The sequence below is a fragment of the Bombina bombina genome, chromosome 10, assembly GCF_027579735.1.
Source record: "Bombina bombina isolate aBomBom1 chromosome 10, aBomBom1.pri, whole genome shotgun sequence".
NCBI classification, from domain to species: Eukaryota; Metazoa; Chordata; class Amphibia; order Anura; family Bombinatoridae; genus Bombina; species Bombina bombina.
The window spans coordinates 64,927,366-65,437,365 of record NC_069508.1 but is presented as its reverse complement, the minus strand read 5'-3'; the positions used below and the strand labels follow the sequence as shown (position 1 = coordinate 65,437,365).

Sequence of the window (510,000 nt, the reverse complement as noted above, 5' to 3'; positions counted from 1 at the left end):
CAACAAACACATTATCCACTGACTCTGTTTGTCAGCCCGTGCTGTAGCTGTAAGTGTTCTAGCACCAAACACATTATCCACTGACTCTGTTTGTCAGCCCGTGCTGTAGCTGTAAGTGTTCTAGCACCAAACACATTATCCACTGACTCTGTTTGTCAGCCCGTGCTGTAGCTGTAAGTGCTCTAGCACCAAACACATTATCATTTAAACACATACTTAATTTATCTATCTTACTAATGTTTATGGTTTTGCACACAGATTACCATATTTTATGCTGTGCATGACTTTTATATTAACTATGTATGACATGTAGGAAGCAGTCAGAATATTGAGGAGCTGCATATACAATTTTACAAGCTTTGCGATTTGTAAAACCCTGAATCACATAGAAGTATAGAACTACTCCAGCTCTGCACACACTGTACCTGGTACAAATTATCCCTTTATAGCAGCAGCAGGCAGGCATTGATCCCCACTATGCCGTGCTATAGCATATAAGTATAGAACTACCCCAGCTTTGCACACCTGTACCTGTATAGCAACAACAGAGAAGTATTAATCACCACTATGCCGTGCTATCACATATAAGTATAGAACTACCCCAGTTATGCACACCTTTACCTGTATAGCAGCAGCAGTCAGGTATTAATCACCACTATGCCCTGCTATCACATATAAGTATAGAACACCCCAGTTATGCACACCTGTACCTGTATAGCAGCAGCAGTCAGGTATTAATCATCACTATGCCCTGCTATCACATATAAGTATAGAACACCCCAGTTATGCACACCTGTACATGTATAGCAGCAGCAGTCAGGTATTAATCACCACTATGCCCTGCTATCACATATAAGTATAGAACTACCTCAGCTCTGCACACACTGTACCTGGTACAGATGAACCCTGTATAGCAGCAGCACACAGGTATTGATCACCACTATGCCCTGCTATAGCAAATACGTATAGAACTACCTCAGCTCTGGGCACACTGTGTACCTGGTACAGATGGTCCCTGTTGCAGCAGCAGTGACAGGTATTTATCACCACTATGCCCTGCTATCACATATAAGTATAGAACCTCAGCTCTGCACACCTGTACCTGTATAGCAGCAGCAGTCAAGTATTAATCACCACTGTTCCCTGCTATAGCATATAAGTATAGAACTACCTTAACTCTGCACACACTGTACCTGGTATTAATCATCACTATGCCCTGCTATCACATATAAGTATAGAACTACCCCAGTTCTGCACACATTGTACCTGGTATTAATCACCACTGTGCCCTGCTATCACATATAAGTATAGAACTACCTCAGCTCTGCACACACTGTACCTGGTATTAATCATCACTATACCCTGCTATCACATATAAGTATAGAACTACCACAGCTCTGGGCACACTGTACCTGGTATTAATCATCACTATACCCTGCTATCACATATAAGTATAGAACTACCACAGCTCTGGGCACACTGTACCTGGTATTAATCATCACTATGCCCTGCTATCACATATAAGTATAGAACTACCTCAGCTCTGCACACACTGTACCTGGTATTAATCATTACTATACCCTGTTATCACATATAAGTATATAACTACCCCAGTTCTGCACACAGTGTACCTGGTACAGATGAACCCTGTATAGCAGCAGCACACAGGTATTGATCACCACTATGCCCTGCTATAGCATATAAGTATAGAACTACCCCAGCTCTGGGCACACTGTGTACCTGGTACAGATGGTACCTGTTGCAGCAGCAGTGACAGGTATTAATCACCACTATGCCCTGCTATCACATATAAGTATAGAACTACCCAAGCTCTGGGCACACTGTACCAGGTACAGATGAACCCTGTATAGCAGCAGCAGCAGACAGGTATTAATCACCACTATGCCCTGCTACAGCATATAAGTATAGAACTACCCCAGTTCTGCACACCTGTACCTGTATAGCAGCAATAGAGAAGTATTAATCACCACTATGCCCTGCTACAGCATATAAGTATAGAACTACCCCAGTTCTGCACACACTGTACCTGGAACAGAGAGTCCCTGTATAGCAGCAGCAGACAGGTATTGCTCACCACTATGAAGATCACCAGAGCTATCCTGCCTTAATTTGAAGCCACTAGAAACTGCTCCAGCTCTGTCACCCTGCTGGTCAGTAAAAGCAATGGCGTCACTAGCGGGGTGCGGACCGCACCCGGGTGACACCCTCCAGGGGGTGACACCACCAGCAAAAATTATTTTTATTTTTTTAATTTTTTTTTTAATTTTTTTATTTATTTTATTGATACAATGTAGAGATGCACATATTTTTTTATTAGGGGGAGGGGCCAGCAGTTGTAAACATTAGTGGGACTGGGGAAGTTGTAGACACACTTAATTTTTTTGCCCCTTGAGCCCGCGCCGCAATTTCCACAAATAGTTTTTTGTTTGCTTGTTTGTACTTTGCTCCTCCCCTGCCCAATTTCACTATGAATGTTGTGGGCGTGCCGTGGGGCTTGCGAAGTTGCGCTGCTAGCCTAAACCTGCCTGCCTATCTGTGCTCACTGCTCAGTGACGTGTGTAGACAACTAAAAAATAACTTACTCAAAAGAGAGATAAGATATTTACAACCTCTGGCGCTGCAAAACAATTTTTGCTGCTAAAATTGATATGTAGAGAATTGTGATATAACCTATTTTATACAAGAAAATCTCATAGGAATTCCCAAAAATACTTTGGTCTCAATAATAAACATGTAATTAAATTGTAAAGAGCATATATTTATTAAACATAAAATAAAAAATGATTTAAAATTGCTGATCAGCAGATATGGACGAAAAATAAAAACATAAATGAATAAATAAGTGCAGTATCAATAAAATAAATAAATAAACACAAAAAATATAACAATGAAACTTGATCCAAAGGAGTTCATAAGCCCTCAAAAGTTAATGTTGTGGGTTAGGTCCAGAGCGGAATGAAATCAGAATCTCCTTCAACAGCTGAGATGGTAAAAGACCCTGCTATACTACTCTCTGGAGCTTGATAAAGGCCCTGAATGGGCTGAAACGCGTTGCTCCACCCACTCTGACGTCACGTAATGTAACCAATAGCCCCCGGCTTCAACACTGTGAGAATCCCCGAGTGAAGTGGTCATCTGATACCGGCTTCTATATCGAAGGAATACCCGGTTCCACTGTTATCTCCAAAGGGGTTTATCGCTGCTGCAGAGACCAAAATAACCGGTCTCTTCTCTCGCTACAATTTGGCGCTTACCATCTCAGCTGTTGAAGGAGATTCTGATTGGATCAAGTTTCATTGTTATATTTTTTGTGTTTATTTATTTATTTTATTGATACTGCACTTATTTATTCATTTATGTTTTTATTTTTCGTCCATATCTGCTGATCAGCAATTTTAAATAATTTTTTATTTTATGTTTAATAAATAAATGCTCTTTACAATTTAATTACATGTTTATTATTGAGACCAAAGTATTTTTGGGAATTCCTATGAGATTTTCTTGTATAAAATAGGTTATATCACAATTCTCTACATATCAATTTTAGCAGCAAAAATTGTTTTGCAGCGCCAGAGGTTGTAAATATCTTATCTCTCTTTTGAGTAAGTTATTTTTTAGTTGTCTATATATTTGTGGAGAAAGGGGTTCTCCATTACCTACTGGTATATTGATATCTGAGAAAATCTTGTGCAGGGTAACACATTATTCATTCTAACTTTTTGTATCAGTGACGTGTGTAGCAGTGGAGTCACTCACTGTGGGCTGTCTTTCTAAACGGGAACCACGAAATCATGAGGGGGATGCCTGGCACCTGACCGCATGACTGTCTGGCACTGTCTCTAAAGTGAAGGAGCTACGTATGATGCCCACCAGACCGGTATGGTTATGGTACACTAAGTGCACACTGAAGAGGTAGGTCAGGACGGTGGGCGTGCGGGGGTCTGGGGGTGGGCAAAGTGCAGAGGTGATTGGCCATAAGAAGCGGTAGGCACACGGCCTGGGACTGTGCACTGACAGACTTGGAACATAGTCAGAGAGCAGAATTTTCATACGGCTAGATTTAGAGTTTTGTCGGTAACGACCCGCGTAGCTAACGCCGGCTTTTTTCTGGCCGCACCTCTAAAATAACTCTGGTATTGAGAGTCCACAGAATGGCTGCGTTAGGCTCCAAAAAGGGAGCGTACAGGCATATTTAACGCAACTGCAACTCTCGATACCAGAGTTACTTACGGACGCGGCCAGCCTCAAAAACGTGCTCGTGCACGATTCCCCCATAGGAAACAATGGGGCTGTTTGAGCTGAAAAAAAACCTAACACCTGCAAAAAAGCCGCGTTCAGCTCCTAACGCAGCCCCATTGTTTGCTATGGGGAAACACTTCCTACGTCTGCACCTAACACCCTAACATGAACCCCGAGTCTAAACACCCCTAACCTTACACTTATTAACCCCTAATCTGCCGCCCCCGCTATCGCTGACCCCTGCATATTATTATTAACCCCTAATCTGCCACTCCGTAAACCGCCGCTACTTACATTATCCCTATGTACCCCTAATCTGTTGCCCTAACATCGCAGACCCCTATATTATATTTATTAACCCCTAATCTGCCCCCCACAACGTCGCCGCTACCTACCTACACTTATTAACCCCTAATCTGCCGAGCGGACCGCACCGCTATTATAATAAAGTTATTAACCCCTAATCCGCCTCACTAACCCTATAATAAATAGTATTAACCCCTAATCTGCCTTCCCTAACATCGCCGACACCTAACTTCAATTATTAACCCCTAATCTGCCGACCGGAGCTCACCGCTATTCTAATAAATTTTTAAACCCCTAAAGCTAAGTCTAACCCTAACACTAACACCCCCCTAAGTTAAATATAATTTAAATCTAACGAAATTAATTAACTCTTATTAAATAAATTATTCCTATTTAAAGCTAAATACTTACCTGTAAAATAAACCCTAATATAGCTACAATATAAATTATAATTACATTGTAGCTATTTTAGGATTAATATTTATTTTACAGGCAACTTTGTAATTATTTTAACCAGGTACAATAGCTATTAAATAGTTAAGAACTATTTAATAGTTACCTAGTTAAAATAATAACAAAATTACCTGTAAAATAAATCCTAACCTAAGTTACAATTAAACCTAACACTACACTATCAATACATTAATTAAATACAATATCTACAAATAACTACAATGAAATAAACTAACTAAAGTACAAAAAATAAAAAAGAACTAAGTTACAAAAAATAAAAAAATATTTACAAACATAAGAAAAATCTTACAACAATTTTAAACTAATTACACCTACTCTAAGCCCCCTAATAAAATAACAAAGACCCCCAAAATAAAAAAATGCCCTACCCTATTCTAAATTACTAAAGTTTAAAGCTCTTTTACCTTACCAGCCCTGAACAGGGCCCTTTGCGGGGCATGCCCCAAGAAGTTCAGCTCTTTTGCCTGTAAAAAAAACATACAATACCCCCCCCAACATTACAACCCACCACCCACATACCCCTAATCTAACCCAAACCCCCCTTAAATAAACCTAACACTAAGCCCCTGAAGATCTTCCTACCTTGTCTTCACCATACCAGGTTCACCGATCGGTCCAGAAGAGCTCCTCCGATGTCCTGATCCAAGCCCAAGCGGGGGGCTGAAGATGTCCATGATCCGGTAGAAGTCTTCATCCAAGCGGGGCAGAAGAGGTCTTCCATCCGATTGAAGTCTTCATCCAAGCGGGGCAGAAGAGGTCTTCCATCCGATTGAAGTCTTCATCCAGGCGGCATCTTCTATCGACATCCATCTGGAGCGGAGCGGCAGCATCCTGAAGACCTCCGACGCGGAACATGATGATAGAATCCTATCAGCCAATCGGAATTCGAGGGACGCCATCTTGGATGACGTCATTTAAAGGAACCGTCATTCGTCGTTCAGTCGTCGGCCAGGATGGATGTTCCGCGTTGGAGGTCTTCAGGATGCTGCCGCGCCGCTCCAGATGGATGTCGATAGAAGATGCCGCCTGGATGAAGACTTCAATCGGATGGAAGACCTTTTCTGCCCCGCTTGGATGAAGACTTCAATCGGATGGAAGACCTCTTCTGCCCCGCTTGGATGAAGACTTCTACCGGATCATGGACATCTTCAGCCCCCCGCTTGGGCTTGGATCAGGACATCGGAGGAGCTCTTCTGGACCGATCGGTGAACCTGGTATGGTGAAGACAAGGTAGGAAGATCTTCAGGGGCTTAGTGTTAGGTTTATTTAAGGGGTGTTTGGGTTAGATTAGGGGTATGTGGGTGGTGGGTTGTAATGTTGGGGGGGGGGGTATTGTATGTTTTTTTTTACAGGCAAAAGAGCTGAACTTCTTGGGGCATGCCCCGCAAAGGGCCCTGTTCAGGGCTGGTAAGGTAAAAGAGCTTTAAACTTTAGTAATTTAGAATAGGGTAGGGCATTTTTTTTATTTTGGGGGTCTTTGTTATTTTATTAGGGGGCTTAGAGTAGGTGTAATTATTTTAAAATTGTTGTAAGATTTTTCTTATGTTTGTAAATATTTTTTTATTTTTTGTAACTTAGTTCTTTTTTATTTTTTGTACTTTAGTTAGTTTATTTCATTGTAGTTATTTGTAGATATTGTATTTAATTAATGTATTGATAGTGTAGTGTTAGGTTTAATTGTAGGTAATTGTAGATATTTTATTTAATTAATTTAATGATAGTGTAGTGTTAGGTTTAATTGTAACTTAGGTTAGGATTTATTTTACAGGTAATTTTGTTATTATTTTAACTAGGTAACTATTAAATAGTTCTTAACTATTTAATAGCTATTGTACCTGGTTAAAATAATTACAAAGTTGCCTATAAAATAAATATTAATCCTAAAATAGCTACAATGTAATTATAATTTATATTGTAGCTATATTAGGGTTTATTTTACAGGTAAGTATTTAGCTTTAAATAGGAATAATTTATTTAATAAGAGTTAATTAATTTCGTTAGATTTAAATTATATTTAACTTAGGGGGGTGTTAGTGTTAGGGTTAGACTTAGCTTTAGGGGTTTAAAAATTTATTAGAATAGCGGTGAGCTCCGGTCGGCAGATTAGGGGTTAATAATTGAAGTTAGGTGTCGGCGATGTTAGGGAGGGCAGATTAGGGGTTAATACTATTTATTATAGGGTTAGTGAGGCGGATTAGGGGTTAATAACTTTATTATAGTAGCGGTGTGGTCCGCTCGGCAGATTAGGGGTTAATAAGTGTAGGCAGGTGGAGGCGACGTTGTGGGGGGCAGATTAGGGGTTAATAAATATAATATAGGGGTCGGCGGTGTTAGGGGCAGCAGATTAGGGGTACATAGCTATAATGTAGGTGGCGGCGCTTTGCGGTCGGCAGATTAGGGGTTAATTATTGTAGGTAGCTGGCGGCGACGTTGTGGGGGGCAGGTTAGGGGTTAATAAATATATTATAGGGGTCGGCGGTGTTAGGGGCAGCAGATTAGGGGTACATAAGTATAACGTAGGTGGCGGTCGGCAGATTAGGGGTTAAAAAAATTTAATCGAGTGGCGGCGATGTGGGGGGACCTCGGTTTAGGGGTACATAGGTAGTTTATGGGTGTTAGTGTACTTTAGAGTACAGTAGTTAAGAGCTTTATGAACCGGCGTTAGCCCAAAAAGCTCTTAATTACTGACTTTTTTCTGCGGCTGGAGTTTTGTCGTTAGAATTCTAACGCTCACTTCAGCCACGACTCTAAACACCGGAGTAAGAAAGATCCCATTGAAAAGATAGGATACGCAATTTACGTAAGGGGATCTGCGGTATGGAAAAGTCGCGGCTGAAAAGTGAGCGTTAGACCCTTTTTTTACTGACTCCAAATACCGGCGGTAGCCTAAAACCAGCGTTAGGAGCCTCTAACGCTGGTTTTCACGGCTACCGCCAAACTCCAAATCTAGGCCATAGTGATTTATTTTTAGAGTGCACTGTTTATCTTTCATTTGATGCTCTGCTGAGCCAGGGAGCAGCTCTAGGCATGAGCTTTATAATTAATGCAGTGCAATTTACATATTTTGTATGTGTGTGTGTCTGAGTTTTTGTGTGTGTGTCGGAGTGTGTTTTTATGTGTGTCTGAGTGTTTGTATGTTTGTGTGCCTGTGTCTGAGTGTTTTTGTGTGTGGGTGTGTCTGAGTGCTTTTGTGTGTGTGAGTGTTTTTTTTTTGTGTTTGTGTGTGTCTGAGTGTTTTTGTGTTTGTCTCTGAGTGTGTTTCCGAGTGTTTGTGTGTGCATCTGAGTGTGTTTTTATGTGTGTCTGAGTGTTTGTATGTTTTTGTGCCTGTGTTTTTGTGTTTGTGTGTGTCTGCTTTCTGTCCATTGGTGAAGTCTGCCTTTTTTTTTAAATCCTCTTCTTGCAGTAAAAAAAAAAATACATTACTGGGGGGTGGGGGTGACACCAAAACATACTGCACGGGTGACACCAACACTAATGACGCCACTGAGTAAAGCAAGCAGGGGTTTCTAATAAAAAATGGACCAGACTTATTCTACCACCAGCTTCATTCCAGCGCTCCTTCACAAGGCAGAGAACAAGTGAACTACCCATTTTCTGATGTGCCTGGGAATGCAAACTGTGATACACAACAGTGACCCCTACTGGAATATAGAAATAACTGCAGCTGTTTTCTTCTTAAATGGAAAGAGTCCACAGCTGCATTCATTACTTTTGGGAATTAAGAACCTGGCCACCAGGAAGAGGCAAAGACACCCCAGCCAAAGGCTTAAATACTTCTTCCACTCCCCTCACCCCCCAGTCATTCTTTGGCTTTCGTCCCAGGAGGTTGGGAGAAGTGTCAGAATTTTTAATTTTTGTTTTTTGTCTCTTATGGAGGGTAGTACTCTTCGGCATGGGAAAGGAGTTTTAAGTATTCTTGTCAGTCTCTCAGTGAGGGCTTGGATGAAAGTTAGAGTCCGGAGATGCAGGAAGAGTCTTTCATTCCGACTCATGTTAACAGCTCCTCAAGCAATCGGCGTTGTCGAACTTCGCTCTGCTGCATGCTTTCTTCTCTCAAGTCCATGGCGGAGGCGATGCTACTATCCGTCACACTTGAAAGGCCGTGTTCCTGTTCCACGGCGTAGATTCCGGTAAGATTGTTTCATTTTACTTTATTTATTAATGTACTGTAATGTGAATGTATTCCCGAGAGGCTACCACCTTATGTTTCTAACTGATATCATAAGGGTCTCTTTTAGTATCTTGGAATCAACGGTTAATATCTCCTGAGGGGGGTTGTTAAACAGGGCGGTTTATAATCATGTTTGTTATGTCATTCAACCTGCTTATGTGTGATGTTTATGGGCTTGTGGTTTGGAATACTGAGGCCTTTGGAAGTGACGCAGTCTTTTGGTTGGGAGCGCTTTTTTGGACTGTACGGTTCACCCTGTGTTCGGGCGTGGTTACGTTTCGTGTTCCATTTACGCATTCCCAAACGTGTGGCGAAGGAAAATTTCTAGTCCGCAGGGGTCTGGTCATAGGAGGTGGTGAGTGTCCCAGCCATTGGGGGTGTCAGGTGCCGTTTTTGATATTATTACTTTAGTCCATATTTATATATATCCTCTTTCCAGTTATGGGGGATTCTGATGCTGAGACTGTGCTAATTTCAGATTTAGTTACGGAGGATTCTGATACTGAGACTATTTTGATTTCAGATTCTGATTCTGTGCCCGGTGACGAATCCAGATTGGCCTCATTGACATGTCAACCAGTTTTGTTCCATATACCATATGAGAGCGCCATGTTCCTTGGGCTCGGGGAATCAAGGGACTGCTGAGCCATCCGCCTCTGGGGGTTCTGTCCTCTGAGAGGCGAGTTCCCTACCAAATCATACTTCTACACATGCGGGTAACCCAGTATATGGTTCCTTCATGCGGGGTGGCGTGTTCCCCCCCCCCCCCCCCGAGGTTGCAGCACAATTTCGCTTTCACATAATGTTGGGGATTGTTCGTCTGCAGAGTCTAGATGTTTATTTGAGAATGTGCTTGTGCTCTATTGTCCCGGGCCTTCCACCTTGGGGAGGGCCTCTACAGTTTCCCGTGGGTGTAACTGTCCCTGAGTGTTGTGCCTTTCGTTATAGGATTGGGCGCCTTCGCGTCTTGCTCAGACATGTTTTCCAGTTATTGAATGACCCTATCGTTACCAGATACGGGGATTTTCAGTCTGATAATTCAAATGGTGCACCTCATTAGACATATGGGGATGAGATACTCTCCTGATTGTCATTTATTTGAGATCTTTCCCAGTTTTTGAAAGATAGGGCTCCGTTTGGCTGGTCCTGCGGGTAGGCCTGTGTCTTTTTAGGCGTTAAAGGGACAGTCTAGGCCAAAATAAACTTTCATGATTCAGATAGAGCATGTAATTTTAAACAATTTTCCAATTTACTTTTATCACCAATTTTACTTTGTTCTTTTGGTATTCTTAGTTGAAAGCTTAACCTAGGAGGTTCATATGCTAATTTCTTAGACCTTGAAGCCCACCTCTTTCAGATTGCATTTTAACAGTTTTTCACCACTAGAGGGTGTTAGTTCACATATTTCATATAGATAACACTGTGCTCGTGCACGTGAAGTAATCTGGGAGCAGGCACTGATTGGCTAGACTGCAAGTCTGTCAAAAGAACTGAAAAAAGGGGCAGTTTGCAGAGGCTTAGATACAAGATAATCACAGAGGTTAAAAGTATATTAATATAACTGCGTTGGTTATGCAAAACTGGGGAATGGGTAATAAAGGGATTATCTAGCTTTTAAAACAATAAAAATTTGGTGTAGACTGTCCCTTTAACCTCTGGGTTGCCTTATATTTTATTTGTATTTGATGAAATGTCTTTTTTTTTTTTTTTGTTTCCATCGGGAACCTTCTGGGATTGATACTCTTCATTACTTCTTCGGAAGTTGTTTTGGACATGTAAGTCCTATGTTAAAAATGTCTGTTCCTTTTGTTTTCCCCTTTGAGGGAGAATTTATGCAGCTTGCCGGTTAGGACCCTAGGCACAGGCTAGTCCTGTCGGGTTTATTCGGTCTTGTGACTATTCAGACACGTGGCGCCGTTCTGCTTGGCTGGTTCGGTAGACACGCAGAGTGTTCAGGTTCTCATTGTTTTTCATGTTCAGCTAAGCATTCGAGAGGACCTGTGGCAGGAAGGATTGTTTCAGTCCTTATAGCCTTCAGTCATAGATGACCGGGCTGGGGAGTGTTCCACTGCGTCAATCTATTGAACATCTGATTCCATCAGAACCTAAAGCTTTCCTTCCCATGTGAGAGAAGGTTGGAGGGCTTAGAGCCCTTTTTTTACCACAGTGTAGAGGTTTGGCCTTCTGTTTTAGGCCTCTGGATGTGTCCTTTTGGGCTCGATCCAACAGCTTGTACAGGATAGCTGTTTAGCATGCGGAAGGTTTGCAGTTTACAACCTGTTGCAGCTCTTGACACCTTGCAGGTGTACGCGTATGCTGTTTATAGTATAGCTAGATGCAGATTCTACTCTTTGACTTGTACTGTTTGTTTGAGTTATAAGAGACCTTCAGGTCTTCTTCCATTGTCTCCGGGTGAGTTGAATCTCCTTTTAGGGATCTGTGTTTCCAGGGACTTGGTTTAGCTTGGGGTTTCCCGGAGCTGGGAAGGCTTAGTACCTTAATCTTCCTTGTGTCCTCTGCTTACGCGGAGGTGATGTGGAGTCTAGCCCTACTAGTAGGGTTTTCTTTACCTCGAGGTATCTCTTGGTTGTCCTGAGACTCTGAGATGTCTCTTCATTCAACTTCTCGCCTTGCTCCTTGGAGCGTTGGACTTAGCTAGGGATGGTTCCTGTGTTTGGTTGGGTTTTTTTAGTTCTTCTCGCAATCTGGATTCTCTGGATATGCTCCATTCCCTTGTGTCTGGCCATTTTTTGGCCAGTCGGGGTGTTTAGTTCTAGGGTAAACATCCAGAACTATTAGGTACCCATACCTACTTTTTTCCCTAAGATTTCCAGTTGCAGAGGCTCTGTTTGACCTTTTTCCTGACCCAGTATTGGGTTGTTTTGGAATCTTGGATCTCAGGGCTGGTCGGGGTGTTTCACGGTAGTGGGAACTTGGGCTATCTCCTTATCCCATCTACCTGACCTGGTCATGGTTGGCCAGGTTTTTGGAGTATTTCTTACTCTTTGAAGCAGTGTATCCCTTGTCATCTAGTGGTTAGCTGTGTGACTTGCACCTCAAGGTTTTGGTTCTACCCAGCTGGTCGTGCTGGAGCTCCAATATCTGGTGTGCCTTAGGGTTGCATTCCCCTGGTCAGCTTGCCAGTGTACCCGTGGATTATCTGCTCTTCAAGTGAACCGGTTGGCTGTGCCTCTGCTTGGCAAGCTGTTTGTAGGGGCGGTCCTTGTCTAGGACTTTTGTGTTGAGGATCTATTCCTATTAGTGGCTTCGGGCCTTGAGGACAGTTGTTGCCCTTCCGGCATCTTTCCTTTTCTTTAGGGGATATTCTACTCCCTATGGAGATGGAGTCCTTGCTTGGGGCTTCTCCTGGGTGGGAGGTGGAAAAGGGAGATTGGTAAAACCTAATTTACCTAATTTTTTGTTTTTATTTTATTTAGGTTAAAGGGACAGTATTCACAAATTTTCATATAATTGCATGTAATAGACACTACTATATATTATAATATGCACAGATTTTGATATAAAAATCCAGTATAAAATGGTTTAAAAACTTACTTAGAAGCTCCCAGTTTAGCTCTGTTGAAAAGGTTAGCTGGAACACCCACTGAAAGTGGCTGTATAGGAAAAAGAGCAGAAACTCCCCCCACCCTTCCTCTGCATATGAAAAGACCCTTTACACAAACAGGAGCAAGCTGGAGGAGGTAAACAGCAGTATACTTCTAAAACTTTGAGGCTTGGTTAGGAGTCTGAAAATCAATGCAATGTTATTTAAACATAAGCAAAACTATACTTTAAAAAAAAAAAACTGTATGGCTATATAAATGGATCATCTACAAACCATTTATGCAAGGAAAAATCTAGTGTGTAATGTCCCTTTAACCACGGCGGCGGCCATCTTTGTGTCATGGTGCACAACAAAGGTTAGACAGATATTTATGGAAACCTTAATACTTCAGCTCAGGATGGTTCTAACTCCTTGGAACACAAATTGATCTCTAGATCACTTCATGGTCTTCAAACTTTTGCAATGCAGATGTAAAGAAGCATCTGATAGTACTCTCTGATACTGCCTCAAAATTGTAAAATTTTCTTGTACCTGGAATTCTCTCACAATTATCAAACCTATATTAGAATTTCAGTTCATGAAATTGAGTTACTTCCTTGCTATTATCAAATTTGCTTCGTTCTCTTGTTATCCATTGCTGAAGGAACAGCATTGCACTACTGGCAGCTATCTGAACACATCTAGTTAGCCAATCACAAGAGACAAATATGTGCAGGCACCAATTAGCAGCAGCTCCCACTAGTGTAGGATATGTGCATATTCTTTTTCAACAAGGGATACTAAGAGAACAAAGCACATTTAGAAATAGAAGTGAATTTAAAAGTTTCTTAAAATTGCATGCTCTTTATGAATCAGGCAAGTTTAATTTTGACTTTCCTATCCCTTTAACCCCTTAGTGACCAGAGCACTTTTCCATTTGTTGACCGTTTGGGACCAGGGCTATTTTTACATTTCTGCGGTGTTTGTGTTTAGCTGTAATTTTCCTCTTACTCATTTACTGTACCCACACATATTATATACCGTTTTTCTCGCCATTAAATGGACTTTCTAAAGATACCATTATTTTCATCATATCTTATAATTTACTATGAAAAAATTATAAAATATGAGGAAAAAATTGAAAAAAAACTATTTTTTCAAACTTTGACCCCCAAAATCTGTTGCACATCTACAACCACCCAAAAACACCCATGCTAAATAGTTTCTAAATTTTGTCCTGAGTTTAGAAATACCCAATGTTTACATGTTCCTTGCTTTTTTTGCAAGTTATAGGGCACTAAATAAAAGTAGCACTTTGCTATTTCCAAACCACTTTTTTTCAAAATTAGCGCTAGTTACATTGGGACACTGATATCTGTCAGGAATCCCTGAATATCCTTTAACATGTATATATATATATATATTTAGAACACATCCCAAAGTATTGATCTAGGCCCATTTTGGTATATTTCATGCCACCATTTCACTACCAAATGCGATCAAATAAAAAAAAATGTTCACTTTTTCACAAATTTTTTCACAAACTTTAGGTTTCTCACTGAAATTATTTACAAACAGCTTGTGCAATTATTGCACAAATGGTTTTAAATGCTTCTCTGGGATCCCCTTTGTTCAGAAATAGCAGACATATATGGCTTCTACGTTGCTTTTTGGTAATTAGAAGGCCGCTAAATGCCACTGCGCACCACACGTGTATTATGCACAGCAGTGAAGGGGTTAATTTGGGAGCATGTAGGGAGCTTGTAGGGTTAATTTTAGCTTTAGTGTAGTGTAGTAAACAACCCCAAGTATTGATCTAGGCCCATTTTGGTATATTTCATGCCACCATTTCACCGCCAAATGCGATCAAATTAAAAAAAACTTTAAATATTTCACAATTTTAGGTTTCTCACTGAAATTATTTACAAACAGCTTGTGCAATTATGGCACAAATTGTTGTAAATGCTTCTCTGGGATCCCCTTTGTTCAGAAATAGCAGACATATATGGCTTTGGCGTTGCTTTTCGGTAGTTAGAAGGTCGCTAAATGCCGCTGCGCATCACACGTATATTATGTCTAGCAGTGAAGGAGTTAATTAGGTAGCTTGTAGGGAGCTTGCAGGGTTAATTTTAGCTTTAGTGTAGAGATCAGTCTCCCACCTGACACATCAGACCCCCTGATCCCTCCCAAACAGCTCCCTTCCCTCCCCCACCCCACAAATGTCCCCGCCATCTTAAGTACTGGCAGAAAGTCTGCCAGTACTAAAATAAAAGTTTTTTGGGGGTTTTTAGGTTTTTAAAAAAAAAAAAAAAAATTCTTCTGCTGTGTAGGACCCCCCTTAGCCCCCAACCTCCCTGATCCCCCCCCAAACAGCTCTTTAACCCCCCCCCCCTGCCTTTATTGTGCACCATATTGGGTACTGGCAGCTGTCTGCCAGTACCCAGTTTGAAAAATAATAATGTATATAATTTTTTTTATTTTATTAAATATTTTTGTAGTGTAGCTGCCCCCCCCTCAACATCCAACCCCCCACCCTCTCCCAGATGCCTTGATTTGAAAATCCCACCCTCCCCAGTCCTCTCTCCCACCCTCCAGATCTACAGCATATTGATGCTGTTTGCATTGATCTCACGTGCACGGCTCTCGTGCACGCGGGCGTGCACGCGCGCGCACCCGCACAAGATCCCTCCCCCCTCCTCCACCAATGACTGCCCACCCGCCTCCCTGGATGAGCTCCCACCCACCAACGATAACGACCATCGATAGCCGATGCAGAGAGGGCCACAGAGTGGCTCTCTCTGCATCGGATGGCTAAAAACAGTTATTGCAGGATGCCTCAATATTGAGGCATCACTGCAATAACATGAAAGCAGCTGGAAGCTATCAGGATCGCTTCCACTGCTTTCAAAGACCAACGACGTATGGGGTACGTCCTTGGTCATTAACTGCATTTTTTTGCAGGACGTACCCCATACGTCGTTGGTCGTTAAGGGGTTAAACTTTGGAAAAGAGGAACATATCTTCAGGGGCGAGGATTTGACCCTCTGTTGTCCTCTACTAACTTGTTTTTGTTGTTTCCCGCTTAGTTGTTCCTTCAACCCCGTCACATGCATTTTTGCCATTGGACATTGCAAAGAAGTTCTTCTCATGGTTAAACAAAATTTAAAGGGCCATGATACCCAAATGTTTAAACACTTGCAAGTGATGCAGCGTAGCTGTAAAAAGCTGACTAGAAAATATCACCTAAACATCTCTATGTAAAAAAGAAAGATATTTTACCTCAAAAGTTCCTAAGTAGCCACATCCCATTGTAAAGGATTTCTAAGCAGCAAATCAGTATATCTGTCCCGGGACAGCGGAAGGAGCGAGCTTTCGTGCACACTCATCTTATTTCCCTATTCAGTGTAAGGAAGTTTACAATGAAATCTCTTGAGAGTTAAGTCAAATCTCATGAGATCACAGTAAAAGAGTTCATGACCTCAGCACTGTTGATGCTGATTGGCTGCTGTTCATTTCTTCATTTTTTATTATTTTTTTTACCTGCAGCTGGGCAGTTACTGAAAGATAACTTTTTACACAGAACTTACTCTGCTGAGCTGAGGAGATTGTGAGGTAAAATATCTTCCTTTTTTACATAGAGATGCTCAGGTGATATTTTCCTGTCAGCTTTTTACAGCAATACTGCATCAATTTCAAGTGATTTAGCACATGAGTATTATGTCCTCTCACGCAAAATTCTTTAAGAAGGCATCTGGAGAACTACATAGCGGGAAATAGTGCTGCCCTCTAGTGCTCTTGCAAATGAATAACATTCTTGCAAAACAGTTGCCATATAGTGCCACAGAAATGGGCCGGCTCCTAAGCATATGTCTTTGCTTTTCAACAAAAGATTTTAAGACAATTTGATAATAAAAGTAAATTAGAAAGCTGTTTAAAATTGTATCCTCTATCTGAATCACAAGAGCTGCTGGTGCAACCCGCCCCCTGCAGACTCGCGGCCAATGGGCCGCCAGCAGGGGGTGTCAATGAACCCGATCGTACTCGATCGGGTTGAATTGTTGCGATTCCTGTCCGCCTGCTCTGAGCAGGCGGACAGGGTTATGGAGCAGCGATCTTTGTGACCGCTGCTTCATAACTGCTGTTTCTGGCGAGTCTGAAGACTCGCCAGAAACACGGGCCGTCAAGCTCCTTTCGGAGCTTGATGAAGAGGCCCCCAAGTCTATAAAAAGTAGACTCGAGCGTGCCCTTAAAGAATGGAGTGTTCCATGTTAAACTCACTCTCCTGTAAAATAATCAATTTCAGAGATCTTAATTATTTTCTAAGGGGGGCAGACCCCGACTTACAGGTTCTAGGTTCGGCTCCCTTTTACAATTCAGAGATATAAATCACCTAATTTAAGAGTAATTACAAATTCAAGGTGAAAGCAATTGCCCTTCAGAAAGGTAATTTGTACATTGAGAGGTAAGGACTTTATTTGAGCATTTATATTGTGCCCGGGTTTAAACTTGTGGAATAAATTCTTCAATTGTTGGCACTTGGCCTCCCTGTGAGTATATGCCATTTAGTGTTTCCCCTTTTGGAAACTATCTACACTATTGTTGTGGTTCCTGTTTTTAGAGTTCCATATTGGAAGTTTAGAATCCATACTGAAGCTGATGTTGCACTCTCCAAGATCTGCACTACCAAGATGGAAAACCTTGGGCATCGTATGACGTGAGTTGGGTGTGCAGGTCACATCATCTACAACACTATTCGAGCAGCTACAGATGAGGTTGAATTACTGCCTGCTATTGAAATAGTTCTTAAAACGTTCCTGCCTTTTAAATCATAATTTCAATTTTAGAATAAATAATATAATATTCATTGTTTCTGCTGAATTTATTTAAAAATCCTTTGTCTGAAGTATAGCTGTACATTGTTCACAGTCAGGCTTCAGCTTTTCATGAAGCAGTGAAAAAAGAAGAGGGGTAGACAGTCACTGTTTTTAAAGCGATTGATACCTTTAAAGGGACACTAAACACAATTTTTTTCTTTAATGATACAGATAGAGCATGCAATTTTAAGCAACTTTCTAATTTACTCCTATTATCAATTTTTATTCGTTCTCTTGCTATCTTTATTTAAAAAGCAGGAATGTGATGCATAGGAGCCGGACCATTTTTGGTTGAGAACCTGGGTTATGCTTGTTTATTGGTGGGTAAATGTAAGCTTCCATTAAGCAAGCGCTATCCATGGTGCTAAAGCTAAAATGTGCTGGCTGCTAAGATTTACATTCATGATTTTCAAATAAAGATAGCAAGAAAACAAAGTAAAATTGATAATAGGAGTAAATTAGAAAGTTGCTTAAAATTGTCTGCTCTATCTGAATCATGAAAGAAAAAATTTGGTTCAGTGTCCCTTTAATGGGTTGAAATCTCAGCTGTAAGGACAATTTTTGGAAAACTGGAAAGACAGAACTACTTGAGGACTACCTCAAGAAGAGGAAAAAATGTTTAATGCTACTACACTCTCATTCTGTGAAACTACTCTGAGTTGCTTGAAGAAATGAGCTGAAAAAAAGCTTTCAGGACCAATAATCCTACAGCTGGGTAACCTTGAACAAAACACCTTCATGGGGAGAAATTGAAAGACCCAGTGGCGTATTTAGGTTTTGTGCTGCCCTAGGCACTCAAAATTCTGCTGCCCCCCCCCAAAAGGTTCCTTGCATTCAATTTTCAGTGTGCGACGGACATCGGATGAAGAGGAGCCTCCACCCCGCTGAGGATCGCCGCCGCTGAGGACCGCCGATGAGAACCGATGCTGAGGACCACCGCTCCAGATCCATGCATCGGGGAAGACCACTCCGCACCTTAAAGATAGAAAATGACGGAGCCGCCTGGAAGAAGACCTTCAGGAACGGTGAGCACCTATTTGGGGCTTAGTTTTAGGATTTTTTTAATTTTTTTAATTTTAAGATTAGGGATTTAATGGGCTGTAAAAGAGATGAATGCCCCCTTTAAGAGCAATGCACATACAAATGCCCCTTTAGGGGCAATGAGTAGCTTAGGTTTTTTTAGAGTTAGTTATTTTTATTTTGGGGGAGTTGGTTGGGTGGGGGATTTTACTGTTAGGGGTAATTGGTAATTCTTGTAAGTAAAAGAGCTGTTTAACCTAGGGCAATGCCCTACAAAAGGCCCTTTTAAGGGCTATTGGTAGTTTAGAATTAGATTAGGGAGTGTTTTTATTTGGGGGGGGGGGATTTTTTTATTTTATAAGGGTATTAGTTTAGGCTTACATTTTTTATTTTGGATAGCTTTGTTTATTTTTTTCTGTATTTTTACTTTTTTATTTTTTGTAACTTTAGCTTGGGGGGTTGTATTTTTTAAACATAGACTTCCCTCTGGACAGGCATATCGCTTAGTGTAGTAATAATAACTAAAGGCAATAAACACTAATGCAAGAAATTCACACCCATGTTGTCTTGTTCCATTTCCATATCCTAGCAACAGAATAAGGATTCAGATTGGACAGGAAGGTTGATGGACAGTCCATTAATCCAATCATACCTTTTTGTACTAAATAAATGTTATTCAGCCCAGGTGCTCAGGTTTGCTTCTTTTATTTTAGCTGTTGTTTGTAATGCTGAAGGGGGGAACCTTTTTATCATGTTAAATGGAGTGCAAATGAGTATAAAATATAAGTGGGTTAAAAAAAAAAAGGATTATGTTTTTTGAGAGCGTGAGGTTATTAAATTTGTGCATTCACAATTCATTCTAATTTACTTGTCTGTATGATACAACAGGAGTGCCTAAAAGATAGATCAGGATGCAAAAACAGATTACACGACTTTGTGATTTCCCTCTCAGCTTGTAGTATGAATTTCTTAACCAGCAAATGCTGCAAATAAAATAGATAGTTTAGATAATTTGCTGCATTTTATGTAAGTTATGGATTTTGCTTTTTGGCTTCTCTAGGAAGTATGGGAGAAAGCACAATTTTTACTCAAAAGCAAGAGCTATTTAATGTTCTATAAGTTAAGCTAAAAATGTATATGTACTGTATATATATATATATATATATATATATATATATATTGCACAAGTGTATTCTGAGCCACAACAGCTTTAAATAAAAGGGGAATTCAGCATAAGAATATGTGTAAAACAATGATCACATACACCTGGAGTGCATAATTAGGTTTCCTATGCTTAGTACAAACAAATATAAAGTTGACTCTCTAGATCACATTGACAAACCATATAAAGTTGACTCTCTGTTACTAGTACGGGCAACACTGTCATACAACTTTATGAAAAGGACTTGAAACTGAAAAATTGTGATTCCGATAGAGCATTTTTATCAGATTTACTTTTGTTCTCGTGGTGTTCTTTGTTGAAGAGTAAATGACAGGAAACACTGCAGCCCCCTACTGTTCTTGTAAATGTATAACATAATTATAAAACTGCTGCCATATATTGCTTTAGTCACATGCACGCTCTTAAACCATCCTACCTGCTTTTCAACAAAGAATACACTCACTCTGAATCATAAAATAAATGTTTTGGGTTTTATGTCAGTTTAATATAAAAGTGACTTGTTCTTTCATTATGCAGTTTACTAAGGGGCTACATAAATGATTAATTTCCTGCCATTTTGTAACCATTTCTCACAATAATATGCAAAAACACAAGTGTAAACATTATATTCCCTTATCACACTTATTTAAGTGACCCATTAAATTAAAGGGACAATACACACAAATGTATATGATGCATATGAAAATTGTTTGCTGTGATTTACATGTCTGAGAAAGAAAGCTTTATTGGTGGAGAGTGGCATAGCTCTACCCCTCCAAGTGCAAGAACAAAAATGTTCAGAACACCAGTTAACAAATATATATGTAAATGCTTTAAAACATCTTATTATTATTGCATTGTTGATTGAATTTAACCAAGAGGTAGATCACTCTATATATTTCTCAGTTGTAAATGTTAATCTAATTTGCCTATAGGGTCCCTAAACAATACTAATTAAATTAGGGATAGTGTAGGATATTCTTATTCACTAATACACATCACTTTCTATAAAATATCGATGTAGAATATATATATATAATATATTGTATACAATAGCGCACTCTCACTTCAAAATGTATCAACACAGGGGGTGATGAAGAAATTTCATTTAGTACAGAGATAAAGTCTTAGCACTCTCCCATAACTTCAAGGGATTTTAATGTGAAGTTTTAGGAAATATAACTTTTTAATGTGTATATAAATATTTATAAATATTTTGGAATTTAAAAGAAAGAGAAACAAAAAAATAAATAAGCTGAGCTGTTGTTCGTTCCTGGCAGATTGCCTTTCTTTCAGTATGGTATGTATTTCTTCCTTCACATTGTTTAATGCAAAAAAGACACATTTAGACTTTTCCAATTTCCATATGGATAGCTGATCATTTTTGAGTACAGTATCATTTTAATTTATGTTCCTCTGCTGAACACCTGTTGTTTATTTTTATATGTCCCTCTTTGCCATCTTATGATTATATGATACTATGGGGCCGATTTATTATTGTGCGGGCGGTCATGATCCGCTGTATCGTATCATGTCCACCGCACATCGATAAATGCCAGCAGTATACGCTGTCGGCATTTATCATTGCACAAGCATTTCTTGTGAAATGCTTGTGCAATGCCACCCCCTGCAGATTTGTGGCCAATCGGCCGCTAGCAGGGGGTGTCAATCAACCCGATCATATCCGATTGAGCTGATTGCTGTCCGCCGTCTCAGAGGTGGTGGACGAGTTAAGGAGCAGCGTGGTCTTAAGACCACTGCTTCTTAACTTCTGTTTCCAGCGAGCCTAAAGGCTCGCGCAGAAACCGATGCATTGGGGCTGATAAATCGGCCCGGATATGTTATATTCACGCGTCTTGACACTCTGTATCCTATTATGTGCGTATATTTACATAGGTTGTGTTATCTGAAGCTGAAGCAAATTACATCATTGTCGGATAATTTGTGCGTATATTTACAGATGTGTTATCTGATGCTGAAGGCAAAAGACCTATTTGTCTGTTAATTTGTGGGGGAAACTGTTGAATACCACATATTTATATAAAAGAATATATTCATAAGGAAAATCACACTCCTTGGAAATAATAAACCTTCATTTCCCTACAATTTGTTGAACACATGACGTAGCACTTTGAAGATTACCACGATTCATAAGTCCACAAACAATTGATTAGCAAATCACAAATCTTTTGAACTTTACCATACCATTTGCTGTTATGTACAATACAGCCTCTTCAAAAGGGTATCTTCCTAAGCTATTACAACTCTAACCAAAGAATAACTCCAAGCTGCTGAGACAATTAACCAGGAAATCACCCTGCAGAGTTGTCAACAAGAGTATGGACATCTCGGCTAGGATTTGTATTGCAAGGGACTGTTGGCGCTCAGGTGTAATTTTAACCACAGGAAACCCCGCCATGTAACTAGCAAGCAAAAGGAACAATAACCTAGGCTCACACTCACATATTAACGAATCCATACTGTGTATAATAAACACAATGCTAACACCTTGTTTGGGTAGGAGTGTCACAAAAGGCATAGCAATAAAACTTAAAATAATAGTATAAGGAATTATGTGAAATTGTATGAATAAAAGAGAATGATTTAAAATATATAATTTATGCACAAATGCGGCACTTCAGATGGCTGATAGTTTGTATGTATAATAATCTCGTGATCACTATGAGTATGATATTGTAAATGTAATAGAGTTTTCTGCAATTGATCAAAATGTAACCAAAAGGGAAATGAATTATACTCCGACTAATATAAGAAATACATTTTTATTCCCTCAAATATTATTAAGGTGTACACATACACATGACACAAAGTTAGGATGTCAGAAAATATAAAATATAATTATGTAAGCCACTGTTTCTCACCCTTTTTTTGTAGCATGTACCCCTACAGGCATAATTTTTTGATTTAAGTACCCTCAACTGTAACACATCCTATATTATAAAAGGCCAGGTATGTTTGTCCGAAGCTGTCATGCGCAGTAGAGACTGCAGTGTGAGACAAACATACCTGGCCATAAGGAAGGATGTCAGTGAGGATCAGACAGCAGAGAGGGTGGGTGGGAGCAGGGGTGGTGGGGGCATGGCCAAGTAGGAGCACCCGTGACCGGACAGAAGTGGTAGTGGCTAGGCGGGGGCGTGGCCAGACGGGAGCACTGCACTGAAGAAAATGTCCCGTATACTGTTATTTTTGTAACCTATTAAAAAAAGGGCAAGTCCCTGGGTACCCATTGTCAATGCTCCAGGTACCCCCAGGGGTACAAGCATGGGGGTCTGCAATTTTTTTCCCAGGGGAGGGCAAAAAAGTTAAATATACCAAGAAAAAAATAATTAAAAAAAAAAAAAAAAAAAAAATATATATATATATATATATATATATATATATAAACTATCCCAAAATATTACTAGCCCTAGTTAACTAGTACACTCTACATTTTGAAGTCACTATATGCTAAACTTTAATATACTTTCATACACTTCTTGTATGCACACAGATACATTGGCACGGACACACACACTGTCTATCACATATACTGACGCACAATGAAACAAACAAGCTGAAATAAAAATGGAAAGGATTTTGTATTGGGGCAGCAGGAAATATTAGGAGGTTGGTTTGGTTGGAGCTAAGTTTTGACAATATTTGAATGATCCTACATAATATATATATATTTATATATATATATATATACTGTATATATATATATATATATATATATACATATACTGTATGTATATATATGTATACTGTATGTATATATACTGTATATATGTGTATGTATATATATATATATATGTATACCAAAGGACGAATGCACTCACAGGACTTGCACAAAAAAACAACAACATTTATTGTAATGTTTTCAGGGATATAATCCCCTTCATCAGCATGAAGATCACAAGTGCAGTACACACATATATAGCGGTCAAAATACATCTAATCAAACTTAGTGCATACCTCATTCAATCATAGTGGCGCCAAATTATTGTATTGGAACGCAAACATGTGTTCCACAGTCTCGTGAAACCGGAAGTGTCCTAACGTCACTTCCGGTAGTGTTAAATTCATAGATATTGCATATATCGTAACCCAAACGTGTATACAAAATTTTAGTACCTAACATTAGCGATGTCAGTCTTGTATCCTCTGACAGCAATATTATTACATTCAAGGTTAACCAAAGTAAAAGTTAAATTAAATAAAATGCAGATGTTGAAGAGACACGGTTTGTGTACCCTGTAACCATGGTTACCAAGAAGCCGGACCAGATGTAATTCACTATGTTGCTCCAGCGTGTTTATGATGGTCATGGTTGAACACCTAATCCCTGTCACTATATTCCTATATTCCCTGTGACTACGGATACGTCTGAAACGTGTATGCCTGTCTGTGCTGCGCCCATGTCTTTGACCAAATGCTGTGTTTATCCTTTTAAACTCTTTAATAAATATTGGAACTTTTAAATTTATCTACTTTGGATGCCGGTTCTTCCTTTTGAATTGTGTCTACTCCAGTTTTCTCTGTGACATTCAACCTGTGCTTTCATCTTGGAGTGGTTCCTTTTGTGCACTAAGATTCCGGAGCGGAGCTACTTTCCACTGACAAGAGGCGTGGTGACGTCAACACTCTACCCGCGTACAAGCATCTTAGCGAGACTCTGTGAGCCGTACTGTTTGTTGCGGGATGATCTGAAATCTCCTTCGTATAACGGCACAGAGGCGAGGACTTACCCGGGGGTGATCCTGGATTACAAGTAAGGAGTTCACCGCTAATGCTTGGTGGGCGATATCTGCACACACCTGGTTGTTCGTGCAGCTTTTTCGGTGAGTGTTTGCCACAATACACGCCTGCTTCTCTACTTGTGTTTGTACACATCTTTGACTCTTGCAATTAATCCGGATATACTGCTGGATCCTACTTTATTACACACCAGCTATATAAAGCTTTGGGCTAAGTGTTTGGGTTTTTTCGTGTTGTTTCTTACTATATTCCTACCTTCACAGACTCCGCATGTTAATATATGTGTATAGTGATATAACTCAAAATATCGGAATCTCCCGACTCAGTTAAATATTATCACCAAAGCTAATATAGTGTTACGTTATACCACAACTGTGCAACCATATACCTCCACAATACAAGGTGAGAAACTTCTCTCTAAACCTATTGACTTAATTAATTCTAAACCTATGTACACTGTTATGTAAGAATATCTATACATTAGGCTCACTTAAAAAAATAATAATACAAGAACTATAGATATTCTGTTGCCTTATCTCACTCCAATGTCATATCTTGACTATCTATGATTGAATCGGACATGTGTGCTACTTGTCTAGGAGCAACTTTGCACATGAGGACTGATTGGATTATATTGGCCTATAGGTGTATCTTTTGTATGCCACATACACTATAAGTACCACCCTGACAATTAACATATATACACATGCTATATGTCTTGTACTCATATACTAGAGTGAAATGTACACACAGATATGTTATGGTGTAATAACACTCAGCTAGATTACGAGTTTTGCGTTATGAGGGGTGCGGTGCTAACTTGCACGTTATTGTCACCGCTCACTTCCCTACAGCGCTGGTATTACAGGCTTTTATAAACCCAGCGTTAAAAGGCAAGAAGTGAGCGTAGAGCAAACTTGTGCTCCATACCGCACTCCAATACCAGCGCTGCATAAGTCAGCGGTGAGCTGGTTGTACGTGCTCGTGCATGATTTCCCCATAGACATCAATGGGGAGAGCCGTCTGAAAAAAGTCTATCACCTGCAAAAAAGCAGCGTAAAGCTCCGTAACGCAGCCCCATTGATTCCTATGAGGAAAGAAAATTTATGTTCACACCTAACACCCTAACATGAACCCTGAGTCTAAACAACCCTAATCTTACACTTATTAACCCCTACATTATACTTATTAACCCCTAATCTGCCGTTCCGGACATCGCCACCACTATAATAAACATATTAACCCCTAAACCACCGCACTCCCACATTTCAAAGACTATTTAAATATTATTAACCCCTAATCTGCCGCCCCTAACATCACCGCCACCTACCTACATTTATTAACCCCTAATCTGCTGCCCCCAACGTCGCCGCCACTATACTAAAGTTATTAACCTCTAAACCTAACCCTAACACCCCCTAACTTAAATATAATTAAAATAAATATAAATAAAAATTCCTATCATTAACTAAATAATTCCTATTTAAAACTAAATACTTACCTATAAAATAAACCCTAAGCTAGCTACAATATAACTAATAGTTACATTGTATCTAGCTTAGGGTTTATTTTTATTTTACAGGCAAGTTTGTATTTATTTTAACTAGGTAGAATAGTTACTAAATAGGTACTAACTATTTACTAACAACCTAGCTAAAATAAATACAAATTTACCTGTAAAATAAAACCTAACCTGAGTTACACTAACACCTAACCTTACAGTACAATTAAATAAATTACCTAAATTAAATACAATTAACAAAATTAAATACAAATACCTAAATTACAAAACAAACAAACACTAAATTACACAAAATAAAAAACAAATTACAAGATATTTAAACTAATTACACCTAATCTAATAGCCCTATCAAAATAAAAAAAGCCCCCCCAAAATAAAAAAAAACCCTAGCCTAAACTAAACTACCAATAGCCCTTAAAAGGGCCTTTTGCGGGGCATTGCCCCAAAGAAATCAGTTCTTTTACCTGTAAAAAAAATACAAACAGGTGGAACACACACAGAATTGTGTAGTCTAAGGAGGGGTTAATTGAGCATGCACACACACAGAATTCTGTAGTCTAAGGAGTGGTTAAATGAGCATGCACACACAGAATTGTGTAGTCTAACTAGTGGTTTAATGAGCATGCACACACAGAATTGTGTAGTCTAAGGAGTAGTTAAATGAGCATGCACACACAGAATTGTGTAGTCTAAGGAGTGGTTAAATGAGCATGCACACACAGAATTGTTTAGTCTAAGGAGTGGTTAAATGAGCATGCACACACAGATTGGTGTAGTCTAATGAGTGGTTAAATGAGCATGCACACACAGAACTGTGTAGTCTAATGAGTGGTTAAATGTGCATGCACACACACAGAATTTTGTAGTCTAAGGAGTGGTTAAATGAGCAAGCAAACACAGAATTGTGTAGTCGAAGAAGTAGTTAAATGATGATTTTTAATTTTAGTTTTTAATTAGTTAAACTTTTACAATCATTTTAAAAGCAAACTACAAGACAAGACACTAATCAAGACAGTAAACCCTGACACATACACATCCAGACCAGACCAGACAGTTTGTCTGATTTATGCTTATCTCCAGCAATATATCAGAACTACCAATTTATTTACAACAGCAATCTGATTTTATAACAGGCTTACACGTTCCTTCTCTAGTAACATACAAACCAGTATACAACTTGCCTGTTTTTATGCTTATCTCCAGCAATATCTCATAAATACAAATGTATACACAAGTAGAGAACAACATAGTAAGTGATTTTATATAAGAGCACACTTACACATACAGAACAGTGTACAGCTTTTCTTTTCCAGCAATATGTAAAAAAAAAAAAAATATTTACAAGTAAAGAGCAACATGATCAGTGATTTTTTTTTTTTGATTTTTTTTTTTATATGATCAGTGATTTTATATATCCATTTGCTATGCAATGTTCCTTCCCTGCAGTAAGCAAGGGAGGGAAATGACTGTACAATGTATGCTGTGAATTTGAGTCCAGAACTGCAGTGGCACAATACTGAGAGACAACTAGTGAACTATAAATTCCAGAATGCTTTGTAACACCCAGAATACTGTGCTTCTTTCTCTGAAACTGAATTACATTCAAAGGATTAAAAGACAAAGAACTTGCCTCCCCTTGTGGATGCCCATGTGTATAAACGTACCACAGGTTGAGAAACAAGGATATAAGCCACTAAATATATATAAAATAATCAGTTACCACAGATACCTATGTGAATATACATGTGTATTATATGAATAAACTATAAGGTGTGATAAAATATAAAATCAAATACCATCACGATCTCCTGGTTAACATTATTAATATGATATAACCCCAGATACACTCCAATATAAACCCCAAAGAAATAAGAAATAAATAACAGGAAATTGTATAAAGATACCATTTATACAAAGGAATATAAATATATATATATTCAATTATATAGAAGCCCTCTACTAGGAATGAAGAACAGCTCAGTAGCTTGTTCTATGGCAAGTTATCACCTAGGACCAGCCTCTCTTAGCCCAATTGTGCTTTTCACAGAGGAGACTTTTACTGAAGTATATCATTTTGATCCTGCTGAGTAAGGTCAGTCCAGCCCTAAAATACCAGGCAATTTTCCTCTGAACAAGGAACATGACAACCCCAGACAATCGTTTTGGCCTACTATATATATATATATATATATATATATATATATATATATATTTAAATAGGAATGAAGCATTGCTGGTTTAGTTAGCATTATTGTAATATCATATGTTGACATTTCTTAAGTGAGGCACTAAGAATTAGGCAAAATAATTATATAAGAATTATACTTAATACTCACCACACTGCTGCTCATTTAGCTAATTAACTGCCTAGAGACATCTTCTAAGAAATGCACACTACAGCAACTTAAAGGGACAGTCAAGTCCAAAAAAAACTTTCATTTTTCAAATAGGGCATGTAATTTTAAACAACTTTCCAATTTACTTTTATCAACAATTTTGCTGTGTTCTCTTGGTATTCTAGTTGAAAGCAAACCTAGGAAGGCACATATGATAATTTCTAAGCACTTCAAGGCCGCCTCTATTTTATCTACTTTTCACAGCAGGGGAGAGCAAGCTCATGTAGGCCATATAGATAGCACTGTGATCACGCCCGTGGCTAGTGGCAGACACTGCACTAATTGGCTAAAATGCAAGTCAATAGATAATAAATAAAAGTCATGTGATTAGGGGCGGTCAAGAGATGCTTAGATACAAGTTAGTCACAGAAGTAAAAAGTGTATTAATATAACAGTGTTGGTTTTGCAAAACTGGGGAATGGGTAATAAAGGGATTATCTATCTTTTTAAACAACAAAAATTCTGGTGTTGACTGTCCCTTTAACCCTACTCTCTCTCTCTCTTCTGCTCTCAGGTATGTGAATTGGGTCCTGAATCATCTGCTGCTAAATTCACTGCTTTAGGTGGCAGTTGTATTCTGTGTCTCTCTTTTAGTATGTGTCTGTAATATTCCGGAGCTTGATAAATGTTAAATGAGGAAGCAGATAAGGGTTCAATATGTGGTTGAAGAGTTTTTTCTTTCGTAAGATGAGGAGAGTCCATAGGTGTCCATAACATGTGGGATATATTTCTTGCCACTAAGGAGAGATCAAGAACACTCATACGTGCTTTAATCCTTCCCACTTCCTCTGCCCAGTCAGTTTGTTCTTAGCCTCCAAGGAGAGAGGTTGAGAGACATGCACTGCAAGCAAGATTTTATTATTTTCTTTTTTTTAATTTATTTATGAACCAACAGCATATCCACTACAAAAAGGAAAATAAAAGAAAGTTATGTTAAATTCACATAATCGTTTCACCGCGTAGGATGATTAATACAAAATAAATAATACAATCCTTTTGCATTTGACAAAGTTTCCCTCCATAAACACAAAAACAACAAAAAGACATGGGAGAACATAATATAAAAGAAAAAGCCAAATGGATATAAACTGCATTTATAAAGAAAATTATACTTCTCCCGCAAATTATTAATTTAGTCTTACATCCAAAGACACAGTTATTACATTTCAATACATATATAGATTATGCAAAATACTTGACATATCACCACGAAACTGATCATCAAAACCTATGTAATGACCTCTTTTAAATTTCAGCTAGGATTTTAAATACTGTTGGTGAATTTTTAATTTTCTCACTGATCCCAACCCGCAAAACTAACATACGACCAAACGCACAAATAATAAAATAGAAAGGAGAGAAGAAAAAAAAAACAACAACTCCCCCCAGTCCACTCTCCACCACCACCATCTCACCAACACCTTCCCTACCTCCGTAGAATTTATGAAGCCCATACTTACGCCCCCATGACTCTGATGACAGATACAAATCCCTACAGCCTCTCAAACAAAACTCCTCTTGACCACCTTCCTGCTACTAACAAGCGTAAGATCCAGACACTCCTATGCCCATTCAGTGGGTAATCTGCCCATCTGAATCCAGGTATCAAAAAAAGTTGTTTTTTTAAAAATAATTCTAAATTGTTGTTGTAATAGCATGGGAAAGGTTTTCATTATACCCAACCATTTTTGGAGATACTTCTCCATTTTTCCCTCTAAATAGATGTCACTGTAATATTGTTCCATTATAATTGTATTAGCTATTATAGCTTTGAAAGTTTGGAAGGAGGGAGAACTACTAGATCTCCAATTTAACAATATTAAGTTACGTCCTGCTAGAATCAGTGTATTAATTGTCTTGTATTTTTTTTTTTTTTATAATTACACAAAAAAATATATCTAGTGGGCTTATAATAAATTGATCATTTAAACTTAAGGATAACCAAAAGTTTACCTTATTCCAAAACTGTTTTTTGGGCAACTCCAAAAACAATGCATGAGATCTGCATTCCAGTTACTACATTTCAAACAAATATTATTATCAGTTCGATACCATTTTTTAAGTTGTGCAGGGGTTACATAAACCATATTTAAGAGTTTGCAGTGAGATTCTCTCCAGGAGATTATAGTAGTTGCTTTTTGGACTAGTCTGAAACTATCCTCAATCTCTTCAATAGAAATAGAAGGGAAATTTATTTTCCATTTCTTTAATAACTCATTTAGATGAATCTGATTAGCCTTATTAAGTAACATATTATACAAAAAAGAGATGGACAAATTACCTTGTTTATAGACATTAATTGCTGAATTAATATCTCCTAGCTTCCAATCTGATTTGTTATCCTCCCATAACTTCCCATACAAATGTCTCAATTGTAAATAGGCAAAGAAGCTATGTTTATGAATCATATACTCTTTCTGCAAATCCATAAAAGACTTAACCATGTCCAGAGTCTCATCCCTGATTTGAATCACATTTTGCAAGCCTTTATTGAACCAGTCCTTAAAAATTCTAGAAGAGATCCCACTAGGGAAGTTTGGGTTTCCACATATTGGTAAATGTTTGGAGGATTTCCAATTAATATTTAATTCATCACATAGTTTATGCCATGCCAGAATAGGATTAAAAAATGTCCCCATCCGGGCCATTTGTTTGGGTAGTTCTATCTTAGCTAAATGCATAAGAGCCTTCAAAGAAAATGGAGTTACAATTCCTGACTCTAAATGAAAATTTGTTGAGTATTCTGTTTCTGTAATCCAGTCTAGGATATATTTACTAAGCGTAACTAAGTTATAATATCTAAAATTTGGAAGCGCTAGGCTACCTGCATGCATATGTAAACTGAGATTATATGTGGAAATTCGTTTACGTTTTTTGTTTCCATATAAATCCCGCTGTAATACCATTAAACAAGGTAATATCTCTAGCCTTAATCAAAATCTGAAGATTTTGCAATAAATATAATAATTGTGGAAAAAAGATGGTCTTGATCATAGAGACCCGTGCTGTAAGTGAGATAGGAAGTGACATCCAATTGTCTAACTCTCTTTTATATTTACAAAAATAAGATGTGAAATTTAAATTATACCAAGCAGCAGGATCCCTATGGATTTTAATCCCTAAATAATTTATTGATTCCACTGACTTGAACGGATATCTAAGGCTTGGGGACTTATTTTGGGTAATCCATAAGATTTCAGATTTTTCTGGATTAATTTTATAACCTGAAAATGACCCAAATTGAGTTACCAGGGTTAAAAAGTGCTGTATTGAATAATCAGAATTGTTCAAGAATAAGAGTAAGTCATCCGCATGTAGAGTAAGAACTATTTTAACCGAAACAACCATTATCCCGGATAATTCTTGTCGAAATTTAATAGCAAATGGTTCTAAGGCTAAATTGAACAAAAGAGGTGAAAGGGGACAGCCCTGACGAGTACCTTTTTCTAAAATAATATCTTGAGTGAGTTCAGAATTAATTAATACATTAGAGATCGGATTTTGATAAATTGCATGTATTAAGTTTACAAAATTCCCCTTAAATCCAAAATACGAAAGCGATGTGAATAAATGATCCCAGTTAATGAGATCAAAAGCCTTTTCGGCATCAATCGCCAGTAACGCCATATTTGATCTATTCCGGGTTTCTTTACTCTTATTTTTAATCCAAAAATACTCCAAGTCCGTTAGAACCCTGAGAATAATTTTGGATACATTTCTGCCTGGCATAAACCCGACTTGGTCTTGATGGATTAGGTTCCCAATATAAATTTTTAACCTGTTTGCTATAATGGACATAAAAATTTTGTAGTCGCTATTTAGTAGAGATATTGGTCTATATGCAGACATGTTTTCTGGATCTTTATTTTTTTTATATATCAAAGTAATAGTAGAAGCCGAAAAATACCTTGAAGGAGTTTTATTTTCAATAAAATATAAATTGAAAAGATTCACTAGAGTGTCTGGAATATGATCTTTTAAAATTTTGTATAATTCAACTGGAAGTTGATCTGGACCAGGAGCTTTATATGATTTTGATATTTAATCTGCTCTATCACTTCTTCCACTGTAATTGGTAGATTTAATGCTTCTAGATCTTGTTTCATAAGTGTTTTTATGTATATATGTTTCATAAGTGTTTTTAACTTGGTTCGTAAACTGAATTTCTCTAGCCTTATTTTTCTTTTTCCATTTACATAAATATGCTCTTATCTCAACCCTGATAAATGCCTTGAAGGCTTCCCAAAAAACCTCCGGTTTGGACAGATATGTACTGTTATTATACTTAAACTCATTCCACTTGTCAGCCAACCAATTCGTAAAATATAGATTATTTATTAGATAAGAAGGAAAGAAAAGCCTGGTAAAATTTGGGCCAAGATTTGTACCAGCCTTAATCTGGAGCGAAATAACCGCATGATCTGAGATAACAATATCCTTTATATCTGCGCTGATAACTTGATTTAATACATATTCCGAGACCAAAAAAAATCTATACGCAAAAGTGTACTAAATGATTTAGATTTGCATGTATATGCTTTTACATCAGGGAATTGTGTTTGCCAAATATCTGTTAACTTTAAATCTGTAATAAAATTTGAGAGTATCCTATTCCTCCCTTGCTCACATTTATTTAGACTTTTAAATCTATCCAGTCGAGGCCTGGGAGCTATGTTGAAATCTCCACCCATGATAATTTTCTGATTACTATAATGCAACAATGTAGCCTTCAAATTATCCCAGAATCCTCTATCAGGTTTATTTGGGCCATATACATTACACAGAACCAACTTTACCTCATGAATTAATACTTCTAGAATAAGATATCTCCCATGCTGATCTATAATTTGGGACAGAATATCACACTGCAAACTCTTATTGAATAAAATCGCTACTCCCATTTTCCACCCACAATATGGTGAATATTCTACATTTCCCACCCATTTAGATGTTAATTTTAGCGCCTCCTCAGGTTTTAGGTGCGTCTCTTGCAGAAAAACAAGTTGTGGGTTAAAAGAGTTTAAATTTTTTATTATTGACTTTCTTTTAATAGGGGATGTTATCCCACCCACATTCCAAGATAAAAAAATCACTTTATTCATATTATTTTATGAGAAAAAAAAAAGCCTGGAGAATGGGATATGACGGGAGGGAGGGGGCAAGACAAAAAAAAAAAAATCCCACATACATACCATACACAACATCATATGAACCAGATGCCATTCGTATTTCTATCAACACAATACAAGGGTACCCTTCTGTTTCCCCTTCTGTTTCCCCTTCTGTTCCTACTCACTTATTTTAAGTTATTTTAAGTTAAGATTGTGCAGCCTCAGCTTCAGTAATTATTTGTGTGGTACCATTTACGTTAATTAAAATTTTAGCCGGATAAACTAATCTCGCTTGAAATTTAGCATGGATAAGTTTTGTGCAAAATGGAGCCATTATTTTCCTCTTCGCTGAGGTTTCTGCTGAGAGATCCTGAAAAATTAATAGTTTATGCTGTTCGATTTTGCACTCCTGCATTTTACGATAGTTTTTCATTATATTTATCTTATCTTGAAAATTGAGAAATTTTATTATAACTGTTCTGGGTTTTGAATATCTACTAGTATTTTCCTTGATTGGTCCTATTCTGTGCGCCCTTTCTATTAAGATAGGGGATTGATTTGATAAGCTCACACACTGCGGGAGTAGAACTGACGCAAAGAATAAGAGATCACTATACTCTATGGTTTCAGGGAGGCCAACTACTTTAACATTATTGCGTCTAGACCTGTCTTCAAGGTCTTCAATCCTAGCATGCAAGATAGCAATTTTCTTTTCGTGCGCATTCACCATTACCTCTTGATTGTTTGTTTGATCCTCTAAACTAGAAATTCTTAGCTCTGCTTCATCAAGAAGGTTAGAAAACTGTCTAACTTCTGTCACAAGACTAAGTTAATATCAATATTCCTAGGTCCTTTTCTTTCCTTAGATTTAGGCAGCATAGCTGGTGATTTATTGGGGGTGAAAGTAAAAAATGTGTCCATTAATAGAAAAAAATAGTGCAGGACCTGTCCAGGTCGAAAAAGTGTATCAGGAGTGTGTCGGGGCTTAGGCAGGCCCAGTGAGGGGGAAAAAGGATAAGGGGCGTGATATGAGGTGAAGGAGATCTCTAAGGCTATGCCGGGAATCTTTTTACTTATCACCATACATTTATGGACCGAGAAAAAAAAAAAAGAGATAGCCAGAGATAATTCTTTACAATAGCTAGACTTACTAAGCAATATTTAACTCTATTGACGATACAACAAACTTATCCCAATTCCCAGGAACCACTAGACACAATTGCAGGCAGTTGAGGTTTTCCTTTTCTCCTTCTCTTTTTCCTCTTTCTTTATATTTAGAGAGGTATAGCTAATTAGGCTTTTGCATACTGAGCTCTATAAACAGTTTAGAATGAGACATAAATTATTTCACAAGTCCCACAGGCAGATTTATGCAGATACAAGTAGATAGTCCCGTATATATATATATATATATATATATATATATATACACACACCTACATACACGGCTAAAATCCCTATATAGGAAACCTTAGCTCAATTATGAAAATCTATATACTGTATATTTTTTTTTCAATACCAAACAAGAAAATACCTAAATGTGCTATATCTGCAATGCATAAATCATTACCTTCTCTATACAATAGAGTTATCTACAAACTTTTAACTAGTACATAGAACTCTAAGTTTTTCATTATTCAAACTTTATATGTTATACAGACTCAAGTACACAATTTACTATCAATTCTTTACAAAATTGTTCTCCGAAAACCATTGAGGATCATACAGAAAAAGTTCAGGCACCAGCAGCAATATTAAACTTATTGTGAAAGACTATTGATCAACCATCCCGCTGGCGTATATGTACAACATTACTAAGGCTTTATATACTAGCCCAAATGTATCCAATACAGTCCAGATCTTTCTGTAAACTTCATCTGAAGACCTATCTGGAACTTCCTAAGCCTTTTAACAGTTGTTTCCTTTTAGGGACATTCCTTATAGGACTTGGGAATTATTCACACTTTTATACATCCAGCTCTTATTTTTTTTTTAACCAAATATTTTCTGTTATATAGGGATACCAATACAGCAATCAAGAAACTGGATTCTCAGAGAATATATGCAAAAATTGTATCCCTAATATAGCAAAGGTTCAAAAAACTTCTCAGAAAAAAGAAAAAGCAGGAACTTCCTTTTAAATCCCCTAGAATTACTGGACAGGGGATAGATTAACAGTATATGTAGACAGGGTTATATCCCTGATGTGTCCCGTTGCTCAATAAATGTCTCCCAAGCAAGTTTTCTTTCAAGTCCCTCCGATTTAATAAACAAGGGCCACATAAAAAGCCTTTCCATGGATTCACATATATGCAATTCCCACCTTACCTTCACCCTGTATACCACAGGGACTTACTCCAGCGGGTTCCTTCACCCTCAGTACCGCAGGGACTTACGCCAACAACTTCCTTCACCCACCCTGTGTACCCTAAGGGGCTTACACCAACCGGTGGTGCTGCTCGATTCTCCCAGCAGGACACAACTTTTTACTCTCTCTTCTGGGGTTCTGAGGTGTTTATAATTAGCTGTTTGTTGTATTTTGTGCAAATACACTGATAATATAAAGTGTTAGAATATATATTTATTTCCAATTACCTGCAGTTTTGCTAATTTTTTTACAGTCATGTCTGTACCCCTACTTGATTTGACCGGCCCATCAGAAGGGAACCCTAGGGAACAAACTGCAGCCCAAAAACTTTCTGCACTTAATTTTCCCCGTTTATTCTGCAAAACTGTTACAGTGGACCAAATTAACCGGATATGTATTAATTGTCTCCCTCATCTAAAATTCGCACTCCATAATCCTGTCAGTATGACACCTGGCAGACAATTAGTGTCCATGTCTGTTTTTCTGACCAGCGGGGATTCCACTGACTCTTCTCCAGGGTTTTAATTCAGTCTTCAAAAGGCTATGAAAAAGATTTTAGCGGCTATCCCCAGCTGACTACAACAGTGCAACTCTCGGCAAGGCCCTTAACCCATTTGATCTTTTTATATGTTACCTTGTATACCGCCTATGTTTGCGGAATCTGTTGGCGCTCTACAAATAACTAATAATAATAATAGACAGCAGTGATTACTTGATTTTTATTAAAGGGCCATGATACCCAAATGTTGAAACACTTGAAATTGATGCAGCATAACTGTAAAAAGCTGACTAGATAGTTAAGTGAAATCTCATGAGATCACAGTAAGAGTTCATCACCTCAGCACTGCTGATGCTGATTGGCTGCTGTTCATTTTTTCATTTATTTTTTTTACCTGCAGCTGGACAGCAGCTGAAGTATAACCTTTTACACAGCACTTACTCTGGTGAGCTGAGGAATTTGTGAGGTAAAATATCTTCCTTTTTACATAGAGATGCTCAGGTGGTATTTACCGTTATACTGAATCAGTTTCAAGTGATTTAGCATATGAGTATGATCTCTCTTTAATAAGAAAAATTTAGTTGTAAGGATTTTTATCAGGTGTTAAGTGTCAGCTATATTAGTAGTCACCCAGAAGCATCCCAAAACATGTTCATTTGACTGGTTCCTTTTTATCCAATCAATAAATGTTGTAGTTGGCTTTCTGCTATTGGTTGGCTTACCATTTGGCTGTTTTGCCTGCAGTAATGACTATAGAAAGCTATGTAAACAAGAGGCAGCATCAAAAATCAACTTCCACGGGGGGGGGGGGGGTTCGGTGAAGAAAGAGCTCAGCCCTTTTACAGGGTTTTCCTGCAACTGTTTGAGATACAACAAACTTTTCAGCTGCTTGTCTGACTGCATTGTCTCTTTAACCTTTATAGATAGATGATAGAAAGATAGATAGATAGATAGATAGATAGATAGATAGGCAGACAGGTAGAAAGACAGACAGAACAAAAGCTGGAAAAACCTCCCTGCATGTTCAAAAGGTCAGTGCCACTCAGGGTGCAGTCTCTTTTATATCATTATGCCTTTCACAGAGGAGAAATATCCTATAAGATATCTGTCTGATCCTGCAAAATGAAATCTCAGCCCCAAAATAGCAAACCTAGGTAGGCTCAGGAGCAGCAATGCACTATTGCACATATATGCCTCTTGTGATTGGCTGACCTGATGTGTTCAGCTAGCTCCCTGTAGTGCATTGCTGATCCTTCAACAAAGGATAGCAAGAGAATGAAGCACATTTTGTAATCTAAGTAAATATGAAAGTTGTTTTAAAATTGCGTGCTGTATCTGATTCATGAAATAAATATTTTGGGTTTACTTATCTCATTTTGGAGTTTGTCTTTCTTGGAAAAAAAATATTAACCTGGACTGTTGTGGAGACCTAAGGACAGGTTTGAAAACCAGTAGTTTAATGTCATGGTATTTCTAATGCTCTCTTTAAAGTGAAAGTAAACTTTGATGAATGAAAGCCCGTTTTTTAAAAATACTATTAAAAATAGGGGCACTTTCATTCATCCAAGTTTAGAAAGCAGCCATTTTAATTAAAAACTTACCTTTGTTCTTCTCACAGCCAGAGCAGCTTCCCCCACCCGGAGATCCTCTCTTCATACGTCATCAATGACTAACCCGGCTTCCTCCAATCACGGCTTTCCCCCCAGGAGAGTCATTGCCTGAGACCATGCCGTAATTGGAAGAAGCCGGACTATTTGTTCTACCAATCAAATTGCCCTTTCACCACATTCCCCTATCCCTACTTGTAGAACGCTCGCTACCCGATAAACTAAAAAAAAATTACTTTAGGGGAATGTCTGGAGGAAGAAGAATGAAGCATATGCTGAAAAGAACACTCTGCCTACAGATGGTGGTGGCGGCTTGGTGATGCTCTGGAGCTGCTTTGCATCCTCTGGCACTGGAAACCTGTAGCTTGTGGAAGGCAAAATTAATTAATTAAAGTATCTGGAAATCCTAGGAGAAAACCTCATGCCATCTGTGAGGAAGCTGAAACTTGGTCGTCATTGGACCTTCCAACAGGACAATAATCCCAAGCATACCTAAAATTCCACCAAGGCTTGGTTGTAGAAGAAGTCTTGGAAGATTCTACAGTGGCCACCACAGTCACCTGACTTGAACCCCATCTCTCTGGTGGGATTTGAAGAAGGCAATTGCAGCACGCAAACTCAATAATATTAATGAACTGGAGGCCATTGCTCATGAGGAATGGGCTAAGATTCTTCAGGACAGTCTCAAAAGCTAGAGTCAGGCTTTGCATCTCATTTGTAGCAGGTTATAACAGCAAAATGGTTCTCTACTAAGTACTAAAGATGCTTGCCATGAAGGGGTTGAATCATTTTGAGACTGCAGAATTCATTAAAAGTTGCAATTTCAGTTGAATTTGGGGAAACCACTTGAAGCATTCGTTGTGTTGAGCTATTTCAATTGCTTTAGTTTGGTTTGTTCATTGCAAACAACTGAAAGTCTGTAACTTTTGAAAATAAACCTGATTTGCAATGGGGTTGAATAATTTTGATTACAACTGTATATCTGATTAATTATATCTATACCTAAATATATGGATTATGTACGGGTATAGGGACATACATTTATATATATATATATATATATATATATATATATATATATATATATATATATATATATATAAATAAATACATGGAACAATTTCTATTATCTTTTCAGGTATTTCACTGGAAATCAAAAACCATTTTTACTGCAAGGAAAATAATTATAAGCAGTGCTCTTCCTAAATAACTAAATATGCACTTATAGTGAATAATAAAGTAAAAATAAAATATGTACAGATGAAAAATAAACATAATATATATAAATAATATTGTGTGATAAACCCTCCAATTAAGGATTCATAAATATAGTGTCCATGCACCAAAACTCCACTCGTGTAACGCAGAATATAGTTCAATGCATTAAATTCTTTTAAGGCTTGTTTCAAATATGGATACACTCCAGGCTGCTCCTCTTCACGATGGGACTCAAACTCCAATGCTCAAAGCTGCAGACAAACAAAGGAACATACATGCAGTCCAAGGTATGCATTCCGGCACCCCGCTCTACTGCCCCGCTCTACTTCCCAGTGCACGTAACAAACGCCATCCACGTTGGTCTCGTGTTACCTCTGCCAAGGTCCCCTGGAAACAACCGCACTATGGTCCAGTGCCCAGGAACACAAAGAGGCTCAACCACTCTCCAAATTCAAAACCAAGTGAGTATAATCCTGTTCCTCGCACAGATTGACTAGTCAGGAAATGAATCAGGACGTCAGGAAAATTGCCATAAAAAGGCTTTTAATGATAGAAATTAAAATTACAAGACATGAGAAAAGGAAACAAAGGAACATAGCGGGCGCCACATAGCGTATCACAATATCATCACTATGGGGTTAGATCTATTAAATGGTGGTTGGACGTGATTCGCTGTAGCAAATCATGTCCGTCCGACCCCTAAATTTATCATTGCACAAGCATTTCTTTGCACAAGCATTTCTAGTGAAATGCTTGTGCAATGCCGCCCTCTACACATTTGAGGCCAATCGGCTGCTAGCAGGGGGTGTCATTCATCCCGATTGTATCTGATTAGGATGATTGCAGTCCGCCACCTAAAAGGTGGCGAACAAGTTAAGGAGCAGCGGTCTTAACTCCCGTTTCGGGAAGGCTCACGTGGAATAAGAGGCATGCACTGCTTGGTAAATATACACCTCTGATTTAAATGTGCAGTTCTACTCACATTTAATAATCACCAATAGATGGTGATCATAGGCAGATTGAACTCTCAGATCTGTTCAGCTGGCTCACCTCGCGACTGCAGGAACACTCAGGATAACCCACTGTTGTAAACCTCAGGGGAAGGTGAGTCATTTAACAAGAAGATGCTTCCATGTCGTGTGTAAAAGTTTAAAAACTTTATTTTTGGCGCCCCTATGTTCCTTCATTTTGCTGGAAATGGCTCAAACTTGTGTGTGTGTGTGTGTGTATGTGTATATATATATATATATATATATATATATATATATATACATTCATATTCACGTGTATGTATGTAAATATATATATATATATATATATATATATAAATACATATATATAAGTATACATGTGTGTATATATTAGAGAAAGAGAACTGATAGAAAAGTTAGGGCGCAAATAATATATAAGGCTAAAAAATGATAAACAGAGAGTCTAAAAATATATAATATAAAAGGAATATTAAATTCTAACTACTAAAGAAGGAATGTATAAAAGTGATATATGTAAATACAATTCATATGATAAAACCACTAGATAAATTAGTACAATTATGTGCTGTTTCCCTATTGAGGATTCAACAAAGTGCAGTAAATGGACACAATTAGGGTAAATCAATAAACCGAGCACTTACTAAACTTCTAATGTACACTTGAGACAAAGAAATATTTCTTTCAAAAAATAAATAAAAAATAGAAAATAGAAACAATTCATACAATTCACAGTAAAAAGTAATACATATAAAAGTTAATAAAATATAGAATGAATAATCATAAAAAAGTGTCAGAGACTGCCTACTCCCAAAATGTAGGTCTCTTTAGGGGTGTCTACTTACACTCCTTTACCTCAATCAGTATGAGGTAAGTGCCGCGCAGTATCAGTAGAATACTCCCTTGGATCTCCAGCTGTCTAAAGAATAGGGTAATGACTTGCAGGACTTGAATCAAAATGCTTGTCTTTGTAGGAGTAATATTACCCCCTCCAGATGGCCATGAGCATGAAAGACAAATGGAAATGATAATAGAGCAACCCCGTATGTAAAGTGTAACAATTTACTTTATTAAATACAGTGCACTCACATTTAAAACCCTCAAGAGTATATGAGGTATTTTTAGGCAATATAAAATCAAAGACTGGCTGTTCCAGCCAGCAAAGTTTAGCGAGTAATGTTCCCAGAAAGCTGATGCACAGCTATTATGTGTTAGAATTCAAGGCAATTGAATAACAGTCCTGGTTATCCTATTCACACTTAAAATTTTGTCCTTACGCGTTTCAAAGGCATTCACACATTGCAGCCTTCTTCGTCAGAGGAATTTACAGACAGCTGATAAATGGGCTGTATTTCAAGCAGAGCGGCGGCACACTCCCCCCGAAAACAGAAATTTCATTGGAAGCATAAAAGTATCACATGACCGGCTGTCCGCCTATAGTATTTGTAAGTCATGGATTGGTTACGGCTGAGTTCAGTTCATAGTCCCTTCGTGGTAACCATAGAGATACACTAACAAAATATGCACCGTATGTTAGCCGTAATGAAAATAGTAATGGTATCCTTATTGCGTGTAATTCATATTGGCGCAAAGATATACATTTAAGGTTAATTTTCAATGATTACATTTTCTATATTGCTACTAATAAAAGCGGACAATTTATAAAAAGTTAATTATATAATGTTAAACAAATCTCTAACATTATATATTCTTAAAAAAATCTAATGTGCAAGTAAGTATATAATATGTATCACTAGAAACCTATTCTAATAGTAAGTTAGGGTAAATAAATAAATAATAAATATAGCAGGATTTTAAAACTATAGAACACAAGAGATTATAGCATAAGTGATCTACATGAGTATTTAGTGTTGTTTAATAATAAGTTTAAAAATAAGTTTAAAATACTAGATAGACAAGTTGAACACCTTACAAAGTGATATTTCGTATTAAGAAATATCTAAATACTTAAGTTGTTGTAATATGAATTGGGCAGGTTTATATATATATATACGGATAGAGACAATAGTATTCCTATCAAGTTGTGTAATAAAAGTGAATAATTTTTAATATTTTTCTTGTAAGAAAAAATTACTTAAACTTGAATGTCCAAATAATGCATATAGCCGGACAAAAGTGTAATTGTAATGAGCCAATAAAGATAAGCCTATTTATATTTAAAATTGTTAACCAATATATTGTGTAAACCTTTGTAAATGGTATTTTCAGACCCAAATCAAGCATCTCAAAGGGGAAATATAATACTCATTTGAGCTCAAGGCTGGTTATAAAAATTAAAATTTGTACGAATAAAATTATATAAAAAATATGCACCATACCAATATTTTGTGTAATAATTAAAACATAAGCTAGAAAAAGTTAAAAATTCATAAAATTGGTTAATAATAGATCTAATATTACATAATTTATAATCTAATGTTCTTAAAAATACTTATCTAGTTTAAAACTATATACACCATAATTGTACACTAAAATTCATACTAAGAGCCTAATAGACCAAAAATCCCAAAAAAGGGGGTGTTAAAGGGACAGTCTACACCAAATTTTTTCTTATTTAAAAAGATAGATAATCCCTTTATTACCCATTCCCTGTTTTTGCATAAACAACACAGTTATATTAATATACCTTTTACCTCTGTGATTACCTTGTATCTAAGCCTTTGCAGACAGCCTCCTTATCTAAGTGCCTTTGACAGACATGCAGTGTAGTCAATCAGTGAAGACTCCTAAATAACTTCACGGGAGTGAGCACAATGTTATCTATATGACACATGTGAACTAGCACAGTCTAACTGTGAAAAACTTTCAAAATGATCTGAGCTAGGAGGCGGTTTTCAACTGTTTAGAAATCAGTTTGAGCCTAGCTAGGTTTAGCTTTTCAAAAATACCACCAAGGGAACAAAGCAAATTTGATGATAAAAGTAAATTGGAAAGTTGTTTAAAATTGCATGCCCTATCTGAATCATGAAAGTTTAGTTTTGACTTTACTGTCCCTTTAAGATAGACTACCTAATATGGTTTGAAATATAATGGCCAATGTTATATCAAAAAAATATATATTAAAAAAGTTTTTTTGGTTTAAAAATATTTAGGTTAAAAATGCCGCCAAATCAATATCCTTATTGAGGCCTTGTGGAATTAGGGTTCCTAGTGTGTAAATCCAATATGTCTCTCTTTTTCAGAGTTTGAGTTCTCTATCTCCTCCTCTCTTGTGGTTTTGTACACACTCTATAATGGTTCCTCTTAGACATGAGGAGTCTTTATTGTGTTTTTCCTTGTAGTATGCAGAGAGATTGTGAGTTTTTTCTCCAGACTCTATGTTGTTAATATGTTCTAACAACCTCTTTTTATAAGGCCTTGTGGTCCGTCCAACGTACTGAAGGCCACACCCACATTGTAGGAGATACACTACAAAGTCTGTACGACAGTTACATAGACTTTCAATCTTATATTTTTTATTAGTTGTTGCTGAAATGATTTCTTTCGTTGGTTTATTATTGTGAAAATGATGGGTGGAGGCCACACAATTTTTGCGGTTACACTTAAAGAACCCAATTGTGGTCTTGTTAAGCCAATTAGTTTCTTTTGCATCCACATTTTTCAATTAACTCGGTGCTAAGATATTTTTAAAATTTCTGTTTTTTCTAAAAATTATTCTTGGATCTTTAATTGTTACCTGATTAAGGAGGGTGTCTTTCTTGAGGATATGCCAGTGTTTTGTTATGATTTTTCTAATTTCTGGCGCCCCTTCATTGAATGTTGTAATAAAATTAACAGATTGTTCTTTCATATTTTTCATTTTGGAACCTCTGCTTGTTCTAGTTTCTAACAGATCATTTCTGTCGATCCTTCTCACCTTCTCGAGTGCTTCACCCACTTTATAGGAATTATATCCCCTGGCTCTGAATCTATCACTTAAATTTTTCGCTTCTTGATCAAAGTCCTCTTTTTTCAAACAATTTCTTTTGAGTCTCTGAAATTGTCCTGTTGGGATATTGTTTACCTAATTCTTGTCATGCCCACTTTTGGCATGTAGGTAGCCATTACTGTCTGTCGTTTTTTTGTACAGTTTTGTGTGTATCTTGTTGTTTTCATGAAAGAAAACAACATCAAGAAAGCCTATTTCCACAGTGCTCATTTTGTTGGTGAAAGATAAGTTAAAATCATTAATATTTAGTTTTGACACAAAATCATCTAATTGGCTAACTGATCCATCCCAAATGAAGATGATATCATCTATATACCTTCCCCATACTTTTATGTTGTAGAGATAGGCGTTGTTATGCCAAATTACCTCCTCCTCCCATTGGCCCAAGTAAAGATTGGCATAGCTAGGGGCAAATTTTGTCCCCATAGCTGTGCCATTAGTTTGGAGAAAATATTCTTTTTCAAAGGTGAAGTAATTCTTTTCTAAAGTAAATCTTATAGCTTCAGTCAAAAAGGTCTGTTGGTTGTGGTGAAGCTTATTATCTTTTTCCAGCCAGTACTGTATGGCTTGTATTCCCTTCTCATGGGGAATATTTGTATAAAGCGCATTAACGTCCATTGTCACCCATAACCAACCTTCATTCCACTTTACTCTGCTCAATTTTTGTATCGTATCAGGCGTGTCTCTCAAATACGATTTGAGTCCCGGCACCAGGGGTTGTAGAAAAAAATCAATGTATTCTGACAATTTAGATGTTAGGGAGCCTATACCTGAAACTATCGGTCTACCCGGTGGGTTTTCCAGGCATTTGTGAACTTTTGGTAGATGGTAAAATAATGCCACTACTGGTGTTTCATTTTTCAGGTAGTTCCATTCATTTTCGTTTAAGACCTTTAAGTGTCTTGCATTGTCTAATAAATGCTTGTATTGTTCCAAGAAGCAATTGGTCGGATTAGATCTCAGTTTACTGTATGAGTTAATATCATATAACAATCTGTTCGCCTCTTTTAAATAATCGCTTCTATTTTGTAGAACGATACCTCCTCCTTTATCCGCTTCCCGTATTATAATGTCATTGTCTTTTTCTAATTGTCTTATGAAGTCCTTCTCTCTTTTAGAGAGATTGTCTTTCTTGATTTTATAGTCCCTGCAGAGATTGTCCAGATCCTCTTGGACTAATTTAGTAAAAACAGGGATACAGTTCCCTTTTGAGTTGACCGGGAAAAAGGTAGAGGGTGCTCTGAGAGATGTGTGGATGTTTTTTTGTTGTTCATTCATCTCTCTATTGGTATCACTTTCTTGTTCTAGTGATTCTAGAGTCAACAGAGTCTCTAATTCCAGTTCTGAAATGTTCGCATTTTTATCTATTTTTTGTTTCTCGAAATATCTTTTTTAAAGTAAGATTTCTGGTAAATTTATTGAAATCCACAAAAAGTTGAAATGGATTTGGGCCCTTCGTTGGGGCAAACGATAGACCTTTATCTAGTGTTTTATGCTCCTCTTTTGATAGACTTTTTTTTGATAGGTTAAAGATTTTCATTCTTACATCTTCGTTTGTAGAATTTGTGTTTGTCTTTTCCTTTTTGCTCCCATTCTTAATTCCTCCTCTACATCCTCTGAAGTGTTGTTTCCTCTTTTCAATCCCCTTGTTCTCCACTGCGGGGTGTTTGGTTGCATTTGTGGAAATTCTTTTTTGTTTTTGTCCGTAGTTTTCGGGCTGTTCTCTAAAAAATGATGCTCAGATCTATTTTCCCTATGATTGTCTATTTTTTGGGCATTTTTATGGTATGGTGTTCTCCACATCCCCTTATTTTTGTCATAGTATGATGTTGGTCGAACATTCTGTCTATAATAAGTATTTCTATGGAAACCTCCATAGTAGCCATTGTCTTCTTGGTTGTTGAATCTATGTTGATAATTGTAGTGCGATTGGGGTCTAAAGGAATATTCTCTTCTATACCCCTGTGTCTGGTTTGGATATGGATTCCGATGATTACGGTATCCGTTTTTATCCCAATAATGTGTTTCATTATTGTACATCCTATTATCCCTTTGTTGATATCTATGATCTGTATTGATTTGGTGGTATTTTTGTCTACCTTCATGATTTATACCATCTCTTTGTTTTGTTCTCGGTCCATTGGCCTTAGAATTGAATGCAAATTCATTACTAGATGGTTTTCTCCTCGGTGTATTTTGTTTATTTAGGCTTTCATTTAGTTCTCTATATTGCGGGTTTACTGAATAGTTAGGAGAATCGATTTGTAACCAATCAAAATCTCCTTTCTCACCTGAAGGTGTCTCGGGTTCAATGGCATCCCAGACTATGCATTCATCAGTTTGTTCCTTTTCTTTTTTGTCTAAATTGTAATCCCTATAAAACTTATTAAGTTTCCTGGCTTCAACTAGTTTGTCGAATCGTTCAATTTTGGTTTTGTTCTCCCGATCTAATTCCTTGTAATACACATCCCCTTTAAAGATATTAAGTTTCTCTCTCACTTCTTTTATTTGAGTTGTGAGAGCTTCAACCTTTTTATTTCTAAATCTTATAAGAATGTCTATAAACTTACTGGAGCATTCCTCCAGTGCTGAGTCCCACTCTGTAAGTAATTCCACTTCAGAACTGTCTATTATTGATTGTTTTGCTAGTTTTAAACCTTTAGGGATGACACTATATTTTTTATTAAAAATTATTCACTTTTATTACACAACTTGATAGGAATACTATTGTCTCTATCCGTATATATATATATATAAACCTGCCCAATTCATATTACAACAACTTAAGTATTTAGATATTTCTTAATACGAAATATCACTTTGTAAGGTGTTCAACTTGTCTATCTAGTATTTTAAACTTATTTTTAAACTTATTATTAAACAACACTAAATACTCATGTAGATCACTTATGCTATAATCTCTTGTGTTCTATAGTTTTAAAATCCTGCTATATTTATTATTTATTTATTTACCCTAACTTACTATTAGAATAGGTTTCTAGTGATACATATTATATACTTACTTGCACATTAGATTTTTTTAAGAATATATAATGTTAGAGATTTGTTTTACATTATATAATTAACTTTTTATAAATTGTCCGCTTTTATTAGTAGCAATATAGAAAATGTAATCATTGAAAATTAACCTTAAATGTATATCTTTGCGCCAATATGAATTACACGCAATAAGGATACCATTACTATTTTCATTACGGCTAACATACGGTGCATATTTTGTTAAGTGTATCTCTATGGTTACCACGAAGGGACTATGATGAACTGAACTCAGCCGTAACCAATCCATGACTTACAAATACTATAGGCGGACAGCCGGTCATGTGATACTTTTATGCTTCCAATGAAATTTCTGTTTTCGGGGGGAGTGTGCCGCCGCTCTGCTTGAAATACAGCCCATTTATCAGCTGTCTGTAAATTCCTCTGACGAAGAAGGCTGCAATGTGTGAATGCCTTTGAAACGCCTAAGGACAAAATTCTAAGTGCGAATAGGATAACCAGGACTGTTATTCAATTGCCTTGAATTCTAACACATAATAGCTGTGCATCAGCTATCTGGGAACATTACTCGCTAAACTTTGCTGGCTGGAACAGCCAGTCTTTGATTTTATATTGCCTAAAAATACCTCATATACTCTTGAGGGTTTTAAATGTGAGTGCACTGTATTTAATAAAGTAAATTGTTACACTTTACATACGGGGTTGCTCTATTATCATTTCCATTTGTCTTTCATGCTCATGGCCATCTGGAGGGGGTAATATTACTCCTACAAAGACAAGCATTTTGATTCAAGTCCTGCAAGTCATTACCCTATTCTTTAGACAGCTGGAGATCCAAGGGAGTATTCTACTGATACTGCGCGGCACTTACCTCATACTGATTGAGGTAAAGGAGTGCAAGTAGACACCCCTAAAGAGACCTACATTTTGGGAGTAGGCAGTCTCTGACACTTTTTTATGATTATTCATTCTATATTTTATTAACTTTTATATGTATTACTTTTTACTGTGAATTGTATGAATTGTTTCTATTTTCTATTTTTTATTTATTTTTTGAAAGAAATATTTCTTTGTCTCAAGTGTACATTAGAAGTTTAGTAAGTGCTCGGTTTATTGATTTACCCTAATTGTGTCCATTTACTGCACTTTGTTGAATCCTCAATAGGGAAACAGCACATAATTGTACTAATTTATCTAGTGGTTTTATCATATGAATTGTATTTACATATATCACTTTTATACATTCCTTCTTTAGTAGTTAGAATTTAATATTCCTTTTATATTATATATTTTTAGACTCTCTGTTTATCATTTATTAGCCTTATATATTATTTGCGCCCTAACTTTTCTATCAGTTCTCTTTCTCTAATATTCTTTCTTACCTAGGTTTGAGGGTGTAGGGACTCTCTCTCCTTGGTAGATAGATTGGGGCAGCATTTAATAATCATTAATTATTAATAATTTTTTTCACACTTTTGTCACTATTTATATACCCAAGCTGAGGTCTCTTTTTTTGCGCCAGATGCACACTTTTCTTCTTTTTCTTATGTGTGTGTGTATATATATATATATATATATATATATATATATATATATATATATACAGTAAGTCAGGGGCGTATTATGGCCTAGGCCAACAAGGCCGGTGCCTAGGGCAGCAGATTTGGAAGGGGCAGCACATCTGCCCTATCCTCCCTCTAAAAGCCAACACACAGTACAGTGAGCGATAAAGTGGAGGCTTTTAGAGAGAAGACAAGGTACGTGCACTGATTAAGGTCGCTCTTCACAGGCAGTGCTCCTTTAAACTATTGATTCATTTAGAGCCGCCGGCATTTTTGCAGGGGAAGCGTTCTTGGTGAGAAACTTGCCCGGGGATATGCTTGCAAGGTGAGGCTGGAGGAGAAGACCTTGTGCCGATATGCTGCCTCCCCTTGTCAGCTGTGGTGGGTCTGCGAGCGCAGCGCTTATTGCAGGTCTTAGTTACTAACAGACTGGATGCGTCTGTGCACTGCTTAGATCAGCTTGTGATGTCTAATCATAAACTCTAATAGCTAGCTTTCTCTGCATTCATGAACCCACAGAGTAAATAGTAAACGGACACTTAAAAAGTTTAATTACTTGAATGATGGTAATTACCGTATGTTGTTGCATGTGAAGGGCAGTGATTGTTTTATAGTGTATTCTTATTTCCCTCCCTCCCTCTTCTCTCTCTTCTTTCCCTTTCTCCCTTCCTCCCTCAACTACCTTGCTCCCTTCACTCCAGGCTTAAAACCTTTTTTGGGGGGGGGCAGCAGAATTTTGAGTGCCTAGGGCAGCACAAAACCTAAATACGCCACTGCAGTAAGTATATATATATATATATTTATGTGTATATATGTATGTATCTACATAAATGCAAATATAAATACATAAATACACATGTATACGCATATATACCTTTAGTTTTATATATATATATTTATATTTTTATATATATATATATATATATATATATATATATACATACTCACACATATATTTAGACATGATAGGAGGCCTTTTCATTCAGACACCCTGTTATAAACCATATATCTCTGAACCCTTATAACTGTTTTAATATTTATATGAATATTTTTTATCAGATAGCGTATATATGAGTGTAAAATGTATATATGAGTGTAACTGTATACTTGTAATGGATACAGGTAATCTAGAGATTTAAATATTTGACAGATAAAATGACTCAATAGGTAGATACACTGTTTTAATAAATCTTGATTTGCTGCAATCATTTGTGCAGGGGCCTCACTGTGGGTTGTTTACACTCAGCTGATTGGTTTGTACAGTTGAAATTTAAACATGGAATCTCAGTTGGTGACATCGCTGCTTTACCTGATTGGCCTCACTAAGTGACATCACAGTACTTGAGCTGTGCTTAATGTTCTCTGTAAGCTGTTGAAACTGTGAGTGTAGAGAGGTTTGCTGAGTACAGGAAATATTTAAGGAGCTACCAGAAATTTAGAGAGCTGACAAATTTTCTACAATGGGAGGAACTGTGGGAAGCCTTTGCAAGAAAATGTGCGGTTACGAAACTGAAATAGAGGTAAAGCAGATTGTTTATTGCTTTTAATACAATTCCTCTATTCAGTGTCTACAAATTATATTGGTATGGCTGACCCTGGTACAAACCAATTCATTCTAAACAAAGTAATCTATAACATTATATATTTTCCCCTATGTAGCACAGTGGTAGATTATTGTAGGCTCATCAGAACACATAATAATAGCATAACGTTTGTGTTCACAACTGAATCAAGCTAAGATGATCTTTGTCATTAGGAGTCACTTATAAATACAGTTATGTGACTTATATACAAATATGTATAGATCTATATATGAGGGAGGGCTTTCCTTTTACATGGGACTATCTGTATAGTAAAGAAGGCGGATGAGAACATGTTTTGTGTTTTTATAGGTGGCTATGATTAAAATCCACAGGTAAGGTTAGGGAACCTAAGGGGGTTTGTGACATTGAAGTCAAGTGTAGAATTATACACTAGTTATATCAAATAGCAAATATATTTATTTTTACACTTTATTTAACAAATATGCTTGAAACAGACATTACCAGGGGGGGAAGAAATATCCACGGTTAAGCAACCTCTGGACTGATTGTAAGCTTACAGAATCTAGAGATCCCCACCGGTAATTAGACAAGTAAAATAAGGATGTATATATAGAAGGCTAAAAAAGAATGGGATAAGTCACTTCCATACTTCAAATATATAATAGCCAAATTATATAGCATCCACGTTTAAAAATAATAAGGGCTAGTGGACTGGGTGTTGCGTGTCAAATCAGTAAGTCATACAGGGTAGGGAAGTTAGCATAAAAGTGATTCCATACACACAGGGTAGGTATTTAGGACAAGCATACAAATGTACAAGCTGTGCGCTCAAAGGCGTCCTCCTGCCTGCGTACTGCTCTGATTGAACAGAGTCAGCCGATTTCTAGCTAAAATCCCTATCAGATAGAGCTAGTTTACATACACACAAGTCATTCTCATATGCGCTTTGGATGTATTATATTATATTCAATACAAAGTGTCACCATAAATTTCTCTTAGTTACGTTCAAACTGATACATTCAATTCAACATTAAAGGTTACTATGTAGCTTATAGCGTAATGGCATATAGAGCTTAGCAAAAATGTAGCTGTTCGTAACTCGGCAATTAAGCTTATTCTTAGATGACAGTTAAATTATATAACAACCCTCCTATAGTTGTAGTTGGAGTGAGAAAACTATAGCAATATAAGTATAAGGTTACGGCGGTATAAAGTTAGAGAGTTTTCAAAAAAACGCTGTTGCTATTTTAGGTATGTGACTAGCTCGCACGCTTGTTCCACCCAAGGCCACGCCCACCGACGCGTTTCCGTCACAGAACGTGACTTCGTCAGGGCATAGGGCCAGCCCAGCATTCGGTACAAGAATTTATAGTATTCAGTTGTCATAGCAACCTATAAAGTATTGGAAACGGAGGTGTAAAACTCCGCTATGGCCTCATTCTGTCATTTAACTTTTAATTTGTATTAGTTATGTGTACTGCCTTTAATTCATTGCACATTTCTAAAGTAAATATTTGAACAGAAAGGGAACATAACAATTCATTGTTTAATTGACGCTGACCACTCTTGTGTGGAGATATATTGTGCATCATTATGTGCAAGTATTGTAGGGGAAAGTAGTATTCCCTAGTGATTGTATTGGGAGAGTTTTATAGGGAGAGCATATTGTATTCTATTTTTTATATAGAATACCTAGGTCAAATATGCTGATAATTGGTGTAATATTTAAAGAGTGGAAGAGGTTTTTACATAAAATATCTTATTGTGGGTTAACTATGGTTACTTTTAGTAGCATATCTGTGAGGTCAAAAATAAGTCACTATTATCACCTATATATAGTTTAAGGAAAAAACCTATCAAGTCTCTGCCTGTGAGAGAGTCAGTTTCATTTTTTATATAAAGTAGGTTATATAGGATATGAGATTAGCATTGTATGTAAACTTTGTTATAAGTTTCGTTAGAATCATTTAATTTAAATTAAATTCAATATTGTAAAAATACTATTCTCTTGCTTTACTTCATCTTGGGGAAGTGAGCTAATTTTAATTCAAGACCCTAGACAGGGATAGTGTGTAATTAATATTGAATCCACAATAAGATGTATTTCATGAACCATTATCTATAAAAAGCATTTGTATGAAATTGCTTCATTTAATCCCCTAGGTGAGGTGGATTTCAGTTCGTGAATCCATCTACACTCTTTCTGTAGTAGCATTTTGTTAATATCGCCCCTTCTCCCTTTTAGTTTTATTTGTTCGATTGCACAAAAATAGATTTCATATTTGTGTCCCTGATGTTCATTGTTCATGTGTTGCGCTACAGGAACATTTCTGTTCCATTTGATGTCACCTATGTGTTCTAGCACTCTCGTGCGTAACTCTCTTGAGGTCTCACCCACATAGATTTTCGGGCATTTGCACATCGCAATATATATGACTTGTTTAGATCTGCAATTTAAAAAATCTTTAATTTCATATTGTTTGTCAGTGTCAGGGTGTATGAAGGTTTTTGTGGGGGTCATGTTCTTACAGGCTTGGCATCTTCCACATTTGTAAAAGCCTTTGGTTTCTCTCAACCATGTTCTTGGTATGTCTTTTGAGTAATGACTCTCCATAAGTATGTCTTTAAGATTTTTGGACCTTCTATATGTAATATTGGGTTTTTCAGATATTACTTCTTTAAGGTCTTCGTCTTCCTGAATGACATGCCAATGTCTTTGAATGATATTTTTTATACAGACATTTTTATCATCGTATGTTCCAATGATTCTTATAGGTTGTTGTTCATTTACTGGTTGTGCAATGGCTTGATAATTAGTTTCTAATAGTGTAGTTCTATTTAGTGATTTAGCTCTTTGATATGCCTTTTTGAGGCATCTGCCTGGATATCCCCTTTCTTTAAACCTTCTTTGTAACTCCCTTGCTTCTCTCTCAAAGTCTGGTTCTGTGCTGCAGTTTCGTCTGGCTCTTAGGTATTGGCCAAAAGGAATGCCCATTTTCAATTTTTTAGGGTGATAGCTCTCCCATTTGAGGAGACTGTTAGTAGCTGTCTCTTTTCTAAATAGTTTTGTGTTCAGCGTGCCATCATTCTCTTTTCTAATCTCTAGATCAAGAAATGAAATTTTGTTTGAGTCTATATTTGAAGTGTACCTCATTCCATCTTTGTTATTATTCAGCCAGAACATGAAGTTTTCAAAGTCATTTTTAGTGCCTGTCCATAAGATTAGAACATCATCAATGTATCTAATATATAAGTCCATATATTGCATATATGGGTTTGTATCTTCATTAAGTATACTTTTATTCTCAATCCACCCAAGGAACAGATTGGCATACGTTGGAGCACAGCAAGTGCCCATTGCTGTGCCCCTTTTCTGTAAATAGATTTTCTTATTGAATAAGAAATAGTTATGTCTTAGCACATAGTCTAGTAAATCAATGATGAAATCATCCTCATCGTTTTGAATTGGATTTACTGTCCTCAAAAAGAAACTTACAGCTTCTAAGCCTAAATTGTGAGATATATTAGAGTATAGACTTTCAACGTCTATGCTGGCCAGCATAGTATTATCACTGACTATCACGTCGGCTAAGCATTTTAAGACATCTTTAGTATCTTGCACGTAAGATGTAAGGGTATGTACAAAGTGTCTTAGTTTTTTGTCTAGAAAAATGCTTGCATTTTCAGTGATACAGCCATTCCCGGAGACTATGGGTCTACCGGGTGGATTTGTCAAATTCTTGTGAACCTTTGGAAGGCTATAGAAGGTGGCTATTCTCTGGAACATATTCAACATAAACTGGTGTTCAGCTTTTGTGATGACCCTTTCTTGTAGACCTCTATCCAGAAGGGATCTCAGCTCCCCTTTAAAAACATCAGTTGGATCTCGTATCAGGACTTTGTAATTATCTGTGTTACTCAAAATGTCTGTACAAATTTGTTCATATTGAGAATTGCTCATAAGGACCATATTACCCCCCTTATCTGCATTTTTAATGGTAATTGCCTTATTATTTTGTAATTTCTGGAGAGCTTTACGTTCTTTGTAGCTCAAGTTCTTCTGTACTTTGCTCCTTTTATTTATCTCCTCTATTTCTGTTGTAACTAGGGAGACAAATTTATCAATAGATGGATATTTGGAAATTGCTGGCATGAAATTACTTTTAGGTTTCACTACACTTGTTTTCCTTGTATCAGGTGTATCTGTGTTTTCGTTCAGTAATGATAGCATTAAATTGACCATTTCATGGTCCTCTTGTTCTATGCCCATATCAATCAAGGAATTTGTATTAGCATTTTTGTGAAACTTATGTAGTGCAAGTTTTCTAGCGAACAAATGTATGTCCTTGATCCAATTGAATGTGTCATGATGTGGGGTGGGTACAAATGTAAGTCCCTTTGATAGTAGTGTGTGGTGTTCCTTTTCTAATTGAGTTTCAGTTAGATTGATAATTTGTAAATTATCCATAGCTATTTCTGTTTTTTGGTGGATTTTGATTTGTTTGGTTGCCTCGTTCTTGTAGCTCTCTTTGGTGGAAAGAGGTCTTTCTCTAAAAAAATACGTGTAATTGATGGTTCTGTTAAGGCGACACTAGTTGTAGGTGTTTGTGTTAGTTCCTCATCAGAGGGTTCTGAATCTGTAGTGGAGTTATCAGAGGTAGTATTTTTATTATTAGTAAGTCTAGATTCTTGTGTTCTTCTAAAATTACTGCGTTTTTGATTGCCTTTATAAATATTCCCTTTTTGGTGATCAGACCAATCTCTTTGTAGTTTCCTATTTTTGGTCTCACTGAGTTCTTCTTTAAGCTTATCTATATGGAATTTCAGTTTTAAATCTAGGGCCTCAAAATCTTTATGCGTAGTAAATTTGTTTGTTTGTATTTTTGCCTCATCTATTAATTTAGTTAGTTCTTCATATTGTTTTCTTTCAAACTCAAGTGTTAATTTCATCAGATCTAGAGAGCACTGTGTCAGGATTTCCTGCCACCTAAACACAAAATTTTCATCTGAGATGTGAAAAGCAGGTGCTAGCTGAATCCTTAGACCTCTCGGGATTAATTTATTCTTAACATAATTTTCTAAACTGAAAATCTCCCAAAAAGATTTTACTTGTTTTTTCATAATCTTAGCAATGTTTTTAAAGGCTTCTTCTATGTTTGTAGCATTTGGACAAACGTTACCAACATTTAGAGTAAATACTCTTTCAGCTTCTTGTTTCCACTGATCAAAATCTATGGAGGAGGATAGATAGCCGGCCATTACTATCTAAACTCTGACCACTTGTGTCCCAAATTCGTAAGTGTGAATTGAATCACTAGGTATGAAATGGTAAGGTTAGGGAACCTAAGGGGGTTTGTGACATTGAAGTCAAGTGTAGAATTATACACTAGTTATATCAAATAGCAAATATATTTATTTTTACACTTTATTTAACAAATATGCTTGAAACAGACGTTACCAGGGGGGGAAGAAATATCCACGGTTAAGCAACCTCTGGACTGATTGTAAGCTTACAGAATCTAGAGATCCCCACCGGTAATTAGACAAGTAAAATAAGGATGTATATATAGAAGGCTAAAAAAGAATGGGATAAGTCACTTCCATACTTCAAATATATAATAGCCAAATTATATAGCATCCACGTTTAAAAATAATAAGGGCTAGTGGACTGGGTGTTGCGTGTCAAATCAGTAAGTCATACAGGGTAGGGAAGTTAGCATAAAAGTGATTCCATACACACAGGGTAGGTATTTAGGACAAGCATACAAATGTACAAGCTGTGCGCTCAAAGGCGTCCTCCTGCCTGCGTACTGCTCTGATTGAACAGAGTCAGCCGATTTCTAGCTAAAATCCCTATCAGATAGAGCTAGTTTACATACACACAAGTCATTCTCATATGCGCTTTGGATGTATTATATTATATTCAATACAAAGTGTCACCATAAATTTCTCTTAGTTACGTTCAAACTGATACATTCAATTCAACATTAAAGGTTACTATGTAGCTTATAGCGTAATGGCATATAGAGCTTAGCAAAAATGTAGCTGTTCGTAACTCGGCAATTAAGCTTATTCTTAGATGACAGTTAAATTATATAACAACCCTCCTATAGTTGCAGTTGAAGTGAGAAAACTATAGCAATATAAGTATAAGGTTACGGCGGTATAAAGTTAGAGAGTTTTCAAAAAAACGCTGTTGCTATTTTAGGTATGTGACTAGCTCGCACGCTTGTTCCACCCAAGGCCACGCCCACCGACGCGTTTCCGTCACAGAACGTGACTTCGTCAGGGCATAGGGCCAGCCCAGCATTCGGTACAAGAATTTATATACCTACCCTGTGTGTATGGAATCACTTTTATGCTAACTTCCCTACCCTGTATGACTTACTGATTTGACACGCAACACCCAGTCCACTAGCCCTTATTTTTAAACGTGGATGCTATATAATTTGGCTATTATATATTTGAAGTATGGAAGTGACTTATCCCATTCTTTTTTAGCCTTCTATATATACATCCTTATTTTACTTGTCTAATTACCGGTGGGGATCTCTAGATTCTGTAAGCTTACAATCAGTCCAGAGGTTGCTTAACCGTGGATATTTCTTCCCCCCCTGGTAACGTCTGTTTCAAGCATATTTGTTAAATAAAGTGTAAAAATAAATATATTTGCTATTTGATTAAAATCCACAGCTAAAGATTAGAAGCCTATACAGCCATGAAGTTAATCTGTGTCTGTTTTAATAATCCAATCAGTGCTGGTGAAATCCCACACCCCTATACTTAAATGTTTATATTTTTATATTTGATTCATTGAATGTACCCATCAATTTCAGTGCTTGTTCAGTGAGTAATGCACACACATTATATTCCTATTTATTACAAAAAAGTAATTTTAAAACAATAAATTTAACTTGTAGAAAATACCCTAATATGGGAGAAAGCTACCATAAAAAAAGCAAAAAATGAATAAAAAATTATGTATATTCTATTCAGTGTAGTAAAAAATAAAGCTAATTGTTGCTACTTTTCTGATCACATGACAACTGTAAGAATATGTAGTGTGATAACATATTTATATGAACTAGGTCTGCACAAAACATTAACACTGGTGAAACAGTCATGATATGTTGCTAGAAACAAGTCAAACTGAACTTTCAAGAGGTCTGACCGCTGAAAAATTCAATAATACTGCTAGATACTATTTGAAAGGTGGGATTTTGGGCTGTTCACTCCCCACCCCTTTCTAAACCCAGTTTAACCTTGTGCATACGTGTATTCACCTACTCAGAGCATACTTCCCTGGATACTGAAAACAAGAACCCCTCCGGTAATACCTGTGCATACTTACCTTGATCCTGAAACCAAGAACCCCTACCGTTATACCTGTGTATGCTTACCTTGTTCCTGAAAGCAAGCATCTCTACGGTGATACCTGTGTATGCTTACCTTGCTCCTGAAACTAAGCATACTTACCTTGATACCCACGTATGCTCACCTTGTTCTTGAAACCAAGCAAACTTACCTTGATACCCACGTATGCTCACTTTGCTCCTGGCCTGGGATCAGTTCCGACATCACAAGCCATGTGTCAAAATGTGCCTTTTGCCGGGAATGCCGGCCTACTCAGAGAAGGGAGCCCTTGATTTCTACTCCGCTGCCTGCAGGCCCGTGGCAGAAAATAGCTGCTGATTTGTGCGAACAGCATGGAAAAAAAGTACCTAGTCGTGATTGACTACTATTCCAGGTATTTGGAGATTGCACCCTTGAATGAGATCACAAGTCAAGCCGTTATCACACGTCTCAAGAGCTTGCTTCCATGGAGTTTAGTTCTTTCAGCAGTGAATATGATTTTGTCCATTCTACGTCAAGTCCACATTACCCGCAGGCTAAAGGGAATGGCTGAAAGGGCAATTTAAACAACAAAGTTCATTTTGAAGCTATCTGAGCCTTACCTAGCCCTCTTTTCCTATAGGGCAACTCCCATTCAAGCCACGGGTTTTAGCCCGGTACAGCTGATGCTAGGACGTCAAATTCGCACCACTTTACCCTCTGTGGGTATCTTCCAGCCAACTAGCTCTGTTCCTCGGGACGAGGTCCTTAGGAGGGATGAAGAGGCTAAAAGGGGCTATCGATTCTTCTACGACAGGAAACACTCTGTGAGGCCCTTGCAGGAGCTGAATGTGGGGCAAAGTGTCAGATTTAAACTGGATGATGAAAAGAAATGGAAGACGCCTGCTACGGTAATTGGACACTCTCCAGAACCAAGGTCTTATGTAGTGATGGAGGGACAGTCACACGAAAACATCTTCAGCCAGTACCTGAGAGCTTGGGACTGGATGCCTTAGTACCACTGCCGGTGGGATCCCCTGTTTTAAGAGGGGCGCCTTACCCTCAGCAAGATCACAGCGGGGATACTTCTTTGCTTCCAGCAGACTCTCAATCACCTTCTTCTGTATCAGAGGACAGTTCATGTAAAATGACATCAAGTGGAAGGGTGGTGAAACTTCCAGCCCGGGATTAGCACTAGTTAGAGCAGTGACCAGAAGAATGGGCAGAATAATCTCATGGTCACTGTGGACTAGGGTAGTCTACCCCGATGTTCAAGTCAGGATTGTATTTCATGTTGTTTATGTATATCCTCTTTAACTTGTTATTTGTTGTATACTAAACAAAACGATTTCTGTATGCTTCTTGTATACCTTGTTATTTGATGTATTCAAAAACAAAATAAAATGTATGCTTTGTCCTTTGAAAAGGGGGAAGATTTGATGAGAGTGGGAAGTGACATCACCGGATGGGGGAGTGGTTTAGGGGATTGATTGTCTATGTCGCAGTTACCTAGTTAGATGTGTTGTACAAGCTGTATACTTATATTCTCTGCAATAAAATAGCGTTGTACCTTCTATGCTGTGTCCTGCATCTCATGACACTAATATTTATAGAGCATCGTGACCCACACTTGTACACATAGCAAGGTGCATGCCTACTCTTATATACACTTTATTAAGCACTCTTCTGCCTCATGCAAACGCCTTAGGTTCTGACCTACATTTATGCACAGTTCTCAGGTTCTCTCCCACACAGGGCCCCATGTGCTCTTCAGTCTTTATTCATAACCACATGGTACTCTGTGAAGTAGATTTATTTTAATTTTGCCAAAAAGTTTTTTATTCTTTTATATTATTGGTACTGAAATATTCAGAGGAACTAGGGCTATCTTATAATTGTTATACACTTGGATATCAGTATATTTATAAGCAATACCCTGCAGTTTCCTTTTGCATTCATAGGCCCCTATTTATCAAGCCGTCAACCGCAAATACGCTGGAATTCCGCAGCGTAATTGTGGCGAGTCTGATTCCCCTTAGTTAACAAAGCCTACAGACTGGCAAAAGTAGAATTTTGTGACGTAACATACTATCCGCCGGTCTGTCCGACACAGATCGATGCTTATATCACTACAGATGTTCCAAATGCAAATTCGGCACTATCTGACTACTTTTGCTAGTTATCAAATTTCTACCAGGTACGCTCGACACTATTCTAGCCCAGCATACCTGGTTTTCAATCTGCCGCCCTGGAGGCGGCGGATGCCATAGGAAACAATGGGAGTCTGAAAGCAGCAAAGCTATGTTCGCTGTTGCCCGATATCCCATTGATTCCTATGATTGAATAAAAGTTACGTTTACACCTAACACCCTAACATAATCCCTGAGTCTAAACACCCCTAATCTGTCGCCCCCTACACCGCCGCCACCTACATTATACTTATTAACCCCTAATCTGCCCCTCCCTACACCGCCGCCACCTACATTATACTTATTAACCCTTAATCTGCCGCCCCAACACTGCGCCACCGACATTATACTTATTAACCCCTAATCTGCCTCCCCTACATCACCGCCATCTACATAAAGTTATTAAACCCTAAACTGCCAGCCCCCCACCTCGCCATAAACTAAATTAACCTATTAACCCCTTAAACTAACAACCCGCTAACTTTATATTAAATATTAACTCATCCCTATCTTATAATAAATTTAAACTTAACTTTAGAATTAAATTAAACTATATTAAACTATTAATTTACCTACCCTAACTGTTATACTAAAACTACATTAAACTACAAATTAAATTAACTATATTATATATTTAAACACCTAACCCTACTCAAATAATTTAAATCTACACTAAAAAATTACTAAGTTACAAAAAACTAACAACTAAGTTACAAAAAATAACAAACACTAACTTACACAAAAAAATAAACAATAAGTTACACAAAATAAAAAAGAAATGATCTAAGATTTAAACTAATTAACCTAATCTAAGAGCCCTATGAAAATAAAAAAGCCCCCCAAAATAAAAAAAACCCTAACCTACAATAAACTACAAATAGCACTTAAAAGTGCCTTTTGCGGGCATTACCCCAAAGAAATCAGCTCTTTTACCTGTAAATAAAAAATACAAACAACCCCCACAACAGTAAAACCAACCACCCACACAACCAACCCCTCCAAATAAAACACTAACTGAAAAAAAACCTAAGCACCCCATTGCCCTGAAAAGGGCATTTGGATGGGCATTGCCCTTAAAAGGGCATTTAGCTCGATTGCACCCAAACCCTAATCTAAAAATAAAACCCACCCAATAAACCCTTAAAAAATCCTAACACTAACCCCCTGAAGATTGACTTACTGTTCTGAAGACCCGACATCCATCCTCAAGGAAGCGGCACAAGTCTTCATCCAACCAGGCCAAAGTCCTCAGCGAAGCCGGGAGAAGTCTTCATCCAAGCCGGGTGAAGTGGTCCTCCCGACTGCAGAAGTCTTCATTCAGATGGCATCTTCTATCTTCATCCATCCGACGCTGAGCGGCTCCATCTTCAAGACATCCGACGCGGAGCATCCTCTTCATCCGGAGTCTTCTTACTGAATTTTTCCTTTAAATGACGTCATCCAAGATGGCGTCCCTTAGATTCCGATTGGCTGACAGAATTCTATCAGCCAATCGGAATTAAGGTAGAAAAAATCCTATTAGCTGATGCAATCAGCCAATAGGATTGAGCTTGCATTCTATTGGCTGTTCCAATCAGCCAATAGAATGCAAGCTCAATCCTATTAGCTGATTGGATCAGCCATTAGGTTTGAAGTTCAATCCTATTGGCTGATTGCATCAGCCAATAGAATTTTTTCTACCTTATTTCCGATTGGCTGATAGAATTCTATCAGCCAATCGGAATCTATGGGACGCCATCTTGGATGACGTCATTTAAAGGAAACGTCATTCAATAAGAAGACTCCGGATGAAGAGGATGCTCCGCGTCGGATGTCTTGAAGATGGAGTCGCTCCGTGTCGGATGGATGAAGATAGAAGATGCTGTCTAGATGAAGACTTCTGCCCGTCTGGAGAACCACTTCACCCGGCTTGGATGAAGACTTCTCCCGGCTTCATTGAGGACTTCGGCCCGGTTGGATGAAGACTTCTGCTGCTTCCTTGAGGATGGATGTCGTGTCTTCAGAACAGTAAGTCGATCTTCAAGGGGTTAGTGTTAGGTTTTTTTAAGGGTTTATTGGGTGGGTTTTATTTTTAGATTAGGGTTTGGGTGCAATAGAGCTAAATGCCCTTTTAAGGGCAATGCCCATCCAAATGCCCTTTTCAGGGCAATGGGGAGCTTAGGTTTTTTTTAGTTAGTGTTTTATTTGGGGGGGTTGGTTGTGTGGGTGGTTGGTTTTACTGTTGGGGGGTTGTTTGTATTTTTTATTTACAGGTAAAAGCTGATTTCTTTGGGGCAATGCCCCGCAAAAGGCCCTTTGAAGGGCTATTTGTAGTTTATTGTAGCTTAGGGTTTTTTTATTTTGGGGGTGCTTTTCTATTTTCATAGGGCCCTTAGATTAGATGTAATTAGTTTAAATCTTTGATAATTTCTTTTTTATTTTGTGTAACTTAGTGTTTATTTTTGTTTAACTTAGTGTTTGTTATTTTTTGTAACTAAGTTGTTAGTTTTTTGTAACTTTTAGTAATTTTTTAGTGTAGATTTAAATTATTTGAGTAGGGTTAGGTGTTTAAATATATAATATAGTTAATTTAATTTGTAGTTTAATGTAGTTTTAGTATAACAGCTAGTGTAGATTAATTAATAGTTTAATTTAATTCTAAAGTTAAGTTTAAATTTATTATAAGATAGGGATGAGTTAATATTTAATATAAAGTTAGCGGATTGTTAGGTTTAGGGGTTAATAGGTTAATTTAGTTTATGGTGAGGTGGGGGGCTGGCGGTTTAGGGGTTAATAACTTTATTTAGTTGCGGTGGGCTCTGGGAGCGGCGGGACAGGGGTTATTAAATATAATGTAGGTGGCAGCAGTGTAGGGGGTGGCAGATTAGGGGTTAATAATATAATGTAGGTGGCGGTGGGCTCTGGGAGCGGCAGGATAGGGGTTAATAAGTTTATTCGAGTGGCGGTGGGCTCCGGGAGCGGCGGTTTAGGGTTTAATAACTTTATTTAGTTGCGGTGGGGTCCGGGAGCAGCGGGATAGGGGTAAAACAGTGTAGTATAGTGTGGGTGTTTAGTGACAGGGTATAAATAAAGCTGTGAAAAAGCTGAATAGCAGCGAGATCGATGACTTTCCGTTAACAACAGTTCGCAGCTCATCGCCCCGTACTTGGTGCGCGGCTTTTTTACAGCTTTTTTGGTAACTTTGGAGAACGTATTCAGGTCCGCAGCAGCGATGTTAGGCAATGTCAGGTGAGCATATTGGTGCCGTCGAATGTAAGTAAGTTGACGGCTTGATAAGTAGGCCTCATAGTATAAATAGTCTTATGGAATCCATAGTAACCATAGTAACCGTCATACATATATTAAAGGGACAGTCTAGGCCAAAATAAACTTTCATGATTCAGATAGGGCATGTAATTTTAAACAATTTTCCAATTTACTTTTATCACCAATTTTTCTTTGTTCTCTTGGTATTCTTAGTTGAAAGCTTAACCTAGGAGGTTCATATGCTAATTTCTTAGACCTTGAAGGCCACCTCTTTTCAGAATGCATTTTAACAGTTTTTCACCACAAGAGGGTGTTAGTTCACATATTTCATATAGATAACACTGTGCTCGTTCACGTGAAGTTATCTGGGAGCAGGCAATGATTGGCTAAACTGCAAGTCTTTCAAAAGAACTGAAATAAAGGGGCAGTTTGCAGAGGCTTAGATACAAGATAATAACAGAGGTTAAAAGTATATTATTATAACTGTGTTGGTTATGCAAAACTGGGGAATGGGTAATAAAGGGATTATCTATCTTTTAAAACAATAAAAATTCTGGTGTAGACTGTCCCTTTAAGTAGATTATTTACAGGTGTGTTCACATGTATATTTTACTCACCTCTCTTCGCCAATGTGATTTTTCCTACTGCAGAAGGAAGAATATGAACAAATTCATATTAATTTGCAGAACGTAGAGAATCAAAATACCTTTGTGAAAGAAATAACAGCAAAACAAGTCGACAAAATGAAGTAAGTTAATAGTAATTACTACATTTCTTTTTAAGTTCTAACACCAGGTCATTTTGATTTTATTATTAGCTCCCGTCTGAGGTGAAACTCTGCAGAATACTTTCCTTTGTTTTATGCTAAAAGAAACGGCTGTCCTGTTCTTCATATTGTTCACCCACACAGAGGTTGCGCATAAACGCTGATAGGATTTTCCTATGCACATCTGTTGTAATGGGAGCAGCTGATTGTTGTAATTTACTAAAGGAAGAAAATATATTGGGTCACTTATCTTTGTTACATTTAGCTAAATCTGGCCTCGTTTCCATTGAGTCTGTAAAAATGGAGCCATAAGCTACTGAATCGGCTGATAGCTAAAAGTAGTTTATGGCTCCATTTTAGTACCAGGTTTCTATGGAAAAATATTGCACATTGCGTCCAGTCACTCTTTTCGTGTAGTTGTAAGTTAATGTTGTGTTAACACTTCCATATGACGTCTGATTTCTATAATATCCTGCCATAATAAGTTAGTTGCCATAAACTTATATAACCATAAATTTGTAAAGGGAAACACTTGTATTGTTTAAAAATGTTTAATATCTAAATGGAAAAGAGGCCTCAAAAAGCTTATTTTTCCTCTTTTACACCTAGTTGAGCAGCCATAATGTTTAAGACCTTATTGACAGCTTCCGACAGTTTGTGTTTTCGATGGAAACCTGGTGTAAATTTGCGCTTTTCAAATTCTATTATATTCTATGGACTGCGTAATTGTTTTTCAGGAGCTGGAAAATGCGCCACGGTAAACTGTCGATAAGTATAATGGATTACGACAGCAGTTTTTTTCATTTTACGACCTTTACGAAAACTCAATTGTAGCTCAATAGGAACGAGCCCTCTGTGTATGAAATAAAATCATTATATTCTTTATGAATCCTACGTTATAGAACTTTTGGTGCATGACAAAGAATTTATAAGAACAAACTTATTTTCCGTTGTAAACTTCCTATATTCTGCCCTTAATAAACACTTTTTTATTGTTTTCCATTTGTAATCTTATGTTCTTTTTTGTTTTTCATTAATTACAGGGACTTAACTGAAAATCTATCAAAGACCGAAGAGAAATTGGCGCAGCAAATAATACTCAGGAAGAAGCTTCAAGAATATTTTATAAATAGTTTACCAAATGATAATTGTGTTGTAGAGGCTAGCCCAATCTCTATTGTGGCTATCGTAGTTTACTTTAATTTGTTCATTGGAATCATTTTTTTAATCTTAGATAGATGGGCTTAAATTGTATATAGTTATTCATATTGTATATAGTTTGTTTTTATTAGTTATATTTTACACTGTTCATTGCATTACCTGTTTTATAATAAATTAGTATAGTATGTTAGGGCAATGTGTTGCATTAGTCAAATTCATTCATTTGGTGTCTAATCACTAATCACCTGAACCTATGTATAGGTGCAAATATAATGTCCATCCACTTAGTAATAATATTGGAGAGTAGAAGTTTTTTGATCATCGTTGTTATACACTTAGGGGCCAATTTAACAAACCCCAACGGACAGGGTTCACTTTCGTAAATTTGTCCGCCCGGGATCACAGAAAGTAAGCAGCAATATATCTGCTTGTGCAATGCTGCCCCCCACCCCACACTAGGGTGAACATGTTCGGGGTAATTTTAATCCACCAGCTAAGAGCTAGCTTAAAGGTTCAACAGCAGGGTTCTGATAACTGCTGTTTCCTAACATTCGGCTACACGCTCGCTCTTGAGCCTGCAAAGCTGCATACACAGCTTGATAAATGGTGCCCTAACTCCCAGCCAATGGACAAGTAATTGTCCGCTGCCAACCAATGGCAAAATAGCCACAGACCCACTAGGTTTTTAAAGAATATTGAGCCTTATTTAAAGGGACACTGAACCCAAATTTTTTCTTTCGTGATTCAGATAGAGCATGACATTTTAAGCAACTTTCTAATTTACTCCTATTATCAAATTTTCTTCATTCTCTTGCTATCTTTATTTGAAAGCCAAAAATGCAAGTTTAGATGCCAGCCAATTTTTGGAGAACAACCTGGGTTGTCCTTGCTGATTGGTGGATAAATTCTTCCACCAATAAAAAAGTGCTATCCAGAATTCTAAACCAAAAAAAAATATATCTTAGATGCCTTCTTTTTCAAATAAAGATAGCAAGAGAACAAAGAAAAAACGATAATAGTAGGAAATTAGAAAGATGCTTAAAATTGCATGCTCTATCTGAATCACAAAAGAAAAAAATTGGGTTCAGTGTCCCTTTAATAATCGTCTTTCCAGTTTTAACAATTTCTATGTAATCCAATAAAGAATGAAGAATCTAGGAAGCATTTGTGGAATGCTGAGAAGACAAACGCATATTATAGACAATTAGTAAACCTAATCATTGTTATCTATTTATACAAAAATTGAAGAATGCTGTAGAAAGTATTTATTGGTGTATTTTACTGAATAAGAAGATTTAAAGGCTTTCTTACTGCTATCTATGGTCAAGCTCTATTCCTAATAAAATTAAATGGAGATTGTGGTGAAACAAATACTTGATTTCACCCCTTTATTACCAGCGATGCACCCTGTATAACAGGAGGCTGGCAGGAGAGAGGGAGGATGTAACAGCGTGGTCTTGTCGCTGGTGGTGAGACCCCCGTTATTACAGGCCAAGAAATCCTTAATGATCAGTGACATACAGGGTGTGTTGTGGTTTCTAAGGGGTTAAATCATTGGAACATGTGATTTTTTCTACTACTTACTTTGGAAGTTTGAATGCAAAATGAATTAAACACATAGTTAAAGTCCTGCTCGTTAGTAACAGAAAACTGCTGGTTCCAAACAGGAAACAGCTAGTGAGCCAATCAGCACCAGCAGTCTCACAACCAAGCCAATCAGCAGCTTGTTAAATCTGCAGTTTCTAAGCAAGACTTTATTTAAGCAGTGGTTTAGGAAAAGGTGCCCAATGATCTAAAGCTCTGAGCTCTGGTGAGATGAACTAAAAAGCCTTGTCAGGCCCCTCAAACAATGCACAATGGCAAACTTGAGAGCTGTTTAGCTATGCAGGGTTCTGGGGTTCACATGCACAATACAAACAAACACAGATTATGTGTAATTCCCCTTCATGCTGGTCAGTTCTCATCAGGTTCCTACAGTTGCACAGTGAGCAGTAAATGATTAATGTGACAACATAAATACCCTATGATTTTACTGCAAAAGGACAAAATATAATCATCTAAAGTGTAAGAGTGATTATTGCTAAATAGAACAGATCGACAATACCTAAGTTTAATCGTCTGCCTGAAAATTCTTCCACAGCTAATATTAGTACACAAGCAATGAGATACCTAGGTAGGTAGCGTGCACATGCCTGAATCACTACATTCTGCTGCCATCTAGTGCTCTTGCTAATATATAACATTGTTGCAAAACTACTGCCATATATAGTGCTGCAGACATGTGCACATTCCTGCTATTCAACAAAGGATAACAAGGAAATAAAGAAAATGCTATAATAGAATTAAATAGGAAAGTTTAATAAAATTGAATGTTCTATCTGAATCATGAAATATATTTGGGGTTTTATGTCCCTTTAAACATTATTGATTAGAGAGAGGTCTGTTGGTAGCCTGAAACGTCGCTGCTGTATATTAATATTTCACCTTAATAAAGGACTTTTATTCTATAATGTTCTGTTATTTACTATTCCTCAAATCAGTAGGTCGCACATTGGCATTTGTTATATGTGCAGCTGGCAGACTGGTCCTGCAATCAGTAGGTCGCACATTGGCATTTGTTATATGTGCAGCTGGCAGACTGGTCCTGCAATCAGTAGGTTACACATTGGCATTTGTTATAGGTGCAGCTGGTAGACTGGTCCTACAATCAGTAGGTTGCACATTAGCATTTGTTATAGGTGCAGCTGGCAGACTGGTCCTGCAATCAGTAGGTTGCACATTGGCATTTGTTATAGGTTTAGCTGGCAGACTGGTCCTGCAATCAGTAGGTCGCACATTGGCATTGGTTATAGGTGCAGCTGACAGACTGATCCTGCAATCAGTAGGTTGCACATTGGCATTTGTTATAGGTGCAGCTGGCAAACTGGTCCTGCAATCAGTAGGTTGCACATTGGCATTTGTTATAGGTGCAGCTGGCAGACTGGTCCTGCAATCAGTAGGTTGCACATTGGCATTTGTTATAGGTGCAGCTGGCAAACTGGTCCTGCAATCAGTAGGTTGTACATTGGCATTTGTTATAGGTACAACTGGCAGACTGGTCCTGCAATCAGTAGGTCGCACATTAGCATTTGTTATAGGTGCAGCTGGCAGACTGGTCCTGCAGTCAGTAGGTCACACATTGGCATTTGTTTTAGGTGCAGCTGGCAGACTGGTCCTGCAATCAGTAGGTCGCACATTGGCATTTGTTATATGTGCAGCTGGCAGACTGGTCCTGCAATCAGTAGGTCGCACATTAGCATTTGTTATAGGTGCAGCTGGCAGACTGGTCCTGCAATCAGTAGGTTACACATTGGCATTTGTTATAGGTGCAGCTGGCAGACTGGTCCTGCAATCAGTAGGTCGCACATTAGCATTTGTTATAGGTGCAGCTGGCAGACTGGTCCTGCAATCAGTAGGTTACACATTGGCATTTATTATAGGTGCAGCTGGCAGACTGGTCCTGCAGTCAGTAGGTCGCACATTGGCATTTGTTATATGTGCAGCTGGCAGACTGGTCCTGCAATCAGTAGGTCGCACATTGGCATTTGTTATAGGTGCAGCTGGCAGACTGGTCCTGCAATCAGTAGGTTGCACATTGGCATTTGTTATAGGTACAACTGGCAGACTGGTCCTACAATCAGTAGGTTGCACATTTGCATTTGTTATAGATGCAGCTGACAGACTGGTCCTTCAATCAGTGGGTTGCACATTGGCATTTGTTATAGGTACAACTGGCAGACTGGTCCTGCAATCAGTAGGTTGCACATTGGCATTTGTTATAGGTGCAGCTGGCAGACTGGTCCTGCAATCAGTAGGTTGCACATTGGCATTTGTTATAGGTGCAGCTGGCAGACTGGTCCTGCAATCAGTAGGTCACACATTGGCATTTGTTATAGGTGCAGCTGGCAGACTGGTCCTGCAATCAGTAGGTCACACATTGGCATTTGTTATAGGTGCAGCTGGCAGACTGGTCCTGCAATCAGTAGGTCACACATTGGCATTTGTTATAGGTGCAGCTGGCAGACTGGTCCTGCAATCAGTAGGTTGCACATTGGCATTTGTTATAGGTGTAGCTGACAGACTGGTCCTACAATCAGTAGGTTGCACATTTGCATTTGTTATAGATGCAGCTGACAGACTGGTCCTGCAATCAGTAGGTTGCACATTGGCATTTGTTATAGGTACAACTGGCAGACTGGTCCTACAATCAGTAGGTTGCACATTTGCATTTGTTATAGATGCAGCTGACAGACTGGTCCGTCAATCAGTGGGTTGCACATTGGCATTTGTTATAGGTACAACTGGCAGACTGGTCCTGCAATCAGTAGGTTGCACATTGGCATTTGTTATAGGTGCAGCTGGCAGACTGGTCCTGCAATCAGTAGGTTACACATTGGCATTTGTTATAGGTGCAGCTGACAGACTGGTCCTGCAATCAGTAGGTTGCACATTGGCATGTGTTATAGGTGCAGCTGGCAGACTGGTCCTACAATCAGTAGTTCGCACATTGGCATTTGTTATAGGTGCAGCTGGCAGACTGATGCTGCAATCAGTAGGTCGCACATTGGCATTTTTTATAGGTACAGCTGGCAGACTGGTCCTGCAATCAGTAGGTTGCACATTGGCATTTGTTATAGGTACAACTGGCAGACTGGTCCTACAATCAGTAGGTTGCACATTTGCATTTGTTATAGATGCAGCTGACAGACTGGTCCTTCAATCAGTGGGTTGCACATTGGCATTTGTTATAGGTACAACTGGCAGACTGGTCCTGCAATCAGTAGGTTGCACATTGGCATTTGTTATAGGTGCAGCTGGCAGACTGGTCCTGCAATCAGTAGGTTACACATTGGCATTTGTTATAGGTGCAGCTGACAGACTGGTCCTGCAATCAGTAGGTTGCACATTGGCATGTGTTATAGGTGCAGCTGGCAGACTGGTCCTACAATCAGTAGTTCGCACATTGGCATTTGTTATAGGTGCAGCTGGCAGACTGGTGCTGCAATCAGTAGGTCGCACATTGGCATTTTTTATAGGTACAGCTGGCAGACTGGTCCTGCAATCAGTGGGTTGCACATTGGCATTTGTTATAGGTGCAGCTGGCAGACTGGTCCTGCAATCAGTAGGTTGCACATTGGCATTTGTTATAAGTGCAGCTGACAGACTGGTCCTACAATCAGTAGGTTGCACATTGGCATTTGTTATAGGTGCAGCTGACAGACTGGTCCTGCAATCAGTAGGTTGCACATTGGCATTTGTTATAGGTGCAGCTGACAGACTGGTCCTGCAATCAGTAGGTCACACATTGGCATTTGTTATAGGTGCAGCTGACAGACTGGTCCTGCAATCAGTAGGTTGTACATTGGCATTTGTTATAGGTGCAGCTGACAGACTGGTCCTGCAATCAGTAGGTTGCACATTGGCATTTGTTATAGGTGCAGCTGGCACACTGTGTCTGTAATAGATAGGTCACAAAATAAATAAGTAAAGGTGCAGCTGGCAGACTGGGCATTTAAAGTCTGCAGGTTACAAACAACTACTGTGTAAAGATGCAGCTTGTACACTAGGCCTGAAGTCAGTAGTTCACAAAGGGTCAATAGGTATATTTGAAGCAAGCTCATTGGGCCTGGAGTCGGCAGGTTACTAAAGCACTGGGTATAGGTGCAGCTGGCACTTTGTGCTTGGAGTCAACAGGTCAGAAAGGGAACTGGATATAGGAGCAGCTGACACTCTGGGCCTTGAGTCAGCAGGTGAGAAAGGGAACTGGATATAGGAGCAGCTAGCACTCTGGGCCTTGAGTCAGCAGGTGAGAAAGGGAACTGGATATAGGAGCAGCTAGCACTCTGGGCCTTGAGTCAGCAGGTGAGAAAGGAGCACAGGTGCAGCTAACATACTTGGCCTGGAGTCAGCCGGTCACAAAGGGGCACTACTTATAGGTGCAGTTAGCCTATTAGGAGTCAGTAGTATCCTTAAGTGCTTGGTATAGTTGAAGCTTTTATTCTGGAGTCAGTAGTTGATGTAAGCACATGGTGTAGATGCAGCTTGCACACTGTGCTTTAATTCAGCAGTCCACAAGCAGGTACTAGGTACATGTGATAAAGGCACACTGGGCCTGGAGTCAGCAGGTTAGAAAGGGGCACTAGTGGTAGGTAAATCTGACACACTAGTGCTGGAGTCAACAGGTCACAAACGTGGCACTGCTTATAAGTCCATATTGCTCACTAGGCCTGGAGTAAGCAGATCATATAAGTGATGGATATAGGTGTAGCTTGCACACTGGGACTGGAATAAGCAGGCCACAAACACACTATGGGGCATATGTATCAAGCTCCGAATGGAGCTTGATGCCCCGTGTTTCTGGCGAGCCTGCAGGCTCGCCAGAAACAGCAGTTATGAAGCAGCGGTCACAAAGACCGCTGCTCCATAACCAGTCCGCCTGCTCTGAGCAGGCAGACAGACATCGCCGGAAATCAACCCAATTGAGTATAATCGGGTTGATTGACCCCCCCCCTGCTGGCGGCCTATTGGCCGCAAGTCTGCAGGGGGCAATGCTGAATACGGCGAGCGTATTGCTCGCCGTATTCAGCGAAGTCTGGCGGACCTGATCCGCACTGTCGGATCCGGTCCGCCAGACTTTAATAAATATGCCCCTATGTATAGGAGCAGATGGTACAATGGGCATGGAATACAGTAGGTTACAAACAGGCATATATTATAGGTGCAGCTGGCACACTTGTCTTGGAGTAAGCAGGCACTGGGTGTAGGTGCATCAGACACATTGGGCCTGGAGTCAGCAGGTCACAACGGAACAAAGGGAATAGCAACAGCTGGCACACTAGACCTGAAGTCAGCAGGTTACAAAGGGACACTGGGTTAAAGTGCAGCTGGCATGCTGGACTGAAATATGCATGTCTGAAAAGTACTGGGTATTGCTATAGCTGGCACTCTTGGCCTAAAGTCAGCAGGTCACAAAACCACTGGGTTTAACTGCAGCTGGCACACTGAACCCGGAATCAGCAAGTCACAAAGGGGCACTGGGTATAAGTGCAGCAGGCACACTGGGTCTGGAGTCAGCAGGTCACAAAGGAGCACTAGAACTAGGTATAGGTGCAGCTGACACACTGGTCCAGAGTCAGCAGGTAAAAAAATTGACACTGGGTATAGCTTCAGCTGGTACACATAGGGGCACTGGGTATGGTTTAAGCTAACACCCTAGACCCAGAGTAAGCAGGTAAGATAGGGGGACTGGACTAGATATAGGAGCAGCTGGCACACTGAGCCTTGAGTCAGCAGGACAGAAAGGGGCACTGAGTATAGGTGCAGCTGACACACTGGGCCTGGAATTAACAGATTACAAAATAACTGGGTTTAAGTGCAACTGACACACTGGTCTGACACCAGCAGGTGAGAAAGGTGCAGTTATAGGTACAGCTGGCACACTGAGCCTGGAGACAGCAAGTCACAAAGAGACAATGGGTATTTGTGCAGATGGTACACTAGGCCTGGAGTGAGTAGGTCTCAAACAGGCACTGGGTATACTGGCACACTGGATCTGGAGTCAAATTTTTAGAAATCAGCACTGGGTATAGGTGCAGCTGGAACACTGGGTTTGAAAACTCATTTAAGAAAATCACTGGTTATAGCAGAATCAGACACAATATGCCTTTATTCAGCTGGTCACACATTGGCACTAGGTATAGATGTAGTTTAAAGCTTTTATACCCTTATAATACTCATAAGTAGAAAGGTTCACAGCATGAAAGGCATGCTGCATGTGTACTCTATTTATACTATCATCATGGACAGTGTTTTAAATTATGCGAACCCCTACCGCCAAATTACAGCATCCTCATTGGAGCTTGGAGGCCCGTGCTTCTGGTGAGTATTCAGACTCGCAGAAACAGCAGTTATGAACCATCAGGTGACTTGCAGATTGTACCGCTATCAATCTACTTTTTCTTTCACTGGATAGCTCAGTACACAACTATTCCATAGTGCATCAAATTTCAACAAAGACACTTCTCATGCATCCATATCATCACTAAACAGTGCCTGGAGGTAATAAAAGCTCTTCCCTGCTATCTGGCAAGCTTATAAATATAAAATGTTCTCCAGGCATTTTAAAAAGTAAAAATGTACAACATTTATTAAATAAGACAAAACATACAAATAGGTCTGACGCGTTTTGGCTGCCTAATATGCCGTATTCATAGACCTTGGGATGTAAGCATGATCAGGCTGTTTAAGTAGCACCTCCTCACAGTGATACCACATTCATATTCTCTTAAAGGGACAGTCTAGTCCAAAATAAACTTTCATGATTCAGATAGAGAATGTAATTTTAAACAATTTTCCAATTTTATTTATCACCAATTTTGCTTTGTTCTCTTGGTATTCTAAGTTGAAAGCTAAACCTAGGAGGTTCATATGCTAATTTCTAAGCCCTTGAAGGCCGCCTCTTCTCTCAGGGCATTTTGATAGTTTTTCACCACTACAGGGTGTTAGTTCATGTGTGTCATATAGACAACACTGTGCTCACGCACGTGGAGTTCAGGTGAGCCAGTTCTGATTGGCTAAAATCGATGTCTGTCAAAAGAACTGAAATAAGGGGGCAGTTTGCAAAGGGTTAGATACAAGATAATCACAGAGGTAAAAAAGTGTATTTGTATAACTGTGTGGTTGTGCAAAACTAGGGAATGGGTAATAAAGGGATTATCAATTTTTTAATTTTTTAAACAATACAAATTCTGGTGTAGACTGTCCCTTTATGTAAAGTGCTTGGTTTACAGTAAAGGGAACATATAATTGGGGCAATTCACGTTGCCGTTCATGTGATTATATTAGAACTACAAAGCCCATTAAATTTCTTGAAACTGGGGAGATGTTTGATTTGATTATGTAATCTACTTAAAAGAATGCTCCCAGTGCAAGGGTCAATATGTAGGAATGACGACCGAGACGTAAGAACCCGTATGCGTGAACATCTGTCCTACAATAAACATTACAAGCCCTGTTCTGCCCTAGCCAAGCAGTTGATTGCCAATTACTACCAGGAGGTGAAAACGTCTGTTTGGAATGCTAGTGAAGTATTAAATAGACCAAAAGGAGGAGAGTATTAGTTAAAGGGACATTGTACACAAGAGTTTTCTTTGCATAAATGTTTTGTAGATGTTCCATTTATATAGCCCATCTGGTAGTGTTTTTGTAACAATGTATAGTTTTGCTTATTTTTTAATAACATTGTGATGATTTTCAAACTCCTAATCAAGCCCCAAAGTGTCAGATGTATACATGTGTTTACAGTCTCCTGTTTGTCTAATCTGCTTTTTCAAATGCAGTGAAGAGGGATTATCTGCTCTCAGTTGCTTTCACTGGGTGTTCCATCTAATCTCATCAACAGTGTTAAACTTGGAGCTTCTAAGTTTTTAGAAGGTTTTATATTGGATTTTTAAATCAGTATCTGTGCATAGTTTCTATTACATGCAGTTATATGAAAATTGTTGTATTCTGTCCAGGGCCATTTCTAGAGAACTTGGCTACCATGGCAAACTTTCAAAATGCGTCCCCCCAATTCTATAGTGCAACATTCCTCCCAGTTTTTTTATTTTAATAAAATGTATTTAATCTCGTTGTCTCAGTATATAAATCATCAGCTAAGGATTTTCCTGCATTCACATTTAATTGCACAATTAAATTACCAAATAAACTTCTCAACTGTACAAATAAAATGATATCCGTGTAAAACAAATATATTGTATATACATACATATGTGTGCTTTCTTTTTACAGTTTATACATATATACATATATGTCCCCCTCCAACTAGAAGTCTGAATCCCCCAAACCTTCCTGGTAACCAGGATCGTCTTGGTCTAAAAACAAACAGACTAAAAAAGCTAAACTCAAATAAGTAATCTACATGAAGGGACGGCCCCCTATCCAGAAAATCTTCTGGTAGGGTGCAGGTTGATTTGGTTTCAAGGGCCTGGTCTTGCTCAGTTCAGGATCCCTGGGTTCACAATATCATGTCCCAGTGTAATTGCATAGGCCTAATCTGTCTCACGTTCCAAAGGATCCTGTAAAGGTGGCTGCCTTTTTTCAATGTGCCAAAGATTAGAGGATATGGGAGTGATCCAACCTGTTCCAATATCTCAACCTCTTCATTGTCCCAAAATAGGAAGGCACTCATCATCCTATTCTGGACTTAAAAACTCTGAACATCTTGCCTCTAATTCAGGAGGGCCAATTTATGGCAACTATAGATTTAAAAGATGCATATCTGCATATTCAAATTCACAATGATCTAAAGTTTGCTTTTCTCAACAAGAATTACCAATTTGTGGCCCTCCCCTTTGGTCTGGTCAACACCCCCGCATCTTCACAAAGATATTAGGGGCTCTCTTAGCAGTGATCAGAGCTAAGGGAATCTCCATTGCTCCTTATTTGGACAATATCTTGGTCCATGCTATGTCTCTTTCTCTGGTTACTGCTCATACTCACAGAATGGTATCTTTCTTTCAGGAGCATTTATGGTGAATCAATGTCTCCAAAAGTTTATCACCAGCCACAAGGGTGATATTCCTGGGTGTGATAATATACCTGGTTCAAATGCACTTATTTCACATGTTACTTTGCAGAACCAAACTTCAGACTGCCTGTCTTTCCTTTCAGATGGCTCTTTATCTGTTGCACAATGTATGGAATTAGTGGGTCGTATGGTAGCAGTGTCAGACGCAGTACCTCTTGCTCTCTTTCATATTCGTCCTTTCTAACTGTCAAGGCTTCAACAGTGGTCAAATGATTGTTTTCATCTGGAACAGCAGATAGAGCTCAGTTCTTTAGTCAAACAATCTCTCTCATGGTAGAGAGAAAGTCTCTATTTAACCCTTGGAGCTTCTGCCTATCTGGACTGTAGTCACTATGAACGCAAGTCTGATGGGTTGGGGTGCTGTTTGGGAGTCTTGAAGAGCTCAGGGAGTATGGGCCCATCTGCAGGAAAGTTTACTTATCAACATCCTAGAACTTTGTGCAATTCTTCTGGCCTTTTTAATCATGGACCCTTCTTAAACCAAAAAAAAGTTGATTTGATTCCAGTCAGATAACGTCACTGCTGTAACGTACAATAATCATCAAGGAAGGGCTCAAAGTTCCTTAGATATGCAAGAGGTATCTCACATTGTGTCTTGAGTAGAGGAAAACCACTGTTGCCTATCAGCCATTCACATTCCGAGAGTGAATTGGAAATCAGATTACCTAAATTGTCAGTTCACCCATCCAGGGGAATGTTCTCTTCATCAGTATGTGTTAGATTAATTAGTCCTGAAGTGGGGTCTTCCAGAAATAGATCTCATGGCATCCAAATTGAACCAGCAAACTTCTGATTTATTGTGCCAGGTCAAAAGATCCAAGAGCTCACATGATAGATGCTCTAGTCTACCCTTGGAATTTTCATCTGGCCTATTTATTTCCTCAGTTTGTTCTTCCAAGAGTCATTGCAAGAATCAAACAGGAGTTTACTTCTGTAATTCTCATAGCACCAGCATAACCCCGCAGAACTTGGTATGTAGACCTAATACAGATGAAATCTCTTTCTCCATGGACTTTACCCCTAAGCAGAGATCTGCTGTCTCAAGGACCCTTTTGTTATCCGGATCTAAAATCTCTGAATTTGATGGTGTAAAGGTTGAACGACTAGTTCTCAAAAACAGAAGTTTCTCAGATTCTGTTATCTCTACTTTACTGCAAGCCAGAAAACCTTTCCCACAGAAAATGTATTATAAGATTTGGAAAGCTTACTTATTTTGGTGTTCTTCTAAAGGTTTCTCTTGGAAATATTTTAGAATCCCTTGAATACTTCAGTTCATTTAAGACTAAATAGATAAGGGATTATCAGCTAGTTCTTTAAAGGGTCAGATTTCTGCATTATGCCATTATTTTGTCCCACCTGTCCTTAACATGGACTCTCAGCTTGGGTATTGTGTCCCACATGTTATGGACACCTATGGACTCTCCTCATCTTACAAAAGAAAACAGAACTTATACTTACAGATACATTTCTTTTGGGATGAGGAGAGTCCATAGGACCTAGATGGGCGAAAGTTATTTGCACCTCTTAACCCTGCTCTCTGTCTATTTTTACCTTTTATATCTCCCTCCTTTACTTGGCTATACATAAACTAAGTTGGGAGAGGAGGTGGGAGGGATTAAAACTCTTCTGAGGGGGGGGGGGTGTCCGGGCGGCAGCCATGATAGGCTGCAATACCTAAAGCTGCAAGGGATATATTGGTAATCCGCCAATTATCATTGAAATCCTGCATTACCTGCACATGAAAATCATATAACCAAACTTATGAATGTGTACTGAGCAGGACCATATATTTTTTATTATGATATTTCGTCTCTTGTGGACTGGTCTGGACCGCTGAGATCTTTGTGCTGGCCTAATACAGATTCAGCACCCCCCCCCCCCCCCCCCGGTTCACCGGGCTGAACAGATGGAAGGTATCTGTTAACCGCTATATCTACACAGACCAAGAACATTCCCCAATTTTCAGGCTTGCTATTTACCTCTTTTATTACTTGCTGACATCTGGCAATATGGAGGAGGTGTGTACTATTTTCAAATCCCTCATGGCGGATTTCGAGCGCAAACTATGCCTCAGGCTTCACAGCCTTATAGAATTATGTTCCAGCACGGCGAGGAGAAGAGATGATCTACTGCGAGCTAACAACATAGCTACAGATACACTGGCCTTACGGGATGACACTGGTATATTCATAGAAAAGCCTCCTTATTGGGAGAAAGAATGGCTACAGGTTAGCAAGGATCAGGAAGAAAAATCAAGAGATGCTTGCGATACAGCTGGTTCGTCGCAACGTGCTTTCAGATCGAAAAAGGCCACCGAGCCCTAAGGGCGAGACCCAATGGGGAGGCTTCTCCACGAGACGTTATTGTCAAGATGTTTCGCTGAAGCTGTTTACCTGCATACACCTATTTCACTAATCTTACTAGGTACCTAGTATTCCCTCGCGTGATACATGCTAAGAGCGGGTGTTTTTGTTCTGTTTCATTCAACATTTTTCTGATCAGACTGAGGATCTATTGCTGCAAAACCTCGGCAATATTCGGAAGACCGGAGTACTGGGATTCAAGCTGAACATCTAAAGTCATTGATCTGGAAGAAGAGGGTGAGTGAGATCGCCCTATCGATCTCCAGAAGGCAAGTGTTATCCCACAGTACATTTTGTTTTTCTAACCCGAAGAACACTGAGGCACAGAGAGTGCATTACAACCTGTGAGCTTCCTGCATTTTAGCTTGTGAACTTGCAGCACCTAGACTTACGGAGGATCTGTGACATGTAAATGCAGTTAGAGGTCTTTGATACATTGTTCACTTTGTTTATATCTATTTAATTGGTCACATGTGGCAATCCGTGTGAAAGTATTGATACAATAATAGCTGAACTCAACGCTCAAATGCATTTATCACTTATTGACGCCTAGTCATTTGTCATCCACTGAGGCTACCTCATTCCCAAGGACTTAAAGGATTTGGATTTTGTGTATTTTTATACTACCCCCTTTTTTTAATTAATTAGTTTTTTTAGTTTTTTATCCATGCTTTCATTTAAGGTGGTATATTAGGTCTTGTTGCTGCTCTTTATTTTTATTTCTATACTATTGCATGTTCGTTTTATAAGGAGTGCATGTTTTTGTATACACACCAGTATTATATGTTGATTTAAAGGGAGACGTCCCTATTGCTATCTTTCTAGCAAATTATATTTTTAGATACATGCTCTTACCTGTTTTATTGTACATTTAGCAGCTTTTAATAGAAAGTATCATTGTACCATTTGTGGCTAATTTCTTGACTAGATGTCTGTGAATAAATGTGTTTTTTACTTTTAGCTCTATAGCGCCCTCCATTTATTTCACTTATTATAACCTCACTACAAGGGCTTAGAACGCATGGCACTCTAACTAAACGGCACAGTGAGACTCATAGCCACATAAAAGCAAGAAGGTGCAAGGCCTGCTATGCAACACTTCATAAAAACGTCTTTTCACTTTAAAGCAGTGACAGCTGCCCTTTGTATATAAAAAGCAGATCTCACTACACTTTGGCAGTCGCATCAGGAGCCGCTGCAGCTTCTAAATGACCCTCATTATTATTAATTCTCCACAATATATGTTCATCTGATACCTGTTACTAGCACCAACAAACTAAACACAACAGCCACATGGCTTTGAAGAAACAGCCAAGGCATGATAAAAATGCCAAAACTACATCTCTGCACAAGCAGTCTGTCAGTTCTTACTTTAACATGGGAAAACAAACTTCCACAACATTTCCCATGAAACTTCTTTGTCGCCTAGAAAAACGACATCTAGCACTGAAGCCACATATATACCATCAAATATCCTCTCCTCACTGGCCTCTTACCAGGACATAGCAGATATCGTCCACACTTGTGTGTGAGAGGAGTTAGCAGACCTTAAGCAAGAGGTCCACACCCTTGGATTCAGAGTGGAGGCATTAGAAGATGGCAGTAACAATTTAAGAGAGGAATTTGACCAACTCACTCAACGCTTAGAACACTAAGAGGCCACTATGGACACACTATATGACAAAATAGAGGACTTCGAGAATCGAGGACATAGAAAGAATATTAGAATACAAGGTTTTCCCGAATTTGTTTTACCAAGGGATTTCCCTGTTTACCTGCAGACACTCTTCTCACATATGCGTGGAAATTACACAGGAGCAGAAATCCTTTGGGATAGAGCTCATTGTGCTCTATGCCCTAAACCATCCGATCAGGCCCCACCAAGGGATATAATCATAAAGTTCAAGAACTTTGGCGAGAAAGAGGAACTCATGGCGAATTCAATAAAGAATTAACCGATAAGGTTCTGTGGATCTGTTCTACAATTTTATGCTGACCTTTCTCCCCATACCCTCCAAAGGTGCAGGGAGTACACAATGCTTACTACCACATTGCGAAACAAGAGGATTTCATGTTGCTGGGGCTTCTCAGATACCTGCAGAGCTGAGGCCTAGATCCTCCAACTACTACTACTACTCAAAACAACATCACTGGGCCTACCCAAAAAACACCAGGCAAACCTCATCGTCTTGGCGCATGACGGCACCTAAGACCCAAAAGCAGAGACTCCAAACACAGTTGCCTAAATCCCCAGCTGCACACACCTCAGAAGGTGAACGTGAACTTGAAGTTGGCTGATGAGTATAATATACTTTTTTGTAGAGTGTTTTTGTATGTTTGATATTTCTATACAGGTTCTTATCAGTAAAGAAATGTTTGGACTCTAACACTAGTTGGCTCTCCTCCCATGGGTAATGGAACACTCATAGTTAAATGAATAGGGCTGTTTTGTAATTTCCCCCTAAGAAGTTATTACAGAATTGGAGATTCATCCCTTACAGATGAGAACATCTTACCTGTTTTTGATATTGGTTATATCTCTCCTGGCTCAGGTAGACAGTTTCTGTACATTATTTTCTTTGAATTTTTTGTTCTTTTTGTTTTTCTTGTTTTTGACACCATTTACTATTGATTGTTGTTTTATATATGCAAGAAGGTTTCCCCAACTGTACAATACAGAAGATCTACTTCACAGTTATGGTATATATCGCAATACAAACCCTTTAGCACATAGTGATGACACATGATACCTGCACAATATGTTTAATCTCACAGAATGTGCAAGGTCTTATATCCCCCACAACCATTCTAAAGCAATGTCAGACCTCCATCGAAGACAGAGTGACATATTATTCCTTCAGGAGACTCATTTTAACGAACACAAAGAGCCCAAATACTCTGCATTTCACTCAACATTTTCACAATTCATACAACTCCAAGAAAAACGGAGTTAGCATCTTGATTAAAAAGGGAATACCATCGGATCCATGCGTATGGCTCTTCAATAAGATCCCATGCAAACGTTCCACTCCTTCCAAAAAATTATTCCACATACTAAGTAATAGCTTTAAGATTATAATAGCTAGGAACTGGAAAACAGATAAAGTCCCCTCCCTCGCACAGTGGCAATCAGAATGTCAGCGTACAATCTTGTTAGAAGAATATCACTATATGAAAAATAAAAACATGGACACATATGCCCAAATGCTCTTTCTGTGGGAAACCTATCTACAAACTAAAACACACATCTCTCAAGGGCCCAGAAATAATGAATCTATGCAAAATTGTAAATGTGCAATAAAGAACTGCCAGTTGACCTGAATAACATGCTTATCCATGTATATGTTGTTACCGTATATGTATAACCCCTCCCCCCTTTTTTCTTTCCTACCCCATCCCATTGTGCCCCCCTTTATACTTCAGTTATGAAGCGATTCAAAGTTGTAACTTATTTTATTTTGCATATTGACTGTATGTATTTGATTTGCTTTCAATAAACATTTAAAATTGAGAAAAAAAAAAAAAAAAAAAGGAATACCATTCCAACTGTTACATTCCCACAAGGATAAAGAGGGAAGGTTTTTAGGCATTGTAGGCCTACTATATGGCAAACCTGTAACTTTTATAAATATCTATGCTCCCAATACAAAATACATCTCCTTTTTCAGATACTTGTTTCAAAAGCTTTTAACAATAGCTAAAGGCCTATTTTTCATTAGAGGAGACTTTAACTTTATGCTTAATAAAGATTTAGATAGCTCCAACCCCAAAATTAATGAATCCCAAAAAAAAGAACAAGATTCTTGTGGAAAGCACTAAGAGATTCACAAATCCTGTGCACAAAGATTTTACCTTCTTCTCCTCCCCAAACCATACATATAGCAGAATTGATTATTTTCTCACTAATCAACCTGGACTTACATGTATTATTATTATTATTATTCTTTATAAAGCGCCAACAGATTCCGCAGCGCTGCCCATGGATACAAGGATAACATTACAATGGAGAAACAATACGATAAAAGACAAAAAATTTACAGACAAATACAGGGGGAACTGAGGGCCCTATTGCCGTGGGAATTTACAATCTAGATGGGTAGGAGGATGGGAAACAGGAGGTGGGGACTGCAAAGGTGAGAATGATATTAGTGAGGAGATAGAGGGCAACTGTTAGTTAAGTGAAGTTAGTTTGTTAATAAGTCTTCCCTGAACAGTAAGGTCTTTAGGGAATGTTTAAAGGAGGAGAGGTTAGGGGAAAGTCTGATAGCTCGAGGAAGTGCGTTCCAGAGGGTTGGTGCAGCACAAGAGAAGTCCTGTAGTCTAGCATGAGAGGAGGTGATGGTAGAGGACGCAAGAAGCAGGTCATTGTTGGATCTTAGGGGGCAGGCAGGAGTATATTTGTTGATGAGGGAGGACAGGTAGGGTGGGGTAGCATTGGGGAGGGCTTTGTAGGTCAGGGTGAGAATTTTGAATTTAACTCTGTTGTGAATGGGGAGCCAGTGAAGGGACTCACAGAGAGGTGCAGCAGAAACAGAGCATCAAGAGAGGTGGATTAGCCTGGCAGATGCATTTAGGATGGATTGGAGGGGAGAGAGGCGGGAGAGAGGGAGGCCAGTTTGTAAGTTGTTACAGGAGTCAAGTTGGGAAATTACCAGGGAGTGGATTAGCTGTTTAGTAGTTTCAGCACTCAGAAACGGATGAATTTTGGAGATATTGAGTAGGTGGTTGCGGCAGGATGAAGCGAGCAATTGGATGTGGGGAATGAAGGACAGATTTGAGTGAAGCATGACTCCGAGGCAGCGGACTTGGGGTGATGGGGAGATAGTGGTGCTGCCAACAGTGATAGAAAAATTAGAAACTTGAGTAGAGTTAGAGGGGGGAATTAGAAGTAGTTCGGTCTTGGACATGTTTATTTTTAGGTGGTGAGAGGCCATCCAGGAGGAAATGCCAGATAAGCAGTCACTGATGTGAGAATTGACAGAAGGAGAGAGTGCAGGGGTGGAAAGGTAGATCTGGGTATCATCAGCATAAAGGTGATAGCTGAAGCCATAGCTGTTGATAAGTTTACCCAGTGAATAAGTGTAAATAGAGAAGAGTAGAGGACCCAGGACAGAGCCTTGAGGTACTCCAACAGACAGAGGCAGTAGAGAGGAGGAGTCCCCAGCAAAATAGACGGAAAAAGATCTGTTAGAGAGATAAGAGTGAATCCAGGAGAGGGCAGTGTCACAGAGACCAAGAGAGCTGAGAGTCCGTAGGAGAAGGGGATGGTCAACAGTGTCAAAGGCAGCAGAGAGGTCAAGTAAGATGAGTATAGATTGGCAGCCTTTGTTTATAGCAGAAAGGAGATTGTTAGTAACCTTGGTGAGGGCAGTCTCAGTTGAGTGTTGGGGACGGAAGCCAGATTTCAGGGGGTCGAGCAATGAGTTGGAGGACAGGAAGTGGGTTAGGCGATTGAAAACTAGTTTTTCAAGGAATTTTGAAGCTAGCGGGAGCAGTTATATGGGGCAGTAGTTTGCAGGGGAGTTAGGGTCAAGGGAGGGCTTTTTGAGGATGGGGGTGACCTTTGTATGTTTGAAGGAGGCAGGGAGAGAGCCGGTAGAAAGGGATAGGTTGAATATGTGAGTAAGAGCCGGAGTGAGGGTGGGAGACAGAGGAGGAATTAGATGTGAAGGAATAGGGTCAAGTGGGCAGGTAGTGAGGTGTGAGGAAGACAAAAGGGAAGCCATTTCACTCTCAGTGATGGAAGGAGGGTGCAGAGAGTGGCAGAGGGGGTGACTGGGAGCGGCGTTGGGAGATTGCAGGTTTGTGTTGGGATGTTTCTTCGGATGGCAAATGTTTTATTGAAAAATAGTCAGCAAGGTCTTGAGCACTGAATGCAGATGATGGGGGGTGGTGCAGGTGGGTAGAGGAGAGAGCTGAAAATGGAGAAGAGTCTTTTAGGGTTTGAAGAGTTGGATATAAGAGAAGAGAAGTAGGTTTGCTTAGCTAAGCGAAGGGCAGAGGTGTAAGAGTAAAGAATGAACTTATAGTGCATGAAATCAGGCTCAGCATGGAATTTCCTCCAGACACGTTCACTCTAAAATTACCCCACTGTATGGTCAGATCACTCAGCTGTAACCACTATAGTAAGCTGGCCTGATTCGCCTGCTACAACATTCAACTGGAGACTAGATGAGTCCCTTCTTTTTAATACTGACACTGTTGAGAAAATAAGCCAATCCTTAAAGGAGCATTTCCACATTAATGCTATACCAGAAACCAACACATTTGTTGTTTGGGAAGCCCATAAGTGTTTCAATAGAGAGGAATTTATAAAATATAAAACTCAAATGAATAAGCTGAAACGGACCAAATATATTGAACTCTCATCAAATTTATCTAAAATAGATTACAAGCATAAATTAAACCCCACCAATACAGAAATTAAAACCAGACTCGCCCATTCAAGATCAGCGTTGGATGAATATCTAATGTTAGAAAATCATATTAACACACTAAAATTTAAGCAGCGTTTATTTCTATGAACGAAACAGGGAAATTTTTGGCCATGGCCCTTAAACAGCAAAAGATCAAATCTTATATACAGGGAGTGCAGAATTATTAGGCAAATGAGTATTTTGACCACATCATCCTCTTTATGCATGTTGTCTTACTCCAAGCTGTATAGGCTCAAAAGCCTACTACCAATTAAGCATATTAGGTGATGTGCATCTCTGTAATGAGAAGGGGTGTGGTCTAATGACATCAACACCCTATATCAGGTGTGCATAATTATTAGGCAACTTCCTTTCCTTTGGCAAAATGGGTCAAAAGAAGGACTTGACAGGCTCAGAAAAGTCAAAAATAGTGAGATATCTTGCAGAGGGATGCAGCACTCTTAAAATTGCAAAGCTTCTGAAGCGTGATCATCGAATAATCAAGCGTTTCATTCAAAATAGTCAACAGGGTCGCAAGAAGCGTGTGGAAAAACCAAGGCGCAAAATAACTGCCCATGAACTGAGAAAAGTCAAGCGTGCAGCTGCCAAGATGCCACTTGCAACCAGTTTGGCCATATTTCAGAGCTGCAACATCACTGGAGTGCCCAAAAGCACAAGGTGTGCAATACTCAGAGACATGGCCAAGGTAAGAAAGGCTGAAAGACGACCACCACTGAACAAGACACACAAGCTGAAACGTCAAGACTGGGCCAAGAAATATCTCAAGACTGATTTTTCTAAGGTTTTATGGACTGATGAAATGTGAGTGAGTCTTGATGGGCCAGATGGATGGGCCCGTGGCTGGATTGGTAAAGGGCAGAGAGCTCCAGTCCGACTCAGACGCCAGCAAGGTGGAGGTGGAGTACTGGTTTGGGCTGGTATCATCAAAGATGAGCTTGTGGGGCCTTTTCGGGTTGAGGATGGAGTCAAGCTCAACTCCCAGTCCTACTGCCAGTTTCTGGAAGACACCTTCTTCAAGCAGTGGTACAGGAAGAAGTCTGCATCCTTCAAGAAAAACATGATTTTCATGCAGGACAATGCTCCATCACACGCGTCCAAGTACTACACAGCGTGGCTGGCAAGAAAGGGTATAAAAGTAGAAAATCTAATGACATGGCCTCCTTGTTCACCTGATCTGAACCCCATTGAGAACCTGTGGTCCATCATCAAATGTGAGATTTACAAGGAGGGAAAACAGTACACCTCTCTGAACAGTGTCTGGGAGGCTGTGGTTGCTGCTGCACGCAATGTTGATGGTGAACAGATCAAAACACTGACAGAATCCATGGATGGCAGGCTTTTGAGTGTCCTTGCAAAGAAAGGTGGCTATATTGGTTACTGATTTGTTTTTGTTTTGTTTTTGAATGTCAGAAATGTATATTTGTGAATGTTGAGATGTTATATTGGTTTCACTGGTAAAAAATAAATAATTGAAATGGGTATATATTTGTTTTTTGTTAAGTTGCCTAATAATTATGCACAGTAATAGTCACCTGCACACACAGATATCCCCCTAAAATAGCTATAACTAAAAACAAACTAAAAACTACTTCCAAAACTATTCAGCTTTGATCTTAATGAGTTTTTTGGGTTCATTGAGAACATGGTTGTTGTTCAATAATAAAATTAATCCTCAAAAATACAACTTGCCTAATAATTCTGCACTGCCTGTATATGAACTTAAAACTGCCTCTAATAAACTAATCCAGACCACCCCTGATATATTAACCCAGTTCAGATCATATTACTCCAACTTATACAATATTACCCCACAGGAACAATCAGAGATCAAATAACTTGGGAGTAAAATATACATAGCTCAAGCCCACACTCCCACATTAACTGAACAGAAAATCTGAATTAAACAAACCTTTCACACAATTGGAAATATTACAGGCCATTAAACAACTTAATAAAGGTAAAATTCCGGCCCAGGTGGCTTCACTACTAAATACTTTCAGACATATTCAGATATACTTTTACCATACCTACATGATCTCCTAAATTATGTAGGAGTGGAGCATCCTTTTCCACCTACAATGATAGAGGCACACATAACTGTGATACCAAAACCTGGCAAAACACCCAATTGTCCCGAGAATTTCCGCCCAATCTCATTATTAAATATCGATATAAAAAATGTTATGCAAAAATCCTAGCTACCAGGATAAATGAACTATTACCCTCAATCTTTCATATCAATCAGGTGAGTTTCACACCTAAAAGAGAGACGCGTGACAATACCAATAAAATACTCAACCTTCTAGAACATGCCCACACTACTCAGACCCCATCAATAATTATCTCACTAGATGCAGAAAAGGCTTTTGACAGGCTAGACTGGACTTTTCTTAAACACTCTCTAACTCAATTTGGATTTGGAGATCAGGTCATAAATAAAATATTTGCGCTTTACCAGCAACCAAATGCTAGAATTCGACTTAATGACACGTTATTGGCACCCTTTACAATACATAATGGCACCAGACAGGGATGCCCCTTATCCCCTCTGTCGGTTGTCCTGGCCATAGAAATTCTTGCCACAAAAATTCACTACAATAATGATATCACTGGTCTCAGCATCGACAATCTACAATATAAATGATTACTTTATGCAGACGACATTATGTTGACCCTAACTTCCCCTTTGAACTCACTGACAGCACTTATGGCCGAAATAAATAATTATGGTATACACTCGAAATGACAAAATAAACCAAAATAAGACAGAGGCAATAACGATTAACATAACTTCTGAGGTAGAGACGGATATAGAAAATAAATATCTATTTCAAATCAAATCAGGGCCTATAAAATACCTGGGGGTGTTTATATCTCACAACAAACAACTTATACTTTCCCATAATTACAACTCACTCCTTCAAACTACGCAGGCTGAATTATCCAAAAGGAAACATATTTTTGTTTTGGTAGGATCAACGCAGTAAAAATGACGATCCTGCCACGCATACTATATATCTTACAAACTATGCCAGTCTTCATCCCTGAAACCTACATCACTAAATTACAGAATATGATAAATGAGTATATTTGGCAAAATAGAATGCCTAGAATAGCGAAAGCCACTACATACAGATACAGAGATAAGGGAGGGTTGGGGATCCCCAACATTCATCTCTATAGAAACGCATCCCACCTAACAAGAATAACCGATTGGTGCTTAAACAGCAAAGATAACGAGTGGGTACAGCTAGAACATCTACTAACAGACTCCCACCAACTAGGAAGCTTATGCTGGCTATCAAAAATTAAAGGGACAGTATACTGTAAAATTGTTTTTCCCTTAATGTGTTTAAAATTACTTTTTTACCAACTGCAGGGTAAAAAATGTATGATAATTTGCTTTTTAAGGTTTATTTGTGTATATTTAAGATCTGATTTTGTGTTTTGAAGCCACAACCACAATAATGGGGTGAGCTTGTATAATCAGATCTCATTACTTTATTACATTGTGTACATATACCTGCTTCTTTATCTTATATCTGTCCGTAAACCAATCACCAATACTTGGAGAGAACAATGGAAAATTAACATTTTATTACCTTATCTCTTCTATACCCCACTGTGAGTGTAATTTGTTCTGCTGGCTGTGTTTAAAAAGCTTATCTATAGCTTGGACCTGAGGCCACAAACTTCTGGAATAGGTGGGGATACCACATGCTAAATCAACTATTTCAAATGCCAATATAAGGATAAAGGAGCTAATTGTAAACAATTTAATACACTCCAGCGGGTAGTGTAAAGTGAATCATTGGTAACAAATTAAAGGGGAGAATTTTTTTGAGTAAACTGTCCTAGGAAACTCCCTAACACTACACCATCTAATGTTCTTGAAACCTATAGAATATGGAACAAACTAACAGCAAGCCCTAACGTTTTTACAACAATACCTTCCCCCTTATCCCCTTTGTTACATAATCACAATATACCAATTTCTTACGCACTTGAATCATTAGACATGAAAACTATACATGAATCACTACCATGCTATATGGTATTACAAGGGGAACAGTTGAAACCACTATCTAGCATGACAAACTCACACTTATCAATCTTCAATAATTGGTTCCACTATCAACAACTGTCTTATTTTATACTTACCCATCCCTAAATACATAATTTTATCAGACCTCTATCCCCCTTTGAATCCATATGTTCCTCAACGGAAGGAACGAGAGGTGTTCTTTCGCTCTCATATAAACTATTATTACAAATTCACTCGACATCTTTACCCTCGTACACCAAACAGTGGGAAGAAGATCACTAAACAAAATTGGCAGACATTTTTTAGAAATATGAGCAAATCCTCATCTGTAGGAATCTCTGAAATGAACATGAAGCTACTCTGCTGCTGGTATCTCACACTGAGCAGACTAGCAAAAATATATCCTCAAACAAATGGAAACTGTTGGAGAGACTATGGCCAACATGGTACAATGGCCCATATATGGTGGTTCTGCCCCCTTATACAAACATACTGGTCCAACATAATACCTGAAATGGAAAAAGCGATATCTTACAACATGACCTGACAACCCTCTTACTACATAACCCAATCAATATTACATGTTCATATAGCGCTAAACTATTTACTACTATGGTTGACTGTGCAAAAAAAACTAATACCAAAATTATGGAAAAAAATAGAGGTACCAACTACAGCTAAATGGAGATCACATGTCACACTTACCCTTTCCCTAGAAAAATATCATTATTTACACACCAATAGGATCACTATCACTCAATCCTCTTTATTTGGGAGGAATACATAATTTCACTATCAAAATAACTGCACAAATACATGTATCAAGTGCATGAAGAGAACCACTCAATACACACCTTATATTTATCACCACTCCCATTGCTATTTTCCAAACTCTCCAGTTTACATAAGGGGGAGGGGTAGTAAATAAGCGATGTATAAAAGATTGACTGTTGATGTTACTGGATACAATTTTTTGGTAAAGCTAAAGAATGTACTCAGATACGTAATTGTGCTCTTATTTCTTCTGACTGAAACCTTTACTTGCTTTGTATTTGTTATATTTGCAATAAAGATTAAAAAAAAAAAAAATCACCAAGAAGAAGCCAAAAACCTGAAGTTCCACATGCACACCCATAGAGACATACCGTACACTCTCAGGCTTCTGTTCTGGAGGGTCCTCTGTAGATTAGTATAAAAAAATTTTGGAATTCCTATTTTTCCTTTACTTTAATCTCATATCAATATCTATTCCAGAGTTATCTAAGGGTGAATTTCATTTCTCTAGATTAAGGTTTAGAAACAACATGACCTTTCAATTGTGTATAGTACACTTTGCACTCCCTTATAGAGACATAATTTAACACAGCTGATTTTACGATGTATTGGTATACAGAGTCAGCGACCTGATGATGGAGCAGCGGACCAAGTAGGTCACTACTGTATATCCCAAAGTCATGATACCTTTGTTATTGACTATATTTCATATTTTCTATATTCTATTGCACAATTTTTTTCTGTTAAACACAGGTTAATTATTTGTCACTATGTTATGTTATTGTTGATGCACTGTTTTACCAGTTTTATTACCTATGTTTATCGTGGTTATTGGTGTATGATTAGTCTTAGGAGGCTCTCCATGATCCCGGATAGTGAGGGAATTAGGGGACATCAAGATAATAATTCTGTCACATCTATAGGGGAGGATAGCAATGAGGCGCAAGGAGTGAGTAACCGCACATAATGACTCATGAGGTTACATTTCTCTCACATAATGTAAGAGGCCTCAATAAGGATGTGAAATGTAAGACAGAATTAAATCAGTACTCTAAATTGAGGGCACAAATTATATTTCTACAAGAAACCCACTTCACTTCTACCCTGATCCCAAAATACTGGAATAGTCATTTCCCACTCCGCTATCACTCCACTATAGACCAAAAGAAAAGAGGGGTCTCCATCATTATCCATAATTCCATCCACTTTACCACAAAAGAAGTCATTAGGGACCCTGGGGGTAGGTTTCTAATAGTCAGGGGTCGCATTCAAAACACGCAGATCACTCTATGTAATTTCTATTGCCCGAATGAAAAGCAAGATACCTTTTTTAGCCACATCTCACATCCTTTGACACAATGGTCTCAATCTAGAATAATCCTAGCAAGGGATTTTAACATCTCTCTGACTCCTTATACTAATAAAGATGTAACTAAAATGACCAGAAACCAACACAGACATAACTCCATAGCCAAATCTATAAGAGATTCACAAGCGTCACATAATGTCTTAGGGGCAGATTTATTAAAGTGCGGACGGACATGATATGATGTAGTGTATCATGTCCTCAGCATACGCTGTCGGCATTCATCATTGCACAAGCAGTTCTTGTGAACTGCTTGTGCAATGCCGCTAGCAGGGGGTGTCAATCAACCTGATCGTATCCGATCGGGCTGATAGCTGTCCGCCGTCTCAGAGGTGGTGGACGAGTTAAGGAGTTAAGGTTTGGCTGCTAGCAGAGGGTGTCAATCAGCACGATCGTATAGGATCGGGTGGATTGATGTCCGCAGCCTTAGAGCAAGCGGACAAGTTATGGAGCAGCGGTCTTTAGAAACAGGGGCATCAAGCTCCATTCGGAACTTGATAATTTGGCCCCTTAGATTCATGAGAAGGTCTATATGGACTGACGACAGACTATACATATTATTCACATGCACATAAATCCTACTCCAGGCTGGACTATGTTTTTGTTAGCCAGGTGTTAATTCCAAATGTAATATCCTCTTCTACAGTATTCACCCATGTGTCTGGTCTCACCATTCTATAGTCCAGGTAGATTTGACAGGTATAATCAACGTGCGTGGAAAATGCTCTTGGACATACGACCCTAATACACTTAAAAACAAACTATCTTTACCAAGATCCTAAAAGCCTGGACATAATATTGGCATATAAATACAGGTTCCACTACTAACCCAATAACCACATGGGCAGTCCATAAACCTTTTGTCAGAAGACTACTTATTAAAGAAAAATCAAGATATGTTAAACTATCTAATAAAAATATAGACAAACTCCAGGTGGAAATACAGACACTAGAAAAACATCAGAAAAGCCTCTCTACAGCTACCTTTAAATTGCTTCAAACAAAAAGACACACATTATCAAAATTTTTAAATGAATCTGCAATAAGAGCAACAGAGAAATTACCCGTATTTTTCGCTCCATAAGACGCACCTGACTATAAGACGCACCTAGTTTTTAGAGGAAAAAAACAAGAAAAAAATAATAATCTGAATGTAGTTCATAAATTCAGTCTAAAAAATGGCCCACAGATATTCTATATTGACAGAGTAATCAGATATAAAAAACATATCTATGCCATTTGTAGCAAATTCATAATTTATACAAATATATACAGACTTAAAGGGACATTCCTATCCTCACATTATTTAGCATAAGTAGCCCAAACCTAGAAAAAAGCAGTGACAAGTATTTATTTAATACTTTACATACAGTTGTCACATTTAAAGTTTAAATGTGACAACTGTATGAAAAGTATTAAATAACCATTTATTAAAGCGTGTCAGTGTGTATAATAATTTTGGACTGGTATCCATCCACCTAGCTCTGCAAAATTGTATATAGTGGCTTCAGAGTTCAGACTCCTGGAAGACGCTAGCAGAATGGCCCAGGACTTTTTGAAAGCAGTGAAGAGGCACATTTTAATTTGGCTTAGTGTGAAGAACACCCATGCTGTGCCAAAAGCAGCTATGGTCACGGCCGTTCCGGAAGCTACACATTGGCCATGTACGGGAGGATGGGAGTGTGGAGACCTAGATGGGCATACTAGCATCTCAGGGCTGGTTAGGTGCCTGCATACTCACCAAGTTTTTGCTTGCACCCGGTAGCTCCACGCCTCCCCCTGAGCCACAGACTGACACCAGCTCTTCCTGTGGCTTCAGACTCCTGGAGGACGCTGGCAGAATGGACCAGAATTTTTTTAAGAAGCAGTAAAGAGGCACTTTTTAATTTGGCTTAGCGTGAGGAACACCCATGCTGTGCCCAAAGCAGCTATGGTCACGGCCGTTCCGGAAGCAACACATTAGCCGTGTACGGGAGGATGGGAGTGTGGAGACCTAGATGGGCACACTATAACCAGCCCTGAGATGCTAGTGTGGCCGTCTAGGTCTCCACACTCCCATCCTCCCATACACGGCTAATGTGTTGCTTCCGGAACGGCCGTGACCATAGCTGCTTTGGGCACAGCATGGGTGTTTCTCACACTAAGCCAAATTAAAAAGTGCCTCTTTACTGCTTCTTAAAAAAATTCTGGTCCATTCTGCCAGCGTCCTCCAGGAGTCTGAAGCCACAGGAAGAGCAGGTGTCCTGGGTGTCAGTCTGTGGCTGCTCAGGGGGAGGCGTGGGGCTACCGCGTACAAGCAAAAACTTGCTGAGTATACATGCACCTATAGTGTCTGCGAGTGTGACAGTAGGTACCAGCAGCCAGTGTCTGTATTGCCCTTTATGGAACCACTTACCGTAATCCAAATAGCTTGTACGTCCGAGTGTTTTCCTCCTCTCTCAGGATCCCCAATGCACATACACTAGGCATCACATAGCGCGGGAGTTAGGAGGTGGGCGGGCGGTGAGCAGAGCAAGCAGGATCTCTAACTCCAAGACCGCGGATCAGGCATTTTCACACAGAGTCTAGCCTGTCAGCAATTCCAGGGAGCGGATTGGAGGATCCGTACACACCCACATTCGCTACGTCACTGTATCACTTGCTGCTGCCTCTCACAGCCAAAGTAAGCCGCTCCTCCAGCAAACAAGCACATTTGTCTAACGTAACCGGTACAAGTTCCGGTCAGCTTAAAGCAATTTGCTCAACTGAGAGAGATTAAAGTAGCATAGTAGCAAAATCTCCTTAACCATTACTAGTTTTTCCCTCCTGACACTGTGCGATGTCATTCACTTCATTTTTTTTAATCAAATGCCAGTCACATTCGCTCCATAAGACGCACAGACATTTCCCCTTACTTTTGAAGGGAAAAAAGTGCGTCTTATGGAGCGAAAAATACGGTAAAGGCACATGGCTTCCTATATTCCAACAAACCTGATAAATACCTGGCCTACAAGCTAAGAGAAATGATTAAAGCGTACTCTATCCTTGCCCTGCTGAGATCCAACAGGATTCTCACCTCTAACCCGCTGGAAATTGCAGATACTTTTGCTGATTATTATGAGCTTCTTTATGATGGTCAGAAGGTAAAGGTGACATTTTAGACACAGACACTGCTACAACAATCCCTACAAAATACTAAATTGAATACTATTAGTCAAGTAGATAGAGAGGAATTGAATGCAGAAGTCTCAGCAGAAGAGATATTAACAGTTAGCAAAGAACTCAAATCGGGTAAAGCATTGGGACCTGATGGCTTCCCTGGTGACTATTTCAAATTATTTGAAAAGGCATTAGTCCCCCACATTAGGAAATTCTGTAATGATATAATGCAAGGATGGGAAATACCCTCTTACATTCTAAGGGAAAAAATAGTGGTGATTCCTAAAGCTAGTAAGAATCCGATACGTTGTCACAGCTATAGGCCAATCTCCCTGATTAATCAGGACATTAAAATCCTTACCAAAATTTGAGCCAATCTTCCAAATCTAATAAACCCTGATCAGGTTGGCTTCATAAAAGACTGGAAAGCCCCTGACAATGTTCAGAGAATGACAGCTCTGGTGGAATATTTGGTGGGAACTACAATGCCTTCTTTGTATCTGTCCTTGGATGCAGAGAAGGTGTTTGACAGAGTGGATTGGATTAATATATTAGGGGTTCTGACTGAGATGGGCGTTGATGGAGCTTTCATGCGGGCAGTCCAAGCAATATACTCAACACTAACTGCTACTATCAGAGTAGAAACAGTTCAAAAATCCAGCACTTCAGTCCTTAATAGGGTGCATATTGCAATAGGATTACTGCAAAAATCCTCAAAGTAAAATAGAACAGAAGTAGCAGACGCACCACAGGATCCTTATTCAGAGGTTATCTTTATTGCCACATACTGGGAGCCAGCTGGCTCCCAGTATATGGCAATAAAGATAACCTCTGAATAAGGATCCTGTGGTGCGTCTGCTACTTCTGTTCTATGCTACTATCAGAGTGGCATGCTTCCAGTTCAGACCCATTAAGAATTTGAATGGCACCCACCAGGGGCGCCCACTTTCACCACTACTGTTTGCCTTATGCATCGAACCACTTGCTTCATGTATTAGAAACGCCCCAGATATAGCAGGAGTCCACTTAGGAGACTCTGAGTACAAGCTCTCATTATTTGCCAGTGATGTCCTGTTGACTTTGGCCAAACCTTTAATTTCTTTACCTAATCTCTACCAAACTATACAAGAATTCTCAGACATATCAGGCTATAAAATAACCTAGATAAATGTGAGGCACTATCCCTAGGCCTTCCCGCACACACTAAAAAACTAATTGAGGCCAATTTCAATATCACTTGGGCTAAGCACTCCATCACCTATCTAGGAATCAAAATATCAGACACCTATGCAATTCTATATAAACTGAACTACATACCACTCAATAAAACAATTAAAGGGACTTTGGAAAGTGGAGGAAGGGTAACTTTTCATGGTATTACCGACTGTCAGCCATAAAAATGAATATCCTTCCATGGATATGATAGCTCTTTAGGACCCTACCAGTTAGGATTCCCCCTATAGACTTACATAATCTTAAATCTGACCTCCTCATCTTACTACGGGGGGAGAAGAGGGCAAGAATTGCATCCCACTACTAACTCAACACAGACAGATGGTGGGAGTAGGAATGCCCAATCTACTGGATTATTACCAGACAACCAGATTAGCCCAAACCATCCTGCTCAGTAAGAATCTGCAGAATGTCCTTTAGACAAAAATTGAGGCAGATTTGGGGGGATATTAGAACCCAAACGATATATTATGGGATTTGGAATGTAAAACCTGCCCCAGCGGTTATAGATCACCTATCAAATCAGATACAAATCAACTTTGGAAACCCCTCACCAAATCATTAAATCTGATACCCACAAAATCTAAGGTACTCCCAATTAACATCCTTCTACTCTCAGAGCTCCACACAAAAATAGGGAAATTAGAAAATAAGGGTCTATACATAGTTGCTGACTTTCTAGAGCAGGGACGTATATTAACTTATACTCAGGATAAAATATTCCCACAAACATTACACTGGTATCTCTACCTCCAAATCTCTTCAGCTCTTGCCAAGCACTGTACCCACCTGAGATAGCAACCATATACCACACTGGAACGACTATGTAAAACATGAGATAAACAGATTATTTCCATGCTATATCTAACTATACAAGAGACTAAACATAATACTAAACCAACATTTTTAGAAAAATGGGAGAGGGACATTGGAGAGGATTTCCCAAAATGTGATTAGAATCAGATATTTTATGATTCTTGTAAGGGTTTAGTCTGTGTGGATCTTAAGGAGAATTGTATAAATACTTCTTTTAGATGGTATCTAACCCCCATGAGGACCTCACACTTCTCTGCAGTTAATACCAGACAATGGTGTGGGGAACAAGGGACCTACATTCATATGGCTCAAAAATGTCAAGTCCTAAGCAGCTAGAAAGGCCAAAATGTTACTCGTCACTATATATATCACCATGACTGAATATACATTTGTACATTTTGTATAATCATATATATAATTATATATATATAATATAAACAGAAGAAAAAGAATTGCGCTAAGAATCTGACACTAAACAAATATTATCTTGTTGTTATATATATCTCTCTCTCTCCTCACCAGAATACAAAATCAGAAATATGTAATATAAATGCAAAGATATAAAATATAAAAGCACACTTCTCATATGCTTATTATAAAGCTTCTTAAATATTCGTAATATACCTTATGTTATTGTGGTACCATCAAGATATACAATTCTTAAAAATTTATAAGGAACCAAGATCAAGAAAAAATGGAACTCAATATTGCAGCTCCTGACGTTAAAAAAAAACCTGTGTTTAAAGATTACTGTGTTTGACAGTGTTTAACAGTATTTTACAGTACCTTGATAAAGTTACCCATATGCAGGGTTCAACGTATATGGTCTGAATGGACTGTCTATGAAAATCTCTGGTTAATATGATGACCCAAAGGAGATAATTTGAAAAAGACTCTGCATATCACCTGGAGGTGTTAGGAACTTACAAGTCTTCATGTCCCCACGAGCTACACAGAGTTTTGGAAAAGGATCCGGAAACTTCCCCGGACTCTGATTGCAGCATTTGATAAGGCAGACTATCTATGCCTGTCGTGTGAGACAGGGTAGCTGTAAGAACACAGCACTCCACTTGAATGCCTGTTTTATTTTAAATCTAGTAAGTGCAATTTGTTTTGCGTGTGCAGTAACTTGCAATAAATTTCTTCACTTGAGTCTCGCCTTGTGCGCCTCTTTCTTCTTCTTTTTTTTAATATATATATATATATATATATACTCATATATATATTTATAATTATAATAAATATATTATAATAATAAATTATATATATACACAGTATCTCACAAAAGTGAGTACACCCCTCACATTTTTGTAAATATTTTATTATATCTTTTCATGTGACAACACTGAAGAAATGACACTTTACTACAATGTAAAGTAGTGAGTGTACAGCCTGTATAACAGTGTAAATTTGCTGTCCCTCAAAATAACTCAACACACAGCCATTAATGTCTAAACTGTTGGCAACAAAAGTGAGTACACCCCTAAGTGTAAATGTCCAAATTGGGCTCAATTTGGTGTTATCACTCTCACACTCTCTCCTACTGGTCTCTAGAAGCTCAACATGGCACCTCATGGCAAAGAACTCTCTGAGCATCTGAAAAAAAGAATTGTTGCTCTACATAAAGATGGCCTAGGCTATAATAATATTGCCAAGACCCTGAAACTGAGCTGCAGCATGGTGGGCAAGACCATACAGCGGTTTCACAGGACAGGTTACACTCAGAACAGACCTCGCCATGGTCGACCAAAGAAGTTGAGTGCACATGCTTCTGTGTCATATCCAGAGGTTGTCTTTGGGAAATATACATATGAGTGCTGCCAGCATTGCTGCAGAGGTTGAAGGTGTGGGGGGTCAGCCTGTCAGTGCTCAGACCATACGCCACACACTGCATAAAATTGGTCTGCATGGCTGTCGTCCCAGAAGAAAGCCTCTTCTAAAGATGATGTACAAGAAAGCCCGCAAACAGTTTGTTGAAGACAAGCAGACTAAGGACATTGATTACTGGAACCATGTCCTGTGGTCCGATGAGACCAAGATAAACTTATTTGGTTCAGATGGTGTCAAGCGTGTGTGGCGGCAACCAGGTGAGGAGTACAAAGACAAGTGTGTCTTGCCTACAGTCAAGCATGGTGGTGGGAATGTCATGGTCTGGGCCTGCATGAGTGCTGCCGGCACTGAGGAGCTACAGTTCATTGAGGGAACCATGAATGTCAACATGTACTTTGACATACTGAAGCAGAGCATGATCCCCTCCTTTCAGAGATTGGACCACATGGTAATATTCCAACATGATAACGACCCCAAACACACCTCCAAGATGACAACTGCCTTGTTAAAGAAGCTGAGGTTAAAGGTGATGGACCGTCAAAGCATGTCTCCAGACCTAAACCCTATTGAGCATCTGTGGGGCATCCTCAAATGGAATGTGGGGGAACGCAAGGTCTCTAACATCCACCAGCTCTGTGATGTCATCATGGAGGAGTAGAAGAGGACTCCAGTGGCAACCTGTGAAGCTCTGGTGAACTCCATGCCCAAGAGGGTTAAGGCAGTGCTGGAAAATTATGGTGGCCACACAAAATATTGACACTTTGGGCCCAATTTGGACATTTCCACTTAGGGGTGTACTCACTTTTGTTGCCAACGGTTTAGACATTAATGGCTGTGTGTTGAGTTATTTTGAGGGGACAGCAAATTTACACTGTTATACAGGCTGTGCACTCACTACTTTACTTTGAAGCAAAGTGTAATTTCTTTAGTCACATGAAAAGATATAATAAAATATTTACAAAAATGTGAGGGGTGTATATCACACTGTGGAGGTGTTTCACTCTACCTATAATCTTTTGCCTATGACTTTACCTGTAGGACCTTTTTAGGGAAGCCAAGGTCTATGATTAAGGCACCTGTGTGAGTCGTGTGAGTCGAAATGCGTAAGACCCAGTGTTTCTCAACCCTTGTTTTAAACGTTTGTGGTTTTGATGCTTTTTTTTAAATTGTATTTTTATGGATCTGTGCTCCACTATCATCTGTTTATTTTACAGAAGAATACCAGTGGTTTCAGCCTCCTCAACCTCCTTAGCAAATCTGCTGCATAGTTTGAGATGCTTTAAAAAGAAAAAATAATAGTAACAAAGTGTTTAACCCGTGTTTTGATATACACAAATAAACAGAAACACCAAATATCAAACACTGTATTTGTTTATTTTCCTTATTTTTAATAGGGAACTCTGTACTAAAAGGATGCGCCTTTTACTTTTTTCCCCCCAGATTTTTTAATCTTCCCATATTATTCATGGGAGGCAATAAACGTACAATTTATTCACTGCTTACAAAGAAAACCAAAAGGCAGAATGCCTATACACTGCACACATATGCAATATATACAGAAATATATACATATAAATACATTTTGTATCATATATTAATACTTTTTATAATAGGGGTGACAGTCGTAAGTTTACACAACCTCATTAATTACATAAATGTATCCATCTTTAAAGTTAATTTAAATATATTTATAATGTCATGATTTTCTTATTCCCATAAGTAATTTCTGGTCTTTGTAGAAAAAAAAGGGTAACCATAATGAAAAAAAATTACATTCTAATTGTTATAATTTAAAAAATAAAGTGAAATCTTAAAATAAAATATGGCACTCAGTAATGATCAATTAAAAATCATAAGAGCAGTTATTTTTAAAGCTTTTAAGTGAGTAGGAACTCAACACAAACACCAAATGGTAAACTTATATTTACAAATACAGCTTATATAGCTGTTTATAGGAAGCAACTTTACAGCATCAAATATACCAGTTGTTAGATTCCAGATCTGTCATGGATATATACCCTTGTTGCTGTATATGCTTGAAAATGGAAGTGGGTATATTCATGCCAGAATAGAAATACTTACACTGGTTTATAATTTTATATATATATAGATGATGCTGTGTTTGCATTGTATCTTTATATTGATTTACACAATTTGAAGAATCTTTTAGAGACTTGGAAGCAGTTAAATTAATTTTGTAGTCTAGTGTATATATAGTTGTCTATCCACCATCCTTGCTATTAACAATAATAAATAAACACTACTGACAAACTAACATCTGGATTTTTTATATACTAATTTCCATAGATTTTGTAGACATTCCACTACAAAATTCAACAAGAAATGCATTTGACTCAGATTGTTCAGTATGCTGTGTGTCAATAAATCAGGCTTCTGGGTTCCATAAAAACATTCAAGGTCACCGTGGACAATAATGTTTGAAACATTATGTTTTGTAGGTGCTGAATCAAGTTTATATGTTTGAAACATTTGTTATGTCCAATTCCACCAATCATAATGTTGTGCTGGTGAAACTTGTGCATAAGGCATTGTCGTAGAAGCCTTCGATAGTACTGCATAATTAAGAGATTTTGTTGAGAGAATAATTCCTATCTTTTATTATTCATAGATCTAAAAGAAACCATTTTCCAGGCCTTATGAGTTGTTGGCATATGGAGTTTTGTAAATGGAAAGACAATCTTTTACAATCTTACTTAACACCCTATGAATATGAGGCATTGTATAAGTAATAATTCAGATCTAACTACAACAAAACACTGAGAGAAGATTATTTAAGAAAAAGATTGTCAATGGTTTCCGAATGAAGAAGGTAACTTACTTTTTGAGCAAATCCTCCAATACATTTTACATGGCCCTCAACCTTTCCAGACTGAGACAGTGAATCAATCTTCAGCAGTTTAATATTATAATAGCATTGTTTATTTCTAGAAGCACGTATGGATAGAGGTGTTAAGATTGAAAAATTGGGTAGAATCCAATGTGAGTCTTTTTGTATCTGTAGAAGAACATGGATACACCACAACACTATATTGGCAGGTAAATACTGGCCCAGTGTATGGCATACAATATCTTATTTTTACTTGAGTTATAGATAGATTATCTTTCCACTTACTCATCGTTATGGTTATGCTTTATCTTAGGTCATTTACTGAATGCATAGGAGAACTAACTCCAAAAGTATTGCAAACAAAATATTACGTTAACTTCCACTCTTTCTAAACAAAACTATGAAATGAATTCACAGCAAAATAAAAGAAAAACACACTTCAGTTAATTTATTAAATGGAAAAACTGACTGGCGGTTGAATAAGGAAACAAAATACTTCTTCTAGTCCATGCTAAATGGATTCCAGTACCCATTTATTATTTTAACTGCATCTTTGTCCAAAGTTGAGCCTAATAATTCCCTACAAATACAGAGCCCTTTACTTGAAGATGAAAAATACATCTTAGTGACAAAATTATTGTATTTGCCAGAGAGATGACACAGTATATTTAAGTATACCATGAACTATGCACCTTTAACCTCCATTACTGAGAGAATTTTTTATGGTACATTGTATATTCTTTCTGTGCAGATAATTTGCCTGTGAAAGGCTGGGTACTAGTTTTTCTTTGTACTAAAATTAAGCTCTTACAAGTGATTAGCCTTAATTTACTAAATATTTAGTATGGAGCTAGAGGAACCAATGTTTGAATATATTCTAATTACATTAGAACCAATTTCCCCTTAACAGAAGTGTTTTGTTTTATAATCAACACCTGGGAGTTACTTTCCATTTTTTCTCAACTTCCACATTGTCATGGATGTTTTAATACAGGGAAGCTTCAATGAGTCCATTGCATGTCCAATTCTCCTGCCTCCTAATGGATTTCAGCAGACTTTTCTTTCTAGGTGGTTCTTCTGAGACAGGATAGTGTTTTGTAGTTCGCTGCTGCATCTGACCTATAACAGGGCAAAGTACAAGAGATTAACCTAGGTCCAGCTTTAAATTTTATTTGAATTCCCTTAAAATGAAAAATTATTTACTGAAAAAAAATGCTGTTTTTAGAATATTACATATTAGTCATTGCAACTCCTTTCTAATTGGACAACCACCTAACAAAATCTATACTAAATGTCTCTGTCAGATTTATCCAGCTCAAAAACAGTTTGTTTGACCTCCATCTTTCCTCTATGCCAATCCATACACTGGCTTCCATTGGACTCCAAAATTAAATAAAAGTAATAATAATATCAAGTGAATCATTCCCTACAGACATGGTTCTTAAAGGGACAATGAACCCAATATTTTTTTCTTTCGTGATTCAGAAAGAGCATGACATTTTAAGCAACTTTCTAATTTACTCCTATTATCAAATTTTCTTCATTCTCTTGGTATGTTTATTTGAAAAGCAAGAATGTAAGTTTAGATGCCGGCCCATTTTTGGTGAACAACCTGGGTTGTCCTTGCTGATTGGACAGCACCAATAAACAAGTGCTGTCCATGGGTCTGAACCAAAAATTTGCTGGTTCCTTAGCCTAGATGCCTTCTTTTTCAAATAAAGATAGCAAGAGAATGAAGGAAAATTGATAGAAGTAAATTAGGAAGTTGCTTAAAATTGCATGCTCTATCTGAATCATGAAAGAAAACATTTGGGTTCAGTGTCCCTTTAAATTGAGAGGGGAATCAAATTTAAATCTGTACGCCTACATTAAAACTTGAGTAAAATCTAACGATATAGACTGGTGAAAATGATATTGTTGAGGGAACTATTCAGATAGTCAACTAGCGCTGCTAAATGGATCAGCGGTGGTTTCTTGAGTGGTCCAAAGTAGTACTTCTACTGTGTGTTTAACCCCTTTGCGAGGGATAAACACAAAGTAGTGTAGGGTCAATAGTCTTTAAATGACATGCTCTAACAAATTAGAGCATATAAAATTTTGACTTATGGCACTTTAATGAAACCAAAGGTTCTATGGAACAAGACTTTCATGTAATGAACCAGTATGAAAAATGGGTAAAAAAACTATTCAAAAGAAACATGTCTACAATGTGACAAAATAACATGAGATATCACACAATGAGAAAATATTTTCTATGTGATATATATTTATTTATAATTTTCTTCCCATGATTTCACATAATTACTGAGAACAAAGAGAAGCCTTGTCTACTATGTATGTGGAAAAATGAATATCCTTAACGGTAGCGGTTCATACTGCTGTATTCTTTTATGACTTGACAGAAAAAGAAAGAGCAGAAACCCGAAATCATCAACTTCTTTAATAGGTAGAAAAATAAATTAAACTCAGAGGGAAGCCAGCAATTATTAGAGGAAACCTTAAAGACTTCAAGGAAATTCAACCTTTCAAAATGGACAAGGGGCATATCATTAAAGGGACATTAAACACAAAATAAATGCTAAATAGAATGATGCATAAAAAGAAAAGATTAGTCTGAGAATAACATGTAGATGTATTTTTTAAAATGTCATTAGTTTTTTAAATATTGACAAAATAAGTGTTAAGTTTTAGTGTCTATAAAACAATGGGAGCTGCCATGTTGTAACTTAGGTTACCTTCTCTGCTGTGGCCAATTAGGGACAGGTATAAATAGATCACTAGAGTGTGCAGCCAATAGCTGTGTGGAATATAAGTGTTCTGCACTTCCATTTCTAACAGTAACTGAAAAGCTCACAATTTCAGAATGGAATTACAGAAAAAGGGGAGAAAATAAATTATGAAAGCATATTGCAGAGTTGTTTTTATATATACAATTTATCATTTTATATTACTATCTCAAAGTGCTTAATGTCCCTTTAAAGAATTGCCCACAATTATTGTCTACAACCCCTGTATAATGAAGCAGTACCATAAGTATAGTCAACCACTTAAATACAACTAAAATCACGTCATTTATCAAAAAACTTTTATACAGGTAGAGCACTCTACTTATCAAGTCACTATAATTAATAAGATCTATATCAATAAATATGATCATTGGCAAAGGGTTTCTGGAGAAATTTCGACAAAATACATAGGTCACAGGTCTACAAAACAGCATGTCATTAATAAACTTTAAATATAATATAGTATTTATCTGTTCTAATATGGTCTTCAATAATGCCTTAGGTTACCATAGCAACATTGAAAAATGATTTAGTATCCATTTGCTGATCTTAAATCAGTTCAGGAATGGTCAAATGTTTGTTGACCATTTTTTAGGAGGTAGAATTAACTTGTATACTAAATTCTAGAACCACTCAACAGAGGTTAAAGGCTTTCTCTCTGTAAAATGATCTAAAGGGGTACACACATCATGGTCTTAAAAAAACCTCAGAATGTTTCTACCGTTCTCCCAATCAATGCGTCAAGCACATACATTTACTAAAATCTTTTCCATAACTAACGGACAATAACTAAATGTAAATAACAATATATGCAGCCTAAGAAACATTCATGCTTTATAAATTAATTGCAAAACCACATTCTTAAAATGAGTAAGAAGCATGATGAATTATTAATTAAATAGCCGTTCAGTCATTGCTGTGTAGCACGATCAATCACATGGGTTAGAATACAAAGGAATGGTTTGTTAAATTAACTGATGAAAGATGAGTCTTCATACAATACAGTATCTTATTAATTCAGCAACCTATTCCCCCTCTCCGTTACAACCACTTACCCAAATGTGAATAAAAAATACTGCTTTGTAGTAATTTGAAAAAAAATTGTACTCAAAAGTAAATTCATTGCAATGTCCATATTTTGTTTAAAGGTGAGTATTTTCCTTCTATATAGGAAACAATTACGCATTTGTGGTTGGTTAATCTGATTAACCAATAACAAATGTGAATAGGTAGGCTTACTGTCAAAATTTTAGAAAGAGATAATTGTGGTGGGGAAAGGGTTAATGGGTTATATCAGTAGTAACTATGTAAAAAATATCCTCAAAAGTCCATTTATTTCATTTTCCATATTCTGTTAAAAGGTAAGTAATTCCCTCCTATATAGTAAATATAATCTAATATAATCTGATAGTTAGTTCTGAATAAATAACAAGTAGCTAAATTTGATGGTGCATATTCCACAGAGGGATAGGAATTACCTGATACAGAAGTTTGGAAAAGCAGCTATTATATAACTATATTTCCTGTGGGTTTGGGACATTGTAGTGTGTTATAAATTGACGACTCAACTAATTAAGCAGGAACTAGTAACATCAAGTGTTTAGTTAATTTGCGCAAGGAGAGCTCACTATACAGGTGGCTTTTATGTAGTGTATGTGAGTCACATATAAAGCAGGTAAAAGGTAAAGCACTATGAGATGCGATGATGCAAACAATAAAAAATCTGCTCACACAAACTTGGATGCTATTTTACCTTTACTGGTGGGACAGTGAGGCTTTACAGAAGGACCCTTCTCACTGTTCTTCTGAACAAACTCAGAAAATTAAAGGGTAGGTACAAAAACACAAGAAACAAAATCAGAAATATACACAAGAACCTCTATCCATTGTTTTGTTTGGTGCTACAGTAAACATCTGCACTAAACTGGGACACTGACTAGGAGAACGTACTGGCATTTTATCAAAGTCTATAGTATAGGGGCATACCAGGGGCGGAACTACCATTGGTGCAGCAAGTGCATTGGCACTAGGGCCCAAGTGCTGAGTGAGCCCATAGCAGTACGGGTAGCCCATAGCAGTCAGTCTAAACATGTGCCCACTGCCTATATATATATATATATATATATATATATATATATGTATATATATATATATATATATATAATTAATATACAGAGAAGCATATATATTATTTGTATTGCATATTATTGAGTTACCTTTGAAGGGGCCTCAACAAATGTTTGCACCAGAGCTCTCTGTTGAGTAGGTCTGCTGCTGGTGCACACTAGTTTAACAAAAACATAATTTATGCTTACCTGATAAATTTATTTCTCTTGTAGTGTAGTCAGTCCACGGGTCATCCATTACTTATGAAATATATCTCTTCCTAACAGGAAGCTGCAAGAGGATCACCCAGCAGAGCTTGCTACATAGCTCCTCCCCTCACATGTCATATTCAGTCATTCGACCAAAGCAGACGAGAAAGGAGAAACCATAGGGTGCAGTGGTGACTGGAGTTTAATTAAAATTTAGGTCTGCCTTAAAGACAGGGCGGGCCGTGGACTAACTACACTACAAGAGAAATAATTTATCAGGTAAGCATAAATTATGTTTTCTCTTGTTAAGTGTAGTCAGTCCACGGGTCATCCATTACTTATGGAATACCAATACCAAAGCTAAAGTACACGGATGAAGGGAGGGACAAGGCAGGAACATTAAACAGAAGGAACCACTGCCTGAAGTACCTTTCTCCCAAAAACAGCCTCCGAAGAAGCAAAAGTGTCAAATTTGTAAAATTTTGAAAAGGTGTGAAGCGAAGACCAAGTCGCAGCCTTGCAAATCTGTTCAACAGAGGCCTCATTTTTAAAGGCCCAGGTGGAAGCCACAGCTCTAGTAGAATGAGCTGTAATCCTTTCAGGAGGCTGCTGTCCAGCAGTCTCATAGGCTAAACGTATTATGCTACAAAGCCAAAAAGAGAGAGAGGTAGCCGAAGCCTTTTGACCTCTTCTCTGTCCAGAGTAAACGACAAACAGGGAAGAAGTTTGACGAAAATCTTTAGAGTTGCCTGCAAATAGAACTTCAGGGCACGGCACTACGTCCAAATTATGCAAAAGTCGTTCCTTCTTTGAAGAAGGGTTAGGACACAGTGATGGAACAACAATCTCTTGATTGATATTCCTGTTAGTAACTACCTTAGGTAAGAACCCAGGTTTAGTACGCAGAACTACCTTGTCTGAATGAAAAATCAGATAAGGAGAATCACAATGTAAGGCAGATAACTCAGAGACTCTTCGAGCCGAGGAAATAGCCATCAAAAACAAAACCTTCCAGGATAACAGCTTGATATCAATGGAATGAAGGGGTTCAAATGGAACGCCTTGAAGAACATTAAGAACTAAGTTTTAAGCTCCACGGCGGAGCAACAGTCTTAAACACAGGCTTAATCCTAGTTAAAGCCTGACAAAAAACCTGAACGTCTGGAACTTCAGCCAGACGTTTGTGTAGAAGAATAGACAGAGCAGAAATCTGTCCCTTTAACGAACTAGCAGATAAGCCCTTTTCTAAACCCTCTTGTAGAAAGGACAATATCCTAGGAATCCTAACCTTACTCCATGAGTAACTCTTGGATTCGCACCAATATAAATATTTACGCCATATCTTATGGTAAATTTTTCTGGTAACAGGCTTCCTAGCCTGTATTAAGGTATCAATAACCGACTCCGAGAAGCCACGCTTTGATAGAATCAAGCGTTCAATCTCCATGCAGTCAGCCTCAGAGAAATTAGATTTGGATGTTTGAAAGGACCCTGAATTAGAAGGTCCTGTCTCAGAGGTAGAGACCACGGTGGACAGGACGACATGTCCACTAAGTCTGCATACCAGGTCCTGCGTGGCCACGCAGGCGCTATCAGAATCACCGAAGCTCTCTCCTGTTTGATCTTGGCAATCAAACGAGGAAGCATCGGGAATGGTGGAAACACATAAGCCATGTTGAAGACCCAAGGGGCTGTCAGAGCATCTATCAGCACCGCTCCCGGGTCCCTGGACCTGGATCCGTAACAAGGAAGCTTGGCGTTCTGGCGAGACGCCATGAGATCCAGATCTGGTTTGCCCCAATGAAGAATCAGTTGAGCAAAGACCTCCAGATGAAGTTCCCACTCCCCCGGATGAAAAGTCTGGCGACTTAGAAAATCCGCCTCCCAGTTCTCTACGCCTGGGATTTAAATTGCTGACAGGTGGCAAGAGTGAGACTCTGCCCAGCGAATTATCTTTGAGACTTCCAACATCTCTAGGGAACTTCTGGTTCCCCCTTGATGGTTGATGTAAGCCACAGTCGTGATGTTGTCCGACTGAAATCTGATGAACCTCAGAGTTGCTAACTGAGGCCAAGCTAGGAGAGCATTGAATATTGCTCTTAATTCCAGAATATTTATTGGGAGGAGTTTCTCCTCCTGAGTCCATAATCCCTGAGCTTTCAGGGAGTTCCAGACTGCGCCCCAGCCTAGAAGGCTGGCGTCTGTTGTTACAATCGTCCAATCTGGCCTGCGAAAGGTCATCCCCTTGGACAGATGTGGCCGAGAGAGCCACCATAGAAGAAAATCTCTGGTCTCTTGATCCAGACTTAGTAGGGGGGACAAATCTGAGTAATCCCCGTTCCACTGACTTAGCATGCACAATTTGCAGCGGTCCTGAGATGCAGGCGCGCAAATGGTACTATGTCCATTGCCGCTACCATTAAGCCGATTACTTCCATGCACTGAGCTACTGACGGGTGTGGAATGGAATGAAGGACACGGCAAGCATTTAGAAGTTTTGATAACCTGGCCTCTGTCAGGTAAATTTTCATCTCTACAGAATCTATAAGAGTCCCTAGAAAGGGAACTCTTGTAAGTGGTAATAGAGAACTCTTTTCCACGTTCACCTTCCACCCATGCGACCTCAGAAATGCCAGAACTATCTGTGTATGAGACTTGGCAGTTTGAAAACTTGACGCTTGTATCAGAATGTCGTCTAGGTACGGAGTCACCGCTATGCCTCGCGGTCTTAGTACCGCCAGAAGTGAGCCCAGAACTTTTGTAAAGATTCTTGGAGCCGTAGCTAATCCGAAGGGAAGAGCTACAAACTGGTAATGCCTGTCTAGGAAAGCAAATCTTAGGTACCGATAATGATCCTTGTGAATCGGTATGTGAAGGTAGGCATCCTTTAAAATCCACTGTGGTCATGTACTGACCCTCTTGGATCATGGGAAGGATGGTTCGAATAGTTTCCATTTTGAATGATGGAACTCTTAGAAATTTGTTTAGGATTTTTAAGTCCAAGATTGGTCTGAAGGTTCCCTCTTTCTTGGGAACCACAAATAGATTTGAATAGAATCCCTGCCCCGTGTTCCGTCCGCGGAACTGGGTGGATCACCCCCATTAGTAAAAGGTCTTGTACACAGCGTAGAAACTCCTCTTTCTTTATTTGGTTTGCTGATAACCTTGAAAGATGAAATCTCACTCGTGTAGGAGAAGTTTTGAAGTCCAGGAGATATCCCTGAGATATGATCTCCAACGCCCAGGGATCCTGGACATCTCTTGCCCAAGCCTGGGCGAAGAGAGAAAGTCTGCCCCCCACTAGATCCGTTTCCGGATAGGGGGCCCTCTCTTCATGCTGTCTTGGGGGCAGCAGCAGGTTTCTTGGCCTGCTTGCCCTTGTTCCAGGACTTGTTAACTTTCCAGCCCTGCCTGTAACGAGCAACAGCTCCTTCCTGTTTTGGAGCAGAGGAAGTTGATGCTGCTCCAGCCTTGAAGTTACGAAAGGCACGAAAATTAGACTGTTTGGCCTTTGATTTGGCCCTGTCCTGAGGTAGAGCATGGCCCTTACCTCCCGTAATGTCAGCTATAATTTCTTTCAAGCCGGGCCCGAATAAGGTCTGCCCTTTGAAAGGAATATTAAGCAATTTAGATTTAGAAGTCACGTCAGCTGACCAGGATTTAAGCCATAGCGCTCTGCGCGCTTGGATGGCGAATCCGGAGTTCTTAGCCGTAAGTTTGGTTAAATGTACGACGGCATCAGAAACAAATGCATTAGCTAGCTTAAGTGCTTTAAGCTTGTTCATAATTTCATCCAATGGAGCTGTGCGAATGGCCTCTTCCAGAGACTCAAACCAGAATGCCGCCCGCAGCAGTGACAGGCGCAATGCATGCAAGGGGCTGTAAGATAAAACCTTGTTGAACAAACATTTTCTTAAGGTAACCCTCTAATTTTCTTATCCATTGGATCTGAAAAGGCACAACTATCCTCCACCGGGATAGTGGTACGCTTAGCTAAAGTAGAAACTGCTCCCTCCACCTTAGGGACCGTCTGCCATAAGTCTTGTGTGGTGGCGTCTATAGGAAACATTTTCCTAAATATGGGAGGAGGGGAAAAGGGCACACCAGGTCTATCCCACTCCTTGCTAATAATCTCTGTAAGCCTTTTAGGTATAGGAAACACGTCAGTACACACCGGTACCGCATAGTATCTATCCAACCTACATAATTTTTCTGGAATTGCAACCGTGTTACAATCATTCAGAGCCGCTAATACCTCCCCTAGCAATATGCGGAGGTTCTCAAGCTTAAATTTAAAATTAGAAATCTCTGAATCCAGTCTCCCTGGATCAGATCCGTCACCCACAGAATGAAGCTCTCCGTCTTCACGTTCTGCAAACTGTGACGCAATATCTGACATGGCTCTCACCTCATCCGCGCGCTCTGTCCTTAACCCAGAGCTATCGCGCTTGCCTCTTAATTCTGGCAATTTAGATAATACTTCTGTCATAACAGTAGCCATGTCTTGCAAAGTGATTTGTAAGGCCTCCCTGATGTACTTGGCGCCACAAAATCACGCACCTCCTGAGCGGGAGGCGAAGGTACTGACACGTGAGGAGAGTTAGTCGGCATTGTCTGGTGATAATTTCTTTACATGTAAAGATTGACTTTTATTTAAAGTAGCATCAATGCAATTAGTACATAAATTTCTATTGGGCTCCACATTGGCCTTTAAACATAGTGAACAAAGAGATTCATCTGTGTCAGACATGTTTAAAAACAGACTAGCAATGAGACTAGCAAGCTTGGAAATACTTTTCTAAATAAATTTACAAGCAATATAAAAAACGCTACTGTGCCTTTAAGAAGCACAAAAAGCTTTCACAGTTGAAATAACAATGAACCAAAATAGTTATAGCAACCAATTTTCACAGTAAATGTATTAAGTTAGCAAAGGATTGCACCCACCAGCAAATGGATGATTAACCCTTAATACCCAAAAACGGGATTAACAATTTAATAATTAACGTTTTTCTCACAGTCAAAAACACACTGTCACAGGTCTGCTGTGACTGATTACCCTCCCCTCAAAATGAATTTTGAAGACCCCTGAGCTCTCTAGAGACGATCTGGATTCATGGAGGATGAAGTAGACAGATTGTGACTGAATTTTTACTGCGCAAAAAAGCTCTAAAATAGGCCCCTCCCACTCATATTACAACAGTGGGGAAGCTCAGAAAACTGTTTCTATGCAGAAAACAAAGATGGCCATGTGGTAAAAATCATGCCCCAATAAGTTTTATCACCAAGTACCTCACAAAAAACGATTAACATGCCAGTAAAACGTTTTAAACATACATTTGAAAAGTTATGATTGTTATTACATAAGCCTGCTACCAGTCGCTTGTACTGCAGTTAAGGCTCATACATTATTTCGAATATTAACAGTCAATTCCATTCCTTAGAAAAATACATTCAGTGTACACACACTCATCAGCCTAATACCAGTCGCTATCACTGCATTTAAGGCTGAACTTACATTACATTGGTATCAGCAGTATTTTCTCAGTCAATTCCATTCCTCAGAAAAATAATTACTGCACATACCTCATTTGCAGGGGGGCCCTGCATGCTATTCCCCTTCTCTGAAGTTACCTCACTCCTCAGATGAGAAACAGCCAGTGGATCTTAGTTACGTCTGCTAAGATCATAGAAAACGCAGGCAGATTCTTCTTCTAATGCTGCCTGAGAATAAACAGCACACTCCGGTGCCATTTAAAATAACAACTTTTGATTGTAGAAATAAACTAAGTTAAAAAACACCACAGACCTCTCACAGCGACCTATCTAGTTAAGGCTGCAAGAGAATGACTGAATATGACATGTGAGGGGAGGAGCTATGTAGCAAGCTCTGCTGGGTGATCCTCTTGCAGCTTCCTGTGAGGAAGAGATATATTCCATAAGTAATGGATGACCCGTGGACTGACTACACTTAACAAGAGAAATATTTCTATGAATTGATTTGACATCAAAGAAACAAATATATTACTGATTTGTTCAGCTTTTTGATGGCAACATGATAGCATGAAAAGCCCACTTTAGTAAACAGTGCTCTACATCGCCCCTTGAGGCAAGAGCATTTAGGGGTAGGATAGGGAGATGGAGCTAAGCAGGTTGTAGGCTGAAAAAAAATTGGGGATTGAGGCTCTAAAAGTATAGGTGACACTACAAGTTCCAAAGCAAGATAATACAGCATGAATTACGTTCTTATTTAATATATATAAATGCGTTTTAATTTTCCAATGCATTGTTATAGATCTATAGCATTCCAACAATTTTCTGAAATTAATCTATAAAAATGCAGCTTTCAGAATTTACTTAAAGTGATTGTAAAGTTGAACGATTTAAAGCCCAGTATTTAAAAATACTCTTAAAAACATGGGCACTTTAAGTCAATAAACTTAACAATTACACTTCTTTTTAAATACTTACTATTTTGTTACTGTAAACACACCGAAGATCCTGCCCCTGCATCTCCTTCAGTATTTTGCATATCGATGACAAATCCGGCTTCCTCCAATCGTGTGCCCCACAAGCTGGACACCAAAAGGGTGCACACAACGATTGGAGGAAGCCGAATTGGTCATCGATCTGCTCAATACTGAAGGAGCTGTGGGCGGCGGATTGTTGTGTGTTTTCAGCAACAAAATGGTAGGTATAAGAAGCTTTAATGACTTAAAGTGCCCATGTTTTTAAGAGTATTTTTAAACACTGGGCTTTAAATCATTCAAATTTACAATCACTTTAAATTATAGCTCTTTTTAAAACCCATTTCTATCTTTCCCATTTCCTTTAAAATTTCAAAGTTTGTTTCTTACCTCTAGGTTTGATCTTGCTTTCTTCAGTACATCCTGAGTTCTAGTAACTGAAAAGGAAAACAGTCATATTTCACATCGTTGTTACAGTCAATTAATTAGCAACTTAACTAAATAATTTTTTTTATCTGTATTGATCCCACAAGAATAGTGCATTCCAAAAATTTCATAAGTCACACAAATGAATGTTGTAAATGACCACTGTTACTTCATTGGTATTAAAACTGACAAGTTAAAAATGTAATTCTCTATAAAAAAAATAAATAATCTAATGTAGATTCATTTCATATTTATTTTGCCTGCTTTTTCTGTAATTTAACTCTTAAAATGATGGTTTTCCACAAACCATAGAGGCAAAAGTGCATTCTGCAGCATTTTAAAAATGGTGGCTCATTGTATTGGCATAAAAATTGTGGATTAACACCTTCACTACCATGAAAATTCAGAGGAAAAACTTGCTCAAAATACCAGAAATGTTTTAGCACTTTTCTATCTATCAGTTTAAACAGAAATAAAACAAATGTTCTCTCCAGGCCCTTTTAATGGCTGATTAAATTTGGGTTAGGGCACATGAAGAATTAGTGTATTCCTGTTGGGTATGCGAACATAAACCAAAAACAAGTAAACTCATTCTTAATGTGCGCTAACCTGACATTAGTTATATTAAGGTGCCTTATTTATTCATTATGAATTATTAAAAATATTAATAATGTAAATAATTATTATAGATGTACTTAAATATTTTTAAAAATTCATAGAATATATATGTATATTTTGCAGTATCTATAATAATTATTTATAATTAATATTTTTTCAATATTTTATATTATTTACATAACGTGACTTAAGATAACTAATTCTTCATATGTGCTAACCTGGCACTGCGTTACGCATATTTTACATTCCAATGTTCTTCACATAGAAAAAAAAAAATGTCATTTTTATAAAATATATTTACCTATATATTTAAATGAATATGTACAGGTATAGATATATATATATATATATATATATATGAGTATCAATTTAAAAATGCAAAGAAAGCTTTCCCCAATATAAAGAACATTGGACTGTTAAAACATTTACAGTAAATACACAGTAAAACACCTTATTAAATATGAACCCTAATAAATAGTTTGTATTAATATTTAGATGAATATTTTTTTATCAGATTGTGTTTATACGAGTGTAACAGTTTATTGTAATGTACTTTGTGTTTGGTGCAACTTTATTTTAACCGTAACCCTTTACGCTAGGTCTTCAGTTGCGCTAAACTGACATGCTTTAAATTTGATTGCGCTTGAGAGAATGCGTTTACTTTCAACTTGTAATACGTGCGCAAATTAACGCTCAATTCATTTAGCGTGCCACTTGTAATGTAGTCCTTATTTAGTATTTTAATGGCTAATTATTTAGCAGTCTGCTAGCATGACATGGTTTCAGTCTCTTATTGATATATCCGCTTTCTCTTGAACATTTGAGAGGTATTTTTCTATTCTTCAGAAAGGTTTATAAAAATTATAAATTATGTATATAAAGAAGCAAGTTAGATGGATTTCATAATAGTTTAGCAGAGTAACATACATTTGTTCATAGATGCGTTTGAAACACTTGAAAATGTAACCTATTGAATTTGATTATTTTTTTTGCCTTGCATTTAGGCTTTTTAGCAAAAAATATGACGTTAATAAAGTTTAAAATAATTTAGAATGTGCTGAATGTATTCCGGCAACTATGTTCTTGACTTGCATCAGTGGCTTCTCCAATAAATATTTTGGAAAGTCTGGAGGCACACAGTTGTTGTGGATGGGGCTGTGAGGGGAGGGGCTAGGGGGGCTGTGAGTCAGGGTGGTCTTTGGGTGGGGTTGTGGCATTTAATGGGTGGGGCCAGCATGGAGCAGGGGAGCCTGGGCAGAGTGGGATGCAAAATGAGCTGGGGCTATATACTGTGCATGGGGAGGGTGCATAGCTGGGCTATACACATGTAGACCATCAACACCTGTGTTAATTGTTGTTTAATCTGTTTATGTATCTGCTATAATCCCACTCATGTACTTAGAGCTAAACAGAATTTGTGCGCATTTACAAATAAATTATAATAATGCTTTGACTAAGGGTGGATGATGGTGTTAAAAGTAATGATCTGAAGTCTAGGATATTCCTGTATACTGTGTATCTATGTGATGTATATTGTTTATGTACATAATGTATACCATTTATGTATGTAATGTTTATGCATAATAATGTATACTGTTATATGTATGTAATGTATATGGTTTATGTACATAATGTATACTGTTTATGTATGTAATCTATAATGTTTATGTACGTAATGTATACTGTTTATGTATGTAATGTATACTGTTTATGTATGTAATGTATACTGTTTATGTATGTAATGTATACTGTGTATGCATGTAATGTATATGTACATAATGTATAATGTTTTGTTTGTAATGTATACTGTGTATGTATGTAATAAATATTGTTTATGTACATAATGTATACTGTGTGCGTATGTAATGTATAATGTTTATGTATGTAATGTATACTGTATATGTATGTAATGTATAATGTTTATGTATTTAATGTATATTGTTTATGTATGTAATGTATATGTACATAATGTATACTGTATATGTATGTAATGTATACTGTTTATGTATGTAATGTATATGTATGTAATGTATACTGTTTATGTATGTAATGTATATTGTTTATGTATGTAATGTGTACTGTGTATGTACATAATGTATACTGTATATGTATGTAATGTATATTGTTTATGTATGTAATGTGTACTGTGTATGTACATAATGTATACTGTATATGTACGTAATGTATATTGTTTATGTATGTAATGTATATGTATGTAATGTATACTGTGTATGTACATAATGTACACTGTGTATGTATGTAATGTATACTGTATATGTATGTAATGTATTGTACATAAGGTATACTGTATAAGTTGAGAAATGTATACTGTTTATGTATGTAATGGTATTTTGTTTATGTATGTAATGTGTACTGTGTATGTACATAATGTATACTGTATATGTATGTATGGTATACTGTTTATGTATGTAATTGTGTACTGTGTATGTACATAATGTATACTGTATATGTATGTAATGTATACTGTTTATGTATGTAATGTATACTGTTTATGTATGTAATGTATATTGTTTATGTATGTAATGTGTACTGTGTATGTACATAATGTATACTGTATATGTATGTAATGTATACTGTTTATGTATGTAATGTATACTGTTTATGTATGTAATGTATATTGTTTATGTATGTAATGTGTACTGTGTATGTACATAATGTATACTGTATATGTATGTAATGTATATGTATGTAATGTATACTGTGTATGTACATAATGTATACTGTATATGTATGTAATGTATATTGTTTATGTATGTAATGTATATGTACATAATGTATACTGTATATGTATGTAATGTATATTGTTTATGTATGTAATGTATATGTACATAATGTATACTGTATATGGTATGTAATGTATATTGTTTATGTATGTAATGTATATGTACATAATGTATACTGTATATGTATGTAATGTATACTGTTTATGTATGTAATGTATATGTACATAATGTATACTGTATATGTATGTAATGTATATTGTTTATGTATGTAATGTATATGTACATAATGTATACTGTATATGTATGTAATGTATATTGTTTATGTATGTAATGTATATGTACATAATGTATACTGTATATGTATGTAATGTATACTTGTTTATGTATGTAATGTATATGTACATAATGTATACTGTTTATGTATGTAATGTATATGTACATAATGTATACTGTATATGTATGTAATGTATACTGTTTATGTATGTAATGTATATGTACATAATGTATACTGTATATGTATGTAATGTATACTGTTTATGTATGTAATGTATATTGTTTATGTATGTAATGTGTACTGTGTATGTACATAATGTATACTGTTTATGTATGTAATGTATATGTACATAATGTATACTGTATATGTATGTAATGTATACTGTGTATGTACATAATGTATACTGTTTATGTATGTAATGTATATTGTTTATGTATGTAATGTGTACTGTGTATGTACATAATGTACACTGTGTATGTATGTAATGTATATTGTTTATGTATGTAATGTGTACTGTGTATGTACATAATGTACACTGTGTATGTATGTAATGTATACTGTATATGTATGTAATGTATACTGTTTATGTATGTAATGTATATGTACATAATGTATACTGTATATGTATGTAATGTATACTGTATATGTACGTAATGTATATTGTTTATGTATGTAATGTGTACTGTGTATGTACATAATGTATACTGTATATGTACGTAATGTATATTGTTTATGTATGTAATGTATATGTATGTAATGTATACTGTGTATGTACATAATGTACACTGTGTATGTATGTAATGTATATTGTTTATGTATGTAATGTATATGTATGTAATGTATACTGTGTATGTACATAATGTATACTGTTTTATGTATTTAATGTATATTGTTTATGTATGTATGTGTACGGTGTATGTACATAATGTATACTGTATATGTATGTAATGTATATTGTTTATGTATGTAATGTGTACTGTGTATGTACATAATGTATACTGTATATGTACGTAATGTATATTGTTTATGTATGTAATGTATATGTATGTAATGTATATTGTTTATGTATGTAATGTACACTGTTTATGTATATGATGTACATTATCACTACATACGTTGGCTCACGATGAAATTCTCCATGCTTTCCTTTGCTCGGTTTGCGGTTTTCATGCGCTCCACAGCTTCCTGCAATACGTTCTCCTGTTCTTTCACCTTATTTCTTAGCTGGCAAATCTCATCTTTCATTTCCTGCTCCTATGAAATAAATACATCAGAAAATTAATGTTTACAGATATGAATAACACTGTACATATAAACCAAGAAATGACATTAAAATTGTATGGCCATAGAAATGCTTATTAAATTTAGTATGATCCTACTACAAGTGTATCATTTCACAGATACACTCTAGGGGGTATATTAATTATAGTGCGAGCGGACATGATACAATGTAGCGTATCACGTCCGCTGCACATTGATAAATGCTGACAGCACACGCTGTTGCCATTTATCATTGCACCAGCAGTTCTTGTGAACTGCTGGTGCAATGCCACCCCCTGCAGATCACGCTAGCAGGGGGTCTCAATCAAATCGTGGCCTCAGAGCAGGTGGACAAGTTATTCATAACTTCTGTTTCCGGCAAGCCTGAAGGAGCTTGATAAATCGGCCCCATGATGTCATAAAAGGCACGTGCTGTACCTTTAAGGAGGCCTAGAAGATCTGTTAGGCCTTAATTGTAATAGTCTTTATACTCTCTCTGTTAGCAGCACAACACTGCAAAATGAGAGCTTATAAAGACTACTACAGTTTGCGCCATCTTCTAGGACACTAATTTTCATTTAACTGCATGTAATAGACACTACTATAAAGAATAAGATGCACAGATACTGATCTAAAAATCCAGTATACAACTGTTTAAAAACTTACTTAGAAGCTCCCAGTTTAGCTCTGTTTAAAAGATTAGCTGGAACACCCACTGCAAGTGGGAAATAGCAGACACTCTCCCCCTTCCTCTGCATATGAAAATACACTTTTCACAAACAGGAGCAAGCTGTAGTTGGTATACTTCTAAAACTTTGAGGCTTGGTTAGGAGTCTGAAAATGAGCGCAATATTATTTAAAAATAAGGAAAACTATACATTTTTGTTTTAAAAAAACCCTGTATGGCTATATAAATGGATCATCTACAAAGCATTTATGCAAAGAAAAATCTAGTGTATAATGTCCCTTTAAAGGTACAGCAGGAAAAGAAATCAGCCTCTTATGACACTAGATATGTATACTTTACAAAGTATTAGCTAATTATGCAATCTGATATATTCTTATCAGACATTACTTAGAACAGTTATGTACTTCCTCACTCATAACGACCGAGTGTAATGTATGCACCCCAAAAACACAGCACCCCCAATCAGCATAATTTCTCAGTTTCTCCGCACTGTCTCCTTATTTTTTTATTAAGTCAACACCTGTATCTAATTGCTGGTTGTCCCTTGATTGGTGGTGAAGGCAGGTGTAGTGCCAACAACATGAATATCAGCCAATTACAATAAAAGGAAGAAGAGTATACATAGTTCTGTTAGTGGTAACATCATAATCTTAAAGGGAAAGTCTAGTCAAAATTAAAGTTTCATGAGTCAGATAGGGCATGCAATTTCAAACAAATTTGCTTTGTTCTCTTGGTATTCTTTGTTGAAAGCTAAACCTAGGTAGGCTCATATGCTTATTTCTAAGTCATCTTATCTCAGTGCATTTTGACAGTTTTTCAAAGCTAGACAGCACTAGTTCATGTCTGCCATATATATATAACATTGTGCTTACTCCTGTGGAGATATTTATGAGTCAGCACTGATTGGCTTAAATGCATGTCTGTCAAAAGAACTGAGATAAGGGGGCAGTCTGCAGAGGCTTAGATACAAGATAATCACAGAGGTAAAAGTGTATTACTATAACCGTGTTTGTTATGCAAAACTGGACAATAGATATTCAAAGGAATTATCTATCTTTTTAAACAATAAACATTTTAAAGTAGACTGTCCCTTTAATAAGTAAAAAATCTGAGCATGAGCAGATGTACTACTAAGTCTATGGCAAGAAGGAATGATTATGCGCGTATGTGAGTATGTGCTGCTGCTCCCCACCTCTCTCTTTTGTTGAGCGACACTTTGTGTGTTGGGCAAGGCAGCTCTCCAGAACATGTCTAGCAGAGCGCTGGATTCATCCAGGATCTTGTGCACAGTACTTGTGGTAGAGAATAGTTTCTTGATGTTCCCATAATCCAGGGCCTGAAAAATTAAAGAGGTTGTGAGGAGTTTTTTAAAGATATTAAAAGAGATTAAAACAGTAAAAACAACTTAAAGGGACACTGAACCCAAATTTTTTCTTTTATGATTCAGATAGAGCATGCAATTGTATGCAACTTTCTAATTTACTCCTATTATCATTTTTTCTTTATTCTCTTGCTATCTTCATTTGAAAAGCAAGAATGTAAGTTTAGAAGCCGGCCCATTTTTGGTTCACAACCTAGGTTGTCCTTTCTGATTGGGCAGCACCAATAAACAAGTGCTGCCCAGGGTTTCTGAACTAAAAATTGCCTGGCTTCTTAGCTTAGATATCTTCTTTTTTAAATGAAGAAAGCAAGAGAACGAAGAAAAATTGATAATAGGAGTAAATTAGAAAGTTGCTTAAAATTGCATGCTCTATCTGAATCACAAAAGAAAAAAATTGGGTTCAGTGTCCCTTTAAAGTTACATGTTAATTCAATAGTAAAATGCTCTAATTTGGTACATTCTGCTATAACAGAAATGAATCTATATAAAACTCTGGCTTAGGAGCTGCATGAGCCAATCAAAACCAGTATGTGCACATAACCAACAATCACTGTTCATATTATGATCTGGAGCAGCTCAGTTTAAAGGGACACTAAACCCAATTTTTTTTCTTTCATGATTCAGATAGAGAATGCATTTTAAGAAACATTCTAATTTACTCCTAGAATCAATTTTTCTTCGTTCTCTTGGTATCTTTATTTTAAAAAAGCAGGAATAAAAGCTTTGGAGACGGCCCATTTTAGGTTCAGAACCTGGGTTGCGCTTGCCACCAATGTAGCCACCAATTAGCAAGCCCTATCCTGGGTAATGAACTTTATTTAAAAACGAAGGCATCTAAGCTAAGGAGCCAGCCAATTTTTGGTTCAGACCCTGAACAGTACTTTTTAATGGTGGGTGCCTTAAGCCAACAATCAGCAAGCACAATCCAGGTTGTGAATAAAAAATGGGCCGGCTTCTAATATGAATCATTAAAGAAAAAAATTGGGTTCAGTGTCACTTTAAATGGTGTTTCCAATAACTTGTCATACCAGCAGCAGAGTATGAAACAGAAATAGCTTCTTTTAGTTTATTTTTGTAAATTAAATAACCAATTTTGTTCTTTGAAACCACAAGTCATTAAAATGGGTTGAGCTTGCAGGGAAATCAGATATCCTTATTTGATCCATTTCTGTACACACAAATGCTTCCTTATCTTACATATGTCTGCATACCAAAGCCCAGTACTTATTAGGGATATCACAGGTAAAATCAGCTATTTCAAATGCTGAAATAAAGGTAAAGGATGTATCTGTAAACTATTTTATACACTTCAACAGCTAAAATGAATAATAGGAACCAAATTAAAGGGAGGGTCAAAAATAGGGAACACTGTCCCTTTTAACTTTGAATTTAATCCCTTTTGGAGTTTAAACATAAAGAGCTTGATTCCAATCTATCAACAGTGTTACTATTTTTTTGGCTTCTGATATGATTTTTTCGACATTGGAACTTGAATACAAGAGATAACATCATTCTCATATTGGAAAAATATTGGATCGAATATCGGAAAAATCCCCCATATGATGCATAGACAGCATTGACTTAAACGATCGGAATCCACCCAACTAAAAGTAATCAACTAAATATCATAAATTGGAGCATCTTATTGTTGCATTAACATATAACATTAAAAATGTTTTATAAGTAAGACATAGCTACAGATACTATTTAATTCAGTAGGATCTCCAGTTTTCATATTCAGTATTTTTCTGCAGTTGGTTGTATTATTTGTATTAATTGTGAATACCAAACAATATAGATTACCTTGGTTCCATGGAACTCCAGAAAAGGTATATTGAGAGATGACTGCATAAGTGACTCCAGTTTGTGGATTAACATCTTCCCTTCCAATATCTGCTGTCTTAAAGCACCGTAGTCATCAATATGGCCAATAACATGGCGTCCGTTCTTGTTGGCAAAAGACCCATCGGGGGCATCACCTTCCAGCTCTTGTGAACTATTCTCTGCAGACGCTTGACAACAACTTGACTCTAAAACAAAAAAAAACAGCTATTTTTTGGATGTGACTGCAGTACATGGAAATACTGACATAAAATAACTAGGGATAAACATGACACATCACTGGTTATTCATAAACACACTGAAGAATGTTCAAGCTAAAGGGATATTGAAAGAGCACCATTTAAACATGAAATTTAGTAGGAAGTACCTATTAGCCAATGAGCACTGGCAGGAAGAATCTATGAGCCTATCAGCAATAGTAGGAAGTACCTACTCAGCCATTATGCATTGGTAGTGCACGAATGATACAGAAGCATTTAATATAAAATTAAACAGCATATACTTAAAGGGATATGAAGCCCACATATTTTCTTTCATGAGTCAGATAAAGCATGCACATTTTAACAATTTTCTAATTTACTCCTATTACCAATTTTTCTTTGTTTTCTTGGTATGGTTTGTTGAATGAGCAGCAATGCACTACTGGTTGCTGACTGAACACATGGGTGAGCCAATCAGTATATACAGTATATATGCAGCAACCAATCAGCAGCTAGAACCTATGTTCTTTGCTGCTTTCCTAGATAAACCTTTCAGCAAAGGATAACAAGAGAAGGAAGCAAATTAAATAATTGAAGTAAATTGAAAAGCTGTTTAAAATTGTATGCTCTGTCTGAATCATGAAAGAAAAAAATTGGGTTTTATGTCCCTTTAACTTTTTTTAGAGAAATAAAATATCAACATGTTTAAACACTACTATTTCATATGAATAACAGAAAAGTTGTGAGTACAATCTCCCTTTAAGATCAAGTGAGATAATTAACTTTATTACACTTTTATTGCACTAGCTATATACAGAGAAAATACGACAGAGTTGTAATCCATAAAATTTTCAGAAACGTAAGTCTATTAAACATATTTTTATACCTCCCAACATTTTCTGGAGGCTTACCGAGATGGAAGGTGAGGGAACTTGTGGGTGGGGCAGAGTGAATGTTGTGGATAGGGACAGGTCATGTCATGAACAGGACCAGGTAGAGTTGGGATATATATAGGTAGAGTTGGCGGAGAAACCAGGGGCAGGATAGCAGGCAGACCTCTCAAATCCTTCAGGAACTTGGACAGTTGGGAGGTCTGAATTATCACTGAAGCCTCAAATACAGCCTCAACTCAAAGATTTCTTTGCAAGGAGTACATTAAAGTATAACTGGAAGACAATCATCTTAAAATTAATTGGGAACAATGTGTATAACCTTCCAAAACTTGACAATGTAGCTGTGTACTTTTGGTGTGGGCAAAAGCTGGATATACACAAATAAGGATTCTATCAAATGTAGCTCAGGTACTAGATTTAGATAAAAGTATTGTTCACGCAGGCACATCTAAGTTATGATTGATCCAAAGTAATTTTACACAAAAACATATAGATTGTACCACAACATATAAAAGAAGGCACCACATAGTAATACCCATGTGATGAGTTGACAATCATCTGTGAAACAAATTGTGAGAAATGGGTCACATGATGTATAAAACAAAAGAGTTGATGGGTATTACTTCACACTATGTTTAAATACAATTGGGTTGATTGACACCCCTGCTAGCGGCCAATTGGCCGCGAATCTGCAGGGGGCGGTATTGCACCAGCAGTTCACAAGAACTGCTGGTGCAATGATAAATGCAGAAAGCGTATGCTGTCAGCATTTATCGATGTGCAGCAGACATGATCTGTAATATCGGATCATGTCCACTCGCACAATGATAATTCGGCCCCTGGAAGTGGGTTAAAGGCAAAATAGAAAAAAAAGGGAGGTTCTACTTTAATGAATTGCTATTGGTTGCTGATGTATATATATATTGAAGCGCTGTGAAGCGTTGCATATGTCTGATGAAACAGCAACTTTGCTGAGAAATGTGTTGCTTGCAACATTGTTATATTAATATTTTTTTACACTCTGCTACTGTATCATTCTACTTTGTGAGGAGCTTGGTGCCGTCGTTTAGAGCTGTGTAGATCCATTATAACTGAATGATCCCTATGGATGACACACTCGTTCCTGCAGCGGGAGGCGAGTCTACTGGGCGACTCTGAGGATCCAGTCTCCTTGATTACAATGTTTAAATGTTTCACCACATGTGAGTTTATCTCTTTATACTTTGTTACATCTCATTAGAGATATGTTATTAGATATATGAGGCACCTTCTTTGATTTGTCATTATCTGATGTTGATGGCTCAGTACTTGAGAAGAGCTGCCTACCTTTTCTGTTGGATTAAAGATCCTTTTTGTGCCATTTTGGGTTGAACTCTTGGGCTTTTAGATTGGGACCCTTACTTGGGACTTGATTGGGGCCCCTATCTATACCATTTTTTTTATAGTGTATTATTGTGTTTATAGATTGTAACATTTTCTTTTTTTTTTTCCTGGATCCTGTTGAATCCATGTCTCATTTACACAAACACACCCATGCCATTTTCACACAAAAAAACAAAATAACGCATAACCCACTAGATGTAATATTTTTTTTGCTAAAACATATGGATTAAAGGGACAGACTACACCTGTGCAAACATACATTCATACCTTAGATCCATTGTTATAAGTCACATAGCACCCCTTCTTTTCTTATGAGTGATCAACAATATTAAAGATATCTTTATTTAAAAGTTTTATTTTGACGGTTAAAAATGGCCACTCAGCTCCTCCTAACAATGATGTCATCAATTCCCTGATTTTAGTTAGTCCAATCAAAAGTGGATCACTTGAGCTCTACGGTGTCGCGCTTTTCTAATTCGCACATGCGCAATCAAAGTGGGAACCAAAAAAACGGAACCGAATAATCTACACTATTTCTCAGCGTAGTGTATTATTTAAAGGACTGTCAATCTATTGGGTAAGCTAAGTTATCAGGTGCTATTGCATTGTATATATCAATGCGATATAATCTCACAGCCTAATTATTAATTTTACCCCAATCATATAAAACCTATGATCATGGACTCATTCACACGCTACGTACTTCCGGTTTCGGCGAGACAGAAGTTGCGCATGCGTATTGGGAGATTACATACGTCATTGTTGGATACGTGCACAAGTGCACATTTGAAAGAGAAGTGCTGTATAATGTAGGAGGAAAATGGAATGGGAGGAGTTTGGCGGCCATTTATACCTGTAAGAATATAAACTTCTTTTATAAATAATTTATTTATCGATAAAGACTAAAAAAGGTTGCAGGGGTGAACTAAAACTTTCAAGGATAGATCTAATGTATCGGTTAACGTTTGTACAGGTGTAAACTGTCCCTTTAAGCCTGTTGAATCCATGCCTAGTTTAGAATTTATACAGCTACACCGATCTAAGAATATACTGTATTATTTGACTCTCCAGGGTGGGACAATTTATTTCAAAGTTTTCATGCTTTTAATGACAAGTTGGAAACTTAAAAGGAAGGATCAATACTCACATTTAAATTTACATAAAAGTGCAGATTGGTTCACTTTTAAGAGCATTTTAGTATTGCACTGCTGCTTGCTTACAACCCCTGAGCAAATCTGATAAGACAAGAGGTATATGTGCAGCCACCAATCACCAGCTGGCTCCCAGTAGTGCATTGCTTCTCCTGAGCATACCTAGGTATGCTATTAAACAAAGGATACCAAAAGATTAAAGTAAAATAGATAACAGAGGTTAATGGAAAAGTCTCTTGAAATAGTTAATTTTTAAATTTCATGTCCCTTTAAATTCTGGAATTAACATAAGTTTTTTTGCCATTAAATGAACTCAATTTAAGCTAAAAAGAATCGACTCCATTTTAAAAGGGGAGCGCTGCCTTTTCCATACAAACGGGGGTTATGAAGTGAGTGGGAGCAGGAGTTGGAGAGTGTAACTGTATAATAATTTGGTATAATTTGTTTGCCTTTCTCCTAGTGATTTGCTTGATATTAAAGGACCAGTGTACTGTAAAACTGGTTTCCCCTTAAAGGGACATGAAACACAATTTTTTTCTTTCATGATTCAGATAGAGAATGCATTTTTAAAAAACTTTCCAGTTTACTTCTATTATTTAATTTGCTTCATTCTCTTGTTATCCTTTGTTAAAGAAGCAGCAATGCACTACTGGGAGCTACTTACCACATTGGGTGAGTCAATAAGATGTCCCTTTAATGTGTTTCCAATGACTTGTTATACTAGTATGGAAGCTTGCTTGCTTAGGTTTTTTGTTTTTTTTTATACGAAATAGCTGTTTTTGATCATTAAAACCGCAACCTATTCAAATGGGCTGGGCTTGCATTTTAAGCAGTGCAGAGCTCCTTATCTTGCCTTTCTCTGTATACAAAAATGTATTCCTTATTGTATCTATGTCTGTATATACAGAAGGCCAAAATTTAGTCAGAATAATTAAATATGAAGACTTTAGTACCTTTCTTCAAAACTATGAGCCAAAACTGAACTGAAACTTGAAAAGTATTGGTGGTGGTTTCAACAGGCAAAAGTAACCTTTTCAACAGAGAAAATAAAGGTAAATGTGTAAACAACTTAATACAATCCATCAGGTAAATTGAATCACTGGGAACACAGTAAAGGGTAAAACTATACTTTTAACTGAGATATCTAAAACCTTTTCCTGTTTCAGGTGCTGTCACAATGCACGTGACAGTAATATGCATTTATAATGACTGCAAGCAATGAAATAACAATGCTATATGATAAAATCTGCAATGCATTACCTGGAGACTTGTGAAGGAAGCCTGGGACTGTAGCAGTGAAGGAAGCGCTAAGGTTGGAGGCTGTGGGGAAGAAGCAGGACGGGGAGTGCATGCCAACATCTCGCACAGGAGGAGACGGGATCGGATCTACAAATCCAAGGAACCATTCAGTCATTTTAACAATATTCTATTTAATGAAAAACAACAAAATTCTGTTAAAGGGACATGAAACCCTATATTTTTCATTCATGATTCAGATAGAGAATACAATTATAAAATTTTTATTTTACTTTGAGGGGTCAATTTATCAAGCTCCGTACAGAGCTTGATGCCCCGTGTTTCTGGAGAGCCTTCAGGATCGCCGGAAACAGAAGTTATGAACCAGCGTTCTAAAGACCGCTGCTCCATAACCTGTCTGCCTGCTCTGAGGCGGCGGACAGAAATCAACTCGATCGGGTTGATTGACACCCCCTGCTAGCGGCTGATTGGCAGCGAATCTGCAGAGGGCGGCATTGCACCAGCAGTTCACAAGAACTGCTGGTGCAATGATAAATGCTGACAACGTATGCTGTCTGCATTTATTAATGTGCGGTGGACATGATAAGCTACATCGTATCATGTCCGTCCGCACTTTAATACATTTACCCCAAATTGATGTCATTCTCATGTTATTCTTTGTTGGAGAGATATCTAGATAGGTAGCGTGCACATGTCTGGAGTAGTACATGACAGGAAATAGTGCTGTCATCTAGTGCTCTTGCGAATGTATAATATTGTTTCAAAACAGCTATTATATGGTGCTGCAGATAAGCGCACACTCCTGGGGGTAGATTTATTATGCTGCGGATGCAGCTGTTTCTGCGCAAGCCTTCGGGCTCGCCAGAAACAAAAGTTAAGAAGCAGCCGTCTTAAGACCGCTGCTCCTTAACTCATCTGCCACCTCTGAGGAAGCGGACAGCAATCATCCCGATTGGATACAATAGAGATGATTGACACCCCCCCTGCTAGCGGCCGATTGGCCGTGAATGTGCAGGGGGCTGGATTGCAAAAGCATTTCACGAGAAAGCCTTGTGCAATGATAAATGCCGACAGTGTATGTTGTCGGTATTTAGTGATGTCGGCCGGACATATTTGCCACAGCAACATTTCATAAATCTACCCCCTGAAATTACCTTCCTTATTTTCAACAAAGGATATAAGAAAATTAAGAAAATTTGATAACAGAAGTACATTGGAAAGTTGTTTAAAATTGTATGATCTATCAGAATCATGAAAGAAAATTTTGGAGATTTATGTTCCTTTAATTTGGTTACAGATTCATTTTTATATAGTGTTTATATACAGGTCACGTTAAGATACTTTTCAGGAGAAGTAAACCATTGTATTCTGGTAACTGCGCATCATGTCTGAAGGAAAGATCTCTGACAGCAGAGATACTCATGCACCCCGAAAATTTGTTTTTTCAGTTATAAGTAAATGTTCCTGTATTAATTAGTTGTATATCTACGCTTTTCCTTTACATACATGGTTCCTAAACTAGTTCAGCTGTGCAACCTTTATAGAGGTAGGGACCAAGGGGTGGGAAGTGTCAGGTGGGAGAGTAATCTCTACACTAAAGCTAAAATTAACCTTTATAGCTACATGATTAACTTTACTGCTGGGAATAATAAAAGTGTGGTGCACAGCTGCAATTAGCGGCCTTCTAAATACCAAAAAGCAATGGCAAAGCCATATATGTCTGCTATTTCTGAACAAAGGGGATATCCCAGAGAAGCTTTTACAACCATTTGTACCATGATTGCACAAGCTGTTTGTAAATCATTTCAGTGAGAAACCTAAAGTTTGTGAAAAAGTTAACAATTTTTTTTTTATTTGATCACATTTAGTGGTGAAATTATGGCATGAAATATACCAAAATGGGCCTAGATCAATACTTTGGGTTGTCTACTAAAAAAAATATATATGGTTTTGATAGTTAAATAATACAAAAAAGGCTTTATTTCTGTTTAAATGTAGTGACGGCAAAAATGCTCTGGTCTTTTGGGGAAGTTTTAGTCTGAAATGCCTGGTCCTTAAGGGGTTAAACAGTAAATACATATAGACATTATGATGCATATCAAACCAAAGATTCGCTGAGAATAGTATGTAAATCTACTTTTTACAATTATATTAGTTGCTTAAATATTGAAGATATAAGTGTAAAGGATTAGTTTCTATAAAGTAATGGGAGCTGCCATGTTTAAGCTTAAACGGCCATTATAATGTTAACATTACATACTCTAATCGGAGCATGTCATTTTATTACTAGTGCCGCTGCCGCTTGAATGCTATGTGTGTTTAACCCAGCTGTACGACTAGCGCTGCTGATTGGATCAGCTGCAGTTTCGGTTCAGCAGTGTTCTGACACAGTCTATCTTAAAGCCTTCCACTGGTCTCCTGGTCTAGGGTTCATGGAAGAAAATGTAAGCAGAAATGGGGTACATTATTTTCCCAACAGAAAATATGTTGATTCTATGTTCCTGAGAAGCCTCTTATTGCAAAAAATGAAATATCAACAGGACACCATTTGGGAATTATGATGTAATCGTCCTCTAAACAGGATGTCTATATAATTAGGTGCAATTAAAAAGCCCCTGTTTAAAAAGGTGGTGAACCTTTTTGATAATTTGTGCCTAAATTGGTGATAATCTAACTTTAAAAAAGGTCCCATGGGCACTTGAGATTTTTTTTAAAAGGAATATTAAACAAATATTAAAATGAACTTTTCTTAATCCATAATATATTGATATAAATTAAATAAACGATTGAGCACTACAATCTAAGCCAAATAAACACAGCAGTATAGTGTTAGCTCAAAGATTGAGTGCAAACAAAATTGTTAATATTGCCACCTAGGGTATTTGTGCCAAAGGCTTCCCATCCCTGATCTAAAACTGTGTCTTTTGTATCCAATTTAGTTATATATTTGCAAAACATTTTAATGCTGAGTGGTTATTTCTGTAAATTGTTGAAATGTATAATTTCCTGTAGAGTGGTTACAGTGCAGGAAACTACAGGAGCACACATCAGTTTACAGCAACAAGCCATGCAGAGTATTAAATGCTAATGGCAGTAGATTTTAAAGTCACTTTCAGTTTGTAGGTTCTTATCATGTCTTGGGCAGGTTTTACAATTCCAGTACACCAGTATACAAAGTACATTACATTTCTGCTGGTTTTGGGATATGACCTCCAGCAGTTTTTGTTGCAACTAAAGCAACAGTAAGAAAAATACAATAAATTGTCTCAGACAAATAAATAATATATTTATGAGTTTATAAATTCTTCTTCATGATCTGAATAATGTATTTAAGTAATATTATAATTACACAGTCCAATACCTGGTCGTCTAATGGTTAGACGGAGTCCTGGAGATGCCTACAAGCCACAGTGTCTCGCACCCACTGTGAAATTTGGTGGAGGATCGGTGATGATCTGGGGGTGTTTCAGCGAGGCTGGAATTGGGCATATTTATCTTTGTGAAGGACGCATGAATCAAGCTATGTATAAAGTTATCCTAGTAGAAAACTTTCTTCTGCTCTGAAAATGTTCCCCAACTCTAAGGATTAGTTTTTGCAGCAGGACAATGCTACATGCCACACAGCCAGGTCAAACAAGGTGTGGATGGAGGAACACAGATCAAGACCCTGTCATGGCCTGCCCAATCTCAAGACCCGAACCCCATGTGGAATGTGATCAAGAGGAAGATGGATGGTCACAAACCCTCAAAGCCGAGTTGCTTGAATTTTTGCGCCAGGAGTGGCATAAAGTCACCCAACAGCAATGTGAAAGACTGATGGAGAGCATGCCAAGATGCATGAAAGCTGTTATTGAAAATCAGGGTTATTCCACCAAATATTGATCTCTGAACTCTTGCTAAGTTAAAACATTAGTATTGTCTTGTTTAAAAATGAATATGAACGTATCCCATTATACTCAACTCCATCTACGGGCTGTCATTCAGCACATAGACATCATTGGTCTGATGTCTTACTTTATGTGAGTATGGTTTCTAAGTTAGTGAGGGCTATTGATGCCCTTCTATGCTATGAGGTGTCCTCTGTTTTCATAGATTTTCTAGGAACTGGTGAATGAAGATCTGAGATTCTTCAGAGGAGGGAGCAGCCCACAAGGGACATCTTCCAACATCTTTTATATCTTCACTTGCTGGACTGTAGTATTTCTGCTGTTTCTGTTTTTACTGTTACTAGGTTGCTATGGTTTTATTGGTATCATTGTAAAGCTGTAGATTGTTAGCCCTCCTCTATTTGTGTGCCTAATTCGGAAATTCAGATTTAACAAAAGTTATATATATAACTATAATTTTACCTTTAAAAAACTGCATCTTTGCGCCTTTCTCACAGGAAGTGAAAATGTTGAGGGATGATGGTTGCATTTCGGGCGTTCTGACATTTCCCTCCAGCTGCTTCTCTAAGTGGTTCCGTATGGAGTTGTTAACTTGTATGCTGTGCTCCATCTGGGTCCTTAAACTACGGACTTCTGTGAGGAGGTCGTTCAAGTCACGGCTGGGTGGGATGTTGTGATATGTCTCACCACTGAGAGCTGTAAAGTTTTTCATTGAAACATACAGTACTTTATGGTAATTTCTAACCTTACACATGCACAAAAAGCACAATACACATTGCTGGGTAACTGTTTAGAGATAATCATTTAGAAACTGGACAAATAAAGGAATATAATTATTAGAGCTGCGTTATTGTCATATTAAAGTTATTGCTTTTTTTCTTCTTTAGTACAAACCCAATTATCTAGAATTATTATTATTATTATTATCTGTTATTTGTAGAGCGCCAACAGATTCCGCAGCGCTATAAACAAAGGGGGAGTACAACAAAACAATTATAGGGTAGAGCCGCACATTAAAAAATAAACTGCAATACAGTGTCAATATAAGCAGATTGTGCTTGTCTATTATTGGGACTTAGCAATTATCTAGAATAATCTACTACTTTTATATTTGTGTGTGTATATCTATTTATCTATCAATATATATATAAATACACTTCTTTCTTTTGTATACACACAAATAAACACACACGTTAAAGGGACACTGAACCCAAATGTTTTCTTTTGTGATTCAGATAGAGCATGCAGTTTTAAGCAACTTTCTAATTTACTCCTAGAGGCCCATTTATCATATGTCTGTCGGACCTGATCTGACAGTGTGGATCAGGTCCGACAGACATTGCTGAATGCGGAAAGCAATACGCTCTTGTATTCAGCATTGCACCAGCAGCTCTGGTTGCTGCTGGTGCAACGCTGCCCACTGCAGACTCGCGGCCAATCGGCCGCCAGCAAGGGGGGTGTCAATCAACCCAATCGTACTCGATCGGGTTGAAATCCGGCGATTCCTGTCCGCCTCATCAGAGCAGGCGGACAGGGTTATGAAGCAGCGGTCTTCATAAAGCCTGCAGGCTCGCCAGAAACACGGGCCCTCAAGCTCCGTACGGAGCTTGATAGATAGGCCCCTTATTATGAACATTTCTTCATTCTCTTGGTATATTTATTTGAAATGCAAGAATGCAAGTTTAGATGCCGGCCCATTTTTGGTGAACAACCTGGGTTGTTCTTGCTGATTGGCGGATAAATTCATCCACCAATAAACAAGTGCTATCCAGCTTCTGAACCAAAACATAGCTTAGATGCCTTCTTTTTCAAATAAATATAGCAAGAGAACGAAGAAAAATTGATAATAGGAGTAAATTAGAAAGTTGCTTAAAATTGCATGCTCTATCTGAATCACGAAAGAAAAAATTTGGGTTCAGTGTCCCTTTAAGTCTCTCACATTAATCATTTTTACCATGGGTCAGAGTGCAACCTAATGCACCCCGTGTTGCTAATTGAGTCCCCCTTGTATTCTAGCCCATAATATTCTTCTGCTGGTACAATAAGTCACTGGGAACACATAACAGTGGGAAAAACTGCAATACAGTGTCAATATAAGCAGATTGTGTTTGTCTATTATTGGGACTTAGAAGAAGATTAGACCAATTATTTATGAGTAATTAAAACAGAAATCTGGGTAATGGAATTAGGTTTTTTTAATGTGCGGCTCTGCAAGCCAATTGGTAGAAAATTGGTGAAGGGTGTAACAGAAACCTAAACAGAGCAATGAAAGATAGGTAGTAGGAATTTGTAATATAGAGGATCTAGACTCTCGAAAAAAAAAGACAAATAATGTTCAGTTTATGGCTAATTTAAATTATCCAAATGTTGAAGCACTTGAAAGTGATGTAGCATAGCTGTAAAAAGCTGACTAGAAAATATCACCTGAACATCTCTATGTAAAAAAGAAAGATATTTTAACTCAAATTTCCTAAGTATTCACACCCCACTGTAAAGAGACTTTAAAGGGACAGTTCACCCAAAAATGTTCTCACATTTAAATTATTCCCAATGAGCCAGTCAGGATGCTAGTCCCAGGACAAGCTAGGGAGTGTGCATCTGGCATGTGCAGGCACAGTCATGTTAATTCCCTATTCCGTTTAAGTAAGTTCTACGAAATCTCATGAGATTTCAGATAAATTTCATGAGATCACAGCAAAGGCAAAACATTACCTCAGCACTGCTGATGCTGATTGGCTGTTGTTGTTTTTTCAACTTGCAGCTTTACAGCAACTGAATTGAAGACATTTTGAGGTAAAATATCCTCCTTTTTTTATATAGAGATTTTCAGGTGATATTTTTTTATCAGCTTTTTACAGTTATGCTGCATCACTTTCAAGTGATTTAGCATATGGATATTATCAATATTTTATGAATATTATTTGTTCTTACCTGATAGCATCATTTTGGAAGAACCAAAGAGCCGCTCATAAACCTGTAGCTCAGATTGTAAGTTTTGAACAAGTTGCATATTTTCATTTAACTGTTGTTCGAGTAAAGTAGCCTGGTGTTGCCATCTTGAAAATAGAAAGATGTGATTAATATGACAGATTCTGTTTAGACAATGGAAGGCTCTTAAAGGTATAGAAGAGATTGTTAAAGGGACACGAAACCCAACATTTTTCTTTCATGATTCAGTTGGAGAATACAATTTAAAAAAAGTTTCCAATGTATTTTTATTATCAAATTTGCTTTGATCTCATGTTATTCTTTGTTGTAGAGATACCTAGGTATGTAGAGTGCACATGTCTGAATCACATGACAGGAAGTAGTCCTGCCATCTAGATCTCTTGCTAATGTATAACATTGTTGCAAAACGCGCTGCAGACATGTGCATACTCCTGAGCTCAGATCCTTGGTTTTTAACAAAGATAACAAGAAAATAAAAAAATTTGATAATAGAAGTAAATTGGAAAGTTGTTTAAAATTGTATGAATTATAAAAGAAAAAATGTGGGTTTGCTGGCCCTTTAAGTAGAGCTAATTTGGTCTAAATTGGTGCACTTTGACCTGCTTCACCATGTCCCATATGCTTATGGCTCTATCATGAGATTGCAATTGCTCCAGTGATCACCTCATAGCCATATAATCTTTTGACCCCCAAACTGAAATAAATGACTCCCCTTATCAGTTCACCTATATTGGTGCTAAAATAGGAGTATTAAAAGGACATGAAACCCCAAATATTTCTTTCATGATTCAGATAGAGAATACAATTTTAAACAACATTCCAATTTACTTCTATTATCTAATTTGCTTAATTCTTTAGGTATCCTTTTTTGAAGAAATAGCAATGCGCATTGGTAAGCCAATCAAACAAGGCATCTATGTGCAGTCACCAATAAGCAGCTACTGAGCCTATTTTGGTCTTCTTTTCAGCAAAGGGTATCAAGAGAATGATGCAAATTAGATAATAGAAATAAATTGGAAAGTTGTTTAAAATGGCATGTTTTTTTCTAAATCATGAAAGAAAAAAAAGGGTTTCATGTCCCTTTAATTTTACGCCTGATTGTTACTTTAATAAAACCAGTTTAAAGTGAAAATATTGTGTGCTTTATTGACTATCAACTACTACTACTGTAGCTAAAACTACCAAAGCGTTTTGTTTAAGTGTATCCAGATTTCTTCACAGTTTAACAGATCTACTTCAAGCTATGCAGACAGATTATCCCTCCTTAAAGGGACCCAAAACATTTCATTCATGATTCAGATAGGGAATACAATTTTAAACAACTTTCTAATTTACTTATATTATCTAATCTGTTTCATTCTCTTGGTATCATATGTTGAAGGAGAAGCAATGCACTAATGGTTTCTAACTGAACACATGCGTGAGCCAATGACAACTGGTATATAGACACAGCCACCAATCAACAGCTAGAACCCAGGTTTTCTGAGATTGCCAGGAAAACAAGAGATGGAAGCAAATTAAATAATAGAAGTAAATTAGAAAGTTGTTTAAAATTGTATTCTCTATCTGAATCATGAAAGAAAAAGTTTGGGTTTCATGTCCCTTTAAAGCTTTCAGTCCTTACCTGTTGCATTTCTCCTGGTTTGATTGGCGTTCCTTTTGAAGCTGAAGAACCTCGTGTTGCTTCCCCTCCAGTTTCCCTTGTAGTTCTTGGTATTCCTTCTTTTTCTCGTCAAGATCTAACTGTACCTCCTTGAGCTGGGATCGTGAAGAGTTTAGCAGCTCTTGCAGCTTCTCCAGCTCAGTAAAATAGTCTTTAAGGAAGATCCAGAGTGTAAAAGGGAAACATTTAGGTGGAATAAATCCATTGGCAGAAGATTGTGGGTCAGAATATTTTGTGCAACCTCTTATGCAATATATTAAAGATACATGGCCGCTTTGCAGGATACGCTGGCTAGAATGGAAGTGTATAAATCTACATATTTAAAAGGATACTCAATCAAAATTTGAAAGCTTAGGAGAAGGCCAATTTTAGGTTCAGTACTCTGGACAGCATTTGCTTATTGATGGCTACATTTAGCCAGCAATGAGCAAGCGTAACCCAAGTTCTAAAAGTAAAGTAAAGAGTAAAAAGAAGACATGAGCATAATTTTGTATTCGGCATTCATTTGTATTCATGTGAAAGTACAACGCACAAGATATAGATTTGCACAGATAAATAATAATAATAAATCTGCCACCGGAAATAGCCGAAGGAAGCTGTCTGCGAATATACAAAATTATGCCCATGTCTAGTAAAAAGTTAATTATTTTCTACTTGCCTATGGGCACTGGCAAATCTAGCCCTGTATCTTATACAGTTAACAAAAAAAGTCATTTCCCAAAGTCGTCATTGCACCAAAAAGTCACTTACCTCTGGTGATCTGACTTATTCGCACTTGCAAGCTGAGGTTCTCTTCCCTGAGTGCTCTGTTCTCGTTTGATAGTTGAGGCAGTGACTCCAGACCTTGGATATAAATATTAGTGGGGGATCCTGTAATATTAAAAATCAGGTTATCTCACACCTTTCAGTTCTATGTTTAAATATTGAAAGTTATAATTACCAATAAATTAATGATTAAAGGGCAGTGATACCCAAATGTTGAAACACTAGAACGTGATGCAGCATAGCTGTAAAAAGCTGACTAAAAAATATCACCTGAACATCTCTATGTAAAAAAGAAAGATATTTTACCTAAAAAGTTCCTCAGTAGCCACATCCTATTGTAAAAGACTTCTAAGCAAAAAATCAGTATGTCTGTCCCGGGACAGCAGAAGGAGCGAGCTTACGTGCACACTCATCTTATTTCCCTATTCAGCCTAAGGAAGTTTACTATGAAATCTCATGAGAGTTAAGTCAAATCACATGAGATCACAGAAAAAGAGTTCATGACCTCAGCACTGCTGATGCTGATTGGCTGCTGTTCATTTCTTCATTTTTTTTGCCTGCAGCTGGGCACAGAACTTACTCTGCTGAGCTGAGAAAATTGTGAGGTAAAATATCTTCTTTTTTTACATAGAGATGCTCAGGTAATATTTTCCTGTCAGTTTATTACAGTTATACTGCATCAGTTTCAAGTAATTTAGTATATGAGTATAATGTCCCTTTAATATGAATCCTTTCTCTCCCACCTACGACACTGAATTTCTCTCTTTATAATAAAAATGGGAATATCTCACCTTTCATTAATATATCTACAACAGCAGGTTGGATTGCATATTTTACAACTAACTTAATAAACTAGGCCAGGGAGGATGGGTATAATTATAGGTATTGTAAACTAGAAGGTATAGGGATAAACATATTAAAAAGAGAGAGGTTGCAATGCAATGGATAGAAATGGGGCAGGAATTTAGGATGTAGTGTTCATCATTAAAGGGACAGTCTACACCTTGGTCATCTTAAAGTATTACCTTAGATTAAGCTGCAAATAGCCTCCTGCACCTTTTCTATATCATGGAGCAGGAATGGTAAAAAAGTTATTTTAAAATTAATATTGTTTCTGGCCAATTTGAAATGGTTGCCAAGCTTCGCCCACTGATGACATCACAACCTGGTCTGCATTTGTGTCCAATTACTAAAGGCTCACTAGTTGGATTCAACAGACTGTCATTGCTATTCAGCAGAGTGCCTAGATGCAGCCCAGATTGTGATGTGGGTGGAGCTTGGCAACCATTTCAAAGTGGCTCATAACAATATTCAATACAAAATAACGTTTTACCGTTCCTGCTGCATGATATAAAAAGGGGTGCAGGAGGGGTTTTGCAGCTTAATCTAAGGTAAGACTTTAAGATGACTAAGGTGTAGTCTGTCCCTTTAATGTACCAAAGTCATATGGTCAGTGTTGTCCAATCTAAGGATCAGAATCACAAGGCTACCTGATTTTAGTCTTTTATATTGCTTCTACCCAGTAATATATCCATATAATGTTAATCATACTGTTTATTGACCACCTGACCTGACCCATGGTATAACTGTCCTGGGCATCTGTTCAGCATTATACAAATCTGCCCTGAGGTGGGAGCTTAACTTGGATGACTGTGGGAATCACATATGAGATCTTTGTTGGACTTATATATAGAATGCTGGCATACTGTGACACATGGGTTTTCTTTTATTAGAATAGCAGAATATTAAAATATCTACCATTTGGTGAACTAGAACTAGTAGCTGTGGTTTTCTGGCAGTTTACAGATTAGATGAATAATACAATATTTTGCATATTTTTGCTGGTCATGGTTAATACTCTTGCATCCTGTTTACTTGATTGCTTTGTTGCAAAGTGTCCCAGGTATTCTATGGTTGGTAGTTTTTTTTTCTTGTTTTTTTATTTTATTTCAAACAAGCTTTATTTTTGTAAAGAGCGACTACATTAGATAGATATCAATATTACATCATAAATCACGGTCATAAGATTCAGAATGTTAATATGATCACAATTTAGTAAGAGTCTCTGTGGGCGGTAGAAATCAGATGTAGAGTTCAAATGTCTTTTAAACCCAAGCGATTGATCGCTCTTTATAATCTCTGAGCTAGCGACTTCAGTCGAGCTTGCATGTTTGTTATACTAGAACTAAATCGTTATATAAATGAAGGCATATTTAGTTTACATCAGGCATGTAGTTTATCAAGTCTTCTTAGATCCACAGCTTACATTATACATACAGCTGAGGTCAAATACCTGAGGTGGTCACCTATACAGGCGTAAAGATATAAAAGAGAATAAGGGGAGCAAGAAAGGGGGGATGTGGAGAGAAGAGGAAAAAAAATGGGGGAGGGGATAGGGGAGGGTCTAAGGGTTATGGGTAGCCCGGAATATCTGGCAGATGGCTTCTTAATGTTCTCATATAGGTCGGGTATCAACAAGTATTTCAAAGACCCTTTCCCTCCCAGGTTAATGTCATCATTTCATGTGTGCCTATTTTGCCATTTTTAAGGTAGTGGTATCTTTCAAGCCTCAGGAGCTCTCCCACTCTGCTTTTCCCACTCTTGTAGGGTAGGGGTGTGCTGCTTTTTCCAGTGCACCGGAGTTAAGCCTTTCGCCCCATTTAACATCAACAGGAAAAGCAGATACTTATCCTCCCCAATTATCTTAGGCAATTCGTGGTATATCAAGTAAGTTGGCTTGGGGTCCCAATATGGACGGATACATGGACAAGTCCACCAAATATGAAGAAGGGTGCCTTCCTTGCCACAGCCTCTCCAGCACCCCCACTTGTGTGCGGATATATTTTGTGAAGTCTATGAGGGGTTAGATACCACCCACTCAAAAGTTTATAGTGCGTCTCTTGGATACGTACTGATACCAACGCCTTTTTCGCTCTTTCATAAATCTTAAGCCAGTCTTTAAAGCCTATTTCCTGTCCTAAGTCAATCTGCCAAGCTTGTGCATACTGTATGTAGGAAGGGTATTACCCCCCTTAGCCAGTAGGAGGTTATATAATATGGTTGGTAGTTTTATACATTTCCCTATTACAACACAAAGAGTGGTTCTTTTCTCTGCAACTGGTTTATTCCTGCCCTCTATCTTTATGCAGGCAAATTGGATTTGTGTTTATCTATAGGATGTGGAACTTAAATTGGCCATTAGATGTTTGCTTAAATGGAATTTTTTTTTTAAAGGGACATTAAAGGTAATATAAACTGATAACTCGTGTATATATATATATATATATATATATATATATATATATATATACAATGCCTTGCAAAAGTATTCACCCCCTGTGTTTTGTTGCCTCACAACCTGAGATTAACATGGATTGTTTGAGGATTTGCATCATTTAATTTACAGAACATGCCCACAACTTTGAAGATGTTTTTTTTTATTATTATTGTGAAGCAAACAACAAATAGGACAAAATAACAGAAAAAGTCAATGTGCATAACATAACTATTCACCCCCCTAAAGTCAATACTTTGTAGAGCCACCTTTTGCGGCAATCACACCTCCAAGTCGCTTTGGATAAGTCTCTATGAGCTTGCCACATCTTACCACTGGGATTTTTGCCCATTGCAAGTTGGATGGTTTGCGCTTGTGAACAGCAATCTTTAAGTCTGACCACAGATTTTTTATTGGATTGCGGTCTGGGCTTTGACTAGGCCATTCCAACACATTTACATGTTTCCCCTTAAACCACTCAAGTGTTGCTTTAGCAGTGTGTTTGGGGTCATTGTCCTGCTGGAAGGTGAACCTCCATCCTAGCCTCAAATCACGCACAGAGTGGTACAGGTTTTGCTCAAGAATATCCCTGTATTTAGCACCATCCATCTTTCCCTCAACTCTGACCAGTTTCCCAGTCCCGGCTGCTGAAAAACATCCCCACAGCATGATGCTGCCACCACCATGTTTTACTGTGGGGATGGTGTTCTTTGGGTGATTTGATGTGTTGGGTTTGCGCCAGACATAGCGTTTTCTTTGATGGCCGAAAAGTTCAATTTTAGTCTCATCAGACCAGAGCACCTTCCTCCATACATTTTGGGAGTCTCCCACATGCCTTTTCGCATACTCAAAACGTGCCATTTTGTTTTTTGCTGAAAGTAATGGCTTTCTTCTGGCCACTCTTCCATAAAGCCCAACTCTATGGAGCGTACGGCTTATTGTCGTCCTATGTACAGATACTCCAGTCTCTGCTGTGGAACTCTGCAGCTCCTCCAGGGTTACCCTAGGTCTCTGTGCTGCCTCTCTGATTAATGCTCTCCTTGCCCGGTCCGCGAGTTTTGGCCGTCTCTTGGCAGGTTTGCTGTTGTGCCATGTTCTTTCCATTTGGTTATGAGAGATTTGATGGTGCTCCTGGGGATCATCAAAGATTTGGATATTTTTTTATAACCTAACTCTGACTTGTACTTCTCAACAACATTGTCCCTTACTTGTTTGGAGAGTTCCTTGGTCTTCATGGCAGTGTTTGGTTAGTGGTGCCTCTTGCTTAGGTGATGCAGCCTCTGGGGCCTTTCAAAAAAGGTGTGTATATGTAATGACAGATCATGTGACACAGGTGGACATCATTTCACTAATTATGTGACTTCTGAAGGTAATTGGTTGAACCAGAGCTTTTTATGGGCTTCATAACGAAGGGGGTGAATACATACGCACATGCCAATTTTCTGTTTTCTATTTCTAAAAAATAGTTTTATGTATATATTTTTCATTTTTCTCATTTCACTTCACCAACTTAGACTATTGTGTTCTGATCCATCACATAAAATTCAGATTAATAAAACATTGAACTTAAGGCTGTAATGTAACACAATAGGTAAAAAGTCAAGGGGGTGAATACTTTTGCAAGGCATTGTATATAGTTATATATATATATATATATATATATATATATATATATATATATATATAAAACTCTGCAATATAATTTCATTATTTATTTTGTACCCTTTTCCTGTAATTCTGAGCTTTCCAGTTCATATTAGAAATGGAAGTGCAGAACACTGTTATATTCCTTTATCTTTGGTATGTGTATAGGACAGAATCCATTTTAACCCTGCATCACACACTATAACCGCCTTTCCCCCTACAAACCTTTATCTTTGGTATGTCTTTATTACCTTAAAACTATTGCTTTCTCTGTCTTCCACTTTGATAAGATACGTATCATATGCATTGTTTGTTCAGGCCTTGTTTGATCCTGCATTAATTTATGACCTTTGCTAATTAGGATCATGTGACTGTTATTACCTTTAAATTGAATACCTCAAGCTTGTTACATCAAGCTAGCTTGTTAGATCAGTGCAACATGTGTAGTTCTCTAAGTGTGCTAGTTCATAAGTGTAGAGAGTTATAACAAAGGAGTTAGACAAAGGAGTGGATAACAGAAATAAGTACTTTCAAATCTCCCAAATTAACTGCAAACATTCTACACTTTCTAATGACTGCATTAACCTTTTCCTCCCGTCTCCTTAAAGTCACAGCTCTTCCTTTCACAAACAGCACTCAGACAATTCATATTTCTCCTTCTCTTCTATCTTCCCCCCTCTACAGCACACATCAACTCTATTCCTATCTCACATCCCTCAGCCAGCCATGCTTCACTGATCCTAAACTTAAACACTCACGTAAGACACATTCTCATCTCCTTTCGCTCACCACCTTTCTTCTTTTTGCAGCTGGGGATGTTTCGCCTAACCCAGATACACCCTCTGCTTCCCTCAGCTCACTACTCCAAATGGCACCTCATATACCTTGCCCACGTAACCCTCTAAACCTCAATAACTGCACCTCTGTTAGTACACCCCAATTCTCTTGTGCCCTTTGGAATGCACACTCTCTGTATGCAATAAGCTTATATCTATTCATAATCGATTTATTTCACGTTCATAATCTATTTATTTCACATTCACTTAACCTGTTAGCCCTCACTGAAACTTGGCTTTCCTCCTCTAACACAACTGCTGTAGCCTCTCTGTCCTATGGCGGCCTGCACTTCAGTCACACTCCTAGGCCAGGAGACAAACAAGGAGGGGGGTAGGAATTCTCCTGTCTCCACACAGTACCTTTCACTGCATTCCTACACCCCCCCCCCCCCGCTCTTTCCTTTTCATCTTTTGAAGTTCATGCTATCTGCCTCTTCTCCCCTCTGGCTCTTCATGTTGCAGCTATTTATCGGCCCCCTGGCCCAGCATCACAATTTCTGGACCACTTTAAAGCCTGGCTTCCACATTTTCTCTCTTGTAATGTCCCTTCTCTCAACTTAGGGGACTTCAACATACCCATTGATAAACCTAACATGCCTGCTGCCTCTAAACTTCTATCCCTTACCACCTCTTTTGGCCTGTCCCAGTAGACAACATCTCCAACCCACTGTGAAGGCAACTCTATAGACCTGGTCTTCACTAATCTCTGTGCCGTGACTTGGATCTCACAGACTTTTCCACTCAACTGAATCCTCTGCTCTATGACATTTCATCCCTCTCTTGCCCAAACCTTGTTGCTTTACAGTACAATACGGCACTAAAATCAATCGTTGCTTTACAGCATAATTGGCCACTAAAATCAACACTTGACAAAGCTGCACCCTCCACTGTTCGTCGTACATCAATCACTCGACGGCAACCATGGCACACCAAACAGACCAGATATCTTCAGCGATGTTCACAGGCTGCTGAACGGCAGTGGAGAAAATCATGAACCTGTGCTGATTTCCGGCATTATAAATTCATCCTTAAGTCCTACAGCTCAGCCTGGCCAAACAAGTCTATTTAACTCCCTTCTACGTCTGCCTGCAGCCCCGCACACTACCAACCTCACTGCTCAGATTATTGCTTATCACTTAAAAAATAAAATTGACACCATTAGAAAAGATATCTGCACCTCACACCCTTCAAACCCAGCAATCCTACCCACTCCTTCTATTAACAAAACTCTATGCTACTTCCCTCCTGTAACAGAAGAACAAGTCTCTGTACTCCTATACTTGGCTCATCTCACAACCTGCCCACTTGACCCTATTCCTTCACAACTTCTTCCCTCTCTCTCTGCTTCACTAACCCCGACCCTATCTCATCTCTTTAACCAATCTCTCACCGCTGGCACATTTCCGGATACATTCAAGCATGCGTCAATCATACCAATCATAAAAAAGCCCTCGCTTGACCCCTCCACACCTTCTAACTATCGACCGGTTTCCTTACTTCCCTTTGCTTCAAAATTATTGGAACGACTGGTCTATAATCAGCTTACTCAATTTCTCACAACTAACTCCTTGCTTGATCCACTACAATCTTGTTTCCGCCCTAAACAGTCAACAGAAACTGCTCTTGCTAAAGTAACAAATTACCTGTTATCAGCTAAAGAAAAAGGCCACTACTCCTTACTAATTCTTCTTGACCTATCCGCTGCTTTTGACACAGTCAACCATCCTCTCCTCCTAAAAATACTACATTCATTTGGCATCCGAGACACAGCCCTCTCCTGGTTTGCCTCATATCACTCAAACCGCTCTTTTTCAGTTTCCTTTAACAAAATATCTTGCGATCCTATGCCTCTCAATTGGAGTACTGCAAGGCTCTGTCTTGGGTCCCTTGCTTTTCTCTCTCTATACATCCTCCTTTGGATTCCAGTACCAATCGGCCGCTAGCCGGGGGTTGTCAATCAACCCGATTGTACACGATCGGGCGGATTGCAGCCTGCTGCTTTAGAGGAGGCTTATGAGTTAAGAGGCAGCGGTCTTAAGACCGCTGCTTCTTAACTCCTGTTTCCGGGGGCACAGAAACAGCTGCATTGGGGCCGATTCGGGCAATGATAAATCGGCCCCTAAACCTTTACACTTATTTTGTCAATATTTAAACAGCTAATGAAACTTTAAAAAAAACACAACTACATGTTATTGTCAGACTAATATTTTCTTTTAATGCATCATTCTATCTAGCATTTATTTAGTGTTTAATGTCCCTTTAAAATAATTTCTAAAATGTGTTCACTGGCTTATCAAATAAAACAATAACACTGTGGCTCTCATTAAAAAAAAAAAAGTTTGGGTACCTCTGACATGCAAAAGACATGACCATCTAAACTCCTTACCATTTCCTCTTGCTGCAGATGTGAGTTTCTCTTCCAGCTGTTCCCTCAAGCGATCATTAGTGCGGATAGATTCCTCAAGGCGCTGACGAAGGTTACGGATTTCAGCAAGATGCTCCTCAAGCAGATCAGAGCCTACAATTGTTTATGGATTACATGTAAAATCAATGGTAGCTACTTTAAAAAAGTCAATTATCCACCTGATCCCGAAACATATTATTATTTAAAACATTGCCTACGATAATTGTTTTAGGATGCAGTAAGTAGACAACTAGGGGTATATTTAACATAGTTAATGATGTAGTGTATTATGTCTGCATACGCTGTAGGTATTTATCATTGCACCAGCAGTCCTGGTGAACTGCTGTTGCAATACCGCCTCCTTCAGATTTGCGGCCATCGGCCGCTTGCAGGGGGTGTCAATCAACCCGATCGTATTCGATCGGGTTGATTTCTGTCCGCAGGCGGACAAGTTATGGAGCAGCGCCGGAAACAAGGGGCATCAAGCTCAATACGGAACTTGATCAATTGGCCCCTAGTATGTGACAATGAACAAGATACAAACATCTGTCCACATGTAATTTCTGTTGCTATAATTTCCTGTTCCCTGCCACCTAAAATAGGTATGATGGAGTCCATGTTTAAAATAGACATTGAAAAAAAAAAGTGAGTGATTGTTCATTTGACATTTTTTTCCTCAGCATTGTTTATTTTCAAACTGCTTTCGTCACAAAATGTTTTATTTAAACACGATCATTGGATGAATAATTTTATAAATCTTAAGTTAATTTATTTTCAAGTAATTTAATAAAGGGTTTATCAGATTTATAAATAAGTGTATTATTTAAAGTGGCAGTAAACTTGACAAATAAAAAAAAGTATGCAGATCTTACTTTGTTAGCACATCATGTTTATGTGTACTAATTTTTATTAAAATGGTCGCAAGACAGCTGCTCCTTTAAAGGGACATAATACTCATATGCTAAATCACTTGAAACTGATGCAGTATAACTGTAAAAAGCTAACAGGAAAATATCACCTGAGCATCTCTATGTAAAAAAGGAAGATATTTTACCTCACAATCTCCTCAGCTCAGCAGAGTAAGTTCTGTGTAAAAAGTTATAATTCAGCTGCTGCCCAGCTGCAGGTAAAAAAAAAAAAAATATGAAGAAATGAACAGCAGCCAATCAGCATTAGCAGTGCTGAGGTCATGAACTCTTTTACTGTGATCTTATGAGATTTCACTTAACTCTCATGAGATTTCATTGTAAACTTCCTTACACTGAATAGGGAAACAAGATGAGTGTGCACAAAAGCTCGCTCCTTCCGCTGTCCCGGGACAGACATACAGATTTGTTGCAATGGGATGTGGCTACTGAGAAACTTTTGAGGTAAGATATCTTTCTTTTTTACATAGAGATGTTCAGGTGATATTTTCTAGTCAGCTTTTTACAGCTATACTGCATCACTTTCAAGTGTTTAAACATTTGGGTATTATGGCCCTTTAACTCGTCGGCCACCTTTTAGGTGGTGAACGGCGATTAGATAAGATCGGGGTGATTGACACCCCCTGCTAGCGGCCGATTGGCTGCAAATGTTCAGGGGGCGGCATTGCACAAGCATTTCTTGTGAAATGCTTGTGCAATGCAAAATGCCGACAGCGTATTTAGTGATGTCCGCCAGACATTTGATAAATCGTCCCTATCTATCTAGATATCTTTTCAACAAAGAATAACGAGAACGAAACAAATTTTTTAAAATTGTATTCGCTATCTGAATCATGAAAGAAACATTTTGGGTGTCATGTCCCTTTAATATTAAACCTATATTAGCTGGAGAAATGTGGGTATAGTGTGTTAAGTGTATATATTATACTATAAAATACTATACTGTGTACTGTGTAAGTTTGTTACTATGCACTATGTAAAACACATTTTTAAAAAACAAAATTTATGCTTACCTGATAAATTTATTTCTCTTGTGGTGTATCCAGTCCACGGATTCATCCATTACTTGTGGGATATTCTCCTTCCCAACAGGAAGCTGCAAGAGGATCACCCACAGCAGAGCTGTCTATATAGCTCCTCCCCTAACTGCCACCTCCCAGTCATTCGACCGAAGACAAGCAAGAGAAAGGAGAAACTATAGGGTGCAGTGGTGACTGTAGTTTAAAAATTAAAAAACACCTGCCTTAAAATGACAGGGCGGGCTGTGGACTGGATACACCACAAGAGAAATAAATTTATCAGGTAAGCATAAATTTTGTTTTCTCTTGTAAGGTGTATCCAGTCCACGGATTCATCCATTACTTGTGGGATACCAATACCAAAGCTATAGGACACGGATGAAGGGAGGGACAAGGCAGGCGCTTAAACGGAAGGCACCACTGCCTGTAAGACCTTTTTCCCAAAAATAGCCTCCGAAGAAGCAAAAGTATCAAATTTGTAGAATTTAGAAAAAGTATGAAGCAAAGACCAAGTCGCCGCCTTACAAATCTGTTCAACAGAAGCCTCATTTTTAAAGGCCCATGTGGAAGCCACTGCTCTAGTGGAATGAGCTGTAATTCTTACAGGAGGCTGCTGGCCAGCATAAGCTAAGCGGATTATACTTCTTAACCAAAAAGAAAGAGAAGTTGCTGAAGCCTTTTGGCCTTTCCTCTGTCCAGAGTAGACAACAAACAATGCAGATGTTTGATGAAAATCTTTAGTAGCTTGTAAATAAAACTTTAAAGCACGAACCACGTCAAGATTGTGTAATAGACGTTCCTTCTTTGAAGAAGGATTAGGACACAGTGACGGAACAACAATCTCTTGATTGATATTCTTATTGGATACCACCTTAGGAAGAAACCCAAGTTTGGTACGCAAAACTACCTTATCTGCATGGAAGATCAGATAAGGGGAATCACACTGCAAGGCAAATAACTCTGAAACTCTTCGAGCCGAAGAGATAGCTACCAAGAACAGAACTTTCCAAGATAAAAGCTTGATATCTATGGAATGCAGAGGTTCAAACGGAACCCCTTGAAGAACTTTAAGAACTAAATTTAAACTCCATGGCGGAGCAACAGGTTTAAACACAGGCATGATTCTAACTAAAGCCTGACAAAACGCCTGAACGTCTGGAACATCCGCCAGATGCTTGTGCAAAAGAATAGACAGAGCAGAGATCTGTCCCTTTAAGGAACTAGCTGACAATCCCTTCTCCAATCCTTCTTGGAGAAAAGACAATATCCTGGGAATCCTGACTTTACTCCATGAGTAACCCTTGGATTCACACCAATGAAGATATTTACACCATATCTTATGATAGATTTTCCTGGTGACAGGCTTTCGAGCCTGAATTAAGGTATCAATGACCGACTCGGAAAAACCACGTTTTGACAAAATCAAGCGTTCAATCTCCAAGCAGTCAGACGCAGAGAAATTAGATTTGGATGTTTGAAGGGACCTTGAAGTAGAAGGTCCTGCCTCAGCGGCAGAGTCCAAGGTGGAAAGGATGACATGTCCACCAGATCTGCGTACCAAGTCCTGCGTGGCCACGCAGGAGCTATCAAAATCACTGAAGCTCTCTCCTGCTTGATCTTGGCAATCAGACAAGGGAGCAGAGTAAATGGTGGAAACACATAAGCCAGGTTGAAAGACCAAGGCGCTGCTAGAGCATCTATCAGCGCTGCCTTGGGATCCCTGGACCTGAACCCGTAACAAGGAAGCTTGGCGTTCTGACGAGACGCCATGAGATCCAGTTCTGGTTTGCCCCAAAGTTGAATCAACTGTGCAAACACCTCCGGATGGAGTTCCCACTCCCCCGGATGAAAAGTCTGCCGACTTAGAAAATCCGCCTCCCAGTTCTCTACTCCTAGGATAGGGATAGCTGATAGATGGCAAGAGTGAACCTCTGCCCATAGAATTATTTTTGAAACCTCCAACATTGCTAGGGAACTCCTTGTTCCCCCTTGATGGTTGATGTAAGCTACAGTCGTGAGGTTGTCCGACTGAAATCTGATGAACCTGACCGCAGCTAGCTGAGGCCAAGCCTGAAGAGCATTGAATATCGCTCTTAGTTCCAGAATGTTTATCGGAAGGAGTGTCTCCTCCTGAGTCCACAAGCCCTGAGCCTTCAGGGAGTTCCAGACTGCACCCCAGCCCAGAAGGCTGGCATCTGTCGTTACTATTGTCCAATCTGGCCTGCGGAAGGTCATACCCTTGGACAGATGGACCTGAGATAACCCCCAGAGAAGAGAATCCCTGGTCTCTTGATCCAGATTTAGTAGAGGGGACAAATCTGTGTAATCCCCATTCCACTGACTGAGCATGCAGAGTTGCAGCGGTCTGAGATGTAGGCGGGCAAACGGCACTATGTCCATTGCCGCTACCATTAAGCCGATTACTTCCATACACTGAGCCACTGAAGGGCGAGAAGTAGAATAAAGAACACGGTAGGAATTTAGAAGTTTTGACAACCTGGCCTCTGTCAGGTAAATCTGAATCTATCAGAGTTCCTAGGAAGGAAACTCTTGTGAGAGGGGATAGAGAACTTTTTTCTTCATTCACTTTCCACCCATGCGACCTCAGAAATGCCAGAACAATGTCCGTGTGAGACCTGGCAACTTGAAAAGTCGACGCCTGTATCAGAATGTCGTCTGAGTAAGGGGCTACTGCTATAGCCCGCGGCCTTAGGACTGCTAGAAGGGACCCTAGAACCTTTGTAAAGATTCTTGGTGCCGTGGCCAACCCGAAGGGAAGAGCCACAAACTGGTAGTGCCTGTATTGACCCTCCTGGATCTTAGGAAGGATGGTTCGAATAGTCTCCATCTTGAAGGATGGGACTCTGAGAAATTTGTTTAAGATCTTGAGATCTAAGATTGGTCTGAATGTTCCCTCTTTCTTGGGAACAACAAACAGATTTGAATAAAAGCCCTGTCCCTGTTCCTCCTGCGGAACTGGGTGGATCACTCCCATAACTAGGAGGTCTTGAACACAATGTAAGAATGCTTCTCTCTTTATCTGGTTTGCAGATAAAAGTGAGAGATGAAATCTCCCTTTTGGGGGAGAGGTTTTGAATTCCAGAAGATAACCCTTGGACACAATTTCCAATGCCCAGGGATCCTGGACATCTCTTGCCCAAGCCTGGGCGAAGAGAGAGAGTCTGCCCCCTACTAGATCCGTTTCCGGATCGGGGGCTGCTCCTTCATGCTGTCTTAGAGGCAGCAGCAGGCTTCTTGGCCTGTTTCCCCTTGTTCCAAGCCTGGTTAGGTCTCCAGACAGGCTTAGACTGGGCAAAAATTCCCTCTTGTTTTGTGTTAGAGGAAGTTGAAGCTGCGCCACTCTTGAAGTTTCGAAAGGGCCGAAAACTAGACTGTTTGGTCCTTAATTTGTTGGACCTGTCTTGAGGAAGGGCGTGACCTTTTCCTCCAGTGATGTCAGAAATGATCTCCTTCAGTCCAGGCCCGAATAGGATCTGTCCTTTGAAGGGAATGTTGAGAAGTTTAGACTTTGAAGTCACGTCAGCTGACCAGGATTTAAGCCATAGTGCCCTACGCGCCTGAATAGCAAAACCTGAATTTTTAGCCGTTAGCTTGGTTAAATGAACAACGGCATCAGAAACAAATGAATTGGCTAGCTTAAGGGCCCTAAGCTTGTCAATAATATCTTCCAACGGGGTTTCAACCTGCAGAGCCTCCTCTAGGGACTCAAACCAGAAAGCCGCGGCAGCAGTGACTGGGGCAATGCATGCAAGAGGCTGGAGAATAAAACCTTGTTGAATAAAAATTTTCTTAAGGTAACCCTCTAATTTTTTATCCATTGGATCTAGAAAAGCACAACTGTCCTCGACAGGGATAGTGGTACACTTAGCTAGAGTAGAAACTGCTCCCTCCACCTTAGGGACCGTCTGCCATAAGTCCCGTGTAGCGGCGTCTATAGCAAACATCTTTTTAAAAACAGGAGGGGGAGAGAACGGTACACCTGGTCTATCCCATTCCTTAGTAATAATTTCAGAAAACCTTTTAGGGATTGGAAAAACATCAGTGTAAGTAGGTACTGCATAGTATTTATCCAATCTACATAATTTCTCTGGGACTACAATAGTGTCACAGTCGTCCAGAGTTGTTAAAACCTCCCTGAGCAATACGCGGAGGTGTTCAAGCGTAAATTTAAATGTAGATATATCAGAATCAGATTGAAGTATCTTCCCTGAATCAGAAAAATCACCCACAGATTGAAGCTCCCCTGCTTCAGCTTCATTATATTGTGAGGGTGTATCAGAGATAGCTACTAAAGCGTCAGAGAGCTCTGTATTTATTCTAGTCCCAGAGCTGTCTCGCTTTCCTTGCAATCCTGGCAGTTTAGATAATACCTCTGTAAGGGTATGATTCATAACTGCCGCCATGTCTTGCAAGGTATACGCAATGGGCGCGCTAGATGTACTTGGCGTCCCCTGAGCGGGATTTATAGGATCTGACACGTGGGGAGAGTTAGACGGCATAACTTCCTCCTTGTCAATTTCTTCTGGTGATACATTTTTTAAAGCCAGAATATGGTCTTTGTAATCTATAGTAAAATCAGTGCATTTGGTAAACATTCTAAGAGGGGGTTCCACAATGGCTTCTAAACATAATGAACAATGAGTTTCCTCTATGTCAGACATGTTTAAACAGACTAGTAATGAGACCAGCAAGCTTGGAAAACACTTTAATAACTGTGAACAAGCAAAAAATAAAAACGGTACTGTGCCTTTAAGAGAAAAAAACAATCACAGAAACTGCTAAAACAGTGAAAAAAGCAGTAAATCTTACGAAATTTTTACAGTGTGTATAATAGGCTGAAAGAGCATTGCACCCACTTGCAAATGGATGATTAACCCCTTAGTTTCAAAACCGGATCAAAAAAACGATATAAACGTTTTTAAACAGTCACAACAAACTGCCACAGCTCTACTGTGGCCCTACCTGCCCATACAACGACTTTGGAAGGCACAAAAACTCTTTAGAGAGGTCCTAAATGTTCAGGGGACTCCTTCAGGGAAGCTGGATGTCTCAAGCTGCAAAAACTAATGGAAAATAGGCCCCTCCCAACCTGTACTCACAGTGAGAGGGCCTTAAAAAACTATCCCTAGGCAAAATCTAGTCAGCCATGTGGAAAAACTGGGCCCCAGAATAAAGTTTTATCACCAATATGAAATAAACGTTTATACACCTCAAGCAAACGTTATATCTATTCAGTAATGCGAGTAAATAATAAAAATATTACCCTTTACAGCAAGCATGATACCAGTTGTTATTAAATCACTGTAATCAGGCTTACCTTAAATAAATCCGGTATTGTCAGCATTTTCTAGCTTATCATTTCTCTAGAAAAATTTAAAACTGCACATACCTCAGAGCAGGAGACCCTGCACGCTATTCCCCCAGCTGAAGTTACCCATCTCTTCAGTTATGTGTGAGAACAGCAATGGATCTTAGTTACAACCTGCTAAGATCATCAAAGACCACAGGCAGACTCTTCTTCAACTTTCTGCCTGAGGCTAAAATAGTACAACTCCGGTACCATTTGAAAATAACAAACTTTTGATTGAAGATAAACTACATTAATGCATCACATCTCTCTAGCTGCTTCCCTTGAGAGCTGCAAGAGAATGACTGGGAGGTGGCAGTTAGGGGAGGAGCTATATAGACAGCTCTGCTGTGGGTGATCCTCTTGCAGCTTCCTGTTGGGAAGGAGAATATCCCACAAGTAATGGATGAATCCGTGGACTGGATACACCTTACAAGAGAAATAAGACTGCTTTTTCAATATTGTATTTTTTTTAGTCGCTACAAGTTTACAAGTACTTTACATGTGTAATTCTAAAATTGTGACTGCACTGTACCAAATGTGTTATATATTATTAAAGTGAATGTAAATTTTAAGCTATTTAATCATCACTACCAATTCACAATCAACTATTCATTGAAACCGCAATGTGATTTTTAATATAAATTATTTGTCTCATATTTTAATTTATATTCTAACTTAGCTCTGTTTTGCTCTTTAACTCCTCCCATCCTGGACTTCTTGTATTCAGACTGCATTGCATATAGAGCGGTCCCGCCCGCTCTATTACGTACTTCTGAAGTGCGTTCACGACTGGAACTCTATTTGCGCATGCGCTTTAAAACGATGGATAATATGTGCATGCGTTCCTTTATCCATTGGGAATTATTATCGGCAAAGAAAATTTCATTGCGCCTGCGTGTTTTCGGTGTATCTGTTTGCTGATGCAAATTAATGAGTAAATGCTTAGCGCATGCGCTAGTCGTGGACGTGCATTGCTTGTCAATCCGGATTCAGAATGGAAACACATGCGCAGGGGAATAGATTATTCGTTTACGGAACTGTCAATCACCTTAGAAATGCTGGACAAGATGGTGGGCGGAGGAAGTAAGTAAGAAAAATATCGTTAAATACCTTTGTATTCGGATTTGTGCTGCAATTATAAAAAAAACGATGACTTAAACTAGCCTTTATTTTGGGAGATAAACAACATGAGGATGAGTGGTAACCGTGAGTTTACATTCACTTTAATGTGTTTATTACAGTGCGGCTGCAGAAAATCTATTCGGTTCTGTGTAAATATATCAAAGTAAATTTGCACAGTACTGAACGTTTTTTTTCTAATACTGTAATAAACGCGTTAATATATAACACTTTGGTACAGTGCAGTCACGATATTAGAACTAGCCATTGCTACTGTATATATTAATATCCAATACAAAAAAATCTTCTTCCATAAAAAGAAAAGAACATACCAAAAGCTTATAACAAATTTATTTAATTTGTTCGATTGACTTTTTATATATTCCTTTTTGTCCACAAAAGGAGTGATTTTTTTATTGTTCATTTACACTTTTTGTTATTATTTTATTACTTGTTCCTTTATAAGGTTGTATATGGGATCACATTTTTTAAATTTATAAGCACTTCAGGTATTTGTAGTGCCTAAATTTACTTTACATAGGGTCAGATTACAAGTGCTCTAATTTTGTTTTTTGCTTGCGAGCAAACACACCTAAAAAAAGTTTTTAACTCAGACGGGTTAGTGCTCATAATACAAGTTGAAAGTAAACTACGCGCAAGCGAAACCTGATGCGCACTAACTTCAATGGAGCATGCTTTAAAAAACCAAACACCCTATAAATTATATCGCTCAAGCGCTAACTCAACACCACATCTAATTGAAATTCAGTGTCTATAAACCTTTTTCAAGACATTAATATCTATAAAATGAATATACATACATTGTGTTACCCAAAAAGACATAGCCATATATGCAATGCAATTTGTGACTTGTTATTTTCATAACATCAATAAATGTGTGTAGACACCACTTTTGTTATACACAGAATGACAATTTTTGGAGATCACATCTGTAAATGTAATTACTACTATACAATTTTAAAACCACCTTTATGTTGCTATCTACTTTTGTCAAAGTAAAATTATTATCAGAAAGTCTATATATCAGTGTAACACTGTATTTTAATATATTTTTGTTATGTTTGGTGCACATTTTTTTTTAAGTCTAAGAGGTCTATTTATGAAATGTCTGTCGTACCTGATCCGACAGTGCAGATCAGGTCCGACAGACATCGCTGAATGCGGAGAGCAATACGCTCTCCCTATTCAGCATTGAACCAGCAGCGCTTGTGAGCTGCTGGTGCAATGCCGCCCCCTGCAGACTCACGATCAATCAGCCGCCAGCAGGGGGTGTCAATCAACCCGATCGTACTCGATCGGGTTGAATTCCGGCGATTCCTGTCCGCCTGCTCTTTAGACCGCTGCTTCATATTCGGAGCTTAATAGATAGGCCCCTAAGCCTTTACGCAAGGTCTTCAATTGCGCTAACCTGACAAATGTAAATTTAGTTTTAGTTTGAACGAACGCATTTATTTTTAACTTGTAATACGGGCACAAGTCAGAGTGGTTGCACTATTGCTTATCACGACTCACACTAACAATGGCACACCACTTGTAATGTGGCCCATAATATAGCATTTTACTGTATAATAGTTGGGTTTCTGTTGACATATATACATTGTATTGCCATTCAATACTGTCTAACGGGATCATTCATATTACATCTTTGCTGCAGATGACGGTACTGATTTTAACATATCACCGGTGTAAGCGAACCGTCGCCTACCACAGCGATTTATGTTAAAAGCCTCTTTACGAGACTGCCCACTAGCAGTGATTTCATCCCTTCAGATCATATCACCTGCAATTTTGATCATGATGTGGGGGGGGGGCAGCAGTATGGAGCAAACAGGTGGGAATTTAAAAGATATATTTGGAGGGGGGTGTATTGCAGTCACAGCAGTAATTTGTACACTACTGTTGTTATTACTGCACATATTTTTATTTATTTTTGTAACAAATTTAAAAAAGTTTACTTTCCCTTTAAAGGGACATGAAACCCAAAATGTTTCTTTCATGATTCAGATAGAGAATACATTTTAAACATCATTCCAATTTACTTCTATTATCTCATTTGCTTCATTCTTTAGGTATCCTTTTGTTGAAGAAAATCAATGCACATGAGTGAGCCAATCACACAAGGCACCGATATGCAACCACCAATCAGCAGCTAATTAGCCTATTTAGATATAATTTTCAACAAAGAGAATGACGCAAATGAGATAATAGAAGTACATTGGAAAGTTGTTTATAATTGCATGCTCTTACGAAATCATGAAAGAAAAAACGTGGTTTTCTTGTCCCTTTAAACTGATATGAATTTGTGTGACATCACAGGTCTGAACTAGAACTTTCATCAGACCTGAAACTAGGGATGGACAAATGTTTCTAAAAATTCGAAATTTAAAACGAATTTTTATATAACATTCTAACATTCTATTTTCGAATTTTCGTTTTCGAATTTTTCAATAAAATTTGAAAATATTCGTTCCAATAATAGAATGTTTAGCTATGTATTCATTCAATTTTGAAATGTAATATTCAAATTCGATGTGACATTCGAATTCGAATGTGACATTCAAATTTTAAATAGTATTTCTAGTCTAATACTGTGTTTTAAATGTGACATTCGAATTCGAAATAGTATTTTTAGTCTAATACTGTGTTTTATAAATGTAATATTCGAATTCAAATGTGACATTCGATTATTCGATTTGAATGTGATATTCGATTCGAATGTGACATTCGAAATAGTGTTTCTAGTCTACAATTGTGTTTTATAAATGTAATATTCGAATTTGAATGTGATATTCGAATGTAACATTCGAATTCGAATGTAACATTCAAAAACTGTAAATAACATTCGAAAATCAAATTTTTAAGAATATTCGTTCTTATCAACATTCTATTATGTAAATCGAATTTCTACAATAACATTCGTTCTAACATTCAAATTCGGATATAAACACATTCGCCCATCCCTACCTGAAACATTGCAAAGCTTATGTTTTGAACCTTTATACAATAATTGTTGTTGTTCTGTTTGGCAGGATAAAAAAGCTTTGCACTTGTCTTTCAATACTACATATAGATACCTGTGAGCTTACTACCAGACTGATATCCTGAAGATCCCGAAGATGTGTCACCGTAAATATTGACATTAGATGGTCTCGCTAGATGTGACATATCCCAGGTTGCACTGTTGCTAGAGAAGCCTGGCTCTGCTGTCCTGAAGTTGGCGCAGCTCTGTTGAGCCGACGTCTTGGAAGAGTTGTGCAAGTTGTGTGGAAAATAAGGTGGGAAGACAGAAGAGCTGGTTGTATCAAAGAAAGTGCTGGAGGCTTGTGCTGGTTTTACTGCAGGAGTAGTCAGAGGCATACCTGATAGCAGAATGATATCATTAGTCTGGAATAGAGCTACTGAAGAACAGGGGCATCAGACAGTCAGCACGCTCACGCTCTTTAATCTAACTAAACCTCACTTGATTGTGTAAGAGAGATGTAGTTAGACATGTGCATGGTGAAGGGTTTGGTTTGGTTCAGATTGATTCAGATTTTTTCGAATTTCGGTTCGGATCGATTTGAATTCGGAAAAATTTGAATCAATTCGGTTCAGATTCGTTTCGGATTCATTCTGATTAGAATAAATTCGGCTGGATTCGGTTTCGGAAATTCGGAATTTCGGTAAGTGTTAGGTGGGATGTGCTGTGTATTAGACTAGTATTATGTACTGTATATTAGGTGTAACCCATAGCAGAGTGATATAACCTAATATACTGTACAATACTAGTGTAATCCATGGCCATCCGAATCTACCGAATAAATCTGAACTAATTCGGATTTATTCGGTAGATTCTGCACTATTTTAATTCGGAAATTCCAATCCATCCGAATCCCGAATTTTACGAATTCTGCCGAATTTCCGAATCGATCCGAAATGAATCGCACATTTCTAGATGTAGTCTCATGGTTGTTTTGTCTTCAGTGTACAAGTTAATCTGTAAATTGGTGTTGTGTGTTTGTTTAGCCTCTCAACATATTGATGTCAGTGACATTTTACATTTTTAATCTGTTTTATAATACTGTTTATGTATTTTCCATTTTGTAGAAAAACTACCAATGCTGACTGTGAAGAATTCTATATATCGCATTAAAGGGACAGTAAACCTTAAAAATAATGTTATATAATTCTGCACATAGTGCAGAATTATATAACATTATTTAGGTGCTATAGCCATAAAAGCATTTTTTCCTTTTATATTTTGCTAAAATACGGCGCTTTTACAGACCCGCTCTCTGCTCTCTGCTGAGCGGGTCTGTAATATTCAGTCAGCGCATCGGGCCAGCTGTATAGTCACAGCCTGGCCCGACCGCGCCATAAGACTAAGTGCAGCTCGCTCCTGTCACAGGAGCAAGCTGCACTTAGTCTTATGGCGCGGTCGGGCCAGGCTGTGACTATACAGCTGGCCCGATGCGCTGACTGAATATTACAGACCCGCTCAGCAGAGAGCGGGTCTGTAAAAGCGCCGTATTTTAGCAAAATATAAAAGGAAAAAATGCTTTTATGGCTATAGCACCTAAATAATGTTATATAATTCTGCACTATGTGCAGAATTATATAACATTATTTTTAAGGTTTACTGTCCCTTTAAATGACTGGTTAGTCATTAAGATCAAACATTTGTTAATATAAATATATATATGTGTGTGTGTGTGTACATATATCTAATTCTATTATCTCACTTCAACATAAGACAACTGCCAGGTTGCATTTCAATCTGGACGGAAAAACAACAACGTATACTCTGAAATGCGACCAGAGTTGTATAATGATATATATATATATATGTGTGTGTGTGTGTGTGTTCCGCTGCTTTGGCACCTTTTTTATATGAATAATATGCACAGGTATTTGGTTCTCATATGAACTGATGTGTGTGTACTAGGTGAAAGTTTTCGTATTAATTAGTGACTTTGGCAGTAATGGGATTAATATACAATAGAGTTATGATTGAACTTTTTGTTAGTAAAACACAGACAGTAGAACAGGAGTACCACACTTAAAATCATCAAATGAATGTAACCAGAAAATCATTAGCTGTATGACAATAAAACAAACTGAAAAACATATAGCAGTGTAGATTCCACTCAAAATGAAAACTCATACAGGAACAACAAATAATATATACTGTGTAATATGAGGCTAGTACAGGCAGCACTATCTTTCCCAGGAATCTCATGATATATTTTGCTAGCAGGTGACAAGCACATGACAAGGGCTGGCAATAAAGAAGCATTAGCTACTAGGCACTACGTGTTATGCCATTGAAGATATTATATTCACTAATATGTTTTGATCTGCACTCTTATGAAGTGTCACAAAATATTTAAAAATCTTGTCAGCTTATGATAAGACATGAAAACATCATGAACACACTTTGGAAACAGAATGCACTCCGGAAACATGAAATCAGTTAGGAAAACAAAACAGTTCTTAAAACAAGCATCAAATCTGGGGAAAACACAGGATTTTTAAACTTTTAGTTCAATCCTTTTTCCGTGTTCTGAGCGATAGCAACTGAAGCAGGAGATAATTCGTGACCATTGGGTTAATATCAAGCCACCACTTGAGTTAAGTCAGAAAGTTTAAACACACTGAACCCAGAGATCCTTCCTAGGAAATGAGCCAGGAAGACCAAAGAGAAAACCATAAATAATGGAGGGACAAATATTTACATGCGCTTAGGGGCATATTTAACAATGTGCTAGCGGACATGATACGAAGTAGCGTATCATGTCCGCTGCACATCGCTGCCCATCGATAAATGCGGACAGCATACGCTGTCGGCATTTATCACTTCACCAGCAGTTCTTGTAAACTGCTAGTGCAATGCCGCCCCCTGCAGATTCGCGGCCAATCGGCCGCTAGCAGGGGTGTCAATCAACCAGATCGAATTCGATCAGGTTGATTTCTGTCTGCCGCCTCAGAGCAGGCGGACAAGTTATGGAGCAGCGATATTAAGGCCGCTGCTTCATAACTTCTTGAATAACTTCTGTTTCCGGCGAGCCTGAAGGTTCACCGGAAACAAGGGGCCTCAAGCTCCATACTCGGCTTGATAAATATGCCCCTTAGTCTAAACTTGAAGCCTGGTAACTGTGATGAGAACAGCCCAGTTGTGGTGTTGCAGTTGGAGGACTGCTGCAAGACACTACCAATCAAGGGAGTCTACTACAGTGTACAGTGGGCATTACTTGTTGTAGAATCTGTAAGAGATCCAATTCCTGAAGGTAAAAGTTGTGCAGGAAATGGTTTTGAGCTTTACGTCTTTCATGTAACTGAGCTTGGGCCACTTGTTGACTACAAAGGTAGCATATGAAAGTCAGAAGGACTTGATGGAGAGCATAATTAAAGTTTACTGCACTTAGAGAATAATTGTGAAGTACTCTGAAAAAGACTTGTTCAGGAGGGTGATTATCCACCCATGTCATTGAAGACACCTTAAAGGGACAGTATACACCAATTTTCATATAACTGCATGTAATAGACACTACTAGAATAATATGCAGATACTGATCTAAAATTCCAATATAAAACCTTTTAAAAACTTACTTTCAAGCTCCCAGTTTAGCACTGTTTAAAAGGTTAGGCTGGGACACACAGTAAAAGGGACTGCACAACAACAAGAGCAGACACTCCACTTTCCTCTGACCCTTTACACAAACAGGAGCAAGCTGGAGTAGGTAGACAACAGTCTACTTCTAAAACTTTGGGGCTTGGTTAGGAGTCTGAAAATCAGCACAATGTTATTTAAAAATAAGCAAAACTATACATTTTAAAAAAAAAAAACCCTGTGTGTGCTATATAAATGGATCATCTACAAAACATTTATGCAAAGAAAAATCTAGTGTATAATGTCCCTTTAATAGTGCTGTTGTATTGGCCCTGGTCATCGCATAAGACGATGCTGCACTAGAATGTTGACATAGGGGTGACTGATAGCCCTGGTAGCCACAATGTGGTGAAAAGACAGGTATGAATTATGGTGATAATCCCTGGGGAGATTAAACTGAGGGAAAAAGCGTTAAACAAAAAAAATGGCGGGCAGCCACTAAATGGGGAAATTTGAAAGGGGTAAAATGAAAAAAAATTAAGTGGGCATTTGCAACATCAATGTTAAGACATATATTGAACTGGATCTACATCCCACAGCATAGAATTAATGGGCTCCATACTAAATTTTTAAGATTTGAGAAATATATTGAGGTCTTCAAACTTAGCATTAGGCAAAAGAGGCCCTGACTATTAGGGATCACTAAGATAGTTTAGCAGATAATATGGCCCTGTTCCTGCACCGGGGGTATATTGAATAGATCCCACAAGTAGATGATCTTCCACATGGTTACAAGGATGTGATAAAGCATGGGGTCTGAGGAATCTGTACAGAAAAGAACCCCAGAAGAGGACGGGATGAAATGTATTTTGTACCTTGAAGAAATAAAACTGAAAACACTACCTGGAATAGAAGGTAACAATGCTATTTGAACATGGAAAAACAAGCCCCTACTAGAAGGCCCAAAGCAGTGTTAATAAATCTTAAGTTTAGCCCTACAGGGTCTAGGCCTAGATTTGTGGAAGACAGTAAGGAGAGGGGAGGATGGGAAGAACACTAGGAAGGAAGATGAAATAATGGTGCTTGGCTATGTAGTTTTCAAACATCCAAGAGATAAAAGAAGCTATGTTACTCTATAGATTGATGTATGTTGAAGTTGTGAATTGGAATCAAAATAGCATTTGCCATCAAAACGTATACCCATTAGGAGTGGAGTTTTTAAACATAATATGATGGCACAATTCTTAACCAGCATACTTGGTGAGCTTGGACTGCAAATGCTGAAGACCCATTCAATGGCCCCTATGGCCCCTATTTATCAAGCCGTCAACCGCAAATACACTGGAATTCCACAGCGTAATTGTGGCGAGCTTGATTTGACCTAGTTATCAAAGCCTAAAGTTATACAATCCGCCGGTCTCAATCCGACACAGATCGATGCTTACGTAATTACAGATGTTCCGAATACACATTCGGCTCTATTTGACACTTTTTCAAAGTTATCAAATAATTAACAGGAACGCTCGTGGCTATTCTGGTCCAGCGTACCTGGTTTTCAATATGCCACGCTGGAGGCCACGGATGCCATAGGAATCAATGGGAGTCTGAAAGCAGCGAAAGTTTATGTTCGATGCTGCCAGATAGCTCATTGATTTCTAAGGTAGAAAACCAGTAAAGTTTACACCTAACACCCTAACATAAACCCGAGTGTAAAAAACCCTAATCTGCCGCCCCAACCCAGCCACAACTAAATAAATGTATTAACCCCTATTCCGCTGCTCCCAGACCCCGCCGCCACCTACATAATGTTATTAACCCCTATCCCGCCGCTCCCGGACCCCGCCCCAACCTAAATAATGTTATTAACCCCTACCCCGCTGTTCCAGGACCCCACCGCAACTAAATAAAAGTATTAACCCCTAAACCCCTAGCCTCCCACATCACTACCACAAACTAAGCCTATTAACCCCTAAACTGCCAGCCCCCCACATCGCCATAAACTAAATTAAGCTATTAACCCCTAAACCTAACTACCCGCTAAAATTACAACATCCCTATCTTATAATAAAATAAAACTTACCTTAGAATTAAATTAAACTATATTAAACTATTAATTAACCTACCCTAACTATTATACTACAATTACATTAAACTACCAATTAAATTAACTATATTACATATTAAAAAAAAACTAACCGTACTCTACAATAAATAAAATCTACAATAAAATATTACTGTTACAAAAATAAAGTTACAAAAAACAAACACTAAGTTACAAAAACAAACAAACCACAGTATCAAAAATAAAAATTAATAACACCTAATCTAATAGCCCTATCAAAATAAAAAAGCCCCCCAAAAATATAAAAACCCCTAGCCTACAATAAACTACCAATGGCCCTTAAAAGGGCCTTTTGCAGGGCATTGCCCCAAAGAAATCAGCTCTTTTACCTGTAAAGAAAAATACAAACACCCCCAACAGTAAAACCCACCACCACACAACCAACCCCCCCAAATAAAAACCCTATCTAAAAAACTTAAGCTCGACATTGTCCTGAAAAGAGCATTTGTATGGGAATTGCCCTTAAAAGGGCATTTAGCTCTTTTACTGCCCAGACCCTACTCTAAAAATAAAACCCACCCAAGAAAAACTTAAATAAACCTAGCACTAACCCCCGACGATCCACTTACAGTTCTTGAAGTTCCGCTTGAAGGATCCATCCAGCCAGCAAGTAGTCTTCATCCGGGCGGCCTCTTCCATCTTCATCCAGCCGGCGAAGTCTTCATTCATGCGGCCTCTTCTATCTTCATCCATACGGCGTGGAGCGGGTCCATCCTGAAGACATCCGGCGTGGAGCGGGTCCATCCTGAAGACATCCGACGAGTAGCTCCTCTTCAATGCGGTCTCCGCCGTAAACTGGATCTTGAATGCAAGTGACGCCATCCAAGATACATTCCTTGCATTCCTATTGGCTGAAAGGTTCCAATCAGCCAATAGGATTAGAGCCGCTAAAATCCTATTGGCTGTTCCAATCAGCCAATAGGATGAGAGCTGATCAAATCCTTTTGGCTGATTGGAACAGCCAATAGGATTTTAGCGGCTCTAATTCTATTGACTGATTGGAACCTTTCAGCCACTAGGAATGCAAGGGACGCCATCTTGGATGACGTCACTTGCATTCAAGATCCAATTTACGGCGGAGACCGTATTGAAGAGCTCCTCATCGGATGTCTTCAGGATGGACCTGCTCCGCGCCGGATGTCTTCAGGATGGACCCTCGCCGGATGGATGAAGATAGAAGAGGCCGCATGGATGAAGATTCCGCTGGCTGGATGAAGATGGAAGAGGCCGTCTAGATGAAGACTTCTTGCCGGCTGGATGGATCCTTTAAGCGGAATTCAAGAACTGTAAGTGGATCGTCGGGGGTTAGTGTTAGGTTTATTTAAGGGTTTTTTTGGGTGGGTTTTATTTTTAGAGTAGGATCTGGGCAGTAAAAGAGCTAAATGCCCTTTTAAGGGCAATGCCCATACAAATGCCCTTTTCAGGGCAATGGGGAGCTTAGGTTTTTTAGATAGGGGTTTTATTTGGGGGGGTTGGTTGTGTGTTTGGTGGGTTTTACTGTTGGGGGGTGTTTGTGTTTTTCTTTACAGGTAAAAGAGCTGATTTCTTTGGGGCAATGCCCTGCAAAAAGGCCCTTTTAAGGGCCATTGGTAGTTTATTGTAGGTTAGGGTTTTTTTTATTTTGGGGGGGGCTTTTTTATTTTGATAGGGCTATTAGATTAGGTGTAATTCGTTTTTATTTTTGATACTGTGTTGTTGTTGTTTTTTGTAACTTAGTGTTTGTTTGTTTTTGTAACTTAGTTTTTTTTTTGTCACAGTAATTTTTTATTGTAGATTTAAATAATTTGAGTAGGGTTAGGTTTTTTTTTAATATGTAATATAGTTAATTTAATTGGTAGTTTATTGTAATTGTAGTATAATAGTCAGGGTAGGTTAATTAATAGTTTAATATAGTTTAATTTAATTCTACAGGTAAGTTTTAATTTATTATAAGATAGGGATGTTGTAATTTTAATGTAAAGTTAGCGGGTTGTTAGGTTTAGGGGTTAATAGCTTAATTTAGTTTATGGCGATGTGGGGGGCTGGCGGTTTAGAGGTTAATAGGTTTAGTTAGTGGTAGTGATGTGGACGGCCAGGGGTTTAGGGGTTAATACTTTAAGTTTAGTTGCGGTGGGGTCTGGGAGCGGCGGGATAGGGGTTAATACATTTATTTAGAGGCGGCGGGGTCCGGAAGCGGCGGGATAGGGGTTAATACATTTATTAAGTTGCGGTGGGGTCCAGGAGTGGTGGGATAGGGGTTAATAACTTTATTAAAGTTGCGGCGGGGTCCGGGAGCGGCAGGTTAGGGGTTAAACATTTTAGTATAGTGGTGGCGTTTAGTGACAGGGTATAAATAAAGTTGGTAAAAAGCCGAATAGCAGCGAGATCGATGACTGTTAGTTAACAACAGTCCGCTGCTCATCGCCCCGTACTTGGTGCGCGGCTTTTTGCCAGGTTTTTTTATAAATATGGAGAGCGTATTCAGGTCTGCAGCCGTGATGTTAGGCGAGCGTATTGGTGCCATCGAATGCAACAAAGTTGACTGCTTGATAGGCCCCAATACATGTATCAATTTAAGTAATAGTCTAGTCAAAATTAAACTTTCATGATTCAGGTAGAACAGGCAGTTTTAAGCAACTTTCTAATTTACTCTTATCAATTTTTCTTCGTTCTCTAGGTATCTTTATTTGTAAAATCAGGAATGTAAGCATAGGAGCCGGCCTATTTTTGGTTCAGCACCTGGGTAGAGCTTTCTGATTGGTGTCTAAATTTAGCCATCAATCAGCAAGCGCTACCCAGGTGCTGAACCAAAAATAGGCAGATTTCTAAGCTTACATTCAAATAAAGATAGCATGAGAACGAAGAAAAATTGATAATAGGAGTAAATTAGAAAGTTGCTTAAAATTGCATGCTCTGTCTGAATCATGAAAGTTTAATTTTGATTAGACTATTCCTTTAAGGTGCCACAGATGAAAAAATGATAAGTGTAAACTCTATTACATGCAAGGCAGGGAGAATTCTATAGCAGCAGAAAAATCACAGAAATTGGTGTCTTCTGGGTGAAAAATGGAAATGCGGCCTATAGTGTAACTTCTCAGTAACAGTTTGAATGTGAACTGCTGAATGACGCCCTAGAAGAGAGGCGTTCCAGAAGAGAGGTATTAAAGAATAGAGAGTTGATCCCTTTTTAAATTAGTTCAAAAACATACAGAATGGAATAAGTATGCATTTACTGTAAAAGAAAGTGGAGACACGCCATGTTAAAAGGAGATAACACATGGGGTTTTATGTCACCATTATAATTTTCATATCAGGATCTTTATAGGAGAATTGTGCATAGTGACCCACAAGTGAGAAACAACCTGTACCTAAGGGGAGTTTATATATATATATATATATATATATATATATATATATATATATATATAGCTAGATTTATCAAAGCTGAGGTGTACAGGGGCACGTATACGTGCCCCTGTACGCCTCAGCTCGCCTGTGGCGGGGCGAAATTACCCGTAGGTAATTAACATTGCACACGAGCGCAATTTTGCGCTGGCGTGCAATCCCGCCCCCTGCCCGCGCACAGCCAATCACTCGCAGGCAGGAGCTGTCAATCTCCTCGGTCGGACTCGACCGCGGAGATTGAATTTCGCCACCTTAGAGGTGGCGAAGAGCTTAGGGAAGCAGCGGTCTGGTGACCGCTGCTTGATAAATCGCGGCGAGCAAGTTCTTATGAGAACTTGCAGCTGTAGGGGCTTGATAAATCGAGCCCATAGTGTTTAATAAATATTCAAGCCTTAACCCATAGCCCAACATGTTTGGGAAGGATACATGAGAAATGTCTATCCCTGGCATGACACTTGCAGTCCATCTGAATGGAAAAAGAGAAGACAAAGAAAGATTGAGATAAGGACCCACAGTAGTACCCTTGTAGTGCATATGAATGGAACAGAGAGGAGTCACAGGTGTTTATCAGAGGCAAGGTGAATCTATCCAGCAGTCAAAGGAATAATGGGGGAACACAGATCCCAGAGAAGGCTCCTAGAGTAGAGACTTTAAAAAAACATGGAGGAAGGAAGGTGGGTGAGAGAAGCCCATTCAATTCTTTTAAGTTTCTGCTTTTCACAAAGAGGTGGCTTTATATTTACCCAAATAATTATTCTATGCTTTGTATTCTGTCATAACAAACAGAAAATTAAGGTTATTGTAGGTTAAAAGGATTAGAAATTTACAGATGGTTCTGCATAGGATTCACTGACATGCAAAAGCCACATGCACCAACATGGACATAGTGCAAGAAGCAACTCTCACTTTCTGCCAATTGCTTCTGCAACATGTGGAGCTCCTGGTGGACTTCAGCCAGATTAAATACAGGTGGACCATGGATGGAAGGATGGGTACCAAAAGGTACAAAATGTGGATTGACTTGGAGGGCAGCAGCAGGTACAGCATTGGCTGAGTTGGGTGGGTGGTTAAAATTGAAACCTGGAGATTAAAAAAATAGTGAAATAGAAGATGTATGTGAAAGAAACCCAGAAAAGGAAAATGACATTGAGAAGTGAAAAAGAGAGACACAGTGGGCCTGATTATCAAAACCTCAACAGCATGGAGAGAAATCACACAAAAACTTTGGAGGCTTTTTTTAGGCATTTTATTGTAGTGTTGGTGTCTCTTCTTTATATCTAGAAGCCTGCATAGTTAGATAATCAGCTCTCAAGCAAAAAAAAGACACAAGACAACGAAAAACACAGTGAGCGAGGGGCACAAAACTCTAGCAGAAGATACAAAGCATGGATATTTATGGAGAACTAGAGGGGATAGAAAATAAATGCTTTTAAACATATAAAGAAATTGCAATTGTTGCTTTTATTATTTATGTTATGTGTCTATATATACAGTGGATATAAAAAGTCTACACACCGCTGTTAAAATGTCAGATTTCTGTGATGTAAAAAAATGAGACAAAGATAAATCATTTCAGAACTTTTTCCACCTTTAATGTGACCTATAAACTGTACAACTTAATTGAAAAACAAACTAAAATCTTTTAGGTAAAGGGAAATAAAAAAAAAATAAAAAAATAATATGGTTGCATAAGCGTGAACACCCTTTTATAACTGGGGATGTAGATGTGTTCAGAATTAAGCAATCACATTCAAAATCATGTTAAATAGGAGTCAGTACACACCTGTCATCATTTAAAGTGTCTCTGATTAACCCCAAATAAAGTTCAGCTGTTCTAGTAGGTCTTTCCTGACATTTTGTTAGTCGCATTCTACAGCAAAAGCTATGGTCCGCAGAGAGCTTCTAAAGCATCAGAGAGATCTCATTGTTAAAAGGTATCAGTCAGGAGAAGGTAACAAAAGAATTTCTAAGGCATTAGATATACCATGAAACCCAGTGAAGACAGTCATCATCAAGTGAAGAAAATATGGTGCAACAGTGACATTACCAAGAACTGGATGTCCCTCCAAAATTGATGAAAAGACGAGAAGAAAACTGGTCTGGGAGGCTGCCAAGAGGCAACATTAAAGGAGCTGCAGGAATATCTGGCAAGTACTTGCTGTGTGGTGCATGTGACAACAATCGGCCGTATTCTTCATATGTCTGGGCTATGGGGTAGAGTGGCAAGACAGAAGCCTTTTCTGACAAAAAAACCATCCAAGCCCGGCTAAATTTTGCAAAAACACATCTGAAGTTTCCCAAAAGCATGTTGCAAAAGGTGTTCTGGTCTGATGAAACCAAAGTTGAACGTTTTGGCCTTAATTCCAAAAGATATGTTTGGCGCAAAAACAACACTGCATATCACCAAAAAAACACCATACCCACAGTGAAGCATGGTGGTGTCAGCATCATGCTTTGGGGCTGTTTTTCTTCAGCTGGAACTGGGGCCTTAGTCAAGGTAGAGGGAATAATGAACAGTTCCAAATACCAGACAATATTGGCACAAAACCTTCAGGCTTCTGCTAGAAAGCTGAACATGAAGAGGAACTTCATCTTTTAGCATGACAACGACCCAAAGCATACATCCAAATCAACAAAGGAATGGCTTCACCAGAAGGAGATTAAAGTTTTGGGATGGCCTAGCTAGAGCCCAGACCTGAATCCGATTTAAAATCTGTGGGGTGATCTGAAGAGGGCTGTGCACAGGAGATGCCCTTGCATTCTGACAGATTTAGAGTGTTTTTGCAAAGAAGAGTGGGCAAATCTTGCCAAGTCAAGAAGTGCCATGCTGAAAAACTTATACCCAAAAAGACTGAGTGCTTCAATAAAGTATTAGTTTAAGGGTGTTCACACTTATGCAACCATATTATTTTAGTTTTTTATTTTTATTTCCCTTTACATAAAAGATTTCAGTTTGTTTTTCAATTGAGTTGTACAGTTTATAGGTCACATTAAAGGTGGAAAAAGTTCTGAAATGATTTATCTTTGTCTCATTTTTTTACATCACAGAAACCTGACATTTTAACAGGGGTGTGTAGACTTTTTATATCCACTGTATATATATATATATATATACTGTGTGTATCTCTCTCTCTCTCTCTCTCTCTCTCTCTCTCTCTATATATATATATATATATATATATATATATATATATATATATATATATATATGTGTTTGTATGTAGATAGATAGATAGAAAGGCAGACATACAGATAGATAGTCAGATATATATTTATAGATAGCGCAATATATATATATATAAAATATTTTTTGTTACTATATAGAGAATTTGGAGGATTTAGTTGTTTCCTCCGAATATTATAAATACAAGCCAATAAGGTCACTTTATGTGTCATTTCAAATAAATTATTTATAATTATACTATGCTAAAAGCTGTCACGGACTTGTACTGTGATAGTATTAAAAGAAGAACAAGTATGACAGCAGAGGGGGAACTGCAATGGAAGGAAGGGTGAAAAAGAAAGCAAACAGAATGCGTAGAGAGGTAGTAGAAAGTGGGGACAAAGAATGCTTAATACGCGGCAGTACATATAAAGGCAAAGTTCCAGCACGCAGAGGTAGCTCTATGGTAAGGCCAAGTAGGCATCTGCCTAGGGACTTTCCAAGACTAAAAATACAAGATTGCATAGCTAAATATATTTTAGAGATTGCCACCAATCAGATGACCATAGGCAATTTAAACCAATGAAATGGTGAAAACTATGTTGACTTGAGTTGATTATTTGCATTGTGATCTAGCAGAGTAGATTTGTGAATGGACCACAATGAGTGATTTGTGCCCAGAGACTCCTCAACTCTAGAGCCAATTCTGGTGCTAGGACTTTGCTAGGAAGTGAGAGCGTGGGGTAGAGAAAACAAGGTAAACAAGGTAAGCAAGGATAAAACACAAAAGATTAATAAATAATAGACAGTATGCAGAGAGAAGAAAATTTGCACAAAGGATGATCAAGTCCAGTTCCCAAGATCTACAAAAATATTGTGGTAGATCATATTCAATCTGTAAACTTATAAACTGGAGTAACCATAAGGTAGATGAAAGCTTATAGCTGCTTAAAATTAATTTAAACTCTTCTTGCTTATGTGTAAAAACTACCCTTTAATCAGACATAAAACCCCACATTTTCCTGTCATGATTCAGATAAAGGATACATTTTTAAACAACTTTCCAATTTACTTCTATTATTAAATTTTCTTCATTGTCTTGCTATCCTTTGTTGAAGTTCAACAGCACGTGTCTGCAGCACTATACGGCAGCAGTTTTGCAACAGTGTTATATATTAGTGCTGCCATCTAGTGTGCTTGCTATTTCTTGTCATGTAGTCCTCCAGATGTGCACGCTACCTATCTAGATATCTCTTCAACAAAGAATAACATGAGAACGAAGCAAAATTGTATTCTCTATCTGAATCATGAAAGAAAACAATTGGGTTTTATGTTCCTTTAACCTAAACTCGGACAAAAAGCAAAATCTGTAACCTAGGTTTTCAAAATGCTGCAAATTGTCTAAAGCAGCCATATGATTGGCAGGTTATCAAATTTGCTTTTTAGCCTTCCTAGGAAATGTGCAACAAAGCACAATTTTTACACAAAAGCAAGAGGCTATGAGTATTTAAATCTAAGACCGGCTCTAATTTTTATGCCCCCTGTTCATGTACCTGACTTTTAGGTAAAGGGGTGCAAAGTACTTACAAAGCTAATAAATGTGTCTGTATCCCCCAAAATTGGCTCTGTGGATGCAGAAATAAAGCCAATATCAATGTTAAGAAACTCAAAAATGGGGGCTCTTTTTGTTTTTCAAAATTATCTATATTGCTAAGCTGTTACCTTTAATATGCTGGGGCAAAAGAACCCAAGTATAATATGAAATTTCGGTTCTTTAAAATGATTTTTGCTGTTACTATAAGTTGTTACATTCACAAATGGAATATGATCTAGTTGTTTGTTATATGCGTGGCTAGTTTACAACTCAGTTATTCAGACTTAAAGGGATACTAAAGCCATATTTTTTCTAGCATGATTCGGATAGAGCAACTTTCTAATTTACTCCTATTATCAATCTTTATTTGTTCTCTTTATTTGAATAGCAGGAATAAAAACTTAGCAGCCGGCCCATTTCAGGTTCAGCACCTGGGTACAGCTTGCTGATTGGAGGCTACATTTTCCCACCAAATCAGCAAGCGCTATCCAGGGTACTGGACCAAAAATGGGCCGTCTCCTAAGCTTTCATTCCTACTTTTTCAAATAAAGATACCAAGAGAACAAAGAAAAATTGATAAAAGGAGTAAATTAGAAAGTTACCTAAAATTGCGTGCTCTATCTGAATCATGAAAGAAAACATTTGGGTTTAGTATCCCTTTAACACATTTTCTATAAAAGGACAGTATCATGAAGAAAAGTCAATAATATATTAATATGTTTAATATAAAGTAACTATTTTAAATGAAATGCTGAAAAAGTACTTTTTTATGAAGAAATGCAACCACTACATCTCTATATTTGAAGTATACTTTTATTATAGGATTATAAGTAGATCTTGTTTGCTAGAGTTTGGTCATTCTGAACTGTAGAGTTTTCAACGCTAATTATTCAGCCCATACCTTGTGCAGGCTGAACATTGTCCGCAGAATGAACCTGTGATGCGCTGATATGATGCTTGGTCTGTGGCTGACCTTCATGAAAAGTTGTAAGCGATGGTTTTGATGGGAGGGGAATACCTTTATTGTTATGAATATCTACAAAAAGTAATCATTATTGAAAAATGCAAATGATTTAATGGATATGTTGATTATAATGAAATTGTACTTTCTAGGGGGTAAGAAGAATAGATCAAATTCTGAAATACAAAACTTAACAAACAGAAGAACAAATGATCAAGAACAAAAATCTAGTTGTTTGAAAGCTCTGCACTTCATCAATAGACCACATTATACGAGTCTGATACATATATCAACATGTGAATCAAACTTGTAAACTGAACAACTGTTACTTCAAACAAAACAGTAAACTTCTTAAAGTGAAGGTCAATTTGGATGAATTAGTGCCCGGTTTTTAATAATCCTATTAAAAACAAGGGCACTTTAATTCATCAAAATTGACATTTCACTCGTTTTCTTCAAAAACTTACCTTTTAATCCTTGCAGCTGCTCCAGCGCTCCTCCGCCCCGTTGCAAGCCATCTTTGCGGGTCCAAAATGACGAATCCGGCTTCCTCCAAACAAGGCGTTGCATCAGGACAAGATTCCCCTGGGGGGGGGAAGCCGTGATTGGAGGAAGCCAGATTTGTAATTTCTGACGTCTGCAGAGGCTTCTGACGGCCGTGGGAATCGTTGGATTGGCTGCCAGATTGAAAAGGTAAGTTTTTGAAGACAAAGAGTAAAATGTCAATTTTGATGAATTAAAGTGCCCTTGTTTTTAATAGGTTTATTACAAACCGGGCACTAATTAATCAAAATTGACCTTCACTTTAAATGTCAATTAATTAGAGGACACACAATTTATTCTTACTTCTAAATATTACAGAGAAATAGACCATGAAAAGTATTAAAGTATTGTCTGTTTCAGAATATTCTAATGAATGCCACTATATTTTATTATTCAGAGTAGAGAGGATTTGCAATACCTGGGTCTTGGATGCTTCTTTGATCATACTGTGTATAATCACTGGCTGTGGCCACCTCTGAACAGCCTTCTAAATCCTCATTGGTGGAAAGCTGGTCATCTGACACAAAGGACGTCCTGTCTGACTGATCTGACTCTGAGATGGCATGGCTGCTAGCTGGAGTCACAGATCGATCATCCAGCTTTGACTGTAGCGACTCTATTATTTTGTCTTTCTGTTGCAGCTCTTTACTTAATCTGTTAACAGTATATTGATATTAAATTAAAATTAGTTTGTATAAATATCCTTATACAACATACTTCCCCCTGTGTACTTTATATTTAGAAAGCTATTTAAAGCCACATTAATTAGGATATATCTTATTTTTGTCAAATACTTAGGATGGAAAGGTTTTTCATAAATGTGCCATTTCCCAGTAAATTCTTAACACAACATGTGTTACACAGATACAAGGGCTCTTGAGAATACGGATGTTTGAGTATAATGGTGGTGTATGTATACAATGACTTATTTCACCCTGGTTTAATAGAAAGGAACATGTATCACATACTTGAATAAAATCTAAAATACCTATTTTGGCATCCAAGTTTGATTCTATGGGCCGATTTATCAAGGGCCGAATGGCCATTGATGTCCCGTTTCCATGCAAGCAGTTAAGAAGCAGCAGTTTTAAGACCGCTGCACCTTAACTCGTCCGCTGCCTCTGAGTCTGCGGACATCAATCTACCCGATCGTATACAATCGGGTTGATTGACACCCCCTGCTAATGGCCGATTGGCCAAGAATCTGCAGGGGGCGGCATTGCACAAGCAGTTCACCAGCTGTCGGCATTCAGCGATGTCTGTCAGACATGATCCGCTGAGCGGATCATATCGGACAGACACTTGGTAAATCGGCCCCCATGTTTCCAATATTTCAATAGTATAGGCTAATACAAGTAAACATTAAAAACAATTATATAATATTTATAGGTATTATATGAAATCTTTCTTAAATGGACATTCTAATATTAGAGCAAAAGGTGCCCAGTAAAGGGCTAGAACAGTTACGCCTGAGCCATAAGAGGATTATCACGGGTGTTTGCACTCGTACAGTTACACTCATAATAATACTGTCTAATAAAAATTATTAAAAAAAATATTGCACACAAAAGTTATAAAAGCTCAAAGATATGAGGTCTCAGGTGAAAAAAATAGGCAGGCAAATGACAAAGGGCTTTAACATAGACATACATGTCTAAATATGTATATGTATTTGTGTGTATATATATATATATATATATATATATATATATATACTGTATATACAGTATATGTCTATATATATATGTATACATACTACAGACATTCAGTATATACACATATAAACTCATAAATACATATGTACACACAAATAGACACATTATATATGTGCATTGGAGCCCTTTGCAGTTAAGTAGATGAAAACATAAAAAAGCATATTTGTGGAATATTCATTTGTAATAAAGGTTTTAACTATGTATTTACTGTAAATATTTGATATCACAATGTTCTGCACATAGCAGAATATGATCTGTGTATTTCTAAATAGATATTGCTATATTTATCTGTATATATCTATACCTATATATAATCATGTGTATATATAACATAATTTATGCTTAACAGATAAATTCCTTTCCTCCCTGGCAGGGAGAGTCCACGACTTTATTCCTTAAAGGTGCCAGAAGAAATAATATAAAAAAAAGGAGCCGCCCAACAAAAATAAATTACAGGTGGGGGTCCAGGGCTGCCAGGAAGGAAAGGAATTTATTTGGTAAGCATAAATTATGTTTTCCTTCCATAAGGCAGGGAGAGTCCACGACTTCATTCCTTACTGTTGGGAAAACTATACCTAAGTTCCAGAGTACACTAAAGAAATAACGGGAGGGAACAAAAAAGAGGCGGACCCTATTCTGAGGGCACCACAGCCTGTAAAACTCTTCTCCCGAAAGCTGCTTCAGCCGAAGCAAACACATCAAAGTTGTAAAATTTAGAAAAAGTTTGTAAGGAGGCCAAGGTAGTTGCCTTACAAATCTGATCCATAGAGGCTTTGTTCTTAAAAGCCCAGGAGGAAGCCACTGCTCTAGTGGAATAAGCCGTTATCCTCTCAGGAGGCTGTCGCCCTGCTGTCACATAAGCTAAGCGGATGACATTCCTCAACCAGAAAGATAGGGAAGTCGTAGTAGCCTTCTGTCCCTTACGCTTCCCCGTATAGATGACAAACAAAAAGGGAGGTTGTCTGAATTCCATAGTAGCCTGAAGATAGAACTTCAATGCACGAACCACATCTAGATAGTGAAGCAAGCGTTCCTTCACTGAAGAAGGATTAGGACACAAAGAAGGAACAACAATTTCTTGATTAATGTTATGATCCGACACTACCTTAGGGAGGAACCCTAATTTAATACGTAAAACTGCCTTATCAGCATGGAAAACCAGATAAGGGGGGTCACATTGCAAAGCAGAAATCTCAGAAAACTGTGCGCAGAGGCAATAGCCAACACAAAAAGAACCTTCCAAGATAACAATTTAATGTCAACAGTATGCACAGGCTCAAACGGAGCCTGCTGCAAAACACTAAGAACAAGATTGAGGCTCCAAGGCGGAGCCCCAGATCTAAACACAGGTCTGATCTTAGCCAGAGCCCTAACAAAGGACTGCACATCCGGAAGCTCAGCTAATCTCTTGTGTAGTAACACCGACAGGGACGATATCTGTCCCTTCAGGGAACTAGCAGAAAGACCCTTCTCTAGTCCATCCTCGAGAAAAGATAACATTTTGGCAACCTTAACCTTATGCCAGGAAAAGCCTGGCTCTTCACACCAGTACAAGTAAGTCCTCCACACTTTATGGTAGATACGAGTAACTGGCTTACAAGCTTGAACCAGAGTGTCAATAACACTCTCAGAAAACCCTCTCTTGGCTAAGACTAAGCATTCAATCTCCACGCAGTCAGCCTCAGAGAATCTAGATTTTGATGAATGAAGGGAGCCTGTATCAACAGATCTCTGCGATAAGGTAACCTCCACTGAGGAGATGAGGTAATCACTACCAGATCTGCAAACCACCTCCTTCGCGGCCACGATGGAGCAATCAGGATCACTGATGCTCGTTCCTGCTTGATGCGAGCCACCACACGAGGGAGAAGCGGTAATGGAGGAAAAATATATATGAGTCTGAACCTCCATGGTACTGATAGGGCACCTATCAGTTCCGCCTGAGGATCCCTCAACCTCGATCCGTACCTGGGTAGCTTGATATTGAGGCGGGATGCCATGAAATCTATCTCCGACGTCCCCCACTCGCTGCATATCTCTGCAAACACCTTGGGGTTGAGAGACCACTCCCCTGGGTGAAAGGATTGCCTGTTGAGGAAGTCCGCTTCCCAGTTGTCCACAACCGGAATGTGGATCGCTGACAGCGAACATCTGTGAGTCTCCACCCACTCTAGTATCTGAGATACTTCTCTCATCTCCAAGGGACTTCTCGTATCCCCCTGATGGTTGATGTAGGCAACCAAGGTTATATTGTCTGATTGGAATCTGATAAACTGGGACGAACCCAGAAGGAGCCAAGCCTTCAAGGAATTGAAGATTTCCCAGCGTTCCAATATATTGATCGGAAGGGAGGACTCCTCCTGAGTCCACAGCCCTTGTGCCTTCTTGGCACCCCAAACTGCTCCCCAGCCGGAAAGGCTTGCGTCCATGGTCACAATCTTCCAGGACAGTTTTAAGAAGCACGTGCCTTAGGACAGATGATCTAGACAGAGCCACCAAGAGAGTGAGTCTCTTGACAGGTTGTCCAGCACAATCTGTTGAGACAGATCTGAATGGTCGCCGTTCCATTGTCTCAGCATGCATAGTTGTAAGGGTCTGAGATGGAATCTGGCAAAGGGAATGATGTCCATACAGGACACCATGAGTCCGATCACCTCCATACACTGGGCCACTGAGGGTCACAAAGAGGCCTGGAGGGCAAGACATGCAGTAGTTAGCTTGCAACGTCTCTGATCTGTGAGAAATATTCTCATGGATATGGAGTCTATTATTGTCCCCAGGAAATTCACCCTTGTACTTGGAGTAAGAGAACCCTTTTCCAAGTTTATCTTCCATTCATGTGATCGAAGAAGATTGAGAAGGGACTCTGAGCGTTCTTCCGCTAGACGAAAAGATGGTGCCTGTACCAAGATATCATCCAGGTAAGGCGCTATTGCAATACCTTGTTGTCTGGCAAAGGCTAGAATACCCCCAGAACTTTAGAAAATATCCTTGGAGCAGTAGCTAGACCAAACAGAAGCACTATGAACTAAAAGTGCTGGTCCAGAAAGGCAAACCTCAGGTACTGAAAATGTTCCCTGTGTATCAGAACATGAAGGTATGCATCCTTCAGGTCTATAGTGGTCATAAACTGTCCTTCCTGAACCAGAGGAAGGATTGACCGTATTGTCTCTATCTTGAAAGAGGGAACACTCAGAAACTTGTTTAGGCACTTTAAGTCCAGAATTTGATGAAACGTTCCCTCCTTTTTTGGAACCTCAAAAAGGTTTGACTAAAACTCCAAACCTCTTTCTGCTGTAGGTACCGGAACAATTACTCCTAGAGAGGAGAGATCCTGTACGCAACCTAAGTAGGTAGTCCTCTTTTTCTTGTAGACAGTCTGGAGAGTAGGAATCTGACCCTATCCGGTATCCCTGAGATACAACCTCCAGGACCCAAGGATCCTGTACATCCTGGAACCAAGAGTCTGAAAAACGAGACATTCTGCCCGCTATTCGATCGTATCCCGGATCGGGGGCTACCCCTTCATGCCGATTTGTTCTCGGTGGGCTTCTTAGTCTGTTTGGACTTATTCCAGGACTGAACCGGCTTCCAAGTACTTTTGGGCTGCTCGGACTTTGATGAGGATTGCTGTCGTTGTGATTTGTCAGAACAATAGGAACGAAAACTAGACAATTGCCACCCCTTAGGCCTATTCTTATCTATCCTGCGGTAGGAAGGCACCTTTCCCTCCGGTAACCATAGAAATAATGGAGTCCAGTCCTGGACCGAATACAATCTTCCCCTTGAAAGGAAGAGAAAGAAGTCTGGATTTAGAAGTTATATCCGCAGACCAAGACTTCAACCAGAAAGCCCGGCAGGCTAGGACCGCAAATCCAGAATCCTTTGCATTTATGTTAATAATCTGCATATTCGCATCACAGATGAAGGAGTTAGCAATTCTCAGAGCTTTAATTCTTTCCTGAATATCCTCGAGAGGAGTCTCCACCTCAATGAGCTCCAACAGAGTGTCGCACTTGTAGGTAGCTGCTCCAGCAACCGTGGCTACCGCTGCCGCCGGTTGAAATAAAAACACTGTATGTTGAAACATCTTCCTCAGAAAAGTTTCCATTTTTTTATCCATAGGCTCTCTAAAAGAAGAGCTATCCTCCAGAGGGATAGTAGTACGCTTAGCCAGCGTAGAAAAAACGCCATCCACCTTAGGGATGGAGCCCCAAAAACCTAATTGAGATTCAGGGACCGGGAATCATTTTTTAAAAGTAGACAAGGGGGAAAAAGAAGTTCCTATTTTTTCCCATTCGTTACTAATAATGTTTGCCATTCTAACTGGTACAGGAAAAGTCAGAGGGACCTTCCTGTCTTTATAAACCCTGTCTAATTTAGGGATCTTAGGTTCCTCAGGGAGTTTAGCTTCTGGAACCTCTAGTGTAGACAGAACCTCCTTTAATAAAAAACGCAGATGCTCCATTTTAAATCTAAAGGAGGATTCCTCCGCTGAAGGAGGTTTAGAAACTGAAGTTTCTGACTCAGAAAGTTCACCCTCTGAAGCTACAGAGGTTAACTGGGACATAACTAAATCCGACAAATATTTAGATGACTCTAGGTCAGGAGAACTATGTTTATACCTTTCTCTTATGTTTGCTAGAGGGCGGTAAGGCACTCAGGGCCAAAGACACCGCCGACTGTTACTGCGCGGTAAAGTCCGCAGGAAAAAAGCCAACCGCGGGGAACTGCATGTGGAGCGGGTAGTGTAGAAAGGGTAGTAATCGCTTGGCACACACAATCCTGAGAGGGGCTAATAACGCTATGAGTATTAGCAGGCTCGTCTCCCTTCTTACACTTAAGAACAGTGCTTAGGAAAATGGAACAAAATTGAGTAGGAGGGCAAACCACAGGCTCCTAACAATATAAACAGGAATTATTAATCAATACAGAAGGAGTCCTCCATAGCTAAGGTATATCCACGGAAGGACAGACAAAAAAGAACGCTTAATCCCAATGTCTGGGGCACTCACCACCTCCTAGACCCAGACAGCTAACAGTCACCTAGATTACGTGTTTTGCGTTGCGGCTCGTAACGCTGAAAATATGGAATTTTCAGCATTAAAACAGCACCGCAGCTATTACAAGTCTTGTCGGTATAGGTGTACCACACAACTTTTAGCCTGTACTGCAACGTCAGTACCGCACTCGTAAAAATGTTTTTTCATGGGATTCCCATAGCGCCGGTATTACGGTGAGTTTTGTGGTGAGGCTAAAAAGTGAGCATTACAGCCTAAAACGACAAGATCCATACCGCCATTTAAAGTCAGTAGTTATGAGTTTTACACTACAAAGGTGTAACATAAAATTACTAAAGTGTTACAAAGTACACTAACACCCATAAACTACCTATTAACCCCTAAACCGAGGCCCTCCCGCATCACAAACACTATAATAAATGTATTAACCCCTAATCTGCCGCTCCCGACATCGCCACAACTAAAAAAAATATTAACCCCTATTTCGCCACTCCCTGACATTGTCACCACTAAACTAAAATATTAACCACTAAACCGCATCGCAAACACTATTTAAATATTATTAACCCCTAATCTGCCGTCCGCCCACTTGGCCCAGCTATACTAAAGCTATTAAGCACTAAATTGCAAGCCACTATAATAAACCTATTAACCCCTAAACCGAAAGCCCCCCAACAAAATATACTAAATAAAACTATTAACCCCTAAACCGAAGGCCCCCCACATCGCAATAAACTAATTTAAACTAGTAACCCCTAAACCTAACACCACCCTAACTTTATATTTAAACATAAATTATGCTTACCTGATAATTTCATTTTCCTCCGTGGGAAGAAAGAGTCCACAGCCGCATTCATTACTTTTGGGAAATAAGAACCTGGCCACCAGGAGGAGGCAAAAACACCCCAGTCAAATGCTTAAATACTCCTTCCACTTCCCTCATCCCCCAGTCATTCTGCAGAGGAACAAGGAACAGTAGAAGGAATATCAGGGTGAAAAGGTGCCAGAAGAATACAACTAAGACGCCCCACATAAAAAAACGGGCGGGGGGCTGTGGACTCATTTCCACGGAAGAATAATTTATGTTTTTCTTCCTAATGGGAAAGAGTCCACAGCCGCATTCATTACTTTTGGGAAAACCATACCCAAGCTAAAGAGGACACTGAATGCCAAAACGGGAGGGTACAATAGGTGGCCCATTCTGAGACCACCAAGCCTGAAACCACTACCCAACAAAAACCCAGCTTCGTCCGAAGCCGAGAAAACTTTAAAAAGGAAAGGCCCCAAGGACACTGACCAGCAGATAGTCCAGAAGCCTAGCTAGAGACTGCAAAATCGGACTCAACTGAGCCAACAGTCCTCCAGGAGACACCGTCGCCCAACAGTCGGTCCCTCACCGCTCACCCCTCACTAAAGAGGGGAACACCAGCCTAAATTCCCCAAGGGATAGGGCAAGGAAGAACCCAAAGGATAGGGCAAGGAAGAACCCAAGGTAAACCAAAAGGTCACCACAAAATCCATAAAAGGAAAACCCCAATAGCAAGCCCAGCTCACAAAGATCCAAATGGATCCTGACAGACAAGGGGAGGCTACGCCCAGACCAAGCAGAAACCAGAGGTTTAGGACCGGGCATCTAAACAGAGAAATCCTTCTCTCATTCTCTCAACATCGTGCAAAGCACCGAAAGACAACTGAAAACTGAGTCTTCACATCATCAGAACTAAGAATACTAAAGTATTCAGACAAAAAAGAACGTGTAACAGACCCGGACGAAAAACCCTGAGTCAAGAACACGCAGCTATCATCAGGATGGCACAGAAGAATACTTGCTGAGTAGTAAAAAGCGTCCAGCAAGAGAACAGATTGCAAAAGAAAACTCCCAGACAGAGGGCACACTCTAGGCAATCGAAGCTGCCAGACCTACACACAGGGCTCAACGAGGCCCACTGCACCCCCAAGAGAGAGAGGTTACACTCAGAACCCGAAGGTGTATGGTAACCCTGGACCTTCTGCTTGCAAGCCCAGGGAGCTAGCTACTCTGCCAACCTAGATCCTGAAGATGACAACGCATCTCAGAACCCACTCCCAGCCGGGCCAGCCCAAGCATCGGTAGCACTGAAACAGGAGAACAGAAGAACCCCAACACCAGCTCAAAAACGAGCGGAAAAATGGCCACAGCCATCCCAACAGAGCACGGGTGCCAACCTGACTCCTTAGAAACAGACAACAAGGCTGTAGACCCAAAGGAATCTAATAAAAGGCCCACCATAGTCTCGACATGGAGCCAGCAAGACTCCAGATGGAACGTAACAACCCAGAGAAAAACACCCCTCTCTGAAAGCTTAACTCTCAGTTCCAACCTCCTGAATACAAGAGAATCCCTAGAAAAAGGGCCACACCTCCATAAGAAGGAGAATAATCCCCTCACTCTAAGAAAAGGGATGGGGCAAAAAAGGAAGAGCACCTGCCCACAAGACACAAAGCCACAGGCTAAAGGAGAGATCAATCTCCAACGCAGATGAACCTGGAAGAAATCCCCCTAGGAATTAGCTTGCTAACACACATCCAATGTGCAATAGCTGCAGCAGAGACACTGCAAACCCATTCGCCTGCACAGCAGTGAATCCATAAGGTTACCACAGCAAGCTGACCAAGGGAAACCGACCATAAAAGCGTAAGTCCAGCCCAATGAGCATCAGCACTTAGACAACCTTGCCAACCGTAACCAGGTCAACTAGTCCAAGTAAAAGGACATAACCCAAGTTCCTAGGAACTGGGGAACCCCGAACCAGCCTTACAGCCAAAAAGTCCAGCAACAACTCCACAAAGGAAAACACTGAGCGAAGCCTCAGCAACCGGAAACACCAGGGAGAAAACAGAACCAAGCCCCCAATTGTTTAAACAAACAATATCCAAGAACTTAAAGTGAAGGTAAAGTTCGCTGTATTAGAATCTAATACTATACATTGCAGCACAAATGAATGGCACTTTCATTCATGAAAAATTCTAATTGTACTTTTCTACCGTGTTTTCGCCGTTTTAATTTGACATTTTGCTATATCCAAATTCAACCCGTTATTTTTTATTTTTTTAACATGCTGGTCACGTTTTTACTCCAGCCAATTGATTTTCTGGCCGTTAGGCGGCCGTCATTTGACGTCATCCCTCTCTTGGATGCTATGCGCATGCGTTACCTTTGTTTGCTGTCACTGGGAAGCCAAGCGCAGCCCCGTTTCGCGCATGCTTAATGTTCATGGCTATGAGCAGTTCTGTCAGGAGGTGGAGAAACACAAGGGCAAAACTGTATTTGTTTATTTCTCTGGGACCAAGAATGCTGATGGGGTGAGCTGGTGCCCTGATTGTGTGATTGTTGTTTTTTTTTTAAGTGGATTACGTAGCAGTCTTATTTATAGAAACTGCAGGCTGGGATTACCGCATGCGCAGCGACGAGTTTATGCGCATGCGCAGTTCATTTAGTTGCCGTGCACGAGCCTTGAGACCGCTCTATACGTCATAAAATGAAAAATCAGGAAATGGCTCATGGGAGGAGTTTGAAATAGAACGGTAGGGAAAAATAAAATATCAATATTATCGAAATAAGTAATGTTTCAGAGAAAATAACTTAGCGACTCTGTATGTTATAAGCAGCATTATTGAATAGTGCTTACAGAACAATCTAACTTTACCTTCACTTTAACACCCCGTCTGATATAAAAAACCAGACCACATGGAGATATTAATACAATATCCAGATCAACCCAGATAACGAGATAACTCGCAAGCCTTGACCCAAGGAAGAGACCACCCCTTGCCAAAGCCCAATTTTCCAAAGGAGCTAAGGAATTAAAAGTCGTACAACGACACTAGAGCCCATAGACTCTCAAACAGCCGCAGCACAACAAGCAAGGGGATACCCCGAGGCCAAAATCACTTGAGCAAAGGCTGGTCTCCGCCTCACCTCCATACAATCAGAGGATCATAGAGATAAAAGGATGCACAGCATCCCCAGCTCCGAGCAGAGTCCAAGGAGACCGCCCAGTGCCCCTAACAGGGAACGACCATATCCCGGAGGGGAACCCAGGTCCCTAAATGGAGACCTAATTCACATGGAGACAACAGAGGAAGACCAAAAGTTCTCATAAAAAACAGCTAGCCAGTACACAGTCAATGTGCAATAGCTGCAGCTGGTCACATTCTGCAGCCCATCCGCTGCAAGGCAGCTAAACTACCCAATAAACTACTAGCTGCTGAGAACTAAGTCCAGAAGGACATTCCCAGGGCCTCAAAAGAAAAAACACCAAACCAAACAACTCGGCGGCAAGAGAGCACAAGCCCCCCAACCCTCCACTACATGGGGAGGAGCTCTAGGGTCTGACAACCCCAGACACAAGAGAGAGAGATGCAGCGGAACTTCACTGACCCAGTCATCCAAATTGAAGGCTGTAAGGACTGAGACAATCCTTCCTGCCTCACAGACCCACCGGTCCTCTAGAATGCTTAGTTGAACACAGAGGATAACATGAGCACTCGGCACCTCTACCGGACCAGCTAAGCAGAGCGGCGCCACGTGTCCGAACAGCTACCAGACAGAACTGAACCCAAACAGGACCAGCCTGCAATCCGGGTCCTAACCGTCAAACCGCATAAATCCTCCCTCAGAGGGGAAGAAAGAAAACAGACAGGACATCCTATCTGATGAAAATAAAAAACAAGGCAACCCCTAGGTTAACACCCAAATAGAAACAGGCCTACAGCAGGACCAGCCAAACGGAGCCCTGATCTTCCAAAAAAACTGGAAAAGATCTCAATACATGGACCAGACCATATGGAAATATTAATACAATATCCAGATCAACCCAGATAACGAGATAACTCGCAAGCCTCGACCCAAGGAAGAGACCACCCCTTGCCAAAGCCCAATTTTCCAAAGGAGCTAAGGAATTAAAAGTCGTACAACGACACTAGAGCCCATAGACTCTCAAACAGCCGCAGGACAACAAGCAAGGGGATACCACGAGGCCAAAATCACTTAAGCAAAGGCTGGTCTCCGCATCACCTCCATACAATCAGAGGATCATAGAGATAAAAGGACGCACAGCATCCCCAGCTCTGAGCAGAGCCCAAGGAGACCACCCAGTGCCCCTAACAGGGAACGACCATATCCCGGAGGGGAACCCAGGTCCCTAAATGGAGACCTAATTCACATGGAGACAACAGAGGAAGACCAAAAGTTCTCATAAAAAACAGCTAGCCAGTACACAGTCAATGTGCAATAGCTGCAGCTGGTCACATTCTGCAACCCATCCGCTGCAAGGCAGCTAAACTACCCAATAAACTACTAGCTGCTGAGAACTAAGTCCAGAAGGACATTCCCATGGCCTCAAAAGAAAAAACGCCAAACCGAACAACTCGGCGGCAAGACAGCACAAGCCCCCCAACCCTCCACTACATGGGGAGGAGCTCTAGGGTCTGACAACCCCTGACACAAGAGAGAGAGATGCAGCGGAACTTCACTGACCCAGTCATCCAAATTGAAGGCTGTAAGGACTGAGACAATCCTTCCTGCCTCACAGACCCACCGGTCCTCTAGAATGCTTAGTTGAACACAGAGGATAACATGAGCACTCGGCACCTCTACCGGACCAGCCAAGCAGAGTGGCGCCACGTGTCCGAACAGCTACCAGACAGAACTGAACCCAAATAGGACCAGCCTGCAATCCGGGTCCTAACCGTCAAACCGCATAAATCCTCCCTCAGAGGGGAAGAAAGAAAACAGACAGGACATCCTATCTGATGAAAATAAAAAACAAGGCAACCCCTAGGTTAACACCCAAATAGAAACAGGCCAACCACAGGACCAGCCAAACGGAGCCCTGATCTTCCAAAAAAACTGGAAAAGATCTCAATACATGGACAATCAGGAGATTACATCATCCCCACATGTCTAATGAGGTGCGTCATTCAAAGAGCAGACCGTGAAGGCGCAAGGCACAACACTCAGGGACAGTCGCATCTGCAGGGAACTGTACAGTCCAAGGTGGAATACCCAGGACAACAGGAGCAAGGAAGGGAAGGCACCACCCTGTTCTCAAACTCTATTCAATTTAGGAAATAAAGGTTCATCACGCAATATGACCTCTAGAACCCCTGAACTTGCCAAAAACTTCCTTTAGAAGAAGTGCAAATTCCTAAAACTAAAGTCTGGTTCCTCCGCAGCTGCAGGTTGAGAGGCAGCAGACTCTGACCCAGAAAGTTCATAGTCTCAGAAAGAACTTCATCCTCGCATAACCCTATCAGTTAAATCTAAAAAATTATTCGATGTACTCTGGGAAGGAGTGCAATATGTAACCTTTCGCTTAATATTGCGAGGTAAAGCATTAAAGCCGCAGACACCGCCGTCTGAACTGCGCAGTAACGTCTGAAGAAAAAAGGCCCCCTCCAGATGGAGGATCAGCAATGCTACAGGAAAACTGCATGTGTATAGAGTAAACAATGTAGGATACGCACCTCACTGAACGACAACTCCTCAGAGGTGGACGGCTCCGTGATATCAAACATGTTTGATATTATCACTTTATCAAGGCATATGGAACATAATTGAGAGGGGGAACTAGGGCCTCCTCCCCATATAAACAGGAATTGCTCTTTAGGAATAGAGGGAGTGCCCTCTAAAGAAACCAAACCCTCCATCACTAGTGCAATAACCGGAAAACTAGAAAGATAAATCATCCTCTTTTTTTTTCTTTTCTTTTTTTTAAATAAAATAACGGCACCTCTATACCCCAATGGCTGGGGCCCCAGACAGTACAGAGATGTATGACTCCTCTCTGATAGTCACAAAGGAGGGAATGAATCACATAGTGCACAATGCGGGACCGTCCCTGCTATGAGAGAAAGCGCGCCAAGCTTGTAAGCTGCATGGCTCTCAAAGTGAAACCTGTATATTCCATAACAGCCTAAGAGCCCATAACATCTCACACATAAAGCAGCATAAAATCAAATAAACACATAAGATTATTATTCCCCCCTGTTCAATAATCCCCCTAAGGAGATATTAACCCTTGATTCTATAAAGATTAAAAGGCGCCACACTGTGACCCTGTCTTCTGTGTTAACATTATATAATAAAAAATGAAACAATCTTACCAAAATCTACGCCGTGGAACAGGAACACGGCCCTTCAAGTGTGACAGGTTGTAGCATCGCTCCTGACATGGACTTGAGAGAAGAAAGCAATCTGCAAAACTCGTCAACGCTGATTGCTGTAGGAGCTGCTAATATGAGTCGGGATGGTGTTGCAAAGGGAAGCTACCTCTGCATCTCCGGACTCTATCTTTCACCCAGGCCCTCAGTGAGAAGCTTATAGAGCTACTTAAAACTCCTGTCCCATTGTGAAGAGTAGTACCTTCCATAAGAGACAAAACAAATTCTGACACTTCTCTGCCAACCTCCTGGGACGAAAAGCAAAGAATGACTGGGGGATGAGGGAAGTGGGAGGAGTATTGAAGCCTTTGGCTGGGGTGACTTTGCCTCCTCCTGGTGGCCAGGTTCTTATTTCCCAAAAGTAATGAATGCGGCTGTCGAGTCTTTCCCATTAGGAAGAAAAATTACAATTTCCCTATCTTAAATTAAATTAAAACTTACCTGTCAAATTAAAAGAACTAAGTTTAAACTAACAATTAAACTAATATAACTATTAAACTAAAATTAAACTAACTACCAATTAAATAAACTAAACTACACATTAAAAAAATCCTAACACTACTCTACAAATGACAAACTATCTGATTACAAAAATAAAAAATACTAAGTTACAAAAAATAAAAAACGAAATTATCAAAAATAAAAAAGAATTACACCTAATCTAATAGCCCTATCAAAATAAAAAAGCCCACCCAAAATAAAAAAAAAACCCTAGCCTACAATAAACTACCAATGGCCCTTAAAAGGGCCTTTTGTGGGGCATTGCCCCAAAGATATCAGCTCTTTTACCTGTAAAAAAAACACAAAGACCCCCCAACAGTAAAACCCACCACCCAACCAACCCCCCAAAATAAAAAAACTTAATTCTAAAAAACCTAAACTACCCATTGCCCTGAAAAGGGCATTTGTATGGGCATTGCTCTTAAAATGGCATTTAGCTCTTTTACTGCCCAGACCCTAAACTAAAAAATAAAACCCACCCAATAAACCCTTAAAAAAGCCTAACACTAACCCCCTGACGATCCACTTACAGTTTTTGAAGTCCCGCTTGAACGATCTTCATCCCGGCAAAGTCTTCATCCAGGTGGACTCTTCAATCTTCATCCTGGCGGCGACGTCCTGATCCAAGCGGCGAGAAGTCTTCATCCAGGCGGCATCTTCTATCTTGATCCCGGAGGCGCGGAGCAGGTCCATCCTGAAGACATCCGGCGCGGAGCATCCTCTTCATACGGTTGCCACCGTACACTGGATCTTCAATGCAAGGGATGCAATTCAAGATGGCGTCCCTTGCATTCCTATTGGCTGAAAAATTTGAATCAGCCAATAGGAATTAGGGCTGCTAAAATCCTATTGGCTGTTCAAATCAGCCAATAGGATTTAAGCAGCTCTCATTCTATTGGCTAATTCGAATAGTCTACCTAGTTAAAATAAATACAAACTTACCTGTGAAATAAAAATAAAACCTAAGCTAGCTACAATATAACTATTAGTTATATTATAGCTATCTTAGGTTTAATTTTACAGGTAAGTAAGTATAGTTTTAAATAGGTATTATTTAGTTAATAATAGTAACTTTAATTTAGCTCTAATTTCATTATGTTAAAGTTAGAGGGGGTTAGGGGTTAATATAGTTTCATTTAGGTTGTTGCGATGTGGGGGGGCTGGCGGTTTAGGGATTAATAAGTATTATTTAGTTAATAATTTTAAGTTTCATTTAGATCTATTTTAATTATGTTAAAATTAGGGGGTGTTAGGGCTAGGGTTATGTTAGGGTTTAATAGTTTAATTTAGGTTGTTGTGATGTGGGGGGCTGGCGGTTTAGGGGTTAATAGCTTTATTTAACTGGTGGCAATATCAGGAACGACAGATTAGGTGTTAATAACTGTTGGCAAGTGTCAGCGATGTTGGGGGAAGCAGATTAGTGGTGTTTAGACTCAGAGTTTATGTTAGGGTGTGAGTTTTAAACAGTCTTTTATTTTCCCCATAGACATCAATGGGGCTGCGTTACGGAGTTTTTGTTTCAGCGATCGCAGGTGTTAGACTTTTTTTTGGCTGGCTCTCCCCATTGATGTCTATGGGGAAAGTGTGCATGAGCACGTCAAACACAGCGCTTGTTTTGGGAGCAGTATGGAGCTTAAAATCTCCATATCGCCCGCACAAGCAGTGTTTTTTTAAACTTGTAATGGTAGCGCTATAGGGAATTAAATAACGCCACTTTTGTGGCTTTCTTTACTTTCGCTATAGTGCTCAAAACTCGTAATTTAGGTGAGTGAAAGCGATCTCCTTAGGAGTGATGTCTGCAGCAGGATCGTAGGAAAACTGAAAAGACTGCACCCAGTCACCTGGTGCGTAGGACAGGACTTCCCCTGGTATGAAAAAGGCGCTAAGCTATTATGAGCTGCGAAACACTCAAAATCGAAAGTGAAACCTGTTTGTTCCAAGTCAAAAGCACACAGTCTATGAGCCCAAAAAACTCACACATTAAAGCAGTTATAAATAACCCCTAGCTGTTCAAATAATCTCCCTGAATGAGATATTAACACTTGATCCTATTGAGGCATAAAGGAGCCACACTGTGACCCTCTATAGCAAAAGTGTATATATAAAACGGTCTTACCCTCCAGGATCCATGCTGTGGAACAGGCACAGCCTCTCAAGTGTTACAGTCTAGCAGCGACGCTTCTGACATGGACTTGAGTGTATAACAGCAAGCAGTGAAACTCGTCAACACTGATTGCTCAGGAGCTGTTAGCGACAGTCTGGATGGGTTCGCAGAAAAACTTTCCCTGCATCTCCAGACTCTAACTTTCATCAATACTCTCACTGAGAGGTTGACATGATTACTTCAAACTCCAGTCCTTTCTTGAAGGGAACATACCCATTACAGGACTATCCAAATCTTCTGACACTTCTCTGCCACCTCCTAAAGTGACGAAAGGCAAAGAATGACTGGGGGATAGGGGAAGTGGGAGGGATATTTAAGCCTTTAGCTGAGGTGTCTTTGCCGCCTCCTGGTGGCCAGGTGTTGTATTTACCAACAGTAAGGAATGAAGTTGTGGACTCTCCCTGCCTTATGGAAGGAAATATATATAAATATATGTATAGATATATATTGTACCAAAATGCCATCAGATATATGTACTAAAATGTATTTATGAATACATAGAACATATTATTCTATGAGAAGAACATTGGAATGTGAAACATTCATATTTTCATGTCGGGTCGCGCACATGAGAATATGCGATCGGGTTTGCACGTGAGTATGTTGTTAGCTTGTTTGTCCACCATTGACTTATATGGGAAATACTTGAACACCCACACAATTATCTAACTACGTTTTTTAGTAAAGCAATAGGTATAGAAGGCGCTAAAAAGCAGTAGGATTTATAGATATGTAGTATCACTTTGTATAGAATAGATCGATGTCACCTTATATAGATAAATAAGCCAATACTAGTATAAAATGAAATGCAATTTTAATGAATATAAAAATCCATCCCATTAAAGCTAAAACCCATCAATGGTTAAAATCCAAAATTCAGATAAAGATAAAAAAATCTCATAAACAGCTAAAACATATATATGTCGTTAGAACATTCACACTGCTCATTCAACAAAACAATCTCTCAGAATCTTATGGCACATAACATACTATATAAATGCCAATATCACAAGTGTCCAGCTGATACTTTCTCTTATGGGGATCCCCAACTAAAATTCTTGGAAGTGAATATGGGCTAGATTATCTGCAGTTCTCCAACACAAGTTACTTGTATGTGTGCCCCCGGATGTCAGCGTCCTCGCTTTACCTTCAGTAGCTCCTTTTCAATATGGCTACAGATCAAAGTGTGTTATCTCATTCCCTTACCGCTGTATTAGTGATTGGAACAGTCAATGATACTGAATGGAGGCTCTCTTACCTCCTCTAAGTGTCTACTTGTCGGCCTCCTCACCTGACCCAACACTACGGCTTCTCCTTCTGTTCCTGGCGTTCAAGTTTCCGTGAGTGACGTCACCCGGTTCCCGGATCCTAGGTGACTACTTGCGCAAGTAATTTCCACGGATGTATCCAGACGATCCTCTGCACTTTAGTACACCAGGGTACGCAGAGTTCAGCTTAGCTGCAAATGTCAAACAGCCAACAGTAAATAAAGATAAAGACCCTGAAAGGGGTTGAAACGCGTAGAGGACTTTCCTGCCATTTACTGTGGGCTGTTTGACATTTGCAGCTAAGCTGAACTCTGCGTACCCTGGTGTACTAAAGTGCAGAGGATCGTCTGGATACATCCGTGGAAATTACTTGCGCAAGTAGTCACCTAGGATCCGGGAACTGGGTGACGTCACTCACGGAAACTTGAACACCAGGAACAGAAGGAGAAGCCGTAGTGTTGGGTCAGGTGAGGAGGCCGACAAGTAGACACTTAGAGGAGGTAAGAGAGCCTCCATTCAGTATCATTGACTGTTCCAATCACTAATACAGCGGTAAGGGAATGAGATAACACACTTTGATCTGTAGCCATATTGAAAAGGAGCTACTGAAGGTAAAGCGAGGACGCTGACATCCGGGGGCACACATACAAGTAACTTGTGTTGGAGAACTGCAGATAATCTAGCCCATATTCACTTCCAAGAATTTTAGTTGGGGACCCCATAAGAGAAAGTATCAGCTGGACACTTGTGATATTGGCATTTATATAGTATGTTGTGTGCCATAAGATTCTGAGAGATTGTTTTGTTGAATGAGCAGTGTGAATGTTCTAATGACATATATATGTTTTAGCTGTTTATGAGATTTTTTTATCTTTATCTGAATTTTGGATTTTAACCATTGATGGGTTTTAGCTTTAATCGGATGGATTTTTATATTGATTAAAATTGCATTTCATTTTATACTAGTATTGGCTTATTTATCTATATAAGGTGACATCAATCTATTCTATACAAAGTGATACTACATATCTATAAATCCTACTGCTTTTTAGCGCCTTCTATACCTATTGCTTTACTAATTTATATCTCTTGAATTGTCTAGGGAGGAGACAATTACCATAGTTAGGCATAGTAGGATTGGTCTAGCGCTGTACCCTATTTATATTTGTTATATCCTAACTACGTTTTTTGCGCTCATCGGGTTAGCACGCAAGCGAAAACAGTTTATTTTCAACTCATAATACGAGCACAACTCAACGAGTACGAGTGTTAAATATCGCTTCACTCATAATCTGGCCCAAAATGTTATGGACACATTCCCATATACATTTATTTTACCTTTACTGCTGCTAATTACTGATCTAGTAATTTGTTTATGATAATATGCAGAGCTCCCAATATTGCTACTTGATCTAAATTTTAAAGTTAGCCCTTCATATCTACTACTTTGACACATACAGATACGAAACTTGTTTGCATGGCTGGTCCTTGCAATACACCTGCAATTATAACAAATCTTCCAGCTGCATAATCTGTTAATTCACATATTTTTCTCAGGGTCATTAAAAGTCAGGCCCCCTTAATCATGCTGGTAATTACATTAAACAATGCACCTTGTCAATCAACCAAGTCAGTGGATGTAAAATAGCATTTACAGAAAGCAATGACATTGGTTTATATCCATAATACAATACTGTATATATTTAGATTTTTTTATTACCAAAACAAATGTGAAGCTAGATAACCTAGACAAAATAATGTATAATTTCTTATGTAACAACATAGGGGCATATTTATTAAGCTCCATATGAAGTTATGAAACAGCGGTCTAAAGAACGCTGCTCCATAACTTGTCCGCCTGCTCTGAGGCCGCGGACAGAAACCAACACGATCGAATTCGATCGGGTTGATTGACACCCCCTGCTAGCGGCGGATTGGCGCGAATCTGCAGGGGGCGGCATTGCACCAGCAGTTCACAAGAACTGCTGGTGCAATGATAAATGCCGACAGCTTACGCTGTCTGCATTTATCGATGGGCAGCGATGGGCAGCGGACATGATACGCTACTTCGTATCATGTCTGCTCGCACATTGTTAAATATGCCCCATAATCTTAATTATTTCTGTAAATAAATGCATAAACTTAAATTTGCCAAAATATCTAATCCATACAGATGGCGGAGCTGGGTGAGTTTGAACTAGCAGAAAGCTCTGCCTAGCTGAATTACAAGGAACAGGAGAAAATAATTAATTTTCACACAATAAAATAATAAAATAGAGTCAAAGAAATGTCCACCTATAACTAAAAATCTTAACAATTTAAGGTTTCTGTTTATATAAATACAAAACAATAATTAAAGTGATGATATTTTAGCGAAATTTTAGATGGAGTTTAATTTATCAGTTGCAATGAAGCGCTATCATTTACTTCAAAAGTCAAGGTTTGAATTGTTGTCCAATCAGCGCTCTCCCCTTTAAGCGCCTTTTGTTCTGGCTAGAGCACTGATTGGACAACAATTCAAACCTTTAGCTCACAGGAAAATCTTATGTGGGCGGCGGAGCACAGGAAATTCAAATTTCATATCTATATTAAAAAGTAAGTTATAGCGCAACTTCATTACAACTGATTAATTAAACTCCATCTAAAATATCACTAACATTCCAGATCTGTTTTTATTAAGAGTAGAGTTTACCATCACTTTAATTGGAATTTAGTTTACTTGCATAAGCATGACCAAACCTAAAAGACAACATTTTTAGACCATGATATGATACTGCTACACTTATAGTAGCTGATTTTAAAAGGATAACTAAACCCAACATTTTTATTTCATGATTCGGATAGAGCATGCAATTTTAAGCAACTTTCTAATTTACTTCTATTATCAATTTAGTTATTATCAATGTAGCCACCAATCAGCAAACTCTATCCAGGGGGCTGAACCAAAAATGGTCCAGCTCCTAAGCTTTCATTCCTGCTTTTTCAAATAAAGATACCAAGAGAACTAAGAAACATTGATAATAGGAGTAAATTAGAAAGTTATTTAAAATTGCATGCTCTATCTGAATCAGGAAATAAAAAATGTAGTATCCCTTTAAGAATCTAAAAAACAATAGACAAGTATTAGGAAATACTTTTACTGTGTCCCAAATAATTACCTGATTGCCAGTATTTCATGTCTTGATTTATCATCCGCATCAAGACGCTCCTCTAAAAAGGACAAGAGTTTGTTATGTAAGTACATTTTACCAAAAGGGTTTGTTTTTAAGAAAAACACAATAACAGTGGTTGCTTAGTTCAGTGCAGAAGCGTCATTTATATCTGGCCCCTGACTGGCCAATATTGTGCTGAATTGCCAATATACTATGGTCAAGATTTATCAATTTGCGAGAGAGTGGATTTACAAGTTGTGAACCTGTCCGCATTTGATCACAAACTGTGGGGCGGATATGTTCCTCATATTTATCATTGCAGACAGGAACACTCGTGCAATGCCGCCCCCTACCCTCCCTCAACCAATTGCATGAGAGTAGGGCTTGCCAATCACCCCGGTCGAATAAATCTGAGGTGATTTTCATCCACCAACTCCAGTTTGGCGGAGAAACCGCTGCTTCATAATTATCAGTTGCAGGCTCAAATGAGCCAGCCCACAACCAATTTGAGGCATTCGCCTTGAATATAAATCTTGACCAATATAGAGGAATTACTAATATCTCTTTAATAGTAACAGGGGAGAATGGAGGTAGATAAAGTAAAGGTAGTGAAATATCATGAAGAAGTATGATGATGGAAAAATTGGGATATGGACAAGGGAAGACTATCTGTGACTAACTTAAAAAAATGACCACACTGGCTGTACCATACAATATGCTACTCATATATAGTATATATTTCAAGGGATATTTTGCAGTCCAATTTCTCCAGTTCAGTTGAGGTTTAGCTCATATTGAGAAGACTCTTGTTGCTTCTATAGTTTACGTAATCAATTTTACAAATTTTTAAATTTGATGTGAATTTGTAAATCCAACAATTTCCTACTTACTGCTGTCCAGTTTGCTATTCAGCCTTTCCGCCATTTGGCTTCCTTGAGACAGTTGTTCCCGGAAGCCCTGCCCCATGTAATAGTCAATATCATTTGCACGGAGAAGCTCTTCAAAAGATTTGATGGTGTCCCCCAGATGTTGTGTAAGGATGTGACCCACACTGCGCCCTTCACGCAACTTCTGACGCAAAAGGGACAATTCCCGGGCTTGAGCTTGAATAAGAGAGTCATACTTGCTGGAAATGGATAAAAAAAGAAATGTGAGTGATACAAAAGGAAAGTCTGAGAAGAAATGTCTGTGCAACATTATGTGATCCTAATCAATTATCACTGTGAAATACTATACCAAGAGGCATGGAAGTAAAAATTAAAAATTTATGATTCAGATAAAGCACATTAATAAAAAAAATAATCAAATTTACTTCTAATATAAAATGTACAGCTTTCTGTTAGAATTGTTTGTTAGCTATGATCCATGACAGCAGACCTAGGGGTAGACTCAAGAGCATACATGTGTCTTGATCATTATATAGCAGCAGTTTTTGCAACAATGTTTGTAGAAATGTTATACGTATACAACCCCAATTCCAAAAAAGTTGGGACAGTATGGAAAATGCAAAAAAAACAAACAAAAAAGGAAATTTATGGTTAACTGATAAATTTGTTTCTTTTACGATACGATGAGTCCACGGATTTCATCCTTACTTATGGGATATCGCCTCCTGGTCAACAGGAGGAGGCAAAGAGCACCACAGCAGAGCTGTATATATAGCTCCTCCCTTCCCTCCCACTCCAGTCATTCGACCGAAGTTAGGAAGAGAAAGGAAAAGCCAAGGTGCAGAGGTGACTGAAGTTTAACAAAAATAAAAAACCTGTCATACAAAAACAGGGTGGGTCGTGGACTCATCGTATCGTAAAAGAAACAAATTTATCAGGTAAGCATAAATTTCGTTTTTCTTTTACAAGATACGATGAGTCCACGGATTTCATCCTTACTTATGGGATACAATACCAAAGCTATAGGAAACGGATGAAAGGGAGGGACAAGACAGGGAACCTAAACGGAAGGCACCACTGCTTGAAGAACTTTCCTCCCAAAAACAGCCTCAGACGAGGCAAAAGTATCAAATTTTGAAAATTTTGAAAAATTGTGAAGAGAAGACCAAGTTGCAGCTTAGCAAATCTGTTCAACAGAGTGTATAATTTTTGAATGCCCATGAGGAAGCCACAGCCCTAGTGGAATGAGCAGTAATTCATTCAGGAGGCTGCTGTCCAGCAGTCTCATATGCAAAACGGATGATACTCTTCAGCCAAAAAGAGAGAGAGGTAGCCGTAGCTTTCTGACCCCTACGCTTCCCAGAAAACACAACAAACAGGGAAGAAGATTGACGAAAATCCTTAGTTGCCTGTAAGTAAAACTTCAAGGCACGGACCACATCCAAATTATGTAACAGTGGCTCTTTCTTAGAAGAAGGATTAGGATACAAGGAAGGAACAACAATTTCCTGATTAATACTTTTATTTGAAACAACCTTAGGAAGAAAACCAGGTTTGGTACGTAACACTACCTTACTACCTTATCCGAATGAAAAATATGATAAGGAGAATCACATTGTAATTCCGAAAGCTCAGAAAGTCTGCGAGCAGAAGAAATAGCAACCAAAAACAAAACTTTTCAAGATACTAACTTAATATCTATGGAATGCATAGGTTCAAACGGAACCCCTTGAAGAATTTTAAGAACTAAATTCAAACTCCAAGGAGGAGCAATTGGTCGAAACACAGGCCTGATTCTAGTCAGAGCCTGACAAAAAGACTGAACATCTGGAACATCTGCCAGATGCTTGTGCAACAAAATAGACAAAGCAGAAATCTGTCCCTTTAAGGAACTTGCTGACAACCATTTCTCCAATCCATCTTGGAGAAAAGACAAAATCCTAGGAATCCTAACCCTACTCCATGAGTAGCCCTTGGATTCGCACCAATAAAGATATTTACGCCATATCTTATGGTAAATTTTACTAGTAACAGGCTTACGTGCCTGAATCAAAGTATCTATAACCGAATCAGAAAACCCTTGCTTAGATAAAATTAAGCATTCAATCTCCAAGCAGTTAGCTGCAGAGAAACTAGATTTGGATGATGGAAGGGTCTCCTGAATGAGAAGGTCGATCCTCAATGGAAGCTTCCACGGAGGCTGGGATGACATGTCCACCAGATCGGCATACCAAGTCATGCGAGGCCACGCAGGCGCGATGAGGATCACCGATGCCCTCTACTGCTTGACTCGAGCAATCACCCGGGGAAGGAGAGCAAATGGAGGAAACACATAAGCTAGGCTGAAGGACCAAGGCACTGCCAAGGCATCTATTAGCTCGGCCTGGGGATCCCTGGACCTGGACCCGTATCTCGGAAGCTTGGCATTCTGGCGAGATGCCATGAGATCCAACTCTGGCCTGCCCCATCTGAGAATCAGGTCGGCAAATACCTCCGGATGGAGTTCCCACTCTCCCGGATGAAATGTCTGTCTGCTCAGAAAATCTGCTTCCCAGTTTTCCACCCCTGGGATGTGAATCGCGGACAGATGGCAAGAGTGAGACTCTGCCCACTGTATTATCCTGGCTACCTCTGTCATCGCTAAGGAACTTCTTGTTCCCCCCTGATGATTGATGTAGGCCACCGTCGTCATGTTGTCCGACTGGAATCTGATGAATTGGGCCGAAGCCAACTGAGGCCAAGCCTGAAGCGCATTGAATATTGCTCTCAACTCTAGTATATTGATGGGAAGGAGAGACTCCGCCTGAGTCCAGACCCCCTGAGCTCTCAGGGAATTCCAGACTGCTCCCCATCCTAACTGGCTGGCGATAGCATGTCCCCTGGGATAGATGATCCAGCGACAACCACCATAGAAGAGAGTCCCTTGTCTCCTGATCCACATGTATTTGAGGAGACAAATTTGTATAATCTCCATTCCACTGTCTGAGCATGCTCAGTTGCAGAGGCCTGAGATGAAACCGAGCAAATGGAATGATGTCCATTGCCGCTACCATCAATCCAATTACCTCCATGCACTGAGCCACTGACGACCGGGGATTGGTCTGAAGGGCTCGGCATGTGTTCAGAATTTTCAATTTTCTGACCTCCGTGAAAAATATTTTCATGGATAGAGAGTCGATTAGAGTTCCCAGGAAAGGAACCCTTGTCTGTGGAACTAGAGAACTCTACTCCAGATTCACCTTCCACCCATGTATCCTCAGGAAGGACAGAACAATGTCGGTATGAGACTTTGTTAGCTGATAAGACGACGCCTGGATCAGAATATCGTCCAGATAAGGCGCCAACGCAATGCTCCGTGGTCTCAGAACCGCTAGCAGCGACCCCAGAACCTTTGTGAAAATTCTGGGTGCCGTGGCCAGTCCAAAAGGAAGAGCCACGAACTGAAAATGTTTGTCCAGAAAGGCAAACCTCAGGAACGTGATGATCTCTGTGGATAGGAACATGAAGATATGCATCCTTTAGATCCACGGTAGTCATAAATTGACCCTCCTGGATCAATGGAAGAATGGTACGAATAGTTTCCATCTTGAAAGATGGAACTCTGAGAAACTTGTTTAGACTCTTGAGATCTAAGATAGGTCTGAAAGTTCCCTCTTTTTTGGGAACTACAAACAGATTTGAATAAAACCCCTGTCCCTGTTCCTGGATTGGAACGGGACAAATTACTCCCATGGAGGATAGGTCTCTTACACAATGTAAGAACGCCTCTCCCTTTATCTGGTCTACAGACAATCGAGAAAGAAGGAATCTTCCTCTGGGGGAAGAATTCTTGAATTCCAGTTTGTATCCCTGAGATACTATATCTATTGCCCAAGGATCTTGGACGTCTCTCATCCAAGCCTGGACGAAAAATGATAGTCTGCCCCCCACTAGATCCGGTCCCGGATCGGGGGCCGCCCCTTCATGCTGACTTAGTGGCAGCAACAGGTTTTTTGGGTTGTTTGGCCTTGTTCCAAGCCTGGTAGGGCCGCCACGTGGACTTGGGTTGAGAATAGCCCCCCTCCTGCTTAGAGGAAGGGGGAGAGGGAGTTCCCTTGAAATTTTGAAAGGAACAAAAATTACTCTGTCGACCCCTCAGTTTGGATTTCTTATCCTGAGGGAGGAGGTGACCCTTACCTCCCGTGATGTCAGAAATAATTTCTTTCAACTCAGGACCAAACAAGGTCTTACCCTTGTAAGGGATAGCCAAAAGCTTAGTTTTGGATGACACATCCGCAGACCAGGACTTCAGCCATAAGGCCGTACGTGCTAAGATGGAAAATCCTGAGCCGCCAACTTAGTAATTTGCAGCGAAGCGTCTGTCACAAAAGAATTAGCCAGCTTAAGGGCTTTAATTCTGTCCTGTATCTCTTCCAAAGGAGTCTCAGTTTTAAGGGACTCCTCCAGAGCATTAAACCAATAAGCAGCCGCCGTGGTAACCATGACGATGCAGGCTGACGTTTGTAAAAGTAACCCTTGATGAACATAAAGTTTCTTAAGAAGACCCTATAATTTCTTATCCATAGGGTCCTTAAAAGCACAACTATCCTCAATAGGGATAGTAGTTCGTTTAGCCAAAGTGGAAATAGCACCTTCCACCTTAGGTACCGTCTGCCAAGAAGTCCTGATAGAATCCGCTATGGGATACATCTTCCTGAAAACAGGAGAAGGAGAGAATGGTATACCTGGTCTCTCCCGTTCCTTAGCAATAATTTCCGAAGTTCTCTTGGGAACTGGAAAAACATCTGAATAAGAAGGGACTTCTAGATATCTGTCCAGCTTACTCAATTTTTCTGGAGGGACCACAATTGAATCGCAGTCATCCAGAGTCACCAAAACCTCCTTCAATAACAGGCGGAGGTGTTCCAGTTTAAACCGGAAAGACATTACTTCTGAATCCGTCGGTAGCAGGGCGCTATCCGATTCAGAAAGCTCCCCTTCAGATAGGGGCTCCAATTCTGATCCCTGTAAAGGCATTTCTGACCTCACAATTAAAGCATCTGAAGTCGTATTAGCCATGAGGTCGTCCTTCCTCCTGCGTTTGCCTTGCAGGACGGGAAAGGCAGACAATGCTTCAGAAAGAGTAGAGGACATAACAGTTGCTATGTCCTTTAGAGTAAATGCAGGTGAAACTGCAGAGGTACTGGACTGTGCCTGGGTAGGAGTTAGGGACTGTGACGCTTGGGGAGAAAGATGTGGCATACACTGATTCTCATCGTCAGAACCTTGAGAAGCATCCGCCTTATTTAAATCTGCATCAAAAAACATTTGCTCCCTGAACTGTAACGCCCTCTCAGTACACGAGGGACAAAAGGTAACGGGAGGTTCCACATGTGCAGTCAAACATAATGAACATGTAACATTCATATCCATGTTAGAATAAATAACAAACAGACTTGGTCTTGCCTTGCAATTAATGTGATAATAAACAGCTCTGAATAAAGTTGGCAGCTGTACTCTTAACAAATGATCATCAAAATGACAGATGATGCCCTTAAATTAAACTGAAGGTATCAGAGGGAAACAAAAATTACGATCAAGTAATATTACTTTTTTTTTTTTTTAAATACCGGATCGTTAAACTAGCCTCTGCCGCCTCAACAGCTCTGCTGAGACGCCTACCTGCCCCCTCGATGTTCACTCCGCTCCCAGCAAACTCTGCCTACGACCGCTTATTCTTATAATCTAAAACCATGCGGTCCCGGCAGTCAGTGAAGGTTCCGATCACCTCACCCACGCTGCGTATGACAGAGAATGGCTGCGCGGCATCTAGAGCGCGGGAGAGAAGCTCTGCCCTTCGTGGGCATCTCCTAGCATCTAAAAAGTTCCTTCAACATCGTGAGCCAAATGTCGCTGCAAGCGCAGCTGTATAAATTACATGCGGTCTCTCACCCACGCTTCCCGTGAGTTCTCTTGCAAAAATAAAAACTGCTTTTTAGTTTCCACCAAGCACGCAAAATAAACACTCACACCGGATCCCCATAAGTACCGGAGACCTGCTCCATTTTTAGGGACCTCCATTATTAACCCCAGCGTCAGCCCAAAGTCCATAGCGCACCCACATAACACCTAAATGTGTACTGAGTGTTCCTGATATCCTCCCCCCACATCCACCATAACACCTGAAGGGAGGCCTTGGGGAAAAGTTAGGGGTCACAGAAGTAAGGGCTGCAGCGGTTCCTGAGTTAAGGCTGTCCCAGAAGTAAGAGCTGCACATACCTGAGTGCTGATCGACAGCATGAATTGTCCCACAGCTATGAAGAAGTCTTCTGTCCTTATCTTTCTGTGGAGACATGTAGGGCCTTAGTTAGAATTGCTAAGACCATATTAAGAAGGGCAGCATACAGTATGGGAGGCACAGTGAGAAATTAATCCCACCAGTTCCCAATGCTCTAAAGCCACCTGTAGCTCTGCTAACAAGAGGCTGACCAGGTCTTGGCTACACCCTGAAATAAAATAGTACTCACTGGTACCATTTAAAAATAAAAAACTCTTGTTTGAAGAAACTAAACTATCACCTCACTTTACCTCTTCCTATTTCTAACACAGGCAAAGAGAATGACTGGGGTGGGAGGGAAGGGAGGAGCTATATATACAGCTCTCCTGTGGTGCTCTTTGCCTCCTCCTGTTGACCAGGAGGCGATATCCCTTAAGTAAGGATGAAATCCGTGGACTCATCATATCTTGTAAAAGAAAAGAGTCATTTGAATATTCAATTCACCCTGCACTATATTGAAAACACATTATAAACACATTAGTTGATGTTTTACTTGGTGAATTTAATGCGTTTTTGAAATTATACACTCATTTCAAATCTGATGACTGTAAAACACTCCAAAAAAGTTGGGAGAGTTTTACACTGTTTACTGTTTACCACTGTGTAACATCACCTTTTCTTTTAATAACACTTATTAAGCGTTTGGGCACTGAAGACACCAGTTGGTTAAGTTTAGCCAGAGGAATTTCCCTGTATTCATCCATTATGCATGTTTTCAGATGTGCAACTGTACAAGGCATTCATTGTCTTATTTTGCATTTATAATGCGCCACACATTCTCATTCTGAGACAAGTCAGGACTGCAGTCAGGCCATGCTAGCACCCGCACTCTCTGCTTACGCAACCATGCACTTGTAATCAGGGCAGAATGTGGTTTGTCCTGCTGGAAAATGCAGGGACGTCCCTGGAGAAGACAACATCTGGGTGGCAGCATATGTTGCTCCAAGTTACCTATGTCATGGACAGTGACACCCCCCACACCATGACAGATGTTGGTTTTTGGACCTGATGCTGATAACAGCTTGGATGGTCCTTTTCCTCTTTGGCCTGGAGAACACAATGGCTGTTTATTCCAAAAACTATTTGAAATGTTGACTAGTCTCACCACAAAACATGTAAAAGGTAAAATGCCCAAAATACTACTGGTTTGTCTTTGGGGAATGTTGTTCTCAAAGTGTTGGATTATTCACTGGCGCATCTCTTGGCAGATTGGTGAGCCTTGACCCATCCTTGCTCTTGAAGGACTAGGCCTTTTTTTGGAGGCTCCTTATATACTATGATTACATGATTGCCTCATCTGTTTCACATCACCTTTTTATTTCAACTTGTCACATCACTATTAGTCCTAAATTGCCCCTGTTTCAACTTTTTTGGAACGTGTTGCAGTCATCAGCTTTGAAATGATTGTATATTTTTACAAATACATTAAATTCACAAGGTAAAACATCAAATCATGTGTTAATACTGTTTTCAATGTAGTACAAGGTGAATTGAATTCTCAAATGACTCTGTTTGTTTTTTTGCATTTTCCATACTGTCCCAACTTTTTCGGAATTGGGGTTGTAGTTGAATACATATAATTGTACACTCTATATGAATCATGAATGATTAATTTTAACTTCCACAGTACTTTCAAACAAACAGAATATCAGGATATGTAGAAAACACTAAGAACCATTTTAAACCTGTACCCAGTATTGCACTGAGATGACTAAGCATGGGAATTCTCTCAGAAAGAGGATTATGCCCTTTTCATCAAAAGAAACATCAACAACTCTAAATTAACATCACAGATCTCATATGCTAAACTTCTCTTTATAGTACAATTGATTGCTGTGAGTCCAACACATTGTTCAAAGATACATTCTTGAGTAGTTGAGGTGTGATTGGTTTGTCCTTTCAATTAAAATATGTTTAGCACAGCTTTAAAATAATGTGAAGACACTAGAGTTTATTTAGGAAAGAATGTTAAAATGAAGAAAATATATTTAATAGAGTAGAAGGAATTATACATATCAAGTATTTTGTTGAATAACCGCATATATGACATATTGCAGATCATTAACATGTCCTTTGATTTAGTGCTGTATCTGGTGCTATGCTTACCCAGGCCAAGTAGAGGATCTCATGTGGTCCTGAGTTCCTCCATCCCTTCGGGACTTGTGGAGCTGAGCTTCCAGCATGGACACTCTTTGGACAAGCTGTTCTAAGCTTTTGGTGGAGGGAGCCCCAACGGTGTCTGACTGCCAGCCTTCATCTTCATCGGTGATGCTGTGTGATGTAGAGCCATGGAAGGAGACGCTGTGCTTAAGGCGATGGTGGCTAGAAGTGCACTCACTGGAAGCAGAGAATGAACGTGTTCTGTTTTGTAGGCTTTTGATAACCTTTTGTGATCTCTGCAGCTGCACCTTGAGGTCCTTAATGTGCTGCTGGAGAACAGTTACATCTTCTGATTTCTCCCAATCCACAGTCCAGTCATTCTGCAAACATCCCTTGTTTTTTAGAGGTGAACTTGTTGTTAAGGGTGTCCAAGCTTTATATGTAGAGGACAAGTCATCCACGAGGCTGGTTTCACTAAACATATCCTCGTGTTCATCATACTCTGCAAGGAGTAGTAACAATACAAAATACTTACTATTTTTATTATCACACATTGTAGTGGAAAATGACATGCCTTCATTCCTGCCAAAGAGATTTTTAGCATTTTTGCTATCACTCTATTTAAACAGAAATAGAGCCTTGTTTTTACCTATCAAAACTATATATTTATTTAAAGGGACATGAAACTTCAAAATGTTATTTCATGATTTGGATAGAACATACAATTTTAAACAACTTTCCAATTTACTTCTATGATCAAATGTGCTTCATTATCTTCTTATACTTTGGTGAAGGAACATAATTGCACTACTGGCAGCTAGCCAATCACAAGAGACAAATGTGTGCAGGCACCAATCAGTAGCTAGCTGTCACTAGTGTATGATATGTGCATATTCATTTTCAACAAGGGATACCAAGAGAACAAAGCACATTTGAAAATACAAGTGAATTAAAAGTGTTGGAAAATGACATGTTCTGTCTGAATCATGCAAGTTTAATTTAGATTTTCCTATCCCTTCATGTAGAAAACGCAAGGTATTGCTCTAGGTGCATTTTGGTACATTTCATGCCACATGCTTTTTCACAAGCTTCAGGTTTCTCACTGAAATTATTTACATACCACTAATGCAGTCATAACACAAATGGTTGTAAAAGCTTCTCTGTGATCCTTTTTGTTCAGAAATAGCAGAGATGCATGGCTTTGCCATTGCTTTTTAGTAATTAGAAGGCCACTAATTGCAGCTGCGCACCACACTTCTGAAATTCCTGGCAGTGAATGGGTTCATTAGTTAGCTGGTAAGGTTAATAGTACTGTCATTTAAGGATTACCATCCCACCTGACACTTCCCACCTCCCTGATCCCTCCCATACAGCTCTTAAATCCCACCCACACTCCTCACCACCATCTTAGGTACTGGCTGACAGTCTGCCAGTATGCATTTTAGGACTTTTTTTTTCTTTTACATTTTTTGTTATTATTATTTTATTTTTTTCTGCAGTTAGGTATCCCTCCTCAACCTTCCTCCCTCCCACTAGTGGCAGACTTCTTAGGTACTGGCAGCTGTCTGCCAGTACACAGTTCATAGTATTTTTTTTATTTATTTATTAATTAAAGGGACACTGAACCCAATTGTTTTCTTCCATGATTCAGATAGAGCATGCAATTTTAACCCCTTAACGACCGAGGACGTGCAGGGTACGTCCTCAAAAAAAAGGCAGTTAACGCTTACCCTGCATGTTCTCGGTGTGGAAAGCAGCTGGAAGCGATCCTGCTCGCTTCCAGCTGCTTTCCGGTTATTGCAGTGATGCCTCGATATGGAGGCATCCTGCAATAACCTTTGGTAGCCATCCAATGCAGAGAGAGCCACTCTGTGGCCCTCTCTGCACTGGAGATCGGTGGCTTTCGTCGTTGGTGGGTGGGAGCAGACTTGGGAGGCGGGTGGCGGCCATCGATGGCCCTGGTCATGTGGAGGGGGGCAGGATCGTGGGCGGGGATGACCGGGGGCGCGCACGGGCGCTTGCACAGGGAGGGAGCGGGTGGGAACTGCTACACTACAGAAAAAGCTGTTATAAAAAATGTTTAAAAAAGGCAATAAAAGTAAAAAAAAAAAAAAAAAAAAAAAAAAACGATCAGTGAGGTGGTGGGGGTTTGTCTGTGGGGTGGGGGGAAGCTACACTACAGAAAAAAAAAAAAGCCCTTTTTTTTTGTCAAACTGGGTACTGGCAGACAGCTGCCAGTACCCAAGATGGCCCCCAATAAAGCAGATGGGGAGGGTTAGAGAGCTGTTTTGGGGGGATCAGGGAGGTTGGGGGCTAAGGGGGGATGCTACACTGCAGCATATGTAAATATGCTAAAAGAAAATTAAAAAAATTTTTTAAAAAACTTTTAGTACTGGCAGACTTTCTGCCAGTACTTAAGATGGCGGGGACAATTGTGGGGTGGGGGAGGGAAGGGAGCTGTTTGGGAGGGATCAGGGGTCTGATGTGTCAGGTGGGAGGCTGATCTCTACACTAAAGCTAAAATTAACCCTGCAAGCTCCCTACAAACTACCTAATTAACCCCTTCAATGCTAGCCATAATACACGTGTGATGCGCGGCCTTCTAATTACCAGAAAGCCATATATGTCTGCTATTTCTGAACAAAGGGGATCCCAGAGAAGCATTTACAACCATTTGTGCCATAATTGCACAAGCTGTTTGTAAATAATTTCAGTGAGAAACCTAAAATTGTGACAAATGTAAAATTTTTTTTAATTTGATCGCATTTGGCGGTGAAATGGTGGCATGAAATATACCAAAATGGGCCTAGATCAATACTTGGGGTTGTCTACTACCCTACACTAAAGATAAAATTACTCCAAAAAGCTCCCTACATGCTCCCTAATTAACCCCTTCACTGCTGGGCATAATACACGTGTGGTGCACAGTGGCATTTAGCGACCTTCTAATTAACAAAAAGCAACGCCAAAGCCATATATGTCTGCTATTTCTGAACAAAGGGGATCCCAGAGAAGAATTTACAACCATTTATGCCATAATTGCAATAGCTGTTTGTAAATAATTTCAGTGAGAAACCGAAAGTTTGTGAAAAAATTTGTGAAAAAGTGAACGATTTTTTTGTATTTGATCGCATTTGGCGGTGAAATGGTGGCATGAAATATACCAAGATTGGCCTAGATCAATACTTTGGGATGTCTTCTAAAAAAAATATATACATGTCAATGGATATTCAGGGATTCCTGAAAGATATCAGTTTTCCAATGTAACTAGCGCTAATTTTGAAAAAAAGTGGTTTGGAAATAGCAAAGTACTACTTGTATTTATGGCCCTATAACTTGCAAAAAAAGCATAGAACATGTAAACATTGGGTATTTCTAAACTCAGGACAACATTTAGAAACTATTTAGCATGGTTTGTTTTGGTGGTTGTAGATGTGTAACAGATTTTGGGGGTCAAAGTTAAAAAAAAGTGTGTTTTTTTCCATTTTTTCCTCATATTTTATAAAAAAATGTTATAGTAAATTATAAGATATGATGAAAATAATGGTATCTTTAGAAAGTCCATTTAATGGCGAGAAAAACGGTATATAATATGTGTGGGTTCAGTAAATGAGTAAGAGGAAAATTACAGCTAAACACAAACACCGCAAAAATGTAAAAATAGCCTTGGTCCCAAATGGACAGAAAATGGAAAAGTGCTGTGGTCATTAAAGAGTTAAGCAACTTTCTAATTTACTCCTATTATCAATTTTTCTTCGTTCTCTTGCTATCTTCATTTGAAAAAGAATGCATCTAAGCTTTTTTTTTTGGTTCAGAAATAGCAAAGATGCATTTATCCACCAATCAGCAAGAACAACCCAGGTTGTTCACCAAAAATGAGCCGGCATCTAAACTTACATTCTTACATTTCAAATAAAGATACCGAAAGAATGAAGAAAATGTGATAATAGGAGTAAATTAGAAAGTTGCTTAAAATGTCTTGCTCTATCTGAATCATGAAAGAAAAAAACAGAATTTATGTTTACCTGATAAATTACTTTCTCCAACGGTGTGTCCGGTCCACGGCGTCATCCTTACTTGTGGGATATTCTCTTCCCCAACAGGAAATGGCAAAGAGCCCAGCAAAGCTGGTCACATGATCCCTCCTAGGCTCCGCCTACCCCAGTCATTCGACCGACGTTAAGGAGGAATATTTGCATAGGAGAAACCATATGGTACCGTGGTGACTGTAGTTAAAGAAAATAAATTATCAGACCTGATTAAAAAAACCAGGGCGGGCCGTGGACCGGACACACCGTTGGAGAAAGTAATTTATCAGGTAAACATAAATTCTGTTTTCTCCAACATAGGTGTGTCCGGTCCACGGCGTCATCCTTACTTGTGGGAACCAATACCAAAGCTTTAGGACACGGATGAAGGGAGGGAGCAAATCAGGTCACCTAAATGGAAGGCACCACGGCTTGCAAAACCTTTCTCCCAAAAATAGCCTCAGAAGAAGCAAAAGTATCAAACTTGTAAAATTTGGTAAAAGTGTGCAGTGAAGACCAAGTCGCTGCCCTACATATCTGATCAACAGAAGCCTCGTTCTTGAAGGCCCATGTGGAAGCCACAGCCCTAGTGGAATGAGCTGTGATTCTTTCGGGAGGCTGCCGTCCGGCAGTCTCGTAAGCCAATCTGATGATGCTTTTAATCCAAAAAGAGAGAGAGGTAGAAGTTGCTTTTTGACCTCTCCTTTTACCGGAATAAACAACAAACAAGGAAGATGTTTGTCTAAAATCCTTTGTAGCATCTAAATAGAATTTTAGAGCGCGAACAACATCCAAATTGTGCAACAAACGTTCCTTCTTCGAAACTGGTTTCGGACACAGAGAAGGTACGATAATCTCCTGGTTAATGTTTTTGTTAGAAACAACTTTTGGAAGAAAACCAGGTTTAGTACGTAAAACCACCTTATCTGCATGGAACACCAGATAAGGAGGAGAACACTGCAGAGCAGATAATTCTGAAACTCTTCTAGCAGAAGAAATTGCAACTAAAAACAAAACTTTCCAAGATAATAACTTAATATCAACGGAATGCAAGGGTTCAAACGGAACCCCCTGAAGAACTGAAAGAACTAAATTGAGACTCCAAGGAGGAGTCAAAGGTTTGTAAACAGGCTTAATTCTAACCAGAGCCTGAACAAAAGCTTGAACATCTGGCACAGCGGCCAGCTTTTTGTGAAGTAACACAGACAAGGCAGAAATCTGTCCCTTCAGGGAACTTGCAGATAAACCTTTTTCCAATCCTTCTTGAAGGAAGGATAGAATCCTAGGAATCTTAACCTTGTCCCAAGGGAATCCTTTAGATTCACACCAACAGATATATTTTTTCCAAATTTTGTGGTAAATCTTTCTAGTTACAGGCTTTCTGGCCTGAACAAGAGTATCGATAACAGGATCTGAGAACCCTCGCTTCGATAAGATCAAGCGTTCAATCTCCAAGCAGTCAGCTGGAGTGAAACCAGATTCGGATGTTCGAACGGACCCTGAACAAGAAGGTCTCGTCTCAAAGGTAGCTTCCAAGGTGGAGCCGATGACATATTCACCAGATCTGCATACCAAGTCCTGCGTGGCCACGCAGGAGCTATCAAGATCACCGACGCCCTCTCCTGATTGATCCTGGCTACCAGCCTGGGGATGAGAGGAAACGGCGGGAACACATAAGCTAGTTTGAAGGTCCAAGGTGCTACTAGTGCATCCACTAGAGCCGCCTTGGGATCCCTGGATCTGGACCCGTAGCAAGGAACTTTGAAGTTCTGACGAGAGGCCATCAGATCCATGTCTGGAATGCCCCACAGCTGAGTGACTTGGGCAAAGATTTCCGGATGGAGTTCCCACTCCCCCGGATGCAATGTCTGACGACTCAGAAAATCCGCTTCCCAATTTTCCACTCCTGGGATGTGGATAGCAGACAGGTGGCAGGAGTGAAACTCCGCCCATAGAATGATTTTGGTCACTTCTTCCATCGCCAGGGAACTCCTTGTTCCCCCCTGATGGTTGATGTACGCAACAGTTGTCATGTTGTCTGATTGAAACCGTATGAACTTGGCCCTCGCTAGCTGAGGCCAAGCCTTGAGAGCATTGAATATCGCTCTCAGTTCCAGAATATTTATCGGTAGAAGAGATTCTTCCCGAGACCAAAGACCCTGAGCTTTCAGGGATCCCCAGACCGCGCCCCAGCCCATCAGACTGGCGTCGGTCGTGACAATGACCCACTCTGGTCTGCGGAATGTCATCCCTCGTGACAGGTTGTCCAGGGACAGCCACCAACGGAGTGAGTCTCTGGTCCTCTGATTTACTTGTATCTTCGGAGACAAGTCTGTATAGTCCCCATTCCACTGACTGAGCATGCACAGTTGTAATGGTCTTAGATGAATGCGTGCAAAAGGAACTATGTCCATTGCCGCTACCATCAACCCGATCACTTCCATGCACTGAGCTATGGAAGGAAGAGGAACGGAATGAAGTATCCGACAAGAGTCTAGAAGTTTTGTTTTTCTGGCCTCTGTCAGAAAAATCCTCATTTCTAAGGAGTCTATTATGGTTCCCAAGAAGGGAACCCTTGTTGACGGAGATAGAGAACTCTTTTCCACGTTCACTTTCCATCCGTGAGATCTGAGAAAGGCCAGGACAATGTCCGTGTGAGCCTTTGCTTGAGGAAGGGACGACGCTTGAATCAGAATGTCGTCCAAGTAAGGTACTACAGCAATGCCCCTTGGTCTTAGCACAGCTAGAAGGGACCCTAGTACCTTTGTGAAAATCCTTGGAGCAGTGGCTAATCCGAAAGGAAGCGCCACGAACTGGTAATGTTTGTCCAGGAATGCGAACCTCAGGAACCGATGATGTTCCTTGTGGATAGGAATATGTAGATACGCATCCTTTAAATCCACCGTGGTCATGAATTGACCTTCCTGGATGGAAGGAAGAATTGTTCGAATGGTTTCCATCTTGAACGATGGAACCTTGAGAAACTTGTTTAAGATCTTGAGATCTAAGATTGGTCTGAACGTTCCCTCTTTCTTGGGAACTATAAACAGATTGGAGTAGAACCCCATCCCTTGTTCTCTTAATGGAACAGGATGAATCACTCCCATTTTTAACAGGTCTTCTACACAATGTAAGAATGCCTGTCTTTTTATGTGGTCTGAAGACAACTGAGACCTGTGGAACCTCCCCCTTGGGGGAAGTCCCTTGAATTCCAGAAGATAACCTTGGGAGACTATTTCTAGCGCCCAAGGATCCAGAACATCTCTTGCCCAAGCCTGAGTGAAGAGAGAGAGTCTGCCCCCCACCAGATCCGGTCCCGGATCGGGGGCCAACATTTCATGCTGTCTTGGTAGCAGTGGCAGGTTTCTTGGCCTGCTTTCCCTTGTTCCAGCCTTGCATTGGTCTCCAAGCTGGCTTGGCTTGAGAAGAATTACCCTCTTGCTTAGAGGACGTAGCACCTTGGGCTGGTCCGTTTCTACGAAAGGGAAGAAAATTAGGTTTATTTTTTGCCTTAAAAGGCCGATCCTGAGGAAGGGCGTGGCCCTTACCCCCAGTGATATCAGAGATAATCTCTTTCAAGTCAGGGCCAAACAGCGTTTTCCCCTTGAAAGGAATGTTAAGTAGCTTGTTCTTGGAAGACGCATCAGCCGACCAAGATTTCAACCAAAGCGCTCTGCGCGCCACAATAGCAAACCCAGAATTCTTAGCCGCTAACCTAGCCAATTGCAAAGTGGCGTCTAGGGTGAAAGAATTAGCCAATTTGAGAGCATTGATTCTGTCCATAATCTCCTCAAAAGGAGGAGAATCACTATCGACCGCCTTTATCAGCTCATCGAACCAGAAACATGCGGCTGTAGCGACAGGGACAATGCATGAAATTGGTTGTAGAAGGTAACCCTGCTGAACAAACATCTTTTTAAGCAAACCTTCTAATTTTTTATCCATAGGATCTTTGAAAGCACAACTATCCTCTATGGGTATAGTGGTGCGTTTGTTTAAAGTGGAAACCGCTCCCTCGACCTTGGGGACTGTCTGCCATAAGTCCTTTCTGGGGTCGACCATAGGAAACAATTTTTTAAATATGGGGGGAGGGACGAAAGGAATACCGGGCCTTTCCCATTCTTTATTAACAATGTCCGCCACCCGCTTGGGTATAGGAAAAGCTTCTGGGAGCCCCGGCACCTCTAGGAACTTGTCCATTTTACATAGTTTCTCTGGGATGACCAACTTGTCACAATCATCCAGAGTGGATAATACCTCCTTAAGCAGAATGCGGAGATGTTCCAACTTAAATTTAAATGCAATCACATCAGGTTCAGCTTGTTGAGAAATGTTCCCTGAATCAGTAATTTCTCCCTCTGACAAAACCTCCCTGGCCCCATCAGACTGGGTTAGGGGCCCTTCAGAAATATTATTATCAGCGTCGTCATGCTCTTCAGTATCTAAAACAGAGCAGTCGCGCTTACGCTGATAAGTGTTCATTTTGGCTAAAATGTTTTTGACAGAATTATCCATTACAGCCGTTAATTGTTGCATAGTAAGGAGTATTGGCGCGCTAGATGTACTAGGGGCCTCCTGAGTGGGCAAGACTCGTGTAGACGAAGGAGGGAATGATGCAGTACCATGCTTACTCCCCTCACTTGAGGAATCATCTTGGGCATCATTGTCATTGTCACATAAATCACATTTATTTAAATGAATAGGAATTCTGGCTTCCCCACATTCAGAACACAGTCTATCTGGTAGTTCAGACATGTTAAACAGGCATAAACTTGATAACAAAGTACAAAAAACGTTTTAAAATAAAACCGTTACTGTCACTTTAAATTTTAAACTGAACACACTTTATTACTGCAATTGCGAAAAAACATGAAGGAATTGTTCAAAATTCACCAAACTTTCACCACAGTGTCTTAAAGCCTTAAAAGTATTGCACACCAAGTTTGGAAGCTTTAACCCTTAAAATAACGGAACCGGAGCCGTTTTGAACTTTAACCTCTTTACAGTCCCTGGTATCTGCTTTGCTGAGACCCAACCAAGCCCCAAGGGGAATACGATACCAAATGACGCCTTCAGAAAGTCTTTTCTAAGTATCAGAGCTCCTCTCACATGCGACTGCATGCCATGCCTCTCAAAAACAAGTGCGCAACACCGGCGCGAAAATGAGGCTCTGCCTATGCTTTGGGAAAGCCCCTAAAGAATAAGGTGTCTAAAACAGTGCCTGCCGATATTATTATATCAAAATACCCAGATAAAATGATTCCTCAAGGCTAAATATGTGTTAATAATCAATCGATTTAGCCCAGAAAAAGTCTACAGTCTTAATAAGCCCTTTTTGAAGCCCTTATTTACGATCGTAATAAACATGGCTTACCGGATCCCATAGGGAAAATGACAGCTTCCAGCATTACATCGTCTTGTTAGAATGTGTCATACCTCAAGCAGCAAGAGACTGCTCACTGTTCCCCCAACTGAAGTTAATTGCTCTCAACAGTCCTGTGTGGAACAGCCATGGATTTTAGTGACGGTTGCTAAAATCATTTTCCTCATACAAACAGAAATCTTCATCTCTTTTCTGTTTCTGAGTAAATAGTACATACCAGCACTATTTCAAAATAACAAACTCTTGATTGAATAATAAAAACTACAGTTAAACACTAAAAAACTCTAAGCCATCTCCGTGGAGATGTTGCCTGTACAACGGCAAAGAGAATGACTGGGGTAGGCGGAGCCTAGGAGGGATCATGTGACCAGCTTTGCTGGGCTCTTTGCCATTTCCTGTTGGGGAAGAGAATATCCCACAAGTAAGGATGACGCCGTGGACCGGACACACCTATGTTGGAGAAATATGGGTTCAGTGTCCCTTTAACTTAATTTTTTTCTGTAGTCTAGGGGGTCCTTCCTCACGCTCCCCACTGTGATTTTTTTCTGCAGTGTAGCAACCCTTCCCTCCCTCTCCATTCCAAATTTATTTGCTGTAGTATAGGGTCCAGCTCCTCCAATTATCTATTTACCTGGGCTTGTGGTTTCTTCTCTGTCTACTTCATTTTCACTCCTCCCACATGTCTCATATCCTAGATCCTGAAGGTCCACCTGCACCTGTTTACTATACTGTTCGACAAGTGGTTCCTCTGTGAAGAGAAAATACAAAAAGCGATCATTGGATCTACTGAATGTAGACAGTAAACCATAAACTTTTCATAACTGCATTATGTAGTGTTAAAAAAAACCTGGAACTTAATGCATCCTATGTCCTTCTTTAAAATAAATAAAAACCTTTGGGGGGGACACATTAACCTAATCTATTTATCTAAGGCTCAGATCCGGCTGCACCTCTGTTAATAAGGTCTATAATTTTAGGAGGTTCAAAAATGTTTCTAAGTAATTCATATCTTTTCCTCTCTGCTAGGGAAATAATTTAAAACAATGTTGTGCCTAATTTGTTCCTAAAAACATTGTAAATTTAAAGTAAAGGTAAACTTTAGCAGTATTGAAAGCCTCTAAGCATTCTAATAGTCAATAACAACGTAGTCGCTAACTTTATTTTTATTTTTATGCTATACTTTAGATGCAATCTAATCTTTATTTTTCCTACTGGTTATTTGCCAACGCCGCCCTCATGCCACTTCCATGTTTCTCTGTTTCATGTCAGAGAGCGGTCCCACCTGCTCTCTACGTCAGGTGAAAGCGTGTTCACGAAGTAGATTTTGTTTACGCATGTGCAACTTGCAGACGATACAAAGTATTCATTGATCAAAAGTATCGATGCAATGCTTATTCTGAGATTCACAGCTGAATAGTAAGACAGGTCGCACAGAGCATGCCTGTCTCACAAACGAGCATGGGTGGACCCACAATGATTCTAGTAAAACGCATGCGCTCAGGAATCTAGTGACGTAGGAATGGATGGGCTGACCCCCCGGGGGAAAAAGCTAATTGGACGTTAATATAGATCTACATTGTCAATCAACTATTCCAAAATGGCGGGCGGAGGAAAGATTTGTGTCTGGAGAGTACTTGTAAGGTAGAAATAGAAGTAATTACGACAATTAGGATAATAACAATGAATGAAACTTAAGCTTATTTTTTATTCTATGTAAGATAGCGTTAACTAGTGGGCTCAACTTTACCTTACCTTTAATATACATTGACTTAGATTGTTTCTGTAACCATTAAGATTTTGTTGATAAAAGTGACATTTGTTCACCTAAGTAGGCAACACTTACTGAGCAGGACTCTGTATTGCTCCAATTGATCAGTCTGGGCATGAACAGTGGCTTCTGAGACAATTAACTTATCCTTCAGCTCACAATTTTGGCGCATGCTGTGTTCCAGCTCTGAGCGCAGTTGCTGTGTTTGCTCTTCTAAAATGTCCTCTGAATGCTGAAAGGCTGTGGCGCACATCACGGTACCAGACTACAAGAAAAACAGTAAGAGGTAGATACTTTTTGTGTTTTGTGCTTGAGTATCATAAGCTTTAAAGAGTCACATTATTATTATTGTTGTTAATAATAATACTATTAATAATATTTATTTATACCCAAGTATTCTGCAGGGCTATGAAAATAGCTCTAGAAATTTAGAGCAATATTATATTAACAAAAAGACAGTTGTACAAAATATATAAAGGTTAATTGACCCACCCATGAGTTTCCATCTGACAAATACCATCTTTATACCAGGTGATCTAGAGGACTAGTGTGCTCATACGTTTACATGCTAAAGAAGGATACATGAGGCAAATTATCAGAGTAAAATGTTAGTGTTTAAATATCACACGAAAAACAAGGGCATCCAATGTTTTTGGTTGAAGAACCATACTGTTTTTTTTGTTTCACACAAGGCTGGGAACACATTTTAGAGATTGTATTATTCAGAACAAAAATCTATACTTCCAGACAAACGTCAGATGAGAAAGACGGATGGCATCACTCATGCTAGAACAAATATCACAAAACTACACACACGGTACAAGTATAATCAGAGATATAATGATTGGATCCTCACTGGGGTGGCAGAAATGAGCCAAATGAGGATCAGCAGAGCAAGCTCCTGCCCGGCTTCTTCAGTCTTCTGTATGGATGAGTTGTCTATCCTAAAAATTGACTAAAGGAACACTAGAGAAAAATGTCTCTTACATTCCTATGATAATCCAAGGAGCTGTTTCACTAAGGGGTTGCATAGATTTCCAAATCATAGTGAATTAGCTCTTCTGAATAACAGGAAATTGAACAAAATGTTTCTTATTTGAGAGTTTTTTTTAAATATTAAAAGGTTTGTAACATTTTAACAAGCCATATGCTGCATATGGCTTGTTAAAATGAGGGGTGGTGTGAAGTCCCAATGAAAGTGCTCAATAATACCACATTGTTGGGATATTGGAGGACCGGATAACCATTGAAGGAAATTATAATTTAATGCTTATATGGTTAATAAGCCATAAAACAGACAATAATAAACCTAAAAATGAAGCAGAAAAGCCAAGCTTACAATTGTGTACCAGTAACTTTATCCTTGTTTTGAGTTAGATGGTAGCAGATTCAGGAGAAATATGAGGAAGCATTTTTTTTACAGAAAGGGTGTTGGATTCATGGAATAAATTTCCAATAGAGGTGGTAAACAAAAAAATAAAATAATTAAAAAATCCCTGGGGCATGCATAAGTCTATCCTAAGAAAAAAAGTAATGTTATATGGGTATACTTGATGGGCTTTTTTGGTTCTTATCTACCATCAAATTCTAAGTTTCTATGTTTTGCAAGCACATGATTAAAATGATCTTTGATAAACCTCTTCTGCCATTTTTTTTCCCATATATACAGTTTATACAAATTTCTACATTGTGTGTTTGAATTAGTTATATTTCACAGTTTTGTCCTACCTGAAAATCTAGATACTGCTCTAGCTTCTTACTTTTGAAACATCAATGAAATTTTAACTTTATTTTTTACATAGATCTGAATAATACTTACTACTAAATTAACATTTACATAATGCTGTGACTGAGATATACCACACTTGATAAACAATGGCATCATATCTGCTTTTTTTCTCTAAACCTATAACACCAGAATTTAAGGAGCCGTAATGTGTATGTTACTCACCGTTATTTCAGTAGGTAGTTCATGTTTAGAACTAGGTTTATCCTCTTCTACATCCATTGGCCATGACCTGTTACATCGTCTCTTTGACATTTGTTCTCTTTCTTGCCCTCCCAATGCAGATCTTTTAAATGCAGTTGAAGATGCCTCCATCTTCAGGCGCTCTATTTCCTTGGCCATGTTAACGATCAGGTCTGGGTTAAATGATACTTCCCCATCTCTGGAATTCAGTGCCAACTGTACCTTCAGGTGTTTGATCACAGTCTCGGCCTCATTCATCTTCCCTTGAAGCTTTTTAATCTTCAGCCTTAAACCCTCCTCAACAGATCCACCATCCCCTGTCTCCTCTGTCTTCTCATCATAACATTTTCTTAACTTTGCATTTTCCATCTCTACTTTCAGATCATTCTTTTCCAGGCCCAAATTGTTTTGCACATTACTGCATAGGAACAGATGATATTATTAAGACAAACATTTATTATGATCAAAAACTTGCTGGTATGGACAGACATCAATTAGCCTTTCTAAAATGTTTTGATTGACCTCGCAGTTCTGACAAGACTTAAAGGGCCATAATACCCAAATGTTGAAACACTTGAAAGTGATGCAGCATAGCTGTAAAAAGCAGACTAGAAAATATCACCTGAACATCTCTATGTAAAAAAGAAAGACATTTTACCTCAAAATGTCCTAAGTATTCAAACCCTATTGCAAAGGACTTTAAGCAGCAAATCAGTATGTCTGTCCCGGGACAGGCAAGGGAGTGAGCTTCGTGTACACTCATGTTATTTCCCTTTTCAGTGTAAGGAAGTTTACTATGAAATCTCTTGAGAGTTAAGTCAAATCTCATGAGATCACAGTAAGAGAGTTCATGACCTCAGCACTGTTGCTGCTGAATGGCTGCAGTTAATTTCTACATTTTTTTATAATTTTTTTTACCTGCAGCTGAGCAGCAGCTGAGTATAACTTTTTACACAGAACTTACGCTGCTGAGCTGAGGAGATTGTGAGGTAAAATATCTTCCTTGTTTACATAGAGATGCTCAGGTGATATTTTCCTGTCAGCTTTTTACAGTTATACTGCATCAGTTTCAAGTGATTTAGCATATGAGTATTATGTCCCTTTAACTCCTTAATGCCCGTGACGTACCATGTATGTCACTGGTCGTTAAGGGTTTTCTTCTTACTAATAGCGCTATTATTCCCTCCTACCTTCTGGACGTCGCTGGTCCTTAAGGGGTTAAATAATCTTGCCAGAGCAGAGAGCTTTTTAGATCATGAGGCCCTTTGTCATAAAAATAATTGTAAACATATACAATGGGCTTGTAAGAACCTCAGTTATTTAGGAATCATTTTTTATCTTTTATAAAATTCTTATTATTTTTCTATTTGTGTTGCAACAGAGGCTTAAAGGGATATGAAACTCAAAACGTTTCTTTTGTGATTCAGACAGAGCTTATCATTCTTAATAAATTTCACTTCTATTATCAAATTTGCTTCATTCCCATTGTATTATTTGTTTTAGAGCTACCTAGGTAGCGTCTGGAGAACTACATGGCAGGAAAAGTGCTGCCATCTAGTGCTCTTGCAAATGGATAACATTCTTGCAAAACTGCTGCCATATAGTGGTACAGACATGTCCAGGCACACCCCTAAATTTATGTCTCTGCTTTTCAACAAAAGATACCAAGAGAAAAAAACACAATTTAATAAGTAGACGTAAATTAGAAAGTTGTTCAAAATTGCATGCATTGGTGTCCATTTATTAATGTGCGGACAGACATGATCCGATATAGCGTATCATGTCCGCCGCACATCGATAAATGCCGACAGCATACGCTGTCGGCATTTATCATTGCACCAGCAGTTCTTGTGAACTGCTGGTGCAATACCGCCCCCTGCAGATTCACGGCCAATCGGCCGCTAGCAGTGGGTGTCAATCAGCCCAATCGTATTCAAGAGGTGGCTTAGGACCGCTACTACTTAACTTCCACTTCATCCGGAACTGAAGCGGAGTGGGTCGGAGGCAGCATCCGCTGCTTCATAAATAGACCCCTCTATCTGAATCATGAAAGACATTTTTTGGGTTTCATGTCCCTTTAATCATAATCTTATTTTTAATCTTTATTAATTATTAATTATATTCCTACCTGCAATACAAAAATTGTATAACTATGTTCCTATGACAACTGAGTAGTCGTAGGGTTCAAGCATAATGAAATGTCTGCTTATGTGTATATCGAGATAATTATGACTTTATTTTTCTTGAAGCTTAAAGGGACATTAAAAAAAATATATATATATACTGTATATCATGCTTACCAAAGAGCTTCAATTAAATATGTTAATATATATTTAGCATAAAAAAGGATAAGGGCTATACAACTAAACATATTTTTTTTATACTTCAGACAGAATATAGAATTTTAAAAAAGTTTTACATTTTCTTTTATTATTAAATTTACTTTGTTCTTATGGTGTTTTTTGTTGAAGAGAATCCCTAGATAGTAGTGTTTATGTGTCAATTATATGGCAGCAGTTTTGCAATAATGCTTTTAATAATGAAAGCAGTGTTTTCACAGTGTATAACGTTTTATAGCTATGTCTGCAAAACTGCAGAAATATATTGTGCCTCCAGACACTTGCACACTCCTGAACCTAACTACCTGCTTTTAAACTAAGGATTCCAAAGAGAACAACGTATATTTGGTGATAGAAGTCAATTAGAATGTCCTTTTAACCCTTTGAGTGCTAAGCACTTTCCCACCTGGGTGCTAAGGTTTTTTTAAAGTTTTTTTTTATTTTAATTTTTAAAAATATATATATTTTTTTTACTTATTTTTTTTTAAAATTCAAATCCCCAAGACTTACACGGTTGGAAAGGTTAGGCAATTACCTTTCCAACGGTGGATCTGGGGGGTCTGTAGCTGCTTAGATGCCTGAGATGCAGGCTTCTAAGCAGCATGCCCCCTGCTCCTATATTTAACATTGTTAATGTTATATAAAGTTGCGCAGTGACGTCATCACGTCATTGCGCGTGACCACAATCAAATTAGCCAAAATTGAAAATGAAAAATTAATTGCAAAGGATTCTAAATCTAACCCTAAAAAATTCTTTAAGTACATAAATAGCAAAAAAATTGAAGAAAGACAATATAGGTACATTAAAATACGGGGAGGGTAGCATGATTAACAGCGACAGGGAGAAGGCTGAGATACTAAACCAGTTTTTTTCTTCAGTATACACAAGAGAGGAACCATTGGATGATACTTTGGAACAAAATAGAACATGCCAGCCCATACTATTAATTGGGTTATGTATAGAGGATATCAGGAACAAATTGGATAATATTAAGGTAAATAAAACTCCAGGCCCAGATGGAATACACATGGAATACACCCAAGGGTGTTGAGGGAACTTAGCAAACCTCTACTCTTAATTTTTCAAGACTCATTATCCTCAGGCATGGTATCCAAGGATTGGCGTAAAGCTGATGTGGTGCCACTCTTCAAAAAGGGAAGAGGTGATGATCCAGGAAGCTATAGACCAGTTAGTCTGACATCAATAGTGGGGAAGATATTTGAAGAGATTATAAGGGATTATATTGATGAGCATATTCGTGTAAACAAGATTATGAGTTCTAATCAGCATGGCTTTAGGAGAAATAGATCATGTCAAACTAATTTAATTAGATTCTATGAGGAAGAAAGTAAAAATATAGATAAAGGGGAATCAGTTGATGTGATATACTTAGATTTTGCAAAGGCGTTTGATACAGTGCCACATGAGAGATTAATGCACAAAATTAAGGGACTGGGAATAGCTGAAAATGTTAGCTCATGGATAAATAACTGGATAAAAGATAGGGAGCAACGAGTAGTAGTAAATGGATCATAATCAGATTGGATAAAGGTAATCAGTGGAGTACCCCAGGGATCAGTGCTGGGCCCTATTCTTTTTAATATTTTTATAAATGACTTGGAGCTAGGATTAAATAGCGACATCTCTATTTTTGCAGATGATATTAAGTTAAGTAAGGTCATTAGGTCAGAGTAGGATGAACTTTACAAAGGGACCTGCAAAAATTAGAAGTATGGGCAGGTAAATAGAAAATGAGATTTAATACGGGAAAATGCAAGGTTCTACATTTTGGAAATAAAAATAAGCAGGCAACGTATTATTTAAATGGGACAAGACTTAGCCAAACACAGGAAGAAAGGGATTTGGGGGTAGTAATAGATAACAAGCTAAAGATGGGTGCAAAATGCAGGGCAGCAGCTTCAAAGGCTAATAAGATACTGGCATGTATTAAAAGAGGCATTGACTCAAGGGAGGAAAGCATAATTCTGTCACTATATAAAGCCCTGGTAAGACCTCACCTTGAGTATGGAGTGCAGTTCTGGGGACCGATCGCAAAAAAAGATATTGCAGAACTAGAAAAAGTTCAGAGAAGGGCCACAAAGCTAATAAGGGGATTGGATAATTTAACCTATGAGGAGAAGCTAGCCAAACTGGGTCTGTTTTCTTTAGAAAAAAGGTGCTTAAGAGGTGACATGATTACTTTATATAAATATATTCAAGGCCCATATACAGAGATCGCAGGAGCGCTGTTTATTCCAAGAAAATTGTTTGTGACCAGAGGCCACAATTTAAGGTTGGAGGAAAGGAGATTTAATCTCCTGCAACGTAAAAGTTTTTTCACTGTAAGAGCAATAAAATTTTGGAACTCATTACCAAAGGAGGTAGTGAATGCCAATACCCTAGATACATTTAAAAATTATTTGGATACATTTCTGTATATAAACAAAATTCATGGATATGATTGCTAGTATTAAATGGGTCACCTTTTAATGAGATTATTTAAGCTTAACTGGAGCTTTTTGTATATATTTTAGATTTGTATAGGTTGAACTCGATGGACTTCGGTCTTTTTTCAACCTCATCTACTATGTCACCGCGCGTAACGTGAAGCCCCGGCGATGCCTGTCACTATGCAGGCCTGATCACCGGGGTAGGAGCCGGTGGGAGCCCCCAGATCTCCCTCAAAGTGGGAGAGTGCTAGTGACGGCTCTGAGCCGTCATTAGCACCTGACTGTGACAATTTGTGACGGCTCAGAGCCGTCATTAGCACTCAAGGGGTTAAAAATATTTAAATTGGTTTAAATTTGTACAGAAATGGAAGGATCCAATGCCTTGTTAAAACGGGACACTTCTTCACAATCATAAAAAACAAATGTTCTTTTTGTAAACACACGAATATCTTTTCATTCAAAAAACAAAGGAGACTAAGAGAGAGAAATAATTTAGTAAAATAATTAAATTGGAAAGCTTGTTTTGAAATTATAGACTCTTTATAAATAGCAAAACGTTTAATTTTGACTTCCATGGCCCTTTACGGCTTATAAAATATAAAATCCTTCAGGAACGAGGGAAATATCTATATTTTCACATAACATATTCAACCACGCACATCATTATAAGGTTCCGAGAGTATGGTCTGTGTGTGAAGTATTTACCTGAATATATCAGCTTCTTTCATTTCGTTCCTCAGAACATCGAGCTGCTTTTCTAATTTTGTCTTCTCTATAATCACTTTGTGGAGCTCACCCTTTACAGTGAGAAGCTCGTTTTGTAGGTACTTTTCGGTGTCCTCAGCATTCTCAGCTAATCCCAAAGTAATTTCCTGGATAAAGCAATAATAATTGAATTATATTATATATTATTGAGATAACAGAAGAGAAATACTCAAATTCAAACAATAATTTGAACGTTTGTCCTGAAAAAGTGCAATTGCTTACTAAAGATATTTTACATAAAAAAAATATATATTTATTCAATATAGTTGAATTATTTTTACTCCATGACCGGGCCAGGGCCATGGTAAAAGGGAAATGAAAAACTATAATGTTGTAATATAACATTCTTTGTATTTTAGTTTCATTATTTATTTTTGCTTTGTTTTCCTGTAATTGTTTCCTCCTTATAAAGTAAATAGTGTGAGTGTGTGTGTGGGGGGAGGGGGGGCAGGAGTTGGATCCTAAAAAATTGCAGCGAACAAGGTGGTAATGTATTCACACTTGACATGTATATTCATTTATTACAAGTCTACAGAAATGTCTTGCATTTACAAGGTGTCCCTTTAAGGACTGCTGCTTTAAGGGAAGCTATGCAATGCCATTTCTCAGTCACTAGTGGAGAGTTATAAAGTAAAAGACGACGTTCAGACGACAATGATTATTTTTAATATTTACAATAATCTCTGTTTTTTTCTAGCGAATCAGAACTTTAGACAAAAATGTTTTTTTTCTTGGCCCTTACTGTGTTTTTATAGTGGAAACTCAAAAAGAGTCACATCCTTAAGAAAATATTCTTCCATATTATCAATTCAAATTTCACAGTTTGTAGTAGCTCTTATAGTAATGTAGTCCGGCTTTACTAAGTTTACATGACCTAGTGTAATTTGCTGTTCGAGAGCTGATCTAAATCTCTTCAAGGTCTGAGCAAAATTTGGTTGATATAAGAATGGAAGAAAATCTACCCTGTAGTAAAATCAGTATTTGATACATTTAGAATATGTTTTATAGTCATCACAGTTGGGAACACCAAGGTTTATGCCAGGGGTATCAACCTCATTGTATCTGGGAGCCAGTGGCTAAGTGTGCTTCTCCGATGGGGGTCATTTAAATAGAGTGAGTGTTCTGGAATTGGATATACTAGGAACTGGAAGTGACATTTACCCAATTAGTAGTGTATGGTGGGAGTTGTAGCCCACAATAGACATACACAGTTGTATATTTATCTTGTAAGTGCCAAGTGATCATTCTAGAACTGTAAAAAGCGATATTTATCCAACCAGTGCATAATGGGAGTCTACGCTGGACAATGCATGCTTGTTTTTATATGTATCTAGTGAGTGCCCTATATAGAACATCAGCTTGTTACGCCTCTTAGAACCCTAAAAAAAGAACAAAATCAGGAAAAAAAATCTTTAACCCCTTAATGACCGAGGACGTACGCCATACGTCCTCAGAAAAAAGGCAGTTAACGCCTGAGGACGTATGGCGTACGTCCTCGGTTTGGAAAGCAGCTGGAAGCGATCCTCATCGCTTCCAGCTGCTTTCCGGTTATTGCAGGATGCCTCAATATCGAGGCATCCTGCAATAACAATTTTTACCCCTCCGGTGCAGAGAGAGCCACTCTGTGGCCCTCTCTACACCGGACATCGATGGCCGCAATCGTTGGTGGGTGGGAGCTGCAGTGGGAGGCGGGTGGGCGTCCATCGATGGTTGCTGACACACAGAGGGGGGCGGGATCGGGGGCGGCAAAGTCAGGGGCGCGCACAGACACGCGCGCGTGCACGGGGGGCAGCGGGCGGGCGCGTGCACGGGGAGGGAGCGGGTGGGAACCACTTACACTACACTATGTAAGTGGGAGGAAGAGGGGGAATACATGCCCCAAAAAAAGTAATCTAAGGGATCTGAGAGGGGGTGGGGGTAGGGGTTGGTCGTGGGGAAGCTACACTACAGAAAACCATACAAAAATAAAATAAAAAACAGAAAATATATTGTAAGCTGTCTGCCAGTACCCAAGATGGCCCCCAATAATGCAGAGGGGGGGTTAGAGAGCTGTTTTGGGGGGGATCAGGGAGGTTGGGGGCTAAGGGGGGATCCTACAAAGCATATGTAAATATGCTAAAGATTTTTTTTATTTAAAAAAAAAAAAAAAAAACACGTTTATTTTAGTACTGGCAGACTTTCTGCCAGTACTTAAGATGGCGGGGACAATTGTGGGGTGGGGGAGGGAAGGGAGCTGTTTGGGAGGGATCAGGGGGTCTGATGTGTCAGGTGGGAGGCTGATCTCTACACTAAAGCTAAAATTAACCCTGCAAGCTCCCTACAAACTACCTAATTAACCCCTTCACTGCTAGCCATAATACACGTGTGATGCGCAGCAGCACTTAGCGGCCTTCTAATTACCAAAAAGCAACGCCAAAGTCATATATGTCTGCTATTTCTGAACAAAGAGGATCCCAGAGAAGCATTTACAATTATTTGTGCCATAATTGCACATGCTGTTTGTAAATAATTTCAGTGAGAAACCTAAAATTGTGAAAAATTTAGCGTTTTTTTTTATTTGATCGCATTTGGCGGTGAAATGGTGGCATGAAATATACCAAAATGGGCCTAGATCAATACTTGGGGTTGTCTACTACACTACACTGAAGCTAAAATTAACCCTAGAAGCTCCCTACATGCTCCCTAATTAACCCCTTCACTGCTGGGCATAATACACGTGTGGTGCGCAGTCGCATTTAGCAGCCTTCTAATTAGTAAAAAGCAAAACCAAAGCCATATATGTCTGCTATTTATGAACAAAGGGGATCCCAGAGAAGCATTTACAACCATGTATGCTATAATTGCATAAGTTTTTTGTAAATAATTTCAGTGAGAAACCTAAAGTTTGTGAAAAAGTTAACAATTTTTTTTATTTGATCGCATTTGGCGGTGAAACGGTGGCATGAAATATACCAAAATGGGCCTAGATCAATACTTTGGGATGTCTTCTAAAAAAAAAATATATACATGTCAATGGATATTCAGGGATTCCTGAAAGATATCAGTGTTCTAATGTAACTAGTGCTAATTTTGAAAAAAAGTGGTTTGGAAATAGCAAAGTGCTACTTGTATTTATGGCCCTATAACTTGCAAAAAAAGCAAAGAACATGTAAACATTGGGTATTTCTAAACTCAGGACAAAATTTAGAAACTATTTAGCATGGGGTTTTTTTGGTGGTTGTAGATGTATAAAAGATTTTGGGGGTCAAAGTTAGAAAAAGTGTGTTTTTTTCCATTTTTTCCTCATATTTTATAAAATTTTTTATAGTAAATTATAAGATATGATGAAAATAATGGTATATTTTGAAAGTCTATTTAATGGCGAGAAAAACGGTATATAATATGTGTGGGTACATTAAATGAGTAAGGGGAAAATTACAGCTAAACACAAACACCGTAGAAATGTAAAAATAGCCTTGGTCCCAAACGGACAGAAAATGGAAAAGTGCTGTGGTCATTAAGGGGTTAAAGGGATACTAAACCCAAATTTTTTTTCTTTCGTGATTCAGATAGAGCATGACATTTTAAACAACTTTCTCATTTACTCCTATTATCAATTTTTCTTTGTTCTCTTGCTATCTTTATTTGAAAAAGAAGGCATCTAAGCTAAGGAGCCAGCCAATTTTTGGTTCAGTACCCTGGACAGCACTTGTTTAATGGTGGCTGATATTTAGCAACCAATCAGCAAGAACAACCCAGGTTGTGAACCAAAAATGGGCCGGCATCTAAACTTACATTCTTGCTTTTCAAATAAAGATAGCAAGAGAATGAAGAAAAAATGATAATAGGAGTAAATGAAAAAGTTGCTTAAAATTACATGCTCTATCTGAATCATGAAAGAAAAAATTTGGGTTCAGTGTGCCTTTAACAATACATTGAAATGTAGGTGTCTTCTTCAGATTTAAAGCCCCAGTTATCTCTCAAGCTAAAATTTGCATTTGAAAGATTCTTTAAGGGTACTGGCAAGGCTTCCTAGATAATCTTGTCAGACCAGAGAGCCTTAGAGAACCTGGCCCTTAGTAATTAATTAATTAATACCTATCTGCGCAATTTTATGAATGAACTCTTTCACAGCGATGTCAGGTAACCTAAATAAATCTTGAATACCACCAGTGTTGCCAGTGAGTTTATCAAATGTGTGGGGATAAATTAAGCCGGAAAGCACTTGTAATTGGTCGTGATGGCACAAGTTAGATGCTGATGTAATGATGTGGTTGAGTATCGCTTCACCTATCTTTGCTAGCGGGAGTTCTTTTTATTAACATACACGTTTGTGTAAGGTTATGCATCTTGCACATCAAATGTAAACCGCTTGCAAAACTTTGGAAACATACTTGTAAATGGTTAATATTAATGTTTGTAATCATATTATCTAATGTACTTCATTATCTTGGTATCCTTTGTTAACTGCTGATTAGTGCACATATATGCCTCTTGTCACTAGCTCACTCTACGGGGTAGATTTACCATATGTCCAATCATGTCCGCTCGACATCGCTAAATGCCAACAGCATACGATGTCAGCATTTATCATTGCACAAGCATTTCTAGTGAAATGATTGTGCACTGCCGCCCCCTGCTCACTGGCGGCCAATCGGATCGGGATGATTTAAATCCGCCACCACAGGTTAAGGAGCAGCGGTCTTATGACCGCTGCTTCTTAACTTCTGTTTCAGATGAGCCTGAAACGATGGGACTCCGAAGCAGCATACGCTGCTTCATAAATAGCGCCCTACATGTTCATCACGGTTCCAGTAGTGTATTGTTGCTCCTTCAGCAAAGAATACCAAGAGATTGAAACAAATTTGATATTAGAAGTAAATTGGAAAGTTGTTTGAAATTGTATGCTATGGGCTCCGTTTAAGAAGCTGTGAATATTGCTTTGGAGCGCCTTCGGACCGCTTTTTCTTAACCTTTATGCCAACTCTTAGCTGGCGGTTTTCAATCCCCTCGGACTTGTCCAACCAGGGTGACTGACAGTGCGGGTGCTAGCCGCGATGCTGATTGGACAGGTGAGGAGATGTCCACGCAATATTTGTTCAATTATTTAAATCATCTATGGAAAAATTTGGACTTCATGTTCATTTAAGAAGGGAAAATATTTGGTAGTATGGAAAAGGCTTGTGAAAATGATGAGGACGTTCAATTAGAATTTTTGTCTTGTAACATGTGATGCCACAAACCAAATCACCCTTATACGTTTACGCTACACTTCCTAGATCCTAGTTCTCTCTAGTCTAAAATAGTTCAATCTGATGCAGTAAAACAATCAGTGAGACAAATTTGTTATATTTGTCACGTTATAAATACAACATTCATACTGTATAATAAAAATAAATCATTATCTGATCATCTTTAACAAGGTAGAAAGCTAATACACTAATGTAAACTTTAAAGCAATGAATACATGAGAACAATATAGATATTAAGGAGGCATTAATAATATAGATCACGGTGCTCTGACAAAATGCAGACGGACATTTGGCAGACAGCATTCTGTCAGACGGACATTTGGCTGACGGACAGAATGCCGAAGAATGTTCCGATTTCGGCCAAGGGCAGATACGCTCCAGAGTGCTCTGTTCTAATCAGAGCCTCGGGCACCGCAACTGCCTCTGTGAACCTTACCATGGGTCCCAGCCTGCACGTCTTGTAATTCTCTGTCTGGGAAATTATCTATCTATCTATCGAATCTATCTATTTATCTATCTATCTATCAAATCTATCTATCGAATCTATCAAATTTATCTATCGCATCTATTTATCTATCTATCTAATCTATGTATCTATCTATCTATCTATCTATCTATCTATCTATCTATCAAATCTATCTATCTATTTAGTGGCCGGACTGTTATCTGACAGCCACTTGTGTGTCGGCCAAATGTCTGTCGGCTAAAAGTCCGGCCACGATAGATCACGTCTCCAAATTAAAATAAAACTTGAACTGGTGTACAAGAGAAGTTAGGAGGAATAAGAGATTTCATGATGAGAAGTTATTACAGGAAGTATTTTATATACAGAAAGATGTATAATAATCCAAAACTGTATTGGCCTTGTTAAAAAATTTAGGAGCCATTGCTCTTTGGCTACTAGGATTTGCCAGCACCTGGGGTAAACCATCAGAAATGTATTACCATATATCATCAGAAAAATACAGGAGATAATGTTGTTTGATGCACAGAATACATTTTGTAATTTTTTTGTCATTACAAAACTAATACAACTTTATTGTCCCCATGACAAATAAACAAACTATATAATGCAGTGTTACCTGAGAGGTTGCTTTGCATTTGATAGTGGGAATATCTGCTTCATCTTCAATACTGTCAGTAAAGTGAGAGCAGGAATCATCCTCATCATCTTCATCACTCAGACCTGAGAACGACAGTTAAACCTTTTCAACAAGATTTCTCATCACTAACACAAAGTTATGATAATATGGTGACCCGATTAATTAAGCAGTTTAATAATATAACTATTTGCCCATCAAATCTGACCTGTTAACATGTTATGTCTTAAAGGGACATTAAACCCAAATTTTTTCTTTCGTGATTCAGACAGAGAATACAATTTTAAACAACATTCCAATTTACTTCTATTATCTAATTTGCTTTATTCTTTAGATATCCTTTGTTAAATAAATAGCAATGCACATGGGGGAGCCAATCACATGAGGCATCTATGTGCAGCCACCAATCAGAAGCTACTGAGCCTATCTAGATATGCTTTTCAGGAAAGAATATCAAGAGAATGAAGCAAAATAGATAGTAAATTAGTAGAAATAGTAAATTAGAAAGTTGTATAAAATGATATTCTCTATCTGAATCATGAAATAAAAAATGTGGGTTTAATGTCCCTTTAATATATGCTTGGTCTTTAGCTTTCTATCGTATTTAAAGGGCACTGTATTCAAATAATTTCTGTCATTCATATGAAAAAGCAGAATTTAATCTTGTTTTTTGCCTGAATTTTTTTTAAGTAAAAATATGTTTAAACTGAAATTACGGAATTTTGTGGTGCTATACCAATAAATAATGATAATTATTATAGTAACAAACCAAATCATCTGTACTGTTAACTTCCCACTCATTTGCCAATAGATGCCCTCTCTTGATGTTTAATGTTGCCTTTTGTGTACAGAATACATTTTGAATACAGTATCTTTTTAATATAGTAATATCTGCAAATTATGAATATCATAAACTTGTATCCTATCTGCTAAGCCTCTATTTATTATATAAAACGTACTTGACTCATTGATCAGACTAGTATCTATATATGTATAACTCATTAATGCAAATTAATTACAAGAAGTCTTTAGGCATATCCGTACATAGGGCCCCATACACTAAGGGCTGTGCGGACAAGCTTCTCAACGTGAGAACCTATCTGCACGGCGTTGCAATGAACAGGCAGCGGATCCTGTACGTCCGATATCCGTATGTACCATTCCATACTCGCATGAGTGTGTAATGCTGGCCCCTTCTCTTGTGCAACTAACAGCGTGAGAGAAGGGCCTGTCAATCAAACCGAGCGAGCGTGTTCAGGGTGATTTTAATCCGCCACCTAAGAGGTGTTGGAGAGAGTAAGAAGTGGTCCAGCAAGAGTTCAAAAGCTGCTTAGCACATAGAGCCCATAGTATGTATTTGTGACATCAGGGTGATTAGTATTTTACAATCATATACTGTTGCATGCTTATTTTATGCACATAACAATGTTGTATGTGGGTGTTTCTATGCCTTGATTATTTGCCTGTCCATTTACTAGGGAACTGTTTATGAAAGAGATATGAACACCCAGATTTTTCTGTCAGGATTCAGTTAAAGGGACAGTCTTCACCAGAATTTTTATTGTTTCAAAAGATAGATAATCCCTTTATTAACTGTTCCCTAGTTTTGCATAACCAACACAGTTATATAATTACACTTTGTACCTCTGCGATTACCTTGTATCTAAGCCTCTGCAAACTGCCCCCTTATTTCAGTTCTTTTGATAGAAATCCATTTTAGCCAATCAGAGCTGGCTCACGGGAACTCCACGTGCGTGAGCACAGTGTTATCTATATGACACACATGAACTAACACCCTCTAGTGGTGAAAAACTGTCAAAATGCCCTGAGAATAGAGACGGCCTTCAAGGGTTTATAAATTAATATATGAATCTCCTAGGTTTAGCATTCAACTAAGAATACCAAGAGAACAAAGCAAAATCAGTGATAAAAGTAAATTGGAAAATTGTTTAAAATTACATTCTCTATCTGAACCATGAAAGTTTATCTTGCACTAGACTGTCCCTTTAAGCCTGCCCTTTTTAATTTTCCAATGTACTTCTATTATCAAATGTGCTTTGCTCTTTTGGTATTATTTCTTGAAAAGGATACCTAGGTAGTAGCATGCATGTCTGGAGCAATGTATGGCAGCAAACACTGCTGCCAACTAGTGTCCTTGCATGCTTTTAAACCTACCTACTTCCTTTTCGAGACGGCAAAGTAAATTTAATAATATAAATACATTGGAATTTTACACTCTACCTGAAAAACGAGAGAAATATTGTGTTTCATGCCCCTTTAAGTGGTGCAGGACCATCTCTCCCCTTGGGTCTCCCCTTTAACGTGATGTATGTAGAACTATATAATTTAATTTAATTTTTGCTCTCAAATATCTTCATTATTTTTCTGACAATTAACCATTTCCCTCTTGTGCTTTGCGGGCAAATTCTTTTATTTTTTCACTTTCTCTACTACTATTCATGGTACATTTCAGGGGTTTTACAAACTAAGGCTTACAACTCAGAACTGGATTGTTAGATGGTTTCTACTGGATCCCGCTCCCACCTTTAATAATTTATGGGCCCCTCTGGGTGAATATTCCCTTAACATTTGTTTAAATCAATAAATGGTGGTTGCATTTGTATGGTCTATATGAAAGTTAAATGCTTGCCTTCTGAAATACCTTGTTGCAACAAAAAACGCATTTCACTTTTTGAGAGCGTCATTTAATTTATGAAAAACACATTACAAAGAGGGAAAGTCATATTTGGAAGTTGACTCTTAGACTTAAATTGAAAAATTTTCTTTCATGATTTAGGTAGAACATACAATTTTAAACAACTTTAAAGTTTATTTCTATTATCTAATTTGTTTAATTCTCATTGTATCATTTGTCGAAGGAACAGCAATGCACTACTGGTTTCTAACTGAACACATGGGTAAGCCAATGGCAATCAGTATAAATATGCAGCCACCAATCACCTAAGTTCTTGGCTGCTCCTGAGCTTGCCTAGATAAACCTTTCATCAAAGGATAACACGAGAAGGAAGCAAATTGGAAATTTGTTTGAAAATGTAATATTCTGTATAATCATGAATGTCTAATTATGACTTCACTGTCCCTCTTTAAGTCTATAAGAATCAATTCCTGAATGATTCATTTTGCTATCTTGTATGTTTGTTTGTTTTTTCAGAAAATGAATGTTACATATATTCAAGAAAAGGAAATGTATCATTCAAGCTACCTGATAATAGAAACCTTTCAAAGGATACTTTAGTTCTAGCATTTGCCAGTCAAAAAAATGTTGGTACTTGCATCTGATTCAAGGTCATATTTATGAAAATGAATTACAACCAATCTTCTTAAATCAATATGGAATATTGTGCCTCATGGGTCTGGCTTTTGAAATAATACCTGTTAATTTGTATTATACTGCTTTTTAGAAATGTTAAAACTAAATTAAAGAAACACTAAACCCAATTTTTTCTTTCATGATTCAGATAGAGCATGCCATGTTATGCAACTTTCTAATTTACTCCTGTAACCAATTTTTCTTCATTATCTTGCTATCTTTATATCAAAAGCAAGAATGTAAGCTTAGAAGCTGGCCCATTTTTGGTTCAGCACCTGGGTTGTGCTTGCTGATTGGTGGTTAAATGTAGCCACCAATTAGCAAGCAATATCTAGAGTGCTGACCCAAAAATGGGCTGGCTCCTTAGCTTTGATTGCTGCTTTTTCAAATAAAGATTTTAAGAGACAAAGAAAATTGATTATAGGAGTAAATAAGAAAGTTGTTTAGAATTGCATGCTCTATCTGAATCATTAAAGCGACACTCAAGTCAAAATTAAACTTTCATTATTCAGATAGAGCCTGTAATTTTAAACAACTTTTCAATTTACTTCCATTAACAAAATGTGCACAGTCTTTTTATATTTAAACTTTTTGAGTCACCAGCTCTTACTGAGCATGTGCAAGAATTCACAGCATATAAGTATTTGCATTTGTGATTGGCTGATGGCTGTCACTTGGTACGTCTATGCATTTGTGATTGGCTGATGGTTGTCACATGGTACAGGGGAGTGGAAATAGACAACTTTTAAAATTGTCAAAAAAAATCTACTACTCATTTGAAGTTCAGACTAAGTGCTATTGCATTGTCTTGTTGATAATGCAAATCTAATGTATTGACTGGTCCTTTAAATAAAAAAAATGGGTTTAGTATCCCTTTAAGAATTTAGGTTGTAAGGGTACGTGTTGTTTTGTACTGGTATGTGTGAAAAAAAAAGCTTGAAGAATATTATATTGCAGTCTAAAAATCTGTCACAGAAATTTTCTACACATATCCCCATAGTTTTTAAAATACCATTTTGTAGAAAGGGTTTTCAGCTAGAACACAATCTCTATGTATGTCAGATTTTTCTAAATCCAGGTTCCCCCTAGGTAACTGTCAGCTAATAAATATAAGCTATTACTAAACAACCCTAATGGTGCTCAGTGTATAAACTTTGAAAGTGTAAAAAGCTGAATCGGCCCTGTCAGGATTCAAACCTGTGACCCAAAGTTGTGTAGAGTTTTGCCAGAACTGCCTTAAGCCACTTAATCTACTGGGCTATCTTTTCCCCAAGATGGCTATAGTGAATATGTGTGTGTGAAATTAAGGTGAAAGAGACTGCTAAAAAAGGAAATTTATTCTTACCTGATAAATTTGTTTCTTTTACGATACGATGAGTCCACGGATTTCATCCTTACTTGTGGGATATCGCCTCCTGGTCAGCAGGAGGAGGCAAAGAGCACCACAGCAGAGCTGTATATATAGCTCCTCCCTTCCCTCCCACTCCAGTCATTCGACCGAAGTTAGGAAGAAAAAGGAAAAGCCAAGGTGCAGAGGTGACTGAAGTTTAACAAAATTAAAGACCTGTCGTACAAAAACAGGGTGGGCCGTGGACTCATCGTATCGTAAAAGAAACAAATTTATCAGGTAAGAATGCATTTAATTTTCTTTTACAAGATATGATAAGTCCACGGATTTCATCCTTACTTGTGGGATACAATACCAAAGCTATAGTACACGGATGAAACGGGAGGGACAAGACAGGGAACCTAAACGGAAGGCACCACTGCTTGAAGAACTTTCCTCCCAAAAACAGCCTCAGACGAGGCAAAAGTATTGAATTTGTAAAATTTGGAAAAAGTGTGAAGAGACGACCAAGTTGCAGCCTTGCAAATCTGTTCAACAGAAGCATCATTTTTGAATGCCCATGAGGAAGCCACAGCCCTAGTGGAATGAGCCGTAATTCGTTCAGGAGGCTCCTGTCCAGTGTCCAGCAGTCTCATATGCAAAACGGATGATACTCTTCAGCCAAAAAGAAAGAGAGGTAGCCGTAGCTTTCTGACCCCCTACGTTTTCCAGAAAAAACAACAAATAATGAAGATGATTGACGAAAATCCTTAGTCGCCTGTAAGTAGAACTTCAAGGCACGGACCACGTCCAAATTATGTAACAGATGCTCCTTCTTAGAAGGATTAGGACACAATGAAGGAACAACAATTTCCTGATTAATATTTTTGTTAGAAACAACCTTAGGAAGAAAACCAATTTTGGTACGCAACACTACCTTATCGGAATGAAAAATAAGATAAGGAGAATCACATTGTAATGCCGAAAGCTCAGAAACTCTGTGCAGAGAAAAAGAGAATAAAAAGAGGCGCTTTGTGTGTACCAGTAGAACAGATAGGGAAGACGTAGACAAACCCACAACACTCAGACAGTGCTATTAGGCGCAGACTGGGTACTCAACAGCAACCCAGCTTGCTGATACTTCCAGCGTGTCTCCAAGGACAACTCAGGATCTCCTTTCTAGGACTAGAAAGACAGACTGCCCCAATCTGCTGCCTCACAGGTCAGGCAGATAATGCCGGTGGTATCCAAGGCTCCCACATTAAGCAAAAACAGTCCCAATGTATATAGTAGGGATGCAGGCGGTGTGGTTAGTAGAAATGATCAGTGGCAGTTCCAATGTCAAATATAAAAAGGTTGGATTTATTAAAAAAATTAAAGGAGATGAACAGGATAAGGCCAACATATCCCTCCTGTTAACATGTGACGCGTTTCTCAGCTATAATGCTGTTTCATCAGGCATTCATGCCTGATGAAACAGCATTATAACTGAGAAACGCGTTGCAAGTTAACAGGAGGGATATGTTTGCCTTATCCTGTTGTTCCAGTTTTTAATCTCTTTTAATTTTTTTAATAAATCCAACCTTTTTATATTTGACATTGGAACTGCCACTGATCATTTCTACTAACCACACCGCCTGTATCCTTACTATATACATTGGGACTGTTTTTGCTTAATGTGGGAGCCTTGGATACCACCGGCATTATCTGCCTGACCTTTGAAGTAGCAGATTGGGGCAGTCTGTCTTTCCAGTCCTAGAAAGGAGATCCTGAGTTGTCCTTGGAGACACGCTGTAAGTATCAGCAAGCTGGGTTGCTGTTGAGTACCCAGTCCACGCCTAATAGCACTATATGAGTGCTCCTACCAAATGTGAGTACCCTGTTGTGGGTTTGTCTACTTCTTCCCTATCTGTTCTACTGGTACACACAAAGCGCCTCTTTTTGTTCTCTTTTTCTCTGCACAGACGTCTTTCTAAATTGATGTGAGGAGAGTGCTGCTGCTGCCATCTATCCATGGATTTTGTCCTGTGATCTATCTTTGTTTTGATCACCTTTTGGGACTGTGTACAGTAATTGACTTTTATTTTTGTTCTCATTGTTATTTAGGATATCTTATTGTATATCTTGTTTTTATTTTTTACTGTTACTACTTGTTAGCAGTACATTACCTACCATTTGAGTGATGTTTAGAGTGCCCCCTATTTAGTTATCTCTAGGGAGATATCTATTATTTGAAGCTCAGAAACTCTGTGAGCAGAAGAAATAGCAACCAAAAATAAAACTTTCCAAGATAATAACTTAATAACTATGGAATGCATAGGTTCAAACGGAACCCCTTGAAGAACATTAAGAACTAAATTCAAACTCCAAGGAGGAGCAATTGGTCTAAACACAGGCCTGATTCTAGACAGAGCCTGACAAAAAGATTGAACATCTGGAACATCTGCCAGACGTTTGTGTAGCAAAATAGACAAAGCAGAAATCTGTCCCTTTAAGGAACTCGCTGACAACCCTTTCTCCAATCCTTCTTGGAGAAAAGACAAAATCCTGGGAATCCTAACCCTACTCCACGAGTAGCCCTTGGATTCGCACCAAAAAATATATTTACGCCATATCTTATGGTAAATCTTTCTAGTAACAGGCTTACGTGCCTGACTCAAAGTATCAATGACCGAATCAGAGAACCCACGCTTAGATAAAATTAAGCGTTCAATCTCCAAGCAGTTAGCTGCAGAAAAACTAGATTCGGATGATGGAAGGGCCCTGAATGAGAAGGTCTTTCCTCAATGGAAGCGTCCACGGTGGCTGAGATGACATGTCCACCAGATCGGCATACCAAGTCCTGCGAGGCCACGCACTAGCGATGAGGATCACTGAAGCCTTCTCCTGTTTGACTCGAACAATCACCCGGGGAAGGAGAGCAAATGATGAACACATAAGCTAGGCTGAACGACCAAGGCACTGCCAAGACATCTATCAGTTTGGCCTGGGGATCCCTGGACCTGGACCCGTATCTCGGAAGCTTGGCATTCTGACAAGATGCCATAAGATCCAATTCCGGCCTGCCCCATTTGAGAATCAGGTTGGCAAATACCTCCGGATGGAGTTCCCATTCCCCCGGATGAAAGGTCTGCCTGCTCAGAAAATCCGCTTCCCAGTTTTCCACTCCTGGGATGTAGATTGCCGACAGATGACAAGAGTGAGCCTCCACCCACTGAATTATCTTGGCTACTTCTGTCATCGCTAAGGAACTCCTTGTTCCTCCCTGATGATTGATGTAAGCTACAGTCGTGATGTTGTCCGACTGGAATCTGATGAATTTGGCCGAAGCCAACTGAGGCCAAGCCTGAAGCGCATTGAATATTGCTCTCAACTCCAGAATATTGATGGGAAGTAGAGACTCCGATCGAGTCCACACACCCTGAACCTTCAGGGAGTTCCAGACTGCTCCCCATCCTATCAGGCTGGCATCTGTGGTCACTATCACCCATGAGGGTCTGCGGAAGCATGTCCCTTGGGACAGATGATCCGGCGACAACCACCATAGAAGAGAGTCCCTTGTCTCCTGATCCAGATCTATTTGAGGAGACACATTTGCATAATCTCCATTCCATTGTCTGAGCATGCTCAGTTGTAGAGGTCTGAGATGAAAACGAGCAAACGGAATGATGTCCATTGCCGCTACCATCAATCCAATGGCCTCCATGCACTGAGCCACTGACGGCCGAGGATTGGATTTAAGGGATCGGCAGATATCCAGAATCTTTAACTTTCTGACGTCCGTCAAAAAGATCTTCATGGACAGAGAGTCGATTAGAGTTCCCAAGAAAGGAACCCTTGTTTGTGGAACTAGCGAACTCTTTTCCAGATTTACCTTCCACCCATGAGTCCTCAGAAAGGACAGAACAATGTCGGTATGAAACTTTGCCAGTTGATAAGACGACGCTTGGATCAGAATATCGTCCAGATAAGGTGCTTGTAAGAATCAATACAGGGAATTGGTTAGGTTACCACTCAGTCTCACAAATATCGGGGCTGTTAAGTCACAATCCCCTATTCTGATCCTAGACTGAGGGCCCAGTATGGGTTAAAAAGGAATTCTCAACTCTGCAGAAAGGATAGCTCAATTAGTGAAAGCTGAATCCAATACTTGCTGAACAGAGGAGAAAAGGATGTTAGTGCCTGTATATAAGGATTAACAGGCAAGAGTGAGACAAAAATGAAACTTGCATATAATACTGAAGATTAGGTAGAATATTTAAACTTAAGCTAATAAGTCAGTTAACTTGTAGGAGTATCAGAAAATAGAGTCACATATATTAGAAATGCAGCCTTTTCCTGGAGTGAATGTACATAGGCACAGATTGCAATGATAAGTTCAGTTCACAGCATATAAGATACAAGTTTGCAATAAAACCTGATGAGTCCAGAAAACACTTTCAAAATGGTAATGCCAAAGGAATATTCAGTACCTTTAATCCTGTGGTCTGGTGAAAGATTCTGCTAGAGGAAAAGCAGCAGTTACCTGGAGTCCAGTATCGCCAAACAGGAAGTGCAGGCTGTGAGTATAGCAGAGGAGCTGCTGACAGGCACGGCAGAGGAATTCTGAAAAGCACAATCTGTGAGCTGTAAGCCTAAAAGCTTAAGTAAATGCTGAGGAGACAAAAAGGTATTTGTAGCAAGCATAAGAAATAACAAAAAGTTGCAGGAAATAGTTTTTGGTGAGTTCCTGTAAATAGGCTCAGGTAGAGATCCAGAGAGCATGTAGATTGCTTCAGCACAAGCCAGGATACTCAGCATAAGGATCAAATTACAGAGCACAGGATTTAGTTAGGAGGAGCCTTATAAGGGTTCAAATTTAAAGGGACAGACAAACTGACAAGACCTCAGACATGACAGTGCTACTGCAATGCCCCGCGGTCTTAGAACCGCCAGCAGAGACCCCAGAACCTTTGTGAAAATTCTTGGAGCCGTAGCCAGACCGAAAGGAAGGGCCACGAACTGAAAATGTTTGTTCAGAAAGGCAAACCTCAGGAACTTGTGATGATCTCTGTGGATAGGAATATGAAGATATGCTGTAGTCATAAATTGATCCTCCTGAATCAATGGAAGAATGGTACGAATAGTTTCCATCTTGAAGGATGGAACTCTGAGAAACTTGTTTAGACTCTTGAGGTCTAAAATAGGTCGGAACGTTCCCTCTTTCTTGGGAACTACAAAGAGATTTGAATAAAACCCCTGTCCCTCTTCCTGTATTGGAACGGGACATATTACTCCCATGGAGGAGAGATCTCTTACACAGCGTAAGAACGCCTCTCTTTTTATCTGGTCTAAAGATAATCGTGAAAGAAGAAACCTTCCTCTGGGGAAGGAATTTTTGAACTCCAACTGATACCCCTGAGACACAATTTCTAGTGTCCAGAGATCCTGAACGTCTCTTATACAAGCCTGGACAAAGTGAGAAAGTCTGCCCCCTACTAGATCCGGTCCCGGATCGGGGGCCGACCCTTCATGCTGACTTGGTAGCAGCAGCTGGCTTCTTGGATTGTTTACCTTTGTTCCAAGACTGGTTGGGTCTCCAGGTGGCTTGTGAATAATTCCCTTCCTGTTTAGCGGAAGAGGAAGAGGGGACTCCCTTGAAATTTTGAATAGAACGAAAATTACTCTGTCGCCCCCTTTGTTTGGACGTTTTATCTTGAGGGAGGAGGTGACCCTTGCCTCCCGTGATGTCAGAAATAATCTCCTTCAAGTCAGGCCCGAACAGGGTATTTCCCTTGTAAGGAATAGCTAAAAGCTTAGATTTAGATGAAACAGACCAAGATTTTAACCATAAGGCTCTGCGTGCTAAGATGGAAAATCCTGAACTCTTAGCCGCCAATTTGGTTATCTGAAAGGAAGCATCTGTAATAAAAGAATTAGCCAACTTAAGAGCCTTAATTCTATCCTGTATTTCTTCCAAAGAAGTCTCAGTCTTAAGAAACTCTTCTAAGGCATCAAACCAAAAAGCAGACGCAGTCGTGACTGTAACAATGCAGGCCGCCGGTTGCAATAGAAACCCCTGATGAACATAGATCTTTTTGAGGAGACCCTCCAACTTCTTATACATAGGGTCTTTGAAGGCACAACTATCCTCGATAGGAATAGTAGTTTGTTTAGCCAGGGTGGAAATAGCTCCCTCCACCTTAGGGACCGTCTGCCAAGAATCCCGAATGGTGTCAGCTATAAGGGTACATTTTCTTGAAAATAGGAGAAGGGGAGAACGGAATACCCGGTCTCTCCCATTCCCTAGCAATAATTCCGAAGTTCTCTTAGGAACAGGGAAAACGTCAGAATAAGAAGGGACCTCTAAATATCTGTCCATCTTACTCAATTTCTCTGGAGGGACCACAATAGAATCACAGTCGTCCAGAGTCACCAAAACCTACCGGAGTAACAGGTGGAGGTGTTCAAGCTTAAACCTGAAAGACATCACGTCCAAATCTGTAGGGAGCAACGCACTTCCTGAGTCAGAAAGTTCCCCCTCAGACAGAGCCTCCATACCCCCCAATTCAGAGCCCTGGGAGGGTACATCGGAGATCTCAATCAATGCATCAGAAGTCGCATGGACCACAGGGGCCTCTCTCCTACTACGTTTGCCTTGTAGCACTGGCAGAGCAGATAACGCCTCTGAAAGAGTAGATGACATAACTGCAGCAATATCCTGCAGGGTGAACGCAGTAGACGCTGTTGAAGAACACAGCGTCCCCTGAGCGGGTGTTAAAGGCTGTGACGCTTGGGGATAAAGTTGCGGCATACTCTGAATCTCATCAGTTTGAGAAACATCCTTAGATATACTTTTATTAAAGAGAATCTGCTCTCTAAACTGTAATGCCCTCTCAATGCATGAGGGACAAAAAGTAACAGGGGGTTCCACAATGGCATTTAAACACATAGAACATGTACTGTGTTCAATGTCCTCCATGATAACAATAAGCAAAAGCTAGCTTGGTCGTTGTACTGATAATTACAACTGATAATCAGCCTAATATGATAACAAAAATGAGTGCACTGAGACTTTAAAAAACAAACTTGTTCATGTTACAAAGGCCAATACGTGATAAATGAAAATAAACAGAGAGGCAACTGCGCGTTTATCTATACAACACACACTCTCTGCAAGTGGCACTGTTTTTAGTGAAAAGAAAAATACTTGCACTCCGGACAACAAACAGTCACCTCACCACAGCTCGGCTGCGGCTCCTACCTGCCTCCACGTGACCAAGACTGTCCCCTCGAGAGCGGCGTGCCTAAGAACGCTTGTGAGATTACAGAAACAAGCGGACTTAGGAGCCGTAAGGAACCTTGCTGCCGATCGGATCACTGTTAGCAACAACTGCGCAGCTAAGTGCGCGAATACTGAGCCCCGCCCTTCGTGGGCGGTGAACAACACATCCCGGCAAAATAAGTTAAACACTGCCACGCACCGGAGTCCATTATACCCGACTCCGGCACTACTCCCAGCGTCATACATAGAATCTGCAAATAGACAGATACAAGTACCAGCATACCCCTAAATAAAAATCCCAGCGTTTCTAGGCTAGATTATCAAAAGTCAGAAGGTCCTGAGAGAAACATATTAACGTGTCGGTTCACATTCCCTTTTTTTATAAAATGATAACCCACACACTGTCAAAGGGAAGCCCTTACCAGAGCCCATAGTCCCCAACAGAAAGGCAGAGTACAGCCAATTCTGAGATATGCTGCAGAGCCCCAGAAATAAGAGACTGCACTTACCTCTATGCTGAGTAACAGCATGAAAGTCTCACAGTATCAATAGGTCCTTTTCTTCCTCCTGGGGTCCTGTGAAGACAGAAGGGCCTTAGTTAAAACTCTCTAAGACCATCAATAGAAGGGCAGCACAAGTATGGGAGGCGCAGTGAGGCTAAAACCCCACCAGTTCCCATTGCCTTAAAGCCACCTGTAGCTCTACTCTAGAGGCTGACAAGGAATACGGCTACACCCTATAGTAAAATAGCACACTTTGGCACCATTTTAAAAATAATAAACTCTTGATTGAAGAATCTAAACTAACACCTCACTTTACCTCTTCCTATCACTAACACAGGCAAAGAGAATGACTGGGGTGGGAGGGAAGGGAGGAGCTATATATACAGCTCTGCTGTGGTGCTCTTTGCCTCCTCCTGCTGACCAGGAGTGGTGCTCTTTGCCTCCTCCTGCTGACCAGGAGGCGATATCCCACAAGTAAGGATGAAATCCGTGGACTCATCGTATCTTGTAAAAGAAAGTTGTAATGGAGATTTTAGGTATACATTTCTGAGATACCCATGGTGGCGAGCCTTGACTAAAATCTACTGTAGCCATAAATTTCCTATTTCTTTCATAACATTGAGAACAGTCATTCTATTCAGAATCCAGTGACCTTCACAAATGTGAAAGTTACCCATCTAGTGTGGACTGTCATTCCTTTACTGACAATGGTATACAGAAGACTCTAGAAATGGGGAGCCGAGGAGGAAGAGTTCTCACAAATGCAGGTGTGGGCACAGCATTTATGAGAAAATGGAGGTGATTTACCAAACCCCAAATTCAACACATGAATGTCCTCCAGCTTCCAATCTTCTTTAAAATAGACCATTATTCAGCAAAACATGAGTCCAGTACAGCAAACAACTCATGCATCATGTTGTAGCCCGAAACGTTGCTGTTTGCTATATTGAACCCATGTTTTGCTGAATAAAGGTCTATTTTAAAGAATCTTGGAAGCTGGAGGACACTGTTCATTTGAGGAAGAGGTCTCACCAGGGAAGTCAGGGATTATGACAATACTGGCTGTGAAGATATCATATGAGCTTCACTAGCTCTCTGTGAGGCTTCTGTTGTAGCAGGCAGTGTGGGGTTGCAGAAGGTGCTCTAAAATATTCACTGTGTGGATGACAATCTCCTACAATCTGTCCACAATCTTATGGATGGAATGTCCCACATGGAACTATACTCAGATTTCAACTCCAATGATATCACCTGTTATATTGCTGTGTGGCAACATGGTATTTAGGGTTAAGCCAGTGGATGCCATTGAGAGCTGCAAGCATTGCAACTACTGGGTTTATGGGAGACAGAACGCCCAGTGCCAGTTTTGCATTATGATCATCGCTACATTGTAGTTGCAATATTATGGCAGCCACAATGCTGTCATTGGGGTAAACTTCCCCTCTCTCTTCCCCCATTTGTTGTTGGTTAGCATGCACCATTAAGCAGTACAGCATCATACTTCTTGGAGTCTTCAGTCATCCATACACAAAGGTGGTTGGTTATTCTTTGCAAAGATGCCAAGAGACTCATCACCAAACTGTAAGTATTGCTGAAACAGATCATGTCTTGTTACTGGAACTTCAGCAACTACTGGCATCAGGTACTAACGCACAGAAGCGAGTTACAGCATTGGTGGGTAATACTATACTTTGAGCCAAACCAAACAATTTGACCGAAGTACCGTTACTAATCTCTTTTATTGACTCCTGGTTGCGAATAAAGTTTTTTGAAAAAAAAATGCTGGATTTTTTATAGGGATTCTCAAGAAGCTGATGTCTACATTTAGCAACTCATTTAAAAAAAGGAAAAGTGTCCCATATGAAATTCCAAGGGGAATGTTAAACACCATGAAAGAAAAGACGCCTGGATAGGGATACCCTAAAGGCAGATTGTGGCTGATCTCAATAAAGGCTAACAAGGTGATCATATAATTTACAATTATACCTGCAAGAACAGGTATGATCAGTACCAATATAATGGCCTAAAGTAAGAACTATTAAAAAAATAAACTTAAAGGGCAATAATAGTTGAAAAATGACATGCTCTAATTCGTTAGAGCATGTAATTTGAAGACTATTGACCCTACACTACTGTGTGTCTAATCCCCGCAAAGGGGTTAAACACACGGTAGAAGTGCTGCTCTGGACCTACGGAGGCACTTTTGCTCCTGAGTGGAAACCAACGCTGATCCAATCGGCATCACTAGTTGCAAATCAGAGTAGTGCGACTAGTGCTGCTGATTGGATCTAATGAATTATAGCATGTCACTTTTTGACTAATATGCCGCTTTAAATATATGCATTCCTGTACAAGTAGTTCCCACTGACAAAACTCTAGAAGATTATCCTAAAACTTCTGGAGGTTTTAATTACACAAATGCACACACAAAAAAGGATCACATGTGCAATTAGCTTTATAATTGTATATACCTTACATAAAATATTTTAGAGAAAGCAAATAAAAAAAAAAACATTGTTCATATTTTTTAGCAACAAGACTTCTTAGTTACCCAATTTTCTGTTCTAAATTATGGATATAGTAGTTGGCTGAATTAGTGAAATTAAATAAAAATTCTAATTAGAAAGTTAGGGTCAACGTATCTATTTTTATGAAGACCCTGTATTGTGTCTAGCAATTAATACAATAGTTCTTTACCACTTTGACTTGTATAAATATGGCAACACTAGGTGTGAGCACCATTTTCATAATAAAGTTATCACATAATCTTGCACCAGGAAACAAATAAAAATATAAATATATCTGGTTTCAATAGCACACTTTCTACATGTGTAGCCTTCCTTCTTTATCAGCAGACTTACTTACCAGTTCCGGAACCAGTTTTACGTCTTAGTACAGTCCAAATGGATAGAAAGACAACACAACAGATTCACGCACAAAGGAAAATGAAAACAATTCTTGAAAAATAAAAACCATGGTACTATGGCTATTAATCCTGATTGTAGTTGAAACTTGAATCTAGCAAATCAGAATTGGGCTTGCAGACATCACAGAATTACTATCTTTTACTCTGCAGCTCCTCTGGCTAGAAACTTGAACCCTGATCTTCCCTATTCTTGGGATTTCATGTTATAATGAAACACCAACTGAATAAATCTAGCCTTTCTATGCCAAAAGCTCGGGATACTGGAAAATTTCAATTTAAGATTTTTTTAAACAATGTAATTCAAAACGGAGTCATTTGATGTTTGGAGAAACTAAATCACTTTGACGTCAAAGTAAAATAAAGACGCATCAGCCTCAGTTTAAAGAAACATAGTGTTAAAGAAATAAACAGCACTAAGACAGTTTTTATTCTGCTAAACCACTTGCATTTGGCAGTGGATATGACTGTATTTGCCAGCCCAACTGGAGAAGTTACTTACTGGTTCAGGCTTGCTATTTATAAGGGATGTGCAGTAAGATCCTTGGTTTAGATCCAAACGCGGAAGGAGGCCACTTGCGGCATTTGGTTCTTTTCGGCACTGGATTTCGTATTGAGAAAATGCAACACACTAAGATCTGGATTTGCACAAATTTTAGTGTGTTGAACTTTCACAATTAGAAATCTGGCTCTAGAAAGTGCAAAATGCTGCAAGCTCCAGCCTTCTTCTAGATTTGGATCCTAAGGAAGGATCAGAAAACATATCCCTACTATTTATATACTATTAGTGACTCTTGCTGCATTACCTTCCGAAAAGACATCCAAGCAGTATAGTGTGTGAGCCCCGTGTGCTACTCATACATTATGTATACTCTACAGAATTCTCCACAGAAACGTTTGTCAGCCAAGTGGTATTATGAATTAAGTTCAAGTATCATGTGAAGGAGGGAAGGGCAGAAAATGGGTAATGATCTGGCAGAATCATAATTCTTGTTGGATTATTCTGGTCAGTGAAAATAAAAGGGGGCAATAAAGTTCACCAGATTGGGATTAATGCGATTACAATTGGGGTTAATAATTCCCCTTATTTATGCTGAATCCCAGTCTAAGTGTCCTAGAATTGGTAAATATATAGTTGCACTGCCCAGTTTGGACGTGTCCTAGTAAATGCTAGCAGATCCCCATTAATATAAAGGCAGACCTATTATTGTCCCATACCCTCCATAGTAATATTGGAGAACCCTTTATGCTATTAAAAATTATTACATATAAGACACACAAACGCCACTGATGTGTTTCGCTGTCATGACTTTTCAAAGGCCCTTTGAAAAAGCCATGACGGCGAAACGCGTCAATGGCGTTTGTGTGTCTTAAATGTAATAATTGACTTTATTTTTAATTTATCTATCTATCTATCTATCTATCTATCTATCTATCTATCTATATCTATCTATCAGACTGTCTGTCTATTTATAAACACAGAAAATGTTGCCAGGCAGGTGGCATTTTGAAATAGTTAGTTGGGGGAAGTGTAATACTTAAAAAATATTATAACATTTTCTTCTCTTTATAAATGTTATTTGAGCTATACAACTACAAATGAATTGTTGGTTGAATGATAATTTGCACAACAAACATTGAAAAAACAAATAAAACCAATATTTGCTAATTTTAACTTAAAGGGACAGTCAACTCCAACAATTTTATTGTTTAAAACGATAATCCCATTATTGCTAATTCCCCAGTTTTGCATAACCAACACAGTTATATTAATATACTACTTACCTTGTATTTAAGCCTCTGCAGACAGCCCCCTGATAACATGGCTATTTATTTATTATCTATTGACTTGTATTTTATCCAATTAGTGCAGTGTCATCCACAACCCACGGGAGAGAGCACAATGTTATCTATAGGGCCCACATGAACTAGCAGTCTCTTGTTGTGAAAAGTAAAAATAAATCATGTGATCAGAGGCTGTCTTTAGTGGCTTAGAAACAGGCAGAAATTTAAAGGTTTTAATGTTATAAAGTATATTAATATAACAATGTTGGTTGTGCAAAACTAGGGAATGGGTAGTAAAGGCATAATCTATCTTTTTAAACAATACAAATTTTGGTGTTAACTGTCCCTTTAATATTGGCTTAAAATTTAACAGGGTGATCTGTAAAATCAGCCTAGTGGTGTGCCCATTAAGGGACACATTACAAGTGGAGTACAAGTGGAGTGCTAAATATCATTTTTAGCGATATTTGCGCTCCACTGTGTAATACCAGTGCACGCTAATGTGTGTTGGTATTCCAAGTTGTCTGCATTGCGAACGCGAGCTTGCGTTCGCATTGCTGGTACACATTGTGCTCAAGAGAGCGCGCTTCCAAAGGCTCCAATGGGAGCCTTGTTCTGATGCCGTCGGAGACGGCATCAGAACCTAAGCACAGCGAATATACAGTATATACACATATTAACACATAAATATATATGAATCTAAGCATATACACATATATTTACAGGGAACACACAGTTCCCATAGACAGCACTGTAAAGGCACTTTTCAGTGCCGTTTCGTTTTTAACGCCCCACAGCCCGCCGACTTTACCCCCAAAATACTGCCTAGTGCAGTTATTTTATAAAACAATAAAGATGCTGCTATCTTTATTTTTTTTTAAATACACTATTTTGGGGGCATTTATTTCTAAATTCTTTATGATTTATTAGTCCATTTCTTTCTATTTTGGGATTTAGGAAGAGAGGGAGCGGGGAAGAATATATGGTTGTCCATATTAATTATCTTTGTATTTCTGTGTGGTTAAAAAGAAAATATATAAATTGTAAAAAAGTAAAAAGGTTGCCAATCTCTAGAATTGGGGAGAAACTGGATATTATAAATTAACAAATAATGCATAATTAAAGGGACAGTCAAGTCCTAAAAAAAAAATTCAGGATTTAAATAGGGAATGTAATTTTAAACAACTTTCCAATTTACTTGTATCACTAATTTTGCTTTGTTATCTTTGTATTCTTAGTTGAAAGCTAAACCTAGGAGGTTCATATGCTAATTTCTTAGACCTTGAAGACTGCCTCTAATCTGAATGCATTTTGACCACTAGAGGGCATTAGTTCATGTGTTTCATATAGATAACATTGAGCTTATACACGTGAAGTTACCCTGGAGTGAGCACTGATTGGCTAAAATGCAAGTCTGTCAAAACAACTGAAACAAGGGGGCAGTTTGCACAGGTTTAGATACAAGGTAATCACAGAGGTAAAACGTGTATTTATATAACTGTGTTAGTTAGGCAAAACTGGGGAATGGGTAATAAAGGGATTATCTTTCTTTTTAAACAACAAAAATTCTGGTGTTGACTGTCCCTTTAACGGAATAGACTTTCCTCTATTCTTGAAGGTCAAGGATAAACTATTGGGTTAATTGTAATATATATTTTTTTAGCTTTTGTGTTAATACAATGGTGCAATACATTTGCAACAATATATATATATATATATATATATATATATATATATATATATATATATATATAATAAATAATATACGTATATATAAAATTTAACCACAAAATACAGAGGCCCAAACACACACACACACACACAGAATATCCATGCAGTTTGTAACACAGTACAAGAACAAAATGAAATAATATGTTGAAGATAAAAAATATCTTTATTTGGCCTATTTGTGAAGGAACGAAAGGAAATAAATAAAAATTAAATGGATATATTACACTGATACAATAATTAACCTGTGGAATAAAAATAGACACACGGACTGCACAAACAGGTCTAACGCTTAATGGTCAGTTAATTGCGCTGAGTATTATTAGTCACAAAATCTACCCACACCCCTCCCACTAGCAAATGTTAACACACAATTCTCATTAGTTCAAACAGCAGATTCTGGGAGGGTAAAAAGTCACAAAAACTATGCAGTATTTGAATACCCTCCTCAGTTCAGATTAGAAGACATGCGTGTGAAGAACGTTCAAACTCCCCTACTCCCCACCTCCAAAACTGATGGCTGGTGCCATGTTCTTGGTCTCCTGCTGGGCCAACCGCTGCGTTGCCTTTTCAATGGTATCTTCCAATTGCACCCTCAGTTTCTGTACGGCTAGAAGCTCCGCCTGCAATGCTGAGCTGTTCTTAAAGCTGATGAAGTTGGTAAACAAAGGTTATTATTATTAAAGTCTTATTACAGTATATACCCTATCATGAAACACCACTGAACCTTCACTGCATCAAAGCAGTAGAGTTCTTTATACTTGATTTGCAAATGTAAGTGGATATGAAAGTGCAAAATGAAAATGTGTATTTTATTATTACCCTTTTGCTATGGATATAATTATGCATTTAACCCCTGCAACAAATTAAACACATAGATAAAGTCAGTGACAAGAGACAAATGTGTTTAGCCACCTATCACCAGCTAGCAGCCAGTAGAGTATGATATGTTTACACAAAGTATATAATGAGAACAAAGAAAACTTGAATTTATAAATGTAATGATCTATCTGAACCCTGCAGGTTTAATTTTGCCTTTCCTATCCCTTTCATAATATTAAATGTAAACAACATTTTCAAACCATCTCAAGAGATTCATAAATTTTAAAATAATCTGCAACAAATAAAATCTTTAAAATAAAAAATACTTATCGATTGCGCACTAACCCAACACTGCATTAGACCTATAGCTCTAAACCCAAAAGGTAGTTATGCAAATTTTACATACCAATGTTCTTCACATAGAAGAAAATGTTCTTTTTATTTTGAAATATATATTTCTATATAAATATATATATATGATTCATTTTTTTAAAATATATATCTATACCAATATATACATCACATTCTGCACATCAAGGTCTATGAAGCTCCCCCCTATATCTCAGACCTTGGGGCCGATTTATTAAGACCCGAATGCACCTGTTTCCGCGCGAGCCTTCAGGCTCACTGGAAACAGGATTTAAGAAGCAGCGGTCTTAAGACCGCTGCTCCTTAACTCGTCCGCCACCTCTGAGGCGCAGACAGCAATCCCCACGATCGGGTAGATTGACTGGAGGGAGAGTATCTGGAGACAAGGGGGCCAATTTAACAATGTGCGGGCGGACATGATGCGCTGTATCGGATCATATCTGCCGCACATCGATAAATTTATCATTGCACAAGCATTTCTAGTGAAATGCTTGTGCAATGCCGCTCCCTGCACATTCGCAGCCAATTGCCTGCTAGCAGGGGGGCTAGCAGGCAATTGGCTGCGAATGTGCAGGGAGCGGCATTGCACAAGCATTTCACTAGAAATGCTTGTGCAATGATAAATTTATCGATGTGCGGCAGATATGATCCGATACAGCACATCATGTCCGCCCGCACATTGTTAAATTGGCCCCCTTGTCTCCAGATACTCTCCCTCCAGTCCCCTTCACTCATGACCTCCTACTCTCCTCCTCTCTTACCTCCTCACATTCCCATCTACAGAACTTCTCCAGACTGGCCCTATCTTGTAGAACTCTCTGCCTCGCTCCACAAGATTCTCCCCTAGTTTTGAAGGTTTCAAGCGCTCCCTAAAGACTCTACTGTTCGGTGATACAACCTACACTAACCTTTCCTAAACCCAACACAAAATTATATCATGGCACATTTTGTACATGATATACAACATATTTCAAATTAAATCACAGGGACTGTGTTTAACTATACTGAGTTTCTAGTGTCACAGAAAGTAACAATATTTTTGGGTCTTATAAAGTATGTTATTGTTTTTTAGCCAATTAAAGTGATGGTAAACTCTCCCTTTTTTTAAAACCAGATCTGGAATGTTAGTGATATTTTAGATGGAGTTTAAGTCAACAGTTGTAATGAACATGCACCAGCGTTCTAGCTAGAGCAAAAGTGCCATATGGGGAGAGCGCTGATTGGAGAACAATTCAAACCTTAAGCTCACAGAAAAATTGACTTTTGAAGTGGGCGGCGGTGCGCAGGGTATTTGAGTTTCATATCTATATTAAAAAGCAAGTTATAGTGCATCTTCATTATAACTGATGAATTAAACTCTGTCTAAAATATAACTTAGATTCCGGATCTGATTTTAAAAAGAGGAGAGTTTGCCATCACTTTAATACCATTAAAAGGACAAAAATAAGGCAAAAATAAGAGCATTTTATAAACGCACTACTGCTTGAACAGAACTTTGTGTTTAACCCCCACAAAAAGGTTAAAAATAGTTAAGCAGAACCTGACTAGCATTGCTCTACTGCTTCAAAGCTAAACATGGCTGCAGAGTATGCGTCATTCTGCCCATCACAGGCCACGTTTACCTCAGGATCGGTAGGGCACTGCTTCTCTGAAGCTGACTTCATGTGCTGAACCCTTTTTTGCTAAGGTTACACACATAGTTCTCTTCAAGCAAAAGTGCAATAAGAAAATGCACATTTTAAAATAATTTTAATTTATTTTATTTTTGTAACATATTTGTTGATTTTATGTTTTATATTATTATATTGTGTTTTTTATATATAAAAATTATGAATATATATGTATATATATAGAAAATAATGAGGAGTGCACTCGCCAGGACTTTTCAGAAGTTTTAATTCCAATATGTGAACGTTTTAGGGGGGTTAGCCCCTTCTTCAGACATACAAAGATACAATATATATATATATATACATATATATATATACACATAAATACATACAGGTATACCTTGTTTTATTGTGCTTCGCAGATGTTGCTCCTTTTACAAATTGAAGGCAACTCTGTTTTGTACAAGTCTATCGGCACAGTTTTTCCAATATATATATACATTTAAACACATAAATACACATGAATAAACATATATACACACCTATATATACACACCAACAGCAAAAAGATTATGACTCACTGAAGGTTCAGATGCTGATTAGTATTTTTTTAGCAATAAAGTATTTTTTAATTAAGATATGTTCATTGTAATTTTAGACATAATGCTATTACACACTTAATAGACTACAGTATATTGTAAATATGAATTTTATATTCACTGGGAAATTAGTGTGACTCAATTTATTGCTATATTCGCTCTATTGCGGTGGTCTGGAACCGAACCCACAATATCCCTGAGGTGTATATATATATATATATATATATATATATATATGTATATATATGTATATATATGATAGATATATGGCATATAGTTTGACAAATAAGAGCATTTAATTATTGCTCTTTTATGTCAATTTAACAAATGTGATTTAATGCTGAACCCAACGGCAACATTATAGTTATTTAAAGGGAAAGGAAAGTCAAAATAATGTTGCAAAACTCCTAAACTAGCTATTTGATCTGCTGCATTTGAAGGTTATAGAATTTGCTTTTTGGCTTCTCTAGTGAGCATGGGAGAAGCACAATTTTACACACAATGCACTTTTAAATGCTAGATATGACCCCTTCAATAAGCAATCACACCAATAGAAATATACATCACTTACCAAAGCAGCAGTATATGAATAGTACACTAGACTAAACAGCATAATCCAGGACAATAGAAAATACACACAGGAAGTAGGACCTTATGGCTGATGCCGTACCAGCCGGTACCTATGTATGTAGTTCTTACCGGTCAGGGTCCGTGTGAAACTGCACAAGGCTACTGTACAGCTGCTTCTCAATCTGCAGAGCTTCACTGAGCCTGGTTCTATCAGCAACAAGTTCTTCAAGATGCTTGGAAAGCTGTAAGAAGAGACATAAAAATATACACCAAAGTTTCAATCTATGGGGTAGATTTATCAAATGGCGGGCAGACATGATTCACTGTAGCGAATCATGTCCGCCCGACATCGTTAAATGCTGACAGCTTATGCTGTCGGCATTTAACATTGCACAAGCAGTTCTTGTGAAATGCCGCCCCCTGCACATTCGCGGCCGCTGGCAAGGGGTGTCAATCACCGCGATCGGATCAGGATGATTGCAGTCCACCACCTAAAAGGTGGCAGACAAGTTAAGGAGCAGCGGTCTTATGAACGCTGCTTCTTAACTTAGGTTTCCGGCAAACCTCGGGCATAGAAAGCAGCATCCGCTGCTTGATAAATCTACCTCTTTGGCTCATTTTAAAGCTAATGAAAGGAGTATCTATATATCTATAATTGTATTGCAAGTTAACTACATTCTACTTATATTCACTTGATAAAGTATAAAAAAAATACATAAGAAAATTAAAACTAGATTTTGACCTCCAGCTTAGCAGGCTTTGGTGATTTCTCAGCGTTTATCTTTCTTTACCTATCTAGGCTTCTCTGAATACCAGCATTAAAATAATGCAAATGGCTGCAAACAGGTAAAAGAAACATCAAGTCAAACGTTTTTGTAGGTATCAAGGCATGTGCATTTGGATCATTCATGATGGTCTGAAAGCGAAAGGTGTGGCGCTAGCTTTTTGGAGCTGGATTTCTTCTTGAGAAAGTGCGACACACTAAGATCTGTATTTGCACAAACCTTAGTGTGTTGAACATTCACAAGAAGAAATCCGGCTCCGAAAAGAGCAAAATGCCGCAAGCACACGCCTTTTTCCGCATTCAGATCATCACAAATTACTTTTGTTACTCTATTGTTATCCCTTGTTGAAAAGCATACCTAATACTAGGGGAAATATTTATCAAGTTTCGTATGGAGCAGTTATGAAGTTATAAAGACCCCTGCTCCATAACTTGTTCGCCTGCACTGAGGCGGCGGACAGAAATCAACCCGATCAAATACGATCGGGTTGATTGACACCCCCTGCTAGCGGCCAATCTGCAGGGGGTGCCGACAGCGTATGCCGTTGGCATTTATCGATGTGCAGCGGACATGATGCCATATGTCAAATATAGCGCAATGAAGGTGATTGGAAACAGTTGTGAGGAACATGTAATGAGGGCTACACTACAGATGTTATACCTTCTGGGCACAGTCTTCACCACGATCTTGGCTTAGCATCCCCATACAAGCCACTTTCTCTTTGAGAGTGAAGACTTCCTGGGTCAGGCGTTCTACAGTTGGTACTTCCTCTGGGTCAACTAACTGCATCTGCAGATCCTAAGGAGGTACACAACAAAATAACAGGAAATCAATTTTAATTAAACAAAAAACCAGGCCAATATAACGCATCAGTATATTTGTGGTTTATCAAGCTATCATTTTTCATGTTACAAAAAAAATATTTAGTCAGTAACTATATTGTTTCTTCAAATAAAAAAAAGGTTTCTTGTAATAAACTTGTTAAAGATAGAATATTAAGATTGCTAAATGTAGCCACCAATCAGCAAGCTCTACCCAGGTGCTGAAACAAAAATGGTCCGGCTCCTAAGCTTAAATTCTTGATTTTTCAAATAAAGATACCAAGGGAATGAAGAAAAATTGATAATAGGAGTAAATTAGAAAGTTGCTTAAAATTGCCTGCTCTATCTGAATCATGGAAGTTTAATTTTGACTAAACTATTCCTTTAACTATTAAAATTTCTATTTTTGAAAGCATTTTTACTTTTTACAACTGCCTAAAACTTTTGTACAGTACTTTATATACCACATTTTATGTTTTCAGACCCTCTTATTACCTTTATAAGATCTTCTTTTATCTGAATGTTCCTGCTCAAGGCCTCCATGTCTGCAGCCTGCTCCTGTAGTTGCATGTTTTGTTTCATAATGATGGACTGCAGAGCTGACACTTCAAGCTTGGAGAGAGTCAAACCCAAAAACATTAATCTTGCTGTGGATAAATAGCATTTTTCTCATACTTATAATCAAAGACCCAGATAACTGAAAGATCAACGTTCCACCAACTCCAGAAGTAACAGAAGGAGATGCACAATGGATAATATTTTGTCTCTTGAATGCTCAACATACCTCATCTGTTTGAGGTCAACAAATGTGAGTGGCCATTTGGACTTTGAATTCACAGTTTTTTTCTATTTGATATTGGCTTAATACACTACACTACAATGCACACAGAAAGAGAAGCAGTCTGCCAGGAACGAACAGCTCAGTGGCTTGTTCTATGACATGGTTACCACCTGGGAGTAGCTTCTTTTTGCAGTGGACTCCTTGCCCGATGTGGCTACACCTCACTGACGAGTCCCAATTAGGGCCGAAACGATCATCTGGGATTATCATGTTCCTTGTTCAAAGGAAAATTGCCTGGTATTTCAGGGCTGGACTGACCTTACTCGGGGGGATCAGACTTCAGGAAAGTTCTCAAAAGCACAATTGGGCTAAAAGAGGCTGCTCCTGGGTGGTAACTCACCATAGAGCAAGCTACTGAGCTGTTGTTCATTGCTTGTAGACTGCTTCTCTTTCTGTATGCATTTGTACTACACTACAATGGTACCCCTCTGTGATTTGTGCACTCCCCTCCTATTTTTTATCATAGATAAAATGACTATTTAAACAAGGGGGTGACACAAAATTACCTGCCATAAGAGCGCCAACTGAATGCTGCTAAGCCTTCAGAAACATGACAATGTTGCTTATTTGGTATATTGCTGCTGGGGCAGATTGTCTCAGTGATGTAGCTGTGTATTACCAAGGCAGTGTCACACAAATATGCTGCCTTGAACTTTAATAATTAAAGGGGCATAAGGCTTGTTGGACACACCAAAATATTATTTGAACTTAGCAATATGAGAGTAAAAACCAATAATTGTCCACATTATTTTACTCTAAGGTTACTTGTACATGCCTATCCAATGGAACTTTAAATGCCATTTTTATTTTTAAAACGGGAAAATTATAAAAAAAAAAAATTCGACATTGGCATAGAACAAAATTAAGTGCTGATGTGATCAAAATTAGATTTAACCTCAGTTACTGTTACCTTGTTTTCTCTTTCTTTTCTTAAAACAAGCTGGAGTTCATCTTTGGCTTTGGCTAGATCATTTTCCAAATCTTCTGCTTTAATAGTATCTTGAGCTTTTAAAAACAAATTGATATACAAGTTAAATGTTTAATATTTTAATTGTATATTTACATTATAATATTTTTGTTCCCTGTCTTGTGCAACAAGATGATTGTTCTACAAGTTTCTTCCATTCACAAACTTTAAAACACATTCACTACAGTGTACTCCAAAAATGTTATTGTTTAAAAAGAAAATCTCTTTATTACCCATTTTTGCATAACCAGCAATGGTTATATTAATATACTTTTTACCTCTGTGATTACCTTATATATAACCCTCTGCAGACTGCCTCCTTATTTTAGTTCTTTTGACAGACAAGCATTTTAGTCAATCAGTGCTGAATCCTGGGTAACTCCATGTGCGTGAGCACAATGTTATATTTATGGTACACATGAACTAACGCCCTCTAGTTGTAACAAACTGTCAAAATGCCCTGAGATAAGAGGCGGCCTTCAAGGGCTTAGAAATTAGCATATGAGCCCACCTAGGTTACTTGGTATCCAAGTAGTGGAGTTCTATTAATAATAATTCTTTACTTCAAGTCTTAAAAAGCACTACTACATTTTACAGCAGTATTTGTGCCCTCTAGTGTAAAATTTAAGTCACCACAATGAGTGCACCAATAGCACTTCCTGTACTATCCATTAAAAATATGATGCCCACTAAAAAAGATTTGGCTGTGTTAAGATGCTGTGGTTAAAATATTACCCATTATTCTTTGCACAATGTTGTGCAACAGATAATGCACCCTACGCTAGGGATTGCGCTCAATGTATAATCTAGGCCTATGTGTTTAAACACATAAGTAAAATTCTGCTCAGGAGCCTCAGGCACTGTAACTCACGAGCTTAACACAGCTGGTGATTAGTAATCATGTGACTGCCCCTGACAACTGGCTGACCAGCTGTTTCCTGTTTATTGGAGCAAAATACCAAGAATTACTTTTATCTGCCGTTAATGGGAAGAAAAAGGTAAAGCATTAACTTCAGATCCAGCATGTAGAGGTCTGACCTTTTTAATGTGAAAGTGTTGATGTTTGCAAAATATTACAATGGGACGGTAAAGTCATAATTAGACATTAATGATTTAGACAGAGCTAATCATTTTTAACAACTTTTCAATTTACTTCTATTATTTAATTTGCTTGTTTCTCTTGTTATCCTTTGCTGAAAGATTTATCTAGGCAAGCTCAAGAGCAGCAAAGAACCTAGGTTCTAGCTGCTGATTGGTGGCTGCATATATATACCGCTTGTCATTGGCTCGCTCGTGTGTTCAGTTAGAAACCAGTAGTGCATTGCTGCTCCTTCAACAAATGATACCAAGAGAATAAAGGAAATTTGATAGAAGTAAATTGGAAAGGTGTTCTACCTAAACCATGATAGAAACATTTTGGGTTTTTATGTCCCTTTAACTTTATAACACAGAATCCACATTACATCAGTACCCCTTTTTTTGATTCCAATAAAATATACAATTTCCAATGTATTACTATTATCAAAGTTGCTTCATTGTCTTTGTATCCTTGGTTGAAAGAGCAACAATTCACTGCTGGGAGCTAGCTGAACACATCAGGCGTATATGTGCAAACAACAATCAGCAGCTAACTCCCAGTAGTGCATTGCTGCTCCTGAGCCTACCGGGTATGATTTTGCACAAATAAATAAATAAAATAAATAAATAAATAAAAAGCAAATTAGATAATATAAGTAAAATGGAAAGTTGTTTAAAATTGAATGCTCTGTCTGAATAATTAAAGTCTGAGTTTATTGTCCTTTTAAAGGGACATGAAACCCAAAAGTTTTCTTTTGTGATTCAGGCAGAGGGGTCTATTTATATATGTGCGGACAGACATGATTCGCTATAGCAAACCATGTCTGCCGCACATCGATAAATGCCGAAAGCATACGCTGTCGGCATTTATCATTGCACCAGCATTTCTTGTGAACTGCTGGTGCAATACCGCCCCCTGCAGATTCGCGGCCAATCAGCCGCTAGCAGGGGGTGTCAATCCGCTGGATTGTACATGATCGGGTGGATTGCTATTTGCCGCCTCTTGTTTCCACAGGGGCCATTCGGCCCTTGTTAAATAGACCCCAGAGTGTACAATTTTTCAAAAGTTTCCAATTTACTTCTATTATCAAATTTGCTTTGTTTGTGATATTCTGTGTTTAAGAGAAACCTAGGTAGACATATGGAGCACTACATGTCAGGAAATAGTGCTGCCGTCTAGTGTTCTTGCAAATGGATAACATTCTTGCAAAACTGCTGCCACATAGTGCTTCAGAAATGGGCTGGCTCCTAAGCATACGTCCCTGTTTTTCAACAAAAGATACGAAGAGCACAAAGACAAATGTATAATAGAAGCAAATTAGAAAGTTGTTTAAAATCGCCTGCTCTATCTGATTCATGAAAGAAAAATGTTGAGTTTAATTTCGATTTAAGGAACACAATGCTAAATATATGTGGATCTTCCTTGATCACAATGACACAATGTAACTTTTGATGTAATATTCACTTACAGGAAGCGCTAGTTTCTTCAGGCTTCGTGCACACTGACATAGGATAACCAGCATTTGACAGCTTTTGAGTCAACTCCTAAGAAAAAAACAAAACCCATAAGATTGTAACCGACCCATTTAACTATCAGGGTAATAGTTGTACTTATAGCACTAAGAACCAAGACACAGACTATACAGATGTTATAAAATTACACAGACTATACAGATGTTATAAAATTACACAGACTATACAGATGTTATAAAATTGCACAGACTATACAGATGTTATAAAATTGCACAGACTATACAGATGTTATAAAATTGCACAGACTATACAGATGTTATAAAATTACACAGACTATACAGATGTTATAAAATTGCACAGACTATACAGATGTTATAAAATTACACAGACTATACAGATGTTATAAAATTGCACAGACTATACAGATGTTATAAAATTGCACAGACTATACAGATGTTATAAAATTACACAGACTATACAGATGTTATAAAATTACACAGACTATACAGATGTTATAAAATTGCACAGACTATACAGATGTTATAAAATTGCACAGACAATACAGATGTTATACAATTGGATATCTTGAAATGTGACCTGTTTTCAGCACCTACGCTTATGTGTGCCGGTCCCTCCTCTAACCTTTTTGTTTGCTTGGAGTTTGATCCATTGACGTCTACTCATAACAAATGTACCTGCCATTGTTGAGTTGGTTTTAAAGCGCGTATAACCTCTGTCTAGTAAGTAACACTAAGTCATTTTGACCACTGTTATCCTAGCATGCAAAACAACATTTCAAATGTCAATTTTGATGCTTAGGTGCCCGGTTTTTAAAAATTAGATTAAAAACAGGGGCACTTTAATTCATCAAAATTTACATTTCACTCCTGTTGTGAAAAAAAAAACTTACCTTTTAAACTTGACAGCAGCTCCAGCTTCCTACGGTCGTTGCAAGCCATTTCTGACGTCAGAAATGATGGATAGGTCATCCTCCAATCACGGCTCCCCCCCCCCCCGGGAATCAGTGTCTGATTTAACGCTGTGATTGGAGGAAGCCGGATTCCTCATTTTAGACCCAGAAAGAGGCTTTGCGGCAGGCGTAGGAAGCTGGAGCTGCTGTGAAGATTAAAAGGTAAGTTTTTTTTCTCAACAGGAGTGAAATGTAAATTTTGATGAATTAAAGTGCCCCTGTTTTTAAACAAATTTTTAAAAACCGGGCACTTTAGCATTAAAATTGACATTCACTTTAAAGATGGAAATAGCCCCTGGGAACTAGCATAGCTATTCCTCTTGTCATTTGCTCACTGGCTCTGTTCAGTCCCTCATTTGTGTAATTTGAAATAGCGAACTGAAAAATATTATACGTGCACTGCTTACAGGGATAGTCCAGTCAAAATTGGAATCCACGTGAATGCATTTCAGTTTTGTGTAGAAGCATTTTTGTAATATACATGTATTAGCAATAAAAACAGTATTTATGTATGCACCATCAGGTCAGCAATTAAAAAATTGAGTCAGTATCAGATGGTACAAGCATCTTAAGGCTCTTTGAGCAAGTGGCATTTTAAACACAGCACTTGCTCAAAGAGCCTAAAGATGCTTGTACCATATGACAATGACTCCATTATTGCTGACCTGATACAAACCCCACTGATGCTCTGAGTAGCTGGAGAATTTAAAATGCTGGTGCACTGAGAATATCTAGCTATGCTTCACATGCCAGTGCAGAGAAAAATGTTAACACTAAAACAGTGATAACTTTTACTAAAAGCATTTTTTCTAATATATGTATATTGCAAATATGTTTCTATTCAATATGTAATTCATTTATGTGCATTTAAAGTTTGACCGGAATGTCCCTTTAACTGTCACAGGAGAAAACAGCTAACTGGACAAGAAGAAAGCAGTGGGCGGAACTTGGCGGCCATTTTCAGCTGCTAACAAACAATGATTATTTAAATGTTTCATGTATTTCTTACAAGCTGATAGATATGGATCCCGTTGCAAGATGCTTGTCTGGTAGGTAACAATAAGTAATAAAGAGTAAGTATTGGGTCTAGGCTGTCCCTTTAATGAAATGTTCATAATATTAGGTTGACCATATTGCCGCTTTAAAAAGGGACACATGAAAAATACATAAGTCAGGGTTCTCATAATGGAACATTATTCAAAACCATTTCTTTAAACAGCCCTGACATATGTATTTTTCATGTGTCCCTTTTTAAAGCGGCAATATGGTCAGTCTACATAATATACGTTTTTAAGCTATAAGCTGCTGCCTTACCTGAATGATCTGCTCCTTTTCTTTCAGAATGGCTTGTAAGTGAGTAATATTAGCAGACTGCGCCATCTCATGGTTTTGTTGGCCTCTTGCTGCACAGTTTCTACAAACTAAGGCTTGATCCATCTTTTCTGATGCAATCTAGAGTTCAAGGGACAGAAAAGTCAAAATACAACTTGTATGATTCAGATAGAGCATGTTCAAATTATTTTATTTCATCAAATGTACTTTGTTCTCCTGGTATCCGTTTTTTTATAATATGTACATATCATACACTACTGGGAGCTAGCTGGTAATTGGTGATTACACACATTTGTGTCTTGTCATTGGCTCACAGCCAGCTAACAGTAGTGCACTGCTGCTCTGGAACTGACTTTAACTATGTGTTTAAACCATTTACAGGGGTTAAACACACAGTTATACACAAGCAATAGTGCAATAGTAAAATAATATAACATATTAGGGCATTTCTGTTTTCGCACATTTCTATCTCTTTAACCCATTAACGACTGCAGATGTACCCTGTACATTGGCCAATCGTTCACCTACCCCCTTATATGGCCTCGGAAATAGAGCAGGTCTTGCTAATGTCGGCAAGACCGTATTATATCTGCATGCCTCTGTAGGTGTACAAGGTACGTTGGTTGTTAAGGGGTTAAGAAAAGATGAAAGCATCAGTTCAGTGTTATCTAAATTATTGGTTGCCGAGAGGGCAGTGGCATCTCCAACCTGTCTGCATTTCTCCATGGATAATAAACGAAAAATAATTAAAAACATGTTTATTTATGTAAAGGGATAATAAACCCACATTTTTTATTTCATGATTCAGATAGAGCAGCAATTTTAAGCAAATTTCTTGTTTACTATCAAATTTTATTCGTTCTCTTGCTATCTTTATTTGAAAAAACAAGTATGTAAGCTTAGCAGCCAACCCATTTTTGGTTCAGACCTGGGTAGCACTTGCTGATTGGTGGCTAAATGTAGCCACCAATCGGCAAGCGCTACCCAGGTTCTGAACCAAAAATGGGTTGGCTTGTAAGCTTACATTTCTGCCTTTTCAAATAAAGATAGCAAGAGAACAAAGAAACATTTATAATAGGAGTACATTGCAAAGCAAATGGCATGCTCTATTTGAATCATAATAGAAAAAATGTGGGTTAAGTGTCCCTTTAAAGTTTGAATGTTCTATTTTACCGTAGTAAGGAGCTCCTGAATCTCTCTAGTGTGTTCTTCGGCCTGATTGCTCCTGTCACAAAGAGCCTCTCGTAGCATCTTCTCTTTGCGCTGCAGGCAGACATTAAGTTCTTCCAACAGCTCACTGCTGCCCATGCCCGGTCTTCTCACTAAACATGATCGCATCTCCTGTCACGTGTGATGGGGTAGATTTTGTTATTTATAAGAAAACATGCACTAGATTTATATTATAAAACATCAAAATTAGAAACTAGTTTTATTAAAGGGAAAGTCAAAAATTGTCTTTCAAGATTCAGATAGAGTATGTCATTTATTACCACTTTCCAATTTACTTCTATTATCTAGTTTGTTTTGTTCTTTTTGTATCCTTTGTTGACATACCTAGGTAGGCTCAGAAGCAGCAAGGCACTACTCGGACCTAGCTGCTGATTGGTGGCTGCATATATATGCCTGCTGTCATTGGCTCACCTGATATGTACAGCTAGCTCCCAGTATTGCATTGCTTCTTCAACAAAGGATGAAGACAATTTGATAATAGAAGTACATTGGAAAATTATTTAAAACTGTATGCTCTCTCTGAATCATGGAATAAAAATGTTGTGTTCCTTGTACCTTTAAAGTGAATGTAAATTATCATGAATCAGTTACCGGTTTTTAAAAATAGTATTAAAAACAGGGGCACTTTCATTCATGAAAGTTTACATTTCAGCGTATTTTAGAAATACTTAACTTTCTCTTCAGTAAACTCGGATCGCTGATCCCCCGCCCGCAGCTCCTCTGTACTTTCGAAACCGGCTTCCTCCAATCATGGCTCCCCCCCCCGAGCGTCCATATCGTGATGCCACACCATGATTGGAGGAAACCGGTTTCGTCATTGCTGGGTAAGTACAGCAGGAAGAAGCAGGCGGGGGATCGCCGATCCGACTTTGGTGAAGAAAAGGGTAAGTATTTGTAAAATATGGTGCAATGTAAACTTTCATGAATGAAAGTGCCCCTGTTTTTAATAGTATTTTTTTAAAAACGGGCACTGATTCATAAAAATTTACATTCACTTTAATATAAATCTGTTGTAACATTGAAGGCTACATGTAAATAACCGTGTTCCAAAGAAAATGTAAACCATTTGAAACATGTCAATTTAGAGAGACATGTGACACACAAGTATATAAAATACATTAAATACCTCTTCTGTGTAAAATGTGCATGTTCCATGTTTATGTGAAGCCCAAAAGCTAATTATGTCAGTTGTGTTTTCTCCTCTGAGTAACACAATGCCATTTTTTTTTACATAGAAGCAAGAGGTGTTAATGTCACTTTAAATACTTCACTTCCAGGCCCTAATCCTCAAAGGTTCTCCAGATTGGGGAGAAATTGCAGTTCAGACTTTACAGGGGCTGAACTCACTAAATATTCAAATGAAAAAGGGCTGAACTCTCCAGCACTGCAAGATCTCTCTCATTTCTATATATGAAGGAGAGACAAGTCCAATGCAATATATAGCACTGAGTGAAATGAGAGTTACACTTGTTACACTTTGTATTTTAGATTACTTTGTAAAAAATGTGAAACCTAATATGCTATACAGACATTAAGGTCCCTTTCTGTGGCATTATATAGGTATCTCACTAGCGCAGTTACCCCCCCCCCCATTCTTTTATATTTTAGATTACTTTACACTTTAGATTGGGTCTTTTCAGTATTATAGAATTTAAGCTTTGCACTTTCTCATTTATATTTTAATACATTTATATTTAGTTTGAGCAGTGATTTTACAAATTCGGATTATGTTTTGATTATTTGTTGTTGCTGTGTTACTTTAAATGGACAGTCTAGGCCAAAATAAACTTTTATGATTCACATAGAGCATGTCATTTTAAGCAATTTTCCAATTTACTTTTATCACCAATTTTGCTTTGTTCTCTTGTTATTCTTAGTTGAAAGCTTAACCTGGGAGGTTCATATGCTAATTTCTTAGACCTTGACGACCACCTCTTTACAGAATGCATTTTAACAGTTTTTCACCACTAGAGGGTGTTAGTTCACGTATTTCATATAGATAACACTGTGCTTGTGCACGTGAAGTAATCTGGGAGCAGGCACTGATTGGCTAAACTGCAAGTCTGTCAAAAGAACTGAAATAAGGGGGCAGTTTGCAGAGGCTTAGATACAAGATAATCACAGAGGTTAAAAGTGTATTATTATAACTGTGTTGGTTATGCAAAACTGGGGAATGGGTAATAAAGGTATTATCTATCTTTTAAAACATTACAAATTCTGGCGTAGACTGTCCCTTTAACAAATTGGGATCTTATTTTGTATATTTCTGTGTAGCTTTTACAAATTACATTGCACATTGAATTTGCTGCATTGCAAACTAAAACTGACAGCTTCAGAAAGTGGGAGGGAAAGGGCAGTTCCCAGTATATGTTTTGAGCTCTCTCACAAGTCTTGTGAAATTTTCTAGCCATTTTAAACAAGCTGGTCTCACTGATTTGTCTCATCAGCTGTATGCAGGTGAAGTTTGCTCAAAATTTACAATACATTTATTTTAACTAAAAGAAAAGTAATATATACTTTATATCAGACCCAGGGGTTCTCTGGTTACCTTCTCTCTCCCGTGTGAAATTTTGTATCCCAGAAAGCTTCATTACTTTCTATGGAAGGCATCTCTCATCTCTCTGGGATTTCAAGATTCCTCCCATTTGACTTAGAAAATTCAGGGAGTTCTGCCCCTATACATTCAGCACTATAATCTATCTCACTGTTTTTCACTTTTAATTTAAATAAAGAATATGCAAAGTGCAATCTAATTTGTAAAAGATATACATAAATATACAATGTTTGAGCCTAATTTGTTTAATTTACACATAAACTGGGAAGGAATTACCCAGAATTTGTAAAAACCCAATTCTAAATGCTCTGCTGTATACAAAATAAAAAACAAAATAGAAAGTACAAAGTTTAAATATAGTAAAATTTAATCTGAAGTGTTAAGTGATATCAAATAGAAAGCACAAGTGCAAATGCAGCAGAACTGTCATGCAGTACTATATTGCACTGGGATTGTCTCTCCTTCACATACAGAAATGCAGGGAACGTCCCTTTGAGAAGTAAAGCAAAATCTGCCTTTTTAAAATTTCACTAGGAATCTTGCAGTGCTGGAGGATTATTTTAGAATATCTCACCTGAGCAGAGCGGGTTTGTATATCAGGGCCCCACTTCTCCAGGTCTTTTATCCATCTGCTTCATGCACATAAATTATTTAATTTATACTCTATGAGACAACCAGCAGAGCATTCCTATTGACTTTGACTTTAATGGCTCAAGCAGTACAACCTCAGACTGACTGTATTGCTCCAGTTTGCCAAAGTTTGTACTTCATATCAGATAAAAGTCCCTTACCTCAGTCTCAGTGTTTCTCTCCTGCAGAGCACTTTGCAGCTGCTGTACAATGGTCTCCCTCTCCCTTAGCGAGCGGCTATACTTCTCCTCTGTCTCTTGCTTTAACCACTGTAGGTTTTTGTAAGCAGCTGTAATCTGTTCCAGTTCCAGGTCTTTTGCTTTCATAAGGCTGTCTAGGCTCTGTAATATACAGGTACACTCTTTACATTTTTATTATTTAACAAAAATACATCAACAAGCAGTAAGAATGACTTATATTGCGTATCCGGGAGTGAGAACAACTAAATATAGTAGACCCCCAATATTCTTGGGTGATAGGCTCCATGACCTACTGCAGATACCCGAAACCATGGATAGTAGATTAACCTATATATGTCATTGTTTTTTTATGTTCTTCAAAAAATATTAAATATTTAGGGAATCATATTTTCTGTTGTATCCTGAAGTGCATTGATCTTAAAATGCTGTGAAGTTTGTCAGGCAGGCTAATTAAAACAGACTATAGTTGGAGTGACAAAATAAGGTTAATTACAAACACAGTACGAAACATTGTTACAAATCCTAACCTCTCCCTGCCCAACACAACAACATATCCTTCACAACAAGGAACAGGGCAGGAAGAAAACATAAGGCAGTGTATAGACTCAGTGAATAGAGAAATAACATGAGTGTGCACGAGGCTCCCTCCCTTGCCTGTCCTGGGACAGACATACTGATTTGCTGCTTAAAGTCCTTTCCAATAGGGGTTTGAATACTTAGGACATTTTGAGGTAAAATATCTTTCTTTTTTACATAGAGATGTTCAGGTGATATTTTCTAGTCAGCTTTTTACAGCTATGCTGCATCACTTTCAAGTGTTTCAACATTTGGGTATCATGGCCCTTTAACTCTAATGCTGTCAAGCTACAAATCTTTGTTGAAGTGAAAACCTACGTTAATAGTCTCCTCGTTCCCAGACAGGACACTGCGCATTCTCTCCAAGTCACGTTCCTTCTCGCGTACAGTCTGCTTAAGCTGCTGCACCTCCTGCTCCTTGGCTTCCAGAGCGCAGAATTTATCATCAATTGCACGCTGGTGTGTTCATGAACGAAAATGGAAATAATAGAGTATTTTAAAAATGGGATATTTTTTGGTCATTTCATGCATAAATCATCTTTTAAATCTCACAGGCCTCTGTGTAGGAAAAATAGCTTATAATGTCTAAGAAAATGAAACATTTAAAATATTAGGACCTTCCTCTAATAAATGTATATATCTTTGAAGACATTAGTAACCAAAGAAAGCCAAACTCCCTCGCCATTGTGCAGTTGGTTTGCTCAGTGATCTAAATAACTAAAGTGATATATAAGGGACGTAGTACTAATAATCGCAACGTAAACTCTGCTCTGCCTGCCAGGCTACTATAAAACTCCAGTCTTATCTGGAATAACTACAGTGTAATGTGATTTCTCCTTTTTAATTTGTTCAAAATGATCTCTTTACCTGCTGGTTTTCAAATATTATTATTTTTTACCTTTATTTTGCCATTTGAAATAGCAATTTTCCTGCTGTATCCCCATCTATACCGAATATATTAATTCTTATATATTGGTTATAGGAAAACTATGTAAATGAGAAAGTTAAGAATAAACACTGCCAGTAGGTGGTTGGACAGAAATATAATAAAATGTTAATTTTCCATTGTTGTCTCACTGTATATAGAGAGATAAGTTAAGGAGAATTTTGTGTAAATATATAGAGATAAGCTAATGAGCTCTATTATCCTTGGGACCTCAGCTCATTTTATTGGGTTGTGGTTTTAATTACCAGAGACAGATTTTTCATATAAAAAAAGAAACCTAAAGAAAAAATTCCCCATACATTTTATACTGTGCAGTTAAAGTGAATGTCAATTTTGATGCTAAAGTGCCCGTTTTTTAAAAATTCGATTAAAAACAGGGGCACTTTAATTTATCAAAATTTACATTTCACTCCTGTTGTGAAAAAAAATTATCTTTTAATCTTCACAGCAGCTCCAGCTTCCTCCGGTCGTTGCAAGCCATTTCTGACGTCAAAAATGATGGATAGGTCATCCTCCAATCACAGCTTCCCCCCTGGGGGAATCAGTGTCTGATTCAACGCCGTGATTGGAGGAAGCCGTATTCCTCATTTTAGACCCAGGAAGAGGCTTTGTGACGGGTGGAGGAAGCTGGAGCTGCTGTGAAGATTAAAAGGTAAGTTTTTTTTCTCAACAGGAGTGAAATGTAAATTTTGATGAATTAAAGTGCCCCTGTTTTTAATCAAATTTTTAAAAACCGGGCACATTAGCATCAAAATTGACATTCACTTTAAGAAATTGTAAACACGTTAAAGGGAAACTCAATTTACAGTACACTGTGCCTTTAACTCCAATCAGGTTTTATAGCTGCTATGCTTTTTATTTATGAAACCTTTCTTACTATTTACATTGTATTTACCTCTAAGGCAGCATCTCTGTCCTTGATTCTCTGGCGCAGCTTCTCCAGCATATGATCACTGCCTCCAGGGCCTTTTGTCAAGCTCTGCTGGGATTCTAAAAGATCCATGTACTCCTGACAGAAAAAGATCAGATGATTTGCAGATGACGTTTCCTTCAACAATCAGTTAGGTCTACAAAAGCTTTGCAAGGAGTACACTATTGTTGAACACACAATATTTTTTTTTCATCAACACGAACCCATACGATATTAGAAGTATTTTAAAACTATACAAATATCAGATTTTTAAATGCTGTACACTAACTGACGTTCCTATGACAACCACCTCACTGATGCACCCAAATAAGTCGATTGTATCATACGAAGGGTCTCATAAAACAATTTGAGGGGTGTCCAATAATTTTTGGAAAGAAGTTGCGTCACAAACAGAAAAAAATGAGGTTCCATAATTCCATTAGATTCACTTATAAACCTCCTAAGAAACTATCTTCCTTGCATTTAGCTATACTTCAAATTGTGAGTAATAGTGCAAAACTCTTAATTGCTAATAAGTGGAAACAATACACAATCCCTTTTATAGCTCAATGGATAGATAAATTGCATACTTTAATTCACTTAGAGGTATATCATTATATGAAATTAATGCCCAAAGAGTTCTTCATTGAATAAGCTTTTATTTGGGAAGATTATTTATATAACAAATATAAACAAAAGGCCTCTGACCTGAGGTTAACCCCTTTGTGACGGAATAAAAGGGTTCACATCGGAACGAAGTTACGATGTAAACACTATTTGTAAATATGAAATCATGTTCTCATCAATACGATTGCGTGATTTGAAGGCCAGGATCGGATCATGAGGGACTGCCTAAGCTGCTAGGCACACCCCCAGGCCAATCTTGCCAACGTCAAAGGGGGGAGATGCAGGACACCGTATATATAGTAGGACGCTCCATTCCGTCCTAACGGCGTTAAAGCCCAGCACTGTTGGATGAAACGTCCTAACGGCGAAACAGGGTTAATTATACAACTTTAATTAGGCTCTATCTTCTTGACTATCGGGCAAAAGGTTTAATACATGGAAAATATGACTGATTACTAATCTCTCTATCTTTCTGTTCTTCTTTTTCTTCTTCCTTATTTCCCCCAAGACCAGATGAAGAATAAATAAACAGGAGATGCCATACTAGTTTTTATAACAATGAAAACTAAGAGAACCAATCATGCAAGTTACTCTAAACTCAGATGTGTCAAGTCATGAATGGCTGCAACTGTTCCCACCTGTAGAAGCTGCTCTTTCTGAGACAGAGATTGGTTCAGGAGCTGGATGCTGTGATCTTGAGCATGGAGCCTTGTACATCGTTCCTCTTCAAGACTCTGAAGGTGCTGGCTCTTTTCCTGAAGCTCTGCCTGGAGCTTGTGCAGTGCTCCGTGCAGCTCCTGAAACATTAAATGTCAGTGTAAATTTCTACACAATGATGAGTATCCTTGTCTTGAAAAACAAATATCCTTTAAGAAGGTACAGTGTAGTGCAGCTTATTTCATATTCAAATAACTGTATACAGTTTTTATTAATTATAATAATTATTATTATTAATTACAGCCTCTGGGCTATCGTGATACTACTTTAATTCATTGGCTGCAAATTGAATTTGTAATACATTACTCTTTCTTTTGAATCCACACTATATATCAGTAATAAACTAACATTATTCATATATATTATGGTATAAAAATAAGAAATAATCTTAATGTTTATATAATGTCCATTTAATTTTTAATGTCCCTTTAATTTTTAAATTTTTTTAACTACTATTGGGACTCAAGAGACTTGCGAAGAATATTGCCAATATGAGCACAAATTTGATACGAATTAAAGATACAAGGTGAGAAAATGTATGTATTGGATAATAAGAAATAGGCAAAGTGATGCACCAGAAAATGATATCATTTATAGCTACATCCTGATGTACACACACATTGAGGGATGATTGAGAAGCAGAAAACCAGTCATGTCTGGCCTTTTTCCGATCCTGGGGGTCGCTACACACAACAAACATGGAACATAAGGTATAACATAATTTTAATGGCAGGAATTCTGCCCAAAAATTCTGTTAAATGTATCAGAATTTTAAGAAACGCCAATTTTTTTTATTACAGGTTTAATTTTATTGACCGAATTGATTCAATATAATTAAATGTATTTTTTGTATTAGCGTTGAAACATTATTCTTTCTATATTACTTAAAAATAACAAATATACCAAATAAAAGCTGGACAAATGCTACCAAAACGCATGGAGGCCCATTTATCAAGCTCCGAATGGAGCTTGTGGGCCTGTGTTTCTGGCGAGTCTTCAGACTCGCCAGAAACAGCAGTTATGAAGCAGCAGTCTAAAGACCGCTGCTCCATAACCTGTCCGCCTGTTCTGATGAGCCGGACAGAGATCGCCACAATTCAACCCGATCGAGCTGCTGGTGCGATGCTGAATACGGAGAGCGTATTGATAAATAGGCCTCATAGTGTTTACTACACACACATATAAATATAAAGAGAGAGAGAAGAATAAGAATCTACTATTATACATTTGTATTGCAGAGCTAGGTATATCTGCACAGCCAGCAAGGCAGATTCACCAGTTCCATATCCTCCTAATTCAGTCCACCTTAGCGTTTAACCTCTTAATGTACGTCACTGGTCTTTCTATGGGGATTGTTTTCTCAATAGGGCAGGCTCTTCGCGAGCAGAGAGACTGCGCTATTTTAGGAAGCCTGCAGGATGGAGAGTCTAATAGCGCAGTCTTGCTTTTAAAAAGATGCTTAAATGGAGACGAACTCCAACATTTTTACATTACTCACATAAAAAGTACAACTTTTTTAAAAATAAATAAAATAAATTCACTTTTATTATTCAAATTTAGTTCATTCTCTTGGTATCTTTCGTTGAAAAGCAGGTTGGTATATCAGGAGCTTGCTTGTGTCTGGTGCACTATAAGAATACTTTTAACAATAGTATACATTTGCAAGCGAACTAGTGTTTGCTGCCATGTAGTGCTATAGCCATATACACGCTACCTACCCTAGTTATGCTTTTCAAGAAACAATATGATGAGAACAAATTTGACAATAGAAATAAATGAGAAACTTTTTTTTAAATTGAATACTCTGTGTGAATCACAAAAGAAAATGTTGGGGTGCATGTCACTTTAAAATGCTCTACTGGGATGCAAATCAACCATCTAAGAGACATTGCCACCCTATTTGCACCGCTTATCTGTTTTGGACTTCTTTGCAATTTATCAGTTTGGATTTTTCTTCGTAAAGAACCGGAGCTTTCTGTACAGTATAATGTATCTAATATATTACCAAATGTATGTGCAACAAGTTCCTTCAATAAAGATGTAAAAAAAATGCTATGCTAAGACCATACAATCTAATATTTACATTAGAATATCTATAACAAGAGGTTAAAATAGCCACTGTAAATATGAGATACCCCTAATGTGCTTTGTTATCATTATTTAAAGGGAAATGAAACCCAAAATGTTTCTTTCTTGATTCAGATAGAGAACAACATTTTAAACAACATTCCAATTTACTTCAATTATCTCATTTGCGCCATTCTTTAGATATCCTTTGTTGACGAAATAACAATGCACATGGGCGAGCCAATCCTACGAGGCATCTATGTGCAGCCACCAATCAGCCGCTACTTGACTCTATTTAGATATGCTTTTAAAAACAAAGGATATAAAGAGAATGAAGCAAATTAGATTATAGAAGTAAATTGGAAAGCTGTTTAAAATGGCATGCTCTTTCTAAATCATGGGGAAAAAAATGGGTTTCATGTCCCTTTAAGAAAAAGTACTGTACTGTACTGTAGTTACATAATTGAATTTACCTGATTGTGCTTCCATGTGGTCTCCTTCTGCTGCTGGCCCTCAAGAAGTTCTGCCTCTAGCAAGCGCTGGGACCTGTTGGCATCTGTCAGCTGTCGCTCCTTCTGCCGGAGGGCCCTCTGTTGCTTCTGCAGCTCCATCTGGGTACAGAAGAGGCTATTCTGCAGATCCAGCAACTGCAGCTGGGATGGTGTAACCTGAGAACCCTATGGAACATACATAAATTTATGACAATCATCAGGGTTTCACTTGTATGGTTACTAGGAATAAAGTATATAAGTGTATAATGGTTTGCTCCATTCAAAACATCTCAATACGTTGATTTCTTAACCCCTTAAGTGCTAACGACAGCTCTGAGACGTCGCAGAGTTTTTCACTCAGGTGCTAACGACGGCTCAGAGCCGTCGCTAGCACTCTCCCACATTAAGGGAGATCTGGGGGCTCCCACCCGCTCCTACCCCGGCGATCGGGCCTGTACCCAGAGGCAGAATTTTTTTTTCACATTCTGCGATGAGATTTTTTTAGCGAAAAAAATTCTGCAGGTTATTTTTTTTTTTTTATTATTATATTTTAAAATTAGGCAGTTACACTAAAGCAGCAGTTCAGGTGCAATGTGTTGGTTAACTGGAAAATAAAGCATTTTTTTAAGTTTTATAATATATTGCAGCAGTTGAAAATTGGATTGCAAATTAATAAATTTGTTTCCTTTCCACTTGGTCTAACATAGAAATGTAGTAATAAAAAAGGTGCTTTGGTAATTAGAATGTCTTAGACTCAGAAACAACAACATTGCAGACTGGGAAAGGCTAGCGTGGATTTGAAAATATCTGAGAGCCATTCAACAATCAATGTGCTACTACTTTGCAGCTCTACTGCATACTTTAATGTTCACTTCAAACAGCACTTTGCTGTGAATGTGCTGTATTAATTAAAACCTACACAGTGCAGCCAGAGCAAAGCTCTGTTTGAAAAAAACAGCCTGATGTGGAGCAGCATTGTAAAATTAAAGCACTAACAGTTCCTGCATGTGTCCTGTTCTTTCTGCAGACATGATGCATTTTCTGCGATGACATCTCAGATCACTGCATGTTCTGCCTTGGGGGGCCTGTATAGTGACAGGCATCACCGGGGCTTCCCGTTTTGCGTGGTGACGTTACACGCAATGACGTGATGTCACCGCGCAACTTTATAAAAAAATACAAGTATAGGGAAAGGGGGCATGCTGCTTATCTCAGGCATCTAAGCAGCTACAGACCCCCCAAGACCCACCATTGGAAATGTAATCACCTAACCTTTCCAACTGTATAAGCCTTGGGGATCTGAAAAAAAAAATAAGTTAAAAAAATATATAAAAATTAAAAAACCCTCAAATCAGCTTAGCACCCAGGTGGGAAAGTGCTTAGCACTCAAAGGGTTAAACTGGTCACACACACTTTAAAGGGTCATTGTACTATAAAATTGTCTCCCATTTAATGTGTTCCCAATGGACAATTTTAAATGTTGGAGTGTATGTAAATGTTTACAAACAACAAATTTGTTTGTTATTTAAAATAGTTGCCTTTGCCTGTAAAAACAGCCACCTACACTGAAAATATGAACAACAAACATATTATCTGTAGAAAGCTATGTAAACAGGAAACAATAGCACTAATTTATCTCCCAGTAATGGACAGATTTTTGTATTTGAAATAGCTGATTGTGCTCATTGAACCTCCCAACAATAATTAGCATTTTAATACCTAACTATTTAGGTTGTGTGTTTAGACACAGATAACATTAACAAACCTGCTTTATATGCAGGCTTAGCCCATTTATGAGAACAGAAGATGGCTTAATGAGAAACAAAACAGGTATTTCAAATACAAAAATAAACATAAATGAACAATGTCCCATACATTTAATACTCTGCAGTAGATTTAAACAAGGCAGATGAAACACACTAGGGGGGGGGGGGGGGAATGATAGTACAGTGTCCCTTTAAAATCACAGATTTTTACTAGCACTAGGTATATAAGTGGGTTAACACAATGGCTCGCCGGAAACAGAAGTTATCGGGTTGATTGACACCCCCTGCTAGCGGCTGATTGGCTGCAAATCTGGAGGGGGCGGCATTACACCAGCAGTTCACAAGAACTGCTGATGCAATGATAAATGCCAACAGCGTATGCTGTCAGCATTTATCGACGTGCAGCAGACATGATACGCTACATTGTATCATGTCCGCTCGCACTATGATTAATCTACCCCAATGACTGATTTGTGATTAAAAAAAATAACGATACATAAAAAAAAATTAGCAAAACAATTGAATCCACATTTAGATAGTTTAGCTAAGGAAATTGATGATGAATCTGGAATCATAAAGTGTTAATTACCATACACTATATAGAAAATGTCAAACAAATCCCTTTTTGCCATTTTTTTTATTTATACAATCTAAAGATATGTTGATAAAGGGAGTATCTATACAAACAAGCAACAGCAAGCAGCAATCATGTTCTCAATAGCCGGTGGAAAATATAGGTAATACAATTTTTATTTTCAATTTCTCTAATTATTTGCCATTGTGTATAGACAGAGAGATAAGATAAGGAGACCTTAATGTATACATAGATGGATAAGATTAGGAGGTCTGTTATTTCTGCAGAATGGACTGAGGTTTCAATCAGCAGAAGCAACTATTTCATATATATAAATAAATATAAAGGATTGATTTACCAAATACTGCCGCTACGATAACTGGTCATTTGGAACACCAGTTTTAAAGTAAAATGTCCCTTTGATAGAAGGGTGGTATTGTTTAGTGAGAGAACAACTGTCACGTTTTATTAGAACACTGGAGCACATTCTCTACCTACACTGCAATGATATCACACAAACAAAACCCATTACCTGTAAATTCTCAAGCTGTTGTTTCTGTATTGTGTCCTGAAGCCTGGAGACAGTTTCATTTAGATTCTTGATTACATCATACAGTTCTGCAACCTAAAAGGATCAATAAAAATAAATCAACCTTTATTTCCTTAAAGGGACAGTCTAGGCCAAAATAAACTTTCATGATTCAGATAGAGCATGCAATTTTAAACAATTTTCCAATTTACTTTTATCACCAATTTTGCTTTGTTCTCTTGGTATTCTTAGTTGAAAGCTTAACCTAGGAGGTTCATATGCTAATTTCTTAGACCTTGAAGCCCACCTCTTTCAGATTGCATTTTAACAGTTTTTCACCACTAGAGGGTGTTAGTTCGCGTATTTCATATAGATAACACTGTGCTTGTGCACGAGAAGTTATCTGGGAGCAGGCACTGATTGGCTAAACTGCAAGTCTGTCAAAAGAACTGAAAAAAGGGGCAGTTTGCAGAGGCTTAGATACAAGATAATCACAGAGGTTAAAAGTATATTATTATAACTGTGTTGGTTATGCAAAACTGGGAAATGGGTAATAAAGGGATTATCTATCTTTTAAAACAATAAAAATTCTGGTGTAGACTGTCCCTTTAAAGGGACATAATCATCGTATGCTAAACCACTTGAAAGTGATAAAGTGTAACTGTAAAAAGCTGACATGAAAATATCACCTGAACATCTCTATGTAAAAAGATATTTTACCTAAAAAAAAAATCAGCTCACCAGAGTAAGTGCTCAGTGATCAATTATACTTCAGCTGCTGTCCAGCTGCAAGTTGTAAAAACAATAGCCAATCAGCATTAGCATTGCTGAGATCATGCTTTGCTTTGCTGTGATCTCATGAGATTTCACTGAAATGTTGTGATATTTCTTAATAAACTTCCTTAACCCTTTAAGGACACAGCTTTCAGTTTGCTCAATTGTTTTATGACGGAAAAATTATATGTCATATGTCCTTAAGAGGTTAAACTGAATAGGAAAATAACATGACTGCTTATGCACAAGCCAGATGCACACTCCTTTGCAAGTCCTAGGACTAGCATCCTGATTGGGTGCTTAGTCTCTTTACAGTGGGGTGTGAATACTTAGAAAATTTTGAGTTAAAATATCTTCCTTTTTTACATAAAGATGTTCAGGTGATATTTTCAAGTTAGCTTTTTATAGTTATGCTGCATCACTTTCAAGTACTTCAACATTTAGGTATCATGTCCCTTTAACACTATATTGCTTAGCTCAGATCTATGTAAGTTTAGCTCTACGAAAGACAAACTGTATGTGTACGGCAGGGGTTTAAAGTGATGGTAAACTCCATATGTAGCGATAATGTCAATTAACAGAATAGATTACCTTACTGACACACACCAAATTACATCTAATGCAATATATTAAAAAAGCTTTGAATACTTGTATTTATCCGTTCATCTTCTGAGATACATCTCCAGCCCCCTGTGACGTAATAACCAATGTTTATTAAGTTGGACCAATAAGCAAGCCTGTCGTCAGACAGGCTATCTTCTATGCTACCGGCTATGCGCCTGCACAATGTCATTTTACTTTCAAGACGCGCATCCAATCAGGAGCCTTTAGAATTCTCTGACGAATTTGCACGTGCATGTTTTGGGTACGCATGCGCTTCCACACGATTTGAAATTAAAAAATAACACCCCATCACTATCAATTTTCGGTTCTGGTAAATAAATATGAAAATTGTATAAAAATAAAATATTTTAAGACTTACTGATATTTTCAATATTACAAACCGCATGCGTGGAAAATAGCAGGGTCGGGAGCGCGCAAATTCTCTGACGTGCAGAGAGGGGGGAAACAAGGTACGCATCTAGTGTCTTCAGTGAAGAAAATATAAGGGGCGGAGCGATGCAGCGTTATAACGGTTTGTAAATAAGTTGAAAATATAATAAAATTACATATAAAAAGTTAAAAAAATTAAGGCGGTTTAATAAATATGCTATTACAGAATCCGAATCTGTTGTGTACCAACAGAGAAGTTTACCATCACTTTAACCCCGTAGATGCCAGAGAGAGCTGCTACGCAATTTTTCAAAGGTGTTAATAGTGCAGACTTTAAAGAGAATACAGATACATTTGACTCGAAGCAAGGCAACATCTCGGTAAGGATGTGAACTTTCATAATAATTAAATATAACCATCACCCTTGAAGTCCGGTAGACCTCTGTCACAGTATCTAGAATTAGTACAATCGAACCTATAGGTAAAGTGTTGAATACACTTTTTAGAGTTGAGAATATCTCTTCTAGAATTAGGAGGACTTTTACATATTCTAAAAAATTATTATATCTACACTTTGCTGTCTAAAGTGTCCTCCTACTGCGCCCATCCAGAAGACATTTCTCCCGCACCACCTACCCTGTGTAATAAAACTGCTCGCAGGTTGTGCCAATTTAAAAATATACGTATGAGTCTTTGATTGGCTGACAGCTATCACATGATACACGGTGCTGGCAAATAAAAATAATTTGTCAGAAAAAATCTACTGCATTGTCTTTTTTTATGCACCTTGATTACACAAGTCTATTGTATTTAAAGGGACATTAAAAACTAAATGCTAGATAGAGTGATGCATTCAATGAAAAGATTATTCTGAGAATAACATGTAGATGTATTTTTATAGTTTTTTTTAGCTGTTTAAAGTGAACATAAACTTTGAGGAATGTGTGCCCAGTTTTTAAAAATCCTATTAAAAACAGGGGCACTTTCATTCATCAAAGTTTACATTTCAGCCTTTTTGTTAAAATACTTACCTTTTCTTCATGAAGCTGGGCCAGCGATTCCCCAACCTGCCACTCATCTCTTCATAGGTCAGAAATGAAGAATCCGGCTTCCTCCAATCACGGCATGGCCTCAGGCAATGTTTACTCTGCGGGGGGAAGCCGTGATTGGAGGAAGCCGGATTCTTCATTTCTGACAGAAGAAGAGATGAGCGGCAGGCGGGGGAATCGCTGGTCGGCTTCATAAAAAAGGTATTTTAACAAAACGGCACTTTGATGAATAAAAGGGCCCCTGTTTTTAATAGGATTTTTAAAAAACGGGCACACATGTACAAAGTTTACATTCATTTTAAATATTGACAAAATAAGTGTAAAGATTTAGTGTCTATAAAACAATGGGAGCTGCCATTTTTTAACTTAGGTTACATTCTCCACTGTGGCCAATTAGGGACGGTTATAAATAGGTCACTGGAGTGTGCAGCCAATGGATGGATGGAATATAACACTGTTCTGCACTTCCATTTCTAACAGGAACTGGAAAGCTCCCAATTTCAGAATAGAGTTACAGGAAAAGGGGACAAAATAAATAATGAAACTACATTGCAAAGTTCTTTTTATATATAGATATGATTTATCATTTTATATCACCATCTCAAAGTGTTTAATGTCCCTTTAATTGTATTTAACTACCCTAAAATGATCTCATACTCATCAAGGAATCAAACAGTTCTGCCAAATCACATTATCTAACCCCATCATATCAATCACATTTTTTCACCATCACCAACTACCTAGAATATAACTTCCATGAGGGTTTTCAACTCATTTATTAGGTTGTTTACCTGTAATGTGTTTGTGTCTTTAACATAAAACAGTTGTACCACTTGCGCAACTCTATAGTATATGCTGGTGCTTTACAAATAAAAATTATAATTACACACAGATGTTTGGTTATCCATATGTTAAACTTTGCTGATCCTGATCTTTTTTAAAAAAAAAACTGTCTCTACCCTTATGATTCAGCTATTCTTTGGTATCAGCTCACCTCGTTTTCTCTGCTCTGCAGAGTTTCCTTCAGGCTCTCGATAATGCGATTTTGGCTGCGAGCTGCTTCTTGCGCAGAGTTCAACTCTGCTCTCATCTGATGCAGACTGTCCATTAGCATCTGTTATAGACAACAATTTAATATAAAAATGAATAACGTTTCATTTTGACTTTCTTATCCCTTTAAACTAAAAAATTAGACAATCATAGAACTGGCATTGACAAAATTACCTTATTGTTGGCCTCACTCTCTTGCAGTCTTTTTTGCTGTATTTGCAGTTGGGTATCTGTTGGTTTCATTTCGTTGTAAGGCCCAGTTAAAGCACCAAACTGGTTTACTTCCTGACAGTGCTTATCAATAAGATTCTGCAAAAGAGACACAACACTGAATTATTTACCTCAAACTACGCATGGTGCGGCCACAAGCTAATATTTGTCTCACAAGAAAGCAAAAATATTGTTTTTCTAAGTTGTAAATTCTTTAAAGGGACATTATACACTAGCTTTTTCCTTGCATAAATGATTTGTAGATGATCCATTTATATAGCCATACGGGGGGTTTTTTATGTATAGTTTTGCTTATTTTTAAATAACATTGCACTGATTTTCAGACTCCTAACCAAGCCCCAACATTTTAGGGGAATACTGATGTATACCTACTCCAGCTTGCTCCTGTTTGTATAAAGAGTCTTTTCATGTGCAGAGGAAGAGGGAGGGGGGAGTGTCTGCTTTTGTTGCTATAGAACTACTTGCAGTGGGTGTTCCAGATGACCTTTTCGACAGAGCTAAACTGGGAGCTTCTAAGTAAGTTTTTAAAAAGGTTTTATACTGGATTTTTAGATCAGTATCTGTGCATATTATTCTTTATAGTAGTGTCTATTACATGCAGTTATATGGAAATTGGTGTATATTGTTCCTTTAAAGGGACACTGTACCCAAATTTTTTCTTTCATGATTCAGATAGAGCATGACATTTTAAGCAACTTTTTAATTTACTCCTATTATCAAATTTTCTTCATTCTCTTGGTATCTTTATTTTAAATGCAAGAATGTAAGTTTAGATGCCGGCCCATTTTTGGTGAACAACCTGGGTTGTCCTTGCTGATTGGTGGATAAATTCATCCACCAATAAAAAAGTGCTGTCCAGAGTTCTGAACCCCAAAAAAGCTTAGATGCCTTCTTTTTCAAATAAAGATAGCAAGAAAACAAAGAAAAATTGATAATAGGAGTAAATTAGAAAGTTGCTTAAAATTGCATGCTCTATCTGAATCACAAAAGAAAAAATTTGGGTTCAGTGTCCCTTTAAGTAAATTTACGAACCTGGCAAATTTAGAAAACACAATTAATTCTAAAATATTATTACATTTAAAAAATAGTGACAGAAATAGTTTATTTTTAAAACTCATTGTTCTGCTCTTATTTTGGCATCTGTATCATGATGATGATGATAATAATAATAATGATAATAAGCATTGAAGTAGTATGCCAATTGCTTTTTCAGCGCCACACCTAAAAAGGGATAAGCCAGTTGTAAAATGTTGCAGTCTGTGATTGGCTGATCAGCCTGAATACTTTTGTGGGATGGTACAAGGAAACACTCCTGGTGCACGACTTCTAGCTGTTAATTTGTTTTAAAAAGTCAGAAAGAAATAATTACATGGCAAATAACACAAAAAAATTAGCTCTAATGAAATCGAACAGTTTTTTTTTTTTACTTGTATGTCCTTTAATAGTTTGACTACATCTAATACTTTGAGCTATACATTTTAAATATTGAGAACATCTTTGAATGTTTCTGAAAACTATATATATAAGTATATTATATGTAATGTTAATTGCTGCTATGAGTTTAAATTTGAGTAGTAATCTAATCATGTTATTTTATATTATATTAAAATATTTTGTCAGTAAAAAGGCTGGTGTGTTTGTTTTGTTTTTTTATGCAGAACTGCCAACAACACAATGTACAACATTCTCTCCAGGACCTTTATAATGGGTGCACCAACCAGCTTATTTTACTGACCACCCGGGTAAAATTTAAGTCAGCAAAATTAGCCTATTTAAAATTAAAAAAAAAAAAATATATATATATAAAATTAATTGCTATATGTTATGCCACACAAAATTATTCTCTGTTGCCATTTAAATATTTTAATACTAAGTTTATACAGTGAGCTAAAATTTAATTAGCTTTTAATATTTTAGAGCACATTTTAACCCCTTAATGACCAAAGTGCCCTATACATCAGTGGCCGTTTAAGGGTTTTACTAGCACAGCTTTGCCGACAGCGGCGAAGCTGTGCTATATCTGCATTCCTCACTTCCAGAGGCATTCAGGTATAGCTCGGTCTTGCAGACATTGGCAAGACCTGCGCTATTTCTGGCACAGGTATGTGTGCATCTGAGCAGGGTACGTCGGTGGTCGTTAAGGTGATACTCCTTTGCACTATCGCTTGCATATATCTATGTGTAATCCTCTGCAAAGGAAATAAACACCAGTGTTCTCCCCAGGACCTTTTTAGTGGGTGCACCAGTAGTGCAATGCTGTTCCTTCAGCAAAGGATAACAAGAGAATGAAGCAAATTTGATGATAGAAGTAAATTGGAAAGTTGTTTAAAATTATATGTTCTATCCAATTCATGAAATAGTTTTTTCGGGTTTCCTGTCCCTTTAATATATGTAATTTAATCTTTGCGTCAAAAACTAAACTTTACTGGTCCTTTACTGTTATTTTCCTTACATGTCCTTTAACCACTAAAACAACTATAGGCTTTGTGTATACTGTTTCAATTAATAGAACACAAATGTCATAGTTACAGAAATATTTTGATGATTCATAGACTCCTGCACTGCTGATTTCACAATGTCTGCACTGTGTTGGTCTTGCAAGCTATAAATATGTTTTTTCTAACCATTACAGAAAGTCCTCTGTGTAGCCAGATGCTGAACTATGGCTTAAGGAAAATCCTATTACATAGACTACTGTGTGCAGCCAGAAAATAAACTTTATAGTTCTCGAAAAGAAACTCTTTACAAATGGTAGTTTGTAACAGGTATGGCCAACTGGTGGCCCATAGACCACATGCGACCCTCTGTACCAGTTTTTGTGGCCATTGGGAAAAAGTAGAACTAAAATTGTTTGTCATAGTTTTTTTGGCCTCAGAAAAATATGAAAGTAAAAAAAGTGTGTTTTGGGGACGTCTGGTGAATGGGCAACCAAGGAAATATATTATTATTTATGTGTTTAATAACCATAAGTTTATATGTGGTCAGTTGGGCTTCTTAGATATTGATTTGTGGCCCTTAAGGCTTCTAAAAAATTAATCTGCGGCCCCCATGTGTAGGAAGTTTGGCCATCATTCCTTTATATTATATTTATTTTCTTAAAGAAGATTTGACACAGATTGTATTAAAGTAAACAAAATAATGTGAAAATATATTTTTAGAACATATGGCAACTTTACAATTGAGAAATAAGTTTAACAAGCTGAAAGGATCTCTGTATCCATGGATTTTTAAAAACACCTATACAAAGTCTATAGTTTACTAGTCGAGGAGGAAAAAGTTACTAATCCACACAATGTTAAAGAAAGAAAGAATTCAATTTTTTTACTCGACCGCTGAAATTATCTATATATATATATATATATATATATATAAACATATATATATATAAATATATATATATATATATACACACATACATACAGTGTATATATATATATATACACACACACACAAATATATATATATAAACACACACACACACATACATATATATATACACACACACACACATACATACATATATATATACACACACACACATATATATATATATATATATATATATATATATATACATATAAATATATATATATACACACACACATATATATATACATATATATATAAATATATATATATACACACACACACACACACACATATATATATATATATATACATATAAATATATATATATACACACACACATATATATATACATATATATATAAATATATATATATACACACACACAAATATATATATATTAACACACACACACATATATATATATATATATATATATATACATACACACACACACACACATATATATACAAACCTGAAGGGAGCAGTGAATATTAGGGTAAGCTCCCAAAAGTATCGATTTTTCCTAGAATTATTATAAACATTTTATTTTTTAATTGGATAAGCTTATTAAGGGTGTGGAGAGCTATTTGCACTCCGCTATTCAGCTTAATTGGGAGCTTCTTGTTTCCTTAGTAATAGATCCTCTCTAGAGCAACAGACTAAGTCGCCCTAACCCAGACTTATGATATTATTAAATCTGAGGTGATTGATGCACGCTAGTATCACAGACTTAAAGGGACATGAAACCCAAACATTTTCTTTAATGATTTAGGTAGAACATATAATTTTAAACAACTTTCTAATTTACTTCTATTATCTAATTTGTTTCATTCTCTTGGTATCATTTGTTGAAGGAGAAGCAATGCACTACTGGTTTCTAACTGAACACACAAGTGAGCCAGTGACAATCGGTATATATATGCAGCCACCAATCGGCAGCTGGAACCTATGTTCTGTGCTGCTCCTGAGCTTACCTAGATAAACCTTTCAGCAAAGGATAACAAGAAAAAGAAGCAAATTAAATAATTGAAGTAAATTGGAAAGCTGTTCAAAATTGTAGTCTCTTTCTGAATCATAAAAGAAAATGTCCTTTAAAGGGACATGAAACTCAAAATGTTTTTTTTATTATTTAGGTAGAACATACAATGTTAAACAACTTTCCAGGTGCAGAGTGTGTGTGATTAGAACCCAAAATATTGCATTAATAATCTGTGAGTGATACAGCAAACAACTTTGTTAGACTGTTGTATTATTACACTAATATTGATTAGCAATATGTTTAGGGATACAACAGAGTTAAACACATAGTTAAGCTCCCACAGAAGAAACAATGCCTAGCCAGACCTGAGTGTGCCCCCCCCCCGGGTAAATGCTCATTAGCAATAATGCATTGCAGTTCTCAAGTAGGAATTTACCCATTAGCATAAGTTAAACACATTGCTACTAAGTGACTAGTACTAATAAAATATTTTTAATCACATTTTTATGGTATTTTATAATTCAACGAACATGTCCCTTTAACGATATGTTCACATGTGACAATGTAAAGTGTCACTCCATGTTATAAAAGCAGGTGGTGGCATGTATTCTCCAGAGATGATGCAGACTGAGTTTTGCCAAGAGAGTATGTACTCTCTGAGAAAGCCCTGCCTTTAAATTAGGGAGCACAGGGCATACGTACATAGGCTCTGTGTATAGTAAAAGCTATTACTGAAACATTAACAATGTCAACTAGAAGCATTTTTGCTAACACATGTACACTGCAAAAATGTTTATATTCAAAACTGAAATACACTTATATGCATTTCAATTTTGAGTTTTATGTCCCTTTAAGTACTAATCAACTAACGTTAGGTTTTAGAAATGTACCTGTAGGTAACAATACCCATATACTCTAAGGTCATTTATACCTGTGTACGAAGTGGTATGTAATCTTCATAAATGTCTTGCCAGATGTCTTGCAGATCAGTAAACTCAGGAATAAAGTCTAAAGCGATCTTTGGAGGAGATTCTTTAATGTTGGTCAAGAATCCAAGCCCAGTAGTTAGTAAATTTGGCGGACTATTGGTCATTATTCTACTGAGCTTAAAAGCAGTTGGGCTGGTTTTTACAGGAATCCTGCTTCCTCTGGGTATCTGGATTGGTTTATAATCAAAAGTTTTAACAAGACTAAGCGCTATGTCCAACTTGCTTCCAACCACAGAAGCGTTAACAGTCGGGTTGCTAGTGTAACAATCACATTTTGTGTCCTCGGATGTTCTATTTATTCCATTTTCATCTTTTGGTTGCTGAGGACTAGTATCCATTGTAGTAGGAAAGGACTCCTCAGAAGAGCCAGGTGACATTGCGTCCAAACCTTCACCATCCGCTGGTACCTTGGCATCTACCGTTTCCACTGATGATGGTTGGGCAATTGATATCTCTTCATTACAGATACTAGCAGAGTACCTAGTTGAAGGTCCGTATGAGGTGCTCTTAGCCACCTTTCGTGGTACCTTGCAAATTGCTTCGTAATCAGAATCAGACACCCTTAATAAGCAACAAACACGGCATCTTCTTGGTCTACCTCCACTACCTTCAGTATGCTGGCAGTACTGTGGTTCTTGGCTGTGCTCTTCGAAATCTGTCCAACACTCAAATCCAGAAAAAGCAAAGTCTTCCTGTAGAAGGGCTGAATATTTTACATCAGGGAGATTTGAAATGTCCACAGTACCTTCTACAGCACTGACCTCTAAATTGGTCTCCTCGTTGTTATTCTTTTTGTATATGGTAGCAAGACAGTGTTTTATTCTGTCTTTCTCTGAAATTAGCTTCTGCAAACGCTCAATGGATAGAGCTTCAATGCGAGCAATTACAGTGTCAAATCTATAGATACGTTCCAACATAAAGGTGCATTTACTGCACGAAAATTCAGCTTTGCCATCACGTGTGACTTCTTTACCCAGTACGTGAGAGAGCACCACTTGCAGATTTAATTTGGAGACAGTATGGAAGATCCAGCGCCTCTGGTTGCCACATAGTTCTCGACCACAAATCCTGCAAACTTCCTTCATCTTAAAGGCAAGCAATTGATATTTTTTCCTTTAAAAAAACAAAGTCTTAATAACTAGTAAATCTCAGTTACAGTATTTTGGAATAATTGTATTTCTAGAATATACAAACAGTTCATTGATGCAGCATCAGTGATTTAAATTGCAAGTTCAATTACAATGCAGAACAATTCTTTTGCCAGTTCAATTAATTTGGAATCAATGACATAAATAGGATGTGTCACAAGTCATTTAAATGCAGTATATCTTCTTCATTGTTCTTTCAAGCTTTCATTACAAACAGGCTGGTACCCAGTAGTCACCAATGACGTATTAATAGCGAACGTTCCACGTGACGGTCTTTTGCTTTGCTGTCAATAATAACTGTTTTTCAGCATGATTCTTCCATTCATCATATATAATCCAGTGTTTAATAGAATATAGTCTTGTTAAAACACAAAATCCTTATTTTGCAATGTTGATTTGCATAAATAAAAATCTATTTTTCCCTTCAACTAATTAAAAACTGAGCAATTGTATATAAAATGATGAATATTCAAAATGGTAAAAAAAAACTTTGTTGATGTGCAAATCAAAATAAATAAAAATGCTCCACATTCAAATGTGAAGCTGTAAATTTAAATGCACTTTTGTTGTTAAACTTTTTCATTCCTAGATTATATTATCCAGTATACAGTCCAGTGTCACAACCACATTAATGCTACTAAATTGCATAAAACTGCAATTACTTGTAAATATTTTAAAGTGCATGAAAAATAACAAATATATATTCTGCTGTTGATCCAAAGTTATAAATAAGTATTAAAAATAATCAATAATCTAAATGTCCAGCAAAATGCTTGTTGCTTAAATTAAAATAAATAAATAAAATGCAGAACATCGCCTCCAGCCATGGAGAACAGGATTACAGGAGGATGCGCAGGGCAGGGCGCTCTCACTGACGTGGCCGTGGCTCGCGATAGTCATTATCCATCAAAGAGCACCAGGCACATAGTCTACCGTCAGCCAAAATGCAGCAGGACCGTCCACGAAGAGAATCTCCCATCATCCTCCGGCTAATGCTTTCTCATCACATAGCCTCGGCTCTGATTTCAAGATGGCGGAGTAAGGGATGGCTGGGAAATGTAGTCAGGATGCCATTAAAGCTGAACTGCGCCTGCGCAATAGTTGACAGCAAAAGGAAAAGACACCTCACGGTGTACTAGCAACGCTCACTGTCTGAGATAACTAAAGGGTGTGATAGGATATATATATATAGTGATATATATATTGCTGTCTCATAAAGGAAAACGAGTTTCTCTTCAACCAATGTATTGTGCGTTTATTTTTCCCCATAGGCAAGTGTTTAATGTAATGCAGAAAATTAAAAAAATAATAATGATTGATTCAGATAGAGCATACAATTTTCAGCAACTTTCTAATTTACTCCTATTGCAATTTATTTTCTTTCTCTTGATATCTTTATTTGAAAAGCAAGAATGTAATCTTAGGAGCCGGACCATTTTTGGTTCAGAACCTGGGTAGCGCTTGTTGATTAGTGGTAGTAAACACCTTGTATTCCAATGACATTTCTATTGTCTTGCTATAGAATAGCATCAGTCAAGTCTAAACATTTTTAAAACAAATTAACATTGTGTCTGCTGTAATTGCTTTCCAATAGTCAAACTTCACCTTCTGCTTGCCTCATTTGGAGGAGTCAATTTGGGCTTGAGTATGCAGACAACAATATCAGCAACTATCGTATTGCTAGTATAAAGTACATTATTTTGAAGTTCTTATCTGTTAAAAACCAATTAGGGAAATATATGTAGCAGGGTTAGCATTGATACGTCTGCAGTGTCCCTTTTCAGTTTTCAGGCTTAGAAAAAACACAGCTTTCAGAGCTAAATTGTATCAATAGGGGACAAAATAAATAAAATATACTGCAAAGTTGTTTTACTATGCCTAACAACCTTTTTTTATTAAAATCTCAAGATGTTTACTATCCCTTTTAAAGGAACATTATTCACTGCAATAGCCCTAGAAAACATGTTAAAGCAACTTATGTAATAATGAAAAAATAACACTTTAAAGTGATTATAAATCCTAGCGTTTGTGAAACGCTAGGATTTACAATTGGAACAAATAAAGGGGATTTTCAGCCATGAAGTATAAAATACTTCATGCTGAAAGCAAATTTATTTGTTGGAAGCGTTCAACGCACTGAGCTGCTCAGGCAGCCCACGGCAGAACGCTATTTTCTGTGAGGTGACATTTCCATGGCTGAAAGTCCCCTTTATTTGTTCCAATAGTAAATCCTAGAGTTTCAGAAATGCTAGGATTTACAATCACTTTAATTTAATAAAACTAAAATGACAAATATCTATAACGTTAAAGTTGTAATATAACCGTGTGGCTCACAGCATTTCCAATGCAGGATCATTATTCCTTGTATATACAGTATCTCACAAAAGTGAGTACATTTTACAGTCTGTATAACAGTGTAAATTTGCTGTCCCCTCAAAATAACTCAACACACAGCTATTAATGTCTAAACCGTTGGCAACAAAAGTGAGTACATCCCTAAGTGGAAATGTCCAAATTGGGCCCAAAATGTCAATATTTTGTGTGGCCACCATTATTTTCCAGCACTGCCTTAACCCTCTTGGGCATGGAGTTCACCAGAGCTTCACAGTTTGCCACTGGAGTCCTCTTCCACTCCTCCATGATGACATCACAGAGCTGGTGGATGTTAGAGACCTTGTGCTCCCCCACCTTCCGTTTGAGGATGTCCCACAGATGCTCAATAGGGTTTAGGTCTGGAGACATGCTTGGCCAGTCCATTACCTTTACCCTCAGCTTCTTTAGCAAGGCAGTGGTCTTGGATGTGTGTTTGGGGTCGTTATCATGTTCGAATACTACCCTTTGGCCCAGTCTCCGAAGGGAGGGGATCATGCTCTGCTTCAGTATGTCACAGTACATGTTAGCATTCATGGTTCCCTCAATAAACTGTAGCTCCCCAGTGCCGGCAGCACTCATGCAGGCCCAGACCATGACACTTCCACCACCATGCTTGACTGTAGGCAAGACACACTTGTCTTTGTACTCCTCACCTGGCTGCTGCCACACACGCTTGACACCATCTGAACCAAATAAGTTTGTCTTGGTCTCATCAGACCACAGGACATGGTTCCAGTAATCCATGTCCTTAGTCTGCTTGTCTTCAGCAAACTGCGGGCTTTCTTGTGCATCATCTTTAGAAGAGGCTTCCTTCTGGGAAGACAACCATGCAGACCAATTTGATGCAGTGTGCGGCGTATGGTCTGAGCACTGACAGGCTGACCCCCCACCCCTTCAACCTCTGCAGCAATGCTGGCAGCACTCATACATCTATTTCCCAAAGACAACCTCTGGATATGATGCTTAGCACGTGCACTCAACTTCTTTGGTCGACCATGGCGAGGCCTGTTCTGAGTGGAACCTGTCCTGTGAAACCGCTGTATGGTATTGCCCACCGTGCTGCAGCTCAGTTTCAGGGTCTTGGCAATCTCCTTATATCCTAGACCATCTTCCTTAGAGCAACAATACTTTTTTTCAGACCCTCAGAGAGTTCTTTGCCATGAGGTGCCATATATATAACTCTATCCTAAACGTCTCGGTTGATCTGGCTAAACATTACATTTAGTAAAACAAATGATAAGGAGCACAGGAAAACATAAAACTTAGCTTTTATTTAATATTCACAGCATCTTAAAAACAGGCACATAGGAATAAAAAAGGGAAGTCAGACCCAGACCGCAGGAGAGAGATTATCCACATCTTTCCTGGGTGAGTGATCCCATAGAGCAACCTTGGGCCCCCAGATGTTTTGGAACTACATTTCCCATGATGCTCAGATAGCCTAACGAGTGTCTCAGCATCATGGGAAATGTAGTTCCAAAACATCTGGGGGCCCAAGGTTGCTGACCCCTGCCATAGAGGGATTTTCTGTTCATTTATGTATACAACTATGGACAGCTTATTACCTCTTTCACGGAGGTGATCCCGGGGGATATAAAAGGGGCTTTACTTCTATTATAGACTCCATATGTTAAAGGGGAAAACGTGCATTTAATAGCATCCTGTTTGGGACTGTATAAAAGTATCACGGCATAGCATCCACTAGGTTTAATAGTGGTGCCCAAAACTTAGCCACTGTTGACTTTCAATTAAATATTACATTTGACAATTATTTTGATTTGATGCAACATTGACATTTATTTTTGAGATCTGACAGATGCATAGCTTTGCGTACTGGAATAACAGACTGACCAGCACAATACACAGTAGTAAATGTCAGCCTGCTTGGTATTTATGACCACTAAAGTGGATTTAATTACACTAGAGATAGGCTAAAGCGTTCTTTTTACACATATTTCTTGACATGTCACATGTTTTTGGAATAGACCAAAAGTCTACTACTCATTGAAGCGTTAAATGGTAAAATAAAGAACTGCAATTTAAATTATCAAATGGCTACAATTTGCAAAAGGTAAATCACCTTACAGATTCTAGGCACATGTAAGGCATTTAGGGTTTTCTTTTTTTAATTGTCTTAGTAAAGAATCAGAGCTCAAACTGAAATGTCTTAAAGGGACAGGAAACACCCCAAAAAACGTTTCATGATTCAGATAGAGCAAACAATTCTAAACAACTTTCCAATTTACTTCTATTATCAAATTTGCTTTGTTCCTTTTGTATCCTTTGTTGAAATTCATACCTACATAGGCTCAGGAGCAGCAATGCACCACTGGAAGCTAGCTGCTAATTGGTAGCTGTATATATATATATATTTATATATATATATATATATATATATATATATATATATATATATATATATATATATATATATATATAAATATAATGTCGCTTGTCATTGGCCCATCCTATGTATTCAGCTAGCTCCCAGTAGTGCATTGTTGCATTTTCAACAAAGGATAAAAGGGAATAAAGTAAATTTGATTATAGAAATGAAGTGGAAAGTAATTTAACCACTTCACCCTATATGACATAGATCTATGTCATGCGGTGCAAGTCCCAGTGTACCACAAAACGTACATCTATATCAGCACTTGCAGTCTCGGTTTTCAAGTGACAACCAAGACATGCTGTTTCTGAGCTGTGGGCATCTTCTTTGGTATGGTAAGAAAGCACTGACCATGCTACCTTACCATATGAAGCTAGATTACCTGATTGTTACAGGCAGTCTGCAACGATCATCCGTTTGTGCCAGTGGGAGATGTGGGGCGAGAGGCGGGTGGACGCCCCAGAGCAGGAGGGAGGGGCGGGTCCCTACACTACAGCAAAAATGGTTTGGCAGGGGAGAGAGAGGCATGGGCCCTACACTATGGCAAAATATCAGTTGGAGGGGATGGTTGGACCCTACACTGCAGAAAAACAAAACAAAAAACAATCTCTTGGTGGAGGGTGAGGGGGTCCCTACACTACAGAAAAAAATCTTTATAGCAAGGAAATAATAAACAAATAAATATAAAATAATCTAATTTGTTGAGGCAAACTGACTATGAAACAGTGGAAGGGGTAGGGTTGGAGAGCTCTTTGTAGGGGTGATCAGGGAAGTGGGAGTGTGAGAAAGGATCCCTACACTGCAGAAAATAAAAATACCAGTGGTGGGAGGGGAGGACAGAGCTGTTTGGGAGGGATCACGTAGGGATCAGGGGGTGGGAGGTGTCAGGTGGGAGGGTAACCCCTACACTACAGCAAATATTACCCATAAGAGGTAACTTATTAACCACTTTACTGTCAGGAATTTTAGAAGTGTGGGGAGCAGCTGCAATTAGCGGCCTTTTAATTACCAAAAGCCATTAGTAAAACCATGCATGTCTGAAATTTCTGAACTAAGGGGATCCCTCAGAAGCTTTTACAAGCTATTTGTCTTATGAAAGCAGTAGTTGTGTGTAAATAATGTCAGTGAGAAACCCAAAGATTGCAAAAAAGTTAACAACATTTTTTATATGATCGTATTTGGCGGCCAAATAGTGGCTGTAAAAGTAGGAAACAGCACACACAGTTCACAGATCACAGAGAAGGCCTACCCACCTATCAACATATCCAAGAAAGATGAGCTGTGATTAATTAAAAGACCTTTAACATACAGCAATGTTTCGGGTACACACTTAGCCCTTACCCATGGCATGTATATATGTATATATATATATATATATATATATACACACACATTTATAGTGTTGGGGTCAATCTTGAGAATTCGGTTCTGCTATACCAAATGAGAGTTAGACCATTGTGTCTTTTTAGTCAAAGCTGAAAAAAAGACCTTAAAATGATCACAAGTAAAACAAATATATACATGTTTGTTCTAAGTGGAATGTGAGGATGCCAATGTCCAAATTTTATGATTTGTTTTACAGTTAGCTACAGGATTTTGTGCAGTGTGATACTTTAAGCTTTTTATATATATTTATTTTACTTTTTTGGGTAACTACAAAAATTTCAGAATTCTGTAAATAAATAGCTAGTTTATACTATTATCCACTAAAAGTTATTTTTATGCCATATATATATCTATATTTATATATAATATAGAATAAAAGGCCAAGTATGGGGTCTGACATAGTCATGCGCAGTAGAGACTGGGCGAGACAAACATACCTGGCCTTAACCCCTTAATGACCAGCGCCGATGCGCAGTAGAGACTGAGCGAGACAAGCATGAGGACGGTGCTGGTCGTTAAGCGCTTAAGGACCTCTGCCGCGATCTCACTAAAAGTAGCGAAATAGTGCTATTTCTGCATGGCCCACGAGTGGGGCAGTGCATAAATAGTCGTGCAGAGTCCCCACTATGTGTCCCTCTCTGCATCGGGCATCGGTGGTGCCGTTCGTTGGTGGCGTGGGAGGGTTAGGAGGGAGGCAGGTGGGCGGCCCATCACTGGAGGGGGGTGGGAACAGGTGGGACCGCTACACTACAGAAAAAAATGTATGTTAAAAGCGGCAGGGAGGGGGGAGGAGGGAGAAGGAGGTACAGGGGGATCGTAGAGTGGAGGGGGGGAATAAAGGCTAGGGAAAGGATCTTGGAATGGGACATTTTGGCCCGTGCTTTAATACATATATATATATACATATATATATATATTTCAAAGTAGACAAGCACTCCAGAAATCCAAATCACATGCCCAGGGTGCAGCAGATAGGTAAATAGAAAGCAATGAAGAGTAAAAGTCCTGGTGAGTGCACTCTTCATTACTTTCTATATATATATATATATATATATATATATATAAAACTACTGTATAGTTTTCATAGGCAAATCAAAAAAACTAATGCTCTTTTTCTGATAACAAAAATACTAAAAATTCTCTGGTACTTTGGGCAATAAAATGTTGGGCTTTATATTCCTTTAAAGTCATTCCTATGTGAGGGAGTCAAATTAATACAGGCTCTTCCCAGTCCCTACATCAAAACCAAGCGTTAAATTAAAATGGTCTCTGATGGTGGTGAGTAAGATCTCCAGAGAACTCTTGTTAAACACACATAAATCCTGTTATGGCATCATTAAAGAAGTTAAGGAATTACCCCCAACAGATCTAACGTTTTGTTACACACATGCTACAAAAAATCTCTAAAGCTATGAGTTACCAGCAGAGAAGATTTTAAATGCAAATCCCTTTATGAGTAGGTGAATCAATACATTTCTTAGACACTTACATTTTCTCACACAGTGCAGCAGGATTACATTAAAACATTACTGTGCAGCTCCAGCAATTTTGATATTAAATTTTGATATTAAAGGACCAGTAAACACAGCAGATTTGCATAATCAACAAATGCAAGATAACAAGACAATACAATATCATTTACTCTGAATTTTAAATGAGTAGTAGATTCTTTTCTAACACATTTCAAAGTTATGTATATTTCCACTCCCCCTGTACCATGTGATAGCAATCAGCCAATCACACATGTATATATATGTATAGTCTGAGTTCTTGCACATGCTCAGTAGGAGCTGGTGACTCAAAGAAAGTGTAAATATAAAAGATTGCGCACATTTTTTTTTAATGGAAGTAAATTGGAAAGTTGTTTAAAATTACATGCTGTGTCTGAATCATGAAAGTTTAATAAAACCTGAGTGCCTCTTTAAATATTTGTGCTTATATACTGTATATATATATATATATATATATATATATATATATATATATATATATATATATATATATATATATATATATATATATATATATATATATAAAATGGTTGTGATATCACCAATAAAGAAATAATTCACCTTTAAGAATATTGATGCAGTGGTGCTGTTACTTTCTACATATGGACTGTATCTGTTTGGGTTTTTGCTGATAGCCCATTGTAACGAGCACACAGCAAGGTAAAAAAGCTCAATAGTGCTGGACTCCATCTGTTTATTTTGTATATATATATATATATATATATATATATATAACTTATTTTATTTAATGATTTTCACAAAAACATTAGTCAACAATAATTAATAATAACAGTTGTCTAGCACCAGAATATTAAATGTGACATCTTACTGAGGTTACCATCAATGAATTTTTAACAAAAGAGATATAAAAGGATTGAAGAAGCAGGAAAAGAGGGGAAGGATTACACCCTATACTAGGGGAGTACAACACAGACAACATAGGGATATTCGGTCAGAAAGGTAAAAGGTTGCTCCATAACCCTGTCCGCCTGCTCTGAGCATCCTTAGCCTTAGCCTCATGACCAGTGACAATTCTCAAAGTGGATGATGTCCGGAAGAATTCTATTTATGCAGTTTGCAAAAAGCTTAGTAAATAATATCTTAATATCATTGTTCAAGAGAAATATGGGGCAGAAATTAGTTTGAGAAGTAGGAGGTTTGCCCCGCTTAGGCAAAACTATTTAGGCTTCCAAAATCTCCTAAGAGAACATTTGGGTAGTGCCCTCACCGTTAAAGAGATTAAGCAACTTGTGAGTTAACATGTCGGTAAAAGTTTTAAAGTATTGTATGCCAAAGCTGTCCGGTCCTGGACTTTTCATGGTGCATAAATGCTTGATGACATAAAAGATCCGTTGGACGGTAAATGGTTCATCTAATTTATTTTTCTGTTCTGTAGAATATATATAACTTTTTGTCCATTACATGACGTTTTTTCACCACTCAGCAAATCATCCTTTTTGCCCCATGGCTTATATATTTCTATAGATTGTCTTAGTAGCAGACCTACTCAAAAGAGGGCCCTGGTGCAAGATGTTTTGGGGGCCAAAAGTAAAAAACATACATTCTGCTCTGTATAATGATTTTGACAATAGATAGATGGACCTGCTACTTACACTAATAAAAAGCTAACCTGCATTAAGACTGTACACATTCTGCATACACCTATGTATAGGCTGGCTGTTATGGGCCCCCTCCAGCTCTTGGGCCCCGGTGCCACTGCATCTGCTGCACAATGGTAGTTCCGCCCCTGAATTGCCTGACATAGAATAGCTGCACATATGTTCTTATGCCTAAATAATCTTCAGATTTCCGGACAGGCCATACATGCATACTATTATGTGCATGTAAATAGTGATTCTGACCTCAGGTTCCAAATCACTGTTTACACATGAAAGTTGAAATCATCTGCTGCGTCACAGCAAGTAGTAATAAAGAGAGTTGCCTACAACTATACTAAAAGTAGCTTTTTTTAATATTTTTTATTATTTTACTTGCATGTTTTTACTGTTCATCACCAAAAGGGAATCATGCTTTCTCCTCAAGCCAATCAACACCAGCGGCATCTGCGCATGCGTTTCAAAAGCAATATCAGAAGTCTGCTTTTCCGCTTTCGTCGACAGCGGGTGGGATTGCTCTTTACGTCACAGATTTTATTCGATTAATCAGCCTTATCATATAGTTATCTAATTATTTCTTAATAAATTAGTATTTACATATGCATTTCAGGTCTGTTATCCAAACAACCTGGTCTGTTTCTTACATGTTCCTTATATGTGAGACCATTTGGCCAGCAATGTACCCTGTAAGTCGCTGGTCTTTCTATGGAAGTTGCTTTTTTATAGCGCAGTCTTGCTATTATAAACAGACAATCCCTTAACGACCAGTGATGTACAGGGTATGTCACCGTCATTAATGGGTTAATAAACCTTTGCATTATGTACAAATGTAGTGCTAGGTTGTATATCATTTATCTACTTTCCATTCTTTGTAATTTCCATAGCAAAATACCTGCTTGTTCCTCTTTCCCATTAAGTTTCAATAAACAATAGAAGAGAAACTAATTATGCATTTTTTGCACCTATTTATAAAGCTGTAAAGAAAGTGGTTAGGTAAAGAGACATTAATTTTAATACATAAGACTTCTCAGATAATCTCTCCAGACCAGAAATGGGGCCTTGGTTCGAAGGATTACAGGACTCTGCTTTCAAAAGAATCTACAATCTAAGTGATCCTATATATATATATATATATATATATATATATATTTAATAGGCTAGAATAGCGCACTCCCACTCGCAAGAAATCTCCAGACCAGGGTGCATAAACCATAGAATATCGTCCAATAATATGCACTCACTGGATTTAAGCACAGCACACTTTATTCAGTAGTGACGTTTCGGGGCATTCACCCCTTCCTCTGGACCCCTTCCTCTGGGTGCCTCATGAGTTTCAAATTAGCTTGTTAACACCTTTTATTTTTAACCCTTTGGATGTTCAGCGAAGATAGGAACTTTGCAAAGTTCTGCAGCCCTCATTGAGTATACAAAGAAAAAATATTAATACTATGCGCCTGTACACTTGGGATACAGCTGTATTTGATACCCACATTCATCACTGCATGTGCAGATGCTTGTGCACACCCACCACTTGCCAGTCACTACAGTCAGATCAGAGGTTAGGAAGCAGCAGAAGAGTTATTTGCAGGTTCATAAATTTACCCCTATTAGTAAAATGTTACTGCTTTATGGATGATCATTTAGATATTTAGGAAATTAGCAAGCATATCCTACAGCACTAAACAAATGCCAGCAGTATGTACAGAGGACATAGACTTTGCAGAACATTTGTAAACTGAGGTCCTTGATCCCGTAAGAGCTTATATAATGAAATAGGAATTCAAACTACCACAATAATTATAAACATGATTTTGTACTTAAAGGGACACTGAACCCACATTTTTTCATTTGTGATTCAGATAGACCATGACATTTTAAGCAACTTTCTAATTGACTCCTATTATCAAAATTTCTTCATTCTCTTGGTATCTTTATTTGAAATGCAAGAATGTAAGTTTAGATGCCGGACCATTTTTGGTGAACAACCTGGGTTGTCCTTGCTGATTGGTAGATAAGTTCATCCACCAATAAAAAAGTGCTGTCCCGAGTACCGAACCAACAAAAAGCTTAGATGCCTTCTTTTTCAAATAAAGATAGCAAGAGAACGAAGAAAAATTGATAATAGGAGTAAATTAGAAAGTTGCTTAGAATTGCATGCTCTATCTGAATCACAAAAGAAAAAATTTGGGCTCAGTGTCCCTTTAAAGGAAGATAATAGTCAAAATTGTTTTGCTCAGAAGCATTATCCATGTGTTAGCAAAATGCTTTTCGGAAAAACTATTAATGGTTCAGTGATATGTAAGTATGCACCTGTGCATGGTAAAACCTAATATGTTATGTGCACCTGCATCAATCAACACATATTTGCACATTGTAATTGGTGAACTACAACACATTCAAGTAAATGTTACAGTGTGGTCATCAGAGAATGAACTCTTTTGATGACAAATAAGATCTATTTTGTCTTCCCATATTACATTTTAATGTGACAGTTAATTGATTACCATATACCAGGAATTTTAGATTTCCTTTATGGAAAATGTCCTTATCTCTTCCCAAAATCCATCCCTCTAATTCTGCAAATACTGTCTCTGATCCAAAGTCCTATCATCCATATGAAACATGTTAATAATATTTTTTGCATGAAGAAGGTTGAATTGAAACTGTTTAAATTTATGTTTAAACTATCAGAAAATGCATGTTTGTACACAGGTGATTTATAGGGACCAAATGCTCACTGGTTGAAAACTCCTACATCTTTATTGGTGTACAAGGATATGCCTCCACCAAGTTCATTAAGCACAGAATTGCTGAAACAAGTGGTAAAACATTTTAAAGAGTACTTCTTTAGACGTTCAAAAATTACAATTGCAATGTGCTTTTATTTATTTTGCCTGCTTTTACTGTAATTTAATTCTGAAAATTACAATGTTTCTATGCCCCCAGAGAGGCTCAAGTTTATTCTGTGAAATGCAGAACACCCTTACAGTTTGTACAATGTTTGGATCATATATACACAAGCTTTAAATATATATATATATATATATATATATATATATATATATATATATATATATATATATACACATACAGGGCTCAAAATTTCCACTCACCCTGGCGAGTATAAATTGAACTGGGGAAAGTAGAGAGGGAGATAAATGCTGTCTATATACTGTGCAAAATGGCCAGTTTATATTTGTAATAATTGTATTAAAATGACTTAATTTGTTATGGTTTAAAATAAAAAAAAGGTTTTGAGAAATTACTGAACAATAAAGTGTTTCACTATTGCTAAACATATGCAAAGATGGGTGGGGTACTGGGTATGGTGTTGTCAGGTGATGGGTAGGATTAGAAGTGGTGAGTGTCATACCACAGTCAAAAACAGGCTTTAAAGGGTGTGTCCTGGGCCTTAAAAACAATGATAGTTTTAAGTGCTTTAAAACATTTATTTTGATTGCTGATCTTTCACAATACAGTAAATAATTTCTGATGCATACATTTATGAGCCCATTATCACATATGCAAAATGCTCTAATAATCTTAGAAACAGTCTGCACACAATACAAGGACATCCAGTCTTATTCGTAGCCTCTTCGCAAGTGTAGAGGTTGTGGATGGCAAACATATTGGATTCATTCATCCAGGATGATTGACAAGCTCTGCTCTTGATCAATTGGTTGGTAAATTATGGCAACGAATGTTGCATCAGAGGCCCTGACCTTTGTGCAGACAGGTTTCCTGTCTGGGAACTGTGTTAAAATTCACCTTGATGAATAGGGGCCAGCGAGCATATAATATTGTAAGCTCATTGCTCTAGGGGACTGGCATAGAAAAAGTAATGCATATTCAAGTACAATTAGCCATTCTTTATTTAAAAGCATTTATATTCAAGCTATAATGTATTCACCTTTACAATACATAATTAGACCTTGGCCTCTGTAGTTACAAATATTAAAATCTACTGCTGGACTATAAGTTTTTTTCTTTTTCTGTGCTATCTGAATAGAATTCCATCTTTATCAGCTTGCTTTATTTCTTATTATCTGTAACTCACAACATTTTATCAAAATGTCAAGTTCTATAACATTTACATAAATGTTTGCATTTCCATAATCCTCTGGTTCTCAAGAGCAGACATAATTAATTACTTTATGACTTTAACCATAAAATATTTGTATAATACAAATAGAATTTCAATTACACTTGCAAACAAGGCCAACACTTCCATGAACACTCAAACTTCATGCAAATGCTCCAGGAGAAAGACTGACCTATTTATTAGAAGTAAAGAATACAAACTGGCTCTTTCCATAAATATGAGACACAAAGCGTGTTATCACCAGAGTTCTGTTAATGCATTTCACAAAGGAAAGACAAGAAATAAAAACTATGTCTACTTCAGTAATGGGATGAACGCACCTCTCAATAGATTTTATGCTTATGACATTTTTGAATGCTCTGTCACATTCCATTCCCACTTCATGTTTCCCAAGTGAAGCAGAATTAATGTGACGTGACACATCTGCTTGTTATCATTACATGTAGAGTTGCCCTGCAGGTACAATTTGACATTCAGAACATAAAACTTAAGGAAGACCGATATGATCTAAAGATGCATTAATAGGATTTAAGCCCATTTTCTAATAGAGGTTTTCAGGATTCATTGGCACTCTAGACACATTTTCATTGGAGTATAGTATTATCAACTGTTTGTTTAGCTAACGTAAAGAAACCCTTGCCTGCCACTGGAGTTTCTTTTATATAAATATATATATATATATATATATATATATATATATATATATATATATATATATATATATATATATATATATATATATATATATATATATATATATATTATATCTATATACACTCACCAGCCACTTTATTAGGTACACCTTGCTAGTACTGGGTTGGACACCCTTTGCCTTTAAAACTGCCTTAATTCTTTGTGGCATAGATTCAATAAGGTGTTGGAAACATTCCTCAGAGATTGTTGCAGCAGAAATTGAGACTGATCAGACCAGGCAATGTTTTGCCAATCTTCTTTTGTCCAATTTTGGTGAGCCTGTGCGAATTGTAGCCTCAGTTTCCTGTTCTTAGCTGACAGGAGTGGCACCCGGTGTGGTCTTCTGCTGCTGTAGCCCATCTGCTTCAAGGTTCAACGTGTTGTGCGTTCAGAGATAGTATTCTGCATACCTTGGTTGTAACGAGTTGTTATTTTAGTTACTGTTGTCTTTTTTTTTTTTTTTTTATAAATTTTTTATTGAGGTAATAAGTAATAACAATAGAACAAACAATATGTCCAGGCACGGATCAGAAATAATAAAAACACTTGTACATTTCTCATACAAGAAATAAATGTAGGCTAACACATTGGTGAACTAATGAAGCAGTTGTTCTCACTTTGTCTAACCCGTAGTGGTATGTAGCAAACAAAAAGTCCCACACTAAGATAGAGCTTTGTGTATGGTCGACTTACCGCGTCCGGTCCTAGGGAGGGGTTTTCTCCTATTGTTGGTCTGCGGGCTGTATCTTGATTAGCGGTCGTCCGCAATCTGTGTCTGTGTGCCGGTTTCCTTCACCTTAGCCCAAGATTGAGCTCCTTGATTCCGCCGATAGCAACCAACTTGAACCCCCGCCCTCCTCAGACGCGTGCGGCTCCTCCTATTGGTCAGCGATCTGTGACATCATCACCCGGTGAGTATGCCATCCAATCCACGGGAGGGGGAGGGGAGGAGGCGCGATACCTCAACTGTGCTCTCCGTAGGGATCCAATAGATCAAAATAAACAAAGAAAGACAGGAGCACCAGTGGATGTGTTCAGCATTTTATTCGCCATTAACGCTGTGGTAAAAGCACTCGAAAAACAGCAACAAATAACAAATGAAATGTGCTTCAAAAAATGAATGATAAATGTGCTCCGAAAATACTGACAGCAGCTGATTGTTCAATGGGATGTGAAAGTGAATGAACAGCTTGATGAAGAAAGCTCTGCAAATAGTGTGGTAATGGAGCGGGACCCCACACTCCTGTAACGATATGTAGCAAACAAAAAGTCCCACACTAAGATAGAGCTTTGTGTATGGTCGACTTACCGCGTCCGGTCCTAGGGAGGGGTTTTCTCCTATTGTTGGTCTGCGGGCTGTATCTTGATTAGCGGTCGTCCGCAATCTGTGTCCGTGTGCCGGTTTCCTTCACCTTAGCCCAAGATTGAGCTCCTTGATTCCGCCGATAGCAACCAACTTGAACCCCCGCCCTCCTCAGACGCGTGCGGCTCCTCCTATTGGTCAGCGATCTGTGACATCATCACCCGGTGAGTATGCCATCCAATCCACGGGAGGGGGAGGGGAGGAGGCACGATACCTCAACTGTGCTCTCCGTAGGGATCCAATAGATCAAAATAAACAAAGAAAGACAGGAGCACCAGTGGATGTGTTCAGCGTTTTATTCGCCATTAACGCTGTGGTAAAAGCACTCGAAAAACAGCAACAAATAACTAATGAAATGTGCTTCAAAAAATGAATGATAAATGTGCTCCGAAAATACTGACAGCAGCTGATTGTTCAATGGGATGTGAAAGTGAATGAACAGCTTGATGAAGAAAGCTCTGCAAATAGTGTGGTAATGGAGCGGGACCCCACACTCCTGTAACGATATGTAGCAAACAAAAAGTCCCACACTAAGATAGAGCTTTGTGTATGGTCGACTTACCGCGTCCGGTCCTAGGGAGGGGTTTTCTCCTATTGTTGGTCTGCGGGCTGTATCTTGATTAGCGGTCGTCCGCAATCTGTGTCCGTGTGCCGGTTTCCTTCACCTTAGCCCAAGATTGAGCTCCTTGATTCCGCCGATAGCAACCAACTTGAACCCCCGCCCTCCTCAGACGCGTGCGGCTCCTCCTATTGGTCAGCGATCTGTGACATCATCACCCGGTGAGTATGCCATCCAATCCACGGGAGGGGGAGGGGAGGAGGCGCGATACCTCAACTGTGCTCTCCGTAGGGATCCAATAGATCAAAATAAACAAAGAAAGACAGGAGCACCAGTGGATGTGTTCAGCGTTTTATTCGCCATTAACGCTGTGGTAAAAGCACTCGAAAAACAGCAACAAATAACAAATGAAATGTGCTTCAAAAAATGAATGATAAATGTGCTCCGAAAATACTGACAGCAGCTGATTGTTCAATGGGATGTGAAAGTGAATGAACAGCTTGATGAAGAAAGCTCTGCAAATAGTGTGGTAATGGAGCGGGACCCCACACTCCTGTAACGATATGTAGCAAACAAAAAGTCCCACACTAAGATAGAGCTTTGTGTATGGTCGACTTACCGCGTCCGGTCCTAGGGAGGGGTTTTCTCCTATTGTTGGTCTGCGGGCTGTATCTTGATTAGCGGTCGTCCGCAATCTGTGTCCGTGTGCCGGTTTCCTTCACCTTAGCCCAAGATTGAGCTCCTTGATTCCGCCGATAGCAACCAACTTGAACCCCCGCCCTCCTCAGACGCGTGCGGCTCCTCCTATTGGTCAGCGATCTGTGACATCATCACCCGGTGAGTATGCCATCCAATCCACGGGAGGGGGAGGGGAGGAGGCGCGATACCTCAACTGTGCACTCCGTAGGGATCCAATAGATCAAAATAAACAAAGAAAGACAGGAGCACCAGTGGATGTGTTCAGCGTTTTATTCGCCATTAACGCTGTGGTAAAAGCACTCGAAAAACAGCAACAAATAACTAATGAAATGTGCTTCAAAAAATGAATGATAAATGTGCTCCGAAAATACTGACAGCAGCTGATTGTTCAATGGGATGTGAAAGTGAATGAACAGCTTGATGAAGAAAGCTCTGCATATAGTGTTGTAATGGAGCGGGACCCCACACTCCTGTAACGATATGTAGCAAACAAAAAGTCCCACACTAAGATAGAGCTTTGTGTATGGTCGACTTACCGCGTCCGGTCCTAGGGAGGGGTTTTCTCCTATTGTTGGTCTGCGGGCTGTATCTTGATTAGCGGTCGTCCGCAATCTGTGTCCGTGTGCCGGTTTCCTTCACCTTAGCCCAAGATTGAGCTCCTTGATTCCGCCGATAGCAACCAACTTGAACCCCCGCCCTCCTCAGACGCGTGCTGCTCCTCCTATTGGTCAGCGATCTGTGACATCATCACCCGGTGAGTATGCCATCCAATCCACGGGAGGGGGAGGGGAGGAAGCGCGATACCTCAACTGTGCTCTCCGTAGGGATCCAATAGATCAAAATAAACAAAGAAAGACAGGAGCACCAGTGGATGTGTTCAGCGTTTTATTCGCCATTAACGCTGTGGTAAAAGCACTCGAAAAACAGCAACAAATAACAAATGAAATGTGCTTCAAAAAATGAATGATAAATGTGCTCCGAAAATACTGACAGCAGCTGATTGTTCAATGGGATGTGAAAGTGAATGAACAGCTTGATGAAGAAAGCTCTGCAAATAGTGTGGTAATGGAGCGGGACCCCACACTCCTGTAACGATATGTAGCAAACAAAAAGTCCCACACTAAGATAGAGCTTTGTGTATGGTCGACTTACCGCGTCCGGTCCTAGGGAGGGGTTTTCTCCTATTGTTGGTCTGCGGGCTGTATCTTGATTAGCGGTCGTCCGCAATCTGTGTCCGTGTGCCGGTTTCCTTCACCTTAGCCCAAGATTGAGCTCCTTGATTCCGCCGATAGCAACCAACTTGAACCCCCGCCCTCCTCAGACGCGTGCGGCTCCTCCTATTGGTCAGCGATCTGTGACATCATCACCCGGTGAGTATGCCATCCAATCCACGGGAGGGGGAGGGGAGGAGGCGCGATACCTCAACTGTGCTCTCCGTAGGGATCCAATAGATCAAAATAAACAAAGAAAGACAGGAGCACCAGTGGATGTGTTCAGCGTTGTATTCGCCATTAACGCTGTGGTAAAAGCACTCGAAAAACAGCAACAAATAACAAATGAAATGTGCTTCAAAAAATGAATGATAAATGTGCTCCGAAAATACTGACAGCAGCTGATTGTTCAATGGGATGTGAAAGTGAATGAACAGCTTGATGAAGAAAGCTCTGCAAATAGTGTGGTAATGGAGCGGGACCCCACACTCCTGTAACGATATGTAGCAAACAAAAAGTCCCACACTAAGATAGAGCTTTGTGTATGGTCGACTTACCGCGTCCGGTCCTAGGGAGGGGTTTTCTCCTATTATTGGTCTGCGGGCTGTATCTTGATTAGCGGTCGTCCGCAATCTGTGTCCGTGTGCCGGTTTCCTTCACCTTAGCCCAAGATTGAGCTCCTTGATTCCGCCGATAGCAACCAACTTGAACCCCCGCCCTCCTCAGACGCGTGCGGCTCCTCCTATTGGTCAGCGATCTGTGACATCATCACCCGGTGAGTATGCCATCCAATCCACGGGAGGGGGAGGGGAGGAGGCGCGATACCTCAACTGTGCTCTCCGTAGGGATCCAATAGATCAAAATAAACAAAGAAAGACAGGAGCACCAGTGGATGTGTTCAGCATTTTATTCGCCATTAACGCTGTGGTAAAAGCACTCGAAAAACAGCAACAAATAACAAATGAAATGTGCTTCAAAAAATGAATGATAAATGTGCTCCGAAAATACTGACAGCAGCTGATTGTTCAATGGGATGTGAAAGTGAATGAACAGCTTGATGAAGAAAGCTCTGCAAATAGTGTGGTAATGGAGCGGGACCCCACACTCCTGTAACGATATGTAGCAAACAAAAAGTCCCACACTAAGATAGAGCTTTGTGTATGGTCGACTTACCGCGTCCGGTCCTAGGGAGGGGTTTTCTCCTATTGTTGGTCTGCGGGCTGTATCTTGATTAGCGGTCGTCCGCAATCTGTGTCCGTGTGCCGGTTTCCTTCACCTTAGCCCAAGATTGAGCTCCTTGATTCCGCCGATAGCAACCAACTTGAACCCCCGCCCTCCTCAGACGCGTGCGGCTCCTCCTATTGGTCAGCGATCTGTGACATCATCACCCGGTGAGTATGCCATCCAATCCACGGGAGGGGGAGGGGAGGAGGCGCGATACCTCAACTGTGCTCTCCGTAGGGATCCAATAGATCAAAATAAACAAAGAAAGACAGGAGCACCAGTGGATGTGTTCAGCGTTTTATTCGCCATTAACGCTGTGGTAAAAGCACTCGAAAAACAGCAACAAATAACAAATGAAATGTGCTTCAAAAAATGAATGATAAATGTGCTCCGAAAATACTGACAGCAGCTGATTGTTCAATGGGATGTGAAAGTGAATGAACAGCTTGATGAAGAAAGCTCTGCAAATAGTGTGGTAATGGAGCGGGACCCCACACTCCTGTAACGATATGTAGCAAACAAAAAGTCCCACACTAAGATAGAGCTTTGTGTATGGTCGACTTACCGCGTCCGGTCCTAGGGAGGGGTTTTCTCCTATTGTTGGTCTGCGGGCTGTATCTTGATTAGCGGTCGTCCGCAATCTGTGTCCGTGTGCCGGTTTCCTTCACCTTAGCCCAAGATTGAGCTCCTTGATTCCGCCGATAGCAACCAACTTGAACCCCCGCCCTCCTCAGACGCGTGCGGCTCCTCCTATTGGTCAGCGATCTGTGACATCATCACCCGGTGAGTATGCCATCCAATCCACGGGAGGGGGAGGGGAGGAGGCGCGATACCTCAACTGTGCTCTCCGTAGGGATCCAATAGATCAAAATAAACAAAGAAAGACAGGAGCACCAGTGGATGTGTTCAGCGTTTTATTCGCCATTAACGCTGTGGTAAAAGCACTCGAAAAACAGCAACAAATAACAAATGAAATGTGCTTCAAAAAATGAATGATAAATGTGCACCCGTAGTGGTGCCATATATCCATATGGATAGTAGAATAACAATTGACATGTGTTATAGCACCACTTCTGCCACCGTGAAGAGAAAATGTAAAACAATATATAAGAAACACAGGTGACTGGAACATATATCTATGAAACCTCGGTTTTTATATTTTATAACTAATGATCCCTACCTCGAGATGAGAGGTACTTTATAAACTATAAATGATAGGTGGTAGGGAATTGGCTTTTGTCCGACCTCTCAGAGGTTTGAGTGTGTGTGTGTGTGTGTGGGGGGGGGGGGGGGTTGCAGCGGGCAAGAGCCGCTCGAAACAGGGGGAAATGGAAGGAAATGGAGGGTGGAGCCAGCCAGGATGCTGGAAAGATAAAGACCACAGGCCCATTAACCTTAATAGTTGAGAGGGCTCTGATTTAATATCAGCAAGATAATCGTACATATATATTGACCAACATACGGTACAATAAATCTTAGCTAAATATTATGCTGGGGTTCATATGGATGTCGCACCTCTTAAGCTGATTCTAGTCACTCTAATCCTCTATTTACGCCATGAGTAAATTCAAGCTAGGAGATGGAAAAGTAAGGGTAGTTTCCAAAAAATAATGGGAACAGGGGAGGATATTTAAATATATATGGAAAGCAAAGGACTACTATATGAACCCCTCTCCTGGGGAGATGCCAGCTATAGGCTATGTGGGAAAAAGGAAAAGGGGTATGACCCGCAGGTAATAAATGCCGGCGGGAAAGGGAGGAGAGGAGTCAAATAGAGGTAATGAATGGAAATAAAATGACAATTGAGGGATAATATAAAGGACGGTGCGGCATGGATATAGTGTGAGCCTTATAAGGGATGTTCCCCATATATGAACTACCAAAACTAAATATCACGTAAGCAACTTTATATATAGGACTAAGACATTAACATGCTTTTAATAACTATAAATAAGCTAAGCTTATGCAGTACGGTACTAATACAGAACCATAAGACAAATATAAACTCTGCACACAGGGGCCTAGATTTAGAGTTCGGCGGTAGCCGTCAAAACCAGCGTTAGAGGCTCCTAACGCTGGTTTTGGCCGCCCGCTGGTATTTGGAGTCAGTGATTAAAGGGTCTAACGCTCACTTTACAGCCGCGACTTTTCCATACCGCAGATCCCCCTACGCCATTTGCGTAGCCTATCTTTTCAATGGGATCTTTCTAACGCTGGTATTTAGAGTCGTTTCTGCAGTGAGCGTTAGAGCTCTAACGACAAGATTCCAGCCGCCTGAAAAAAGCAGGAGTTAAGAGCTTTCTGGCTAACGCCGGTTCATAAAGCTCTTAACTACTGTACCCTAAACTACACTAACACCCATAAACTACCTATGTACCCCTAAACCGAGGTCCCCCCACATCGCCGCCACTCGATTAAAATTTTTAACCCCTAATCTGCCGACCGCCACCTACGTTATACTTATGTACCCCTAATCTGCTGCCCCTAACCCCGCCGACCCCTATATTATATTTATTAACCCCTAACTTGCCCCACACAACGTCGCCGCAAGCTACTTAAAATAATTAACCCCTAATCTTCCGACCGCAAATCGCCGCCACCTACGTTATCCCTATGTACCCCTAATCTTCTGCCCCTAACATCGCCGACCCCTATGTTATATTTATTAACCCCTAATCTGCCCCCCACAACGTCGCCGACACCTACCTACACTTATTAACCCCTAATCTGCCGAGCGGACCTGAGCGCTACTATAATAAAGTTATTAACCCCTAATCCGCCTCACTAACCCTATCATAAATAGTATTAACCCCTAATCTGCCCTCCCTAACATCGCCGACACCTAACTTCAATTATTAACCCCTAATCTGCCGACCGGAGCTCACCGCTATTCTAATAAATGTATTAACCCCTAAAGCTAAGTCTAACCCTAACACTAACACCCCCCTAAGTTAAATATAATTTTTATCTAACAAAATAAATTAACTCTTATTAAATAAATGATTCCTATTTAAAGCTAAATACTTACCTGTAAAATAAATCCTAATATAGCTACAATATAAATTACATTTATATTATAGCTATTTTAGGATTAATATTTATTTTACAGGTAACTTTGTATTTATTTTAACCAGGTACAATAGCTATTAAATAGTTAAGAACTATTTAATAGTTACCTAGTTAAAATAATTACAAATTTACCTGTAAAATAAATCCTAACCTAAGATATAATGAAACCTAACACTACCCTATCAATAAAATAATTAAATAAACTACCTACAATTACCTACAATTAACCTAACACTACACTATCAATAAATTAATTAAACACAATTGCTACAAATAAATACAATTAAATAAACTATCTAAAGTACAAAAAATAAAAAAGAACTAAGTTACAGAAAATAAAAAAATATTTACAAACATAAGAAAAATATTACAACAATTTTAAACTAATTACACCTACTCTAAGCCCCCTAATAAAATAACAAAGCCCCCCAAAATAAAAAATTCCCTACCCTATTCTAAATTTAAAAAGTTACAAGCTCTTTTACCTTACCAGCCCTGAACAGGGCCCTTTGCGGGGCATGCCCCAAGAAGTTCAGCTCTTTTGCCTGTAAAAGAAAACATACAATACCCCCCCCCCCAACATTACAACCCACCACCCACATACCCCTAATCTAACCCAAACCCCCCTTAAATAAACCTAACACTAAGCCCCTGATGATCTTCCTACCTTGTCTTCACCATGCCAGGTTCACCAATCCGTCCTGGCTCCAAGATCTTCATCCAACCCAAGCGGGGGCTAGACATCCACTGAAGAAGTCCAGAAGAGGGTCCAAAGTCTTCCTCCTATCCGGCAAGAAGAGGACATCCGGACCGGCAAACATCTTCTCCAAGCGGCATCTTCTATGTTCTTCCATCCGATGACGACCGGCTCCATCTTGAAGACCTCCAGCGCGGATCCATCCTCTTCTTCCGACGACTAGACGACGAATGACGGTTCCTTTAAGGGACGTCATCCAAGATGGCGTCCCTCGAATTCCGATTGGCTGATAGGATTCTATCAGCCAATCGGAATTAAGGTAGGAATTTTCTGATTGGCTGATGGAATCAGCCAATCAGAATCAAGTTCAATCCGATTGGCTGATCCAATCAGCCAATCAGATTGAGCTCGCATTCTATTGGCTGTTCCGATCAGCCAATACAATGCGAGCTCAATCTGATTGGCTGATTGGATCAGCCAATCGGATTGAACTTGATTCTGATTGGCTGATTCCATCAGCCAATCAGAAAATTCCTACCTTAATTCCGATTGGCTGATAGAATCCTATCAGCCAATCGGAATTCGAGGGACGCCATCTTGGATGACGTCCCTTAAAGGAACCGTCATTCGTCGTCTAGTCGTCGGAAGAAGAGGATGGATCCGCGCTGGAGGTCTTCAAGATGGAGCCGGTCGTCATCGGATGGAAGAACATAGAAGATGCCGCTTGGAGAAGATGTTTGCCGGTCCGGATGTCCTCTTCTTGGCGGATAGGAGGAAGACTTTGGACCCTCTTCTGGACTTCTTCAGTGGATGTCTAGCCCCCGCTTGGGTTGGATGAAGATCTTGGAGCCAGGACGGATCGGTGAACCTGGCATGGTGAAGACAAGGTAGGAAGATCATCAGGGGCTTAGTGTTAGGTTTATTTAAGGGGGGTTTGGGTTAGATTAGGGGTATGTGGGTGGTGGGTTGTAATGTTGGGGGGGGGGGTATTGTATGTTTTCTTTTACAGGCAAAAGAGCTGAACTTCTTGGGGCATGCCCCGCAAAGGGCCCTGTTCAGGGCTGGTAAGGTAAAAGAGCTTGTAACTTTTTAAATTTAGAATAGGGTAGGGAATTTTTAATTTTGGGGGTCTTTGTTATTTTATTAGGGGGCTTAGAGTAGGTGTAATTAGTTTAAAATTGTTGTAATATTTTTCTTATGTTTGTAAATATTTTTTTATTTTCTGTAACTTAGTTCTTTTTTATTTTTTGTACTTTAGATAGTTTATTTAATTGTATTTATTTGTAGCAATTGTGTTTAATTAATTTATTGATAGTGTAGTGTTAGGTTAATTGTAGGTAATTGTAGGTAGTTTATTTAATTATTTTATTGATAGGGTAGTGTTAGGTTTAATTATAACTTAGGTTAGGATTTATTTTACAGGTAAATTTGTTATTATTTTAACTAGGTAACTATTAAATAGTTCTTAACTATTTAATAGCTATTGTACCTGGTTAAAATAAATACAAAGTTACCTGTAAAATAAATATTAATCCTAAAATAGCTATAATATAAATGTAATTTATATTGTAGCTATATTAGGATTTATTTTACAGGTAAGTATTTAGCTTTAAATAGGAATCATTTATTTAATAAGAGTTAATTTATTTCGTTAGATAAAAATTATATTTAACTTAGGGGGGTGTTAGTGTTAGGGTTAGACTTAGCTTTAGGGGTTAATACATTTATTAGAATAGCGGTGAGGTCCGGTCGGCAGATTAGGGGTTAATAATTGAAGGTAGGTGTCGGCGATGTTAGGGAGGGCAGATTAGGGGTTAATACTATTTATGATAGGGTTAGTGAGGCGGATTAGGGGTTAATAACTTTATTATAGTAGCGCTCAGGTCCGGTCGGCAGATTAGGGGTTAATAAGTGTAGGTAGGTGTCGGCGACGTTGTGGGGGGCAGATTAGGGGTTAATAAATATAACATAGGGGTCGGCGATGTTAGGGCAGCAGATTAGGGGTACATAGGGATAACGTAGGTGGCGGCGGTTTACGGAGCGGCAGATTAGGGGTTAAAAGTGTAATGCAGGGGTCAGCGATAGCGGGGGCGGCAGATTAGGGGTTAATAAGTGTAAGGCTAGGGGTGTTTAGACTCGGGGTACATGTTAGAGTGTTAGGTGCAGACGTAGGAAGTGTTTCCCCATAGGAAACAATGGGGCTGCGTTAGGAGCTGAACGCTGCTTTTTTGCAGGTGTTAGGTTTTTTTTCAGCTCAAACAGCCCCATTGTTTCCTATGGGAGAATCGTGCACGAGCACGTTTTTGAGGCCGGCCGCGTCCGTAAGCAACTCTGGTATCGAGAGTTGTATTTGCGGTAAAAATGCTCTACGCTCCTTTTTTGGAGCCTAACGCAGCATTTGTTTGAACTCTCGATACCAGAGTTAAATTTATGGTGCGGCCAGAAAAAAACCCGCGGAGCGTTAACAGCCCTTTTACCGCCAAACTCCAAATCTAGCCGCTAGTGTTCCAGTTAACTTGAGGCATATAATCAGAGACAATCACCTAACTGTTAGTAAAGGTACATACTAAAATATAAATATAGGGTTTCATAAAGACTCTAGGGTCATGTCAAATATCTTAGTCAATATATAGGTAACCCTGAGTGTTGCTAAGGGTTATGAGATCTACATAAATATAGGCTCCATAAAGTAAAAACAATAGTCATTACAGAGGCTAGGGCCCCTGCTTTCTAGACATATGCTGAAACTTCTACATATTGAACAAGCATAACGGTATGTAAACATCATAACAAAACCGGCTAAAAATAGTAAAAACATAAAAATAGTACCTATGGGTTAAATATTAGCCTTAATGAGCTGTGTAGACTAAGAATTGGAGACTTGCTCGCTCCTCCGTTTTATCCTGTCCCTGAACGTCTCCGGCTTCGCAAAAGCTCTAGCTAAAGTGGTTTGCGAGTTGGGTCATGTAGGAAGGTACAAAACATCAGAGTTCCATTACATAAAGAGTTGTAGTTAGTATCATCCCAGCATTAAATTATAAATTTGAAGTTACTGATACCTAATGTGTTAAGTGACTTTCTACATTATTTGGGGGATAAGGGAGTAATATATAAGCTATAAGTTTTGAATGAGTTACAGGTGTTTCCCAGGAGTTGAAGTAAATATTATCACAACATTCAATTATAGATTTTAAGGTTACTGGCACATATAATGTAGGGGGTCAGCTGGTAAGCGTAATATAAGTATATCTGCACAGTACTGACGATACAAAAATAGAGATACATTGGTAATAAAGATAGGAAAAGAGATAAGTTCTTACATTTAGCAGAGAACAGTATATATATATCAAGTGGGTACATGAGTATGGTCAAAACCTCTACTAGTCTTTAACTTAAGTTCAGGTCTCACTCCGGTCCCTAAGGAGTGCCAATTCCTGGGAGAGAATAACAATGTTACTGAGAATAACAATAGAGTAGTAGAAACACCTACATGAGATAGACCTAAGGATTTACAAACAGCAGTTATGGGGATATTGAAAAGGGGGATATTCGCTGGTGTGATATCTGTGTCCACATATCCCAATACCCAAACATAAAAGTCAGGGAATGAGGACAGTAGTGCTGCTGATATACAGTAAGGTAACAGAGATATGTTTAGTGCACATTTAAGTCTTACAAAATAGGGAACATAGGTGCCAGTGTCACACAATTATCATATAGAATGGAGAAAAATATGAGAAAAATATGAAGGGAGCTCTGACTGAAATGGTCAGAGCTTGCAAGTTGTAAATACAAGGTCTCCCGTTCCGAGAAAATGCAGGCAGGAATCTGCACCATATAAACGCAGACTGGGCTCAGCAGAGAAATAATATGAGGCCTCCATAATCCACTGCACGGTAGCTTTAAAGTAAACAAGCATAGTGGTATGCAAACGTCCCAACTAAACCGGCTAGAAAAAATGCAAACATAAAAATAAAAACAATGTGGAGAACATTAGTCTTAACGAGCTGTGCAGTCTGATTACTGAAGACTTGCTAGCTCCGCTGACCAGTCCTACCATTACTTCAGCCCACTCCAACTGTATTTCTGAGTCGCATGGAAGGTTGAGCTTTGTAACTCCGTTGTGGTGTGGTTGCAGCTAGGAAAATTGCAAGTCCTTTTGTCTCCTTAACCGGGTCACGGCCCGGTCTATAGATTCCAAGAGCGTTACCTGAAATACCTTCAGAGGAGGACTGGGAACCTACACCTGACTTATATGCCATAGGAATCCGTGCTGATCTCGTATGCGTCTGGGAACTCTCTCTAATGCTGCCAGTGCTCAAAAGATAAGCCACCTCTCCGGGTATGCAATAGGGATGCGTGCACCCTCCCAGGTTGGGTCCAAACAGCAGTTCATTGACACAAGGCTTAGGTGAGTTACCATCTGGAACTAGCGTCGGCATAGGCAGCATGTCGTCGTGTGCGGTGAGGGTTTCACTGTGCTTTATCGCCTCTGCATCTATGTCTGTTGGAACACAAGACCTGCTATATTCAACAAATTCAGCGTCCGCTGCTTGACATTCCGATGGTGGTGAAAAAGCAGAGATTAAAAGCATTATATCCTCCTTCATGTTCCGAAAGTGCCTCTTTATGAGATGTAGAGTGCGCTGCTCCCATGAGTCTATGGCCTCCATAACAGCCATGTTAGGCTGCTCCTGGGGGGACCACATGGCGTAGTCTAGGGAGATAGCTCAGTCCTATATTCACAAATTAATCCCTTTTTAGAGTTCTCAGGAGCCCAATAGACTACATTTATTGTCTGAGATAGTAAAGAAAATATTTAGGTCCCTTATGGATAAGTTATATCGTGTAATTATATCTGGAAGTTATGAGCTTCATAAAAACACGTCTGTCTGCCACTGAAGCTGGCTCCGCCCCTACTGTTACCTTTTTATAATCTCAAACCAGTCTACCCATTCTCCTATGACCTCTGACATCAACAAGGCCTTTTCATCCACACAATTGCCGCTCACTGGATATTTCAGGGTTTTTTGGACCATTCTCTGTAAGCCCTGGAGATGGTTGTGCGTGAAAATCCCAGTAGATCAGCAGTTTTTTAAATACTCAGATCAGTCTGTCTGGCACCAACAACATGCAACGTTCAAAGTCACTTAAGTCCCCTTTCTTCCCCATTCTGATGCTCGGTTTCAACTTCAGCCAATCGTCTTCACCACATCTAGATGCCTAAATGTACTGCTACCATGTGATTGGCTGATTAGCAATTTTATTCTACAATAGTAGCACCAATACGGATCTGTTTATGTTTAAATAAAGGTTCATTCACTCATCCCCTCACTATCTATTTTTTTGTATTTTGAATGCAATCAAACCTCTTTGTTTTTCATTAAACTGATGATCCTCAAATCTAACTCTTTTCTTCTGATCTCTCTTCTTCATTACTAAACTGTGTTAGTATCTAACACAATCTATTCCTGGATGGCATCTCACCATATTATCGAACATGTGTTAAAAATGTAACTTCTATTAACTTTAAAAAATAATAATTTAAGACATCTCACTACTGATAGCTCCACTATCACAATATCATCCTTGGTTCATAGTATTTAATAGATAGTCAACATTTACTGCTTTTTTTGCTCACGTCTTTCCCTGTACTTAATAGTGTAGTGTAAAATGTTACCTTCTTTTATTTATTAATTTAGTAAAAATATTCTTATGGGAAAGTGATAAACAGGAAATGTTATCCACGACACAAGAAAAAATAGGACAAGATATTTTCATATTATATATAGAATTATTCAACAGCTTTTAGTTACCTGCATATCTTGCTGAGTCCTATGTTTCTCCTCTTGAAGTTTCTGAAGGATAAATAAAATTTATATCAGACATTTTTTTTTTACATCAGAATATATTAACCCCATAGACAAAACTTATCTAACTTAATAAGTCAGGTTATCTAGAATCTTGGACTCCTAAAAAGGTGTAGTTTGGGCTATGCCAACTAGCTCTGGGACTAGGGTAGCAGTACTTGTGGGGACAACACATCTTGAAGTTTAGGTCTATGGCATGATGTATTCTCAGTCCTATGTTCCCCAAATGTTAATTTTTGTAATAGTATTGTAAATCAATGATCTCTTGTTGTCTAGTAAAGGTGTATGACCCATCCATACATATGAGGCAAATATGAGCTAAAACTGTATTGGGTGGGGGTTTTGAGGGACACCTCGGACATTGGACTATATCCTTAAGGGATATGAAACCCATATTTTTTCTTTCATGATTCAGATAGAGCATGCGACTTTAAACAAATTGCTAATTTACTTCTATTATCAATTTTTCTTCGTTGTTCTTGTATTTTATGTTGATAAACAGGGATGTAGGCTTAGGAGTGGACCCATTTCTGGAGCTCTATGTGACTGCAGTTTTGCAAGAATGTTATCCATTTTCAAGAGCACTAGATGGTGAAACTGTTTTCTGCATGTAGTGGTCCAGATGCCTACCTATGTATCTCTTCAACACAGAATATCATAAGAATAAAGCAAATTTGATAAAATAAGTAAATTGGATTTTTTTTTTAAATTGTATGCTATGTCTAAAATCACAAAAAAAAGTTTTGGGTTTCAAATCCCTTTTATTATTTTTATAGGTTTATGCTCATATTGGTTATTATTTTTCATTGTTTGTTTATTTTAGTGTGTATATTACTAATTCTATTCTCTTTTATCCTAGTAAAAATGCACATTTGAAGCTTATATTGAATAGTTTTAAAAGGTTGGACAATTGGTTGCCTGGTGGCCTTTGGGGGCTTCACATGTGACCTTTATCTTTTCTTCAAGAGGTGGTATTAAACATCAATTAAAATAACTCCCAACATTGACTGGCCCCTATTTTGTGGAACTCTCTGCTAAGCTTTACAACACTCTTCCCTAGTTTTCAAACTTTCAAGTGTTCCTTAAAGACTCTTCCGTTCAGGGATGCATATAATATACACAACAATTTTCTTATCTTAGTTCCTCTCCTCCTTTAGTTATCCCCTTGAAACCCCCTAGCATATAAGCCTACGAGCCCAGCTGCTTTGTAAATCACCTTCACAAGAGCCGATTTACAACAGTGAAACTCTTAGGGGTAATTTATTAAAGTCTGGCGGACATGATATGCTGTAGCGTATCATGTCTGCCAGACATCGCTGAATGTGGACAGCATATGCTGTCCGTATTCAGCATTGCTCAAGCAGTTCTAGTGAACTGCTTGTGCAATACCACCCAGATTCACGGCCAATCGGCCGCTAGCAGGGAGTGTCAATCAGCCTGATCATATAGGATCGGGCGGATTGCTGTACGCAGTCTCAGGAGTGGCATATGAGTTAAGGAGCAGCGGTCTATAGACAGCTGCTTCTTAACTCCTGTTTCCGGCGAGCCTTAAGGCTCGTGTGAAAACAGGGTGAATTGGCCCAATTCGGCCAATAATAAATTGACCCCTTAGCCATTATTTCACCTACAAGGTCATCATGGACACTTTTTCAAGGTTCCTGAATACTGACAGTTTAATTAGGTAGTCTTACTCTTATACTAAAGAGTAAGGTGCATCAGGTGAGTGAGTAGGTGTGGCTTATATGTTGCAGTTTCCTCCTATAGCAGCTATGCTCTGCCGTTTGTTACATTATCTTTTCTGTCTGCCACTACTTATGCCGCACATGTCAGTTTCATACCTTCACTTCATTGTCCCTGTGTTGTAAGGAAGATTTCAGATTCTGAATTTCTTGCTCAAGACTTTTGGCATGACAATTCATGAGCAGACCCTGCTTCTCCTCTGTTAGTTGGTTTATAAGGGAGTCTTTGCTATCCAGTACTTGTGTCAGATGTTGTAACATCCTGCAAATAGATAATGGTAACATGATTACATAATTTGAGAACATGCTGATAAAGGAAGGTTTGGTGGGCTAGTAATGAACAATTAGAAAACTATGGCATATAACTTAAATTAAACTTGTTGAGGAAATAAATATTTAGCCAAAACAATTACAGCAACATTAACAAAAAATGGTGTAATTCACAAAGATTTGCACCTACTCCTTATTAGAGCATAGAGTGGTGAGATAAGCTCCAATGAAATCAAGGATACTGGCATCACAAAAATGTTTTAAAAACATTGCAAAACAATAAAAATGAAGAATAAAACCCCAACAACATCTATAAACAAAGTCCACAGATGTTTATGGCTGGAAAGCTCACTGGCGATCGGCTAGATAAGATAAAAATCATGTAAGCTTCAATGAATTTCGAACATGATCTTGCCTTAAAGTGATGGTATATCCTTGTGTTTATAAAATAAAGGTCACCTTCCTTTATCAGTTTAAAAAAAATGGATGAATAGGTGCCTGTATTTCGCTGCGGCTTTACTGCTAAGCCTAGTGGCTCTGGCGGCCCACAGCATCGCTTGTTTTTTCAGTGAGGTGACGTTTCCACCTCTAAGCCAATAGCCGAACGGGCCTACAGCATAATGCCGATTAGCCCGCGCGGCTTTTGGCTAAGAAGTGAAAATGTCGCCTCATTGACAAAAACGAGCAGTGCCGTGGGCCTCTGAGCCGCTTAGCTAGGCAGTGAAGCCACAGCAAAATAAAGGGACATTTAATCATTTTTTTTAAACTAATGAATGAAGGTGACCTTTATTTTTAGTGATGGTAAATCCTAGCGTTTTTGTAAACACTAGGATTTACCATCACTTTAACAATGCTGCTCCTTGGTAGCCTGTTGAATGTATATGAATGTAGCCTTGTTTGTGAGTATATGAATTAATAGTTTAAATGCTAAAACTCTGGGCTGAAATACATCTGTGTCACCCATATACCTTCAGGCATTTCCTTCCCACTTGGGAATATATTGAAGTTGCATTAAGCCCCTCACAATGTTAAGACCATATACATTATCTTAAAGTGAAGGTAAACTTTAATGAATGAAAGTCCGTTTTTTAAAAATACTATTAAAAACAGGGGCACTTTCATTCATCAAAGTTTACAAATCAGCCGTTTTTATTAAAAAATTACCTTTGTTTTTTTCACAGCCAGAGCAGCTTTCCCCTCCTGGAAATCCTCTCTTCACACATCAGCAATGACTAATCCGGCTTCCTCCAATCACAGCATGGCCTCAGGCAATAACCACCCTGGGGGGAAAGCCATGATTGGAGGAAGCCGGATTAGTCATTGCTGACGTTAATCAAAACGGCTGATTTGTAAACTTTCATAAATGGAACTGCCCCTGTTTTTAATAGTATTTTTAAAAAACGGACTTTCATTCACCAAAGTTTACATCCACTTTAATCAAGATTTCTTGAAAATGGTTTCCATGTTTTATCCCCCAAAAACTAATGTCACAAGTGAATGTAATATACAGGTACCGCCTCTTTATTAACCTGACTCTTTCACTCAGTAAATAAAATACCTGCCACATATGTATTCTCTCACCCAGTTTATGTAAAAGACTTTTCATGTTAAAGGGACATGAAACCCAATTTTTTTTATTTTGTGATTTAGAAAGAGAATGTAATTTTAAACTTTCTAATTTACTTCTATTATCTAATTTGCTTCATTCTCTTGATATCACTTGCTGAAAAGCATATCTAGATATGCTCAGTAGCTGCTGATTGGTTGCTGCACATAGAGGCCTTGTGTGATTGGCTCACACACGTGCATTGCTATTTCTTCATCAAAGGATATCTAAAGAATTGAGTAAATTAGATAATAGAAGTAAATTGGAAAGCTGTTTAAAATTGCATGCCCTATCTGAGTCATGAAAGTTTAATTTTGACTAGATTGTCCCTTTAAGTGTGATTTTTCTAAATTAGAGTTGCCCATACTTGACGTTTATCATTGTGAGCTACTTATGCATATTCTAGGCATTAGACAACCTGAGCTTGCACACAGAGTTGATTTTTGTTTACCACAAAGGCGAATATTCTTGTGCCGATTCACCCTTTTTTAATTGAAGGCACTGTAATGTGCAGACTTTATTTGTGCAAAATACATTTATTTAACTTTTTTTTTATCAAGGTCATAGTATTATTAACGGCTGAGAGGGAAAAGGGATATTATGGATATACTGGTTAGCAATTAGAGATCTACTGATAGATCCTGATCGTTCTTTTGGGTAGGGATGGGCGAATGTTTTGCAAAATTCAAATAATGAAACAAATTTTAACTTGTTCGTTTGTTTCGAATTTTGAAGGTTTGCACAACATTCTAACATTTGTTTAATGTAATAGTATTTCTAATGTTTTCTTTAAATGTAATATTCAAATTATGGTATATTTTAAATAGAAACATTTGAATTGATATATTTGTATCTATTATGTATCAATTTACTAAATTCCCTACCTCATGAACTATTGAACTTTTGAATAGTATTTGTTAAATTTAATGTTACATTTGAAATTTTGAATGTGGATATTTGATCTAATTATGAACATTCAAAAATGAAAGTAACATTTGGAAAACGAATTATAATGGATTTTCATTCTTATCAACATTCGATTGTCCAAACCGAATGTCCACAGGACTATTCGTTCTAACAAACAAATGACACTTTCAGCACATCCGCCCTTACTTTTGGGTACACCAAGTCTAAAGAGTTTTTAGTGTTTAGAATAAAGCATTGCTGCTGCATGTTGAGTTGGGCCTACTGATTATATATTTGGTAGGGGAGACATAGCAAATCTTTATTTTATTTGCATTTTAGCAACTCTATGAACTGAAATCTCTAGTTGAAAACTTGTCTGCCATTGCAAGTAAGAAACATTAAAATAAAATTCAAGATCTACCTGTCTTTTTCATCCAATGTGGTGCAGTAATTTTTCTGAAGGAGTCTGGCCTCTGTCATCTGAGAGTTGAATTCCTTGATTGTCTTCCTTAACTCCTGACTATTTTCCTTTTCCACTTCCAGTAATGCTGCCATTCGATCAGCTTCATTCTTGGCAAGTCTGGCTTCCTAAAATAAAGAAAATATATATACAATAGGCATAGCACCAACTCTTACTATTGGAACATCATATTGGCTGGTGAAGTGCCTGTGCTTTAAAGCAGGGGTCTGCAACCTTGGCACTCCAGATGTTCCAGAACTACATTTCCCATAATGCTCAGATATTCTTTAGGCTGTCTGAGCATTATGGGAAATGTAGTTCTGGAACATCTGGGGTGCCAAGGTTGCTGACCCCTGCTTTAAAGAATGTAGGTGCTCTCATATTTCATTCTATATCCTAGTACAATATAATGGCACTTCTCTGCTTCTACAGTGTGTGTTTCTACAGCATGAGGATGCCTTCATCCCAATGTCCTTGTCTCTTAACCACTTTGAGTGAAACACATACCAATACCAAACTATATTTTGCAGCAACCTTGATTTTTGACATTTCAATAGTAAAACTGTTAGAGACGTATTTAAAGGGACATTTTAGTCAAAATTTAAATTTTATTTATAAAATGTATTTATAAAATATTTTACCAGGAAGGATACATTGAGATTTCTCTCGTTTTCAAGTATGTCCTGGGTCCACAAAACATTGCATTGATACAATAGGGTACAATAAAATACAAAAACAATATTAATACATAATATATGCAAAATGTAACATAGAGCAGGTAGGAAATATATAATCAACACACTTAGCTTATATCTTTGATTATAAATATATTTGCAATATATATGTATTAGCCCCCCCCACAAAATTGGCTTGCCCCCCCCGCCTGCCCCCCCGCAACTAACTACAAGCCCCGGCACTTTATAATTCTGGACTGGAGGACCAGGAGGGACTGGGATGAGAGTCAGGAGTATATCATGTGTGACTGAGATTATTTATTTTTAAACTGTGTTTATTTTGTATTATTTACTGTCTGTGTACTACTACATTACTGTTCGATCTTTTCTTAATTTTGAATCATTTGCTGTCTGAGACTGTGACTTCCCCACGTAGTTGTCGATGATGAGGGCGGCTAAGCGTCAGCGTAAGGGTAAAGGCAGCGCGCCTCTCTGTGAAGTCCGGACCTGGTCCCTGACCGACCGGCAACTGGCTCTGACTGGCTTCAATTTAAATTATTCAATTCAAATTGGAGGAACAAGTCTTCAAGTCCCACCTCACACCACAGCACAGCACGTGCCTCATGCCGGCTTAACACACGGCAGCTAAATTACCCCATGTCATGTGTAAGTAATGGCAATGGCATGAGCATCATCATGCTGTGCTGTGCTGACAGTGCTGGCCTGGCATTATTGCTCCTCCTCTCCTCCAGATCAGTTGTCAGAGTGCAGTCAGGACTCAGTGGTCATTACTCACTACGTTCCCTGTTCCCTTCACTTCACATCACTGCACACGCGCAGAAACATGACCATAGACTTAGTCTGGAGAGGTCCGGAAGAGGGAGGAGCAAGCCAAGTTGTCACTGTGTGGGCAGATTCTGCAAAAGCGCGGGGGAAGGAGCTGGGCTGACAGTGTAGCACAGAGCAGAGGTCTGTGGCTTTGTGCTGTCTCAAACTGTCTGTCAGTGTCTGGTGGCGGCGGCGCATTGCATATTTGTAAAGACCGGCGGTCTGTGACGTCGTCCCCGGTAAGAGAGCTCAATTGATTCTGGTGGGGTATGATAAAAAGATTAATCTGAATCATGATAGATAGATCATGATATACATAACGTTTTAACAGTCAACAGAACATTCATGAATGTTCTGTTGAGTCAGTGTTAAGCCTTAAAAAAAAAAAAAAATCCCCCAATTTGTTATTTGTAAACTTAAAAAAGGTTGGTATCATTATGGTATATTATCATGGATGGATGATACATCCATCCATGATCATGAATGTTCTGTTGAGTTTGAGTGTTAAAACATCCCCCCATTTGTTAATTACAAACTTAAAAAAAGTTGGTAATAGTATCTGCTGTCTGATTCAGGAAATGTTATTTTTTTTACTCCCATGCCTCTTTAGTCTTTAAAGAATAAAACTATGAGCAATCTGATATCTTTTTCATATCCAAACCTTATTCAGTAAGACACCCTCATATGATGGCATGGCTCTGGTCTGCACCCTTAAAAGTTATAATCTAGTCAAAATTAAAATTCATCATTTAGATAGATTTTTCTAATTTACAACTTTGATCATTTTTTCTTCATTCTCTTGGTATCTTTATTGGAAAAAGCAAGAATGTAAGCTTTAGGACCTGGCCCATTTTTGGTTCAGAACCAGGGTAGCGCTTGCTAAATGGTGGCTACATTTAGACACCAATCAGAAATCCCTACCCAGGTTCTGAACCAAAAATGGGCCAGCTCCTAAAGCTTACATTCTTGCTTTTTCCAATAAAGATACCAAGAGAATGAAGAAAAAATTATAATAGGAGTAAATTATATAAAGTTGTTTAAAATTGCTGCTCTATCTCATACCGCATTACTCTGGTATTTTGGAATCTTATGTATTATTTAGTTTATTTTCAGTGGTATGACTTAGTGGTGAAAATTATTAGTGCCCCCCCCAGTTTGACTGTGGTATTTTATGTGCCCCCCCTATATATTTTTCCTAGAGTTGCCACTGATTAGCAAAAATGCTCCTAGTAAAATGTATTACAGTTTTAGTGTTAGCATTTTTCTCTGCACGTGCATGTGAAGCATAGCTAGATATTCTCAGTGCACCAGCATACATATATAATACCTGTATATTATAAACTAGCTTCTATTCAAAACTGAAAGGCATCCATGTGGAATGTCCCTTTAATTGCTATGAGTGAAGCTCATAATATATTATAAATAAAATTTGAAATATTGAGTATTTTATTATTATATTTTCATTTCCCAGTTCAATTGTGCAATTGAAGTTCGTGTTATATCTTTTTAGTTTTCTATTTATATTCCACTTTACAAACATGTGCATATCTATGTATTGCATATACATTTTACAGAGTGTTTACCTTGTTAAATTTGTTGTTAATAGTAAAGCACACTTAAAGGGACATAATGCCCCTTTTTTCTTTTAAAACAGAGTAGTTCATATTGGGAACAGGAAAACTGTTATCTCAATGCATTTGACAGTGTTTCACAGATAGAGGGCATTAGTTCATGTGTACCATATAGATAACATTGTGCTCACTCCGTTGAGGGCACTGATTGGCTAAAATGCAAGTTTGTCAAATAAACTGCAGTAAGGGGGCAGTCTGCAGAGGCTTAGATACAAGGTAATCACAGAGTTAAAAAGTATATTAATATAACCATGTTGGTTATGCAAAACTGGGGACTGGGTAATAAAGGGATTATCTATCTTTTTAAACAATAAACATTCTAGAGTAGACAGTCCATTTAAATTAAATTAATCCCATTGTAACATTTTTGATAGATGTTGCTTTTCTAAATAAACCAGCATTTTCTGAAAGCCTTGCATCTATCATACAGTGAACAATAAATATGTAGGCATTAATTGTACTTATTAGTTTCAGTTTTAATTTAAACAGCTTTTACTTAAAGTGAATGTAAAGTCAACAGTATCACTTATCCTCATATTATCAAGGGCAAAAAAAATACATTTTTTTTGTATTTTCATTCAAAATCCAAATATATACTTTTTTACCTAATTTTCGGAGCCGTAATTCCTCCGCCCGCCATTTTGTCCATCATTTTCTAATTGATTGACAACTGTGTTTTCAAATCCGCTCCCCCACCCCGTGGCGTTCAACCCCTTTTGTGCAACGTCATGCGCTGCTTCTGCGCATGCATTTGCAAGTAATACAGCGATTCCAATGTAAATCCAGAAAGTGAAAAAATAAAAATAAGTTAAGTGAGTTCAACAATCCGTACAAAGGTGATCAAAAGTCAATAATATTGACCGATATTAATTATTCCGACTTCAATCTCTCAATTTACCTTCTCATTGCCTTTTAAAAAAAATTATAGAAATTTTATCTAAAATTATCTGACTATAATACTCCTCTATACCGGTGAGCACTGACTTTAAGATTACCAGCCCGGACTTGCCATCAGTTACAGGGTGGTATATATTAATTCCTCAAGTATGCTCTGTATTAGAGCAACTTCATAGCAGACCGCACAAGTTTATGCTAACTCTCATAACCAGATGCTCATACTCATATAAGACTACTAGCCCCCAAACCTGCCATCATCTACAGGGTGGCTATCTTTTATACTATGCTCTGTATTAGAGCAACTCTATACAAGTTTATCAAACATCTATATTTCTCTATATTTGCTGCTCCACATTCCTATTATAGTAAGAGTTCCTTTCCTTACAATTGTCAACCACAGGGTGGTATTAAGCTTTTAGAGTATGCTCTGTATTAGAATAACTCAATATAAACTTACACTAATCCTTATACTAAGACGCTTATATCTTCATATATATTCGCCATCCCACACTCCTATCATATCAAGAGTCTCTCAAGTTTAAAGATACACTCTCTATTTTCTAGCCATTTCTTAATATATAAACATATGAAAGTATAAATAGTTGCATACTGTTCAAATCATCTCTACCTAAAGAATTCCTTTATACACTGATATCAATGACAATTACATAGTTCAAACAGCGGTATATTGCTCGAACTATCTCCCCTCATTTTTATAGAAAACCTATATGCATCATCTTAGAAACCTAATTCATGCATCATTCTTTATTAGTACTCTCCATTGTTATTAGTCGATCTCCAATATGATTAAGTTCATTTTAGGCATATAACATCGCAATCGTGGTCACTGTATTTTTCACACAAATGCAATTTTACACTTAAATGCAGTTGCCACAATAAATTGCTGTCTTCTTCCATTGATCGCAAAACACTGAAATAGTATTGAACCAATAGAATAACGTTGGCTTCATCACACCCTGAACTGAACCAATGAGAAACACATTTAGGGCTCTTCTAGACCGGACACACACCCTACAATGCGCCAATCATTAGCGCACATACTCGTGACGTCACGACCAATGAGAATCCACGTAAACCGGAACAATAATAATGTTCACTAGATACAATGATCGGGCACTCATACGAAGTCTACTATAAAAATTTTAATATTAAATCTTGGGCAATGACTATCATCTAGCCCCCGTATAGCATTCATACCGAATTTCAAACATACATTCTGTATCTGTATCTCAACCTGAAGTGACGTCACGTCTATACGGAGGCAAAAGTATTATTAGTATTTTTTCAATTTTTTCAACTTTGAATCATGCATATCTTTTAGCCATATAAGTAGTGTACCACTCAAAGGAAATTTATATCATATTAAATAGTTATATCCTTTCAAAATTCCTTAAGCGGAAACCGGAAGTTGCTGTTCAGCAAACATCCGGTCAATCATCTATTCCTCTATATAAGGCTTGCATTCATAACATATAATCAGTCTTGATAAAGGCCTTGCACGGGCCGAAACGAGTAGACCTTGAACTGGTAAGCCTATCTTCAATTGCTGATATTACTTGTGAACTTTCTACACATTGCTTTTTTATTTTTCCACAGGAGGATTGCTACTCACCTTTGTTCTTACCAGCCATCAATTTTGTTTGCACCTGTTATCTTTTTTGGTTGGTGTGCTTTTGTATTTTAAGGAGCATGGAGTTACAGCTTCATTAACCCATTAATCTCACCTCTCAGACTCCCTAGAGGCTTGTGTCCTTGCACATTCTTTTTTCAACCCTTTTTTATCACATTTTTATCAATTGTATATTTTGTTATATTTTTCCACATTTTTTCAATTTTTTTCACTTTTTTATCAATTGATTTTTTTATCCACTTTTTGTCATTCGTTTTGGATAGTTTGGATTTAATCATCTAGTCACACCACTGAATTTTATTTACATTTTCTACATTGGATATCATAGGATTTTTTAACTTATTAGTTACCAAGAATTTTCTGCTATTATTGACTTTTGATCACCTTTGTACGGATTGTTGAACTCACTTAACTTATTTTTATTTTTTCACTTTCTGGATTTACATTGGACTTTTTATACCCTCAAGTTTTTCACACATCATATATTGTACCTCAATTTTTTCTGTTCACTGTGTATTTTACTATTGTGAATTTTTCTGCTTACTGTGTATTTTAATATTGTTCATCTATTTTATCACGTGTACTACATGGATCCATGAATTCTTTTATGTATGTATTTAACATATGTTGATTTTATCCATTAAATATTTTAATACATCAGCAGTCTTAATACCTTAGCCTTCGTAGGATTGGCGCCTAGGTTTTACCCACACATTCTTTCAATTTACGGTGTCAGCTAGGAATCACCACCCCTGGGTGATAAGGTAGTAGTTGGCGCTTCAGTAGACCCCAGTCTAATACAGCGATTCCGAAGCATAGTGTGTCCACGACACATGCATGCGCTAAACGAGCAAATACTAATTTTTGCGTTTGGATTCGGGAACGCATGCGCAGATTAAGACACAACGTTTTGCACGCATGCGCAAATTAAGGACTCCGCGGGGACGCGCTTCAGAGGTACGTAATAGAGCGGGTGGGACCGCTCTATACGTCACAGTCTGCAAATCAAGGAAGTGCCAGGTGGGAGGAGTTGATCATCAAAACGGAGCTAAGTTTGGAGTTAAAAATATATTAATAATAATTTAAATTTTATTAAAAAAATATGGTCGTTTAAGTCAGCATGTGTTATGGAGGTATTAGGGACCTTCAATTGTTGGAAAATTTACATTCACTTTAACTATTTTCAAGTGTGTAATAATTCTATAGATTATATAAATTGTTTGAGTACAATGTTCCACTAACACTGACATTGGAAAAGAACACACAGATACTAGTTTGCTGGCATTCATTTTAATCAGTAAAGTATGCCAAGAACTTTGGCGTTGCAAAATATGTGATTAGCCTGCATTACATCTACCCACCAGCAAAGGTCAACACTTGGATTTCTGTTCTATTAACACTTGTTAAATTATTTTTTGCAAAATTTCACACCATTTTTTGTGTTATTAAACTTTTATTTATTTACACTTTTTTTTAATTTTTTATCTTATGGTATTTAGGACCATGTAACTATGGTTGTCACGTAGGGGTACATTTATTATTGTGCGGACGGACATGATACGATGTAGCGTATCATGTTTGCTGCACATCGATAAATGCTGACAGCATATGCTGTCGGCATTTATCATTGCACCAGCAGTTCTTGTGAACTGCTGGTGCAACACCGCCCCCTGCAGATTTGCAGCCAATCGGCCGCTAGCAGTGAGTGTCAATCAACCTGATCGTATTCGATCGGGCTGATTGCTGTCCGCCACCTCAGAGGTGGCGGACGAGTTAAAGGGACACTAAACCCAAAATTTTTCTTTCATGATTCAAGTAGAGAATACAATTTTAAACAACATTCCAATTTACTTCTATTATCTAATTTGCTTCATTCTTTAGATATCCTTTATTGAAGAAATAGCAATGCACATGGGCGAGCCAATCACACAAGGCATCTATGTGCAGCAACCAATCAGCAGTTACTGAGCCTATCTAGATATGCTTTTCAGCAAAGTATGTCAAGAGAATTAAGCAAATTAGATAATAGAAGTAAATTAGAAAGTTGCTTAAAATTGCATACTCTTTCTAAATCACGAAAGAAAAAATTTGGGTTTCACGTCCCTTTAAGGAGCAGCGGTCTTAGGACCACTGCTTCTTAACTTCCGCTTCAGGCGGAACTGAAACGGAGTGGGTCAGGAGCAGCATCCGCTGCTTCATAAATCGACCCCATAGTCTGTAGTTCACTGGCACATTCCATATTGTTTATGTATGTGGCTGGAATTGGCATCATATAAATACTGGAAATGTTTTCATTTGGCTTCAGTTTTCACTCTGACTGGGTTTCTGCAGGAGTTATAGCCACAGTCTGCAAAGGGAATTCTGGATGCTGCTAAACGCTACAGAGAGAGACTACAGTAAGATGTTGTTGAGTGTATTTGGAGCTTATTATTATTCTCACTGTTTTTTGTATTTCCAGTGGTGTCTATGAAGTCACTTATATTAGCATAATTGGTTATTGCCAGGCCCCAAAGCTTTTACTGGTGCTCGCTAAGGGTCACACTAGGATGAAGCTGGTAGGTTAGCTTCCGTGGTTGCGCTAATTTGTTTCCTTGGCTACAAAAATGAAACTGACTGTAGATGGTGTCTCAGGAGCAGGACGCACTAAAGATGAATCAGGTTCTGCTTCTACATGTGTGACCTGCACTAAAGGGTGCACTATTGGTTTCCCTGATGTTTAGAGTTGTTCTGTGGATGAAATTGTGCAAAAAGATAGACATGAAGTATTAAAAGACCTCTGAATGCTCTATTTGGCACTCTGTTATTCTAGTATGAAGTTCCCAGTTTTCCTGTTCCCGTGGCTTATGTATTATGACCCTGACTTAGTATCTGGACTCTGATTTTTGCTTATCCTTGTAACCTGTTGCTTTATTGGGACTGAGTACTCTGTTGCTGACCCTTGTTCTTTGCACAACCCTTCCGTTTACCCTTTGGCTTTGCTGCTTGGTTCCTGCTGCTTACTCCAGTTCCTAACCCTGGTGCGGCTTATGAATATACTTCTGCCTTTCTGAGTTTGCTTGACACCTGGTTACAGATATTCTTCTTTAAGGATTTCAGCCTACTGAAACATCTGGCCTTTAGCACATCTCCAGCATCAGTGGTTTAAGTTTCCCAACAAGGTAATTTTTAAATAAGGATAATTACCACTTCCAACACGAGGGAAACCAATAACACAACCTTTAGCGCAGGTCACTTTTGCAGAACTAGATCCTTCTTCAGTGCTCCCTGCTCCTGAGACACTATCTACATCCAGCTGCATTCCTGAGGCCACAGAAACATTAGCTCCCCAGGAAGCTAACCTCACTAATCACTAGCTTTTTCTTAGCGTGCCACAGAAAAAACTTTGAGGCCTAACAGTTGTGTTAAATTATGTGGCTGGTAGTTTTTACAACAAAGGTGGCAATCCTACATAGCTGAGCTTGATAAAAAGGCAGGATCCTGAAATATCTCTTTGTTATTTTGCAGGTATACATGTTATGGGTAAAGTTAGATACTGGATAATCCTAGGATTACCTGGGTAAAACGGACAGCTGCTGTGGGTAAAGCCCGATTTAAGATCATAAATCCCCTCGGAGTGCATGCACTTCATCAAGTCACTGCATCAAACATATATACGATGCACATTAATTCACCCATCTTCACTATCTTTTTTGCCTCCGCCTGGGGGGGTTCAAGGAGGACAAAGCCTCCCTTATAAACCTCATTCCCCAAGGTTCACTTGGGGTGAATGCTGTCAGTGTACCAGGAATCAGACTGAGACTTGAAATGCAAAAATAATCACACCTTTATTAATATTAACAAAAAAAATAACAGAGGCCAAAGGACAAGCCAGGAGTCAAAGCCAGAGCATGTAGTCAGACGAGACAGGTCAGGAACCAAAGCAAGTAGTCATACGAGCCAGAATCAACAACTAAGAGAACAGCAGAGTCAGGAACAAGCCAGGGATCAGGAACCAGAAGGGACGTCAGACAAGCTAGGTAATACACAGGAACTGGAACACAGTAACTCACAAAGAAGTCTGAAAAAACGCAATGGCAAATGCAGACTGAACTCAGGCACTTAAATAGGGAATGATGACATCATAATTCTGGGACTGCAACATGTCTTTCACTGGTGATGTTCTCCAGTTTGGCCATAAGAGGGCACCTAGGTGAGTGAGCAACGTTACACACTCTGCAGCAGATTCAGTGAGAGACAAGTGAGTAAAAATGGCAACCAGCAGCAAATAGCAAACAAAAGCAAGGTAAAACTCTGACAGATGCCAGAGGATTGGTGGGGCACCTTTTCCTTTAACTCCTCAGGCAGAGGCAAAAAAATAGTGTAGATGGGGGAATTACAGTACTTCGGGCTTTAACCACAGCCGCTTGTGTAATGTCCGTTTTACCAGGGTAATCCAAGGATTACTCGGATATCTTACTTAAAGGGACAGTCAAAACCAGAATTTTTGTTGTTTAAAAACATAGATAATCCCTTTATTACCCATTCCCCAGTTTTTTGCAAAACCAACACTGTTATATTAATACACTTTTTCCTTCTGTGACTAACTTGTATCTAAGCATCTTCTGACCGCCCCTAATCACATGACTTTTAGTTATTTTGCATATAGTTGCATTTTAGCCAATTAGTGCAGTGTCTGCCACTAGCCACGGGCGTGATCACAATGCTATCTATATGGCCTACATGAGCTTGCTCTCCCCTGCTGTGAAAAGTAAATAAAATAGAGGCGGCCTTCAAGGGCTTAGAAATTATCATATGTGCCTCCCTAGGTTTGCTTTCAACTAGAATACCAAGAGAACAAAGCAAAATTGTTGATAAAAGTAAATTGGAAAGTTGTTTAAAATGACATGCCCTATTTGAAAAATAAAAGTTTTTTTTGGACTTGACTGTCCCTTTAACCTGTAACATATGCATACATCCAAACATTTTCTGGAGGCTTTCCAGATCAGGCAGGTGAGGTAACTAGTGGGCGGTGACCCACAGTGTTTTGAGAGTAGGGCTGTGATGGGATGGGTGGACCACAGGTGTGTCATAGGCAGGTAAGGGCATGAACTGTGCAGTACCAGAGGGGGTCAGAGTGTGGCCTGGGCTAAGTTGGGGTAGTCCCTAAAAACTGGGACATTTTCCCTGGATGGATATACAGCAGGCCGGTAAGTGGGCAGACCTACCAACACCCTAGCAATCCCACTGTATCTGGGACATTTGGGAGGTCTGTATAGCGTATTTACACAAGACAATTGCAGATATACAATATCACATTCCAGAAAACAGAATGATACCCAAAAGTGATACTCAACGCATTTCACACATGATTCATTTTCAGACCAACATATTACCTCTTGCAGGAGCTGTATCTTGTTCTCCAAAAGTTCCTGAACTTGCTCAGTTTCTTCCTGCTTTTGCTCATACTGGCGGCGCAGCTCTGCTTCATTGTAACTAGTAAAGTTTTCAGTAGCAGCCCTAAAAAAGACACAATTTGAATGTCTCAGGCATTATTTGAAAAGATTTAGTTGGTTAAAATGGGGCAGCATATATCGCAAGACATCTCTGTCCTTCACAACTCAATACAATTCTGTCCTTCACAACTCAACTTCTTTTTCAACTGAGCTCAAAGACATTGAACAAGATCTGCAATCTCTTTAGCTTTATTTACATAGTTGTCCATATTCAGCAGTTGTAAAACAGTAAAAATATTGATTCACAAAATCCTGCATCTGCTTTTTAAAAACTTTTGGATTACGTTTTACCAACTCACAAAAACTTGGCAAGTGATAAGTGTAAAATGGGCTTTTTTTGACATGTTTGCGAGTATTCATTGGTATTGTATAGTGCGGGACATACATTTACATATGTAAATGTATTTAATAGCCATATATATTCTGACATTTCCTTCAGCTAACAAGTTTTGTAGGAAATGTGAGATAATGGAAATCAGTATCGTATCTAGCAATCCTTTTTTTAAATGTTTTTTTTTTGGGGGGGGTTTATTTTTAAATGGGATTTTTCTTGGCATTTGCATTGTGTCTTCTGTTCAAAGGGGTCAATCCAAATACCAGAATGTTTTTAATATTTTTTTCTAACATTTCTGACCATTTTGCCCCAACTTTGTGCCTTACCGTCTCTTTTTGTGAGACACATCGATCTAATAGATATCTTTAATTAAATCTTTCATTAAGTTAAAAAAATCAAGACCTCTAAACATATTGATTGTTCAGCATGTTAATTTTCTTAATTGACAAAACCGCAAGTGCACTACTAAACCAATCAGATCATATGGTGCAGTCACATGATTAGACTCATAGCTCCTGTTACCTCTACTGAAGGCTATTAAAATAATTCACTCTTTTGCATATATAAATAAAAAATGTAAACTGTTTATTTACTGTAAGAATGTAACAGGCAAACATAAAAAAGAAGTTATAATGTACAATAGACTAACACACATAAAACTCAGCGCAACATCACAATTCGGGAAAATAAAATAAAATTAAAAACAAGACCACCTTACAGCTTTGAAATAGCAAGATACAGCTGTGAGTTAAAATTCCGCACAGTGACAAAACATTCTTCAATGTATGAATTCCACATGCTTGTCCAAGGTATAGATGAAAAATCCCTCTAGATAGGGTTGTCACCCAGCCGGTATTTTACATACATGGCTGCTATTTTTTCTTTTCTTTTCAAAATAATTTTATTTGATTTCAAAAAGTTAGAAATAACATTGGGGGACTCACAGGTCCCCTACACAAACATCAAGTTTCAATATTCAGTAAGGTTACGGACCAAACGGTCCTAATAGAAATATATAATATACAAAGTAACGAAAAACAGGTTGGTCACCACAGGTATAAAATTAGGTTTGTTAGTCAGGTTGGACCATGATGGGAGACCAAAGGATAGTCAATACAACACCTTATTTATGGCTGCTATTTTTAAGGTTTAGGTCAAAGTTTAAAATAAACAAAATTGTGTTCATGTGCTGAATAAACTAACTTTTTTATATCGAAGAACCACTGAGCAGTAGAGTACAAGAACTAAGTTACACACAGTCATGCCCTTTCTGTTTAACTTTAAATGTAAACAAATTTTACTTGTCCTTTTCTATGCAAAAAATATTTTTAACATGATTAAATGCTGATCTTTCCTATATATCATGGAATTTTTTTGAATACCATGTTTCTTTAAGAAATTTGATGTTGCTATGCAATAGTGACAACTTACAGCAAATTGTATAATAAAGTTGTTTTTTGTTATTGAAAGCACTGACAAAGCAGCTGTTTGAAAGTTATAAATAGATATTTTAGGACAGTGTGGAGTGATATGTCATTCATAGTGGATTAGTAGGGTATAGAAGTTCCAACTTCTGTGGAAACACAAAGAGGAATGTTATTTTTAAGAAAACCTCTTTCTGTAAACAAAATATTGTTTCATTTATTAGGGATGAAACCAGTATCATTGACAAAGACTAATATACATTTATATCATATTAGGTCATGGATTAGAAAACAAATCTGAAATGAACTGTGAATTTTATATAAAGTATATGTACTGTATGTATAATATATATAGGCTTACCATAATTTTTAGAGGTGAAACTGGGACCATCTGGTGCGGTGCCAGTGGGGGTGTGGTCAAGGGGTGCATGGCGATTGCCGACCGGAACTAATTTTCCAGAGAGGGTTGCTATACAGAGACTGATATGGTAAATCCTATTATATAAAAGGCCAAGTGTGTTTGTCCGAAGCTGTCATGCGCAGTAGAAACTGCGTGAGGACAAACACACTTGGCCTTCAAGAAGACTGACCTGGCTGGCATCTGGGACGACCGTGTGTGATGGGGGCGGGGCCGGCCGGGCGTGACGTGGGCGTTGCGTAGACTGGACCGGGGGCGGGGGCGGGCGTGACGTGGGCGGGGCTGGGCATGGCATGGGCGAGGCAGGGCAGATGTCAGAGAGAGAGAGAGAGAGCTCAAAAAAAGAGGGGGGGTAGAGAGAGAGCTCAAAAAAGAGGGGAGATAGAGGGAGCAAAAGAGGGGGGGGATAGAGAGAGCAAAAGAGGGAGAGAGACAGCAAAGAGATGGGGGAGAGAGAGCAAAAGAGGGGAGATAGAGAGAGCAAAAGAGAGACAGCAAAAGATAGTGGGGAGAAAGGGGAGAGAGAGCAAAAGAGATGGGAAAGAGAGCGCAAAAGAGAGGGGGGGAAAGAGAGGGGAGAGACAGAGAGGGGAGAGAGAGCAAAAGAGAGGGTGAGAGAGAGCATAAGAGAGGGGGGAGAGAGCAAAAGAGAGGGGGAGAGAGACAGCAAAAGATAGGGAGCAAGAGAGCAAAATAAAGGGGAGAGAGAGCAAAAGAGGGGGGAGAGAGAGAGAGCAAAAGAGGGGGGAGAGAGCAAAAGAGAGGGGGGAGAGCAAAAGAGGGGGGATAGAGAGAGCAAAATAGGGGGGGATAGAGAGAGCAAAAGACAGGCAGAGAGACAGCAAAAGAGAGGGGGGAGAGCAAAAGAAAGGGAGAGAGAAAGAGAGAGCAAAAGAGAGGGGAGAGAGAGAGCGCAAAATAGAGGGGGGTAAGAGAGGGGAGAGAGAGCGCACAAAAGAGAGGGGGAGAGAGCAAAAGTGAGGGGGAGAGAGAGAGCATAAGAGAGGGGGAGAGAGAGCAAAAGAGAGGGGGAGAGAAAGAGCAAAAGCGAGGGGGAGAGAGACAGCAAAAGAGAGGGGGAAAGAGAGCAAAAGAAAGGGGAGAGAGAGAGAAAGCAAAAGAGGGGGATAGAGAGATCAAAAGAGAGGGCAAAAGAGGGGGGAGAGAGAGAGCACAAAAGAGGGGGGATAGAGACAGCAAAAGACAGGAAGAGAGAAAGCAAAAGAGAGGGGGAGAGAACAAAAGAGAGGGGGGAAAGAACAAAAGGGGAAGAGAGAGCAAAAGAGAGGGAGAGAGAGAGCAAAAGAGAGGGAGAGAGAGAGCAAAAGAGAGGGGGAGGGAGAGAGAGAGCAAAAGAGAGGGGGAGGGAGAGAGAGAGCAAAAGAGAGGGGGAGAGAGAGCAAAAGAGAGGGGGAGAGAGAGCGAGAGCAAAAGAGAGGGGGGATAACGCAAAAGAGAGGGGGACAGAGAGCGCAAAAGAGAGGGATGAAAAGAGAGGGGGGAGAGAGAGCGCAAAATAGAGAGGGGGGAGATAGAGAGCAGAAGAGGGGGAGAGAGAGATTTTCCTAACGCCGGTATTACGATCACCTAAAAAAGTGAGCGGTAGACCGTCTCCTGGCAAGACTCCTACCGCATTTAAAAGTTAGTAGTTAAGAGTTTTATGGGCTAACGCCGTAACATAACGCCCACTACCCCTAATCTAAACCCCTAATCTGCCGCCCCCAACGTCGCCGCTACTATATTACATTTATTAACCCCTAAATCTAAATCTAACCCCCCTAACTTAAATATAATTCAAATAAAACAAACTTAAATTACTACAATTAAATAAATGAATCCTATTTAAACTAAATACTTACCTATAAAATAAACCCTAAGCTAGCTACAATATAATTAATAATTACATTGTAGCCATTTTAGGGTTTATTTTTATTTTACAGGCAATTTTGTATTTATTTTAACTAGGTACAATAGTTATTAAATAGTTATGAACTATTTAATAACTACCTAGCTAAAATAAGTACAAAAGTACCTGTAAAATAAACCTAACACTACACTATAATTAAACTAATTACCTAAACTACCTACAATTAATTACAATTAAATTAAATAAACTAAATTACGAAAAAAACACTAATTTACAGAAAATAAAAAAAGAATTGCAAGAATTTTAAACTAATTACACCTAATCTAATCCCCCTAATAAAATAAAAAGCCCCCGAAAATAATAAAAGTCCCTACCCTATACTAAATTACAAATAGCCCTTAAAAGGTTCTTTTGCGGGGCATTGCCCCAAAGTAATCAGCTCTTTCACCTGTAAAAAAAAAATACAATACCCCCCCCAACATTAAAACCCACTACCCACACACCCAACCCTACTCTAAAACCCACCCAATCCCCCCTTAAAAAAACCTAACACTACCCCCTTGAAGATCACCCTACCTTGAGACGTCTTCACCCAGCTGGGCACAAGTGGTCCTCCAGAGGGTCCGAAGTCTTCATCCTATCCAGCCAGAAGAGGACCTCCAGACCGGCAGAAGGCTTCATCCAGGCGGCATCTTCATCTGGAGCGGAGCGGGTCCATCTTCAAGACATCCGACGCGGAGCATCCTCTTCATCCGACAGACGACGACTGAATGACTGGTCCTTTAAGTGACGTCATCCAAGATGGCGTCCCTTGAATTCCGATTGGCTGATAGAATCCTATCAGCCAATTGGAATTAAGGTAGGAAAAATCCTATTGGCTGATGCAATCAGCCAATTGGATTGACCTCGCATTCTATTGGCTGATTGGAACAGCCAATAGAATGCGAGCTCAATCCTATTGGCTCAATTCTATCGAACTTCAATCCTATTGGCTGATTGCATCAGCCAATAGGATTTTTTCTACCTTAATTCCGATTGGCTGATAGAATTCTATCAACCAATCGGAATCTAAGGGACGCCATCTTGGATGATGTCACTTAAAGGAACCTTCATTCGTCGGGTAGTCGTCGGCCGAAGAGGATGCTCCGTGTCGGATGTCTTGAAGATGGACCCGCTCCGCGCCGGATGGATGAAGATAGAAGATGCCGTCTGGATGAAGACTTCTGCCGTCTGGAGGACCCCTTCTGCACGTCTGGAGGACCACTTCTGCCCGGCTTGGATGAAAACCTCTCCCGGTAAGTCGATCTTCAGGGGGTTAATGTTTTTAAGGGTGTATTGGTGGGTTTTATTTTTAGGTTAGGGCTTTGGGCCTGCAAAAGAGCTAACTGCCCTTTTCAGGGCAATGCCAATCCAAATGCCCTTTTCAGGGCAATGGGTAGCTTAGGTTTTTTTAGTTAGTATTTTTTGGGGGGGGTTGGTTGTGTGGGTGGTGGGTTTTACTGTTGGGGGGGTTGTTTGTATTTTTTTTTGCAGGTAAAAGAGCTGATTACTTTGGGCAATGCCCCGCAAAAGGCCCTTTTAAGGGCTACTGATAGTTTAGTTTAGGCTAGGGTTTTTTTTTATTTTGGGGGGGGCTTTTTTATTTTGATAGGGCTATTAGATTAGGTGTAATTAGTTAAAATTTCTGTAATTTGCTTATTATTTTCTGTAATTTAGTGTGTTTTTTTTGTACTTTAGATAATTGTATGTCATTTATTTAATTGTATTTAATTGTAGAGTTAGGTTAGGTGTTATTGTGACTTAGGTTAGGTTTTATTTTACATTTACTTTTGTCTTTATTTTAACTAGGTAGTTATTAAATACTTAATAACTATTTAATAACTATTCTACCTAGTTAAAATAAATACAAACTTTCCTGTAAAATAAAAAAATAAACCCTAAGCTAGCTACAATGTAACTATTAGTTATATTGTAGCTATCTTAGGGTTTATTTTACAGGTAAGTATTTAGTTTTAAATAGGAATAATGTAGTTAATGATAGTAATTTTATTTATATTTATTTAAATTACATTTGTTAGGGGGTGTTAGGGTTAGACTTAGGTTTAGGGGTTAATAAATTTAATATAGTGGCGGCGACGTTGGGGACGGCAGATTAGGGGTTAATAAGTATAATGTAGGTGGCGGCGGTGTAGGGGGGGGCAGATTAGGGGTGTTTAGACTTGGGGTACATGTTAGGTGTAAACATTACCATAGGAATCAATGGGATATCGGGCAGCAGCGAACATAAGCTTTCGCTGCTTTCAGACTCCCATTGATTCCTATGGCATCCGCCGCCTCCAGGGCGGCGGATTGAAAACCAGGTACGCTGGGCCGGAATAGTGGCGAGCATACCTGGTAGAAATTTGTTAACTTACAAAAGTAGTCAGATAGTGCCAAATTTGCATTCGGAACATCTGTAGTGACGTAAGCATCAATCTGTGTCGTACTTTGACCGGCGGATCATATGTTACGTCACAAAATTCTACTTTTGCCGGTCTGTAGCCTTTGATAAATAAGGGGAATCAGGCTCGCCACAAATACGCTGCGGAATTCCAGCATATTTGCGGTTGACGGCTTAATAAATAGATGCCCTAGTCTTAACAAACATCTCATATCAAATAATCTGAAATTTGATTCATGGTTTATAATTTTGGGACAAAGTCAGATCATAAAGTCCCTTTAAGGCAACTGGCTTTAAATGCAAATAGGTTAATAATAATTTTAATAAAAATCTTCAAAAACAAACCTATAATTCACTGACTGCTTCTATTACTTCTGTAGCAACTTCTTGACATCTCATTTCTAGGACACATTCACTGTACATTGCTGGGCACCTACAGGCATTGCACCATTAATGTTCCATAGTCCCTAGAATCAAGTTCTTTATTTCTCTTCCAACAGTTCTTATTAGGTGTAATATATCTAGACCTTGTACTTTGTCTGCCACATAGTCTCTGCAAGAGAACATTTTCAGTGCCAACAGTTGATCGCATACGGATTGGACTTTGTGCTCCCTTTGGATCACTTTATGGATCACGGATCGTGTAGGAGTGTTTTCTCTGTAATCAAAGTATGGTAATTCATTGATTAAGGACATTTTGTCTTCTTTAATATTTTTCAGGGATCTGATTTTTTTCTGATAATAAGTACACTTTATAATATGTAATATTCTTATTTTTTGTATATGGTTTGTGATTTTTTGTGACATTAGCATGTTTTATTACATCATGTGATATATTTGAGGTCTTAGTTGTAAGTTCCTCTTTTTCTGGTGCAATGAAATATTTAGATACTTGAATCCACTGTTTCTGTGTGTTGATCTCTACTAGTGGGGAGGGGTACATGCTTCTGTATCCATCCCTGTTTTCAATAAAAGGTGTGAGGCAAGAGTGCTGTCATAAGTACTTTTTATTTCTTTTTTATATTTTCAACAGTTCTTATTACTCTGCAAATAGCCAATGCCTAATCATCCCAAGAAACTTCCTAAATGCCTCTTCAGTCTTTTCCACAACTTTCAGATTTTTGTTTGAAGCCTGTTATATACTTCCTCATATATCCTCTAACATAAAAAATCTGAGCTTCTGTATTGTTCATAACTCTCTCTGACACATGGGGCCCTATGTATTAAAAAGCATGCGGAGAGCTTCTCAACTTGAGAAGCTGTCAGCATGCCTTTTTCTGTATACGGGCAACGGATCTGTTCGTCCAATGGCGCGTATACATCTTTACACATTCTGATGAGTGTGTAATGCCCGCCCCTTCACTTATACAACTGTCAATCACCGACAAGGTTAATTTGTTAAAGTTACACAGAAACTGTGAAAGCATAATCAGAATTTGTAAAATTACAATCCAAAATACACTGATTCATACAAAATAAAATACTAAATAGAAAGTGCGAAGTGATATAAAATAGAAAGCAAAAAGTTTAAATGCAGAAGAACTGTCATGTCATGCAGGGCTATAATGCACTGGGCTTGTCTCTCCTTCACCTACAGAAATGCTGGGAATGCCCCTTGGAAAAGTATAGTAAAATCTGCCTTTTGAAAATTTCACTAGGGATCTTGCAGTGCTGGAGGGTCATTTTAGAATATCTCACCTGAGTGGAGAGGTTTTGAATATCAGGCCCTAAGTGATCTCAGGAGCATGCACGTGTCATTAGCCATCTAACAGCAGTGTTTGCAGCCATATTTATAGCAATGTTATACCTAGCATTTTATGGCAGAATTTTTTGCAAGTATAACATTTCTACTTGAGATTAAGAATAAGGGGTCAATTTATCAAGCTCCGTACGCATCCGCTGCGTCTCTGGGTAAAATGCCACTACTGAATGTCCGCTTCTTCTCAAAACACTGTATTATATTCACAGCGTTTCCTCTTTACAGCATACGTGCCTAGGCTTGCTTCAGGAAAGCTGGTTAGCTGATTCACTGATTCGCACACACCACTATTAGAAGAAGCAGCATTTTAGAAGAACCAGCTGTCCTTCAGCAAGTCTAGAGTGCGGTTGAGGCCGCGGCACGTATGCTGTAAAGAGGAAACACTGTGAACATAATACAGTGTTTTGAGAAGAAGCGGACACTCCGTAGTGGCATTTTACCCAGAGACATGGCGAATGCCGTCTTGTTGCCTTGGTGTATATGCCCCCCTAAAGGGTCAAAGGAAGGCAGAACTAAGCCGCAACTTTCACATAGACCAGAAGGGACGCCAAGGTAATATTTTGCACTTTGAACTGTGTGGTGGTCTCTGTTGTAACAATCGCTTCTGGAAAAGTAAGGAGTGTAACCCTATAGACTCTCATATACTATTGGTGGCAGGCACACACATAAGTCTTATACAGCTGCAAGTCTAATTTGGGGCTATTTGTTTTGCTTCTCAACTGCAGTATGCTTCATACTAATCTTGCTTTAATCAGCTAACACATGGCTTTCAATGCCTAATGCATGGATGAACTTCTATGAACCTTTGTGCCGATCAGATAACCAAAATCTTGCATGCATGCTTAGAAGTTCTATGTTGAAATCACAAACTTTCCCTTATTTACAAGATAAATTGAGTTGGATAAATGCAATAGATACTTTGACTGGATACCTTGTTTAAGGCTCATGTATATATTTTTATTAAATATTTTTGTGATATATTAACTCAGATACGTTTTAATTGTGTGCACTGATGAGCTAACTTATGTAGCCAAGTTGTGGTTATAAAAATTCATATTAAGTGTGCTGTATTCCCTATCTCTAAGTGAGTGATACCTTAGAGGATACATTCACTCATCCTTCTATTCTTTTTATTTTTGTATTCATAGGGTCTGCACCTCCTCCATATGAGGATTGAGGAATAAGCATTTTCATTATTTTTTGTGATAATACCCCAAGTATAAATAATTCACCCTTAAAGCACTTGTAATTTCCTTCTATAATAAATCCTGGTTATTCCTATGTTAGAAACTGCTGCCTAGCAGCATTGTGCAGACTTGTGTTCCCTGGGGTAGAGCACACTGAGAGTACAGCGAGCTGTGTAATTCTAAATGTTCCAATAAACCAGGGGTGGTAAACCTAGGGCACAAGCTTCCAAGGTGGCACTAAAAACAAATATGCTTCCCCGACCCTACTACCTGGTTGCTTTGGCTAAATTGTAGTACTGAATTATTTTTTTATGAATCCCTGTTATATATCATCAGTTACAATTTAATTATTGATATAGATCATGTAAATTGCCTTCTTTAAAGAAGAAAATGTCTTCTGAATATTATTTTGTCAAAGTAAAATGTCTGTTTCCTAATCCATTTGACAGTGGTTTAAAGGGATATTATACTCAATTTTTCTTCTTTCATGATTCATATAGAGCATGCAATTTTAAACAACTTTTTAATTTACTCCTATTTTCTTCATTCTCTTAGTATCTTTATTTGAAAAAGCAGGAATGTATGCTTAGGATGTGGACCATTTTTGGTTCAGCACCCTGTGTAGTGCTTGCTTATTGGTGGCTACATTTAGCCACCAATCAGCAGGTGCTGAACCAAAAATGGGCCGGCTCCACTATAAATAACAGAACATCTTTTTTTTTTCTTCAAATGAGAGGGTCAAAATATCCCATGATCAATTAAACCATTATGCACCAGTTTAAGTATAATAGTGTGGATGACACTAAAACTTTCTCTTTCCCAGACAAAAATGAATCCAAACAACAATTGGAACCTTAATTTCAAATTAACTGGATTTTGAGTTATACAGTTACAAATATATATATATATTGATTTGTTTTTGTCCTCCTGGAAACATTTCTGTAGGCACCTTTGACGGTCACAAAGGACAAGCATGACAACATACCAGGTTTTCTCCAAAAATTGCTGCTTCTCCTGAAGTTCTCGTTTCAGGCTTTCCACTTCCACTCTAAGTTCTATATTCTGCAAACAAAACACAAACATATTACATTTAAATAATATAGAAACTATTATAAATGTGTAACTATTGTATTTTTGTGCATTGCATTTCATAGCCTATCAATGCCTATTATAATGTGAATCCAAGCCAGGGGTGGACCTACCATTGGTGCAGCAGATACGGTTGCACCAGGGCCCAAGGACTGGAGGGGCCCATAGCAGCCAATCTATATACATAGGCATGTGTAGAATGTGTACAGTCTTAATGAAGAGGAGCCTTTTATTAGTGCAGGTTCTTCTTCTCTGTCTATCCTCAAAATCATTATAATAGAGCACCATGTATATTATTACTATTGCTTACTACTGAGTCACATTTGGGCGGGTCCTAAACGTTTTTTGCACCAGGGCCCTCTGTTGAGTAGGTCCGCTATTGCTCCAAGCATAAAAGTACTGTTAAAGTTTACTGCATGTGCACTGAATTCCTGAGTGAAACAAATATACTTCCTCTCAGAAGCTGATATTCAAAAGCTCTCCGCTCAAGTGAGATGATCTAAGACATCTCTTCAGTATGGAGAGGTCCCTAAAAAAATGTAAGAAGCACAAATTTGAAATTAAAAGATATTTATCTCACTATATACAGTGATCTTGATGTGAAGGAGAGATACCTACATTTAAATATGAGGTCTAAAAAAATCCCAAAGATTTTGCATTATTTCCATCCATACTGGCAAGTATTTGAATATATATATAGTGTATATATACTGTGTGTGTATATATATATATATATATATATATATATATATATATATATATATATATATATATATATATATATATATATATATATATATATATACACACACACACACGTATATATATATATATACACATATGTACACACAGATATATAGGGGCCTATTTAAGAACGTGCAAGCGGACATGATTCGATATTGCAGATCATGTCCACTGCACATCGATAAATTCCGACAGCATACGTTGTCGGCATTTATAATTGCACCAGCAGTTTTGGTGAACTGCTGGTGCAATACTGCCCCCTGCAGATTCGCGGTCAATCAGCCGCTAGCAGGGGGTGTCAATCAACCCGATCGTATTGGATCGGGTTGATTTCCGGTGATATCTGTCCGCTGTCTCAGAGCAGGCGGACAGGTTATGGAGCAGCGGTCTTTGGAAACCCGGGGCATCAAGCTCCATTCGGAATAGGCCCCATAGTCATTATGCAGTTGCTATTAACTGCTAAGTCGGACAATCAGAAGATGCATCTGATGTTTTGCTGCCTTCTTAAAGGGACAAGAAACCCAACATTTGTATTGATTTAGGTAGAACATACAATTTTAAACAACTTTCCAGTTTACTTCTATTATCAAATTTGCTTCATTCTCTTGGTATGCTTTGTTGAAGGAGAAGCAATGCACTAATGGTTACTAACTGAGCACATGGGTAAACAAATGACAATCGGAATATATTTGCAGCCACCAATCAGCAGCTAGAACCTAGGTTTAAATTCTTGATTTGAAGCATATTCCTACCTATTATAATTGTATTTTATTGTACATTATACCCCTCATTATTAAATAGTTACATAGTAATATGGGGGTAGATTTACCAAGCAGCGGATGCTGCTATCTACCTCCGTACTTTCCGGCTCGCCGGAATTGTAAGTTAAGAAGTAGCGGTCATAAGACCACTGCTCCTTAAAGGGCCACTGTAAGCAAATTTTAACAATGCTTGTTACGAACTAACTATATAAAATAATCATATTCTCAATAGGATCTCATTATGAGATCTTACCCTATCGTCGTAATCTTCTTTCAGAAATTATTTTTTTTCCAAAACCACTCCGTGGGTATCTTTATCTCCTCTGTAATCCTGGCTGATAATTGCAGTTTGAATATGGCGCAGAAAATTCTATCTGCGCATGCGCAAGATTGCGCTATGTCAACGCAAATGTCACTCCATGAAAGACTGCCTGTAACATAGTAGACCCGCTCGATCGATCGTACATCAGAAGATCCAGCTGAAGGCTAATAGTCTTTCTATTGTACGTAGAAAGCCTGGAGCACCGATTGCATCAATTTTAGTCTCAAATGCGCAAGCGTGGTTCCAATATCGCTGAGGGTAAATTCGTCTTCAATAATTGAAAATGCGCATGAACAATTCACACGATTTTGTGCGAATGCGAATGAAGACTAATTTAGCTGCTAATGAGATGCATAAACACCAAATAGGATTGGTTATAGTTTTCAAAGACATAGTCACGAAAATTGTGGGCTGGATATTATGACGTAATCGTCCGAAAATAAAGATGCTTTTTCTAACGTTATGCGGCTTCGTTTTTCAACATTTATAGGTCAGTACGTTTTACTTTATACATGTTAATTATTATATGTGGTTTTTATTGACTAAAATTAGTAAAAGTTTGTAATCCTTTAACTCGTCCGCTACCTCTGAGGCAGCAGACAGCAATCAACCCGATCAGATACGATCGGGTTGATTGAAACCCCCTGCTAGGGGCCGATTGGCCGCGAATGTACAGGGAGTGGCATTGCACAAGCATTTCACACTAAATGCTTGTGCAATCATAAATGCCGACAGCGTATCATGTCCGCCCGCATATTGTTAAATCTACCCCATAGTGTGAATAAAAAGACTCAAGTCCATCAAGTCCAAACTTTCACACATTCCTGTTACTACTGTTGATCTAAAAAGAGGGGGGAAAAAATAACTGAAGTGATTTCCAATTGTGCTTCAAAAATAAAAAATAAATACCCTTCTTGACACCAAAGTGGCAATCACATATCTTCTTGGATCAACAATCTACTATACTGTCAGCACTAACTATTTTATCTTCATGCATCCTGCTTTGCCAAAGAAGACATACGGTCCTTTTTTAAAACATCTGAATTTGGCAAAACAATCTCATTAGGCACAGAATTCCACATCCTTATTGTTCTTAATGTAAAGAACCCATTACACTGCTGAAGTAGAAATCTCTGTTCTTCAAACCTCAATGGATGACCTCTTGTCCTTTATACAGTTCTACGGATAAACAGGTCAACTGACAGCTGATACTTGCTGATGGGCCATGTATATATTTGAATAATGTATTATTATTATTATGATTATTATCATAGAGTGCCAACAGAATCAGCAGTGCTATATCATATACAATAGTAACATTTAGAAGAGGCAATACTAGATCAAATGAGTGGGTATAAGGCCCTGCCCGTGAGTTGCCAAGTGTTGTAGAACACCTTGCATGAAGGTGATTTCTATTACAGCTGGGCTCTAGAGCTTAACGTAATTATATGCCCTCTGAGGTGCCTCTTTATCAGTGTTAAATATCTGTAACCATTCCAGCCTTAATTAAAATGTGAATCTTCCATTCCCCTTATCAATTTTGTCCCTCTCCTCTGCAATTTTACTAGTTCTATAATGTCCTTATTGAAAAGCAGTGCCCAAAACTATGCTGCATATTCAAGGTGGGCTCTTACTATGGATTGGTATAGAGGCAAAATTATATTTTTATCATGGGAATTGAAACCCTTTTTTATACATGACAGCTGCTGACTGACATTTCATCTTGTTGCTAAGTCTGTAAGTCTACTATAACTCCCAAGTCCTTCTCATTTACATTTGGTAACATGTTATTTCATATAATTACATAACAAACTATTGTGTGGGCAGTCTGCCTCTGGACATGAAAAACAAGTAAGTTTCTTCCTTTAAAGGACCATTAATTACAGTAGATTTGCACAATCAACACATGAATAATAAAAAGACAATGCAAAAGCACTTAGTCTGAATTTCAAATAAATAGTAGATCTTTTTTCCTGACAAAGTTCATTGTTAATTCCATTTTCCATCCCCCTGTATCATGTGACAGTGATCAGCCAATCACAAAATGCATAAACATATATTCTGTGAATTCTTGCACATGCTCAGTAGGAGCTGTTGCCTCAGAAAGCAAGCATATACAAATATTGTGCATATTTAGATAATGGAAGTGAATTGAAAAGTTGTTTAAAATTGTGTGTATTATCTGAATAATAAAAGTTAAATTTTTACTTTAGTGTTCCTTTTAAACAGGTGCTGGTCTGGTTAGCAGTCTACCACTACTAAAGTTTTAAACATGCCACATTTGTCATTTCATGTGAAATGCAGATGCTTTCAGTCAACCACACACACTCTTCTGTCAGGTACACACACTGAGGTTGATTTAACAAGGGCCGAATGGCCCTTTTTCCCTGCGCGAGCCTTCAGGCTCCCTGGAAATAGCAGTTATGAAGTAGCGGTCTAAAGACCGCTGCTCCATAACTTGTCCGCTGCCTCTGAGGTTGCAGTCTTCAATCCGCCTGATTCTAAACGATCGGGCTAATTGACACCCCGTGCTAGCAGCCGATTGTTCGCGAATCTGCAGGGGGCAGCATTGCACAAACAGTTCTGGTGAACTGTTCGTGTAATGATAAATGCCGACAGCGTATGCTGTACAGCGTATCATGTCCGACAGACATTGGTAAATCTAACCCACTGTGTGCCAAAGTATGCGCATAGGATTTTTCAGATGTTATTAGTACTGACTTTTGGAGCAATCATAGGTCTGATCCATAATACAATTCTGAATATCTCTCATCATTTGAGATGGGTGAATGTTACAATTTCCAAATGTTTCTTATTCTATAGAACAAATGTTAACATTTGAATGGTGAATGTAATCTAGAAATTGAATATTTAACGTTAACATAATAGTACATTTAAATATTTATTCCTTTGATTTATGTTGGAAGTCTATGATAAACAAATTTTTTTGTTGGCACATGTATATTTGACTGTTATATTTAATAATAGGAAACAGGAAAAAAAAGAAACTTTATCCCCTGTAAGTTAATGTTTAATGTTTGCCAAACATTTAACATATGTTTGCATTTCTTATATAAGTTAAAGGGACTTTGTAAAAAAAATTACTTTCCTCCTAATGTGTTTCCAATATTTTGTTATATTAGCTGTAGAGTATAAAATGTATGTGAAATTGCTCATTTGGTTTATTTTTGTATATGAAATAGCTGTTTTTGCTGATTGAAGCCTCGTTCCATTATTTTCAAGAATATGCCCATATACATCGTCTGAACATGTAGACATAGCAGATCTGCTAATATTATGTATTTCTCTTTACATTAAGGCCTCCTTGTCTCCATATATGCACAATGGACAATATTTAGGGTCCGATTCTAAAACAAAAACCATTGGCATGGAGAGAAATCATCAGCTTATTACACTGAGCCCTGTACTGTAAAGTAAGCGTCTCTCCTTCACATAAAGAATATTAATGAACTCCCATTAAAGGAATATAAAACAGCTTGATATTACAAGTCTGTGGTAAATCGCATTTACCTGAGAAGGGTTAGCGTGTCCAACATCGCTCTAGAGCAACCTATACTTTCAATGGGGATCGCAAACACACTAACTTGAGCTCATATTACAAGTTGAAAGTTATAGTTTGCGCTCGAGTGAAAGCCAAAACTGCAAAATTTAGCACAACTTGAATGTAAGGGTTAAAAAGAAATAAAAGTTGCACAAAACACATCAAAAACATATTAAAATAAACTATTACATCCATTTACTCATTTATACACTTTTTATTAAAAAATGTAATTTAAATATTGATAAAAGGTTTTGAAAGGGTTAAAAAGGGATATGATATATGGCATGTTGTCTGACTGGGAAGGGCTCAGTATACAAGTCTAAATATGTGTATACGAATCTACCTATCCACCCATCCATCTATTTATATATATATGTGTGTATTTATGTGTTTATATGTGTAAATATGTACGTACACACATATATACATATATACACCTATAAACACATAAATATACATGTAAACAAAGACATTTCTAAGTGACCACAAACTTTTGAACACTATGGGGCATATTTATCCATAACTTGTCTGCCTGCTCTGATGCGGCGGAAAGAAATAAACCCGATCGAATACGATCTGGTTGATTGACACCCCCCGCTAGAGGCCGATTGTCCTCAAATCTGCAGGGGGCGGCATTGCACCAGCAGTTCATAAGAACTGCTGGTGCAATGATAAATCGCTGTCGCCATTTATCGATGTGCAGCGGACATGATACGCTACTTCGTATCATGTCCGCTCGCACATTGGTAAATAGGCCCATATATATATATATATTTAAAATAAAAATAACCTTTCTTCTATGTGAAGAACATAGGAATTCCTAATGCACCTTCGACTTTAGCGCAGATGATCTAGTGCAATGTTTAGTTAGCGCACGGGTGATAACTAAAAGGCATTTCTTCAGCATGCCCCATAGAAGTCTATTGGGAGGAGGAGTTAGCGCGATCACAATATCTGAAGTACTGAAGTTAGCGCGCTACCTTTTTACTTTCAACTTGTAATATGCATGCTAATGCGGATGTGCTAATTTTTTACTCTGAGCGCAGTTATCGCTTGAGTGGGGGAGGGGGAAATTAGCGAGCCACTTGTAATCTGTACCCTATGCGTGTTTAATCCCTTACTAATTGAAACAAACTGTTTTAGACTAGAATAAACTTTTAGGGATGTCTTTCAATGTCTAAAATAATAGAACACTAAGGGGTATATTTATTAATGTGCGAGCAGACATGATACAATGTAGTGTATCATGTCCGCCGCACATCGATAAATGCTGACAGCATATACATGTATTCGATCAGGTTGATTTCTGTCCGCAGCCTCAGAGCAGGCGGACAAGTTATGGAGTAGCGGTCTTTAGACCGCTGCTTCATAACTTCTGTTTTTCCGGCATCAAACAAGGGGCATCAAGCTCCATACAGCCCCTAAATCTATATTCTCCCACTAAACAACAGTAAATGATTGGCAGCAGATTTACTTGCGTATTGAATCTTGTAAAAGAAAAAGTAATTGGATTCCCAAAGTCCGACTTTGCCAAATGTCACCTATATACGACTTTGTGAGAAACCTTTGCATGGCCGATAGCTTTACTAACAGTGCTGAGGAATGTGTGTGCATACTGTTATCTACAGAATGTAGAATATTCATGTTAAGAGCTGAACATTCTTTTCGTTTTATCTGTGTTGCCAAAATGAATTTGTAGTACATATGCAGTGAAAAAACAATTCCTTTTACTTTTTTAAAGAGATATGAAACCCAAAGATCTTCTTTTGTGATTTAGATAGAGAATGCAATTTTAAAAAAAGTTTCCAATTTACTTTAATTATCAAATTAGCATGATTCCTGATATTCTTTGTTGAAGAGATACCTAGGTAGATGTCTAAACTACATGGCAGGAAATAGTGCTGCCATTTAGTGCTCTTGCAAATGGATTCTTGCAAAACTGCTGCCATATAGTGGACCAGCCACATGGACGCTACTAAGCTTACACCCCTGCTCTTTAACAAAAGATACCAAGAGAATTAAGAAAATATAGTAATAGAAGTAAAATAGAAAGTTGCTTAAAATTGCATGCTCTATTTGAATCAAGAAAGAAAACATTTTGATTTCACATCCCTTTAATTATACCATTGGTTGATTATATTGTAGTATAATTGGCCACATTTCCTTTAGAGCTGCCCTACTTTTAAATTTTAATGGCTGTAGAAAAGCCTTTACAATGTTGACCCAATCACAATTAGCCTCTTTCACTTTTTATCAGCAGCAATTTTCTCATTTTTGGTTTTGCTGAAAAATCGCCCTGTACTTAAAACGTGCAAGTCCTGTTTAGCTGGTCACAATCCAAATTTTTGATACTTAACAACACATTTTCACTTATCGAATTCCACAGTTACACAAACTTAATAAACCAACGAAAACCCAGGAGACATTAGTAGAGGATGAAGTTAAAATGTAACTTTTATTGTAAAAAATAATAAAAAGCATCCATGATAAACCTGCAATTTCATTCCTAAACTTACAAAAAAAATGTTGTCACCAATCCTGGGCATTTTGTGATTGTGATTACTTGAAGAACACACTGCACTGACAATAATATCAAAAATCTATAAAAAAACAAGTGCAAGGACAGTAAAGTATATCAACACTATAAAAGCTAAGTGCAAACCACTATACAATCTTATGCAGATTTATATATATATATATATATATATATATATATATATATATATATATATATATATATATATATATATATATATATACCACAGTCCAATGATTGCACTCTCTGGATTTAACTCACAGCAACCTTTATTGTGAACGTTTTCGGAGCATTCACTCCTTCCTCAGACCCAGACGTCTGAGGAAGGAGTGAATACTCCAAAAACGTTCACAATAAAGGTTGCTGTGAATTAAATCCAGAGAGTGCAATCATTGGACTGTGGTATTTGGAATTTGTTGTACCCTGGTCCTTATTTCAAAAGCGAGTGGGAGTGCGCCTTTCATCTTCATTTGATTTTGATATATATATATATATATATATATATATATATAATATGTGTTTAATTTCAAATCGAAATTTGGATGAATTCGCCAAATTGGGAGATTCAAATGGATTTTAATTTCCGAATTACCCTAGCAACGAAACTAAACTAATCCGAATGCATTTGTAACAAATAAATCCAAATTAGTTTGGATTTATTTGTTACATTCGAATTAGTGAGATAGAACAGTGAAATAATTCCGTTTGTGTAACTTGGAACCATCTGAATCAACATAACACATACCAAACTTCTGAATCTACAAATTAAATCCAAAACAAATACATCCGAATACATCTGAATTTATTCAAATCCAAATGAATCCGAAACAAATACATTCAAATGTATCCGAATTCGAATCGATCCGAACCAAATTTTTTCGCTGTGCACATGTCTTATATATATATATATATATATATATATATATACTTAATCTACATAGCTGCAGGGCTTCCGCATATCCTACATTACGCTTGTGTGTTGCAGGTTGGACGCTCTGCTCGCACTTTTCATATTTTCTTTGTGACTGGGGACCACCCTTGCCCAACTACACCCAAAGCCAGTTATCAGTTGTATCCATCTCTGTTGATGGATCAGCCAGTCTCTGCCCTGAATTGCTGGGACTGTGCCCTGAACCTGCATCAACATCTGAGGGTTCCAATGTTTGGAAATATGTGACGGAGTTGCAGATTTATGAAACAGAATTCAGATGAGGAGGTATAAATTTTGAGAGTAAGAGATTTTGAAAATCTTTGATATTATTACTATGAATATATGAAAATGAATAGAAGCTTGAGGGTTAATCTGAGTAAGAGGTTTTAACTCCTTAGCTCCCAGAATATATTGCATAGCCAACTGGCTAATGCCGACTGGGTCGGCCCTAAGATCCTTGTAATAAAATGTTAAAAAAAATATATCTAACATCATTAAACTACATTAAAAAATGTCTAACATTTACAGAGTGCAAAGTGGGCAGCTTGTTAGCTGCAGTTTCCTAGTACCCATTCTAATTATAGCTCGGTTAGTCAAGAAACTGTATCCTGGGTTTCCTATTGGCTCACACATTAGGGGATCATTTCTGCTCTGCTTGTCGCACACACTGCACACATATCAGGACAGCTGTCAGCATATTCATTACTTTCACTGTCACAGCTCTAATTTTATGTGGCACTCCACTAAGAGGTGGGGGGAGCTTCACAGATTTCTCCTACACATTTCAATGTTGCAGAGACTAGAAACACATTGCAAAAATCAATATATCCTGTATATTCTCAATAACTGCACATCTTATTGTGTTAATGATTATTTGTATTTTACATGGAGGATCGTTCTTTTTTCTTCTTTTTTTTCCTTCATGTTATTTTAATATGTCACTCAGCTGAATAATACAATAAATAGCAAACAGTGTAGCATATTTAGCAATAAATATACACTTATAAATTAAGTTTGGCTCATGAAAATATGTGTAATGTAAAACTCTGTAAGTGTACCTGAGAGGGAACTGCTATACTTCATGCTTTGTTTATTGATTGGTTCTTTCTAATTGTACCTGTTTGCTGATTGGTTGCTGTTTGTTTTTTTATATGTTTACAACAAACAATTGTATGTTTTAAAGGAAAAAAAAGCTAAAACAAATATGAATCAAAAGAAACATAAAAAAAAACCCAGCACACAACTTACTTATTTTCTTGCAAAATGAGCACTTAGAAATTCTCACTGTATCCCCTACCCTCAGGGAGATGAGTGGAGACATTATTGAAACTTAAGTTGCATTCTGCCAGTTCTGAGCATGAGCAAATCTGGCTCCCTTTTTAGTCTATTTACTTAATACTAAACCAACTCTATACATTTTATAAAATAATGATGGATAAGCTTCCTGTAGAGACCCCAGCCTCCTTGTAGGTCTGTGACAGGAAGTAATGGATAATTAGAATATTGTCCATGATTTTTAATGTTATAATCTAATTACACTTAATGAGTGATATCCTATTACAAATGGTTAGCCTAATGGCACTCTGTTTAAACCCCATTCACATGTGGAGAAGTGTAAATGGTAGATGAGGCAAATACTTATATATAGGGTTGTCATATTGCCGCTTTAAGGGAGGACACATGAAAAATACATATGTCACGGGCTGTTTTGTATATTGTATATTGTTCCATTAAAGGAACCCTGACAGATGTATTTTTCTTCCTCCTTTAAAGTGGCAATATGGCAAACTTCTCTATATATAAAGTATAAATGTTGTTAGTGATTATTGTTGTTTTTTTTTTTTTTAAGGTAGTTGTATCCACTGAAAACAGTAGAGCTTTTTAAATTGAAAGTAAAGTTGGCTTTCTTTTACTGAGCAGCATTTTTCATTCAAGATGATCATATTTGATGTACAGTATATACAGTTTGAAGACTTCTTCAATAAAAAGCTGAATGTTATGCTCCTTCTGTGAGTATATTCCATTTAGTGCTTAAATGTGTTCCTGCAATGTTACTCTATTTTGGATATTTTCTTCTGTGACAAACAATTTCCAGAAGAGTTTCTGATTATTGAAAAACATGTTCATTAGAACCGGGGGTTGATTGGCGTTACCATAAAAAAGAAGAGCTGAATAAACCTACTTTTTTCTTTTCAGTCTTGTAAAAAATGTACAAAAACTCCCAGTTTCAGTATCAGATGTTACAGAAACTGTAAAATAATGAATGGAACACATTTCCTATTTATATTCTATCACAGAGATGAAAGAACAACAGTTAAATATATTTAAAAAAGGCCAAGTAAAAGATGTTTATATTTAAGGTGAAACTATCAGGAGCACAATTGTGTGCAGCTGAGTCCTGGGACTCTACTTTCTACTGGCTGACAAGGGCAACTCCCACAGTAAAATGTTGACTTAGAATCAGAACATCAGTTTTTAAGAAAACCAAAGCACCGTAATACATTTATTCCCCCCCCCCCCCCTTTTAGATAGGAGAGAGAAAATTGTAGTGTATCATGTCTCTTACAAAAGGTGTTCCATGATTCTAGTGGTATCTTTTTCCTCCATATAGCTGATCTTTTTTTAGAATGATTCTCACATGCCAACATATAATATGATTACCTTCTCACAGACCCGAAGAATGAATAGGTTATAAACCAGATCTATAATCAGAACTCCAGTCCGTTAGTTATGTCAACCAATCAGAAGAAATATTGATATTTGAATCTTTAGAGGGAAGGCACATGGGGTATTTATAAATTAGATAGTCTTTTTTTTCCATTAAAGATTTATGTGTTCAAGTAAAGCATCTGTAAAACTCTTTGTAAACAAGATCTGAGTATGTCTTTATATTAGAAAGTCTTTGTCCACAATTTTAAAAGAAAATAAAGATAAAATTAATCATAATAGTCCCCTTCCCTTGTATAATATGTTGGAACTACCCAAACAATATGTTGGATTTCTATACAAATGTTTAGCAGTTAAAAAAAATTGTATCGCTTATCTTATGGTAATAAGTAATTACTCTCTTATTATTACAAAACATACTATTTCAGTTCCGACAAATTTCATATTAAAATCCATATGATTAAGAAATTGGATAAAATGTTCTAAAATGTTGTCTCCTTTCTAACAAATGAAAATGTCATCTATGTATCTTAAATATTTGATGACATTATCTTCATTGTTATTATTATTCCACACATAAGAAAAATAAATAAGATAACAAATCTACATGGATGGATAGAATATACCACAGTATAAGCAGTGCCTTTATTCCATTATCATTTGTATGCTTGAGTAAAGTGATGAAACCTTACACCTTATCCAGTAAAAACCATCTTCCATAGTAACCCTTCTAATCTGTATCCATTGTATCTCTGAGATAGGATAGAGTGTCTTCAGTAATGGTTGTAATTAAAAGTCAATAAACTTCTTCCTGTTTGCATTAAATATTTGTTTTTTTCTAAGATCCTTTTGTAAGCACACCGATCTATACTAAAATGCACATGATTGAGGATATTTTAATCTCTTATGGCTGATCTGTTCAAGCTGGCTTGGTATTGAAGGGGGTTAAAGCTTCTGAAGTAGGAAATTATAGACCGATATCTTATTGAAAAAATATTATACAGTACTGAGTTTACTGCATTTAAAATAAGAAATAAAAATTTCTGTTTGTAGAGAATTGTTCTAACCCAATAACACAGCTGTACGCATTGTTCCTATCAGCTAATAAATATTAATATGTTATTATCAGCTGTGCATACAAATTTAATGTCCTGCTAGTTTCAGTATAATTTCAAATAAAAGAAGAAAAAGACAGGCGCACAGGGCAGAATTCAAGTGTAGAGTTTTATTATACTGATGAGACACACAAATGAACAACACTTACTAGATTAAAAACAAAGTTCTGCATTGAGAGCATATGCTCTTGGGATTTATGCAGCTCCTGTGGCACCAGGGAAATAGATGGTCCCTCTCCTCTCCGTTCCAAACAAGGACTGTTGGGCAGCGGTGTTCCGGATCCTGTTGCCCAAGTCGTTGTCCCCCTGGTGCTAGACAGTACTCTTAACTGCTTTCCCTTGAATCCTTTAGCGGATGCCTGACGCGTTTCCCCCGATTCCGATCGGGCTTTCTCAAATAGCTTGTTCGGAGGTATTTAACGTCCCTCTAAATCTTAAAGATTATTTTTAATATTTTATTACACTACTTTAATAATAATACTTTCAATACCCCTTTAAAGGGATATTAAACCCCCCAAAAATATCTTGGAATTTACACAGAGCATGCAATTTTTATCAACTTTCTAATTTACATCTATTATCGAATTGTCTTGGTTCTCTTTGTATCTTTTGTTGAAAGGCAGGGACGTAAGCTCAGGAGTGCGCCCATTTAAGGAGCACTATATGGCAACAGTTTTGAAAGAATGGTATTCATTTACAAGAGCACTATTTCCTGCCATTTACTGCTCCAGAACCTACCTAGATATCTCTTCAACAAAGAAAATCATGGGATCTAAGCAAATTTGATAATAGAAGTAAATTGAAAACTTTTTTTAAATTGTATGATCTGTCTGAATCACTAAAGAACATTTTAGGGTTTCATGTCCCTTTAAGTACATATATTAAAGGGACACTAACCCCAATTTTTTCTTTCATGATTCAGATACAGCATACAATTTTAAGCACCTTTCTAATTTACTCCTATTATCAATTTGTCTTTGTTCTCTTGCTATCTGTATTTAAAAAAGAAGGCATCTAATCTAAGGAGCCAGCCAATTTTTGGTTGAGACCCTGGACAGCACTTGTTTAATGGTGGGTGCATTTAGCCACCAATCAGCAAGCACAACCCAGGTTGTGAACCTAAAATGGTCCGGCTTCTAAACTTACATTCTTGCTTTTCAAATAAAGATAGCAAGAAAATGAAGAAAAATTGATAATAGGAGTAAATTAGAAAGTTTGCATCCCCTTTCTGAATCATGAAAGAAAAAAATTTGGGTTCAGTGTCTCTTTGACCCCTTAACGACCAAGAACGTACAGGGTACGTCCTACAAAAAATGTCAGTTAACGACCAAGGACATACCTTGCACATCCTCAGGGGTTTCAAGCGGTGGGAGCGATCCTGATCGCTTCCAGCCACTTTTAAGTTATTGCCGCGATGCCTCGATATTGAGGCATCACTGCAATACCTTTTTTTACACACCAATGCAGAGAGAGACACTCTGTGGCCCTCTCTGCATCGGGTAGCAATGGTGTTGATCGTTGGTGGGTGGGAGCCATTGCAGGGAGGTGGGTGGGTGGCCCATCACTGGTGAACTTCCAGCCAGCAGTGTGAAATCACTCGCGGGTGCTTGCAAGTGTGATCTGCACATATGTGCACAAATGAAGTGGTGGGAGAGGATGGCGGGAGAGTAGGGTTGTCACCCGTCCCTTAAAATACAGAATAAGTTACACATGCTGCATGGTGTGCAGGGAGGAATATGAATAATGATGTCCAGAAACACAATACATGTTCCTCCCTGCACACTCTACAGCATGTGTAACTCATAAGTGTCCAGGAAAACATGGCTGAGGTGGCAGTAGGGTGACCACGTGTCCCAGATTGCCCGGGATAGTCCTGCAATTGGCAAGTTTGTCCCAGGTCCCGGGCACCTTCATTCCGGGACAATGCAGTGTCCCGGAAAGGAAACGGACAAAGCAGAGCAGCTGACTGAGGGCTTCCACCTTCCAGGGCATGACATGATGAGTCTGATTGACATCCCAACACATGTGCACTCGATGCGGCCGCGGTGCGCAACTTGATAATTTCAGTTATTCAGTACTATGAGGTTCGAGCAGGGAAGCTGGAGGATATGATGATGTATGTGACTTCATATATCCCCGCCCCCATGGTCTGCCGCCGCAGCTCACAGGGGTCAAGTCTAGTCTAGACTCTAGGAGGAGAAGAGTGAGTGAGAGAGACTTAGTTTGACCGGACAGACAGTGCACAACAACACAGTCACTCACAGACTGTGAGGGTTCCTAGGTTCAGTCATTTTGCATTTTAGTAGGTGGTCAAAAGTGCGTGTATATAATAATTTGTGCACATTAAATTATTTAAAGGATTTTACATTTGATTCCAAATAGAGCAAATGCAATAATTAACTAAAGGACTTAATTAAAATAATATTATATAATGATGTCAAGATGGAAATATTTATAACCTACTTCATATAAAGCATATCTCTAAATGAATAAATTAACATCTTGATGTTTTGATAAAAGCTATTCAGAAGCTGGAGCTGATATTATTATCATTATGGATATATCAAAGCCATATAAAAACAAATTTCATTATGGATATATCAAAGCCATATAAAAACAAATTTCATTATGAGATACATTTTTAAACATATATACCAAAGGTAGTTTGGATATTATACAAATCATCATGTGTGTGTTTGCTATTGTCCTGTATACAGCTGTTTTATAATATATCTTCACTATGCATGCACTGCACACTATAACGTTTATAACGATGAGATGGGTGATGTACATAGTACACTGCTCTAAGTGACTTAGTTAAAGCAGGTGCACATTGTACATCACCTGTCTAAAGTGGTGACCACTTTTTTTTCTTTCTTTCAAAAATGGGCAAAAAAATGGTATCAAAATCATCCTTTTTTGGGGGGGGTCCCTGAGTGGCAGTTTGGAAATGAGGTCACCTTAGGTGGCAACCCTATGGGAGAGGGAGGGGGGAAATAATGTTGGGAAAGGGATCTGGGAGGGGGGTACGGTATTGAGGAGGGGCAGCTACACTACAGAAAAAGGGAATAACTAAAAAAAAAAGCACAAATTTGTTGCAACGTGGGTACTGGCAGAGAGCTGCCAGTACCCAAAATGGTGGCAAATAGTGGGGGGAGGATTAGAGAGCTGTTTGGGGGGGGCTCAGGGAGGTTGGGTGGTAAGGAGGGATCCTACACTGCATATATAATTAAAAAAAATAATAATAAAAAAAAAAAAAAACCTTTTTATTTTTATATTGGCAGACTTTCTGCCAGTACTAAAGATGGCGGTGACAATAGTGAGGTGGGGGAGGGAAGAGAGCTGTCTGAGAGTTGTCAGGGAGGGATCAAGGGGCGGGATGTGTGAGGTGGGAGGCTGATCTCTACACTAAAGCTAAAATTAACTCTTCAAGCTACCTAATTAACCCCTTCACTGCTGGGCATAATACAAGTGTGGTGCGCGGTTGCATTTAGTGGCCTTCTAACTACCAAAAAGCAATGCCAAAGCCATATATGTTTGCTATTTCTGAACAAAGGGGATCACAGAGAAGCATTTACAACCATTTGTGCCATCATTGCACAAGCTGTTTGTAAATAATTTCAGTGAGGAACCTAAAGTTAGTGAAAAAGTTAACTAATTTATTTTATTTGATCGCATTTGGCGGTGAAATGGTGGCATGAAATATACCAAAATGGGCCTAAATCAATACTTTGGGTTGTCTACTACACTACACTAAGGCTACAATTAACCCTACAAGCTCTCTACAAGCTACCTAATTAACTCCTTCACTGCTGGACATAATACAAGTGTGGTGCGCAGCGGCATTTAGCGGCCTTCTAATTAACAAAAAGTAATGCTAAAGCCATAAATGTCTGCTATTTCTGAACAAAGTGGATCCCAGAGAAGCATTTACAACCATTTGTGCCATAACTGCAAAAGTTGATTTTAAATCATTTCAGTGAGAAACCTAAAGTTTGTGAAAAAGTTGGTAAAAAAGTGAATGTTTTTTTTAATTAGATCGCATTTGGCGGTGAAATGGTGGCATGAAATATACCAAAATGGGCCTAGATCAATACTTTAGGTTGTCTACTAAAAAAAAAATATATATACATGTAAAGGGTTATTCAGGGATTCCTGACAGATATCAGTGTTACAATGTAACTAGCACTCATTTTGACAAAATTTAGAAACTATTTAGCATGGGTGTTTTTTTGGTGGTTGTAGACGTGTAACAGATTTGGGGGTCAAAGTTAGAAAAAGTGTTTTTTTTTTCATTTTTTCATCATATTTTATCATTTTTATTATTGTAAATTATAAGATATGATGAAAATAATGGTATCTTTAGAAAGTCCATTTAATGGAGAGAAAAACAGTATATAATATGTGTGGGTACAGTAAATGAGTAAGAGGAAAATTACAGCTAAACACAAACACAGCAGAAATGTAAAAAAAGCCTTGGTCCCAAACGGACAGAAAATTGAAAAGTGCTGTGGTCCTTAAGGGGTTAAGTTTCAGTAGGGTGTTCTACATTAGCATTATTTTGAAAACTTTAGAGTTTTTTAAAGTAGAAACAGTAAAGGACTTAGAGTGCACATGTTTATTAACCACATTTTGTTTCATTAACAAGTACATGTGCAAATTTATATTTAGATACTTAGTAATTTCAGAATCATGTGTTAGATTTATAGCAGTGGTAAGACTGCAATAAGATCCTGGTGCTGTTGTTGAAGGCTTAGAAAAGTAAGCTACATTAAGTCAAGTGAAAAACAATATGCTATTAGACTACACTATATGAAACGGAGGAAGCTATAGAGCGTCTAATGTATGATGAGATCAGTTTTCTAGCAATAAAATCACATATTGAAAAAAATATATATTTTAAAGGGACATGAAACCTAGTTTTCTTTCTTTCATGATTCAGATAGGAAAGGCAATTTTGAACAACTTTCCAAATTACTTGTTTTACCAAATTTACTTAAAGGGACACTGAACCCACATTTTTTCTTTTGTGATTCAGATAGAGCATGCAATTTTCAGCAACTTTCTAATTTACTCCTATTATCATTTTTTCTTCGTTCTCTTTCTATCTTTATTTGAAAAATAAGGCATCTGAGCTATTTTTTTGGGTTCAGTACTCTGGACAGCACTTTTTTATTGGTGGATGAATGTATCCACCAATCAGCAAGGACAACCCAGGTTGTTCACCAAAAATGGGCCGGCATCTAAACTTACATTCTTGCATTTCAAATAAAGATGCCAAGAGAATGAAGAAAATTTGATAATAGGAGTAAATTAGAAAGTTGTTTAAAATGTCATGCTCTGTCTGAATCATGAAAGAAAAAATTTGGGTTCAGTGTCCCTTTAATTTCTCTTGGTATCCTTTGTTAAAGTAATGCAGTACTGTGAGTAGTGCATTGCTGCACTTGAGCCTATCTAGGTATGCTCTTCAACAAAGGATAACAAGAAAATAAAGCAAATCAATCAATAGAAGTAAATTGTAAAACTGTTTAATTTTGACTTTACTTTCCTTTTAATGCTTTCAAATATTTTTATGTAAATATGATTTGAAAAATGGAAGATGTTGAGATTCCTGCTTGTAGAGATTGAATTAAATAACAGAAATTAATTGAAAAGGTTGCTCTATATAAATCATGAAAGTTTAATTTTGTCTTTACTGCCGCTTTATTAGTCGTTTTTTTTACGTCAAGGGACATTAAACTTAAAATCTCATTCCCAATAAAGGGCTAAATGGAGTGCTAATTTATTGTGCGCCCGCAAATTGGCAAGTTCGCACGTTTACGGTTGTGCAATAAATAACCAGATCTCTGGTTAATTTTCAAAATGTGCCCCAATTGCCCCCCCCCCCCAAAAAAAAATAGTATAGTGTAGTTTTTATTAAATAAAACATTGCCGCATTTTTATTTTTAATTAAGATAACTGCAAGTAACAGTTAAGATGGGTTAAAGTGTGCGGGTGTGGGGTGTTAGAAAAAAAAAGCACTGAAAAGTGCCTTTACATTGTGGTCTATGGGAACTGTGTGTTCTCTATATTTATATACAGTATGTATATGCTTATATACATACATACACCTAGATTTAGAGTTTTGCGTTAGAAGGGGTGCGTTAGCTATGCGTGTTTTTTCCCCCCCGCACCTTTTAAACAACGCTGGTATTTAGAGTTCTCTGAAGGGCTGCGTTAGGCTCCAAAAAGGGAGCGTAGAGCATAATTTACCGCCACTTCAACTCTCAATACCAGCGTTGCTTACGGACACGGCCAGCTTAAAAAATGTGCTCGTGCACGATATCCCCATAGGAAACAATGGGGCAGTTTGAGCTGAAAAAAAACCTAACACCTGCAAAAAAGCAGCGTTCAGCTCCTAACGCAGCCCCATTGTTTCCTATGGAAAAAAACACTCCCTAAGTCTGCACCTAACACCCTAACATGTACCCCGAGTCTAAACACCCCTAACCTTACACTTATTAACCCCTAATCTGCTGCCCCTGCTATCGCTGACCCCTGCATTTTATTTTTAACCCCTAATCTGCTGCTCCGTACACCGCCGCAACCTACATTATAGCTATGTACCCCTAATCTGCTGCCCCTAACATCGGAATTCGAGGGACGCCATCTTGGATGACGTCACTTAAAGGAACCTTCATTCGTCGGGAGTCGCCGGAAGAAGAGGATGGATCCGCATCGGCTGCTTCAAGATGGACCCGCTCCGCGCCCGATGGATGAAGATAGAAGACGCCGCCTGGATGAACATGTCTACCGGTCCGGATGTCCTCTTCTTGCTGGATAGAATGAAGACTTCGGACCCTCTTCTGGACCTCTTCTTGCCGGATAGGATGAAGACTTTGGACCCTCTTCTGGACGGATCGGTGATACCCGGCGTGGTGAAGAATAGCTATTGTACCTAGTTAAAATAAATACAAAGTTCCCTGTAAAATAAATATAAATGCTAAAATAGCTACAATATAATTATTCGTTATATTGTAGCTATATTAGGGTTTATTTTACAGGTAAGTATTTAGCTTTAAATAGGATTAATTTATTTAATAAGATTTATTTAATTTCGTTAGATTTAAATTATATTTAACTTAGGGGGGTGTTAGTGTTAGGGTTAGACTTACCTTTAGGGGTTAATACATTTATTAGAGTAGCGGCGAGGTCCGGTCGGCAGATTAGGGGTCAATACTTGAAGTTAGGTGTCGGCGATGTTAGAGAGGGCAGATTAGGGGTTAATACTATTTATTATAGGGTTTTTGAGGCGGGAGTGAGGCGGTTTAGGGGTTAATACATTTATTATAGTGGCGGCGAGGTCTGGTCGGCAGATTAGGGGTTAATAAGTGTAGGTAGGTAGCGGCGACATTGGGGGGGCAGATTAGGGGGTAATAAATATAATATAGGGGTCGGCGATGTTAGGGGCAGCAGATTAGGGGTACATAGGGATAATGTAGGTTGCGGCGGTGTGCGGTCGGCAGATTAGGGTTTAAAAATTTTTACTAGAGTGCCGGCGATGTGGGGGGACCTCGGTTTAGGGGTACATAGGTAGTTTATGGGTGTTAGTGTACTTTAGAACACAGTAGTTAGGAGCTTTATAAACCGGCGTTAGCCCATAAAGCTCTTAACTCCTGACTTTTTTCTGCGGCTGGAGTTTTGTCGTTAGAGTTCTAACGCTCACTTCAGCCAAGACTCTAAATACCAGCGTTAGAAAGATCCCATTGAAAAGATAGGATACGCAATTGACGTAAGGGGATCTGCGGTATGGAAAAGTCGCGGCTGGAAAGTGAGCGTTAGACCCTTTCCTGACAGACTCTAAATACCAGCGGGCGGCCAAAACCAGCGTTAGGACCTCCTAACGCTGGTTTGGACGGCTAATGCAGAACTCTAAATCTAGGTGATAGTTAGGTGTTATGTGTTTTTGATTTCATTATTTAAATTGCCTGCTTTTTCTGTAATTTAACTCTGAAAATTGTGGTGTTTCCACTCCCACCAGAAAGGCTGTAGAACAATGATTGGTCGGAGAATGATTGGTTGATATATACAGGAGCTTGTTTATATCTGTCCCTAATAGGCCTAGGCAAATAAGGAAGTTAAACAAAATTCAAGATGGTGTCCCTGAATTACAAACCGATGCATATTTATGTAACAATATAGGAGTTTTAAATGCTTTTAGAACAATGGTGTAGCGTTCAAGTCTTTTGCAATATAGTGATATGATTTATTCATAAATAAGACATTGACTTTAATGTCCTTTTAAATAATAGCTGCACTACTACAGCCATAAAAATGAAGCATTAGTAGCATAACATATGTGTAAAATATCATTTTAACTACATTATTACAAGATAAATCTGATCAATATCCATTACAGTCCATAAGTGCAAAAGCTCATATCTAATCTCACATCTGTTTTACTGTCCTGGGGGTTCTGGGTAACTTGATTCTGGCATTGGCTATTGGTAGGTTCAGAGGAATTAAATATTAACAGCTGATAGCAAAGCCTTCCCATAAGCTGGAATCCCAAAACTTCAGAGACAACTGGGAAGGTGCTTACTCTATAAATGATGATATACTAAAGTGCACATTACCAGGGCGAGGGGTTACCTCTTTTCCATGAATGCACCTGTTGGTGTCTTAAAGGGTTAAACAGTCTGTTTCATTGTTGTAATAAAAAAAAGTGCTAAGCAGTGGATTCATTGCAACATCTATTATTCATCATTTTAAAAGAATTGTATCCCCCCTTATTTTTAACTTAATTTGCGCAGTGTCCATTACTTCCTGTCGCAACCCTACAAGGAGACTGGGGCCTGTGCAGCAGTAAGTCTGTTTTGTTCATGCTCAGAAGTGGCAGAATGTAACTTAAGTTCCAAAAATGTCTGCTCCCTTATCTAGCTGCAGGCAGGGTTACAATGAGAAATTCTAAGTGCTCATTTTTCAAAAAATCAAGTAAGTTTGCCCAACAGTTTCTTTTAGTTGCATCCACATGTAAGGGAAAATTAAAGGCGATGAGCCAGATGAATGGATTCTAATTAATCTACTTATCTTTCGTAGTCAATTGCCAGTGGGTATTATTGTCATTACCATATATAGGTCTAGATTACAAGTGGAGCGCAAAATATTAGCGCTATTGAATGCTAACAGAGCTCAAGTTATATGAATACCACTCCTATTCTTGCACTCAAATTACAAGTTGAAAGTAAAACGTTATCACACAAGTGAAAGCCTCCGATGTGCTAACACCTGGAGGTTGACTAGCGCAACTTCACTAACTTTCTTTCCCTATAGACTTCTTTGGGGCACTCTACATAAGCCTGTTCTGGCTTTCGCTCACACTCTAATCCGAACATACACCTTTAAACAATATTTCAAGTAATTTCTATTATCAAATTTGCTTTATTCTCTTGGTATACTTTGTTGAAGGAACATCAGTGCACTACTGGTAGAGAGCTGAGCACAATGACAAGAGGCATATATGTGCCGCCACCAATCAGCATCTAGCTCACAGGAGTGCATTGCGGCTCCTGAACCTACCTAGGTATGCTTTTCAACAAAGGATACCAAGAAAACAAACCAAGTTAAATAATAGAAGTAAATTGGAAAGTTGTTTAAAATCGCACACGCTATTTTTTTAGGTTTTATGTCCCTTTAATGGTTGCTAGATAGAAACAGCAGCAATACTTTGAATCAAGCTGATCTCACCACTCAATACTCTGACAATCGGTGGGTACGAATATGTGGTGAGTTTTTTCATCAAGAAATTTGTTTCAAGCACATGTTTTATTGAATTTAGCCCTAACACTCAACAGAAACTGCTCTTACTAAAGTAATAAATGATCTGCTATCAGCTAAAGCCAAGGGACACTTCTCCTTACTAATTCTTCTGGATTTGTCTGCTACTTTCAACACAGTTGACCATCCCCTCCTCTTACAAACCCTACATTCATTTGGCATCTGAGACACAGCCCTCTTCTGGTTTGCTTCCTTTCTCTCAAACCTCTGATCCTTTGTCTCTCAGTATCACAAGGCTCTATATTGGGCTCTTTGCTTTTTTCTAGCTATTCATCCTCTTTTGGAAAAATTATATCCTCACCTGGGTTCCAATTTATATGCTGATGATACCGAAATCTATCTTTCCACTCCTGATATCTCTTCCTCTTTACTCAACTAAATTATTAACTTTCTCTTTGCAATTTCCTCTTGGATGTCTTCAAACTACCTTCAACTCAATCTGTCTAAAGCTGAGATGCTTCTTATTTCCCCCTCTCTGAGACATCCGACAGCTGACATTTCTCTTACACTTGAAAACTCTTTTCTCAGCACCTCACCCCAGGTCTGCTGTCTGGGTTCACACTTGATTCTGAACTCAAATTCACTCCACATATTCCTGCTCTTACCAAATCCTAACATGCACACCTACAAAACATTTCCTGAATTTGATCTTTCCTTACTCAAGAAACTGAAAAAATACTACTTCCCTCATTTTGTCACACATTGACTACTGCAATCTACTTCTAAATGGACTTCCAAAACACCTCCTCTCCCCTCTCCAATCTATCATGAATTCTTCAGCTAGACTCTTCAACCTAAGTCACCGATCTACACCAGCTGTTCCACTCTATCAGTCTCTAAACTGGCTCCCCATACACTCCAGATAACAATTCATAGTATTAACCTATAAATCACTCAACATCCTCACTTCCAACTATATTTCCTCTGTCATGTAAAAATACTCCCAAGATGTCCTCTTCAATCAATCTCTGACCTACGTCTCCCCACTCCTATTATCTCTACCTCACTCTCATGCCTCCAAGACTTCTCAAGCGCTGCTCCTGTCCTCTGGAACTCTCTACCCAACTTTATCAGACTGTCTTGTAAAGCTTCAGATGCTCTTTAAAAACCCACCTATTTAAAGAGGCTTACCATCTCTCCTCTGTTTGTTCATCCTACCCAAAATAAATCATGAACTGCCTTGACCCCTAACCTTATGTATCGCCACCCTCAACCTGCAGAATGTAAGCTTGTTTATCTGGGCCCTCCCCCTTCTGTACTAGTTTTGTTTAGTTTTTATGACCCCCACTCCCCATGGGGGAAAGAACTAAGCAGGTCTGCATATAAGTGACACATTCATCTCTTGTTGCAATTGAATGATTATCCAGTGCAGATGTGTCCAACAGGTGACTCACGAGGATATTATTGTAGCCCTCTGACTATGGAGTAGGCTTCTCATTTTTATTTATTTTGAAATTCAAAGTTGGGCAGCTATCAGATTGAGATTATGGCAACTGAAGTATTGCAGTGGTGGGTAAAGACTAAGGGGTAGATTTATTAACTGTCAGTATTTATCATTGTACAAGCATTTCTGGTGAAATGCTTGTGCAATGCTGTCCCCTGCACATTCGCGCTAGCAGGGGGTGTCAATCATCCCGATCTTATCCCGATCATGGCGAATGAGTTAAGGAGCAGCGGTCTTACGACCGCTGCTTCTTAACTTTTGTTTCCGACGAGCCTGAAGGCTCACGCATAAACCGCTGCATTCGCAGCATAATAAATCTACCCCTAAATGTGCTAGGGAGTAGAGAGTGGATGTACAATGTTAAAGGGACAGTTTACTCAAAATTTTTCTCCCCTTTAATTTGTTCCCAATGATCCACTTTACCTGCTGGAGTGTATTAAATTGTTTACAAGTAGCTCCTTTACCCTTATATTGGCATTTGAAATAGTTAATTTAGCATGTGGTATCCCCACCTATTCTGAAAGTTTGTGGCCGCGCGTACCAACTATAGATAAGCTTTGTAAACACAGCCAGCAGAAGAAATTACACTCCCAGTGTGATAAAGCAGAGATAAGGTAATAAAATGTTGATTTTCCATTGTTCTCTCAAAGTATTGGTGATTGTTTTAAGGACAGATATAAGATAAAGAAGCAGGTATATGTGCACAATGTGATACAGTAATGAGATCTGATTATATATACAAGCTCAACCTATTTTATTAGGCTGTGGCTTCAAAACACAAAATCAGAGCTTTAATATACACAAATAAACCTTAAAAAGCTAATTTTCATACATTTTTTACTCTGCAGTTGGTAAAAAAAGCAATTGTAAACACATTAAGGGAAAAACTATTTTACAGTATACTGTCCCTTTAAATGAATTCAATATTTTTAATGTACCAGTCCTACCAGCATGCAATTGTACACAAATCCAGCTACCACATAAGTTTTATGAAACTGGCAATTGTAGAGCGTGAAACTGTCCCGTATATTTCAGGATTGTCATGGGTAGAGAACACAGTTCTGCTGTCCGACCTGCTGCTTCGCCTTCAGGGCAAATATCCCAATTTACACAGCCTGCCTGACAATGCTAACATCTCACTAAAATCTGTTCAAGACACACCCAAGTCATTCCACTGGAATTCACCTTTACACCACTCTGACTGTTGCGGCATCTACAAAATACTCATCACCTCCAACACAAATACTCTTTTTACCACCCAATCTGGAAATCCTCTGGGAAATATTGGACGGTATGGAATGATTAATAATAAAAATAAATTTAACCACATGAAAACAAATGGAAAATGTAACAAACAGGGATATCAGTAGTTTTTTAATGGGATTTCTGAATTAGGACTGATGACGACTGTCTATTATGGGCCCGAAGATGTTAGATATTCTCGCCAGAGTGGAGAGCTTTAGAATTCTTATCAGTACTACGAGGTGTCCCAAACAATTTTAGAAAGGCAAATTTTACCCTGTTTATTTAATTTTGCAGATTCTGGATGTGAAGGATATACATCTTTATTATTTTTTTGTGATTTTACACCATGCCAGAGAATTTTTGATCATTGGGCCGTATGTCTGAATACAGACTTTATTTTAATTAACAATTAATATCAGTCCAGGATGGGCAATTAATTATTTTGGATAATATTCAGTATTTTCATAATTAACATTTAAATGTCCAGATGTTTTATTACAGCCATTGATAATATGCTGATGGGTGTGTGTAGTTTGTGTATGTTTAATTGTTTAATAGTGGGATTCAGCTATTGTTAGGCATTATCTTATAGCCGGGGGTATCACTTGACACTTAGCAGTATTCTACACCTTCACCTGAAACTGAATTGGTTACTTGACGAGATATCTCGGTGAACAGCATTTAGACAGCCAGCAAGTAAAGTCCAATCACTGTTCTGTTTATTATAAGGCATAACATACTTTTATAGACAATGGTTACAGTATATGGGGTTAAACAATGACGTAATCATAGCCACACCATCTTACACAGTATGCTTTGAACAAAGAACTTCATTAAAAATAATATAAATAAGGAGTTTACTGTGAAACAGTTTTAGATAACCGTGTATCTGGGCGCATCACCAGGACATAGCAAGGCCACTCTTGAGATACAATTGTTGCATATGAAACTAAAATCTAATGTCAGCATATGTTCTCACAGCATAATAAAACACATTATGAAGAAATATAATGAACTCATCTTAAAATGGAGTCTAAAACAAAATGGTGTCAGTATTGTTATATATATTCTTACAGCTATATTTTTAACTTTTTATTAAGCAAAAAAAAGATGGCACACAAGAAAAATTTAAATAATCACATCTCTATTGTATATACTCTCATCTTTGTTTCTATTAAAAACACAAATATATTAAATATGCTGTTATTGTTCTGTTCTGTTCTTTTAAATAAGTTTTTTTGAAATTCCTTCTTTCTCTTTATGACCAAGTATTCTTTATATTATATGAAACAAATAACTTATTTGTTAATAGAGAAATCTAAAACAACATCCTTTTTTTAAGGAGAATATTAATTAGACAAGTAAAGGAAGTATCTTAATTATCTCATTCAATATAAAAAGACACAGCTAAAGAATATACCTCTGATACTATACACATCAAAATAGCTGATTTGCAGCTGTCTCTACTTCCTTAATTACAGATAGTGTATTTGTCTGTGAATGCTCAAGTAATCCAATTCTAAAAGTATCCAGTTTTAAAGCATGCGTGTCTAAGGACAGATTTGAAAACAGCTTGCCATGAACAGATAGAGCTTAGGGGCATCTATTTATATAACGGTAAACAAAGCTCTCATGAGATTTAATAGATTTCTCAATCAGTTGCACGAATACTGTGTCAAGAAAAAATACTGGTTTGTAATTATGATGACGGATAAAAGTGTAACATTTTTCTGTATTGTCTTACTGGGTCTGAAGATCAAAAACTCGCTGGCATGGGGAGAAATCTCTTTTTTTTTTTTTTACCATTATTTCACAACCAGTCTTTGAGGAACCTCACGGTACTGACGAAACACATTAGATCATCTCACCAGAGCAGAGAGGTTTAAAGGGACACTGAACCCAATTTGTTTCTTTCATGATTCAGTTAGAGTATGCAATTTTAAGCAACTTTCTAATTTACTCCTATTATAATTTTTTCTTTGTTCTCTTGCTATCTTTATTTAAAAAGCAGGAATGCGATGCATAGGAGCGGTCCATTTTTGGTTGAGAACCTGGGTTATGCTTGCTTATTGGTGGGTAGATGTCAGCCTCCAATAAGCAAGCGCTATCCATGGTGCTGAACCTAAAATGGTCTGACTGCTAAGATTTACATTCCTGCTTTTAAAATAAAGATAGCAAGAGAATGAAGAAAAATTGATAATAGTTGTTAGAAAGTTGCTTAAAATATCATGCTCTATCTGAATCATTAAAGAAAAAAATTGGGTTCAGTGTCCCTTTAAATCATTAGATTCTCAGTCATATACAGTTGTAAACACATATAGGTGTGTGAGAGTGTGTACAGGGATACCTCGTTTTATTGCGCTTTGCAGATATTGCTCTTTTTACAAGTTGAAGATTTGTGGCAACCCTGTATCGAGCAAATCTATTGGTGCCATTTTTCCAGCATATTTACACATATAAACACATAAACACACATGTATGTATATATATATATATATATATATATATATATATATATATATATACATACATATATATATACAGTATATGCACACCACCAGCAAAAAGATTATGGCTCACGATGGTTAGCATTTTTTTAGCAATAAAGTATTTTTTAAGTAAGATATGTACATTGTTATTTTTTTTAGACATAATGCTATTTCACACTTAATAGACTACAGTATAGTATAAATATAACTTTTATATGCACTGAGAAACAGATTTTTTTGTGTGACTCACTTTGTTGTGGTGGTCTGGAACCAAACCCGCAATATCTCCGAGGTACACCTGTATTGTCTGTATACTCATGTAGTGAACACACACAAAAAAAATGCACAAATTATTGCGGGCTCACAAACGGGCAAATGAAAATTAAATAGCCATTACAAGTGACTTGTTATTGCTACCGCAAGCTCACGGTTGCAATTAGTGCTCAGAAGTTTAACCAGAGATCCGATCTCTGGTTAATTTTCTAAAAGTGCCCCAAATGCCCTTAAAATAAAAAATGTTGCTTTTTAAAAAAAAAAAAAAAAAAAAAAAAACTGCACTAGGCAGTTTTTGGGGTCTACAGTTGGTGTGAGTGGGGTGTAAAAAAACCCCCCACTGAAAACTGCATTTAAATTGCGGTCTTTGAGAACTGTGCGTTTCCTGTATATTTATATATATATATATATATATATATATATATATATATATACAGTATGTATATATATATATATATATATATATATATATATATATATATATATATATATATATATATATATATATATATATATATATATGTGTGTATATGGTTATATACATATATATTTGAGTTAATATGTGTATATACACATATCAACACATCAACACATAAATATATATGTATATAAGCATATACATTTACAAATGCTGCAATTGCTGTGCTTCTTACCCCCTTCGCTGCACTTAGGTCAGAGACGGCATCAGAACGAGGCTCCCATTGCAGCCTTTGGAAGCGTGCTCTCGTAAATGCAATGCTTCCCAGCAATGTGAATGTGAGCTGGCGTTCGCATTGCTGTTAACTTGTAATACCAGTGCATAGTAGCATGCGCTGGTATTACACAGTGGAACGTAAATATCGCTTTCTTGAGGAGTCAGCCCATTTTTGGTTCTTAACCTGGGTTACAACTGCTTATTGGTAGCTAAATTTAGCCACCAATAAGCAAGCCCTATCCAGAGTGCTTAACCTAAAATGAGCCGGCTCCTTAGCTTTACATTCCTGCTTTTTAAATAAAGATAGCAAGAGAACAAAGAAAATTTGATAATAGGAGTATATTAGAAAGTTTCTTAAAATGTGTGTTTAGTATACCTTTAAAATGACATGCTATAATGATTTGGAGCATGTAATGTTTCCATTATAATGGCTCTTTAATTGCATCTTTGTGATGTCATTGCAGTTTTTTTATATTTGTGTTGTACCCTCTCATTGTGTTTTCTGCTGCCTAAGAGCCACTGGGAGATGTTTTTCTTGTTTTGAGACTGCCTTGGGATACTTTAGAAATGCATGTGAATTTATTTTTATATGCCTTTCATACCTCAATGACTCCATTAATAACACAAATAACACTGTGACCTAAGTATTATATATAAGCAATGTTAAACAAGTGTCACCAAAACAGAAGCCATAAATAGACTACAATTATTATTATTATCTGTTATTTGTAGAACACCAACAGATTCCACAGCGTTACAGTGCAACCCATCTCATTTGTAATATATGTTCTTCTAGATGTGCTGTACACTATATGGCCAAAATAATGTGGACATCCGTGCTAATTATTTAGTTCAGGTGTTTCTTCCACACTCTTTGCTAACAGGTGCATAAAATCCAGCACATATGAAATAATGAAATCTTCATAGACAGATGTTAGCAGTTCAATAGATTATACTGAAGTGCTCAGTGACTTTACATTTTGCACTGGTATAGATTGCCACCTTTGCCAGAAGTCAGTTTATGAAATTTCTGCGCATATTCGAGCCCAACTGGTCATTTCTAAGTGCAATTATTATGAAGTGGAAGCCTCTGGGAGCAACATCTGTTGCATCACTCATAACAGAGTTCAAAACTGCCTCTGGAAGCCACATCAGCACAAGAACTGTGTGTTGGGAGCTTCATGAAATAGGTTGCCATGGCTGTGCATCTGTACACAAGCTTCACATCAATATTCACAATGCTAAGCATCACTGGAATGGGGCACTTCACTAGCTGGTAGTCTGATGGAAGAATCTGAGTGTGGCGGATGTCATTAGAATGCTACCTACCAGAATGCATAGTGCCTACTGTAAATTGCAATGAAAGAGGGATAATGGTCTGGAGGATTTTTTCACGGTTTGGACTAAGGGGTCAATTTATCAAGCTCTATACGGAACTTGATGCCCCGTGCTCCATAACCGCTGCTCCATAACCTGTCCGCCTGCTCTGAGGCGCCGGACAGAAATCAAGTTGATCGAATATGATAAGGTTGATTGACATCCCCTGCTAGCAGCCGATTGGCCGCAAATCTGCAGGGGGCGGCATTGCACCAGCAGTTCACAAGAACTGCTGGTGCAATTATAAATTTTAATATATTTCTATTATATAATTTTTTTAATTCTCTTTGTATCCTTTGTTGTATAGTATACCTAGGCTCAGAAGCTGCTGATAGGTGGCTGCATATATATACCTCTCGTCATTGGCTTTCAGCTATCTCCCAGTTGTGCATTACTTTAACAAATGACACCAAGAGGATGAAGAAAATTAGATAATAGAAGTATATTGGAAAGTTGTTTAAAATGGTAGTCTCTACCTGAATTATGAAAGGAACAAATTGGGTTTCATGTCCCTTTAATGTATGATATAGGTAGGGTTGCCACCTCAGCCATGTTTTCCCAGACACTTATGAGTTACACATGCTGCAGGGTGTGCAGGGAGGAACATGTATTGTGTTTCTGGACAGCACTATTCATATTCCTCCCTGCACACCCTGCAGCATGTGTAACTTATAAGTGTTCTGTATTTTAAGGGACGGGTGGCAACCCTAGATATAGGGTTAATTACACACACACACATATATATATATATATAAACCATTTGAGATTGATTCCCAGTTACTGTCCATTTAAATAAAATACAATTACAGGTGGAATGAATTAACACATATAATTGACTAATAAATGGAACTGTCTGGTAGCATTTCTTGCCTTTTAAGATCATATATCATAACTGATTTCTGTTATAACCAATCGCACATATGTTTGTTATAACTATGAAATAACCAATCCAAATCATGTATTGATGATTGACTTCTACAATGACCAATCATTATGTGTTGAATGAAACAAAACAAAAAAACAACCAATTGCACACCTCCTTACAATATAAAAGGACACCGCACCAGCAATTCTGGTTCCACCCTTTGGGAAATCTGTATAAATGATGAATCATGTTAGGAAAATTGAAGATTTCTTTTAATTTAATTTGCAGCTATTTGTTCTCTTTAAAGTTGTAGTGAACATAATAATCACTTTGCAGCAAAACACCACTCTCATATAGCTAAAAGGCAGCTGTATATATTTATAGCAAAGGCTTTATAGAAGTTACATTGCAACCATTAGAGTGATTTGCCAACTGTTTGCTTTGTATACCATGTGACACAAAGCTATCACAATAGAAAAAATTGAATATATTGTTTCTTTGTAATAATATAACCTATTTTTAGTTAGAATTTCAAAATTACATTTTCTGATTAGTTTCTCCTTTGATAAATGCAATAAACACAGCCTTCCACAGAAAGTAAATTGATTAACTTGCTCCCAGCCTTTAATGGTGACTTTTAGTTTATACTAAAAAATCTGAATGATAAACTTGCTGTTAACTTCATTTTACAAAGAAATTTATGGCAGAACATTAGCAAACTTGGAAGCCATAATTATGTTACATTAGTAACAATTGTATATTGCAACATATACTTATTTATAATTTAATACAGTGTATTATTGTATAAATTAAACATAAAATTTCACCTGCAATAAATGTGATACAGAGTTTTTCACATAACAATCATAAGAACTAGTCTTATTTGTAGGCTGATAGCTTCTACAACACAGAGTGATAAACTTGCAGTAAGCTTTATATATTTATTACATACTGCAATCACAGAAGATGCGATTCTACAAAGTAGAAGTATAAAATACTTGGGAAATCATGGCCAGACTGTGAAATCAGTATTGTGTCATTTAAATAGTTTTATTTTATAATTATCTCTATGCATAGATACAATGCAGTATAAGTTTATATTGTCTGCATAAAATAGAATAAATGTGTGAGATTCACACAGTCTAAAAAAAAAAATAGAGAAGGAAATTAATTTTGCATTTCAGCTTCCTAGTACATGCAACATTTTGTGTCTTAAAGGGATACTGAGCCCAATTTTTTTCTTTCATGATTCAGATAGAGCATGCAATTTTAAGCAACTTTCTAATTTACTCCTATTATCAATTTTTCTTCATTCTCTTGCTATCTTTATTTGAAAAGCAAGACTAAGTTTAGAAGCCGGCCCGTTTTGGGTTCACAACCTGGGTTGTGCTTGCTGATTGGTGGCTAAATACACCCACCATTAAACAAGTGCTGTCCAGTGTACTGAACCAAAAATTGTCTGACTCCTTAGCTTAGATGCCTTCTCATTTTCTGTTCTCTTTAAGCATTGGCCTTGAGAAATCAGTAATAACGAATATAAAGGGGGGCTTTGTGTAATAATTAGACAGATAAGATAATTAGGTATTCTCTCCCTACTATGAGCTCAATTTTTCAATCCATGGCAGACAGGGGCGTACACATTTGCCCCTGTCCACCCGAGCTCTTCTCTGGTGGGCAGCAATTCGATAACGGAAAGGAGTAATTGCATGCAACCTGCCCCTGCCCACACACAGCCAATCACGTGCAGGCAGGAGTTGTTAATCGGGCTATACCGGGGGGATTGAAATTCTCCACCGAAGAGTTGCAGTCAGAACAGGGTAGGTGATCAGCGGTCTGATGACCACTGCTTGATAAATCCTGACAGCAGGTTCTCTTGATTGAACCTTCAGTCACAGAGAGGAGAAGAGCTTGATAAATAAAGCTCTCTCTCTCTCTTTATATATATATATATATATATATAATGTTCCAAATAAAGGGATGCACAAAATATGTGACAATGGGGCCTATTTAACAAAGGTCTGTCGGACCTGATCCGACAGTGCGGGTCAGGTCCGACAGACCTCGCTGAATGCAGAGAGCAATACGCTCTCCGTATTCAGCATTGCACAAGCAACTTGCAACGCCACCCCCTGCAGATTCGCGGCCAATCTGCCGCCAGCAGAGGGTGTCACTCAACCCGATCGTACTTGATCGGGTTGAATTGCGGCGTTGTCTGTCCGCCTGCTCAGAGCAGGTGGACAGGTTATGGAGCTTGATAGATGTGCACCTATATATATATATTCAAAAATATACCTAAAGGGACAATGGCCAATATATTTTAAACACTACAGCTGGTATAACAAGTGAAAACACATTATGGAGAACCCATTTTTACAGTACACTGTCCCTTAAATTAAACTAATTTTAGAAATATTAAATATTTATTTAACAGTCATATTTTTGTTTTTAGAAAATTGCAGTTTTTGATATGGGCAAGCCTTTACAAACAATTATGCTACAATGTGGAGAGTAAAAAATGTGTGGATAGCTTTCCAACCAGAGCAATACACTATTGATTCATTAAAATGACAAACACTAGAACAGGAGGTGATGCTATCACTTTTGGGGATAGCAAGACAGGGAGATCTGTTTAGAAGGATTAACAGAAAGTGTCTACTTAAAGGGACTTTATACAATAGATTTTTTCATTGCATAAATGTTTTGTAGATGATCCATTTATATAGCCGATACAGTTTTGTTTTTATTAAAATTGATAGTTTTGCTCTGATTTTCAGACTCCTAACCAAGCCCCAAAGTTTTAGGAGAATACCGAAGTATACCTACTCCAGCTTGCTCCTGTTTGTGTAAAGGGGCTTTTCATATGCAAAGGAAGGGGGGGGAGGGGAGTGTCTGCTATTTCCCACTTGCAGTGGGTGCTCCAGTAACCTTTTAAACAGAGCTAAACTGGAAGCTTCTAAGTAAGTAAATGGTTTTATACTGGATTTTTATATCAGTATCTGTGCATCTTATTCTTTATAGTAGTGTCTATTACATGCAGTTATATGAAAATTGGTGTATACTGTCCCTTTAAAGGGACACTTAAAGGGACAGTCAAGCCAAAAAAACCTTTCATGATTTAAATAGGGCATGTCATTTTAAACAACTTTCCAATTTACTTTTATTACCAATTTTGCTTTGTTCTCTTGGTATTCTTAGTTGAAAGCTAAATCTAGGAGGTTCATATGCTAATTTCTTAGACCTTGAAGGCCACCTCTAGTCTGATAGCATTTTGACAGTTTTTCACCACTAGAGGGTGTTAGTTCATGTGTTTCATATAGATAACATTGAGCTCAGGCACGTGAAGCTCCTAGGAGCATGCACTGATTGGCTAAAAATGCAAGTCTGTCAAAAGAACTGAAATAAGGGGGCAGTCTGCTGAGGCTTAGATACAAGGTTATCACAGAGGTAAAAAGTATATTATTATAACTGTGTTGGTTATGCAAAATTGGGGAATGGGTAATAAAGGGATTATCTACCTTTTTAAACAACAAAAATTCTAGTGTTTACTGTCCCTTTAAATCAAAATTAAACTTTAATTATTAAGATAGAGCATACAATTTTAAACAACTTTCCCAGTTCACCTCCATTATCTAAATTTGCAGTCGTTTTATATGCACACTTTCTGAGGCACCAGCACCTACTGAGCATGTGCAAGATTCACAAAATATATTTGTATATTATGCATTTTGTGATCGCTGTCACATGATGCAGTAGGAGGGAAAATAGAACTAACTTTAAAATGTGTTACAAAGAAATCTACTACTCATATGAAACTAAAATGAAGTGCTTGTGCATTGTCTTTTTAGTATGCATTTACTAATTATGCTATTCTACGATGTTTAGTGGTCCTTTAATTAAATAATCTCCTTGACTGTTTTGTTTTTGCTGTCACCTACAAATGGCTAATCATTGTAACATAATATTTATCTCAATGGCCATTGAGCCTAAGGTTTAGGGATTTACCAAATTATCACTAATTGTGTTCTCCTGTGTCATTCTCCCTTGTCACCTACAATGTCATCACGTTTTTTCCTTTACTCATACTATCCCCTCCTCCATTTCTTTGCACACTGGCAGCTGCTGCAGGAGTTTAAGAAATTGAATATGCCTCAGTTAGATCAATTTTTTTTGACTGTCTGATGGACAATATAATATGTTAGAAGTAAGATAATGGAACAATATTACCTGCCGTTTTAGTAACACCAATTAAAATGAATCAATCTGTCAGTATAGAAAAGATAATCTATAACGTGAACTAAATTGAAAAAATTAATGAATCTATAAAATGCTATAATAGGATGCAGTTAAAATACGTTTAAAAATCACCATGACCAATGAATGGACTTTGTAGGCAGATCTGACCCTCCTCATTAAAGGGACATTATACACTTTTTCTTTGCATAAATGTTTTGTAGATGATCCATTTATATAGCTCATACATGTTTTTTTTAAATGTATAGTTTTGCTTATTTTTAAAACATTGTGCTCAATTGTAGACTCCTAACCAAGCCCCAAATTTTAGAAGTATACTGTTGTCTATCTACTCATGCTTGCTCCTGTTTGGTAAAGGATCTTTTCATATGCAAAGAAGGGGATAGTGTCTGCTCTTTTTGCTTTCCACCCCCTTTCACTGGGTGTCCCAGCCTAATCTCATCAACAGTGCTAAACTGGGAGTTTCTAAGTAAGTTTTTAAAAGGCTTTATACTGGATTTTTAGATCAGTATCTGTGCATATTCTTCTTCATAGTAGTGTCTATTACATGTAGTTATATGAAAAATTGTGTATATTGTCCCTTTAAGTATAACAGGGTTTAACAAATGTTGTTCATAATCTAGGAACCAGCCCATACATTTTGGAGCAAACATTATATATGATATATAAAAAATAAAAAGTAAAATTGTAAAGTAAAATTCAATCCAATATGTGCAAATCTATAGATAACAAAATAGTCCTAATTATTTGTGTATCTTTATTTTATTGTTTCTATTTTGCAGAGGTACATTTAAAGGGACACACACATGCAAAAAGAATGCTTTTAAATGTTAGATAATTTTATTATTGCATTTAACTATGTGTTTACCCTCTGTAAAGCACAGTTCATCTTAAAGGAATGTTAACCCTTTGAGCGTTAATGACGGCTCTGAGCCGTCACAGAGTTTCCCACTCTGGTGCTAATGACGGCTCAGAGCCGTCACTAGCACTCTCCTACCTTGAGGGAGATCTGGGGGCTCCCACCCGCTCCTACCCCGGCGATCGTGCCTGCAGAGTGATAAGCATCACAGGGCTTCCTGTTTTGTGTGGTGACGTCACGCGCAATAACGTGATGACGTCACCGCGCAACTTTATTTATACTTAACAATGTTAAGTATAGGAGCAGGGGGCATGCTGCTTATAAGCCTGTATCTCAGGCATCTAAGCAGCTACGGACCCCCAAGACCCACCATTGGAAATGTAATCGCGTAACCTTTCCAGCGGTGTAAGTCTTGGGGGTCTTAAAGAAATAAAAAAAATTTTTTTTAAAAAAAGGTTGTTCAAAAAATAAAATAAAAACATTAAAAAATCTTAGCACCTAGGTGGGAAACTGCTTAGCACTCAAAGGGTTAAACTAAAAATTTTTTTTATCAGGCATATGTAAGAGCACAATTTAAACATGTTCAAATATTTTTTGTGTGAAAAGGAAAACGTTGTTTAAAAGTATCACATTACTAAGATGAAATGCATGTTTATGCTTAACACCCGTAGGAAATAAAAATGAATTGGCCTATAACGACAACTCCAACTGTTTCATATGTCGGCAATGAAGTGCCCAAAAGCATAAAAGCAAAGAGTATTTTTTTTCAGCAGCAGTAAACACCATTAGTATTTGTCATAACTTTCATTGCATTATACACTTTTCTACAGAATCCTGATGCACTTGATACACAAACCTTCAGTCACTTCAGAATATATATTATTTTATATTAATTTAATCCAAGCCATAAAGCCCAATTTCTAAGTGATATAACTGCATAAATAATTATCTCTCTTAGCAATAAAAAAAATTAATACAGCTTCACCAAAAAGCTCTTTTTAAATTCCAATGAACTTTATTCACATACTTTTAAATCAGCACGACAATGAGGAGGTTAACAAAGTTAACTTCAAACTTTATCCAGTGCTCAAAGACCATAATGCATTGCACTAGATACCATTTTAAAAATCTTATAAAATCACATGATTTGTAAATATTAACCCTTTGTATACAAAAAAAAATCTTATGATGGGAATAGATACTAATAAACTGATACTGGTAGGATTAATATGAATATCTCAATTTTAAAAAAAACAATAAAAAAATATATAAACACAACAAGCATTCTATTAAAAACAGGTTAGTACATCATTTATAGTGTATTGAAGAATCTAGAGTGACACACCTATATATTCATGAAATATTTGTCTGGCTTTTGCCATCAATAATCTATTAATAAAGAGAAAAATAATACATTAAAGGTATGGTAAACACCAAAAATCTTATTGTTTAAAAAGATAAATAATAATCCCTTTATTTACCATTCCCTAGCTTTGCATAACCAATATAAATACACTTTTTACATCTGTAATTACCTTGTATCTAAGCCTCTGCTGACTGCCTCCTTATCTCAGATCTTTTGACAGATTTGCATTTCAGGCAATTAGTGCTGACTCGTAAATAACTTCACATGCGTGAGCACAGTTTTATCTATATGAAACACTTGAACTAACGCCCTCTAGCTGTGAAAAACTGTGAAATGCATTCAGATGAAATGCGGCCTTTAAGGGCTTAAGAATTAGCATATGAGCCTACCTAGGTTTAGTTTTCAACTAAGAATAACAAGAGAACAAAGCAAATTTGATGGTAAAAGTAAATTGGAAAGTTGTTTAAAATTGCTTGCCCTATCTGAACCATGAAAGTTTTATTTGGACTTTACTATCCCTTTAGTAAAGAGAATAAAAAAATCAATTAATAAAAATAAAGAGAAATTTATTTATTCCCAATAATTTATAATATTAAACGCTGAATTAAAGAGGTTAGGTGCTTGAGTCTGTAATTTAAGGATCCAATACAATTTTTGTCTGCATACAATCACCTTTTAAACCTGTCTCCCCTTCGCTTAGACCTAAATATAGATTCAGTTGATTGCCATCTCAACATTGTGATATCCCTGTTGTGTACTTTAATAAAATGCCTAGACAAAGCTGAATATGAATTGTCACCTATTATTTAAAGGAACAGTAAAGTAAAAAACAACTTGTCAATTTACTTCTGTTATTAAATGTGCCTTATTCTTTGGTACCCTTTGTTGAAAAGTAAGCCTCTGTAAGGTTAGGAGCAGCAATTCACTACTGATAGCTAGCTAAACACAGTAGATGAGCCAATGACAAGAGGCAAATAAGCGCAGCCACCAATGACCAGCTACCTCCCAGTACATTGCTGCTTGAGCCTATCTAGGTATGCTTTTAACAAAGGATATCAAGGGAACACACCAAATTTGATAATACAAATAAACTGGAAAGTGGTTTCAAATTGCATGTTCTGTAGGAATTCTAAAGGTTTACTTTTAACTTTACTGTCCCATTGAGACAAATGTTATTTTATTCTAATAGCCACTTCCATAGTCTTTCTATAAATAGATGACAGATGTTGTGGTACAATTGACGCATACCATGGTCTCAAATTGTTCCCCTGTAACTGCTGATCTGACAGAACTAGATATCGACATCTGGTCACACATCTATATTTCTTTTTGTCACATCTGAATTCTCCCTTAAACTTGAAACCAGGAACTTTGTAACCTTATTTTTTAAGCATGATTGGTAACACCAGGGCACTGTTTTTTTTAATAACCAAAATGGCAACCCTGGAAGATAATCTCCTTCAACTGCTTATCTCCATATAACACGGGTAGATATTTCTTGATAATTCCACAGGTATCTTGATATTAATTTAAATATTTAGTCTAAACTAGGCCACTCACATCTTGCCATTTACTTATTTGGGAAAAGCAAATCATTCCTTTCAATTGACTGAACTTCACCAAATATTTTATCTATAATCCACCTAGGGCTATCCCTAGACATAAACAGGCCCATTTATCAAGCTCCGTATGGAGCTTGAAGGGCCGTGTTTCTGGCGAGTCTTCAGACTCGCCAGAAACACAAGTTATGAAGCAGCGGTCTAAAGACCGCTGCTTCATAACCCTGTCCGCCTGCTCTGAGCAGGCGGACAGGAACCGCCGGAAATCAACCCGATCGAATACGATCGGGTTGATTGACAGCTCCCTGCTGGCGGCCGATTGGCCGCGAGTCAGCAGGGGGCGGCGTTGCACCAGCAGCTCTTGTGAGCTGCTGGTGCAATGTTAAATGTGGAGAGCGTATTGCTCTCCGCATTTAGCGAGGTCTTGCGGACCTGATCCGCAGTGTCGGATCAGGTCCGCAAGCCCTTTGATAAATGGGCCCCAAAGTGTTGTCAAAAGCCATTACATTCTTTTCAAAACAGTTATTAATGTGACCAATTCCATTTCACTGAGATGAATTGGCTCTTGGCTATAACCTACATTATATGCTTTGGATGACTGCTTTTTACATACAAAAGAGTATTATCTGCTATAGGTTTTCTATATAAACTCTAACTACTACCTATGGCCAAAAGTTATTTGTCAGTAAAGAGACCAGATAAAGGAGACATTTCCTGTGAATATTTCCAAGTATTATGAAGGCTGAAAGTCTTAGATAGGCCCCAGTTTATTCTGCTTTCTTGGTAATTTGTATGTACTGATTAACCTATTGTGCACACTGGAAAACTTTTTAGGCCTACAAAAATGTGTAGAGAAAAATAAAAAAATAAAATATCAGATCAAGAATTGGATAATAAATAGGAAATATTTGGCTCAATTAATAATTTGGTAACTGGCCACAGTGCTGTATAACAAAGTTATAAGAGAGGCCATCATCACATCTGAAGTTGTACCTTAAAGGACCGTTATATACAATAGAATTGCATAATCAGCAAGTGCATAATAAAGACAATGCATTAGCATTTAGTCTGAATTTTAAATGGGGGGTAGATTTTGTCTGACAAATTTCAAAATTGACTTCAATGTGCCAGCCCTCTGTGTCATGTGACAGCCATTAGCCAATCACAGACTCATATATGTATACACTGTAAATGTTTGTGCTTGCTCGGTAGGTGCTGGCGCCTCAGAAAGTGTCTATATTGAAGGACTGTGTACACTTTGATAATGGAAGTCAATTGGAAAGAGTTGTGTGTTACTGTTTTGCTGTAACAACACTGTCAACTAAGAATACCAAGAGAACAAAGAAAAATTGGTAATAAAAGTAAATTGGAAAGTTGTTTAAAATTACATGCCCTATTTAAATCATGAAATATTTTTTTTTACTTTACTGTCCCTTTAAATATCACTTTGCGCTTAATCCTATGTTATGTTCAACCTTAATGCAACTAAATCATTTATCAACTAAGCAGTCCTAATATGTTGGCAACTAAAATTTTAAAGTGAACTGTAAAAATAATTTTAAAGAATTAATAGACCAACCAAGAGCCTTTAGATAGAACAAATATATGTATGCACGTTTCATTTAAAGGGATATTAAACAGTATGAGTATGAGCACTATATGTATAATCTTTTTACAAACATTTCTTGCAAACACTGTATCTATATGCTCTCACAGAAAGGATCTAAGATTCAAAAAGATTACTAAGGTAAGAAGTACTAAAAAAAACTGAATCATGAAAATGTAATTCTGACTTCCAAATACCATCATTAATATAATAGCTCTAGTCTTAAATTTAATCAATTATGTTCCATTTAACAGTGTATTACAATTATATATCTATTACCTGGATTCATCATAAAGTTGTTTTTTATAGAGTTTTTTTTTCTTTTACAAAAGGTTTCAATATGGAACTGGTTTAAACACACAAATAAAAAGTGGGGAAAAAAATGTGTCCATGGAGAGCACTGTCAATTTTGACAGCCATGCAATACGAAGTAGCTGGGTGTGGGCAGAGTAATAATTTGCAAAATTAAAACATATTCTGCTATTTATAAATGTTACTAAATGGAACATGAAACGTACATTTTTTTCTTCCATCATTCAGATAGAACACACAATTTTAAACAACTTTCCAATTTACTTCTTTTATCACATTTGATTTGTTCTCTTTGTATGGTTTGTTGAAGAATCAGCAATAGACTACTAGGAGTTAGCTGAAAAAAATCAGATGAGCCAATGAAAAGAGCAGCCACTAATAAGCAGTTAGCTCCCAAGAAGGCATTCCTGCTTTTGAGCCTACCTTGGTATTCCTTTCAACAAAGGATACCAAGAGAATAAAGCAAAATAGATAATAGAAGTAAATTAGAAAGTTGTTCAAAATTGCATGCTCTAAGTGAATTGTGAAGGAAAAAGTTTGGGCTTTATGTCCCTTTAAGCATAAATTAATTGCATAATTTTAAATAATTTGATTTAAAGGGACACTGAACCCAAATTTTTTCTTTCGTGATTCAGATAGAGCATGCAATTTTAAGCAACTTTCTAATTTACTCCTATTATCATTTTTTCTTCATTTTCTTTGTATCTTTATTTTAAAAGCAAGAATGTAAGTTCAGATGCTGGCCCATTTTTGTTTTTTTTTAACAACCTGGGTTGTTATTGCTGATTGGTGGATAAATTCAACCACCAATAAACAAGTTCTGTCCAGGGTTCTGGATAAAAAAATAGCTTAGATGCCTTCTTTTTCAAATAAAGATAGCAAGAGAACAAAGAAAAAATTATAATAGGAGTAAATTAGAAAGTTGCTTAAAATTGCATGCTCTACCTGAATTAAGAAAAAAAAAATTTGGGTTCAGTGTCCCTTTAATGATAATTTATGTTGGAAAAAATGGAAAAAAATATTAGCTAATTTTAGCTTAATATTAGCTTACATTTTAGCTGCATGGTCAGTAAAATGAGCCATAAACAGTTATTTATCAGGGGCGCGATCCAATATAGATCGCAGTTTGCGGCGCAAGCGAGGGAACCGGCGTCGCCCGCAGTTTCAGCTCGCAACTCGAGCTATCCCATATAAGTCGCCGTCAGATGCTAACGTGCCGTAAGTCTGACAAACCAGCGATGTCCAGAAATCTGCGCAAGTACAAATTTCTGGCGTCGCCAGTGACTTGCGGCACGTTAGAAACTGCCGGCGCCTATAAAACCTGACTAAAGTCTAAAACACCCGCACTGTCTAACACGCCTCCCTAACATAGCCCGACAAGTCTAACACGCCTCCTAAACATAGCCCGACACGTCTAACCCTCTATCCGCTATCCCCCCTCACTAGCCTAACAATAAAAAAGCTATTAACCCCTAAACCGCCGCTCCCGTACCCCGCCGCAACCTAATAAAGTTATTAACCCCTAAACCGCCGCTCCCGTACCCCGCCGCCAGCTATATTATATCTATAACCCCCTAAAGTGAGCCCCTAACACCGCCGCCATCTATATTAAAATTATTAACCCCTAATGTAAGCCCCTTACACCGCCGCCATCTCTATTAAAATGATTAACCCCTAATTTAATCTACCTACCCCGCCGCCAGCTATATTATCTATATTAACCCTAAGTATATTATAGTTAATATAGGTATTACATTATATATATTAACTATATTAACCCTAATTATATTAGGGTTAATATAGTTAATATAGTTACTATAGTATTTATATTAACTATATTAACTCTATCTAACCCTAACACCCCTAACTAAATTTATATTAAATTAATCTAATTCATTTATAAACTAAAATATTCCTATTTAAATCTAAATACTTACCTATAAAATAAACCCTAAGATAGCTACAATATAATTAATAATTACATTGTAGCTATGTTAGGGTTAATATTTATTTTACAGGTAAATTGTTAATTATTTTAAGTAGGTATAATAGCTATTAAATAGTTATTACCTATTTAATATCTACCTAGTTAAAATAATTACCCAATTACCTGTAAAATAAATCCTAACCTAAGTTACAAATACACCTACACTATCAATAAATTAAATAAACTACAAACATCTATCTAAAAATACAATTAAATTAACTAAACTAAATTACAAAAAAAACAAACACTAAATTACAAAAAATAAAAAAAGATTACAAGATTTTTAAGCTAATTACACCTATTCTAAGCCCCCTAATAAAATAATAAACCCCCAAAATAAAAAAAATCCCTGCCCTATTCTAAATTAAACAAATTTCAAAGCTCTTTACCTTACCAGCCCTTAAAAGGGCCTTTTGTGGGGGCATGCCCCAAAGAATTCAGCTCTTTTGCATACAAATACAATACCCCCCCATTACAACCCACCACCCACATACCCCTATTCTAAAACCACCCAAACCCCCTTAAAAAAGCCTAACACTACCCCCCTGAAGATCTCCCTACCTTGTCTTCACCACACCGGGCCGAACTCCTGATCCGATCCGGGCGATGTCTTCCTCCAAGCGGCAAAGAAGAATTCTTCCTCCGGCGATGTCTTCCTCCAAGCGGCAATGAAGAATTCTTCCTCCGGCGACGTCTTCCTCCAAGCGGCAGCAAAGTCTTCATTCTTCCGGCGGCATCTTCAATCTTCTTTCTTCGCTCCGCCGCCGCGGAGCATCCATCCCGGACGACTACTGAACTTGGAATGAGGTACCTTTAAATGACGTCATCCAAGATGGCGTCCGCCGAATTCCGATTGGCTGATAGGATTCTATCAGCCAATCGGAATTAAGTTAGAAAAATCTGATTGGCTGATTGAATCAGCCAATCAGATTCAAGTTCAATCCGATTGGCTGATCCAATCAGCCAATCAGATTGAGCTCGCATTCTATTGGCTGTTCCGATCAGCCAATAGAATGCGAGCTCAATCTGATTGGCTGATTGGATCAGCCAATCGGATTGAACTTGAATCTGATTGGCTGATTCAATCAGCCAATCAGATTTTTCTAACTTAATTCCGATTGGCTGATAGAATCCTATCAGCCAATCGGAATTCGGCGGACGCCATCTTGGATGACGTCATTTAAAGGTACCTCATTCCAAGTTCAGTAGTCGTCCGGGATGGATGCTCCGCGGCGGCGGAGCGAAGAAAGAAGATTGAAGATGCCGCCGGAAGAATGAAGACTTTGCTGCCGCTTGGAGGAAGACGTCGCCGGAGGAAGAATTCTTCTTTGCCGCTTGGAGGAAGACATCGCCGGAGGAAGAATTCTTCTTTGCCGCTTGGAGGAAGACATCGCCCGGATCGGATCAGGAGTTCGGCCCGGTGTGGTGAAGACAAGGTAGGGAGATCTTCAGGGGGGTAGTGTTAGGCTTTTTTAAGGGGGTTTGGGTGGTTTTAGAATAGGGGTATGTGGGTGGTGGGTTGTAATGGGGGGGGGTATTGTATTTGTATGCAAAAGAGCTGAATTCTTTGGGGCATGCCCCCACAAAAGGCCCTTTTAAGGGCTGGTAAGGTAAAGAGCTTTGAAATTTGTTTAATTTAGAATAGGGCAGGGAATTTTTTTTATTTTGGGGGTTTATTATTTTATTAGGGGGCTTAGAATAGGTGTAATTAGCTTAAAAATCTTGTAATCTTTTTTTATTTTTTGTAATTTAGTGTTTGTTTGTTTTTTGTTATTTAGTTTAGTTAATTTAATTGTATTTTTAGATAGATGTTTGTAGTTTATTTAATTTATTGATAGTGTAGGTGTATTTGTAACTTAGGTTAGGATTTATTTTACAGGTAATTGGGTAATTATTTTAACTAGGTAGATATTAAATAGTTAATAACTATTTAATAGCTATTATACCTACTTAAAATAATTAACAATTTACCTGTAAAATAAATATTAACCCTAACATAGCTACAATGTAATTATTAATTATATTGTAGCTATCTTAGGGTTTATTTTATAGGTAAGTATTTAGATTTAAATAGGAATATTTTAGTTTATAAATGAATTAGATTAATTTAATATAAATTTAGTTAGGGGTGTTAGGGTTAGATAGAGTTAATATAGTTAATATAAATACTATAGTAACTATATTAACTATATTAACCCTAATATAATTAGGGTTAATATAGTTAATATATATAATGTAATACCTATATTAACTATAATATACTTAGGGTTAATATAGATAATATAGCTGGCGGCGGGGTAGGTAGATTAAATAAGGGGTTAATCATTTTAATAGAGATGGCGGCGGTGTAAGGGGCTTACATTAGGGGTTAATAATATTAATATAGCTGGCGGCGGTATAGGGGGATTAGATTAGGGGTTAATAATTTTTATATAGGTGGCGGTGGTGTAAGGGGTCAGATTAGGGGATAGATAAGGTAGATGACAGCGGTGTAAGGGGTTCTAATTAGGGGATAGATAAGGTAGATGGCGGCGGTTTTAGGGGCTCACAGTAGGGGGTTAGTTTATGTAGATGGCGGCGGGGTCCGGGAGCGGCGGTTTAGGGGTTAATAACTTTATTAGGGATTTCGGGGGGGGGATCGCGGTTGACAGGTAGATAGACATTGCGCATGCGTTAGGTGTTAGGTTTATTTTAGAAGATCGCGGTTGACAGGGAGATAGACATTGCGCATGCGTTAGGTGTTAGGTTTATTTTAGCAGCCAGTTTAGGGAGTTACGGGGCTCCAATAGTCAGCGTAAGGCTTCTTACGGCTGCTTTTTGTGGCGAGGTGAAAATGGAGTAAGTTTTCTCCATTTTCGCCACGTAAGTCCTTACGCTGCATATTGGATACCAAACTGCGCTGGTTTGGTATACCTGCCTATAGCCCAAAAAACTACGGGCGACGGCAGAAATATACGCACGTAACTTCTAGGTTACGCCGTATATGTGATACCAAATCAGCGTAAATATTGGCGTCGCCGGCTTTTGCGGGCGACGATTTATATCGGATCGACCCCCAGTTTGCTAGGTTGAAAGTCCTTTAATTCTCTCAACTTAATTTTTTGTTTAATTTTTGGTTTAATTTACATGTCACCAACTGTAATGTATTACTGAAAGGTCTAACTTCAAAAGTATGTGTATAAATAAAAAAATAAGAAGCAAGTTTAAAAAATATTTTATATTTATATATCCTTTTTGTTTTTTAAGTAACTGTAGCGTTGTAGGATGTGACAAGCAGTAAAAACAGCATAATGACTCAGTTTTCCTATGTTGGAACTATCTTGTAAAAGATTTTTACAGACTGGGTGGTTATCTGCTGTGCACAACAAGATTTAAACAAAAATAGCACAAGAATTCATTAACCTATTTTTAGAATTTTAGAAGTTAAATTGCCTATTAAATTAGGCATCAAGTCAGTATAAAAAAAACTATTAAAAATAAAAATTCAGTTATTAACAATAAAACAAATATAGAAATACTCCTTCATAGGAAATATTTACTTCCTCTCAACATTACAACTGATGGCAGCGTACAATTAATTGGTAAAAACATTTAGTAAAAAAGTCTATATACAAAAATGCAAGTAGCAGAAGACATCATGAAATTGAAAGACCCTGAGAGGTGACTACCTCTTCTACTCTCAAATTAACATATTTCACTGTAGATTGCAAGCTCTTTAGAACAGGGCCTTTCCCCACCTGCATTTATTTGTTTTGTTTAGCCTGCTGTATATATCCAAAACCATGGAATTTGGCAGCTTTTGAAAAAAAAAACAAATAATAATAATATATAAATAATAATATGAATAATAATATAAATACTACTACTACTAATAATAATATAAATACTACAACTACTAATAAAAATAGAAATAATATAAATACTACTACTACTATTACTGATAATATTAATATAAATACTACTACTACTACTAATATAAATACTACTACTAATAATAATATAAATACTACTACTAATAATAAAAATATAAATACTACTACTAATAAAAATAGAAATAATATAAATACTACTACTACTATTACTGATAATAAAAACAATTATATAAATACTATTTTTACTACTGATAATAAAATAATAACATAAAATAATAATAATATAAATATTACTCTTACTAATAATAATAAACATAATAATATAAATACTTCTACTACTATTACTACTACTAATAGAAATAATAATAATAATATAAATACTACTACTACTTTTACTACTAATACTACTAATAAAAATAATAATAATATAAATACTACTACTATTACTACTACTAATAAAATAATAATATAAATACTACTACTGCTATTACTAATAATAATATAAATAATAATTATATAAATACTACTACTATTAATAATAATAAAAATATATAAATACTTCTACTACTATTACTAATAAAAATAATAATAATAATAATATCCATACTATTACTAATAAAAATAATAACATAAATACTACTAATAAAAATAATTATAATGAATAAATACACATGCATTTGCAAACACATCAATATATATGTACATATATAGACAAGATTGGACCTCTTAAGCAGTGGTCCTAATAGTTATTGCACCCATGTCACCCTGGTAATTAAACCCATTATAGTCTGTATTTAAAATACCCCAGCCCATGCACTTACTCTTCTGTAGACATCTTCGCTGCTGTCCTCATACTTCTGCTGGATTCGTTCCTCCAGGAAGTAGATCCGCAGCTTCAGACTGAAGTTTTCCTTCTTCAGGTCATTAAGGTGCTGTGACAAAGTTCGGTATCCGTTAGACATGATATGTTATGTGGTCCATAGGGGCACCTTCACCCCCTCATTTTTCAGCACAGCAACATAATATACAAAAAACAAACAACTAAATCAAAACTAAAACTAATCTATAAAAGCACACTATAAAAAAGGTAAAGATATGGCTATGATATCATTATGGAAGGGTTTCAGCCCACTGGGAGCTGAAATTTTGCTACACTCTTCTGGAGTCAATATGACTGGAGTGTAAGAAGACAGCTCAGCTGCTTTTTTTTTTTTTACCTCTGGGAGATATTTATGGAATCTCAGTCTGATGAATCTGCTAACTCCATACTGACACAAGTGCTGTAAACTGATATGGTAGACAGACTAAGGGTTGCACTGACCACTTTGACATTCAGAGGACAGCTGTTCTAAGGTTGGGTGAATGTCCCTCTGAATCCTTTTGGACTAAAGTTTATCATAAACCAAAATGGCTATGGTTAAGCTTTTTTTTTTGAGTTTCTGTTCAACATGGTCACACCAAATATATTTAAATGACGATTACAGTAAATGCTTTATGTTTATATTCTTATTCTGTTTATATGAAATGTAATACACATTACTACAAGTAGACTTGCTGGGCACAGTTTCTGATTTAGGTATGAGGAACATATGCTCCATATGTTGTGTGCAGAACATTAGCTGTCACTAAAACACTGATAGCTTTTACTGAAAGTAATTTTGCAAAAATGAAAATGCACAGACATTGATTTAATTATAATGCCCCTTTAAAATGAAAACATCTAAATACTAAAGACTTAATATCTCTTTCTTCTTTGTAAAAATAATGATTGCCCCAAGCTGTCTAGAGAGGCTAAATAGCAAATTCTTCTGAAAATTACCTTAACCCGCAATGTGAATGCATAGAATAGTAGACAAAATAATTTACATCAGGGATGGCCAACTGGCAGCCTATGGGCCACATGTGGCCCTCTACATTAGTTTTTGCGGCCCCTGGGGAAAAGTTAATTTATAAATGTGTGCTTTGGGGATTTATGGAAAATGGACAAACAACATACACAGTATATTTTGTAACCTTATCTAAATCTGAATCTGTGCCTCTAGATATTTTTAGGAAATATATTATTTGTGTGTTTTTAATACCCTTACAGACTTTAAAGAGACAATGTACACTAGATTTTTCTTTGCATACATGTTTTGTAGATTATCTATTTATATAGCCCATCTGGGAGTGTTTTTGTAACAATGTATAGTTTTGCTTATTTTTTTAATAACATTGTGCTGATTTTCAGACTCCTAACCAAGCCCCAAAGTTTTAGACGTAGACTGAAGTCTACAGATTCCTGTGGTTCCTTTTTGTCTAATCTGTCTTTTCATATGCTGGGAAGGAGGTAGGGGGGGGGAGTATCTGCTCTTTCAGCTTTCTGTGCCCCTTTCACTGGATGTCCCAACCTAACCTCATCAACCATGCTAAACTGGGAGCTTCTAAGTAAGTTTTTAAATGGTTTTATACTGGATTTTTATTTTAGTATCTGTGCATATTCTTCTTTATAGTAGTGTCTATTACATGCAGTCATTTCCTACGAAAATTACTTTTACAGTACGCCGCTCCTGGCTCTACTTAGCAGGTCTGTTTGTTTTCCCTAAGCACATCGGGCACGCTGTCTATTCACAGCTGTCCCGATCACGCCATTATACTCAATGTAGCTCACTCCCGCTCTGGTCTGGTAGCAGGAGCAAACTACATTGAGTTTAATGGCATGATTGGGCCGGCTGTGAATAGACAGCGTGCCCGATGCGCTTAAGGAAAACAAACAGACCTGCTCAGTAGAGCCAGGAGCGGCGTACTATAAAAGTTATTTTTGTAGGAAAATTTCTCTGAAATCCTTTCAGGTAGAAAGCTGGCGTTAAGCTGATGTTATATAATATTATTTTGTGGGTTTACTGGCCCTTTAAAGTAGTTTTGCATATCATTGACAGGCATTTTAAAGCGACAGTTTACTCCAAAATTTGTATTGTTTAAAAAGATAGATAATCCCTTTAGTACCCATTTCCCAGTTTTACATATCCAACACAGTTTTATTAATATACTTTTTTTTTTTTATAAACCAACTTTATTTGAAAAAGCAAAAAATGGTTTTCAGTATGATTGGGAGACACAGCTCCTACATGAAATAAAAAAGTCAGTTAAAATTTTTTAAAGTTTTGATAGTATAACAAAATAAATAATGGTACCCCCTTCTGTTTATTCACAAATAATATGAAATATTTATGGGGTTAAGAAGAAATGTAGAAGAAAAAGAGCAGTTGAGAAAGAAGTAAAGGAAGAGAGAGAGAATAAAGGAGTTTGCTCAATTGTATAGTTCTTCTCATGACACATCCATCCACTGGGACCAAAACCGCAACAGGGTATTATAGTGATGGATTTGCTAGGTTATGTGTGATATGCTTAATATAAAGTTCCCAAGTGGCCAGCATCTCTGCGTACACATCCATCTTATTGTTTTTAATATAGTAATATTCCTCAAGTTCCAGGAACTCTGAAACTCTACGAGTCCACATGTCGAGAGTTGGCGCCATTTTGCTTTTCCAATTCTTTACTTTTAAAAACTTTACACTATTCGACATTATGTTAAATAACTGTTTGTGAGGCTTATATTTTATTTTGGGAGTCTTACACAACAGCCAAATCAACGGGTCTAAAGGAAACTGAGTCTCTAGGATTGATTCTATTTCAGCTATGGTCTCAATCTCCAGAAAGTTTGGACAGAATTACACCACCACATCATATGAGCCAGACCACTGCCTTTGTGACCACATCTCCAACAATGGTCAGATCGATGCTGAAATAACCTATGTTTTTTCTTAGGAGTTAGATACCAACGGTGTAGAATTTTTAAGTTAATTTCAACCATTCACAATGATATTGATGTTTTTATAATGTTCTGGCAAATATTTGTGCATGTTTGGGGAAGGATGATAGCTCCCAAGTCAGTTTCCCATCTTTCAAAATAGTCCGTGACATATCCCGGGGGTTTTGTAGTTAAAATTTTATAAATCATAGATAAAGTATGGGTGATTGGTGGAGTGCGTGTACACATATATTCAAAGTTTGTTAGAGGTCTGACCATGTTTCTAAATTGTGCGTGTTGTGAAATAAACCTATAGACTCTATGGTAATTAAACCAATTGTGGAAGTGAGAGAAGCCTCTGTCCAAGAGATCTGTCTGAGATAGGAGTTGTTCCCCTGAGGTCAACATATGAATTGATAAGTCTTGAATAGTAGTATCTATTGTGTTTATTATAGTAGTGTGTCCTATCGTAAATTGACCATTCTCTATAAGGGACATAAGAGGTGAAGGCTTCGATGAAATCATCATAAATTTAGATAGTATATGTTCCCATACAGCAAACGTCTCAACTGTCATTGGAGAGCTATTCTTTAACCTATGCACTAATTTTTCTGAACTCCAACACATTCTACGCCAAGTGTGCACTATCTGCAATTAAATGTTCCAATTGCACCCATCTTTTATGGTTATAATGTATATGCCAGTCAGCAATTCTCTGCAGGAAGATTGATTGTCGATATAAAGTCCTCCTTGCACTTTAGGTGTCTGCATAATGTTGGCGTTAATTCTTGGTGACTTTCTATTCCATACAAAATCGCTGAATGCCTTTTGTATGCTTAGGATATAGTTTTTAGGGAGTGGGATTGGTAGGGTTTGTAAAATGTATAATAATCTGGGGAATATATTCATCTTAAGGACATTTATTTTACCCGACCATGATAACCACGAGGAGAGATCTCTAATGATAGTTTTTTTTTATTAATTCATAATTGTTTGTAAATGTATCTTCTACTGTTAAGGCTAGTTCAACTCCTAGATAACGAAGAGTGTGTTTTCACCATGTGAAGGGGGTGATTTTTTTAACCCCTAGAAGTGTAGGGTCATCCAAATTAATATTAAGGACCCCAGATTTGTTGGAGTTAATCTTAAAGTTAGACAAAGAGTGGAATAACTGAAATTCTTGTAACAGTGGTGGAATAGAGGATTCTAGGCTAGTAAGTGAAAACAATATGTCATCTGCAAAGAGTGAGAGGACATATGACTGTGAGCCAATTTGTATGCCTTTAATGAGAGGGTTTTGTCGTATTTTTGTCGCTATGGTTTCAATAAAGAATGCAAAAAGGAGGGGAGAAAGTGGACACCCCTGACATGTGCCATTAGTTATTGTGAAGGGGCTGAGAGGGTTCTGTTTATCAGGAGTTTAGCTGTGGGCTGGGAATAAAGGGCAAAAATTTGAGATAGTAACTTTGGCCCAAATCCCATGAATTCTAGAGTAGAGCGTAAGAATGCCCAGCCAACACGGTCAAAGGCCTTTTCTGCGTCTATAGACAGAAGGATGCACGGCACTCCCCTATCTTGTGTAAAATGAATAAGATTTAAGGCCCTGACGGTGTTGTCTTTAGCCTCTCTCTTAGGGATAAAACCCACCTGATCTTGGTGGATTATGTCTGGCAATATATAGCTCATACAATTCGCCAATACTTTTGCGTAGATTTTCATATCGGAATTTAAAAGGGAGATTGGCCTGTAGTGTGATGGGTGATCTAATTATTAATATACTTTTTACCTCTGTTATTACCTTGTATCTAAGCCTCTGTAGACTGCCCCCTTATCTCAGTGCTATCTAAAGGCTTAAATTTAAGGCAATTAGTGCTGACTGATCAATAACTCCATGGGAGTGTGCACAATGTTATCTACATGGCACACATGAACTAGCAGTGTCTTGCTGTGAAAAGCTTTACAGATGCACTGAGCTCTCAGCTGATTATTTCACCTCCACTCTAGTTAAGATATCATGAAATTCTGGCCTGTTAGGGGTATTTTTATGGACTGCAGTTGAGAAACACTGTTTTAAAGGGACAGTCTACTCAAAAAAATGTAATTTTTAAAAAAGATAAAAAACACGTCTTTACTACCCATTCCCCAGCTTTGCTCAACCAACATTATTATGTTAATATACATTTTATAACCTTTAAACCTCTAAAATTTCTGCATGTCTGTAAGCCACTACAAACTATCACTAAAGAAGCTGTTACCATAAGCATTGTGGGTAATATATATGTATTTCAAAAATGAGGTGCACTGATGTGCTTCACTTTGGAGTAAAATTCTGTAGTGCAGTAAAATTGTAAGGCAAGATTTCTTACATAGTATAAAAGTAAATATCTATTATGGTGGTCACAATTATGTAGTTTGAGATCAAATCCCATTGAGAAGTAAAGTATCTGTCTTCCTCACCATACATTCTTACATGACATATTTTCCATGCTTATTTAATTGTTGTCCTTTGTTATCTGTTGCTAAATTATAGATCCTATATTATAAAAGGCCAGGTTTGTTTGTCCGATACAATCAGGCACAGTAGAGACTGCAGTGTGAGACAAACATACCTGGCCATAAGGACGGATCAATCAGTGAGGATCAGACAGCAGATAAAAGTTTTGTCCTTACTTATTACAAAACAGATTTGAAACATTGGATTACTGCTTCTCAGCAATTCATCATACCTCTTGAAGGGTATTAAATTACTTACAGATGTCATTTACCATTGTTTTGTCATTTGAAATATCTACTTTTGCTGTTGAAACCACCACTTATACTGAAAATGTAAATACTGCAGACAATATAAAAGTTATGTAAATATGTAACAACAGAATGCAACGTCTCAGTGTGTGGGGAAGGAGTCAAGCCCATTAAAAATGGAGTTCGGCAGCATCTTTAAGCCCTTAACGACCAGTGATGTACCCTGTATGGGGCTTGCTGTTTTCATAGCGTGGTCTCACCACCAGGAGGGAGGGAGGGTATAATAGTGCGGTTTTGCTGCTGGCAGCGAGACTTGTGCTATTATGAGCCATCAAACCCTTACCGAACAGAGACGTACAGGGGACGTTGTGGTCGTTGAGGGGTTAAATCCAATGAACTTTTATCTGCTGATTGCCTGAATACATCGTTCCTTAGACAATGGCAGATCAAGCCATCAAAAACTCAAATTACTAAAATTATTGATGACACCGATGAGAACAAAACTCTCCATTGATGATAATCTTGCATATTACTGGAAAGCTCAGGATTAAGGTTAAAATAAAATAAATTTAGAAAAAAAAATGTAATGTTAGAAGTTTGTCAAATTGTCAGCCTCTAAATAATTATAAAATATAAATTTTTCTATAAAAAATAAACTAAATTCTGTCTAATAAAAAAAAATCATATATCTAGCTATATAAATTGTAATAGGGAAGATTAAACTATGTAAAGTTTTTTTTTACCTATTTTTTTGTCTTTTTTGTGTGTAATATAATCTGTGCATATTGTGTTTTATTATTGTCTTCCTCTCTTCACACTCCCCTGAAATACAGTGCTTATATTTTATTAATGAATGATGTAATCCATAAGATTAAAAGGCTGCCGTTCATTCAATAAATATCACTTTTCAGTAAATATGATGTCATATAGGAAGAAAGCATTTTGCAGTCTGGTCCAGATATGGGAGCTCGGTCCCACTGTCAGTTTTTCCCTTATTTATTTTCTAGTTTTAAAAAGTGAAAACTGAGACAAACCAAACACCCAGATATTGCCAGCTACACCTATACTGCATCCACAGACCACTTTGAATCATTCCTCAAACTGCTGCAATCTGACTCCCAGCCTTCCAGATCCAGATAAGAAATTATAAATAGTGTGTTGTTTGAGGAATTTAGACCACTGCAACAAATTCTTGTATGTTATCTCACTGGATAGGTGTTAAGGTGGATCAATGTACTATAACATTTTCTCCAATTCAATTTGTTCCCAATGTACTTGCTGGAGTGTATGACACAGTTTACAAATAGCTCATTTATCTTTATTTTGTCATTTGAAATATCTTATTTTGTCTGTGGTATCTTCACCTATATTGAAAAATTCAAACCATAAGTATTAGCTATAGAAACGCTTTTTAAACATACCCAGCAGAAGAAATTAGTGGGTAGGAGAATAAGTAATAATAAGTAATACAATCTTGATTTTCAATTTTACTCTCTAAATATTAGGCTTTGGTGTACAGCTATAGATAAGGAAGTATTTGTGTGATAGAAAGTCGTTAAAAAAGGATAAGAAGGTTTGATTTCCCTGCAAGGGCAGCCCATTTTAATGGGTTGTGATTTTAAAGAACAACACCAGTTATTTCATATACACAAATACACCTAAAGAAACAATTTATCATTCATTTTATACTATGTTGCTGGTATAAGTCATTGGAAACACATTAAGGGGAAAAAATGTAATGTCTGCCCGACATCGCTAAATTCCGACAGCATATGATGTCGGCATTTAACATTGCACAAGCATTTCTGGTGAAATGCTTGTGCAATGCCGCCTCCTGCACATTTGCGGCCAATTGGCTACTAGCAGGGGGTGTCAACCTCAGAGGTGGCCAGGGCCGGATTGGCCTACCAGGATACCAGGAGATTTCCCGGTGGGCTGCAGCAGCTGGGGCTGGAAAGCTACAATTTAAAGGGGTGATTAATGGAGGCAATTGGGTTGTAGTGTGCCTAAATAACATCAATCTGGCACTTTTTATTTAATACAAAGTAATATAATTTAATTATGAAAAGAATGTTGGGGAAGGAGTATCCCAGTAATCCCCTTTGAGAAAAATGACGTGTTAGGGGTAATATGAACCTGACGGCAGCCATCTTGTTCCCCGCAGCCATCTTGTGATGATTAGCATCCATTTTGTAATGATTAGACTTTTATTATAGTGGTTTATTATGTAGTAAGAAATATGCTGATGTTAGGGAGACTTGCATAGATATAATAGCGGGGTGGTCTTCATATATTTCCAGAGCTGCTTTTTGTTCCCAGTCTGGCCCTGGAGGTGGCGGATGAGTTAAGGAGTAGAGGTGTGACGTCCACTGCTTCTTAACTTAAGTTTCAGGCGAGCCTGAAGGATCAAGAGGAAACAGCTGCATTCTTAGCATAGTAAATCTACCCCCAGGTCTTCAGTTGCGGTAAATTTCACAACAATAGCGTGCCACTTGTAATCTGACCAAAATGTTTAGTTATGGTGGTAAACTAACTTTAAAATATACTTTCAATATTTATTTTTCCCCTTTTCAGGATCTAATTCTCACAGCTGGAATAGCACAAAGCTAACCCTGCTACACATGTTTCCGTAATTGGCTATAACAGACAACAACTGCAAAACAATTTTTTTAATTCTAACATTATGGCCATGGCTAGCCTTGTCAGCTGCAGACTCGAACCCAGATTGTTTCCTCCAAATAAGGCAAGTGATGAGTAGAGTTTGACTACTGAAAAACAATTGCAGCAAACAGAATGTTAAAGGGACATTAAACTGCTGGGCACAACTACAATAGCATAGTTACTACTCACTATGCTCAATATGCTATTGCTTTTCTTCCTATTCTTGCAGTGCTCTTTAAAGCCAATCTCTTATAGCTCCTTAAAGTTGCCAGATGGTGAAGCCCCGCCCTTTATACTGGGGGCTGCCATCTTGGAGCTTAGGTACTTCACAGCCTGTGACAGAAGTTGTGCACACTGACAGCTGTATCATGTACTTCAAGCTAGGATTTCATGATACAGAGCAGCAGCTTTTTTACAGTGGATGAATAACTCTACACTATTGCTGATTGCTTTTTTTAAATATATTTCTTTCATGTAATTGGCAAGAGTCCATGAGCTAGTGACGTATGGGATATACAATCCTACCAGGAGGGGCAAAGTTTCCCAAACCTCAAAATGCCTATAAATACACCCCTCACCACACCCACAATTCAGTTTTACAAACTTTTCCTCCTATGGAGGTGGTGAAGTAAGTTTGTGCTAAGATTTCTACGTTGATATGCGCTTCTCAGCATTTTGAAGCCCGATTACTCTCAGAGTACAGTGAATGTCAGAGGGATGTGAAGGGAGTATCACCTATTGAATGCAATGGTTTTCATCAAGGGGGGATCTATTTCATAGGTTCTCTGTTATCGGTCGTAGAGATTCATCGCCTACCTCCCTTTTCAGATCAACGATATACTCTCATATTCCATTACCTCTACTGATAAACGTTTCAGTACTGGTTTGGCAAACTGCTATATGTGGATGGGTATCTTTTGGTAAGTATGTTTTCATTACTTAAGATACTCTCAGCTATGGTTTGGCACTTTATGTATTTATATAAAGTTCTAAATATATGCATTGTACTTATATTTGCCATGATTCAGGTTTCAGTATATTTCCTTTTGCAGACTGTCAGTTTCATATCTGGGAAATGCTTTTTTAGGAAAAATGTATTTATTACTTGGGGTATAGTCTCTTTTTCAAATTGACTGTCTTTTAAATTCGCAGGCAGAATTAGGCTCACGAGGGCGCAAAATGCAAATGTTTATTGCGTCATTCTTGGTGCAAGATTTTTTTTGGCGCGAAGTTACGTTCGTTGATGCAAATTCGTCATTTCCGGCGTCTTAGTCGACGCTGAGTCCTTCACAAGGTTGCGTCATCTGTGACGTGAGTGTGTCATTCCGGACGTTTTTGGTGCCAAAAAAATATTTTTTCTGTTTGTTGTGCGTCATACTTGGCACCAAATATTTTCATTATTTAAGACCCCATTCCTATATACCTCTTACCATTTTTCTCTATCAGAGGATTATGCTGTTTGCATTTTTTCCCATTCCTGAAACTGCCATATAAGGAAATTGATAATTTTGCTTTATATGTTGTTTTTTTCTCTTACATTTGCAAGATGTCTCAATGTGATCCTGTCTCAGAAATCACTGTTGTAACCCTGCTGCCTGATAACAGTTCTACCAAAGCTAAGTGCATGTGTTGTAAACTTGTGGAGGTTGTATCTCCTGCTGTGGTTTGTAATAGTTGTCATGATAAACTTTTACATGCAGAGAATGTATCCATCAGTAGTAGTTCATTACCCGTTGCTGTCCCTTCAACATCTAATGCACAAGATATAAGTGTAAATTTAAAATAATTTATTTCTGATTCTATTCAGAAGGCTTTGTCTGCCATCCCACCTTCTAATAAACTTAAAAGGTCTTTTAAAACTTCTCATAAAGTTGATGAAATTTCAAATGACCGGCAACATGCTGAATTATCCTTCTCTGATGGGGATCTATCTGATTCAGAAGATCCTGCCTCAGATATTGACACTGACAAATCTTATTTATTTAAAATGGAGTATATATGTTCTTTGTTAAAAGAAGTGTTGATTACATTGGATATGGAGGAAACTAGTCCTCTTGATATTAAAACTAGTAGACGTTTAAATTATGTTTATAAACCTCCTGTGGTTATTCCAGAGGTTTTTCCAGTTCCTGATGCTATTTCTGATATAATTTCTAAGGAATGGAATAGGCCTGGTACTTCTTTTATTCCTTCTTCAAGGTTTAAAAAATTGTATCATTTGCCATCAGTTTCTTTAGAGTTTTGGGAAAAGATCCCAAAAGTTGATGGGGCTATCTCTACTCTTGCTAAACGTACTATTATTCCTACGGAAGATAGTACTTCTTTTAAAAATCCTTTAGATAGGAAACTTGAATCTTATCTAAGGAAAGCTTATTTATATTCAGATCATCTTCTCAGGCCTGCAATTTCTTTGGCTGATGTTGCAGCTGCATCAACTTTTTGGTTGGAACATTTAGCGCAACAAGAATTGGATTCTGATTTGTCTAGCATTGTTCGCTTGCTTCAACATGCGAATCATTTTATTTGTGATGCCATTTTTGATATCATCAAAATTGATGTTAAATCTATGTCTTTAGCTATTTTAGCTAAAAGAGCTTTGTGGCTTAAATCTTGGAATGCTGACATGACTTCTAAGTCCAGATTGCTATCTCTTTCTTTCCAAGGTAATAAGTTATTTGGTTCTCAGTTGGATTCAATAATTTCAACTGTCACTGGGGGGGAAGCGAGTTTTTTTGCCTCAGGATAAAAGACCTAAGGGTAAATTTAAAGCTTCTAACCGTTTTCGTTCCTTTCGACAAAATAAGGAACAGAAACCTAATCCTTCCCCCCCAAGGAATCTGTTTCCAATTGGAAGCCTTTCTCAAATTGGAATAAATCCAAGCCATCTAAAAGATCAAAGCCAGCCCCCGAGTCCGCATGAAGGTGCGGCCCTCATTCCAGCTCAGCTGGTAGGGGGCAGATTAATATTTTTCAAAAATGTTTAGATCAATTTGGTCCAAAATCAATGGATTCAGAGTATTGTTTCTCAGGGGTAAAGAATAGGATTCAGAGTAAGACCGCCTATGAGAAGATTTTTTTCTCTCACACATTCCAGCAAACCCAGTAAAGGCTCAGGCTTTCCTGAAGTGTGTTTCAGACCTGGAGTTATCAGGGGTAATCTTGCCAGTTCCATTTCAGGAACAGGGTCTGGGGTTTTATTCAAATCTATTCATTGTCCCAAAGAAAGAAAATTCATTCAGACCAGTTTTAGATCTAAAAAATTTGAATCGATATGTAAGAGTTAGACATGTGCAGCTGCAAAAAATTCGGTTCCGTTTGGTTTGATTTGGACCGATTCGAATTTCGGTTCGGATAGATTCGAATTCGTAAGAAATCGAATGAATTCGTTTTGGATTCATTCGGATTCTTTCGCATTCGTGGGAAATTCGGTTCGATTCGGTTCGAATTGATTCGGAATTTCGGAATTTCGGTGGGATGTGCTGTGTATTACACTAGTATACTGTACAATACTAGTGTAATACACGGCCATCCGAATCCATCCGAATCTACCGAATAAATTCGAATCGATTCGGATTTATTCGGTAGATTCGGCACTACCGCAATTTGGAAATTCAAATCGATCCGAATCCCGAATTTCGATTCGGACCGAACCGAATCGCACATGTCTAGTAAGAGTACCATCTTTCAAAATTGTGACTATAAGGACTATTCTGCCTTTTGTTCAGCAAGGACATTATATGTCAACGATAGACTTCCAGGATGCATATCTTCATATTCAGATTCATCCAGATCACTATCAGTTCCTGAAATTCTCTTTTCTAGACAAGCATTACCAATTTGTTGCTCTTCCTTTTGGCCTAGCGACAGCTCCAAGAATCTTTTCAAAAGTTCTCGGTGTAATCAGAGAGCGGGGTATTGCGGTGTTTCCTTATTTGGACAATATCTTGGTACTTGCTCAGTCTTTATCTTCTGCAGAATCTCACACAAATCAGCTAGTGTTGTTTCTTCAAAGACATGGTTGGAGGATCAATTTACCAAAAAGTTCTTTGATTCCTCAGACAAGGGTAACCTTTTTAGGTTTCCAGATAGAGACAAAGTCATGGACACTGAATCTAACAGACAAGAGACGTTTGAAATTGGTTGCAGCCTGTCGGAACCTTCAGTCTCAGTCATTCCCTTCAGTTGCTATGTGCATGGAAGTTTTAGGTCTCATGACTGCAGCATCAGACGCGATCCCCTTTGCTCGTTTTCATATGTGATATCACAACTGTGGCATATGTCAATTATCAGGGTGGGACTCACAGTCCTCAAGCTATGAAAGAGGTATCTCGGATACTTGTTTGGGCGGAATCCAGCTCCTGTCTAATTTCTGCGGTTCATATCCCAGGTATAGGCAATTGGGATGCGGATTACCTCAGTCGTCAGACTTTACATCCAGGAGAGTGGTCTCTCCACCCAGATGTGTTTTCTCAAGTTGTTCAGATGTGGGGTCTTCCAGAGATAGATCTGATGGCATCTCATCTAAACAAGAAACTTCCCAGGTACCTGTCCAGGTCCAGGGATCCTCAGGCGGAAGCAGTGGATGCGTTGACACTTCCTTGGTGTTAATAACCTGCTTATATTTTCCTGCCTCTAGTTCTTCTTCCGAGAGTGATCTCCAAAATCATCATGGAGAAATCGTTTGTGCTGCTGATGGCTCCAGCATGGCCTCAAAGGTTTGGTATGCGGATCTTGTTCGGATGTCCAGTTGCCAACCTTGGCCACTTCCATTAAGGCCAGACCTTCTATCTCAAGGGCCTTTTTTCCATCAGGATCTCAAATCATTAAATTTGATGGTATGGAAATTGAACACAAGGGGGCCCATTTATCAAAGGGCTTGCGGACCTGATCCGACACTGCGGATCAGGTCCGCAAGACCTCGCTAAATGCGGAGAGCAATACGCTCTCCGCATTTAACATTGCACCAGCAGCTCACAAGAGCTGCTGGTGCAACGCTGCCCCCTGCTGACTCGCGGCAGGGAGCTGTCAATCAACCCGATCGTATTCGATCGGGTTGATTTCCGGCGATTCCTGTCCGCCTGCTCAGAGCAGACGGACAGGGTTATGAAGCAGCGGTCTTTAGACCGCTGCTTCATAAGTTGTGTTTCTGGCGAGTCTGAAGACTCGCCAGAAACACGGCCCTTCAAGCTCCGTACGGAGCTTGATAAATGGGCCTGTTAGTGCTTAGTCATAGAGGTTTTTCTGACTCCGTGATTAATACTATGTTGCAGGCTCGTAAATCAGTTTTTAGAAAGATTTATTATCGAGTTTGGAAAACTTACATTTCATGGTGTTCTTCTCATAAATCCTCTTGGCATTCTTTTAGAATTCCTAGAATTTTACAGTTTCTTCAGGATGGTTTGGATAAAGGTCTATCTGCAAGTTCCTTGAAAGGACAAATCTCTGCTCTTTCTGTCTTATTTCACAGAAAGATTGCTAAACTTCCTGATATTCATTGTTTTGTGCAGGCTTTGATTCGCATCAAGCCTGTCATTAAATCAATCTCTCCTCCTTGGAGTCTTAATTTGGTTTTGAAGGCTTTACAGGCTCCTCCATTTGAGCCTATGCATTCTTTGGACAATAAAATACTTTCTTGGAAAGTGTTGTTTCTTTTGGCTATCTCTTCTGCTAGAAGAGTTTCTGAATTATCAGCTCTCTCTTGTTAATCTCCTTTTCTGATTTTTCATCAAATTGTTGTCCCTTCCTTGTGTCCTAATCCTAATAATTCTTTGGAGAGATCCTTACATTTTTTGGATGTGGTTAGAGTATGTTGAAGCTACTAAATATTTCAGGAAGACTTCTAGTCTATTTGTTATCTTTTCTGGTTCCAGGAAAGGTCAGAAGGCTTTTGCCGTTTCCTTGGCTTCGTGGTTAAAGCTTTTGATTCATCAAGCTTATTTGGAGTCGGGTCAAGCCCCGCCTCAAAGAATTACAGCTCATTCTACTAGATCAGTCTCCACTTCCTGGGCTTTTAAGAATGAAGCTTCAGTTGATCAGATTTGCAAAGCTGCAACTTGGTCTTCTTTGCATACATTTACTAGATTCTACCATTTTGATGTATTTGCTTCTTCGCAAGCAGTTCTTGGTAGAAAAGTTCTTCAGGCAGCGGTTTCAGTTTGATTCTTCTGCTTCTGATTTAAGTTTTTTCCTTTCATTTATGAGATTAAACTTATATTTTGGGTTGTGGATTAATTTTTTTTCAGCGGAAAATGGCTGTTTTTATTTTATCCCTCCCTCTCTGACTCTTGCGTGGAGTTCCACATCTTGGGTATTGCTATCCCATACATCACTAGCTCATGGACTCTTGCCAATTACATTAAAGAAAACATAATTTATGTAGGAACTTACATGATGAATTAATTTCTTTCATATTGGCAAGAGTCCATGAGGCCCACCCTTTTTTATGGTGGTTATGATTTTTTTGTATAAAGCACAATTATTTCCAAATTCCTTTGTTGATGCTTTTTACTCCTTTCTTTATCACCCCACTACTTGGCTATACATTAAACTGAATTATGGGTGTGGTGAGGGGTGTATTTATAGGCATTTTGAGGTTGGGAAATTTTGCCCCTCCTGGTAGGATTGTATATCCCATACGTCACTAGCTCATGGACTCTTGCCAATATGAAAGAAATTAATTTATCAGGTAAGTTCTTACATAAATTATGTTTTTGTGTAACTAAGAAATAGAGTAAAAAATGAAAGAAATATAAAGCTCACGTGCTGTATAATGCACTCAAACGCCAAGCAAATGATGCAGCTGTCAAAAAGCTTTCAACGTCAATGAACTGTTTCTCTCGCAGACTGTGGGAAAACTCAAGCTCCAAGATGGCAGCCGCCCAGTATAAAGAGGTTGAGCTTCCGTATCTGGCACCTTTAAAATCAGCTTTGAAGAGAGGTGCAGGAACAGTAGGAATGCAATAGCATATTAAGTTGTAACTATGCTATTGTAGTTGTGTCCAACAATTTATTGTCCCTTTAAGTTGTTTAAAAAAAAATTTTTTTTAGACTTGACTGATATGTTAGCCTATAGCAAAACAACAGAAATTACTTTTTAACAGGACTGTCCAATTACCATTGATAAAGTAAAAGAAAAATGAATTTGAATATTGTATCAAGCTAGCAACATTCAGGGCTAAAGGTATCCACCCGGCATCACCTCAACGTATTTAGTGTGCAATGTCTCACTCTGCTTGCGTGCAGCCAATCGTGTGCAAGCATGAGCTGTCAATCTCTCAGTTGGAAAAGTCCGGGGGGATTGAGATACACCACATAACATGTGGCATAGTGGGTTACAAAGTAGTAGTCTGATGATTCTTAACTCTCTGGGGGAAAATTTATCATTGCACCAGCAATGTGAACTTTTGGTGCAATGCCGCCCCCTGCAGATTTGCTGCCAATTGCCCGCTAGCAGGGGGCGTCAATCAACCCGATCGTATTCGATCGGGTTGATTTCTGTCCGCGGCCTCAGAGCAGGAGGACATGTTATGGAGTAGCGGTCTTTAGACCGCTGCTTCAAACTTCTGTTTCGCCCGAAACAAGGGGCATCAAGCTCCATACAGAGCTTGATAAATCGGCCCCTCTGGCTGCAAGTACTTTTGATAAATCTGGCCCTTAGTAGATTATTCTTTTATGCATGCAATTTATAGTGCTATCCTATTATATTAAGGAAGAGTAACTGGCTGATTTATTGTTTTACAGCTATAAAACAAAACAGCACAAGTTGTTATTTTTCTGTAAATAGTCAGCTGTGCCCAGCATGAGCCTTTAACCCTAAGGGGCCTATCTATCAATCTCCGAATGGAGCTTGATGCCTCGTGTTTCTGGCGAGCCTGCAGGCTCGCCAGAAACAGCAGTTATGAAGCAGCGATCACAAAGACCACTGCTCCATAACCTGTCCGCCTGCTCTGAGCAGGCGGACAGACATCGCCGCAATTCAACCCGATCGAGTACGATCGGGTTGATTGACACCCCCCCTGCTGGCGGCCCATTGGCCGCGAGTCTGCAGGGGGCGGCATTGCACCAGCCTCTTGTGAGCTGCTGGTGCAATGCTGAATACGCGAACGTAGTGCTCGCCGTATTCAGCGAGGTCTGGCAGACCTGATCCGCACTGTCGGATCAGGCCCGCCAGACTTTCTTAAATAGAGGCCTAAGGATCAGATTATGGCTGATAGCATCTAACTAAAAGCTAAAGCTATTTTTTTATATGGTCTAAAAATATGTATTACAAGATCCCTCAATTCTATTTTTTTAATTTTTTTTAACTTAAGATATATAAAATACCACATCAAGTTTGCTTGGTACTTCTCAAGAGATTTTGTATTGGAGAATTTGAGACCTTTTGTTTTCAGTACAAGTGGAATGTCCCAGATTTAGGCACAAGAGACCAAAGCTGACAAACTTTGTTAAAAATCATTCTTCTCACGGGATACATATCAAGATTTGCTGTCACATAAATATAGTAAATTGCTATGACCTTATGGACTATAGAATAAAAGCTGTTTTTTTAATCAAGCTGCACAGCAAGGTGAAAGCAATTACTAGCCATCAAACAAGTGCCTATACAGGAATGAAACACTTGAGTCCAGTGTTCCCTTTAAGGCCATTTTTGCGTGCGGCCCAGCAGTAAAAAAGTTAGGGCCAGATTACAAGTGAGCGCTAAATATAAGCTTTCGAGAAAGTGATATTTGCACTCCACTTGTGTATTAACAGTGCAGAGACGGCATCAGAACCTTGCGCAGCGAAGGGGGTAAGTAGGAACTATTTCACTGCTGGGCCACACACAAAACTGGCCTTAGAGGGAACTCTGCAGAGTCATATTCACTCTTGGAAATTACTATACCTGTTAAGTTGCTGGATGTAAGCGCCAATGTCTGGGTCTCCAGCTGACTTCCCTGTATCTCAAGGCTGGATGGTACCTTGGCTTTAATTGCCAAGCCCAGACACCAGATGGACTATAGTGTAGATATTAAAGGAACATGAAACCTAAAAAAAATCTTTCATTATTCAGATAGAGCAGGCAATTTAAAAAAAAACGTACTAATTGACTTCTATTATATTTTCTTCGCTCTTTTGATATCTTTTGTTGAAGAGCAGGGATGTAAGCTCTGGAGCACTTTATGGCAACAGTTTTGCAAGAATGTTATCCATTTGCAAGAGCACCAGATGACAGCATTATTTCCTGCCATGCAGGGCTCAAGGCAACGACCTAGGTATCTCATCAACAAGGAATACCATGGCAAAAAAAGCAAATATGTTAATAGAAGTAAATTGTAAACTTTTTTTTTTTTAATTGTATCCTCTGTCTGAATCACAAAATAATTTTTTGGGGTTTGATATCCCTTTAGGGTAAGGCGCTGCAGAGCTAGGGGTATGATCTGATGTGGGTATTGTCAGAAGAGCTGCAGGAGACATGGGTCTGATCTAATGTAGACATGTGACTACAGGGCAATATGTCTGGTCTGAGGTCAGATGTGGGTATGTGGTTGACAAAGAGACAGTAGGGCCACAGGTCAAATTAGAGATGTGCATTCAGAAAGATTAGCTTACACACCTAGCTGTGCTAAGCCCTGGTCCGGGTAAAAAAAGCAGTATGAACTCTTATGTGATACTTCTGAAAAATAACACAAAGCTGCGCTGTGACATTAACCCCAGGCTTCCCACCAGTGATTCTACAGGAATCTCAGAACCTCATATTACAAGTCAGTGTATAATAAAAGCAATGTGTGTCCCATGGCCCTGATGTGCTAATAGTAATGCACCTGCTAAGGAGCCTGCAGGCTTTTTGAGTGAATGACTCATACCAGATTAACACTACGTCTACTGAGCTTAACCAGCTGCATACATCAAGTCCAGTAGAACCACTGATATGAGTTATCTGACACTAGGGTTGCCACCTCTGCCATGTTTTCCTGGACACTTCCTGAGTTACACCTGCTGCAGGGTGTGCAGGGAGGAATATTTATTGTGCTGTTCATCAGCACCATTCATGTGATGTCCAGAAGCACAATACATGTTCCGCCCTGCTTACCCTGCAGCATGCGTAACTCATAAGTGTCCAGGAAAACATGGCCGAGGTATCAAACCAATTTAAAACTAACCTCGGCGAGGCCAACAGGGGGAGGCTACAAGACCAGTCCCAGCGAGACCTCTTGCAGGTTAGTGAAAAACTCCCTCAGGAGAAATACTCTCACTGCCTATGGTACACCTCTGCCCTTTTCTCAGTCCTCTGAGGGGGTAACAGGCTTCACAGCAGTTTGAGCACCCCCTTTTCACAAAGACGTCTAAGCACCTCACATTTTCACCTATCTCATGTGAAGGCATAAAGTATGACTGAGGGGAATCAGGAAGTGGGAGGGATTAAAGCTCTTGGTTTTGGGTAATTTTCCTGGTGGAGAGGAATTTAATCCCATATGTCATGCCTCATGGACTCACATCACCTTATGAAATAAATCAATGTTATAAATAATTGAAACACTCCATTTAATGTAGCCATTTTTGATACTGTAAAGATATGTAGCACATGAGAAGAAAATAGACAGAGTTACTGAAAAGGAATATATGGAAAGAATTTGAAGGGCCATAATATTTGAAAAATGACATGCTCTAATTCATTAGAGCATGTCATTTTAAGACTATCGATCCTGCACTACTATGTGTTTAACCCCAGTAAAGGGGCTAAACACACAGTAGAAATACCGACCAGGAGCCGCACAGCACTACTGGCCTTGAGCAGAAACCGCAGCTGATTCATTCAGCAGCGCTACTCACATGCCTCAAATGTGAAACCAGCATTGCTGATTTGATCAGCGACGTTTTCTGCACAAAACCAGTAATGATCTGCAGGACATGAGCAGTGTCTTTAACCCCTTTGTGGGGTTAAACACACAGTAGTGCAGGGTCAATAGTCTTAAAAATGACATGCTCTAATCAATTAGAGGATGTCATTTTTTATAGTATTATCGCCCTTTAAAGAGTTTGAAGTAGCCATGGTATATATAAAGTAATTGGTGTACAGTTATTACAGCTTTCTACAAGTGTCAGATAAATAATATATTTCACAAGAGCCCTATATTTTATAGTATATGTCAGTCTTTCTATAGCAGTGGCTCCCAAACTGTGCGCCGCGGCTCCCTGGTGCACCGTGACTGGTCTACAGGGACGTCGTGCCGCAAAATATATTCAACACACCTTTTTGTTCATAAATGATGAGCGAACCGCACCACTGACATTTATGAGCGCCAGAGAATGAACTCACCCAGATGCGACATGCGTAGAGGAGGTACTGTTCAAGTTATACAGTTCAGGACGCATACATATATACATAGCGGTTTAGCCCTAATATTGTGTGGCGGTGCTTTAGCGGTTTGCCCTAATATTGTATGGCAGTGCAATGATAATACGGCATGGTTTTCCATTTTTGTGCATTAGTGAACCTATCACTGGGAGTTTTTGACACACTTTCATTTTAAGTGAGCCCAGACCATTTACTTACTTACCTATGGATACAATAGTGTTTCTAAAAAAAAGAGACTCCTTTCCTTCTTTGGTATTTGAACAAGTTACTGTTACTGTTAGCACGTTAATTATATTACTGTATTGCATATTATTTATCTTCCTAAAAAATTTTGACAAGCTTTTATTTAATAAGCAGGCTAGGGGGTAGATTTATCATGGTGCGAGTGGACATGATACGATGTATCGTATCATGTCCGCTACACATCGATAAATGCCGAGAGCATACGCTGTCTGTATTTATCATTGCACCAGCAGTTCTTGTGAACTGCTGGTGCAATGCCGCCCCCTGCAGATTCGTGGCCAATCAGCCGCTAGCAGGAGGTGTCAATCAACCCGATCATATTCGATCGGGTTGATTTCTGTCTGCGTCTACAGAGCAGGCGGACAAGTTATGGAGCAGCGGTCTTTAGACCGCTGCTTCATAACTTCTGTTTCCGGCGAGCCCAGGGGCATCAAGCTCCATACGGAGCTTGATAAATCGGCCCCTAGGTCTGAAAATAAAGAGGATGCACCACAAACTAGTGGCGGGTGTGTGCAGAAGCGTAAATATCATAAATATGATGACAATTATATTCATTTTGGCTTCACATCAACAAATGTCAATGGTGAAGAGAGACCACAGTGTGTAGTGTGTTTGAAGATTTTGGCTCCAGAGTGCATTATTCCAAGTAAGCTAAAACGCCATTTAGAAACCAATAATTCAAACATGGTTGGTAAATCTCGCGGCTACAAGGAACTTTTTTCAGAATTTGTCAATACCAAACAATGCTCTGCTAGCCTCATAAAAGGTTGCATATAGAGTTGCAAAATTTTAAAAGCCCCATCGCAGAGCAACAAATTCTGCCGGCTGTTATAGATTTGGTGAACATTATGATCGGCGAATCTGCAGGAAAACTGATTTCAAATGTGCCTTTGTCTAACAATACTATCAGAATTCAGCACATGGCAGAGGATCTCAATGATCAATTAATTGAGAAACTGAAAGAAAAGGAATTTGGCTTGCAGCTGGATGAGGCCACGGACAATAACAATGATGCACATTTGATTTGCTATGTACAGTTTGTAGATGGTAATGACATTGTGGAGGACCTTCTCTTTTGTAAAAGTATCACTGCAAGTACAAAGGCTCAAGAATGGACAAAATGCCTTAGTGTCTGTACTGATGGTGGTTGTTCAAAGTCCGGCCTTTATGGAGGATTGCAGGCGCTTATCAGAAACAAAGCTCCGGATGCACTGTGGACCCCTTGCTTCATTTATAGAGAAGCACTTGCATCAAAGTATTTGAGTCCTCCATTGAATCTGGTTTTAGAATGTGTGGTGAATGTGGTAAACTTTATAAAACTATGCCATTGAAAGCAAGGTTTTTCAAAAAATTGTGTGAGGATATGGGAGTCGAATACACGTCTTTGTTGTACTACTGCCACTCACGGTGGCTCTCTCATGGCAATATATTGTCCCATACATTTCAATTACGGCAAGAAATCTACATTTTTCTTTAAGAAGAAAAACACCAGTATGCTAAACACTTTGTGGAAACAGATTTTTTTAGTTGAATTACCATACTTGAGTGATATTTTTTTTTAAATTAAATGCATTGAATCTCTCCCTGCAGGAAGGCAACATGCACATTTTGAAATTGGCCGAGAATATTTCAGCTTTCAGAAAAAAATTACAACTATGGAGAAGAAAAATCAATGAAGTCTGTGGCAAATATTGTTTCCCCTTGTTGCAGCAGTTTGTGGTCTTTAATGAAGTTGAATTCTCTCGCAATATAAAATCTGTTTTTGAAGATCACCTATCACAGATTATAAAGTGGATTGAAAAATACTTTCAAGAAGATGATATTGACAAATTTGCATGGATTCAAGGCCCATTCAGAGCTAAAGCTCAATCTGAATTTACGTCTGCAGAAGATGAAAATCTTATTGCACTTTCTTCTGACAATACGCTCAAGGTAAAATTTGCAAACATGGAACTTACTGACTTTTGGCTATCAGTAAAATATGAATATCCACTACTAAGTGGTAAAGATCAGTGAATCTTAATTCCTTTTGCAATATCATATTTATGTGAAACTGGGTTTTTGGCAGGCGCTGTGATAAATAGCAAATACCGTGCGAAGATCAATGTGGAACAGGAAATGAGGGTGGCTGTATCCAGTTTAAGTCAAAGATTTCAAAAGATGTGTAGTGATAAATCTTTTCAAATAAAAGATTATTATTGCTGGATTCTTATGATTTTAAGTGTAAATGTGTGATAATTTGCGTTTAATACTAATTGCACCAAGCCACCAACTGCGCACTGTAACTGTCAGGTATGTAATATAGAACTATGGTTTGACTTGAGGTGCCTTGGGAAAATCTAGAAACATTTAGTGCGCCGCTATCAGAAAAAGTTTGGGAACCACTGCACTATAGGATTGTATATTACTGGTATAGTGGATATGTGTATCTTTTGGGTTATTAGTTTCTCTCATTCTTATCAGCATTTAAGTGCTTATTATTTGTTTTTAACTTTCATTGACCTAGCAAAAAGTGTCTGTATCAGTTTATTGACATTGTTCCCTAACATAATCCAGTATAGCGGCAGGTAATTTTGGCGTATTATGTCCATGCGCAAAACCAGTTGCATTTAAAAACGTTTGTGGTACTCAGTAATTAGTCAAAAAGTGTTGCCCTTTTACATTTAAGTGTTGAGAATTTGGATTGGAAAAACCGGGAGAGCACATTTTAAGAATAGAGCTATTTTTCACAATAATAAAAGATCAATGAAAATGGCTGATTGTGACTGTGTGACATTGAAAACAGATCATTGACAGTAATTAATATGCCAATAATTATTAAAAAAAAATTATTGCGATCAACCATAACATGTTTTAAAGCATTTAAAGCTGTCACATTATTAATGATTTGAAAAATTTCTTTAAATTCATGAGTATGTTTATCTTATCTTCCTTATTAAGGGCCAAATATGGCTAACTTTAAATTAGTTTGCCCACTGCTCTAGGTAATCACTTTGCAGTTGGTTTAGGCAATTTAATTTTGGTAGCCATAGATAGAGTAAACATATAGGGCTCCATTTATTAAGAAGCGGATGCTGCTTCTGAGTCCCATCTTTTCAGGTTCGCCTGAAACGGAAGTTAAGAAGCAGCAGTCATAACTTGTCCGCCACCTTTTAGATTGAAATCATCCCGATCCGATCAGGATGATTGACAGCCCCTGCTAGCGGACGATTGGCCGCCAGTGAGCAGGGGGCGGCATTGCACAAGCATTTCACCAGAAATGCTTGTGCAATGTTAAATGCCAACAGTGTATGCTGTCGGCCTTTAGCGAGGTCAAGCAGACTTGATTCGCTACAGCAATTTAAAGGTTTTATGGGGAAAATGTGATAAAAGTTTTTATAATTGTAGAAGAAACTGATATAGTGTATTTCTAAATTGTAATTGTGGGAGCATCTATGTAGGAAAGACAAAAAGAGAATTTAAAAAAAATAGCATATTAAGAATACTGAAAGTTTAAAAACGTGGCAATACATTTTGCCTTGTAACTTGAAGAAAAAAATTAAAATATAAAGTAAAAGACAAAAATGAATGCATATGGATTTTTTATTTGAGGGTTAATCAAAATCATTTGTGTGTCAATAAACTAATAACATGTTTCTTTAATAGTTTTTTTCTTACACTGAAGCATCATTAAGATCTGGGTAAAAATGGAACATAATATAAACTGTAATGATAGTGAACGAAATAGGCAGGGTTGGCATATGCAACAATTCTTAATACCGTATTGGAACATTTAATAGTGCTAATTTAAAAGTTTAATATCTTCGTGAAATAAAGATTAGGATAAAAAAGTTGATTACAAAATGTTTGTGTCCAATAATGTATATTTATATTAATATAAATGCAGATCTTTATATTTAGCATATAAGAAGGCACAGAATTATATAAGTTAAATTATAAGCGAGGAATATTATATTTTCAGTGGTTTAAATTGTATATATTTATAAGAACACACCTTTAAAATAGTGAGCTTTTAAGATAAATGTGTAAAGCCCAAAAGGGCTGGACTGGGACCAAAAATAGGCCCAGGCATTTAGTGGCACAGCAGCCCACTCTACCTGCCCATTTCTTATTTGACCATACCCCAAAACTGACAAGAATAAAGGACTAGTTTGATATACAAAAACACCCTTCTGTCACTGTACAGTATTTGTAAATTGGTTCTCATTGAATAGCAAAAAATATTAAATATAATACAAAAAGAACAGAAGCTATAGAAATAAGCTTAAACAAAGAATGACCACTTATTACTCATCAGCCTGTGTAGTTAGAGTCTCTGAAAATAATGGGCACCTGAGCAATTAAGCTGCACTATCAAAAAGAAATAACACACACAGGCATCCACAGACACACACATGCATCCACAGACACACACATGCATACACAGGCACACATGCATCCACAGACACACACATGCATACACAGGCACACATGCATCCACAGGCACACACATGCATACACAGGCACACATGCATCCACAGGCACACACATGCATACACAGGCACACATGCATCCACAGGCACACACATGCATACACAGACACACATGCATCCACAGACACACACATGCATACACAGACACACATGCATCCACAGACACACACATGCATACACAGGCACACATGCATCCACAGGCACACACATGCATACACAGGCACACATGCATCCACAGGCACACACATGCATACACAGGCACACATGCATCCACAGGCACACACATGCATACACAGACACACATGCATACACAGACACACTGTGACAGAATCTGGATACCCCAACTGGGTATCTCCGCCAAGAGGGTCCTTCCTATACCTGGAACCTGCCACTATAGAGCAGAGAGAAGTGATTACAGCAGAGCCCACTCAACTAACCAGACAAAACCAGTATTTAGGTGCTACAAGAAGAACACTTTATTGTGGAAACACACTGTTTATATACACAAACTCATCTTAATAAGGAGTCTTATCAGACCCCCAGATCTCCTGCCATTCCCACCCCTCCAGACAGGCTGGCACCCCCCATAGTGTCCATAGTCTTATAGAGTCCTAGGGATATAGAGGTGGTGGTTTCGGGGTGATCCGAGGGAGTGGCAGCACTCCCAGAGTGTAAGGTTCTGTAACGACTTTATAGGGTGGATCACAACTGCAGATGAAGAAGTGGATAATTTGTATCACCAAGACTGAAGGGCTATTAATCAGCATAGACCGAGTAGCCTTAGGTGAATATAATCATATTTTGTTATAATGCTTTTAGCAGAAAGACAGCAAAAGTTCCCTCTTAACACATTACTTCCCAGAACTGTTTATGTAAAACAGTATGGGGATAATTGTGTCAGTCAGTAAAGGTGCATTAATTCTCCCTGTGTTAGAGAATGTGATATGAATGAGCAAACCAAAACTGGATGCTTAGGAATCTTGTCACAACATGCAAGCTGCGCAAATTCAGTCCAGATGCGCTACGGCTCTTTATCAGTGTAAACAAAGTGTTCGTTTAAGCTTATAACTCAATTACAGATTGCATAATGTTTCCCTCTAGGAGGTAATAAACTGTATATGTATGTTCGCCGCACAGTGGGAGTGTACAGTCTTAAAGGGACATTAAACACTTTGAGAAGGTAATATAAAATGATAAATTGTATATAATAAAACAACTCTGCAATATACTTTCATTATTTATTTTGTCCTCTTTGCCTGTAATTCCATTCTAAAATTGTGAGCTTTTCAGTTCCTGTTAGAAATGGAAGTGCAGAACACTGTTAAATCCAGCACAACCATTGGCTGCACACTCTAGTGACCTACTTAAACTGACCCTAATTGGCCACAGCAGAGATGGTAACACAAGTTACAACATGGCAGCTCCCAGTATTTTATAGACACTAAAACTTTGCACTTATTTTGTCACTTTTTAAACAACTAATGAAACTTTAAAAAATACATCTTCATGTTAGTCATGGACTAATCTTTTCTTTGAATGCATCATTCTATCTAGCATGTATTTAGTGTTTAATGTCCCTTTAAGCGGCATAGGGCTTGGAGTCAGCTGTTGTCTGGGGGAGGAGCCCGGAAAAGGTCTGTAATATTATCGGCTTAGGTCCGGAGCCGTAATTAATATGCTCAAATGTGGAAGTCCTTTATACGTTCAGCTAATAAACTGCACAGGTACTTGGCAGCACCGGATAAGAACGTAAGTTGTTAGTTTAATTAGTCTGTAGTCCAAATGTAGATATCAGCTTGTTGCTAACGTCATAGGCTGCAGAGGGAGCACACAGCTAGGAGTAGCTGCAGAAGCTTGTTGGTTTTACTCTGTGGTGCACAGAACACAAACTTGCGAGTTGTATTAGACAGATGAGTTCGTTGGAACAAAACTTAGAACGAACAGAGTGGCTGCAAGTAATCCTGTATGACAGGCAGGAGCTGATGATTAATTATAATCCAAAAAGGCTTAATGTATATGAAGTAGCAGGAGAAAGCAAGCCTGCAAGGTACAGCTACTAGGTGAAATAACTAAGCACCTGTTTGTTGTCAGGTGATCACTTAAGTACAGGTAAGGTAAGGAAACCATGTGATGAGGAGGAGAAGAGGAAAACATGGAGTGGAATCCTTACACAGGGTGTCGTTGGAAAGCCCTCGGCCCCCAGGTGCTTCAGTCCAAAAAGCAACATGATCCATGGCTGGGGGACAAAGTGGTAGCTGATCAAGTGGACACCCGGTAGGCCAAGAAGAGTAGGGTTGTAGAGGGGGGACCGAAACCCCAAGTTCCCAAGGGAGCTCCCTTCCAGTACTCACCTCACCTCTGGCCTTCCCTAGGAGGTATCAATCCCTGAAAGAGCGGAGCTCTGGTGCAAAGGGCCACTGGAGCGACCTGGGGTAAGGGTCAGCGGGTATTCGGGGGGGGGCGCGGCCAGCTGGTAGTTCCAAGAGCTCGGCGAGGCCAGAAAGGGGTTAGGCGGTCAGAGATCAGCTCTTTCGTGAGGTTGTACAGATCACAAAACAAGCAAAAACAAGAGTCTGGGAGATCGCAAATGCCATAAAAAGGCCAAATCTGAAGTAAAAAGGAGTGAGCTGGGTAGTAGGGATGCCAGTTGGTAGTTCCAGGAGCCTGGCCAGCCGGAAAGGGGTTAGTCGGTCAGAGATCAGCTCTTTCGTGAGGTTGTACAGATCACAAAACAAGCAAAAACAAGAGTCTGGGAGATCGCAAATGCCATAAAAAGGCCAAATCTGAGGTAAAAAAGGAGTGAGCTGGGTAGTAGGGGGGTGGGGGTAGCACTTGCAGCCTATATCCATAACACACACACAGATGCATACACAGGCACACACATGCATATACAAATGCACCCAGACATCCACAATCACACAAAAACAGGAACCCATAGACATCAACAGGCCCCATCAAGAGGGGCTGCTTCTCTGTGACTGTAAATCGCCTTGCTCATCGGGCAAACGCCCTGTATGCCTTATGTTCAGTAAAGGCCTGATGCTCAAAGAATATATTTTACAGCTATAAAGGTAGTTCAGAGATTATCTATTTAAACGGACATTAAACTCAAAATGTACATCCCCATAACACAAACTAATTATTATTGAAAATAACTAACATATGCATATTATTTATTTTCTTTCTTTCTTTCTTTTTGCTTTAAAACTGTTTTTCAGATTGTGCTTAATGGCTTAAATATACTATTTATATATTAAAAAATGTGAGTTTAATGAACTTTCAACAAGTCAATTCTCTTAGCTGAATGTGATTCTCAGTAAAGTTGGAATGTGCACTATTAATAGGATGAACAAATTGCCGCTTTAAAAAGGGACACATATGAAAAATACATATGTCAGGGTTCTTATACAAAACATTTCTTTAAACAGCCATTTTCTCTTTAAACAGCCCTGACATATGCATTTTTCATATGTCAGGGCTATTTTTAGGGCTGTTTAAAGAAATGTTTTGTATAAAGTGGCAATATGGTCAGCCTAACTAGTAGGCTAGTTAGTCTTTCACCACAGGAAGTGAGTATGGGTACTGTTGTACTAGTTATCAAGTAGAGGTGGCTTCTATGTTGGTGAAAATGGAGTGATTTTATTAGAAGGATATCTGTAGTTTGCAAATGTGAAGTTTTAAAATTAAAGGACCATTAAATTGAATTCCACAAGCAACAAATATTATATTAAAATACATTCATATTAAAAAGATAATGTAATAACACTTACTTTGAATTTTAAATGAGTAGTAATTTTTTTTCTGACAAATGTCAAAGTTACTTCCATTCTCCCTACCCCCTGTATCATGTGACAGCCATTAGCCAATCACAAAACGCATAGATGTATACACTTGCACATGCTCAGTAGGAGCTGGTACCTCAGAAAGAAGTGTGTTCCAATGGTCCATTTTACCTGCTTGAGTGTATTTAATTGTTTGCAAACAGCTCATTTACCTTTGTTTTGTCATTTGAAATTGTATTTGCCTATAGTTAAAATACAGCAATATTATACTATAAATGTTCTCCCCTTTAATATATATATATATATATATATATATATATATATATATATATATATATATATATATATATATATATACTAGCTATTGCCTGCGGTTCCGCTCGCGTGGATTTTGTGATTTGTTAAAAAATAGGGAAAAACACGACCACTCGCAAAGACATGTGCCCTCACATGTGTGCTGTTCGGGTTGCACACTTGCTGACATGAACTTCTTGATTTTTTGTTAATTCTCTGTGTTTCTCGTAATCTAAATACTAATTTTCATGTCTGTAACATCTTAAGTTTTTGAGATATAGGTATCCTGATAAATCAACCCCCCCCCCTTTTGACCCTCCTTAAGTGGATTTTTGGGAAATGTTAAAACAAGTATTTCTTTATTTTTCAAGGAGAATCTAAATACCAATTTTCATGTCTGTAACATCTTTGGTTTTTAAGATATAGGTATCCTCATAAATCAGACCCCCTTTTTGACCCACCTTAAGTGGATTTTGGGAAATGGTAAAAAAACGTGTTTCTTTATTTTTCAAGGAGAATCTAAATACCAATTGTAATGTATGTAATATTGTCAGTTTTTGAGATATAGGTATCCTCATAAATAACCCCCCCTTTTGACCCCCCTTAAGTGGATTTCGAGAAATGGTAAAGCACGTGTTTCTTTATTTTTCAAGGAGAATCTAAATACCAATTTTCACATCTGTAACATCGTCGTTTTTTGAGCTATAGGTATTGTCATAAAAAGTTCACCCCCCTAGGAACGTAATTTCCAAAAATCCTTCCTTAGTGGGTGCCTACGTCATAAAAACAACGTACCTTCCAGATTTAATGTTCCTAGGTTAAACGGTTTGAGCTGGGCGTTGATGAGTCAGTCAATCAGGACTTCTTTTATATATATATATATATATATATATTATATATATATATATATATAAGGCTTGGAATTCCCAGTGGTCCCCGGACGAGTTAGAAATTTGACTTTTTCCTATCTTTAACATTGAGTGGACTAATGAGTTTTTTTCCCTTTGGGCTAGTAGTTTTTAACCCTTGACTAGTAAACCATATTGATATTTTTCCACCCCTGTGTGTATATATATATATATATTTATTTATTTATTTATTATTTTTTAATATATATATATGTATGCAAACATATAAGGCATATTTATGTAATATTCATATTTGATAAAGTGTTTAACTATGTATTTATTTCACATTCCAATGTTCTTCACATAGAGAAATATATTCTGTGTATTTATAAATACTGTAGATATTCCTATATATATATATATATATATGTATTCGGCCATCCCACATGAATGGGGCCTATTAGCCACCCGATATATACTTGATACATTCAGTGATTACTCCGTTAATCTAAAAGATTACATTCTCCAAGTATTGAAATTTTCACTAACATACAATTACTTTGAATTCTTGGGCGATTATTACCTACAAAAGAGAGGCACGGCCATGGGGGCCAAATTTGCCCCCGCCTATGCGAACATCTTTATGGGCTACTGGGAGCACCAATACATCTATAGTGAGCAAAACCCATTTTTCGGATTTATCATCGGATATAAAAGGTATATCGATGATCTTCTATTTGTGTGGTCTGGTACACAATCAGACAGTGAACTATTCGTTGACTATCTCAACAAAAATGAAGCTGGATTACAATTCACCTTCACTTTTGAGAGGAAGGAGATACCATTTTTGGATCTAATTCTAACTGGACTTCCAGGGGAAAACAGAGTAAGCACTTCATTATATGTAAAACCAATCTCGTACAACACCTACTTGCACGCAAAGAGTAATCACCCTCCACATACCAGTTATGGTATAGCTAAAGGGCAATTCTTACGAATTTGACGTAATTGCTCTGAAAATAATAGCTTTTTGGCTGAGAGTGATATACTAACCAAGAGGGAACGTGGATATGATGCCAAAGTGGTGCATCAAGCATTGGATGAAGTTAAGCACCTTAACAGGAACTCTCTCCTTGAAACCAGAAGAGTTACAAAGGAAGCCAGACAGAAACCCACCTTTGTGACTACTTTCAGTCCACAGTACTATTCCATCTGCAAATTATTGCGTAAAAGCTTACCAATTCTGTTGGCAGATGACCTTCTTAAAGAGGTTGGTTGTTTTTGTGTAGCAAGACGCAACACAACAATAGGCAACCAAATTTCACCATCAATGCTCAAGAAATTGAAACCACAGAGTAGTTGGTTGTCACAGAAGGGGCATTATAAATGTGGAAATAGTACCTGCAAAGCTTGCGGGCATGTTACCACTGGTACATTTTTCCAATCCTTGGCATCACAGAAGGTATACTCACTATCACAATGTACAAACTGTAGATCGACTTTTGTAGTCTATATGATTACATGTAGTCTCTGTCAGAAGCAATATGTGGGGTGCACCTCTCATGAGGCCAGGGAGAGGATTCAAGCTCATTTAAATGACATCGAAAGAGGCATCACACCCACTGTAGCCTCCAAACACTTTGTGGAAGAGCACAACAAAGACATTAGTGGATTCACTTGGATGGTAATTGATCAGATAAGTAGGAAGCCAAGGGGTGGAGACAGATCAAAGGACCTCCTAGCCAAGGAGGTGTTCTGGATCTTCACCCTAGGTAGTCGGCAACCATCTGGTCTCAATATTGAGACGGATCTGATCAACCATTGGTAAAGGCTGTTTAAAGCCTTTGCTCCCGTTGTTTCCTCTTCTTTTCCATTCCCTCTTTAATGAGTAATTGAGTGAAGTCACTGTCTGTATTAATACACGAATGCAAATTTATGTAGTCTTCAGTACACCAATTTTGTTCAGTTTAGTTTAGTTTTAAGCGTCCTGAGTTGATTGATTGATTAATTGAAGGACATGATAACAACCTGACAACATATACTTTAGATCTCCTACGATAAAACATGTAAAGTCAAAAGGATATGATCTTAAAATAATTATTGTTGTTGTGATAGATTGAATGCCTTCTTATAGATCAACAAAGGAGCACATATAGGTCACTGTACAGTGCACATAGTATTCAGAAACATCACCATCGCTTTCTAATTACTAAATTAAGAATCAGAGTGAGTTATAGTGGGCAAAATTCATGAGGAGGAGTAGAAAAGTATGGTTATCAATGATTAGGTAACATTTAACATACATCATACAAAATTATCAGAACAATACTAACTAATTTAAATTAAAATTTGTCGAGTCATAAGAATATAGATGACTAATCACTGATATGTCCCTTCACACACTCAGATTTTCTAATTATAAGGTGCTTGAATATGTACTACCAGAGTTAAACGCATAATACTATAGTTGAATGAGTAAAATCTCACCTTGGTATTATAAGGTACTTCACTCATACATGTAGCTCATTCTGTGCACATATACGCCCATCAGTGACACAGGCAGGTTCTGTTATCCAATAGTAGGTTAGCTTAGTCTATATTAGTCAGAGCAGGACATTAGGGCAGCATTCTGTCTATGATTAAGGCTCTAAGGAGTTGAAACGTGTCAGACGCCCACCCCAGCCCCTTCTCTGCTATCTATCATAGCCATTTGCCTACTACCAATGATTTTAGGAGCTTCTAATTTACACTATAAATAAATACTCACCTGCTTTGAGCTCCCTGTCTGGACTCTTCTTCTTTGGTTTATATATATATATATATATATATATATATATATATATATATATATATATATATATATATATATATATATATATTTATACATATATATATATATATATATATATATATATATATATATATATATATATATATATATATATATATATATGCAAAAAAGAGGAAAAGAAGAGAAAATTACCTCTGATGAAGGTTTGATACAAAGTTACCTTTGAAACGCGCCAGGTATTCATGTACTATAGGTACACTCTGCAATTGCCGAGATTGACTCTTCCTTTATTTCGAAATGGACTGCTTTGGTGACTGCAATCGGCCGATGCAGTTTATGTCCAAGACGTTCTTAATCTTTATGTGAACTGTACTGTTAAAGATTAAAGCTATCCGTTACCTCATCCCATTGAGGCTGCGTTGTGTAAGTGCATTTTTATCCCTTTTTATTAGTTCTGTTTAAATAAACGGAATTACACTATTTTCGTGCACTTTTCTTCTTCTTTGTATATCATACAGTAATCCTGAGGGAGAAATCTGACTACCTGAAAGGTGTTAGCGTAGATGCTCAAAAGGGAGACGGAAAAGAATAAATCCAACTCCCAAAGAGTTGCTCATGTGAACACAGAGGCAACTGAAAAAAGCTAAAGTACACAGGACTCCTATGATAGACCAGCACGCCATCTATAAATTCCAGCTCAAACCTTACCTCATACGATTGGGGTAATAGTGATTGAGTAGACACCCTGGAGGGCACCTCCATGGGACTTTTGTGTGTGTAGTTATTCTTCAAAATATGAATTTTTCGTTATCAAAATAGATCTATGAACTTGTGAATCACATTTTATTCTGTTCATAAGTTATATTAACTGGAGATTTCCTTGAACCATCTTAAATACATAGCCCTGCCTATTGGGTAAATAGTATTTTTAAATAGTATCTTTACTTAGCGCTGGGCACAGTCCAGTTTTTCTCTTTTTTTGCATTCTACAATTTATTAGGGATCGCTAGGAAAAGGTTTTCCCGCTTACTGGTATATGTTCCTATAGCAGCTAGTAAAGATAGGTGATTATTGGACCTATTATCAGTTTAGTCTGTATTTATAAATAAATAGAATATATTCTGCTATATGAAGAACATTGGACTGAGAAATATTAACATTTAATGTCGAGTTAGCGCACTTGAGAATACATGATCGGGTATACGCACGAGTAAGGGTGTTCTACTTTTCGTGCTCCATTGAAGTATATGGGGTTATATGTTAATGCAGTCGTGATATTTGAATTTTGGCTTTTTGCGTGCTTTGGGTTAGTGCCCGTGCAAAAACTTTTTACTTTTAACTTGTAATACACTTGCTACCCGACGCATTAAAAAAGCCTCCATCTAGCGAAGTTTACGCGCTAGTGAGAGCACAAAGTACCGCTCATAATCTCGCCCTATATTTACAAATATGTTCTTTTTTTTTCCAAAGTCATCACCCATTCTTAGACCTGAGTTTGGAATGGCTTATAAACTGTCAGATGAGCAATGGAATACTGACATTAGTTAAGCCTTTACAATACAAGAAGGTGCACAAATTAAGGGGGAAGAGGATTTCATTAATGATATAATTTCTACATTTAAAAGGTATAAAAAAAGTTGAGCAAACAAGTTAAAATAAAGGGGGAGCACCAAAGTTTAACTATTTAAAGTTAGACATTATACCGAGAGGGTTATGGATAAGATTAGACCCAGGCATCAACCTTAGAGGGTATGATGCAAATACACTATTCTTAATAAAATGGAATTACATTTTAACAAAGTGCTCCATGGAATTGATAGCCTTAATGATAGCAGAGGACGAAAAAAAGTTAGAAACTTGTAAAAAGGAGGTAGAGACCATTTATGAATGTTTGACAAAATATGAAATAGACTCTGGTTTTGACAAATTGAACAAAGAAGTACAAAAACAAGTAGAAAAGTTACAAAGTGAATTAAAATTTAGTAAAAGATGTAAACATAAGCGATCAGGAGGACTACAGAAAAGATAGAGTATATATCTACAGAAATAGATCTAATACACACAATTATTATGATTCAGGTACTGATAACTCTGACTGATGGTGAAAAATCAAACCAGTCCTCTAATACTACACAACAGATCCTTTTAGGCGTAGGACAAGACTGGGAGGGAGGAGAAGGTATTAGAAGGCCACAACAGGACAGGAGAGGTGGGGGAGGACAAAGGGGCAACAGAAGATATCAAGGGCAATATATGTTGACAAGGAATCGTTACAGTACAATTAGAAGGGGAAAATTTTCCATTCTGGGTAATCCGCCAGTACAAAATCGCACTAATATTGTTAACCTCTCCTCCTTTAAACTTAATCTCCAACATATTAAACTATTAGAGAAGGGATTACGTTTTTGTCCCAGCTCTAGTTTAGACCTATTTGAAGTAACTAAAGACCTTCACCTCTTTGCCCGTAAACTTGCCCTTAAGAAAATCATTGCACCGAGAACTATTATTGATTTAACAAATAGAAATCATAGGGATGCTGTTAATAATTTGGAAAGTCTTTTGAATGACCAAGATAATGACAGTAGAACTGAAATAATGCCAAAAACTGGCTTTAAGAAGAGGTCCACATATATGCCTACATTTTTTGCAATACCAAATATTGCAAATTTGTCCAAAATGTCCCAGAGGAAATTAGAAAAATCCAGATGACAGGTATTGTTGATGATAACCTCACTCCTAAAGAATGTAAGGCCCTCAATGAACTAATTAGTCATAAAGAACTGGTCATAAAACCGGCCAATAAAGGAATGTGGTTATTTTAGATAAAAAAGTACTACATTGAGGAAGCCAATCGCCAATTATCTGAAATTGAACAGTACCAAAAAGTAAGTAAAGAGGATTTTTTAAAATCTCATAATAAACTACTTTTTCTCCTAAATGACGCAAGGAGAAAAGGTTTAAGAACTGGACAGGAATTTGGCTTCCTATACAATGATAAACCCAAAATACCAGTGTTCTATTAGATACCAAAACTTCATAAATCGATGAACAAACTCCCTGGTCGCCCCATTATATCTGGGATTGGGGTACATACTGTGGGCATTAGCAAATACATGGACTTCTTCTTGTAGCCATTCGTATCTGAATTACGAACCTTACACAAGACTCTACATATGTAATCAAAAAAATTGATGGTGTAACCATCTCAAAAGATACTTTACTTGTTTCCCTCGATGTTGAGTCATTATACTCTTCAATCCCTCATAATGTAGGCATTGAGGCCTGTAAATCTTTCTACAGACGAGGGGTGGTGATTATAATACTCACACTAAATTTGTTATAAAACTCTTGGATTTTGTCCTTAAAAATAACATTTATGTTTGATGGGTAATACTACGAACAAGTCTGTGGTACCGCTACGTGTGCACCCACCTATGCATGCCTACACCTTGGGTTGTGGGAGAACCAGGTAGTCTTTGGAGATCTGGTGGCATGGGTGGATGCACACGTGTCCCTATGGATTTGGTACGTAGACGATATCATATTGTGGGAAGGCACAAAAAAACAATTACAAGAGTTTATATCTTTACTAAATAGGAACACTTTTAACATCTTTTTGACTTGCAGCAGTGACCTAGACAGCATTAGCTTTCTGGATCTCTTAATCAGCAAAAATAATGATGTGATTTGTACTGAAGTATACAGAAAAAAGACTTTGTCAAATAGTGTATTATTGGAGAGTAGTCATCATCCTGAAAACCTTAAGCGAGGAATACCTTACGGCCAATTCCTTCGATTACAAAGAATCTGTTCAAATCAGTACACTTTTGAAAGACAGGCTAAAGAAATGGCAGTAAGATTTCTTGATAGAGGCTACTCAAAACGATCTATCAAGAAAGCACTTTATAAAGACAGAACTCAAGATGGGCAGGCTCTACTGTATGATAAAAAGAGAGAGTGATACAAAGATTCTACACTCAGACTCTTTGCTAATCCCAAAGGTGATGTAACCTCGAAACACTATCACCTAAATCAAAGATAGAAAAAGAGGGGGTGTGGGATAGCGCTTAGACAGCTGTGAGTCTTGTTAGATGAATTTGGTGTATATAATCCCAGATATATTTTATATCTATACTTTCAGATACTCGGGAGGGTCCCTGATTGGGGTTCTCAAATTTTGATATATCTGCCTTGGTATATTCAGAAGTAACAACGTGTATGTCTTGGTCTTAAACCGTGATAGTTAAGATTCTTAAAAAATTACTATATCTGAGAAGAGTTTTATAGTCTTATAACTTATGTCTTATAAATCACAAAAATATTTATAAAATATGAAATCAAAGAATAGAGTTTAGTGTTAAATAAATATATATATATATATATATATATATATATATATATATATATATATATATTTTATTCCTATACAGAAGAAAATCCTAGCAGAAATTAATAAACAGTAAAATCTAACACATTGATGCCGGCATCTAAATCTATGTTTTAAAACATCTTTAAAATTTGTATTCTTATATAAGTGTAGCACATTACCAACTTTCTGATGATTCTATGTTCCGGTTTCAGTTTAAGAAAAGACTTTTATTTGTAACATTACATTCAGATCAATTGGTTACTTTTTCTCATACGCATGTATTACGTGATCTTAGTTATGTCTCTCTCGTGATAAATTTTGATATAATGTTGCAAATAGAATTTTAGGGTATACTACTATCTACAGGGAGTGCAGAATTATTAGGCAAATGAGTATTTTGACCACATCATCCTCTTTATGCATGTTGTCTTACTCCAAGCTGTATAGGCTCGAAAGCCTACTACCAATTAAGCATATTAGGTGATGTGCATCTCTGTAATGAGAAGGGGTGTGGTCTAATGACATCAACACCCTATATCAGGTGTGCATAATTATTAGGCAACTTCCTTTCCTTTGGCAAAATGGGTCAAAAGAAGGACTTGACAGGCTCAGAAAAGTCAAAAATAGTGAGATATCTTGCAGAGGGATGCAGCACTCTTAAAATTGCAAAGCTTCTGAAGCGTGATCATCGAACAATCAAGCGTTTCATTCAAAATAGTCAACAGGGTCGCAAGAAGCGTGTGGAAAAACCAAGGTGCAAAATAAATGCCCATGAACTGAGAAAAGTCAAGCGTGCAGCTGCCAAGATGCCACTTGCCACCAGTTTGGCCATATTTCAGAGCTGCAACATCACTGGAGTGCCCAAAAGCACAAGGTGTGCAATAATCAGAGACATGGCCAAGGTAAGAAAGGCTGAAAGACGACCACCACTGAACAAGACACACAAGCTGAAACATCAAGACTGGGCCAAGAAATATCTCAAGACTGATTTTTCTAAGGTTTTATGGACTGATGAAATGAGAGTGAGTCTTGATGGGCCAGATGGATGGGCCCGTGGCTGGATTGGTAAAGGGCAGAGAGCTCCAGTCCAACTCAGACGCCAGCAAGGTGGAGGTGGAGTACTGGTTTGGGCTGGTATCATCAAAGATGAGCTTGTGGGGCCTTTTCGGGTTGAGGATGGAGTCAAGCTCAACTCCCAGTCCTACTGCCAGTTTCTGGAAGACACCTTCTTCAAGCAGTGGTACAGGAAGAAGTCTGCATCCTTCAAGAAAAACATGATTTTCATGCAGGACAATGCTCCATCACAGGCGTCCAAGTACTCCACAGCGTGGCTGGCAAGAAAGGGTATAAAAGAAGAAAATCTAATGACATGGCCTCCTTGTTCACCTGATCTGAACCCCATTGAGAACCTGTGGTCCATCATCAAATGTGAGATTTACAAGGAGGGAAAACAGTACACCTCTCTGAACAGTGTCTGGGAGGCTGTGGTTGCTGCTGCACGCAATGTTGATGGTGAACAGATCAAAACACTGACAGAATCCATGGATGGCAGGCTTTTGAGTGTCCTTGCAAAGAAAGGTGGCTATATTGGTCACTGATTTGTTTTTGTTTTGTTTTTGAATGTCAGAAATGTATATTTGTGAATGTTGAGATATTATATTGGTTTCACTGGTAAAAATAAATAATTGAAATGGGTATATATTTGTTTTTTGTTAAGTTGCCTAATAATTATGCACAGTAATGGTCACCTGCACACACAGATATCCCCCTAAAATAGCTATAACTAAAAACAAACTAAAAACTACTTCCAAAACTATTCAGCTTTGATATTAATGAGTTTTTTGGGTTCATTGAGAACATGGTTGTTGTTCAATAATAAAATTAATCCTCAAAAATACAACTTGCCTAATAATTCTGCACTCCCTGTATATATGTGTGTTTATATCGTGTGTTTGCAAACATACAATAGTATTCCAGGTATATAATAGTATTCCAGGTTAGTTACTACTTAGTTTACACCCTTGTTTCTATAAACATAGTTCTCCCAGTGGTAGATAGTTTTTTTCAGATTTATCTGTGATTTCTTTATGGTAATGTTCTTTGAAAAAGTGTCTCTTATTTTAAAAACCTTGATACAATGTCCGTATTCTGGATTCCTCAATCCAAGTATGCGACCGGCCGGTCTCTTAGTTGTGAAGTGGCTCCGTATATTCTCCCGTTCCGTCCTTCTCTTGGTTTTGGATCCGGGTTGGATTGTGGTCCTCAAGGTCTTTCCCAGATTGAGTTGTTAAATTTTCCTTTGTGTCTGTGTTACCCTTAGCTGGTGATTGGGGCTGGAACGGTTACTGGGTCCTGGGGCAGGAATTATACATATGGAGTCTGTCCCTTTTTGTGTGGGATATGGCTCGATGTACCTGCCCTAGCCAGCTCGAACACAAGAAAGCCTCTCACCTGCTGGGTTGAATTCTTTGGTTATCGGATAACTGTAAGCAATCTCTACGCGTTTCAGCCTGGGGCCTTTATCAAGATGCTTGTGTGCTGTTCAGTCCGATTTTAAATATCGTGTCCATCTTCCTGATTGGATCCTATTTTTGACCAATCGTGGTTGTTTGTTTTTTGTTCCTCCCCCTGAGGGTTGTTTCTTAACCCTCTCTTTACGGCACTGGTAGAGGATAGTCTTACATCTGAACCTGTTATTTCTTAACATATTCCACTGTTATACTTGTTGTCTATTTGTAAGAGGGTATAAATTGTGATACACCATTTGTAATATGTAACGATTGCGGAACTTTTTACTCCATACCTTGTTTTCATATTTCTGTGTTTTGCACGGACTTTATCCGTTTTTATCTTATTATACAATTATATTACGTGTGTTTCCTTATATTTCAATTCTTTAATAATAGTGTTTTGGTTACTTAGAATGTGATCTAAATTTAATTCCTTAGGAACGTGGCTCTACTGTATGGCCAAAGAGAACAGAGTAAAGATGATACCAAAATAAGATTTATAACTAAGTATAATTCTCACTGGGAAAAATTAAAAACCATTCTAAACAAAAATTGGTACTTGCTGTCAAATGATGATACAATCTCTTAAAATGTAGGAAATTATCCCAGATGACTGCATGCAGAGCAAACAACCTTAAGGACCTTTTAGTCCGAAGTGAATTCACTAAAGCAACACCTACCAATTGGTTGGTGGACCATGCGCAAAATATAGTTGGATGCTCTCCGTGCAGTCACTATGTAGCTTGTATATTTGTCAAGAAAACTAAGACTTTTGAAACTACTACAGGAAAGATACACAAAATCCATATGTTTATTAACTGTTCCACAACAGGAGTTATATATCTTCATTCCTGATCTTGCCCACGTTTTTACGTGGGCAAGACTTACAGGGTGTTCAGAACACGCATATATGAACAGAGGGATGACATTAAGAGGCATATTTATCAAGCTCCGTGTTTCTGGCAAGCCTTCAGGCTCGCCGGAAACACATGTTATGAAGCAGCGGTCTAAAGACCACTGCTCCATAACCTGTCCGCCTGCTCTGAGGCAGCGGACAGACATCGCCAGAAATCAACCCGATCGAATACGATAAGGTTGATTGACATCCCCTGCTAGAGGCCGATTGGCAGCAAATCTGCAGGGGGCGGCATTGCACCAGCAGTTCACAAGAACTGCTGGTGCAATGATAAATGCAGAGAGCGTTCATTGCTCGCACAATGATAATTCGGCCCCTAAGTGTCTAAATGTGGACAGCCCCATTGTCAGGCATTTTGCGAAATATCACGAGTCCAAATAGGATAGTTTGTAATTTACTGATATAGAACAAGTAAAAACACATAGACGGGGAGTTAACATTGACTCTATACTTCTTCAAAAAGAAACTAAATGGATATATAGCTTACAAACATTGTCCCCTATAGGACTCACTGAAAAATGGAATTTGCTTCCTTTTTGCCTAGAATCTAACTTGTCCTCTCATATGCTATGAACATGGATGCGTTCCCCTTTCTTGTATCTAGGACCTCTCTATCTTCTAGCTACTCCAAGCTCAGAGCTCCTTATGACTAATTATAGGTAATATGCAATCAATATTATCCTAATACTATACAGTACTAGTGTTCCTACACTTGTTGACTACAGTCCTTGACTGAATGAATTGAACATTATTTATCCTATGTATTAATATAAGTATAAAACTGAATAATATAATCCTTTATTTTCAGTTATTTGCACTGTGTATTTTATGTAATTTTTTGTTTGTTTTTGTTACATATTTGTTATGTGTTGTTCGTCTACTTCATTGTGGCCCTCTTTTGCTGCAGCAACTATTGTAACCGAATATTATCTGGTTTTAAAGTATGCATAAGTACGCTATTACTGAGCAGTTCAAAAACATATTGTCTGACAATCCAGCAGGATAGTGACGAAAGAGGTCAGATGACCTGAGCGGCCAATAAGAGGATGCCTTGTTAAGAGTCATGTCATCACCCGGAAACAGCTCCTTGCTGCAATTGAATTGGAGCGAAACGCACAAGAGGACGTGTAGGTGTGCAGCCTTGTTTACCCGTGGGATCCCCTTACCATACTTTACAGCGTATTGACCATTTGCAAGTGAAGTAAGCCCTGAATGAACTCCAACTAGCTCAAGAAAGAGCTATACGGAACTACTTCTTAAATGCAATTTAAAGGGACACTGAACCCAATTTTGTGATTCAGATAGAGCATGCAATTTTAAGCAACTTTGTCATTTACTCCTATTATCAATTTTTCTTCATTATCTTGCTATCTTTATTTGAAAAAGAAGGCAGCTAAGCTTTTTTGTTTCAGAGCTCTGGACAGCACTTTTTTATTGGTGGATGAATTTATCCACTAATCACCAAGAACAACCCAGGTTATTCACCAAAAATGGACCGGCATCTAAACTTGCATTCTTGCATTTCAAAAAAAGATACCAAGAGAATGAAGAAAATTTGATAATAGGAGTAAATTAATAAGTTGCTTAAAATTGAATGCTCTATCTGAATCACGAAAGAAATAAATTTGGGTTCAGTGTCCCTTTAATTTGTTATGCTGAACTGTTCTATAATATATGGTGCACCATATGAACTCTCCAAGCCAGCTAGTTTTTTGCTCTCTCTTTTTGTGAGGGGCCCATGTTTTGTGTTTGTGTGTCTGTCCCCATTTCATCCCCATGTGTTTGGTCACATTCTTGTATTAATAATTCAGTATTAATATATGTTGGTTTTTATATATACATTTTTATGATTATATAAATTACTACTATTGCATATTACTCCACTGTCTCTGCACTCATGTTGTACTTGTATGTGCATGTAATGTATAAGTAATAATAATCTTGTATAAAATTGTATTACTATGAACAAGTATCATATATTAATGTGTAAACACCTTGTCATTACAAGACATTCCTATTATGTTACTAAAGAATAACATATAAACCAAGTCTAAACATTTTAAATACAAATTAACATATTTTTTGCTGCAATTGTTTTTTCAACAGACAAACTTTTACTACAGTATTTGCCTTATGTGGAGCAGCCAATCCAGGCTTTAGTCTGCAGACAACAAGGCAAGCCATAGTCATGTTAGTATAAAGTGCACTGTTTTGCAGACCGTTACGGAAATATATGTAGCAGGGTTATCCTTAAGAAGTCTGCAGTTCCATTTCAAGTTTTGAGAATTAGAAAATCCACAATAATCTTTTTTTAAATATCTTGGAATAAACCTTTCCAGAAACCCAGAGGAATGGTATGATGTAAACTATATTCCCATGTGGAAAAAGTGCCTTGCTGAATTAGAGAAATGGACTAAATTGCCATTGTCACTCTCGGCAAGGGTAGCGTTATTAAAAATGCGAACACTACAAAAATTTTAATTTTTTTTACAGAACATCCCCGCTTTTCTACGTAAAGCGGACATTCAAAAATTTAACTCAGGCTGTTCTCGCTTTCTATGGGCCCCAAAAAAAAACACGTATCTCTCTATTAAGATTAATGCACCCAAAAGATATGGGGGGATTTGCATTTCCGAATCTTGTAAACTACAACTTGGCGTGTATGGCTAGAATTGCTTTGGATTGGCTGACTAGAGCCAACTATGTTACAAATTGTGATATAGAAGAGGCTATGATTGCTCCCTATGCTCTTAAAGCGCTGCTACATATGGCTCGACCCAAAGATGCCCGAGAATACTCTTTAAAATATTCAATCTATAATGTAATCTTAGCTTGGTATAAAATATGCAATCTGCTTGAGGTGAATCATCTGCTTTCTAATTATTTACCTATCAGAGGAAACCCAGATTTTGAGAGTGGATGTATATCACCTGCTTTCAGGAAATGGTCGGCAAACTACCTGAATTTTTTGTCTCAGGCAGTGGATCCGGTTACCAAACATATTAAATCATTTGACTCTTTAGTTAGAGAATTCAATTTAGATAAAAGAACCTTCTTTGCTTACCTACAAATTAGACACTTTTATTATAATCAGAAGCCTTTGGAAGGAGATGTTTGGACATTGGGCCTACTGGATAATATTATTACTAGATTTTCTTCAGGCAACCACTCCATTTCTCATATCTATAGATTATTAGCACTTCAGGGGGCAAAAATCAAAGTAAATAATCTCTTTCTTGTATGGAAGCGAGATATCCCTGGAATTGATATGGATTTTTTTCAAGAGAGTTTTGATAGGGTTAAAAAGTATTCATATAGTATGGCAATAAAAATTCTTAATAGAGCTTATCTGACACCTAGTAGAATGGAAAATGGAAGAGTGATACGGCTTGTTATAGATGTAAATTCCCTGCAGCAGATTTACTCCATGTCTTTTATACCTGTCCAAAAATTATTAAAGTATGGAAACAAATAGAATTCTGGTTGAATAGATTCTTGCCAGTTAAGATATCCCTGGATCCTTCACATATTTTTTTTTTTTTTTGGTTCATGAACAAACTCAGAACAAATCTTTGATTAATACTGTAATTCTACTGGTTAGACAGATGATATTAAGAGCATGGAAGGAAAAAAATGCTCCAAGCATAGCCTCTGTTATACATAATATAGTTTATCAAATGGCCCTCGATCAGAACGACCCTCTAATTTTTGAAGAAAAAAACCTGAAAAATTATATGGCAAAATGGGATAAAGTAATCTTAGATCAGCCTAAAGAGGTTCAGTTGCAGCCATTAGGGTATTTTTGTAAGAAAAATACAGAGCATTGGAGACAACATTTCTATTGAGGGTTGGGGCGAGGTGGAGTCCCAGGAGGAGAAGAGAGAGATTTTATATTTGTTTGTTTTTTTTTTGTTTTTCTGCTTCTCCTTTCTTTTTTTGTCCTTTCTTTTTTTGTCCTTTCTTGAGAAAAACTTAAAGGGACATAATACTCATATGCTAAATCACTTGAAACTGATGCAGTATAACTGTAAAAAGCTGACAGGAAAATATCACCTGAGCATCTCTATGTAAAAAAGGAAGATATTTTACCTCACAATCTCCTCAGCTCAGCAGAGTAAGTTCTGTGTAAAAAGTTATACTCAACTGCTCCCAGCTGCAGGTAAAAAAATAAAAAAAAATGAAGAAATGAACAGCAGCCAATCAGCATCAGCAGTGCTGAGGTCATGAACTTTTACTGTGATCTCATGAGATTTGACTTGACTCTCATGAGATTTCATTGTAAACTTCCTTTACCTGATTGGTGAAATAAGATGAGAGTGCACGATGCTCATCCCTTCAGATGTCCCAGGACAGACACACTAAAATGCTGCTTAGAAATCCTTTACAATGGGAGGTGGTTACTGAGGAACTTTTGAGGTAAAATATCTTTCTTTTTTACATAGAGATGTTCAGGAGATATTTTCTAGTCAGCTTTTTACAGCTATGCTGCATCACTTTCAAGTGTTTAAACATTTGGGTATTATGGCCCTTTAAATAATACATTGTTTTGTTGTTGACTTTGTATGTATTGATATAGAGAAAGTTATGTGAGGGGTAACAATGTTATATATACAGTATATGTACACTGTCATTTCTTCTGCTTTTTCTCGGTATTTGTACTGCTCCATTTTATTTCTGTTTTTTTTATTTTTCTTTTAAAAAAAAAAAAAAAAAAGAAACAACAATAAAAAATATATTTAAAAAAGAAAGAAAATCCAAAATAATCACAGCTAAATTACATGAAAAGGGGAAAAAAATAAAGGGACAAGAAACCCAAAATTTTTCTTTCATGATTTGGAAAAAACATACAATTTTTAAACAACTTTCCAATTTACTTGTATTATCAAATTTGCTTCATTCTCTTGTTATCCTTGAAATAATTGCATTGCACTACTGGCAGCTAGAGGAACTCATCTAGGAACACATCTAGTTAGCCAATAACAGGAGACAAATGTGTGCAGGGACCAATCAGCAGCTAGCTCCCACTAGTAAAGGATATATGCGTATTCTTTTTCAACAGGGGATACCAAGAGAACAAAGCACATTTGAAAATAGAAGCAAATTTAAAAGTGTCTTAAAATGACATGCTCTATTGGAATCATGCAAGATTTATTTTGACTTTACTATCCCTTTAAGCATAACTAAACAATTTATATTAAAATTTGAAAGTGTTTACTCTTGCTTTAAGCACCATGGAAATTAACCATGTGTTACAAATAAATGATAATTAACAAGTCCAGTGTTTTCCCATTTGACAGGCAGATGACTTTGGAAGCTTTTCTTATACCCACTAATTAAGTTTGATTTCATAGCTTCACAAAGAGATATAAAATGTAGAGGCTGCAGAATGCTTGCTTACTCAACAAACAGGAATACATTAATATTGTTAAGATTTCAAAACTGAGACGGCACTACATTGTTTGGGTCTGCTCTGAATGAACTATTTTGTTTTTTTGTTTCCAACAACAACAATCTAGCACTGTCTTGTTTCTTTCTGACAATGAAATAATAGCCTTTGACTTCTGTAACCCCACAATTTAGTGAGCATTGACTTCTGGAGACAACAGGCTGTTGTATGGTGAAGTCAAATTTACATGATCTCAAGGTTTCTTCTGGAAAAGAAAACATTTTCATAAGCAGGCGTTTGATGTAAAAAAATCAGATCCCACCTTCATTTGCATTATAAAAAGAAAAACAAACTCAGTTATCAAAATTGAATATTCATACAGATATTTTCCCAGGAAATGGGATGTCTCATTATCAAAATATTCAACCATGCAACAGCTTGTGTGTTATAGAAAAGATGTTCATACAAGACGAGGGCTGGTACTATAACTACTTTACTACTATAAAACCATAACATTTTTATTTTTAATTCACATTTTTCTTCTTTTTCTTATATCTGTTCTGTTTTTAAGAGCTGCCCTGGACCTCAGTAGTGCTTTTTACAATACCAAAAATTACATTTTCCCTCATATTAAAGCTACAAATGTTCCGCCATTCATAAGACCAGTAGGGTTGCAAGGTGTCCAGTATTCAACTGGACAGTCCAGTATTAAAAGAGGCTGTCCAGTAAAATCTATAGAAAAATACTGGGCACTTACATTTCCACATTTTTTTAAGTTTAAGTTACATTTTTTATTCCTCATACGCCTATATGCATTGCAAATCAAAAGCAGAAAGAAGTGATGTTGCAGATGCACTACTCTGTTTTACTGGCAGCCAAGAAGGGTAAAAAAACCTCTCTATTTGGTGTTATGGTAAGTTATGGAGGTGCTCTGCCTATATTATGTGTAGCCACTAGGGTTACATTTGTGCTCTATGTTTATTACTGGCAATACTGCTCTTTGAGTGCTGCTGTATGTAATGGGAGGCCAAATGTACTGCTATGTGTGTTACTGGAAGCCTAAGAGGTCTAATTTATTTTTTTATTACTGGAAAACATATTTATGGTGAGGTCAATGAGTGGGGCCTAAGGTAAAACAATAAGAAGAGACCTTTATGCATTCCCACCTACCACCTATGTCCAGCCATTAGTCTATGTGTAGCCATTTGTGAGATATTTGCTAAAAAGGAAGTTCAAGTATAATGACTTTCAGGTCTAAAGAAGACTATAGTGATACCTGTTGCCTGAACGCATGGCATTTATTTTGCTGTAAGATACACCACTTCCTGTCTGCTTCTGGATGATCTTGTATATTACTTAGAGGAACTCTGGAATACTTTCTGGCTTGCCTTGTCAACAATTTGCCATTCTAGACTTAACCCAAATCCTTTCATTACTAGATTTCACATGCGTCCTGCTACTTGTTCTAGATTCCAACTTCAGGAATCAGCACTTTGTTTCTGGTTACTTGACTCAGCCCTCTAGACCTATTTTAATTGAGAAAAGAATAATACAATTTTCATTTTCTATTCTAGATTGGCTAAAACGTGTTTTGTTGTGGCATATAGCAAACCAAGCCTATATTTCGTAGATGGTTTAGCTATGTTCTTCTTATGCAATCAGACATTGAGTGAGTGCTGGTTTTAATTTGCATGAAATAGTGACTTCTACATGGAACTAGGTAAGTCAACAGATTGTCTACACTTGCCAACTACTTATATAATATAATTTAAGATATTTTAATATTTTAATCTGTACATTCAGAGTAGCATATCGGTCTGCAAAATGTATTGACTCCATACTGCTGATGGCTATGGTCAGCCAGATAAGTTGCATCTGACCTGGACAACCAGACTACTATTAAATGCATATGTAGCCCTATCATAAACCACTATTAAGCCTACATGTGACCCTGTTTCAAGAGTTTAACACTATACATTTCCCCTGCCCTCCTAACACTCAACAGATCCTAGTATACATGAGAACTTCCATGTAAAAATGCCTTAATTCTAAAAAAAAAATCCCTTCCATTATCATTATCCCCCTTTGCAAAATTCCTGTGCTACATGAAATCCCCCATTTTAAACCCTCCACTAAAATCCAACCCCCTTTTCACAATTTATTAAGAATATTCCATGTCCTTAAAATGTTGTTGCCCTCACCACAAAAATAACAGATGCTAAGAAACAATACTGATTTTTTTATTTTTTTGCCTGAATTGGTCAATGTGTTTTTTGAGTGATCACAATCCAAAATGGATCCTGCCATTAAAAGCCCATGGCAATGAATGTGCTTTCAACATACAAGTTCAGGAAAATCTGATTTTCTTTTGTTAAAAAGATATGAAACCCCAAAAAATTATTTTGAGATTTAAACAGAGCATATCATTTTAAAAAGTTTCCAATTCACTTCCATTATGAAATTTGCTTTTCCCCCCATAGTATTCTGTGTTAATGAGATACCCAGGTAGGCATCTTGGCCTTGCTTCCACGTAGGAGGTAGGGTTTTCTTTGCACGAAAGTATTCTATGAAGAGAACTTCTGACTAGACTAGACTTCTCCTGTCAATAGATGGATAAACCAGGGTCCCACTGGTTTCTGCCAATTCTAAGCTGATGGCACTGCTGGACATCTTCCATTTGCCAAGGGATTTACGTATGATGTGACCAAAAAACAAAGGAAGAAAACCTTAAAGTCCAAAAGACAAAAAGGTTAAAAACCAATATCCGTCAACAAAACAGGAAAGGTTATGCAGCCTTGAAAAGGAAAGCTCTCTGAAAACTATCCCAAGGAACACAATATATAGAAAAAAATGTGCGCTAAAGAGCAGCTAAACTTATTAGTATGGAATAAAAATCAATACATATATATGCTAAAATTACAAATAAAATGTATTATACATACAATTTATATAAAATAAACCACCGGTGGTATAGAGGTTATAAATCCAACAGACAAGTTAATATAATAGAGACAGCCACATCATATACTGAAAAAGGTCAATCTAATAAAATGCCAACTACTAATAGAAACAATGTCCTGCTTTTAATAGTAGCAATCTCCTAACTGTTCATGTATTGTTAGTCCAGCAATAGGCTCTTGTAAATATTCTCTGCTGGGATCAAAGAACAGAAAGCCGTTTTGGCAAGTTGAATATGAGACAAGACAGATACTACCTTCTTCTCTGTGACACCCGGTATACCTCACCACTATTTTCTTTTGTATCGCATGGTTGCATCCTGCGCTGGTATCCTTAGGTAACTCGTGTGCGATCCTTCTCTGTGCTTAGGTAGCGTTGTCCTTCGGCTTTCTCCAGTAGTGGTCACATGTGCAATCCCCTCTAATCCGGATAGAGGGTTTTGGCGTTCTATTAAAAAATGCTTCAGGTAAAAACTTTTTCGGTAGCTGTTACAGCAGAGCGTTCTGCCAATTGTCGGGAGGTACTCGTCTACACGTTTCAGCTCTGAATGAGCCTTTATCAAGACGTATCTCTTCCCTAGTAGTCGGCCATTTATTTATACCTGTCTTCACATTCATAGGAACGCCTCTTAAACAGATAATTCTCAATTTTTCTTAAAGGGATATTTTTGGTTCAATGTTTCCATATGTCTTTAATCCAGTCTTTGAACCTAAATGACCCTTCATAATAACATATACATGAGGCTGTATTTCTTTGTATCGTGTAAAATGTTTGGATTGATGTATTTTGGCTTAAATGAACATTAAAATCATATTATTATTTACATGGCAAAGATTATAAAAATATTTTCTTATGGTGGCTCGTAATTTATTACATATTATTTCTGCTATGTCGTTAAACATACATATTCCTCAAATCCTTTAAAAATACATACTCCTCATGTTCTGTATACCCTAAAATGTGAGGGGGGGGGAGAATTTCCTAAAAAATATCTAAAAGAAAAGTGACATATATTATAGATTTTGACATATACTATTGATTACAAATAGTATATATAGAGAGCAATTTTGTCAGTAAAAATGGAAAGATTAAAAACATCAATATACATGAGAACTTCCATGTAAAAATGCCTTAATTCTAAAAGAAAACAAAAATCCCTTTCATTATCATTACCCCCATTTGCAAAACCCTTGTGCTACATGAAATCCCCCATTTTAAACCCTTCACTAAAATCCAACCCCTTTTTCACAATTTATTAAGAATATTCTGAGTCCTTAAAATGTTGTTGCCCTCACCACAAAAATAACAGATGCTAAGAAATAATACTGATTTTTTATTTTTTTGCCTGAAATGGTCAGGGTGTTTTTTGAGTGATCACAATCCAAAATGGATCCTGCCACTAAAAGCCCATGGCCATGAATGTGTTTTCAACAGACAAGTTCAGGAAAATCTTATTTTCTTTTGTTAAAGAGATATGAAACCCCAAAAAAATATTTTGTGATTCAGACAGAACATATCATTTTAAAAAGTTTCCAATTCACTTCCATTATGAAATTTGCTTTGTTCCCATAGTATTCTGTGTTAATGAGAAACCCGGGTAGGCATCTTGGCCTTTCTTCCAGGTAGGAGATAGGGGTTTTTTTGCCCGAGAGTATTCCATGAAGACAACTTCTGACTAGACTAGACTTCTGGCAATAGATGGGTAAACCAGGGTCCCACTGGTTTCTGCCAATTCTAAGCTGATGGCACTGCTGGACATCTTCCATTTGCCAAGGGATTTACGTATGATGTTTCTTTCATCTACTGCACTAATTTTCCTTGGCCAACCACTGGATCTACAGTCCTCAACATTTCTCGTTTCATTGTGCTTCGTCAGAAAAGCTTGAACAGCACATCAGGAAACCCCCATCTGCCTTTAAAATTGCTGCCTGGAAGAGACCTTGCTGATGCAGTATAATTACTTTGGGTCTTGTTGCTGTGCTAAGTCTTGCCATGGTGTATGACTTTTGACATTAAAGTGCCTTCAGCAACTTTACTTTGTTAGCATTGTTTGGCTGTTCCTCACCCATTTTTATTCCATGTACACACCTGTTTCTGTTTGTTAATAATTGCGTTTCATCCTACATATTAAATTGATGATCATTAGCACCTGTTTGCTATAATTGTTTAATCATGCACCTGTGAGTGGCTTGATAATTGTTTCATGCAAGCAATATTGGGTTTATCACGGCTGTTTGCACATGTCAGAAGGAGCGCACATATTACAAGTTGAAAGTTGATTCACGCTAGAATGATTACTGCAACGTCAGAGCTTTGGTTAACTGTCATGCAAAACAAAACAGTTGCACAAAACACATCAAAAATACATTTTACAAGTGCAGTTACACTCATAATAACACTATCTGATAAAAAGTAATAAAAAATATTGCACAAAAAAGTTATAAGGACTTAAAGATATGAAATCTCAGGTGTTAGAAAAAAAGGATTGCAAAGGGCTTTAACTTAGAGATACATACAGATACACACACACACACATATATATATAACTAACTGTGCTGTATACAAACACACATATATAGCTGAATGTGTTGTATACACAAACACACACACACACATATATATATATATATATATATATATATATATATATATATATATATAAAAATATATATCAAATGTCCCAAATAAAAGGCACTCACTGGTCTTTATATAAAACATAACATTTAATTTACACAATTAAAAATGGCATAACGTTTTGCTGCCATTAAGACACCTTGTCAAAAGCTCATTTCAATTCAAAAATAGAATCTAAGAACAATCATGCACACTGCCAATACCTTCTCTATATGCATAACACATGGCGGTAATGCCACATCCAATCCAAGTCTGTCCCCAGTACTGACATCATCAGTATACGACTCACTGTGACGTATCATACGGGGAGTAACCTGGTTTACCGTTGCCAAGGTAAACAAGTATATGTATCGCTCATATAAGACAACAGAGGGTACAACATAGAAAGCAAACATCTGAGTATATCATCATACATAATAATGCATTATGGGGCAAGCCCAGCTTATCACCGGATGACATATATCGTATATTGCAGGAAGGGACACAATCTAATCGGCAAATACCTGATCATGCTGATGCACACAAGATGTAGTAGAATGTAGTACAGTAACATAAACATTTAACAGGTATTTACCAACTAGAAAATACGATTCAAACTTCAAATAGGGTCTAACCATAAAATACTTAATCACAATAATGTGTCCATTAAAAAAGTATAAGAACAAAACCGGCTGATTACTGGATATCAATATCAAAAATGTAATTACTGAGATCACAAAACAATAAGTACTTCTTCGATGCCAGTGGAAACATGGTAGAAACTATCAGTACCCACTATATAAGATAGTCTTTGCATTACATTCTTATAGGTGCTGATCATATTGGTCACTATTTTAATAATACGTCCCATAAGTCCTAACAGTTTCCACAGACACTTCATCTGTTATAAAACGGTCCGAATTCCAAAATAGCGTTCAATCCTCTTGGGGCTATAATATCCAACATGTAAATCCACCTTGTTTCTAAGCATAGGAGCTTGTTGGCCCTATTGCCACCTCGTGCAAGTGGGGCACATGGTCAATAATCATTCTGCGTAAACTTGACACACTATGGGGTAGATTTATTAAATGTCGGGCGGACATAATCCGCTGTATTTGTCGGCATTTAACATTGCACAAGCTTTTCTTGTCAAATGCTTGTGCAATTCCTCCCCTGCACATTCGCAGCCAATCGATCGCTAGCAGGGCGTGTCAATCATCCTGATCGTATCCGATCAGGATGATTTCTGTCCGCCACCTCAGAAGTGGCAGATGAGTTAAGGAGCAGCGGTCTTACAACCGCTGCTTCTTAACTTATGTTTCCAGCGAGCCAGAAGGCTCGGACGGAAACAGCAGTATACGTTGATTAATAAATGTACCCCTATGTTTATGTTGTTCAAAGTGGCATGCCACTGGTTGATCAGAATCACCTTTCTTTAAGGCTTCCCTGATGGCACATCTGTGATTTGCCATCCTTTCCCTGAAGGTGGTTATCGTTTTCCCAACATAAACAAGAGAGCACAGTCAAATAAGAATGTAAATGACATATTCACCGGTACACATCAGCCTGTAATGAATTGTAAATCTCCTATTCTTGTGAGGATGCTGGAAGGCTGTACCTCTTTGCATACTGTTACATGTAATACAGCGGCCGCAGGTAAAACAACCTTTTTTAGCTGATTGCAATCATGAATACCTCTGATAACAAGATAAATTATCTGATTTCACCAGCATGTCCCTTAAATTACTTGCCCTGTGATAAACCATCCTAGGCAGTCTCATTAGATGGAATGACAAAGAACTGTCAGACTCAACAAGCCCCCAGTGCTTCTGTATTGAGCCAGCTAACTGTTTATGTGATGGATCAAAAGTGGTTATAATGTTTAATTGTGGCATTCCGCTAGTAGACTTCTTTTCCCCCTTTTTAGGGAGAAAATCATCTGATTTCTCCAATAGATAGATCTTAATAGTGTCCACCAATTCTGGATCATATCCACACATGACTAATTTATCTGCAATTTCCCCCTCTTTTGATGCACAGGATGATAGCTTCTAGCCTCAAGTAATGAATTACAATCTGTTGGTTTAGTGTACAATGAAGTACCAAATTGATATACACCCCATGCATCAACCTTAAAGATATTTAAACCAAGGAAATGTCAAAGTCTAACATATAGAATAGCAGATATCTGTAGGAGCAGAAGAAAAAGAGAGGCGCCTTATGGGACAGTATCGTGGTGTCGCTAAGGTGCAGGATAGAGCGAACAGCACACACAGATGGCAAGATACTCACAAGTGAGATGGCATAAACGTATGCCAAACTGATCAGCCTGATGAAACGACCGGAAGGTCGAGAAACGCGTTGCTGTTTCTACGTATTACTAGTATTTTAAACAGTTTTAATAATAACCTTTTTAAATAAAATTTCTTTTATGATACCCCCGCTCTTTGTCTACCATCATTCTGATCCTATGTTTGGTGCGGTATCCTGCCATTTACACCAAGGACTCTGAGCCATTAATCCCCCCACAGACGCTGTGGGTCTCTGACGTTTGTGTTTTGCCGCCGTTGCGCATTGGACCATTGGTGCGCTAGAGCCATCTTCCCATTGGACCGTCTGGCTGACGACTAAGGTTCCGTCCTGTCTAGTTTGGCATACGTTTATGCCATCTCACTTGTGAGTATCTTGCCATCTGTGTGTGCTGTTCGCTCTATCCTGCACCTTAGCGACACCACGATACTGTCCCATAAGGCGCCTCTCTTTTTCTTCTGCTCCTACAGATATCTGCCATCATCCTCTCCCCGGGAGTGCTGCCGTCAGATCAGGTTGCCTGTGGTGGGGAGTTACCCTGCCTCCCCCGAGACTGGTTCCTTTTCTTGTGCTCTGCTTTTCACATGTGCACACCTCCATAAGGACTCATTCCTTGATTTTCCCAACATATAGAATAGGACAATCCAACTGATTTATTCCAGCCACCCAGTCAGTCAGATCATCCACCTTTCCTTACCACACCATGGACACATTATTGATGTAGTGGGTATAGTAGACCACCTGAGGATATATTTAAGGTTGCATAACATTTTGCTTATACCAAGCCATGCAGAGATTGGCATATGTCAGGGCCATATTTGACCCCATGGCCGTTCCTGAAATTTGTAAATAATACTCAAACTTAAAATAATTTTTTTCCAAGCATAACATAAGCAATTCGCAAAGAAATTCAATAGGAGGACCTGAATAACATGTGCACCCAGTCAGCATGGACAACACAGCCGGACACCCCCATCATGGGGGATGGAGGTGTACAGGCTGTCAATGTCCATAGTGACAAGGATGTCATCCTTTTGTAAATCCTAAAAATTCTTCAAAATCTTAATTAGGCTTGAAGAATCCTGCAACTATGCCAGAGTATTTTTAACCACAGGTTGAAGATGATAATCTCTAATAACAACAAAGTTACACTATGCACTACTATCTCCTAAATAATAATAATAACATACATTCATATAACAAATATGACAAACAAAGTGTCCACTTGTGAAAACTTTCACTCTATAGTTCAAAGATAAAAACGTTTCAGGGTGTACCTCCTGACACATAGCCTTGTATCGGATTAGAGGTTTTGGGAGTTATCCCTTGTTAAATCCTCCACCCTCAAAAAGCAGTCAGCGTGTCAAATGAAATCTGCAGCTCCTCAGTTAAAAAGTTCCATCACAAACTTTTCAGGAAAAACTAAAAGAAATGGGAGAAGAGTGCAAAAACACGCATCTAAGTGCAAATTAAAAGATAAAATATATTAAAATAGCCTCTATTCAAGAGAGCTACTAACAAGATAAACAGCAAAATTGTGCACAATATCATTAAAATGTTTGTTTAACACAGCAAACCCGTTCTGGTGTCCAAGAGTCAAATACCCAGTCGTCGGATTCCTGATTATCCAAAGGCACCCGGTATCTGCTGCAGTCGGGCGTTTCGATTGTAGAGAACAAACTCTATCTTTAAAAAGTCCCAATAAACTAAAAATAATTGGGAAACACTGGTACTAAAATCAAAAGAAATAAATCCCTCGGTTCACAGCGTTCCTGCTGATCGCAGTTACAGTAGCCTCACAGGGCCAAAAACAAAACTACTCAATGTACGTTTCGTTCCTCAAACAGGGAACTTTTTCAAGAGTGATTTGTACAGCGGAGAACGGGCACCTTATATAGGCAGTGCCCCAACTATCCATAATATAATAGTAAACTTTTGTGTGCCAGAACTACAATAATTTAATGCATACCCCGTCTGATATCTCTATGGCTCTCTAATCAATATTATCAACAGGCAGCTTATGCTGTAAAACGGCACTTAATATAACAATCCCATGTTCTAAGATTATAATGTAACCAATTAATTCAATGCTTGCAAACCTATTTCATAGTTAATTCATTACCAAAAAGACAGTATATTGTCATTATACTCAGACTATAAAATTAACCCTATTTCAAACCGTTCAGCGTAGAAATAATTTGTAAAGTGTACTGTTAACTCATAAAATACAAATGTGCAAGTGATCAAATCGTTAGCAGATACAATTGGCCTACCAGGTGAATTAACCATAGTCTTATGTATTTTTGGTAGAAGATAAAGTACTGGAATTTTAGGCTATTATGTCATTAGAAAAGCAAATTACTGTTCACTCAAAATACGTGCCTCATAGGCTCTTTTTAGGGTTTCATCTACAATCCTTTTAAAACAAGTAGTGGTGTTACTCCTTAACTTCAAATACACAGATTTTTCTGAAAGTTGCCTTAATGTTTCCTCTCTATAATCCACATAATCCTGTATCACTATTGCCCCACCCTTATCAGCAGGATGGATAACAATCGAATTATCACTACTCAATTTTTTTTAGAGCATTTAGGGGTATATTTACCAATGTGCAAGCAGACATGATAAGAAGTAGCGTATCATGTCCGCTGTACATCGCGGCTTATCGATAAATGCCGACAGCATATGCTGTCGGCATTGATCATTGCACCAGCAGTTCTTGTGAACTGCTGGTGCAATGCCGCCCCCTGCAGATTCACGGCCAATCGGCCACTAGCAGGAAGTGTCAATCAACCCGATCGAGTTGATTTCTGTCTGCCGCCTCAGAGCAGGCGGACAAGTAATGGAGCAGCAGCCTTCTTCATAACGTCTGTTTCAATCCATACGGAGCTTGATAAATATGCCCCTTAGTCAGATTTGAATAAGTTTTAGTCCTATTTAGTATATCAAAATCATTACACAGCATGCGGGTAAAACTTCAAATGGATGTATGTGTAACCGTAGGTTAAAAATTAGATGGTTTTCTGCACACGATAAGTGTCCTCTGTGTACTGTCCCTATTCAAATCCTTTAATTTCAGGGTTTTTTTGCAACTTATGTATATCAACAACTTTGTCGAAGGCATCATTCCTAGGGGTAGGCACAAAGGACTTTTTGAAAGATTGTGCATATCCTCCATATTGGAATATATATATATATATATTAAAAAAAATATATATGTTTATATGTGTGTACATATGTATTTATATATGTGTATATATGTCTTTACAGACATATATACACATATAAACACATACATACATACATAGAATCCACCTCTCTCGACGCTCTGTTTCTGCTGCACCTCTCTGTGAGTCCCTTCACTGGCTCCCCATTCACAACAGAGTTAAATTCAAAATTCTCACCCTGACCTACAAAGCCCTCACCAATGCTGCCCCACCCTACCTGTCCTCACTCATCAACAAATATACTCCTGCCCATCCCCTAAGATCCAACAACGACCTACTTCTTGCATCCTCTACCATCACCTCCTCTCATTCTAGACTACAGGACTTCTCTCGTGCGGCACCAACCCTCTGGAACACACTTCCTCGAGATGTCAGACTTGCCCCTAACCTCTCCTCCTTTAAACATTCCCTAAAGACCTTTCTGTTCAAGGAAGCCTATCACCCAACTTATCAACAAACTAACTTCACTTAACTAACAGTTGCCCTCTATCTCCTCACTAATATCATTCTCACCTCTGCAGTCCCCACCTCCTGTTTCCAATCCTCCTACCTGTTTAGATTGTAAGTTCCCACGGGAATAGGGCCCTCAATTCCCCCTGTATTTGTCTGTAAAATTCTGTGTCTTATATTGTTTCTCCACTGTACTGTTATCCTTGTACCCATGGGCAGCACTGCGGAATCTGTCGGCGCTTTATAAATAAAGAATAATAATAATAATATATAGTCATGTATATAACTGCATTGGAGCCCTTTGAAATATTCATATTTAAAAAAGTGTTATACTGTGTTTTTACTGTATATTTCACATTCCAATGTCTTGTGCATCGCAAAATATGTTCTATGTATTTTTAGATATTTCTATATATATCTATATATCTATACATATGCGTGTGTGTATATATATATATATATATATATATATATATATATATATATATATATATATATATATATATAAATGTGTTTGTAAATAAAGGTAGAGACGAGTGCACTCTCACAAACAGGATACACTTGCCAGGGTGCGGAGTAGAACTTCAAATATATGTAGAAGGAAACAGCACTCACTGGGCTTGACTTCAAAAAGTGTTCTTTATTCCAGTGACGTTTCAGGGCTTGTACCCCTTTATCAGACCCTGAGGCCCTGAAATGTCTCACAAAAGTGAGTACACCCCTCACATTTTTGTAAATATTTTATTATAACTTTTCATGTGACAACACTGAAGAAATGACACTTTGCTACAATCTAAAGTAGTGAGTGTACAGCCTGTATAACAGTGTAAATTTGCTGTCCCCTCAAAATAACTCAACACACAGCCATTAATGTCTAAACCATTGGCAACAAAAGTAAGTACACCCCTATGTGGAAATGTCCAAATTGGGCCCAATTAGCCATTTTCCCTCCCCGGTGTCATTTGACTTGTTACTGTTACAAGGTCTCAGGTGTGAATGGGGAGCAGGTGTGTTAAATTTGGTGTTATCGCTCTCACACTCTCTCATACAGGTCACTGGAATTTCAACATGGCACCTCATGGCAAATTACTCTCTAAATATCTGAAAAAAAGAATTGATGCTCTACATAAAGATTGCCTAGGCTAGAAGAAGACTGACCCTGAAACTGAGCTGCAGCACGGTGGGTAAGACCATACAGCGGTTGCACAGGACAGGTTCCACTCAGAACAGGCCTCGCAATAGTCGACCAAAGAAGTTGAGTGCACGTGCTCGGCGTCATATCTAGAGGTTGTTTTTTGGTAATAGACGTATTAGTGCTGCCAGCATTGCTGCAGAAGTTGAAGGGGTGGGGGTCAACCTGTCAACCTGTCAGTGCTGAGACCATATGCAGCACTTGCCATCAAATTGGTCTGCATGGCTGTTGTCCCAGAAGGAAGCCTCTTCTAAAGATGATGCACAAGAAAGCCCGCAAACAGTTTGCTGAAGACAAGCAGACTAAGGACATGGATTACTGGAACCATGTCCTGTGGTCCGATGAGACCAAGATAAACTTATTTGGTTCAGATGGTGTCAAGCGTGTGTGGCGGAAACCAGATGAAGAGTACAAAGACAAGTGTGTCTTGCCTACAATCAAGCATGGTGGTAGTGTCATGGTCTGGGCCTGCATGAGTGCTGCCGGCACTGGGGAGCTACAGTTCATTGAGGGAACCATGAATGCCAACATGTACTGTGACATACTGAAGCAGAGCATGATCCCCTCCCCTCGGAGACTGGGCCGCAGGGCAGTATTCCAACATGATAACAACCCTAAACACACCTCCAAGACAACCCCTGCCTTGCTAAATAAGTTGAGGGTAAAGGTGATGGACTGGCCAAGCATGTCTCCAGACCTAACCCTATTGAGCATCTTTGGGGCATCCTCAAATGGAAGGTGGGGGAGTATAAGGTCTCTAATAGCCACCAGCTCAGTGATGTCGTCATGGAGGAGTGGAAGAGGACTCCAGTGGCAACCTGTGGGTAGAGGTATTTGCAGCAGAAATAGTAAGGTTCTTATGCCACTTTATAGATCATTAGTTAGGCCTCATCTTGAGTATTGTGTGCAGTTCTGGAGGCCATATCTTCAGAAGGATATTAACAAACTTGAATCTGTGCAAAGGAGGGCTACCAAAATGGTACATGGTCTAAAAAATAAAACTTACCAGGATAGGCTCAATGACCTAAATATGTATAGCTTAGAGGAGAGAAGGGAAAGAGGTGATATGATAGCAACTTTCAAGTACATTAAAGGGTTTAGTAAAACTGAGGCTGTGGGTATTTTACATAAAATGGAAAATTCAAGAACAAGGGGTCATGAGCTCAAGCTAAAGGGTAGTAGATTCAGGAGTAATTTGAGGAAGCACTTCTTTACAGAAAGAGTGATTGATTTATGGAATAAACTTCCTCAAGAGGTAGTAGCAACAAACACTGTGGGGGACTTTAAAAATGCATGGGACAAGCATAGGGCTATCCTACGAACTAGATAAGTTTATACTGTTAGGTAAGGTGGGGCAGACTTGCTGGGCCTATGGCTCTTATCTGCCGTCAATATCTATGTTTCTATGTTTCTATGTTTCTGTGAAGCTCTGGTGAACTCCATGCCCAAGAGGGTTAAGGCAGTGCTGGAAAATAATGGTGGTCACACAAAATATTGACACTTTTGGCCCAATTTGAACATTTCCACTTAGGGGTGTACTAACTTTTGTTGCCAACGGTTTAGACATTAATGTCTGTGTGTTGAGTTATATTGAAAGGACAGCAAATGTATACTGTTATACAGGCTGTACACTCACTACTTTACATTGTAGCAAAGTGCAATTTCTTCAGTGTTGTCACATGAAAAGATATAATAAAATATTTACAAAATGTGAGGGGTGTACTCACTTTTGTGAGATACTGTATATACAATGAATAATAACACACACATACATATTTATGAATAAATAGAACATATTATGCTATGCAAACAATTAATATTTTCAAGTCTGTTTAGCGCTCCTGAAAAAATGTGATCGGATTTGGGTGTTAGTTTTTTTCCCACTTTTCTTTCTCCATAGAAGTCTATGGGGAAATATGTTAATGCGGTTACGTTATTTGAATTTCAACTTTTCGCGTGCTTCGGCTTAGCTCGCGAGCAAAAACTTTTTTACTTTCAACTTGCAATACGCACGCTACTCCACACGCACAAAAACCTTACTTCTAGAGCAGTTTACGCACGAGCTGGAGCGATAAATATAGATCTCATATTCTATGCCTACAAAATCTCTAACATTGCGCAAGTGCACCCAGAAGAATTAATGCTGTTTTGAATTTTTTTTATTTTGCATTTTGTTAATTGATACAAATAAACTATCAACACTTTAAATTTTTTAAAGCATTCTTACTTTACAGCAGTTTTGCGCAAATGATTGTACACCACTCAACTTAAATCAATAGCGCTCTTATTCTTGCGCTCATATTACAAGCTGAAAGTAAAAAGTTATTGCTCGAGCGATAGCCTCAGTAAGGTCTCATAGCGTGACCGCTCTAAATCTCTCTCCTAATCGTTATCAACTTGTATAGGGCACACTACAAATCCTTGTTCTAGCTTAAAGTGCCATAAAACATATTGAGATCTATTGATATCCTAAAAGGGCGAATTAAGTAAAGAAGGTTTGCATACTTTTTTTAAAAAACAATTGCTGGCAAGTATTTTAAAATAATTTTCAAAAATAAGAAAAATTGTTACATAGCCATGCTGTCTGGATTAGTCTGATCCACCCCTTATCAGTGTTTAGCATCAGAAACACAGGCATTGTATTTCAACTGAATTTACAGTAGCTTATTTGCTTCTAGGCATGCTCCAGCAGATAATGAGTGATTGGGGTCTATTTAACAAGACCCGAATGGCCCCTGTTCCCCTCGTTTCCGTGAAAACCTTCAGGCTCGCCGGAAACAGAAGTTAAGAAGCATCGGTCTTAAGACCGCTGCTCCTAAACTCATACGCTGCTTCTGAGGCGGCGTATAGCATTCCGCCCGATCATGTACGATTGGGCTGATTCACACTCCCTGCTAGTGTATGCTGTCAGCATATCGATGTGTGGCGGACATAGTTCGCTATAGCGGATCATGTCTGTCCCCACATATATAAATAGACCCCTTAAAGTCTTGCATTCTACCAAATCAAAGGTGGATATAGATAAAGCCTTCAAGGCCAATTTAACAAAGGTCTTGCGGACCTGATCCGACAGTTCGGATTAGGTCCGCAAGACCTCGTATTCAGCATTGCACCAGCAGCTCACAAGAGCTGCTGGTGCAACGCCGCCCTGCAGACTCGCGGCCAGCAGGGAGGTGTCAATCAACCTGATCTTACTCGATCGGGTTGAATTGCGCCGTTGTCTGTCCTCCTGCTCAGATCAGGCGGACAGGGTTATGGAGCAGCAGTCTTTAGACCGCTGCTTCATAACTGCTGTTTCTGGTGAGTCTGAAGACTCGCCAGAAACACGGACCTTCAAGCTCCATTCAGAGCTTGATAGATAGGCCTCATAGAAGGAATTGTGTGGGGGGGAGATAGATCTGTACAATTCGGAAAGTTAAAATAAAGGGTTCATGGCGAGGCACTGCAGCATAAATTTGCAGGTAAAGACATTAAAGTACATATTATTATATTTTGTCTCTATCCCAACTTGTTGTATGTCCCTTTAAGCTTGAACACTAACCCGAAGGTGTGCTAAGCCAAAGTGAACTTAAGGTGATTTAAGAAATAGTTTTAATAGCATTGTTCTTCAACTAGAATAAAATGATATATATATATATATGGATATATAATTAAATAAATAAATATAAAACTTAAATGAAGGAAATTCCCTTGACTAAGTAGCAAAACAAACATATCTTCTGCTGATGAGAGTTAATAAACTTGAAACAGCTGTCCAGAAGTGGTTTCTGTTTTGTTGCACTTACCCTATAAGGGGATATGGTCAGACACAGTATGGAAGCAACACTTTTGAGATATTGTATATTTTATTTGCATATCTTACCCAGAGTTCTCTGGTGCAGTAGAGGTGGAGGTGGTGGTGGTATGGGGGGGGGGGGTTGGCCATTACAAAACAACTGCAACAGTCAAGGTTTTAATGAATTCAGAATAATTTTACATTGGGTCAGTAAGTATATTTACAGCAAGGCTACAGAAAAGTATTGTAATGACATGATGTTCTATGCGTTTAAGTACTAATATTGCTCAAGTGTGGATAATGAGTTCCTACTGCTTTTAAAGGACTTTTAAAGTGTTTACCTAGAAATGTTTTTGATGGTTGTTGTTACATATTTGATATGAGGAATTCAGTACATGGGTTGTAATTTATGGCTCCTCATCAGTACTAAGAGACAAATTATTGAGCTCTGGCTCAAACTGCTATATACACCCCTTGCCACGTGAATGACCACGTGAATGGATACAATTGCCTAATAACGTACCTCTTCGAACTCCCGTAGGGTATGAGCCTGCACTGGAGGTCCTTTCTCTTTGGTATCACTAAGAAATGCTGGAAATTAAATAATATTTTTGTTAGATTCACTTGACTGATTTATCTTTATTTTAACCTCTTAGAGACAGATGTTTTTCCCAGTTCCCATTCTTTAAGGGACAGTCTACTCCAGAATTTGTATTGTTTATAAAGATAGATAATCCCTTTATTACATATTCCCCAGTTCTGCATAACCAACACTGTTATATTAATATACTTTTTACCTCTGTGATTACCTTTTATCTAAGGGGCCGAATTATCATTGTGCGAGCGGACATGATCCGATATTGCGGATCATGTCCGCTGCACATCGATAAATGCCGACAGCATATGCTGTGGGCATTTATCATTACACCAGCAGTTCTTGTGAACTGCTGGTGCAATACCGCCACCTGCAGATTCGCGGCCAATCAGCCTCTATCAAATACGATTGGGTTGATTTCTGGCGATGTCTGTCTGCCACCTCAGAGCAGGCAAACAGGTTATGGAACAGCGCTTTTTAGACCGCTGCTTCATAACTTGTGTTTCCGGTGAACCTGAAGACTCGCCAGAAACACGGGGCATCAAGCTCGATACGGAGCTTGATAAATATGCCCCTAAACCTCTAGTCTAGAATAATCCATTTTTAATTCACATTTAATAAAAAGAACAAGTGTTAACAAATACTCTAACATGCGATGGTAAAAAGAACATCTGATGTGTTTTTTGGTAAAAATATGTTTTTTTTGAATGTTCACATTAAAAAGAAAAGTATTGTTTGATATTTTTAAACAAACTTTATTTGTGTCAGGAGCATAGTGAGATAAAGTCATGATTAGACTTTCATGATTTAGACAGAGCAAACAATTTGTATTATTTAATTTGCTTCCTTCTCTTGTTATCCTTTATTGAAAGGTGTATCTAAGTAAGCTCAGGAGAAGCAAAGAACCTAGGTTCTAGCTGCTGATTGGTGGCTGCATATATATACCGATTGTCATCGGCTCACACATGTGTTCAGTTTGAAACCAGTAGTGAATTGCTGCTCCTTCAACAAATGATACCAAGAGAATGAAACACATTTGATAATAGAAGTAAACTGGAAAGTTGTTTAAAATTGTATGTTCTACCTAAATCATGACATTTTTGGGTTTCATGTCCCTCTAAGAGAATTGTCATCATGCTCAAATTACTCCCCCCCCCCCCTTTTATTCCTCCCCTCCTCATTAAGAGAAGAAACCATACTCTCTTACAAACTTAAACCCATTATTAGCCTTAGTTAAAACTGTTTGACTTTTTTTTTTTTTTACTATTTACCTGCCATATGAGAGCTTCCTTGTGGCAATAGGCCTCCTTCCTCAGGGTTTTTTCTGCAATACAAACAAAGTAAAGTCACTTAGAAAACTGAACACTAGGAATATTTTATCCACATAGTATTGAGATTATCCTCCGGCTCCCTCTAGCCATGGGTTTTACCATTTTGAAATCTAGCCTCTCCCACTAGCCATGGGTTTTACCATTTTGAAATCTAGCCTCTCCCACTAGCCATGGGTTTTACCATTTTGAAATCTAGCTTCTCCCTCAAGTCATGGGTTTTATCATTTTGAAATCTAGCCTCTCCCACTAGCCATGGGTTTTACCATTTTGAAATCTAGCTTCTCCCTCAAGTCATGGGTTTTACTATTTTGAAATCTAGCCTCTCCCACTAGCCATGGGTTTTACCATTTTGAAATCTAGCTTCTCCCTCAAGTCATGGGTTTTATCATTTTGAAATCTAGCTTCTCCTTCAAGTCAGGGGTTTTATCATTTTGAAATCTAGCTTTCACTGAATTCCAGTGCTGACTTGTTTGCACATGTGCAGCAAATCTACTTCAGATTCAACATATAGAAAACAGCACTGCATTATAGTTATCCCAAAAGCCACCTAGATAAAGGAAATTATTATAAGTTGTTGAATTTTGTGAAAGATGATAACTAGCCTAAAGAATTTTGTTGTACCAAACTTTTACAAATAGTAAAATAAAGTGTCTTTTTCAATAACTACTTTTGAATTGGTCAATTTCCTAAATTAAATTTGTCGATTCCTTAGTCTTCCTTATTATTTTCTACAAAAAAATGGCAACCGTAGGCTCACCCAAACCCTGCTCAGATAAAAAAAGGCCTCCAGATTACCCAGACTGCACCTTCAGACTACTCTATGCCCTTTACATCTGACCCGAGTTTTCAAATGTGGAATGATTAATTATCTCAACTTTTTTTCAGCTTACTAGATGCATGGCAGATCTTTCAGTAGATTTCATAGGGTTGATCTCATTACAGGGATCTGGGGTGAGCTATACTACAAATGGACTATGTTTATATTATAGTGAAATTGGACTGGTTGAAGCGATCATGTGACTGATTTTCATGTGACCACTGACCAGGGGATAATTATTTCATATAGAGTCTTACTTTGACTGAGGGAGGATATATTGGCCGATATAGGAAGGATAATTGGTGAATTAAAAATCCTATGTTCACTTTACAGTTCCCTTTAACTGCATATCCTCTGATCCTTTGCCTCTCTCAGTTGGAGTACCGTAAGGCTCTGTCTTGGGTCCCTTGCTTTTTTCTCTCTCTCTATGCATTCTCCCTTGGAAAACGTATATCCTCCTTTGGCTTACAGTGCCACTTATACGCTGATGATACCCAAATCTATCTTTCCTCCACTGATATCTGTCCCTCTTTACTCAACCAGATTACTAACTGTCTCTCTGCAATTTCCTCTTGGATGTCCACACACTTTTTTCCAACTCAAACTGTCTAAAACTGAGCTGCTTCTTATTACCCCCTCTTCGAGACATCCAACACCTGACATTTCTCTTACAGTTGGAGACTCTATTTTCAACACCTCACCCCAGGTCTACTGTCTTGGGGTCACACTTCACTCTGAACTCACATTCACTCTACGTGCACATCTAAGCAACATTTCCAGAATTTGACCTTTTTCTTTTCTAAAGAAATGACAAAAATACAAATTAATTCCTTCATTTTTTCATGCATTGACTATTGCAATTTAATTCTAAATGGCCTTCCCAAACACCGCCTCTCCCCCTTCAATCTATCATGAATGCTTCAGCTAGACTCATCCACCTAAGTTGTCGATCTTCATCAGCTGCTCCGCTCTATCAGTCTCTACAATGGCTCCCCATACACTCCAGATCGCAATTCAAAGAATGAACTCTAACTTACAAAGAACTCAACAGCCTCACTCCCAACTATATTTCCTCTTTCATCTTTAAATACTCCCTTACCCGTCCTCTTCAAACTACTTTTTTCCCTAATTATGTTTTCTCTAATTCACATTTTTGTTGCTTTTACTTTTGTAACCATGTATTATAGTTTTGAAATGTATATTTTTAACAAAGTTTTAAATGTTCTCCATTTTGTACCAATCTATGCAGTTTAATGATTTCCTTAAATCATTGATTTTTGCTTTTTTAAAATTAAAAACACTTCTTTGGACTCTTGTAACACTGCTTATGGAAACTGATTTCAAACATGTAATTTCTGTATTATGTTATAACATTAAATCCAGTATAGCTTTATTTCTAGTTGGCTCCTCTAATAATGTTGATATGAGGTTATCTTTGAGGAGGTAAAATCTCCCATGATTACAAGACTGGCATTTACAGCCTTTCCTATTTGTATTAGCTGTTGAGTTTCCTCTATGCCACTAATGTTGGGGGGCTTGTTCCTATTAATATTTTTTAGTATTTTTTCCTACTCTTCATTTCAACCTACAGTGCCTGCACATCATCACCTGTAACATCATAAATATCTACATGCAAATTCCTCCTCCCCTTTATTAACCTTATGTTTCCTAAATAAAGAATAACCCTTTGTGTTACCTGCCCAGTCATGTAAAATCATCCCACCAGGTTTCAGTTACACTGATAATAGCATATTCCTCTAATGCTGCTAAAAGCTCCAGCTACCCCATTCTACCTGTCATGTTTCTTGCATTTACATTTAATTACCTTGTGCTTTCTGTTGCGATTTAGTGCTGTTCCCTCCAAATTTACCATGTGATATTTTCTAAGTGTACCCTTTCATTGTTCATGCTCTGAGATATTTCAGATGCACCATTTTCCCAGACTAATCTGTCAGTTCTATTAGACTGACCCTCCTCCCCCTTTCTAAATGTGCTACCATCCTCTCTCGCAACACACATACTCCCAAGTTATTCAGGTGCAATCCATCCTTACTGTACAAATTATACCCAATTGAAAAGTTATTTTCACGCCACACCTTTTAATCAGGAATTATCTGCCCTTAGTTCCTTCTGCCTTATTTGGTTAGACCATAACACTGGTAATATCTCAGAAAATACTGCCTTGGAGTTTTCAAAAAAATTATTTCAGGGATTTGGGAAGCACTTTTAAAGCAAGGACCTTCATCTCCTTTTACCACTGTCCTTTGTGCCAATATTCACCATGACTGCAGGATCAGACACAGACCGCTCCAACAATGTATCAATATGCTCCACAATAATACTAACACAAGCCCCTGGAAGACATCAAACAGTTCAATTTAAGGAATCTGGATGACAAATGACCCTATCTACAAACAAGATGGTGAATACGAGTAAACACTTAAAGGGACACTGAACCCAAAATTTTTCTTTCATGATTCAGATAGAGCATGCAATTTTAAGCAACGTTCTAATTTACTCCTATTATCAATGTTTCTTCTTTCTCTTGCTATCCTTATATAAAAAAAGAAGGCATCTAAGCTTTTTTCTTGATTCAGCACTCTGGACAGCAGTTTTTGATTGGTGGATGAATTTATCCACCAATCAGCAAGGACAACCTAGGTTGTTCACCAAAAATGGGCCGGCATCTAAACTTACATTCTTGCATTTCAAATAAAGATACCAAGAGAATAAGGAACATTTGATAATAGGAGTAAATTACAAAGTTGCTTAAAATTTCATGCTCTATCTGAATCACAAAAGAAAAAATTTGGGTCCAGTGTCCCTTTAAATATATGTTTTTTTAAGCAGGATTTTAGCTTTTTTTTAACCACGTCATGCCAGAATTAAGTGGTTAACATTGGAACAAAGTTCTCATGTAAACACTTACTAGAAAAATAAAATCACAAGATCATCAGTGTGATAATGTGACATCAAGGATCGGTTCTTGAGGGACTGCCTATGCTGCTAGGCACGCCCCACCAGTCTGATTTTTCATTGCGCAAAAAGGGAAGACTGAGGACGCCATATAAGGTAGGACGTTCCTAACAGCACATGACTTTAAAATCATAGGATGGCATGAAACTTCCTAACAGTGCCTAGGGGTTAAACTGTAAATCTTGCTGTTTTGTATTTTTCTAAGAGACCCTTAAATGAAATTGCGTATAACGGATTTTTATCGGGACCTCCATGCGCACTAACTTGTTCATGACAATGCATACAATTCTGAAGTTCTAAACTTGAACCAGCATTTGTGACCGTCATCTCAGTAAAGAAGGTTGCAGGTTTTTAACAGACAATACGATATAACATTGTGATCACTTGAGAAACTCAGCTCCCAATTTGGCCATAAAGCAAAAAGCATTTTCAGGGGGAAATCACCAAAATTGTAAATGACCCCTTTGTTTTTATTCCCGTAGCTAAAGTCCACTCTAGAGCAACACAACAGTTCTGAGAACTCTCTGAAAACAACTGGTGAGCCAATTACAAGAGACAAATATATGTAACCACCAATCAGGAGCTAGCTCCTAGTAGTATATTATTATTATTATCATTATCATTTATTTGTATAGTGCCGCCAAATTCCGTAGCGTAGGATATGTACATATTCTTTTTTAACAAAGGATGTCAAGAGATCAAAAGTAAAATTGATAATAGAAGTAAAATGAAAAGTGTCTTCAAATGAAAAGCTTCAAAAAGCATTTTGCATAACTTTTTATGTGTTTTTGTCTCTCTAATACTTTAGCCTTCTTGGAAAACAAAAATATGATCTGTGTCAAGTGGAATAGCTTGACTTTCCAGAAAGCTTTTTTAAATGTTTACATTTTTTGATGCTGAGTTCACATTTTAATAAACACAGTCATGTCCTAGTTTAATAAAAAAAAGTTAAAAAATACCTTTCAAACCATACTTTAAACTATGAAATGTATATACAGAAAATAAGATTATCTTAATGTTTATTCATGAATGCAATAAACTCTCAGTGCATGGGCACTCCGAAATATACAGATATAATTTAAAATATATTAAAGGGACATTTAAAGGGACATTAAACCCACATTTTTTATTTCATGATTTAGATACAGAATACCATTTTAAACAACTTTCTAATTTACTTCTATTATCTAATTTGCTTCATTCTCTTGATATTCTTTCCTGAAAAGCATATCTAGATATGCTCAGTAGCTTCTGATTGGTGGCTGCACATAGATGCCTCATGCGATTGGCTCACCAATGTACATTGCTATTTCTTTAACAAAGTATATACAAAGATTGCAGCAAATTAGATAATAGAAGTAAATTGGAATGTTGTTTAAAATTGTATATCTGAATCGTGAAAGAAAATTTTTGGGTTTAATGGTCCTTTAAGGCAAAATTAAACTTCATTGATTCAGATAGAGCACTTTCCAATTTAACAAAATGTGCACAGTGTTTGTATATTTACACTTTTTGAGTCACCAGATCCTACTGAGCATGTGCAAGAATTCACAGAATATACGTATATGCATTTGTGATTGGCTGATGGCTGTCACATGGTAAAGGGGAGTAGAAATAGGCATAACTTTGAATTTGTCAGAAAAAAATCTACTACTCATTTGAAGTTCCAAAAAAAACTACCTATTGCATTGTCTTTTCATCATGCATCTGTTAATTATGCAAATCTACTGTATCCTATCTACTGTATGTCTACTGGTCCTTTATTGATAAAACTATTAAAAATGAAACAAAATTATATGAGTGCTAATTACACATAGCATTAGTTTTTATTATATAAGTGAAAAACCTGCATTCAAACACATAAATCAGTCATCATAAATTTTACTTATGTGTTTGTTAATAAGTGAAAATCCTGTTTCTTATATAATATTGTTGTTGGTTTTTTTTTTTGCATTTACCCAATCTGAATGTAGGTATGGGATATTTTAGATGTAGCTTGCACGATTTACCTAATTTAAAGGGACATGAAACCCAAATTTTTTCTTTTGTGATTTAGAAAGAGCGTGCAATTATAAACAACTTTCTAATTTACTTCTATTATCTAATTGGTTTTATTCTCTTCATATACTCTTTATTGAAAAGCATATCTAGATAGGCTCAGTAGCTGCTGATTGGTTGCTGCACACAGAAGCCTTGTGTGATTGGCTCACTAATGTACATTTCTATTTATTCCAGAAAGGATATCTAAAACATGAAGCTAAATAAATAATCGAAGTAAATTGGAACGTTGTTTAAATTTGTATTCTCTATCTGAATCATGAAAGAAAAAAATTGGGTTTAGTGGCCCTTTAAATAGTCACGCCCATAAATGATTAGAATGTGAAAAAGCTCAGCATTTTCGATGGCAAATTCTCATGGATTATAATTGGAGATTTTAAGAGATTTGTGTGTTAAACTATATATATATATATATATATATATATATATATATATATATATATATATATATATATAAATGTAAAGCTTTTGCTTACATGGATTTTATTGGTGTTTTTTTTTGTTTCTGTAAGTGTGTGTCTGCAAAAACCATGTTAGCGTTGTTATTGTATTACTGGAAGAAACTATGGCAAAATCCCAAACTCTTGTAGTGATCATGTGCAGGCTGATACTTCCAGTACAATCAAAACACAACCCTGTTGTTCTAAGAGAAAATAGAGATTCGTTGATGAACAGGAAAAAAAAGACAAAGCTCATTCAAGTAGACAAGTGTCTTTAGTTCAAACGATATTAATTTTAATAAAAATCTTTTAATATAATTAAAAATTAATAAAACTAAATTAAATATAATTTAGAAACCCTTTACCAGAAGTTATATGTGATGAAATATGTTACTTGAGCTATTAAATAGTCCAAAATTTTGATTTTAGCAACTAGCTCCTCAATATCTATTTGCTAATTTATTAACAACTGATTCCCTTGAAATGTTTAAAGGATCAGTAAATACATTAGATTTCTATAATCAACAAATGCATGATAACTAGACAATACAATAGCATTAAGGGGCTTATTTATCATGTCCGCCCGACATTGATAAATACTAACAGCATACGCTGTCAGCGTTTATCATTGCACAAGCGTTTCGTGTGAAATGCTTGTGCAACACCGCCCCATGAATATTCGCCCCTACCAGGGGGTGTCAATCATCCCAATCGTATTCGATCTTTAACTTATGTTTAACTTATGTTTCAGGGACCCTGAAACTATGGGGGGTAGATTGCAGCATCCACTACTTGATAAATCTTGAAGTCTGACCTTCAAATGAGTAGTAGATTTATTTTCTGACAAATTTCACAGAATTCACGTGTATATGCATTTGTTATTGGCTGATGGCTGTCACATGGTAATGTGGGTTTCCACTCCTCCTGTATCACGTGACAGCCATCAGCCAATCACAAATGCATATACATATTTTCTATGAATTCTTGAACATGTTCAGTAGGAGCTGGTGACTTAAAAAGGCTGCACATTTTGTTAATGGAAGTAAATTGAAAAGTTGTTTAAAATTGCTGTTCTATCTGAATCATGAAAGTTTCATTTTGAATTGAGTGTCCCTTTAAATAAATCTTAGGTCTACGGTTCACGCTATTGGTCATAGTCGAAATGCTTAAGACCAAGATATTCCCTTATGTTATATTCAGTTTAGTCTCATACTCAATTGAAATTAAACATAGTTGTTGTTTTTTACTTTGTTTACTCTGCTATTTTTAATGTTTAAAACATATATTTGGTTTAAATATTAAAAAAGCATTGTAGTAATTTTTTTCTTAGATTCATATAAAAGAAGGTATTCTATAAGAAGTTTTAGAGGGTAAACATGTTCAATTACTTAAACACAAAGTAGAAGCTATACAACTCTTAAGTAATTAACAATAGACAGTGCTCAAACAATATTGTTTATATATATATATATTTATTAAAACATATAATATATAAAAGCAATGTTACAATGTAATAAAGTACAAAAAAATAAGGATACTTGCATAAAATTAAATATCCACAAATGTAGCTTGTTCGCTGTCTTAAAGAAACATTCCAGCCAAAATTGGAATGCACACAGGTGTATTTCACTTCTGAATAGAAGCATTTTTTGTAATATACTGTACATGTATTATCAAAAATGCTTCTAGTAAAAGCTATAGCTGTTTAAAGTTTATTTAAAGGGACAGTCAAGTCCAAAATATACTTTCATGATTCAAATAGAGCATGTCATTTTAAACAACTTTCCAGTTTACTTTGATCACCAATTTTGCTTTGTTCTTTTGGTATTCGTAGTTGAAAGATCAACCTAGGATGTTCACATGCTAATTTCTAAGCCCTTAAAGGCCGCATCTTATGTGAATGCATTTTGACAGTTTTTCACCACTAGAGGATGTTAGTTCATGTGTTTCATATAGATAATATTGAGCTCACGCACGTGAAGTTACCTAGGAGTCAGCACTGATTGGCTAAAATGCCAGTCTGTCAAAAGAACTGTAATAAGGGGGCAGTTTGCAGAGGCTTAGATACAAGGTAATTACAGAGGTAAAACGTGTATTACTATAACTGTGTTGGTTATGCAAAACTGGGGAATGGGTAATAAAGGGATTGTCTATCTTTTAAAAAAAAAAAAAAATTCTGGTGTTGACTGTCCCTTTACGTATGCTCTGTGCACCAGCATTTTATACACAGCACTTTCTGAGAGAGCCTAAGGTGCTTGTTCCATCTGGTAATGACTCAATTTGTTAATTGCTGACACAATACAATCCCCACTGGTGCACCTATAGTATAAAAAATGCTGGTGCACTGAGAATATCTAGCTGTGCTTCACATGCATGTGCAGAGAAAAATGTTAGCACTAAAAACAGTAATACATTTTACAAGGAGTGTTTTTGCAAATATATGTATGTTGTAAATATGTTTCTATTCAAATATGTAATTATTTTATGTGCATTTCAGTTTTGACCGAAATGTCCCTTTAAGTCTGGCCAGACTTTGGGGTCCATTTATCATTGTGCGGGCGAACATGATCCGCTGTAGCGAACCATGTCTGCCGCACATCGATAAATGCCGACAGCATACGCTTTCGGCATTTATCATTACACCAGCAGTTCTTGTGAACTGCTGATGCAACGCCGCCCCCTTCAGATTCGCGGCCAATCGGCCACCATCAGCGGTGGGTGTCTATCAACCCGATCATATTGGATCGGGTTAATTTTCGGCGATGTCTGTCTGCCGCCTCAGAGCAGGCGGGCAGGTTATGGAGCAGCTGTCTTTAGACCGCTGCTTCATAACTTCTGTTGTTGGCGAGCCTGAAGGCTCGCCAGAAACACGGGGCATCAAGCTCCGTTCGGAGCTTGATAAATAGACCCCTGTATGACAAAAGATGAATTTTGAGGTTAAATAGAAATACAAAATACGTAATACAAACGTCTCAAAACTGAGTCACACATAACAGGATTATGTTTCCTGCGTTTTGGTCTCAGATGCTGCTAAGTGCTCCCTAAGTGTGCATCATACAACGAAATAGCTGCTGTCTCCAAACCAGCATTAGGTTACGTTATCCCTTGACCTTGCACATAATTAAAAATTAATCAACTCAAATGGAGTTTACATTGCAGAAAAAAAGGTCCTTAAAGCTTGTGTTATAGAAAGGAAATGACAATTATTGCATTTTTTATTTTATTTTTAAAGGTGTATTTTGCAAAGGGAAAATGTACACAATTTTTCTATCCATGTTCTATTATGTTAAAGATAAAGGATGTCTTAGCCTTCAGACATACTGTTGTGGTTCCGAAAATATGTATCATATCTTAGGGCCCCATTCTGTAAAGGTCTATGGGCTGGCGACATTATTTAAGAATGCTCACCAGTAATTCTATTTCACTGGTGGAATTCTCTAAAGCCTCTATTTACCCTGAAAACAAGGTGTCTCGCTAAGGGGCGTATACTGCATTTTCGAAAGGAAGAAGACGCATACATTACAAAAGTGCACAATGAATATCGTAATTTAAAAATCATACTAAATGAATAATTTAATCATTTACACAAAAATACACAGGATTTATTTTTTATTTTTAAGGTGCATTAAAAACCGTAATAAAATTGTTCATTAAAAATCGTATTTTAACAAAAATGTAATATTTGTATTTAAATTACACAGGAATGAATTATATTAAATAAACAGCATGAATCGTCATTTAAGTGCACTGGATGTGCAAAAAACACATAGAAATTTCAACTTATAAGCGTAATTTTTTTTTTTTTCTTTCATAAAATGGGATGAACATTGGCGTTCCATGGGCGTATATCTTATTGTCTCTCAAATCCAAGCATAATTCTGTAAACATTTTTGCCCTACAGATCTCACTGTTTTTTCTTGCAACACTTAAAGGAACACTGAACCCAATTTTTTTCTTTCATGATTCAGATAGAGCATGAAATTTTAAGCAACTTTCTAATTTACTCCTATTATCACATTTTCTTCATTCTCTTGGTATCTTTATTTGAAATGCAAGAATGTAAGTTTGGATGCCGGCCCATTTTTAGTGAACAACCTGGGTTGTCCTTGCTGATTGGTGGATAAATTCATCCACCAATAAAAAAGTGCTGTCCAGAGGTCTGAACCCCCAAAAAAGCATAGATACCTTCTTTTTCAAATAAAGATAGCAAGAGAGCAAATAAAAATTGATAACAGGAGTACATTAGAAAGTTGCTTAAAATTGCATGCTCTATCTGAATCACAAAAGAAAAAAATTTGGGTTCAGTGTCCCTTTAAATATCTTTTTTTAACAGGAAAACTTGTCAAGCTTTTATCAAAAAACTCAAAACACTAAATTTGCGCCTTAGTTTATCGTAAAAGATGTGAAACGCGTCCAGTAATATGACTAGCAGGATCCATGTGCCAGTACAGAGTTAACACTATTTTTAAAGTAAATCAATAACGTTTTATTGTTTTAAACTTTTCCTCTTGGGCTGCTCTCTTTCACATTTATATGGTTACAGCATGGACTTCCAGTAATTGCTGCAGTCGATATCAACAGACGTTTTTTGGATTACATATGTGACATGAGAGGATGATACAGAGACGTCATCCTGGAGACGGAATGCAGCTTCAAACCCCACAATGCTTTAGGGTAAGTGCTAACATTTCGAACATTAAAGTTTATTAAATCTTAGATGTTACTGGTGGAGGAAGTGGGGGGGGGGGCACTCATCGGTGTCTTGGGGACTCTAAACCAGATTTACAGGACCTAACGTCAAGGTGTAAATGGCTCCTTGGCACCTAGGTTTGTCAATCCCTGGTCTAGACAGTGAAAACATCTGGATGTTCAAAAGCGCGGGTGCACGTAATAGACTTTCATGAGGAAGGTCTAGTAGCTAGCTACTGATTGGTGGCTGTACATATATGCCTCTTGTCATCAGTTCACCCAATATGTACAGCTAGCTCCCAGTAGTGCATTGCTGCTCCTGAGCCCACCTAGGTACGCTCTTTAAAAAAAGATATCAAGAGAAAAAAAGCAAATTTGGTGATAGATGTAAATTGGAGAGTTGTTTACAAATTCATCTTTGGTCTGTATCATGACAGTTTAATTTTGACTTTACTCAGACATCCCAACCTGCAAAAACTCATTTCAGGGAGGTGGCTTTACCCGCTACTGCGCTTCCACACGCCCCCCCCCCCCCTCCCAGTCATATATTGGACACCTTGAAACCAAAAATAAGATAGGGACTTATCATTAAAGTAGCTTCCCACTGAAGTCACATTTTAAAAAGTAGCCTATTGCACAACCACATACAACAAACCTATTTTCCAGTGGTCGTATGCTTGTTGAATGCTTCAATATTTTAGAATACGAAGTTTAATTACGTGCAGTAAATAAGGCAGTATTTGTGTTTTATTTTATTAGAATCAGTGGGGGCTTTTTGGTAACTGATGCATGCTTTGAGGCCTCTATAACGTCCCAGCAACTAAAAGCATTCCTTAAAGAAACACTTTTCCGGATTTGGGCCACATTGGATCATGGTACTTGGAGTTTCAGGGAGATTGCATTCCATTTGCTGGCATCAGGGAGCCGCTATTACAATCAGGGAGACTCCCTGAACTTCAGGGAGAGTTGGGATGTCTGCTTTAGTGTCCTTTTAAGAACATCATTGAGCAGGAGGGAATAGGCCTTGATTAGATTGCACCTAGAATGTATGAATTGGGTTATACCAAATCTTATGTAGGTGGGAGAGCATGATAAGAAATTATATTTTTATGCTGTGAGAAGAAATCAAATTTTTAGCATGACATGAGGATCAGAATTAATTTCTTTTTTAATGCAAATGTATTAATTTTCAATGAGAATCTGACAAATGATCCTCTGTAGCACCTAAGAGAATAATTCCTTTTGTATGAGCAGATAAAAAGAATGAACTTGCTTATTGAATTGAAGCATAAGGGAATAATAGAATGCTTTTTGTTTTTTACTTTCACCTCAGAGAGAAGATGTCAAAACATTTCTTATTTAAATGAGGTAAACTAAAAGGAATATTTAATAAAAAAAGTTGTTGCCACATACATATGCAAATTAAAGGGTTGTTAAATTTAAAAGGGATGTGAAAGCAAATTTATTTCTTTGATGATTCAGATTTTAGGCAACTTTCTAATTTACTTTTATTATAAATTGTTCTTTGTTCTTGTGGTATCTTTATTTGAAAAAGCAGGAATGTACATTTAGCCACCAATCAGCATGCGTTACCCAGGTGCTGAACCAAAAATAGGCCCGACTCCTATGCGTACATTCCTGATTTTAAAAAAAAGATACCAAGAGAACAAAGATAAATTGATAATAGGAGGAAATTAGAAAGTTGCTTAAAATTGCATGCTCTTTCTGAATCATGAAAGAAAAAAATTGGGTTTTATATCCCTTTAAATACGTGGTAGATATGTATTCAAAGCAAAGATTAGTTTTACAATAATATGTAAATTATTTTTTACAATTATATTAGTGGTTTAAATATTAAAAATATAAGGGTAAAGTTAAAGGGACACTGAACCGAAATTGTTTCTTTTGTGATTCAGATAGAGCATCTAATTTACTCTTATTATCAAATTGTCTTCATTCTCTTGGTATCTTTATTTGAAAAGCAAGAATGTAAGTTTAGATGCCGGCCCATTTTTGGTGAACAACCTGGGTTGTTCTTGCTGATTGATGGATAAATTCACCCACCAATAAACAAGTGCTGTCCGGGTACTGAACCAAAAAAGTCTGACTCCTTAGTTTAGATGCCTTTTTTTTTTTAAATAAAGATAGCAAGAGAACAAAGACAATTTGATAATAGGAGTAAATTAGAAAGTTTCTTAAAATTGCTGCTCTAAGTTTCTATAAATACTTTAATAAATAATAATGAGACTACAGTGTAAATAAATACAACTGCTGACACTTGTGTAAACAGCTGACAAGAACACTGGTGAATAGTTTGTGTCAAGTGGGAAAAGCACACAAACAAGCATTTCATATAAAGCACTCACTGGGCTAGATTCAGAGACATGAGGTTGCTGGCTGGTGAGATCATTTCCCAAATCCATTGATTATTGCTTCATCTATATTTTCCATAATTTTGTTAGTGGGTGTAATTACAAGACATGTCTGTTGTGTTGCTATAGAATAACATATCAGCCAAGTCTAAACATTTTTAAAACAAATTAACATCTTGTTAATTGTATTTGTTTTTCAATAGCCAAACTACACCCACCATTTGTCTTATTTGGAGGAGCCAATCCAGACTTTATTCTGCAGAAAACAAGGCTAATTAGCACATTTTGCTAGTATAAATTGAGTTATTTTGCAGTTGCGTGTGCACAATTAGGGAAAGATATGTAGCAGGGTTCACCTTGATAATCTGCAGTTTGCTATTCCATGCCTTCAGATTTAAATTACAGGAAATAAGGGGCAAAATAAATCATTCAAATACAGGTGGCCCTCGTTTTACAACGGTTCAATTTACACAGTTTCAGAATAACAACCTTTTTTCCAGTCATGTGACTGCTATTGAAAAGCATTGAGAAGCAGTGCATTTATTAAAATAGCCAGTAGGTGGAGCTGTCCGCTTGTGTTGCAGCAAATCCAAGCAAGCTGAAATTAATCAGTTTAACCAGACCTGAGCTATCGAGCAGATTTCAAAGGAACAAGATCTTCCTGTCTATAAATCAGTCCAGATTGGAATGCATATAAATAACTGTTTGCAGAAAAATGCAAGTGAAGTCTGTGTTGTGTGATAATTGTATTAGGTTTATAATGCTGTTTAGCAAATGTTTTTGTTCATTTAACTTAGTTTAATTATATATTCTGTGTTGTGTGGTTATTTTATTAGGTTTATAATGCTGTTTAGCATTTAAAGTCTACATTTCAAAGCTTTAAAAATAATGTATTAGGTGTTACTTATGACAATTTTGAGAGGGTCCTGGAACCTATCTCCCTCACTTCCCATTGACTTACATTATAAACTGGGTTTCAATTTACAATGGTTTTGATTTACAACCATTCCTTCTGGAACCTAACCCCGGCGTAAATTGAGGGCTACCTGTATAATTAATGCTATTTTGCGCTCTTGTGCAACACTGACCCCTGCCAGCGCACAGTCAATCACGTGCGAGCAGGAGCTGTCAATCTCCCCAGTCGGAGGAGACTGGGAATATTGAAATTCTCCACCTAAGAGGTGGAGAGGAGGCTAGGAAGTGGCTGCCTGATGATCTCTGCTTGATAAATACAGACTGCAGGTTCTCTTGTGAGAACCTGCAGTCATAGTGAGAACCTGCAGTCGTAGTGAGAACCTGCAGTCGTAGTTAGAACCTGCAGTCGTAGTGAGAACCTGCAGTCGTAGTTAGAACCTGCAGTGGTAGTGAGAACCTGCAGTCGTAGACAGGTGAACGGCTTGATAAATCGAGCCCTAGGTGGTTACTATACCTTTAACGTCTATAGTTGAGTAAGGTTCCTAAAACACAATATCTTGTACATCAAATGCAAACTGCTAGTAATGCAGAAAAACAATAATTACAACTACAACTCTTAGGAAAACAGACAAAAATATTTATATAATTGTTTGTAATTATAAAATATTTGCATGTCTGTTTTAGTTGTAAAGTAGTCTCGCTGTCAAAAACAAAAGGGCCTAAGTTACAAGTGCAGCGCAAAACTATTAGCACTATTGTGTGTTAACATCGCTCGAGTGCTCATATTACAAGTCAAAAGTTATTTGTTTATCGTTCAAGCAATAGTCTAGAGGAGTGATGGCTACCTCGGCACCCTTGATGATTCAGAACTACATTTCCCATGATGCTAAACTAGACTACAGAGTGCCTAAGTGCATGGGAAATGTAGATTCAAAACATCTGGAGTGCCAAGGTTAGCTATCACTGGTCTAGTGCATGCCCACATCTGCATGTTGGATAGCATGGTTACTCTAAATCTTCTATGGGGGAGCGCAGTAAAATGAATGTCGGATATCGCTCAATCGCTATGCCAATGGTGCACAAAAAATTTAGTTCTTCATATAGTTCTGTGCTATTCTAATAATAATAATGATTTACTTAATGTCTCAAAAAGCTCTAAATTTTAGAGCGGTATTTTGCATTGTTCTTTGGATTATAGGATGCGCTAAAAAAAAATGCTGCCGCGATAAGATTCTCTGGTTAAAAATTTTAACCATCCACTTGTTATTCCAGATTGTGTGTTATTCTAGCTCAAGATATCTCACTATCCATTGAGCTCCACTTGTAATCTAGATAAAGGTCTTTTGAGGGTCTGGACGTGGGTTTTCCAGGGTGTTCTAGAGGAGTTTTTTCACTTATATGAGAAAAACAATAATGAGAAGACACTTTATGTCCAGCCTAGCTATCTCCTTAGTAGAGAGGTGATACCCAAACCTCTCAAAATGGAAAAATCAAAAAGTTTGCATGGGAGAAGCGCTAAAAAGCTGCTGGATGGGATATGAGAAATCAATTGAATGAAGGAAAAATATATTATTAATAAAAAATGTCCTATTGTAATTTAATAAAAACAATTTATATCAGTTTTGTATAAAAATATATATGCACATAGGATATAAGTGGTATTCCAAAAAAGGAAGACACTTTCTCTAGATGAACCAGTATATAAAGGCAATATTATTAAAAACTATATTTATTATATATCCGGTATAAACATATTAAATCTATACTATCAATACATATCAATCAAACATAAACAAGATTAGAACACAACAATATATTTCTATAGGATATATAAACTCAGAAATATATTAATATAGAATATATTGTTAACGGTATCAATATCAATAGGATATCCTCTTAAACTAAAACTGTATCTATATACATAAATATATGTGTGAATATTAAAAAATCTAATATATAATGGTAAGGTTAAAAACACAAATTAATGTACGTATAACAAATTATTTAGTCAAAAATTGATTGCCATTGTAACTTAAAGTTAGATTTCAATTGATGATGGTTTAATAGGGTTAACCAATCCGTTACAAAGTTTGTCAGAAAAGCTTACACTGATTTTCAGAAAATTGTTACCCAGTGTTCACAATGTATCCAACTGGATCCAAATAATATATCCTTAATATTTTTAAATGGATACTAACCCCATATTTTTTCTTTCATGATTCAGATAGAGCATACAATTTTAAGCAACTTTCTAATTTACTCCTATTATCAATTTTTCTTTGTTCTCATGTTATCTTGATTTGAAAAAGCAGTAATAAAAGGTTAGGAGCCGGCCCATTTTTTAGTTCAGGACCTTGGTAGAGCTGCTGATTGGTTTGCTACATTTAGCCACAAATCAGCAAGTGCTACCCAGGTGCTGAACAAAAAATGGTCTGGCTCTTAAGCTTACAGTACTGCTTTTTCAAATCAAGATAGCATGAGAACAAAGAAAAATTGATAATTGGAGTAAATTAGAAAGGTGCTTAAAATCTCATGCTCAATCTGAATCATGAAATAAAAAAATTTGGTTTAGTATCCCTTTAAGGAAGGAGAGTAGTGTTTATGTTATAAACAGTTTCCTCAAAGGGATATATTTGTATTTTTTCACTTATACTTAGGCTCACCATGCTCTACTCATAAAGACTCTATGGGGTCAATTTATCAAGTGCTGGGCGGACATGATTCGCTGTAGCGAATCATGTCCGCCCGGCTTTGCATGACACATAAGATGTCACTCATAACATAACTTCAGGTTCCCTGCCTGACTTTAGGCTCCTGCTTGAGAAGACGCTGTTCTTGGGCAGTAATGCTATTAAGAGCCACAGGAAGTTTTTCTGGGATATACATCCATCAGTGTCTGCCCGCTTTACAATAAATGATTGCCTCCGTGGATGATGTAAAAAGATGGGAGACCTTTTAGAAATCTAGGGCATTAAAGGGCCATAATAGTAGAAAAATGTTTTGCTCTAATTTATTACAGCATGTTATTTTAACACTAGCAAACCTGCAATACTATGTGCAAATGGTTTAAACACATAGTTAAAGTATCAGACAGGAGCTGCAGCAAACAATCTTCAGCGGTAGCAATAGAAAACAGCTGTGCAACTACTGCTGCTGATTGGGTGAACAGCCGTTTGACCAGCAGTTCTCTGTGGCTCTATTGTGTTTCTTAAGCTATATGTTTAACCCCTTTATGAGGAGGGATAAATGCATAGCATTGCGGGGTCGCTAGTGTTATAATTAAATGCTGTAACAAATTAGTGCATGTCATTTTACCATTATAAAGACCCTTTAATATTACAGGTTTGATTGCTCAGTGACCGATTACATTTCTATTTTTTTTATTCTAAAGAAATATGCCAGAAATAGTATTAAACAACCATCTCTTTTACATTATATTCTATAACACTCAGCTAGTGTAAGGAAAGAGAGGGCAAATGAACAATGATTGCTGCAAATTGGCTGAGTTCCATCTTATACAAGTGGAACGATTCTCTGGCAGAGATGTGGTTAAGTATTCATGCTGTAGAGCGACTATATAGCCATATAGCAGCCTGAAAGCTTATATTTGCTTGAACATATGATTGTATCTGCTTATGCACATCAATCAAAAGAAACCGAGCATCTTTTTCAGCATTAGACAAAACCTAACTTTTTTTTGTTCCAAAAACAAAATGTTTTGATGCAGAAACTTACTAAATCACAAGTGCACAAGCAAACGGTAACTGTTTAAAAGCCTACACTACATATACAACATATTATACAAATAATAAACATAAAGATAACGAATAATCTAATCAAACACAATTTTTAAATATATAGAAATCCCATCTTTGTTTATAAACTTACCAACTTTAAATGTATGAATAGATCTCCTAAATAACAACCACAAAAGTGCAGAATGAGTTATGAGGATGTGCTGATGTGTCAGCTGTTAACGCTGTTAAAAGGTAAAATGTTCCCAAGAACAGGGTAAGCTTTCTACGACAGTCAAGGTGGAGTTATGAAGTGAAACCACAGAAGATTCCATTTAGTAGCACGTCGAGACCTGCATGCATACTAACAAATAGCCTTTATTTTCAATTAGTTTGTATAACTTTGTAATTGTAGGATACAAAAAAAAGCATTTTATAAATATTTTTTTCTGTACTTTAAATTTAGAAACAAATCAGGTGTAGAGAAAACATTAATTACAAATGAATATGGTATAAGTCAGGGGGGGGGTCAGAAAATGAGTTTGCGTTAATATTCTGTAAGATTTGTTAGCGTCATATGTTTTTGTGGATAGTGAGAGTGAAATGTTATAAAGTTCTTAGCGCTGCAGTGCCAAATAAAGTCTTACTCATACAATATACATGTCATATAATTGAGACCATTATTTTGGTCCTGGCATATACTAGTGCAGACACCTTTATGTATTTGTTTTTTGCTTGAGGTCATTTCATCATAGAGATGACACAATAATCTTGTGTTTTACTGTTCAACATTTAAAGATCCATTGTTAAATTATGAAGTAAAACACAAAAAAGACTATCGTACAATGTATTAATAACGCCAATGCGTAAAACAAGGCTAAAAGAAACTATGCTTTACAAGTAACAGGACTCAAATGGTCTATAAAGTCCCAGTGAGATGCAATACCAGATTTCTTTATTGTTTCTATCACACTTGGAATTTACTTTATTCTTAAGAGAACAGACGAAACGCGTTGAGGATTTATTTTTTTATTTTTTTACACTTTATCTGATCCTACTGACCTTGTAGCGCTGAGATTATTTTTTAGGATTTTGTACATAAAGATATATGTTTTGGGGAATAAGTGGCCTGGGAAATAGTGAATTTTATGAATACCCAAGACCACCTCACTTTAGACTTAGATTCAATTATTGTAGATTCCTAAACCATACTAAAAATAATATTGACATTTAAGTTCTCCCAACTGTAATATTAAATTCATTCAAATAAATTAAACAGTATTTAAACTTCTTGTTCTTGATATCCATAACAAAATGCTAAAAACTACAGTCTTGGTTACTAATTAAGTAGCAAGTTTCTAAATATTTATTCAGGCACACATCAACTTCAGTAGTATGCTATGTTCTGCTTGATGGTAGTACTGACAATTGTAAATACGTTCCATACTTTAATGAGTTTCCAAAATGCAGGCTAAAAATGATTTCATATACTTGTACATCTATCCTTAAATACTAATCTTAATATCAACATGAACAGAGATCACATGGTCCGTACTCAATGCTCAATTAAATATCTTCCCATTGTGACTTCAAGTTACGGCCAAAATTGTGTCCAGTTTACTGAAAATGTATAGCACAGAACTACACCACCCATAATAATAAAATAAAAAAATAGAAGTGTTTACTGGGAATCATACAACCTTAGTGTCCACTGAAATTTGACTGGCCATGCAGTCACCGAGTAAGTGCTAGCCAGGGGAGGCTCTAGACCAAAAAATATGGGAGTGCACACATTACATTGAATTAGTTTTGGTTCTTTACCTGAGAGGCACCCTCACACATCATACCTTAGTTTTTCCCATATTTTTTTGTCAGTAAAACAAGCTGTTTCACAAAATAGCTTTAAAGGGACATGAAACCCACATTTTTTTCTTTCATGATTTAGAAAGAACATACAATTTGAAACAACTTTCCAATTTACTTCTATTATCTAATTTGCATAATTCTCTTGATATTCTTTGTTTAAAAGCATATCTAAATAGGCTCAGTAGCTTCTGATTGGTGGCTGCACATAGATGCCTCGTGTAATTGGCTAATCCATTTGCATTGCTATTTCTTCAACAAAAGATCTAAAGAATGAAGTCAATTGGAATGTTGTTTGAAATTGTGTTCTCTATCTGAATCATGAAAGCAACTATTTGGGTTTCATGTTCTTTAATTTGTAGGAATGCCCAAAAGGCCGTCATAGATAATACACAAAAGTGTATTGTTGGACCAGCATACATGCTTAAGACCAGTGTAGGAACCATTATTACCTAATAATTCAAACATATTGTTTCACATTTAGTGGTATATTTAATAATGTGCGAGCAGACACGATACGATGTAGCGTTTCATGTCCACCAACATCGATAAATGTCGACAGCATGCGCTGTCGGCATTTATCATTGCACCAGCAGTTCTTGTGAACTACTGGTGCAATGCCACCCCCTGCAGATTCGCGGTCAATCAGCCACTAGCAGGGGGTGTCAATCAAGCCAATCGTATTCAATTGGGTTGATTTCTGTCCGCCGCCTCAGAGCAGGCAGACAAGTTATGGAGCAGCGGTCTTTAGAAGGCTCGCCGGAAACAAGGGGCAACAAGCTCCATACGAAGCTTGATAAATCGGCCCCCTAACCTCCGTTCACCTTACTTAAACAACATAATGTAGCATTCCATAACTATATATAATTTAACATAAAATTGTGATAAAAAGTCCGCTGAAATCTGACTGGACATGCAGACACTGTGTCAGTGCCAGCCAGGGGAGGTTTTAGACCAAACAATATGGGAGTGCAAAAAGCTGAGCACAAATGTAAATATTGAGGGTGCGAGGGATAATTGGGGGCACATCTTTTATTACCTTTTTCTACCATTATTGATTTTTTTAATCCCCATCATGCTACATTCTGTACCTCTCTTGTTGCACTTTATAGCACACAGGACATGTTACAAATTCACTACTTTGCTACAGTGATGTTTCTAGGGGGAACCAGGGGGCTCTAGCCCCTTCAACTTGGGTTGATTGTTTTCCCAACACTACTCTGCTCAAATCCCCCACTCTGCCCAACTCTACTCCGCCCACCACAAGATCACCCTACCCCTTTCAGCCCCGCCCCGCCCACAAAATGGTGGTAGGCATCCTGGAAGTGCCCTTCCTGTACATAATTTCTGGAGATGCCAATGCTTTGCGAATTCAGAGCAGCTGGCATCTTAAACGTTTTGGGGATTCTACAGCAATGAATGGGGGTGCATAATACCCCTCAACACCCCTAGAACTGCAACTGATTCAGAATGGTACAGAATACTTGCACTTCAACTTGAAACCATACACTATCACAGAACTTTTAAAATGGATCTGTCAACATTCACTATTGCACGTCTGTGACCTACTACACCATCTACTGTATAGGAACATCAGGGTAGCAGCAACTACATATCTGTGTAAAAAAGACACAGGATACAAGATGCATAGCTTGTTTCACTGCTGTCAATTTAACCTTGTCAAATATTATGAATATTCAGCAACATTGATCATCACTTACAATGGAAACACATTTTCCTCTCTTTTTGTTGCTGTGCTAGAGCTTGAAGATGCTACTGGCTAATAACTAAAGCTAGTGTGGATAGACTGTTTATCTAAAAACACTTACTCTCTTTAGAGAAGTAGAACTCAATTTGTGTTAAGAAATGCACTCTCTTTTGTCACTTTTCAGTAGCTTTAGCCTTTTTTACATTTTATTAGCATTTTGTGTGTGCGCTTTGCACATGCGCCACAGAGCTGATTGGTAGGTATGTTCTGTGCACAGTCCATGTAGCATACTTATCAGATGTGGAGTAAGCAGCGCATGGTGCTGAGCTAAAAACAGGTTAAAACAGCCATTGTTTTCTATTTTATTTTCCTTTATTATGTCCCTGAAATTGTAAGTCATCCCAAAAGTAAAGTAACTTTATCATAGAGTCAGAGCTTAAACTTTAAGTTTAAAAATGGTGGGCTAGATTACAAGTGGCGAGCTAATGATAGCGTGCAATGCGATACACAATATCGCTAGACTGCGCTTACATTAGAGTGTGACTTAAAAGGACATAATACTCATATGCTAAATCACTTGAAACTGATGCAGTATAACTGTAAAAAGCTGACAGTAAAATATCACCTGAGCATCTCTATGTAAAAAAGGAAGATATTTTACCTCACAATCTCCTCAGCTCAGCAGAGTAAGTTCTGTGTAAAAAGTTATAATTCAGCTGCTGCCCAGCTGCAGGTTAAAAAAAAAAAAAAAAAAGAAGAAATGAACAGCAACCAATCAGCATCAACCGTACTGAGGCCATGAACTCTTTTACTGTGATCTCATGAGATCTGACTTAACTCTCATGAGATTTCATGGTAAACTTCCTTAAACTGAATAGGGAAATAAAATGAGTGTTCACGAAGCTCACTCCTTTGCCTATCCTGGGACAGACCTACTGATTTGCTGCTTAGAAGTCCTTTACAATGGGAGGTGGCTACTGAGGAACTTTTGAGGTAAAATATCTTTCTTTTTTAACATAGAGATGTTCAGGTGATATTTTCTAGTCAGCTTTTTACAGCTATGCTGCATCACATTCAAGTGTTTCAACATTTGGGTATCATGGCCCTTTAAGCTTGCTTATTGGTGGGTAAATGTAAGCCTCCAATAAGCAAGCGCTATCCATGGTGCTGAAACTAAAATTGGCTGGCTGCTAAGATTTTCTATTCCTGCTTTTAAAATAAAGATATCGAGAGAATGAAGAAAAATTGATAATAGGAGTACATTAGAAAGTTGCTTAAAATGTCATGCTCTATCTGAATTATGAAAGAAAAAATTTGGGTTCAGTGTCCCTTTAATTCATTAGATTACCATGCACTAGACCAATCCCTAATTAATTTTTAATGGAATTTGTCTATAACCTGTTGGCATTTATACTAACCCTATGAGCTGGATCCCAAAAGTAAAGTAACTTTATCATAGAGTCAGAGCTTAAACTTTAAGTTTAAAAATGGTGGGCTAGATTACAAGTGGCGAGCTAATGATAGCGTGCAATGCGATACACAATATCGCTAGACTGCGCTTACATTAGAGTGTGACTTAAAAGGACATAATACTCATATGCTAAATCACTTGAAACTGATGCAGTATAACTGTAAAAAGTTGACAGGAAAATATCACCTGAGCATCTCTATGTAAAAAAGGAAGATATTTTACCTCACAATCTCCTCAGCTCAGCAGAGTAAGTTCTGCGTAAAAAGTTATACTTAGCTGCTGCCCAGCTGCAGGTAAAACATTTTTTATTAGGAAATTAACTGCAGCCAATCAGCATCAGCAGTGCTGAGGTCATAAACTATTTTACTGTGATCTCATGAGATTTCACTTAACTCTCATGAGATTTCATAGTAAACTTCCTTTACTATGAGAGTGCACAAGGCTCAACCCCTTAGCTGTCCCGGGACAGAAATACTAATTTGCTGCTTAGAAGTCCTTTACAATGGGATGTGGCTACTGAGGAACTTTTGAGGTAAAATATCTTTCTTTTTTACATAGAGATGTTCAGGTGATATTTTCTAGTCAGCTTTTTACAGCTATGCTGCATCACTTTCAAGTGTTTAAACATTTGGGTATTATGGTATAACTCGCATTTACCAGAGAAGGGTTAGCGCAGCTTTGTCTCTCTAGCACAACCTATACTTTCAATGGAGATCTTTAACTTACGTGCTTATTACAAGCTGAAAGTTATCGTGTACACTCAAGAGAAAGCCGAAACTGCGCTAGAATATTTAGAGCAACTTGAGATCTGAAGTAAAGTGTAAGGGTTAAAAAAAATATTTTCACTATATATGTTTTACAAAAAAATAATCATATATAGATAGAAATATACATTTATAAATAAAAAGAACATAGGAATGTAAAGTATTCTTAATCCTAACGCACCTTTGGCTTTAGTGCAGTTTGTCTAGCGCAGTGTCAGGTTAGCACATGAGCTGTAACTAAAAGGCATTTTTTCAGCGTGTCCCATAGAAGTCTATAGGGAGGAGTTATCGCGGTTGCGATATTTGAAGTCCTGAAGTTAGTGCGCCTTGTTCCTTTGCTCACATGCTAAATTTTACTTTCAACGCATAATACGCGTGCTAATGCTGCTGTGCTAATTTTTTATTTTGAGCGCAATTAGCACTCGAGTGAAAATAAAACATTTGTGTACCACTTGTAATCTGGCCTGTCATCTTTAAGACAATATTGTGTCTTTTTTAATACAGTTTGCATCATGACAGTTATATTCAACTCACAAAATTACCTTGATTCGTCTGTTAAATTGCTCCAAACCTTTGTATTTAGTTTTTTGGTGCTTTACAATACCCTTGGCGTACTTTTAAAATTAATGACATTCTTGTTATATTCGTATACACTAGTGGAATTCTATAAATGTAATAAATCAATAATTTAAGAATTCTAATGCAGTGAAGAAAAATAATTGTGTGTATTCAAATATATATATATATATATATATATATATATATATATATATATATATATATAGTCCCCAAGTATAGCACTCCCACTTCACATCAGCACAGCTACCAGGGTGCCAGATCAATTAATACTTCTATAATAACAAAAAAGAACTGCACTCGCTGGATTTATCTTAAATAAAAAGACAAATGTATTAAATTATGTGACGATTCGAGGTTGGAGGAAGGGGTCTCTGGACCTCGAAACGTCAGCGTAACGTAATCATTTTGTCTTTTTCTTTAAGATAAATCCAGTAAGTGCAGTTCCTTTTTGTTATTATATATATATATATATATATATATATATATATATATATATATATATATATATATATATATATATATATATATATATATATATATATATATATATATATACATGTATTCTCAGTATAATAACACCATGTGTGTCACTGTACATCTGCACGAAAGCTACAATAAGCAATTTTAGATTATTTACATTTTGTGTGACATCCTCTGATGTTGGCTGTAACACCCCAAAATGCCCTAAAACCCTTAAATGCTAATAACTTCCACGCATGGTTAATTTCACTGACATTTTCCTTATAGCAATTCCTCTCCTGTGGATATAAAATGAAGAAAATCATTCTGCCAATAGTCTTAATCTGACTGTAATTATTGTGCATAGAATCATACATCCAAAAAGACATGCAGCCTATTACTACCACAAAAAAAAAACTGTAGGTCATGAGGGAATATTATAGTTGTGTCTGCACTAAAAATCTTGAAACTGAATCCTACCTTTCTGAGAAGGGCACCACACCAGATTTTTCTTCCATCTGCTCCCTCGTATGTCACAATCTCAGATGCTTGTATTTCCTATACATTTTTATATTGAGCAATCCTTACACCGCAGTTACATCCAAATGATGCTGTATCCCTGTCTCCCAGATGAAGATGCTTTTATGGCCTTGTACACTGTAGGAATGCTGCAAAATGAAAATAGGAGGGGAGCACTTTTCTATTCCTTGTTAGATATGACAGGAATGCATGGTTGGCTGCAGAATCCAGAGGCCTGTGTGCCTGTGCTATGTGCATATGTTTAGCAACCTTCACTGTATAGCAGAGATGCTTGTTCTACAACCACTGCAAACAATATAAGGGGGGGGGGGGCTGGAGGGAGGCAGGGAGACTGGCAAATATTACTAAGAGTAGCTTTTTCTACAGATGGAACAGAAGGCTCACAGTATGGACACCCTTTCTATAGACAATGCTTGTTTAACTCTGTATCTTCAATCATTAAAATAATTTTAATTCTTTTTATGTCTACAATGTTAGTTCAGTAAATAAAAACACAAAAATAAGATTTATTATTGTGGTATGTTAATATTCTTTTAATTCTATTTTCCTCTGGTTTGAAGCAAGGTTGCTATTTTGAAACCTTGGTATATGTTCTTTTTAAATAATGAAAAATTAGGAATTTCCATTTTTTAAAAGCACATTCTAGAGTACAAAATTGTTCTAGTTTAGAGCATTTTTTTTGTAAACAGATGATCTATTCTCAGTTTGTGTTTAAAGGGACAGTCTAGTCAGAATTAAACTGCCATGATTTAGAAAGGGCATGTAATTTTAAACAACTTTCCAATTTACTTTGATAATCAAATTTGCTTTGTTTTCTTGGTATTCTTACTTGAAAGCTAAAACTAGGTAGACTCATATGCTAATTTCTAAGCCCTTGAAGGCCACCTCTTATATCAATAATTTAGACAGTTTTTCGCAGCTAGAGGGCGTTATCTTATCTGTGCCATATAGATGACATTGTGCTAACTTATGAGAGGGCACTCATTGGCTAAAATGCAAGTCTGCCAAAAGCACTTAGATAAGGGGGCAGTCTGCAGAGGCTTAGATACAAGTTAATCGCAGAGGTAAAAAGAGTATTAATATAACTGTGTTGGTTATGCAAAACTGGGGAATGGGTAATAATACTTGAATGAGCAGCAATGCACTACTGGGAGCTAACTAAAATGATCTGTAAGACAATGCCAAGAGGAATATATGTGCAGCAACCAATCAACAGCTAGCTCCCAGCTCCTGAGCCTACCTAGGTATTCATTTCAACAAAGGATACCAAGACAATGAAGCAAATTAGATAATAAAACTAAATGTTAAAGCTGTTTAAAATTATATGCTCTCCCTTTAACCCATTCAATGCTCATGATGAGGCGTTCTCGTTATGCACATTGCTACCTGTAGGCACATGACAAGACCTTCTAATCATGCAGGGAGATCGCCGATCAAATGTTGTCTTTGGCAATCCCCCTCACTACAGTCCGGGGACCAACGGTGACCTAGTGGGCGGCATTCCCAGGCTTCATGTGACGCACCTGGGGATGTCACTAAGGGGGCAGAACCAATATCACGGTAGCTGCAAGGGAGCTGGAAGGAGGATGTTCCTTCAAACCCTTCTATCTCAGCTCCCATAGCAGATATAAACCTCCAAGGCCCCTCATTTGGAGCAGTACCACACAACAGATCTTAGAAAAATAAAATAAAAAAAACCACATGAGGATTTTCTTGGGAATGGCTCATTATAGACCAGATTACCAGTGGCGTATTAACAGTTACGAACAAGCTATAAGAGGTTTATCGCAGGTGTTTGCACGTTTTCCGCTCGTTATACAAGTTTAAAGTAAACGCGATTGCTTGGGCATCCTCAGAGGTCTGGTTAACTGTTTCACAAAACAAAAAAGTGTCACAAAATACACTTCCGCTTATAATAACACTATCTAATAAAAATTATTAAAATACATATTTCACACAAAAGTTATACTGGCTGAAGTATACAATGGACTCGGGTGTTAGAAAAAAAAGGCAGGCAAAGTACTTTTAACATGGAGATAAATACATATACATGTCTAAAGATGGATATGTTTGTGTGTGTATATATATATATATATATATATATATTGTGTATATGTCTATATATGTGTACAGATGTATTTATATGTGTATATATATTTATTTACATACATACTGTATATACACATATAAACACATAAATACATACATACCCATATATAGACATATTTATATATATATTTATCTATAGGATTAGTGAAAAAAGCACTCACTGGTCCAGCGACGTCTGTGACAACAGGAAAACCCTTTTTTTTTTTTTTTTTTTTAAATTTTTATTGAGGAAAAAGAAAAGGTTTACAGGCACAAACTCAGGTTACAATATACATAATTACACATTTCACATTAAGGGCATAAGAACCTAGATAAGAAATGCAAAAGAAAGTGAAATACCAAAATACATCCCACTGTACAGATACTGCCTGTATGATAAAATAGAAAATAACAAATTTAAATCCTCAATTTTCTACCTCCATAACATAAACAAGGTCGCTCTTGGACCGCTAACAACTGCATTATAAAGAGTAGTGGGAGGGTTATATAGATATAAGGCCACTTTTGGACCTTTAATATGCTAAAGAAATACAGCAATCTTGAAGGTAACATATACTAATAACTTATACAATATATAAGAGGGAGTCATCTTCTATATAGGCACAAGAATAATTATCCCCCAAAAGAGCCAGATTACAAAGGGGCAAAATAAAAGGAGGAGGTCACCAGGTGATATAGTCGAGGAATAGCCCCAAAACAGTTATTAAAAATGTACTAGACACTGAAAAGGTTTACCTAGAGGAGCATAAAATCACAAGAGTATTTCAGTAACTTTGATAACATGAAGCATTTCAATGAGGACATCATAAACATACAACTAGTATAATTGGGTAAAATTAGATAGGGAGGATAGTAACTTCCAGAAAAATGAATAAAACAGCAAACTTAGGCCTAGATTTAGAGTTCGGCGGTAGCCGTCAAAACCAGCGTTAGAGGCTCCTAACGCTGGTTTTGGCCGCCCGCTGGTATTTGGAGTCAGTGATTAAAGGGTCTAACGCTCACTTTGCAGCCGCGACTTTTCCATACCGCAGATCCCCCTACGCCATTTGCGTATCCTATCTTTTCAATGGGATCTTTCTAACGCCGGTATTTAGAGTCGTTTCTGCAGTGAGCGTTAGAGCTCTAACGACAAGATTCCAGCCGCCTGAAAAAAGCAGGAGTTAAGAGCTTTCTGGCTAACGCCGGTTTATAAAGCTCTTAACTACTGTACCCTAAAGTACACTAACACCCATAAACTACCTATGTACCCCTAAACCGAGCTCCCCCCACATCGCCGCCACTCGATTAAAAATTTTAACCCCTAATCTTCCGACCGCCACCTACGTTATACTTATGTACCCCTAATCTGCTGCCCCTAACCCCGCCGACCCCTATATTACATTTATTAACCCCTAATCTGCCCCCCACAACATCGCCGCCAGCTACTTACAATAATTAACCCCTAATCTTCCGACCGCAAAGCGCCGCCACCTACGTTATCCCTATGTACCCCTAATCTGCTGCCCCTAACACCGCCGACCCCTATATTATATTTATTAACCCCTAATCTGCCCCCCTCAACGTCGCCGACACCTACCTACACTTATTAACCCCTAATCTGCCGAGCGGACCTGAGCGCTACTATAATAAAGTTATTAACCCCGAATCCGCCTCACTAACCCTATCATAAATAGTATTAACCCCTAATCTGCCCTCCCTAACATCGCCGACACCTACCTTCAATTATTAACCCCTAATCTGATGACCGGAGCTCACCGCTATTCTAATAAATGTATTAACCCCTAAAGCTAAGTCTAACCCTAACACTAACACCCCCCTAACTTAAATATAATTTTAATCTAACGAAATAAATTAACTCTTATTAAATAAATTAATCCTATTTAAAGCTAAATACTTACCTGTAAAATAAACCCTAATATAGCTACAATATAAATTATAATTATATTATAGCTATTTTAGGATTAATATTTATTTTACAGGTAACTTTGTATTTATTTTAACTAGGTACAATAGCTATTAAATAGTTAAGAACTATTTAATAGTTACCTAGTTAAAATAATAACAAATTTACCTGTAAAATAAATCCTAACCTAGGATATAATTAAACCTAACACTACCCTATCAATAAAATAATTAAATAAACTACCTACAATTACCTACAATTAACCTAACACTACACTATCAATAAATTAAATAAACACAATTGCTACAAATAAATACAATTAAATAAACTAGCTAAAGTACAAAAAATAAAAAAGAACTAAGTTACAGAAAATAAAAAAATATTTACAAACATAAGAAAAATATTACAACAATTTTAAACTAATTACACCTACTCTAAGCCCCCTAATAAAATAACAAAGCCCCCCAAAATAATAAATTCCCTACCCTATTCTAAATTAAAAAAGTTACAAGCTCTTTTACCTTACCAGCCCTGAACAGGGCCCTTTGCGGGGCATGCCCCAAGAAGTTCAGCTCTTTTGCCTGTAAAAAAAAACATACAATACCCCCCCCCCAACATTACAACCCACCACCCACATACCCCTAATCTAAACCAAACCCCCCTTAAATAAACCTAACACTAATCCCCTGAAGATCTTCCTACCTTGTCTTCACCATCCAGGTATCACCGATCCGTCCTGGTTCCAAGATCTTCATCCAACCCAAGCGGGGGTTGGCGATCCATAATCCGGTGCTGAAGAGGTCCAGAAGAGGCTCCAAAGTCTTCATCCTATCCGGGAAGAAGAGGCGATCCGGACCGGCAACCATCTTGATCCAAGCGGCATCTTCTATCTTCATCCGATGACGACCGGCTCCATCCTGAAGACCTCCACCGCGGACCCATCTTCTTCCGGCGACGTCCAACTGCAGAATGACGGTTCCTTTAAGGGACGTCATCCAAGATGGCGTCCCTCGAATTCCGATTGGCTGATAGGATTCTATCAGCCAATCGGAATTAAGGTAGGAATATTCTGATTGGCTGATGGAATCAGCCAATCAGAATCAAGTTCAATCCGATTGGCTGATCCAATCAGCCAATCAGATTGAGCTCGCATTCTATTGGCTGATCGGAACAGCCAATAGAATGCGAGCTCAATCTGATTGGCTGATTGGATCAGCCAATCGGATTGAACTTGATTCCGATTGGCTGATTCCATCAGCCAATCAGAATATTCCTACCTTAATTCCGATTGGCTGATAGAATCCTATCAGCCAATCGGAATTCGAGGGACGCCATCTTGGATGACGTCCCTTAAAGGAACCGTCATTCTGCAGTTGGACGTCGCCGGAAGAAGATGGGTCCGCAGTGGAGGTCTTCAGGATGGAGCCGGTCGTCATCGGATGAAGATAGAAGATGCCGCTTGGATCAAGATGGTTGCCGGTCCGGATCGCCTCTTCTTCCCGGATAGGATGAAGACTTTGGAGCCTCTTCTGGACCTCTTCAGCACCGGATTATGGATCGCCAACCCCCGCTTGGGTTGGATGAAGATCTTGGAACCAGGACGGATCGGTGATACCTGGATGGTGAAGACAAGGTAGGAAGATCTTCAGGGGATTAGTGTTAGGTTTATTTAAGGGGGGTTTGGGTTAGATTAGGGGTATGTGGGTGGTGGGTTGTAATGTTGGGGGGGGGGGTATTGTATGTTTTTTTTTACAGGCAAAAGAGCTGAACTTCTTGGGGCATGCCCCGCAAAGGGCCCTGTTCAGGGCTGGTAAGGTAAAAGAGCTTGTAACTTTTTTAATTTAGAATAGGGTAGGGAATTTATTATTTTGGGGGGCTTTGTTATTTTATTAGGGGGCTTAGAGTAGGTGTAATTAGTTTAAAATTGTTGTAATATTTTTCTTATGTTTGTAAATATTTTTTTATTTTCTGTAACTTAGTTCTTTTTTATTTTTTGTACTTTAGCTAGTTTATTTAATTGTATTTATTTGTAGCAATTGTGTTTATTTAATTTATTGATAGTGTAGTGTTAGGTTAATTGTAGGTAATTGTAGGTAGTTTATTTAATTATTTTATTGATAGGGTAGTGTTAGGTTTAATTATATCCTAGGTTAGGATTTATTTTACAGGTAAATTTGTTATTATTTTAACTAGGTAACTATTAAATAGTTCTTAACTATTTAATAGCTATTGTACCTAGTTAAAATAAATACAAAGTTACCTGTAAAATAAATATTAATCCTAAAATAGCTATAATATAATTATAATTTATATTGTAGCTATATTAGGGTTTATTTTACAGGTAAGTATTTAGCTTTAAATAGGATTAATTTATTTAATAAGAGTTAATTTATTTCGTTAGATTAAATTTATATTTAAGTTAGGGGGGTGTTAGTGTTAGGGTTAGACTTAGCTTTAGGGGTTAATACATTTATTAGAATAGCGGTGAGCTCCGGTCGTCAGATTAGGGGTTAATAATTGAAGGTAGGTGTCGGCGATGTTAGGGAGGGCAGATTAGGGGTTAATACTATTTATGATAGGGTTAGTGAGGCGGATTAGGGGTTAATAACTTTATTATAGTAGCGCTCAGGTCCGCTCGGCAGATTAGGGGTTAATAAGTGTAGGTAGGTGTCGGCGACGTTGTGGGGGGCAGATTAGGGGTTAATAAATATAAAATAGGGGTCGGCGATGTTAGGGCAGCAGATTAGGGGTACATAGGGATAACGTAGGTTGCGGCGGTTTACGGAGCGGAAGATTAGGGGTTAATAATAATATGCAGGGGTCAGCGATAGCGGGAGTGGCAGATTAGGGGTTAATAAGTGTAAGGTTAGGGGTGCTTAGACTCGGGGTACATGTTAGAGTGTTAGGTGCAGACTTAGGAAGTGTTTCCCCATAGGAAACAATGGGGCTGCGTTAGGAGCTGAACGCTGCTTTTTTGCAGGTGTTAGGTTTTTTTTCAGCTCAAACAGTCCCATTGTTTCCTATGGGGGAATCGTGCACGAGCACGTTTTTGATGCCGGCCGCGTCCGTAAGCAACTCTGGTATCGAGAGTTGCATTTGCGGTAAAAATGCCCTACGCTCCTTTTTTGGAGCCTAACGCAGCATTTGTTTTAACTCTCGATACCAGAGTTAAATTTATGGTGCGGCCAGAAAAAAGCCCGCGGAGCGTTAACAGCCCTTTTACCGCCGAACTCTAAATCTAGGCCTTATTATTATGTGGCTTTACGTTAAGGTATGCTCTCTAAGGTCTATTGTAACTCCAAGGAGAGAAAAGGGAAAATGAGCATGGTTAATAGCTATACATTAGACTCACCTAGCGTAGATCTATAGTTACATACAAATATACAAAGCCATCACATAACAGGTTAAAGGAAGGGAGTTTAGCATATGGGGTGGGGGCTCTTGGGTCCTAGTGGAAATACGAGATTACATGTATCTAAGATAATAGAACCGCAAGTGAAAACAAACCCCCATTATTAAACCGCAGCATAACATAGCGCCATGGTATAAAATTGTCTCTGAGTTTAAATTAATGCAGCGATTCACTCTTCCCTACCCACATAGGCAGTCCGAATATATTTGCAAACATTAATTATCCAGAATTATAAATCAAGCAAGATAGTAAGACATTGCCACGATTAGTGAAAGTCAGTTAGTGTTCTCACATTTTAGTAAGATCAATATAGCCCAGTTTGATGACTCTGTTCGTACATAGTAGGTGACCAGCATTATAAAATGCACTGACTAAGGTAGCATGTAAGACTAAAAGAGGGGGGAAAAGGAAACACACCAAATGCATCTGCCAGCTTCCGTGTTACACTAGTACTAATTGATTATAGAACCATACAGTCATAACTAGATTTTGGGTCCTCAGAGAGCAGATTATAAGTGGCTAGGTAAAGGTGTAGCAGCACGGGTAATAAAGTCTTATGGCCAGTTATGTCACTTCATAGTATTTCCGTACCGTGTATGCTGCTGGCATCTAGATATAGTAAAAATTATTCATCCTATTCCAACTCTAGACTGAACCCTGGTAGATAACCTCCACTTCCCCCTAGGATCCCTAGCAGTGTCACCAAGTATGGGAGACATCATTCGGAACCATAGCTCAAACTCCCCAATGATTAGGGATAAATACCATCTGTGAGAGTCTCCGGCGGATCTTGACCTCCACTGGCCTGTCACCGCATGAGCCATCCAAAATTGGCTGCGTGTCCCCGTAAACTTAACAAGCTTCTTAAATGGCCCGAAGTGAGTGGCCGCATCTCTCCACACATAGGACCATACGTGGTCACATACAAATTCGGGCATGGAGTCGGTCAGTAGGAGCGTAGTAAAATTCTGTGGCCTCCACATTTGCCGCTCCGTACCGTCTGCTCTCTGCGTCTCCGTCAGGTTCTCTGCGAGGGTTGGGATATGGGCTGCCGTGGTAGGTAAGAATTGATGCATGGGTAAAGGGCTACACATACCCGAGACTCGAACCGCCATGGTGCCGTTCCTCTCCAAGCCCTTCCAACTCGCAACCGCTCCAAGTTTATGGTCTCCTTTAGGGTCTTGACAAAACAACTCCCTGGTAGATTTTCCCTGGGTTAAGGGTTTCATTGCCTCCTTTATAGTGTTGCGCATTTGGAATTCAAACTGATCCAACAAAGTCTGTAACGCTTGATATATCTCATCCATAGCTGGATTCAGTTTTGCTGCTCTCTGTTAGATCAATGATAGGAAGAAGCTATTTCCATGTAGTTTCAAACGCTGCGTTTTCATGTAGCAAGACAGCTCGTAAGGCTGTTACTCCTGAGATATCAGGATTTAGGGAGGGTAAGTGAGGAGTCAGGTCTATTACTAGGCCTCTGCTGCGTACCTCACTTATTCCGGTCTGCTTGGCTGGAATTCAAAAGAAAAAAAACATATGAGTCCGTTCTTTAGACATTAAACTACAAATCAATTGCAATTTAGGGCTTGAGTTATATGCTTGTGAAGCGATAGACAGCAGATCGCTCAGCTCCAGAATTCAGCTTATGTTAAAAGCAGCCATCTTGGTCGGTGTTCGGACCCGCCCCCCAGGAAAACACTTTTATTAATGTGACGTTTCGGGACAGAACAAGTCCTTTCCTCTGACAAACAAAAAGTGAACAAAATCAGCCTTTTAACAGGCCCCAGAAATCCTCCCCCAAGGGAACAGCCAATCAAGACCGATCATATAACACCCCCCAAAGGGAACCAATAGAAAAATGTGACAGCCTCCCAATGTTAAATATAGATAAAACAAATGTGTATCTTATAATCTAAACATAGCGTGCATATTCTCATAATAAACCCACAAACAAACTCTCCAGGAAGTGATCAATAACGACCCACAATATAATTATTACAAAACAAAATAAAACTGAGACAGCGTATTTGTAGTCAGAAAGTACAGAGCACATTTCAGCCAATCATATTTAAGACATCATGCACCCCACACTTATGGTAACTAAGTCCTGTTACTAAGGACTCACACATATCCCATGTCAAAGTACCTTTATCGTGATCAATAGTCTGCACAGTCTTTAAGAGCGATCTAACAAAAGGGAACACCCCGTAGCACTTGATCAGATATCACAGTGTCGACACCTAAACATCTAGCTGTTTGGATCGTCTGATCACAACTAACAGTTAACAACAATGGCGAGATGGAACAATGTCAACCACCCACCGTTATGCAATTGGACACTAACCCCAAAAATGGGCGTGGACATCATGCGTGTCCCGGCAACCGTACGTGTGTACAAACATAAAGAGATCGATGTTGCACTTAAGCAGCTGATCTCCATAGACCTAACACACAGAAAGATATACATAGACAATTCGAAGCTGTGCTAAGCAGCTGTAAGCCGTAAACACTGATCGCAAAATATAAGATAAACGTGGGGCTGATCCCAAATAAAGTACAGACATTTATCACCATTAAGAACCCACAGGACAACAAAATTAGATAAAAATATAAGATAAAAAGAGGGGAGCAGGTCAGAACGGTGTCATTGAAGGCTGATGGGGTAATGGGTGTGCCCATTGTATGTATCAATAACCATACTTTAAAGAAACACTATAGTAGCAAAACAAAAAACACCCATAACTATAATGTCTTGATCCAAAACACACAGGGTATGGAACGCCATAGATAAGGCATCAATTGTTCAGAACAACACTATACTATACCCACAAACTGCACCCCATTCGAACTGTGCACAAGCTAAAAAGCAAATGCCTCAAATGTGTATATGAATTAAACAACATAAGAAACATACAAAACAAAAACAAAATATGAGACAATCTGATCAATCAAAAGAATATTAACTTCATATTGACCCAAAAGAAATACAGTCTCCCAAAAACAGAACCGAAAAAACAAACAAAAAAGTGTAGACTACCATTAATGGTAATTGTGATCAATCATTGTCATAAATGAAGCCTTAAACAACAGTGACACCTCAAACAAGAAAATTAAATATAAATATAAAATGGGAGCCTAGGCTATCCTTTAAAATTAGCACCAACCATTCATAGAACCATAACAACCCCCAAATATCAAACCCAAAAGGGGTGGGATCAATGTCCCTATCGTAGATATCAAATTGCAAGATTCCCCAATGTGGGCACTGATCACTCACTGAGAGCAGGTTATAGGGTGCAAAAATGAAACAAAATGTGTAAACATTGTGAATAAAACATGAAATACTATTGGCCTAAAAAATTAAAACTAGAATTAAATTTAAAAACAACACAATGTTGACAGACGATATGGACAAAGTTAAACCCCAAACAAAATATACTAGTATACATGCCATCAATATATCATGGAGGATAATCATAATAATTGTAAAACATAATTAAACCAAATAGTCCAGAATATTGATAATAGATCAGGACTATCAAAATATAAGGCATCATGGACTCTCAACATGAAGCTCAAAAGAGAAAGAGAACCACGGGAGAACCCCTGAAACAAAGAAATTAAAGTTGGAAGGCCCCAGGCCAACAAGAGGGACGCCCCCCTTAAGCCACAGCAATCGGTATATGAATGGATAATGAACTCTCATACTGCAATGAAGAAATTCTTACAAATAGCACTGCCATCCGGTGTGTACATTAAGTCCCCTAGGATTCAAAGTTCCTATTTCATAGATCCATCTCGACTCCTTCTGTAGGAGTAACTTTGCTCGATCACCACCCCTTCTTTGGATAGGTATGTGATCTATAAACATGAATCTAAGATCATTCACTGAGTGTCCAGCCTCCAAAAAGTGACGGGCTACTGGTTGGTCCGATTTGCCCTTGTAGATAGCAGCCCGTATGCTGGACCGGTGATTGGCCATCCTAGTCCTGGCATCATCTATTGTTTTCCCCGTGTAGAACTTGCCACACGAGCAAATAAGTAGATAAATCACAAACTTGGTTGTATATGTGAGAAAAAAATCTAATCTCATATTTCCTATTCTTATTCAGATGATGGAAATGTGTGACAGTGCGCATCCCATTACAGGTTACACAACTGGCACATCGATATCATCCTTTCTTCTTCGTCTTCAACTAGGTGAGTAAACCGGATTCTGTGTTGATGTCAGCCTTAACAAGATAGTCCTTTAAACTTCGACCACGTCTTTACCCAATTCTTGGAGCCTTCCAGCCGCTAAAAGGAAGTGTGTGATCCACCTCCAGCAATTTCCATTCGTCTTTGACCATTTGCGTTATTGGTAACGTTGCTGGTGTATACGTGGTCACAAAAGTTAATTGATTGGCCACATTTGAAGGAGTTGCCTCTGTTGGCTCTTCTGGATGAAGTGCCATTTCTTTCATCTCCAATAACTTCTTCTTTCTATATCCTCTTTCGAAAAACCTTTGGGTCATCTCATTAAGTTGCTGTTGACAGATGTCTCCATCAGTGTTGTTCCTAATGACCCTCTGGTACTGTGCCTTCGGGATGTTGTGAATAAGACTTTGTTGATGACAACTTTGTGCATGAAGCAACGAGTTGCGATCTGTGTCTTTACGATATAGGGTGGTGCCCAATCCCCCTTCCAACTTGAATACTCTCACATCCAAGTAATCCACGGTCTCACTGTTGGCTGTATATGTAAATCTGATAGAACTGTCCAGTGAATTCAGATTATCTATCCAACTGAGTAAACTATTTCTGCTATTTCCCCACACCAAAAACAAGTCATCAATGTATCAACAAAAATACTTCATCTGTGTTGTCTCAAAGACCTTCATCATTGAAGTCTCATATTGTGCCATAAACAAATTGGCCAGAGATGGGGCCACGTTCGACCCCATCGCTGTCCCTGAGATCTGTAGGTAGAATGTTTTTGTCAAAAAGGAAATAATTATCCGTCAAGCAAAGCGTGAGTAAGTGTTATCAACACCTCTTCAGATGGTCCAATATATACCGCTTTCCTCAGGGCATGAGTTACAGCCATAATTCCATCGGTGTGAGGAATGACCTTGTAAAGGCTTGATACGTCAAGGGTCACTAGAAGATCAAGTGCATTGATGTCGTCCAATTGAGTGATATGTGTAATGAAATCACTGGAATCCTGTATGTATGATTACATTGTTTTCACCAGTGGTTGTAAATAAAAGTCCACAAACTGGGCCAGAGGTTGTAATAGCGATCCTCCTGCGGACACAAGAGGTCTCCCGGGGGGTGATTCCGCATACTGTATACTGTATAAGTGCATTGGAGCCCTTTAGATGAAAACATGTAAAAATATATTTATGCAATATTCATATTTAATATTATTATTATCGGTTATTTGTAGAGCGCCAACAGATTCCGCAGCACTAATGACGTGTTATACTGTGTATTTAACTTAAATATTTCACATTCCAATGTTCTGCACATAGCAGAATATGTTCTATGTATTTATAAATAGATATTCCTATATATATCAATATATATATATATATATATATACACACACACACACACACACACACACACATATATATATATATATATATATATATATATGTGTGTGTAGAAAGATATATTTGTGCAAAATACGATCAGATATATAGAAATATGTATTTATGAATAAATAGAACATCATCTTCTATGTGAAGAACACTGGAATTTGAAATATTCATATTTTTATCTCCGGTTAGCGCACTTGAGAATATGTGATCGTGTTTGTAGGGTGTTACTTTTTTTGCTCCGTTGACTTCTATAGGGGGATAGGTTATCACACTTGCGATAATCTAAATTTGGCTTTTTATGTACGTTGGCATTGCACGCAAGCAAAAACAGTTCTTTCAACTTGTAATTTGAGTGCAACCATGCGTACGCAAAAAGCTTACGTCTAGTGCAGTTTAAGCTTGAGAGGGAGCGTTAAATAGCACTCCACTTGTAATCTGGCCCTAAATGTGCAATAAAATAATCTGTGATGTGTAGAGACCTCTAATAAAGTAGACAAGTCCCTCTCTCAAAAAAAGATATCAGTTTTGTCTGTATATATGCACTATACATTGCAAGAGAAAAAGTGCTTTTATTTCTGTTCTGAAAATGGGGCCTCTCTAATCTATATTATAACCCCCCGAAAGCCTATATGGGCTCAGTTCTATGTCCCCTTCTTTTCTCAGTCTACACATCATCTATAGGCTAACTAATCAAGTCCTATGGGTTTCAATATCATGTTTATGCTGACAACACCCAAATCTACTTTGCCGCACTAGACCTTTCCTCTCCCCTGCTGACTTGTATCACTAGCTGTCTATCTCATCCTAGATGGCTTCTCAGTACCTGAAGCTGAACTACTCAGAAACTGAACTCCTAGTCTCTCCCATTACCAATCTCCCCATTCCTCAAATCCTCTAATCTTATTTATTGTGAACAACTCTGTTATCACTTCTACCCCTAAGTCCCACTGCCTTGGGGGTCATACTTGAGACAAAACTTTATTTTGCTTCCCACTTTAAGTGCTTAGCTATCTCCCGTCACTTCCATCTTAAACATATCTCTAAGATTTGCCACTCTATCACTGAAGACACAACTAAGATTCATATACACTCCTGCTTGACTACAGCAGCTCTGTCTTCCCTGATCTCCCAACCTTCCACTTGTCCCAACTGCAATCCATTATTAATGCCTCTGACAGGCTCATTTTCCTTAAGCATCACCCCACTTTTACAGCACCTCTTCGCCAACACCTCCACTGGCTTCCTTTAGCATAAAGAATAAAATTCAAAATTTTGACCCTAACATACAAAGACCTCACCCATACTGCACCATCGTATATCTCTGCCCTTGTCTGCAAATACTCCCCAACCCGGCCCTTGCACACTGCAAGACTTTTCTAGAACTGCACCTATTATATGGAACTCTTTGCCTCGCTCAGTCAGACTTTCCTCTAGTCTCAAAAACGTAAGTGTACCTTAAAAATATACTGTATATCCGTTGAAGGATGCATCGCTACTACTCATGCTTCTCACTCAACTTCCCCATGAACTTCTTTTAGAGTGTAAGCTCACGAGTCCACTTGTCCTGTTAATCATTTTATGTAAATATGCTTTACAGCTTACAGGGACTCAAGGGCAGGGTCCTCTACCCTTCTGTCTTCTGATTATTCTACTCCATAACTGTATAGCTATGATTTATGTAAAGTTTAAAAATCGTCATTGATCAAACATGCCCTGTATACCAATCATGCCCATGTACAAATGATATTCTAACCACTTGCACTGTTTATACTTCAGCAATACGTTTTTAGACATTTATATCACATGTCTTATTGTATTGTCGATTATAGATTTTATATATTTTATATTTTTGTGGCCACAATTTAGAGATCGTTTATATGCATTTTTATTGTGTTTTTTTATGTTACTATTCTAAGATGCTATTTTGAAATGGGAAAACTTTTTATCCAAAATAAATTTCTATAACGATTTTATTAATTCTATTTTACAATAAATGTATTTATATTATACTAAGAATATTGTTCTGAGCTTTCTTCACAGCTTTTTCCTAAAAAAGTGCCACTATTATCACTCTTTTTTTTTTGTTTTACAAATGACATTCAGATTGTTTAACACTTCTATAAACACCACTCTATACAATTATAAAACATGTACACTGCATTAATCCCATTAATTAAGTGATCTGCATCAATTTTTAGTAGTTCTGAGTTCTGTTGTAGGAAAATTGAGATTGTAATCACTTTTTTAATGGAAGAAAAAGGGGTCTGCCCTTCTAAGGACAATGCCCTACCAAATCCCCTTTTCAGGGTAATCTTTTGTTTTGCATAGGTTTTTTTTTTAGATTAGGCTTTTTTTTTGGGGGGGGGTACTTTTATTGTAGAATGGGGTTGTAGTATTTATTTGAAAAAGAGCTGTCTTTTGTTATAGTTCAGTGTTAGTTTAGGGTTTTTTGTTTGTTTGTTTTTAAGGGGGCCTTCATTTTAGTATAGACATAACTGTTTTTACTTTTGGTAGTGTTGTTTTTTTGTTTTCTGTAATTTTAATTTTGTTATTTTATGTAAATTTAGTGCATGTTATTTTTTGTAACTTAGGGGGTTTATCTTAGAGGTGGGGGGTTAGATGTTAGGTAGTTTGCATTGGGGGGTTGTGGCGGTATAGGGGTTAATAGGTTAGGGGGTTATTGCATTGGGGGCTTGTGGTAGTGTAGGGGTTAATAGGTTGGAAGCTTATTGCTTGGGTGGTTGTGGTTTTTCTTTTCTTTTAAGCATACATATAAAATTTAAATTATATATTTATGTTTAAAATAATATTTTGAACTATCAAAAATAACTACATTTTAAATTATATACAATACTTAAAATAATATGCATTATACATGACAATGCATATCAGGGAGAGTATAGCTAGAATATGACATAGGTGTAGGCATTCTGTGGGAGTAACCTTTATTTTGATAAAGCTGAATGTGAAACGTGCTTCATGCTTTCCTGGTGATTCCATTGCCTCTTGGGCCAGTTTATTGATTTTTCTTGGTGTTAACTTGTTTTTTCGACTGTTTTAAGGATAGTAGCACAGGAACACCCAGTCCTTTTAAAATAATTGCGGTGGGGTTTCCACGAAAGTGTTAGAAGATTGCCACCCCTTTCTGGCTCTTAATAGTCACATATAGATTTATGGAAGGGACATTTCTGTGTTTCGTGCCACACATAGTAATGGGGGTAGTTACCCCTTTCATGCTTTTTTGCCGTGATAGCTATTATATATTGTTTTTTTTTTTCTTTTTCCTGGGCCCTGGACTCACCAATATTTTCATTTATATATTTTTTTTTCCATTTTAAATGCGTTTACCTATGTTTTTTACTTTACACTAATAAATGTTATGTTTTACTCTTTATTTCTGTAATTAAATGTTATATTTTGGGGACTTTGTAATTTAGCAATTTTTTTTTCTACCTCTAAGTGCTTAGGGGATGATTCTTTTCTCTCTCATATTTTGTTTGTATTGTATTGCACATATGCAAGATAATAAGATGATTCCAGATGATTGAAATACCAACAAACATGCCAAAAAAGTACAGTTTTGAATTTTATTAACACTCATTCGCCTAGATTACGAGTAGCACAAGTGCGATATCATTTAGGCTCCCTAGAGCGTCTTTAGCCTCTCTAGCTTTACTGGTCCTTATGTTATTAAATAGTATTTAATAACATAAGGATTGGTGAGGCTAGAGAGGATGAAGACGCTCAAGGGAGCCTAAATGATATCGCACTTGCGCTACATTTAGCGCACCACTCATAATCTAGGCGATTGTTTGTTAATGTGTATGTTGTTTCCGAAATAACATGCAAAACCCATGGTTAGTGTGATTGTGATAGGGATTGCTGAAACCGTTGCTGTTTACGCATTATGGGCTATATTAAAAGTGGCGCGCTATTAATCGCTTTTTGCCCACACACAAACACCACTGAAAGTAAACATGGGTTGAAAGTAATATGTTTGTGTGCTAGTGAAACCCTTTGTGCGCTAACTTCAGGACTTTGGATCTCTTGGATGCGTTAACACATTCGCCCTATAGACTTTAATGGAGCTCACAAATAAAAAAAAACTACTAACACTTACCGCCTACGCACTAACCTGACATCATTACAGTGCAAAACCCGAAAATAAGTATTCATATTTTACATTCCAATAAATAGCAAGTTAACACAATGGTTCCTCACCCCAGTTTACTTACATTCCATATGACCTCAGGTATCAGGAAATAACTGGAGGGAATGTGGATCCCTTGGTGTGGTAGAGAGGTTAAATAGCAGCTATCTAAAGACCTCTTAACTAGCATTGCAAGGTCGCTCTCACAGCTTGATAAATGTAGTCCTACTGAAAGAGTATTCCTCTTGATCCATCTTCATTAACCTTACTTCTAAAGCACCACCACATGTAAATATAAACTTACCATATTTAGTAGATGTGTATTTGGATTTTGGAACAATCGTTATGAAACAAATACTGACCATGGTCACCACCAGTAGCATTTGGCTATGGTCGGAGCCGGATTTCTCTATCATTGTATAGCATAATGCATTTATGTTAGATCAAGACTTAGACTAGATAGATAGATTGATATATTGAAGTTTTGAATATAGGGGGTGCAGGTCCTCTGGGTATCTCTCAGTTCAAGCGAATGCTTCCACACAAAAAACAATCTCGTTAGTGAAAGGTGAAAGTCTCTCTTTTGGTATGGGAATTGGGTCCCTGCATTCAACTCCTGCCAACTCCCCTGTTTTGTGTCATTTGTATTGCTAGTCTCTCTTTTGGTATGTGTCTGTAGTCTGTGTAATAAGTTATGTATTTACTCTGCTGATATCTTGTCTTTATCTATATGATGTTGTTCAAACCTTGTCCTTATATATTATACATATATATATTATATATTACTACATTTTTAATTTCACTAATGGTATAACCCCAGCTTCCCCTAAATTCTATTATTTGTTATTATTGTTTTTTTTTGTTATTTTTACCTATTTTACCCTGAATCAAACTTTCCCAATTGGCCTTTTGACTGTCTTTGATCATGTCATTACCTAATTTATTGCAATCAGCTGAATGCTCTGACCTTTACATTTAACACTGCTAAGGGGAAGCAATGCAGGCTTAGATAGCAGTATTGTAAGATCATCTGTTCCTGGGCCGCCACTAGAAATTTTTGGGCCCCTGACTTAACCATTGATCAGGCCCCCCCCCCTCCTTTGACATGTGCAATTTTTGACCAAGTGACTAAAACATATATGCACTTTATTCTTATGTGTCTATTTAAACTTGGAAATGTTGTAAATAGTAGGTAGTAACATACAAACACACAGACACACTCATACACTGAAACACACACACACACACACTCACTCACACATAAGGATTCACATATAGACACTCTAGCAGACACGCAAAGAAACACACTCAGACACAGACACCCAGACAGTCAGCACTTGTTTACATTGACCTGACAAGTAATAAGCTAAACTACAGTTTTGTAAAAAAAAAAGAGGAGATTTTGAAAACAAAATATGGAGTTCTGATTATCTTTTTGTAAAGGAAGATGCCAACTAAATGATGACAACAGCATGCAGTGGCTGAAAGGAAGGGCCCTGAACTGCCTATACAATAATTTAAAGGTTAAATGGTAGCTTGGTGACTTCCGGAAAGGTCTCGTTAGTCTCATAGTCTGTAGAAAGATGTGAATAATCAGTAGTAAGGTCAAAATGTCCTAAAAAGGACCAGACAATGGACACACACACACAAACTCAAACTTGCACATACACCCAAGGAAACACCGACAGAGACAGTCTCAGAAAACACACAAAGACATACACAGACACACACACAGAGACACCCACAGAAAACACACAAAGACATACACACACAGAGAGGCAACCACATAAAACACAGAAAGACATACATACACACACCCTCACTGAGACATCCACAGAAAACACACAAAGACATGCACACACCCTCACAGAGACACCCACAGAAAACACACACCCTCACAGAGACACCCACAGAAAACACACACCCTCACAGAGACATCCACAAAAAACACAGACATACATACACACACCCACCCTCACAGAGACATCCACAGGAAACACAGACATACACACCCACCCTCACAGAGGTATCCAGAGAAAATACACAAAGACAAACAAACATACACACACCCTCACAGAGACACCCATAGAAAAAGCTCAGACATATGCACACACCCTCAGACATCTACAGAAAATGCACAAAGACATACACACACACCCTCACAGAGAGACCCAGAGAAAAAAAATGCATACACACTCATAGAGACGCAAACCAAAGCACAAAGACAAACACAGACACCCACAGAAACACTGACAGGAGGAAATATTTATGCACCTTGCATCCTCTAAATCAACAGTGTGTGATATGCATGATAAAAAAAAAATCAGAAATTAAGAGATCACTTTTTAAAGAATCATATTTGTAAATGTGCAAACCAAAATAATTTTGTGAATTCAAAATTGTACATTAATGATCTGGGTAGAAGGCTAGATGAAGAAAATAACTTTTAAAAGATTGACATATGTTTGTTTGATTTTTTCCCCATTTTCCCCAACCAAGAGCACCACTTCAAATATAGTGTACAAATGTTCCCATCTGTCAGCGGTACTTATGAAATTTGAAAATGCTGTACTCTATATGGTCTTGGTGGAACATAAGCTGTCGTACTCATACCATTAGATCTGGTTAAATGCAAGATTTAGGCTTGTTGGTATGCATTTCAAAATTAAGTCAGCTGTAGTGTAAACTGAACAGTTTTAATTTAACCTGTCTCATTTCAAACACTGAGCAATTTTAGTCTGAGAGTATAACATTTTATGCAGATGTAAAAATCTTAGATAAAATGCCTCCTTGCATAAAGGGGCAGTAAACTGGAATGTAATATATATATATATATATATATATATATATATATAAATTCTTATCTGCCAAAAGGGCAGTTACCATTTGTGTAATGAGGAGGAAACATTTCTGCATGGTTTTAAATATAGAATTTCTACAGCATTGTCAAATAATCATAAATACATTGCTGCTAAAAAAATGTGTTTTTATGGACCCCTGGCCCCACCATACAACTACTACCACACTGAAGTTACAATCCGAAATTGCACAAAGAAATAAAAAACATTTGCTAAGTAAGTCCTACCTCTGCAAATGAAAGTGATCTGCCGCCTGACTCAAACAAACACTGTACAAACTGATGTGCCAAGTCTGTCTCACATTGTGCATAGTGGTTTAGTGCACACTGAGAAATCCTCTCAAATGCTAATACTTTACTCCTTGTAATAACATTTCCCATGCTCTGCTGTAGTACCTACTGGTGGCTGCCAAAATTTAATTTTTTTTAGTTCTTGCCTCATGGGGCCCTCCTGGCCCATTTGGGCCCCTGACAGGAGTCACCCCTGTCACCCCTGATGGCGGCCCTGATCTGTTCACATCTCTTAAGTGAACATTTATAAGTGAGGCACAAAGAATTATACAAGAATTGAACAAGGGATAAGGCAAGTTCTGTTGTAATACTGTATTTTACCCACTGTTTGACTATTTTGTAAAAATGTCCAATATCTTTATATTTATCTTTGCCACCTTTTGTCTCTTTAACAAACTACTTTACTCTATTACTCTTTCCCCCTCACCACCTGCACTGTTCATTAGCCCATCTCTCTTAACCTCACCTTGCTTTTGTATTCATGAACTTCACACATTTCTAAAGACTCTCATCTCATGTCACTCTCCCTCTTGCTCATACTAGCTGCTGGTGACATCTCCCCTAATCCTGGTCCCCCACAACTTCCTTGCCCTGCACACGTGTGCCCCTCAAAAAACTTCAAAAAAAAAATCTCTGGTAACCTTAATCTTATTCCTCTTGCATCTAAAGCCACCACCCCCTTCATTTGTGCACTGCACTATGGAACTCTCGCTCTGTTTGCAACAAGCTCACTTCTATCCATGAACTCGTTATCTCAAACTCTCTCAATCTTCTGGCTCTCACAGAAACTTGACTCTCTCCTTCAGACACAGCTTCCTCTGCTGCACTGTCACATGGGGGTCTCCACTTTAGCCACACTCCTAGGTCTGATAATAGACAAGGAGGTGGTGTTGGTATTTTACTTTCCTCTCATTGCACCTTTCAACAAATACAGCCCTTCTCTTCCCTCACATTTTCTTCATTCGAAACACACATGATTCGCTTATTCTCTCCACTCTCTATACGTGTTGCAGTCATATACTGCCCCCTGGATTCTCAACTCTATTTCTAGATCATTTTGCCACCTGGCTACCTTATTTCCATTCTTCAGATACCCCTGCCCTCATTCTTGGTGACTTTAACCTCTCTGTTGTTAATCCCAATGCCTCCTCTGCAAAACAGCTTCTGCAACTCACTTCCTCTTTCGGACTGTCACAATGGACTGACTCTCCCACTCACAAAGATGGTCACTCCCTTGATCTGATTTTCAGCTATTGATGCACTATCTCAAACTTCAGAAACTCCCCTTTTCCTCTTTCTGACCATCACCTGTTCACTTGTAGCATCACTTCCCTCCCTACAACTCTCCCTCCTTCTACCCCTCACACCAAACTTTACAGAAGAATCAAGTCATTAGATCAGCAACAGCTCGCTAGCTCTCTCGAACCTCTCCTCTCTTCCATCCCCTCCTTTCCCTGCCCTGATGAATCTATCTGCCACTACTACTCCACACTTACATCGGTCCTTGACAATCTGGTCCCACCTACCATTGCTCGGAAATCATACACTCATCCTCAGCCCTAGCATACTCCTCTGACACGGTACCTATGCAGATGTTCCTACACAGATGTTCCTGTACTGCTGAGCGACACTGGAGGAAAATCTCAGAGTTCAGCTGATTTTCTTCACTATAAGTTCATCTTAAACTCTTACTATTCTGCCCTTAATCTATTTAAACAACATTACTTCTCTACTCTTATCTCTACTCTTTCTTCACACCCAAAACCTCTGTTCTCCAAATTCAATAATCTTCTCCGCCCACGCCCACCTCCCACTACAACTTCTCTCTCAGTTCAAGATTTTGCCAGCTACTTCAACAACAAAATTGACTCCATCAGAAATGAAATCGGATTGCAACATACTACCGGTCTCCCCCCCAAAAAGCTCACAATCATCCAAAACCCACATAGCCAAATATGTAGCTATTTTGCCCCTGTTACAGAGGAAGAAGTTCCTGCCCTTATACTATCCTCTCACCTCACTACCTGTCCTCTTGACCCCATCCACTCACAGCTACTCCCTTCCCTCTCTTCTACCCTTACTCCTTTACTCACACACATCTTCAATCTCTCCCTCAGCACTGATACATTTCCCTCATTTCTTAAACATTCACTGGTCACACCTATCCTCAAAAAACCTTCTCTCAATCCAACCTCTCCATCCAACTACCACCCTTTTTCCCTTCTCCCTCTTGCCTCAAAGCTTCTTGAAAAACTAGTATATGCACGTCTATCCCATTTCCTTACATTAAACTCCCTCCTTGACCCACTGCAATCTGGACTTCGCCCCCTACACTCCACAGAGACAGCAATTGTAAAAGTTACCAACAACCTACTTACAGCAAAATCCAAAGGCCACTTCTCTCTACTATCCTCCTTGATCTGTCTGCAGCTTTTGATACTGTCGACCACCCTCTTTTGCTCCAAACCCTCCATTCCTTCAGCATCTACGACGCAGCTCTCTTGTGGTTCTCTTCCTATCTGTCTAACCGTACCTTTAGTGTAGCCTTCTCTGGGGCATCCTCTGTCCCGTTACCTCTTGCTTTTGGGGTACCGCAAGGCTGTGTCCTCGGTTCCCTCCTCTTCTCAATCTACACGTCCTCATTAGGTTCCTTAATAAAGTCCCAGGGGTTTTATTATCATTTGTATGCCGATGACACCCAAATCTACCTCTCTGCATCAGAACTATCTCCTTCCTTGCTAAACCGTGTCAATAACTGTCTCTCTCATATCTCATCTTGGATGTCCTCTCACTACCTTAAGCTAAATCTCTCCAAAACTGAGCTCCTTATTTTCCTCCATTCTTCCAAATTCTCCACCCCCCATTTCTCTATAACTGTTAATAACGCCATCATTACCCCAACCCCACATGCTCGATGTCTTGGGGTCACACTTGATCTATCTTTCACTCCTCACATTCAGTCCTTGGCTAAAGCCTGCTGCTTCCACCTTAAAAACATCTCTAAAATTAGACATTTCCTTACACAAGACACAACTAAGATTTTAATCCATTCTCTCATCCTTCCCACCTCGACTACTGCAACTCCATCCTCTCTGGTCTCCGTAGCTGCCGCCTTTACAATACATAATAAGCGCCTCTGCCAGGCTCATCTTCCTTACATGTCGCTCTTCATCTGCTGCACCTCTCTGCCAATTCCTTCACTGGCTTCCTCTTGCCTCCAGGATTAAACACAAAATTCTCACTCTGATACACAAAGCCCTCAACTGCACTGCTCCCACCTACATCTCAAACCTTGTTTCCAGATACTCTCTCTCCCATCCCCTTCGCTCTGCTCATGATCTCCTACTCTCCTCCTCTCTTGTTACCTCCTCACATTCCCGTTTACAAGATTTTTCCAGACTGGCTCCCATCTTATGAAACTCTCTGCCTCGCTATACAACACTCTCCCCTAGTTTTGAAAGCTTCAAGCGCTCCCTGAAGACTCTACTATTCAGGGATGCATACAACCTACACTAACCTTCCTATCTCCACTGCTATCCCCTTAAACCCCATAGCATGTAAGCCTACGAGCCCAGCTGTTTGTAGTTCACATTCATAAGAGCCGACTACAACAGTGCAACTCTTGGCAGGGCCCTGTACCCACTTGACTCCTGTAAATGTTATTTTGTATACCACCTATGTGCATAGCACTGTGGAATCTGTTGGTGCTCTACAAATACCTGATAATAATAATAATGTATATAAGTGCAGTATACTCACTCGTATAAAATTCAAATGCGAGCGATGTTTGGCGAAAGGTGCCACATAACCACCAATCTCGTCAGTGAAGGGTAAATTCTTAGTTGCACTAGGAATAAAACACCATTATTGTGTATGTACAAAGCCAGAGTATATAAGTGCAGTATACTCACTCTTATAGAATTCAAATGTCGGCGATGATAAAAGGACAACTTTTATTTATACAGCTCAACGCGTTTCAACGAATATATCGTCTTTCTCAAGAGCAAATAAAAATGACATAAAAAGGTTACTGCAATACCTCTGACATGGGCAGTTTAAATACAGATTCCATAGGTTCCAACTTCCGATATCCGTTAGTTAGACTCACAATAAAATTCATATACAAACTTGATATCATACATAAAATTTATTTCCAACCAATGTTCAAATTACTATTATTAAAAATTACTTGTTTAAAAATACTAAAATATGCCTATTTCATTAATATATACTTTCTAATATTATCCATTGGGTGGAAATAAACCCAATAACCTATCACAGCCTTAGAGATAGTTTGAATGAACCAAACAGCAATTATCCTAAATCAGTTCTCAAACGAGTAGTCTCGTATGGTTCCCAAATAGGTCCGTTATTCTTTGGAGCGGGCCACATGTCTTTTTTTGTCAAATAGTGGAGTATAGATTTCCATATATTTATTTTTCCATGGCGAGTCACATGTTAAATAGGATCCAATCAGAAGTTGTGAAAACCGGCAATCCTCAGATTCCGTTTTTTGTGGTTATGTCTCTGATTGTCCAGATTAGTATGTAGCAATCTATATATACACATGATTTCCTACATACTAATCTTTTGGGAGAGACTGTGGGAAGGCAGTATTTGTTCTTATACATTACTAACAGCCTTTTGTAATAACATCTTAACAAATTGGCCTCTAGTTATCAAGCCGTCAACCTCAAATATGCTGGAATTACGCAGCGTATTTGAGGCGAGGCTGATTCGCCTTAGTTATCAAGCTCTAGACACCGGCAAAAGTAGAATTTAGTGACGTAAGCTTCGATCCGCCGGACTCAGTCCGACACAGATCGATTCTTACGTCACTCCAGATGTTCCGCACGCAAGTTCGGCACTATCTGACTACTTTTGGGAGTTATAAAAAAACTAGCAGGTACGCTCGGCACTTTTCCGGCCCAGCGTACCTGGTTTTCAATCCGCCGCCTCCCATAGGAATCAATGGGAGTCTGACCATAGCGAAAGTTCATGTTCGCTGCTGCCAGACATCCCATTGATTCCTATGGGAGCTGTCTACACCTAACACCCTAACATGTACCCCGAGTCTAAACACCCCTAATCTGCCCCCCCTACACCGCCGCAACTAAATAAATGTATTACCCCCTAAACCACTGCTCCCGGAGCCCACCGCCACGCTAATAAACTGTTTAACCCCTAAACCGCCGCTCCCGGAGCCCAACGCCACTATAATAAATATGTTAACCCCTAAACCGCCGCTCCCGGACCCCGCCGCCACCTACATTATACCTAGTAACCCCTATCCTGCCCCCCTATACCTCCGCCACCTATAATAAATTTATTAACCCCTATCCTGCGGATCCCGGACCTCGCTGCAACTAAATAAATAGTTTAACCCCTAAACCGCCGCTCCCAGACCCCGCCGCAACCTATCTTAAATTTATTAACCCCTAATCTGCCCCCCCTACACCGTCGCCACCTATAATAAATTTATTAACCCCTATCCTGCCCCCCCTACACCGCCGCCACTGTAATAAATTTATTAACCCCTATCCTGCCCCCCCCTACACCGCCGCAACTATAATAAAATTATTAACCCGTAAACCTAAGTCTATGTCATGATTACCTCCGTTCATCGCCGTGTCGCCGCGGCTCCCGGAACTTCTCTGTGTGTCTGACGTCATGTTGCTTAGCAACATGACGCTTTCTCGACACACCCCTCTGATGACGGTTACGCTCCTGCCTTTAAACCACGGCGGGAGATCTGAATCGGGGCCCGTTTGTTTGTTTTCCTTTGGAGTGTGAGTACCGTATCAATTCTGTTCTTTTGTGTACCGACTTCTGCCTGCCTGACCAAGCCTCATGCCTAAACCCTACTTGCTGATATTTGGATATTGACTTCTGCCTGCCTGACCTTGCCTGTAGCCTTTACCCTTTTGCTGATACTTGGATGCCGACTTCTGCTTGCCTGACCTTGTCTTTTGCCTCTACCTTTTGCTGATATTTGGATGTCGACTTCTGCCTGCCTGACCTTGCTTTTGCCTTTATCTTTAAACCTTTTCTTTGATAAATAAAACCTGCTTAAAGGGACATTTTACTTTTACAAGCTGCAAAAGAGAACTTTGCCTTTCTGTCTGTTATAAACCTGCTTAAAGGGACATTTTACTTTTACAAGCTGCAAAAGAGAACTTTGCCTTTCTGTCTGTTATAAACCTGCTTAAAGGGACATTTTTACTTTTACAAGCTGTACAAGAAAACTTTGCCATTCTGTTTATTCTAAACCTGCTAAAAAGGGACATTTACTTTTACAATCTGCAAGAGAGAACTTTGCCTTTCTGTTTGTTATACACCTGCTTAAAAGGGACTTTTACTTTTACAAGCTGCAAAAGAGAACTTTTCCTTTGTTTTACAAGCCTGCTAAAGAGGACCTTTTTTCAAAAGCTTCAAGTAAGAGCATTTCCTTTTTGTTCTTTGTACTGCTTAAAGGGACGTTTTATCCTTTGTGGCTTTCCTGCATTCTGGAACAATATTCATTTTAGTTATCTTCTAATCTGCTTCCTGAGTGGGTCACGTCCTGGATATTTCTCAGTGTGCTAGCGTGTGCTTTCAATTCACGCTAGCAGTTGGGTTACATCCCGGATTGATTCCAGAGCGGCTGACATTACAAACGGGACATAAATATGGACCCCACTGAATTATCTATGGCCGTGGCTCACCAGGGACAGCTCTTGGGTTCTCATGCCACTCACTTGCAGTCTCTGGACACTAAACTTGATCAAATTACTGCTCTATTACAAAATTTGGTTGCTACCGCACCTCCCAATCCTAATCCCAATCCAAATCCGATTGAGGCATTACCTCCTTCGATTCCTAACAATCAGTCTCAGGTACAACTAAGTCCCAGGATACCTCTTCCGGATAAATATGATGGGAATCCTGAAGAATGTAGAGGCTTTCTGAATCAATGCCGCCTTCATTTCCGAAATAGCCCTACTCTTTTTGCTACTCCCTCTTCTAGAATCACATTTCTTATTTCCTTAATGAAAGGAAAAGCCTTGGCTTGGGTATCACCTTTGCTAGAAAAGAATGATCCTATACTGTTGGATGTTGATACATTTCTATCTACGTTCTCAAACGTATTCGATAAACCTGGAAGGTCATCCGCTGCTGAAGCTACTCTCCTGGATTTACGTCAAGGAAATCAACCAGTCTCTCAATATGCTATTGAGTTCCGCACCCTTGCCTCTGAAACCACTTGGAATCAGGGAGCACTCAGAGCCGCTTTCCGTAAAGGACTTTCTGAGCGTCTCAAGGATGAATTGGTGTATCGTGAACTTCCAGAGTCCTTAGAAGCCTTAATAAATCTCTGTATCAGTCTCGACGCCAGGTTTCGTGAACGCCAACAAGAAAAGGATAGAACACAGAGGACTTCAACTCGAACTCCTTTTCGTTTGGCTCCTCGTTTTTCTAATCCAGTCACTCCAGTCTCTCCTACTACTGATCAGGCTGAACCCATGGAAGTAGGAAGTATAAAATTAACTGAGACTGAACGCTTGAGAAGACGGACTCTTGGCTTATGTCTGTACTGTGGCCTTAAAGGGCATTTATTAAGGGATTGTCCTACTAGGCCAGTAAAAGCCAGGGCTTAACTCTAGTCCAGGGAACTGAGTTAAGCCAAAATAGTGGTCATTCCCTATACAAGAAACTCTTTGTTCCAGTAACTCTTCTAATTGGACATAAGAAGATCTATACCCAAGCTCTAATTGATTCTGGTGCTGGAGGAGTGTTCATTGACTCTACATTTGTCTCTACTCATTCTATACCCTTACTAAAGAAGGAGTATTCCATTTCAGTCTCTACGGTCAGTGGAGATCCTTTGGGTTCTGGATACATTCAGTTTTCTACTCAACCCTTACTCCTCACCGTAGGAATACTTCATTCCGAGACAATTTGTTTTGATGTCATTCCCACTCCGCAATTTCCCATTATCTTGGGATTACCCTGGCTCCAGATTCACAATCCCATTTTTTCTTGGACTTTCGGTGAACTCACTTCCTGGGGATCTACATGCCAGACTAAATGTCTTCAAAAGATTACTAAGTTACCACTCACTATTGCTCTCACAGTTGAAACTCCGGAATCCTTACCTATGCATTATCATGACTTTGTGGATGTTTTCTCCAAAAAAGAAGCTGAACGTCTTCCTCCTCATCGCCCTTTTGATTGTCCCATTGATCTCCTTCCTGGGGCTGCCTATCCTCGAGGCAAGACATATCCACTTTCTAAACCAGAAAACATGGCTCTGGAAGAATATATAAAAGACAATCTTGCTAGAGGATTTATTCGGCCCTCCTCTTCCCCTGTAGGGGCTGGTTTCTTTTTTGTGGGAAAAAAGGATGGCGGATTAAGACCCTGTATTGATTATCGAGGATTGAATCAGATTACCATCAAGAACAGTTATCCTCTGCCCCTTATTCCTGAACTTTTTACTTATCTTCAGGGAGCCACCATTTTCACCAAACTCGACCTACGTGGTGCATACAACTTGATCCGTATACGCAAAGGAGATGAGTGGAAGACTGCCTTTAACACTCGATTTGGGCATTATGAATATTTGGTCATGCCCTTCGGGCTATGCAATGCTCCGGCGGTTTTCCAGCATTTTGTAAACGAGATCTTTCGTGATTTTTTGAATATCTTTGTTATCATATACCTGGACGACATCTTAATTTTTTCTCAGAACCACCAAGATCATGTGCACCACGTCAAGAAAGTACTTCAACGTCTAAGAGAATTCCATCTGTTTGCTAAACTGGAGAAATGTTCTTTCCATCAAAAATCCATACCCTTTCTGGGTTATGTAATATCGGCATCTGGATTCGAAATGGACCCTACTAAACTTTCTGCCATTTTGGATTGGCCTAGACCTGATTCTTTGAAGGCTTTACAACGTTTCCTAGGCTTCGCCAATTATTACAGAAAGTTCATCAAGAATTTTGCTACTATTACTTCTCCTCTTACTTCTCTCACTAGAAAAGGACAAAACTGTAAAGTATGGCCGTCTGAGGCTATAGAAGCTTTTGAATCTCTCAAAGAAGCTTTTTCCTCAGCTCCTATCCTTCGTCATCCAAATCCTGAGTTTCAATTTATTCTGGAGGTGGATGCTTCCTCTGTTGCTGCTGGAGCTGTTCTGTCTCAACGAATACCAGAGACTGGAAGGATTCATCCTGTTGCTTTTTTCTCTAAAAAATTCACTCCTTCCGAATTTAACTATGACGTAGGGAATAAAGAGTTGCTTGCCATCAAAATGGCATTGGATGAATGGAGACATTGGCTGGAAGGTACTTCTTTGCCATTTACTATACTTACTGATCATAAGAACCTTCTGTATCTCCAAACAGCCAAACGATTAAATTCCAGGCAAGCACGCTGGTCATTATTCTTCTCTCGGTTTCACTATAATTTGTCTTACATACCTGGTTCAAAAAATATTAAAGCAGACGCCCTTTCCAGACAATTTCAAGATACCCCAGTTCCTGAGGCTGGTACCATTCTCCAACCTCATGAAGTCATTGCCCAGTTAACAACTTCTTGGTTACAAGAATTACAGTCCGCTCAAGAGCATCTTCCTTTGTCCTGTAAACCTCCCGATGGTTTACTCTTTGTTCCTGAACGCCTTCGTTCCAAGATTTTATTTTGGGCTCATGATAGTCCCCTTTCTGGACATCCTGGCATCAGTATTACCACTCAAAACCTCCACCGTTATTGGTGCATGGACACCCTGAGTTTGAGATCAGCCATATTCTAGATTCCAAGTTGCGGGGCAAGAAATTGTATTATCTCATTCATTGGAAGGGTTATCCAGTCACGGAACGTTCTTGGGAACCTGCTCATCAAGTAAATGCTCCTATTTTGGTCAAGACCTTCCACAAGACTCATCCTGATAGACCTGGTCCTGTCCCCCGGAGGGGTCCTTGAGGAGGGGGGTGCTGTCATGATTACCTCCGTTCATCGCCGTGTCGCCGCGGCTCCCGGAACTTCTCTGTGTGTCTGACGTCATGTTGCTTAGCAACATGACGCTTTCTCGACACACCCCTCTGATGACGGTTACGCTCCTGCCTTTAAACCACGGCGGGAGATCTGAATCGGGGCCCGTTTGTTTGTTTTCCTTTGGAGTGTGAGTACCGTATCAATTCTGTTCTTTTGTGTACCGACTTCTGCCTGCCTGACCAAGCCTCATGCCTAAACCCTACTTGCTGATATTTGGATATTGACTTCTGCCTGCCTGACCTTGCCTGTAGCCTTTACCCTTTTGCTGATACTTGGATGCCGACTTCTGCTTGCCTGACCTTGTCTTTTGCCTCTACCTTTTGCTGATATTTGGATGTCGACTTCTGCCTGCCTGACCTTGCTTTTGCCTTTATCTTTAAACCTTTTCTTTGATAAATAAAACCTGCTTAAAGGGACATTTTACTTTTACAAGCTGCAAAAGAGAACTTTGCCTTTCTGTCTGTTATAAACCTGCTTAAAGGGACATTTTACTTTTACAAGCTGCAAAAGAGAACTTTGCCTTTCTGTCTGTTATAAACCTGCTTAAAGGGACATTTTTACTTTTACAAGCTGTACAAGAAAACTTTGCCATTCTGTTTATTCTAAACCTGCTAAAAAGGGACATTTACTTTTACAATCTGCAAGAGAGAACTTTGCCTTTCTGTTTGTTATACACCTGCTTAAAAGGGACTTTTACTTTTACAAGCTGCAAAAGAGAACTTTTCCTTTGTTTTACAAGCCTGCTAAAGAGGACCTTTTTTCAAAAGCTTCAAGTAAGAGCATTTCCTTTTTGTTCTTTGTACTGCTTAAAGGGACGTTTTATCCTTTGTGGCTTTCCTGCATTCTGGAACAATATTCATTTTAGTTATCTTCTAATCTGCTTCCTGAGTGGGTCACGTCCTGGATATTTCTCAGTGTGCTAGCGTGTGCTTTCAATTCACGCTAGCAGTTGGGTTACATCCCGGATTGATTCCAGAGCGGCTGACAGTCTAACACTAACCCTAACACCCCCTAACTTAAATATTAATGAAATAAATCTAAATAATATTTCTCTTATTAACTAAATTAATCCTATTTAAAACTAAATACCTTTAAAATAAACCCTAATATAGCTACAATATAAATAATAATTATATTGTATCTATCTTAGGATTCATTTTTATTTTACAGGCAACTTTCAATTTAGTTTAACTAGGTACAATAGCTATTAAATAGTTATTAACTATTTAATAGCTATCTAGTTAAAATAAAGAGAAATTTACCTGTATCACACTATTATTAACTAAATTATTCCTATTTAAAACTAAATACTTACCTGTAAAATAAACCCTAAGCTAGCTACAATGTAATTAATAATTAAATTGTAGCTATTTTAGGATTTATATTTATTTTACAGGTAACTTTGTATTTATTTTAGCTAGTTAGAATAGTTATTAAATAGTTATTAACTATTTAATAACTACCTAGCTAAAAGAAATACAAAATTACCTGTCAAATAAATCCTAACCTAAGTTCCAATTAAACCTAACACTACACTATCATTAAATTAATTAAATAAATTAGCTACAAATAACTACAATTAAATTCAATTAAATAAACTAACTAAAGTACAAAAAATAAAAAAAGCTAAGTTACAAAAAAATATTTATTTTTTTACAAACATTTCAAAAATATTACAAAAATTTTAAGCTACTTACACCTAATCTAAGCCCCCTAATAAAATAACAAAGCCCCCCAAAATAAAAAATGTCCTACCCTATTCTACATTAAAAAGTTACCAGCTCTTATTACCTTACCAGCCCTTAAAAGGGCCTTTTGCGGGGCATGCCCCAAAGAAAACAGCTCTTTTGCCTGTAAAATAAAAATACAACCCCCCCAACATTAAAACCCACCACCCACATACCCCTAATCTAAGCCAAACCCCCCTTAAATAAACCTAACACTACCCCCCTGAAGATCATCCTACCTTGAGCCGTCTTCAGCCAGCCGACCATAGATGGAACCGAAGAGGAGATCCGGAGCGGCAGAAGTCATCATCCAAGGGGCGCTGAAGAAGTCTTCCATCCGATTGAAGTCAACATCCAGGCGGCGCTGAAGAGGTCTTCCATCCGATTGAAGTCTTCATCCAAGCGGCGTCTTCAATCTTCATCCATCCGGAGCGGAGCCATCTTCAGACGAGCCGACACAGAGCAATCCTCTTCTTCCCGACGACTAACGACGAATGAAGGTTCCTTTAAGGGACATCATCCAAAATGACGTCCCTTCAATTCCGATTGGCTGATCGGATTGAACTTCAATCTGATTTTTTTTATTTTTTGTACTTTAGTTAGTTTATTTAATTGAATTTAATTGTAGTTATTTGTAGCTAATTTATTTAATTAATTTAATGATAGTGTAGTGTTAGGTTTAATTGTAACTTAGGTTAGGATTTATTTTACAGGTAATTTTGTATTTCTTTTAGCTAGGTAGTTATTAAATAGTTAATAACTATTTAATAACTATTCTAACTAGCTAAAATAAATACAAAGTTACCTGTAAAATAAATATAAATCCTAAAATAGCTACAATATAATTAGTAATTACATTGTAGCTAGCTTAGGGTTTATTTTACAGGTAAGTATTTAGTTTTAAATAGGAATAATTTACTTAATGATAGTGTAGTGTTAGGTGTAATTGAAACTTAGGTTAGTTTTTATTTTACAGGTAAATTTCTCTTTATTTTAACTAGATAGCTATTAAATAGTTAATAACTATTTAATAGCTATTGTACCTAGTTAAAATAAATTGAAAGTTGCCTGTAAAATAAAAATAAATCCTAAGATAGATACAATATAATTATTATTTATATTGTAGCTATATTAGGGTTTATTTTAAAGGTAAGTATTTAGTTTTAAATAGGATTAATTTAGTTAATAAGAGAAATATTATTTAGATTTATTTCATTAATATTTAAGTTAGGGGGGTGTTAGGGTTAGTGTTAGACTTAGGTTTAGGGGTTAATAAATTTATTATAGGTTGCTGCGGTATAGGGGGGCAGGATAGGGGTTAATAAATTTATTATAGGTGGCGACGGTGTAGGGGGGCAGATTAGGGGTTAATACATTTAATATAGGTTGCGGCGGGGTCCGGGAGCGGCGGTTTAGGGGTTAAACTATTTATTTAGTTGCGGTGGGGTCCGGGAGCGGCAGGATAGGGGTTAATAACTTTATTATAGGTGGCGGAAGTATAGGGGGGGCAGGATAGGGGTTACTAGGTATAATGTAGGTGGCGGTGGGCTCCGGGAGCGGCGGTTTAGGGGTTAATACATTTATTATAGTTGCGGCGGGGTCTAGGAGCGGCAGTTTAGGGGTTACTAACTTTATTTAGTTGAGGGAGGCTCCGGGGACGCCGGTATAGGGGGTAGAACTGTGTAGTTAGTGTGGGTGCTTAGTGACAGCTTGTCAATAAAGCTGTCAAAAAGCCGAAGAGCAGCAAGATCGGATGAGTGATAACTATCACAGTCCGCTGCTCATCGCCCCGTACTTGGTGCGTGGCTTTTTGACAGCTTTTTTGATAACTTTGGCGAACGTATTCAGGTCCGCGGCGGCGATGGTAGGCGAGCTTAGGCGGCCGTATTGGGCCGGCGAAGGCAGGTAAAGTAGACGCGTTGATAACTAGAGGCCATTGTCTGTATTAGTATCTGTATTTCGGTAGATTGATACATGGAAGAGCACAGTTGATTGGATCAGTATTAGTTTTTGCTCTGGAACATCAGTGTTCTGCAGCTCCCGCATAGTACTTTATGTGTTTAACCCTTTTGTGTGGGTAAACACATAACATTGCGGTGTGACTACTGATAAAATGACATGCTCTAACAAATGTTATCACTATAATGGCCTTTTAATGTTTTGGTAGTGGGTATTTTTCCTTGTTGTTCCATTTCATTTTTTTTAATCTTTATTTCACATGTATATGATCCAAATATGTGTTATATATCTGTTTTTATACGTTTCAAAAATGTAATAAAAATTATTCAAATTAAAAACAAGTAACACAACTATCAAGCCATAAAATACAATGCAAAAAATGTTTGCCATAAATACTTTCTTTATATAGTTCTCCCAAACTTGTTCACTGCAAATCCCAAGTCTCTCACTCTCTTTAAATGGAAATAAAACTGTTTCATTGTTGTAATAAGAAAATATCTCTAAGCAGTAGACTATGAATAACATAAATATTTGCAATATGTATTGTTTATCATTTTAAAAAGGATTTACCCTTTTATTTCTTTTTCTTTTAACTTCATTAGTGCAGGGTCCATTACTTCCTATACAAACAGAAGCTTTCTCGGGAGAGATGCCAATTGCGCTAGGAGGATCAGTGGGAGCTGGAGCACGCTAAACTGGGACATCACTTTCACGCATAAGGTCCGGTGAGTAATTGCAGGAGGAAGCTCTGGCAGAATTGTTGAGCTGGTCTGGTGAGCTAACTTAATATTATTATACACCCTCTGTTTAATGCATTACTCTTGGAGAACTCTTTGCCTGTAACGTGCCCTACTGTTTCAATCACTACCCCCACTAACTTTTTGGATAATAATTGTGGATACACTTCAGTATTCTCCTGGTTGCGAGTGGATTTCACCAAACCTGTATATGGGACATTTGCTCATATGTACACCTTATGTCAAGCTATTTATAGCAATGACAAACAATTAGTTTGCCTGAATTCTGTATATGCACAATAAGCTGAATGTTGTACTTTAAAGGGACATAATACTCATTTGCTAAATCACTTGAAACTAGGGTTGCCACCTCAGCCATGTTTTCCTGGACACTTACGAGTTACACATGCTGCAGGGTGTGCAGGGAGGAACATGTATTGTGTTTCTGGTCAGCACTATTCATATGCTTCTCTGCACACCCTGCAGCATGTGTAATTAATAAGTGTTCTGTATTTTAAGGGACGGGTGGCAACCCTACTTGAAACTGATGCAGTATAACTGTAAAAAGCTGACAGGAAAATATCACCTGAGCATGTAAAAAAGGAAGATGTTTTACCTCACAATCTCCTCAGCTCAGCAGAGTAAGTTCTGTGTAAAAAGTTATAATTCAGCTGCTGCCCAGCTGCAGGTAAAAAAAAAATAAAGAAATGAACAGCAGCCAATCAGCATCAACAGTGCTGAGGTCATGAACTCTTTTTCTGTGATCTCATGAGATTTCACTTAACTCTCATGAGATTTCATAGTAAACTTCCTTAAACTGAATAGGGAAATAACATGATAGTGCACGAGGCTCACTCCCTTAGTTGTCCAGGGACAGATATACTGATTTGCTGCTTAGAAGTCCTTTACAATGGGATGTGGCTACTGAGGAACTTTTGAGGTAAAATATCTTTCTTTTTTACATAGAGATGTTCAGGTGATATTTTCTAGTCAGCTTTTTACAGCTATGCTGCATCACTTTCAAGTGTTTCAACATTTGGGTATCATGGCCCTTTAATGGTTATTATACCTTAACACAGGGGTACCCCGCTCAGTATCACTATATTATCCTGACTCTATATAAAAATCTTTTTTTTTTGCTTGCAGTTTTTGGAGTAGTCCTTCTTCCTGTGTCACAGTTTAATTCTAATTTAGCTTAAAATAGGTAGTGCTGGATATAATCTACTAAAAGATCTATTTTTTCTTCAACATAAAAGGGACACTAAACCCAATTCTTTTCTTTCATGATTCAGATAGAGGATGCAATTTTAAGCAACTTTCTAATTTACGCCTATTATCAATTTTTCTTTGTTCTCTTGCTATCTTTATTTAAAAAGCAGGAATGTGATGCATAGGAGCTGGCCCATTTTTGTTTGAGAACCTGGGTTAAAGGGACATAATACTCATATGCTAAATCACTTGAAACTAATGCAGTATAACTGTAAAAAGCTGACAGGAAAATATCAACTGAGCATCTCTATGTAAAAAAGGAAGATATTTTACCTCACAATCTCCTCAGCTCAGCAGAGTAAGTTCTGTGTAAAAAGTTATAATTCAGCTGCTGCCCAGCTACAGGTTAAAAAAAAAAAAAGAAGAAGAAATGAACAGCAACCAATCAGCATCAACCGTACTGAGGCCATGAGCTCTTTTACTGTGATCTCATGAGATTTGACTTAACTCTCATGAGATTTCATGGTAAACTTCCTTAAACTGAATAGGGAAATAAAATGAGTGTTCACAAAGCTCACTCCTTTGCCTATCCTGGGACAGACCTACTGATTTGCTGCTTAGAAGTCCTTTACAATGGGATGTGGCTACTGAGGAACTTT

The 510,000-nt window shown here is 38.1% G+C and overlaps 1 protein-coding gene and 1 long non-coding RNA gene across 6 annotated transcripts; both read right to left on the bottom strand.

The window, feature by feature from the left end:
• Positions 1-99,031: 99,031 nt before the first annotated feature.
• Positions 99,032-384,580, bottom strand: LOC128640657 (myomegalin). 5 transcript variants are annotated; one of them, XM_053693086.1, is made up of 46 exons: positions 384,211-384,580; positions 336,633-336,709; positions 326,099-326,222; positions 315,007-315,173; positions 311,903-312,065; positions 310,011-310,052; positions 274,761-274,895; positions 274,531-274,650; positions 270,724-270,816; positions 267,834-268,037; positions 265,215-265,373; positions 263,935-264,048; positions 262,412-262,549; positions 261,479-261,658; positions 258,077-258,244; positions 256,886-257,023; positions 254,598-254,673; positions 251,995-252,089; positions 250,739-250,855; positions 250,083-250,220; positions 248,767-248,879; positions 245,173-245,315; positions 225,789-225,892; positions 219,416-219,582; positions 213,903-214,338; positions 212,027-212,216; positions 210,815-210,931; positions 200,779-201,274; positions 192,360-192,595; positions 191,476-191,527; positions 170,864-171,099; positions 169,843-169,977; positions 165,091-165,264; positions 155,164-155,448; positions 143,616-143,747; positions 135,461-135,580; positions 134,672-134,861; positions 133,030-133,154; positions 130,561-130,794; positions 126,215-126,340; positions 121,289-121,515; positions 119,297-119,440; positions 117,272-117,410; positions 112,485-112,531; positions 105,066-105,126; positions 99,032-101,645 (listed from the first exon to the last, which is right to left on the bottom strand). In XM_053693086.1, the coding sequence occupies exons 1-46, from the start codon at positions 384,349-384,351 to the stop codon at positions 101,512-101,514; spliced, it is 7,152 nt and encodes a 2,383-aa protein (XP_053549061.1). In that variant the 5' UTR covers positions 384,352-384,580; the 3' UTR covers positions 99,032-101,511. The 5 variants fall into 5 exon arrangements, with proteins under 5 accessions (XP_053549061.1, XP_053549062.1, XP_053549063.1 ...); XM_053693087.1 differs by having other exon boundaries at positions 105,066-105,117; XM_053693088.1 differs by having other exon boundaries at positions 105,066-105,114.
• A 61,996-nt stretch (positions 384,581-446,576) lies between these two features.
• Positions 446,577-466,262, bottom strand: LOC128640659 (uncharacterized). The gene is made up of 3 exons (XR_008399381.1): positions 466,135-466,262; positions 447,920-447,972; positions 446,577-446,644 (listed from the first exon to the last, which is right to left on the bottom strand). It is a non-coding gene; the product is annotated as an uncharacterized LOC128640659 (long non-coding RNA).
• Positions 466,263-510,000: the final 43,738 nt, after the last annotated feature.

What these genes read in the sequence shown, in the direction of transcription:
- LOC128640657 (XM_053693086.1), bottom strand. Translation starts at nt 384,351, where the DNA reads ATGTCTAACGGATACCGAACTTTGTCACAGCACCTTAATGACCTGAAG. An exon ending in AGATACAGCTCCTGCAAGAG is followed by an intron (nt 315,174 to 326,098) that starts GTAATATGTTGG and finishes TCTTTATTTTAG; the next exon opens with GAAGCCAGACTTGCCAAGAA. An exon ending in ACAGAGATGCTGCCTTAGAG is followed by an intron (nt 262,550 to 263,934) that starts GTAAATACAATG and finishes TGAACACACCAG; the next exon opens with CGTGCAATTGATGATAAATT.